Raw genomic sequence first — 576716 nt, 5'->3', positions numbered from 1 at the left:
ATACTGAATTGTGTACATCCCTTAAAGGCAAAGGGATGTTTTTTGCCCTGAGGGTATTAGTCATGGTCCATAGTTCGTGGGAAAAACTAAGGAAGTCTCAAAATTGTGTTCCTATTATTTCCATTTCTCTAAGACTTTGTTTGAATTCCAAAGTGAATTTTCTATTATCCCATTGTACATTGCATAGGAGGGTACCAACCAACAGCCTTTGGGGCGCAACACCTGCAGTTGCATTCAAAGGCATGACTTTTCCAAGCAGTTTGTGAGCTGGCCTGCATTGTCCCCAAAAGGATAAAGGCCTAGGTTTTTTACCTGACTGGCAGAAGCATTCCAGCACCACGAAAGGACTCTAAACATTGTTTTGTAAGTAATGAGTCCTGCTGGTTTCATCCTGCAAGACATTGAAATCCCACAGGGAAAATGTGGTTAGAAATAAAACAGAAGGCTGGGGCCTTTAATGAGTTTCCTATCCACAGATGCCATCAAGCTTTTATACTATTCATTTTATTTCTACAGCTTCAACAAAGATTCCCAGAGTTGTGGGCCATACTTTTAACACTGAAGTGCACAGAACTTGGCAGAAATCTACACTTCAGAGATAATAACATATCATTCCATGAAATAAAGGAAAAGGCATAATCAAAAAAAGAAGCTAAATATGGAAACCTGTTTTGACAACAAATGAATACAGATGAAGCCAGACAGGAAAGGTGTTATGTATGCATGGTTTTTCTTTTTTCGTGTTTCACATAATTTATGATATTGCAAGAACCTCAAGTTTTCTTTTTTTTATCATATCCTTTAAGTCAGATAGATTATTTATACTGCTCTCCATCTTATATCAAGGAAAAATTTCAAAGACTGGTGCTTTGAAAGAACAGAACAACACTTGCAAAAATCTATCAAAAAAATATATGCTCATTCCCCAATTGCATTTTATTAATTATTAGAATTAGGGGTTCCTCCAAGCCATTTGGATGTACAACAAAATAAAATCAGACTTTCTGAATTTAAAAAATAGGAAAAAGGAAAAAGCAATTTTTACTTAGTAGATGAAGCATAGAAATTACCAGTGGAAGCAAATATTCATCAAATATATTTTGTTAATAAAGATAACCACTGACTTATAAAAAGTTTCCCTCAATCTTGCACTGGGAGAAAACATCCGGTCTCATCAAATTTTAAATTAAATGACAGGTAAGGGACTTTTTTGGATTTGTAATTATTAAAATCAAAATAAAACAGACTTTTCCAATCTTATAAAACTATCCCTGAATTTACTTTTCACTTACAAAGGTTTTTCATGTATATTCAAACTAGAAAATTTTAGAAGAGATTTAGTAAAGAGCCAAGAATTATGGAGAGACTATACCATTAAAAAAATCTAGCTTTCCAAGAGATTTTTACTTTAAAAAATATTTAGGTTGCCTTTTGACAACTTGATATTGACCCTTGCTGAATTTTGCAAATTGACTCCTGGTGAGCCAAAGTTTTTGTGTGTCTTGGATTTTACTATCTTACCTAGAAAATCATTGTTTAAGTAAATTAATGATAAATCTAATAAATAATTTTCTGAATTATTGTTGATAAAAATAATGCTGAACAGGCTAGTAGAAATTATTCAAATATTTCTACCATTTCAAACTTCTGTCCCAATGCAAATGAAGGAGAGGGTAATAATTCAGGAGACCTATAGAAACTTTTTAAAAAATAGATGTGCAAGAGACCTGAGCTGATGAACATTCAAAAACAGAAGCTTGGAGTAGTTCAAAGGTATTCATAGAAAAGAAAAGAGAAACTTTTTGGAGACAGTGAATGGAGAAATCCATAACATCTCTATCTGCAACCCAAATCATGTGTTTTAAATTCTCTAATCTGTAACATTATTTTTGCTAGCCTGATTTTTATAACTAAGAGGCCAATATGACTGAAAACTGCTTTACATTCATATATAAAACCCAGAAGTTAGGACTCTTTCTTCCACTATTTCCACCACCACCTCACACATTTCCTTTTCTTCATTCCATGGATCAAAACAACAGCTTTCATTCTTTGAGTGCCTATAATGTGCCAATCAATGCACATTTCAATAAAAGACTTTCTGCAAAATAGATTATTATTCCCATTTTATAGATGAGAGTTAGAAAGTTTCCATAAGGAAAGTTTCCCAAGATCACACCACCTTAAAGAAGTTAACCCAGGATTTGAATCAGGTCTTTTTTTTACTGCAAATCCATGATCCTCATACAAAGCATGTTACATTATATATTTAAATTTTCTTTCATCCTTGTTTTATATTGTGTTTATATCTCTATTTCCTCTATTAAATCAAATAGACTATCTTTTTCCAAATGATTTAATCAGTAAATTTAGTCAAAATCATCACATAGATTAATATTTGGAGATTCAACCTTAAGAAATTATGATGGAAGGTATCAATTGAGAAGATTAATTTTTCTTTAATGAATTTTCTAACTTTGGCAGTTCAAATAATTTTAAATTAGTTGAACTATATTTAGTACATAATAATGCTTGAACCAACTGCAATGCCTGAAATTGCCATGGCATATCAAGTAAGAAAACTTGAGAGAACTGTCAAGTAGGAATGCTATGATCCCAGCAACAATAGAAAATTGTTAAAAGATACTAGCAACTTGAATAAATTAAAGAGAAACAGTTCCCATGAAAAAACAGACAATGTAGGTATACTATTTTTCTTTTATCAAAATCTTGATGAGGCATGTATTGCATCTCCACATTAGACACGTATTTTAAAATATGTGAAAGATCTGATGCTCTCAAAGAATTTTTCCATAGTTGCTTTATTGATTTTGACAGCAAAGTAGTGGTTTGGGGGCCCTCACTTGTTATTTGACTATTTCTTTGGATTTCCAGACAATTTAATAATTTAATTCTCTCAGAAAAAAAAATAACATTAGTTTACTATTATGTTTGTATTATTTTGGTCTACTTCCTAGTATTACTTACCTTACCATGAATTTTAAGTGAAGATACCTTGACATTTTAATTGTACATGATTTGGAATGTGTTAATTTAGTCAGTTAGCCCATTCATGGTTTTTTTGTTTTTTGTTTTTTTCAGAATAGAAAAGACTTATATTAACCCTTCTGGTTTTAGCAAGTAATGGTTTGAACGAATTTAAACTGATTCACAGATTTTAAAATTAATATACAGGAAAAGTGACTTATTCCTCATGTGCATTCAACAGAGGTCTCAGTAACATCATATACAGAATGCATCTGAGGGAAAAGTAATGTCTCATCTTGGTTTTCAGTTGGGATTCACATAGTTCAACTTCTTGATTAAGAAATATTAAAATAGGGTTTCATGTTCGTGGATCTGTATGAATTGAAAGAATTAGAGCTGATTTCAAGACTTACAGAGTTTAATTTGGAGGAAAACAGAGACTTGGATCTTGCAAAATGATTTAAAGGAAATAAATTTCGTGCTCTGCATTTTAACTACCACAGGAATTGGAGTCATTTGGCAAACGGTTAACGTTAAAGTTATGCACATTTTTTTATTGTTTGTCATTAACCTTGATTTCATTTTTAAAAATCATTTCATTTTATCACAAAACGTGAGATGAAACGGTAGGTCGTTTTGAATCATTTCTGTCCCCACAGGCACACTTTTAAATGAACAGAATATTGGGAAACTAAAAAGGAATTATATAGGAAATCTGTAAATTATGGAAAATGTGTCTTGGAAACACCCCACTATGTACCAAAAATTACATATTTTTAAAACAAGCAGCATTCTAGATACAAATAGATTCTAGGAATCAAATGTTTCAAGTGAAAGTCTCTTAAAGGTTTATAGTTACAATAATGGAAAAAGCAACACACTTATAATTTCTATGCATAATCTATTTGCTACTATCTATTTTGTGTAAGTAAAATAAATAGCAAATTATTTCAGAGGTAATAACCATCTTTTAATGCTTAAATTAAGTTATTGGGTAAAGCGAACAAGTTTAAGTGCTAACTAGTATTTTGCATACATACCATATGATGCAAAATAGCACGTGCTTTCTATTTACATTGGTTACCAATCTTGATATTCAAGGGAAGAGTGTATAAAGTTAACAAGCAATTATTATTTGGCAAATTAGTACTCAACAACCCTGAGTAAATAGGAAGTTTGAAACCTATCTGTTATACAGCTACTTTAATTTGCATAGCACACTGGTGTGTTTGCTTTGCAAATACTTTGCAATGAATCATCATTTGTACTATACAGTCCAAAGAAAAGCAATCAAAATTCACAGCAAGACAATGAAATTAATTATAACTGTTGAATTCTGTGGTGGTAATTCCTCCTCATGCAGGAAGATTAATTGCATTGCACTTTCCTTGCACTCCACTAAATGATCTGATGAATGTATAATCATTTGCAGATTTCTCAAATGCTGAAAATTGATTACCTTTGATTAGCTCTGATCTGCACAAAGAGCTCTGACAGAGTATCAGTGAAACATTACAACATTACAGACAAAGTAACAAATGATTTAATTACCAGTGTGCTTATTAATGTTAGATCCCCTGCAGTGATCCTGGCAAATCAGGGGCCTGTAATAGACCTGTGGGTTTCACTGAATTCCATTAGGGTTTAAATAATATTTCTCACTATTTCTCAAATCTTTCTTTTCATGGCTCCTTAATAACTCTAATTAATTTTAATTTGCACCAAAAAAAAAAATCCACTGCATCTTTAGAAACTTTTAATTAGCTGTAAAATAAAACTCTTCTCCTCCCAAGAAGACATATATGATCAGCTTTGGAGTAGACTCACAAATAAGTTTTCATGAAGGGTAGTTATCTCTCTTTAATATTATTAAATGAAAATCTAAAACAAATGTTGAATTGCACATGTGGTCCAACTCTCCTCTTCTAGCGGCAAACAAAATGAAATTTGTTTAACAAGAACCAAGTGAAAGAACAGTATGGTAAAATGTTTAGATAGTAGTGTACTAAGCGTCATCATAATACTCTTTTTTTTTTTTTTTGTCTCAAACGCACACTTTCAACCATTTTGTTAACTATAGTATAGAAAACACACTGATTAAGAAGCTTCAGTGTATGTTGAAAGAGGATTTGAAAATGCAAGAGCAAGAGAACACTGGCCCAGTTAGACACAGAATGTGATGAATAATGTTGGCACAAACAAATCAAGCTTATCTAGGCTTGTACGCGGGAACATTCAGATCACTTTGGATTGGCAGCTTTTAGGGCTTTCCCCAATTTGATGCCATTATATATGACATTAAATTATTGTGAAGCAATGACAATGAAAACCCAGATGATCAGAGGAGTCAAACAGAGCAACTTAAATTAAAATATGTGCCTGCAAGTGTTTCCAGGCAAAGAAAAATTAGAGGGTAGGCAATTAAAAGGTTGTTTAGCACAGAAACGCTGATATACAGACAACTTTATAATAATATTTTTGCACAGTGGCTCTGCAGTTCTGTAGAGACAAGGCAATGCTGCAGGTGTTTCTGGGTGGCATTTGAAAGCCACTAGCTGTAAAACTTAAGACATGGGGATATGCAGCCCCCAATGCTAATGAATACATTTATTATGTTCAGTGCTGTCAGCAGCTGAAAAGCTATCCATCACATGGAAACAGCACAGAGTCAGGAGTCTCTTTTTTGTGGAGAAATATTGAAGTCAGATTGTTGATGTCAAAAGTCAAAGTCTAGTTCAGCTATCTGTTTTAGGAATCTGACTGAGACACATTGTGCCTGAGCGCAAACTGATATCTAGCAGAGCTCATTTTAGCAAATGTGTGATTTAGAAGTCAAAAAAACACTCCTACAACCAAACTCATAGCAGGCAGAGGCTGTGGCATGCATGCAGAGTTTTTACATTTTAATATGACACCGTTTGGTAGTGTTTATCATCTGAAATCCAAACCATATCAACTTTCTAGCTACGATATTTAAGATCTGTGTACTTTCAAAAAAAATATTCACACAGAATAAGAGAATGCATTAAAATACCACCACAATAGCAAAATGATTGGCCTTGCTGGGCTTGGTTTTGTTTTCATTTTTTTTCTGCAAATCAAACCGCAAGTAGTGAATTCACTTCATTCCCAATAAAACATAGACACTTACATGGGGCTGAAATGAGATGAGTATTTAATGGTGGCTAAATTGCAGACACTACTCAAAGCCCCTTTTGGACATATTCACCTCATTACACTCCTGGAACCTCTATTATAATATTACTTACAACGTCTAAGTATATATTTTATACATAACGCAACAAACATCTACAACAGCCAAATGTCGCTGCATTCTTAGAAAACTGGAGTAAAACAGGAAAAAAAAAAGAGCAAATTTACTAGGCTCAGGACCTCTTTTTTGCTTATTTTGATCCTCAGCTCACCTTGTTTCAAGATATCCACCTTCCTTCTTTCTTCACTGGAAAAAAATTTCAAATTAATTTACAATAAAAAGTGAATGAAACGAAATCGGTTTGGGTAGTGCATATTCAATCCCAATAGAATTTTTAAACTAACTTCAAAATAGATGACATAGCTTGGAAACTACAGTTTTATCCGAACAAATCTTGGGAATCAAAGTGTACATTTCGTGTGTATTTCTTTAAAGGAGGGCTTTGTGCCTCAGAGGCAGCATATGCTCAGAATGCTACTACACTTGCCAGCCTTCCTGTAAATTTGTGGTGTTTAACAAAAAACAAGCACTTTTTTCAATTCAAGTCAGGAAGACTCTTTTATTTTTGCTTATTTCGCCTTCTTTTTTCTTTTCTAGCACAACCCTCAGGGCGCATGATGTAATGGTCAGCACTTGCACGTGGGAGCAAGAAAGCCTTTCCTGAACTGCAAACTTTATTCAATAAAAATGATTGTGCCCCAGCTCTTTTCTCCTCCCAAAGAGGGGAAAACATACAAATATCATGTAGAAAGCTTTAGGAATTCTAAAGACCTCAGTAGGTCTTAGAAACATCAATTATTATTATTATTATTTTTTAGTACAAGAAAAAGAAGCAACACACACAAAAACGATAGCAGAGATTATTTTTACCCTAACTTGGTTCAATGACGCCAGATGTAGAATAAGTCTCTATGGCTTGAAGGGTCACGAGTTTGAGTCAAAACTCAACTTCAAGTTAATTGGCTGGCTTTGGGGGCTGCGCAAATTGCAGAGAGACGTATTTGTTTCTGATGGGGAAAGAAGGGATCGCTAATCCAGAGCCTCTTCATCCCCTTGCTATCTTGGCAGGAACTCACTCTCATAAATCAATATGTTAAAAACAGAGACTTTTCCTGATAATAAATAAATAAATAATAAATGCAATCATGAGAGATCCTGTTAGAGAGTAAAAGGAGCAAAAGAAAACAAAAATGAAGGGGGGGGGGATTTATTCCTTCCAGATGCATATTTGAAAGCAGTGTTTGTTTGTTAACTCTGAATTTTGCCTATATTACCCAGCAAATCTGCTGACAACCATATGCGTTTGAATAAAACCTGACATCATATCTTAATTTTAATATTTTGCCATGTATAAAGGCATACCCTATAGTTGAATGGCCAGATTTTCTTGTCTTTTTTTATCTTTTTGGTTTTTTTTTTTAATCAACTAAAAACCTCTTTGGAATACTAGGCAGGATTATTTCATTTTAAAACTCCTTCCAGATAGATATATCAGCAACCATTTGGAATACCGCTATATATCTGTCAGGGAAAAAAAATCCACAAAAGAGAAAGAGCCACCATATGGAATTCACTAGATACTAAAGCTCTTGTCCACCCAAATTACACCAGTCCTCACATAATAAGAAGCCATTCCAGAGGCAGTGCCGTATGCCTTCCAGGCAGAGCTCCATAGCCAGCAATTAGTCTATATAGTCAGAGGCCAAAAAACCTTATTGTCTTACTTGCTGTATAATTATCTGTTATGATGAACTGTGATTCTAAGGACTATTGTCTTTACGCTTGGATCTGTGTGTGGAGTGGTTGTCTGGCTGAGACCCAAGAATGGACCTTCCTTTTAGTATCTCTGCCTGAGTGATTTCTCTGGTCTCTTCCTGGCTGGGTAAAACAGAGACTGTTTCTGCATGATTTCTTGGGTTGATGAGAAGCAATTATGCCTTAAATGAAGTCATTCATGTCTGCCATTTTGTTTGCATATTTTCCAGTGTTCACCTGTTATTAAACCTGTCTTTAAACTGTAAGCTAGTTTCAAGTAGACTTTTGTGTCTAACACAGTTTGGTAATCAGAGGAAAACAAAATAGATAAAATGTTTTCTGCACAAATCACTCAAGCAAGAAATCTAATAAAGTGATTAAAATCTAAAATAGTATTTAAGAATTTCCTAGGCATTTTTATTTCTTTGAATGTCCCCCCCATTCCCTGAAAAATGGCAATTGTCTTCGCCGTCTTAGTGTGAAAGTTAAAGCAATTTTGTCATCTGTTGAAGGAAAAGGAAAGGGCAGGGAAAGGAGAGGATGTTAAGAAATCTTATTCTCCTTGTCAGATAGTTATTGTTGTTCATTATAATATGAAAATGATATGTTGGCACATGTAATAAAAAGGATATTAGAAATATTTGTTTAAAATTGATTATATCTTGTAGGTAATGAGTTCATTAGAAAACATGGATTAAATGTTTAAAGGTACATAGTGTAACCAGATGTAATTATTAATTAAAAGTGTATTGTATACACTTGTATACCTTCTGGTCTTTAAATATCTGAAATGCAAATGCCCATAGTAGCTTATAATGCAAGATTAGATGAACTACAGTTTAAAGTCAAAACAGCCATAACACAAAAATTGAGTTTACTATCAATTTATCTAAGTTAATGCATGTCTTATTAAATGAAGTTTTATTGAATAACTTTTTCCCCTTTTTGGAAGTTTTTACATTTAGTCAGCTATTTATTAGCTATTCTTTGTTAATGGATATATTTTATAGATACAATTAGTTTTAAAAATTAGCCACAGTGGCTAGGCTAGAATGGTTTATTGGATATTTTTCTAACAGTAAATACAAAATGGAATATTGTTAAGCAAATTGGAAATATAATTGATGCTATGATTACCTATATTTTTTTCATATTATACTCATTCATTTTGGAAAAGAATCATTTTTTTAAAGGATATAGAGAGTAAATTAATTTTAAAACAATTTTGTCTAAGTTTTAAAAAAATCCAGCTAACCATATGTGTCTGATTTTTGAGTTTCAATGAAATAAGAGACTTGCTGATGGTTTAAAAGTACTTAATTTATCACCACTGAACAGAAAGCATTTCCCCCTGAAGAGGTTTGTACTAAGGTGACCTCTGCTGTTTAAAAAAAAGGCTTGCAAAAAGCAGTCCCTTTCCTAAAATATTCAGTAATCCTAAATTACAAGGATGGAAGTGAGTACTGCTGTTCTTGAAAGTGTTTACTAAATTCATTACTGTTTCGATAATATATGTGATTTTTAAGCCTTTTCCCCTCATAGCTGGGAAATTTCCTCTGTCATTTACTTCCTTGCATTTTGCGTATAAATTCTGACTGACTGGGATCCCTGCCATTGAATTTTCTTCTCACTGAAGGGTTTTCTCTGCTCCTGGTGGGGCAAAGTCATGACCCAGAAAAAAATTGATTCATGAATTCTCAGGGTACAAGTAAAGAAGAGAGGAAATATGCCTTGGCTGAGCTCTGACTAGTGACAATTTAAAACCTGCACTTAATCTGAAATCAAGCTGCAAAAGGAATAATGACTTAAAAATTCATTAATTCGAACTGATATATTAACTTTAACAAACTAGATCCCTTATTATACGGAATCGGTTTTTACGAGCTGTTGTGTTCACTGTTGGAACCTAAATTTCAGTAATTTTTAAATTATCTAAAGATGGTAGAAAGAACACCAGATTGCATTGCCGTGTGCCTTTTCTCTACCTTGATAAACCTAACTTTTATCGGATTTGCTTGGCATGAACACCTCAATCCTGGGTTTTATTTCCACCTTAGTCCTAAATTTCATGTTTGTAAATCCCCATTGTCCTGTGGAGCACATGTTCTTTAGCTATTTCCCCCCTGATGTTTCCAAGACCCCAAGTCCCCTTTAGCAAACTCCCTGACATTTCCATGACCCACACTGCTGAAATGTTATACAGTAATTAATGTTGATCCTAGTACACACTCAGCCTCCAGTACAAATTAGGATGGAAAAGGTTATCATAATATTTTGCTAGTCTATTTGGTAGATCTGAATTGCTCCCTGTGGGGGACAAACAAAAAAGAGAGGTGTTTTAAAGTTAGGCTTTAGAAGAAAGACCGTCCAGGTAGTAATGAGTCTTTGAAAATCACTCATATTTTAAACTTTTCATCTGAAAATAATTAATCATCATGTGTCGACATATTGATTCTTAAGTTATAATCCCTAAGGACCGATGTGCAAGACTGTCAAGTGGGTCAGTAAGCACTGTCCATGAATTCAGACTAAAACTCTTGTTATCATTGGGTGGAGTTCAAATCCAGGTACAACCAGCAGCTGGAGCTTCTCCAACTGTCAGTAGTGTCTGAAAAACACTAAGAGACTAAATAATTTAGATTACACTATATTGACCTGTATGATTGTTTAAATGAGTAATGCAGCCACTAACTGAAAGAGGTCAACCATCTGTAGAGGAAACACTGAATTTGGTTTCATTTCCAAACAAACTTTTGAAGAGCAAATTGTTTTTTCTGTGGGAGGTAGGGGAAAGTCTGAAGACAGATTAATGACTGCTCCCGCTAAATAAAGGTTAAAGCTTCTGTCATTTATAGAACGCAACTTCAATAGAAAAGAAGTCATAAGGCATCTGGTCCAACTGCCACATAATCAGTATAAATGGGTATTGTTTCGGGTGGGTACAAAAGTAAGTGGCTTTAAGAAGGCAGTATTATTTCATTATATGCCATCATCATTCATTACATATATGTGTGAGTACATGTGTATATGAAGGGAAAAGACTTTGGAAAGACAATCCTGAAGTCAGAATAACCGCATTTTTATAGATAATGGCAAAGTGTTTGTTTTAAATGCAACACTACCTAAACCCTTATCTCTGAAGTTTGGAACAGCTATAAATCAGAATTTGAGATGCATACATTGCACTCCCAGTTTATTTTGAGAAAAAAGTGCCTATTTTAACTAGAGTAACACATACAAATCACACTCTTGGTGTTCAGGCAACTCACATTGAATTAAAGGTTGCAATAATTAAGTGCCCCTACCAACTTCTTCAGAGACATTACCTTCCAACAGGTTGCTTGCCAGGCAGAGTGGTTTCATTATTGGATTTCTTCCGTGATCCTCTATTCTCCTGCCATTGTACTTTAACAGGCTTCTCCAACCTCTTCATGGTAAACAAATTACAAAAGAAAAGAATGGCAGAGAGGAAAGAGATTAAGACCTGTGTGCCCATGAGCTAACTATGAATTTAATGCCATGAATTAAAAAAAAAAAAGGAAAAATATCTTTGCCATTGATCTTTACTTCCTATACACACAGGCACACACACACACACACAAACACACTAGTTTCTTCTTAAATTGCTTGAGGCCGGGTGTAGATGAATGTATAGTAAACACTTTCCTCAAATGCTTTTGGACACATTGTCCATGCAATTAACAAAAATATTCTTCAACATTCCTCTTCGCACCATTAGTCATCTGTTCAGCAATAATAAAACTTTTATCATAATAATTCAATATATCAAGAAGATACTTGCACTGCATATGCGAAATGTTGAGCTTTTTAAATGCTCCCTGGCTGTAGTAATACTAATCCAATAAATCTTTATAAATTTGGGCAATATACACATGTTGCTACTAACATGTAATTTTGGTTGCCATCAGTTGATTAAAAATGCTAATTGGGAATCTATTATTTTTAAAAAACATTTTCTGAGAGCCTACTGAGAGCTTGGTACTGTGAAGAATGCAGAAATAAATAAAATACAGACACTACTAATAATTTACTTATAATATGATGAAATGGAAAAATCCATTGACTTACGATAGGCTCATTTCTAAGAACTATGACCAGAACACACAGTCATAATGATACAAGTCCCTGTACCTTGTTTTCATGCTCTGAGTTCTGATTTTCATGAGTAAGCACAGGCATCTCTCTCCCTCTCTCTCCCCTTCTCTCTCTCTCACACACACATACACACACACACACACACACACACACACAGGAAGCTTTACACATTCCTTATCTGAGCCAACTTAAATAAAGACAAGGAAAAGCAGCAGAACTTCACATGGTCTTTCTTTGTATCTGTTTGTGAGTCCTACACGCCACCTGTATTTCCCATTCCTACCTCCCTCACATCCCAGAAGTGAAGGTTGCAAAGGGTGGTGATTAGTAAAATGTGATCCAATTGATATGTTTCGAGTAGAAGCCACTATAATGGATATCTTCTTTGTGTCAAAGAAATACCAGGAAAAGATAACAAACTCAGTAGTAGCTAAGAAAAGGCAAAGTTCAAGTATTTTGTTCAATTTTCCAACATGATGTACCAGTTACATTGACATCTTGATACTTTAATGTCTGCTTATCTATCTTTTGGTCCAGACAGTTTTATGTTATCTATCACAATATTTATTAGAGAAATTGGAAATAGAAAAAAATATAATTCCAGGTTATTATGTTGTGCTGCATTTTTAAATATTTTCTGGTCTGAAAACAAAATCATATTTTGTTTGAATATTGCTAATATAATCATTGTTTATTTCAACATATATTAAGTCCTTCGCTCAAGCCAGACACTGAACTGAATCCTGGAGATACCTCACAGGAGAGACAAAACCCTGGGGATATAGGACTGAATAAATATACAGTCCCTGCTCTCATGGAGCTTACATACTAGCTAAAATTATGAAAAGTATTCAACTTCTTTAAGTGAGGAAAAGGCCATTTTGTTCAGACAAAAAGAGAGTGGTGGATATAAATCATCTAGATCAGCACTGTCCAATATGATAGCCATTAGCCACCTGTGGAAATAGGGAGGGAGCTGTTGCAGGTTTTCAGTAGAATATGATCTGACTTTTTTCAAAGATCACTATGGCTTCTCTGTTGAGAATAGAACAATCCTGGTTTATGCAAATTGTCTTGGGATAATTATTAATAGTGCCCTGTTTCACTCTCAAAGGTTTGGGTCACAAATGTATGGTCACCTGATAGTCTGAGGCTATGGAGGTGACCCAGTAAGACATCTAGGTAGCTTGGACAAGGATGAAGTGAAGTATCAGTGAAGTAAAGCATATAAATGCATAGGAAATTGCTATTTTTATTACATAATCCTATGCCTCCTTTTTCTGTCTTTTTATTTTCAATTGTGATAAAATACACATAACATGAAAATCTTCATTTTGACCACTTTTAGGGATGCAGTTCAGAGGCATTAACTACAATCACATTGTTGTGCAACCATCACCACCATCCATCTGCAGAACTCTTTTCATCATGTAAAACTCAAACTTTGTGTCCATTAAACAACAGCTCCCCATTCTCCCTTCCCTCAAGCCCCTGGCAACCACCATTCTACTTTCTGTTCTATGAATCTGACTACACTAGGTACCTCATATAAATGGAATAGTATAGTATTTGTCTTTTTGTGACTGGCTTATTTCACTTAGCATAATACCCTCAAGGTTCATTTGTGTTGTAGCATGTGTCAGAATTTCCTTCCTTCTTAAGGCTGAATAATATCACATTGTATGTATATACCACATTTTGTTCATCCATTCATCCACTGATGAACACTTGGGTTGCATCCACCTTTTGGCTATTGTGAATAATGCTGCTATGAATATGGGTGTACAAATATTTCTTCAATATTCTTTTGGGTATATACGCAGAAGTAGAATTGCTGAATCGTATACTAATTTCATTTTTAATATTTTGAGAAAACACCATACTGCTTTCCACAGAGTCTGCACCATTCTATGTTTCCACCAATAGTGTACAAGTGTTCTAATTTCTTCACATCATTCACAACACTTGTTATTTTCTGGGATTTTCTGATAGTAGCCATCCTGACGGATGTGAGGTGGAATCCTGTGTTTCTTAAAACTCAATTTGCATTTCCAGGTGCAACATAGTGTATTTTCCCAGAATGTCAAATTATTGCAAAGTGTTGGATAAAACATATTTTTGTATTAAAACAAATAGATTTTGGGGACACTGAATATATTCTGCATAAGAATTTCTCATATATATCTGTAAGATAAAGTGTCAGCATGATATTTCTGTCCAAGTATGGTCCCTCCCTAGGTCTCCATGGAGTGCCAGTTCACTCTTCTTAGTTGAGGTGACTGGGGAGAAGAGTTTGTGAAGCAGTGGAAAATCTGTTTTAATACTCATAGCAGTTAATGTCAGCTAATATTTGAGTCTATGGTTGACCAAATGTGTGACACACCTGACATGACTTTCAGTCTTTTTACTGGAGGTTGGTAATGGCTGGCATACTAATTGCTGATAACTGTGAAGATCCACAAATAATCTCAGAACTACACTTTTGCTAATCCTTCTGGCCTAATACCTCCCCTTTTTTTGTTTACCAGCTTAACTAGTAATTATTAATATGTCCTAATTTCATTATTTTTTATTGAGAAGCAGAATTACAAAGTAGTTAAAAGAATGGCCTCTGGAAACAAACTGCCTAGATTTTAATTTCAGCTCAGTTTGCTAGCTGGGTGGTCTGAATGACCTCAGGCTACTTACTTATCCTCTCTGTGACTTAGTTACTTCACCTTTAAGATGTCAATACATGTAAAGCACTTTGAGTAGGACTTCAACAAATGTTTTTTACTTTTATTATTATTTTAGTTTAAATTAGATTTAAACATATATATTTCAACCAAAAGAATAAATGTGTGCTTTCTGATTCATTAACATTAATGTTCACTATGGCTATGAATATCTACTATACCTACTAATGGATCACTGTGTAAGGTAACAAAGATAAACATAAATTCATACAAAAGGAATCCCCAGGTTTGTCGATCAAAGGCTTTGACTCAATTAGAAAATTCATTTCAATTGGTTTGATTTAGCATTGCTAGAAATTATCTAGATTGAGAGAACATTTCATTTGACTCACCAGCTCTAAGTTACCACTGACACAAATCAAATGAGGTGTTTGTTTCACCTAGAAATGTGCTATCGTATAGTTATCTTACATTGCTGTATTCCACATTAATCTACAAAAGCAGTCTATAAATGCTTACTCCAATGTACTAGCATCTGACTAGCAAAAGGCATTCCAACTCCAAAGACATCATGATACTTCCTAATGGATACATCCAAAAGAGTCACTGACATTGGGCAAATAAATGGCTACAATAGTTCAGTTCCCTATTGACATGAAATAGTCCATAGCTACCCATCCATTGCTATAAAAGACAATGTGGCATTATTATCAATATATGAACTTAAGGCATCAGAATGACTACATTTGAATTTAACTAAGAGTTTTTTAATGAGGTGAATATTGTTTTATATGGAGATACATTTATTTTTTGTCATTCAGTTTATAGTAGCCCTGAATATGCCCTTACCTGGAAAAAAATTTCAGCAGTGAAAAAGGTAGTTACAATAAAATCATTTTTCCCAAATTTAAAGATAAAAACAAAAGCTTTAAGCATTATACTGTTGTCTTTATGCAACCAAGTAGGAGGGGGAAAAATCTACAAACAAAAAATGCATTAATATAGTATTGTCTTTTGTATTTACCTATGTAGCTATCTTTACTTGTGCTCTTTATTTCTTCCTGTGGATTTAAGTTACTGTCTAGTGTCCATTCATTTCTGCCTAAAGGTCTCTCTTTGGTATTCTTTTAGGGCAGGTCTGCTAGCAATAAATTCTCTTGGTTAATTACTCCTAAATTTTTTAAGGATAGCTTGGTGGATATAAACTTCTTGGTTGACAGTCCTTTCCCTTCAGCACCTTGAATAGGACATTCCTCTTCTTTCTGGCCTGTGTAGTCTCTATTGAGAAGTTACCTGTTAATCTTACTGAGGATCCCTTGTACATAAAGAATCACTTCTCTTTGTTTCTTTCAAGATTCATTCTTTGTGCCACATCTTCTTTATCCATTCATCTGTTGATGGACACTTAGGTTGCTTCCATGTCCTGGCTATTGTAAATAGAGCTGCAATGAACATTTTGGTACATGACTTTTTTTGAATTATGGTTTTCTCAGGGTATATGCCCAGTAGTGGGATTGCTGGGTCGTATGGTAGTTCTATTTTTAGTTTCTTAAGGAACCTCCATACTGTTCTCCATAGTGGCTGTATCAATTTACATTCCCACCAACAGTGCAAGAGGGTTCCCTTTTCTCCACACCCTCTCCAGCATTTATTGTTTCTAGATTTTTTGATGATGGCCATTCTGACCAGTGTGAGATGATATCTCATTGTAGTTTTGATTTGCATTTCTCTAATGATTAATGATGTTGAGCATTCTTTCATGTGTTTGTTGGCAATCTGTATATCTTCTTTGGAGAAATGTCTATTTAGGTCTTCTGCCCATTTTTGGATTGAGTTGTTTGTTTTTTTGATATTGAGCTGCATGAGCTGCTTGTAAATTTTCTAGATTAATCCTTTGTCAGTTGCTTCATTTGCAAATATTTTCTCCCATTCTGATGGTTGTCTTTTGGTCTTGTTTATGGTTTCCTTTGCTGTGCAAAAGCTTTGAAGTTTCATTAGGTCCCATTTGTTTATTTTTGTTTTTATTTCCATTTCTCTAGGAGGTGGGTCAAAAAGGATCTTGCTGTGATTTATGTCATAGAGTGTTCTGCCTATGTTTTCCTCTAAGAGTTTTATAGTGTCTGGCCTTACATTTAGGTCTTTAATCCATTTTGAGTTTATTTTTGTGTATGGTGTTGTGGCACATATATACAATGGAATATTACTCAGCCATAAAAAGAAACGAAATTGAGTTATTTGTAGCGAGGTGGATGGACCTAGAGTCTGTCATACAGAGTGAAATAAGTCAGAAAGAGAAAAACAAATACTGTATACTAACACATATATATAGAATCTAAAAAACAAACAAAAAAAATGGTCATGAAGAACCTAGGGGCAAGATGGGAATAAAGACACAGACCTACTAGAGAATGGACTTGAGGACACGGGAAGGGGGAAGGGTAAGCTGGGACGAAGTGCGAGAGTGGCATGGACGTATATACACTACCAAATGTAAAACAGATAGCTGGTGGGAAGCAGCCGCATAGCACAGGGAGATCAGCTCGGTGCTTTGTGACCATCTAGAGGGGTGGGATAGGAGGGTAGGAGGGAGGGAGACGGAAGAGGGAAGAGATATGGGGATATATGTGTATGTATAACTGATTCACTTTGTTATAAAGCAGAAACTAACACACCATTGTAAAGCACTTATACTCCAATAAAGATGTTAAACAAAAAAAAAAGATTCATTCTTTGTTTTTGGTTTTTGATAGTTTGATTATAATGCGTCTGGGTGTGGACCTCTTTGAGTTTATCTCACTTGGAATTTATTGAGCTTCTTGGATATGCAGATGTTTGGGAAGTTTTTGGCCAAGTTTATTTTCAAGTAGTCTTTTTGCTTCTTTCTTTCTCTCCTCCCCTTCTGGGACTCCCATTATGTGTATGTTGGTGTGCTAATGGTGTCCCACAGGTCTCTGAGGCTCTGTTCATTTCTTTCATTCATTTTTTTCTGTTCTTCAGATTGAATAACTTCAATTGACCTATCTTCAAGTTCACTGGCTTTCATTTCTGCTAGCTCAAATCTGCTACTGAACCCTTTAGTGAATTTCTCATTTCAGTTATTATACTTTTCAATTCCAGAATTTCTAATTGTGTCTTTTTTATATAATTTCTATATTTTTATTGACATTCTCTATTTGGTGAGACACCATTATAACACTTTTTTTTAGTTCTTTAGATACAGTTTCCTTTAGTCTTTTGGACATATTTTAAATCGCTGACTTAAGGGCTTTGTATAGGAAGTCCACCATCTGAACTACTTCAGGGGCAGTTTTACGGATTGCTTTTATTCCTGTGATAGGCCATACTTTCTTGTTTCTTCACATGTCTCAAATTTTTGCTGTTGTTGTTGTTCAAAACTAGACATTTAAAAGAAAATAATGTGGCAACTCTAGAAATCAGGTTCCCAACCCCAGGGTTCATTGTGGCTGCTGCTGGTAATATTTCTTCATTTAGTGACTTTTCTGAACTAATTGTAATTTTGGAAAGTCTGTATTCTTTGTTGTGTGTGATCACTGAAGTTATTGCTTAGTCAGCTTAACTCAGTAGTTACCTAATGATTAGAAAGAGATTTTCTTAAATTCTTGAAAACAGTAAGTTTTTAGACTTTGCTGAGGTTCTCTATGCACATATTGAGGCATCCCTTCAATGTCCGGGTGGTCAGTTTACATCTCTGCTTTAGCCTTCATCTCCTGCCTTCACAGACATCAGGGTCAACCAGAGGTGCACTTAGGGCCTTCTCAGAGCTTTCCTGGGTATTCACAGAATCCTGGGGATGTGCACACCTCTGAACATGCATGGCCTTCTAGATTCTCAGGAATATATAGGAGCCTTTCAACGTCCCCTGTGGACATCTCATTCTCTAGCATTTTGGGGTCATCTTCTTGTTTGCTCCAACTGTTATTGCTGCCTTAGACAGGGGTGATGTTAAACAATTACAATTGACAGTTTTCCCTCAGGTAAAAATGCTGTTTTCATTGAGTGATCTCTGAGTTGGGTCAAGTAAAAGCATGCTCTGCAACTGGAGATTTCCAGAGAACTACTGAACAAGTCAACTGATGACAATTCTCTGAAAATGAGGCTTTAAAAAGTCTCCAACCCACTGTGATCCTTCCAGTGGCTGCTAAGCTGCTTACTTTCGTGATTTTGGGGCTGTTGTTTTGCAAGGCTACTCCAGATCTGGGGAGAAGGTGGTGGAATCAGGGCATGTTAAAATACCACAAACCTTGCTGTTCTTAGTGAGATCCAACCATTTTTCTTGAATAAATGCTCCTCGAATGATTGCAAGTTTGAGGTATTTTCCAGAGTCCTGAAAAAGTTATTTTGACTATTTTGCAAATATTCCCATTCGGTTACATAGGAGTAAAATTTTGAAGTTCCTATTCTGCCATTCCTGTTGATGTCCAGCCAAAGTCCTTGATATTTAAACAACAAGCTATTTAGGACCTTTAAAGAAAATTTCCATAGATGATTTGGAATGTTTACCTCTTTAATTCCTCTTAAACTAACTCAAGTTAATTGTTGTTGAAGCCCTTTGAGTCCTAGGGCTTGTGAGTAGCTTTGCAATATGCTCTAGGTCCAGTGGACTGACTCAAATTAAAGAGAGATAATACAATTATTAATAATCTATGACTAATAAAGAAGCATATTTGATCCAGAGAAATAATGATCTTTTGTTTTATTATTAATATTAGCACTGGTCACTATAGGTGTTGCAGTGGTGATTTCAGGGAGGAGATTACGTCAGGTAAATTAAAAATGCATCAGAGATAGCACTTCTTAATTAATTACTGTGGCCCTGAGCTTTGGGGGCAGTTGGGTCAGAGAGAAGGAAGAGAAAGACCTGAGTCACTGGGATTCTCCAGTGGACATGCTAGGAAATTTGCAGAGTACTTTATGTTCAACAGTATGGTATCTTTTCTTCCCTAAACTATGTTTACAATGAAACCCATACTCATATTATGAAATGTTTTGAGTAGCACTACAGAAATGTCATGGTATAGGCTGAATTACCCTTTGCCTGTCTCTTCAAATCTTTACATTTTACAAGTTCTTGCCTTGTTATTGCTCACTCATAACATTCCTGATATCAATTCTACTAAAATTGAAATTTGTGCTTCCAGTATTAAACAATTCAATCAAGTATTTAATTTCTTAGAAATGGGTTTAACTACTAACTTTTGCTAGTTTAGTTGATGATTTTGGCATAATTCAAAGTCAAACATTTCAAAGGTATAACACTGTAGCCCCATCATGGCTGAGGTAGATGGCTTACTCAAAGTTTCAGGGTAAAATGATTTCTGCCATGCACTTTGATGTATAACTGTAAGTTTTCATTTAAATACTTTTTCAGGAATTTGAGTAGCTCACAAGCAGCTTCTTAAAGAAAAAGACTAGCCCTGAGGGTTGACATCTTTTAACTCCTCTGTGCAGGAGGGAGCTCTTCTCTACAAATAGAAATCAGTCTGACTTCCTGAAGGTATAACAACATGTGAAACTCACAGGCACTCATCTGAGACAATAGGAGTCCTCAATTACATGGTGCTAATTATGTGTCATATATGTATTAAATCCTTGCTTAACCCCTAAGGTACTCCCTATTGTTAATCCCATTTTACAGAAGAAGATGCTAAGGCAGTAACGTCCCACAACTAAAAAGAGAGTGGATTTTGCATTTGGACCTTAACGTTTTGTTTCTACATCTGTACTTTATACTGCTACATTAAACATCTGAGAGATAAACATGCTTACTCCTAATACAGAATCCGTATTCAAAATGTGCTTTGTTAATGACATAATTCTCAGTAGAGAGGACACATTTCCATATCTAGTTTTCATTCAAAAGCTCAAAGAAGCAGTACATACACAATGAAAAGAGAATGTTTAGAGGAATGTGTGGACCATATGTCTAATAGACTGAGAACCACCTCAAAGCAAATTAAATCAGAAAGCAGTAAGCTTAGACCACATTATCTAAGCTTCCCACCGTAATAGATTTACTAAGTAATTTATAAATTATTTATTAAAAATACAAATAAAATTATTTTAAATAATTTATATATTACTAAGATTTTGATGTGATGCTCTTGATTTTTACCAGGAGTCTAAGAGGAAAAACCATATAAAACTATCATCGGAAATACCTTCTACATATTTTGTTCAATGTCCCTTATAAAATTTTTTTAGAATTTAGTAACAAAAAATGTCTTCCTTTGAAGAAGCAATCTGTATCTTTTACAAGATAATAAGATTTATGAAATCCATCCTCCTTTCCTTGTTATTGGCTGCCAGGAATCTCTGAGCTAAGTATAAGACTTAATCACAGTTAATGTATTTGCTCTTGAAATAGTATACTTTCTACCTTTTGAAAAATCTTTCTCTATTCTAAAAGCATTTTTGTATACACATGTTTTTGTAAGTTTCTCCAACCCCATTCTAGGAGCAAGCAGGTGATTCTTTTTAATACCTTACTGAGAAAATGTCTTTCTCAAAATTAAGGTTATCATTGTTTCCCTGTGAGCTAATTCTGAAGTTCTTTAAAAGCCACAAATACTAATTCAAAGAGGATCATTAGCAATAATTTAAAAATCTCATTTAATATCATCATATCAACAAAACTAAAGGAAATGGGACTGATGAATTCTAGACTTATTACTTCTGCAAACCACTTCCCTCAAGCACACAAAGGAAGAAGTAGCTATGGCCTCGTCTTCATATTCATCTTCCACTGGACCTCAGGTAATGTTCTCCCACACAGTTTGAGATTTGAGTGTTACAGGCTAGCGGGTCCGATGCCAGAACTGTACCAGAAATGCCTCACCACTCTATCGATGGTATGGAGATGGTCCCTGTCTCACGAATTAAGTTAAAAAGGTATAGGCCATGGCTCATCCTAGAAAATGGTAACTTATATTTCTCTTTGTAATATATATATATATATATATATATATATATATATATATATAAAATACATGCATTTATATGGGTGTATTAAAGGATAGGGATATAAACTATTTTCAGTTTAATGGTCTCTTCTCTTTTGGAAAATAAATGAGAATTTAATTAACTTAAACTCTTTGTACTTCTTGTACTTATTCTTATTTTAAGAAAATACTCTGATTGGTGTCAAACATGCATGCTATCTCAATTTCTATGCCAGATGCTCTTAATATTGATTGCTCTCTTTCCTTTCTCATTCCCTTTACTTAGCTCAGATTGGAATTTTCATGATTTTCTCTATGCTATCACAGTATTTTACTTGTATGTCTATTTGTGAACACATCCATTTTCCCACCTAGGTTTCTAGATTTCTTTAAGACCAAAATGTGTACCTTTGTATTTTTCCAGAATCTGACTCTCAGCCTTGTAACACAGTAATTCTTCAGTAAATACAGATAGCTTTTGCTGGATTAGGACTACTGACAGAAGGATTTTGTGGAGTGGATTATGCAATATAATTCTCCTTTACTTAATATAAATGGTGAGGCTGGCCTCATCCTTATACTAGGAAATAAAGTACTAGCAGTCATATAGTATAGCAATTCAGAGTGTCAGCTCTAGAGCTAGATTGCGTGGATCTGAAATCCTGGCTATTCACCTCTTCTCAATATCCTCATCTGTAAAAGGTGATAATAATTGGACATACCTCACAGGGTGTCAAGACTATAAATTAGCTAATACATGCAGAGTAATTAGTGCTTATACAAATTAAACTTTAGCAATGCAAATAAACAGGAAAACCTAGAAATTCTGACTGGGGAATCAAGAAAGTCATGGTTAAAAGGGGAAGTAATTTTTAAGTTAGAATTTGGTATCTGGAATTTCATTAGTACTTTATAGGTCAGTGAGCTGCTGTGATACATCAACACGGCTATTATAACTTTTCAGAAACACTTTTTTTTTTTTTAAACATCTTTATTGGAGTATAATTGCTTTACAATGGTGTGTTAGTTTCTGCTTTATAACAAAGTGAATCAGTTATACATATACATACGTTCCCATATCTCTTCCCTCTTGCATCTCCCTCCCTCCCACCCTCCCTATCCCACCCCTCTAGGTGGTCACAAAGCACCGAGCTGATCTCCCTGTGCTATGCGGCTGCTTCCCACTAGCTATCTATTTTACATTTGGTAGTGTATATATGTCCATGACACTCTCTCACCCTGTCACATCTTACCCATCCCCCTCCCCATATCCTCAAGTCCATTCTCTAGTAGGTCTGTGTCTTTATTCCCGTCTTGCCACTAGGTTCTTCATGACCTTTTTTTTCCCCTTAGATTCCATATATATATGTGTTAGCATACTGTATTTGTTTTTCTCTTTCTGACTTACTTCACTCTGTATGACAGACTCTATCTCCATCCACCTCACTACAAATACCTCCATTTCATTTCTTTTTATGGCTGAGTAATATTCCATTGTATATATGTGCCATATCTTCTTTATCCATTCATCCGATGATGGACACTTAGGTTGCTTCCATGTCCTGGCTATTGTAAATAGAGCTGCAATGAACATTTTGGTACATGACTTTTTTTAAATTATGGTTTTCTCAGGGTGTATGCCCAGTAGTGGGATTGCTGGGTTGTATGGTAGTTCTATTTTTAGTTTTTTAAGGAACCTCCATACTGTTCTCCATAGTGGCTGTATCAATTTACATTCCCACCAACAGTGCAAGAGGGTTCCCTTTTCTCCACACCCTCTCCAGCATTTATTGTTTCTAGATTTTTTGATGATGGCCATTCTGACCAGTGTGAGATGATATCTCATTGTAGTTTTGATTTGCATTTCTCTAATGATTAATGATGTTGAGCATTCTTTCATGTGTCTGTTGGCAATCTGAATATCTTCTTTGGAGAAATGTGTATTTAGGTCTTCTGCCCATTTTTGGATTGGGTTGTTTGTTTTTTTGTTATTGAGCTGCATGAGCTGCTTGTAAATCTTGGAGATTAATCCTTTGTCAGTTGCTTCATTTGCAAATATTTTCTCCCATTCTGATGGTTGTCTTTTGGTCTTGTTTATGGTTTCCTTTGCTGTGCAAAAGCTTTTAAGTTTCATTAGGTCCCATTTGTTTATTTGTGTTTTTATTTCCATTTCTCTAGGAGCTGGGTCAAAAAGGATCTTGCTGTGATTTATGCCATAGAGTGTTTTCCTCTAAGACTTTGATAGTGTCTGGCCTTACACTTAAGTCTTTAATCCATTTTGCGTTTATTTTTGTGTATGGTGTCAGGGAGTGTTCTAATTTCATACTTTTACATGTACCTGTCCAATTTTCCCAGCACCACTTACTGAAGAGGCTGTCTTTTCTCCACTGTATATGCTTGCCTCCTTTATCAAAGATAAGGTGACCATATGTGTGTGGGTTTATCTCTGGGCTTTCTATCCTGTTCCATTGATCTATGTTTCTGTTTTTGTGCCAGTACCAAACTGTCTTGATTACTGTAGCTTTGTAATATAGTCTGAAGTCAGGGAGCCTGATTCCTCCAGCTCCATTTTTCGTTCTCAAGATTGCTTTGGCTATTCGGGGTCTTTTGTGTTTCCATACAAATTGTGAAATTTTTTCTTCTAGTTCTCAGAAAAATGCCAGTGGTAGTTTGATAGGGATTGCATTGAATCTGTAGATTGCTTTGGGTAGTAGAGTCATTTTCACAATGTTGATTCTTCCAATCCAAGAACATGGTATATCTCTCCATCTATTTGTATCATCTTTAATTTCTTTCATCAGTGTCTTATAATTTTCTGCATACAGGTCTTTTGTCTCCTTGGGTAGGTTTATTCCTAGATATTTTATTCTTTTTGTTGCAATGGTAAACGGGAGTGTTTTCTTAATTTCATTTTCAGATTTTTCATCATTAGTGTATAGGAATGCAAGAGATTTCTGTGCATTAATTTTGTATCCTGCTACTTTACCAAATTCATTGATTAGCTCTAGTAGTTTTCTGGTAGCATCTTTAGGATTCTCTATGTATAGTATCATGTCATCTGCAAACAGTGACAGCTTTACTTCTTCTTTTCCGATTTGGATTCCTTTTATTTCTTTTTCTTCTCTGATTGCTGTGGCTAACACTTCCAAAACTATGTTGAATAATAGTGGTGAGAGTGGGCAACCTTGTCTTGTTCCTGATCTTAGTGAAAATGGTTTCAGTTTTTCACCATTGAGGACAATGTTGGCTGTGGGTTTGTCATATATGGCCTTTATTATGTTGAGGAAAGTTCCCTCTATGCCTACTTTCTGCAGGGCTTTTATCATAAATGGGTGTTGAATTTTGTCGAAAGCTTTCTCTGCATCTATTGAGATGATCATATGGTTTTTCTCCTTCAATTTGTTAATATGATGTATCACGTTGATTGATTTGCATATATTGAAGAATCCTTGCATTCCTGGAATAAACCCCACTTGATCATGGTGTATGATCCTTTTAATGTGCTGTTGGATTCTGTTTGCTAGTATTTTGTTGAGGATTTTTGCATCTATGTTCATCAGTGATATTGCCCTGTAGTTTTCTTTCTTTGTGACATCTGTGTCTGGTTTTGGTATCAGGGTGATGGTGGCCTCGTAGAATGAGTTGGGGAGTGTTCCTCCCTCTGCAATATTTTGGAAGAGTTTGAGAAGGCTAGGTGTTAGCTCTTCTCTAAATGTTTGATAGAATTCGCCTGTGAAGCCATCTGGTCCTGGGCTTTTGTTTGTTGGAAGATTTTTAATCACAGTTTCAAGTTCAGTGCTTGTGATTGGTCTGTTCATATTTTCTATTTCTTCCTGGTTCAGTCTCGGCAGGTTGTGCATTTCTAAGAATCTGTCCATTTCTTCCAGGTTGTCCATTTTATTGGCATAGAGTTGCTTGTAGTAATCTCTCATGATCGTTTGTATTTCTGCAGTGTCAGTTGTTACTTCTCCTTTTTCATTTCTAATTCTATTGATTTGAGTCTTCTCCCTTTTTCTCTTGATGAGTCTGGCTAATGGTTTATCAATTTTGTTTATCTTCTCAAAGAACCAGCTTTTAGTTTCATTGATCTTTGCTATTGTCTCCTTCATTTCTTTTTCATTTATTTCTGATCTGATTTTATGATTTCTTTCCTTCTGCTAGCTTTAGGGTTTTTTGGTTCTTCTTTCTCTAATTGCTTTAGGTGCAAGGTTAGGTTGTTTATTCAAGATGTTTCCTGTTTCTTGAGGTAGGCTTGTATTGCTATAAACTTCCCTCTTAGAACTGCTTTTGCTGCATCCCATAGGTTTTGGGTCATCGTGTCTCCATTGTCATTTGTCAGAAACACTTTTCTTATATAAGACATTACCAATATTGAAAAAAATCTTGTCTAATAATATTGTCAGAAGAATTATTCTTATTTTACTAATTACACAATTTTGGAAAATACTGTGTTGTAACTAATATAGAAAAAATAACTTTTGCATCAGTTTTGTCTCTCCTATGAGATTTATTCTAGAACACCTTTTAGAAAAACTTCATTCTAATAACTCAGGCAAAAACTTAGATTCTGGGGTAATCAACTATCTTAAAACAGATCACTAAGCCTTCAGAGTCCAGGACTGAATAACATATTTGTCTCTCTTTTGTAAAACAAAATGAAACACACGTTTGCAAAATGAAACTGCTAAGAATGTGTCGTTGCATATGTAACAAGCACTCATTCATTCACCTGTCTAGTATGTGTTCTGATAATTCCCATAAAGGAAGACCAAGGTGCTTTAGAAGTTGTAATCAATAAAGTTTTACTCTATGTCAAGAGCACTCATAACTTAAAATTCAAGCTTGTAACTCTCTGTCTTTATATCTGTATTTGGATCTTTATATATTTTCAAGCCTAAAGTAAACCTAAATCAAAATTTTATTGAGAACAAATAAGCAAATATTTATTTCCAAAATTCCTTCTCCAAAATATTCTTTTGATTCTTCTTTATAAATTCTGTACTTTATTAATCACCAAAACTTTTTTTATTAACTAAATATTAATAAAAAATAGTCATTTTTGTATCTTTGATTTTGTAATATAGTCTTTGTAAAAGAAAAATAATTGTCCATTATCATGAAAAAAAAATTTCTAAGTTTACTTTCTCCCATACCTACTCATTCTAAGAACTGAAGAAGTCAATATAAATCTTGGTAGTGGAAACATGAATTAATCCTTTATGATCCTTTATATTTTTGTGTTTCTTAAACATATTCAAGATATGCCAAGATATGGAAGCAACCCAAATGCCCACCAATGGTTGAATGGATAAAGAAGATGTGGTGTATATACATACAATGAAATATTACTGAGCTATAAAAAAAGATTAAATCTTGCCATTTGAGATAATGTGAATGGACCCAGAGAGTATTATGCTAAGTGAAATAAGTAAGACAGAAAAAAACAAATATTGTACAATTTCACTCATATGTGGAATCTATAAAACAAAACAAATAAGCAAACATAACAAAACAGAAATAGGGTTATAGATACAGAGAACAAACAGGTGGTTGCCAGAAGGGGGCAGGGGAGGAAAGAAATAGGTGATGGAGATTAAGAGGTACAAACTTCCAGTTGCAAAGTAAATGAGCAATGGGTATGAAATGTACAGTGTGGGGAATATCATCAATAACTATGTAATATCTTTGTGTGCTGACATATTGTAAGTAGACTTATCGTGGTGATCATTTTGAAATGTGTAGAAATATCAAATCATATTGTTGTATAACAGGAACTAACATAGTATTGTAGGTCAATTATACTTCAAAAATAAACAAACAAACTAATAGAAAAAGGAGATCAGATGTGTGGTTACCAGAGGCAGGGGGTGGGGAGAGGAGGAATTGGATGAAGACAGTCAAAAGATATATATATATTTTTATAACTTATATATTCATAACCTATATATTTATTCATAACCTAAAATTTTCAATTTGGAGGAAAGCCAATTTAATACTATAATTAAGAAATTCTTAAACATAGTCAACTATGCAAGTTAATTCTCACACAATTAAATATAGTAAGTTTTTTTATTTAGCATATGTCATTATTATTCCTTATATTTGTTCACTAAAAATGAAATCATCAGAAAGGAAAATAACCTCATGACAATTTAAAAACTCATATCCATGACAGATTTGTCTTATAATGTTTTACTTCATACTAGGGAGTTTAAGCCTTGGCATTCACAATGTACCACCTTATGAGCCTTGCACAGAACCTTCAGTTAGATTTTATTACACTTAATATGGAGCTCTAGTCATTATCCCAACAGTCAAGTCTGCATTTGAAATTTGGACTGTACATTACACATTGGCAGTAGATGTTCCCATATTTAAAAATAACAGGAATAAAGTTGTGATTTCTTTTAGTTTCTCTTAGTGATTGTTACTTTGTGAGTTGGTATGGAATTAATGACAGGCTATCTTCATGCGCACTTTTTAACTGAGGATTTTAAAGGACTAGAAGATTATCAGATATCAAGGGAATTTAAGAGATTGATTTTGAAAGTCATTTAAATTAACAACAAATAGAAAGACCCCAAATAGCCAAAGCAACCCTGAGAAGTTAAAACAGAGCTGGAGGAATCAGACTCCCTGACTTCAGACTATACTACAAAGCTACAGTAATCAAAACAGTATGGTATTGACACAAAAACAGAAACATAGATTAAGGGAACAGGATAGAAAGCCCAGAAATAAACCCACACATCTATGGTTAATTAATCTTCAACAAAGGAGACAGGAATATACAATGGAGAAAAGACAGTCTCTTCAGCAAGTGGTTGGGTGTTGACAGCCACATGTAAATCAATGAAGTTAGAAACTCCCTCACACCATACACAAAAATAAACTCAAAATGGATCAAAGACTTAAATGTAAGGCCAGACACTATAAAACTCTTAGAGGAAAACATAGGCAGAACACTCTTTGACATAATCATAGCAATATCTTTTTTGATCCACCACCTAGAGTAATAAAAATAAAGAAATGGGACCTAATTAAACTTAAAAGCTTCTGCACAGCAAAGGAAATCATAAACAAAATGAAAAGACAACCCACAGAATGGGAGAAAATATTTGCAAATGAAGCAACAGACAAAGGATTAGTCTCCAAAATATACAAATAGCTAATGCAGCTCAATATCAAAAAAACAAACAACCCAATCAAAAAATGGGCAGAAGACCTAAAAAGACATTTCTCCAAAGAATATATACTGATGTCTAACAGTCACATGAAAAGATGCTCAACATCGCTAGTTATTAGAGAAATACAAATCAAAACTACAATGAGGTATCACCTCACACCAGTCAGAATGGCCATAATCAAAAAGTCTACAAACAATAAATGCTGGAGAGGGTGTGGAGAAGAGGGAACCCTCCTACACTGTTGGTGGGAATGTAAATTGGTACAACCACTATGGAGAACAGTATGGAAGTTCCTTAAGAAACTAAAAATACAACTACCATATGATCCAGCAATCCCACTCCTGGGCATATATCCAGAGAAAACCATAATCTGAAAAGACACATGTCCCCTGTGTTCATTGCAGCACTATTTACAATCGCCAACACATGGAAGCAACCATCAACAGAGGAATGGATAAAGATGTGGTACATATATACATTGGAATATTACTCAGCCATAAAAAAGAATGAAATAATACCATTTGTAGCAATATGAATGGACCTAGATATTATCATACTAAGCAAAGTAAGTCAGACAGAGAAAGACAAATATCATATGATATCACTCATATGTGGAATCTAATTTTAAAAAATGGTACAAATGAATTTACTCACAAAACAGAAACAAACTTACAGATATCAACAACAAGCTTACAGTTACGAAAGGGGAAATGTGGTGGGGAGGGATAAATCGGGAGCTTGGGATGAACATACACACACTACTATATATAAGATAGATATCCAACAAGGATCTACTGTATAGCACAGGGAACTCTACTCAATATTCTGTAATAACCTATATGAGAAAAGAATCTAAAAAAGAAGAAATATATGTGTATGTATAACTAAATCACTTTGCTGTACATGTGAAACTAACACAACATTGTAAATCAACTATACTTCAATAAAATCAAAATTAAAACAACAACAACAACAAATAGAAGGTTTTCTTTTAAAACCATGTAAATAGCTGGTGTTACTGAATGAAAAATAACAAACACAAAAGGAAGTTTTTTTAAATACTAATATTGAAGGTCAAAAAACAGATGATACTGAGTTCTAAAATAGTGTGCTAATTTATCTTTATAAAATGTGAAGTGGACAGGCTTAATTAGTGAAATGATTAGTTAATTTTTTCTAAATCTTTAGTTCTTTCCCACAAATATGTTAAAGTTATAAAAGAAGGCTGGAGACAATAAGCTAGACATTTGAAGAGACTGACAATTTAAATGTGAATAAGGATCTATCACTCAATAACAAGGCAAATGACAGGAAGAAATACAACTAAAAATGCCAGGATTTCAGATATCTTAAGAATCTACCATAGAGATATGTATGATTGTGAACAAATACACCTGTGAAAACAATATGCCTATGTTTTTTCAAAAATAGTTGCATATATAAAATACCTTTATACCAAATTGTGAAAGCTTAAAAGACAATATTACATATATTAAAATAGTCTAAAAACAATGGAAAAAGTAAAAATCATAAATTCTACACTATTTTCTTCTAGTGTACTTGTACATTAAAATAAAGAATTTTCATTTCCATGGGTAAACAAACTGAACCAAAGTGTTGAGATTGTGTGTTTATACATACATTCAATATTCATAATCATATATGTACATATAATGTATACTATGTATGATAAATTTTTTTAAAATTCCTGTACAATAAGAAATGCTATTCCCCAAATTGTGGGTAAATAGCAACAGCCTGTGGTCATTTCTGATGTTGCAGTTTTCCTATTTATTTACTTTAAGTATAAATACAATATTTAAGCATTTGCTTTAAGTATTACTTACAGTATTGTAGTATTCATTTACAATAAGTATTCTGTTTACCTGTCCTAATAGCTGTGAAATGCCCTCTATTCATATCCTCCTCCCCACAAAGCACCACATTTTAGGAAATAAAATCTAGAACTTAAAAATCTGATTAGCTAGTCTTTGGCTATTGGGGAGGGGGGTTGCTACATTCCACCTAAAAACATAGCAAACCTCCAAATCTTGCAGACACTGGCATACTCTATAATACAGTTCACATCCTGATTTGACTCTAAGGATGATTCAGATCTCCTAGGTCTTAGTAAGGAGTTTAGATTGTGTAATCAAGGCAGTGAAAGTCATTAGAAAGTACTAAGCATGAGACAGTGAAATGACATTTTAAAAACACTGTGTCGGGGGTCTATATGGATTAGTGTGGAGAGATAAATGTGAGGATGGGGCATGAGGAATCTGTGTTAGCAGCCCAGGTGAGAGATGAGGGTGGCTTCACCAAAGGAGGTGGCAGCAAAAGTGGTGCAGGATGGACACAGTTAGGACATATTGGAAATACTTTTAAAGGACCTTCTGATGGATTAAAAGTGGAGCTAAGGAATCAAGAATGAATACTAGGTTTTTTCACTTAAGTAACTATGTCATGAGATAAGGAAGACTGAGGACAAACGGGTCCGTTTTACCAAGAGCTGCGCTTTAGACATGACAAGTTGGAGGCACCTGTTACCCATCCCTGTGGAGACACAGGAGGCAATCAGAATCGCAGATCTGGAGTTCACAAGCTGAGGAAGCCCAGCAGGAGGTTATCATTTGTAAGTCATCAACGTATAGATGATACTTACAATTTGAGCCTAGAGTCATTCATTTATTCATCTATCCAACAAATATTTACTGAGCACCTCAGATGAACCAGGTACTGTTCTAAGTGTTAGGAATACAACACTGAAAAAATTCAGATAAAAATCCTTGCCTTTACGGGGCTAACATTCTATATGCAGAGATCCCCTAAAAAGAAAATGTAGAAGGCAAGAAGAGAATCCAGGACTGATCTCTGGGGCATCCCACCTTGACCGGATGACAGGACAAGGAGAAGCCCACAGAGAATAGAGTGGAAAAGCTGCCTGGAGAAGATAAACCAGAAGACTGTGGTGTCACAGAAGCCAAGAGAAAAAGTGACTCACCCATTTGAATTCTTTTTTAACAACTGTACAACTTTGTAAAGGCCTGCTGACGTGTGGAGAAAGATTAGAAAGAGAAAATGATTTTTAAATTAGGTGATAAGGAGATTGTTTGTGTCTTTAAGACTCAGTGAAATGGAAGATGGCTTCTGTATCTAAGTGGACTGAGGCAAAAATTGAGGGGAGGGTAACAAACTGGAGGCAATAAGTGTGGACTTTGGTAAGTTTTACTGTCAAGGGAAGTTGAGAAGTAGGCAAGTGGCAGGAGGACAAATAGATTTATGTGTGATGTCTGCAAGCCCTTACCAGAGTGTATGACACATAGTTAACATTCAATAAACACTATACATTATTGTAGATGATAAATGATATTTAAATTCAATAGTTTGCATTAAAAAATAATTTACTGACAAGGGGTTGTCACCAAACCTGCGAGTTATGGACTTTCCACTGGAAGTCTTAAAATTAGTTCAGATTACATAGAGCCTGAATTCACAAATGAATAAGTACAAATTAGCAATAAAGATAGGTAGCATTTTTCATCTATTAAATTGGCAATTTTTTAAAGTATAATATTCAATGTTGGTAAAGGTGCAAGGAAATGAATCTTAAACAGAATTTATAGGGATACAACCTTTCTGAAAAGTAAATTCATATGTATTAAAAGCCTTTAAAATGTGCTTGCTTTTAGTTTTGTTTGTTTTTTCCATGAATCTCATTAGAGTATATTTAATGGAAGAGAATTATAAAGTTAAAGAAACACAGAAGTCAGACATTTAAAAAAAAGAAACTAGAAATATACACTTTCTGTAAGCAGCATCTGATGTAGGACTGTTTGCATAAATTTGGTGAAATACCCATCCATTCAGACTTCTTTTTTTTTAACCTCAGGGCTAATTGTTGTAAAGTTCTATACTTAATGTCAGCCTTCAAGACCACCCAGAGTTTTCTGCAGGAAGGCAGAATGTTCACCTTCTTAGTGGGGTGAGCTTCTAAGAGCACAAATACCTGAAAGCCAGTCTCTGGGTTGATTTTGCTTGTTTTCCCTATTTTCTGGAACAGTGACAGGTTAATAGTCATATTCATCAGAGTATTTAATGGTTAGGGATCCGTTTTCCCCAATAGTCCCTGGCTCCCTTTTAGCAACCATGTCCTTAGAACAGTATGGTTCAAATCTGGGCTACTTGAGTGGGGCTCAGAGAGCCATACCAAATAATTTTGCTTTGTATAAAATTTGGTGGCCCTGGAATATAGCTGGCACACAAAGTGAAAGGTGGAATTCCTCGAAGGACAACAAAACCAGTCCAGTGTCTTGGAATGAGATGATTCTGACATGATGGGGATCAATGCTATCCTATAAAACTAGACTATTCAGACTTTCACTGCCTAGAGATAAGACTCATTTCACAAGGCAGTGCCATTATATTTTCTTCTCGAAACTGAGTTTTTAACACCAGCCCATAATATCTTATTCTAGTACTTGACAAGGTTTGAAATGTTTTTATTATTTCATTCGAGCTTTAGAGTAATGTTATACCCATTTAAGGTATTTAGAAACTCAGATTCAGAGACTGCATCCCCTATGTAATAATAAGACTGTTTCATAAGATTTCCTTATCCACTGTGAGCAAAATCCCAAAACGTGGCACAATACACGGCAGAAAGGCTACAAAGCGTGAGTGGGTATGAGGGTGTTGCATCAACTTACCTCTGCCCTTTAAAGGCCATTGGGAATACACGGGCAAGGCTATCTTTGCACTAGCTGCTTCTTACATATGGCCCAAAGCATGCTTCCGGCACCAGTGTCTTCGGAAGAGGTGTGAAAAAACTTCTCTCTGAGTCCAGGAGAGTGGGCTGTTCAAATCCTCCTGGAGACAAAAGAAAGAATTGGTTCCAGTGCCTTTTTCAATCCTAACAGCTTTCAGATGACACATTGGGAGTCATTTATACAGACTTGAATATACCCCAAAGCGTTCCTCGCCAAGCCTTCCCACAGTCTACATGAGCCAATGCAGATCACTTTATTTAAAAAGGTTATATGTTATGTAAAACCCACACTACTAGCTGTCTTAGATTTTTCTCTACCCCTACTTGGACTTCTGAGGGGTTTCCTCCATATTTTCTGTCTTTAACTATAGGCTGACTGATTTATTGTCACCCATAAAGCAATATTCATTTTAATACCCCACCTTCCAAAGGTCCATCATTGGAAGTTCTGCTCAGTTCATCAATAAACCTACTGCTTAGTAGTCACTTCCCCTGCCAGTCGACAAGCAAACTATAATTTCAAAAGGTGACACTTTATAGACTAGCAAATCAAACCAATATACTGTGCAGCTTATGCCTAAAATGTTGCTTTTTTTCTGATAGGAAACTCTCATGGTCACCTGTGAATCTCTGCCTTGACCTATGGGTCAACTGTATTTAACCTCCTGCTACAGGAGGATGCTTCAGCAAAATGTGTTTTCCTACTAGTTCTTCTCAGCAACTGGAAAGTCTGCCTTATATATTTTCAAAGACTCTTAGTATATTCTAATGCCAAAAGGTACTCTTTGTGGTGACTTATTGGACTGGGGAGACATTACTGGCCATTGGGTCTAGACCAAATGTCCTACCTCTGTGAAAGCCCTTGGAGGGCACTCTTGCCTCTGACCTATAACTTGGAAAATAAGGTTTTATTTCTAATTATCTATTATTATAGCTACTATTTTAATTTTGCATGATGCCTTTCATTCTATTGCAGTAACAAACGGGTTACTTTATATTTTTTGTTCATATTTACAACAAGCCATTAGGTAGGTAGCTTTAAATAAGATTTACATGGGTAATATTTTAGAGATGAGAGGTAATTCCCTACCATGCTACAGACCTGACCCATTTCATGTATAAATTTCAGTGAAATAGCAACAAAGGAAACACGGGCAAAACATTCGCTGATGGGCATTGGTCACCCATTATCTTTAGCTTCTTTTATTTTATCTGCCTTATAATATCATTTTTATTCTTCCATAATTAAGCCTATATGATTTTCATTAACATAAATTCTGGTTCAAATAATTCCAGGTTCAATTACTGTCATGTAATTTCAGGCTCTGCTTGTTGGTTGATCGGTAACTTCATGTTTCATATATGCAAATATAGTTAAAATGCAATTCCCCTATTTTGAGAATATATAGCAAAACTAGGTCTTTATAAATATAAATATTTTAAAACCATTAAAGAGAAATATGTATTCATACTTTTATTCATAACTTGAGTATAAATTTATATTTTAAAGGGTATAATTTAAATTTTATGAATATAAACTAAATTTTATTTATAAATTAAAAGAGTACAAGTTCATATATATGTGTGTGCATATTTTTTCCTAGATTTTTAAAATGCACACTTAAGAAAATATGTATACAAACTCAATTTCTAGATTTCATGTTGGAGTCTGCTAGTAAATGCAATAAGCAATTTTATGAAATCAGTTTTTTATTATTTATTTGCTAGAAATGAAAACAACATGAAATTATACTTTAATAGTGGATTGCCATTGCAATTATAAGTTATTTTCCCCAACCATCTCTATTTTTGGTAGATGATTAGTGCCCCGTGGGATCTAGAGACTTCTCTGATCGAAAGCTGTTTGTTTTCTACATGCTGCAATTATATATTACACATATACCAATGATAAGTAGCCTCATGTGTTGGGATAAATATCTTATTATAAGTTCAAATGCTTAGATACTTTTTCAATGTTTATTTGAGCTGAGCAAAACATAGTGGTTTGAGTTCACAGGGGGCTTACATAAACCTTTTGGGGGAGAATTTCAGCTCACAGGGGTTTGTAAGCAGATGGCATATGCAAGCAATCACACTTCTCCTTGGTGGGAGGAATGGCATTCTCAGGGTAACAAAATAAGGGAGGGAAGTGCCATGACAAGTCTGTTCTCAGAGTCTCCACCTGGGCTTTCCCCACAAGGCAAAGATACTAAGCATAAGTTTGAGGGATAACACGGAATCAGAATACAGTGAAGTGCTTCTCTCAACACCTTCAGACTGGCCCACCCCCATTCTCCCTCTGGGAGCCTTGGAAGCAAGTTGAACCATCCCACTGTTCAGAACTGAGGTGAAATTTTGCAGGAATTTGATGAGATTATGTTTAGGAAGTTAGAACCCAGAAGTACCCATTTCTTGTCCTCACAGTGTGCCACCTGTGGTGCTACAAGCAGGAAATAATTTCAAAATGGGAATCAAAGGACACGTTTATAATAGTTGGACCAGCACCCAGTTCTTCAATGAACAGAACTCTGGAAAGTTTGGGTGGGAATACATGTAAGAAGAGCCCTCCACCTTCCAACCAGCTCTATCCATTCTCCACCTAAATCTTGGGAGGATCATTCTGCCCAATGTTATAAGAACTCAAAGCAGTGACCAGTAAACTAAGGTAAAAAGAGAGAGAGATAGGAGAACAATGTGGCCCCAAGGAAAGCCCTAAACCAGTTTAGTGAGTGTACAAACTTGGCATGAGTGGGGAGCAGAACAGGGGAAAGAGAAAGGAAAAAAAGAGAAATGAGAAGGGAAGGGAAGTGAATAGAAGGAAAGGAAAGGGGGAATGTTTCTTAACCCTCAGTGAACCCACTCACTGGCAAATGTGTCTCAATCAAAATCCTACAGTCTGGCAGAAACCATAGCAATGCTTCCCCCTGAGAGGGGAAATAAAGAAAGGAACGGACACAGATTTGGTCAGAGAAGATGTTTTTGTCCTCTCTTCCCCACAAAACCATTGTGTTTTAAAATAACCAGGGATGTCTAACCAGACCTCGGGTCATCCCCTCTGAAAAATACTACGACTACAACAGATGTCTGTGGGACAGAACCTGGCACTCAGATACACTCTAGGACAGATCTACAACTTGACCCCCGAAACCACACAAACACACCAAAGCTGACTCCTTTCATTTTGGTTAAACTGGAAATAAACTTGTTTATTAAAGGCTAGGAGGGCAGAGAGATGACTGAGAAGACTTTACACTCTTACTAGCATGTCTACTTATAATAAACATATAATTCTAAGGAATTCTTTTCCATCTAGATCAACATAGGTCTACTCAGGTGACACAGAAGACATATTGCTGCAAAGAAAAAATGAAGGGTACTACCATGTTCAAAGAATTTTACTCCAAGCTTGCTTCATATACACTGAAACAGTCCTGAAATATAATACCTAAATAGAAAGATCATTTCTCTATGTCATACCACTTTCCTAGTGGCTGTTACTCCTGAACTGTGAACTTAAACTTGTTCTAGTCTTTTGTATCTATTTCCCTCCAATCCACAAGTGTAACAGTTGGCAATGTTGCTCATAGCTGAAGTTCCATCATTTCCCTGGTACTATCCAGTTTACCCCATGATAATAAATACTTTAAGTATGTACAAATATGTACAAGTTATTGTATAAATGAAGAAAATACCATGCTAAATCCTGAAAATGTGGGATTTAGGGTCCTCACTAAATCAATGGACTATATCTTGGAAGCTGTTAAAAGAAAAAAAAAGGTAATACCAAATCCAGTCATTTATGTCTACTACTCACAATTTATGCCTAAACAACAATGTTGCTCAATAATGAGCATGCACACCTTTAAATGTGAAGGTTGTATCTGATTAGAACACAAAACACCATTCAGATATACACAGACTCACAGTGAGCTGTTCATACAGCAGAATCACACCAAGCTTAAAAAGAAAGAACGAACTTTGGTCTACAATTACAACAGAATGAAAAGAAAAGTATGAGCAATTCCAAAGGAAGAATAAACAAGATTTGGTGATCTGGAAAATGGGTAAGTAAAAAGGAAGATCTCAGAAGTATATTGAAGATCTGAAAATCATTTAATATTTAAGTTTTATTCCATTAATTTAACAGTTGTTTTACTCATCACAGACACCAGGAGAAATAAGATATTTACAAGGAGCAGTTTTTAGGATTCTTTTATTTCAAAGTAGGGCAGATGAGCTGGCTTCTACAATGGGAGGTAAACCAGAATCTAGGAGGATACTGTGGAAGTCTTGGCTTGTGCTTTCAGATGACAATGGGGAAGCTAGAGAAGGGCTCATGATGAGATGATTCAGTGAAGGCAGATGTGACAAGATGACAAATGTGCAGCCTTTAAATTCCCTTGGGATTCAAAAATACTGGGGGGGGGGGGAATCTGATAAAAAACTGGGTTTCCTACAGTAAATCTGTGTGGATTATTGGACATTAGAGCAAAGTGTATTCTCCATATTTATTTTTTCCGTATGGGACATTTGGAACTGAAAAAGGGCTTTAGAGAAAACTAATGAAATCTGATGGAGTTTAGTTAATAATAATAATAACAATAATAAAATATGAAGCTTAGCTCATAGTAATGTATCAAAGTTGGTTCATTGGTTGTGACAAATTGACCATAATGATGTAAGGTGTTAGCAATAGAGTAGTATATGGGAACTCTCTGTACCCTCTTTGAAACTTTTCTGTAAATCTAAAACTATTCTAAAATAAAATGTTTCCTTAAAACCAAAAAAAAAAAAAGTAAAAAAGCACTTGTTAGTACATGCAAGTTTAAAATTTCAGCCTATATGTTTAGATCAGTTCTTACATGTAGTAAATCTTCAATAAATTATAATTATTATTATGAGTAAATGCACAATGTACAAACATTTAAGAGTTTAAGTAAGAGTTGTACCTGATAAAAAGAAAGTTTTAGAAAAATTGATTTAGTGCCTATGTGGTAGTTGCCTTGGATAAGGCAATAGAGGCTGTAGATTCTGGGAGACCCTTAAGAAAAATTTTCACCTCTCTGTACCTTGGTTTCTACATCTGTAAAATGCTGAACCTAAGTTTACCTACCTCATAGGGTTTTTGTGAGGAGTAAGTGAGTTATTAAATGTAAAGTTCTTAGAACAGTGCTTGACATTTAGAAAGAGTCCAATAAGTATTATTTATTACTATCATCACTTTTATCATTGCATTATTATTATATTGAGCCTTGCTGAAGAAAAGAATAACAATGGTATTGACAAAATGGGGGGACAGGGAACAGGAAAAAAACAGTAATTTTGAAGAAGAAGAATGATCAGCTAAGAAAGAAATATCTAGTAGAGATTTGGCAACATGAGATTAGAAAACTTTTCGTAGACGTGATCATTTAAATATGAGAATAAATAAAATCTCTGAGACTGTGGAAAAAGAAGCGAGCCAAGATCTCAGCCTTTAAAAAAGTAATCTCAGCTAAAGGGTAGAAAAAGGTGGAGAAACTCATGAAGGAAAAGAAGAAAAAGAAATAGAAAAGAAGAATCAATCAGCCTATCTAGTCTCGGAAGGGAAGAGAATAAGAATTTATAAAAAAAAAGAAGAGGGGGTCAGCCCTATGGAAGACCTCAGAAGACATCAAAGGTCTAAGAAAAGCAAGAAGACTCAATTATGACCTGAAACAAATAGCTCAAATAGAGATAGAAGCCAAAGAATGGTTTTATTCATTATATATACTACTATTGTCTACTTTCCACCCCATGAATATAAGCTTCCCCAGGGCAAGGATTTTTGTCTAATTTATTCATTGATGTATGTACATAGTAGGCATTCTATAATATATGGTGAATTAAGGAATAAATAGTTCTCAAACCAGGTCCATAATTTTTAAAATAGTCTATATTGCAATACAATTGTAGAATCAATGAGAAAGTAGCTATTGTCAAAAATTACTTGACAGTACTAACTTTCATGAAGAAAAAAATGGAACTAGGACTATAGAATTTCAAACTAGTGATAACAAATTTATTTTTTTCCAGGAAAAAAATCCAATAATAAATATCACCAAGTAAGTTTAGCATTAATTATATTTAGCTTTTTATCCAGAGGAATGGACATCTTTTCCAGCACCTCCAAGACTATAATTATCCTGTACATTCTTCTCACCTTTGCCGCTCATTGTAAAATAAACTTTTATGACAATTTAGAAGTGAAATTTCTGATTTTTAGAAAAATTTGGAGTCTGGGGTGGTGGAGAACAAAAGAATGCCAAAGTCAAATCTTGTTTGAAGATTAGGTTATCAATATCCTTTATGATAATACTAAAACATGAGGTCAAATATTTTATAGATATAGGGGGGAAAAAGAAATAGGATGTAAAAATTTCCAAAACACTAGAAAGATTTTTTTCAAGGAACAAAGTCTACATGGTCACTTCATATAAGTCAAAAATTAAGTGGATGCAAATAACAGGAAGAAAAGAAAACAAAAAATAAGATGTTAGGAATAAGATATAGAAGAGGTCATAATAAATATGAATGGACTAAAAAAGCCCCTTTTAAAAGACCAAACATTCAGTTTGAATAAACAAAAAAGAAAATCTATAAATGCTGTTTTTTGGAGACATAGTTAAAATGACACAGAAGGATTGAAAATTAAAAAAAGAAAGGTAAAAATATATCAGAAATGAAAATAAGCAAGTTTGAAAATAATTTATCAGTAAGTGTCCTGGCAGAAAATATTTAGCATATTCAGCTTGGATAATTTGAAGAGAGTTTAATAAAAAGAAAGGATGGGCAGGGTTTAGGAAAACCAGCGCTCTTTATAGCAGGAAATTCTTACCACCCCTAAGTCTGCATGGGTAAAGGGAGGGAGCTATGACAGGAACCCATGGGCTATAAGGAGAGGGCCATCTGACAGGAGCTGTGACCTTTGGTCAAAACCTAGAGTCACATGGCAACTCCACAAGGAAGGAGCCTGTGGAAGAGGCATCCCAACTTCATTCTCCTCCTTCCCTGAGATGTCTTGCCAGTGGTCCCTGTTAGCCTAACCCAACCAGAAGCCAGGGGGCAAGGGCACCTTTTGATGTGTGTGGTCCATACAAGTCAGCATCTAGAGGCAGAGCAGAATAGAAAAGGGTGGAGCGTGGATCTGGGAGGAAAGTATAAGATTTCCAGCACAGAGAGTCATAAAAGATAAGTAGAATTCAACTTAAAATCATAAAATGAAGAAAAGTGGAGGTGGCTATTTTACAAGGTTAAAGATTTCAAAGATACACAGTCAGGAGCTTTTATGCACCAGTAAATGTATCACTGAAATATATAAGGTAAAAAACATCAACAATATAAGAATAACCTGATGAAACTCTGATTGTGGAGTGACATAGCTTAAAATTTGACATGACCAGAACTGAATGAATGATTGACAAATGTGCTGAGTAAACAAACATATACAGAGAGTTTTGTACCTAACTGAGAAACATCTTTTTTCTAAAGACACACACACAAAAATAATCATCCACTAAGATACAAAATAAGCCTCAGTAATTTCCGAAAGAATACATTTATAGAACACCTTCTCTTACCACAGTCCAATAATAACTGAAATTCACTAAGCACTAATTTTGCATTCTAATTTAATTCACATACTACTATAAGGGAGATGTTATTATCTTCGTTTCAAAAACAAATTCTAAAACTGAAGGAAAACCATACTAAATTTTAAAATACTGTGGAGATAGTAAATACATTCAAATATCAGCTATATATATTCTTACAGCAGAATGAAGTGATAAAGATAATGAGGAGGAAAAAGAAGACAGCAGCAGAAGACAATATATATATACAGATTATATATGCATATATTTATGTATATATATGCATATGTGTGGAGATGTATATACATTTCCAGAAAAATGAAACAGGAAGAACCAAATAAAAAAGAAATTTCTTTAAACTAAAGACTCGATTGTTCAAATTGAAAGAGCACACTTGGTACCACGCAAAATGAAAGGACAAATATGACTAAACACATCTTGTGAAGTTTTCTTTCTATTTCAAATGTTGCTAACCTTATTAATCACAAGTTTGAAGCTATGAAAACCTAATAATAATCATAAATATGTTGAATATTTAAACATATGGGAAAGATTTCAACTGAAAAGAAAACTTAAAAGTTCCCTTCTACCCATCTTCTGGGTACTTTCTCTTCTGGGCAAACCCATCCATGCATTGAGATCATGGCTTTTTTGAGGTCCCCTTTCAAACACAGCTGTCAAGGGCTATAGGCAGAATCACCTGAGGTTTATTACAATCCCCCTCTGTATTTTTATTAGGTATCTTTCAAAATGCATTGATACTGCAATTGATGACTTGGATATTCTTTTGAAATTTTATCTTTGGAAGCAAATTACTGAACAATGATTCTGTTTATGTTGAAAAGAAACATATGCTTGTGTGTGTGTGTGTGTGTGTGTGTGTGTGTAAAGAAACAGAATGACACTGGAATGACACAAACATACAGTGAAGAGCAGTTACCTGAAGGATATTCAAAACTTTGTGAAGATCTAAACTATTGAGCTGAAGAATATTCCCAGCCTCATCTAGGATAATAGGTATAGATCCCCCATCCTCAGCAATCAGCCAACATAATTATGCATAAGTGAAAAAAAGTCCAAATACACAAGCGCCTGTATTCAAGCCAGGGAAAGTTTCTCTGAGGCTGTTTCACTGCATAGACCGATTAAGTGGAAAATATTATTTTAAAAATCACCGCATTCTCCAGCCAAGTTTCATAGTTGAAGTTCACTGTAGTAGCTTCAGTGATACACAAATACCTCTTTAAAATTTGAAAACTCTTGTTGCGACATTTTTGCCATGGCCATACATTTGTGGTTCAATTAGCAGTAGCAATTGTTGTGATATCCTGTGGTTCCTTAAGATAGCCCACTGAGTTGAGAGAGTTATTTCTGAGTTCCTACAGGTCACATAGCTACCTAGAAAGTAATACATGTAAACACTCACACTCACATCTTACTCACTTTGAACCCATTCATTAAAAAAACAGCATTTGCCTGCTACATGGTCTACTTTTACAATTTTGTTTTTCAGTTTTGTTGTCAATGCATTTACTGCTTTTGAATGTCTCACTCACTGTTCTATAAATTCCTTGACGATAAGGATCAAATTTTTTTCATTGCTCTGTCCTTAGTACCTAACATTTACCTACCTATGTCTGGCATAGAGAAATAGAAAATAAATATTCTATGGGTGGATGAAATGATGGATGGGTGGATGGGTGGATGGATGGATGGATGGATGGATGGCTATATTCATTTACAACTTTCAGTTCTATTTCATCAGAAAGAACTTTGTGTAAAGGATTTCTAGGGTGGTAGTTAGTAAACAGCCCTTACTAAACTTTAGGCATTGTCCTGACTTTACTGTGTTGATATGTTATAATAAGAGCACAATTTTTAACTCTCGCCCCTCCCAAAAGGTTAATCTAAGTGATTAACAAGTAACTTCATTTATGAAAAATACAGTATATTTCCATTTTCTGGTCAACTATTTTCATTGGTTCTTACAATTTCCCTTTTCTCAATTCTCCAAAAGATTATTTCTCAATCTTTTCTAACAAGGGTCATCAAATAATACCAAGATTTTATTTCAAAAAGTGTTCTAAAATATGTTTTTAAACTCCTCTAACCAATATTTCCATTAAGAGATAGAGCCTGCCATAATGTGTCTTTATTTGACCAATTCAAGATGGACAATCTCCATAAAGTGATAGAGAAAATCCTCCTCTAGAGCCTGTCACTCTCAAGAAGCCTTTGCCAAAACCCGAAAATCATTTTTACTTTCTGTATTATCAGCCCAGCTGCAGGTTAATCATCCTATGACAGCTGTTGCTCACTGAATTAAACCAAAATGACACTAGTGAACAAAACTGAGCAAGCAAACCATATATATCCCAGAACGGAACAGAAATTATTTTCATTGTGTTCTCAATCTTAGAAAAAAGAAGTGAGAGAAGAGCAGTTACATTAAAATTTTCACATTAAAAAAATCTACTTCTGGCTACTTTCCTGTTTTGTTTTAGTCAAATGGTTTTAAATAGCCATTAGAAATCAGTAAAGGAAAAATAAGAAGGAAAATCTGAATCTAAACTCAGACCTGTGAAATTAGGCTCACTGTCTACTGAATACACGCTACACCTGTTACATTTTGCCACTGGAACGGGATAAGCATTGTAACTAAATGGATTATGCTGCATTTTACTAGAAACAAATTACCCAATCCTACCATTTATGAGTTAAGATTTCCTGTAAGAAAATAGCGCAGGAAAAAAAAGAGGGATTATTTCATATCTTTGAAGGGTGTTTTATCACACTGTGCAATTGCATGCAATTTAACACCTAAACTGCTTAAAGTACAAATGATATCAACTAGTCCACCCTAAGGGCCTGGTAATAGTCCTGCGTTTGTGCTGCTAGAGCTGGTTTTGTCAGCACTTCCATTATAAGCCCGGTCTTTCAGGATTTTTTTCCACTCAACCATGAAAATTTGCTGTAGTTTACAACTTGGCATAGCGGGTTTCAGCTTAACAGCTCCTATTTTTCTTCCAGCTATTTTGTCCCAAAAGAAGTCAGCTGGCCATCTCTTTGGTTTGTAAAGAAAAGAAGAAAAAAGAATTTATGCTATAAATTATAGGAAATACATTTCAAATTAATAGTTAATTCAGCAAGAATTTTATCTAACCTCATTGGTGCTAAGAGAGTTTTATCCCTACAGCCCCGTTTCCACGAGAGGCTCCTAAAATATTTGGGGGACAATAATTATTCCCTTCCAAAGTAACTGCTGGCCTGGCAAGTTTTCCTTGGTCCATATACGCTGGGGCTACAGTGGAGAAATAAGAAAGTGTTTCATAAATGGTTAGAGAAGTCTCAAAAGGGTGATGAGAGAGAGATAGGAACAGAAGACACAATAATTGCACCTGGTTAGTTGCTTTCTGGAACCACATCCCCACACACACCCTGCCACTGAAGAAAGCACTTAGAGCCTTAGGCCATTGAAACTAGGGTGCCCAGACATAGATGTTCTAACTTTTCTGACATCTCTCACTCCTCCTCTGGATAAAGACCATTCTCTCAAGTGCCTTTCTGGAGGAATTCTCCCCACTTCTCACAAGAAATAATTTTTCATCCCCCATCTCTAGTTTTCATGGAGAAAAATATACATTGGGTTCTTTTTTGTTTTATCGACAACCTAAAACACAACTACACATGAGGTAGCTCAGCGATGGCTGCTAACCAAGAACCATCCTTTCTCCCATACAAATCACTGGTGTGATCAGTATCATCTCCTGTCATGCCTCCTCAGGGACTTCATTCCTTTTATTATTCTCTTACATACGCATACTCTAAAGCCTCTTTTTTTTTTGAACTTCTTCCTATAAATTTATTAAACAAACTCCACCTTGAAAAAAATTTGACATTTTCCCTTGAGCCTCTATAATTTAAACGAAAATGGTATAGTTATTTCAAATACTATACACAAAACATATTTATGCATTTAATCCATCCAGAATTTTTATTCAAATTTGTAGTGAAGCAGGGGTCTATATTCATTTTCTTCCAAGTGGCTGTTAATTTTTCCCAAACCATTTAGTGAAAAAGCCTTACTTTCCCTATATATTTGAAGCCCTACTCACCTGTTTATTTAAGTGGACAGATTCATACATCTTTCAGTGAAGTTTTTGAGTTACACATACACACACGTACATATTATGTGTATGCATACATATACTTATGTATTATATCATTTTTACAAAACTTATTCCTATGTATTTTATAGTTTTTAACACAAGTGTGATTGGAATCTTTGCTTACACTTTATTTTCTAGCTAGTTTTCCCTGGTATAAATAAAAAAGCTATTGAGTTTTGTATATTTATTTTGTATCCTTTGACTTTATAAAACTTGCTTTTGTAGAGTCTGTCACATGTTCTAAGTAAATTTTGTAACTTTCTGTCAACTGAAAAAAATAGTATATTTTATTTTCTGCTGGTAATTATTCTACTTTTTTTGTTTTACTCACATTGCATTAGTTGGAACCTTCAGGAATGCTAAATAATACTGAATATCCTGTATTGATACAGATTTAAGAAGGAAAGTATTTAGTATTTCAGCATTTAATATGATTCCATATGCTTGATGTTTCTGATAAATATTTTATAGCATTTAGGGTGTATCTATTATTTCTATTTGGCCTATATGGAATTTATCGGAAATGACTGAATTTTGTCAAATACTTTTCAGGATCATTTTATATAATCATGTGGTTTTTTTGCCATCGTTTTATTAATAATGATACTAGCTAATGCTTATGTAGTTCTCACTATATGCCATACATAATTAAACATTTTATACTGATGAACTCATTATGTCACATCATTACCCCAATTTTAAAATGAAGAAGCTGATACATAAAGTGGTCACACAGCTTTGAGTGGAATAATCAGGATTCACACCCAGCAGTCTAGATGCAGAGCCCACACTCATAACCACTATAAATTATTCTTTTCTCATGTTGATCTATTTCCTAAAATTTTACAATCCTTGGATTCCTGGAATAAATGATATTTTATCATTATGTATTATTACTAAAATAACTTTGAATATAGTACAGACTACAATTGTATAATTTACATTGTTAATTCTACATGAACAAATGAGATTGGTCTACAGAGTTTTGTATGGAAAGTAAATGTATGAGATTTTATTATTACTGATACCTTACTTTTGCTAAAATGAATTGGGGGACTACCCCTGGTGGTCCAGTGGCTAAGACTCCATGCTCCCAATGCAGGGGGCCCGGGTTTGAGCCCTGGTCAGGGAACTAGATCTCACCTGCATGCTGCAACTAAGAGTTCGCATGCTGCAACTAAAGATTCCGCACACCATAACTAAAGATTCCTCACACCACAACTAAAAAGATTCTGCATGCGGCAATGAAGGCCCTGCATGCTGCAACTAAGACCGGCGTAGCCAAAATAAATAAATAAATAAATATTTTAAAAAAAAATCTTAAAAAAATAAAATGAATTGGGAAGTCTCCATCTTTTTCTATGCTGAGAAATAGTTAAAACAACACGGGATATACTGGTTCCTTAGAGGTTAACTATAATGTACACACAATATTATCTTGGACCGCAACTTTATTTAGTGTTACATCTTTGACCACATTTTTAATTTCTTCCACAGTTATTGTTCTGTTCTAATTTATTGATATGTGCATATAAATATTTCATATAATACTGGTAATATTATATTTACATAATTATATCTATTTTTCATTCATAATATAAATTTCTCTCTGTTCATTCATGTCAGGGATTTTTACATTTTGTTCAATAGCTTGAGGTGAAAATTCAGTTCTACTTTTTTTCCTACTTTACTATTTAACCTTTTATCTTTTTCTTTATAGAGGTAAGAACACTTAACATGAGATCAACCCTTCTGACACATTTTTAAGTGAAAAATACAGTATTGCTAACCATAGGCACAATGTTGTACTGCAGATCTCTCAAACTTATTCACCTTTATCTATACTCATGTGCCTTGCTTTTTGTTGCTTTTCATCTTTTTCTGTTTGTTCAATGCTTATTTAATAATAAACCATATAAGGCCATAGATCCTAACTACAGCCTGCACTGTCATATATTTTGATATATTCACATTTATTTTATTAAATTGCAAATCATTTGCTTCCATTTTGATTGGGTTTTAAGTCCATGTGTTATTTATAATAATTCTTTTTTCTCTCAAGTTCCTAATTCTTTTGTATCTTTTTATTCTTAATTTCTTGTTTTATTTAATCATGTACAGCAAGTAGTCTATAAGATGCACATTTTAAGAATTATAATTTAGGCTTTATTTGTAACCTTTCTTCTAATGAAAGTTTCTTTTACTCTCACAACTATTTTGTGAAAACTAAACCTCTGTGTCTCTCTATCTTTTCCTGTGTGTGTGTGTGTGTGTGTGTGTGTGTGTGTGTGTGTGTGTGTATTGGGGGCTGTAATTAATATTTTTATTTTTATTTATTTATTTTTTTTTAATATTTTTATTTTTATTACTCAAATCTTTTATATCAATTAGTATATTTTGTCTAGTCCATCTGTTAAAGTCTTCTAAGGTAATGTATTAAAATCTTAGACTATGATTACGGTAATATAAACTTTTTATTTCTAAGAAATTATAGATATTCTACTTCTAGATTGTTTGGAAGATGAGGATTAATGTTATTATATCCTTCATTTAGTTTAATTTTATCCTTATGTAGGTAAATTAGATAAATAGATAAAAAGGATTCAAATGTATTTGTTAAAAATGTATGAAGGTAATCACTAGAAAAATAGATTGCATAGTTGAACTTCCAAATATCCAGAAAAAAGAAAGAATTCAAAAGACATCTTTATCAACTTAGCAAAAAAAGGAATGGGACAAGAGGAAAGTAGAAAGTGATACTAAAAGAATAGCACAGAATATCATAAAATGGCAACAAAATACAAAACAACAAAAAAGATGGTAGGAATAAAAAATTCAGTTACCCAGAATAATATGAATTGATTAAATTCCTATATTCAAAAACAAATATTGTTGAATTAACTTAAAAACGATGGAGATTTTTCTGTATATGAGAGCCACACCTGGAACAAAATGGCAAAATGGATGTCAAGTTACATTGTTTATCAACCTTTACATTTGCAGTGTCTGTCCCATTCAGTCTGTCCCCACTGAAATTGCCTACAATAGTCTTCCTCCATTCTGACTCTGAGTACTAAAATAGCTCCTTAAGTGGGCTCCATACCTCCAAATTTGCTACCTCTAATCAGTCCCTCCATATTATAGCTTGAGTAATCTTTTTAATGTGAGCTCTGAGTTTCTCCTCTTTTTTCTGAGTTTCTCCCCAAGTCTCCAACTTTATCACCCAATGCTGCCCTGTGAATCTCTTCCCTTAGCCACACCAAACTATGAGTCTCTGAGTTTCATTACTCAGTAAAAGCTCCATGAGAGCAGAGATTGTCTTTGTCTGTGTAGGCTCTCAAAAAAGTTTTGTTCAGTGAATGAATGTGTAGTGAATGAAAAAAAAAATAAGGGAATTGGTAAAAGGATGAATAAATTCTATTCCTTTTTTTGGGAGTTCCATCTCCATCAGCTGGTCCAACTTCTACACTCATTTATCAAGGCTTCTCTGAGAAGTTTATGACAGTGTATGATATAATAACCTATTTTATGTGACAGTGTAGATATAATAACTTCTTTTACAAAGAATTCTACATAAAGTGGAAGTAATACTTGATGTATTACCTAAAAATAATGTTCTTTTATCTAGTGATCTGCAATTCATGTTCATTTTTTTTTCTGTGCCTTTATTCCCTTCCTTTAATTCACTGATTTCAGTCCTTTCTTTCTTTTTTCACTCAATTCAGGATTTTTCTTTTTTTTTTTTTTCTTTTTCTCAGTGACAAGTATTCCTCCTACCTTCTGTTAAGAAGTCAAGAGTCACGCTTTCCAAGGCTCTGGATAATGAGTTAGAATCCCAGGAGATGTGTCACAAAGAGCAAAGAGACCAGCTTCCTCATCTTCACCTACACTGTCTCTGAACTGACTCATATCTAAGAGAGAGAATGGCACACACAGAGAGGAAGGACAGGGACAAACTCTCTTGGTCTCAGTTTCTTCATATATAAAATGAGGGTCTCTGATATGATAATCCTGACAACAGCCAATATATGACCCAACAAATGCTTTGTACCAGTTCATCCCAGGTCTATGCTAGATAGCAAAAAAAAAAAAAAAAATAGACAGTTCTTTCCTTTGTATAACTCTTTTTCCAAGCCCTCCTACTAAGTCTCAAAAAAGGAGGGGCCTAGTTTTAAAGGAAACTGACTATGGCAACTAGGGTAATGAGTGAAGCCTTCAGTCTCACTTTAAGGCCATTTACACCAGGACTTAACCCCTCTGTATACACTCTTTCCTGGACAAAATAATTTTGTGTTTCTTAGGCTAAAGGGCTCTAAGCTGGAGTCCAAAACCTGATCAGTTTCCATACATGTTAATTTGTTGTTCTCAGTCTCAATATTGTGGTGTGCCTTGATGAACTGTAGTGGGCCTCAAGTAATTTGTTGCTAATAACAAATCACCACATTTTTCAAATAATTACTTTTTTAAACCGATTAGAGCAGACTCAAAGTTACTTCTATCTATATCATCACTCGTATCAACTTGTAGTCCAATTATTCCTGGGTTGAGAAAAATGAAATTAGAGCAAGAATATGCAGAAAATTAAGCATGGGCTCTGCCTGTAAACCACAGCTACATATTAATACCACCCAAAAAACCTTTTAAAAAACATCCATGCCTGGGTCTCCACTTCCAGAGATCCAGTTTCAAATGGTTTCCCATGAATCCAGTGGTTCTCAAAGGTTAGCAGGCTTCAAAATCATCTGGGTGACTTGTTAAAATCCAGATTTCTATGGTTCATCTCTGGGGTTTCTGATTCAGTGGTCTGGGGTGGAGTCTGAGAATTTATATTTATAAATATTGCTGATACTGCTGGTCTGTGAACCACATTTTGAGAAACACTATTAACTGTGCCACAAAAAGTACCAAATGATCATAAGGCCTTAGAAACCTATTAATAACATAGCTTCCCAGACTGGTCTCATGAAGATTTTGATTCAGAATGTTTGGCATGGGATTGGGGAATTTTTATTTTAAGAGTTATCCTCAACGACTTCTCACCAGGCAAGCCTGGGGATCCCTACCAACGAGAGACCTCTGGCGAAAAGTGGAGAAGGACAGTGGGGATGACGTCTCAGGTTTTTGCCCAGTGTTGCTTCATGGCTGAAGCCATGTGGCAAGTTACCATGTGTTATTGGTCTGTTTCCATATGGCAGGTTTCAGGACAGATCTTGTTCCATGGTAACCTGCTCTTCCTGGCCTCTCCCTCCATGGCTTTCTAACTGCATTGGCTTCCTTTCTCTATCTTGGCCCAGCCTGCCTAGCTCAGCTGATTTCTCTAGCACCAGCTCTATTTTTCTTATTCCTTTTCCCATCACATCTCTCTAATTGATGTTTTATATTATCACAACCACTGTTTTCTTACCGCAGACTCTCCTTAGATGAAAGGAATCTGGCTTTCATCCACATTACTTTATGAAGTAAACTTTAGAACAGTTTTTCTTATATTTGAGACATGTAACTCTTGTAACAGAATCCTCTTCTAACATATTGGTGGTATTAAATTATTTGCATTTTTGTGTTACCTAAATATGCATAAATACAAATTCAGGTTAAATTCTGTATAACTGTTATCAGTTATGATAATGTAACCATAAACGTATAAATTAAATACAAACTGAAAAATCAATAAATTATAAATGTAAAATATAAATGTAGTATCTAGATGATATTTTTATTTTGGAAAATATTTAGTTATGTTTAGTAATAATATAATGTAATAATATATGCATTTATATCTAATCTGCTTCTTTATTTTAATATCAATAATACTTATACCTATCTGTACAACCCAGTTTTAGAAGATATGTAAATAATATTTAGTCTTTGAATTCTGGTTCATGATAATCAGACCTTATACTTAACCTAAACCCTTTGAGGAAGCAATCTTAAAATGTCAGTTTTAATTAGCTGTCCCTTGAGAACTCTCTAAATTTGTCTTCTTTGCTTAAGACAGATTTAGTACTGCTATATTGTTGGAATCTATGTTAAATGCCTATGTGACCCAATTAGTGCAATAAGAAGAAACAGAAAAGTTCTTCATTAAGGTATTTAGATTTAGTATAACTGTTAAGGACTGACGTGAACAAAGACAGAATTCACACAATACAGCTTACGGGTTGAATATGGAGTGACCTGCTACTGCGCCGCTGCTTCTGAGCTTGGACACCTATACTCTGAAGGGCATGTCAAACTAAGTCCCCCCAACACGTCCCCATTAGGTACTATGTAACCATCATCAGGACAGCAGACACTGATGGAAATGACACCCATCCTTCACTTCCTGAAAATACATGTTTTAGATGCAAACATGAGCACTAACCATGTAGCAGGTAGATATTCAATAATGCAATTTATGTTTATATTATTTTTTAGATTTTCAAATAAAATGAAAACATAAAATTAAAATTTTTTTCATGGTGAACTCATAAGACCCAAAGGCTAACCCTATGAACCTGTGGACTGCACAGAGGGTAGGTTGAGGAAACTACTTTAGAATAATGGTTGTTATCGGGGTGGAAGAAACAGTTACGTGGCCACCTGGGGCGGTGGATCCGGAATAACTTGAAACGTTTTTAAACAACTCATATCCTACTATGAGATTCTGATACCAGATACTGCTTTTGATCATCTCCTGCTGTGATAATGCATTGTTGCTGATGGGAGTGGCTACATATCTTATGTTACAGAGAGAAAAAGAAGTTTAAGAATTACTACGTTCAAAAACCACCAAAGATGTCTTTAACATCAAAGTCAGATGCTTTTCCTCAGTTGTAATCCTTATCTCTCAGACTCATGTGATGTTTACTATCTCTTTCTTGAAACTCTATCCTATGATTCTTAAAAACTTATTTTATTGCTTACACTTCTGCTTACTTGACTGCACCTAAGTCTTTCTTTTTCACCAGCTCCTCTTCATCTGCTTTGCTCTTAAATGTATGTGTCCTGCAAAGTTATTTTATTTCTAGATTTTCATTCTTAACAATAATTCCCACTTCCATAAAGTACTCAGAAGACTGTTTTTAATCTTTCAAATTACTGAGCAAAGGAATAAAGAGGATTGAGGAAAAAGTAAATGAGCATAACAAATATAGATGTAAATAATCCCACTTTTCATCACTGTACTATGATTACAAAAATGAGCCAGTCCTTTCAAGAGTAACCAAACATTGGAAAAACAAATTCAAATTATAACCAGAAATTTTAGCCCGCACCTATATCAGCACAATAAAAAGTTCCATTAAGAGCAAATGGCATAAAACAACATTGAATGTAGTAACTGATCGATTTAATTTAGAATTTAAAATACTTTAAAGTCATATTTAATTTTTTTTCATATTCAGCCAATGATTAGTCAGACAAAAATATCCGGGAAAAGAACTTCTGGTTCCAAATACATCTTGATGAATAGGATTTGAAATCTGGACCATAGTTTAAAACACAAAAATAATGATGATATTTGGATTGAGATGAAGACCAGAATAGACAGAAAGAAGTTTTTTTTTTTCCCCCCAGAAGACTATCTGACCTGATCAGGAGGACTTTATATTGAAAATGGATGGAAGGAAGAAAAATTAATTTAAAAAACTTGAGATGTCAGTTTCATTGTGGAGGAATTTATATTAGGTATATTTATACAGAGGAACTTAAGAAAGTGCTCTGTGATTCATAATACATAACTTAAGAAAGGACCCATGATACCTCTGTATTTATTTATTTTTTGCAGTCTAGTCTTGGCTGTATGACTTCTCTGTACTTTCGTTTCCTTATTAATAAAAGGGAGTGTTTGGGTTAAATCAGATGATTAATTATGCTGCATTGATCATTTAACCCCTAAATATCAGTGGCCTAACACACAAATGTAAAATCTTTCTCATGTCCAATATTGGCCTGCAAAGGTTCTGCTTCATTTAGTCACTCAGCAACCCAGTTGGTGGAGGTCTTGTTATCTTGAGACACCACCTGAATCTCAGGACCAGGCTTCACAGGGCACCATGGTAAGGGACGATGTTGATGCAGGGGGTACATAGCTTTTAATTATCTCAGCCAGAAAGTGATATACACCATTACCATCACAGCCAATTGGTCAGAACTATTCTTATGGTCTAAAGGTGTCTGAGAAATATAAAAGAGCACATGGGATATTTTGTGATCATTTCTATATCTGCCACAATCTCAAATTTCTCAACAGGGGTCCTAAAATCTCTAATCATAAAGGCTGGCATTTACTGACTACCTTCTATTTATCAGGCAATTTACACACATTAAAACTACCTACAGGGGGCTTCCCTGGTGGCGCAGTGGTTGAGAATCCGCCTGCCAGTGCAGGGGACACGGGTTCGAGCCCTGGTCTGGGAAGATCCCACATGCCGCGGAGCAACTAAGCCCGTGAGCCACAACTACTGAGCCTGCGCGTCTGGAGCCTGTGCTCCGCAACGGGAGAGGCCGCGACAGTGAGAGGCCCGCGCACCGCGATGAAGAGTGGCCCCCGCTTGCCGCAACTAGAGAAAGCCCTCGCACAGAAACGAAGACCCAACACAGCCCAAAACAAATAAATATACATTTAAAAAATAAATAAATAAATAAAAATTTAAAACTACACTGATATTAAAAAAAAAAAACTACCTACAGTACTAAAATTTACTACCTACAACTGTACGACTTATAGTAAAGTAGGCAATATTATCCAGTCTTATAGACTAAAAACAGATTTAAGGAAAATAATTTTGCTAATAAGTACTGGAGGTGAGTTCTAAATCCAGGGCTATTAACACAAATAAACAATAAGCCTGTTTCTCTGTATCTCACTGTCTTCTCTGAGTATGATATAATGAAAATGGTTTTTGAAAGCTTGTGCTTTGGCCTAAGTAGAAAAACAAATCTGAAATTTGTTTTAATTATGTCAAAATGCCTAAAGGAAATTGTATGTTTGTCTGTAATATGACTGCAGGTTATCTAAAATGTCACATTTGTTTACTTTTGATTGAAATTATATAAAATAATATGATAACAAGGATTATCTAATGCTTATTAAACACTCTTATAGCCCATTGCAGGTCTTCGATGAAAAAAAGAAAATATTGCAAAATATTGGACCAGTTGGGTAAAAATTATAGTGATTCTTCATGATATAAACTGGGTATTATTGGGATAGGTCAGATGATCATGAAGACATTTATAACTCTAGGATTCCCAGATCGTATTATATACATTGTTGCTCCTGTATTTGCAACTTCTTTGTTCTTGCCAACTGAACATACACCAATCATCACATTAGCTCTCCTGATGTTTTGTTTATATGGCACCAATGCTGCAGTTATTTGGAAACCCCAGGTGATTGGATGAAGTTTTCCCTTTGTATTTGAAGGTTTGACATCAATTAATGCAACAAGAAAGTCATTAATTTAATAAATAATCACTGAAAACTCTCCCTTGCGCTGCCACTTCTAAATTTATCCTCAATTAAAGACATTCTTTTATTTATTTATTTAGCTGTATTCATTGAGTACCTACTGTATGCTCAGCACCATGCTGGGCTGGTATTGCAAAGATGAAGATGTCAAAGACCTTGCTTTTATATCAAGATCTCATGAGTAAAGATATTTTAACATTTGTTTCAGTTTGTTTTTTTTCCCCTTAACTGGGCCCCCAAACACTCTCTTTCTAGCAATTTACTTTACCTATTTCCTAATGAAACCAAGCTTTTCATTATTTTATTAAGGCATTTGTGCTTGTATTGTCTAAATGGCACCTGTTTTCAAAATACTTAGGAATATTATTTAGCTTGTTTTTCAGCACAAAAGATAAAATCATGTTTTAAAAACATAATTACCTTATATCAGCTGGAGTAATAGGATTTATTTTACATATTTGTTTTGTAATAGTATACAAACAAATGCTAGAAACAAAATATGGGTGTTTTTTTTTTTTTTTTTAGTTAATACAATATTTTTTGGATCTCAATACTTTGGAGAAATGAGTTACTAGCATCTAACACTTGAAAGTACATACTACATTTCATTTGATAGACACCTGAAAAAGAACAGCCAATTTCCTAGAGCAGAATTAATATAAAATAAAAATTTTGGAGACTTTCTTTTTTTCTCTTTAAATTTTTATTAATTAATTATTCTTAGTTTGCTTTTGGGAGTTGCAAATGTGTTTCAGTGTTTTCACATATAGAAAAATTTACTGAGTTAGTCCATAAATGCCCTCTTGTGACAGTCTCCAAAAATGCAACTGCCTTTTTCCCTATTTACTTTACTTTGTTTTTTCTAAAACAATTTAATATATCCAGGTTATAACTTTTCGATAGAAATGTTTTATATTTTACCTGATCAAATTAACTTATCTCTTTTTTTAATAAGCTATGACTATGTGATGTTTTGAAATTGAGGCAGAAAACTTATGACAATACCATTCCCTGTGTTGGGTAATTATTGGAAAGACCTAGGAAAGATCTAATTCTACCATCACTTTATTCTACTTTGATGTGCATGGTAAGAGAATAATAGATGCTGTGAAAAGATCCTATTTTCAACCTTTCTTGAGAACTTTTAGGGTCATAGCACCTTTCCCAATGTGATAGCTAAAAGATAAAAAATACATCAAATTAGCTTGAATCATTCTTTCATAAATTATTCATAATTTCTAACCAATTGTCTTTTATATTCACTGGTCATCCTGGATTTCCTAGAAGCAAATTTTACTATTCACATTTGGAAATGAAACAATTAATGATTAAAGCAGTTAAATAACTTGCCTAGAGACAAAAGTGAGTGCATCACTGTATGACCTGTGAGCCAACATGTGGCTTCCATGAGCTTTACACATAACTGTATTTGAAGGTCAGATGTCAGTAAAAGCTTTTCAAAGAGCAAGTGATGTATACTTCTTAAAATTTATTTCTAAAACTTTTAGGCCAAGAATACTTAACATAATTTCAAAACACAAAAAGAATATTGAAAAGTGTTTTCTTTCCAAGATTCATTCTACAGAGGTTTTCAATAAAGATATAAACATGAAATTTCTTCTTAAGAATATGATATAAAAAAATAGAATATGCTATAACATAAAACTTTGAAATGAGACAGACCTGTGTTTGGACAAATTACTTGATTTAAAAAAAATAATCTGTTTCTTATTCTGAAAGATGGGAATAAGAATAACCTACCTCATAGGATTTTAGTGAGATTTACATGAGATCATGTATATATCAATTTCCTTGCCCTTAGTAGAAGCTTAAAAATTATAGCCATTATTATTAGAAAAACATCTTAAGTGTGAGTTGTGGACTCAAAAGAAAACACAATTTAACATTATTAAGTGGCTTTATTTAGATGGCCACATATCAATAACTGCTAATTCCTTATCTTTTAAATTTAAAAACAGTGTAATTATATATGGCATGCTTAATGCTCATAACAAATGAGAATAAGAAAATTCAATAACGTGAATTCTATTTATACTTTTATTGTTAACTTAAATAATTTATTTAAATTAAATTCTCTTGATAGCAAAATTGGATAACAAGGAGCAGAGAGCCACAGTTTTTTTTCCTGAAGCTGATACAATCTGGAACTTACAAAGTCTTACCATAACCAACTGGGAACCAGTTGTAAAGAATAAAAGTCAGTGATCTATGATGGAATTCAGGGGCATCCTGGACAAAGGAATGTCAGAGGAGAAACCAGGGAACTGGCATACTTGTCATTCTCACCTTCAGGAGGGAAACCTTGGGAGCAATAGAACACTAAATCGCTCACAGTTTGGAAATGGACACAATATATTTTCCAGAGCTACCAATGCAATGTGATTTTCCTATTTGGGGATCCCTTGCAAATAATCATGTTTTTAAATTTTACAATCACATATGAATTTCAAACCAGAGTGCAAGATATTGTGAGAAAATAATTGTCAGTTATGATATGTGAAAAGGTCCCTCATCCCAAAAGTAACCTTTGACATCCTTTTTTTCCCTCACTTCTCATACCCAATGTATTGCCATTCTTGTAAATTTTACTTCCTAAATACATCTTGAATCTTCCCTCTCCTCCCCACATTTACCATTACCACCCTAGTTGATGATACCATGATCTTTCTTCTGGGTTATTATAAGAGCCTCCAAAACAGTATTCCTAATTCCACTCTGCTTCCCCATTACCACCCCTTCTCCCCCTCACCCCAAACACAGGCTCTGAATTCTTTCTCCAAATCACAGTCAGGGTGATTTTTTTAAACCACAAATATGATGAAATAATGCATTAGTTAAGAACTTTCAAACATTTTCTATGACACATAGAACCCTAACGTTGCATAAAACCTCTGCCTGACCATCCTTGTCTACTTCTCTAATCTTGTGTCTAACCACTCCTCTCAGCAAATTGTGGGCCACATTGGCCTTTGTCTAGTCCCCCAAATACATTAATTTCTTTCCTGTTCTAGGGTTCTTCTGCACATTTTACTTCTACCACGTTTTGCCTCTTCAGATCACTCCTCTTCTGATCCCAGCTCAGCTCAAACATCACTTCCACAGAGAAGTAATGCTACCCCCAGGACAAGTATTACGTCTGTGTTATAAACACACTCCTAGGTCATTTCCTCCAAACAACTTATCACCGATTATACTTAAATGTTTATTTGGTGATGTGTTGATAAGTACTGCCTACTGGCCTCATTAGACTGCAAACTCCATGAGGTTATGTCTATCTGCTCACCACTAAATTCCAGAGCCTGTAACAGTAATTGGCAACTAGTTGGTGCTCAATAATTATTTGCTGAATAAATTTAATTGCCTGTTTTTCTTTCAACTAGAGAAACCATTCTGTGTTTAATCTTTCTTCAGGACAAATATGTGTTCCTGCAGTAGTTTCAGTCTTTTTCTCTTCTTCCCAATTCCAAGCTGACCAGCTACACTTGCCAAACAACTCAACTGTCTCAATCCATTGGTGCCACCTGTTGGCCCTTATCTGCCTCATGCATTTCTCTCCATCTCTTTCCTCCTTTGAGGGGAATGAGTCCCCTGAAGCATTCTTCTTGCCCCTCATTCTCTCCGATTTTAAACACATAACCAGACTTAGCTTTAGTTAATCTCTTTCTCACACAAACACACCCATCCTTCTGAATTTTCTGTCTTTTTTCTATTCCAACTTTTGTTCAGTAATTTAGGAAAATTTCCTCCAGAACTCTCTCCTTCCCCACTTCCTCTCTTTTCCCTCATTCACCCTCTTCCTTCCTCCTTCCTCTTCCTTCCTCCTTCTCTTTCTTTCTCTCAGCTTCTTCCTCTTCCTTTTTCTTCATTATAATATTATACATGTAGAAAACTATATTCAAATTCCAGAAATCTACTTTCCAAGTTTTAGCTTTTAATTATTTGTAAGATAGGACTTTCTAAAATACCTTTGGCTTATAAAACCAAGGTGGTAAGTATTTGCCCCATTAGCATCCTGATAAAGCCTGAAATTCTAACATTTTTTATGGTAATATTGTGTTTTAGGGGTAAACTTAGATAAATAACTTTAGCAAACATATACTCTCAGTGAATTACTGTGTTAGTAAGTAATGATTGATTTGTACCGTTATGGTATTATATTCAGTGAATAATTTATTGTGGGCTTAACAACAGGAAAATTAACATTAAACAGGTGAAAGGGAAATGAGTTTGTTTTATAACTTTCAGGGTAGATTTATTTACTTCTTCACCCCAACCATATTGTACTTAATATTGCAATTTTATGATTATAAGTTTTTTAATTAGCTATATCTAGAAATAATCTAAACTGGCAAAAAGTTTGAATTTTAAGTAGTATTTAAATTCTAATCTTGAATAAATAATTTAATCTTTCTGGAATTACATATGAAACTCAACAACTAGATGTTCACTTGAGTGGAAACTTCCCTATGTAATTGGATAGTTTATAAGTACATTGAGCAGCATTGATAATAAAATATATATACAAGAATTCTTGAATGTCAAAGTTACTTTTATGAAAATTATTTGGTGTGAGCATTGATTACTTGCCTACTCTAGCATAACACATTAGGCCATCTGTATTTCTTGAAACTTTTAATATACAATCAACTGGATATTATTTAAAATTTTACATAGGCTGACAATTCACTAAAGCAATTATGGCCAAAATTACTTATACGTTTAATACATGACAACCAAGAAGGGGAATTACATTTTGTCTAGGTTTAGCTTATGAAGTTAATTATTTCTGTAAATGTAACAAATATTTTAACACAAAGTGCAACATCATCCCTTATAAGTAAAGACAAACTCACCTACTGCAGGGTTTCAGTTCAAGTTGCCAAATGTTTAGTGAGCAGTGACTTAGCATACTATGAAGAATACACAGATGAAGACAAAATTCCCACACTCCTGGAGCATGAGTGAACCGAGCAAAAGAATTGGAGATCTGTTTTCAAACAAAAAGAAACGAAGAAAAAAAGTTGGTTGTTTTATGAATATTAATCTTGCACAAATCAGAGAATCCACCTTTCAAGTCTTCTTGATTAACTCTCTAGTGAGGCCACGGGTCTAGCATTCTTCATACACCAAATCTAAAATAATTATATATTGCTTTGGGTGGTATCATCATATTTTCAAAAAACATTTCAGCATGAGTGTCATAACCAAAAGTTTGTAAATATGACCAGTAAAGTAGCCTTGAGAGGACTTAAATAGAGTGGGATTTATGGAAAATTTGTTACCCTTTATTGATTAACATAAGAGAAAATTTTATCATGGTAAAAGTTCTGCAAGTAGCATTTGTATATTAAAGATGAAAAGGTTCAGTTCTGACATGAGTGTCTCAGTATATACTCTTTGTTTATGAAAATATTCTTTGATTTTATTAAAATAAGGTATAGTTTATGGGGATATAGCTAGTGATAAAAGTATTTTATATGTATAAATGCCTAAATTTTATTTTCTAGAGAATAGTTCAAATTTGATACTGTGTTCTTTACTACATTTTTCCCCATAAGAATCTTTCTTTTTTAGGCATAAAATTCATTCTCCGTATAAAAGAGGAAAAAGCAAAACAAACAAGCAAAATAAAAATCCTGCTGGACTGGCTAGAACATAAGATTCCAGGAGTCAAAAGTCCAGCCTTCTGACATGATTATGCCTCCATATTACACTGCTATGAAGCTAGGCTGCTCATCAATTTGACCAAAAGTTAAAAAGGAGACAAAACTCAAAAAAATGTGTGGTGTATGTTTGAATAATCTTTACATCAACTTGGAAAAATTTCTATCTCTAACATATTCTGTTAAAGTCAACTTAACGAAATGTATAACTAACTATCTAGTGTGCCAGTATTTCTAAATAAAGCCTTTTTATATACTAATTATATCATAAAAGTGTGGGTCACATGTGCTGTAATATATCCTCCTATACCATATAGCTTAGAAAACAATATCCCAGGACTAGATTCTTTAGAATACCCTGATCACTGGAATAGTTATAAGTTAGTAGCTAGCAATTGTTAGTGTATAAATTAATGGAACAATAATATAATACTACAGATATCTTCTAAATATTACAGCATATATATGAATTTTAATTTCTCACTTAATTAGGAAATATTATTCATATAAGTAGATAATAAACAAGACAAACTTAAAACAGGGATCTTGATTTTCCCAGAAAACAACACAACCCAAATCTTGTCATTATGCTTATACTGACATATTTCTGTTTCTATTCCCATAATGCATCAGACCAATGTTTTCTGTATTCAACTATTTAAAGTTTAATATTTGTATCATATTACATATTTTGTGTTAAATTATGACAATAACAAATTATATCTCAGATTAAAATCTTTTGATAACTATTAAAATTTGCATTCTTATTGTATAACTATTTTAATTTATGATAAAATATATTATGTATAAATTTTTCACACGTTATATAAAATATATAAATGTGCTGCTCTACTTAAATCAGGAATAATGAATATTCAGACATTTATTTTAAATGATTCGTCTCTTGGGTAAATTGAGTTTTTACTACAATGCGAATTTGAGTTCATCTAAAACTACTGACCAACTTTTTTGTTGAATTATATGCCATTAAACAAAAGTGAAGATAAATATTGAAAAGGCATACATGTGCAGCTAACATTATTTAATCCTTCTCCAAATACTGGCATGTTTATCTGTTGAAATCTTAAAATTCTTAAGAATTTGAGAGGTCATTAATTCTGTCTTCTTCACCACACAGCAAATTCACATTGAATTAAACTGGACTGAAACGTTACTCTATAAGAGATTAACTTCAAAGGCTAAGCCTGATTAGTTACTGTTAAGTTTTAAATACTCACTTTCAGCAGTCTTATAATCAAAATGCTCCACCAATAAGTTTATTTATATGATAAATTTATCACATATGTGACTAAGAGGGTTTGTATAAATGCAAGTATACTTACATACTTTATGTTCATTCATTTATTCAACAAGCATTAATGAAGCATTTATTTTTTGACATGTATGATTTTTTAAATATTTTAATGTTGGGGTTTTTAATACATATTTACTATATTCTCCTTCAAAGTTTTTAAAGTACTCCAAAAAGCTTAAAAAATCTACTTTTACTTGATATATATTGATTGTATTTCATGTATATCTCAAAGTAGTGATTATAATAAATATTATTTACAGATCAAAGATTATATCATTTTATAATATTGTGGGTAAGCAGTTATGAAGCAACATAATAATTTAATATTATCAGAGTTGAACTCCTTAGACTCAGATACGTTCACAAATGTACACATAAAACTGACCTTGAGCAAAGTTGACCTTCACAATTGTCATTCTGTATTACTCACATATCTGTGTGGAAATTAAGTGAACACAGCTGACACTACCAGAGAGGAAAGGATAGTTAACCTGATTACAGGGTATAATATACCTAAGCATAATAATTTTTTTGGTGAATTTTTATTTTATCTTTTTTATGGTCATATAGATATGACAATAGCTTTCTTTGCTCTTAATATTGTATGTGGATTTTGGAATTAATCATGAGAAAAATAAGAGAATTCACTAGGACTATACAGATATAAAATATGTGATTTTATTTCTCAAGAGAAAATAATAATATATTGAAGAGTATAAAAAATATGTGTGTATATATACATATATACACTTATATTTGTATATTTTCCAGTTCATAACTTTAATCTCTAATCTTACATTAATTATCATATTAATTAATGGAGGGGCATAAGTAACAATAAATTGTTAAAATCAAAGGAATTTAAAATTTGAGGTGTTACCAACCACAAGATAATTTTTTTTATTTAACCAAAGTCATAGTAATATGTATCACATTATTTATAGTAAGTCTAATCAGTGAATCTTATTATAAAGATACCTGTAATTTAGTGTACTTAAAGCATAAATGTGGTGCCATTTAACTGCTGACAAACCAGTTTTATTGATAGAAATAGCTTGAGTTGAAAGAAGGATCTTGAAAAGTTTACAGCTTTATTTTTTCAAGCACTGCAAACTAATAAGTAAAAACATGTGAATTAGATAAAATACTTCATTAACTTACTTTTATTGGGTGAGTCAATGTGATATGATTACATTTCAGAGACATTTAATTCCCCATCATATAAAATCACATTGATGTTTGGTTATATTTTCTCTTCTGGTGATGTAGCCATTCAAAGTATTTTACTCATATCAAAGCAGAGATATTATGAAGTTAAAACTAAAGTCATTTTCATCAAAGCTAATCATAAATTTTATTTTCTAAAGTGTTTCCCAGAGTAATCACATTGTAGGTCTGTAAGGGAGGCTCTCCAAAGTCCTCTTGGGTCTTGGGTTCTAATTAGAAAGAATCCCATCAAACTTGGAGCGTTGCTGTGAATATAATCGAGAGAACTGAAACAAAAACACCCACATTTGGTTCATGAAGCTCTGGAAGAACCCACTGAACACATATATTAAGATGGTATTTCTTAATGTTGAAAGTATAATTGGCCATTCATTACTTAGATGGCCAGCTCTACAGTGCTTTGCACCCATTTGTATAAGTTATGTAAATGTATAAATGCTTCCTTTGAAATGAGATAAAACTTGAATCATTACATAAACTGGTAAATGATAGTTGCTTGCTATCTTGTGCACAGGTCCCTTTTTATTGGTTAAAGAAGGTAGGTGAACATCACAGATGCAAAATGTTTGTTGTTAAGAATGTGTGTTTACAGGTGTGGAATACCCTAAGGATGGGTAGAACTGATATCCTGCTGCAGGTGCAGACTTTAATAAACAGGAACTTGTCTTTCCTCTAATCACTTCTCTCCTTTATCATGCTTTTGGATTATCTCAATTCACATTAAGTATCACTTGTGCATAAAGCATATACAGTGTACTATATTTATTTAGATATACATGTGACTAGATTTTCTGTGAATAAAACCCCAAATGCATTCACATGAGAAAATGGAGTGGCTTAATTTAAATATTTTAGGAGTGCTAGAATACTAATAAACATCTGGAAGAACAGATAAAACTAGATAAATGTTTAGCCTTGTTATGAGTAACACACTAGCATACGATTAGGTTTATAATGGTTGTAATTTAACAAAACTGTTGTATGAAATATTTTGTTTAGCATTCATTAAAAACTGTTAATGCACTTGTGTTTTTCATGGACTAAATTTTTTGCAGCAGACGCACGTTATTAGTATAATACAAATATGCTAAAAAGCAAACAGTTTGGTGTTAAAATGTTTTAAGTAGAATTGTGAAGGGAAATTTTACAGCAATCTTTATTTTTTTTTCATTTTTACAGGGAAAATTTTACCACAAATTCCGTATTTTAATGATATACCAACTCTATTTTTTAAACTCATTTTGTCACTGTTTTGTAACAGAAACACTGTAAATATTATAGATGTGGTAAACTATTATACTTGTTTTCTTATAAATGAAATGATCTGTGCCAACACTGACAAAATGAATTAATGTGTTACTAAGGCAACAGCCACATTACATGCTTTCTCTTTCACAGTAGGCAGCAGAGCATATGGTTTTCTCTTAATGGAACGCTAGCTTCTCATTAACATACCAGTAGCAGTGTCAGAACTTACAAACCAGCATAACAGGGAGATGGAAGAACTTATAAATTAGACCCTTTCAGTACTATTGAGAAGGAAATGACTGATGTTCTAAGGTACAATATTTAGCTAATACTGTGCCCTTTTCTGCACCTTCTTTCCACCAAAAAAAAAACTTTTTTCTTATAATAAATATAAATATAAATATTGAAGTGCAAGTAATTTTTACCCTGCTTTTAAGAGTGATTGGCACCCTGATTTTGATAACTCTTCTTAAAAATAATATTTCCTTTTTGCACACAGTATGTTTTAAACAGCTATATTTTCACCATCCTGTTTCAATACAGTAAAGCAGTTGAAATGTAAAGCGAATTTTCATGTCTCCCTAAGAAGAGGAAATCCATCAGGTAAACAAAAATGAGGATGAGAAGGAAACTATTTTCTGGAGGCAAAAGATGACCATTCCTGCAACAGAAGTGGAGCCGCCAAGAGGTTATGCTTGGTAGTGGAGGAAAAGAATCATTTTATGTCTCCATTTCACTGTGTGTAGTATAAACCATATGTAGCAGTCTCATAATAATTATGGGGATTTGAATTTTTCATCCAATTTTTTTATTTCAAGATTCTTCTCACAGAGAACTCAGCTATATTTGTAGAAGGAATATATCAATGTCATGTCTTAAGAGACATTTTAAAATTTAAACCCATACATGTGGCATGGAAATTATACTTATATATGGATAACCATGACATGACCTCATATTCCAGGAATTCCATAAACTGAAGTTATTTTTGTCATTTATACTTTAAAAAATTTCATAACATTTACCTATAATTAAAAGGTTGAGGGCTTCCCTGGTGGCGCAGTGGTTGAGAATCTGCTTGCCAATGCAGGGGACACGGGTTCGAGCCCTGGTCTGGGAAGATCCCACATGCCACAGAGCAACTAGGCCCGTGAGCCACAATTACTGAGCCTGCACGTCTGGAGCCTGTGCTCCGCAACAAGAAAGGCCGCGATAATGAGAGGCCCGCGCACCGTGATGAAGAGTGGCCCCCGCTTGCCACAACTAGAGAAAGCCCTCGCACAGAAACGAAGACCTAACACAGCCATAAATAAATAAATAAATAAATAAAACCCAAAAGTTTAAAAAAAAGGTTGAGTGCTATTAAAAAGTAAAATATAATGTCCTGGGGAAATACCCTATGTGTTCTGGGTTACCAAAGAGTAAAGTCCAGAAAGAAAGCAGATGTACTAATCCTCTGATAACCAAAACTCTGGAGAGAGAACAAAGTGGACCGATGGCTCTTTCCAAAGACTTTAATGTCTACACTAATTCAAGTCACTGAATGGGAAATTTTACTGCTAGGAGTCTACCCACTTACTAGGCTCTTTCTGCGATGATGTTTGTAGATGTATCCCTTAAATCTGCAGATCGTGATGAATGACAAGAATCTCTTTTAAAAGAATGTCAGGGGGCTTCCCTGGGGGCTTCCCTGGTGGCGCAGTGGTTGAGAGTCTGCCTGCCAATGAAGGGGACACGGGTTCGAGCCCTGGTCTGGGAAGATCCCACATGCTGCGGAGCAACTAGGCCCGTGAGCCACAACTACTGAGCCTGCGCGTCTGGAGCCTGTGCTCCGCAACAAGAGAGGCCGCGATAGTGAGAGGCCCGCGCACCGCGATGAAGAGTGGCCCCCACTTGCCACAACTAGAGAAAGCCCTCACACAGAAACGAAGACCCAACACAGCCAAAAAAAAAAAAAAAAAAAAAAAGAATGTCAGGAATATACTGATAATACCAAAATTACATGAATCTTAACTATAAAAATAACAACAAACTTTCTAACCATTATTATTCTGAGTAAGTAATCCATTGATATTTGTAGCTTTTTAAACTGATTTTTTTCTCTTTGGTGGAGTTCAAAATTTTACTGAATTTTGATAACTAAAGTTAGAATATTTGTGACTTAGCTCATTTTCTACAAATGTCTGAAGAATGGCCCAAAGGGCCGGGAATCAACAGTATAATTATCTGTAATAAGAAGGTATCCAAGTAACCTTGTTCCCAGAGATAGCATAAGCCTGATCTTACAGAGAGTTAACCCCAGCAATTAAAATTTCAGAACTTATTTCTTTTCCTTTGCAAAGAGAAAGATACTAATTCTATTCACAGAAAGACCTTTCTCTCGCCTATCCACCACAGGACCTGACCATATGTTTATTTGATAATCATTCTCTTTTTCCTCCCTGCCTCCAAGTTTGCCATTATCCCCAACATGATTGCCAGTGCTTTGAAAACTAAATTAATAATTATTATTCATTCAAGCCCAGTGTTATTAATGAAAACTATTAATTTAAGGGTGTTTCCATACTTTGTGAGTAGCAAGCAGCCAGATAACCATGGTCCATGTTGCAGATTTAATTTGTGAGTCAATGGATCCAGATTTTTCCATTTGGTAAGCAAACTTTTTTCTTTTTTTCATTTTACCAGTATCCAAGAGAGCCATGGAGAATAACCGGCTGCTTGGCATACCCCTCTCCTGTCCTATAGATAATTTCTCTGTAACTCTAGAAAAGGTGTGTGAAAAGTCGTTCCCTCTCAGTGTGTTTTTCAACACCAGGGAATCAGGAACATCTCTGCATACAGGTGTTAAAAGAAGCTTCCACCTCATGTCTAGCATTAAAACTTAAACTGATGGTTGTTATTCAGCTGAAGACAGTATCAGTGTAAAGTGTCACCGATCTGGTCACTATCTCTGGGAGGCTGCCAGAGCTTCTGCATTGGCATCTTGGTGTCGTCTGTAAAGGAAGCCAATTAAGATCACAAGATAGTGGCTGGTAATAATAAACTTCTAATGATGTTCCTGACTGAAAAGAGGTAATTAAAATGTGTATATGGATGACCCCAGCTTCTGTCAGCTCAGTGTAGCTGCTACACTGACAATATCTATGTTTTGTTCAAGAGGAGTTCGTGTTGTCTAACAACAATAAAAGAAGCAATTTAATAATATAGAAAGGACTGCCTTGGAAATGCACACAGGTTTCAGTTTTGTTGCATCCCTGATAGAATTCAGTTGACTGCTGTCTCCTGACCGGTCAATAGTTTGTTGTTTTGGTTACTGACTCGGTAACATCTCCCTCCTCCCCTCTCCATCCTCCCACCCCCTGACTTCAACCTCAATATGAGTTTTGGGGTTGCTTGTTGTATTTCACCAGGACTAGGTCTTATCTTTTTCAGATGCTTCTCGAAATCAAAGACTGTGTTTTGAAAAGAAAGACAATTAATTAGATAGCAAAGGAAGCCTGTCCTCTTATCACTCAATCTGGTCACGGACATAAGTGCTTCACACTTTTTCCATCCCCTAACCCGGCAGCCCAAAGCTTTCCTGTACACCTGCTCAGCTCAGCTCATCAATTTTCTGTGAGCCAGTTAAGTTCCTTTAAGCCTGTCCACTGAGAGGTGGTGATAGCTCTCTGAGAAAAAGAAGAAAGAGAAAGAGAAACAGAATGCTGCTCCAGGCCCTTATCTTGATCACACTGTTTGTTTTCACACTGATGTCTGTAATGAAACAAAGAGGATTTAATCGTGTTAAACAAAAGGCTGCTGGTACCCAGAGGAAACTCATTTAACTCTACTCCAAGTCTACGAGTTTCGGGTTTCTTGTCTTCCTTTTTGCCGATCCACCAGGCTGAGTTTCTTACCTGGGGCTTAAAATTGTGAGGTGTGAAACTCTTCTTTTGTTTTGACAGGTGCTCTTTGCTAAACATCAGCCTAGCCTTGATGGTGATAATACACAGAAGGCGAAAAAAACTTCAGAGACGCTAATGACTGTAGTTACCCAACTTCTGCCTTTCATGGTTTTTATTAGCTTCCCTCATCGGAGTACTTTAGGATAAAGTGGGAAAACAAATTGGGCTGATGGGAGGTGAGTTGTGAAAGATAGTTGCTAAGGAGAAGACCCAGAAACCATCCACATCTTGGCATCTCAAGAAGGAAAGAAAAAGTGAAGAAAATAGGCCTAAGATTGCTCTTTATTGATCAAGGAGTTACTTGGCAGGACTGTTAGCATTGTTATTTGGCGGAAGAAGAGACTGACAAGTGACACCGATAACTCGACATTTGGACAAGGAGTCCCCAGACATGATTCACACTTTAGAATGCTAGAATAGTCGTCAAGACTCAACTGATAACTCTTCTCTCTTATACCCAGAAAACAGTCTCTCCGTATGGAGAGTGAAGCCCTGACTTCATTGACTTGAAACCATCCTGGTATGTTTCTTGACTGACCACTCCTTCCCAGTGATTCTAAAATGGCTTTTCTGCATTTGTTTAAAACACCAGTTTCCTTTACTCAGTCCCTACCTGCTGTCACATTTCTCTCTGTGCCTCCCACTAACTCTTGAAGCACACTTACCTCGACATCACTCTTGAGGAGCAGAAACTTTCCCCTTCTGCAAACTCTGACGGATCTGCTATGCTGACCAGGCACTCTGGGGCAGAACAGCTGAATCACATTTCCCAATGGTGAAGAAACCTGGCAATGTTGAGCTTTGTTATCAATCCAGAGAGCGCCACTGCTCCAAAATTAAAGAAAAACACCTTCTCTTTTTGCTGTATAAAACCCCAGTCTTTCCCCATCTTTATTTAGACAGTGGTGATAGGAGTAGGGTATAGACTTCTCCCAGAATAAACGCAATCTCACAAAAGGTTCATAGAAAATTATTAGAAAGATGGTAAGAATTAGTGGTTAAAAGTGGCCCCAGACCACCTGGGCAATTTTGGGTAAAGTCGCTTGTGCTGCAGATTCCTCAACTTTAAAATATATATACAGTAGCACCAAGATCATAGATTATCATAAGCATTTAATTAATTCATCAATTAATTAATTTAAAATACTTTAAAGAGTCCTCAAGTCACAGGTTGCGCTCAATAAATGTTAACCATTATTATCTGCAGCTGAGTGATCTTCTCAAGTCAGGTTGTTAATTCACTGAGCTTCATTTTCTTCAACGTGTATTTCATCTTCCAAGCTCTGGCTTCACTTGCTTGCCAAGGCTTTGGTGGAATTGAGCTTCTTTTTTCATTTAGGAGGGCTCTGCCTCCTGTAACCATTCCTTCTTTTTAGAAAGCAAATCCTTAGTCTTCTCATTCAAGGTCTTAAAGAGGATGGAATTATATATTTAATTTCAGCCCTTCTCTTGAGCAAGACCTAGGAGGCAGAGAACCTTCAGTTCTTCTTTCAGATCCTCACTGGTTTTCACAAACTGGCCACATCTTCTGGTGCCTGCTCTGAAGTTAGCCCTACACAACCTTCTAGGTCTTTCTTCCCCCTTTGCAGCAGTGCACAAGGAAAGGGGATGGATCCTGATTCTAGAATGTTGCTGCTGCTGCCTCAAACCTGGAGTTTCCATCTTAGAGAGAGGGCTGCTCTTAGATCCGGGGTAGTTTTCACACCAAAGTTTGATTCTTTTATTATGGCTTCTTGCAAAGTTAATTATAAACTGATATCTTTATAAAGGAAATAATTATTTGGTAGGAAACTGAGGCAGGTGAGAAGGCTTAGTAAAAAGGCTAATAACGTAGGTCGTTATTCTTTTCACAGACAAGAAAATGATAGGCAAACTGCAAATATGGTTGATTTCTTAAAGCAAATACCTGGACTTAAGTGAAAGGATGAGGAGAGGAAGAAGAAAGGAAAAGTGGTAACCCTGACTCCTTCCAAAACAGGAAGGGACTCATCCCTTATAGATGGCTTTATCATGATCTTGACACAATAATCTGTATTTGCTTTAAAAATAACAGTTAACACATGAATAGCAAAAGGGGCATTCAAACACCAATTACCTAATTGGAACAATTCAAACTGAATGGGCCTGATGTTGAGATGGGTATTGTGCCTAGTAGTTTCTGTGCAGACTTCTGTTTAAATTCTTCTCAATTAAACTGTGAAACAAAACAAAACAAAACTCTAGGGTCACCTCTGAAAGTCAAAGCAATCAAAAAGAATATTTGGTTCTTCAAATTCTTTTTTTTTTTGGCTGGAAAATATATGTATCAATCCATTTTATTCCTTTCAATGTAATCACGTTACCTATTATAGTTAGGTTTTTAATGCAGATTTATAGAGGGTTTTCTTACAATAATGATTCAAACTATTCTTTATTCACAAACTAAAGAATAATAAGAAAAATGTTCTCTCTGCTTTTTCCTCCACAAATAAAAGTTGTCTGACTTAAAAAGATCAAGTCTTGTCTTTGTTTTTTCTCTTTGCTACCCTGCACGTCCAGATCCAATGAGCTTCCCTTACATTTGCATGTAAAAGGACTATACAAAGTTCACCTATGGCACACAAATTATTTTGTTAGGGTGCCATCTGCTGGTGTCAAACAACCAAAACTTTTTTAAAAAAGATTAAATGGTACGCATGTATTAAAACTAAAGACTTAAAAGTTGTTTGATTCAAATAATAGAATTATAGACTATTTTCAAGTGGTTGTCTGGTGCATAATTCGTAAACACTTTAATATGGTAATATAAAATGTGACTTTATTCTGAAGTAAGAAAATGGAGGCACCAGACATTGCCCTGACTTCCTGATTCCTGATCTGTTTGGAGTCAAGCTTCCTTTTTTAGTTTCCATGGCTCCCCTGACTTTAAAAAATTCTGTTAAACTTTCCCCATAGAAAAGCAATTTAATTGCTGTGTTTGTGATTACATAGATTTCAACAGATAAAGTCTTAAATTACCCATTCGCTAGGCTTGTTCTCTATGCCATGGTATAAGATGCATAAACAATTTTTTGCCTCATTATAAAGAAAGCTTATCAGCAGAGCCTTTATTATTCATGTTCAATATCAATGCCCAGCCTACCTTCATAACAGGTAAGGAAAAGCAACTGCTCTACTCCCTCTCTTTTTAAAAATCTTTACCACTTAACTATCTGTGTGACCTTGAATAAGACATTTAACCTCCCTTTACCTCTTCTTCCTTATCTCTAAATTTTGGATAATTTTTGGATTTATCTATCCAGTTATCTTGATTGCTAAAGAAAATCACACCTATAAGTTTCCTAGAACATTGCCTGTATCATAGCAAACATACAGTAACTATTAACTGCTTTACCATACTTGTTATTTAAACAAATCAAAGAATATGGGTTAGTATCAACTAGAAAACCATTCCTTTACAGCAATTTTGGGGATCCTTAACTTCCTTCCAGTTGGGAGATATAAAATGTGTATGTATATTTATACTTTGGAGAATATGGACAGAATAATCATTTTCCTTACTTTTTTTCCCCCTCTTTTCTATGAGCGCTTAGCTGGTTTGAAATCTCAACTCCCTTAAATCTTATGTAAAGCCTTTCATGGTCTGACCTACCTACTTCTCCATCCCCATTTCTCACTCTGTTTTCCAGCCATAATGAACTTCTTCCAGTTGCCTGAGTGAGGCATGCTTTCGCTCTCCACACCTTTGTGCAGACTCTTGTCCCCTGTGCCTGGAAAATCTTCCTGCCCCACCTCACCCCCCATCACCTTATCTCTCAGCTCTCCTGTTAAGAAGTCTTAAGGCAAGGATCAGATAATCCTTTCCTGGGCTCCCAAAACACTCAATACTCATCTACCCCACCCTTATGCCATCACATTTCCATAGGGTGGAGAGAGGTAGGATCTAGTTTATTCATCATTATACTCCCAGCTTCTAGAGCAGAGCAGAAGCCCAGTCGGGACTAGATAAACATTTATTACATAAGGGACTGTATAAGTGTGCAGTTTATTTTGGGGGAGTTGAAAGAGAAAGCATAAACTGTCTCCTGCCTACAAAGGTTAAATTCTGTCTTAAGCAGCGACCATCTTTCTCCAGTTATTTTCATTAGGGCACTGCCAGTGTCACTCTCATTCATTAATACCTTTTAATTCATATACTTGTAGCAAAAATCAAGTACATATGATAAAAATGGATGTGATTGGGGTTTTTTTTGGTATGCATGTAGGAATTTATTTTTAATTTCTATGTTGAAAAATCATAAATATTATCTTTACATATCTTTATTTAACAATTATAATTCTCATAAGAATGTACGTGTATAACAATTTATTCAACAAGTATGTGCTGAGTGCCTACTATTTGCCTGGTACTCTTCTAGGCTCTGAGCAAAGCAGAGACAGAAATTCCTAACCTCATTGAGCTTAATTAGCTCTATGTTTTTGCTTAAGTTTTTCTGTATCTGTCAAGGGAAGAAAGGAAACCCAAAGTTTACCAGAATTCTAGTTCCCTCCTTCATTCTCCTGCTCTTTTCTTCCACAGACTGAAGCCAGTTGTAGCCCAAGAACAGGAAGCCCAGGAGAAGCAGGACACAAGCTCCATCTACCGGAGCACAGAGCAGAGTCCAGAAGCGGCACAGTGGATCTGGAAGGACAGATGGAAAATATCCAACACTACCCCTGATCAAGAACCTTAAAATTATTATTATTATTGAGTCTCTAAATCTTTTCTAAATACAGTCTTCTTTCAAATAATTGGCAGTTTTCATGCTACTCAGTCAGTGATACCTGTTAGAAATTAGGGCCTATTTTTATAAACCCATGCCTTTTAAACAAATATTAATGTTCTGTGTATTTGGAGACTCTTTTTTTTTTTTTTTTTTTTGGTATCAGAAGGAGAGACTTAAGTAATCTAATATGAATGAATAATCTCATTCTAGATTGATTCTCTGAAACTCATGTCAGAACTTTTAAAAGGCAAACAAAAAACCAAGAGGGTTTGGAATTCTATGACTGTGGAAGAGCTAGTGACAATGCCAATTATTTGCAGCCTTCCCGAGCTTCCCCTGGAGCTGCAGTGGAAGCAGGCGTGACTGTGTGCCTTGGCTCATGGCCTGAGGAGGAGGCCAGGGGAATGTTACATGCAAATAGAACAAGGGTTCCTGAGGTCCCATGGTATCATTGAGGAGACCAAGATGTCTTTGTAAGGGTGGAGATTCAATCTAAGTATGTCTGAAATCTGAAGGCACAAAAAAGCAAGAACATTGTATTAACCTTTGTATCGTACCACCCATTTTTCTGTCATTTGTTATACCATGTTCCTTGAAAATCTTATAGAATTTTGCCGTGCAAGGCTACTATACATAAGACTTGTGCTTTCCTAGGAGGTGCTATTTTCAGTTATTTACAACGCAGGTGGATACACTTGCTATGAGGCAAACTTCTTTCCAGAATAACTTACTCAGTTACTTCTTCCTGAAACCCCAGCTTCTCACTTCCCTGTCCCCAGTTTATATATTAATTAATTAATCTAACAGCTTGGTACTTAACACCAAGTACCACGTGTGGTCCATGTCGTGAGGGTATCAGCTTGTATGACTTCCTTCCTTCTAGGAGTTAGAAATCGAACAATATTGGGGCCATTAAGAATAACTTACAAACTAGTACTGTAAACTTTTCACAGCATTGTTTTGTGCTTTTTTGAATTTGGATGATCATAATATTCTTTGTAGTTAGACCCTGACTCCTATAAAAAATACAAAACCCAGGAACTTAAATGAGTCCCCCAAACAAACCAATATGTGAATTTAGGATCTGTGCCATGCACCCACTCTCTGACAAATCAACAATGCTCGTGGGACCATCAGAAGCCTTGGGTTTTAGACCCAGGGGGTCCCGAATGAGGGACTTTCTCTGAACTTCAGCTTCAACTTCTGTACAGTGAAGGGTTAGACCAGATGCTTTGGTTCCCTTCTAGAATCAGACATCTATGGAATGCTACAGGCCATTATCTCTGAGACTTTTGAAATGCTGTCTCTTTGGTTTTTTAATCTTCTGGATTAGACTCTATTTGAGGGCAGAGTCCTCACTATCTAGCACAGTGCCTACAAAATGCATAGTAGGACATCAATAAATATGTGCAGGACTTAATATCTTTAATATCTTGCTGCACTATAGAAGCATAACCAGGTCTCTAGAACTATTTCAAAACATTTTGTAACTCTAGCACACTGCGATGTTATGTTCTCAGCTGCTAACAATGTACAACGATGTAGGTCAACAGAGTGTTTTGAATGTTTCAGAAAACTTGGCCAGGGTGAGAACTCTCCATTTGATTAGATTTCTGGAAAGAGGATTCAAGTATATTTATCTCAATTGGGCAAAAGAACATGTTTGCATTTCATATCTTAGCTAAAATTTTATCTAAAAATCAGACATGTGGTTCATCTTTAACTAATACCCTTTTTAAAGGTGACCCTGTGCAAGTGCTATGGACTGAATGTTTGTGTTTCCCCCCAAATTCATATGTTGAAGCCCTAATCCCCCAGTGTGATGGTATTTGGAAGTAACAGCAGTGGCACCCCCATGATGGGATTGGTGCCCTTAGAAGGGGATGAAGAGACCAGAGCTCTCTCTCTCCACCATGTGAGGTTACAGCAAGAAGGTGACAGTATGCAAACAAGAATAGGATTATCACAGGAGCCAAACCTACTGGCACCTTGATCTCAGACTTCCCAGCCTCTGGGACTGTGAGAAATAAAGTTCTGTTGTTTAAGCTACCCAGTCTCTGGTATGTTTGTTACAGCAGCCCAAGCTGACTTAGACAGCAGGTACATCAGGTTTGTTCACAAACAAAACAGAATCTCATGGTAAAGAATTCAGGTTGGTAATGGATTCTTTTATAAGTGCAATTAAGGAGTAAGAAAGCTAACAATATCATGATAAGGAGGGACAGGATACTGACATCAATAGCAGAAATTACCAACTCTGACAGCCCACAACCTTGACGGAGTGATTTGATGGCAGAGATGTTTCTAGTCCAAAACATTACACTTCAGGGTTTGCCAGACTGTGAACTTCCACTGCTGGACTCAAACTTCTCCAGGTTGGAAATTACGTCTTTTTATTGCTCGTCTACAAATTCCCAGAGAACATCAGGGAATGTTCTATAAATGCTGCTTTTCAAAAAATACATTAAAAAATAAATACATTCTTTAGTATTATCTTGATTGTATCACATCACACCAGGCAGAATTCAACTCTTGTTTTAGCTCACACTACTTACAGAGAATACACTACTTTGTTACACACAGTAGGTTTTCTTGAAACACTAAGAAAATTAATGTATGTATTGAGGTGTGCGTGTGTGTGTATGTGTGTGTTGTGGCAAAGATGAGAAATCCAGTTACATCAGTTCAAGAAAAAATATTCTTATTTTAATGATATAGTGGGCTCATCAAAATGAAGTACAGCTAAATTATATGAAGTACAGCTAAGTTACATGTGACCTAGTATTGGGACAGGAACCTCTTTATGAATTGGAGCAGTTACTTGCCCACATATCTTGACTTTTCATATCTATTTGTCTCTCTCCAAGTCTCCTCTCTTCTTTTTCTATCTTCTTTCTGTATCATTCTCTCTCCCCCCCCCCCATCTTTCCCTGTTAATTCTAGCTGCTTAAATTATATGGTAGGTTTCCTACAGATATATTCTGTGAGTTTATTGTTTCCCTGGATTTAGGAATGTTTTATCATTGGTTTATTTCAAACTTCCTAAAACATATCCCTAATTATAATACTATTGTGGCAGGACACAATCTTTGCCAGGTCCCAGAAATCTCCATCTTTGACTAAAAAATTTCAGTCTTAATTTCTGACCCTGATTCACATCAACCCTTTATGGTGAAAGGCAATGTCTCCAGCCCAGCCTTTGGGCTCATCCTGTCTACACAAGTAGAACTAGGGAAACTTCTACATTCCTAAGTGAGCGGTTCATTCTAGCAAAGCAAGGACTTAGTATCTTGAACTGGAAATTCTTAACCTTCAAATGCAGTATCTTATCCTGCTCTTATAGACCACTAAAAATTGAAATATTTTCATTAACAAAGTAATCAAAACCCTAGGCACTGGGTTTTGATCAAATAGGCACTGTTCTTCAAGCTCCTCTCACATAGGTAATTACCACCTAGGGACTGCAGTATGCTAGTGACATAACATATTACTTATTCCAGATAAATAAAAAAAAATGTCTCTTCAAATGGGTACATTGTTATCAGCTTTAAAAAAATTTCAAACATCTACCAGATTCCCCAGTGAAGGGTCCTACCTCATAAGGTCTTCAGAGACCAATCATCATGAACAATTTCAGACTAGATGGTCACCTCTCAAAGGCTCCTTATGGGCTCAAGTAACTGAGAGATCCAATCAAGGTAACTAAAAAGGAAAAAAAAAAGTTGGTCAGAGTAGGGTGTTAATAAAGAAAAAATAAATAAAATTAGAGTAGAAATTTCAAGAAACCAGGTTGGGAATTGTTATACAGATGAGTCTCATGGGAGAATGAAATTGATCTGAAGCTACTCTCTCCTTGTCTTTGAATGCACACACTCTCTCTAGAAGGATCATTTTCTCTTTCTATCCTGGCTGTTATGCTTCCTTCTGAGCCTAAGCCTCTATTGCTACCACTACCCTAAATTAAATTCAATAAAGAATATTTAAGTTAATTCTGTTGAGTGTATTCATAAGACTACCAACAATGTATTTTACCAGCTCTAAGAATGTCACTCAGGACTTATTTTTTACAAAAAGTAAACTGCTATGACTATTTAACAATCATCTTCATTGTACTGGTGGCAGGAATATATTGTCTTGTCTTGTTTGTCTATACATCTCTATAGCCATGCTTAACCTACAATGAAACATCTACCTTAGTATTAAAAATTAGAAAAGATGATTTTTAAAAGTCAGTCTTACTTCTCCTGAGTCCATTTGGATATTTATTCATAAGAGTTTAGATTTAGGGTTTCCAAGTAGCCACATATTTCTGTAACATTGTAAGAGGTGATGCTATTTTCTGTACTTTTCTAAAATAACGTGTTTGTTTTGTATTATTTATAATAGCTACCTGATTTGAAGTGAGACCAGAGAAAGAAAATAAACCTGTGTTCAGTATAATTTGTTTTGAACAGGAACATAGGAATTATTGAATGCTGCAGTTTGACTTACTGAATATACAAACATGATTAGGAAACAATGAAAAATCATACACACTACTTTGTCATGGAAAATTAAGGTAGAACACAGGAAGCCAGGGAAATATGTTCCAGGTTTCATGACTCCTTCCATCACCACCTAATTCTTCTGGCAAGTTCTGCAAGCAGGGCTTTTCACCCTCTGGATCAGGACACATTGTTTCATGGTCTTGGGAAAAAGTTGTATCACAAGTAATCAGTTGCCAATAATTATAGACATGTGTAATTGGTGTGCGTTTTAAGGAAATTAGAGCAGATTTAAGTTTATCCCCACCGTGTCATTCTTGTTCCCAATTTGCATGCTTTTCTTGCATGGAAGGAAAGTGGGTGGAGTCTCTAAAGGAAAAGGAAACAGCATTTATTGAAAACCTGTGCTCATTAAAAATTATATGAAAATGCATATGTAGAAAAGTTTGACAGGATACTGAAATTTTGAAAAGACAATGAGATTATGCTTAATGTGTATTTTTTTCTTTATGTGCATCTGTACTCTCTAATTTTCCAACAATAAAAATACATTGCTTGTGGTAGGGGTTGCTGGTTTTTGCAATATATCCACGTGCTCATCTGCAATTCTCAACTGCCATGCATCTACATAAGATCATGTAACTATCTCTCAGCAATCAAATTTACAAGTGATGCATCAGTTTCCATTCTGGACAGCAAAAATTGGGTGTATTTCTATTGTGTGCTCTCTTCCATTTGTGCTGCTAGAAACTGGGCTTCTACTTGGAAAGGAGTCTCACTAGATTTGCATCAGACTGTAATATGAGCAAGAAATAAACTTTATTTTTTTTGTTAATCCACTGAGACTTGGGGGCTTATTTCTTACCACACCGTAGTCTATGTTATCCTGACTCACACATTTGTATAATTTTTAATATTTTTTTTCTATTTAATGTTCATGAGTTCACTTGAGGCAAGTGTAATTATTTTTATATTACAGATGAGAAAGCTGAGACTTGGAGACATCTAAATACTTGCCTAAATAGGAAATGGCTGAGCTGGGGTATAAATCAAGCTTTCATCTGAACTGATTTTTTTTTCACTTAAACTATTCTTTATTATAACACATATAATGAGACTTGCATGTGAATGGAGCTACTATTTTTGCATCAAAGCTCCTTAGGATGTAAACAAAAGTGATTCCTTTTATCCCTTTTTATCCTTATGTTTTTCAATGTATGGCTGCTATGACCATCCTCACTGCATAAGTAAAGCCTCTTATTCTATGAGGTAAAACCCAATCTCCCTAATTCAGAATTCAACAAGGTACTACAATTTGTTTCCAACACACAGCAGAGAACAGTCTATCAGAAATCTCCCTCCTCATTTCAGTTAAAGCTGGTGGGTAACTGAGAAAAAATATGTGGCAGAAGCCTGTGTGCCCTGGCTACTTCATGCTTCTGGAGGGACTTGTCCTTATTGGACACATGAGCCAAATAAGTCTTGAGAGCTTATCATGTAGAACAGCCATTATGGACCTAACATCAAGAGCATCTGTAATTTGGGTTGGTTTTCTAGTAATAGAATGATAATCATTTCTCCCCATCATTTCTCTTGTAGTCAAGGCTGTGTGTTTTGTACAGGGCTCTGTACTACTGGTATAATTTTGAGAAAGTCCCTTCAGTTGAATAACATGAGTAAATATGCAGCCTATCAACTCTAACGCCAAAGCTTAAATGAGTCAAAAGTGTACAGATTTTTTAAGAAAAAAAAATTAACATTTAGCCGAGCTGTTCAACTCACTACATTTAAATAACATTTCCTGAATTTTGAAATAAAATGCAGCTTAAGAATGACTATGTCTATGAAACTGTTGTTTAAAGGTGTTTTGATGTGGACCATTTTTACAGTCTTTATTGAATTTGTTACAATATTGCTTCTGTTTTTTGATTTGGTTTTTTGGCCACGAGGCATGTGGGATCTTAGCTCCCCAACCAGGGGTTGAACTCGCACCCCCTGCATTGGAAGGTGAAGTCTTAACCACTGGACCGTCAGGGAAGTCCCAAATCTGTTGTTTAAAACCCAGTTTATTGCCTCAAGATACAGAGAACTAGTGACTTGAACTGGCAAAAACCTCTGTTTATGCCTAAGAAAGAGCACTAAAACCAAGATGATTCTCTGAGTAGCTTCCCAAACAAATCTTTGAATATTTTGTTGATTTACAAACATAGGAAAATCAAATCTCATGCCAAAAGGAATCAAAAATGAAACAATATAATGAAATATACAGTAATTATTATCTTGCAAGTAACCCAAACCTCTTAAAAATGCATCTGTACCACATTAGTTAACTGGCAATAGCTACTGAACCTCTAGAAACATCTTAAATATTCATTTCTCCAGCACATTTATTTCTTACAGATTAAACTAGAAAATATAGAAACTAGAGCTTGGCTTAAGTGTTCAGGATGCTTTGGTTTGAGTTTCACAGAAGGTTGTCATTTATTCATATATATGTTCCATATATATGATGTCATGAGTTTTATTTTCTGTTTAAAACTTTAGTGAAATGCAAAAAAGAGATTATGTCAATATTCACACTGTCAAGAGTAATAGTCCTTTTCTTTTTATTAATACTTATTCTGTTTCAAAATAACTACTGTAGCAACATGCGGAAAGAAAACATTTAAGAAAGGTCCAGGAAAGGTCATCAAGCAGTCATTCCAGCCCATAATAAATTCATCTCATAGGTATTCATCTTGGACATGGTTGCCTTTTTGTCAAGGTCATTCAAGTTTATTCTAATATATTTTTGCTCGCATTGTTATTAAATATATAAGAACATCTAGCCATTTTAACAGGAAAATCTTCAAGCCATAGTACAGATGGAGTCATGCAAATAACTACAATGACCACAAGGTGGCAAAGTATACAAATCTACATCATTTAGATGGGACCTTCCTGTAGAAAAAAATGTCTTTCAGCATGGGGCAGGGGGTGGGGAGGGGAGGGCTTCTCTTATGACTGTCTGCTGGCCAGAGAATATCAAAATTATACTAATTTCTCAAAATTTGGTAATTATTCCAAATTCCTGGTTCTTGAGATGAGTGTGTGTATCGTTACTACTCTCATTTATTATAAATTTTTCCTTTTTAGAGCAAAGTTGAATTTCCTAAATCCTAAATGTGTATTTTAAAGGCAAAATGATTAGGACTCTCTCTTACAACGTTTTAAATCCATTTGATATGTATACACGAGTCAGTTGGAAAGTGGGCGGTATTGCTACCCAAATTCAGAACCGCGATGTGATTATATGATTAGTGCTAGTTATCACAAAATTACAGTTATTTATAGTTCAAAAATTTTTGGTTTAGAGAAGCTAGATTATAAGACTTCTTAATATTGTTGTTTCCAAAACTCTATGTTCTGGCTTATCTTTTCGCTGTAACGTACTTTGAGTGATCAACCAATTTTCAGTGACCTAATATATAATACTGACTCTCAAATCTACAGCTGAAGCTCTGGCTTCCCTGAGTCCTAAGCCAGAAAATCTCAAATAGCCACGTGGATAAGCCATACACAATTTATATTTAATGTATTTAAAATTGATCTCATTTTCTTCCTCCCAAAATGCCTACTCCTTTTATCTGATTTCACTTCTGGTAATCCAATGGTTGGTGACATCCAAGTCAGAAACCTAGGACTGTTTTTATCTATTTTTTGGTTTCCCTGTACCCTTCATGGTCTGGACCCTGCCCACTTCTTTGGTTTCAGCCTCTGCCACTATTCTACGCCCTTCTCCCAAACTTACCACATTTTCTCACCCTTCTGTGCCTTTGCTTATGCTATTTTGTTATCTAGCTAGTACTCCTGGGGTTATATTCAATATAAACCCATAGAAGCTTTCTGGAAGCTTTTGGCATAATGTATTAAGTGCTTTAGAAAATTCACATTCTTGTGTTTGTCAATTGCACTTTTTTAAAAAGTAAATCATTGAAAAGCTGGTCTGACATTTGTATAAATATTATTTATAATAGCAAAAAAAAAAAAAAAAACCCAGAAAACTAAGATTATATAGAAATGGTAAAATGAATTACAGTAAAACTCTAAGAATGTTGTACAGCTATGTAAATAACGTTTTCAAATAATGTTACAGTTTAGAAAAATGCTTGCTGTATAATATTAAGGAAGCGACAAAGTTGAGGGGGGAGTTGAGAGGACTCTGGAGCCAGACTACCTGGCTCACATCTTTGTTCTGTCACTTTCTCCCCATAAATGATTTATTCTCTCTGCTCCTCAGCTTCCTCGTGTATAAAATGGGAATGACAATAATAGAGCTGTTACGAGGATTACATGAGTTAATGCATGTAAAGTGCTGACAGTGGATGGCACAAAGTAAGTGCTAAATAAAAGTAGGCTGATGTTATTGCTCAGGACTGGGGTTCTGCGATTTTGCTGGTGGCTATGAAGCCACTGACATCCTATGTTGATAGTTGTTTTGATCCAGTACCCCTTAACTCCTCATGCTTATATGGCCTCAGGAAAATGATGAAGCAAATTATTAAACCAAGTTAAAATTATTCACCTTTGCTCTAAATAGGGTACTCCCTAGAGAAATTGGTTATAATTTAATAGAGCAAATTTGTTATATTTCAGTAACTGAACTGTCAAAGCACAAGAATCTCTTCAGAGAACGGTCTTGAAGAGATTAGCCTCAAACCGAATGTTCTAGACAAAAGCAAGGTTTAGTATTCTAGCATTTGTTCTTGAAATAGAAACTGATATACTTTTCCCAAATGAATATTAGTGAATATAAAGACACATTATGATAGTCTACTGATTTACTCTGAAGGTGCTTGAGAATTCTCTAGATCAAAACCTAACTTAGACAAGTAGGCCTTAGACAAGGCCCCATGTTTTTTTGTGTTAATTATCTTATATAAAAAGTCATGCCATCATCAAAAAATCTAGAAACAATAAATGCTGGAGAGGGTGTGGAGGAAAGGGAACTCTCTTGCACTGTTGGTGGGAATGTAAATTGATACAGCCACTATGGAGAACAGTATGGAGGTTCCTTAAAAAACTACAAATAGAACTACCATATGATCCAGCAATCCCACTACTGGGCATATACCCTGAGAAAACCATAGGTCAAAAAGAGTCATGTACCAAAATGTTCATTGCAGCTCTATTTACAATAGCCAGGACATGGAAGCAACCTAAATGTCCATCAACAGATGAATGGATAAAGAAGATGTGGCACATATATACAATGGAATATTACTCAGCCATAAAAAGAAATGAAATGGAGGTATTTGTAATGAGGTGGATGGAGTTAGAGTCTGTCATACAGAGTGAAGTAAGTCAGAAAGAGAAAAACAAATACAGTATGCTAACACATATATACGGAATCTAAGGGAAAAAAAAGCCATGAAGAACCTAGTGGCAAGACGGAATAAAGACACAGACCTACTAGAGAATGGACTTGAGGATATGGGGAGGGGATGGGGTGAGATATGACAGGGTGAGAGAGTGTCATGGACATATATACACTACCAAATGTAAAATAGATAGCTAGTGGGAAGCAGCCGCATAGCACAGGGAGATCAGCTCGGTGCTTTGTGACCACCTAGAGGGGTGGGATGGGGAGGGTGGGAGGGAGGGAGATGCAAGAGGGAAGAGATATGGGAACATATTGTATATGTATAACTGATTAACTTTGTTATAAAGCAGAAGCTAACACACCATTGTAAGGCAATTATACTTCAATAAAGATGTTTAAAAAAAAAAAAAAAAAGTCATGAATTTTAGTTTGCTTAGCCAATTGGTTAAAAATTATTGATATTCCAATATACATGTGATATTGTAGGTCAAGATTTAAGACTTTAATATCCTCTTATCCCCTATTAAGCTCATCAAATTTGGACTTATTCAAGAATATGGAATAAGATTAACCTATAGGAATATGTATTGAAATAAGCAAGTCTCCAAGTGAATTTAGGTAAGTTTTAATTCTTCAACTATGGAATTCCTCATTCAACTTTAAAAAATTATAAGTTTTATTTTATAATTTCAAACTTAACTAATTTTTGATTACTCAAAACGGTTCAACTCATATTGATTTTACCTGTGATGAAAGTATCTGCTAACAATATAAAAAATCATACATAATAATATGAAGAATACTCAAGGGAAGAAAGGAGTTGCTTTCAAATTTGCAGGGTACCATTCGTATTTCACTGATATTATAATTTACTTAATAGATTGTTAGCATTGCTAAAATTATTATATACACTAAAATATAATCAGATTTTTAAGTATTTTCTTACTATTTCATACTGACCTTAATTCTACCCAATTAATGAAATTTTGCTAGAAGTTTTTTGTTTTCTTTTTCCAAATCAGTGCATTATCCATTTTCTGAGCTGTAGTTGGTTGACTTGTGGTCTCAGAAAGATGTGTCTATATTCTAACTCCTCAAGTCTGTGGATATGGCCTTATTTGGAAAAACGTTCTTTGCAGATGTAATTAAGCTAGAGGTCTAAAGATGAGACCATTCTGGATTAGAATAGGCACTACATTCAATGAAACATATAAGAGACACATTAGACACTTATTAGAAGATTAAATGTGGAGCAATATTTGATATTAGTTGTCTAAGAGTAATTTTCCACAGTATCAAACTATCCTTGCTTCAGTGATGGATTCATTACTTGAAACAGTTTTGGGTAAAGCCAAATAATAATTTGAGAGCTAGTTTAACCTTTAATTTCATAATTGATTACCCTATCTGACCTTCAGCTGTTAGGGTAGTGGAACAATTCCTCCTTGATGGGTCACTTGAGTTTGGAAGATGAAAGGGTCTATCAAATGATTCCTGGTCCCATATCTGACCCCAATCCTCTCTCCTCTCCACTACACCATAGGACAGGGGTGTCATGAGACAAGTGGGAGCAAGAGAACGAGAGCACGCTCAGTTCCTCTGCCTAAGGAAAGTAACTAGAATTGAGATATGGACAGCTAGATTGAAATAGTAATAAGTATGTTATGGAAGCCAGTTTGACCTAGTGAGAAATGCCCATGGTTGAACAGGCTAAAGGAATTTCAAAGAGAACAGGGATGTCTAATATTTCATTTCATTCTATCTGCTGCGATGTAGCTCCACACCATTATCCCTAAACAAATAATAACAACCAACATTTATTAGATGCTTACCATATACCAGGTAGTTTACTTTCATAACTTCACTTTATGCTTTTAATAATTCTATGAAGTAGGAACTAGTGTGAACCCCAGTCTGCAGGGAAGGTTTACAACATGCAGGTGCCTCATGGAAGCGATAATCTGGAGAAGTTAAAGGCTATATTCCATTTACATTCAGGTAAATGTAGACTAGAGAAAACACAGGGAGGTCAAAAATATTTATTCAAGCAGAAAGAGATGTCACACTGAGAGAAACATCAGAGTAGCCCAAGAATTTCCAGGAAACATTGTGTTTCCTATCTTACAAAGAATATTAAATTTTTACAGGCTAGAGTGCCTCAAGTAGACTGAAAGACTTGAAGATACTGAGGCAACTGATACCTGAAGGCTATAAACCAAGATTGATGGACTAGTTCATAGAACATGATATATATAACTAATGATTTACTTTTCTTTTCTGTATTTTTGACTAATTCTTAGTATTTTGGTTAGAACAAATTGAGACATTTATACATCCCAATTTTCCAATTCTGTAAATACTTTTTTTTTTTTTAAGAATACTAAGATTTGGAACGATTAGAGTGAAAAAAAGAGAAGAAGTCTTGAACAAATTTAGACAGGGTTTTTCTGATGAAATGTTGTTGTAAACCTTTATCATAAGGAACACAATCTCCACACCCGTAACAGTTCTTTTCTCTAAGAACACGTTTAATGTGTGTTGCAATACATTATCTTACATTAAGATCTACTTCTAGATACATAAGGGAACCTCCAGAGAAGTTGGTTGATTGTCATTTTTAACTAGACATGGATGTTTATGTAGCACACTTGTCAGAAAATATTAGTAGCCTGTTAATTGAACAGATTAGATGAAAGCAGTAGGAGCTGTTTGTCACTCACCAAGTTGAGTAATAAGGAAAATAGTGAACGTGTACTGGGATGCACGTGCCTCCACTTCCTTCTCTTTTGTCTTCATTCCCTTTTACCTTGCAAGGGTTGAGACTACAGTGCTATGTCTCCAAGGGGGCCTCCAACCCCCTGAGGAACACCAGGCTGGGACCTGGCGTCAGTGGTTTTCCACTGCTGCAGCAGCTTTGGGGCTCTTCATAATGGGAGTGTAGGGGCTGATCCTTCAGACAGGTTTGATATCAACTCTTGGGACCTTTCTCCAGGCCTCTGTCTCTTAATAACAAACACAACTTTATTTAAAATGCCAGACATACTTTTTAGAAATGTTAAGAATCACTGAAGAAAGAAAATCCTGTCAGCAACCCTGTGTTTGAATTCATTTTGCCATTGTTCCTTTTAAAATTAGAAGGCAGTCACTGTGCTTTAGCGCAGCACTTCTCAAACTGGTTATGGTAAAGAATCAGTTTTTCGTTTTTTTTGTTTTAATTCCCAATCCATTGCATAGTTATACTTTTGGAAAATATTGTAAAAATGAATTACTACAATAAAATAAAAACAAAGACAATAAAATATTAGTCTACTTTTTAATTATTATATTCAACAACATAAAATTACTCTATCAAATTGCCATAAAAATTCCTAAACACTTGCTTTCAATCTCTGTACTCATCTTGTGGTGGCCCAAGATCAGTCTTATTCCACAGATTTTACTTCTTGTAGCACTACGTTAGTGCTTTGGTTGGGGTTTTAGTTTTATGAATAACTGAAAGCTATTGATTGTTTTAATTTAAAAACTTTTTTTTTTCCAGCAAGAGCTAACTCTTGTGGAAACCTCCTACCCTCCATATGCCCTTCCATTTAACATTAGAGTTTAAAAGTCTGAGGGGAAAGGGACTGTGTGAATAAATCCAGCTGATACACATCTATCAGTGGGACTTTAAAATTATTTTGATCCCTCCAATTTTTCCTCACCCTTTTGGAGAAGTGGTAATATCACCACTTTGTCAACTAATCTTTACTCCTTTCCAAACTTAGAGTAAAATAAGTTAAGCTTGTAGCTATAGCAATTACACTTAATGTTCTCCCCAAAATGCACAATATCATATGCACTGAAACAAAACAAAAAAAGAAAATATAAATAGACAACTAAGCACATATGTTTATGATCAAGAGCTTGGTGTCTGGAGCCAGATTACCTGGATTCAAATCCTGACCCCCAACAGTTATTAACTGTGTGACCTTGGGTAAGTTACTCAATATCCTTGTACCTCAGTCCCCTATCTGTAAAGTAAAAATATATAAAACACGTATCACATAACCCTCATAGTTTTAAATGAAACGCTTGAATTTTGGGCACCTTTGTTGTTTAAATCTCACATACTATTATTGTTTGGACATTTGTTTTAGGCTCCAGACTAAAGCATACTTTCAAGATTGGTTTGACGACTAGGGCTCAAGAAATCTAAACCATGGTTTCTGGTTCCAATCAAGATGGAATAAACACATAACATCCTACTTCTTCCTCCAAATGCAACTAAAAACCCTGGACATAATACATACAGCAGCTATTTGAGGACTCTGAAAAGTAAATGGTAGTAGGCAGATTGGGGAAAGAAACCAAAACTTGACGTAGCACCAAATCAGTGATGAGTTTCGCATTTTTTTTTTTTTTTCTTCTCTAGTATCTCTTGGCAATGAAAACTCAAAGAGCCTAAAACATGGGACTATGCATTGAATGTTAATAGAAACAGTGCCAAGAGAATCTATTTTCTGGCCACTAAGCAGGAAAGGGGTTCCCTAGGGTCGGAGAAAGTTGGAGAAAATCCTCTTTTTGTGTTTTTTTTTTTCTGTTGTCTTTCACCCTAGCCCCCAGACAATCCCGAATGAGCAGTGACAGCAATGGCAGTGACTGTCAGGCAGGTACCTAAAACTCAAATGAAGTAACACTTTTTTTTTTTGACCACAGGAACTCTGGTCCCAAGAGTATATCCCCATTGTTTCTTTACCTTTGTATTGGATTGGCCAAAAAGTCCGTAAGATGTTATGGAAAAACTTAAACAAACTTTTTGGCCAATCCAATACATCCTCTTGCTGGTTGGCCCAGGAGATGGACACAGTCATAGTAATTATGCAGCAGTGTGGGGAAGCTAAAGCCCTGGTTTATTAGCCAAAGGACCATGAAAGGTGCTCCTGTGAGACAGAGGAGTCAGGGACATCACAGAGAGGAGGCAGCTCAGGAAAATAATTCCAGGAAGTTATATATGAACCCTTGGGTTCAGTCACAAGTTGTGCACACTTAAATCTGACTCTAATCAGCATATCAAAGACTTTGAGAACTAAATTGTGGGGTAACCATTTTCCAGATGCTAGACTGCTACTGGCTGGAGCACACAAAAGACAGGTTCAGAGAGCACATTTTGTAAAGGCTTCAAAAACTGCACTGCCTTTGAGATTACAGCCCGCAGACAGCAAATAGAAATTTGTAGCCTGAATCTAACAGGATCAATAACTACTAAAAAAAAAAAAAAATACAAACAATATTCTTCATAAGATTTAAACAAAACAAAATCAGAATATTAAGAATGTTCAGGATAAAATCGTAAAATCACTTAACTTACAGAGAAAAATAAAATCTCAATATCACACAAGAAAAATGGCAATCAACAGGCACCAAAACTGAGATGGCAAAGAGGTAAAAATTATCAGAGAAAGACTTTAAAGTAGATATTTTAATTGTATTCCAAAAAGTAATGCCAAACACTCTTGAAATGAATGGGAAGACAAAGTCTCAGCAGAATAATAGAAGACATAAAAACAGAACCAAAGGCAAACTTTAGACCTGAAAAACACAACAACAAAAACTAAAAACTCACTGGATGGATTCAAGAACTAAGTGGAGATGAAAGAGGAAAGAGTCAGTAAATGTGAACATAGATCAATAGAAAGTATCCAATATAAAAAAAGATTGAAAAAAAAATGAACAGAGTTTTGGGGATCTGTGAGACAATACCAAAATGTTGTTCAATATCACTGACATCCCCGAAGGATAATAGGAGTATGGTTAAGAAAAACTGTTTTAAGAAATAATGACTGAATACTTTATAAATCTGACCAAAGACATAAACTTAAGAGATTTATGATGCTCAGTGAAACCTAAATAGGATAAATGCAAAGAAATCCATGCTCAGAAACACCCTAATCAAACTCCTGAAAACAAATGACAAGCAAAAAATCTTGAAAGCGCCCCCGCCAAATGAAGCATTGCATGCATATACAGAGACAATTTGAATGGCAGCAGATTTCTTATCAAAATCCAGAGAGCAGTAGTCTGAAAGCAGTAGGGCATTTTTAAAGTGCTGAAAGAAAACTGTCAACTGAGAATTCTTTATCCAGTGAAATTATCCTTCAGGAATGGAGGAAAAAAAGATATTCTCAGATGAAGGGAAACTAGAGACTTTGTTGCCAGCAGCAATACTCTTAAAGAAAGGCAAAACGGAGTTATCCAGATTAAATAAAAATGTCACTGCAGGGCAATGAAGGAAGAGGAACAGAAACAGTAAATGTTAGGGTAAGCATAACAGACAAATATCCCCTCTTAGCTTTTTAAATTATGTATGATGATTAAAAGCAAATATTATAACAGTCTGATAGGGTTTTCAATATATGTAGATGTAATACATATTACAACTACAACATAAAGAGGGGACGGTAAAAGGACCTATAAGGTAGTAAAGTTCCAATATTCCACTTGAAGTGTAAAATATTAATTCTAAGTGCACTGTAAAAAGTTAACTAGGTATATTTTAATCCTTAGATCAACCAATAATAAAAAATTGCAAAGAGATATAGTAAAATACTCAACATACAAACTAAAACGGAATACTAAAACATAAATATTCTAATAATTCAACAGAAGGCAGGAAAGGGAAAGAATGAAAAAACAAAAGGAACGAATAGGAAAACATGATATCGTTGTAGCCTAAATCCAAAAATATCAATAATTATATTTAATTTAAATTGTCTGAACACACCAATTAAAAACCAAGGTTTTCATAATGAATTTTTAAAATCCCAGACCCAGCTACATGGTATCTACAAGAAACTCTCTCTATATACATCTTTTCCATCCTTTCCAAAGGATAGAAAAACATGTACCATGCAAACACTAACCACTAACCAGAATGATATAGAAGAACTGAACAAAATCATCAATTAACTGGATTTAGTTGACATTTGTAGGACACTCCACCCAACAACAGCAGAATACATATTCTTTTGAAGTACACATAGAACATTCTCAAGATTGGCCATCTCTTGGTCATAAAAACATCTTAACAAATTCAAGGGAATTGAATCATACAAAGTATATTGTCTGATCATTAGGGAATTAAATTAGAAATCAATAACAGAAAGATAACTGAAAAATCTCCAAATACTTGGAAATTAAAAAACATACTTTTTTTTGTTGAAGTATAGTTGATTTACAATATTATTAGTTTCAGGTGTACAGCATAATGATTTACTATTTTTACAGATCATTTTCTTTATCCATTCATCTGTTGATGGACACTTGGGTTGCTTCCATATCTTATCTATTGTAAACAGTGCTGCTATAAACATTGGGGTGCGTGTATCTTCGAATCAGTGTTTTTGTTTTGGTAGTTACATTAATCTGTATGTGTAAAAACTCACAGAAGTGTAGACCAAAAAAAAAAAAAGTCAATTTTGCTGTATGCAAACTTTAAAATAATAATAAATGAATCTGAATATCTTACTTCATTTGTTCATAATTCAACGTGTGACACTGGAAACAAACTGTAGCCATTTTAACGCATCAATTTCCCTAGCTTAGAGTTCTAAAAAATTATTTTGTATTGTTGTACTTATAGGATTAATGAGATAATGTTTGTGAAATGCTTTGAGCTCCTTAAAAGGAAGTTGCAACGCAAATATAAAGTGTTGCTATATCATTACCCAGGCACTATTTTTTTCTTTTGCTTATATGATGTTTATGATCATCTTCATTTTTCACATTATTTTTAATGAATTGTAACAATAAAATGTGGTAGCCAAGATACAAAATGAAACACATGTGTTAATGAGGCTAAAACTTTGTAATTAGAATTTGAAATATCAGTCTGTCTAAAGATAATTGGCTCTAATGATTATTTCTCTATGTACACAAGCCACAGTTTTATGATGTCCAAGTGTGGCTTATTCAGCAGATTTGCCTACAGAGCATACTTCAAGTCACTATCTCCTCTGAGATGTTCTTAGTTTATCTGGGTGCCTGAATAGAGGGAATTAAGAATGAAGAAAAAATTCACATCTGATGGAAAAAGAGTACTCTGTCTTCGAAAGGGAGTAATGAAAGTGTAGTCAGTTTAATTTTAGACTCTGCTCATATTACTTATTTTGTTTTAAAAAAAAGCCTTTTAATCTCATTATGAACATAAGCATGACTTAATATTTAAATTCTTGGACCCCAAACAATTTTTATTTTACTTTCTTAAGTGTAAAATAGGGATTCCACAATTCCCTTTGACAAAATAACCAATAGCTTCCTATCTATTTTGGGACAAAGTGTGAATTCTTCATCCTAGTTATTGAGGCCTTTGTTAGTATTGCTCTAGTTAACCTGGACAATGTTATTTCCTGGATCTAATTCCATATTAACCCTCTACTTCATCAAGAGCTTTTCCCTTGTTCAATTCATTCTTACTTCTTTATCCTTACTCAAGTGATTCCTCTGCTCCTCTGCCTCCATCTAGAGGGCTGAAAGCACCCACAATGAATCCAGGTTTTTGGAGATTTTGCAGGAGACCTATATATAGGTCACATTCAGGTATTTGCTTCTAATAACCCATGTCTCTATGGAAGGTAGTGAAGTGCAGTAGTCAACCAATACGAGACAGTTATCTACCTTCAAGAGTGGAGACAAAATTATGAGAGAAAAGAAAAATAATCTATTTGGATCTCCTTGAAAATTGAGATCACTAAATGTCCAAAGCTCAAGTAAAGCGTAACCTCAGTTCTCAGACCAAAACAGCCTGAATATTTCAAAAGGAAAAGATCCAAGAGTTTTAGGTTTATTCAAAAATAGTATAAAACATGAAGATCCTTTCATTTCCCAGAAAAAATAAATCTTAATTCAAAATCTTACCATTTCATTCAAGGTACAGAAAGAAGTTTTGAGGCAAATGTTCACGCTTTTCAGCAGAAAGCAGCTAGTAGCCCAGATTCATTTAAAGAAACCGTCACTGTCAAAAGTCCCTAGACACAATCTATGACACAAATGAGGTCCAGGGAAGGATGTGACTTTTCCTCTTTCAAAACAGAATTTGCCCCCAGAGAATTAGAAAACATATGCATCACTGACATCTTGTTGACATTCAACTTAAACCATGCTTTCATGAAATCTATGAATTAGAAGGTAAGTTAGAAGTCAGCTTGCCCAGCTTCTTGTCTTGCTATAGAAACAAGAAATGAACTTCAAAGAGGTGAAAATTGTTTCTGTCTAAGCCCTGACATTCATATATGTGGTTCAGAAATCTGTGGAATACATGGAATTCTTACTGAATAGTACTTTATTAATTTCTAGATCCCACAGCTTTTGGAACACTAAGTAATTTGAATTCATCTTATAGGTAACTGGCAGCAGAGTCTTTGAAGATTTCAGAACATACGAGTACAGTGATTAAAGCAATTTGGGGGACGGTAAATCTAGCAGAGGTGTGTAGAGTAGATGATACGGAGAGGAATCTGAAGGAGAAGATTTCACTTAGAAAACATTACATTGCAGCTGATTTGAAAGTAAATTGATAATAGTGATTTTTAGATGTGTTGAATTTAAGTCATGGGGTGGGAACCTCTAGATAGATATAGATTATGGAGATTATCTATAGATTTATAGAGAGATGTAACTGGAATGTTGAGAGTTTGACGTGGTCAATATGGATCTGGGAATGTTAGCTAAAGTAACAGTTGAATTCATACAAATAAGTCATATCAAGGGAAGAAAATATTGAAAGAGAAAAATAATAAAACCTTGGGAAATGAAGATAGAGGTAGGAGAGAGGAGGAAGTTAACATCTGTTGAGCTGTAACATATGCCAGCAATTTGGCTAAGAAATTTAAATACTTATCTTAGTTATCCCACCTGCACTCTGAAACATACATCATTGCCATTCTACTTTTGAGTAGACGGAGAGACTTTAGAGGAACTTGTCTAAATTCACTAAACAAAGAATGGAGTTGGGATTTGGATCCATGCTTCTTAAGCTTCAGAATTCAGGCCTTTCCCGTAGCCCATCAAAACAAATGGAGGCAGGACACCAGAGATGGAAGTTAGAGGGAATATGGACGGTAACCACAACTGTCTTTTCATCTGCTATATTCCCAGCACATAGAAAGTGGTCGAAAATAGTTGTTGAATGACTAAAGAATAATAATTATCACCGATTGATGGCTTTATTGATGTCTCAGATCAAGCATGCACTAAAGAGTTTTATACGCATTATCCTGTTTAATCTCTCAAAATACCCCTATAAGAGATTACAACGCTTTCATGGTCACCCAGAATTCAAGACAAAGTTAGTCTGTCTCTTCATTTGGGTTTCTAACCTCTATTCTATCTTGAGAAAATCCATCAATTTTGAGTTTAAAGTCACTGATGACTCATGTGAGAAGAGATTCATTGATGACAAAAATGAAGATTTTATTCCATGGAATATAAATACAGAAGCCAAAGGAAAAGAAGTGAGGAATTTTCCAGAGAAATAAGAGACAGTAATTAGATGTTTGCTAGAAGAAGGAAGGTCCAACTTGATTTGTTTAGGTTTTCTTGGAGGTGGGAAGCTGAACTTGTTTTAAGTCAAAAGATAATTTGTTGGTGGATACCAAACAGGGCAAGGTTAATTGGGGGCTGCGTTCTGTCTGAAAAAAGGCAAGAAGGAATCAGAAGAGTTCAGGTAGGAGGGTTACTCAGCCTTTGAGTAGATTTAAAAAAAATTCTTTCTCTGAACCTGCAAGAAAAGTTCAGAGCTGGGAGAAAGAAAAACAAGTCAAACCAAAGGGACAAAGGAGAAAAGAAGCTGGAGGTGCTGAGGAGAACATGCAAAATAGCTACCATTAGTGCCAACTCTTTGTCTTTCAAAAAACAATTTGGAACATTCTCCTCAAGCAGCAACAGCTGAGGTTAGTGTTAAGGGTTTGAAGGTTCATGCAGGCCACACCCACACCCACTCATCCCTTATTGTGGAGACAGGGAATGTTTTTATCCACTTGAGTACCAGGAGTCATGTTGTTCAGACACTCAGAGCCTAAATGAGGGAGAAATAGATTAAGTGAAAATTTTAAATGAGACATTTCAATTTCACATATAATTGAAATTTAATTACCTGAGAGTTTATTTGCTCATCATAAGAAGTCTGAATAAATGTGAAAAATTTGGATTCTCTGAATATTTTCTCTTAATGTATCTCTCTTTTTATTTATAATAGATTATATATGTTTTCAGGGTGTTTGTTTAAAGTCCTATGGACATTCTTAAAGTGAGGTTAATATTATTAACTCTGAAGACTTTCATAATAGGGGAGTGAGAAGCTCAGCAAATCTTTTCCCAAAATAATACAATAATAATAATAATAATAATAAGCAATAATACACCTAGCAAATTTTCCCAAAACAACCATTTTAGGACTGTGGAAATTGGCCAAGGGCATACAATGAACTGATAAGCATTTATTCAGGAAAAACTAACCAACCCTTACTAAGAACAATGGGAGTCTGTGGCCTTTTAGCTTGCTCCCCTTCTCCCCTCTCCCCTTGACTCTGTGGCAAGGGAGTTCTACCAGGGTGGGGAAGGCTGGGAAAAACCAGGGGTCTTACTGACAGCAGATGGCTGACTTGACTTGGAGCAGAGCATGGAAAACCCATTTCTAGAGTTATTGTCAAAAACAATAGCAATCTCATCATGAACAAACATGGAAGGACAACATTACAGCTATCCTGAGGTTGCAATACAGATTGGGATAATGAACAGATTGGTAGAACAGCCAGAAATTTACTAGGAAGATACAGAGGAGGTTTTCACATACCCCTCGTGGCCCAAAAGCTACATGTATGTACAAAGGTGTATACACACAGAAGAGTCTGAGCCTTAGGCATCTACTTTTCACCTGATTGAGTGAAAGAACTTGCACACAGAGAGAGTAAAAGCATCTCAGGGAAAGAAACTTATTAACTGCTTGAACCTAACCCACACTTTGATTCACCAGCAAAGGATAGAAGTCTAACTGGCTCAAGGTGCTTAAACACAATCTCTGAACTATCACTGACCACTAACCTATGCTGTCCTAGATGTGGCATCTAGGAGGCCAGTCTTAGAAATAAAAATAAAAGTAAACAAACTAAAACTGAGCAGAGACATAAGCAGCTGCGTACTTCAGGGAAGACAGTTTCTAGAGTATTAATCCTGATAAGTTACTGAACAAACAAAAGCAACAACAATAACTAGGATGGGGAGGATAAGAGATGAGACACAATACAGAGCTGCTACAATATGTTAGTTAAAATACATAATTTTGACATGAAAAGAAACAGGAAAGTGTGATGCATACACAGGATAAAAAAGCATTCAATGGAAACTGTCTCTGGTGGGGTAGAGGATGGGAGAGAGGGCCCAGAAATTGGATTTAACAATGGCTTCAAAGTAGCTATTACAAACATGTTCAAAGAACTCAGGGAAACCACATTTAAAGAATTGGAGGAAAGTATGATAACAACTCACCTAATAGAAAATACTTTTTAGAAAGATGAGCATAATAAAAAATAACCAGAGAGAAAATTTACATTTGGAAAAAAAGTAAAATAAAAAACTCACTGGAGAGGCTCAATATCAGATTTGATTTGGCAAAAGAAAGAATAAGTGAACTTGAAGATAAATCAATACAGATTATCCAATCTGAAGAACAGAAAGAAAATGAAAACAAAAACAAAACAAAACAAAAACACAGCCTCAGAGACCTGTAAAACTCACCAAGCACACCAACTTATATGTAATGAGAGTCCCAGACAGAAAGGAGAGAGATAGAAGGGCAGAAAAGTATTTGAAGAAACAATGGTCTGAGTTTTCCCAATTGTATGAAAAAAATTATCTACACATCTAAGAAGCATAAGCTCAAATAGGATAAAAACAAAGAAATCCACACCTAGATACATGATCTTAAACTGCTGAAAGACAAAGAGAAAATACTGAAAGCAGAAAGAGAAAAATAATTCATCACATATAAGGGAACCACAATACAATTAAAGGTGACTTCTCATCAGAAACAATAGAGGCTAAAAAGCAGTAGGATGAAAGAAAAAAACAAAAAACAAAAAACCCCGTGAACCAAGAATTCTATATCCAGCAAAACTTTCCTTCAAAAATAAATGTGAAATAAAGGCATTCACAAGATATGCAAAGACTGAGAGAACTTGTTGCTAGCAGACATGTCTTAAAGAAATCCTCAAGAAAGTCATTCAGGCAGAAAGGACATGACTCTAGATAGTACCCTGAATTCACATGAAGAAATAAAGAGCAATGGAAAAGGTAGGTAAATATAAAAGATGGTGTATTTTTTCACCTTTCTTCTCTGAACTGATTTAAAGGATAATTGTATAAAATGATAATTACAAAAAATTGGGTTTTAACATATAAATCTATAACATATATGATAATAACATCACAAATAAGGGTGGAGGGAATGGAGCTATATTGGAGCACAGTTTGTATATTTCACCAGAATTGTTATTACTGATGTGAAGTTAGACTGTGAAAAGAACAGATGCATATTATAATCTCTAGAGCAATCACTAAAAAATAACTTAAAAATAGTAAGAAACCAACAAAAGAATTAAAATGTTACATTAATAATATCTATCTAACAAAAAAGAAGGTAATTAAAGAGGAGCAGGGGAACAAAAAAGACATGAGACTTATGTCAAATGCATGGTAAAAGGATAAACAGGAGTTAACAAGGCAAGAGGGTAGGGTGGAGAGGACACCCCACCTTGTCTGAGTGTTTCAGATAATGTGAAAAGACTGAGATCAAAGAGCCTGTTCCCTTTTGGCAACTAAAAGCAGTTGGCCCTTCTCCATGGGCCTCAGTGTATCTTCAGATGAACCAGTATTTGGTTCCTTAAAACAGGTCTAAACAGACAGTATGTAAAATGTAATCACTTCATAGAGGTAGTCAAACTTAACACTGACTGGATAATGGATGCAAAGAGAAGACAGATGGCTTTCTTATTCTCACTGCTGTACTTACTGTACACATTCAGTACAATGGCTGACCACATATCTTTTAAAAAAGTCTCCATGAGAGTGAGTATTCACTAAACTCAAAGATTCTTTAGGGCTAATGGACAAATCGAAAGCATCACTGATCAAAGTATTTTTCTAAGCACTGTCCTCTTGCTCAGGCCAGAAGCAAGAATAGTGGGAGTTTGCTCTAGTGGTTCTGGATGTATAGAGATCAGCAACTTTATGACATCTTGAATAGACTGATAATGTCATTTAAGGAATATCATCACTGCAACAATGACAGAGGACACATCCTCCCTAAATCATGTGTCAGTCATTGCTCTTATCTTTGTCAGAATCAGAAGATTCTTCTGTATCAAAAATGTTGCTCTGCCTCTTGTATTAAACACAGACTACTGCCCATGTCATTGAACACAATGATATACCACTGATGTGAAGTGTGGACAACTGCACTGATGATATTTAGCATAAAAAGTGGGTGCTGGTTCAGTGAAATTGGATTCTTTGCAGCATCAACTGATATTTTGGATGGAAGAAAGTGGCATGACTTTCAGTGGCCCACTTTTTTTCCTGAACATTAGCAGTTACTTACTCTTTCCTGTGCTTGAATAAGTTGTGTCAGTAGCATGGCCACACAGATATCCTTTTGACATGCTACTCTGAATGTAACAGAAAGAGTAATGTTTGTTACAAACTGCTGGAATAGTTGGTAAGGCTGCCCCCCAAAAGGCTGAAACCATTATTCCTCCATAATATTTTCTACTATTGTTTACTTCATTCCTGAACTTACTTCTTCCCTTGAGTTCCATAATATTACTTCGTGTAATTCTATCTTTAAATATTCCTTTCCAATTTTCCTTTTATTCTGATTGAATCATTCATGTTGATATTTCTCAGGTTTGTGTCCTATGATCATTCTTTCTCATTCTACCCCCAAGGACCTGAGTCATTCTAATCAACTTGTGGTGAGTTATTGACTCCCAAATCTGTACCTTCAACTCCAGAATTCTTCCCTAAACTCTACACACATATCTAAATATCTTCAGGATATCTCAAACTTGATGTCTAACAGGAACTTTATATTCAACATGTTCAAATGTGAACTTACCCTTTCTAAGGCTGTAACTCCTTTTGATTAATAGTTCCATCATTCATCTGAGCTAAAACCTAGGATTCACTCTGGACTCCTTTATATTCCACATTCAACCAGTAACCAAGTCCCACTGATTCCACCCATCAACATCTCATATATACCTCTCCACCTAGTTTCCTATTTACTCCTGCCTTAGTTCATGCCCTCATTATCCCCGATGTGTTATTACAATAGTTTACCTGGTCTTTTGGCTCACCCCTGCCCTGGCTTCAATCCAGACTCTGTCTTGCTGGCAGAGTGAACTTGTTGATGTTGATTATTCTTCTGCTTAAAAAGTTTGAATGATTTCCTCAGACTTAACACAGAATAAATTCCAAATCCCTTAAAATAATACAAAATAGTAATTAACCATTGGAAAGATCAACTATTTTCCTCCCATCCCTCCAAGTGCAAATATTGTCTGTTGTCTTAACATAATTATGTAACATATTCAAGTGGCTTACAACACATAAAATTCTTCCAAACCTTTATTACAATTTTTTTTCTGTTATATAGTAACAGTAATACATGATAATTCACTGTCATCCTGCTACAAAGAAAAACAGCCCACAATTATCCTCCCCACACACCTGAAGTCTGTTAAGCCCAATACTAGTTTTGTCTTCCCTAGGCTATAGAACTTTACTTAAGTTGGCTTTCTCTTTAGGAATTTTCCAGTATTGATGTGTTATTATAGTTCACCTCAGAATCTTCTTATTTAGAAAGAAATTATTAGAGCCATTATTCTAATAAATCAGGAAGCTACATTGAGATTGCTGTTTGTAATATTCTTATGTCTCCAAGTATTCTGTTTGGCTTTGGTCATTCTTCTCCTTTCTATTGGAAACTAGATGACATGCAAGATAGAAAGGTTTCAGTACACTTGGAAACATACTTTTGTGGCTGCAGACTAGACAAAGCTAAGTTCTAGGTCAGGAGACTTTTTCTGGTTTTTTTGAGCAGATACCCCTGCTCCTACTTGGCCAGAGAACATTAGCAAGGATCACAAATGAAAATAATTCAGTCGGATGGACACATATTTTGCCAAGAATATTTATTTGTTATTGTTGAAAAATACACAAAGGCAAAAGGTTGCTTAGCTGCTGATTTTCCATAGTACAGCAGAGTATTTTAAGAAAGGGGGAAATATACCTGTTCTATACATGGCAGTTATATTTCTAAGGCATTCAGGCTTAAAAAATAGTAGGTGCACCTAGGCCCATTTACTTGAGTTTAAATATACTGAGGCACACCAGGCAGGCAAAGGATTTGAAACTATACAGTAAAACTCTTTCATGCATTTGCATCTTAGGATTGCATATCCATCCCCCTGACCCCCCAGCCCCCATCATTCGTTTTTTCCACATGAGTTTTGGAGTTGTTCATAGAACACTGGTAATAATCTACTCTTCAAGAGTTTGCTTATAGTGACAACACCAATGGGACACACAGAACAGAACTACTTCATGGACAGGTTCTGTAGACTCTTACCAAACTGAGGCTCCAGTAAGAAAAACACCAATTTGCAAAGGCACAGTGGAGACAGGTTTAATGCATTAAATATAACATGACTCATTCACAAGAACAAGTTTAGTGTTTCAGGGAACTTTTGTTAATACAACACAGTTGGTCACACAAAATACAAATGCTTCTGTTGATCTGTCTTGGCAACTCAGATACATCAACAGTGCTAACAGTTTAACAGCTTTGTTCTCGTCTGACAGAAAATAATGGCAGTTCTGCAAGGCAAATGTTAAACCTGACCGTATGTATTTATTAATTCCACAGTGTTTTGACAGATTATAGGGGATGGGACTCAGAGGATGCTGACACGCTCACTGAGGGCTTTCATCTCTGTTTCTTCGGCCTCAGGACTGTCACTGTGGCCAGTGCTTGGGTCGATCAGGTGTGTGGGGTACTGCAGCCCCTGCTCGCCTGCGTACTGCTCCCACCTTGAGTCATCGCTCTCATGGGTGATGTAGCGTTCCCCGATTTTGCATTCCAGCTCTCGTAAATCTAACCAGGTCTGATAATCCTGAGGAAGAGATGGCAAAATATTACCATAGATACTACTAAAACTCATTAAAACGCTCTTTCATATGTTGTCAGCTCCCACAACATACATGTTACCCTTTTTTCTTCCACTCCCACCGTGCTATGTCTTTCATCAGGCACCCTGGGGTGACAGCATCAGCACCAGAGCCATCCTATTTACCTAAACTTTGCAAATGCATACTGTTTATAGGATATCAGGCATCAGAAGGTGGGCAATTAATATTTGCAGTCAAGCAAAGCAGAATGTTGGTATTCCTTTGGAATTTAATGCCTACAAATAATCCTTCAGTATTTCAGAGGATCGTTTTTCTAAACTTCTACGTTCAATGTGAAAATCAAATATTTAAGAGAGAACAAACACATGCATATGCTTTATATCTACCATGCATTTCTTTTACAAGTATTGCCTTGGATTTAAATATATAGCTTCCAAACAAGTACAGTGCATGACCAGGTGGGCATCTACTTGGATATTTATCAGGATTACACATACAGATGCTTTTGAAATCTGGTCGTTGGAGTTTCATTGTGACCCTTCTTTTTTTGTCTTTTGTTTTTGGGGTGTGTGTGTGTGTGTGTGTGTGTGTATGTGTGTGGTATGGTGTGTTTCTCCCTTATCCAATTTTCCTGGTAGAGAGAGAGGTTTAGAAATGCTAAATTGTTATTAAATCCTATGAAGTTGCATGCATTTTGGCAAACAAACTGGTATTATAATTATACTTTAAAAAATATGACAAAAGATTTTTATATATAGTATCAGAATCTTAAATATTTAGAAGCTTATTCAACTGAGAAAATATCCAGTGATTGATTTTTACCTGTAGCCAAGGGTGACTCAAGGTCTTATCCACGCTATAGCGCTTTCTCATTTTTACTTGCAGCAAGTTATTGATGAGATCAATGGCTGAAAAAAATTTTTATTGGTAAAAATAGATGACATATCTGGAACATATGCATAATTCATTTATAGTTTATTCCACATCTGCTATTTCACACAGTTAAATGCAACACAGTGATAATAGACACTAGAACTTGAAGAAAATGCCCCTTGAGAATTCTAAAACCTTGGCCTTAATTTTATTTTAGATGCGAAAAAATGAAATTGCAAATAATTGTAGAGGAAGGAGTATGAGTCCTTTGTGAGTATGATGTGAATTTCTCTTAGTCTAGTTTCTAATACATTTTTCTGAAGTAGGAGTTTTGTTCAAATATACATCCTTTAAATATGTGTTGCACTAATGGCAGGATAAAACTAATATTTAAAAGAAAGCATTTACTAATTTTGTTACAAAATGTGTTTAAAGTTTGAATACACATAATGGGCTCCGTAGTCTTGAATTAAGTGACAGACATCTGGACACCACATTTAAAAAGAAGAAAATAAAGCATAACATAGGCCATGACTCATGATAAACTTAGAGCCTAAAATCCAATGGCCCAGTGGTGAAACACTTTTGTCTCTTTCTCTTTACTTTTAAAAATAACCCATGAATTGGAATTATATCAGCCTTCATTGCTTTCATGGGGAAGATAGGTAATCAACTTGCCTAACAAGAATTCTTCTAAGAGGTTACAATCACAAACCATCCAGCCTCATACTCTGCCTCTGACTGGGACTTCAACAGAGTGTAATTTAGGAAAAAAAGTGATTCTTCTAGTTATCTAGTCTACAAAGCATCTTACCCAGAGTACCATGTAACCGAGTTCTCACTCACCTTTCTGAAAACTATTATTTTCAGCTTATACCATTAATTGTCCACTATTTATTAAATTCATTACCTCATGCTTCCCATTCATTCTTGTAATGACTTCCCATTTCTTTCTTTCCTGTTAGCATTTTCTTCCCAAAAAGAACTTAGTGAAATCTGCCAAACTAATGAAAGCATTCACATTCCACCAAAGAGTCCATTCCCTCCCTTAATCAACCCTGGTCATTAAGTGTCTTGAGAGATGGATCTTTCTATCCAAAACCTTAGACAGGTATCTGATAAAGATGCAAATTAACTCCCCAACTTCCTCAACCATCAAGTCCTGAATGAGGGGGCTTTGACTCCATTGTTTGGTCTACATCAGTCTGTGTGGATCTGAAAATCCAGTGTCACAGGAGTCCTGAGGCCACCTGGAACAAAGATCACTTTATTCCATCAGAATGAATCAGAATCCTTCTCGTTATCAGGCAAAGAGACATGATTTTTACAGGCTTTTGGTAATCTAGAATTGTATCACTTTGATACTAATATTCCAAGTATTTGCCTGCATGGAAGGACTGTAGAATCAAACATCCAAGAATTGCTTGATTGGAGAAAGTAAATGCAATAGCACATATTTAAATGCTGTCTATGCCCCTACACCCTTGCCTTCGCTAGGATACCTTAGGAAACACAGTATTTAGTACAATTTCAAATTCCAAGCATGTGTTCTCAGAGAGCTTTTGAAAGTATAGTTCTCTCGGTGAACTGTGTATTGGGCATGGGCTTTAAAACATCCATTCACATGATTTACTCACTGGTGTGTAAAGTGCACCTTCCATTCTTGCTGCTGTGAAGTCACACAGCAAAAATGGAGAATAAGGGGAGACGGGAGAATGCATGTGCTACCGTAAGCATGCCGCAGCATTATGCTTCCCCAGACACTGCAGGGAATAAAGACATGTTATTAATTCACTCCTTCTGCTTTGAATTCTATAATTAGGAAGGCAGGAGTACAGCAACTCGACAAAAAGTCTGGTTTGTGCCCAAATGGGCCCCAACAGTGAATCACACTGCCTAATGGGGAAGGAAGTACGGCCAGGGGAGAAACTAGATGTGTCTGAAGGGAATGGAATATGTGAAGATGAAAAAATTGCTCTGCTGAATGAAGCATATAATCACAAGTCTCACTACAGCCGCAGTACACAGCTGACCTGAATAAGCACAGCAAGCCAATGACAAGTACCTCCGAGAGAAAATAGTTTAGGACCTAAGGAGAGAATTAGCGGAAGTGTGTGTGTGTGTGTGTGTGTGTGTGTGTGTGTGTGTGTGTGTGTGTGTGTGTGTGTGTGTATCTGTGTATTTATAAATACATTTCATGGCTCTTGATAGCAGAAAACAGAAATAATTAACTATTAAATGTTGGACACTGTAGTTAAATATTGGGAACCTGGTGTTACTGAGAATATAGGTTCATCGTAGTGTTTGAGAGTTCCATTCTACTGGTCACTGTTTCTGGAACTCCTAAAACATCCTTTTCATTAATCAAGTCTCATACAACCCAGCATTAAATATACCATCCAAAATGCCTTTCACTAAGCTCACTTTTAAAAAGAGATTCTACTGTTTTGTTTTTTTTGTTTTTACAATATTCTCTTTATTGACCATGTCTATCGCATATATGTATCATTCATTTATCTGTTCATTCACCAAATATTCCTTACGGAATTACTGTTGGCAATGGCATTGGGAATAAAAAAGGTAATGATAAAACCCTGAAAAGCTCCCAATCTAATTGCAAAGGCAAAATATGCACACGCGCGTGCACACACACACACACGCACATATAACATGACAAAATGCACCATTTAAAATCTTTGACCTTTAATTAATATCCTACTCAAAGAAAAAAATGTTTTCTTTAGCACTCCCTAAATATAACTAGCTAGGGTCCTAGTGACTAACTGCAGTAGTCCAATCTATTTCACATCTCAACGGTGTTGCAGGATACCAGTGACAAGAATTCTTTTCTCTTATGTTGTGCCCAAAGTTGTCTTTTTATAACTGACCCACATTAATCCTATTTATGTTCTAGATGCAATGGAGAACTTAACTATTCTATACGACAGCTCTTTAAGTTCTGGGGACAGTGATTCACCTTAACCTCACCTTCTGTGGTTCCGTTAGCTTCTTCAGTCTCCCTGTGCACCCTTATTTCTATGTTCACTAGCTCTTTTTCAATGTTCCTGTTCACAATGGACCAGAATTTTCCTCACAATTAACTGACAACTTAATTGTGATATTATTCATATAGCCTAGGATGGAAGGTTTTCCTTTTTTTAAAAAATTTCACATTCATATTCTTAGGTACTCCTAACAAACATATGAAAGTAGTTACTATTTTAATCTCTATTTTATATAAAAGGAAAAACTGAAACTTCAAAAGGTCATATAACTTGGTCGAAGTCAGACAGTTCCCAGGTAACAGTTGAGGTTGAAACCCAGGGTAACTGGTTCCAAAGCCCGTGCTCTTAAATATTATGGCATGCAGTAGCCACATCATACCATTAACTCATTATTATTAACCGATAATAATCTCAAAAACTAATTAAATTTAGAAAGTTTCCAATAATGAACATTAAATTCTTCTTAGTCATGTTTCCACCATACTTTTATGTACATAAATGCCTGGATCGATCGATCTATCTATCTATATCTATCTATCTATCTATCTATCTATCTATCTATCTATCTATCTATCATCTATCTATCTATCTATCTCTTTGTGACCTTAGCTCAACATTTCAGCATTCAAAGACTATTCTGAATGTGATGTGATCTTCTCCTATCGAAGGGACTAATCTTCTAGCTTTCCACCACTTCCAAACTGAGTAAGCCTATCTGCTATGTATTAATCAAATTACTAGGAACCTTTTTTCAGGATAAGGCTTAAACATAGGAATTGATGACTCTCCAATAGATTACACGCCCAACTGCCATGCCTATTAATTAGTCTTTGAACACACTCATAAATGAGCAATGTTTCCTCCTAGGAGTATCCCATTCAGTCCATATGTTATCATCTTCTCCAAAGGCTGCTGTGGGAGATGTTTTTCTAATGGTTTATTATAGTTAAGAAACATCAGTCCTTGGTATTACTCATTCTACCTATCTGGCAATCCTATTGAAAAAGAATGCAATTATTCTGGAGTAATAGATTCTAAGTAAACTAATATTGACTAGTATTGGTTTTTAGTCATTTCCTTCTCAGTACCAGGATTTGTTTCTAAATATTTGCAAACTATTCATTTAATCATTCATTCTAGGATTTTGACAAGGACAAATACTAAGCTTCTTCTTGAATGATTACAGAATCCATTCTTTCCCCCTTTTAGAAATTCAGAAAACTCTGGCCTGTCTTAAGTATTCTGGTATCTCTCTCATTTTATCCATGATTTACTAACTACCCACAATGGCTCTAGGAGCACCTCTGTTAGCCTCTTCAATATGCAGTAAGTCCTGTTCTGAACATCAGTCATAGTTTATAGCTGCCATTGAGTGTACTCTTGTGATACCACTATTTGCCCCCTAGGTACTAGCTCCCAGCTGAGACTGCTATGGGTAACCCTCAAATGTAAAGGATCCAAGTTAAGGGAAGAAGGAAGCCAATAGCAAAGGAGCAAAAAGACTAGTAAAACTGGAGTAGCTACAAGCAGTCCCTAGAGAGTCAACAATCAGGAAAAAATTCCAAACGGGATCTCAACTCCAGTTCCAAAACTCAAATCAAGACTCAGAATTCTGACCTAGAGGGAATCTGACAGGGTTTGTCTTTGAAACTGCAGGGTGGCTGGGGGTGGAGAAGGAGAGACAATGGGAAAGACAGATACGAAACTGGGCCATTCTGTGAACTTCTTTCAAAAACAAAGCAAAGCATAGCACAGGGAGATCAGCTCGGTGCTTTGTGACCACCTAGAGGGGTGGGATAGGGAGGGTGGGAGGGAGGGAGATGCAAGAAAAAAAAAAAAACAAAGCAAAGGAGAAAGGGACCGTGGTCTGGCTGTGGGAAATAGGAAGTAAGGAAGGGGACTGCAGCAGAATGGGAAGTCAGAAGGAAAGGTGACATGCTGGCATGTCAGCAGAACAGGATACTAGCACCCAAGGCGGAAGCTAGAAGGATACAGAAACTCCAGGTTCCCCGGAGCACCAGGAAGATCTGGAGCCCCAGGATAAAGAGGTATTTGGGGAAGCAGAGAATGCCTCAAATTCCTGGTACCCCATACTTCCTTCCATAAATATAGCAAAAGGTACATATCCCAATACCTGCCTTTCATGAGGTTAAGGTTTATTGTTACACAGTGCTGGATTCTCCACAGTTTGGGGCAATAAGCAGATGTAATTTAAAACAGCTGTCGTTGTACCTAGGGCCAAAGCTGTGAAGGAAAATCCTCCATTCTCTGAGTTATATTTTTTGTTTCACACCCTCCTTCCCTTATTCTCTCAATTTGAAGAGCCACCTCCCCACCTCCAAAGAAAATAGGAGCAAAATAGGCAGTGGCTGGTTCCTTCTTCTTTTTGCAGTAAATATGATGTCAACTTTTTCAGGGAGTAGTAGGATTATTTTCTGATTCTACTTGCCCATTTACTCTGAGAGTTAGCCTTTCTAATATTATTCTGAGAGTCCTGTTCTCTTATTCATCCTAAAACTCAATCCCTTCCTTCCATATTTTTAATAAATTGTCTTAAGGCTGAGCTCTCTGAACACCTCAAATAGCTATATCCGGGCAATGTGAGAAGTCTTTCCTTTTTCTTTCTTATTGGAAAATTTTAAACAATTGTATGGTTCAGATTTTTATTTTAAAGAATCCCCTCTCTCATAAGCACAGAGTTTTGTGTTTTCTAAAATGTCTCTAGCCATGGATTCATATTAATGTTTCCTATAAATTAAAATAAGAGCAAAGAAAATCTGTTTTATGACGCCTAATGTTTCTTTTTTGCTACAACAAATTCTTGGCTAACAAAGTTACTTTCCCCCTAACTTCCTGTACAGCAATTTCTCTTGTTGCCCCATCTGTTGAGAGACTGAAATGTCAGGAAAGCGAAGAGAAAATTTTATCAGACTTTTTTTTTTTTTTTTTTACCATGATGGGACTTTCAGCAGATGTTGGGATAGCTGAAGTTCTGTGTAAGTATATCTGAACAAAAACAAAATTAAATGGTATATGCAGGTGCTGAAAGGCTTTATGTTTTAATATGAAAAGAAACGTTCCATCGGTGTTAATTGTATGGATTCTATTTTCTTAGGGTGTCAAAATTCAGAATCATCTTTGAAATTGTGGAAACTATATTGCAGTCATTCTCCATTTCAAAGCAAATACCATGTGTATGGACAATAGGTTCTGAGTATGCAGAAGGGACATTGGCATGTGTCATAGCTATGGCTAAACTAAACAGCATCCAAAGCTTGGAGAAAATCCTACATTAAGAATGGAACTGGACATATCTGAAGACATAATAGGACCCTCAGGTCACACCTCTCAGTCATCTTCCATTTTTCATCTTTTTTTGGCCAAGCCGAGAGGCTTGCAGGATCTTAGTTCCCCGATCAGGGATGGAACTCGGGCCCCTGCGGTGAAAGCACCAAGTCTTAAACCCTGGACCGCCAGGGAATTCCCCCATTTCCCATCTTTCATTTTAGGTACCTGTCTGTCCCCCCAGTCTCCCCACTAGATTTTAGCTCCTTTAAGGTCCCACAGATTGTGTATTCATTTTTGCACAATTTCATAAATATTTAAAATCAAATGCATCATTTAATGTATTAGGAAAATGCTTGCTAAATAGCATTTGATAGATTGAATACATTAATTAGAAATTTAAATATCCATTTTCTCAGCTCTAAGTTTTAATATCCACATTATGTGCATATAGTTTGTATATTTTGGCTAAAAATACTCCTGGATGGTAGGACATCACACGTCTACAAACAGATCACAGGATCAATGACTTCCATCAGAAAATCAGAATAATGCTGAGAGGATCTGCAATACAGATCATGTTTACTTTACAACGTTTATTTGACACGAGAGAAATTATCTATGAAACCCGGGGGCTGACCTGTTTTGTCCAGACATGGTAGTTTAGAAAAAATTGTTTTTTCCATACTGTCTTTCGTCCAGCTGCAAGTTATTGAGGTACAAATTTTCAAATTAGAAACCAGATCAGAACTATCACTCTAGTGATGGAGTCTTCATCTGTCACTACTGAGCTCCTTGTTTTCTTTTTTCCCTTTCCATTCTGCCTCACTGCCTGTCACCCTGTAGGCTCAGTACTTCTCCCTTTGGCTTGCTTCATGCTGATGGTAAGTTATGTGCTTATTTAAAAAATCGTTTTGCAACCCTTCACATTCCAGCTCTCAACCGGGCAAGCTGTTGCCCGGCAACACTAAGTGGGACGCTCCTCTCAGGGGCTGAAACCAGAGGCTGCCGGCAGCAAACAAGGCCACTGGAAATCATCATCTCACTCGTTCCTGAGTCAATTACCGCAATCCAATGAAGTGCAAGACCTTTAGAGACTCAAGCAGGGTCTTTCCTTTCCCAGTCCTTTCCTCTGTAGAAAGTTATTCTATCATTGGGTAGTCCTTTGCTTTACATTCAGTTTAATTTCCTCCTGAAGACTAGAAAGACAATCTTGGAAATCATGAATTGTTTAAACACAGCATACAGCAGCCCCCAAACTGATGCCAAATTGATTCAAAATTTAAAGTCTAAATTAAAATATATTTATATTAGTTTAATGAAGTTTGGGGTGAATTGTTCTTTTTTTCATTTTCACTTGGGAGAGGTTTCTGGGTTTTTTTGTTTTTTTTTTTAATGCTGATACTCAAGCCAAAGGTCAAGTGAAAAAAATCATTAGGGGCCTCCAGGTGTTGGTAGTTTTAGAAGCACCTCAGGTGTTTCTCATATGTGCTCCTAGGGTTGAGAATGGCTGTGCTAAGCGGTGCATCTCAGATTTTTACACCCATATGAATAATCTAGGGATCCTAAACTGTAGATTCTGATTAGGTAGGTCTGGGGTGGAACCTGAGAGTCCCAGGTGGAACCTTAGACCACATTTTGAATAGCAAAGGACTAGGGGTATGAGAACATTGAAAGTAGTTAAAAACTGGTTTAATATTGTTCAAAGGGCCCCAGAATAGATGGATATAAACATAGAGAAGGCCCCATCTTGTTCAGTATTCCGGAACGAAGACAATAGAAAGGTTTCAGGATAGCTTCTCCTCAGAGGATGCCGACAGGAAGGGCAAACAAGCTGGATTACACACATAAGTTCCAAGATAACTAGATACATATATAGCTGTACTGGTAAGATAACATTTAACAGGGGCAAATGAAATAGAGTCCTCTATTTAGCCACCCACCTCCCCAAAACCAAACCAGTCTAAGTACAGAATTGAAAAATGTGGCTTATCAACAACATTTATAAGCAAAAATTCAGGGTCCTAAATGCACAGTAAACTCAACATGAGTCTACATTTTATACATACATCAAGTGTTATTTTATGCCATGCTAAAAGAAATGTGTTCTTTATAATGAAGGAATGGTGGATTCACGTTACTCTCAGGCTCATTGAACCTTGAGTCAGAACAGTTTTGAGGTTTGATTTAAAAAGAACATAAAGAGGGGAGTGTCTGGACCCAAGTGAACAGGAGGTTAAAGAAAAATCTGACTGCCCAGGAGAAGAGAAAGCTTGGGGTGACATGATGGCTGTTTTCAAACCTCTGAGATAAGCTTTTATTTGGAAAAAGGATTGGGTTTGTTTCTACCAGTGGGTAAACACCCAGAGGCATTTTGTTCATTGTGCTAGGCTCAAATTGAGAAGAAGTAGGGCTCCTCATGAAATTGTACATTTTCCATTACAGTAGCAACATAAGAGTATTCTGGATAATTGCTCAGTGGATTGGTATTGTGGAGCAGTACAGGGGTAGGATAAGATTTTTAACATTCTGTATTTTGAAATATTATTCTGTGTTGTTATTGTGAAAGAAAGCAAATTTACAGAATATGTAACATTTGTTGTTCCTATATCCTGACATCTCCACATATATTTAGATGTCACATTTCAACTCAACTAGGATATACATTCAGAAGTGAAATTTTATTTTTATAATTGGGATATATAGGAAACATTTCAGTTTGGAGCACAAATAAACAGCCAATTTTTGAGTACTTATAATGCCAATGCTCTGGCTAAAACTTCTTCAGATCATTTTCTCTCTACAAATTATTATTTGTCAGGAAAAAAGTCTCACTAATTATATTTTATTTGCTATCAAAGGTTCCTTTCCTGGTGGGACACCTTTTCAGATATTAACTCATTTGGATTTTGAAATATGTATGTGTGTGTATGTATATGTATATAAACACATACACACATACATATATTTAAAAATTCACTCAACTAAGTAGATATCATTTAAACCATTGTATGTCTTTGGCTCATAATTTTAAAGTTCCTTATTACTGAACAAAAAGCATACTCTTTTTCAAAAAAATTAAACGCAAGTAATCCTAGAATTTCAAATAGAGATTGTTTAAAATGTTAAAACCCAGTGGAAGTTGTGACCCACATCATTCACTATAGTTTATCAATCATGATAGAATCTCATGGTACCCAGCCCATCATTTTTAAGTACTTCACTGCCTAGTCCCCTTGCATCTCCTCCATGCTGTTATGTCTGACAGTGGTGCTAATATGTTGACAAATCAATCTATTCATTAATATTCAGCAGGCTTGCTGGATCTGCAAGGCTCATAAACTGTTACAAACACAGTTTAATTTTTAAATGACAATTGTCTTTCTTTTGTTTCTCATACCATTGGATTTCTGGGTCTCATCTACCCGAGGCTTATTTTCAATAGGGTTATTTTTTGTTTTGAACAATATGTAGTGAAAGAGGGACCTACAGCTGGTTCCTTTTCATGGCAAAGTGCTACTTCCAACTTAAGTGTTTAGCGTTCTGGAACACTGTTGGATTTTGAAAACATACCATGTGGTAATGGTGCTAGGCTTTTATTTAGCTTTGCTTTGTGTTTGTACTGGCTGTATTTTTCATCTCCAATTTCTGGGGGAAAAACGCACTTGTGACCAATTTTATTTGAATTTACCACATTGAATGGCAAAAAAAAAAAATTGCTTTTAAAATAAAATTTAGATGCTTGGATAAATTTAGTGGTATATTATTATAGCCATTCTATGCCTTGGGATGCCATATATTCTGCACTGAACATAAATGTCAGCAGAGGATTGAGACCAAATGGAAGAATAAACTACAGCTGCGCTTATCAGGGGAAAGAAGCAGCAGAAATATTACCATTGAGACTGTTGGATCGCGCAGTGGAAAAAAACCCGTGTCATGGGTGCACCATCCCAAGTTGATAATTTTGAACTAAAGATAAGTTATAGGATTAATGCAAGGGCATTTCCTTTTCTTTTTTTTCCTTGTCACATATGTCAAGGCTTCATGTCTGATCTTAATTCTTGATTATATCAACTAACCATGTGACTCTGAAGCTGAGCAGTGACAACACAGCAGGTGAGATGAGAATAGGTGCTTCTTCAGACTTCACCTGCAAGCACAGAAAATGATCTCTGTCTGCGGGGGTCGTGGGCTCTTTGTGAGACAATTTCTGAGGTTGCCTCTGTGTTGATTACTGCCTGCTTGCCTCCCTAATGGCATATAAAGGAATATCAAAACTCAGAAGGAAAAAATAGTAATTTATCCAGTGATCATCATGGTCTATTACTAACCTTCCTCAGATTTACCGTGTGTCTCTAATTGAACACATCAATTCAATCTGATGATGGAAACGTACTTTTACTCTAACAGAGGCTTTCCCATCACTGCAGGTTTGCCATCATTCTCCTAGTAGGATGATTTGCACTGAAGCAAATTATATTTCACCTTATTAGCTATACAATCCACCTCACATGGTTACCTGTGTCATCTCTCTTCTTCTTCTAAGAATAAACGCTTGGGTAAAAAAATGCTGTATAAAAAAGCCATTTATAAAGTAGAGTAATTTAAGATGTGTTAGGATCTTGACCAACTGAAGGAATGTAGAAAAAGAGAATTAATTTGACTTTCACACTTGCAAATTCTCCTTTGTGCGGGCAAAGCAGGTTTAGAGATTTAAGATTACATCTTCTTCATCTGCTCAGTCACCAAGCAAGGATTGGTATTATAGAAAAGGAACTATAACCCTCTAACTCTTCAGTAATATTCACATATAAAATAGTATATACATATATGTATGTATATATATATATAGATATAGATACATAGATATAGTTTGTATATTTAACATGATAGACAACTTTTAGACCAGGTGTGCAAGAATGTTAGTCACACAAAAGGTTGTACTCCACTTGTTCCTGGAACTTTCTTGCACTTTTGTCCCTTATTATTATTTTTTACAAAAGTGTCATATGCACCTGGTAAAAGATCTAAATCAATCAGTAGGAAGAGTTCAACTTGAAAGATAAAACCTAATATCTCATTATTAAACCTCTTTTAACTATGTAAAAAATTTCTTCTGATGACCTCTACACCTTAAAAAAAAATATGTGCAGTATCATTTATGCTTGATTCACTAACTTTAAGCTATTCAGAGTATGGATGAATGCCAGTCTGTGAAATGTTTATTAGTTTACAATGAGATAAGTATAGAAAGTGAGACTAAGTCTTTGGAAACTTTCACAGCATTTTGACATTGCTGTCACATTTTTATTATATTTCACAAAGTACTGATCCATATGTTTGGAAATTAAAATAAAATAAAACTGGTCCTTTATCACATAGTTTGAGAAGAACCACCTTAAAAACAAAACAAAATAAAACATTGATTCTCTTCCATTAAGGAAAATGAATCATTTCATTTTAGCTTTTTCTACCTCATTGTCCTTCATGCAATTAATTTAGTTACATTAAATTAATGTACTGGCTACTGTTGTAATTTAGAACAGTGCCTGGTGCACAACACAGGATATATATATATATATATAAATATAAATATATATAAAACATTTATTCAAAATGATTAACTCTATGATAAAATCATATATTAAATCATGCATGTGGTGAATGTACTGGGCTGGCAAAAAAGTTCATTCGGGTTTTTCCATACAATCTTACGGGAAAACCCAAACGAACCTTTTGGCCAACACAATACATAAGCCAATCCATTCACCTCGGCAGAATCGGATATGAACTCTGTGCAAGTTACAGCTCTTACAGTTCCTTTCACCTCTTCTCTGTCCTCGTTTCCAGTGTGAAAGAAGTTTCATTATTTACACATCCTTTTGCATAATTATAATGAAGTCAGATATGTTTGGTCTAAAGGTTTTCTATAATTTAAAATTAATAAGCAATATGTGGAATAATTTATATATAACTATTATGAACTATAGGATTATAACTCATACCCCCTATAGTCTATAACCTATAACCCTACAACCTGTAGCATCAAATTTCTACACCTATGCCCACTCAAAGGAGAATTTTCAAGTGTTAAAAGGATTCTCTCTTCCTATATTCCCTTAATCGCTCAAAATCATGACACACGTTAGTTTCTTCTTTATTACACATAACTTTATCACACAAATTTTTGCATTTCCTGGAGTTTCTTTTTTCTTCTTTCATCTTGACATAGGAAGCTTGTCAAGAAGCTTTTTCTTATTTTTTTTCTTACTATTTTCATGGAAGTCTATATTGAAATACATTCAACATTTGGAACAAATTACAGGTCCTGATATTAAATATCTGATAAAGAAAATGATGTGGATACAAAAAAATGTTACAAATGAGAGGAATTTTTAATTCATCTAAATTTGAATATTGGAAACTTACTAAAATTTTTTTTAGAGCACTGTCAGCTGTCAGGTCTTTCAGGGGATCAGGGCTCCCGAGCAGTGCTTTAGAAAGTGTGCTCTATGGACTTCTTACAGTCTCAGAGCAAGATGGCAGTTTATGGGGGTGGAGTCTGGGAATCCCCATTATTAACTAGCTCCTCTGATTAACTGCTGGCATGCCAAAGTTAAAAAATGTCTGCTATACATTTAGAACTAGACAATTACAGGTAGTTTAAAACGAGCCATGATCAAGGAGGTTCTTTGGCAAAATTATGAGTAATCCCCTACCTTGCAAATATTCCTGTGTTCTGACTATTACGTAGTTTTTCCATTTCCTGTTTCTAAGCTCTACATCCCTGTTACCTATTTCTTAACTTATAGATTGAGTCTTGGTTGCAATTTTCTGGTTTTTTGGCCATGTCCATCCAGGATTCACCCTTATTATGTACTAGATGCGACAAACATGGAGGACAACCTGGCCTATCTCTTGTTATTTTGGAATTGCTAAAAATGCAATGAAAGAAAGGGCATATTGGTACATGATCAAATAAGGTGCAACTCTCTTTAGTTTCATCTGATTATCTAAAAAAAGTTTAAGTGACAATGGGCTGCCTGTTCCATAAGATGAAGTAAATCTGCCTAATCAAGTAACTATTTGAAAATAGGTGAACAAGTCCTTTCAAGGAACTGAGAAATGTCATAGCCATCCTATGTGCTGAGGACTAAGCTTAACCTAGTATGAGATAAAGCTGGAGGTGAGAGTGAGGTCATGTCTAATTACTGACAGGTAGTAATGGATAAACTGGATGGTCAAATGGCCATCAGATAGTCACAATGATGAAATGAAACAAGGTACAACACACTGCCTTAGAATGAACTGAAATGTTCTCAAACTCCTCCCTTCCCATGATTACCTAAAGTCTCCTTTTGTGCAATTATTTGTAATCATATGATTCATTCTGGAGTGTTTTATTGTATACATGCATTTTTATTTAGTTATATATGTATAGCGATATATAATTTATACAACTATTTAGTTATATATATAACTGTGATTAAATATGTGTTTAGTTACATACATAATTATATAACTGTATGTGTGTGTGTAGAACTAAAAATATATATACAGAGAGATCAATTGATCATGTAAAGTGATTGGAAATAGTGTTGGTAATCTAGTTATGTCAATCATTGTGCCAACCACTTTCCAGTGCAATTTCATTTAATACTTAAAATAATCCAGTGAGTTAGTAACTAGTGTCACTGTATTGCAGACAAGAAAACTGAGACCTGAAGGAATAAGTAACTTGGATGAGGTCACCAAGATGCTGAGTGGAAGCAACTCAGGTCTTTATCACAACATGATCCTGTTTCCCTGTCTTTTTAGACATTATTAAAAATTGTGTTGCTACACTAGCTCTAAGCTAGTGAAAACATATTAAAAATTTAATGTGACAGCATGGCTAAATCCATTAGAAAGGATAATCAAGTGGCTGTAAATGCAGTGGGTAAGAGCATCTGCCTTGGAGCAGGCTGACAGGATTTGCACCCTAGCCCCACCCAGGGAAGCCACTTAAGCTTCTATGTCTGCAGTGCCTCATCTTTAAAATGGAAACAATTATAGTATCTACTCAAAGGTTGGGGACAATTAAATAAGTTCATATATGTGAAGTGTGTAAAGTAGTGCTTGGCTACAGTGCAAAGGTTATAGAAGATTAGTGATTCTTATTTTTTTCTTTCAAAATTTAATTAATTTTACTATTACTATTTAACCTGTAACATTTGCTAAGTTAAATTTTCCCCAAATTTTTTCTCATTTTTCAAGTCATGCTTTAATTCACAAAAAAATCTATTTTTATAACGGACATCTGTTAATGCCTTTGTGTTTGTTTTTAGCCTAGTATCTTTTCCCTGCAGGAACTTCCTCTCTCCAACCTGGAGGGGCTCTCCATCATCCACAGTGCCAATCAGAGCCAGGCTCCTGCCGTGACAATGTGATTGTTCCCAGGGTATTATAGGATTTAAGGGCAGCCAATCAGTGCCCCTTTCAGAGACTCTACAGCTACTGACAGATAATTATGGTTCCATTCTGAGTCATGTACAATGGGTAGTATGTAAGCCTGGAGCTGCTGGGAGATCACTTTGTACCACATGAGAAGCCCACCTGAGAAGGAAGCCATCATAAAGCAAAGCAGAGGTAAGAGAGAGAGAAATTTGACACTTGAACTATAGGATCCAGATGAATGGAGTTCACCTTCTGGACTTCCCCAGTTGTGTGAGTCAATAAATTATCTCTGTCTAACTTAGAGATAAGTTTCTATTATTTGCATGCAAGAGTCCTGATTAACTCACTGATAAATTATTAGTAAGCATATCTCTAATGCCAATACTCAGCTTTTTATATTATAATAGCAAAAATAATTAATGAGTTTAAAATATTCCCTATAGGGCTTCCCTGGTGGCGCAGTGGTTGAGAATCTGCCTGCCAATGCAGGGGACATGGGTTCGAGCCCTGGTCTGGGAAGATCCCACATGCCGCGGAGCAACTAGGCCTGTGAGCCACAACTACTGAGCCTGCGTGTCTGGAGCCTGTGCTCCGCAACAAGAGAGGCCGCGACAGTGAGAGGCCTGCGCACCGCGATGAAGAGTGGCCCCCACTTGCCGCAACTAGAGAAAGCCCTCGCACAGAAATGAAGACCCAACACAGCCAAAAAAGAAAAAAAAAAAAAAATTCCCTATAGGTTGCTAAATATCAAGACGTTAGAAATAAGCACCCTTTGGTGTGCAACAATGTATGTTGTAAAAAATGGAGAGAAACCAATGATTTCAAGTCCAAGCCCTACTACTGTGTGACCTTAGGCAAGTCATTGAACCTTTCTGGTTTCTAACATAGAGACTAAATCAAGTTACTTATTAGAGGATTGCTGTGAGGATCAAATGGCACAATGATAGCTCAAGCACTCCAATATATAGTATTATATTTTACTGAGTCCATGTCTACACTAACAGAAAAAAAAGCATGATAAAGGAATTTTCTCTTCCTGACACATCTACGTATGTTACAAAGACCTTACAACTTTCTTTTATCTTTTGCTTTTCCATGCCAAGAAAAAAAGTACAACTAACAATTTTTCTGAAGAACACTTGGGAAATGTGCACATCAGTTTGCATATAATTTCTAAAATTATACAATCAATTCTTGGTTACTCGCCAGAGCAACTGCTTAGCTTAGTGTTCTGCTATCCTCTTCCTAGATCCAAATCCTTGACTCACCCCACACCTGCGTTCTATAAATGCCTTTCACATCCTTTATCTCTTTCAGTCTCTATTACAACTTCATTATATGGGCAGGAATCATTACCCTGTTTTACAGATGAGAAACTGAAGCTCAGAAAAGGTAAGTGACGGCTAATGAGAATGGCAGGAAGTGCAACACCACAAACTGCTTCACTGCTGATCCTTACCTCTGATTTAGAGTCACTGAGGTTCCTAGATTTTTACTTCCTTGCATCTGGCATTTTAGTGGTTCTGGTGTGGTTTATAGTATCCTGAGACTGAAAATTCACTAATTTCAGTTGTGACCACCCTTTGCCCGATACTAGTTTGCTCGTGTATTCATCAGATACTACGTGCTTAAAATTATTTGGTACCGGCCCTGTGATAATATCTAATCAGGAAACTATTTGTTCCCAACAAGACAGTGGAATAGAATCTGGGCCGCTAATTACTTTTGTAACACCTCAGCTAATATTATGACATAATTTAATTAGCTTTTCTTTATATTCAGTAATACTTCTGTTCGTACACCAGCAGGTAGGTTAACTCATTTGCCATCTGAGCTTCATTGAGCAAATAGTACAACTCCTGTGCCTCAAAGGCAAGGGTGAGCTAGAAAAAGATACTGAGAAGAGAGGCCAGTTAATTCCCAAACTGATGCTTGAGTCATTTAGAAGAAGGAGATTCTACCTGAGCTGGTTTCCACATCACTTTGTCTGAGTGGCAGGAAATTTTTAGTGCTTAGACACATCTATAGCCAAGTAAAATGTGTTCTTTCTGGTCAAATATAAATGCCTCTTGAATAATCCCATGTAATTCCCTCTTTGTAAAACGCTGTATCTCTTCCTTTTCATTCTTCAGGGACTGGCCTAAGTTCCATCTCCCCTGAAAATGCAATTCTGACTAGTCAAGTCCACAGTGATTCTCCCTCCTCTGAACTTGGAGACCCTGATTTTATACCAAGCTAACAATTCAAGGAAATAAATGATCATTTTCCCAAGTTCATATAACTCATCTCCCCAACAAACTTTCAAGGACATTTTATGAAAACTTGAAGGACATTTTATGTTTTGCCCTTTACTTTCATATTACTTATGCATGTATATTGTGGTTTCCCAACAAGAGTTTCTTGAGCTATTGATATACTATGCCTCTGGTTTCTATTACTAGTGATAATTAAACATTCACAATCTATAGCTTCTATCTCCACAGAAGGCCAGCATATTTCCATGATACCAGAGGGTGGGCATCATTTGTTCCACTACTTCAAGAAAAAGTACTCTACTACTCCAAGAAAAAAAGTTTTTAATGTGAAGGCTATTTTCCTAATGTCCTATTCTTGCATAACAGGAAAATGTATGACTGGCTTTAGAGATATTTCAGATTTGCACTGTGGTAACAACATCAAGTTATCCTACTGGATTTCTAGATTATAGATATCAAACATACCTTTAACTGTATTTAAAGGTAATGTTCCCTGACAAGGTTAGGTCACAAGGTTATTTGATAATTCTCTCCTTTCTGCCTCCTGGCTGAGAAAAAGAATCACACTTCCCTTTTTTGCCCTATTGAATTATCCTAAATATTTCATTAGTCCTTTGGCTACATGGTAGTTCTTTTTAAGGTCACAGATTCCTTTAAAATATATCCACCTAGCTATGATTTACAACTAATTAAATGATGTTAAAGGTTGTTGACAAAATCAAAACTACAATGAGGTATCACCTCACACCAGTCAGAATGGCCATCATCAAAAAGTCTCCAAATAATAAATGCTGGCGAAGGTGTGGACAAAAGGGAACCCTCCTACACTGTTGGTGGGAATGTAAATTGGTGCAGCCACTATGGAAAACACTGTGGAGGTTCCTCAAAATACCAAAAATAGAGTTGCATATGATCCAGCAATCCCACTCCTGGGCATACACCCAGATAAAACTATAATTCGAAAAGATACACACGCACCCCTATGTTCATAGCAGCACTATTTACAATAGCCAAGATATGGAAGCAACTTAAATGGCCATTGACAGAGGAACGGATAAAGAAGATGTGGTATATATGTACAATGGAATGTTACTCAGCCATCAAAAACAATGCAATAATGTCATTTGCAGCAACATGGATGGACCTAGAGATGATCATACTAAGTGAAGTAAGTCAGACAGAGAAAGACAAATACCATATGATATCACTTATATGTGGAATCTAAAATACGATACAAATCAACATAGCTACAAGACAAAAACAGACTCACAGATATAGAGAACAGACTTGTAGTTGCCAAGGAGGGGAGGGGAGGGAAGGAATGGGCGTTTTGGATTAGCAGAGGCAGACAATTATATATAGGATGGATAAACAATAAGGTCCTACTGTATAGCACAGGGAACTATATTCAATATCCTGTGACAAACCATAATGGAAAAGAATATAAAAACATATATATATATATAAAATGTGATATATATAGATATATAATGTGTATATATATATATATGTATAGCTGAGTCACTTTGCTGTACAGAAGAAATTAACACAACATTGTAAATCAACTATACTTCAATAAAATTTTTTTAAAAAGGTTGCTGCCAATAGTAACTCAAAGCTCTGATAATAGATGGATCGTGACATTTAATATGAATGTAGTCTAAGAACTAATTGTCCAAGCAGTTTATACATGCTCTTTTCCAATTTCTGCACCACCACGTGCAATAACAGGTATCAAATAGATGTTTATCTATGAATGTATTTGCCTCTTTAAGTGGTGAAAAATCTCAACAAACTTAGAACTAGATGTTGCCTGAAATCTAAAAAGGAAGCAGGACCAGTGGTTACAGAATGTATGCTCAGAACATCTGGGTATAAATTCTGGCTCTGCCACTTACTAGCTTTGTGATTTTGGCAGGTGGTTCACTTCTTTTGATTCAGTGTTCTCACTTGAAATATAGATATAATAGCTAAACCTGTCTTCAGGTTTTGTGTGTGTGTGCGTGTGAGATTTAAATAAACTCCAAAGCACGTTCATGAGGAACTGCTTTCTGAAGCATGCAGTGAGCCATTTTTGCTGCCCTGACTGCCCCACTACTTCTTTTAAAACTATCTATCACCCTTCCTTTAAGAAGGAAACATTTATTAAGAAGAATTTAATTTTAAATAATGCAACACTGCCAAGGTAATCTATCCTAAAAAAAAAGCATCAGAGATACATATAAGAAATTATACATAAAGGTTATCTAACACTGAACAAATAGAAATAACCTAAAAATATAATAGCGGGGAATATGTATAAAATATTATACATGCTCTAATGTCACATAAAGGAAAACAGTATACAAAGAATGCGGTATACTAATATATGTAATGTGACAATTAAAATATCAATATCATAAGGTTCTTGTGTCCATAATAAGTTAAAAGTGCTTAATATAGAAATAGGCATATAGTAAATAAAAGATTACTGTTAGTAAAGATCAAGTATTACCAGTATATCAATGTGTAAACATTTATAAGTTCTAAGGAAATACACCAAATATTAAGTTTCTCTTTATTTCATTTACCTTTTAATGTATATTTCTCAATTTCTGTATAATATATATACTTTTTACCAGTAGATATTTTTGTCTCCATTTCCTTTACTTCTCCACCCACCTCAACAAATTTGTGCCCCTGCCTTAGTGGGCAATTTGCAATAAGCATTTATCAATTTAAAAATTCACAACTGAACTAATAATATAACACAATGACGAAATCATTATCACTTTTGAATGGAAGATATTACCTTCATGAGAGATTTCCTTCCAGGGATTTGGTGGATACATGAAAGCTGCATTCTGGATTTGGTCATGTATGTCCTCATCTTCATTAAATGGGAATGTGCCACTTAGGCTTACATAGATGATGACCCCAACAGACCACATGTCTAGAGAGCGATTATAGCCCTTGTTCCTTAGAACCTCAGGAGCCAGGTAAGCTGGGGTACCCACCACTGACCTCCGGAAAGACTTCTCTCCAATGATCCGGGCAAAACCAAAATCACAAAGTTTCACCTGTTGATAATAATGGTTTGGAGATATAGTAAGGTCACAAATTGTGTGTCTTAGTCCACATCCGCTAAAAAACAACTATAATATTTTACATACATTATATGGATTTCTCATGGTAGAATAGCTATTTTCCATTTTATGTACTTGAAGATAGTGGTTTATGTACTGATACAAAAGTATGCTTTTATTCATAAAAATATCATCTAAACATTCTCCTTCCCTCCTCCGTAAAACCAGAGATAAATGTGAAAATGTGTATACACAGAAGTGGGTAATATTGTTTTACCAGGCAGGAAAACATCATGCAAACTGATGGATTTAACTCAAGGGCTTATTATAAGTACAGGTTGAAGGATAAGCACAAGGACACATCATGCCATCCACAATAATCCTCCAAATTAGCTCTGCGCGGACACCTAGCCTGGACCTGAGGGTATCAGGGAGCCAAGGCAGAAGAGCCACCTCAGTCAGGTCCCTTCAGATATGACAGTTCCTGGGAAGAGATCCAGTTGTTTTGCATCCTCTGAGTTGAGGAAAAGAAGAAACTTTTTTCCTTGCCCCTGAGAACAACACCGAACTGCAATATCTTGCCTAACAATAGAGAGCCAGTAACATCCCTGGGACTCTTTAAGCGTCTCCCTCTTAGGCCAGTGCTCCCAGCATTGACCTCGTGCTGCCAGTTCTCCAGGACGTCCACACGACAGAAGCAGAAGCAGAATGAGAGGCTCTGTGTGCATTATTAAGGCAGGCTGAACTGAGATGCACAGCGACAAAGCTGCAGTCCCCACAATATAAGAAGGGTAACAAATGGATGAAAACAGACAGGTGAAACTTGAAACAAAGGTTTTGAGGAGAAAGGGTGACAGAATGCTGCAGGGGAACCAGTGATGCTGTGGCCTGGCTTTTTGCTGAGAGGCTTTCATACTTGCCTGAGGGAAAGGATCAGCTGATGCTAGCAACACGTTTTCTGGTTTGAGGTCACAGTGAACAATATTTTTAAAGTGTAGATGACGCAAAGCTACAAGTATCTATAAAGGAAAAAATCATCAAAATCATTTTATTTTAGTCTAAAAGTTTATTTCAAAATGTTTTCTACTAGGACATAAATTTACAGGGTCAAGAGAAAACTCAAAATGAATGGTTGAGTTTCTTTATACTCCAGTCCCTGAAATGAGCTAGACTAACACAGCAGGTTTCTAAGGAAACTTTAATGGAAAAAGTATCATATTATGGTATCCATAGAGCAACCAAAACAGGTATAGATAAAAGAATTCAATGATATCTAACAAGGATACATATTCTTGAATATTTTCAAAGAATCAGGACTCAGTCACTGTGCATTTTAAAATTTCATGAGTAGTTTTAATACATGGGCCTGCACACACATTATTCATTTGGTACGTATCCTGAACTCTGGATGCTACAGATATAAATTAGAGAATACAATAAGCCACTGCAACTTTTTTTTTAAGTGTAGTTTAGACTGTGGAGGTAGGGACTAAACAACAAGGGTAGAAAGCTCTAGTTAAACAGTGATAACATTTGATATTAGATATTACCTTTTTTTTTTTTCTGACTCTAATTGATTTCTTACCTGAGTAATTAAAAACTTCGTTATGTGCTCTGGCAACCTGCCCTTTTCACTTGACAAGATCATCTCCAGCATGTCTCCATGGAGTTTTTCCATAACAACAAACACTCTTTCAGGCGTCTCAAACATACACTCCAAATTTACAACACCAGGGTGATGAAGGTTCTATTAAAGATAAATAAAGCACTTGAAGAAAATGAGTTTTTTGATACTGTTTGGCAAGCTCACTGATTATACAAAACTGTTCAAGTTTAAAGCTATGGAGAAACCCACACTTAAGATTTTTAACACCTCTAAATTCCACATGTGCTGCCTTATATTTTTGAAATTCTAATGTCTCCAAAAAATACATCTTTACTTTCTGTGCATAGTGAAATTTTTTTTTTTTTCTATGCTACAAATCCAAGTTCCAGCACAGTGAATTGCTAATTAGGTTTTAATTAGAATACCATACTGAGAAATCTGTAATTTCTTAGGATCATCTCCAATATTAAGCATACTGTCCTAAATAAGTTTACTAGGCCATCTCTACACACTTCGTAGAAATTTAAGGTAGGCAAGATGAAGTATGTTCATGGAGTGCATCTGACTGCACTGATGAAGCACATTAGTCAAAACCTTTTGGCACAGCTCTGCTCTTGGAGGCTGCTCTAGTTTGCTACAGAAGCTCTTACATGGAGTAAAGATCCCCATGAAAACAGAAAAGAAGTGATTATTGAGCCCTGTTTTGTTCAGGACACCATGCTATGCGGTACTGCTGCACGGTTCTCAAGCACTCAATAAATATTTCCACAATAAAGTAATGGCCAATAATGATAGGCTGAATTTGGCTTGACAGGTTGTCACACATGTCAAGTAAAGTTACTTTTAACATTAGATGGGCCCTTGTCATGATGCTTAAGTCTGAATGTTGGTCTGGGGTCATCAACAAAAGCCTTTGATCATTTGACTTTTAATATTTTTTTTCTGCACATGACAACAAAAAATCCTAACATTAAAAGAACTATTACATATTCCACTTATATTTCAACGAAAAATAGGGGAAAAAATCATCATGAATAAAAACTACCAAAAGAAAAAAATAGGGACTAACTTTAATGTGCTAACAGCTGAACAGGCAGAAGAAACTGCATCCTTTATTCTAGGGAAAAAAAAATCTCAGCGAGCAATAAAATTGGATGTAAAATGAAAATTCCACAAATTACTGGAAACCTGAAATGGTTCACTCTTCAGACCTCACAGACAGATGCTGGGTGGTGAGCAGCAGAGGGGACGTGGGTGGATCTGCACTGCCATTGTCTTCCATGCTACTCGTCGGCATAGAGAGCCTGGCATCAACTCAACATGGAGCTACGGCTGTGGTTGGCAGTAGCTCCCGTGATGAAAACCTGTCTCTCAGGGTGTCCTTCCACTCATTTGGCAATTTTGATCTCCATCTCAGACATCTGATGGGTCTTTCTGATTCTGAGGCCTCGGTGCCCAATCATGCAGTATAATGTGGTGATGGAATAGCAAGGTACTGAATGTGGTCTGAGAGATGCCTACACACCTACCCAATGGCCTTTCACCTCTCGAGGGCTGGAGTGATTATTCTTGAAACTGTCAAATCTGGCTACTTCAGAAAGACTAGGTCCCCAGAGTTATTCTCTCCTGGTCAGAGCTCAAGTACATGGAACAATGGTGGGATTAGCAAAGCTCACGCTGTCACTACTCTTAAATTTCTTTGTCCCGACTGCCTACCAATAGGACCAGATAGCTGGTTGGCTTTGACCACTGTGGGAGTGCCAGATCCTTACATGGGAGACTCTAATTAATGACTCTATATATCTGTTCGATACGCAGTATGGAAGACCAGTGACAGCATCGTTCATACCTGAACCTGTGCCCAGGCTGTCTCATTTCTTTTTTCTTATATCCCCATCCCTGATAGAGGAGTCACAACAACTAGACAGACCACTAGCCTCTGGGTATCCAAGCATCTCAGCTGTCCTCTTTTCAATCAGTGATCACAGAAGAAGCTTTAAGGATGACATGAGAGTCCTGCCAGAGTCATGATTCTCCTGGGACAAGTCCACTATGAGATGTGATAAGTATACCTTCCTCTTCCGAGTATCTTCTTAACTGATTCTTTCTTCTATTTACTCTAACTTTAAGCACTTAAGCAGTGTTCTTGGGAGTTTGGCTTCCTTAATTGGCCAAGGCCTTGTCTAGGTGGGGAGTAGGAACAATGAATAGGAAAGGAGCAGACCAAAAGAAGTAGGCAGCAAAGCAAGAAGGTCCCTTGTGTGTAGACAGAGGAAAACCTAGAGCATGAAGGAGAAGACAAAAGTTAAGGGAGTGAGACCTCCAGGACCCAAGGAGGGCAGGGGAGGACAAAAGTGGTGTGGTAGTGGCTCAGCCTGCTGCTTCTGCTGCCCTTGTCGTAGGCTGTGAAGGTTGGGGGGAGAGTCAGAAGATGACCAGGAATCTCTCCTACCTAAATTATTTGCATATATGCACAATGTCAACCCTCATGGGCCTCTACTTGTATTTTTCTAAGCATATGAGTTCCTAGAGGTACTTAAGTCCTTCAGTCAGTATACTTCTTTTTCCTTTCCACCACTCAACAAGATGACTAGAGGGACCCCTATTTAGAAGGTAGGACTTTAACATGTGCTTACCTAATTGGTATATTTCCAAAATGTTCTAGGCCAAAAGTATGCAATGGATTAATGAGATTGTTTACTGTCAACTATTTTGTGCCATGTTCCCTGTAGACTCTGAAGGACTGTACAACTGTCCTTTAACAGCATCTTTATGAAAAGGATAAGGGAAAATTTTTCTATTTCTCGATAAAGGACTTTGAATATAGTTAGGTATATATTTTAGAAAAAAGTATAGCCAATGAATGCATTGAACTAAAGGTCATGTATACACAACTGGTTAAAAAAAAAAATATGTCTTAGAAAAGTTTAAACTCATATGTTCATTGCAATTGGCCCTTGCTCTTTTACCAAAACCTTTATGTTTTATAGGTTTGCTAAAGAATACATTGAATGGTAGCTGAAAAATCTTTCCAATAGCAAAATGACTTTATTTTTTCTGTATAGCTGATATATAATAAGTTGATATTTTTTTTGGTTTATTATGTATGGTTGAGACAAGGCCATCATAGATGCCTACTCAAGACCCGTAATTTTTTGCACTGAACCAAATGACCAAACTTGTTTTTACATTTGACAATAACAAAAGAAAATGGAATATAAAGAATCATGCCTTCATCATCCAAATATTCTCTACTATACTGATGAGAAGCATTTATTTAGCCTAGAGAAGATATTTGAAGACCAGAGATAGAAAAAAAAATTAAAGTCACTATTTTCTATCATGTATAATTCATATTATCTTTTTAATACCTTAAGATCAACTCTAAGATGAGCTTTAACCAAAGTAGTTGATGTGACTTGTTCACAATTTTAATTTTTTATATAAAATATGAAATAGCTTTTCAACATTTTCCTTCTGAAGTCTAAAGTAACTTAACTTAAAAATGGTTTGATGACTGTACCATCAACTGTGGAATAGTAGAGTTCAGAAAGAATTTTTGCTAACTTCTCAGGCCTATCTCAGGGATTTGGATAATAAATTTCATGGCAGAGTAAGCTACTACAGGACTTTCTGGCCATCTGTTTGTTGCATTTAAGTAATTTAATTTTCAGGAAATGAAACATTTGGTCAAATATAGGAAAGAATAGTGTCTATTCACACATTACAGATTGATGACATATCCATGGGGTGAATATAAGTTGTTTCGAAGACTGGGAGGAAATGCCATTTGGAGATCAAGACAAAAATTCTCCTGACTCAAATTGCAAAGAGAATTCTTATGTAATTAATGGAAACTAGCCACTAAAGCAAAGGATTTTATAAAAGCAGCAATATTTTATAAAAACATTTAATTAAAATTTTTAGTTTATGCATACCTTCTATTTTATGTTACTTTTTTTGGATTTGTATTAAGGAATATTTAATTTGAACTTATAATCTTTGATTCTAATAGTTTTGCTTTATTGTAAATCTAGCATTGCAAATTCATTCTATATATTTAGCTGTGATAAATTAATGTCATGTGTTCCCCTTCTTCTACCTTCAGGATTATTATACTCAAACATATGAGAGGTAGGAAAGAGAAAAATTAGAATCAATGTATCTTTTCAACAGGTTATTTAGGAGGATTCAGCCTTAATGTGGGAACTTCTGACTACTTTTCTTTCAAACAACTAAGTGATTTAGGTTATACTGGGACAGAAAGAAAGAAACTTCAAAGTGAAGAATCCAGGATCTAAATTCTAAATAGCATGCAGAGCAGACAGAAGAATATACCACAGCACAGTGGTGCACAGCAGTGGGGGTGGGGAAGAGAGGTGCCTTTCTCGGAGGCACAGCACCATGGCAACGGCTTTGTTGATTCTCATTCCCGGATTGAGGGATAAACACACCATCTTATGAATTTTCTAAACACAGTCTCTTATAATTTATGCTTCATTTAATGGTCCTAGAAGTCACAATCACCTAATGCCTTATGAAGGGGACACAGCGTTTAACAGTACCTTGCTAGATGCTGAAAAGTCATCGTGTAGAGAGCAGATGATTATAAAAAGACTTGCGAAAGATAATACCCAAATTGATACAGTAAACTCAGCTATCTCTCCTAAATTTTCTCTTTAGTTTGATAACTGGAAATTTAAAATAAGTGGCAGAAAAGAACATTTCCTTTTGTCTTTCACCTAAAGGAGGCTACATTAAGCTAAGTATGAACTGCCACAAACTTGCACCTTCTAATTTGTCCTCCCCTGTCTTCCCTTGTGCTGTATTTTTAAACTTCAATGATGGCAGAGGTGCCTCTACTGTGAAGTCAACAGGTGAGGGCTGTGTTACACCATGTGAGAGCCCTCCTGATCTAACATGAGGATGGAGATCCTTTGGTTGTTGCATGTGAATGTATCCCTATTTCATGTTCCGCTGGCAAAAAGCCTACAATTTAAATAGGCTCATACTCTAGTGGTTATCTTTTAGGAGGTAGCATTTTTGGGGGAAATTTCATCTGTAAAATTTTAGAAATGCACATTGATAATAACCTAGAACCAAATAAAGCTAACATATACTGTCAGAGGAACAAATGCACCGATATTACTTCAATAAGACCAGATGTAACAATCCACCCTCCTGTGAATAGGTATCACTGGCTGACATTTAGATCAATGGGGCCACAACCAAATTTAACCTATTAGACTTTGAGAACTCAGAAATGATCAGATCATTCCTGGTAAAAATTGTTTGCCTATACCATCCATCAGAACTGGAGTGTAATGTTACTTTTTCTGTGTGGCACTAATTAGCTCAGATTGACCCTGGTTTAAATAGTTCAAAATTTTGTGGAAGAAATAATAAGTTGAAGCATCTCCATTGACTGCTAATGACAATACATATATTGTGTCTGGATATCAAGAAAGGAAGTCAACTTTTAGGTGGCTGGCTTGTAATGCAAAATTTACCATTATATATATATATATATTTCATCGTAAGTTAGCTATAAGTCCTCTGCATTCTATTAAGTAACAGTGGCGCAAAAAAAATTGTTTTAAAGGACCAGTTCAATATTTGCATAGAAGAAGAAAATCAGGTGACGCCTGATATAAAACTTCTGTATTCATATATATCCATAAATCTATATACAACCCTCTCAGTCATTCTGCACTTCATCTCTTCTGGAAATGCTTTAATCTAGCTTTAGATTCCAGGGCTGTGCAGACACATGATAAATAGAATGAGTCCTCTCCTTTCCTTATAAAAGGAGAAGAGACCGAATGCAGAGGGAGAAGAGTATGTAACAAATACACTTAAAAAACCCTTCCATCATCTCTCATGTTTCTAGCCTTTCTTGACTTTTCAGGAGGTAGAAACAGTATAAAAATATGTCATATTTTCTACTCATCACCAGGAAACTTTCAGATTAGAGGTATGAATGAGAAATTTAAAAAGCAAATCTAGATTCCTAAGCCCACCATCTAGAGTCATACATACACTGAGGTTTCACTGGCATTGATGTTTGTATATGGGTGAAATTGTTACTATAATTTTTGGTGGTCGAGGGAGTGATTTCTATCAAAAGAAAGACCCTTACACAGCAAGGATCCTGTATGCATCCTAGTATCTATCCCCTAGCCCCCGACAAAGGCCAGAGTTTCAAGTTGAATTTAGGCAAAAGGACGTAATATTTGAGAACAAGCAGCAAAGGCTTCAAAGGCAGAAAATTAATAACTGATTGTTACCTTTTAAAAAAAATCACTGTTAGTAAACATTCTACCCATAACGTGTGACCCCCTTTCCTCTATGCCATTACTGTTTGTTTTTAGCGGAAAGGCAAGAATTAAAAGAATGGCACGTTAAAATAAGGAAATTGGAATTTGTAGATCAAGGTATGTTTACTGTACATAAAAGTTAAAACATGGATCAAATATCTGGATTTTTTTTCTATTTGCTACAAATGCATGGCAATGGAGACAACATCTGGAACACTTTTTTATTTCCTGTTAACCTGCCTGATTGGAAACATGAACACATGAATCCCATCTTACCTTGGTGTTTTAAAGTGTAACTTTTAACAATTCATATCACTGTAGCCCAGTTACTATATTTAAATGTCAGCACCCCAGAAAGCATAACATTCTATTATAAGGTTAAATGACCTGTGTAGACACATAATCTCTCTTAAGTACTGGATATTGGGAACTGGAGTGACCATGTAAAGTCTACTGTACAGGGTTAGAAGACAGAACATTATGTGCAAAAAGGTCAGTTGGTGATATCTTACATTTGTGTAAGGGTTCTGTGGCACTTAACTGGCATATTATCAAAATTAAACAAGTTCTTAATTATGGGGCATCTCAGAATCTTTAATAAGTGAAAGACTATTCACTTCCAAGACGTAGATGACCTGGATGTAGTACACAATATTTTCTTAACTGTCTTCATGAGAACATCTTAACCCCCACCCTCTTCCATGAAGGAACTCAAAAGACATGATCTTCCAAAGATATGTTGGGAAACATTGATTTAAAAAACACTTTATAGGAACTTCCCTGGTGGTCCAGTGGCTAAGACTCCACGCTCCCAATGCAGGGGGCCCAGGTTCGATCCCTGGTTGGGGAACTAGATCCCACATGCCGCAACTAAGAGTTGCCCCAACTACAGATTCCGCATGCTGCAACTAAAGATCCTGCATGCCGCAACAAAGAAGGATCCTGTGTGCCGCAACTACGACCCAGCGCAGCCAAATAAATAAATAAATATTAAGAAAAATAAATATAAAACTTTATATATTATTTAATTTAATCCCCCCAAAACCTTCCTGTGAAGCAAGCACACCAAGTCAGATGAATTCTAAGCCATAATTAAGGAAACCAAAAGAGGGTTGCCAAAAAATGGAAAAGCTTTGACTGAAACCTGACCTTCTGACACTAAATTTTCACTATGACTAACTTCTTATGGAACACAATACCTATTCAGAAAATTTTCTTAGTTTGTTTTCTTTTCCTATAATAGATCTTTTATTTTTCCCTCTATCTTAGATATATATACACATAATCTGTGGGCTTTATTTATTGGAATGTGCAGAAGATAACAAGATTACTTTAGAGCTGCAGAACATGTCTTCAGAAGAAACAATTTCACTAAAATTCTTCATGCAGTAATGTAAAAAAGAAAAATATTTGAAGAAATATGATAAACATATAAGATGAAACAAAAGAAGTATAAACTAACCTCTTCAGTACACACAAAAGAGAAAGAACTCAAATTTTGCATATTTTTTCTAGAGAAAGAAAAGTTGACTCTTTCGTGATTTAAGCAAAATCACCAGTTTGTGCAAATTTTCATTTTCCCACTCATATTTAGCAATATTATTCTCTGGTTTTCTATCATGATTACCTCTTTTCCACCTACTCTTGATCGTCTTTTTAGACTAAGAAAACAAAGCCAGGTATTTACAAGATGTATATTTAATCTTGTTCTGTGAACATAAATTACCATGTTTTGTAGTCCAAAAGGAATGTATGCATGTGCAGTTGGGGCAAATTCTGAACAAAAGATACAATGAGACCAAAAAATCCATCTGCCACTTTTGAAGAGCTGGGAGCAAAAGCAGGGGGTAGGGAGCAAAAGCGGGGTACTGTGCATGGCCCCGGCACACAACACTACCTAAGGGGTAGCAAACCACCTACGCACCCCTCCGGCCCGAACACTGGATACATCCCTACCCTCACCCCATATAAGGAACCAACTCGCACCCGCCTTGGGGAGCGAGCAAGGGAAACTGTGGCTTGTTTTCGTTCCCCACTGCTGCAGCAGGGGTCCCAAATAAAGCCTTGCCTGAAAAAAAAAAAAAAGGAATTAAGGTAAGGAATACTTTATTGTCTTATTGGCATGCTCTGTGATTCTGTATCCCTCTGTTTCCTTGAGCTGTGGCTACGTAATTTGTTCAGCAAATATTTACTGAGTGTCTACCAGGGGTCAGGCATATGTTAATGTATATATGTTCAGCTTTACCCCAGGATTTGAGTCAACCGTGTTCTCTGTTACAATGAAATTATGTGTCTCTATGTTCTCTATTTAGGAAATTCTCAATATCAAGTTATTCGAACTTGTTCCTAGGAGCTAGACTTAAAACTTAGTGGTGGCAATACTAGTAGTATAAGTATGGAATCTTTACTATCTGCTAGGCACTAAGAATTTCACAAAATTATCACACTCAATTCTTATAACATCTGTTCAAGGTTTCTGGATAAGGAAAGTGAGAGTCAGAGAACTTAAGTAACTTATCCAAGCTCCTAAGACTCTTAAGCCTGATGTGAGAACCCAGGCAGTCTAACCCCAGATCTTAGGCTCTCTAAACTCTATGTTATCCATTGCCTTAATGCTTTCCTTGGACTCAAATCCATTTAGGACCTGTCCTGCCTGTTCTAACTAGTATGCTTCAGGGGCCACGCTACTTAAGCCTCCTCACTTTGCTCTCAAGAGTGCATTTGAGCATGTTGTCTGGATTTCTGAATGCTGCCTTGTCAGTCTTCTCACTGCAGTGTCCTCTGTACCTGTTATGACATCCACCTTGACAATTTGGATTCCTCGCCTTCCTAACCGGAAGAACTTCTTCCTTACAGCTTATTCTGTTTTTAAGCTCATGTACTGCCACAGTGCTGTTCTGTGTTACCAAATCCCCTCCTGATCTTGAGGTTCCATTGCCTTTAAAGGTATCACTCTGACATGTTCTCTGATTTCTTTCGCACCCGATGCCCAATTTTTCCCCCCAGGTCTAAGCTTTTGAGACAGCTGTAACATCTGGAACAATGAGCAGCCACTCTACAAACTCTTCCTCCTCATAAAACATCATAGTTTTCTAATTAGAGCCTAAAATGTAATTATTTATTTATACAAGAACAGGGGCATTTTGACTGTCACAACTAGCTGAAAATAGCTTCTAACGAAGTTTTCTTGCCTTTAAACTTTCTTCTCTATAATATGTCATCTCCAAATACTGATCTGATCATAACAATTTCTTTTTCAAAATATTTCAATAATTCACAATCACCAAAGCATAATAAAATCCAGTTGACTTGGCACAATATCTAAGGTTCTCCATGAACTCACATGAAAGCCATTTCCCAGTCTTACGTAAGCGTACTCTGTCCTTTCACAGCAGTCTCTAAACTATGGTAGGCATACTCTTGGGGAACCAGAAGATTTTAAAGATATGTGAGCAGAGGAATAGTTTTAAGAAAATGTGCTTTGTTTACATTTGTGTCTCTACTGCTTGGAACATGGTGAGTACTCAATAACTATACTTTGAATGAATGAATGAATCTTAACAGTCTATAAATATTCTTCTAATACAGATCTATTTGAGAAAATCCCCACAGTCTTCAAATTCTCCATCCCCAAGTTGCCTTTCAGAATAATTTTTCTTCCACTTTCCAAAAGGAAGGCATGCTTCTCACACATTCCAAATATTACTAGGGTACCTTGCCATGGGGAAGAAAATTGTCTGGGAGAAAAATAAAAGGAAAATTTGAAACATTGTGTTGATATGAAGTGAATGACCCTAATAACTTGGAAATCAGTTATTTTGCAACTTAGTTTCTAATTCATGCTTTCACCAAAAACAGAGAAGCATTTAATAGATTTATTAACAGACAGAGAATTAAAAGAGAGAGGATGAATTTCGAAGATAAATCACTGGGATAGTTTTGTCTTGTTTTGGGAGGGCTTACAGCTGGGCTCCTACAATTTAGAAAAATGAATAAAGTTGTTGCTGAACTCTGTTTAATTCAAACAATAAGTAATAATCACCCACCAATTTATGAACTAAATTTTTAAAAATCTCATTAAATAATGTATTTTCAGCAACATTTCATTTTTTATGTTTAACAAACATAGATCAAATTTTTTAGAATACTTATCTTGCTGGATAAAGGGTTTACTAATAATAACTGTAATGATAAATTCATCCAGGAGAATGCTTTAAACATTTAGTGTTGTAATCAAGAAATTTAAAAATATATACTTATGTTTACTGCAAATAAGTATGAAAGGGGGACCAGTAAAAGACTTTTAAGTATAAAAATACATTACATTGGAATACAGTTCTGTGGGAAAAGTGTAACGTAGTCAAAGAAAACAAGGAATGCTGTAAAATAAACTATTGCTTAAAAAGCCTACGCATGTATTTTTAAAATGATTGTTAAAAAATATCAAATGTTTCTGATATTTAGATTCTAATGAGTATATTTAAATAAGTTATATAGCAGCTTATTTTCAAATATCAATATTTTTAGTACAGTACAAAATTAAAATTCTTTAAACTTCTGACAAAATAGTTCTGTCAACTTAAAAATATACAAGCAGAAATAAAGGTTTCTAGAATTCTTTCTGAGGACACATGAAATGGTTTGAAGCCACTCTTTTAAAATGATCTAGTTTTCTACTTACATTTCATAGTATATTTATTTTATTAAGGTGGCCCCTCAGCCTAATAACCCTTTCCAACATTTCTTTGGTTACCAAAAGTCTGTGAATCTTTCAAGATTTCACCAATGCTATATTTCTCTTTGAAGTAATCCTTCATTCCAATGCCCTGACCTCTGTCATAATCCATGACTTCTTTTTTTTTTAACGTCTTTATTGGAGTATAATTGCTACACATTTTTGTGTTAGTTGCTGCTGTATAACAAAGTGAATCAGCTATACATATATGATATTTCCACAGCTATCCTGACTTGTAGCTACTTGTATCTATCTGCTCAAATAGATGATAAACATCCTAAAAGGTTTCATTCATTGTTATATGACCCAGAGGCCCAGTAAATCGCTTTGTATCAAAGAAGGAAGTGCTTCAGGGTACTGCTGAATGACTTAATATTTTTATTAATTGAAGGTAAAGGATACTAGGCTTAGAAACTGGAAGAATGATGGCAAAATAGACAAAATTAGGGAGAGAATAACTTGCAGGGAAAGAAATTAGGAATAATCGTTTGGTTTTCGGCTGGTTGGTTTGGGTAAGACTGGCACAGCAAAGTGCGGATGTCCTAAGGTCAGAAACAGGAGACAGAAGTGTCTGTGAAAGAACAGAGCTCAAGAGATAAATTAAGGAATGACCTGTGAAGAGATGACAGACAACTCTCTTAAAGTGGATGAGCTCACTCTGGGAATGAGTTACAGATTAGCATAAATCATTTAGATGAACAGAAGAAGTTCGAGAAGAAGGATGGAGCTAGCAGGGAAGGTGAAACGGGGCCTGATAAGTGCAGGGATGAAGTGAGGAGTGAGATTTAAAAAGGAGCAAATGATCAGTGCTGTTGAAGGACTTAGACTAGTCAAGTAGGGTAAAGACTAAAAAATAGCCAAAGGGTGATAGTTGGGCAGAGGTAGAAGACCAAAGGGCCTTGTATTTTAAGAAAGGTGTGGAAACCAAAGAAAGGAATTTAGGAATAAGAATGGAAAGTAGCATAGAGCAGAAATCTGAAGTGTGGCAATATAAAACGTGCTGCAGTTATGAGAGGTGGTAGACATATCGAGCTCACAGTTTGTTATTGCTGTTATTTTGTTTTAAAGTTAAGAATGGGAAGAGGACTGCCTCACAACAGAGAAATAAGAATGATGGGGGAATTTTAGGAGATAAGTGCAAGGGGATACACTTAATTGATGGCCTGTAAAGTTCTTACATATTTTTTTCCTACATTTTGTATTCAGCATCTTTACAATTCCAAAATGCTTTAATATACTGTATCATAAACAGAAGCTCTAGTATTGTTCCTTAGATAAATAAGTTGATATTTAAGATAAAGAGGAAAAATAATAGTAAATCAATTAGAATTAAATTCATAATAGTAAATCAATTGAATATATAGAATTATATTCAAATCAAATAGAACATATTATTCATATATTATATTCAATAATAGTAAATCTATTAAAAATAATAGTAAATCAATTAAGTATTATCCTAAAGCTTTTTATGCATTGTGATATTATGTTAGAAAATAAAAATTAATTTAGACCGAACAAGCCTGTGTTGATAAATTATATTAAATATATCACGCCCATATCACTTATTTTAGATTTTAAGTTTCTAAGCCTTCTAAGATGTAATTGCATCTCCTTGTAAAAGTCAGTTTTCTGTGATACCCTTAATAATCGTAAATTATCTTTTTATTCTTATTTTGTTGACATGAATAGAAAAAACAGTAATTTCAAATTTACCTTTTTAAAAATCAAGATAAACTTTTAAAATAACAATATAAATAGGATCTTCTGGGAATTTTTGAACCAAGTTTAACATCTACATTAATTAACATTCTTCTGAAACATAATGATAATAATAATGAAGCATTTAGAGATTATGAAAATGGCTATTTGAAAAGATATAAATAAGGGATAACTATGCCAAAAGATTCACACTTGCCTTAGTTTTCCAACTATTCAAAAATATCTAAAGAGCTTGGTTTTCCAATGACTGAATCAGACCTTGGAAAGCCTTCACATAGGTTATGTAAAGAAGATGAAATAGAAAAAGAAAGAAGTCTACTTTTTTACACATTCTGCATTTATACAACTTTGAAGTCTTCTATAAGCTAAGGTGCTTTTTTTTTTATAAAAACAGAAACAAATCAAAATTCGACCAGAGGACTAGTGGAACTGCATGAGGGGAATTTTCTCCCATCAGCCATTTCGGCCCACTTGATCCCCTCTGGAGAATCAGAAAGAGGAATGGGATGGGGCAGGACTTGTCAGACTCCAGGTATAACCATAAACCAGGAAAACAGCTTTCATAAGCTACAGACCACAGGGCAGAGAATACCAAATGCTTCTGGGTATCACTTTTATATCCAGAGGGACAGAATTCTGTTCCACAAGATTAGTAAAAGAAAAACCTTCCTCACCATTCAGCTGATTTCAATCATGGTACTTTTCCTGAACATATCACTTAGTGAGTCAGAATCCTTCCCTTATCTCTTGCCTCATTACCATTTTGTCTTTTCAGGTTCAAAAAATGAGTTCTTTCTTTTGATAAGAAATATAAAACAGGGGAATGAGGGATTTCAAAGAACAAAACACACACAATCCTTCTTAACTAACCAATTAACCATTAGTAGAAAATAGAGTCTGGACTTTTGCTACCTGGTTGGATACTATGTATCAATATGTCTTCTTATGTGACAGGATGATGTCTCTGTGCAATTTTAATTCAACAAACATTCATTCAACAAATATTTGCTAAATACCTAATGTTTGTCAGGAAAAATCTCTGGTGTTTGGAATATAGCAGTAAACAAAACAACAATATCCGCCCTCCTGAAATGTATATATTCCAGTGGAGGGGCTGGGGTAGGGGATGGGGAAAGAAACCCACAGCAAATATAATAAATGAAATTCTGTAATAGGCTAGAAGATGATAAGTGTCATGGGAAAAAGAGAACACATAGGTCAGAGTAACTTTTGAGGAACAAGTTTGAAACAAATGTCAACTTTTGATAAAGTATGAACTCCTGAACCTCATATATTTCTGCCAAGCCTTAATAAGACTCCTTATACAGGTTTTGTAATTAAAAATTCTATACATAAGTATGTTGCAAACATCAGACTATAAGTAAGCCTGAGTAATACAATTTAAAGACTCGTGACAGGAAGGACTTGTGTGCTTTTGTCCCCACTGTATCCACGGAGCCTAGAACAGTGCTTAGCTCATGATATGTACTCAATAAATATGAGTTTGATGAAGGAAGTGAAATATGGTTGGGGACAATGGGGACGAGTGATAAGTGATGAGGATTCTTGAGATTTCAGGCCATAATATAAGAGCTGATCAAACTCTTCATACACTCAAGGGGCAGAATTTGACTTTCAACCTAACCAAACTCTTTTTTCACATTACAATGAAATTTTTGCCAAATGTATGTTTACTGCATCTGAGTTGTTGATTGCAGCTACTCTTTTGCAAAGGAGATGGAGTCGGTTTGTGGTGTATTTTATTTTTCTACCTTACTACAGAGTCAGCAGCTGATAATGTGTTGACAGGCTCAGGAGAGCCAATTAAAGGGCTATACACAGAAAATTAGACCTTCCTCTGCAGCTGCAATAACATGTAGAAAGATATAACCATGTTAACCGCGAAACTCCTCTTATGTCCTGAAAGGAAGGATAAATGTCTTATCCTTACGCCAACTGTGGCAAGCTGCAAAGGAGTCTGCCTTCAGGACACTATGTGAGGGTGGAGACACTATGTGAGGGACAGCAGGGTCCAAGTGTGGAAAGACGTCATTTGCAGCTCAATGTTGCCAAGTTAAGAATAAATAAAAAAAAAAAGAATCTGATTAGCAAGCACTAAGCTATGAATCTATGAATTGTCAGCTTAAGATCTGTAGTTATCTTCTTCCAAGAAAGCAGAGAACACTGTGGCAGTTCTCTGTGTTACATTAGTTGTCCAAAAGCACAAGAACACCATCTTTACAAAATATGAGTCCCAGAAAAGTTTATGTCATTTTTTATGTACAGCAGCAATTATTTTCAGTTGTCTGTACACATGAGCTCCTTTAGGGCAGAAATCATATCTTTTTCAACATTTTATTGTATAAGCTCAATAAACGGCAGTTACATGAAACAATAAATGAAGAAATGTAATGTTTTGCTTTGCTAGCAATGTTCAAATGAAAATTATTCAATAAAACTATAAATTAGAAATTACGATCAGCTTGCATGACAAGTAGAGAATTATAATGGAAGTTATATAAAAATGGGCACTTTTCAATGGTCTAAATTGTCTAGACTAGATAGCTAGGTTGACCACATTTAGCAAACAACTGCTCCATTTCCTTTTGATCTGCAGAAAAAGTTTTAATAGTTACAGAAATTATATATATCACATAATACCTTTTATTAACAAATTCTAGCTTTAAAAAGGGACTGGCTTTAAAAATGAGAAGAGTTAAGGAACAGTCTCAATATTAAATAAAAGGCTTACAGTGAGACACAAAGAGGACATTAATAAGATCAAGATCATCTGATTCTCGGACATGTATTACTCTTCTACCTAATATGCTGATAGCTACATACTCAATTCATATAATTATCACAGCATAAAGGAGGAATGTTTATGAAGGCAAGATCATTGATAATGTAAAACAAAATGGTCTCAGCGTGTCCACTCTGAGCAAATGCTGAAACATTACCCATTTAATGAGAATTAATAATACATTAAAACCTAGAATTAAGTACATAAAAAAAAAAAACACTGCCTAGACTCAGGAAAGATACTACACAGGCTGCAGTTTGATGCTTGATCTGCCTTCTCAGTTATTTAAAAATGTTCCTAAATATCTATGCCACAGATATTTGGATAACTTTTCTTTGTTTTGCAGAAGATGAAGGGACATTTTATAGCCCCTACATAAAAAACAAAAAAGTACCTGAAGAATTGCAACCTCATTACGAAGTTGGCTTTCTTGTTTTGTTGGAAATCTTAACTTGTCAATGATCTTAATAGCTACATCTCTTCCTGTTTTACGATGTTTTCCTTTAAAATAAAAAATAGAAATATTAGCATAATCTTATTACATATCATCTCTATTAAAGAATACCAGAATTTATAAAAACCTTTTGGAATTATAAAAATGCTTCACTGAATAAATTAACATTTCTGATGAGCGCTGACTTATATCCATAAAGATTTCACTTCTTAGCTCCATTTTCTACATCAAATATGCACTATAAAATTAGCCACAATTTAGAACACAAAAGAATTAGGACATTAAAAGCTATTTGTATGAACAGCCTGATATTTTCTTGTAAAATATATGTTTTAGAAACAGGATATTGAGCTACTTGATATAGAAAATATTCATACCACGGGCAAAAGTACTCTCCTTAAGAAAGTATAATTTTAAAGTCCTAAAAAACGAATGTACGTTATAATGGAAAGAATAAAAGTCTTGGCTCTGTCCCGTATTAGCTTCACGATCTTGAGCAAATCATTTAAGCTTTCTGAGCTCCTCATCTTTAATGGTAGGGTTGTTGTGAGAATTAGATGTAATAAGATACAGTACACAGAGTGCCCAGATAACTATACACACTCAAAAATATGAATTATCATCATCATCACCATTGTCATCACCTGACAGTCCCTTTACATACATCACATCCCATCTAATTCTCACAGCAAGTTTTCTAGGGAATCACAGGGTACCCTCAAGCTTTTAACTCCTACACTACTAGATTATAGAAGGTATAGAATACAGGAATGCTAATTGAATTTGAAAATGAACCTAATTACTCATTTTTTGGGTCACATACAAACTAACTTGAAATTCCATTATTTCTACATTTGGTGTAAATCTAGCGTTCCTTCCCCCTACATCCCACTTTCACTATTCCTTCCAACTCCTTCCAGAATACTTCCCTTCCCAACTGACAAAACTATTGTCTTGCTTTCATGTTCTCTACTTTCTTCACGTCACTTTTTAACTCTTTGACTCGCTGCCGTCTCTATTCCAATGCAGACTCTTATTGCATCTACTGTCTTCAAGGTTGCGGCTTCTTTTCTCTCTATGCTTGTCACTATGGCAACTGACCTCTCTTCTGTGACTGTTCTTATCTGCCTCATCCCATATGTGTCCAGCCGTAACATTTTAGTCTTCCTTGTGGAGGCCTCTTCCTATGCCTGCTCCTTCACTGTTGGATGTTACAAATTATCTGGCACCTGCTGGTTTCTCTAACCTCATTTCTTATCCCTGTTTCACCTCCACACTATATGCAGTTACGTATATTTACCATGCTTTATATACCATGATTTTTTTGCATGCAATTATTACACTGCAGAAGAATTTTCTGTGTAGTACTTGGTCTCCTCTATTATATTGTTATGCCTTAACAAAAAGCACAATGCTTGCTGACTTGATAGATTTTCTATCAAAAAGAAAATTGGTGCATTTTGTAAGAATCAAAATTACTTTTAAAATACAGTAGAATTTAATTAGCTTTTAAAGAAAAAGCACAATATTATACTATGATAAATAATATTGAGTGAGACATTGTGATTATTTCAGAGCACCCCAATCTCACCAGAAAAAGATAATCTGTTACTGATTATATTAAGGAAATGAAAGTTATGATGTCATTTTATAGGGCAGGTGAAACACTGATATTAAATCTTTCTTAAAGACTTGAAAAATGTCATTGAACTGGCTAGCATCAAAAACAGCAGAAGTTTTAACTAAATTCACCAAATAGCTTGACAATAAGAAAAAGGTAAAAATTCAGTATTTTACTTCAAAAATGTAAAAAATGCAAACCTTACCAAAATACATAATATTGTTAAAGATGTTAGAATTAAAGAATTTTTGAATGGACTTCTATAGCATTCTGATCAAATATGCTAAGAGGAAAAGGAATCTTTATGATTACAGCTGCCTTGTTTCTCAATATTTTGTCTAAATAAACCAATATTTAACCAGTACAGTGTATAGAGTTTGTCGATATTTAAGCAAAAGTTTGTTGATATTTAGTAGTAGAAAAATTTCTCTTTCAAAACAGAAAGGTACCAAATTTCCATTTAGTGACTACCTCAAGAGAAATTTCTAAAGAGGTAAAACACAAAGAGACATACATAAAAACGTATCTACATATAGGTCTTTTATATTTTTCTTGGAGATATTACTTTTCTAAACAAAAATGCTAAAACTTTAAATTAATAAAAATACTTTGTGAATTAACCTACCTCCATAAACAATTCCAAACTGCCCAGAGCCCAGTACCTCATCAGGAAAAATCTGATAAACTGTGCTGATGTCCTATAGGTGCAAGTCCAGAGAAAAACAACCATGAAGTGGAACAAAAGATTAGTCCTAATAAACTCTATAATTTTATTAAATATATCATTAACACTGATAAATATTTTAAACATAAACAATTACAATTTAAATGCTAGATGAAATCTACAATATAACTATAATATTAAAAACCCACTCTTCAATTTAATGTAATACTGTAATGTTGGACAACTATTCTAATCTTAAGCAGCAGAAATTTTCCAGTGTTCAATTATATAGGTTTCATTAGAGAGAAAAAAGACTTAAAACTATATGTCATTTACATACATAATGTCAGTATTCAAAAAGTGATTTGCTTATTGCAATGGTTATTTAGAAATCTCACATTAAATAATCATGGTTCCCAATCATATGTCTGTGTGAGTCCTGATTCCAACCATTTCATTCTTTATGGCTAAAATGCTGTGGCTGCCTCTTTATCAATCATCCACATCCACATGAATTTAAAGTGAAGGAAGAGGGGGCTGAATCACTGTGAGTGAGCCAGAGACACCACAAAAAGATGACAATCCACGATGAAATTCTCATCTGTGAGGTAACCAAACTCTTCCACTTTTACCACTTCTGGAGGTTAACAAGTCTCCAAATATCTACTCTTTCCTCGTTGAAATAATAATTGCTAAGTAAAGCATTCTGTTTTAGATGACTATGCTTAGTCTGTGATTTTGATGACTGACCACACTCAGGAAAGCACAATGCAATACTTTTTCACTTTCAGTATTCCTATGACATCCTATGGAATTCTCTGCCTATCCTCCACCCTTGTACTCTTTGTCCTTTCAAAAATAAAAGTCCTGGACTCCCCTGGTGGTGCACTGGTTAAGGATCCGCCTGCCAGTGCAGGGCACACGGGTTCGAGCCCTGGTCCGGGAAGATCCCACATGCCGCGGAGCAACTAAGCCCGTGCACCACAACTACTGAGCCTGCACTTTAGAGCCCATGAGCCACAACTACTGAAGCCTGCGCGCCTAGAGCCCGTGCTCTGCGACAAGAGAAGCCACCACAATGAGAAGCCCACGCACTGCAATGAAGAGTAGTCCTCACTCGCCACAACTAGAGAAAAGCCCACGTGTAGCAACGAAGACCCAACCCAGCCATAAATAAATAAATAAATAAATAAATAAATAAACAAACAAAAGTCCTTTTACATCACATCCTACCCTCTGCATATTCCATACATTGCTATCCTTTCCCTCCGTCCTTCCCCCCAGAAAACAACTACAAGTTCTCTCTATGCTGTGATCCCTTCAGAGTATCCATGGTTCAGAGTTCAAGGTTGTCTGAAGACAAGAAAATGCATTAATACTACTCCAGTATTCTGAGTCCAAACTACTACTCCATCTTTCTCTGATAGCTCAATGGCCACCCAGAATTTTCAGCCAAACAGGGTGGAAGAACCCCACAGGAATCTAGAATTTCCCAAGAGGCTTATAGGTAGATCAGTATTTCCCAAAGTCTTCTCTGGCTAAGCAAGAACAACAGGAACCTTCAGATCTTTAGAAATCTATCTCATGATTGACAGAACAAGAGTATGTCTAATTTTCATTATGAAGTTTCCCTAATTCTCTCAATCATATTTGGTTTTCAGTTTACTTTATGCCAATTTAGCAAAGGTTGCAAAGCTATGCTAGTGATGAATCGAGTTTCATGGAGTTTATTCTTTAAAAAACAGACTCAGATTGGTGTAAATCTACAAACTTTTTCCTTTTGGTGACAGGCATAGCAGTCAAAATAGAGGGAAAGATTGAGTCACAGGATGAGGTAGGAAAGGCCTTATTACTTTTGGGCTGCTTGCTACAGTGACAAAGTATAACCAAAAAAAGCAAACGTAGGACAGAGTGTAAATTATTTCATAATATGTATGATCTACAATTTTCAAAAACTGAGCTGAAAGGATGGAGTTATGTGGCACAGTTGACTAGTGTGCTAGAATGTGGATCCATAAAATCTGATTTATGCAGCTTTCTGAGGTCTCCTTGTTAAGTACAAGTGATTGTAAGAGTATATGCAGCTCCTTGTCATAAGACAGCACTTCTGGGTAGCAATCAAGGAATGAGAATAAGGACATGTTTAAGCTATTCATGCAACTCAAATAATTTATTTCATTTTATCTGGTATTACATAGTATCAACCATTTAAAATTCCAGTACCAAGATGCGCAAACATGTGAAAAGTCAGGCACTGCATTATAATTGTTTATCTGAGATGAAAAATAGGTATTTAACTCTCCACACTACAGAACAGATGATAGAAAATCACTAAGAGAATTGATACAACGTAATGTTTCTAAAATTTTATAGAAGAAAAACCTCCAAAAGGACCCTATTTTATTTTCTAGAAAACACTAAAAAATTAAAATTTCAGATCAATAAAAATGTATTTTATGATGCTCTTATTTTCAAATCAAGGATCACAGTACCAAGTTTTATATTAGTAGGTACACACTCACCACATTTTCCTGAATCTGGCAATTTGATACCGAAATACTCACAGAAATATCTCCTGGAAATACATGTTAAAAAATATACAAAGTAAGTAAGAGAGATAATAGCAAAACAAGTAAATACATGCTTATTAATCAAGCTGCAGGGCTGTTTTAAAACCATAATAATTAGACTTTTCTAGAAAAATGTCTATTAGAATGTTTCTTTCCTTTTTACAGTTACAGATTTACTCTGTACTTGGCTTTGAAAAATAATAATATTTTGTCAGTTTAGAGTTAGGAGTTGTAAAGACTAGGGTTCAAATACTGGTGTGCCATTTCGTAACTCTGGTACAAGCTGAGACAACTTAATGTCTCTAGGGCCTGATTCCCTCACCTGTAAAACAGGCTAATCATTAACATCCACCTATTGGGGTTATTTTAGGCATTAAAATAGAGACCTCACATAAAATGCTTAGCATCCAACTAGGCATATATATTCTATTAATATGTACATTGGTTGTAGAGATCAATTAAAAAGTTGTGATAGATCATCAGATAACACACTGTGATGTGAAAACAGAGGGCTTTTTGCCATAGGCTTCCTTATTAATAGCCATTATAAGATTTTAAGTTGCATTTTAAACAGATACTCCTCTAAAATATCTTTTACAAATTCATCCTCAATACTTGATCCTGTTTGCATTTTGGTAAAAGTTATCTCATTCTAGAGATTTCTTCCTGGGATAAAATGATCAAGAGTTTCCAGGTACTTTGCACACTAAGCATCCTGCCCGGAATAGCATATTAGGTGGTTCTGAGGACACATGTTAACTCACATTTGCAAATGGCATGACTGGCATTCCAGGTCAATCTCAAGCTGACTAGATTACTTCTTCTTTTATGACCAACAGTTCTAGGTTTCTGCTATTGCCTAATATATTGGGTTGACATGCATTTGTTCAAAATTTTAACATAAAATGAAAAATAAAATAGGATCATTTAATGAATGAAATATCTTAGTATGTGTAGCAGCAGCTTTTATTTGGAGACCCTATGTTTGCCAATAAAACAAATCATCCCCAAAGAATCTCTCTTCACCTGTTCTAAAGATAGTCAGAAAACTAGCAGACTCACTGTGCACGTTGGTTCCTGAACCCACGGAGGAACCCTTGGGAATAACGGGCATGAGGGCATGCCGGATCGCCATCTCCCACATCCTGGCCACGTCTGCACCAATGCCGCTGGTGAGGACACTGCTACTTGGTGGTGGGCTGGAGGGATTGACCACATTTTCCCCCACATAATACACGACATTTGCTGTAGTGATCTCAAAACAGTGAGGACTGGCCCCGTTAGGGATTAAAGCTGATGGTTTTGCTGGTTCCAGAGATAAAATTTCTGATAAAGGAATTTCCTGTGGAAGAAAGAGTGTGTTAAATGCAGTTTATCAAAACTATGTAAACTTTCAAATAAAATTCATGCCAGGGACATGTGAGAAATGGCATTACAATCAGCCATCAAATGGTTTCATAAGACACAGAATATTACTAAGAAAAATACAAAAATACCTTTAGTAGGGGAAAACTTATCATCTCCTTTCTACAGAAAAATTCAAGTGACTTTTTTACTATGTTCATGTGGTAAGAATAAGTATGAATAAGAATAATAATTTTGAACCTGCATCAAAATCTAAGACTTAGAATGTAAATGATAATTTTTATAATGGTGAGGTAAAATCACGACCCTTTTGAAATGCATTTGGGTATGCGCAGCTGTTTTTAAATTTCAACTATTCTTTAAGGCACTGAAAATGAATCATACAATTTGATTTGATAGATGTTAATATAATAATAAAGCCACATGAATAGTTTTAATGAGAAAAACCACAGAGAGTGGTTTTAAAAGTAGTTGCTTTTTGTTTGTTTGTTTTGTTTTGTTTTTAACTTACATCTGCTTAGTTTTTTATTGAGTTAAGTATAAAAGCCCAGTTAATCAACTCATTAAATTGACGGTCAAGGCAGGACACTTGAACTACATTAACAGGATTTAAAAAGTGGTTGGTCTTTTAGTAGCTCTCACATAATCCCACACGCGCGCACACACATACACAAATTGGTAGAGTACTCTGGATATAGGATTTCCCCTCATAATCTTACATAATGTGCTGTCCACAATCTGCAGTATTTTGAAAACTATATAAATTGGGCATGACCAAATTAGAGACGTCTGATAAACTCTTATAAAGTATTTGGGAACTTCAGCTCTAGTCCCAAAAAGATCAATTTTAAACTATAAAAGAGGAAAATTCATATAAAATCACAACAGACTTAATAGACATCTTTGAAAAAAAAATCAAATTGCAACTCAGTTTTCTACTTTTTCAAATATGACCGAGAAAAAAAGAAGTACAAGTAGTAATGTCTGCATTTTTAAAAAAAACTATTAACCGAGTGGACTTGGGGAAGAAAAAAAAACTATACAGTATTATTGCACTCTACGAATGTGCAGAATTCCAAAATGTGCCAGCACTGAAAAACTGCCTTGCATTGAGGTTTTCCAAGAGGTACAACGAGCCTGCCAAGAAAGCATCTGGTCTGTACTAACAGCTTGCTGTCTTCAGTACAGGCCTTCATAATGTCAGTCACGCTGCTCTTGCACAAATCCCTTAATGTAAAAGAGTATTCAGTGCTGATAGGTGGGGCTATGATCGATGGTGTGGGATTGAATCCATATGCACATTGAGCTTCATTTCATTGTCAAGAATTTGAACAAGCTGTTGCATGGATGGAAGGTGACCAGATTCCAGCTTAGACCACACAGGTACATCATTCAAAGTTATCTCAAACGCACCTGTTAACATACACTGGTTCTCAATCATGTTGCTCAAGAAGAAGACCATCATGCATGCATAGACCTTATTTTCTTGGCCTCACTGCCAGATGCTAGGAGCCTGCATGCCAAACAAAGCAAAAGGATCCTTGCCAACAATTATTAAGCCTAATTAATAGGCTAGCTTGAAGACAGACAGGAAAGATGCTATGTGTACATATATTGGTTGAGGGAGGTAATTCTCTCCTTCAATGAGGATGCCTGGGTACCACTGGCTAACAACCCACGTGTACTCCTCAAACACCCGCCTATAACCTCAGGAAACACAAATCTTGAACTTGAGCAGCGGCCCCGTGGCATAGTGCATCTTTAATCTCTTGCCAGGCACGCCGCCCAGGTTGGCCGAGGCATCGCTCCGGACCACCGCCGACGCCGCCACCAGGAGAAGTAGCAGAAGCCGCATCTTAAAACAAGCCAGCCATTTCGGCCGCCCTCAGACTCTAAAAGTAGTTGCTTTTAAGACAATATAGATACTAAAAAAATTAATCACCACATTGTCTTCCAGCAGGTATAGAGTGACTAAGAAATAATAACTTTTAAAACAAATTTTTAATTGAAAAGTTAACGAGGTCTCCTTTTTCTGTTAGATCTGTGTAAAGGGGCCGTTGAGAATGATACCAACTATGCCTGAGGCTGCATTAATCTTGAAGGAGCAAGTATATACTGTCTTCAGTATGAATTTCTTTTGGAACCATGTTTTACTGGGTGATAACGTTATGTGACACCTGTATTATTTCAGGTAGAGAGACAGAATGAAAATAGCTGACAAAGTTTTTTTTAGAGGAAAGTGTTCCTTGTGAATATTGACAATACATGGAGAAATCATATAATGTTTCTTAACCCCCAGTGACGTACTGCAAGGCTACAGATGCAAAACAAAACAAAGAAAGTTGGATAGAACAGATTTCAGGAATTTACTTCTCGCTCATCTTCTGTGACCTTGAATTTTCTAGTTAAATCACACATCTCTGCTAAAATAGTCAGTTAAGCTTCTTCTCTCCCCCTCCCCCTCCTGCCCCACCATCACATGGGGCCAGAAGCATTCCACAGGGATATTTGAAATTCACAGATGACTAACATGGGGTCACAACCTGATTCCCCCCAAATGTGTAAACTACAGAGAAGAAAAAATATCCCTTGGAGCAAGCTCCAAAAGAGTCATGTCTGTTGGATGTATTTTGTATTTCTGATACTCTACATTCCCATGAGAAAGAAAGAGGGGGCGTGAAACTTCAGTCAAGGAAAGAGGCACCCTTACCTTGTAGTACCTGCTTCCCGTGTCATTTTGAAAGAGGGTAATACATTTGCTATCCAATCTCCAATAGTGCCGTTTCCGCTGAAACAGAAGTTGGATTTAGTATCTTTTAAAAACTTAAAAAATATCCAAGATAGATAAAAATCAAAACATTTTCCCACTGGGGACATAAGATTCAATGGTGGAAAGTGCATGGGCTTTGGACCAGGAAGACTAACATTCAATTTCAAGACTCTAGAAGGTGACTACTCAGCAAATGTGTGGTGAGTTTCTGTGTCTACATCCGAGAGTTATGAATAATAAAGGAGATGATGTATTAGCACCCAAGCAGTGCCTGGCACTTACTGCATGTATATGAAATAGAAAACTCCATTTTAAAATTTGTTTGATGGCTTGAAGAGCTAAAGGTGGATTTGTAGCTGTAATAAAATAAAAAGGCTTAACAGGAGATATAATATTTATATATTCTTATTATTTTAGAACATAAGGCATGCCATGCTGATCCAGCCAGGTATTCTGGCTTCCATTAGAGATGGAAGGGCTCTGACTGTTACAGCAGAACTAAAGAATGTTCTGTAGGATGGCAAGGTTCACTCCACGGCATCAACTTAACAGCATCAGGAGAGTGCATCAATAACTCGATCCTCTCTTAAGCTCACTGCAGATCTAAACTTCTATGATTTGGTGATCAGGTCCTTGTGTGTCTGTATGTGTGTATGTGTTTCTTCTTTTTAGACCAAAACGCCCTAATACTATTCTTGGTCTCTTCCACAGCCTATCTTAGACCAGTCAAATACACTAAATATGCTTCAAATATTTTATCATGTCTAGGAAGGACGGGATGGTATTCAGCTGAGTCCTACAGTAAGTCATGTAAACCTCTCTCCAGAAGAGAAGGTTGAGATGATAGCTAGAGCGATTAGTTTATAGACGTCCATTTATCTAAAGAAATGATAAGAATCCTATAGCTAGGGGGTGATGAGGAAAACACTACCAATAGCTGAGAAAGAAGCTTAGCACTAAATGTCAATTAGCTTAACTGAAACATACACCAAATTTTTTTCTCTCTAACACACATGCACAAACTCATTCATCAACTATTAGGAAAATAAGAAGTAGTGAACTACTCAGACTATATGAAAAAATTAAAATGTGTTGTCTTTTATCTAATAAAATATAGGATTCCTGTATTTCTGAATAGGTCAGTTTTTAAGTGAACACCTAAGGATTTAAGAAGTATATAATAGTTACCATTGTTTCTTCTCTCCCTAAAATGCAGTGCTTTAAAAAAAAAACCTGAATCACAGAGGAGTGTTCTGAAAGCAAGCCTGTAAAATGGCAGGCAAGACATTCAAGTTGTTGGGAAATCATCTCAAGTGATGGAGGGAAATGAGTTTGTTTCCCTGAGATTGCTGTCTACACTTTTTTCTAACTCAGTTGTTTGCTCAACTACTTGGGACACTCAGAGACTGCGAACGTACTGCCCTAGTCCGGTGCCCTGCCTGCACTGAGGTTTGCTCCTGGTAACCCAGACATCCCACAGTCTTGACAGGGCATCAGCAGTTCCTCTAATTAAAGCTCGCAAGACAAGAGAAAATTTCTTGCTGTGGATCTTACCAGCGTGTCCTTGCTGGTGTAGTGGACCATCCATCCTTCTTTCATCACCGTGCTGCTTTTCCTCTTCGTGTGTTTGACAGACTGCACTACTCTCATGAGTGGGATATTGTTGCTTGTTGATGGACTTGAAAAGTCAAAATATTTTAGGAAAGAAATGTTTTCAGATACAGATCTTCTTTTCCTGCATAAAACCTTATTTCAGCTATTTCAAAGTGAAAGTCAAAAAAAAATTTTCATATCCCATTTTTGGTGAACGGTACTGCCAGAGTACCATAGTTCAGAATCTGGATTACTCTGAAGAGTGATAGGCGCTTTATAGGTACACCTTAACAATCTCGAGGGAGGATAATAAGCACCTCAGTTTTCAGGTTGAACTGCATGGGGCTCGGTTTTGGGGTGAACATTGGGTAGATTACAGACTTAGTGTACTGAGGCCACAGTATTCAGAATCACACATGAACGCTTATTTGCTTGCTACATATTACAGCCATAATATTAATCATTTAGAGATAATATCAGTTACTGTGAATTTCAGTCTCTCTCTGGACAATTTCACAAAAATTAGAACCTGCTGTTGAAACTGTCTTTTAAACAACTATTGCTCATGGAATTATGCCCGTCCTTCGTCTCTTTCTTTCTCTGTCTTTTCTGTCTCTGTCTTCCTCTCTCCTTCACTGCCTCCAACCACAGGCCCACCTGCCCACACCAATCTTTTGATACTAAAGAAATGTACACCTTTGAAAGACAGTGAGGTCATAAGACTAATATTTTCCAGTATTTTAAAAATATTTCTCATGTTATTGAATGGAATAAAATCCAATTATTTTATTGCTCTCCTCTCATGAACAATTTCAGTCAGTCAATGAATATGGCATTTGTAAAATGGACACAAAAGTTTGAATACACTTTATAACATAAATCAGAGGTTTGGAAACTATTTTTGTAAAGAGCCAGGTAATACATATTTCAGGCTTTGCAGAATACTTTGTCATTGTGGTGCAAAAGCAGCCATAGCCATAGCTATGAACGGGCCTGGCTATGTTCCAATAAAACTTTATTACAAAACAGGCAGCAGCCTGATTCGGCCATAGTGTGCTGACCACTAATGTAAAAAATGGGGATGATCTACAGATCAAAAAGTACAGATAATTAGATAACAGATATGAAACTCCACACACTTCTGAAATAACATCAAGAACAGTAAGGTCCAGACGTATGTGATATTTGTAATAGGGGCCAGCTATAAAAATAGATGGTGTCCGCTGAGGTTGATCCCTGATCTCTGTATGTGCACACAATGAGCTTTTTTTTTTTTAACGTCTTTATTGAAGTATAATTGCTTTACAATGGTGTGTTAGTTTCTGCTTTATAACAAAGTGAATCAGCTATACATATATCCCCTTATCTCCTCCCTCTTGCGTCTCCCTCCCACCCTCCCTATCCCACCCCTCTAGGTGGTCACAAAGCACCGAGCTGATCTCCCTGTGCTTTGTGGCTGCTTCCCACTAGCTATCTATTTTACATTTGGTAGTATATGTAAGTCCATGCCACTCTCTCGCTTCTTCCCAGCTTACCCTTACACAATGAGCTTTGAATAAATATTAACTTAGTAGTAAATTTGTCATTTGCACATACGTGTAACCCTCACATGCAAAAGAAAATGGGTCAAAGGATGATAATACCAGGAAAGGATGCAAACTACATTTCTCCAAGGGAATCCTGACCTCCTAATTCCAAAGTTAGGAGTCTCCTCCACAGTACACAGCTCATTTATAAACAAATTATAGACATACCTCGGAGATATTGCAGGTTTGGTTCCAGACCACAGAGGTAAAGCAAATATGGCAATAAAGCGAGTCACATGAATTTTTTGGCTTCCCAGTGTATATATGTTATGTTTATACTATACTGTGGTCTATTAAGTGTGCAATAGCATTACGCTTAAAAAAACCAATGTATGTACCTTAGTTAAAAATTATTTTATTGCTTTAAAAAATGCTAACCATCACCTCAGCCTACAGGGGAGATATAATTTTTTTGCTGGTGGAGAGTCTTGCCTTGCTGTTGACGGCTGTGGACTGATGTGGATGGTGTTTGCTGAAAGCTGGTATGACTGTGGCAATTTCTTAAGATAGGACTACAATAAAGTCTGCAGCATCGATTGACTCTTCCTTTCACGAATGATCTCCCTGTAGCACGCAATGCTGTTTTATAGCATTTTACCCACAGAACTTCTTTCAAAATTGGAGTCAATCCTCTCAAACTCTGCTACTGCTTTATCAACTAAATGTATGTAATATCCTAAATCCTTTGTTATCATTTCAACAAACTTCACAGAATCTTCACTAGGAGTAGATTCCATCTCAGGAAACCACTTCCTCTGCTCAACCCTTAAAGTTTCATCATGACACTGCAGTCACATCTTCAGGCTCCACTTCTAATTTTAGTTCTCATGCTATTTCCACCACATCAGCAGTTACTTTCTCCACTGCAGTCTTGAACCACTCAAAGTCATCCGTGAGGTTTGGAAACAACTTCTTCCAAACTCCTGCTAATGTTGATTATTTTGACCTCTTCCCATGAATCATGAATGTTCTTAATGGCATCTAGAATGGTGAATCCTTTCCATTAGGTTTTCAGTTGACTTTGCCCAGATCCATCAGAAGAACAGCCATCTATCTATGGCAGTGATAACCTTCCAAAATGTATCTCTTAAATAATAAGACGTGAAAGTTGAAATTACTCCTTGATCCGTGGGCTGCAAAATGGATGTTGTGTTAGCAGGCATGAAAACAACATGAATCTCATTGTCCATCTCTGTCAGAGCTCTTGGGTGACCAGGTGCATTGTCAGTGAGCAGTAGCATTTTGAAAGGAATATTTTTTTTCTGAGCAATAAGTCTCAACAGTGGACTTAAAATATTCAGTAAACTATGTTGTAAACAGATATGCTGTCATCCGGGCTTTGTTGTTCCATCTACAGAGCATAAGTAGAGTGGATTTGGCATAATTCTTAAGGGCCCTAAGATTTTCAGAATGGTAAATGAGCATTGGTTTCAACTTAAAAGTTACCAGCTGTAGAGTCAACCTGTCCTTTGAAGCTCTGAAGCCAGGCATCGTCTTCTCTCTAGCTGTGGAAGTCCTAGATGGCACTGTCTTCCAATATAAGGCTGTTTCATCTACATTGCAAATGTGATGTTTAGTGTAGCCATCCTCATTTATTATCTTAGCTAGATCTTTTGGTAACCTGCTGAAGCTTCTATATCTATAATGCTTCCCCCCCCACCCTTGTACTTTTATGCTATGGAGATGGCTTATTTCCTTAAACACCTTGTGAATCAATCTCTACTAGCTTCAAACTTTTCTCCTGCAGCTTCCTCACCTTTCTCAGCTTTCACAGAATTGAAAAGAGTTAGGATTTTGGTCTGGATTAGGCTTTGCCTTAAGGGAATGTTGTGGCTGGTTTGACCTTCTATCAAGACCACTGAAACTTTTTCCTTCAGCAATAATGTTGTTTTGCTTTCTTATTATTCACGTGTTTACTGAAGTAGCACTTTTAATTCTGTGAAGAACTTTTACTTTGCGTTGACAACTTGGCTGTTTAGCTCAAGAGGCCTAGCTTTTGGCCCATCTCAGCTTTCGACATGCTTTCCTCACTAATCTTAGTTATTGCCAGCTTTTTATTTAAAGTGAGAGACGTGTGACTCTTCCTTTCACTTGAACACTGAGAGGCCATTGCAGGGTTATTAACTGGCTTAATTTCAATATTGTTGTATCTCAGGGAATAAAGAGGCCTGAGGAAGTGGAGAGAGGCTGGAGAACGGCTGGTTGGTGGGGCAGTCAGAACACACACACCATTTATCGATTAAGTATACTGTATTATACTGGCATGGTTTGTGGTGTCCCAAAACAATTACAATAGTAACCTCAAAGACTGCTAAACACAGATTACCCTAACTAATATAATAATAAGGAAAAAGTTTGAAATCTTGTAAGAATTACCAAAATGTGGCACAGAGACACAAAGTGAGCAAACGCTGTGGAAAGAATGGCACTGATAGATGTGCACTACCCTAGGTTGCCACAAACCTTCAACTTGTAAAAAAAACGGAATACCTGTGAAGTGCATTAAAGCAATAAAACGAGGTATGCCTGTGAATGCACACTTTAAGTTTCTTCTATAACAGATTAAAATATCAAAGAGCTTTAAAAAGTACATACCACTTGGGGTTCCCCTGTTTGACCAAGGCTGGGGTTGCAGCCCTCACCTGATGGTTCTGTTGGAGTCCTCGTGGTCTGGGTCTGGATCCTGCATCTCCCCACTGTCGTTCTGGCACTCCGCCATGACCATCTCAGCATCTTGGACCATTGCCTCTTCCATGTCATCCATGAGCCCACTGTTTCTTTCACTGTCATTGTCATCGCTCCCTTCTTCCATGACTACATCAGACTCTGCCCCAGGGCTAAGCAAATCTAAAAAATTGTTTGGCGCCCATGAAGATAAGCCTGGAATCCTGGAGCCAGGACTTAAGAGAAAGTTAGGCAATCCTAAAGCAAATCAATTGGAAGCCCTAAAAATATAATTATGTGAATTTTTCTTTTCTTTCACTTTCCTTTTAAATTTTAGTTCATAATCACCTGAATGTATGAGAGGATGAATATATAATTTTACGAGCAGATGCTCGTTTTTTTGTGCCCCTAAGCCTAAAAGCATGAAAAGTCATGGGAAGCCTTGGAAGGAAGCCAAGGGTGAGACAGAAACAAAGTGCTAGGAAGCAAAGTGATACCAGGCACCAGTGAAGAGGATACGAATCTTATTTCAGTAGTACAGCCCTGGTGGGAAAAAGAAATACATTGGAGGATGTGGGAAACTTTGACATGCAAGAACACTCAAGGTCACCGATTCTTGATATTCCAGTAACTTTTAAAATCATGGATTCTAATATATGGTCACATAAGCCTAAGATATTTGATATTCAAAGTAATACTGAATCCTGTCATGATATAGCTGATGGTAATGTAGTAAATTATAATTACTTACTAAGGCAAAGTACTTACTTTAAAGTTAGAAAACAGATTGATCAGAGACCCTAGCCTGCCAAGCTTGGAAAACGCATAATTTTCCAGATTTTTCTGACTGTATGGAAAAATGCAATTGCAAATTAATCAACATAACATAAACTACACTGTTTCCCTTTGGTTCTAGTTATCAAGTACACATTGACATTTCCTGGGCCTGAACAAAATCAATACCATATGCCACAGAAAGTGGGAAGATTGCCAAGCTTTTGATTTTGGCAGCTAATTCATGCATCTTGAAGCCAGAAACTACTATGGGAATGTTTTCCTAGAGAGCTTTCTCTTCTTCTTCTAGAGAAGAAAGTTGGAGAACATACATAATCACTTGTTCTTCAGGATTTTAGCAACAGAAATACTCAACCTGTTTCTCCGGTCTTTTATCACCAGTTTTCTTCCCAGAGGAATCAGCAAACTGATAACAGACTGAAAGTATAACACAGTCTACTATCTATGGAAAAAGTCAGCCTGGGACACTAAGTCAAATGCTTTGGTCAGAATCCATCAGGAATTCTACCAGGGAAGAAAATGAGAGCTGTTCCTTTAGGACATAGCGTTTTTCTTAGAATTCCTTCAATCTTAATTTGTACAATTAAGGTTTTCCCAAAGGAATATTCCCCAATATAGAGAAGGATATGTAGTTTTTAATTGTCTAAATTCAAGTTCCTTTTATTATTATTAAAGATGCAGGTTAACAAGCACATACATAATGGGAATAGTAAGCGGGTGGAGGAAGAAAGTTGTAACTATTTCCTGGTAGGTCAATTTCTGTGATTCTTCCCTTCCTTGACAGACAGGGAAGAAAAGTTAACTTCTGTCTCAATGCTGGGAATGAAAAGGATGGAGGACGAGACTGATAGCTGTAACTGGGAGGCATTCCAACAATTTCTACGCTTCTGAACGAACTAGAATAGGTGTAAAAAATAAGAGAGCTGGGGAAGAAATCCTGGATATCCAAGTTTTCAGTACTAGCTGGTTCACCACGTAAAAATCAAGAAAATCTCTGGTCTTTATCACAACGCAATGATGGGTGCTTTTTTACAGTAAAGTAGGACAGAGGCCGTAATTTACTTTGGTCTGGGTCACGAGTATCTGAATGGAAAAAAATTAAAAGTAAAAAAATCTCGCTAAGTCCTAACTGACACATGCCTTAAGAGGGAAAAGACGCATAGACGTGACAGCTGACCTTCTACCTACCTCCGTTAATGGTCACTTCGCCAAGGCAGTTGTTGGGTACTTTTGGTGCACAACGTTTATGACAGTTGAATCTGCAATCTAATCACAATCATTTTAAAAGAAAACTAATCAAAACCAAGCATGCATCAGAAAGAGAAGGTGTGGGAAAAAGAGTCATTTCAAATAGGTGAGGCTCAAACTTCGGCCGTTGACAAATACTTGGTGGCAAGATCGTCCTTACCTTTGCACTGCAGGCCCTGCCTGAAGAGCCCCTTGAGAAGCTTCTTGCAGTACTGGCACACAGTGGGCCGGGTGTAGGAGTGGATGACGAAAGTGTGTGGCACTTTAACTTTGGACAGCAAGATCTTGTCGAGCTGGATGGGTCGTCCAATGTATGACTGGGAATTCGACCTCTTCTCTCGACCAATGAATGACTCTGATGGTGACTTTTGCTATATGTTTGAAAAACAATAAAGGACAATAAGATATAAGAGACTATCTGATTTATATATTTATATATTTTTATTTATTTTATTTTCCAACAAAAGGTCTCACATATTCATGACTGAACCAAAGCACTAGTGCAGAAATACTGACACAAAGAGAAAAATCATTTTCCCAATAAAGCACATCCAGCTGTTCAGATAGTAGTGATGTTCTCAGAGTGATACGGTAAGATGCAAGTGACCCTGACACAGCATAATATATTTGTGTATTTTTAAACTGCCTTTTATTTTACTATTGTATTTAGTGGTTTGATCCTTAAGAATGTGAGAGGAATAAACTAAAACTATGTTTCTGTTCATTAATGTAATTTATTTCCCCTTAATTTCTTTTTTGAGTTACTTTGTTTTATAGTATGGAAAGAAGAGAATTGGAGATCAGACTATTTGAACCTGATTTCTAGGACTTTCAAATAATTTGCAGCTTTTCAATTTCATTAGTTTAATACAGAAATATAAAGTTGAAAGCAAACCAAAAAATGGTTCTTAATCCCACTCCATATATTACTTCATTGACATTTTCTAAAGTTTTACATATAAGAAATGCAAGCAGTTCAGGAAGATAAAAAATGAAAAGTAAATTCCCCCCATCTGTCCAATCTAGTACTTCATCTGAACAAGGCCTACAGCTTCTTTGGATTCCCTCCAAGAAAAAAATGAATATAATTAAAAATTACTCCTCAACCATAAAAGTAAAGGGTTAAAATTATACTATCATTTATATAGTTGAAAAACATAGTGACTACTGGATTATATAAGACACACAAATATTAATATTTCAGTTACAATTATATCTCTGTGCACTCTTGTCTCTCATTTTGTAATTAATCAGCCCAGTACATAGATTAAAAAAAAAATAAATGAAGTGAAGTAAGTCATAAAGACAAAAAAAAAATCGTATATTAATGCATATATGTGGAATCTGAAAAAGTTGGTATAGACAATCTTATTTACAAAGCAGAAACAGAGACACAGACACAGAGAACAAACATATGGATACCAAGGGGGAAAGGGGAGATGGGATGAATGGGGAGATTGGGATTGACATATATACACTATTGTATATAGTATCATATATACACTATTGATACTATGTATAAAATAGATAACTAATGAGAACCTACTGTATAGCTCAGGGAACTCTACTCAGTGCTCTGTGATGACCTAAACGAGAAGGAAATCAAAAAAACAGGGGACATATGTATACGTATAGCTGAGTCACTTTGCTGTACAGTAGAAACTAACACAATATTGTAAGGCAACTATATTCCAATAAAAATTTTTTAAAAAATAAAATGAAATAAATTTAACTGTGTTTCCAATGTTTTTGAACAATTTCATGGTATCTCTTGATATCATGGAAATGTACTTGGGAATCATCAGGAAAAATAATCATTGGAATAAAAGAACTGAATTACTTTTTAATAGTTATTATAATTATATATCTCATTTATTAAGCTCTTGACTTAGTATTAACTCTTAATAATCACTGTGTTAGGCACCTTACAAGACAGGCCTTGTTATCTATAGTTGAGGCATCTAAGCTCATAAAGTTTAAATATACTCTTTTGGGTCAAATGCTAGTAAACAGTGGAGCCAAAACATGAACCTACACTTGTCTGCTTCTAGAGCCCTTGTATTATCCCATTACTCAGTTAATTTCTAATTTGAAATAATTACTGATGAGAAACAAATCATATTTACAGACAACTTCCATCCTTTTCAATGCCTATCTGCACCAAAAGGTAATACCATTTATTACCAAATGGGAAATTTTTGATTTGCAGATTCACCAGCTGCAATAAAAAGAAATTTGAGATGAGGTTCTACTTAGGGATATTATGTCTACAGTTACATTTATAATTTCAATTCCGTAAAATAAAACTACCAAGCATAATTATTCTGGAAGGGCTCAACTCTTGCAGAGAGATCTGGGGCACTTTTAAAGATGAGCCAAAGGTTTGCCAACCCGAATCATAAATATATTGAATAAATAACTTCAATGGAATTGAATTTTACTGGAAAATAATTAAATTTGTAGGGTTAGGTCCCTGCTTTAACCATATCCAATGGGCCAGTTTTAAGCATACACTAAAATGAAAAGTGATATTTTTCCGTAGTTGGAAAGTTTCAACACTCAGAATAAAAGCTGACGTGATGTCACACTTTCTTAGCAGACTTAAAATGTTCTCAGATTTGGAAAATCATATGAAAAGTTGACCAAATCACCTTTCAGTTATTTTCCTTAATTTAAGAGACCTAATTCTTGGCTGTGTTAACAAAGCCAGTTTGATGTAGGACTACTCAGTATACCATGGGGCAAATTCACTTAGAAGAGCAAGAAGCAGTCTGATAAAACTGAATGTTTTCTTTTCATCCAACATGGTAACATTCATATAAACACTGTCATAAACTACAAGAACCAGAATTATTCTTGAGAAGTCATTTCATTTATTACCTTCAAGGCAAGATTACATAAGGAATTTTAAAACATTACATGAGTTTAGGGAAAAGAAATTGGCTGTTACTTTGTGGCCCAGAGTCCGTACTACACATGTATTCAGGCAATGATGAGATTCACACAGCCACATGTGTCCTTGGCACAGAATAACAACTCACAAACTGCATAATTTATAGGGTCAAAAATTAAGACTTTAATAGCATTTAAGATACAATAGCAACTTAAGATTTTCACAGCATTAATAAAGTATCCTCTTATCATTTATGACATTTTAAAATTAAAATCAACTAGTAACACAACCAGAAATACTTATCATTCCCCTTTCTTATGGTTCCAAATATAACCAAGCATTTTCAATGTGACCTCTATTTCTAAATGAAGAAGTAAAGTTTTACACTCTTGAGACGGGTACATGCATGTGGGAACTGATTTATTGCTGGAAGGAGACTGAGTTGTTTAATTTTACTTGATAAACACATTGGGAAAGGGAAGTTTTGTCTGCAGAACTGTATTCTATGTTTCAGGAGTTTACACATATACATTTGCATGTGCTTTTCCCTGTCATGAAGCAAATCTAAGAGCTAAGACAAAAAGAGAAGACTGGGTCATTATCTGATGACTTTGTAAATGCTTATTGAGATATTTATCCATTCTTCAAAGTGTGAAAAAAACCTTTTATTGATACATAACAGATTGTAAAACAAACAGAAAAATAAGATCCTATGAAACAAGGCCATTGACCTGTAATATAAATTTATATTTATAATATCTATCTATATATCACTGTTTACATAAATGTTTAAAAACCATCATTTCTGGAATCCTGCCAATTATTCCTTCCAATAATATGAAAGCAAACTAAATGCTTCTAAGGATCTTCAGAATCAGTGATAGATTTTGATTAATAATTCACATTCTGTTACTATTTTAATAAAGTTACTAGTTGTAATTTCAATTTTTATGTGCAGTTTTATTTGAAGGTATATACACCAGAAATCCATAATTACAGTATTTTTGTTTGATGCATCAAGCTACAGAGTAGGCAAAAATTCAGAAATTAGTAATTTTAAATGAAACAGGGGATGGTTTAAAAAATCTCATTGATCTAAATCCAACTAGCTTGGACTTTAAGATAACTTCAATATGAAAGTAGACTTAGCAATTCAAAGGGTAATGTTGACTTAAATAACAGCTTTTATGGATGTTATGCATTATTATGCAAAGTAAAGAGATATGGTGTCATTGTATTTCTTCATTAACTTCACTTTATTTTTTATTTATTTGTATATTTTTATACTTAATTATAATGTGTATAATAGAACTTTACAGTTTTAAATAAAATCTTTCTTTAATTCTGGTAAAGAGAAAACTCTCTCTCTCCCATCAACACTAGTTTTACTAGGTTAACTAAATGGTGTTTAAATTCATTTCCACTGTTACTTGCTGCTCCAGTTTGGCACTGTGTGTTTGGTGAACCTGGGCAATCTGCAGAATGAGGGTTTTTTTTTTTTTTTAAGGGGACAGGGAGGAAAGTTGAAATGTTTTGGAAAGGGAACAGCCACATTTTGTTTCATTCTGCTTCATTATTATGTGCAGAGCAAAAACTGGCTCAAAACTCGGAACAGATATAAAATTCTCTTCTCTATAATTATGGTATGCACTTGCAGGAGGACACGCTTCTAAAAATTTACATTTTTACATTAGCCATTGGTCCTATGAATTGTTCTTTTCCTGAGTGGAGGAGTTTGGATCACATTACAGGTGTGGAACTTCTGTGAGAACTGACATCACTGTACAATATGGTATTGGGATGGATTGATGTAAATGATCGGATTTGGCAAATTATAGATGATGAAAAATACGAAGATCTCTTGTTCTCATTGTAAGAGGTATCCCATCATAGATGAGAGAGAATATGAGAACAAAAAAATGATGAAAGCTGAATTTAAAGGCGGGACTAGATATTAAATAAAGATTATACACATTAAATATTTTTTAAAAGACTGTGGTTTCCTGAAGTGTCTGTTAACATCCTCATGCTAACAATATTTCATTTGAAATGACTGCCAAAGTTAAAACTATGTGCACTGAACACCTACTTACAGAGGCAATGCATCTTGCTTTTCTAGAGACTGAATTTGTTCTTTAACCTGGTATATTAAATTGATGACTCAGCAAGTTTGGAACCATCCCAGGAAATGACTGGTTAGATTACATTATGGAAACTCCAACTGCCAGCACATCTTTAAACATTCAACAGGACTCTGAAACAATTTCCCAACAAGGTATATTCCACTTCACAGTTCAAAATGAATTCTCTTTATTAGTTAAGCTAGAAAACAGAGGGGAAAAATTGCCCTTACTTGTGGTTTCTTGTTGTCATTTATGGAAAAATCAAACATAAGACTTCCTGAGAGATGAAAGTCACTGTATAAAAAACAAGATTCAGGGGCTTCCTTGGTGGTGCAGTGGTTGAGAATCTGCCTGCCAATGCAGGGGACACGGGTTCGAGCCCTGGTCTGGGAAGATCCCACATGCCATGGAGCAACTGGGCCCGTGAGCCACAGCTACTGAGCCTGCGCGTCTGGAGCCTGTGCTCCGCAACAAGAGAGGCCACGATAGTGAGAGGCCCGCGCATCGCGATGAAGAGTGGCCCCCGCTTGCCACAACTGGAGAAAGCCCTCGCACAGAAACGAAGACCCAACACAGCCAAAATTAAAAAAATAATAATAATAAATAAATTTATTAAAAAAAAAACAAGATTCAAGTAAAAACTTCTCCAGTATTAAGATATTTATGTTTATTAACTAAAATCCATTTCACAGACCCATACTGGGGACTGGATTTGGGGTGACATAAACTCCCCTTGAATCAAAGAGAAATAGAAAAGTAGAGAACACTTTAGCGTACGTGTTGACATCACTTTTTGGACTCCTCATTTTTGGGACTCTTTTTGGTCTTAATCATTACCCAATAAGCTCCTAAGGGAAGGACAACGTCTTAATCATGTTTGTCCTCTGTTAATGGAAAGAAGTGCCTGGTAAAGATAAGTAATAAGCATTGCTTGAACTAAACAAAAATGAATGTCTTCAAACAATAAATGCATGCAAATAATGGATGAGACATTTCAGTAGAGATGTTCAAAATACAGACTGTTAATATAAGCTTTTAAAAAAATTTAGTATTACATGCACTGTAACATTGACACACTTGCTCTACAGGGTTTCAATTTTAAGAGAGTACAACTGACTAAGGAATGTTTTCCACTGGAACTGTTCTCTGTACTTGTCTGCCTGCTCCTCATCCCTACTTGGCATCTCCAACATGAAAACAAAATCTGTCAGAACCCTTTTGCTCTGGAAAGAGGACAGGTGGCAAGCTCAAATATCAATAATACCTGTAGGCTGCTAATATTAATGGGTGTCAGGGATGCAATAGAGAATGGTGGAGACTACAGTAAATCGGAGAGGACAGGCTCAGTTGAAAAGGGATGGATCAAAGACTGCTAATGGCTGTGAGTATGAAAGCCCTATGTTTCCAGACCTCTTAGTTTTGCAAAAGAAGCAGAAGATCTAGTTGCTTTACGAAATAACTCTATTTCTCAACATTAGCGACTCAAAAAATTCTGAAACGTTGTGCCAGTCAACTGATTTGGGGAATAAATCTGGTCATGGGGAGTCTGAAACCTCTGAACTAGATAACGACATAAAACACTTTCTATAACCTTTGTATGTGCCAGATTCTTTTCATAGCACTTTACATTCATCAACTCATTTAAACCTCATGACCATCAGGTTTTTTAAAGATAAGGAAACTGAATCATAGAGAGACTACATCAATTGCCCAAGATCACACAGCCCGTAGAAGCAGAACTATGAACTCAGGTATTCTTGTTCCAGATGATAATAAGGATTCCTCTCTTTTTAGTCTCTCCCAGTTCTCACATCCCCTGGTTTTATGTTAATATAAAAATAGAAAGTATTTTCTTCCCTTCATTTAAGTCATGAAGGAAAAGTTCACAGGAAACAAGAAAAATCAAGTAATAGTATGTTCTACTTGCCAAAATGCAAAGTGAAAATATCGTGAACCCCTTAACCTTGACCTACAGAAGAGACTTTCAGGCAACTTGTCTGTGCCCAGAGGATAGCATCTGAGTCGTGCATGTTTTCTAGAACATAATGATTACCATAATACACAGCCTCTATTGTATAAGTATCACTCAGTTGCCTGCCTACTTTCCTGTTCAGGTGCTGTTATGCTTAAAAGATACCAGCACAGCTATGTGAAACAGAGCCAACCAAACATTAACCTTTTATTCCAGAAGTTTTAAGATCTAGCATTTTTTGATTATCAAAGAACTGTGCAGAACAGCACCTTATAACAGTTTGCTCCTACTGCCATCAAGATGGATCTATCTAATTTAACAAGTGCTTGCTGGGACAAATCCTACCTAAAGGCTCAAGTCAGATGCTACAGGACATACAAGGACCAGTAAATAACAGTCTCTGTGCCCAATGAGTTTACTATTCAATAGAATTCTGGACACAACATAACTGTTACCATCAACAACATGTGCTCTTCCCTTCTATAGGCATAGATGGTTCTGTCTCATTCTTCAGATTCCAGGTCATATATCACCTTCTCCAGGACGCCTCCAGATCACCTCACTTCCTGCCCACATCTCCTCCACTCTGTGTTCTCTGGCACATCATCATGTCCCCTCCAGAGCCATTACTGCAGAGCACAACTATCTTATTTACCTCTTTGTTTATTAGGTTTTTACTGTCTCCCTTCAGTAGAATATAAGTTCCACGAGAAGGGGAACTTGACAATTTTGTTCATCACTGTATCACCAACTTCGGGAATACTGAATCACACAGAATAAGTGCCCATATGTATGAAGGTTCGAAGCAAAGATAAACCACTTCCATGATGGAGATAAAGGGGTCATTCCGAAAAGGAGTTTCCTGAAGAAGAGGCATTGGGTGTGGATCCTGAAGTGAGTCTTGCCATGCAATGACTATGTTGACTATTATTAGCAGTTAAAATTCTGTTTAGGACAACTCAGTCCTCCTAATCTTCAGACTGCCTAGAGATTTCTTTTATATGCTCTGAAACCTGTTTATCCCACTTGGAAATGATTATCTAATGCCACCCATTGTCACTGCTAGTAAAACACGGCTGTGAATGCTTAGTCTGAGTCTATTTTACGAAGCAAAAAAGAAACAATCGACTTCTGTCAACAACACTGAGATGAATATTTCACCTCAAACATGGGGAGTCCAGGATTTTCCAGCACAGAGCAGTTCTTGGGCAACAGACAAGTTTGAAGACCCCTGGGAATTGAGGTTCACATAGGAACACTCATGTTGTCATGCGCTGTAATTCGCTGAGTAGAGGGTAGGGTGTTTGGTGAGTTTTAAATTGTTCAGTGCTATTCTGTTACAATTCTGATTCTACAGGCCTTGAACTACCTGCCAAGTGTGCCAGATAAATGAGTTTGGCTCCTCAGTTGGATACCCTAAATATGTAGCATAAATAAAATCTAATCAACACCTTTTCATAACAGTGAAAAGGACTGCCACAGAGCAGAAATAAAAAAAAGTGTGCCCCCTGCTTAGTGGTGATGGATGCTGTTTTACAGTGGAGAATCCATTTTTAACGTTTGCAGCAATTTGTGAAAGCTTTCATAGTAACAACATATATAATCTCTTATTAAAAATACACGGTGATCTGGATTTGCTGAGTGCTAAAGCAGTCTTGGAAGTTACATTAACTTTTATACTGCCTCACTCTTTTTAAGTAAACAGAAATGAAGGATAAAGGAACCTTACTATTTTCTTAAGCAATCCACCCTTTCCAGGGAAAGCACTAGACCCTTGGAGAACTGTTACAAATTACATGCACTGTTCTTTCAAAATGTCAGTTACTGACATCCTACAAATCTCTGGGTTCCTGGAGGAAAGGGGAGACATAATACAAGTAAGATTGCCTCTCCTTATACTTGAAGGCAATGCAACCTTAACGCCACACACTATACATTCATAAAATAAAAAAGCATTTCCGCTGAGGAAGAAAATAACTCTGCATGTCAACGAGTTGAGGGCTTCGACTGTCAGACTTGATTTCCATATAGAAAGTGAACTGGAAGGTAAGCAGATCATGTGGGAAATTCAAAAGTGATTTTAGGGGCACATATTCTAATGGTATTTGACCTTGACTGAATTGACAGGGGCCTGGCCTCGGTGTTCGAGCTCACGGGAAAGCTGAATGAAATAATCTAGAAAGAGATTTTCCCATCGATTACTGCCTTGGAGCTCAGTAGTCATGATTGGTGAGGAATTTAAGGAGCAGAGACTTAAATTTGACAGGCCTGTCATGACATTAGATGGACACAGATAGCCACTTAGCAAATGCCTGTTACTGGTAACTGGGTGCGTGGGGGGTTGTTTTGCATCTTAAAGCAGAGAGCAATGCTTTGTGTCTTAAGTCATGGCAGTGGGGAGTGTTACGGAGGCCAAGGTACCTTCCCGATGTGAGTGCAGGCTCTTCAGGGACTTCACTAAAGATTCATTTGTTACAAAGACCTGTATGTTTGTAACTGTGGACAAGTGGTATATGATGTCCTCTTCCCCAGTGGAGTTCATGAAGGACTCTCCAGCTGTGTTCGTATTTAGAATTACACATCTGGAAGTCTATGTTCAGAACATGAAATAATAATGTACATATGACAAGCCAGACAAATTGAATGAAATCAGGCAACAGCTGATTAATAGCACATCAAAGAAGGCCTCATACTCTTAATTTTACTGATGGGCTCCTTCCCGACAAACGCACCACTGCACATATTCTTCTGACTCTCAGGAGGTGGAGAAGTGCCAGTTAAATAATTCTTGGATGTCTTTTCCTCACTGGAAGTATACACTGCCCAGGTTTGAATTTAGAGAACTAGTCTGTACAATCATCAAAAGAAATCTTGCAATATCTGGCTAACGTACTGGATGTCATGGTTCATATTTAAATGGAAAAACAACTTCTTAATTCAGATGAGTCACCAGGATTCCTGGAACTCCAGAACACAAGCATAACAATTAAAGTGTCTACCTCTAGACAGACTTTTGCTACTTTGGAAAATATCCTGGAAAATATTTATTTGGCCAGAAATTTCACCATAGTTTCATTAGAAATAAATTTTTTCCCCAGTATTTGCTCATTTGAAAAGAATCTGCCTTAACTATTATAAAGTGTATCAGGATCATACCCAATTACAGATAGATAATGCAATAGTGGTATTCTCTTGTCTTTACTTATTTATTAATGAACAGAAACAGTAACTGAATGAGTCATTTTGGGGGTAGATTTTCTAGGAAAGTATGCAGCCAAGAGTTCCTTTTACTACAATGCTTGTCTTAATTAAATGTGACTCAGGAAACTTTATAAAAATAATAGTGGTTTATGGCAAAGAATTATTCAGAAAATACGCACCCTCACATAAAAAGTTAAACTGAATATTGTCCAGATTTTGTAAAAACTAAAGGATGTGAAGTGTAAACAGTCAAACATAGAGAAAGCTTTTGGAATGAGCAATTTATTTCCTAATAATATCTTACTGTAAGGCAGTCTGAATGTTAAGAATTACTAAGAAAGACTAGTTTAGAAGCATTAAATTTCACCAAAAAAAAAAAAAAAAATTCTCTCTAGAGCCTCATAACTTCCAAGCTATAATAGTAAATGCTTCCTTAAAGACATTTAAAAATATTTAAAATAACTTCAGTAAAGTTCTTAAATTTAAAAAAAATTCCATAAGGCCTACCTAACTTAAAAAAATATTGTGTCATCAATTGTATCCTGTCGTTGCAAAGGACACCAGTGTCTTTAATTCTGCTTCATTTTCTACCTTGACTTCAGCTCATTTACGTCAAGAAAAGACTATTCTCTTGAATCATTTGAAAAGAATATTATGTTTAATCTGCCTACATTGATTTATTTTCAATAGTATTCCATGTATAGTAAGATAATGAGTGAAAATGTTTTCTCTGTATTTAAATATCAGTATGGGAAAAAGGCATCAAAAACACATGTAAAACTGAAAATATACTTCCATCACAGATTAACAGATAGAGGATTACTATCATAATATATATTCAATTAAAGACCTAAATGTAAGGCCAGACACTATAAAACTCTTAGAGGAAGACATAGGCAGAACACTCCATGACAGCAAACACAGCAAGATCCTTTTTGACCCACCTCCTAGAGAAATGGAAATAAAAACAAAAATAAACAAATGGGACCTAATGAAACTTAAAAGCTTTTGCACAGCAAAGGAAATCATAAACAGGACAAAAAGACAACCCTCAGAATGGGAGAAAATATTTGCAAATGAAGCAACTGACAAAGGATTAATCTCCAACATATACAAGCAGCTCGTGCAGCTCAACATCAAAAAACAAACAACCCAATCCAAAAATGGGCAGAAGACCTAAATAGACATTTCTCCAAAGAAGATATACAGATTGCCAGCAAACACATGAAAGGATGCTCAACATCACTAACCATAAGAGAAATGCAAATCAAAACTACAATGAGGTATCACCTCACACCAGTCAGAATGGCCATCATCAAAAAATCTACAAACAATAAATGCTGGAGAGGGTGTGGAGAAAAGGGAACCCTCTTGCACTGTTGGTGGGAATGTAAATTGATACAGCCACTATGGAGACCAGTATGGAGGTTCCTTAAAAAACTAAAAATAGAACTACCGTAGGACCCAGCAATCCCACTACTGGGCATACACCCTGAGAAAACCATAATTCAAAAAAAGTCATGTACCACAGTGTTCACTGCAGCACTATTTACAATAGCCAGGGCGTGGAAGCAACCTAAGTGTCAATCGACAGATGAATGTATAAAGAAGATGTGGCACATATATACAGTGGAATATTACTCAGCCATAAAAAGAAACGAAACTGAGTTATTTGCAGTGAGATGGATAGACCTGGAGTCTGTCATACAGAGTGAAGTAAGTCAGAAAGAGAAAAACAAATACCGTATGCTAATACATATATATGGAATCTAAAAAAAAAAAAAAGTTCTGAAGAACCTAGGGGCAGGACAGGAATAAAGACACAGATGTAGAGAATGGACTTCAGGACACGGGGAGTGGGACGGGTAAGCTGGGACGAAGTGAGAGAGTGGCACGGACATATATACACTACCAAATGTAAAATAGATAGCTAGTGGGAAGCAGCTGCATGGCACAGGGAGATCAGCTTTGTGCTTTGTGACAACCTAGAGGGATGGGATAGGGAGGGTGGGAGGGAGATGCAAGAGGGAGGAGATATGGGGATATATGTATACATATAGCTGATTCACTTTGTTATACAGCAGAAACTAACACAACATTGTAAAGCAATTGTACTCCAATAAAGATGTTAAAATTTTTTTAAAGTTTAAAATATATATATATATATATATATATATATATATATATATATATATATATATTCAAAGCAACTCAATAGAGAAAGAGACAGGCAATTCACAATAGGTGAAATACAAATGGCCAATAAATATATGAAAAGTTGTTTCTCTTCTCCAGTAAAGAAATCATATTTAGGAATAGAAATTATTTTACCTATCTATCAAATTTGTGAAAAAAGAAACCTTTCAAAATACTGATAAAATCGATTGTTGGGAAGACTATGAGGAAATGGAAACTCATACACTGCAGTCAGCGAAGTCATAAATTTAAACGTTTACATCCTTTTGAAGAACCAGTTGGCAAAAAAAATGTGTATATTCTTTAGTCTCCTTGGCTTCTAAGGATATAACCTACTGGATTCATTCGATAAATACTTAGAAACCTACAAATATGTTTACAAATGTGCAAAAAATACAGACAAGGATGCCTATTTCCACATTGCTTAAAAAAAAGGAACCAATCTAATCAATAGGGGAGATTAAGTAAATTAATATGTATCATTGCAATGTAATACCAGAAAGCTTTTACAAAAACACATCTCTTTGTTTCTATAGTGTCCATTCCTGCAAGTCCATGAGGGCAGAGGATTGATCTACACTTGTATACTTTTGCATCCTTGAGTTACAAACCTGAAAATACAAACTCTGACTAGGACATGCTGAACATGGAGCCATGACCAGGTTTCTCAAACAATTCTGCAACTCACAAACTGTCACTAGAATATTTCTCTGATATATTGGTCAAATTTTATGAATAATTATCTTCCAGGACATTATAAAGAAAAGAAGAAAAGTTTGTTACCTTTTCAACAAACCAGCTATAAACAACTTCAAGAACAATAGCTTATGCAGAAAATGCATCTTGTTTCCCTCAGGAGCTATCCCGTGAAGGCCAGGCTGCCTTTAAGTTGTACAATGTCCACAGAAAAGCAAACTACTCTTCAGTCCTCTTTTACACCATCTGCTCCGATTTCAGGGCAGGAGAGGGGAGTGGAAAACGCTTCCCGCCCTTTTTTGGCTTTATTCCCAAAGGATAATTTGAAGGGAAAGGTACTAGTCCACATCTAAAATTATGTCTGGACGGCACTGTAAATTACAAAATTTAAATTTACAAGAATATCAAAAATTATACTGACCTAGCATTCACCCCAGACTTTTCTAAGCACGGCACATTTTGAACTAGGATAATTTTTCAAACATGGGAATTCACTATTATTGAAGCAGATCTCTTCATTTTACATCTTATGAATCAAGATACCTTGACTTGTCAATTTTCTTTAACCCAGAACATGTTCTGGTTGTGTTTTCATTTGCTTCCTATGTTAGAGTTACCTTAACAATACCATCTTAGAATGGACACTAATAATGGTATTTGAAATTTACAGTCTCATGAAAGAAAATAACAATATGTCAACTCTCGGCTCACCAGAGGTACAGAAATAAGAAAAATGAAACATTAACAAGTCAACTGGTCAAAACAAGTTATCCCAAGAAGAGCACTGTTGTATATCCTGCTTTAATGCTTGACTTCTCCATGTTTAGGTTATTAATTGCTTAAGATAGACAAAAGGCCAATTTTGGAGGGGGTCTTACTTAAAACCTTTATGAAGGAAATGTGTGTTTTTCCATATATAAATTCTTCTTGGATTGAGACCTTAATACATACACTAGTACCATCCTTTTTAAAAATAATTAAATAGACTGTGATAATACATCAAGGATTCAAAGCTCCTTTCTTGAAAAGTTATCATCCTCTTCAGGCAGTCCTTGTTTTGTGCCTTACGGCGCCAACCAAAACTGGTGGATATCAGGATGGTGACTTCACTTGGCACGGTTCTGTGGTACCTAGCACCAAGACACAGTTCCAGCATGCAGGCATTTCAGTTAATATGCTACCAGGTAAAGTGAGTGCTCACTGTGTTCTGTTCTATTCTCAACCGGCCTGCCCAGCTTCATAGAAAAGACACCAATGTTATGGAATCAAGTAATCTGAGGGCAACATTTTATCTAATAAACCAACTATTGGTCTAACGCCTGCACTGCTCTTTGTCTTATTGAAGACTGCGAAAACTTCAACAATAACACCAGGAAAAGACAACCACCACCACCACCACCCATGGGTTTTCTGCAGTTCAACAGCTGGGATTCTGAGCTAAATTCTGACCTGAGTATTCTCATAGAGTCAATACAGATGACTGTCTGATGTTAATTTAATATTATAATGTTGGCTTGCAAAAGATGGTGAAGCACATTCCTAGGCAGTTAGTACCTACCTCAAAGCCAGGACTCACAGGAGACTGAAACATGAAGTCGTAAGAGCAAAAAGCAGACAAAGGTGCAGAAAAGGGGAGGCAAAAGACAAGAGAACCGTGTTATTGGAGGAAAGCAATGCATGTTACTCAATAATATTATTAGCAAATAATAGATATATTTTCAAGAAAAAGCAAAATGTGATACTAATCAGCCTTTGTGGCACAGAAACATCTGGGTTAGAAACTACTTTTTAACATTTCAATGGAACTACAGACACTAAGATTGCAAAAACACAGTTTACAGTTTTGAGTTGGTAGAGGTAAAGAAAATATCTACTTGTCACAGTGTCAGTGATCAAAGACGGTTCATTCACCTTCTTGAAAATAAATTAGAGTCAGAATGAAGCATTTTGACCTTTAAGTGAAAGATCAGATTTTCTTCACAATAATTCATACTCTCAATGGAAAAAGAAAGAAAAAGGTCATCAAAGTAATCAAATGTGACATAGTTATCTGCCTGCAGGCAAGAATAAGTTGATGAATAATCAGTATCAGTCAGTGCTTTATAAACCTGAAAAGTCCAATAGTGGGTTAGAGTTTTAATGAGAGAAATATGTCTACAGTGTATTCTTTGCTCATTTTAGAGTCTTCACTGCATATCATTGTTTTCTGTCTGATTTCATTTAAGGTTGAAATATAATTCAAAAGTAGAAAGGTTATGATAAATTTTTTTAAGAGGAGGAGTATCAATGAAAAATCTAAGGAACATTTTGGTTAAGTAGACATGCATCTGGTAATTTATGCTGAATATGTTCTTTTTCATCTCTGTTCCCTCAAACTTTGTGGGGTAGCTCTATCTGATAACTAGAAATTAAATCAAAACTAAAATACAGTTGACTTTTTTTCTTAACAAAAATGCATGACGGTGTTTTGAAATCCATGATATTTCCAGTGTTGAATAAACATTACACTTTGAGAAAAATCCTATTATTTGTTCTCTCAGTCCCTGCATCCTAATTTGCAATCTACAGCTAACCCATTTTGTCAGAGACTTTGGAAAGGGATATCCATTTAGATTGAGGTTCTGTTAAGATTAACTGTTACCCAGTGATACCAGTTAGACTTCTGGATTAACATGAAGCATGAGCAGAATTCAGGGGCAACAACTGCTCATTTGGCCAGATCCAAACATGACTTTGGAGGAGAGATTATAACCCTGTTTGAAAGTACTTTTATGGAACATTTTCATACAGAGGAGGCGAAGCTTCCCCTTTGCGAGAAGAAATCAAATTTCCTCAATTTCCAAAATAAGATATTATCCTTGTCATCAACATACCTAATATCCAAAGCTCAGAATTTTCCTCCAGTTCGTAGCCCTGAATGCCTTTACTCTGGGCTATCATCAGAATTCACTTCCGGCTTAGTGCTGGTTTACTGCACGATATTTGAAGATGGTCTATGCAACATGCATTAATTGACTTATTCCTCTAAGTTACCATTTCTAAAAGTGCATGTTATTTTCCCACTAGATATTCCTAGGTTTCCTGAGAAAAAGGGATTCCATAGTTGAGTCAGTTTAGGAACACTGATTTCATTATTGCAAGACTTCTGAGAACCATAACTATGCTTAATGAATATTGTGATGTCCAGTACTTGGATGGACCGAGAAGTACTTCCCAATCTTATTTGACTAGGAGAAGGATTTTTTGCATAATATTTTATAGCACCATTATTTTAAAGAAAAAATTTTGGGAAACACACACCTCTGTATTTCTCCCTTGCTATCAAATTAGAATCACCAGAAATGTCCATAGGTCGCCAAGAAAAAGAGAGCCACCTATTCCTTTGGTAGTTGGTTGTAATACTTTACTAGAGCTTTGTTTTTATTTTTGTTTTTCCCTTGAAAGAAGATCATATGAATCACAGTTGTGTATCTGTGGTGAAGACTACTGTAGAAAATGTTTATTACGTAAATGAATACTATATATATTAGGGTGATGTGGCATATTACTTTCATTTAGCACCCAAAGAATTTATGTTTCCTGTTACTGAATAATATAATTTCTGTAACACCATTTTCTTTAAATTGACTGATAGGAATCTCAGAATTAAATTTAATTATTACCTTTTCTGATATAATATTTCATTCTTTTATCACATGACTTGGGATGAAGAAACCTAATGACTTTATAACTTGCTATTGTCATTTTAAAACCTTTTTATTGAGGTATAATTTATATGGAATAAAGTGCAGAAAATTCTAGGTGTACATCTTGATGAGGTTTTACATGAGCATATAAGCATGTAACCTCTACCCAGATCAAGATATAGAATATTTCCAGCATCCAGAAAGGCTCTCTCTTGCTCCCTCTCTCAGTGGGCACCTAAGAGGAACCATTATTCTGATGTCTCTCACCATAAATCAGTTTTTCTGGATTAGAACTTCATACACTGGATTCACAGGCATATAATCTTTTGTGTCTGCTTTTTTTCCCTAAATATTATTTTGTGAGATTCATTTATGTTGCTGAATGAATCAACAGTTCCTCAATTCTACTGCTGTATTGCTGTATACTATTCCATTATATGACTCTACCACTATTTATTTGTTTCTAGCTTTTAGCTACAATGAATAAAAATGTTAAAAACATGCTTGTAACAATACCATTCACACTGGCACCCCACCAAGGTGAAATACTTAGGTATAAATCTAACAAAATATGAATAAGATCTATGTGAGGAAAACTACAAAACTCTGATAAGTGACATAAAAGAGCAAAATAATGGAGAGAGATATACCGTGTTCACAGATAGGAAGACTCAGTGTTATTAATTTGTCAGTTCTTTCCAACTTGACCTATAGATTCAATGCAATCCCCATCAAAATCTCAGCAAATTATTTTATGGATATCAAGTGATTTTACAGTTTATATGGAGAGGCAAAAGACCCAGAATAGCCAACATGATACTGAAGAAGAATAAAGTTAGAGGACTGATGCTACCCAACTTCAAGACTTACTATAAAGCTATAATAATCAAAATGTGGTATAAGAATGACAAATAGATCAATGAAGCAAAACAGTGAGATCCCAAATAGGCCCCCATAAATACAGTCAACTCACCTTTGACAAAGGAGCAAAGGCAATACAATGGAGCAAAGATGGTCTCTTCAATAAATGGTGCTGGTGATTCACATGTAAACAAATGAATCTAGACACAGACCTTACAATGAATTAACTTAATTAACTTACATTAAAAAGTAAATTAATGCAAGTTAATTAAGTTAATTTAAATTAAAAAATTTAACTCTACATGAATCATAGACCTAAACGTAAAACACAACACTATAAAAATCCTAGAAGATAACATAGGAGAAAACCTACGTGACCTTGGATATGGTGGTGCTTTTTAAAATACATAACCAAAGACATGATCCTTGAAAGAAATAAATGATAAGCTGGATTTCATTAAAATTAAAAACTTCTGCTCTGCAGAAGACAATGTTAAGAGAATTAAAAGACAAGCCACAGACAGGGAGAAAACATTTGCAAAATATTAGCAAAAGACACATCTAATAAAGATTGTTATCCGAAATATACAAAGAACTCTTGGAACTTCCCTGGTGGTCCAGTGGGTAAGATTCCACGCTCCCAATGCAGGGGGCCTGGGATCGATCCCTGGTTGGGGAACTAGATGCTGCATGTATGCCGCAACTAAGAGTTCACATGCCGCAACTAAGAGTTTGCATGCCACAACTAAGAAGTCCGCCTGCTGCAACTAAAGATCCCGCATGCTGCAACTAAGACCAGGAACAGCCAAAATAAATAAATATTAAATAATATTAATTATTAATTATTAGTATTAAATAATATATCTATATACAAAGAACTCTTAAAATTCCACAATAAGAAAACAAACAATCCAATTTACAAATGGGCCAAAAACCTTAACAAACGTCTTACCAAAAAAGATATACAGATGGCAAATAAGCATGTGAAAAGAAGTTTCACATCATATGTCATCAGGGAAATGCAAACTAAAACAATGAGATACCACTACACACCTATCTGAACACAAAATCCAAAATAACGACAACATCAAATGCTGACAAGGGTGTGCAATGACAGGAACTCTTGCATATTGCTGTTGGGAATGCAAACTGGTGCAGCCACTTTGGAAGACAGTTTGGCAGTTCTGACAAAACATAATCTTATCATATGATCCAGCAACTGCACTCCTTGATACTTACTCAAAAGAGCTGAAAACTTATGTTTACACCAAAACGTATACATGGATGCTTACAGCAGCCTTACTCATAACTGGCAAAACGTGGAAGCAACCAAGATGTCCTTTGTTAGGTGAATGGATAAATGAACTGTGGACATCTTGACAATGGAATGTTATTCCACCCTAAAGTGAAATGAGCCATCAAGCCATGAAAAGACATGGAGGAAACTTAAATATGTCCTACTAAGTAAAAGAAGCCAAACTGGAAAGGGTACATACTGTATGATTCCAACTATATGACATTCTGAAAAAGGCAAAACTATAGGGACAGTAAAAATAATCAGTAGTTGGTAGGGGTTGGGTGGAGGGGAGGAGGGAAGAATAGATGAAGCTAAGAGGACTTTTAGAGCAGTGAAAATACTCTGCATGATACCATAATGATGAATACATATCATTATGCATTTGTCCAAATCCACAGAATGTACAACACCATGAGTGAACCCTAAAGCAAACCATGGACTTTGGTTGGTTATGATGTGACTGGGTGATTATGATGTGTATGTCAACGTATGTTCACCAGTGTTGGCAAAAGTACCACTCTGGTGAGTGAGTGATAATGGAGGAGGCTATGCATTTGTGGGGGGCAAGGGGTATATGGGAAATCTCTGTGCCTGCCTTTCAATTTTGCTGTGAACCTAAAACTGCTTTAAAAAAGTGAAGTCTAAAAAACTTTTAGAAATTCTGGTACATATTTTTAAAAATTAAAATTAAAAAAAAATTCTGATACGTATCTTTCCATGCATGTCTATACACATTTCTGGTGAATATATACCTAGGAGTAAAACTGCTGAGTCGCATGATATGCATATGTTCAGCTTTAGAAGACAACTGCCAACCAGATTTCCAAAGTTGCTGAACGAATTTATATTCCTAGTAGTAGTGTATGTGAGTTCTAGTTGCTCAATATCTTCACCAATACTTGTTACTGTCAGTTTTTTTCCCCCAACATTAGACATTCTGGTGTAGAGATATCTCACTGTAGATTTAAATTTAGACTCTGATAAATAACGATGTAAAATACATTTTCATGTTTATTGGCTGTCTTCTTTGGTAAAGTGCCATTCAAATACTTTGCCTGTATCTTAAATAAGGTTGTCTGTCTTTTCAACTTTTATAGATGTTCTTTATACATTTGGATATGACTCTTTTACAAGATATATATACATATTATATACATTGAATATATCTTTTCCCATTCTGTGACTTGCTTTTCCACCCTTTTAATGGTATATTTTGCTGAAAATAATTTGTTAATTTTAATGATGCCCAATTTATCAATTTTTTTCTTTTGTCATCAGTGATTTGAGTCCTATTTGAAAAAGGTTTTCATGACCCAAGTTACTGTAGATACTCTTCTAGAAGCTCCTAATCTACCTAGGATTTATTTTGTATATGGTATAAGGTAAGGTCAAGATTCATATTTTCCATATAGATATCCCATCGGTTCCAGAAATATTTGTTGAAAAAAACCATCCTTTTCTCACAGCAGTGGTACTGTTGTCATAACTTAGTTGGCCTGTATATGCCCACAGTTTCTGGACTCCTTCTATTCTGTTTCATTGGTTTATTTTCTGTTCTTGTGTAATACCACATTGTCTTAACTACGGCTTTATGATATGTTTGGAAATTCTCCAGCTTTGTTCTACATCAGGGGTTCTCAAACTCAGCACTACTGACATTTTGAGCCAGCTGCTTCTTTGTTTGGGGGCTGTCCTGTGCATTGACCTCTCTGTGATTTCCTTATTTCTGAGACATTTGTCCCTCAAATCCTGATTGCCTTGGTTGCTCTTAGGTACCTTTAAATATTGTTTTGTTATGTTCTGTTATACTGTATTCAGCTTTTATAATTGTCCCTTACAGGAGAGTTGGTCTGATACAAGCTTCTTCATAGCTAGGAGCAGAAGTTCTGGAACAGATTATTAACTTTTTTGCCTAAGACTAAGCCTTGTATAACATGATTTCAAATGGCTTTAACTTTTCCCAAACACCACAAGAACATCTGTAAATTTTTAAAAAGATGAGATGATTTTTAAAAAGATCTAGATGATAAATAGAGATATTATAGGATCATTTAATCTTGACTTCTCCTATGTAATTGTCTAAAAGTTTATAAAACTGATATGATCTTAATAAGTATACTTATACATAATGAAACAACATATTAGTGTGTCCTCCTTAAGTACCTACTGAGTTTTTCTTGTTTCCTTCTAACATAGGTGATGATGTACAAAAAGATACACACCCTTGCAGAGCTCTTATGCCATAAATTGCCTGCATTTTGGATTTTCTTAAAAAAGGACTGCATCATGGTTGGAATAATGGATAACAGTTTAGTGCCGAAGTTGTTGACAGACAAAGCTTGTCATAAGATCTACGTTGTTATACTTTTTTTTCTATGTTAGCAGCATTATAGAAATCCATGACTCAATTTATTTGCCAGAAATGGGTAAATTAATAGAATTACCAGTATTTTAATCCATATGTGAAATGGTGATTTTCCAGTCAAAATAGGCAATCAAGTGTTGAATAGAAAAATCATTTTCTTACATTTGGGAGAAAATCTATACTTATGGCAGACTTGCAACATGGGTGGTCAAGTGGCATTACTTAGCAATGCCATCTTTTTATAGGCCATCATCCTTTTCAGAAATGGAAAATATTGTTTATTGTATACGGACTAAAAGGTTTTACTATCATTACCATAATGTTACCTTTGACTAGACATTCACTATAACCTTTAAACTATAGTTACTGGCCTTTTATGTTTTGCACAGGGATGAAAAGAGACATATTAGCTGCACTCCGAGCATGCAAAGAGAGACATACAGGCACCCCACAGGGGCAAAAAGTGCTATGATGAATGTAAAACATGCAATTGAGAGCCAATGTGTCACCAACACTATTACCAAAGGCATTTTTCATTTAAAGGTTATCCACAAGGCATTTTATATAAGGTTATGAAAGTTCATAATAACATTTTTCAAAGTATCCTGTTGCCCCAATATTTTCTCACCTCATAAATATCTGATTTGATCAAACTTTTGTAAGCATTCTTGGCAGATATAGTTAAAATGTGATTTTTAAAATGTATTTTTAAAACATTTTTAAGCATTCTACTACAAAAAAATTCCGTTCGGCGATAAAGTGCTAATGAATTTCAACATCTGATGTACAATATAGCTTGTAATCAAGTAATTGAATAATTAAATAATTATGTAATTTGATTAAATAAAGCAATTAAAGCAATTAAATAATTTGGTTGAAAAACACAAAAACCTGCTTAAAGACTTTAGTAACCTAAATTAAATTTATATATAAATTGTACATTCACATTTATAAATATGCATGCATATAATAATTTCATTTATATTTATAAAATCTAAATGATACATATGTGATGTTTGGAAGTAGATATATATATATATACACACATGTGTATGTATACATACATATGTGCATATATGTATATATTATTAAAAACAGATAGTTTTTTTTTCTTAATTTTAGTATTCAAGTTTCACACAAAATTAATTTTAAATACATCAAGCATATATTAAGAAACACATTAAAACAGATTATATACATGCAACTCTTTCTATTGACTTATGAAGTCTTTGCACAAAAGCCATCATTTTAAAATTACCCTGTATGACTTTGAAGAGATCAAACACTTAGCCTAATATAGAAAATCAAACCGCTGATAAATGAAAAAGCACAGTAAAGATCAGATTAAGTAACACCTCACCTTGGAAGTCTGGTCTGAATTCTCCAGGCAAACTTAATTAAATATATTCCTATTAATTCTTTTTTTAAAACTGAGATAGTTTTAAAAGAAGAATCTTTAGCATTAATTACCTAGATTCTAATCTATTCTAATGATGAATAAATTTAGTTTAGAGCTTTAGATTTCTTATGAGATGTTAATTAACTTTTAAAAATCTTTCCCCGGTGAAACTGAAAACAATACACATTAGTATATAATTTTGTTTCTTAAACTTGTTTAAAAATGTCTATTCTGTAAACAGTATGACTCTCAGAGATGGTACTTAAAAGCAAGAGTAACTGCTAACTTATAAAATCACTACCTACAAAAATTCAAACGAAATCAAGATATCTCAGAGTTGGAAAGATAATATGAGAGTTATTTGAAAAAGTAAATAGATTTTGACTTAAGCACCTTTCAGTAAGAGTATCATTAATTCTAACTAATACAACTTTATAAAATAATATATAACCACACATGCATTCTGAATAGTCACCAAAATATAATATATTCTTCTAGTTACTGGTGGGATTTAGTGCCTGACTTCCCCTAACAGGTTCACTTCATGAAAACACAACAAACTCCCCCCAAAAAGTCACAGAAACACAGAGTATGGACTTTTCCTATTTATCAAAATAAGCATTCATTTGAGTTATATGTCTGGCTTATGTTGTAACAAAATTTAAGTGATTTAAAGATCACGATAAAATATTTTCGGAACAATAGAGTAATTAATACAGCTTTTTAGAGATGGTTTCAAAATGCATTGCCTCTCTCTACTCCAGGGATTTATCTAACCTAAATGTTTCATAATGTTTATTTTTTCTCTTTAATTGATTTTTGTAATTATTAGATTATAAAGAGTTTTTGTAATATCCACCGTCAGAGGGAGTAAATATAGGAAACTTAAGCTCACACAATTAGCTTATTTCAGAATAATGTTCTTATTTTAAATAGTGCACATAATTACCACAATTTTTACTTTGCTTTCAATGTTTGGAAAATCAAAATTTAACTTTCTTAAAGAAAAATATTTAAGCCATGTCCACAGATATATATTTTAGAGCCAATGGAAATATTTAAAGTATTAAATGCTATTTTTCCCATGGCATTTGTCAGCCAGTGTCACTTTGACATCAGCATGTATGCCTTTAATGCCAAACAATTAAAGACTTTCATCTTTTCATATGAGCGAATTTCAGATTTTCTCCCAGAATAAACAGTCAACCATGCCACGAAGTACTCTAATAATCGTCAGAGAAGAAAATCTTTTATCTCTGGTTTCCAAATTTTGACAAACTATGTCTTGTCACATCCACGCATTAGTTTGTGCCGCTCTGGCTCCATGAGCATGATGAAACCTCACAGATTTAAAAATTGCTCTAAGCTCACAGATAAAAGCAAACTCGAAGCTGTTGGATATTTGTTGAAGCACTGACCAATCTAACAGCACAGGCCCTGAAGAAACACAGTCATCAACACCCTGGCTGTGTCCTCTCTCCCAGGGCACTGTCTTGGATTGATTACCACTGTTACCACATCGTCCTACAGATTTCTCATGTAAACGGGCAAATGGATAAACAGGAGGCCATACCAGAAGGGGCTCATCAGGGGCGCTGGTGGAAAGCTCGGCAGATGCTGTGCGGACGGTGCTGAGCCCGGTAAGGGAAACATTTGAGAGCCTTCTCCGCCTCACGCCACTGCAATTGTTGGGGATTTTAAATGCACATCTCTTGTGGTAATTCAGCCCACATCCTGGAAGGAGAAAGTAAAAATGACTTTTGTTCAACTATAAATTAAAAGCTACTTTAGTATAAGTTGTAGATTATGAATTTTTAGAAACAGTACTGCTTCCATTTTTCTTGAGGCTGTTCAAAAATTTACATTTTCTTTTGAGCGTCTCCTGATTTATTTTCCCAATTTGTCAATAAGCTGGGTTTTGACATCTGATTTTTTGGATGAGCCCAGCAACTACCCTGGTTATCATTTAAAAAAATGTTTTCTAACATAAGGGACTTGGGCTTTGAGGGATCTAGCAATAAAACTCCAGTGAGATGACCTATTTTTAGCTGCCTCAAGTTCTACTGCAAGGGAAAATTAATCATAATGCTTCACAACTTTTGACTTACACTGATTTGAATCATGGCTCCACAACTTGTTTGTCTACATGGCCTTGGACAAATTACTTCACCTCAGTTTTTCTGTCTGTAAAACGAGGATAATAACTACCTTGAAGAATTGTTAAGAAAATATGTAAAATACTTCACATGCTAGTTTCCACATGGTAGATAATTAGGAAAGCACCCTTTTCCTCTCAATATTTCTGCTGTTCATACTTCTCTCACGTAGTCTTACTGTTCAGAATTTCCCCATGTGTCACATAGCAGGCCAGACAAATTTTCATAAAACTACACTTCAGGTAGACTTTCTTCCAGATCACTGTCTCTGAACTTCCCTTCTTACAGATAGAAATTCAGAAATTAGGGTTATTTTATTTATGGATTTCATCATAAAAGCTTGGGGTTTTTGGTCAAAGTTCAAACAGCTCTATCCCTCCCCGCCCCACCCTTCATCAAAAAAGAGCAAGGTGGCTTCCCTGGTGGCGCAGTGGTTGAGAATCCGCCTGCCAATGCAGGGCACACGGGTTCGAGCCCTGGTCTGGGAAGATCCCACATGCCGCTGGAGCAGCTGGGCCCGTGCGCCACAACTACTGAGGCTGCGCGTCTGGAGCCTGTGCTCCGCAACAAGAGAGGCCGCGATGGTGAGAGGCCCGCACACCGCGATGAAGAGTGGCCCCCGCTTGCCACAACTAGAGAAAGCCCTCGCACAGCAACGAAGACCCAACACGGCAAAAAAAAAAAAAAAAAAAAAAAAAAAAAAAGAGCAAGGTATGATTTGGTTCGTTTTTAAGATTATATCATGGTATTCTATAAACCTGAATTATGCACTGCAAGGATTTCTGTCCATGGAGGATGATAAAACTATGATCTTGGTGTAGAAACTGGGTACATGTTCCAGCCTGCCACTCAACAGCTGAGTGACCTTGGATGGTTTGATTAACCTCCTGAATCTCAGCTCCTTTCAGCACACATTTATTGAATGCCTACTATTCCAAGTTCTGGCTTAAGATGCAAATTATATGTTTAGCCTGTTAGCAAAATAACCAACACCTTATGGGAGAGAAACATATCCACATGATATAGGGGAAAAGATAGGAGAATCTGGCTTCCCAGATCAGGGCTAACATGTTGAAGATAGGAAATGAACCGAACAGAATCCACGCACTACCCAGATCCCTAGAAGGTATCTGAAGGAAAGAAGGCACTGCAGAAGAGGGCACGACATAAGTAGCTAACTCCAGCATGCGTTCCACTTGGCTGGGGAAGGAATACCTTACCTTCACATTTAAGGCCTTGACGCACTAGCCCCCATAGCATTTCTCCACAGTGATCACAGAAAGCTGGAGCTCTGTACGAATGAACAAAGAGAGTGTGGGGACGAATCTGAAAGTCTTCAAAGGTGGCGGAGGCTGTGGAAATAATAACATTGAAAAATAAGTTGAATAAATACGCTCATCTGTAGATAATTAGTACGCAAGATACTTAACATGCAAGTATGGGTATAACCGGGCAAAGTCAGGAAAGATAAGATGCAACACTGCTTGACTTTTAGCCATTCCACTCCAGTCTTCTCAACCACAGCTTTACAAGTGGTGGCACAGGAACCTCTTTCTTGTCTTCCTGCTTATCAAGGTCTCAGGCCACTTCAAAAATAGCCAAAACGCTAGAACAAAGAATGAATGAAAGAATAACTCAATTCAGTCTATAAATACGGGATGTTGCTTTAAAACACTTTGCTTTTTCTCTTACGTAAATGAGCCAGAGAGGTATTCAGAAATATTAATGGAAAGGAAACACTTGATGAATGGAATTTAGACAGATCAGAAGACAGTGTACTTGAATATGACCTTGAAGAAGTACATTAGAAGGGTGGGGCCCAACTGGAAGAAATCTGGGCAGCCTCTTTTGGGGAGATACAGTTGTTTGAACTCTTAGGCAATATAACCAAGCATTTAAATCCTGACCCAAAAATAACAAGCAGCCTCTTCATCAATATGCCAAACAGAGGGATTTAATACACACACTGGTGAATTTCAGCCCACTCTGAGAAATATACTTTAGCAAAGCATATTCATGCTATAGGGTACTTTTTGTTATTGCTTATTGTTATTTATCCCATATGGTATTCGTACAGAGTATTGAAATTCATTATGTTTTAAAAATTATACTTTTCCACATGATATTTTTATTATGTTATGAAAATAGTTCACGGTTTTTTGGTGTTGCTTAAATCAAGAAATAGAAAGGTACAGAGAATTGAAAGTGAAAGACCACCCCTTTTCCCAAGATTCTAGTGTGTAGGGCTATATCTTTCTGGATCTATTTACACATATAGCCCGATATGAAGGCTGCCCATAATAGTTCAAGGAGTGCTGACCTGCGAGTGAAGAGAACTGGATGAGGCTTTGCCATTACCCTGCTGACAACTCACTTAATCATCACGAGCCTCAGTTTCCCATACATAAAAAGAGAAGGTCTGACCCATGGTGACTTCTCCTAACCCTTAAAGTGTAAACTTCCATTAACTTAGAATAGAACCATATGCACTTGATTTCATAAGGTTTTATGCAAAGAGAATTTGGGGAAAAATTTAGGCCTTAAATACATCCTTCTATTCTGCCTTCCCTTCTCTTCCTCCTGTTTGTCTTCTTGCCTTACTTTTTCAACACACATTTGTTAAACACCTTTTCAATACTGTCAATGGCACCACTCCAGGGACAAAGATGTAAAGATAAGTAAGACATCTTTACAGAGCCTACCAGACCAGCAGAAAGGTAGATAAAAACAAACAAAAAACTCCACAATAACTATAAAATAACTTCTGAGGTTCACAGAAGCTACAAAATTTGGCCTAAGTTACTAAACAGAACTAAGACTACAACCCACAAGTGTTTTGTCCCCAATCCACTGTCCTTTTCATCATACCAGGGTTACATCTTACCTTTCCTAACTCTGCCCAAAGAGTTATATCCAACAGCCCCATGGTGAGGGAAATAAACATCTGCAGTTTTCCTGATGGTGCCTTGGATAGCAGGTATGGGCTAACCAATCACCTGTGGAGTATACTTATGAAGTGCTCACCTTGGTAAGTATGCAAGGTGTGACAGAGTGAACGCTGAAACTGTAGGTGATTCATCTCTGCTAGATAAGTGTCCAAAATTATGAGGACAACTTTGAGGGTATCACATCCCTCAGGGCAAGTGACAACAGAACATGCAGGAAAGTGAATCACTTCAACCAGAAAGGATATTACTGATAGTTCACAGACATATATCTGGACCATAAAAAGAGATTAAAATTTTTAATGGGTCAGTCTTCCCTTGAACCTTGAATAAAAGTACTTTATTCCAAATTAATATGCTTTACTATTGGAAATCATCCATCAACTTATTAAAGGTACTAGTTTTACTCAATGGAAAGATAATGAGAATAATAATAAGGTTAAGATTTATTGAGCTCTTACTGTATACCGGACACTACACTAAGAGATTACAGTGTGGGAAGAAGGAGCTTATCAAAGAAGTGCAGCCAAGTAAGTTGCTCTAGCATTGCCTACAAGGAGTTCTGATTAGTGTCAATGCTCCTTACAAAAAGGATTTCAATTGAAATAAGATTGGGAAATTGTATTATTATGTTCTCATTTCAAGTTTCACAATATTACAGTCAATGCTTATTCTAAGTAAATCAGTAAAAAGGTATGGTTTGGGTTCCAATCAACTACTTTTATAATTTGGTCAAAGTGTGTCTAATTTTGTAAATGCTAAATCTTCTTTAAAATTGGTCTCTCACAGTCATGGACAAATTTGTTTTTAAAATGTCAAAGAAAATAGTTAAAGAAAATACTTTGTGCCAACCGTTAACTCCTAACTTCTCCCCTGCCTCTCCCCCCATCTCCCACCCCTGCCAAATGTCACCCAAACAATGGTGACAATACCATGATAGCAATTAGTTGAATAATTAAGGTAGTTTTCAAAATAAGGAATGTTAGAATTTGACAATACTAATACCTAGATGTGTTCAGATACTTTTTGAATTAATCAGAAAGAATATAAATAATTAAAAAGAAGATTTTCAATGACACCCCCCCCCCCAAATCCAGTTTATGTCAGGTACGTTTGTTTTTTCACTTTTTGAAGGGGATTAACATTCATAAGCAGTTAGCACCCTTGACTTATGTTTAAATGCCATTTTCTAAAGTTCAATTTTAATATTCTCCTGTTAATTTTAGAATAATTAAATACATTTTTTAAAATAAAACTACCAAGTGTGGTGAGGTTTCACATGCATTTGAAATCAAAGCACAACATCCATTCATTATGAATTTACCTGTTTCTGCACCCTGGGGGAAATCAGCATTAGCTGAGTGTATGCATGCCATCTTGCCTAATCACAAAATTGCACTTCAGAGATAATCACTTAGCACAGGAAAACAAAGTGAATGCTGTAATTCCATTTCACTTAAGGTTTGGAAGCAAAATGGACAGATAAGAATAGAAATACTAAAGTGTCTAGAGATTCCAAGAGAGAACAATGTGCTGTCAGTATGTCATAATCAATCAGGTGACCTACATTAAAACCACATGACAGGGCTACAAACTAAACACAATGGGCCCCTTATACTGGTACCTGTGTATCTTTGATTTGCTTTGTTCACAGTCTATTGTTATACTCCACGGTGCAGGAGAGGAGAAAATAACATGCTTTCCTTAGTCACTGAGCATTTAAAACAGGTAATTGAGCCAAAAACTCTAAGATAATCAGTACTTCTTTTAAGGTTCATGATAAATTGTTGCACAAAATGGAATAAACTGTTTGGTTAGCAGTACAGAAGAAATCAGGCTTCCAAAGCAAAATAAATAATCTCTGGAGGTCAAAAATATTTGCATAATAAAATGAAATAACATCCTATCTTCCAAGATTTTCAGTAATTTTTTTTCTACTGGTAATTTTGGCAATTTGGGAGAAGTGTTAACTCTTCCTGGCATTGCCAAGTTGGAACAGGTATAAGAAGAAGAAAAGCTTAACACATTTCAAGTATCAGCTCATTCAATTTTTCACAAGGACTCTATGAAGTAGATACTATTATCCCCACTTTATAGATGAGAAAACTGTCTCAGCAAAATTAAGGAGCTGCCCTACATAACACAGGATCTTGATTCAGACAGCCTGATAGCTGAACCATACAAATTCTCTCAGCCACTCTGAATCTAATCATCATATTCTCTGAGCATCAAAATTCTGTGGATTATAAAGCTGCATCTTTATTTTATGAATTACTAGCAAAGATTTAAAAAACACTGCAATTAAATACAACACACCACTATTGTAAGGTGCATCCTTATCTCAGAGATGCAAAAAATACTGAGGAAAAGAAGTCCATGAAATAATGTATAAAATGAAATTAATTCAGTTCATGATCAAAAACTCGTTTAACATGCTTTCTGCATATACTCCATTTTTTGAAATCCTTCTCCCTCCAAACAAATTGGAGTTAGTAACAATAACTGGTTTTAAAATTTTTACAAAAATCAAAGGTAACGATAACAGCCAATTCGAGTTTTGTATCTACATGATAACCAGTGTCATTCAATTGATAAGTCTGGCCCAAAGCAAAACATTATGAAGCTTTTAAAAACTGTTAAGATTTGTTGTAGATAAATTTGTTTTTTTCTTAACCTCTGGAATACTGAAAATAGCTTCTGAATATCACTCTCCCCACATAAATACACATACTCTTCAGTTTGAAGGTATTCTGTGGATAAGAAACCATATCCACTTTAACATCCTATCATTCATCCATACACACACATAACAGATACACATAAATAATCCTCTGTTCCGTGAGAGCTTTCATTAGTGGAATGATAACTATTCACAAATCAGTTTACTGTATTTGTAAATATCTCAAATTATTAGAAATATTTTTGTTATATTGAGTCCCAAACGCTACTCTGTAATTTCTATTTGGAGGTGATAGTTCTAAAAGCAAGCATTTAAATTAAGACATTTTTGTGTCTTTCTTAGATCAGCTCATGTAAGTCAAGCAGGCCTAATACCTTCAAGCATATAGTTGATTAATATTATGTTTTACTAATATATCTAGAACCTACTATATAGTAATATATATGTATTGTAATGTAGTATATATTAGAAATAGAAAAATAACAAGGAATAGTATCTGTTGTTGAGGGTTCAAAGTCAAAATGAAGATGAGAGACCCATAAATAATCATAATACAAGATGCAGGGATGGAAACACAGAAGAAAGGGCAACTAAGACTGCCTGGGTCTATCAGGGAAAGCTTCATCAAGGAGGGATCACTGAATAGAATCTTGAAGGATGAAGAGTGTTTTGAAAAGCAAAGAATAGGATAAAGGAAAGAGGAAACATTTTGTATAGCCTGATTTTATTTAATTACAGAATATTTGTAAGACTACCTACAAATTTCTTTATAATTATAATTTTGTGGGCTCTTGATCGTTGGTACACTGCCAGGACAGTTAGCAAGAGTGACTCCAACAAACTGTCCATGACACAGGTAACTGAGGAATTACAATAGATCATTGGCACGCTATCATGGCCCAGATATCTGAGCCTGTAAAATTAAGCCTGCAGATGTGTACCTCCCTTCCCCCATTCCACTATCTAATACCTACACCCTGAGGTTGGTCATTTCTTTCTGCTTCTCCATTGATCCCAGTCTCTCCAAACCACTGTTGTACCAGATACTCCCTTCATGCAAGCACTGTTCAAATTAATCACACGGTTCACATTTTTGTTATACCTGGAGACATCTAGAGTCGGGAAAGTCCCTTAGCTCTTCAGAAACAAGAGCATTAAACAAATTCTTGTTGAGACACTTACAAAAGCATCTTTTAGATGACTGGAGAAAAAAAGACAGAAATTTCAATTTTTCACTCACATATGACCAGAAAAACATTAGTGAGGAGCAATGATGGGAACTTGGGAGGCTGTGAATATATCATCCCAAAGATAACAGCAGCCAAGAGAAGAAACATAAAACGTATTTAGATATACTGATCAGGCAGTTCAGAAAGTTCTGGGAAAATATTTTATAAGTACATGGCCAGACTCTTAAAAAGAAGATGTGGCACATATATACAATGGAATATTACTCAGCCATAAAAAGAAACGAAATTGAGTTATTTGTAGTGAGATGGATGGACCTAGAGTCTGTCATACAGAGTGAAGTAAGTCAGAAAGAGAAAAACAAATACCGTATGCTAACACATATATATGGAATCTAAAAAAAAAAAAAAAGTTCTGAAGAACCTAGGGGCAGGACAGGAATAAAGACACAGATGTAGAGAATGGACTTGAGGACACGGGGCGTGGGAAGGGTAAGATGGGACGAAGTGAGAGAGTGGTATGGACATATATACACTGCCAAATGTAAAACAGATTGCTAGTGGGAAGCTGCCACATAGCACAGGGAGATCAGCTCGGTGCTTTGTGTCCACCTAGAGGAGTGGGATAGGGAGGGTGGGAGGGAGACGCAGGAGGGAGGAGATATGGGGATATATGTATATGTATAGCTGATTCACTTTGTTAAACAGCAGAAACTAACACATCAATGTAAAGCAATTATACTCCAAAAAAGATGTTAAAAAAAAAAAAAAAGTATGGCTCCAAGAGGAATAAAAAGGTCTCACAAGCCAGAGTGACAGCACAATAACAAGTTACCTTAATTAGGGAGAAGAGGGGGTGGTACCTAGAGAAACTGATGTAACTGCCCAGGGAACTCTGACAGGCTCATACTCAGAAAGAGAATGCAGCTACAGAAGGAGCAGCAGAGTCAGGGAAACAGCAAATAGTGGCCTGGCCAGTGAGAACCACCTTAAGAAGGCTAACAGGAGGAGAAAGCTGAAGCTTTTAAAAAGCTGGAAAGAACAAAAGGCCGTTTAGCTGTGTGTCATATGTGGCAAGAATGAGGAAGAGTTAGGCCTGCACCATGGAAAAAAGAGTTTAATGCTAACAGACAAAGTAGAAAAACCTAAACTATTCAACTGCAGTTTTGCTTCTACCTTTTCTAGAAGAGGAGTACCTATATTCAAACTAAAAAAATAAAAAAAAAATAAATAAATAAAGGGAAGAAGAAATATCAAATATACTCAAGAAGGAAATGAAGTCTAGGGTAGATGAACAAAGATTATCTAATCCGATCTGTTCTCAATAGGCCCAGGTGAGTTATATAAATTTATTTTTAATCTTATGAAAACATCTACCACAATATTCTAACAGACTCTTGTTGGGCTTGTGGAATTATGCCAAAGGCCTTTTGTAAGAAAAATAGAAAATATTCTGATAAGAATGGAAGAGTTTAAAAGGAGAGTTAATGAAGAAATTTAGCCCTAGTTGGTATCAAAATATTCTATAAAACTATGATATTTAAAAGTAAGTGGTGGGACTTCCCTGGTGGTGCAGTGGTTAAGAATCCACCTGCCAATGCAGGGGACACGTGTTCGAGCCCTGGTCCGGGAAGATCCCACGTGCCACGGAGCAACTAAGCCTGTGCACCACAACTACTGAGCCTGTGCTCTAGAGCCCGTGAGCCACAACTACTGAGCCCGCAAACCACAACTACTGAGCCCGCAAACCACAACTACTGAAGCCTGCACACCTAGAACCTGTGCTCTGCAACAAGAGAAGCCACGGCAATAAGAAGCCCGCACACCGCGACTAAGAGCAGCCCCCACTGGCCGCAACTAGAGAAAGCCAGCGTGCAGCAACGAAGACCCAACACAGCCAAAAATAAATAAAAATAAATTTATAAAAAAAGAGTAAGTGGTGGTTGTGTAAGACAAAAGAGATCAATAGGATAGAGCTGATAACAGAGAAATCTACTCTATGTATGAATTTTAAGTATGATAGAATAGATATCATAAATCAATGCAGCAGGGAAACATAATTTAACAAATGATTAACAATTAGTAACATTTAGCTACTTGGGGGGGAACACAATTTAGAAGCTTATCTCCTATGTTATACAAATATATAAATATATATATATATATATATATATATAAAATACCTGATGAGTAAAAAGTTAAAATAACAAACCACGGAAAAACTAGAAGGAAACAGAAGTGAGTGCTTATCAAATCTCTGGAGGAAAAAGACTTTAGAAAGTAAAAGAAATTCATAAATCTTCAAAGTGATGGAAAATCAAATGGGAAAGATTCATCAGCATGATCATGTAGCAGGCACTACTGATTGACTTGCCCTAAGAGTCATGTAATAGTCTCTTTTGTTTAGCATAGGTTTATTTATAATAATTATATGTGCTAGGTCACAGAATTATGTTCAGTACTTTCAAGTATTTATAATATAATCACAAACATTCAAGGAGAGATCCCTATGCTTGTTAGATGTCAGGCATGCAGGTGACAAGGCCTATGTTCTAGTATGAAAATTAGGGAAGTTCACAAGTATTCATTCATTCCTTCTCAGAAGGAAACAAATCCTTATTTGCCTTCTTTTATTTTGCTTTTTAACCAGAGGCAAGCAGCAGGACAGTAGGAGTTATGATGGCAGGGCTAAAAATTCTGCACAAGAAGTTTAGGATTTGTTCATGAACCTGGAGAGTTACAGTTAACACCTGAGCAATCAATCCTTTGTTTCCCCCTCAGGCAACTGAGCTCTGTAGCTGCTGCAGAATAACTGTTACAGTAGTAGCAATGTCTTCTGCCAGGAAGGCTACTAGGATGAAACAGATACAAAATGGAACTCTATGTAACTAAAGGAAGAGCTGTAAGACGAGTTATTATATCTGTCCACCTCCATATTAAGAAGTTGCCAAAGACCCTCATATTAACACTCCCCTCAACATACTTTTTGATCCAGTCATTACTGATATATGCCTCCCTGCCCTTCACACAAACCTTCCCTTCTGCTTCCCATCCCACAACTCAGCTCAGTATCACCTGCTCTGGGAAGCCTTCAGTGATAAGCCCACCCCCACCTGACATTAACTGCCCTCTTCTATGTTCTGATAAGCTCCTGGGCACACTCGTATCATAAAATGTATCATGCTATACTGACACCCTTTACCCCTTTATGCATTCACACCTGACATTAGCAGATTGCTAAAGGATAGAGAGTATACCTTCTCTGAGTTTATATGCACACATTAAGCAATCGATTAATGTCCATGGTTGAATAAATAAAGCAATGCCTTTAAAACTCATATTGCTAGCCTGCAGTTCTAAGGTTCCACATTTTATTAAGTCCTAATAATCTGTAAATACAGTATTTCAAGTTCAAAAGCAAAGCCCACCAGACTCATAACGTGGATCACAATTTGCACCTTTAAAAAAGTAACTAGCAATGTCCTTGACACTTCCAGAGATGTCTTTGTTAGTGCCTTATTACTCTACAGGCAGAGTGGTGCTGGCAGTGGTGAGAAGCACGGACTTGGTGTCAGAGCATATCTGGGCTCTGATCCCAGTCACAGCAAATGGGCGACCTTGGATGTGTTACTTCCCCTCTCTGAATCTCAGTGTTCCTCTCTCTCAAACTGGCTTAGTGAAGCTCACCTTGTTAGGTAGGCTGTGAGGAGGACACAAGGTGATTAGCACAGTCCTCGGCATACTGATAGTAGTTATCACAGGGATTTCTTAGCATGATAATTAACATTATGGGCTTTGTAACCAGAAAGATCTGGGTTTGAATCCCAATTATTATTTGTTATTTGTAATTATTATTATTGTCATCATCATCAATACTAATAGAGGGAAACACTGCTTTTAAATCTATCATCAATCACAGCACATAAAAAAATTAAGGCCTTTAAAAACTATTATTATTCGTTTCCTCTACTACCTCATAAAGAATATGTTTCCACTCCAAAGGAAATTGCTTTTCTTTCCACTGTTCTGGTTAATGCTAATTAAATGGTGCTAAGTCCATAGGACTGTGTCTAGTCCCTTCTCTAAAATGAAACAATTAACAGTTGGGAATTGCAGAGGGGAAGGAAGGATCACTATATCCTGATGTGACTGAATGAAAAATGCCACAGCTGGAAAGAGATTTGAGAGCATCTCAGGTCAAGAAAGAACATAAATGGTTGCCCCATGTGTCCAACATAGAGGAAAAAGAAAATTAAGTAAAAATGTCATGGAGTCAAATTCTAGCTAATGAGTGCAGGCTCTGCAGGCACCCGGAATAGGGGAAAGAAAGGTCAAGCCTGTTTCTTAGAAAGCTCCATCACATACAGGAGACTTTATACCTTTAAAAGGATAATGACCTTATTTGCATGAGGAATACCAGCATACAAACTGCCCTTTAGACTACTTACAAAAGGCTGGTAGACAGAGGTTAGGTACAGTATTATACTGAAATGTTCTTATAGGCAGCAGGGTTTCTGGCAACAAATAGCATCACTGTTGTCAAATATCTTTGCATATAGAGACAACATGCTGAGGTCCTATATGCTTTGCTTCAAGTTTCTTTAAGTCTCACTGTACTTTTCTTAAAAACAGATGCTTACTCTTGATTCATAAGCAAACAAACAAAAACCTTAAAAGCTGTGAAATTTGCTGGGTATTCCCACTCCCACAGAAGCAACAGTTCAATGATGGCTGAATTCAACTCAATGCCTGCTGACCAGGCACCTGCTGTGAACAGGAATAGTTCTGGCTGCTGCTCAAGGGTGCCCAGAGGAGGGAATTTACTGCTAAGGGACTCCTTGTATTCTTTTAGAAGAATCAGGCTGACTGACTCAGTTGGTCTGCTCTGATTTATCAGAATAAAAGAGCTTTATTAATTGAAAATCTGCTTTTACGCTTTTTAGTCACACTTACTGAGTAAATATTTTACTTAAAGTAAAATCTATGCTTTGCTGTGAACAGTTTTGACAAACACATACAATTGAGTAACCAATACCATAATCGAAGTATGGAACAATTTTTTTCAACCGTTCCCAAATTCCCCTGGGCCCCTTTGGAGACAAACTCTTTCCCACCCCCATTCCTTGGCAACCACTGATTTATTTTCTGTCCCTTTTCCAAAATGTCATATAAATGTAGTCTTTTGAGTGTAGTTTCTATCAGCATAATGCATTTGAAATTCATCCTTGTGTGCTGAGTCAAATTCCATTTGGCTGATATGCCACAGTTTGCTTATCCATTCACCAGTTGAATCTTTTCAAAAGGGCATCAGTTTATCCATTCATCTGGGCATTAGGGCCAAGGGTCATGCTGGGTTTGAGGGCAGTAGGGATCTAGGGTGCAGAGCCCAGGCTCCAGTAGGGAGGAAGAGGTGGAAAGGAATAATTTGTGATCTGAACAGGTCATTCACAGCATGGGAACTTTATTGTTGAAAACAATTTTCTTTTTACAACAGTGGACAGCATATAACTTTTAGAGTGAGATAAAGTGGCTTCATTGCTGTTTCCACCTACCACTTTTAGGCTGCAAGATCTCTCTGTATCTCATTTCCCTCATCTTTGAAATGGGTATAATTATTAACTCAAAGAATAGTTGCATAATCATTTCATTGAGAAAATATTTTGAAGTAACAGCATTGTAATTGGCACTACACTGTGGCAGTGCACAAAATATGGTAAAACGCATTAGACATTTTCTCAAATATGCATATGTAGACTTACGATAATCTTATGTTTTTGCATTATTTGCAAAAATTAACTCAAAATAGACCTAAATATAAAGCCTAACTATAAAAACTCTAGAAGAGAACCTCAGAGAAAATGTTTATAAGCTTGGTTTAAGCAAAGATGTCTTAGATACAACGCCAAAAATATACCTCATTTTTAAAAACCAATAGGCCCGGGACTGGTTCAAGATGGCAGAGTAGAAGGACATGCACTCACTCCTCTTGCAAGAGCACTGGAATCACAACTAACTGCTGAACAATCATTGACAGGAAGACACTGGAACTCACCAAAAAAGATACCCCACATCCAAAGACAAAGGAGAAGCCGCAATGAGATGGTAGGAGGGGCACAATCACAATAAAATTAAATCCCATAACCACTAGGTGGGTGACTCACAAACTGGAGAACAATTATACCACAGAAGTCCACCCACTGCAGTGAAGGTTCTGAGCCCCATGTCAGGCTTCCCAAACTGGGGGTCCAGCAATGGGAGGAGGAATTCCCAGAGAATCAGACTTTGAAGGCTAGCGGGATTTGATTGCAGGACTTCAACAGGACTGAGGGAAACAGAGACTCCACTCTTGGAGGGCACACACAAAGTAGTGTGCCCATTGGGACACAGGGAGAAGGAGCAGTAACCCATAGGAGACTGAACCAGGCCTACCAGCTAGTGTTGGGGGGGTCTCCTGCAGAGGAAGGGTGTGGCTCTGGCTCACTGTGGGGACTGGGACACTGGCAGCGGAAGTTCTGGGAAGTACTCCTTTGCATGAGTCCTCCCAGAGTCTGCCATTAGCCCCACCAAAGAGCCTGTAGCCTCCAGTGCTGGGTTGCCTCAGGGCAAACAACCAACAGGGAGGGAACTCAGCCCCATCCATCAGCAGACAAGTGGATTAAAGTCTTACTGAGCTCTGCCCACCAGAGCAATACCCAGCTCTACCCACCACCAGTCCCTCCCATCAGGAAGTTTGCAGAAGCCTCTTAGATAGCCTCATCCACCAGAGGGCAGACAGCAAAAGCAAGAAGAACTACAATCCTGCAGCCTGTAGAACGAAAAAAACATTCACAGAAAGATAGACAAAATGAAAAGGCAGAGGACTATGTACCAGGTGAGCGAACAAGATAAAACTCCAGAAAAACAATTAAATGAAGTAGAGGTAAGCAACCTTCCAGAAAAAAGAATTCAGAATAATGATAGTGAAGATGATCCAGGACCTTGGAAAAAGAATGGAGGCAAAGATCAAGAAGATGTAAGAAATGTTTAACAAAGACTTAAAAGAATTAAAGAAAGAACACCTAGAAGAACTAAAGAACAAACAAACAGAGATGAACAATACAATAACTGAAATGAAAGATACACTAGAAGGAATCAATAGCAGAATAACTGAGGCAGAAGAATGCATAAGTGACCTGGAAGACAGAAAGGTGGAATTCACTGCTTCAGAACAGAAGAAGAAAGAATGAAAAGAATGAAAAGAAATGAAGACAGCCTAAGAGACTTCTGGAACAACATTAAACACACCAACATTCACATTATAGGGGTCCCAGAAGGAGAAGAGAGAGAGATAGTACCCGAGAAAATATCTGAAGTGATAATAGTTAAAAACTTCCCTAACATGGGAAAGGAAACAGCCACCCAAGTCCAGGAAGCACAGAGAGTCCCAGGCAGGATAAACCCAAGGAGAAACACACTGAGACACACAGTAATCAAATTGACAAAAATTAAAGACAAAGAAAAATCATTAAAAGCTACAAGGGAAAAACAACAAATAACATAAAAGGGAATTCCCAAAAGGTTAACAGCTGATTTCTCAGCAGAAACTCTAAAAGTCGGAAGTGAGTGGCATGACATATTTAAAGTGATGAAAGGGAAGAACCAATAAACAAGGTTACTCTACCCGGCAAGGATCTCATATAGATTCAATGGAGAAATCAAAAGCTTTACAGACAAGCAAAACCTAAGAGAATTCAGCACCACCAAACCAGCTCTACAACAAATGCTAAAGGAACTTCTCTAAGTGGGAAACACAAGAGAAGAAAAGGACCTATAAAAACAAACCCAAAACAATTAAGAAAATGGTAATAGGAACATACATATCGATAATTACCTTAAATCTGAATGGATTAAATGCTCCAACCAAAAGAAACAGGTTTGCTGAATGGATACAAAAACAAGTCCCATACATATGTTGTCTACAAGAGACTCACTTCACCTACGGACACATACAGACTGAAAGTGAGGGGATGGAAAAAGATATTCCATGCAAATGGAAATCAAAAGAAAGCTGGAGTGGCAATACTCATATCAGATAAAATAGACTTTAAAATAAAGAATGTTACAAGAGACAAGGAAGGACACTGCATAATGATCAAGGGATCAATCCAAGAAGAAGATAAAACAATTATAAATATATATGCACCCAACACAGGAGCATCGCAATATGTAAGGCAAATGCTAACAGCTATAAAAGAGGAAATCGAGAGTAACACAATAATAATGGGGGACTTTAACACCTCACTTACACCAATGGACAGATCATCCAGATAGAAAATTAATAAGGAAACACAAGCTTTAAATGACACAATAGACCAGATAGATTTAACTGATGATTATAGGACATTTCACCAGAAAACAGCAGATTATACTATCTTCTCAAGTGCACACAGAACATTCTCCAGGATAGATCAAATCTTGGGTCACAAATAAAACCTTGGTAAATTTAAGAAAATTGAAATCATATCAAGCATCGTTTCCAACCACAACACTATGAGATTAGAAATAAATTACAGGGAAAAAAAAGGAAAAAACACAAACACATGGAAGCTAAGCAATACGATACTAAATAACCAAGAGATCACTGAAGATATCAAAGAGGAAATCAAAAAATACCTAGAGACAAATGACAATGAAAACACGATGATCCAAAACCTATGGGATGCACCAAAAGCAGTTCTAAGAGGGAAGTTTATAGCAACACAATCCTACCTCAAGAAACAAGAAAAATCTCAAACAATCTAACCTTACACCTAAAGGAAATAGAGAAAGGACAACAAACAAAACCCAAAGTTAGTAGAAGGAAAGAAATCATAAACATCAAAGCAAAAATAAATGAAATAGAAACAATAGCAAAGATCAATAAAACTAAAAGCTGGTTCTGTTAGAAGATAAACAAAATCAATAAACCTTTAGCCAGACTTACCAAGAAAAAGAGGAAGAGGACTCAAATCAATAAAATTAGAAATGAAAAAGGAGAAGTTACAACGGACACCGCAGAAATACAAAGGATCATAAGCGACTACTACAAGGAAATTTATGCCAATAAAATGGATAATCTGGAAGAAATGGACAAATTCTTAGAAAGGTATAATTTTCCAAGACTGAACCAGGAAGAAATAGAAAATATGAACAGACCAATCACAAGAACTGAAGTTGAAACTGCAATTAAAAATCTTCCAACAAACAGAAGTCCAGGACTAGATGGCTTCACAGGTGAATTCTATGAAAACACTTAGAGAAGAGCTAACATCCACCCTTCTCAAACTCTTCCAAAAAACTGCAGAGGAGGGAACACTCCCAAACTCCTTCTATGAGGCCACCATCACCCTGATACCAAAACCAGACAAAGATACTACAAAAAAAGAAAATTACAGACCAATATCACTGATGAGTATAGATGCAAAAATCCCCAACAGAATACTAGCAAACAGAGTCCAATAACACATTAAAAGGATCACACACCATGATCAAGTGGGATTTATCCCAGGGATGCAAGGATTCTTCAATATACATAAATCAATCAATGTGACATACCATATTAGCAAATTGAAGTATAAAAACCATATGATCATCTCATTAGTTACAGAAAAAGCTTTTGACAAAATTCAACACCCATTTATGATAAAAACTCGCCAGAAAGTGGGCATAGAGGGAACATAATAAAGGCCACATATGACAAACCCACAACAAACATCAATCTCAATGGTGAAAAACTGAAAGCATTTCCTCTAAGATCAGGAGCAAGACAAGGATGTCCACTCTCACCAGTATTATTCAACATAGTTTTGGAAGTCTTAGCCATGGCAATCAGAGAAGAAAAAGAAATAAAGGGAATCCAAATTGGAAAGGAAGAAGTAAAACTGTCACTGTTTGCAGATGACATGATACTACACATAGAGAATCCTAAAGATGCCACCAGAAAACTACAAGAGCTAATCAATGAATTTGGTAAAGTTACAGGATACAAAATTAATGCACAGAAATCTCTTGCATTCCTATACACTAATGATGAAAAATCTGAAAGAGAAATTAAGGAAACACTCCCATTTACCACTGTAACAAAAAGAATAAAATACCTAGGAATAAACCTACCTAGGGAGACAAAAGACCTGTATGAAGAAAACTATAAGACACTGATGAAAGAAATTAAAGATGATACCAATAGACAGAGAGATATACCATGTTCTTGGATTGAAAGAATCAACACTGTAAAAATGAGTATACTACCCAAAGCAATCTACAGATTCAATGCAATCTCTATCAAATTACCAACAGCATTTTTTACGGAGCTAGAACAAAAAATCTTAAAATTTGTATGGAGACACAAAGGACCCTGAATAGCCAAAGCAATCTTGAGGGAGAAAACAGAGCTGGAGGAATGAGACTCTCTGACTTCAGATTATACTACAAAGCTACAGTATTGAAGAAAATATGGTACTGGCACAGAAACAGAAATATAGATCAATGGAACAGGGTGAAAGTCCAGAGGTAAACCTACTCACCTATGGTCACCTTATCAATGACAAAGGAGGCAAGGATATATAATGGAGAAAAGACAGTCTGTTCAATAAATTGTGCTGGGAAAACTGGACAGCTACATGTAAAAAAATGAAATTGGAACACTCCTTAACGCCATACACAAAAATGAACTCAAAATGGAATAAAGACCTAAATGTAAGACTGGACACTATAAATCTCTTAGAGGAAAACATAGGAAGAACACTCTTTGACATAAATCACAGCAAGATCCTTTCGGACCCACGTCCTAGAGTAATGGAAATAAAAACAAAAATAAACAATGGGACCTAATGAAACTTAAAAGCTTTTGCACAGCAAAGGAAACTACAAACAAGATGAAAAAAAGACCCTCAGAATGGGAGAAAATATTTGCAAATGAATCAACGGACAAAGGATTAATCTCCAAAATATATAAACAGCTCATGCAGCTCAAAGGATTAATCTCCAAAATATATAAACAGCTCATGCAGCTCAATATTAAAAAAACAAACAACCCAATCCAAAAATGGACAGAAGACCTAAATAGACATTTCTCCAAAGAAGACATACAGATGGCCAACAAACACATGAAAAGATGCTCAACATCACTAATCATTAGAGAAATGTAAATCAAAACTACAATGAGGTATCACCTCATACTGGTTAGAATGGGCATCATCAGAAAATTTACAAACAACAAATGCTGGAGAGGGTGTGGAGAAAAGGGAACCCTCTTGTACTGTTGGTGGGAATGTAAATTGACACAGCCACTATGGAGAACAGTATGGAGGTTCCTTAAAAAATTAAAAACAGAACTACCATATGACCTAGCAATCCCACTCCTGGGAAAATACCCAGAGAAAACCATAATTCAAAAAGACACATGCTCCCCAATGTTCACTGCAGCACTATTTACAATAGCCAGGTCATGGAAGCAACCTAAATGTCCATTGACAGATGAATGGATAAAGCAGATGTGGTACATATATACAATGGAATATTACTCAGCCATAAAAAGGAATGAAATTGGGTCATTTGTAGAGACATGGATGGACCTAGAGACTGTCATACAGAGTGAAGTAAGTCAGAAAAAAAAAACAAATATTGTATATTAATGCATATATGTGGAATGTAGAAAATTGGTACAGATGATCCGGTTTGTAAGGCAGAAACAGAGACACAGATGTAGACAACAAACATATGGACACCAAGGGGGGAAAGCAGGGGGGGAGAGGGTGGTCGGATGAATTGGGAGATTGGGATTGACATATATACACTAATATGTATAAAATAGATAACTAATAAGAACATGCTCTCTAAAAATAAAATAAAATAAAATTAAAAAAAAAAATCCAAAAATAACAAAAAAAATCAATACGGTCTTGCTTTATTTTTTCAAAGGATTAGTCTCCAAAATCTACAATCAGCTCATGTGGCTCAGTATCATAAAAACAGATAACCCAATCAAAAAATGGGCAGAAGACCTAAATAGACATTTCTCCAAAGACATACAGAAGGCCAAGAGGCACATGAAAAGATGCTCCACATCACTAATTATTAGAGAAATGCAAATCAAAACTACAATGAGATATCACCTCACACCAGTCAGAATGGCCACCTTCAAAAAATGTACAAACAATAAATGCTGGAGAGGGTGTGGAGAAAAGGGAACCCTCCTACACTGTTGGTGGGGATATAAATTGGTATAGCCACTATGGAGAACAGTATGGAGGTTCCTTAAAAAACTAAAAATAGAGCTACCATATGATCCAGCAATCCCACTTTTGGAAATACATCTGGAGAAAAACATGGTTTGAAATGATACGTGCACCCCAATGTTCACTGCAGTGCTGTTTACAATAGCCAAGACATGGAAGCAACCTAAATGTCCATCGACAGATGAATGGATAAAGAAGATGTGGTACATACATACAATGGAATATTACTCAGCCATTAGAAAGAATGAAATAATGCTATTTGCAGCAACATGGATGGACTTGGAGATTATCGTACTAAGTGAAGTAAGTCGTACAGAGAAAGACAAATATCATATGATATTGTTTATATGCGGAATCTAAAAACAATGACACAAATGAACCTATTTACAAAACAGAAACAGACTCACAGACTTAGAGAATGAATCTATGGTTACCAGAGGGAGAGGGATAGATTGGGAGTTTGAGACTGACATGTACACACTGCTATATTTAAAACAGATAACCAACAAGGACCTACTGTATAGCACAGGGGACTCTGTTCAACATTCTATCATAACCTAAATGGGAACAGAATTTGAAAAAGAATAGATACATGTATATGTATAACCGAATCACTTTGCTGTACACCTGAAAACTAACACAAAATTGTTAATCAACTGTACTCCAATATAAAATAAAAATTAAAAAAGCAGAAAATAAAATAAAAATCAATAGACTTTATCAAAATTACAAAATTCTGGTCTTCAAAAAAACTGTTTAAAAATGAAGAGAAAAGCTACAATCTGGGAAAAAATATTTGCAAAATATATTTCTGATAAAGCACTTGTATCCAGATTATATTAAAAACTCGCAACAATATTAAGAAAAGAACCAACTAAAAATAAGCAAAAGGTTTGAAAAGACAAGTTGACCAAAGAAGTTACATGGATGGAAAAGAAGCACACGAAACCTAGTTCACTGCAGTACACTGGGGTTCAGTGGTCTTTAGTAAACTAGTTTGGGGTTATTATCACCATTTATGAAACTCTTTCAATCCAAAATCATTCATGTTCTAAATATTTAACTTACAAATTAATACATTTGGGGATATAACTCACCCATATACAGGGCAATCTATATCAGTCCTAGGACATTATACCATACTCCATATCTGTAACTGAAATCACAAACTATGGTCCTACTTAAGAGAACATTTTGGAAGATCAAGACATCATTTCCAAACAATTTTTAGAAAACGTCACAAGTAATTGCAGGTTATGGTTTTTAATATAAAATTAACTATGTTTGGACAGCCTTTAATTAATTTTGTATAACAACATTCATTTTTTGATTATCAAGATGCTCTGCATGTGTATGGTAAGTGAATTATTATCTCAACTTTGTTCATTTACTCATTTAATATGTACTTTATTCTCACCTTGTTCTAATACAGTCATACCTGGTTTTAGTATTTATTTAACACTATCCTTTCTCCCTTTTTAAAATCACAAATCACAATGTCATTATTATTAAAAACAACAAGGGGCTAATTTCATTATCATATAAATTCTCTACCAGAATTCTAAATATAGTGGTTTCAGGACAATAAAGGATAAACAGCGTAGAAAAAAATTTTTAAAGGAGAGAGATGTAAATTTTAATCTAAATTTGATGTTTCCTTTTATGGTTTGTTTAGGTAAGTGATTCTCACACAGTAGTAATATTTTCCCAGTGATGTTCCAGAATTGGGAGGGAAGGGAACAAAGCAGTTTTCAAATTATATATCTACCCTTGAAATTATGATAGCAGTTGATTTCCTGGTCTAGAGGAATATTCTCCTGTGACTGACTATTATTCCATGTAATAGCAGAGTTTACTTTGTGCTGAGCATGTAGATAACACGGAGGCAGAAAGGACTGTGTTGTTTCATTCCATGTAATGGGTTAGGAACGCCAGTTCTGGAGCAGGAATGCCGGGTTTTGAATCCCACCTTCACTAAGTGTCTGAGCCTGGCTATATTCCTTAACTGTGTAGGTCTTAGTTACCACATCTGTAAAATGAGAGTGATGAATATAAAAGAAATTCCCTCAGGACTGCTGAAGTATTAAATATGTATATAAGCATTTAGACCAGTGCCTAGCATGTAATAACCTTATAAAAAATGTTTGCTAACATTTAGGAAATTTTTTGTTTCTCTAGTCTCACTTTAAGTTATTGTTAGCATACTATGATATTTGCAAAGTGAGCTTGTCCTGTCTAGCTTACTCTGTCTCAGTCCGTATTCATTTTTTTTAACGTCTTTATTGGAGTATAATTGCTTTATAATGGTGCGTTAGTTTCTACTTTATAACAAAGTGAATCAGCTATACATATACATATACCCCCATATCTCCTCCGTCTTGCATCTCCCTCCCACACTCCCTATCCCACCCCTCTAGGTGGTCACAAAGCACCGAGCTGATCTCCCTGTGCTATGTGGCTGCTTCCCACTGGCTATCTATTTTACATTTGGTAGTGTATATATGTCAAAGATACTCTCTTACTTCTTCCCAGCTTACTCTTCCCCTTCCCCGTGTCCTCAAGTCCTTTCTCTAAGTCTGTGTCTTTATTCCTGTCCTGGTCCTAGGTTTTTCAGTACCATTTTTTTTTTTTTTTTTTAGATTCCATATATATGTGTTAACATACAGTATTTGTTTTTCACTCTCTGACTTACTTCACTCCGTATGATAGACTCTAGGTCCATCCACCTCACTAAAAATAACTCAATTTCATTTCTTTTAATGGCTGAGTAATATTCTATTGTATATATGTGCCACATCTTCTTTATCCATTCATCTGTCGATGGACACTTAGGTTGCTTCCATATCCTGGCTATTGTAAATAGATCTGCAAAGAACATTGTGGTACATGACTCTTTTTGAATTATGGTTTTCTCAGGGTATATGCCCAGTAGTGGGATTGCTGGGTCCTATGGTAGTTCTACTTTTAGTTTTTTAAGGAACCTCCATACTCTTCTCCATAGTGGCTGTATCAATTTACATTCCCACCAACAGTGCAAAAGGGTTTCCTCTTCTCCACACCCTCTCCAGCATTTATTGTTTGTAGATTTTTTGATGATGGCCATTCTGACTCATGTGATGTGATACCTCATTGTAGTTTTGATTTGCATTTCTCTAATGATTAGTGATGTTGAGCATCCTTTCATGTGTTTGTTGGCCATCTGTATATCTTCTTTGGAGAAATGTCTATTTAGGTCTTTTGCTCATTTTTGGATTGGGTTTTTTTTTTTTTTTTTGATATTGAGCTGCATGAGCCGCTTGTAAATTTTGGAGATTAATCCTTTGTCAGTTGCTTCATTTGCAAATATTTTCTCCAATTCTGAGGGTTGTCTTTTCATCTTGTTTATGGTTCCCTTTGCTGTGCAAAAGATTTTAAGTTTCATTAGGTCCCATTTGTATATTTTTGTTTTTATTTCCGTTTCTCTAGAAGGTGGGTCAAAAAGGACCTTGCTGTTATTGATGCCATAGAGTGTTCTATGTTTTCCTCTAAGAGTTGTATAGTGTCTGGCCTTACATTTAGGCCTTTAATCCATTTTGAGTTTATTTTTGTGTATGGTGTTAGGGAATGTTCTAATTTCATTCTTTTACATGTAGCTGTCCAGTTTTCCCAACACCACTTATTGAAGAGGCTGTCTTTTCTTCACTGTATATTTTTGCCTCCTTTATCAAAATAAGGTGACCATATGTGTGTGTGTTTATCTCTGGGCTTTCTATCCTGTTCCATTGACCTATATTTATTTCTGTTTTTGTGCCAGTACCATACTGTCTTGATTACTGTACCTTTGTAGTATAGTCTGAAGTCTGGGAGCCTGATTCCTTCAGCTCCGTTTTTCTTTCTCAAGATTGTTTTGGCTAATAGGGGCCTTTTGTGTTTCCATATAAATTGTGAAATTTTTTGTCCTAGTTCTGTGAAAAATGCCATTGGTAGTTTGATAGGGACTGCACTGAATCTCTAGATTGCTTTGGGTACTATAGTCATTTGCACAATGTTGGATCTTCCAATCCAAGAACATGGTATATCTCTCCATATGTTTGTATCATCTTTAATTTCTTTCATCAGTGTCTCATAGTTTTCTGCATACAGGGCTTTTGTCTCCTTAGGTAGGTTTATTCCTAGGTGTTTTATTCTTTTTGTTGCAGTGGTAAATGGGAGTGTTTCCTTAATTTCTCTTTCAGATTTTTCATCATTAGTGTATAGGAATGCAAGAGATTTCTGTGCATTAATTTTGTATCCTGCTACTTTACCAAATTCATTAATTAGCTCTAGTAGTTTTCTGGTAGCATCTTTAGGATTTAGAATCTTTAGGATTCTCTGTGTATAGTATCATGTCATCTGCAAACAGTGACAGCTTTACTTCTTTTTTGATTTGGATTCCTTTTATTTCTTTTTCTTCTCTGATTGTTGTGACTAAAACTTCCAAAACTATGTTGAATAATAGTGGTGAGAGTGGACAACCTAGTCTTGTTCCTGATCTTAGAGGAAATGGTTTCAGTTTTTCACCATTGAGAACGATGTAGGCTGTGGGTCTATCATATATGGCATTTATTATGTTGAGGTAAGTTCCCTCTATGCCTAATTTCTGGAGAGCTTTTATCATAAATGGGTGTTGAATTCTGTCAAAAGCTTTTTCTGCATATATTGAGATGATCAGATGGTTTTCCTCCTTCAATTTGTTAATATGGTTTTTCACATTGATTGACTTGCATATGTTGAAGAATCCTTGCATTCCCGGGATGAACCCCACTTGATCATGGTGTATGATCCTTTTAATGTGCTGCAGGATTCTGTTTGCTAGTATTTTGTTGAGGATTTTTGCATCTATGTTCATCAATGATATTGGCCTGTAGTTTTCTTTCTTAGTGACATCTTTGTCTGGTTTTGGTATCAGGGTGATGGTGGCCTCGTAGAATGAGTTTGGGAGTGTTCCTCCCTCTGCTATATTTTGGAAGAGTTTGAGAGGATAGGTGTTAGCTCTTCTCTAAATGTTTGATAGAATTTGCTGTGAAGTCATCTGATCCTGGGATTTTGTTTGTTGGAAGATTTTTAATCATGGTCTCAATTTCAGTGCTTGTGATTGGTCTGTTTAGATTTTCTATTTCTTCCTGGTTCAGTCTGGGAAGGTTGTGCTTTTCTAAGAATTTTTCCATTTCTTCCAGGTTGTCCATTTTATTGGCATAGAGTTGCTTGTAGTAATCTCTCATGGTCCTTTGTATTTCTGCAGTGTCAGTTGTTACTTCTCCTTTTTCATTTCTAATTCTATTGATTTGAGTCTTCTCCCTTTTTTTTCTTGATGAGACTGGCTAACGGTTTATCAACTTTGTTTATCTTTTTCAAAGGACGAGCTTTTAGTTTTATTCATCTTTGCTATTGTTTACTTCATTTCTTTTTCATTTATTTCTGATCTGATCTTTATGATTTCCTTCCTTCTGCTAACTTTGGGGTTTTTTTGTTCTTCTTTCTCTACTTGCTTTAGGTGTAGGGTTAGGTTGTTTATTTGAGATGTTTCTTATTTCTTGAGGTAGGCTTGTATTGCTATAAACTTCCCTCTTAGAACTGCTTTTGCTGCAACCCATACATTTTGGGTCATCATGTTTTCATTGTCATTTGTTTCTAGGTATTTTTTGATTTCCTCTTTGATTTCTTCAGTGATCTCTTGGTTATTTACTAGTGTATTGTTTAGCCTCCATGTGTTTGTATTTTTTACAGTTTTTTTCCTGTAATTGATATCTAGTCTCATAGCATTGTGGTTGGAAAATATACTTGACACGATTTCAATTTTCTTAAGTTTACCAAGGCTTGATTTGTGACCCAAGATATGATCTATGCTGGAGAATGTTCCATGAGCACTTGAGAAGAAAGTGTATTGTGTTGTTTTTGGATAGAATGTCCTATAAATATCAACTAAGTCCATTTTTAAAATGTATCATTTTAAGCTTGTGTTTCCTTATTTGTTTTCATTTTGCATGATCTGTCCATTGGTGAAAGTGGGGTGTTAAAGTCCCTTACTACGACCGTGTTACTGTCGATATCCCCATTTATGGCTGTTAGCATTTGCCTTATATATTGAGGTGCTCCTATGTTGGGTGCATAAATATTTACAATTGTTATATCTTCTTCTTGGATTGATCCCTTGATCATTATGTAGTGTCCTTCTTTGTCTCTTGTAATAGTCTTTATTTTAAAGTCTATTTTGTCTGATATGAGAATTGCTACTCCAGCTTTCTTTTGATTTCCATTTGCATGGAATATCTTTTTCCATCCCCTCACTTTCAGTCTGTATGTGTCCCTAGGTCTGAAGTGGGTCTCTTGCAGACAGCATATATATGGGTCTTGTTTTTGTATCCATTCAGCCAGTCTATGTCTTTTGGTTGGAGCATTTAATCCATTTACATTTAAGGTAGTTATCGATATATATGTTCCTATTACCATTTTCTTAATTGTCTTGGGTTTGTTATTGTAGGTCTTTCCCTTCTCTTGTGCTTCCTGCCTAGAGAAGTTCCTTTAGCATTTGTTGTAAAGCTGCTTTGGTGGTGCTGAATTCTCTTAGGTTTTGCTTGTCTGTAAAGGTTTGAATTCCTCTGTCAAATCTGAATGAGATCCTTGATGGGTAGAATAATGTTGGTGGTAGGTTTTTCCCTTTCATCACTTTAAATATGTCCTGACACTCCCTTCTGCCTTGCAGAATTTCTGCTGAAAGATCAGCTGTTAACCTTACAGGGATTCCCTTGTATGTTATTTGTTGTTTTTCCCTTGCTGCTTTTAATATTTTTTCTTTGTACTTAATTTTTGATACTTTGATTAATATGTGTCTTGGCGTGTTTCTCCTTGGATTTATCCTGTATGGGACTCTCTGTGCTTCCAGGACTTGATTAACTATTTTCTTTCCCATATTAGGGAAGTTTTCAACTATAATGTCTTCAAATATTTTCTCAGTCTCTTTCTTTTCTCTTCTTCTTCTGGGACCCCTATAATTCAAATGTTGGTGTGTTCCATGTTGTCCCAGAGGTCTCTAAGACTGTCCTCAATTCTTTTCATTCTTTTTTCTTTATTCTGCTCTGCAGTATTTATCTCCACTATTTTATCTTCCAGGTCACTTATCCGTTCTTCTGCCTCAGTTTTTCTGCTATTGATTCCTTCTAGGGAATTTTTAATTTCATTGATTGTGTTGTTCATCATTGTTTGTTTGCTCTTTAGTTCTTCTAGGTCCTTGTTAAACGTTTCTTGTATTTTCTCCATTCTATTTCTGAGATTTTGGATCATGTTTACTATCATTACTCTGAATTCTTTTTCAGGTAGACTGCCTATTTCCTCTTCATTTGTTTGGCTTGGTGGCTTTTTACCTTGCTACTTCATCTACTGTGTTTTTCTCTGTCTTCTCATTTTGCTTTACTTACTGTGTATGGGGTGTCCTTTTCGCAGGCTGCAGGATCATAGTTTCCTTTGTTTTTGGTGTCTGCTCCCAGTGGCTAAGGTTGGTTCAGTGGGTGGTGTAGGCTTCCTGGTGGAGGGGACTGGTGCCTGTGTTCTGATGGATGAGGTTGGATCTTGTCTTTCTGGTGGGCAGGACCGCATCTGGTGGTGTGTTTTGGGGTGTCTGTGACCTTATTATGATTTTAGGCAGCCTCTCTGCTAATGGGTGTGGTTGTGTTCCTGTCTTGCTAGTTGTTTGGCATACGGTGTCCAGCACTGTAGCTTGCTGATCACTGAGTGGAGCTGTGTCTTAGCGTTGAGATGGAGATCTCTGGGAGAGCTTTCACCGTTTGATATTATATGGAGTTGGGAGGTCTCTGGTGGAACAATGTCCTGAACTTGGCTCTCCCACCTCAGAGGCACAGGCCTGACACCCGGCCAGAGCACCAAGACCCTGTCAGCCACACAACTCAGAAGAAAAGGGAGAAAAATGAAAGAAAGAAAAAAATAATAAAAATAAAAGTTATTAAAATAAGAAATTTTAAAAATTATTAAAAATTAAAAAATTAAAAAGTTATAAAAAAAGAAAAAAAAAGGAAAGAAAGAAAGAAGAGAGCAATCAAACCAAAAAACAAATTCACCAATGATAACCAGCGCTAAAAACTATAGTTAAAAAAAAAAAACAACCGACAGATAGAACTGTAGGACAAATGGTAAAAGCAAAGCTATACAGACGAAATCACACAAAGAAGCATACACATACAGACTGACAAAGAGAGAAAAAGAAAAAAAATATGTATATCTATATATAAAAAGAAAAGGAAGAGAGCAACCAAATCAATAAACAAATCTACCAATGATAATAAACTCTAAATACTAAACTAAGATAAACATAAAACCAAAACCAAATTAGATGCAGAAAGCAAACCCCAACTCTAGTCTACAGTTGCTCCCAAAATCCACCACTTCAATTTTTGGATGATTCATTGTCCATTTAGTTATTCCAGAGATGCAGGGTACATCAAGTTGATGTGGGGATTTAATCCTCTGCTCCTGAGGCTGCTGGGAGAAATTTCCCTTTATCTTCTTTGTTCGCACAGCTCCTGGGGTTCAGCTTTAGATTTGGCCCTGTCTCTGCATGTAGGTCACCTGGGGGCGTCTGTTCCCCACCCAGACAGGATGGGGTTAAAGGAGCAGCTGATTAGGGCGCTCTGACTCACTCAGGCCAGGGGGAGGGAGGGGTACGGAATGTGGGGGGAGCCTGCTGCGGCAGAGACTGGCGTAACATTGCAACAGGCTGAGGCATGCCATGTGTTCTCCCGGGGAAGTTGTCCCTGGATCATGGGACCCTGGTAGTGGTGGGTTGCACAGGCTCCCGGGAGGGGAGGTGTGGATAGTGACCTGTGCTTGCACACAGGCTCCTTGGTGGCTGCAGCAGCAGCCTTAGCATTTCTTGCCTGTCTCTGGTGTCCGCGCTGATAACCACGGCTCGTGCCCCTCTCTGGAGCCTGTTTAGGCACTGCTCTGAATCCTCTCTCCTCATGCACCCTGAAACAATGGTCTCTTGCCTCTTAGGCAGTTCCAGACTTTTTCCTGGACTACCCCCCGACTAGCTGTGGCGCACTAGCCCCCTTCAGGCTGTGTTCACGCCGCCAACCCCAGTCCTCTCCCTGAGATCTGACCTCCGAAGCCCGAGCCTCAGCTCCCAGCCCCTGCCCGCCCGGGCTGGTGAGCAGACAAGCCTCTCGGGCTGGTGAGTGCTGGTCGGCACCAATCCTCTGTGCGGGAATCTCTCCGCTTTGCCCTCTGCACCCCTGTTGCTGTGCTCTCCTCCATGGCTCTGAAGCTTCCCCTCCGTCACACCCCGTCTCCGCCAGTGAAGGGGCTTCATAGTGTGTGGAAAGTTTTCCTCCTTCACAGCTCCCTCCCAGAGGTGCAGGTCCCCGTCCCTATTCTTTTGTCTCTGTTTTTTCTTGTTCCTTTTGCCCTACCCAGGTACGTGGGGAGTTTCTTGCCTTTTGGGAAGTCTGAGGTCTTCTGCCAGCGTTCAGTAGGTGTTCTGTAGGAGTTGTCCCACATGTCGATGTATTTCTGATGTATTTGTGGGGAGGAAGGTGATCTCCATGCCTTACTCCTCCACCATCTTGAAGGTCTCTCCCATATTCATTTTATAATTCATTTGTTTTTACGTTATGTGAATATTGCAGACATGAAACAGTGTAACAATTTTTCATTCAGCTTTCATAGAGTAATTTTTTAAATGCTGTTTCTAAATTGAAAGTTTATCCCAGCTAACTCTCTAGTCAACATTTGCAAATCATCAGTGAAAAGAACTATACCAAGGTACTGGATCTTACTTCCCTGTTTTTGTTTTCTTTGCTTGTCTTTGTTTTCTTTTGTATCATTTTTATTCTTAAAATGGCACATTGCCTGGCATTTCAGCTACTCAGTAGATATATGTTGAACAAATGCATTATCTCTATCTTTCTCAAAGGAATGTTCATTCATTCAACAAGTATTTATTGTTGCTGAGATAAATAAAAATTTATTTAACACTTATTATATCTTCAGGTTAGGTGTCAAACATTAATATGATGATCATTATTATTGTTATTTTGCATGAATTTCCATTTATTCAATTTTTTGAAGTCCTTAATGTTTTTATAATGGTGGTCCTGTTCTTGTTTTAGGATGGGATTAGGTTCATATGTTTATTTCAAAGAAACCCAAAATAACAGTGGCATAAACAACATGGGAATGTGTTACACTCTCACAAGGAGGTAGGAAGCTCCATGCTGCTATGGCTACTCCACGAACCTATGCTCCTTCCAGCTGACCACCTGGGTATCTCCTCAGTTGGTTTTTCCTCCAGCTCCAAAATGGACATTAGTTCTAGGCAGCAGGATAGAGAAATAGGACAGCCCACCTCCCTTTACTCACACTTGCTGGAAGCCACCAACTGCAAGGAACCCTGCAGAAAATGTGTCCAAAAAAAAAAAAAAAAAGGGGGTTCATATGGCTAAAGAAGGAGGAGCAGATGGATACTGGGAGGCAACTAGTCTCTTTCACAGTGGATTTTTAAACATTTTTCATTTCCTTGAACATCAGTGGGATCAATTCCTGAGTTCAACATTGGATCTACTAAGCGCAAGGCACAACTGAGAAAACCGGAGAAATACAAGCAGAGGTAGGTGAGGAGTAGGCAAATGGATACACAATGAGGTTTAGAGTGAGGTGTGGGCTGAAGGGTTAACTTGGGAATCGACAGCATAACAACAGTAATTAAAACCATATGAATTTATGAGATCCCCTCGAGCTTTCATTTCCAGTATGGTAGCCACCAGCCACATGTTGTTATTCCGATTTAAATTTGTTCAAATTTAATAAAATTAAAAATTCAGACACAGTAGCTACATATCAAGTTCTCAATAGTCACAGGTGACCAGTGGCTATTGGGTTGGCCCAAAAGTTCGTTCGGGTTTTGAAAACCCCGAACAAACTTTTGGGCCAACCCAGTATATTGGAAAGCATGGAACATTTCCATGATTGCAGAAAACTGTATTGAACAGCACTGCTCTAGAGAGAGCATTTAGCAACGTAAAAGGACCTTGTAGCTGGCACATAAAACACAGAGTGATTTTTCTACATGTATTTTCTAAGCTTACATTTCATTTTTATTCTCAAGCTTTATAAGTATTGCACTTAGTAATAATAGGCTAACATTTATTGAGCACTTACTTTTAGTCAGGTTCCATGCTAAAAGCAATATCTTATTTATTTCATTTAATCTCCCAAATTCACAAAATGAGTGCTATTATTACCATCATTTTATAGATGAAGAGATTAAGACTTTGTGGACAAATCAGGCTACAAACTAATAATAGAGAAGTTCTGGAGAATATTTTAGATCCATTTGAATCCAGACTTATATATGGATTTTTCCAAGTCATCATATCAGCTGCAAGTAAGTATCACTTTGGCTGCTCCTTTACAATATTTCCAATTCATTTCTTTTTGTGGCATTAACGCATTTGCTAAGAACTTCCTGAACAATGCTGAATTCCAGTAAAGACAGCTCTTTTCTTCTTAAGCTTGATCAGACTATACCTCATATGATGCTGTTGACATGAGCTAGCTATTCCTTATTACTTTAAAAGAGTAATAAAACTCATGACAATGAATTAATTTACTAACAATATCAAATCATCTTTTTATTCTTAGAATAAACTTCCTTGGCTATTCTGTATTATCCTTTTGATTTCTTATGGATTCTATTTTTCCTAACAATTTATTTAAAACTTTTGTATCCAGGAAGTAAAAACAATACTTCATTAATTGCCTGATTAATGGGTTCTGATTTCAGATATTCCTGGGTTTTATGTACAATTTTACTACTAAGTAATTTGGCGACTCCTGGCAAATTACTTAATGTCTCTACACCTCTGAAAAAGGCTTATCATAGTGCCTAGTGAATAGGAAACACTCAAAACATTAACCATTGCATTAGTGCATATGGTCCACAGTTTTCTTTCTGTCTTAGTCCATTTGGGATGCTATAACAAAATACTACAGACTGTGGAGCTTACAAACAATAGTTCTAGAGGCTCAGAAGCCTAAGATAAAGGCTCCAGGAGATTTGGTGTCTGGTGAAGACCTGTTTCCTGGTTGAAAGATGACTTTCTTTCTCTCTTACCTCACACAGCAGGGGGGAGGGTGCTCTTGCTCTGCTCTCTGGGTTCTCTTTAAAAGGGCACTAAAGCCATGAGGGTGGGGTCCTCTTGACCCAATCACTTCCCAAAGGCTCTGCCTCCTGATACCATCATTTGGGGGTTAGGATTTCAACATGAATTTTGGGGGAAAAAACATTCAATCCATTGCAATTTCTCTTTCTTTTGTATACGTTCTTTTCTAGGTTTCAGTATTAGAATTTTGCTAGATTTAGATAACGTATTGGATAAGATGTTCAACTTTTATGTGTTCTGAAATAGTTTCTGCTTAAGTGTTTGACAGAAATCTCACTTAAAATTGCCTACATGGGCTTCCCTGGTGACATGGTGATAAGAATCCGCCTACCAATGCAGGGGACACAGGTTCGAGCCCTGATCTGGGAAGATCCCACATGCCAGGAAGCAACTAAGCCTGTGTGCCACAACTACTGGTCCCGCACTCTAGAGCCCATGAGCCACAAGTACTGAAGCCCACACGCCTACAGCCCATGCTGCGCAACCAGAGAAGCCACCGCAATGAGAAGCTCATGCACCGCAACGAAGAGTAGCCCCCGTTCACTGCAACTAGAGGAAGCCCACGCAGAGCAACGAAGACCCAACTCAGCCAGAAATAAATACATAAATAAATTTATAAAAATACAATAAAAAGATAAGTTAGGACTTCTCTGGTGGCGCAGTGGTTAAGAATCCGCCTGCCAATGCAGGGGACATGGGTAAGAGCCCTGGTCTGGGAAGATCCCACATGCCGCAGTGCAACTAAGCCCGTGCACCATAACTACTGAGTCTGCGCTCTAGAGCCCGCGAGCCACAACTACTGAGCCCGTGTGCCACAACTACTGAAGCCCGCACGCCTAGAGCCCGTGCTCTGCAACAAGAGAAGCCACCGCAACAAGAGAAGCCTGCACTCGCCACAACTAGAGAAAGGCCACGCACATCAACGAAGACTCAACACAGCCAAAAATAAATAAATAAAAATTGGCTACACAATGTGGGGTTTGTTTTTTTTTTTTGAGGGGAAATTTGGGTACTTGGTACATCTTGAGCAAATTTCATTTTCTATCAAAAAGTGTGGGTGTGTGTGTGTGTGTATGTTTACCAGAGAGTAAAGAGGACATTCCAATAATTTCTTAGAACAAAATCATAGTGGATAAATCTTACTATTAAAATGTATTTCAATAATTGATTTTAATTGTATCTCTTATAAAAATAATGAATTTAAACATAAACGGTCAGATTTAAATTAATAAACTGTGAATATTTGAGTCACAACACAATTAGCATACATTTAACATGATAATCCTCATCTTAAATCATAAGATATTATTTGAAATTATACTTGAAATGATAATAAGTAAGCATTAAAACAAACATTCGAAATGATAATAAGTAAGCATTAAGACAAACATTAAAAACAAAGGACAATTTGTACATCAACTTTCAGCTTTAGCTGAGTTAAAAGCTTCAGCCATTATTAAAAGCTGCCTGTTAATCAGAAGGCCACATGGCAGGAGAGAATGCAGTCATTTTCCTGGACACTTTTAAGTAATTTTCCTAGATGAAAATGATAAAGAAAAATAGTACAAAATTCAGAAACCAAGTCATGTGCCATGTTTATCAAAAAAGCTGATGAAATGAACCTAAAAATGGAAATTTAAAATGGAAGAAAACTGATTTGATGATAAGCAGAGAATAAACATGTACCATATGGCAACTTTAGCCCATCTTCCTAAAGTGTGCTATAAACATAACATTAGCACAAGTGACTCTGAGCAAAACGTTCCAAAAGGTGATTTTGCCTGCAGGATTATTACACTTGGTAAAGCTTTGAATTCATTTTCAAAGGCCATTGTTTCTGACACTTAAAGACTGTATCTGGCCTTCAACATTTTTTGGCTCACTCCACATTTACGGTAACATTCTCCAAATTAATTCGACACTCGACATGATTAGACCAAACAAAAACAGCATACTCCAGCATATTTAAAACAAAGTAGCATAAGATTCATGGTCAGCCCTCTAGGATTTTATATTCTAACTGAGGAAAGATGATAAATATACTAAAAAACAAACAAACTAGGTCAGATAGACTATAACACAGCATGTAACCAAACATAGATTTGGAGATTTGACGATCAGGAAGAGTTCCAGGCAAGGAGAAGGGAGAGTTTACAGAAAGATGTGCTATGAAAGATGAAGGAAAATATCAATCTTGGAATGAAGAAGGAACAGAATTTCTCAGATAGAAAAACAGTGGGAATAAGTTTCAGAAGAGGAAACACATGTGGGAAGTGAGGGATACTGAAGGAATTAATGTGACTGGAAGGGAAGGTTACTATCACCAAGCAGTGAGAAAGGGGACACTGAGATTAGCTGATGGCCAACTCTGGTATTTCAAGCTTAGGCTCGAGAATACAATAAGACATAGTTTGGACTTTTTAAAAAAAATGACTGTAATTCATTTTAGTTAAAAGTATCACATACACAAAAGAGCGTATGTAACATATGTGTAGTTTAAAGAGTAATAATAAACAGCCATTGTAATTTCCATCCAACTGAAGAAAAAGAAAAATCACCATTACCTCTGAAGCTGCCTTATGATCCCCTTCCCAGGTAGGTGGATTAAATAGAGAAGTGTCTGTGTTTTGGTGAGATTAGTCAAGTATGTTCAGGAGCATTTCCAGGGAGACACAAAAAGACATGCTTTAGAGAGCAATATGAATCCTGGGGGCCTTAGACTAAGAAAGGAGAAGTGGGAATATAGAAGAAGGGAAAAACCTATAGTATACTGTTATGAAAAAATCGGAAGGCAAATATGACTCAATCTGCTGTGTTTGTTTTGCTTGTTTATTTTTGAAGGTGTTTTAATTTGACTTGTTCTGGCATTAATGAAACAAAATATTGGTACCCCTAATAGAAATAGGAAAAGAGAGGAAGGTTTGAAGGGAAAGCCTGTGTTTTAGATCCATAGTTGAGGGAATGAGACATTTAAGTGTGAAAACTACATCAGTAGAAGAAAATGCACAATGAAGCCAAGGTGAAGGATAGAGGTTCAAGAAATAATTTCCCAAAACACCTGCTGAAGAATTTGAGACTACATGAGCCTTTTGAGAAGTAAGAAGTAAAGAGTTAAGATTTGAGGCTTGAGAGCTAAGAAGGAACCAGATGGAGGGATTGTCAGAAGTAGAAACACAGGGCAGAGGGGTAACAGAAGCACCCTGTGTCACAGGCAAGTAAAGACGACAGCTTTGGGAGAAGGGTGAGTTGTGCGGCCTGAGAACACACCTGCATGTTTTTTAACATCAAGTCAGTTGGAGACTTTTGTGAGAGAGAGTAGGGGGGCAGAGTCCAGCCTGATGGAAGCTGACAAAGAAAAGGATGAAAAAGAGAAAGTGATTGTGCAGGGACATCTTCCCTCACTTAGAATTCCAAAGGAATATCATATATTTAAGCTTCTCTTATCCCCAGTAATTGGCATTAAAGGGCAGCAGAAGTCCACCGTGATCCCTTTGGGTCATGGGAGGAAGAGGAAATTTCCTTGGATTGTAGCCATGTAATGATATTTCTGCGGCGGAAACCCATAAGCAGCCCTCTGGCACCTAGAATAAGCCCAGAGCAGTGCTGAGACATTCATCACCTCTCTCTCCTTCCAGCCTCTTCACGCCTTAAGAAGAAGAAACAAAGACCAGTACATATTTCCTATTCAGTTGCCAAAGTGCCAAAGCAGTTGGCCTTTCCTAAACCTCCCTATGCCTCCTTCTCACAAATTGCCTGTTATCTAGTGCAGAAATTCTTGACCTTGGCTGTGCATTAAAGTCACCTGGGATGCTTTAAACCAATGGAAAGCTTTGGACCTGACCTCTAGAAAATCTGATTGAATTGTTCTGGGTTAGAGAATATATATATATATATATATATATATATATATATATATATATAAAATTAATATATATTATATATTTATATAATTAATATAAGTATACATTATTTTATATATATATATATATACACACACACATATATATAAACTCTCATGAGTGCTCAGGGTGGGACTCACTGCTTAAGAGTGACCTCACTGATTTTCATGGGTCTCCAAAAGTCATTCATTTAACAAAGTCTTAGAACCTAGCATTGGTTCATTATTTTTCAAGGTATTAAGGAGCATATTTAAAGCAAGATGTGATTGCCATCCATAATTTGCTAGATGGAGAAATAAAACAACATTCCATATAACAATTTTGAGAACATCAAAAGACATACATGACTCAGAGCTGAATTGTATGAGGACAATAATGGGAGCTAACACAGTCAAAACTATATGCCTGATGCTACTCTTCAAAGTATGGGAGAGAATATTCTAGCTTAACATAAACCTGGTGAGACTATAAAGCAATGAAGCATGGAGTAAAATTCTTTAATCTCCCATGCATTCTTTACCAACTGGTCAGTGTTTGCCTGTGAATTCAGCAACTACTCTCCACAGGCAATGCTGTGAACTTCTCCCACAAGAATAGCAAGTGTTGATGGCAGAACATGGGCCATACATGTACTATTCCTTACCTGACATCTCTACCTTAATAGGCTGCTAGGACAACTAAGTCCCCTCTCTGGATTCTAACGTACACACTTTGCTCTTGGCCAGTGTGACATTCAGAAGAATAAAGTCTGTTATGGGCAGGGGTGTGGTCTCTTCTCTCCAGTCTTCCTTGCAGCCTACCTTGCACGTGAGAGGTGAGGACAGCCTTCCATGGTATTCTCTCTAGTCTGTTGCGCCCGCCTATGGCTTAAACTACTGCCCTCATCAATTTGATCTCATTTGAAGCTAGTATATCCATTGCACTATAGCAAAGATGGGAGTAGAGCAAATAAGAGAGACCTAAGACGTAGCCAAAGAGCACATGCTTTGGGGTCAGAGCCCTGGGAATAAACCTTTGGCCCCTCCATCACTCATCTGCTAGGTAACCTTAGGTGAGTTACATATTTCTCTGTGCCTCAGTTTCCTCATGTGACAAAGGAGTTGAGAATAAAAATAAGACGCAGTTGGTTTTGAGGTTTGAATGAGCTCTTAGAACAGTGCCTGGCAAACAGTAAACATGCAGCAAGTATAAACTATTTTTTGTTGTTGTTTATAATCTTTTTTTTCTTTATTTCCTCCCTCCTTCTCTCCTTCCCTTCCTTTCTTTACTTGAGTGTGTGTGTGTGTGTGTGTGTGTGTGTGTGTGTGTGTGTGTGATACCATAGTATTAAAGTTTGTCAAAGACCTGCTCTATGTATTCAATCTAAAAGTCTACACCCAAATTTCAGGAATAGTTTTCTAAGAATAGCCACCAAGGATTTTAGAGGAGAAGTTAAATTCTTGCTGTTTTAAATGTGGTCCATGCATCTACAGCATCAATATAACATCACCTGGGAGCTTATTAGAAACACAGAATCACAGTCATCCATACCCTTCACCCCTATCCCTGCCCTGCCAGACATACTGAATCAGTATCTACATTTTAACAAGATAACCAGTGGATTCAAATGCACATAATGAGATTTGGGGCTTTTGACGGAGCTGATGAGGCTTTGGACTTTGAGTTGATTCTACAATGACTTTTGAGGATCTTGGGATGTGGGATGAATGTGAATCTTTTTGAGCCAGAGGGAAAACTGTGATAAGCAGAATTATCACCCCTTCCCCCAAAGATGTTCACATCTAAATCTCCCAAACCTGTGAATGTACAATGACACAGAGAAGTTAAGGTAGTAGCTGGAATTAACGTTGCTAATCAGCTGATCTTAGATAGTGAGACTATTTTGGATTATCTAATCCCCAATGTAATAACAATGGTCCTTAAATATGGAAGAAAGAAGCAAGAAGAGTCAAAGGCAGAATGATGCAAAATGAGAAGGACTCAGTTCTTCATTGCTGGCTTTAAAGATGGTGGGGTGGCCATGGGCCAAGTGCTGCAGGCAGGCAGCCTCTAGAAACTGGAAAAGGCAAGGAAGCATATTCTCCCCTAAAGCCTCCAGGAAGAAATGCAACCTTGCCAACACCTTCATTTTAGCCCAGTGAGACCCATTTGGACTTTTGATCTGCAGAACTGTTAAGAGAAATTTATGCTGTTTTAAGCCAATTAGTTTGTGGTAATTTGTTAAAGCAGCAAAAGAAAACTAATACAGAGAAGCACTGTTCCATGTATTTCAGTTTAGCTCTGTAGAGTCCTATACTGGTATTTTGGGACAAATTTCCTGCTGCAAATAAGGTATTACTTCTTGCTTGCCTGCTCTCTTTCATATATTCTTGCTTTCAAAAATGGAAGACTAATGCATTAAAAAAATCCCCAAACCTTATTTAGCTACTGCCCTCAATTTTTTCCCACAGTAAAATTTAAAGTTTTCTGTGTTACTTTCAAGTCTGCTTCCTGATCCTTTGTCTTTTCATGAAAATGAGAATATGGGGTGAATTTAAAAGTTCAACAATAAAAAGAAAAAAGAGAGCAGAACCTAGTATCCTGGAAAATTTGTTCTGCTTCTGAGTAATCATAAATTAATTATATTTACATGTGTCCATAACAGAGATGGGTGATACTTTCACACTGGGGGAAGGGAAAGGTGAATAAACTGTCTGCGTCACTGCTATAATGTCCACAGGGGACCAACCCTGCCCTCCTCATGTCCGCATTCAGTGTGTATTTGAAAAATCATTCTGACAGGCATTATTCTCCACTGCATTCTGAGTAAGGTGAAGAAGCAGAGACTTATTACGCTGAAATTATTAGGAGGGCACTTAGACATGTCAAGTAATTATATACTTTAATATCTTTAAGTAAAATAAGAAAAAATAATATCTCTTGAGAGATGTTTCCCTTTTGTCATAGTTACATTGTCCTTTGTGTAAAACCAAAACTTGCCCTCATGGATCACAGTTTTGATTCTGTGATTTTGATTCTAAACCTGCAAGGTGGCACAAATTGTATTCAAGAATTCACATAATGTTGAAATTCTTCCAGAAGGATCAGTTCAAGCCAATAACACTAAGAGGATGTTGAGAAAATGAACAGTTAAGCTTTCAAAATTGCTGAGTATAGATGTAATTCTCAATTACACTACCAATGACATTTTCCATGGCAAAAAAAATACACTGAACCTATAGATAACGAACAAACGGAAAGTAAAAACTAGCAAAATGCCCACGGATCATACTGCATAATTTGATACCCACTGATTATAAAGCAGTGTGTCTGTGTGTGTGAGTATTCATGTAATTAAGAATTTAGGTATGAGATTTGACTTAGGGTTCTCTATCATACTAGGTCATCTAAAAGGTGAATGTCATGTCTGAGAATATCAACAAGGTTTGGTAATTATTATGCACTTATTTATTTAAGCATTGGTTAAAGTGGAGATACTGAACTATGCATATCAGTAGGATAAAAGGTACAAATTAGAGAAATTTCCTTTAACCTCCATCTCAAAGGCTTTTTCTAGGCCTTCTCTATGCCTGAAAGGATAAATTGGATTCAGGGTCTCAATAAGATAATTTTACTTCCCTTTTTAAGTTTCAAATATTCTGAAAACATAGCTCAGATCCCTCATGTAATTAGCATCAGACTAATCTTCCTCCAGTACCATTTCCATCACCACCCCTCCCTTGCTTAAAATGAAATGGCTTTATGTTTCTCACTGCATTACTGATTCGAGAAACATTTGCTGAACAGCAACTATACAGAAGACATAGTGCTAGGAAGTGGGCAGGAAAGGAGAGGTGGGGATATTAACAGAGGAGAAGTAAAATATGGTTCAGGTGCTTACGGTCTAGTAGAAGACATAAAATGTGCATAAAATTACACTAGGTAGAATGTGACAAATACTGTAACAGAAGAGGGAGAACTTCATGCAGAGTTTGGGATCTCAGGCGGATCTTGATGGGTAAATATAAAATGTGAGAGGCAAAGCTAGAAAGAGGCAGGTATTCCAGGCAGAAAGAAATGCCCAGAATCAGAAAAGCAAAGGGCAGTTTAGAGCATAGCCATTCAGTTTGATTGGATCATGGAATACCCAAAGGGGATGTACAGAAGTGTGCCAGGGAAAATGTGGAAGGTGAGTCAGGACCTGTGTGGATTAGACACTTGCTTAGGGAAGCTGTATTCAGCAGACAGTGAACAGGGAGGAAACGGAAGCCTTGGAGCAGAGGTGGTATCAGATCATGGCCAGGTTTTGGGAAGATTAATATGTCAATGGTCTGCAGAGGAGCAAGGACACTAGCCAGAAGGAGTTACAGGGATTCTAGCAGTGGAAGCAAAGAGAAAAACAAATGCGTGCTACAGACGTGACAACTTATGCAATGAGAAGGTACTGAGAAAAGCAGTCAGTGGTGACACTGAACCCTTACAAGTGACTGGAAACCAGCTGGCACCATTAATGATGGCAGATGACCAACAGGTGCGAGCTGAGCAGGAGGAACAGTGAATTCTGCTCTGGATATATTGAGCCAAGAGTGCCAGTGGGATATCCAAGTGGAAATATCAGCAAGTGGTTAGAAATGTGCTTCAGGATTGGAGAAGTCACCCACCACACGGGTAGCTCCGAAAAGGCATGGGAGTGAAAAGGTCACCAACAGAAAGAGTAAAGAGGCCATTTGGAGGTCCTCTAAGGGATGGAAGAGCCATGGTCAAAGAGGAGGCAGGAGTTCAATGGAAGCTAAGGAAGAAGTGATGTCCAAATTGAACAGTTTTTAAACCACTATCAAAAACTGCAAAGATGACTATGGAGTAGGATACAGACTGAGAAATAATAACGAACATTTATTACACACATAGCATACATCAGGCACCACGTTAAACAATTTCTGTGTACAATCTCATTTATTCCTGACGCCAAATCACAACAGGTAGATTCTACTGTCGTTGTACAGATAAAAAAACTAAGGCTTTCGGAATTTAAGCATCTTGTCTGAAGACATAATGTTAGTTTTTATTGGCAGAGCAGGGATGCATTCAGGGCGGGTGAACCCCCGATGATCATTTTCCCACAGTTAACAAATTCCTTGTGCCCACATGCCCCACTGCTGTGAGGTTTCTTTAGCTAAAATGTCCCTCACTCCTCAAAACCAGCCCACAGAGCTTAATTCAAGAGCCATCATTCCCATAACTGACTCTCCAAATATCCTCTTTATAACATTCACAGCATTTTACTTCTCAAGACGTAGAAGACCAATTAGTTTTATGTAACGTCCTATGTTATGCACCAAAGATTTAAGTTCTCTCCTCAGCTAAGTAGCTGGTGCCTTCAGACAGAGATTTATCACCTTGTATACTTCTTCTGTACCTGACAAAGCAATTTGTCAGTGAGAGGTGTGGTATACCCAGTGAGGAAATATTTGTCGTGAATGAACCCATTCCTCCAGATTCTAAAAGAAATCAGAATTGTGCTGAGGGTTAAGTGAGCAGAAATGTTCTCAGTTATATGGATTTACCAGGATGGTTCTAAGAGAGCAGAAAGATATCCTCAGCCCACCAAAAAGCTTGAATTGACAATGACTAGGAAGGAAAGACCCTGCTCATTGGGTGGGGCTGAGGAGGGCTGTTCCAAGCTAGAAGCTCTGAAATTATACCTGGCTTCTCATGCACTTATCAGACCTCTGAGACTGTTAGCAAATTATGACATACAATCTTTCCAATGGTTGAGACGTTTAAATTTATTTTAGAAGGCTTTCTTGCCTTTCATTCTTTGGTTTCTGAAATTTGAATTTTTCCCCTTTCTAGGGAGTATTCTACAAAAAAATGTCTCTCAAACAAAACTTTACTTTTTTTTTTGGTAAAAAACAAAGATGAAGTCCTTCTTTAGAGTAAGACTGAGACCAACTCCAAAATTTAAGCCTCTCCAGTTCCCTGGCTTGTCTCCATCCGGCAGCACTTCTCAGGTACAGACTCAACGTGACTTCTTTTCCACTCAGAGGGCAAAGGAGCTGCCCACTCGGTAAAAGCTTGACTGCCCTTGGGACTAGGGACACCTTATTTGATCCAGAACATCTAACTTGACAACTGCTAGAAAGTACGTCTTCCCCCTGCTTTGAGTGCTTGTTTTCAGCTTGTTTAAATATACTCCATAATATCATTCCAAGCGTATCTGAGAAAGCAAATGCCAAACTAAATGCATTTAAAACCGCTGTTTCTTTCATCATCTGCAAGGGAACTTCAGTTTGATAGAAATGATAGTATAGTACATGCAAACATCTAAAAAGTTTCATTTTGGTGAAAAAAAGACTATAGCAATGAAGCTTTTTACAACTGAACTTTCCTCATACACCATAAGTTTTTGTCTTAAAATTTTCTGTAAATAATCAGCATTTATCTCTCTGAAATATTAAACTGAACAGTGTTCTTACACAAGCACAGTTTTATATCCTCTCCAAGGAAAAAAAGTAAAGTGTTCCTTTAATTGCATGGAAATGAATCTGGCATCACAAACTCTGTTACAGCAAGGGGACCATCTTATTCAGCTTTAGCTCCATCTTGTTCAAGTGAACAAAAATGTGGGTGGTTAAAATTCCCAATCCTGTGATCAACGTTCTGACATATTTTCCAGGAAAGGTGATAAGCCTTTGGAAGCAAATAGCATCCTTTGTGGATCTTTAGTTTAATACTTTAGAAAGATGGACAGTTATAATTCAGACAATGAACAAAGATGTACCTTTATGCTCCCTCTGAATGTGTGTGTATTAACAGTCTTTTCTATGCAATACTGGACCAGCTAACTATAACTCGAACTTCAGATGTTTATTCTTAGGAGAAAAAAAATGTTTCTATTTTGGACTGTAGAGCTCTCATCAGCATTTAGTTTTAGAAATAGAAACTTTTTAAACTCAGAATTTCTAACAGTAAGACAGATTCTCATTTTGATGATGACAGCTGATTTGGGGAAAATGTTTATTTCCATTTTAAAGTCTTCAAAGACACACATATAATAACTTTCCACAGTAACAGTATTATCAGGGGGGGAAGGCATAATGCAGTTTTAGATTCAGTTTGCACAATTCTTCAAGGGGCTTCCTACTTTCTTTATTGGTTTTGTGAAATGGGATACAGAGCTCCTGTCTCACTGGTGGCTTGAAACCTTCTCCTCTTACCCTCCTCCTCTTAATTTGTATCCTTTGGGGTACTTTCTTGTTTGAGGGGAGAGGTGCTCCCCAATTCAGCTGGTGACCTGCTTGCTTGACTTGCCTGACTCTGGGCGAACTAGCAAACACCAGGATTCTCACAAGGTCTCTGGGTGGAGGCATTTAGGGGAGTGACTACAGGAAGTGTGGTCAGTTTGGAGAGGGTTGGGGGCTTTAAGCTGGTGCTCTACATTCTGATGTGATATCCAGCTACCCCTGTGAGTCAGTCAATTGTGACAAACGTACTTCCTCAGTCTTCTTCTCGACATTCAGAGTACTCTAAGCATCCAGTTCTGATGGCTGGATCTTTTTTCCCATTGTCTGTACTAGGATACAGACAATCCCCTCTACATCTGTTGCCCCATCTTGATTTTGCCAGGTTTCCCCTCACTGGTGAGCCACAGACACTAATCAGGGGCTGGGGCCTTGCTATTATTTGACAGATGTTCTGGATTCCCAGTCAAGGGGTTTGTCTGTAGGTCATGTAACTCTACTAGCCAACTACCAGCTATGTGACCTTGGCCGGATTCATAAACTTCTCTGTGCCTCAGTTTTTCCATCTGTAAAAATGTGAATGATCGTCACGTCACTTACCTAACAGAATATTTTGAGGATTCTTTGTAATGTAATTAAGACAATACTTGGCACTCAGTTAAATACTCAAGAAGGAAATCCATTATCATTACCCTTCTTTCTACCTGAGGTTAAACAGGGTTGATGCTGACCATGGCACAGAACTTATTACCAGCTGACTGTTAAGAATGCGCCACGGTATTGTTGTCAGAGCCTTCCATCCCGTTCCTAAAGCTCAGTCTGTTTTACTTCGTTCTCTACAGCCTGACCTTCACTACCCACTCCCTGCCCCAGGTTCTAAGACCTGCTAGCCTGAGCCCTCCTAAGCATTCAGCCACCCCGACTCTTTGGGCATTTCTTGAGGCTGATGTCACCATCTACAACATATTTCTTTTCATAATACGGACTTAAAAATTTTATCAGAATAGAAAACTTCTTGTGTATTCTTAGAAAACACACTTTAGTCTCTTATGATGATATACTGATAACAGAAGTAAAGTACTTGAAGCTATTTTACCAGTTGTGCTAAAGCCCAGTTGAAACTGGCTGTCTTCATATTTTTGGTGGGAAGAGAAACTGGTTGAGATTAGGAGTGGAGAGGAGAGAAAGAGGGAAAAGGGATTAATCATGTATATACTTATCTCTTTACAACAGCTCCACAGGCTAGTATCACTGGAGGCTCAAAATGTTTTGCTAATTTCTTCAGGGTCAACAGCATGAGGCCCAAGTTCACCTAAGACTCCAGCATGATTTGTTGTAGGTGGAAAGGGGGCCCTGAATGTGGACAGTCCTTGAGTGGGGTAGAGAAGCTGTCTTCAGTTATCACAACCACTCTGACACATGACCTGGCACTTCACAGATATCTCAATACCAGAATTATCATCATCGATTGCATATTCATGTGACATTTGTCTTCTGATCATTTTCCCTGTTACTTAGTAACTGCTTAAGAGTCTAATGTTAAAACCAATCACATCTGGCACAATTTACCCCCATCCAGTGCTCAATATCTGTCACTGAAATCAGTAGAGGAAAACATAAACATGCCCTCATAAGCATATCCATTTGTATATCCATTTGCTGTCTTTAAAACTATTTCATATCCATAATCTCATTTCATCTGCCCATCACTTGTAGTAGTTTCCTAATACAAGTTTCCTTAGTTTCCACTAAGTTTGTGCTGTTGTACCACAAACTTAGTGGCTTAAAGCAACACACATTTATTATGTTATTGTTTTGGAAGTCAGAAGTCCAAAATGAGCCTCAGTGGGCTAAAATCAAGGTGTCAGCAAGTGGCATTCCTCCTCAAATTCCCAGGGGAGAATCAGTTTTCTTGCCTTTCCAGCTTCTAGAGGTGGCCGGCATTCCTTGGCTCATGGCCCACTCTTCCATCTTCAAAGCCAGTAACTCATGCCAAGTTCTTTTCATGATGCTATCTCTGGTTCTCTCTTTCTTGCCTCTCTCCCCTGCATTTAAGGACCCTTGTGATTATATTGGGCCCACCAGAATAATCCAGGATAATCTCCTTATTTTAGAGTCAGCTGATTAGCAACTTTAATTCCATCTGCAAGCTTAATTCTCCTTTGCAATGTAACCTGACATTTTCACAAGTTCCAGGGATTAGGACATAGACAACTTTGATAGAGCATTACCAAAGGTGGAGGCAGAGGTTTTTCCAGGAATGGATTAGGAAAATGAAATGAGAACCATTTAATCACTTGCCCATGGCATAGTTATAAGAAGTGGCAAAGCCAGAACTCTAACCTAGTTATACTGATGTCCAATGTACTGGTATTGGACAGGAGTGCCCACTAGTAAACTCCTTTATTCCTGAAATTTTTAAATCCAGGCTCCTCTATCTTCTCACATTCTGAATGTCATCCACTCCCCTGGTTTAATTATCCTATGAATATTTATACTCCCCAAGTCATCCCTAGACCCAGCATCAGTTATGAGCTTTAGATTTGTATGACCAGCTACTATTCCATAGTTCATTTGTTCAGTTCACAGGAGCCTTAGATGTCATCTATTCAAAGTCAAACTCATCAATTTGATTTTTACAAATCAAAGGGTTATGGCAACCCTGTGTCCAGCAAGTCTATAGGCGCCATTTCTCCAACGGCACTTGCATACAGCTATGAGAGCTTATTTTAAAAAGATGTTTTCCCCTCCCCATTGCCTACCTTAATGAAAAGGCAGCCTTCCTCTAGGGCTTTTAAAGATGCACATATACAATTCTAGGTAAGTGTTCCACCAGAATAACTAACATGTTCAGTTTTCATGGATGCATATAAATGCAATATTTTAAATGTAAAACTTAAGCCACACAGCCAAGCTTTGAGTACAACTTAAATCTTCCTATGCTGATACTGTGTGCTTGAGATAAGTGACCTTATACGTTATCCCCATTACAATAATTTGGGAGGGGCATTTTAGGAATTTAAAAATGTCTTCAAATGGAGTTCACCACAGACTTCCCACTCATTTAAAAAAATTCTGCTCAAAAGAAAATGAAGTGTCCCAGCAAGCCTTTAGTTCAAGTGTACCTGTTGGATGATTTAATCCCTGCCTTTAAATCTCTCAGTGTACACAGTTAAATAAAAATTAAATATCCTTAGAACTTTAGGTTGTCTTAGCACTTAACCTCATTTGTGTTCTTAGAAGCAAGAGAGTGCTGTCCTTTAAGGACTGGGTTTTAATCAGGGAAAACTTCACAGAAGGACTGTTCTTGGGGTTGCTTCAAGGGAAAGGATTATTTTTATTTAGAGGCAGGAGAGAAAGAACTGCAAAATTTGGTGGCCATCAGAAAAAGGAAATTTAAACTGTTTGATTAGCGGGGCAACCAGAATATTTTCTTTTTGTAATGAAAGTTTAGTATGAATGTAAATTACTGGAAATGTGCACTGTGGGTTTTTTTTTTTTTTAAATAAGGATGGCAGTGGCCTGATATGACACTTATCCACTGTCTTCGACTTCCTCCAATTCAGGATACCCTGAATGCTACTCCACAAGCACTGAATTCTAGAATTTAATTAGATCATCTAGCTGTTATATTGTGAGCAGACTGTATGGGATCAAGGGCAGAAGCAGGTAAGAGATGATGTTGGCTTGAACCAGGGTGAAGGCAGTAGAGAAACGGAGATGTGATCGGCACTTGGATATATGTCGAAGGCAGAGCAGATATGACTGATGAGCAGAGGGAGGGTATGAAAGAGAGAAAGCAAAGATGACTTCAAATTCATAGCCTGAGCAACAGAAAGCACGGAGTTGCCATTCACCCAGAAGGGAAGAGTATGAGAGCAGCATGTCTAGAGGAAACTAAGAGGAGTCCAGTTTTAGACGTGTTGCCCTTGCAAAGCTTATTAGACATTCCAGGTGGAGGTGCTGAGGAGGCAGGTGGACATGACAGTCTGGAGTTCAGGGGGGACATCTTCAAACTGGAGAAAGTTTAGAGTGAATCTGTAGGGAAATGCCAGAAAAGAGGAAGATTGCCAGGCAATGAAAACTGGCACATATTATCCTAGATCTTAAAAAGGGGGAAGAAAGTGGGAAAATGATAGACCAATAGATTTACAATATAAACTTCTTATTGGATTATTAGACAAGTTGGGAGCCCTGAGGGAAACAAAAATAGTGATCAGTTCATTCGTTTCAGCCAAATAAATTCACTTCGTCTTAGGAGTAAGTGTTCTTTTTGGTGTATACAGGAAGACAAGGGAATAACCAGAGCACGAAGCATCTTGTTTTCTGCAAAACACACGTTAGAGTGTCTTGGGTTAGCCCAATAAATTAAAAAACAAAACAAAAAAAATATGGGCTGAACTTTAAACATATAAACTGCTGATTAATGAATTCATATGCATCACTAGGAAAGCATCTAGTAATACTCCTTTAAGCCAAGTACTTATCTATATTTGTGCACATGTACAAGGTTTTTTTGGTTTTGCTTATTTTTCAAATCATTATTTTGGATGGAGAGATGAAATCTGAAGTACATACAAAGTTAGGAAAGGCCAGGTATTTATAAGACGTGAAAACTGAGTTCCCCAAATTTTGAAATAAAATCTAGACTACAGACTAAAGCTGATTCCTTTGTTTCCCATCTTCTACCAGGTTCACACTTTTAGATGTCTAGAAAGACTGCTAATGGTTATAAGGTTTCTTTCGGAGGTGACGAAAATCTCTAAAATTAGATGGTGATGGATGCACAATTTTGTAAATATACCGAATACCATTAATTATGCATTTTAAAGGACTGAATTTTATGGTATATGATTTATATGTCAATAAAGACATTTTTAAATGTCTATAAGACCTGGCAGAAAATCAACAAAAATAAATGAAGTGAATCATTTATATTATTTCAACACATTCTGCTTGAAACATGCAGCCGTTTCAATTTTTTGTTTTCTGTCATTTGCTAGAGATATAGTTGCCACTCAATATTTCTGAATTATGGGAGATACAATTTGCAATTGCAAAGATTAGTGGTAACTGACACTCAGCCTCAGTGCCAGGAAGACAACAGAGAGTGGAGATGACAGCAGAGTGGAAGATCCATCAGAAGAGAGGCCGCTTGCTCCAAGTCGTGGCTGCCATGGAATGTTGAGCCTGAGCGCCAGGCCCTCTGGATTTTCAAGAAAATTCTGGAATCCAGATTTTATGTGAAATCTCTGTATTTTGAAATGTCTGCTCTAAGTTTTTGGAAAAAACAACATTTTGTTGGCTCAATAAAGCATGTCTGCAGGTTGTATCTGGCCCATGCACTGCCAGTGTGTTGCCACATTTTGATACATAGTCAAAGAAAATAAAAATCATGTGCCCATATTTAAGTCCACTCCTCCTCTGACCAGATAATTTAAAATATCAGTATTAAGAGCTAAAACGTGGGGCTGCATCTTTTGAAAACTATTCTTACACTGTGCTCCAAGGGAGACGGCCACTTCTACTCAGTTGGCAAATGATGGCACCAACACACCTCCCAGCGTTACAACAGCATAATTGAATATATGTACGCAAGATTAAACATTTAATAAAAAGTTAAAACGTCATTTGAATTACTATTTTCTAAAATCAGGATGTCTGTATCATGTATGCAGATTTGCTTTTAGTAACATTTTAAATTTCATGAAGCAAAATGTTTTAGGGCAGTCCCTGATTAACAGTATTTTCCCCCACTGCAAACATCTATTTTATTAAAATCTATTTGCAAAATAACTTTGGAGGAGAGGCAATATGGTAGTAATATAAAATTCTGTTTCATGAACTGGACTAAAATAATTTTAGGTAATCACACTTCAGTTCTTTTTTACTTTTTTTTTTTGACATGATTGTGCTTGAATTTCTCCAGTAATTTCAGCAAATGCACTTTAACAAACAGTAAGCCTTAATGTATTCCTGTTTGACATAACAAAATTGTACAACTCCCACAGCTTTCTACTTTTTTGATATTATATAAGAACCCTGTAATTTTATATGCCAGAGAAGACAGAGCACCTGAGAATAAATGCCTATTCAAACTTGCAGAGCAATATCTGAAGCAGTATTATGCATTTCTAAAGTAACCTGAGGTCAAAATTCACAAGGAAACAAGAGATGCTCAAAAGAATTTACTGAAATATGCCCGTCTGATTACACCCTATATTTCAAACTTTTCTAAAACCTGTTATCATTAATGACATGGGATCTGCCAAGCATCGATATTTGGAGCAATAACCCAGTGTTTCCTCACTTCAAAGATTTGGATATTTGAAACTAAATTTTGGGAAAATTGAAAAATGATATGCAAACATAAATAAATGTTTCTAATTACTATAATCTGGATCATGAGATACTATATAAAACCTTTTAAATTACTAAAACTAAGTAAAGTAGACATAGTTCCCTAGGATGTCCTTTTTTAATGAAGAGAGCAAAGTAACAAGTTTAACAGTGTTATTTATAAGGAAAGCTTTTTACAGTTTTGAAATTTTGTAAAGCAAGCTTTATCAAGCTCTATCGAGCTTGACAGGGAAGGAATGAGATAATAGAAAATGATCTATTACAAAAAAATCCTAGATGGTAGATAGTTTGGCCGTTTGAATTAATTTCTGCCTTCCCAGGTTGCCAATGAAGTTTCAATGCTACAAGGAAATCTTGGCTTTTCCAATTCCTTTGCAGCTCTCTAATCATGAAACATTTATTACTCTTAAAATTGGGAGAGGGTCTACCCTGTTTATTGGAAGAACATCATCCTAACCCTCTGCCTGAAAGCATGTAGAGCCATTTGACAATGTAAAGGCCTTCCAGACACAGCTCCAAACAGTATCTCACAGCACTGACTGCTAGTTTGTGAGTCTTGACAGTCGACTTAATCATGAGCCAGCCACTTGCCCTAAAATTAAGGACAAAATCAACAGCAGCTAGGACTCCATAAAAAAAATCACAAAACACAAAGCTCAGCCTGTACTGCCCTCATGAAGCAAAAGAAATTTTGTTTGGAACAAATGAGGAAGGTCTTTTCCTGTTAGATGCTAAAGTTCAAATATAGATTCATGTGGTCAAGTGCAGCTTTTTAACAAAGGGCATAACTCAGGATAAAATTTGCTGACTTTTTTTCACTTAATTCAATATTATGAATATTTCCATGTCAGTAAATATAGATCTCCTTAATTCTACCTTCTAATTATTAAATAATATTTCCTGGCAATGAAGTATCAAAATTTATTGGGTCATTAAGGACTTATTATAGTGGATTTCTAATTGGTTGCTAATAACCTTGAAAGAGTATTTCTACATGTGAGAGTCTTTCTAAAAAAGGTTTTGCTAGAAGTAGAATTGCTTGGTCAATGAGTTTGCTTTTTAAAGATTTTTGAAAGGAACTACCAAGCTGCCACCAAAGGAACTTTACCAATTTGTTTTCCAACCAACAATATGTGAGGTTGCACACTTCTCTGAGCCTTATCTGTACTGGACACTGCCTGGTTTTTTTTCGGCTACACCTCGCAGCTTGTGGAATCTTGGTTCCCCGACCAGGGATTGAACCCGGGCCCCCTGCAATAGAAGCTTGGCGTCCTAACCACTGGACCACCAGGGAATTCCCCGGGCTTTTAAGTCTGGACAATCTGCTAGATGAAGGCTATATTATATTAATGTGCATTTCTTAGATTAAAAATGAGGTTGAACATCATTTCAAATGTTTATTAATAGTCTCCCATTTGTTTGCACATATTTTTAGTTCTTCTTTTGTGAGCTATCCAGATCTTTGCATACTTTTCCTTTGATTAATTTCTCTTGCTCTGATTTCTGAAGGAGCTCCACAAATATCCAAACTCTCAATCCTCTGTCTATTATGGCAAAACATTCTCCAATCCTTGCATCAGTGCTTTATATTTATGGCTTTTTAATTATTCAGAAGTTAAATATTTTAATAAGTTCGAATCTGGCAACAATTACCCTTATGGATTTAGAGTTTTGTGTCACACTTCAGAAGGCTTTACCTAAAATTTATAGATTTGCTTCTTAGCTCTTGACTGTTTAAATTTTATTTTCTAAATGGATATCCAATTGTTCCAACATCATTTATTGCATAATCCATTCTTTTTTCTATTGATTCAAAATTAAACTAAATTTTTCTACACAAATATGTCTCTTCTTGACTATATTTTTCTACTGATGTGCCTTCTACAAGTTAAAATCACATTGTTTAATTATGTAGATGTATAGTATGTTTTGATATCTGGAAGAGTAAATGCCCTGCCCCTCTATTATTTTTCTTTTACAAGGTATTTTAAAATTTTTATTATGAAAATTTTTAAGCCTGAAGAAAAAATAGTACAGTAAACTTCCATTCCCAACACGAGATTCAAAAACTATCAAGAGTTTGCTACATTTGCTTCACCTATCCCTTTCAATTCTTGTTTTTACTTGTTTTTACTTTTATTTTAAAGCAAATTCCATACATTTTGTCATTACAGCCCTGAGTATTTCAGAGTGAATTCCTTAAAATACAAATGACATTTTCATATGTAATCACAAATGCCATAATAACATCTAAATGAAACTAACAACAACTTCATTTCTTGGTCATTTCTATTCCATAAACAAATGTCTCCAATAGTTTCAAAACTTCTTTTTACAATCGATTTGTTTGAATAGGTCCAAACTAATTCAATACATCACATGTGGTTGTTATGTCTCTTAATTCTCTTGGTTGAGGGCAGATCCCCCTCCTTTTCCTTTCCTTCCTTCTTCCCCTCCTTCCTTCCTTCTTTCTTTCATACCACTGGTACGTTGAAGAAGCCTAATCACTTCGACATCTTGTTTTCTCATTTAACTTATTCCACTTTCTCCCATATTTCTTATTAAGAAAAGTTAGCTCTGGAGGCTTGACTGGATTCAGGTTCAACTCTGTTGGCAAGAACACTTTATGTTCAGGTGCTGGTTACTTTTATATGTCGACTTGGCTAGGCCACAGTACCCAGATATTTGAGTAAACATTTATTCTAGATGTTTCTGTAAAGGTATTTTAAAGGTGAAATTAACATTAACATCAGTAGACTCTGAGTAAAGCAGATGACCCTCCATAACATGGGTGGGCCTCATCCAATCAGCTGAAGGCCTTAACAGGAAAAGACTGACCTCCCGCGAGGAAAGAGGGAATTCTGCCAGCAGACTGCCTTTGGACTCAAACTAAAACATCATCTCTTCCCTGGGTCTCCAGCCTGCTGGTCTACCCTGAAGATTTTGGACTTGCCAGTCTCAATCACATGAGCCAGTTCCTTAAAATCAATCTCTCTCTCTCTGTTGGTTATGTTTCTCTGGAGAACCCTGTCCATATAGTTCAGTACTACGTACTTCCTTCTGCATGACATCTGGAGACTCACAGTATCTGGTTGCCCTACTTTAGTTACGCTGACTGATGCATAGATTCAGTTGATGACAGCCTGATTTTTCCATTTTGGTTCCCCACCAAAATTTCACCTAATGCAGAGGTTCTCAAAGTGTGGCCCTCAGACCGGCAGCATCAGCATCACTTGGAAACACGTTAGAAATGCATATTCTTGGCCATACCTTAAACATTCTAAATCAGAGATTCTGGAGGTGAAGGCCAACCATCTGTATTTTAACAAGTTCCTTGGGAGACTTTGAGGCACACTAAAATTTTCAGAACTGATGCTGTAATGGTTTCATCCATTGATGAACACTGCCTGAATCAATGATCTCATTAGAGGCTGCAAAATAGTGGTTTTAATTCTATCATTCATTCTACATTGTTAGTTGGAATATTTCTATAAAGAATATCTTTTCCTCATAAACTGGTGCTATCTGGCTATTTTGCAATGCAGTCAGTATAGGGAAGGCAAAATAAATTCTTAATTCTTTCCTTTTACTTGCTATTATTTTTCATAATTAGTGCCCTACTTATTTCCAGTAGTGTTCAATAACTATTTATCTATTTTTTTCTTTTTTTACTCTAGGTTTGTCTTAAATATCATGAGCTCATAGTTTTTTTTTTTATATATTCAGTGTTTCCATAAATTGGACTTATTCCTTTTTGATGCTTAAATTGTGCCACATTTACTCAATCGGAAACTCTTCATGTTGGCTCCTGTATCTTTCTGACAAGACTCATTAGTTTTTGATAACTTCTTTACTTCCTGGCACAACAAAATATCACCGGCTTATCTTGTATATTTCCTGTCTCAGACATAAATCCTCCAACCTTCTAAGAATCACCTGAAAAGGCCATAATCTGAATACGCCATATAGTCTTATACTTGCACATTTTCCCTTCTAAATCAGCTTTTCAGATTAAATCAAAGTCTCTTAAACATTATTAAGATTGCAATAAATTCATGGTTACTCTGGGAAGAACTGAAATGTTTATTTTATTGAAACTTCCTATCTAGGAATATGGAAATATCTCCTTTGCTCTTCCTTTTAGTGCCTTTCAGCAATGTGTAACAGTTTTCTTTTAGAGGCATTAACATTTCTAAGGTGTACGCCTATGTGCTTTATAGATTTCTCCCATGATTTATGGTCTGTTATCTCACCTTATTCTAAACCCTCTAATCACTCTAAGAGCTTTTCAGTTAAATTCCTTAGATTTAACTATTAGAGAATCAAATTGTTTTAAAAATTAATAGTTGGTTTTCTTTTCAATACTTACATACAATTTGTTTTACATATGTCATTAGCAAAGACCTCTTGTACAATATTTAATAATGATGGCATTAGACCAATCTACTGTGTTTTATTTCAGATTTTTATGAGAATGATTCTCACTCTACTGTTACATGAGATGCTTGATACAGGTTTCTTAAAATACGCATTATAAAGTTAAGGAAGTTTATCTTTATTCCTAAGTTGCTAGATTTACTGCATAAATGGATGCAAAGCTTTTCCAGTACCTGCTGAGCTGATATATCATTTATTCTCTTTTAATCTATTAATGTAAGAAATTATATCAATAAATCTCTAGAAAGTGTGCAGTCTTTCACTCCTAGAATAAACCCCATTTAGATTTTCAAATGTATTAGTAAGAATAATGCATAGTATCCTCTTTAATCTTTTGCAATTCCCTTATTTTATTGTTCCTTTACATGTTCTTGAGTGGAATGATGAATTCATTATTTCTAAACATTCTTGTATTCTAATAGATGAATTTAAGAATACATATTTTCTTCTTAAGACCGTACTGGAAATATCCTAAAAGTACATGATGTACAGTGCTCTCTATCAGTCATTTCCAAATAGTCTATCATTTCATTGCTTGCTTTTTTTCTTTAACTTGCATTTCTAGTACAATCTTCTAAAATTTCCAAGTTGATAGATTTTGTTTGTCCTTTAGATTTTTATTTTATCTTATTGCACTGAGGTTAAGGAACATAGCTTGGATGGTTTCTACTTTCAGGAATTTATTAAGATTTTTTTTTTGCCATGTAGTCAATCCCTGATCTTTTCCCATGGGTTTTTGATCATCCTTTATCTATGCTTTCTCTTTAGCTACCTCGTCTCCATTTACTGATCCTCAGCTCATGGAGCTATCCCATTTAAATCCAGAAGTCTCCCATTACCTTCCATGTAAAAACGATGATAACATTTATGACTAAATCTACCAGATTGTGGACTAAAGCTAATGTCTCCTTTTTACTTTCTGCCTTTCATCCTTCAGGAAATCTACTTTGCCTCTGTGAAGCTCCCTACTACATCAAGTATGGCAAGTAAATTATGTGGCCACTGTTTTGGTATGCAAATCATGCAGAGTGTTACATGTGAATCATCATACTCCATTGGATTTTGGGGGTGTTTCCAGTGTTCTTAACTGAAATGAACATATAAAAATCTGTGAGCTCATAATATGTAAAACAGAGTGAAAAAGAAACAAATAAATACCTGTTAAACACCACTGGAAATAATTAGAGTACCAACTAATTATTGTATACACACACACACACACACACACACACACACACACACACACACATGCATGCACAGACTAACACACAATTCAGTCCATGCAATTTTTGTCCTGTCAAAGCTAAAGATGTTGTATTGCTCTATCAAGAATATCATATCACTGCGTAAACATGTATAAGTTAAGGAGATGAGAGAGCTTTGCATTGGCAAGAATGGAAAATCTCTGCTGCAAAAGAATCAAAGCATATTGTACTTCAGAACTGCAAGGTGCTATAGCCAAATCCTTTGAATTATATTAACAGGCTATCCTCAGAAGAGGATAATTTGAATAATGATCCTTCATTAAGTAGGTTCCCAGAAATAAAGCTTATTTTCAACTTCTTGACTCTTTAATCCTTATATTCTACAGATTGTAAGCAATTAAAAGCCCTTAGGGCAATTAAAATTGTGTATGAAAAACCCACGTGGTATTTTTTATACACTAATATCTTCTTTATCCTCCCTTCACCAAACCTTTATCCTCTAGGTGAACAGAAAAGCCAAATTCTCTTATTTTTATTTTTTCTTTTATTTTTCATCTACTTTCTGTCTCTAAAATTGTGCCTATTCTGGACATTTCATATAAATGGAATCATACAATATGCCACACTTGCGTCTGGTTTCTTTCATTTAGGATAATGTTTTCAAGGTTCATTCATGATGTAGCATGTATCAGAACTTCATTCATTTCTATTGAATGGATATACCACATTTTATTTATCCATTCGTTGGTTAATGAAAATTTGTTTTTTCCTATTTTTTGGTTACAATGAATAATGCTGCTATGAATATTTGTGTACAAGATTTTGCATGAACGTGTTTTCTCTTGGGTATATACCTAGGAGCAGAATTGCTGAGAAATTTTGAGGAACTGCTAAACTCTTTTCCAAAGCAGCCACATCATTTTACATTTCCATCAGCAAGGTATGAAGGTTCCAATTTTTCTATATCTTTGCCAAAACTTGTTTTGCCTATTTGATTACAGCCATTCTAGTAGGTATGAAGTGGTACCTCACATGCTTTTGATTTGCATTTCCCTAAAGACTGATGATGTTGAGCGTATTTTCATGTGCTTATTGGTCATTTATGTAACCTCTTTGGAGAAATTTCTATTCAAATTTTTTGCCCGTTTTTAATTTGGTTTCCCCACTTCTTTTTAAGCTTTTTAACTTCAATGGAGACTCATTCCATATGTTCTTTATTCTTGTTCACTGATGCGTGCTTTTTAGGAACACTGTTGTTAGATACTATTCAAGTTATGAATTTTAAAAACCCACATAAACATTCACTTGAAAAATTTCTCTTTGGGTTGACAAGTAATAATGATCATGTTCTAAACTGATTATCACCCGTATCATATTTAATCCAAATCTGACTTAAGTGCCCATGATGATAATAAGTGTGGAATTTTAATATATTCAATGATAATTACTTAGTGAACATTTATTGCCATATGGTGCACAAGGCACTGAAGATGATAATAATCAGAAGAAAAGTTAAAACATGTAAGAAGTTGACAGTAGTATCTCATATAATCTTTACCAAAAGTCCTATAATATTACTATTACATTTGCATATTAGATAACCCTGGCCCCTTTACTCACAGAGTATCATTTACTTTAAAACCAATAAACATGTTGTTATAAACATAGTCTTAGTGAAGGGAGCACCTGGTAGGAAGAGCTGCCTGACCCAAACCCGGTGTTTCAGGTAAGACTTCCTGGAGGAGGATACATATACCCAATGATAAAAGATGAATAGAAGTTGGCCAGGCAAGTCAAAAGAGGATGGAGGTGCATATGAATAGCACAGGTTGTAAGACTAACAGGTGTAAAGGGGCACTGGAAGTAAAACAGGATATTATAAACATTGAAAGAAATGAAAGAAGTTCCATATGTCCATATTCTAGAGTTGGGTAGGGTACGGAGTGGAATAGGGGGTCATGTGGCTGGAGAAATAAGCAGAAGGCAAATCACAGTTTCCTAAAACATGTAGGAGGATTTATCCTTGTGCTATTGAAGGGTATTATACAGAGGAATGGCATGATCCAGTTTAGGCTTTAGAATTTACTAGCATTGCATGATGGAAGAGAATGAATGAGAAGGGACAAGACTAGAGGCAAGGAAACCAATTAGGAAACTATTCCAATGATACAGGTGGGCAAATATGGTGATCTGAACTAGAAAACAGTAAGAGATGCAGATATTTAGTAAAAGGTAATATCCACAGAACTTGCCAATTTATTACATTCATTCATTCATTTAACTTATATGTATTGTGTTTACTAGTTGTCAGGCTCTGTTCTAGGCAGTGGGAGTAAAGCATAAAGAAGAAGTAAATTGTACCTGCAAAGTGAAAAAATAAAAGAAAACACATCCCAGAAAAGAGGAGACTTTAGGGGATTAAGTATTTAAAGGATGACATTAAAAAGTATAATTAGGATTATTTTGCAGTCTTAGGTGGGCAAACTTAAATGATTTAGAGAGTCGAGATAACTATTAGGGTTTAAACCCTGCAAGACTTTGTTTTTGTGATTGTATGACTACTGTTATAAGTGCATAAATATTTGAATTTTTAAAAAAATTTATTTCAAAATTTATACGGTGGCCATGATGTCAAATAAGAGATTTTAGTATTCTTTCCTTACCTATTAGTCACGGTAAGGTAAAGACACCAAGCATCTTTATGTTATAATATTTATTTTATAAAAAACTCTAGGTCTTTAAATTGAGATAAAGCTACAATCACTCCTACAGCAAGATAGTAAACATTTATATATTTATTCCAAGACATATTTTTATGCAACTTAACTTTTACTGTAGTATTAATGTGTCAAGTTTCTTCAATTTGCACTGCAATATTTGAAAAAATTGTTCTTAAGCAAAGTTTCTTTTTTTATGGTAATTTCAGATCTAAAGATAAGAGGATCCTTACCCATTGATTAGTACCTGCTTCAGAAACAGATTAGTTATGGAGTAAAGAAACTCCATAAGAGTTAGCTTATTCAGTACACAGGATTTGATTCATCATCTTTACTAAAGAATTAAGGAAGAGATGCCTTTTATCCCCCTAAATAAAAGGGAAAAGTCAATCTCAAAGTGTAAAGAAAATTATTTTATAGCTTTTGCTGACTAAGAACCATACCTACTTAACCATCTCAGAAGAATTCCAATTTATAAGTTGTGAAATATCATCACATAAAACAATAAATGCAAGGAGATGATTAACTTAAATTTCAGGAGTGTAGAAAGGGATCGAGTCAGGGAAGAGGCACACAAAGGGTTTTCAGGTTTATGGTATTTCTTTAATTCTCTGGTGGGATGGTTGGTACAATAAACAGAGTTCTTTCCAGAGAAAAAGAATCAACAGGATGAAGATTATCTCTATCTCTGTCTCTATCTATAGCGAAAGAGCACTGGCTCACACAATTATGGAGGTTAAGAAGTCCCAAGATCAGCAATCAGCAAACTGGGGACCAATGATTTAGTTCTAGTCCCAGTCTAAAGGCAGAAGTAGACCAATGTCCCAGCTCAGATGCAGTCAGGCAGACTGTCCTCCCTTGCCCTGCCTTTTTGTTCTAATCAGGCTTATGAGGGACTAGATGAGGTCCACCGACCCTGGGGAGAGCAATTGGCTTTACTTAGTCTATTGATCCAAATTTTAACCACATCCAGAAACACCCTCACTGACACACCCAGAATAATGTTTAACCAAATATATGGGCACTCATGGCCCATTCACATTGACATATAAAATTAACCATCATGGTTGGTTACACTGGTATTCACTGGTGTTCAGAATTATCTCTTTGAACTATACATATATATGTATGTGTATCCTCTTTATACGTTTAATTAAAAAAGCTGAACTCAAAGATATTACTGTGACAAGTGGAATTAGAACTTGTGTTATCAAATGTAGTAAAAGAATAAACACCTAAAATTGGGTTCTGAATAAATAAATGGAGAAGAGATAAATCTCAAAACTGCCAAGGTCATGGAAAACAAGGAAAGTCTGAGAAACTGAGGCAGACCAGAAGAAACTGGATGAAACATTAACAACTAAATGCAATGTGATACTCTGGATTGGGTCCTGGAGCAGAAACAGGACATTAATGGGAAAACACTGCTAAGTTCAAATCCTTGACCAATGTTGATTTCTTAGTTTTGATAAATGTACCATGACAATGTAAGGTGATAACATTTGAGGAAAGTAAATCCGAGTGAGGTGAACTTTCTGTACTGTCTTTGCAACTTTTCTGTAATTCTACAACTATTCAAAAAATAAAAAGTTTAGTTAAAAATCTATCATGCTTGACTACTGATTCACTTGCTAGGGTGGTATCATCTAAGGAGGCCAGTCTGATTTCAAAGTGGGAAAGATGCATTTGTGCTTGTCTCACTTGTTCTGCATGTTAAGTATTCCAGGAGACCAAAAATAGATTTCAGTCATTAGCGATAGCAAACCAAGACCTCTGCTCAGCACTAAATGTTTTGAAAGCATAAAACCAGCAAGAGTGGAGATTTACACATGAGATAATACTGAGGTTGCTGTTAAGCTTGAAGGACAAGATGAATCTATCTGGCTGGATATATAAACATTACACATTTGTTCTTGGGGAAAAGGTAGTATATTAAGGCTATAGAATTAAACAAATATTTTTCATTAAAATTTTCAAAATAATTGTTATAACAACATGTGATAAGGTCTAGTGTATCTTTTAACTTTGGAATTACCCATTTTAACTCCTTAAAACCAAAATTAAATTTTTCCCTTCAAATTGAGATCCATTTATGAAGGCTTAAGTTGCCAAGCCAAGTATATCATGAACAAGTAGTTACAGAGTGACTACTATATGTCTGGCACTGAGCTAATTGTTATTTTTGAAGAACTGTAACATATTGTCCCTGTTCTTTAGTATTATTAATCTTGTTGGATACATAAGATAAATGCATATCAAATACATTCATTTTAGCAAACTTGTGTCTTGCTCTATTGTTGCTTTTCATGCCCTGATTCCACAGGAGGTAATTTTTTACAGGTCAAGTCTCAAAAATATAAATGATTCTTTTTTTAAGCATTCAAAACTCACACGGTGTAAGGTCTCATGTGGGGGCAACATAACATGTAACCAAATGAATTCAACTTAGACCTTTACCGATATGAATGTCAAAGTGTAAAGGCTGGAGCAAACCAATTTCAAACTATCCAACTTGAGTTTCACAATGGTTATGTCTAGTCACTGTGAGGAAAGATGCTTCTGGATGGAGTGATCCATACCAGATCTATATTGTTTCCTCATGTCCATCATTCCTAAATAATCTGATTGTGGATAACGTAGTGAAACAAGGGGTAGTATTTGTTTTAATTTTGTTTTTGTTTTTGTTTTTTTCAGCATCACAGGATTACCATGTGGGGAAAAATCTTTTTTCTCTTCATCTTTTTTTTTTTTTTCTTTTAACAGAGGACCAACTGCTTGTTCTCATTGAGAATTCTCCACACAGCTCTACATTATCACGTTCTCAGGATTAACAAGTTATAATGATCAGAACCTCAAAAAACTCCTGGGGAAAATAAAAATAGAATAAGATGAGACCCAGAGTTAGCTAGAAATTTTTCATTTTCTAGAAATCAAAATGCTGAAATTCCTTCATAACATGAAAAAAAAAATGAATTCAGAGTTTGACTCAAATCCCAATTCTTGCATTAAAGTATATGTAGGAAAAGAGGTACTTGGTATATTTGTGTGTAGACTTCTTTTTGAAGTCAACACTGGTAACAGTATATAGATGTCTTAAAAATTCTTAGAAGTGGAGGTACAAATACATTCTGGTATAGTACTGCTCTTTTCAAATACATCTTTCTATTTTATTCCTCCATACTGGCAAAATGAATAGTCTATTGCCGTTTAAGACTTAAAACAGCTGCATTTCTAATTTTGGCAGATTACGAGGGATTTTTATATGGGTGGCATGTTAAAAGCAAATAAACGACATGCCAACCAGCAAAATGAGAGTGCTGGGCAGATGGCAGCACGGCTGAGTTATTGAATTGAAGTGCTATGTGCTACCAATCATGGAACATCAAAAAGGGATATTTGGCAGCTTTTCAAGTGAAGTCCAATCCTTTACCTCAATCAAAAATAATTCATGTCCACGAAGTCTTCAGATAGCCATTCAGTAGCCATTCTCCAATTGGCCTTTGTCAACACAGGCAGGCTTCAATGACTTTATTTCACGGATTTTGATGGTACATACAATTCTACCTTTCCTTCCTTCCTTTCCTCCTCTGGGCTCTCGTGTGTGTGTGGGTGTGGGTGTGTGTGTTGAGAGACAGAAAGAGAGACGGGGGGGGGGGAGGAAGGAATATGGAAACAAAGTATATATTATGATTTCTCCTACTACTAAGGGGATTATCTTGGAAGAAGTCAAGAAGCATTTCAGTATACCCTGTCGTCATAGTGAAAAATAATCCACCATGTAAGATCATGAGACAGTCTTGATCAATATTAATCTTCATTGATCAATCTTGATTAATACATTTTAAAAACTGCATTCAGAATGCTACTATGTAAATTTCCTGCAAACCCAGAGACATGATTTTCCAGAGAACAAACAGCTGGACACTGTTTGGCCTTCAAAAGCAGGTTTTTCTCTGATTCAAGGCACCTTATGAAGTATGAGGCTAAGGTTATATAACTTTTTAAATAAAGATTTTAGAATTTACATACTTAACTAAATGTTTTTTCTAACTTCCACAAGATCCATTGTTAACCCCTGATATTTTATTATATTTTGTATGTTTTTGTAAACCACTATAAATATACCTTGGAAAAATGTGAGATAAAACAAAGAAATGAAGCCATTCATATATTGTACAAATAGTCTATATACTATACCATCATGCTGTATTATCCTTCCTGACCTATTTCTTTTCTACTATCTACTTCCCCTGTCTCCTTCCTTTCTAGGATGATTTTACAAGATCTGGATGTCTTACATAACGTGTTAGATACTTTACACTATTATCATAGTCAAGCCTTAGTCTGAAGGCACCCAAACACAAAACAGCTTTCCCAATGCCACACAGCTAATAAATGGGTTGCTGGGAACTGGACTCAGGCAGTTTCGTTCCAGAATCTGTGCTTTTAACTACTAGGGTATTCTGTGTAGCACACAGTGAAATGAGATAAAGAAATCAAGAAGCCCTGGGGAAAGTGAATATCATGCTAAATACAAAGGATTAGTATAGTGAAAGCAATGTAATACTGACTTGCACCATTATTAAACGTGGCCCACGAATTCAGATTTGAGAGGTCAAGGCCGAAGCAAGAAGGAAAATTAAATGTCCTAAGAGTAGTATTATTCATAAAATAGAGCTGTTTTGGGTACTAAAGTCTGAGGAATTTATCCAATAAGGAAGGGTGATATAGTAGATGATATAATAGACAATTTCTCCCATGAGATTTCAGTAATAAATATGCTACCAAAATTTTCAGTTGTGTTATTTATAACATCTCTCAATATGTCATATCAAAGAACATTTCAGTTAAAAGCATTTTTGCAGTGTGTGTGTGTGTGTGTGTGTGTGTAAAGAATGTGTTCCAGAGTTTTAGGAGTAAAATTTCATTTATCTAGCTGTTCTGTCCAATAGAATTTCTTTTGATGGTCAAAATGTTCTATATCAATATGGCAGCTATTAGCCAATGTGCCTATTAAACACTTGAAATGTAGTCATGTGACTAAGGAGTTAAATTTTAATTTTACATTAATTCTAGTTAATTGAAATTTAAATAGCCACACATAGCTAGTGGCTACCACACCGGACAGGGCACAGCCAGAGGCGTGGTTGGACTGCATAGCCCTCAACCTATTCTCACGAATACAATTTCATATTTTCACAATAGATGGACAAAATAAAACCCAAACACTTTTATTTTCTAGTTTGAGCCTAGAGCACAAGAATTTCATGTTATTTAACTCAGCAGAAAACTAACCATTTGTTCAAAGTTTCTGACTCGAAAAAAATCTGTATTACCTCTGTGTAGAATTGAGACAAGGCAATACCTATTTATAAGATACTATTATTGCTTAAAATATTTTTTATATTATGGTCAGATTCTGTAACTCATCTATTTCAGTATCTCTGATGTGTCAAAATCTTCATTTTTGAGTTGGAGTGTGATTTTTGGAAATAAGCTCCAAATAATTCTGAGTCAAATCTGGTAAATAAGATAGATTAATAAGACATTTTTTGTGTGCTTTATAAACCAATTATAAAGACAAAATTAATGTAAAAAGGCAAAAAGAACAAGAACATCTTACTATGTTTTCTAGAAGGATTCTGAATATGCAAGTCCTCTGAGCTCCTGTTGTATCATTAAGATGCTAACATCGTAAGATTTACATACATGAGACATTGAGTGTCCACCCTAAGAAGAATTATAAGGAATTTTTGGTTATACAGAGACCGGAACATACAGAGAAAAATCCCCCTCTGTGTGGTGTTCATTACCCATGTGTTCTTTTCCTGTTTATCTGGATGACTTACAGTACTGTCCTCAGTTACAGAAGTAGTAGATTAAAAGAGAAGAGAAGGAAAAAGTATGATTTCTGGCTAGATATTCACTTGCCAGATGGTTAAGAACTAGATCTTAGGCTAATTCTGAGAGAGCAGAGGGGCTTGATATGTCCCTCTCTGAAAACCACAGTACGTACACGGAGAGAGATCTCTATAGAGATTTAGACTCCAGTTTGGAGCGGGTGACGCAGCTTCTCCTATAGATCTTTTGCCAGCTGACCCTTAGGCACTGACAGCTGTTCTGCTGGACGGACAAAGCTACAGAGCTCCAATGTGAGGAGGGAAAGGAAGAGGGGGAGCGGCCGGAAAGGTCAGCCAGCATCTCAGGATATCACTCCTTACTCCTTCCAGATGCTGAAACAGATAGTTCAGAGCCCGAGGCCAGCTCCAGGGTCACCTCTCTGAGCTGTAATGCCAGGTAGGGAACCCTGAGGCTCCAGATGAAGAAATGATGGCAAGTTGATGAAGGAAAGTGAGATTACTATTGAGGGGGAGCGCATCAAAAAGAAGTGATTACTAAACATGTTTTAGAAAGAAAGCAAGGATATTTGAAAGAAAAGAACAATGGGTGGGAAAGCTAACTCAAGCAAGAATGAATGGACTTCGGTGGCAGATGAGGTCACTTGGTCACGGTGATGACCAGAATCCAGGAGTTGTAAGAATTAGATAGGAAAACAACTGGTATTTTATGAATTAGGTCTCATTGTACACGAGAAATGTTGTGAAAGACATTGCAATGTTTTGAAAGCAAACTAAATTTCTAAAAATAAATCATTTCCAAAAAATAATTAGTTTTTAAGGATATGTAGAAGATAGCAAGAAACCAGAAAAAAAAGATTAGTCAGATGATAATAATATTAATCTCACTAACAGATTAGGCCAAGGAGAGTCAACAGTAAGCACTGAAATTCAATTCCTACAGAACAACAGCAATTTTCAACATCATATACAGAGCACCTATTTAACTGTTCATTTGTTGGTTTGTTCATTTTGTTTACTTAAGTATTCATTCATTCACTGAACCAATAGATATTGATTACATGTCATATGTTAGGTCCTGAGGATTCAATATCAAAATAAACAGTTCCTGTTTCAAGTAAAGTGTAGTCCAGTGGGGTGGAGGTGGGGCATGAAAGTTGAGAACTTCACATTTGCCAGGCATCTTGTGAAGGGCTTTCTATTTATTCTCATGAAATCTATAACCCAACCCTACCTTGGAGATACTGTTATTGCTATTTGACAGGTGATAGATAAGGACTCTGGGGAATGAGGTGACTTGCCAAACACTATATAAGAAATAAATGGCAGCTCTGGGGTTTAAACTGAAGTCTTTTATTAGAAGTCCACTATTTATCAAATTGAAGTTATGAGGATATATGCCACAAAAGAAATGTGCATATTTCTGAATGAATATATGTAAAGCAGTTAGAACAGTGCCTAACACATCATAAATGCTATATGTCCTTATATCACTATCACTAATGTTATCATTTTTTTCTTAAAGAACAACATGGGAAAGAAATATTATTTATTCATAATTATGTTAATCCCGGAGTTTGGGATTAATATATACACTTTACTATATATAAAATAGATAACCAACAAGGACCTACTATATAGCACAGGGAACTATACTCAATAATTCATAATAACCTAAAAGGGAAAAGAATCTGAAAAAAGTAGATATATATGTATGTATAACTGAATCACTTTGCTGTATACCTGAAGGTAACATAACATTGAAAATCAACTGTACTTCAATAAAAAAATTAAGAGAAATACAATGTAGCAGAATGCAACATGTGCATAAAATTTTCAAATGAAATAAGATTCTTCAAAGAACTTTTTCCTTTAGGGTTTGTCTTATGCCCCATGTGACCTGGGAAGAATGTCTTCACTTTGCCTTGACACTTAAGGATAGTTAAGTTAAAAAAAAAAAAGACAGAGAAGCAATGCACTATTGTACTATATCTCCTTGGAGAATCCACTCCACAAAAGGACAAATAATCGAGAAAACTATCAAAGTAAGGAAGGAGTGCTCCAAGGCCCCTTTTCCTACTTGTGATCATGGAGGTCACAAGTAGGAAATGGGAAATCTATGGATACATTCCAACAGTCTGCTCTTTGCATCCACTTTTTAATGAAAATGGTTTAGAGCGAGCGGCACAATGAGACCAAAACCAGGTTTATCTGAAAGATAAGAATGTAGAGAGAATTAATATTACTAATAAATGGAAATGCTAAAGACACAGTTAACATAAACCATATTTAGAAGAAAAGAGTAATGACCCGTAATCTCACATTTAAGTTTTCCACTGTTAAAAAACCACCTGCACAGATAATTGCAACTAAAGTTGGATAGGAATTGGGACCACTCGGCCTGGCAGATGTAGATGTCCAAGAACAACTATAAAGAAATACAATTATCCAAGCAGTTTTAGGGCTGGGGAGGTGCTTCCCATGATTAATTCTGCCTTCTTAAAAGCAAACAAACTTATGTCTACATAACGTACTCTTGGAGAAATAATAATGCAGTGATCTAATACATCACTCTCGAGGTTTTTCCCTTCCATCCATATTTCAGAGGGGGGAAAAAACACTGCTAGGCAATGTACTGTATCTGAGAGAAATGGATATAACTGGCATAGCACCATATAAATCAATAATTTACACTTTCTATAAAATAAGGGAGGACTACCTAGAATTTCGTTACCATGTATTTTTTCTGGCTTATAGTTTAGGCAATGAATCTTACTAATAGAAAAACATGGTCATAAGAATACCTTAAATATAGTGACCCTAAGACACTATTTCAATTTTGATCAGAGCTGTGAAATTATATGATGGGATCCTATTTAAACAAGGACATGGTTACTCTATTATTTCATATTTTGTATCATAACTCTACAGAGAAGAGCCTCCAGAGTTTTCTTAACCTGATCACAATTTGTATGCTTATGAAATATTTTTTATGAGGAAGAGGGAAATAATGGCTGTGTGATAAAAATCACGTCAATGGAACTTGAAGCTAGCTCATTGCTGCGTTTTGTTGTTACAAATACCATCAATGTTTCTTTGAAATATAAACTGTCTTACTATAGTAGGAATTCTTTGAACAGGTTCTCAAGAATTCCTGTTTACCAGTACAAGTTCAAAGGGCTAACCTGAAGCGGTGTGAAGAATTCAGTCACTTAGATTCAAGCTCTGGTTAGTACTACCCCTACTCACTGTAGGATGTGGGCAAGTTAAAATTTATATTCCAGAGCTTTTAAGATACCTGATTTCACTACCTCACAGCGTCATTGCAAAGGAAACAACATTACTTATGTAATGCTTCAAAAGCCTGTGCCACTATGTAAACAAAGATTTATTGCTTCTTAACTCCTGCTTTTCCATGGTTCAAACATTGCCCTCTGTGAGAGAGAAGTGGCCTGTATAAAGAGAATGGATATATCATCTCACATCACTGGTCTATGGGCTTGACCTAGAGGAGTATTTCCAGTGTGAACTGCTGACCCAAGACTCACCAGATAGAGGGGGAAAAAAAGTATTTTGTGATACAATGAATTTGGGAAGTGATACTGGAGAATTATGTTTCCTATTAGCATGCACCAGAGTTCTGAAGAGTCCTGCAGTAAATAATTCTTTCAACATTGCTTAACACAACATTTCTCAAAGTTATCTCAAAGTTATCAAAGACCAGGATTCCCTTTTGTGGTATGTTTAACAATCATGAACATCATGGGAAAGGCCACTTAGAGTGTGAGGAGAGCAATCAAAACAGCTAACATCTATTGTGCAGCTGGCTATGCACAGAAATTCTCCGAAGTGTTTTACATGCATTAATTTATTTTAATTTTTATAATAACTATACAATGTAGGTGCTATTGTTGTCCTCATTTTATAGATGAGGAAACTGGATCGCTGAATGATTTAATGTCTTAGCAAAGATGTAAGTGGTGAAGCACAGAAAAAGGCTATGAACCCAGATGATCTGGCCCTGGAAACTATTCAATCCTTATGCATACCACTTTACTTGCAGGCTTAAGAAAACATGGAATCCATGTATTATTATCACTGTATGATACTTTCATCCAGTATAAGCTCCTTTTTAGGTTAAAAAATAAACAAAACCCATGAATCCCAGAGGTTATGCAACTTATACAAAACCACGAAGGAAATCAATGGTACTATATATATCCGTGAAATCAGTTCTTCAGCCCTTCGGGGCAGTACGCAAACCATTTGGCAAACATGTTGAAGAATGTATGAGGGCAAGACTTGGGATGAAGGAAAGGAAATGAGATCACGCTTAGGTAGCTGTAGCTCTCCTTGGAGTCGCCTTCATTTTCTCATCTCCTTCATCAACTATATACAAATGGTTATTATATGTCTTTAATTTTACCTCTAAAATATCTCTTGATCTCTGTACCTCATTTCCAGCTCTTCTGTCACTGCCTGAGAATAGGTCCATACCCTTCTGCCTGGGCTATAGTACTAGCTTTCTAAGGAGGCTCCCATCTCTAGAGAGTGGGGAACCAATAACCACATGTGGAAACAGCATTCTGCAAAAGTTATAAATAATACAGCATAATCTACTATAAAAGATAACAAAAATTTCCCAGGAAAAAATGTGGGTTTTTACTATTAATAAAAGAAGGAAAGATTTAACACTTAGCTCTAAGACTTTAAAACTGTGATTTTATTTGAGAAATTCTTGTACTCCTTGTCTATTTAATCACCTACAAGATTGATACATACACACATATAGACAATTATTAGAGCTCAAGTCCAAAGAAAACAAAGCAACAAAGGGTTGAGTCATATGAATCCAGTCCTGTTATTAATATGCTTTGCTACAGATGAATTACCATGCTTCAAATAGAGATCCATCATGCAGAAGACTTCAGATAAATTCCATGAACTTTATTTACAGTTCAGTACCATACACTTGAACTTGACATTGGCTTTAGTAAAAGAAATTTCCATTTGCAGTGTTTTCCTACTTCATAACAATAGTAACAATGCTAACCCTTTGGTCAACAGACAGAGAAAGTTTGCCAGCCATGGGAGTATATATGGTGGGAAACTTCCATGGAGTTTTGTTTTTTTTTTTTTTCCCCTCCATAACCCAACCCATCCACCCATGAGCAATCTTTTCCTGGCTTACTGGTTCTAAAAGCATTAGTTCAACCATACCATGTTTTCCAAAAAAAAAAAAAAAAAAAAAAAGCGGGGATTGGTGGGGGAAGCCAGCGAATTAGCCAGGAGCAGTCTACTTAGTACTAACAGATGATGAATGGTCTGAGCAGAAAATGACACAAGCAAGAGAAAATTCTTGATGCTGTCTGAAGAGACAAGAGTGTATAACATTCCTGAAAATTAATTTTTTCCACATTTTCTCACATTTTATTGCTATACTATGCCAGAAAATGTTCCTTTTGGTGGAATGTTGGTTAAACATGAAAAGAATCAGAATATGTTTATGTCAAACTACAGAGAAAAATTTAATTTTTTTCTTAAACAAATTTATTGGAGTATAATTGCTTTACAATGGTATGTTAGTTTCCGTTTTATAACAAAGTGAATCAGCTATATACATATACATATATCCCCATATCTCCTCCCTCTTGCGTCTCCCTCCCACCCTCCCTATCCCACCCCTCTAGGTGGGCACAAAGCACCGAGCTGATCTCCCTGGGCTGTGCGGCTGCTTCCCACTAGCTATCTCTTTTACATTTGGTAGTGTATATATGTCCATGCCACTCTCTCACTTCGACCCAGCTTACCCGTCTCCCTCCCTGTGTCCTCAAGTCCATTCTCTACATCTGTGTCTTTATTCCTGTCCTGCCCCTAGGTTCTTCATAAACATTTTTTTTTTTTAGATTCAATACATATGTGTTAGCCTACAGTATTTGTTTTTCTCTTTCTGACTTGCTTCACTCTGTATGACAGACTCTAGGTCCATCCACTTCACTACAAATGACTCAATTTCGTTTCTTTTTATGGCTGAGTAATATTCCATTGTATATGTGTGCCACATCTTCTTTATCCATTCATCTATCAGTGGACACTTAGGTTGCTGCCATATCCTGGCTATTGTAAACAGAGCTGCAATGAACATTGTGGGACATGACTCTTCCTGAATTATGGTTTTCTCAGGGTATATGCCCAGTAGTAGGATTGCTGGGTCCTATGGTAGTTCTACTTTTAGTTTTTTAAGGAACCTCCATATTGTTCTACATAGTGGCTGTATCAATTTACACTCCCACCAACAGTGCAAAAGAGTTTCCTCTTCTCCACACCCTCTCCAGCATTTGTTTGTAGATTTTTTGATGATGGCCATTTTGACTCGTGTGATGTGATACCTCATTGTAGTTTTGATTTGCATTTCTCTAATGATTAGTGATGTTGAGCATCCTTTCATGTGATTGTTGGCAATCTGTATATCTTCTTTGGAGAAATGTCTATTTAGGTCTTCTGCCCATTTTGGGATTGGGTTGTGTTTTTTTGATATTGAGCTGCATGAGCTGCTTGTAAATTTTGGAGATTAATCCTTTGTCAGATGCTTCATTTGCAAATATTTTCTCCCATTCTGAGGGTTGTCTTTTCATCTTGTTTATGGTTTCCTTTGCTGTGCAAAATCTTTTAAGTTTCATTAGGTCCCATTTGTTTATTTTTGTTTTTATTTCCCTTCCTCTAGGAGGTGGGTCAAAAAGGATCTTGCTGTGCTTTATGTCATAGAGTGTTCTGCCTATGTTTTCCTCTAAGAGCTTTATAGTGTCTGGCCTTACATTCAAGTCTTTAATCCATTTTGAGTTTCTTTTAGGTATGGTATTAGGAAGTGTTCTAATTTCATTCTTTTACATGTAGCTGTCCAGTTTTCCCAGTAGCACTTATTGAAGAGGCTGTCTTTTCTTCATTGTATATTCTTGCCTTTGTTATCAAAGATAAGGTGACCATATGTGCGTGGGTTCATCTCTGGGCTTTCTATCCTGTTCCATTGATCTATATTTCTGTTTTTGTGCCAGTACCATACTGTCTTGATTACTGTACCTTTGTAGTATAGTCTGAAGTCCGGGAGCCTGATTCCTCCAGCTCCGTTTTTCTTTCTCAAGATTGCTTTGGCTATTCAGGGTCTTTTGTGTTTTCATACAAATTGTGCAAATTTTTTTTCTAGTTCTGTGAAAAATGCCATTGGTAGTTTGATAGGGATTGCATTGAATCTGTAGATATCTTTGGGTAGAATAGTCATTTTCACAATGTTGATTCTTCCAATCCAAGAACATGGTATATCTCTCCATCTGTTGGTATCATCTTTAATTTCTTTCATTAGTGTCTTATAGTTTTTGCATACAGGTCTTTTGTCTCGGTACGTAGGTTTCTAGGTATTTTATTTCTAGGTATTTTATTCTTTTCGTTGCAATGGTAAATGAGAGTGTTTCCTTAATTTCTCTTTCAGATTCTTCATCATTAGTGTATAGGAATGCAAGAGATTTCTGTGCATTAATTTTGTATCCTGCTACTTTACCAAATTCATTGATTAGCTCTAGTAGTTTTCTGGAAGCATCTTTAGGATTCTCTGTGTATAGTATCATGTCGTCTGCAAAAAGTGACAGCTTTACTTCTTCTTTTCCGATTTCGATTCCTTTCATTTCTTTTTCTTCTCTGATTGCTGTGGCTAAAACTTCCAAAACTATGTTGAATAATGGTGGTGGAGTGGCCAACCTTGTCTTGTTCCTGATCTTAGTGGAAATTTTTTCACTTTTTCACCATTGAGAACAATGTTGGCTGTGGGTTTGTCATATATGCCCTTTATTATGTTGAGGTAAGTTCCCTTTATGCCTACTTTCTGGAGGGTTTTTATCATAAATTGGTGTTGAATTTTGTCGAAAGCTTTTTCTGCATCTATTGAGATGATCATATGGTTTTTCTCCTTCAGTTTGTTAATATGATGTATCATATTGCTTGATTTGCATATATTGAAGAATCCTTGCATTCCTGGGATAAATCCCACTTGATCAGAGTGTATGATCCTTTTAATGTGCTGTTGGATTCTGTTTGCTAGTATTTTGTTGAGGATTTTTGCATCTATGTTCATCAATGATGTTGGCCTGTAGTTTTCTTTGTTTGTGACATCTTTGCCTGGTTTTGGTATCAGGGTAATGGTGGCCTTGTAGAATGAGTTTGGGAGTGTTCCTCCCTCTGCTATATTTTGGAAGAGTTTGAGAAGGATAGGTGTTAGCTCTTCTCTAAATGTTTGATAGAATTCACCTGTGAAGCCATCTGGTCCTGGGCTTTTGTTTTTTGGAAGATTTTTAATCACAGTCTCAATTTCAGTGCTTCTGATTCGTCTGTTTGTATTTTCTATTTCTTCCTGGTTCAGTCTCGGAAGGTTGTGCTTTTCTAAGAATGTGTCCATTTCTTCCAGGTTGTCCATTTTATTGGCATACAGTTGCTTGTAGTGATCTCTCATGATCCTTTGTATTTCTGTAGTGTCAGTTGTTACTTCTCCTTTTTCATTTCTAATTCTACTGATTTCAGTCTTCTCCCTTTTTTTCTTGATGAGTCTGGCTAAGGGTTTATCAATTTTGTTTTTCTTCTCAAAGAACCAGCTTTTAGTTTTATTGATCTTTGCTATTGTTTCCTTCATTTCTTTTTCATTTATTTCTGATCTGATCTTTATGATTTCTTTCCTTCTGCTAACTTTGGGGTTTTTTTGTTCTTCCTTCTCTAATTGCTTTAGATGTAAGGTTAGGTTGTTTATTTGAGATGTTTCTTGTTTCTTGAGGTAGGATTGTATTGGTCTAAACTTCCCTCTTAGAACTGCTTTTGCTGCATCCCATAAGTTTTGGGTCATCGTGTTTTCATTGGCATTTGTTTCTAGGTGTATTTTGATTTCCTCTTTGATTTCTTCAGTGATCTCTTGGTTATTAAGTAGTGTATTGTTTAGTCTCTATGTATTTGTATCTTTTACAGAATTTTTCCTGTAGTTGATATCTAGTCTCATAGCATTGTGGTCGGAAAAGATACTTGATATGATTTCAATTTTCTTAAATTTACCAAGGCTTGATTTGTGACCCAAGATATGATCTATGCTGGAGAATGTTCCATGAGCACTTGAGAAGATAGTGTATTGTTTTGTTCGGGGATGGAATGTCCTATAAATATCAATTAAGTCCATCTTGTTTAATGTATAATTTAAAGCTTGTGTTTCCTTATTTATTTTTATTTTGGATGATGTGTCCATTGGTGAAAGTGGGCCATTAAAGTCCCATATTTACAATTGCTATATCTTCTTCTTGGATTGATCCCTTGATCATTATGTAGTGTCCTTCTTTGTCTCTTGTAATAGTCTTTATTTTAAAGTCTATTTTGTCTGATATGAGAATTGGTACTCCAGCTTTCTTTTGATTTCCATTTGCATGGAATATCTTTTTCCATCCCCTCACTTTCAGTCTGTATGTGTCCCTAGGTCTGAAGTGGGTCTCTTGTAGACAGCATATATACGGGTCGTGTTTTTGTATCCATTCAGCCAGTCTATGTCTTTGGGTTGGAGCATTTAATCCATTTACATTTAAGGTAATTATCGATATGTATGTTCCTATTACCATTTTCTTAATTGTTTTGGGTTTATTATTGTAGGTCTTTTCCTTCTCTTGTGTTTCCTGCCTAGAGAAGTTCCTTTAGCACTTGTTGTAAAGCTGCTTTGGTGGTGCTGAGCTTTTGCTTGTCTTTAAAGGTTTTAATTTCTCCATCGAATCTGAATGAGATCCTTGCTGGGTAGAGTAAGCTTGGTGGTAGGTTTTTCCCTTTCATCTCTTTAAATATGTCCTGCCAGTTCCTTCTGGCTTGCAGAGTTTCTGCTGAAAGATCAGCTGTTAACCTTATGGGGATTCCCTTGTATGTTATTTGTTGTTTTTCCCTTGCTGCTTTTAATATTTTTTCTTTGTATTTAATTTTTAATAGTTTGATTAATATGTGTCTTGGCGTGTTTCTCCTTGGATTTATCCTGTATGGGACTCTCTGCACTTCCTGGACTTGATTAACTATTTCCTTTCCCATATTAGGGAAGTTTTCAACTATAATCTCTTCAAATATTTTCTCAGTCCCTTTCTTTCTCTCTTCTTCTGGCACCCATATAATTTGAATGTTGGTGCGTTTAATATTGTCCCAGAGGTCTCTGAGACTGTCCTCAATTCTTTTCATTCTTTTCCTTTTATACTGCTCTGCAGTAGTTATTTCCACTATTTTATCTTCCAGGTCACTTATCCGTTTTTCTACCTCAGGTATTCTATTGATTCTTTCTAGAGAATTTTTAATTTCATTTATTGTGTTGTTCATCATTGTTTGCTCTTTGTTTCTTCTAGGTCCTTGTTAAACGTTTCTTGTATTTTCTCCATTCTATTTCCAAGATTTTGGATCATCTTTAGTAGCAGTACTCTGACTTGTTTTTCAGGTAAACTGCCTATTTCCTCTTCGTTTGGTCTCGTGGGTTTTTACCTTGCTCTTTCATCTGCTGTGTGTTTTTCTGTCTTCTCATTTTGCTTAACTCACTGTGTTTGGGGTCTCCTTTTCGCAGGCTTAAGGCTCATAGTTCCCATTTTTTTTGATGTCTGCTCCCAGTGGGTAAGGTTGGTTCAGTGGGTTGTGTAGGCTTCCTGGTGGAGGGGACTGGTGTCTGTGTTCTGGAGGATGAGGCTGGATCTTGTCTTTCTGGTGGGCAGGATGGCGTCTGGTGGTGTGTTTTGGGGTGTCTGTGACCTTATTATGATTTTAGGCAGCCTCTCTGCTAATGGGTGTGGTTGTGTTCCTGTCTTGCTAGTTTTTTTGCCATACAGTGTCAAGCACTGTAGCTTGCTGGTCGTTGAGTGGAGCTGGGTCTTAGCATTGAGGTGGAGATCTCTGGGAGAGATTTTGCCATTTAATATTACGTGGAGCCAGGAGGTCTCTGGTGGACCAATGTCCTGAACTCAGCTCTCCCACCTCAGAGGCACAGGTCTGACACCCGCCCAGAGCACCAAGACCCTGTCAGCCACACGGCTGTCTGGGCACCATGTGAGAATTCGGGGATCGGGACAGAGTTGCGTGGGTTGGCGTGGGGTCGCCACCTGCCCGCTCCCAGAGGAGGCTGGACCAGATGCCGCCGGCTTCTGCACAAGCGCCCCTCTCACGTGCGGCTTCCTGAGAATGTGAGCGCTCCTCCAATGAGAGCAAGAGGCACCTGCTGTGTTCCCCAAATTTAATTTTTAATGAGGAAAAACAGAAAATATGGAGAAATGAATTTTAACGGTAAAATTATAGTCTCTAGGAGGAAAATTTCCAGAGCATGTTTATGTTCTGGAACTGGTCAAAAGACCACAGAGAAGATGTTCCATGTTTTGCTCCTCTACACCGCTTACCCGCATTTTGAATGAAGCTGATCCTTAACCACACCTCCAGGAAATGGCACATTTCTCTGGCCAATCATAGCATCCATTCTCTTCAGGGACTGGTTCAGGAATGAGTATGTTTATGAGCTCCTTTGCACAATGGCCTGAAGTGTCTTAGTAGCTATCATTTGTCTTGCCTCACATTATAATACGATACAATCCTGCCCATATCACAGGCACTAATTTCTTGTCAGGGCTGGGTAAACACACACCAAGGAGACTTGAATTTCTGTTTAGTTTTGAGTATATATCTAAAACCAATAGTTTTACAACAAATCCGTATTTTTACAAAATTTTGTATACATGATAACTTCTAATGTGATAGCCAATAGTCACTCAGGCAACCCACATATGTTTACTGAGAACCTCATGTCTATGGTAACAAAAGGATGGGGGGAGAAGAAGATTGAGAAACAACAGTAAAGCCAGGTGAAAGACAGATCTGCCTTGAGCCATGTCGGCAAGGGACCGTGTGTCTAGCAGTCATGTGTGGCTCAGGAACAGGAATGGCAAAAATGGATGTTAAAGTAGTTCAGATTACAGAAAGGTATAGCAGGGCCTGCTAAGGTATAAGACAATAACCAAGTAGTCGAGAGTGCATCAAAGTGATGTAAGACATGAATATAGTGGGCCATGTGCTGTGGGCAAAGAAGAAAGGGAAAAATATAGTCCAAAAATGGTAGGGAGTTAATGATTGAAAACTAAAGTGAAAAAGACAGGGAATGGGTGTGTGCATTTGGTGGTGATTGACAAGATGGAGGAGGGGTGCCGCTCAAGTGGAGATCTCAGAGCGGGGGCCACACCTTATTGGTGAGGTCAGGTCTGTGGTTACACTGCAGGTGACTGACAACATCCAGCAAAGGTAAGAGCTGTGAGGGGGAAACAGGGCTGTAATATGCAGGACTAGGAGGTTTTAAGGAAAAACATTTTTAACATGTTTTGAGAAAATCACAATGCTGAGTGTTAGAGTGGTAGGAGAATACCAAAGAAGTTACAGGTAAATGCTGGAGATCTAAACATAATTGAATGTGTGTGTGTGTGTGTGTACATATATATATATATATATATATATATATATATATATATATATATATATGTGTATGTATATATAGATGAATAATTTAAGGTGAAGCGGAACTACGTGGAGTGTGAAAAGGGTTCAAAGGTTCAAGGTTCAAAATTGGAATCAGGCTGTTATAAAATGGTTCCTTTTAATTACCAACCAGATAGCTACTGACAGAGTAGGAGAGGTTTTCCTGAGCCAGGTGCTGCGACAGCAGGTGAGGAAAAGGGTTGCCTTTAAATGCCCCCTCAGCACTGTGGCCAGGGACACAGGAGAGGCAGGACACAGAACATAAAGGGTGGATGGCAAAAGGAGTGTAGGTACAATGAGGTTCTGGGCTTGCAAAGATGGAGAGGAAAAGCAGAATGCTGATCCTTGTGCCCAGGGGCCCTCCAGAGGGCTGCATCGCGTCAACGTGGGGCAGAGCAGGTCTGGCTCACGGAGGGCGCGGGAATAACATGCAAACGGGCAGCACCTCTTCCCCCGCTCAAGAACACTCACACACAGCTTGCATTCAATCTGTCTGGTACTACTCTGAAGGGCTTGATCACAAAAGTAAAATGTAAAGAAAAATAAGTAATTTAGAAATGCAATCTTGAAAATCTTCATATATTTCTGGACATGGCCACAGGGAAAAGACTCATAAAGTACATTCTTTGCGAAGCCGCCTTGCTATGAGTCTAATATGAATTATGGTGAGAATAGATCCGGTGTATGATGTCCTTGAATAATGTATTTCAGGCAGCCCCTAGTGTTCAGAAACAGGAAACTTAAAGAACAACATGTCTAGGCACTAGTTTTGTGAGGCCAGGCTCGGTGAGCCAATGTCAAAGGAGCCTAAGAAAGGTAAAAAGGATAACTCAAAGCAAGTGATTTCTACCCCTGCCCCCCAAATTTAAAAAATGAAAACTTTTCCTTTTTTGGTTTGTTTAGCAACTGGCAAACTTATAAACAACAGGAAAATTATTACTTTTATCTAGCTAAACCAAGTTGTTTTATAGGATCTACCTACCCAGTGAAAATGTGGCAATCCCAGGACCTGTCACAATGATAGATCAATACAGACAACACGAATTGGACTGAATCAAAACAAAGACCAAGTGAATTATAATCAGTGCATCCAAGTACTGGGCTCTGGAACTTGAGGAAATGAAGCCTAGAATCATTTTTAATGTGAATGAATTTCCTTTAGTCAAAGAGATAGCAAGCAAAGAAGGGAGAAAGAGCAATGTAATCTGTGTTTCTCAATAATGACTCAATTTTAACAAAAGTAAACAATAGAAATCTGTACCTCTTCAGAATAGTGCACTGATCATTGCTGTTAGGGTCCCTGCTACAGGTGCTCTCTGGCATTTTTTTAAAAAGTTAAATTTTTTTCTGTATTGACAGGCACAGTCCAATTACTAACTTCTAAATCCTAAACAAGAAATATAAATCTGGGCTTCCCTGGTGGCGCAGTGGTTGAGAATCTGCCTGCCAATGCAGGGGACACGGGTTCGAGCCCTGGTCTGAGAAGATCCCACATGCCGCGGAGCAACTGGGCCCGTGAGCCACAATTGCTGAGCCTGCGCGTCTGGAGCCTGTGCTCCGCAACAAGAGAGGCCGCGATAATGAGAGGCCCGTGCACCGCGATGAAGAGTGGTCCCCACTTGCCGCAACTAGAGGAAGCCCTCGCACAGAAACGAAGACCCAACACAGCCAAAATAAATAAATAAATAAATAATAATTAAAGGTGCTTTTAAAAAAAAAAAAGAAATATAAATCTGGAGAGAGGGAAACGCAGCCATTTCTCAGGGAGTGAGTTAGCTAAAGTCGCACAGCATAGCCTGACCTGCTGTAACGCCTGAGCTCTGGTTTCCAACTTGGTCTTGGCTAGTAGTTACTGGATTTCTGATTCGACTAAAGCAATCGTTCCCTAGCCCTTGGCTTCCAGACACTCAGTACATTTGGGGCCCTGACATCTGTCTTAGCTTCACTATTGGTGAGTTTGTTTTTGTTGGCTTTTACTGCTCTTCCAAATGATCTAAGGTAACGAATGAAGGTATTCATGTGTGTTGTTGGAAGCCTGGGGAGAGCGTGAAGTTGGGAGAAGTGACTGGGACAGGACTGGCTAGGGAAAGAGCCAATTCGAGGGAAACCTTTTGCTTTTTTCAAAATAATTTTGAAAGTTCATATAGACAGAGCCCTAAAATTTCCTCATGGGGCCGGGTTTGATGTTTGTTTTCTATGCTGCCTTAAAAACATATGGCCAAGAATTCTCCAGATACAAATTATTTACCTATGGAGAGAGGGAAAAAGTATCCTACCTGACAAGACAACTTCAATAAGATCGCCTTCCTGGATATCGCTAGCCGTTTTCACCAGCTGAAGGATGTTTTCAGAGGTAGGGTCGTGGCGAAAAAGCAGGATCTTATCGTACATTCCATAGAAACCACATTCAGGGAACTGTAAATACAAATACCACAAGAGGTTAAATGTCAAAATCTTCCTAAATTTAATCAAAACCAAATAAACAAATGTCAGGGCACCAACACAAGCTAATTAGAAAAGTTCAAAATATCTAGAACATCAAAAAATAAAAATGAATGGCCAAATTGATATTGACATGACTCCAAAGCAGGAGGAAAGAAATCACATATCATAAGGGCAATAATGACAAAATGATCTTCTAATTAGAGAGCAAGAAAACAAGAGAATCTGAGATAAGATTCAAAGAAAGTCCTGGCAGTAAGGCAGTTAAGAAATACAATAGGTGGTAAGAACTGTGCATTTTCACATGATTTATAGCAATTCAATTACATTAAAATGGGAGTTAGTTTGTTACAATTCCATTACAAATATTGTTGCAATTTATTTGCAAAAAAAAAAAAAAAAAAAAAAGGTCAGTCCATTTTGGCATATTCAAAAATAAGAGATGACTCAATAAATCTAAACATGTTCTGTGTGTGGGCAGAGGTGTTATCTAGATTCTTTGATTCAGGAAAGCACCAGAGGAGACAACCCAACTCTCCCTTTTGTTGCTGCCCATACATTTCATTTAGTTTTCATGCAATCTAGGTTAAATAGACAAGTACAATAGCTAGAAGTCAATTCGTTTTAAGTATACATAGTTTATATTCTCCTCACAGGGATAAATCCAAGAGTTTATTACTCAAGACTATCTCCCAATAGCAGGCATATAATGAAAGCTAAATGAATGATATTTTCTAATGGGAAACCTAAAAAATTCTGATATTAACAATAACTATTAGAATATTAACAATTAATATTATTCCTTTCATTTCCTCTCTTCCTTCTAACGCAAGAAAGAACTCTAAATTCAAACCATAGTCCTGGTTGTTGAATTCCGTCTTAAAAGTAGAATTATTTGATCAAAGGGTAGGAACATCCTTAAGAATCTTAAAGCCAACTTCAAACTTATTACAAACCACAATCTCATGAACAGTGTAAGCAAAGATCCGTCTGTATTAGCATTGAATATTTTTATTAAAACAAACAACCTAGGCTAATAGGTATGTGAAAAGGGCTCTTTTCTTGTATATGATATTTTCACATAATTAGCAATTGTTATTTCTTTTCTAAATTGATATTTGTCATGTGTGGAAAAAGGTCATAAGTCAAGGAGAGAAAATTGTCTTGTTCCTGAAACGTGATATTTCTGACACATATGTCAATAAAGGTTGACTTTAAGGAGCTACTGTCATGAAGAAATGTCCAGAATATGAGATCTTCTGAAGATAAATACAATATATTATGCATTCTTCCTTATTTTTCTTATTAATAAAACTAGGGGCTACAATCATGTAAGACATTTTGTGTGAATTAAAAATAAGTATAGGGCTTCCCTGGTGGCGCAGTGGTTGAGAATCTGCCTGCCAATGCAGGGGGCACGGGTTCGCGCCCTGGTCTGGGAAGATCCCACATGCCGCGGAGCAACTAGGCCCGTGAGCCACAACTACTGAGCCTGCGCGTCTGGAGCCTGTGCTCCGCAACAAGAGAGGCCGCTATAGTGAGAGGCCGGCGCACCGCAATGAAGAGTGGCCCCCGCTTGCCACAACCAGAGAAAGCCCTCGCACTGAAACGAAGACCCAACACAGCCAAAAATAAATAAATTAATTAAAAAATAAATAAATAAGTATATGCAGAACATCCTCTTGCTCTTAAGAGTCTGTTGACAACCAGGCTTAAAACTACTTCTGCATATCACTTAGTAAAGCTGGCTTCTGTAAAATAAAATGCAACAGCTGAAATGATGTCAATGTTTCCACTGCGCTAATTAAAACAAAAATAATAGTTCCTTTTTTTTTGGTAATTTCTCCAATAATATTATTAGAGTGCAGGGAAAGGAAAAAACTAAAATACCATTTTCTAAACTAAAGCAACAAATAGTTCATGTACTATTTTAAAAATCAACCTCATTTGATGTGTAATTTACAATAAATAAAATGGATATAAGTCTATGAGTTTTGACTCTTGCCCCGGCACGCATGAAACCAAAATCACAACCAAGCCATGAAACATTTTCATCAACCCCCCAAATTTTATTGTACCCCCTGCAGTTGATGCTACCCACAATCTTGACTCAACACAGTTTTACTTTGTCACCAAAGATTAGTTCGCCAGCTATAGAATTTCATACAAATGAAATCATACAACATGCACTATGTACTTTTTTTGGCTGGCTTCTTTTGCTCATTATGTTTTTGAGACTCATTTACACATACTGTATTTGAGATTCACCTGTTTTTATTATGTTATTACCATTTCATTATGTGGATCTAGGATAACTGCTGATCTGTGCACCCACAGATGGACATTCGTATTTTTTCCCCCAATTTGTGGCTATTACAAATAATAAAGCTATGAACGTTTACGTACGAGTGTTTCGATGGGTATATGTTTCTCATTTCTTATGAGTAAATATCTAGGAAAAGAATTTTTGGCTCATATAAGTGTATGTTTGATTATATAACTACCTTTACGTCAATAACACATTATACTTATTACCGGAGCTTTATACTAAGCCTGAATTCAGTTAGTGTAAGCTCTCCATCTTTTTCCTTTTCAAGATTGCTTTGGATATTATAGGTCTTCTGAATTTTCATACACATTTTAGAATCACTGTGTCAATTTCTACAAAATAAATCTGCTGTGATTTTTCAATGATACTACATTGAAACATAGATCAACTTGGGTAGATCTATATTTTAACAATGTGGAGACTTCTATTTTGTTATGAACAAGATGGCATATCACCCTATTTATTAGTTTCCTTTAAATTGCTCTCAAAAATGTTTTGTGGTTTTCAGTGTACATGTCTTAGATATATTTGCTAAATTTATCTCTAAGTTTTTATATTTTTCTGCTATTATAAATGGCTGATTAAAGTATAATAAATATACAGTAAAATTTGCCTTTTTTAGTGCACAGTTCTGAAAGTTTTGAAAGATGTATACCATAACCACATGCCATATATGTAGTATACACATCACAGCCAAGATATAGAACAGTTCCAGTCCCTATAGTTTGGTCTTTTCAAGAATGTGATATAAATGGTATCATATAGTATATACGTAATTTTGAATCTGACTTTACTTAGTGCAGTGAAGCTGATATTTGTCCATGCTGTTGCATATATCATTAATCTACTCCTTTTCACTGCTGGGGATTGTTCCATTTTGTGTATGGATGTACCACAGTGTAAGTATCTATTCCTCAGTCAGTGGAGGGGCATTTAAGTTAGTTCCAGTTTTTGACTATTGCAAATAAAGGTGCTATAAATGTTCACTTGTAGGTTTTTGCCTGAACATAGTAAGTTTTTATCTTTCTGGGGCATATGGAAGTATCTGGATAACTTCATAAGAAACTGCCAAACTGTTTTCAAAGTGGCTATACAATTTTGCATTCTCACCAGCAATGCATGAGAGTTCCTGTTGCTCTGCATCTTTGACAGCACTTGGCAATGTTGGGTTGTTAAATTTTAGACATTCTAATAGGTGTATAATGGTATCTCATAGTCTTACTTTTCCCTAGTGACTAATGATATTGAGCATCATTTCTTGTACTTATTTAACACATACACACACACAGACACACCTGCTCAATTCATTTGCCCATTTTTTTTTTTAAGATTTTTAGAAATTTCATATAATGTCTGAAACATTTATATTAACATATTTCCATACATTTTAAAAATTGAGTTATTTTCTTATTGTTGAGTTCTGATAGCTCTTTATATATTCTAGACAAAAGCTGTTCATCAAATACGTGTTTCACAGATATTTTCTTCCAGTCTGTGGCTTGTCTTTTCATTCCATTAACATTATTTTCTTAAGTTTTTAATTTCTATGAAACCCAATTTATCAAAATTTCTTCATGGGTCATGGTTTTGGTTTAATATTTAATAAATATTTGTATAACCTAAGGTTACAGATTTTTTCTTATGTTTTATTCCGCAAATTTTATTCTTTGGGGTTTTACATTTGGGTCTATGATCCAATCTGAGGTAATTTTTTAATAAAGTAAGAAATATGGATTGAGGTTCATTTTTTGCATATTCTGGGAGATCTGTATAAAACTGGTATAAATTCTTCCTTAAATGTTTGGTAGAATTCTCCACCAAAGCCATCTGAGCTTGAAATTATTTTTTTTTTTGGAAGGATTAAAATTATATATTCAATTCTTCTTTCTTAATAGATATATCACTACTTAGATTTCAATTTCCTCTAAGTGAGCTTTGGCATTTTGAATCTTTCAAGGAACCAATTCATTTCTCCAAGTTGCTGAATTTACAGGCAAAAAGTTTTTTCATATTATTCCTTTATCATCCTTTAATGTCTGTAGTGATGTCTATTATTTTCTTATATTTGTAATTTGTGTCCTCTCTCTTTTTTGCTTGATTAGTCTGGCCATTGGTCTATATATCTGTTTTTATGTCATACTGTTTGATTACTATAATATATTTTGAAATCAGGAAGTGTCATGCTTCCAGCTTTATTTTTCTTGCTCATAATTGCTTGGGCTGTTTGGGGGTCTTTTGTGATTCCATATGAATTTTAGGATTGTTTTTTCTACTTCTGTAAAAAATGCCTTGGGATTTTGATAGGGATTGCATTGAATCTGTAGGTTGCTTGGGGTAGTATGGACATTTTAACAATATTAATTCTCCCAATACATGATCATGTGATGTTTTCTATTTATTTGTGTTTGCTTAAATTTCTTTCAGAGATCTTTTAGTGTACAAGTCTTTCACCTCATATTTTCATGTAACCATGAAAGTTCTTTTCTGCTAAGTCCATCACCTCTACCACTTCTGAACTGTTTCCATTAGCTCTCTTAATCCTGGTTATGGGTCTCATTTTCCTGCTTTTTTATACCTGTGTTTTTTAAATTAGATGCCAGATTTTATGAATTAATGTGAGCAGTTGTACGTTGTTGTCTTCCTTTAAAGAACACTGATATTTGTTTTGGCAAAACATTAAGGTACTTGCAGACTGGCTTTATCTTTTCAAGGCTAATTTTTAAGCTTTGTTATGGCAGCTCTAGAATAATATTTGTTCTAGGGATAATTTAGTCCCACTACTAATGCATGACTCTATATCTCTATAGAACACTTCAAATGTTCAGTGAAATCTCTTCTATTTGTCTGTTAGGAACTCGACCATCTCTCAGCCCTATATGGGCTCTGAAAAGTTTTCATTTCATAGCTTCCCAACAGTTGCTTTTTATTCTGCCTCATAGATTTTTACCCTATGGACTTGTATTCAGTCTAATATTCAAGTGGACCTTTAACCACATTTCTGGAGCTCTTCCTTTGTATAGGTCCTACCTTTCCAGTATTCTTCCCCTAAAAATTCTGTTGACTTGGGCACCTTGAGCTCTATTACCTGTCTCCTCTATGCAGCCACAGAACTAAGCTCTTCTTGGGTTCTCTCTCCCTGCACTAAACCTCAGATGACTGTAATACCTACCTTGTTTGTTTCCTTTTCTCAGGGGTCACCCTGCATTGCCTGTTAGCCAGTGTCTTTAACAGGCATTTTATGTATTTTGTATTATTTTCTATTTGTTTGAGGCAGGTGAGCATGTCCCATACCAGATATTCCTTGTGAATGAAAGCCAAAGTCTCATGTGCTTTTTAAATATAGAATACCGATCTTTTCTACCCAAACTTTTGACTACTTAATTCTATGCAAATAGCATTTGCAAGAAAAGTAAATTAAAGAAAAATAAAACATCCATAGTTAGTAAGAGTACATTTTTAATATTACATTGAAATAAATGCAAAGTATATTTAATGAAATAAGAATTAAAAATTAATAATTATCATATAACTCTCAAAACATAGTTTGACCTATCCTGAGTTAACTGTTTAACTGTTAAAGGATTGTCCCTGATTGGAATACAAATGTTCTTCAAAATATAATACACTAATTAATGCACAGTTCCTCTTACCATATTCTTTCAAAAACCATGGGTAGCTGATTCTGACTCAAGAGAGAAGAGAAAATTCAAGAGATTCAGTACTTGAGCCGGAGTGAATAGAGAATAACAGCTGGCAAAGGAGAGATGAAACAGCAATTGTTTCCCCAAAGAAGAGCTAAACTTTACCGCATCGTCTAACAAATACCTTGTCAATGTGCCTGTGTGGTGGAAGAATAGGTGGGAATACCGAAGAGGGGCTTAGGAGACAAGGATTCTGCTGGCTCATCACAATTTCAGCGCAACCCGGCCTTATGCACATGGCCCTTGGACATCTGTATATACCATTCCCTTGTGGTCCTGTATTGCTGACATGTGGACATTACACTCTGTGTCATGCCTCTTTGTAAGACCATGGGTATAATGTAATCAAAGATTTGGTATTCAAGTAAGGCTTGAATGCCTCACATCCCAATTATGTTTCTTTCTAAGGGTGACTCAGAACACATTTGGAAAAATCAGAATAAGTAGAATAATACCAATATATGCCACACATTAAAGCTATTATTTTAAAAGGCTAAATTGAAAAAATGAAGTTAGTGTTATAAATGTTCTTGAAGGTTGTTTGTCCAATATATAAATGACTGAGGCGTGGACAGCCACTCTCCCACATTCCTTCCTACTGGGTCACAGACATGGCTTTTCTCTCTTCATTAACAAGACATTCAGAAACAGGTTGTAGAGCCTTGCAAAGCAGGGCACAGGGGTGAACAGGGAGATGCAGCCTCTCGGGGCAGCTGTCATGGCAGCAGAAGTTAAGGGTTCGATTTTTTTTAAGATTGTACCTTCTTTTTATTGACCAGAATAAAATATATGCATATTTGTCTTTTCCTGTTAAGAGAAAACCGTTTCTTTTATGTAATGTAACATTCTGCTTGAATGGAAACTATATACAATAAGATTTTCAAAAATTATATTTAAAAATGATGCCTGGAAGGTGGAAAGTGTAAAGGAACAATGCCTGACAACTGAGAAGAGAACATATTGGGGAAAACACTCATGGAACAACATTCCCCAATTTGGTCATAATCATCTGTTTTTATGTGAAGGTGTGTGAGCTTTGAAATCTGAAAACCCTCATTAAACTAAACAGGCTTTCAGAAAGGCTCGGAGGCTTGTAAACTCAGCTGGAGCTTATTACAAGATCAGTTCTGTGTTTCTCAGAGGCTTTGTGGTTGTGAGCCCAAACATCTGAGATAAGTGATTTCAAGCTCTCTCCAAGTTCGACTCTAACAAACCTGGCCACTGTGAAAATACGGCCAACAATCCTGGCACTGGTCCTTAGCTCTTTAATTCTACCCTATGCTGGAAATCTCTGTACTGCTGTGTGTATCATTTGGCATTTTTTTGACCACAGAGCACAATTTACTGTTACATTTCACTATAAATTCTTGGCTGGCCAGACAATGTGCTCCAGAGTAGAATAAATATATGTTTCAATGAGTAGCTGAAATGTGACCTGGCCAAAGGGAACTCTAAGGAACAAAGGGTGCTCTTCCACAGTTGAGGGTAATCACAGAGGGCGAGGAACAAGCAATATCAGAAACAAATGAAGCCATGACTCAGTCAAGCAGAAAAAGAAAGAGAGAAATGACCTGATTAGGAAATGAAAATACACTGCAGTTTACTTTTGCTAAAAGGTGATGAAAGTCCTGAAATTCAGTTTTTCTGCTCAATAAGAGAACACATCAGGCAGTTGAATACAGCTCTCTTCTCATCAAAGATGATTCCCAAGTCACTTTCCAAGCACTCTACTGTTTACAACAAGTAGTGCCATGACTGGTCACCCTTAATGAGCAAAGGAATTAAAAAGGTGCTACCGCTTCCTAGCTTGACCAAAATCCTCCCTAAGTTTTGTTCCAGGAATACAGGGACAACATGGACACACTGTAAGCAACTATTTTAATGAGAACTCCTAAACCACTGGGTGAAAATGTCTCTGGGTTCCCTTGGAGGAGTTGCACCTGAGTGATGCTGCCATTGAGCTGTAAAAAGCAGGAAAGGGCAGGCACTTAAAGATGGTTCTGAAAGCGGTAGATCCTTAGGATCAGTTGGATCCTTCCAAGGGGTCTCATGGGTGAGAACTAAGACACGAGTCATAAACTTGTATTATTAACTTTGCCTAGGAAATTAAACCTATCTCCTTTTTAAAAAAGCATCTAATAACAGATTGAAAATTTAAGTGTATAAAAAATTAAGTAAATGAAAAAAACAACACAGTGAATAACCATTGGGTGAGTGTCACGTGCATAGCACTACAGCTATAATGACAAAAAAAATCATGAGATGGCTCAAGCCCACTAAAAGCATGAACACTAAATTTTCACTTAGAAACACAAGTTATAATGTGTCAACGAAAGCATAAAAGAAAAAGTGAATAATCTGTATTATTTGCAGGCATAGTTCTGAAATGTGTTCAAATTTGGGCACAGGCTCTTTTATTTGGTGATTTCATATCCTCAAAAGGAGGCACTTGAAAAGAATTCCACACTATGACCACATAGCTATGTGACTAGTGTCTGAATGTAATCTTAGGAAACAGAAACCAGAAAAAATTTTTCAGACTTTTCTTTTTTCTTCCCCTCCCTCCCTCCTCCACCCAATGCCACCCAAGCCGGGCAGAAAATGAATAGCGCTGAATCAAAATAACTAAGAACTACTATTAAAGGTAGCACTTTACTATCTTTCCTAGTGGGAATCTATTTTCTTAGAGATCCCTGGTTGAATCATTCATCTCTCAGTCTGAAAGATGTGATTCATATAAATAAACCTGCAATACCTATTTTCATGAAATAGTTTTAAAAAGCCTATGAAGAATTTCAGTTTCTGAAGTAAAGACTAAATGATAATTACAGTGTTGACTTTAAGAAGATTCATTGTACATTTCCCAGCCATGAAAAACAGCACTGTTGTCCACTGCAGAGCACTGTTCTCCATTTGACTTTGCTATTTTTTGGGCCATGGGCGTACTGTCCAAATGCAGATCACCCTGGCAAACAATCACAACCCTTGCCTTGCTTCCTCTGTCGTTCCTTCTCTCACATGAGCACCTGCAATTGTATGACTCTCCATTCCACAAACCCGATGCTGCCTTTGAAAAGGTATGCCTAACACCAGGGGTCTATCAACTTCCGAAATCTTCAAGGTCCAAACCTAGAAACAAGTCACTCTAGTTAGTCCTCCCTTCTCCACTCCACCGCCCAAAACTTCCTTTTCTCATTCAAGACGAACCTTAATTTATTCCACTCTTGCTTTCCTACAGGCAAATCTAGAATCTGACACACGGACTTTCTTCTGCTTAGATCTCCTTTTTTTTTAGCCCCTCTCCTTTCCATTAAACTCAAAATCCCATTGTTTAAACAATCATTTTCATTCATAATTTTAAATTTGGACCTTAGCCTTACCCTCTATATGTTTTACAGTAAAAAAGTAAAAGGAATAAGATATCTGAGAAAAGAAAGAATATACTTTATCAAAGAGAGGTCTGCTTGAAATCTTCTGGAATTAAAGTTTAGATTAAAGGTGAAATGGTAGATTTTGATTATGAGATCTGAAATTCAGTTATACTACAAGACATAGAACATGCATAAAACCTGAACATGCAATACCGTTGGAGAATAAAGCTAGACTATAAATTCTTCTTCCTTGGGCATATAAATATATTGATGTTCTGTATCAGATATTGCTAAAGAAGTCTGTCTAATAAATTATATGCTTATCTTTAAGGCAGCAGATGTGACTAAGTGTGATGCTTAATTGTTGGCAGAGACTTTTATTCTATTTCAATTTGAATAATATGTCACCTATTAAAAAGACAAAAGCAATAAGAAATGACTTAATACATCATTAACTCTAATGCTGCAACATCTGCGTATAGACTTCCTAGAAGTATTTTAAATCATTATTTTGTTGTATATAATTTTTAAGTTTTAGAATAAAGGTTCATATCTAGCAATTATAGGTGGTAATAATTAATGAGAGCCTCACCATTGTTGTGTAAAAACATATTATCCTGCATTATAGCTTGACAGATTACTAGTCAGCGATAGCTATTAGAAGTCTTAGTAGGCACTCTGAAATTATTCACACAACAGTAATTAGGTGTGTGGATGTGCAGCTTGAAAATGGAAAAAAATGTACTTCACACTCTTTGTCTCACTCTGAATAAAACTGTCATTATAGCATACTGTAGATTTTTTACATTGCATAATAAGGTTACATGTTTGCTTATTAATGAACTAATGATAATTGATGCATGTACTGGATAAAATGAAGACTGTGACAGCAACTAAAAAGGTTTTACCAAAAATTAAGAATCATTAACTTTGGAAAAGAAAAACTTCTGGATTATGTATCTTCTCATTTAGAGATAAGTAGACTGACGCCCAGAACGTATTACCAAGGTGGCAATGCTAGGTAATGCCAGAACAAGGTGAGTGGCCTAGTCTCTTAAAACATACTCCTTGATCTTTCCTCTCAGTTCTGCTTCTCTTAGAAAGAAAATACAGGAAGAGTAGCCAAATGTCCAGCAAACAGTGATTCAAAATTGCAAATTCTGAGCATTTTTCTTGGCCAGAAAGTACAGACCCAGGCCTCCAGATTTTGGATTCTGAACAAACTAAGGTAAATGGCTTAATGAGCTTTGTAGCAGCTATTCCCTGGCAATCTACAGTTCTTACTAGACAGACAAGTCATTAAAAGGGTAGTGACAGTGAGGTAGCTCATTGAAGGCTGGCTGACAGCAGAATGGCAGCTTACAGCAGCAGAAAAACTGGTTGAGGTCATTAAGACAAGGGGTTGTTAGCCTTACGCATCCGACCCTCAAAGGAGTACTGCATTACATGGAACTGCAATTAATATTTACAGAATTATTGATCTTTTAGATAAAAAGAAACATATACATAGTATTGAATAATACATTTGAAAAGATTTCCATTAAATTATCTAAAATAAAATTGAAAAATAAAATGTACTCTTATTTGTTAAGTTTGTACACCTGACTACCATCTTCATTGATGATGATAAAGAAAGGCTAACTCTGTTAGTGTACACAATTTGGGTTTGTATTTCAGATGCAGGAAGTATAATTTTCCATTATATTAAAACTAAATTTTAACATTAAACATACATAGGCCAATGATTAGGAAATGCTAATTTAATAGCACACGTTTGCAACAAAGTATTTATGTAATCCTTAAAGATGGTACTAACCTCAAATAATTATAGAACTCCATAAACAGTTTGCCGATTTATGAAAGTCAGTTTAAAAAAAATCAATCTTCAGTAAAATAACTAAATAAATAAACCATCTCCTTTTTAACTGTTTACTGTCATGTTCTAAAATGTTTAATTTTACTAAATTAATTTTATTCTAGGTAATTTTCATTAAAGAGAATAATGGGATAGATCTAAGTATGAGTAAAAATCAGGGATTATAACAACACTGGAGATAGGTGTGGAAGAGAGGAGAACTGCTTGGATCGTAAATACAGAACCCCAGGTCATAAATACAGAAATAGACATTTCCTAAGGGTTTGGAGGTAAAATACTTTTCTTACCAAAGCTATCGGAATGATATACCTTAGAGGAAAAAGGAATAAGTATAGACACTGGCTTTCCAAATGAAACTGAAAAGCTGATGTCATGAATCCCACACTCATGACGAGAGCTTGCCTGGATCACCACAGCACACAGAATACACATAACACCTCTCACAAGAGGTAGGTACAGACATTGGGCACACGACAAGGGCTCATGGTCCTTCATTCACTCAGGAATGAAGCAGACACTTAGGCACTGTGTCCCTAGCTAGAGATATGATGATAAGTCAAACCAGAGATGGTCCCCATTGTCATGAGATAAGTCAGGGGAGGCTGTCGAAGCAGGAGAGCACAAGTAGGGGAGACAGACATGAGGCAGTATAGCACTAACGAGAGTGTAACGGCACAGTGAGATCAATGTTATAAAGAAATGGAGCGCCATTCTAAGAGAGCATATGATCAAGGACTATGACAAAGGACTAGACAGGGGATCAGGAAAGACTCCCCTGAAGAGATTACATTTTAGCTCAGATCCAGTGCTCAAACTCAGTAACTTCAGATGGAGGGTGGCAGGAGGCTGGAGTTCCCAGCAGAGCAAGCTTCTGTGCAGAAATCTTACACGTTCTTTATTATCCTTAAAAATAATGGCTCTAAGTGTCCTTTGATTAAGGGTAGAAAAAAGTATTGCTGGCATCACCCCTTCAGATCCCACGGTCATACGCACTGGGTCCAATGCCTGCGGCAGGAGCTGCTTTGTAGCTCTGATACCACATGAAACCCAACAAAACACTCATTCATTTAAGAATCCCCTGGACTTAGACCTAGACCTGAGTTCAATGACTAAATTAATATCTCTCAAAGCATATGTATTGACTCCATGAGAAGCTCTATGACAATAAGGTTTGAAATAAATTTGGAAAATGTGTCATACACCATGTCCTTCTTGAGAAAACCATGCACATTATCATAACTAATGTTTACAAAGAAACTTGTGTCCAAATCACATTTCTATATTTGACACATATATGTGTATATATGAGATATACATCATCCATGTATATGAATACATATATATATTCAATACATACACACATATACTTGTTTAGTTGTTTATTGATTGATTGCCTCCCAGGACCACTGTAGCGATTAAATGAACGTATGTAAAGTATTGCTAATAGGGTCAGACCCATGGTAAACTCTTGATAAGTGTTTGTTGTTGTTATTATAGATAATAATTACAACATTTAGTTGTAAGTAAGTTAGCTATAAGAAAAGCAAGATCTTCCAGCCACTCTGTTCTTCATCAAAAACTCCAGAGGAGGGACAACTCAGCTGCATACGTCAGGCATGCTCAGTGTTCTGCCATTTCTGCTTGGCTCCTTATAGCCCCATACAGCTCATGGAATTTCTCATTGACTCTAGCCACATGCTGGAACTCAAAAGGCTAGGTAGGCTAAGACCTTCTTCACTCCCAGTTTTGTGAATTTTCTGATACCTCTATTCATTATATGTAAGATATGTTTCTTCAAAACTAACCTATTTTTGGTGAAAATAAATTAACTGATTTTTAACCAACCCCCTTCCTTGTATTTATTTATACTGTAATGTTACTGCGTTAATTCCAAGTACTGTACTAGAACCAAGCAAGGGCCATAGATTTGCATGTTGGCATCCATACTGTGGAATTCCATTGTTCTGATTGTGCTGTTAATGATCCTTTGGTTCCATGGATAAAAATCTCATTTCCTTAAAACCAAATCCCCAAGGAGCTGGTGTATTTTTTTTTTTTTTCTTCTTTGTACTGATAAGCAGGCAGTGCATCCGATTTATAGGATCAAAATTAAAACATTTTCTCTCATTTACTTTGATGTTCCCCAAGATAGGAAAGAATTTTTTCTCCCCTTGTAAAATGCTATACAGCTTCTGGAAAGAATGCTATAGATTTTGGAAGAGTCAGGAGTGGCCAAAGATAATAAAACCACCTGCCACCCTACCAGAAGTAACATTTAATAAATTAGCCTTTCAATTCATTTCTAAGTGGCCAGATGTCCTCAGCTGAGCTCTTGTCAAGAAAAGGTTTTGGCCCCAGCTACAAAGACCTGTCTAAGCTTGTATTAAAAAGATAGCTGCAAAGGCTCTTACAAATATCTGTGATGCCTTGGACCTTGATTCAAGTTATTGGGTCATAGAGAAATGTATTATATTTCCAGCAAAACTGACCAATCTTCTGATACTGTCGCTCGTAAAGGCAGATACAGATAATTTGCAAAGACTAAATCTGAAAAATGGTGAGAGAGAGCAAGTACACTGGATTCCAAGTGAGGTGGAAGTAAAGGATGTAACACTGAGGGGGAAAAAAACAAACTATAGATGTTTGTGTTCTTTGATTTAGAGTATATAGTACAGATGAATATAAAGGTGAAACCCTATACTATGACTTAGCATTAAGTAGGTTAGTTTCTTTCATTTTTCATACATATCAAAGGTCACCTATAAATACATATGTATGCTAATATAAAATGACTTGTATTTTCAAGAAGAAAAACAATGACAGCTAGCCTGCCAATAACTATAGTAATACTTCGTGACATAAGTTATTCCAGTACAAGTTTATATTTTTATTTTATTGGGTGCCTGGAGACACAGTGGTAAACAATAGACAAATAGTCCCCACCTTCATGAAAATCTAAGATATCTTCTCTATTTTCGCTGCCTAAAATTCATGACTTTATCTTAGTTACCACAGACAATCCCCCAAAAGCTAACTTCTTGCCATTCTTCATCCTGTTCCCTTGGTATTTTATGATCTAATTTGCTTATACTAATCACAGCACAGTAAAGATGGTAGTCAGTGTGGAAAATGTTTTAAGTGAGACATTTTGAGATAAGTTTCTATTTGCCTTTAAAAGAGGGCAGAGTAAAATCCTCTTGAAAGGAATCTAGTTTACAGTGTGAAATCTGAGAAATCTGGGTGATCTGAATAGCTCAGCAACTGCAAGATATCAAAATTCTCTAATGCATTCTCAAAGCAACTGGGAGTTTATAAGAGTGCAGCCCGTGATGATGTCATTTCATCTAGAGCCAGTCACTGCACTAATTCATATTCCTTTTCACTGGGAGGGAATGAGTGCATATAAAAATTAAAACAAACATTTGAATTGAATACGGTATTTTAAAGTTCACTATATATATGTGTGCCATAGTGATTATATTAGCACTGAAAACAAACTGTAATTTGTTGAACACAGAGAATCAAGAAAATGAGAATCAAAAGAAATTTGGTATCTCACTTCAAATTCATAGAAAAGAAAATTCATTAGTTGAGACTGGAACATGTTAAGAATCAGAACACCATGCTTTATGAAACTTCAAACTCAACAATCAGATTCAGATTGCCAGCAAAACACTCAAGATGTATTGCACTCCAAAGTCCATCCCATTTCCCTCATTCCATTTATAGAAATTCTCCTCACAAGAAGTACTGGTGCTCAATGCATACACTTTCACTTGAAGTGACTGCAGGCAAGCTATCTGCCCAACCTCTACTCTCAAGCCAATCTCTTAAGACTGTCAATGACCTTCACATTGCCAGATTCCATGGGTGACTTTCAGTCCTCGTAGGCAACATCTCAGCAGAATTTGACTCAGTGGTTCATTTCCTCCTCCTTCAAAACACCTTCTTCCCTTGATTCTGCAATAGTGCATTCTCTTGCTTTTACTCCTACTTGATAAGCTGTAACTTTTCAGTCATGTTTACCAAAACTTTCTCTTCTTTCCAACCTCTTAGATGCTACAGTGTTCAGGGCTCATTCTTCAGAAAGTTTATTTTCTCTATTTATAATCACTCTCCTAGAGGACCTCATCCAGTCTTCTGGCTTTAATGATGATAGACATTTGTATCATCATACTCTGAGTCGGGTGATACAAATGTCCATCTCTGTTAATGAGCTTTCCCCTGAAACACAGACCCATCTATCTAACAATACTCAACATCTCTGCATAGATATATCTATGAGGTATTCACGTTAACATGTTCACAACATGTGACATGTGACAATCAGGAACTCCTGATTGTCCTCCCTGCTGCTCACCACCTGAAGGAATGGCACCAACATTCAGTTGTTGGGTCAAAAACCTTAGAAACATCTTTAAATTTCCTCTTTCTCTCTCACTTCATGTGTAATCCATCAACAAATTCTGTTAGCTCTACAAAAAAGTACAATATACTCCAAATTTAAAATTTTTCTCCATCTCCACTGCCATGTCCCTAGTCCAAGCCCCCATCTCTCACCCAAACCCCAACAACTGCTCAAGCTACCTGCTCCTACTCTTGATCCCACAGTCTATTCTACACACAGGACTTGGAGTCATCCTTTTAAAACAAGTATCAGATCAAAGCCCTCTGATGGCTTCTCCTCATACTTAAAACCATCCCACAGTGGTAACCAGAGCCCACAGTGCTCTTACCCCAGCTATTACCTCTCTGCTCTCATGTTCTACCACTCTTCCCCTACCCTGGCCCCATTACTGTTCTTCAAATAAATCATAAACAATTCTTCCTCTGGGCTTTTGCACCTGCTCGTCTCCTCCTGCTTGAAATACTCCTTTTCCTGAGGTTCACATGACTAATTCCTTCATGTTGCTCAAGCGTCCCCTCCTCAATGAAGCTTTCCCTGACCACCCTAAGTAAAAAAGCAACTCCTCTAACTGATTTCTTTTATCCTGCCTCCTTTTGCTTCCGAGAAGTCATCACTATCTGAAGTTATATAATGTATCTATCTTCATTTTTAAAAATTATTGTCTGTTTCCCAACTAGAATATACGTTCCATTAGAGCAGGGACGTTTTCCATCTTATTCACTATTATAACTTAAGAGCCTAGAATAGTGTCTGGTACATAGTATGTGCTCAGTATGAAGTACTGAATGCACGAATAAATTTATAAGTCACAACAAAGCGAGCTATTTTACCTCACAAAAGTATTAGAGGAATTTAACTATTGTTTCATTTTCCTTTAACATAACATCCTTTAACAACCTATCAGTACTGAAAACCAATTCATGACTCCTCAATGGAGGTTATAAAATATGTCCGGAGACATTTTAAAAAGTGGTATCTAGCGAACCACGGATTTAAAGTGATGATCTCTCTTCATATTCTAATTTTACAATTAAAACATGTCAATGGCCTGTATTTACTGGGACAGTCTGTTCCCCTTTGACTCTTAAAATAAAAGCAGTCTTTATTTTTAGAAATCAGGATTTCCTTTCCCTGCAGAGGTTACAGCCCAGACATATTCGAACACTCAAATGTTTACGATGACTTTGGCAGACTGCTCATACTGGAGAAGCATGTTTCCCCAATATAGAAACTCCAGGCATCCGGGACCTAATTCTCAGTTTTTGTGCCACTATGGGTATTTCCTCAGTTGACTTATCAGAGAATCTTGTCCTTATCACCTCTATAAAACTTTAGATTAAGCAAGGAAAACTAAACATGCTGATTCGCACAATCAATAGAAAACCACACGATATTGGCTCAGTTCACCTCTCTCTCTTATCAACTACTACTCTCCACTCTCCCCTCAGTCACTCTTCTGGGGACGTTTCAACTACCAGGCACGCTGCCTCATGGTCTTCATTCTTGCTGTTCCCTTTGCCTGAAACACTCTTCCACCTAACAGTCCACTGGCACATACCATCTGGTACTGGTATATGCCCAAATATCTTTACGTTATAATCTTGCCATGTGCATGTATGGTATCTCTCTGATCACTAAAACGTGACCTCATTTGAGCACAAACTATGTGTTTGGTTTATTGCTCTATCCCAGTATCCAGGACAAGGCCAGGCTCAGAGCAGAGAGTCAATAAACAATTGTTGAATGAATGCTCCATAAACAGTACCTCTTCACGCTAGTTCCCCTCATTATTCACTGAGAAAATTTTCATTTATTTCAAAACTATTAAGAATAGGCTATTTTGACATCTACTTTAGAATATAATTTTCTTTCATAGTTATGAAATGACTCACTTTATTGATCTGGAGAACATTACTGAAATGTAAACAAATACTATTCACAGCTAACAGTTATTAATATATTTCATTAATTTACGAATTGACATGACTTTGTCTATGATTTTATTTCACTGCTTCTCTGGAACAATTTCTTCACTCCATTCTGTAAGTTCCTACAGCCAGTATACTTTAAATAATTTCAATGTAAGTAGCTTCAAAGAATTACACTTTAAAAATATAATTCTTCCTAAACATATACGCCAAAACCACTCCAAATGCTTAATGTAACAAACATGTCTATGGGCACTGTGTAATCTGGCTATAGAATTACTATTTGAAATATTTCCCAATAGAAATCAGAATATTCTGATTCTATTAATAATTAGAGTAAAAGCTATAATTTACTGAATACATATAATGTACTATGATTATGGATTTCAAAATATTGGGGAAGGGGCTTCCCTGGTGGTGCAGTGGTTGAGAATCTGCCTGCCAATGCAGGGGACACAGGTTCGAGCCCTGGTCTGGGAAGATCCCACATGCCGCGGAGCAACTAGGCCCGTGTGCCACAACTACTGAGCCTGCGCGTCTGGAGCCTGTGCTCCGCAACAAGAGAGGCCACGATAGTGAGAGGCCCGCGCACAGCGATGAAGAGTGGCCCCCACTTGCCGCAACTAGAGAAATCCCTTGCACAGAAACGAAGACCCAACACAGCAAAAATATTGGGGAAAAATAAATTGAAATCTCTACAACCAACCAAAATACATGCTAAAGGAATTAAATATAAGATAAATAGTTAAATAAATAAATCAGAAAGAAATATAAGAGTATATTTATCTGATTAGGAAATACCTTTCTAATCATTTAAACTAAGAAGCCTTCTGGTTCAAGATGGCAGATGAAGCAGAAACATTAATGTTTCATTTCAAAAAATTCTACTGAAAGAACAGTGAAGTATTGTATACAGAGAATTTAATCCATGTCACCACTGAACATGGGAGTGGCAAGAACCATCAATGAACCAAACTTTTGACAAATATCAAGGAGATGGAAATCTGATGCAAACAGATCTCATACAGGCCCTCACCTTTCCTGTGCATATATTTACATGGAGACTGACTACTGTTTCCCTCAGGGTAACCTTCCAAGGAGCAAGGATCTTATCTGCATCATTCACTGCTATATCCTCAGCACCTAGAACAGGCCAGGTTAATAATAGGTGCTCAATATATATTTGTCTATTGAGTGAATTAATAACCATTAATAGAAAATTAAATAAATTGAGTCTCTTTAATGTACCACCATGTCACCTTTAAAATCCAAGGCCAATCATATACGAAGTTCTCAATAAATACGCTCTGAATGAACGAAAAAACGAATGGACAGTGGGAAATGAAATATTTAATTTTTTTTTTTTTAAGAGGGAGGACACAACTTTTCCAGGGACACAAAGCTAGTACGTGATAGCTTGGAGATTTATATCCAGACTTGTCTACTCCCAATAGTCGTACTATTTTATTTTTTATTGGGGTATCGTTGTTTTACAGTGTTGTGTTAGTTTCTACTGTACAGCAAAGTGGAGTTCCCTGTGCTATACAGCAGGTTATTAGTTATCTATTTTATACATATTAGTGTATATATGTCAGTCCCAATCTCCCAGTTCATCTCACCCCCCACCTGAAATATTTAATGTTGTGAGAAATTTGTCTTGATGCTCCAGTAAGTGCAAAGGAAGATTATAAAATAATATAGACAATGGCACCCTTATTTTGTTAAAAATAAATGCAGTCATAGAAAAAGGATTTGAAGAGAATCGAAAAACATTAACTGTAGATATATCTAGGAATGGGATTGTGAAAGTTTTTTTTTTCATTTTTCAAACTTTCCACTACATATGTGTAATCCCTTTATAATTAAGGAGGAGGAAGAAGCTATTGTACAGCAGAAGGACTTGTCCTGCTGTTCTCCTAAAATTACTTTGCTTGCTATCTCTTCTCCCACTCTCTAGCCAGCCAGCTCATACCACATTATGTGCCAGACTGTAGCCCCATTCTTCAAATACACAGGAAAGGAGGAGAGAAAAATGGAGGGGTGGCAAGCAGGCAGTTACAGAGACAGGCAAGAACCAGGCTATGGGTTGTGATCCGCCTTCCAGGATACAATTTTACAGCCTATTCAGGTTGGAACATACACCAGATAACGTCTGTATGAGTGTACATGTGTCCGTGTTGGGATGGTATATAGGGGTCGCTCCTCCAGGGACTCATTTCCTACCAAGAGATTTGGGGTGCTTCCTCCACCACAGTACAGTCCTCAGCACCAAGATGGAGCCATGGGGTTACGAACACATCTGAGGTCAGGAAGAACAGGTCAGGCCCACTTAGCTCAATTACCTCATGGTTATTACTGGCCCATGCTTGGTGTCATCTTCCTTACCTATGTATAAATAAATCATGTGGCTATCTGTAAAGTTGTCAAACAGGGCCTGGCATGTAGTAAAGTGTAATAATAATCGACATTATTATAATTATTATTTTTTAAATAAATAAATAAATTTATTTATTTATTTATTTTTGGCTGCGTTGGGTCTTTGTTGCTGCGCGTGGAGTTTCTCTAGTTGCGGCGAGCGGGGCCTACTCTGTTGTGGTGCACGGGCTTCTCATCGCGGTGGCTTCTCTTTGTTGCGGAGCATGTGCTCTAGGCACGTGGGCTTCAGTAGTTGTGGCTCGCAGGCTCTAGAGCGCAGGCTTAGTAATTGTGGCACACGGGCTTAGTAATTGTGGCGCACGAGCTTAGTAATTGTGGTGCACGAGCTTAGTTGCTCCGCGGCATGTGGGATCCTCCCAGACCAGGGCTCGAACCCGTGGTCCCCTGCATTGGCAGGCGGATTCTTAACCACTGCGCCACTAGGGAAGTCCCTATAATTACTTACTAATAAATAAGACAAGGAGACGATCTAAAAACAGCGACTGAAAGATGAAACCCTATACCTCTAAACCCTTATTTAATCACAAATCCAATATTTATTTTCCTCCTGCATGTGCAAGATTGCTTTAGAGAAAATTTAATTAGTTGCTGGCAGAATTCGTTGATATGTATATACCATACACACATGAAAAATCACAGAGCAAAAGATATTAGAAAAATGTATTCCAGATCACAATAAAAGAGGTATCACAAGGCACAGTCTGAGGAACTGCCAAAGGAATTATTACCTCGTCCTTGCACCGTATGGAACAAGGTTCACTGCATCACAGTTCATTATAAGTCTCCCTCAGAGGTGTGATCAATATTCTAACAAATGTGAACCAAAGGACACCCGGTAAGAGAATCAGTTCATTCTAGCAAAGCAAATTTGCAAAAATCATCTATGGATTTTAACATTTATTTAGCTTACCATAACTTCAAATCATACATTTTTGTGCCAGGAGAGTAGGTGATGTAGCAGAGAAGTTACTTCTAGATAGTCAGAAAAGTGTATCTTCCCATTCAAAAGATCTATCCCCCATAATGGAAAATATGTCCTATGATGGCGGTGTAGTGGTTTTTGTCATTCTACATCCATCCCTCTCTTGGAGAAATAGCATTTCACTTTTTGGTAGAGGGAATTACTATCACATCTTTGGTCCATTAGATGTACAAAAAAAAGGAACAGTTCATTTCCTCCTCTGGTAAAAGGGTGATGACATGACCCAAGCTATGCAAACTAAACTCTGCTGTGCCTCTAATCCTTGAACTGAGTGATACAAGTGCATGAGAGGGGACACTGACTTGACTCTTAATTATAGTATCCTAGGCTATTAATGGGTCCTGCTCAGTCATAGTTGCCTATCCCTCAGAGCTATTCCCATACTTCTTGGAGAAAGCCTGAAAATTGGTATCCCAGCCACCTAAAGCTAGGGGAGGTCATGTGACCTAATTCTGGCCAATGACACATAGGGGCAGTCTACTGGCTGCTTCTGGGAACACTTTTTCCTTCCTAATGAAAGAATGGGCCATGCAAATTAAGCTCTCTCACTGCCCTGACCTCTCAGATACCTTCTGCCTTTATTCAAAGTTTTATAAGGCCATGATGTCTACAATGTGGGCAGCTATCTTATGACAAAGAGGATAAAGCCAAGAGAATCACAGAGATACCATCCCTCAACCTGATACTGTGGAGCAGTAGAAGAGACCCTGGAAATGCCTACCTACAAACTCCACGCTAAATACATTTACATGTCCCTATAGTTTAATATTGTTCTGTGGGTTTTCTGTGATGGAGCTGAAGGCATCTATGATAGAATGAATACATAAAATGGCTGGCAATTATTTCCTTCCCTGTATCCATGTCCATTCAGTTACCCTGTAATTTTTAGTGCCTTTTCACTCTGACTCTGAGATTGGCCGTGTGACTTTCTTTGGCCAACATGATGTAAGCAAACATGATTCAAGCTCTGGAGACTAGAGTCTGTCCTCTCTTGCTACCCTTGAAACCTGCCACTGCCACGTGAAGAGCACATACATGTGCGTGCACACACACACACACACACACATATACACACACAGGAAATTTTCTTCCAGTATTCAAAACCGCTATTCAACTCAGCAAAGAACTCATTCATGTCGTTGGTGAGCATGTAAAGTTCTGACCTCCATCTTTGCTGTTTCATTTTCATCTTCATGTTCATATAAAAAAATTATAAACCAACGGTCATGTCAGAACTATACTTATTCATCATTTGCAACCATAGGTTGCATCCACAGGATGCAAGAGTTTAGGGGAAAAAAAGACGAAGTTATTCCGTGAGATATAACTGGCTATTTTGAATTTATAATAAAGGGTATTGTACATTTTATTATTATTTGTAAATTATAGGCTACACCGTTTATATCAATAAAATTTATAATACCTTTTTTCAGAGAGTTGAGTGTTAAATATTTACCAGCACACTACTGAGTATGGGATAACATGCCACCTTGTCCCCTGAACTCCCAAAGGCTGAGACAGAAAAGAGATTCTTCCAGTTCTACATCATAAAGAAAGATAATAAATTATTTTCCCCAAGAGAAAGCTGCTCAGCTCTATAGGAAAAGGATGACATAATCAGCGAAAGTAGGTTTCAACTTCCTTATACACCTGCAGGGAAAGCTAGAATAATGGTGGGAGGTGGGGTGGGGAGGTGGATTTCCAAATACAAGGACTTTTTATTTGCATTCCTCCCCAGAAGTGAGCAGTCAATTTTAAAAATTTATTATTATATCCATGCTCTTTGAACTGTTTTCATCAATTAGAAATAGGAATCAGGTAACAATTTCTTACATGGGCCTCATTTTTGAGGATCCATGAGGGCATCACCAACTTAACATAAGGTCAAAGGCCAAAAAATGAGATTAGTTGATACAGTGATTAAATTTTTTCATTTCTGTGAAATCATCAAAGAACAACCTACAGTACCAAAAATTAAAAAGTAAAAAGAAGTATATTTAGAAACGAACTTTTCTGATTTCCTGAGTTTTTTCATAACATTTACTTTCTATTGCTAAAATATGTGCATGAAAATAAGATCAAGGAACCTAGTAGTTTATTCCCTCCTACCATTTTCCTCCCCAAGTCATATTAGGAAAACAGTGTGGGAGGTGTGCAGGATAGATCTACAGGCTGAGGAAAAACAATCTCTTAGTAGAAAGAAATGGGGACAGAGGCTGTATGACTGTTTGGAACAGGAAAAAGTGTAGAAAGAGAAATAACAGTCATTTTTTAATACAGAGAGAAAGAAAAAAAGTGGAAAAAGCAAGGTGATGTGGTGGAAAAAAAATTGTGACAGGACAGAGCCAAGGAATGTGAATGATGGTATAGAAAAAACTAGGAGGCATATAAAAGAAACAGGAAGAGCAAAAAAAGCCAGAAAGAAAGAAAGCATCACAGTGAAACCAATTTTATCAGAGCTAGGGAGAAACTTCTATGTGTGACATGATTAGTTTCTGGCTTACTGTGCCATGATATTTCAGAATCCATTCTGCAAATGCTTGCCAAACCTGCTCCTTAAATTTAAGTAGCTAGCCATTTTCTCCACATTTGGGGGGTGCCCAGGTCTTTGGGTGGCTAATTTGATAATGACTATAAATGAAGTCAGTGCTCTGTGCCTTAGTTGGTGTTCACACAGTCTTCTCTCATACTCTGCCTATTAGAGTCTACTTTTGATGTCCTGATCTCTTGAACATTCTTGAGACAGTAGACACTTGGCTTTTTTTGGCCAGACAAGATTCATTCTTCAATCTTTTACAATATCTATGCTTCTTGCTTCCCTTGGGATATGTCTTTTTTCTGCTTCTCTTTTATACCCACAACTCACTTCCTTTTTCTCTCCACCCCAGGGAAAGCCATCATAATGTGTTTCATGGGTATCTTTAGTTTGTATGTATATGCATATATTTTGATTTGCAAAAACAGTGTTATGCAAAGTAATCACTTTATTTCTTTTTTGCTTTTGAGATGTATCTATGTTGCGCCATATGCACATCAAATTCACAGTTTCTACTTGCTGCATAATGTTCCCTGATGACCACTATAATCTACTTATCCACTTTTCTAGTGATGACACCCATATTTCTACCAACTCGCTTTCTCCACAAACAATGCTGCAATGGATATCCTGATACAGGCCTCCTCATATACCAGTGCAAGAAGATTTTGGGGGACATCTGTACCCAAAAATGCTGAGTTACAATATTTGTATAGTTTAATTTCACTAATAGTGCCAGATTGCTCTCTAGGATGGTTGTACCGTCACACATTTTCACCAGCAGTGCCTGAGGCTTCCTAACTATACAAATCCTCATCAACACCTGGCATTATCCAACTTTAATGTTTTTTCACTTTAACAGGTGAAAGATGACATTTCATAATTTGTTTAATTTGCATTTATCTAATTACAAAATAATTTGAGGTTGCGAGCATTAGGGGTTTCTTCCTCTATAAATTAGCTGTTCATATTCTTTGCCTATTTTTCTATTGGTGCTGCTTTCTCTAGTTGATTTTTTGAAACTCCTTGTATTCTATATATTGGTCCCTTGTTGGGTTTTAGATATTCCAAATATCTTCACCCGTTTAGCTACATGTTTATTAATGTTGTCCATGGTATCCTTTGATGAGCAGAAATCCTACAACTGATTATATAAAATTCATCAGTTTTTCATTTTATGATTTTGCTTTTTGAAATTTTGAAGAAGATGGCCTTCTTCCCTCTCTCCATTACAAGATAGTCTCCTAAATTTTCTTCAATTCAATTTACAATTTTACCTTTCATACTTAGGTCTTTCACCTATTTGGAAGAGGTACGTCTTTGTATATGGTATTAAGAAGGCATGAGGTTTCCTTTTTTTCATATTGTTGAACCAATTTTCCCAACATCATCTACTAATCAATCCATCTGTTCCCTATTGATTTGTGGTGTGATGCTTTGTCATATATAAAATTTGTCCATATATACCAGTTTATTTCTGTGCTCTTCATTCAATCTCTTCAGACTGTCTATTCTTGTACCAATAAAACTTTCTAAAAATTTTCCTATGACTTTGTATTATATCTTAATATTTGATGGCCAAATCTCTCTGCTTTTCTCTTCTTAAGGTTAATTCAGTTGTTTCCGGAATTCTATTCTCCATAAATATTTTAAGTCAAATTAGTATTTTTTAATCCAATTGAAATTGAGATCAAGGTTAATTTAGGCAGATTTGACATGTTTATAATATCAAATTATATCATCCCAAGAGTATGGACTATCTCTTTTTATACACAACACCTATTATGCTTTCTATTTTAACATTTCCCACGGAAGTCTTGTATAAACTCATTGTTAATTCCTAGGTATTTAACACTTTGTATTGTTTTTTTCCATTGTAATTTCTAGTTGATTATTCGTGGTACAGAGCAATAGTATTGATTTACGAAAGTCGATCTTGCATACAGGACCTTGGTTAACTCTTTTAATAATTCTAATAGTTTGCCTGTTAATTCTTTGGTTTTTTTTCTTTTAAGATAGATGGTCATCTCATCTGCAAATAATGAGTCTTATCTCTCTCATTCCAATCCCCTTCCACTTCTTTTTTTTTTTTAAATGTTGTCCTTTACCCGTTAACTTTTTCATGTTCCAAAATATGTACTAAATTTTTCCATGAAATATAATCATTTCTGTAGTTTTTTGTACATAAAATTTACCAAATTAAGAACATACCCTTCTAATCCTTTATTCCCAAGATATATTTTTCATAAACAGGTATTGAACCTTATCAAATGCTCTCTTGGGATCGATAAAGATGATCATTTGATTTTATTTCTCCTTTGATCTAATAGTATGTTGAATTACTCTGACATATTTTTAAATATCAAATATCAAGCTCTACTTGATCATGACGCATTATTTATAATACACCATAGGATCTGCTTAGCTGAAGTTTTACTTTGTGTGGATCATGGTATCTATAGTCATATGAGAAACAGGCCTATAGTAATCTTTTCTTTATTGTGCTCATTGGGCTTTAGAGTTAAGATTATACTAGCCTCATTAAATGAGCTGGACAGCTTTTTCTCATTTTCAATTTTCTGGAGCAACTCTCAAGAATAGGAATTAGAGTTCTTTAAAAGTTGGGTGCAATTAACTTATAAAGCCATCCAATCCTGGGTTATGTGTTTGTAATAGTTAACTGATTAATTCCAATCCCGTACTGCATCGTGTGCCAATTTGAGCATTTTATATCTTTTTAGAAATGGACTCATTTCATCTAAGTTTACAAATCAGACATTATTCTTTGGAGAAGTGACCCTTCTCCAGCTCTAGAGTCAGGCCATATATTTTAACCCTACCAATCAGCAAATCAGTTACCTTTGCCATAATGAGTGGTCTAGGGATTAGCTGTATTACCTTAATTGACCCAGACAGAAAACCCACAACTTTTTTGTGAAGAATGATAAACAAAGCTCTTCATTGCCTGGCTTAGTAGCATAAGCATATAAGGTATGGAATCATAAAGGGAGAGGCTGGATTTTAGAGGCTCACTGTGTAGCTGGACCCAAATCTGAGCCAACAAAGCCAAGAGATAAGTCCTTGTGAGACTGAATCCTGGTCAGCATAGTTTGGTGTGCCAAGAGTTCCTCAAGAAGATGTTTCTCAACTAGTTTCTGACTTTTGTAATCACATGATTCCTAAAAATTTGGTCTTAATACCTTGGCCTGGAAACTTGGATCCTCCTTGGTTCTTGGTGGATTACTGACCTCCTGCCCCTGAAAATGTTGCCTGAGGGAAACTGGTGACTCCGTGGCCTTTGCCTTGATATCCTGAGCCCACAGTCTCTGCTTGCTCTTGGGTGTGCGGAACGGAGCCCTCTGAAGCAGTAGCCTTGATCTCACTTTCAGAACTTGGCTGTCTTTTGACTCTGAACAACCAAGCTTTCTCTTTAGCTCTCCACCCAATCACCATAGCCCCACACTGCCCAGGTCACGGTGTCAGAGATTTGCAGATAAAATAGACATTTACCAATTTTCACACACATTTATCACTCAGTTTCCTTAGGTAGTCCCCAATTGTGACTTTACAGTTTCATAAACCTAATGAGAAAGAAGGAAAACATATATTTATATATAGTCATATCTATATCTATAGTGGTTAATACATATGTATTTCTTCCTCTAGTAAGTTCTGGCACTCTCAATACTTCCATTGAGTTTCCAGAACATATGATATCATTTCAAAGACATATGACAGAGAAACAATGTTTAGATTTCTAAAAGTGACACAAACGGAATTTTAACTGTAACAAACTGTTGTACCAAGCTATGTTTAAAAACTTTACATTTAGAAACAATGACACATGCTGCCAAAGTCTGCTTGAAGTGTTCTTTCTCTGTGATGTGTATAAAGACTTTCTATGTTCTTAAATCAAAATTTACACAGTAATAAAGGTATATCCAAGATTTTGATGATTTTGGGGGGAAGTAGGATTTGAAAATATGCACATGGTAGTTCATCTCTTACCAATCAAGCTTTCAAGAATAAAAGCAACATACAACAAACAAACAAACTAAAACCCTCAAATACTAATAGCATAGACAGTTCTTTGGAATATTACTTTAAAATAAAGCAAGATAAAACTTCCACCAAAACTGTCCAGTGTTTGTCCTTTATTCTGTCTTTGATGGAAATAGGATCAGTGTGGATACTGAATACTCATTTCAGGAACTACACCATTGGTTCCTCCTTCATTGCAGACTGAAGTCTCTACCACATAATCAGAAAGTCTGAGGTCCTGCAAACAAAGCTCTGCGAGCCTGCGCAGTGGCAAAACCTCAGCAGTAGCCCCAGACTTAGGAGATGGGGTATTTCAGAAACTACCTGAGAGGCTCAGGACTCAACATCAGGGACTACCCTTTGAGTTAGCTGTTCATGAAGTTTACAAAAAGGGCAGAGTGGCTAGCGACCAATTTCAATGCCTCTTTTAACTTGAATGCTCTCTGGTAGAACAGATTATTTGACTTTGAAGTCCCTTTGTCTTAGTCTATTCAGGTTGGGTGGTTTAAAAACAATACAAATTTATTTCACACAATTCTAAGGGCTGGAAGTTCGAAATCAGGGTGCCAGCATGATCATGGGGGTGATGGCTCTCTTCTAGGTCATAGACTTCTCACATTTTCCCCACATGATGGGAAAGGTTAGGGATCTCTGTGAGGTCTCTTCTATAAGAGCACTAATCCCACTCATGAGGGCTCCACCCTTATGACTTAAGCAAAGGCCCCACACCTCCCAATACCATCACATTGGGCATTAGGATTTCAGCAGATGAGTCTTAGAGGGACACAAACATTCAGACCAATAGCACCTTTATCGCATAAAACTTCATGTTTTTAATTTTAGATTTGTCTAAGTAGTTAAAAGACTAAAAGTAATTATAACTCAGAGTTTAAAACTATATAAAAATAATAATAAGACAGGCTAAATGAATCTATTGTACATGAGTCTTAATAAAGATCATCAGAGCTAACATGTCATATTGCTAGTAAACTGCAACAGCTCCATACCCTGAACGACTGAATAACTGACGTCTGTTAACTGTTTCACCATTCTTAGGTTCTAACACAGTACCTGGGCATACGGACAAGCATCCCACTAAACCCTAAGGAGTCTAGGATGAAAGATATTTCCTGCTTTCAAGAAGCTCACAGTCTAATGAGAGAGCTGGAGAACCAAGCAGTATGTACACAATGATAAAGCTAAATGCAGGGATGGGGGTTACCTGGCCCACCTGAAGGCTACATGGCAGAAGTGTCATCTCAGCTGGGTTTCGAAGTATGGAGGCGTCACTGGGCAAAGAGAGAGCAGCATGTGCAAATACACAGCACTCCTTGAGAGTGACTCATGGCTGAATACGGCTGTAACAAATCATACTTCAGGAAAATGGCAGGAAAGGTAGGCAGGGAAAAGTCCTTGGTTTTTTTTTTTTTAAGTCCTTAATTGTTACAAGAACTTTTTGTTTTATTATGGGTGCAAAAAAGTTTGATTGATTTTTTTCAATAGAAATGCGTGTGATCATAGATGAGGCATTCCACGGACTGGAGTAAAGGGAATGAGAGGGGGAGTGGCTGAGATCCAAACAGGAAGTACTGAGAGCCATCCAAGGGCAGGGCAGCGAGGACACAGTGAAGGGCAGCAGCTCTGATCGGGAGGGTGTAGTGTGTACAGGGAAATGGCAGGGACATTTTTCACATCTGAGCGCTGACCCACCAGATAGTTCATGTTGATAGCCTCCAAAATTGGGAATACCAGAGGAAGAGTAGAGTCAGGGGAGAAGATGAAGAACTGCTCTTGGGAGTACAAAATGCCAGGATGCAAGCTTTGCTTCCTGGGTGTGCCTCTCTTTCTGACTGCACTGCTCAGAAGCTAGTAATTTTCTGCCAAAATTATAGTTTCCTATGGGGTAAATAAAAATCTCTTCTTACCAAGAGAGGGGGATAAAAGCATGGAAAGGAGAAAGAGAAAAAAGAAGATACTTCAATGAGCAGAGTGAACAATATGGAAGAAGAAGAGGGAAGTGATAGCTACAGAAAGTGGAAAGAGAATAATTAGCATCAGCGAGAGTGAACCAAACCTTTGCAGCTGTGCAGATCTGACTTCAAGGTGGTTACAGTGAGACCAGCAAACCACTAAAGTAAAACTTCCAGAGATGGCTGGCAGTTCAGCAGGAGGTCATAGACCTCAGATACCTTTTGTTAACAAAAGCCTGTTCTCTCTCTGAGGGAGCCAAGGCAAGAGAGGGTCAGCAGGACTTACTGAACTCCTTTTTTCCACAGATGCAGACAGTTAGCAAATATATAACTGGAGAAGTTTAATTGCCATATCAGGACTTATATTTGCAAAGAGACAATTCCTCAATTGAGCTTTAGAGCACAAGAGGTCAATTCCATCAAGGTCGTGGGTGTAGTCTATACTTTATTTTTCTTTTTTGACCAATATTTAAAAACTGGGAGGTTTCACATTATTTCTGATTTCTTTTCAAAAATTAGAAATCTGGCCACATGACATTCAAAGTTGGGACTGAGAGAAGCCTCCCTCTTCAGATAAAGAACTTGCTAATTTTGGAACCTCAATCTACCACTCTCAAGAAAAGAATCCTCCTGTCACACAATCATTTCCCATACTGTAACCATATTCATTTGATATTAGCACATTCACTTCCAGTAGAAAGAAATTTTTAAATACAAGAGTTCCTATACCTACAAACTCTCAACTTATAAACTTTCATATACGAGAATAAAGCTGCACTCCAGAGCAAAAGTATCTCAACATTTTACAGAGGGTGTTCATTAATATTATGTGGTCTTTTGGTCTTCACCACTACAGGGTTCTCTAGTATAAGGAGACTGTTGTAACTGTGCTGGGTTTTCTGGGCTCCATGATTGTAGTTACCGCGCAATATTGAGATTAGGTACAAGGCAATGAGTGTGGAAGATGCTAGTGAGATGATGCCATACTATCAGGAAGCAAAGAGAAGAAGAGAAAAAAATGAAAAAAGAGAGTAGTTATTGGGACTATGCAAGTACACGTGGAATTCACCTGAAAGAGCATGTGAATCACTTGGTGTGTGAAAAGCACAGGGCCCTTATAACGAACCCTACTTAATTTAAAAATAGCTATCTTTCTATTATTATGAAGGCAAGCTCGAGCATTAAACAGGTCACATTGCTAAAATGTGTTAAGCATCTTCACACTTCAGGTAACTTTAAACACTGGCCTAACACTAATTTAAAAATATAAACATTCCAGAAGCCACTACAGACTAGGAAGCAACTGCATTCCTAGCCCTCTGCATTTTGGCAGCAGTTTGAAGGTCGCGCAATTTAGTGATACTCGGAATAAGCACAAAAGGGAGGGCTTCTATTAAAATGTACAACATTGTACTTTGATGCAAGAAATATGAGAGCCCACCAAGCACATAGGAAACATGAGGGCCACAGGCAGAGCGGCAGAAGTTGGTACTGTCTTCAGTCAGGCACCAACCTCATGTAGGTGAAAAGCTGCTACATCGTGGCAAAATTCACTAAGTGAAAACTCTTAAAGAGGCACTCATGCAGAAAAGTTTCGTACGTATATTTTCTTTATGAATAAGACACTGCATATTAGTCACTGGCAAAATATTTTGTTTACAAAAATTAATTTCAACTTTTTCAAATTCAGGTTTGTGGTCAAAAGTTAAAACAATCTGGCCAGTCAGACCCTTGACTAAACACATGGAAAGGCTTTAGAAATACAGACCTCCCCAATGTTATTCAATAAGAGACTATTGTGTCCAGTTAATGGGCAAGAACCATTGTTTACTATTTTCATATGATGGCAGTTTTCAATAGCTCTCTTATTTTCCTTTTAATAGGCAACATTCCATTCAGCCAACCAAAAATTCCCTCTTTCCTCATATTGGAGAAATTGTTCTGTGTTCTAGTTTGCAGAGTCGCTGAGTTACCAATAAGAGACCACACAGAGCTCACTCCTGCCTGCAACAGTGGTGCATTAGAACAGCTTCTGGATTTCAAATTCACTATAAAGTGCCACTTAGGTCTCACCATCTGGAATTTTCTCACCTTTCGCCAACACCAAACATGTTAGTTAACATGCATATTAGTGAATTATTTCTTGATTACTACCTTGTAGCTCCATTCTACCAGCCTTATGAGGCAGTCATTCCACTTTGTCCTTCAGTCTTTCTAGATCCTTTGTAACACATATATCTACCCTAATAATAGATAGCTTGTATTTATATTAGCTACATAGTAAAAGTTTATCCCAACAAAGCTGGTACAGAATTGGTGGTCCTAGGCATACCTTTGTTGGCTAGATTTCCTAATGTTTCACTTTTAATTAGCATTTTAAGCCCTTATGTTAAGTAACAGGTATTGAAATATTTCTAACATGGAAAACATGCTTCCTTCCCTCCAAAGGATATTTTGTTAAACATAACTCAAATTTTGAACATTAGCTTGAAGTCATCATAATAAACATCAGTAATTACTGGAAGCAACACAATGGAGCATCAAAATCAAAAGTCCTGGGCTCGGGACTTCCCTGGTGGCGCAGTGGTTAAAAATCCGCCTGCCAATGCAGGGGACACGGGTTTGATCCCTGGTCCAGGAAGATCCCACATGCCGTGGAGCAACTAAGCCCGCGCGCCACAACTACTGAGCCTGTGCTCTAGAGCCTGCGAGCCACAACTACTGAAGCCTGCCCGCCTAGAGCCCGTGCTCTGCAACAAGAGAAGCCACTGCACCACAAAGAGTAGCCCCCACTCGCCGCAACTAGAGAAAGCCCGAGCGCAGCAACGAAAACCCAATGCAGCCATAAACAAACAAACAAACAAATAAATAAATAATTTTTAAATAAATAAATAAAGTCCTGGACTCATTGCTCGAATTCATCAGGTTACTTGGGATTGTCTGACCCCTGGCCTGTTTATGCACAAAAATGGCAATAAGAACACATCTCTCTTATGGTTGTCAGGATGACTGAGCTAGATAATTAAGAGCACTCAAAAAACACAAGTCCACATCATTCCTCTAGAAGGCTGCAGTGCTCTCAGAATCTGCTGTGACAGGTGAAACTTCTGCCTCTAGTCTCACAGCTCCAGACCGCTGCACATTCAGAGTTCTCATGCGTGATTTGATTGTTATTGTCTATTTGCCTGTGCTATAGGCTGATGCTATCACTGCTATCATTATGTTAGCCAGTGGTCTATCAAGTAAAAAGGGGGTACTGGATACAACAAATGAAAGGAACCTTCCCGTATAAAACAGAAAAGAGTTCTCCTCTTTCCCCCTGTAAGCAGAGAAACGGATTCCCCTAAGTAAAGAGCTTCCTGAAGGGAAATGGAGGAAGAAGAGGTGCTACAAACTGATTTACACCAACTGGCCCTATCACAGCTGTCTAGTTCTTTTGATAAACACATGTGCATCCCGGAATAATCAGCAAAACCTGTTTGCAATGAAAATAAGTCTTAGAACTTGGCTGCCAGTTCAAATAAGCATTAGCAAACAGGCATAAACACCACCATGCTACCTGTTGCTGTAGACTCTGGAACTCCCCTCTTAACTTTTTAGGCACTCCAACCACCGCTCTGCGTGAAAGATTCACCATTCCCGGAGGATCAGCTAACCTTCTAGTCAAATAAGGAGGCAGAATGTTCCTCTGAGTGGACTCATTGGAATTCTCAGTTCAGAGGCTTTATTCTGCAGGTGTTAGCTGTTCCCCTTACAAGATTCTTACACACCCTTCATGCAAAGGATGGAGGTACCTATATAACTCCTAACGCACCACACTCATCTCACTATCAGAAAATTACTTCTAACATCCATTAATTAATTAATTAATTCTGTGGTTCATATTTATAGAGCAATATTTGAAGTGTTTTTAGTGACCACTTTAGATGGCAGACGCCCCCTAAGGTTCCTCTTGTATAACCAACCATGTCTACATGGAAAGCAAACTTGAGCACACACATATATTACTGACTGTACTGAAGTATTTCAGAAGTAAATTATGATTAGTAATAGGAAGAATGGAGCCATTTGATTATTGTTAAATCAGTGTCCTGGTGGCAGAAGGATCATAGAATAAAAGGCAGAAGCTTCAAAGCCAGGAAATGTAGCTCTTGTAGCCTTGGGTGGTGTTCCAGAAGCTTCCACAGATGTTCAAGGTACTGATGATTTGGTTTGTACCTCATGGGAGAAACCATAGAAAAAACAATGGACTGGGAACCAAGTACCTAAAACCTCCCTTTACCCTGTTATTCTTCCTGCTGAAGAATACATACAGAGTAGAGAACTGACTGCAACAGCTCCTGCTCTAGTTAGGATAAACTGTCTGTTGGATTTTGGCTCACACTGGATCCCAAAGCAATCCAGGCAACCTAAATTACCCCTCCCCTCCTATAAGTTATTCATTTTAATCTGCTTTAATTGTATAAATTAGGATAGCCTGTATTGTTTCTTTGTAGGTAGGTAACAGATTGATAGATTTTGTTTCACAATGATACTTCAATCATTTTACAGAACAGAATCACCGAGGAAGACTTTCAAAATTAGACCTGTCTTATGCCACAGACATGCTGAATCAGAATTGCTGTGGTGGGACCCAAGCATGTGTATTTTGGGGGTTAAAAAAGAAGTCGCTATTTGGTTCGGATGTACACCCTTGATAAAGAACCACTAAAGAAGTGCCAGTTTGCAGTAATGATGAACTAGGTTTTCAAACCAATCTCCCTCCACTGGCAAAAAAAATGCTGGGTAGTTTTTTCGTTTAATAAATCACTTCAAAAGCATCAAAGAGCTAACAAGATAATAAGGAATTATCAGATCAATACTGAAAGAAAAACAAGAACCCAGAGAGATAAGCTAGCATGGGACAACACCTTTCTTTGAGTGCAAATTTCACAATTCCTACAGATCTGAATTTTCTCTTAACGGGCTTACTAGTAGGTGTTTGAAATCAAAATCCCAAGTTGACACAGGGTGGGGGATCTAATAGGAGATCACTCTGGCAGAGGCAGATATAGATTCCTTTCGGAATCCCATCTTAAATTCAGGGCACAGGTGAAAGAGAATGCATTTGCAGCCCTGATTGGCATTATGAGGGTCATCCAAAGAAACTCAAGCCCTGAACTTAGTTGGTGCTAGACTCAAAGTGCCTCCAGGTGCTTGGTAGAAGCAAATACAGATTCTCTCTGGGAGAAGGTATCTTCATTCCAGTACACAAGTAAATGTGACTATATTCAAATAAAATACTTCTGTTCATCAAAAGACATCATAAAGAAAGAGAAAAGACAAGCCACCTAATGGGAGAAAAAATTGTAATACATGTAATAGACAAAGGACTAATGTCTAGAATATAGATAGTCCTATATAAGATTTATATAGATACTTCACAAAAGGGGAAATCCAAATGGTGAATAAATACATGAAAAGGTGCTCAACCTCATTAATAATCAGGGAAATGCAAAATAAAGCCACAATTAAAGACACTACACACCCTCCTGATTGCTTGGTTCTGAAGCCAGGGAATGGGACATGTTTTGGAGAATTGAGAGACAGTAACTCTCATACCCTTCTGATAGGAATATAAGTTGGGGGGGAAAAAACCACCCTGGAAAGCATTTGGCTTTTTCTAGTAAAACTGAAGAAACACACATGCTATAGAAATTCCACTCCAAGGTATACATCCTACAGAAACTCATGCACAGGGAACATCAAGTGTCATACACAATAATGTTCCTAGCAGCATTGTTCTTAATAGCCAAAACTGGAAACAACCCAAAAGTCCACCAACAGTAGAATGGATAAATAAAATGTGGTATACACAATAGAGTATTATATAGCAATGAGAATAAGTAAACTGCAATTATACACAACGTAAGTCATTACAGTAAATGAAAAAAAGCAAGCCACTAAAATTTCTATAGTATGATTACACTTACATAAAAGTCAAAAACAGGTAAGATCAAATAATACTGTTTAGATATGCACACATAGTGGTAAAATTCTAAAGAAAAAGGAAAAGAACTGGGGAGTTGGAGAGGCTGTAAGTGGCGTGGGACACACAGGAGAGCAGGCAATGTTCTTTTTGTTGAGCTGGTGATGTCTGCATGGATTTATGTTTATGGTAATTATTTAAACCATAATTTCAGCTTCATGGACTCTCCTGGTCACATGTTATGTTTCATAACAAAAACAATATTTAAAAAGAAGAGGAACAAGGAGTAATAGGAAGAGGGAAGACGAGAAGGAAGAAGAAGGAGAAGAAGGAGGTGGAAGTAGAGGTGGAGGTGAAAGAGGAGAAGGAGGTAAAGGAGGTAGAGGAGGAGGAGCAGAGCTTAATACTGACTTAAATCCCAAGTTCCATAAGACCAGTGACCATATCTTTTCCTTTGAGTGCACAGTGTCAGATCAGTTCTTATCATACAGTGCCTTTCTGTAAACCCTCTCCGCTGACCACTGTTCACTGTGGTCTTAATTCAGCTACTGTCCTGACTTTTGGTTCTCTTTGGTAGCTTTCTCAGTCAGCCAAAAACTGTGACACCATACATCCTGGAATGAGTATTCAAGGAGCAGGGGAAATGGGCAGGATGACATATGTTCAATATAATTTCAGCCTCATTTAATCTTACGGATATCATTCTTACAGGTATGATAAATACCTCTACTATGGCTTTGTTTTTATGGTTATTGTCTATGAACCTCGCCAATGCTGAACAGTCCTGACCGTATGATCATCAATGCCATGTTCTCCAGATATGAGAGCAAGTATGTGACTTTTCTCTCCTCAACCTCAGCAGGAGTAGGAGTGCCTGCCTGTCATTTTTATATGTATACTCTCCCAGACTTTTTAAAACACCTTTAAAAATGTAGCTGGAAGAAATGTGGTTGCTGAACATAACTCATGGCTTCTAAGAGATTTTGAGATAACATTTCAGGGGCCAAAGAACGTGATTCTTTTAAATGAGGAACTTTAGAATTTAAGATGATAGATATTTGGGGATGAAGAAAACAAAACAAAACAAAAACACATTTGTTAAATATTTGTTCAACATACTGCATATTCTTTGGGGACACTTTGGTGTCACTCAGTGCACTGGACTTAAAAATTAACTAATCATTCCCTGACTGTCTTGAGGGAGAAATTCTACTTAAGGTTAGGAATTTGTTCCTTCTCCCAAATGAAATCATGTTTTATTTAAAACACACTCTCCAAAAAGGAATGGTTTGTATTTCATGTCATGTTTAAGTTTTTAAAAGTTACTTGTAGTTAATCTTATATTATTCCTAATAACAGTGCCCAACCCTTACCCCTAAATCCTGATTTTCATGTTGTCAGACTCTCCTGAATCTTTTCTGCCCCTGAAACAGAAAACTTGCCCAGATTCCCTGTTCCTCTTGAGCAACCTATTCAGTTTCTTCAACTCCGAGAACACAGTCTCCCCAAACCCACGCAATAATGCTACCTAATTCATCTCTGTTGAATGTTTATCCAGCTTGAAAACCTTCAGCAGTAGTGAAGCCAAACTCCAGTGGGACGGATCCATAATCTGAGTTGTAGTAAGGATGTTCTAATTATTTCTTGTAGGCAGTACCAGCTGGCCCTTGTACATTTTTGAGCCATGTAAAATATCTCCAATCTCTCAACCTCATGTAGGTCTTGTAGGTCTATATGTATATATATATATATATATATACACACACACACATATATATATATATATATATACATACATATATACATATATATGTGTGTGTGTGTATATATATATATATATAGAGAGAGAGAGAGAGAGAGAGAGAGGATTCTATTTTCTTATTTCCAGGTTAAACATATTCCATTTCTTCAGCTGTTCTTCAAAGAGTATGGTTTCAACATCCATTACTGGACTGAACTCAATTTTGTCAATGTTCTTTCCAAAATAAAGTGCTCAAACTCAACATGGTACTTTGTGCTTACACCACGTTACCATTAATGCAGCCTGGAATAAACATTGTTTTTGTCAGCACTATTACACTGTTACGTGAAAATCAGCAAACCTTCAGAATCTCACTCTCTCCTTCTCTCTCTCTCTCTCTCTCTCTCACACACACACACAATTATATTTTGTATAAGTGATCAATTTCAATAAAGTTATGTTTACTTTTATACTTATATATAATAAATATCACCCTATTAATTATAAACCAACTTTTGAGTCACTTGAAATATTTATCTTTTATTCTTTTAACCAAGAGGTAAATTAGTTAACATTCGATGAGTACTTACTGTCTGTAACACAGAAAATTGTTATTTTAAAGATAAGGAAATAGAGGTACAAAACCTCAAAAGTAACTTGCCTTGAAATCAGTGTTCATACCTCATCTGACTCCTATGTCTGTGCTCTACCTCCCTGCCCTTTACTACTCATCCCACGACTTTAGATAAACACAGAATTGACAAGTAGGTCTTCTAGTCTTTACCCAAGTCACTGATAACCTCTGAATGGGGCAAAACCAAGGAAGGAACCTTGCAACACACTAGAAACCTCCCATACGACGACACACCGACCCATTCAACAACAGTCCTTGATGGATTAACGTCACAACTAAGAACTAAGTTAACCATTTCCAGGAAGTCTATACTTTTCCATCTACTTCCTAAGACTATCAAAAGAAATTTTGTAAAAACAATCCAGACTCACCACATACACAAAATTCCCTGTACCCCCAATCAAATAACTGTTTGAAAAGAGATATCAAGTGTTGAAAGATAAAGATATTTAAGTAGAAGTCCATTGAAACAGGGCAATGACAAACAAGAAGTGGTTAGGAGACCTCCACCGACAGGAGCTAGGGGCAAGATTATTACAAGGAAGACCCAGAACAAACTTACTCGATTGGCTATAAGCTGTTGCCTTATTTGGGAAAGCCTTGTTGGCTGTTTTTGATTGGTTGTCCTTAGGTTTTGATTTCTTAACCTTGAGGCATTACAGGCTTAGGTTTGGGTTTGCTTACATAGGCTACTAAGGCACTAGAACCGCCTCAGTCTAATGGACCCCTTGTCTAATTAATTTAACACAAGTTGGTATGGCATGATTTCCTCTTAGATTCTGGAAGCTGTACCATCTCCTATTAATCACTGCTACTTTTCTAAGTGCTCACAGTTTCATAAGCTGTTTTGAAATTTTGCTAAACTCTGAGATTAAAATAACTAATTGGTAATTTATCAATATAAATTTTTCTATTACCCCTTCTGGAAAATTATCTTTAATCTCTTAGAACTCTTCAATTCCTTGAATCTGTAAAGATGTCTTAGTGATTTTCCAAGATCCCTAAGTGGTAAATCTGGACTCAAGACAAAACTTCTTCATTACCTAAGGGTTCACTCACTGTTTCCACATCTTTTAAGACATCAAATTACTGTTAGCTAGCTTTGTTCTACCTCTAGAATTTGAAGCTCTTTCTCCTTGATTTAAAACAAAATCCAAGTAAAACAATTATTAAGTACCTCTGCTTTCTTGTTATCATCTAGGAACACCATACAACAGTCTTCAAACAGTCTACCTCTTCCATGATCTCATTATGAAACTAGTTTCAAATTCCTTCTCTTTTGGCAGGATGTTGTATATTTTAGGTTATGCTGTATATTTTAGATTATGCGGTGCCTTAAACTTTCTGAAACCAGTTTTAAAAGATACTCTCCCTCTGTTATAACCATCCTTGGTTACATACATCTCAGGGCCAACATGATATGCACTGTCCTGAATCTGGGAGGCCAAGTCACTTGTAATCCCTGACCTGTACATTTCCTTCTGCCTCCCCACACCCCAAAATGCTGAACCTGGGCCAAATGTTAGCTGATAAGAAGGAAACTAAAAGCATTACAGTAACTTGTACAAATACCAGGAAATAACAGAAGCATCAACAGATAAGAGTCTTGGGGGGAAAAAAAAAAAAGACAGAAATGACAGAAATGTAGGTCATGGGAGCTCCACACATCACCAGAGGGAGAAAACCGAAGCACCACAGGTCTATCATGTAGGGACACACCCAGAGGGAGACTCTATATGGCACTCTTTTCTCTCCTATTTTTTTAATATGGAATATCTAAGTTCCCCAAGAATTTATGTAAAAGTTTCTTGAGGAAGAGTCCATGCCAATATTTTCCTTTATGTGGAAAAAAGCAGCAGTTTGCTATCTCAACCCCCAACCCACTGGTATATTAAGGAAACTAACAAAGAAACAATATACTATATACACATACATATATATAAATGTATAGGAAAATAGTGATATAGACTGTTATACAAGGAAATTTATCTATATGAATATAAACAAAAATTCATATTAATATATTATTAAATACTGTGTATTATAGAAAATAACTCAATAAATGATATATATTATGTATTATGTTACATATTATAAATCATATTTCATACATTATAGCTTACATATTATACATTTCATATTGATTTATGTGTTTGAGTATACATTTTTCTTCTATTATCATCTGAAATGTTCCTGACACCTACTTATTACCAATCCTGTCTCTACTGACATTTCACAATTGCCCACAGGTTGCAAAGCTCTGCCTAAGATAGAATGTTATGTGATTATGCACATTAGATCAACAAACAAATCAAAGTATACTTCCCTGCCTTCAAAGATTGCAGGATTTAGTTTCTCAGAAATCTTAGCTTCTTTCCCCTTTTCTGCAAATACAGTGCCCATTTCTCTTTGTTAGCCCTTGCATGTTCACCTCCACAGTTTTCAGCTCTCTACATTTCCTTAGGAAGTACAACTGATAACAAGAATTTTCTTCATAAGGTTTTATTCTAGGGAAATCTTAGTGACTGCATTCTTTATCTTCACTTGATAGTGTCTTCTTGTTTTGGCTCATTTTTTGTTTTAACATATTCAATTTTTTTTGGTGCTCAGTGCCTTAAGATTTCTTAAATGTTAAAATGTACTTTATAAAATCTTAAGTTTTTTTAGGACTGCTTAAAATAGTTTTACAATAAGGGTTGGAAAACCAATGAAGATACTTTTTGCTAAACCCTTCTGCCAACGCTTTTAGATAATCCTTTCAGAAATAATTAGCTTTAAAAAAGAGAGAACTCTTTGAGTTGTAAAGACAACCCAAGAGAGTTATATTATATAGGTATATACAATGCATTTCTATGTGACACATAAATCACCATCAGATCTATTTTTCTGATGAGCAGTTGCACTCATCACAGCCACTCGTGCTGTTTGTTACTTCCTTTTAAAAATATAAATATATACAGTTATATAATTCAATCACATTTGATGTTATTTCTATAGAGAGAAACATAACAACTTACTCCAAGTTTTCATTAGTTTTGACCATTGCTTGTTAAAATTGATTTTTCCTATTTTGAGAGAACTAAATTGATAAGGGACCACAAGCTAGACATGAGACTATGAGACAGACCCACATAACCAGGAAATTATTCCAAAATGACTAATTCAGGACTATGTGTTTAATGAAAACCAACCATTATGACCAGTGAGCCACTGTGGCCCCAACCCCCAGGACTTCATACTTCAAGCCAGAAAGACACAAACTAATACACATTCATAAGAAACAGTAGAGCACTGAAGTGTTAAGTTTTACGTACCATAAATATTAGATCAGGGAAAGGAAGGAACAGTTGGCTGGAGTATATGGAAAACGCTTCCTAGAAAAGGTGAAATATGAACAGTCCTAAAGAATGCGATGTGAATAAGCTCATGGGAGAAGCAGTCACAAAACCAAAAACCTTCTCTATTTGCATTGGAAGTAGGATTGAGCATGAAAACGACAAAGGAAGGGTAGTTAGTGTGGCACGTGCTGGAGAGAATGGGCTGTGTACGACCAGAGAGGATGGACATTGTGGAAGGGGAGCTGGAATAAGGTCACGATGAGCCTGAAGTGTTTGGCTAGAGTTGGAATTTTTTTTAAGTTCACTGTTTATGTTGTATATTCAGAGATTTTAGTTTACAGGAACACTTCTATAACATAATCATAGAACACACTAAATTACTTGACAGAGAAAAAAGAGCAGTCAGCATATTCTCTCTGAAAAGCATTGAGAAGGAGACAATTGTATCATTTGTGAATATTCTTGGAAAATGCACTGAGGTATTGCATATATATGAAATATATCTACTATGCATTCTTTATGCCCTTATATTCCTTGAATACCTAAAAACATTTGCTTTTGTAAGATATTGTATCATGATGCTCAGTTCCATTGAAGACCGAAAAACTACTCGCTTTGAGAAGGTTCTGGACAATGGAGAAGAGAAGTTATCAAAGAAACTCTAAAGTACCAGTGAACATTTCTGACCACTATCGATGCTTCTCTGTGTCTTAGTGAAGTCTTGTGCTCTCAAGAGCACTCGCACTAATATGTTCTGATCTGATTCACAAATGCATTTTGGGTCATTTGCTTTATCTTAAAGACTATTTTACTTTTATGATTTCTCCTGAGTTTTGAGTGTTACTAACAACAACAGAAAAGTCCTGAGGCAAAATACAAAATTTGATTTTATATTAGGTAAATTATACATTTTAGTTGAATTGTAACTATGAATCTTTCCTTTGAACAATTTTAATATTTAAATTATCTTCTGCCGTATTTGGTTTGGGAACCCTTCACTGTTTATTTAATAGTAAGGATGAAAACTGGTTAGAAGCATCATCTAAGCATGTTGCATCTAGAAATACATATCATAAAAGTCATATTTGCTAATGATGTATGCTTGGCTGAGAGAGCATCTTATGACAAAAAGGAAGATGTATATTATGGATACAGTCTAATTATTATTTACTTTGCCAGTTGTAATGTAACAGAAGATTTGTAATTTATTCAACAACACGCTGATCATATGCCATAAATACCACTAGGTTTTTACTTCTGCTTTTTGAACAAAAAAGCTGATGCCTCCCAGTGATGAAGATATTCATCAACTGACTGAGTTTAACAATCCCTGGAACTAGCCTGTCCCAGGGGATTTTTCTGATTTAACCTATTTATAACATTCCAATTTCCCAATCTCTAGTCTTGCTTTCAATGTCATAGCTCATATTTCTGTTCACTTGTTTCACTTGTTTAAAACTAAAATTATCCCCAGACTAAACATCTTTATACAGAACTTGGAATCACAGGGACTTTATTGCAATTCTATAAAAGTTATGTTATGATATTTTATTCATTCACTCACTCAACAAATAGTATTAAACTTTAAGTATGTACAAGGTGCTGTAAACAAGACATATCTAGTTCCACATTCTAGAGGGGATAAAGATATTAATCAACTAATTACACAATCCATTATATGACTGCAATGGTCACAAGTGTTAAAGAGCTGTACAGGATGTTATGAGACCATATAAAATAAAGTTCTGACTTACTCTGGGGAAGAGGGATGGGAGAAAAGGCTTTCAGGGAAGTCTTCTCTGAGGGTTACTGTGAAAATTAAATGCTTGAAAAGCATACGGCCTGGGGCCCAGAACATAGAAGCCACTCAGTGAAGTGATGGTGATAATGATGATGATATGACACAATTAAAATCACTCAGCTCAATATCTTCCTAGTCCTCCAGACCAGGCATGTTTAGAATATATTATGAATAGAACCAGATGTGCTAAGAACAACTGTATGTTGTCTATTGCTTCAGGAATAACAACAAAGGGCCTTAGAGTGTGTAGCTGTCCATTTCATTATCTTTACCATTACTTTATCATAGACTCTGCTCATCAGAGCCTTAACAGTGTGTGCCTCCCTAGAATACTTCTAGCTCTCCTCTTCTAAATATGTTATTTGAGATCCAAATGGGAGTTGCCATGCTACTCAGGAAAGAGAAGAGCTAGGGCTGAGGTCAGGCAGCTCCAATCATATTAGGCCCCTCATTCCTCCAGTTTGCATGAAGCCATTGAGAAACTTAGCATCCTTGACCTGTTCAGTTCTGCCCTTCTGTATCTCTCCACATTCCTCAGTCATGTAGCTCCTCTTCAAACTGGGCCATTTCAGTGAGATCGGCCTCAGCCCCAGGACCTGCCAGTATAAGCATTCACATGTGTGGACAACCAGATGACTAAAACAGGGTGACAGTGGCTTCAATGAATGCACACACAGAAATAAATAAGAGCCAGTGTATACAACAATCCTTAAATATACACAGCAATCTTCTCACTGGAAGGGAAACTAGTGTTTAACCATTTTCTTCCTTGTAGTAGAAGTGAAACTGGTTTTCCCCTACCTCATCATTTTATCATTTCAGTTTAATGCCATGCATTGTTAGATTGCCATTTCCTAGGCAACATAGTAGGTGCTTTCATATATATTACCTTTTTAAATTTTTTAACAGCTTAACTAAGGTGTAATTGACATAATAAATTATACTTACTAAAAGTGCACAATTTGGTAAGTTTTGACATGTGAATACATCACTGAAATCACCACCAAAATCAAGATAACGAATATATGCTTTATCCCAAAGGAACTGCTATAGACTGAATGTTTGTGTCACCCTCCAGTTCATATGTTGAAGCCCTAAACCCCACTGTGATGGTATGAGATAAGAACTATGGGACGTAATTAGGCTATAAGGATGAAGTCCTCATGAATGGGGTTAGTGACCTTATAAGAAGAGACACAAAAGAGATGATCTCACCCCACCATGTGAGGACACAGCAAGAAAGTACTGTGTGCAAGCCACAACCTGACCATGCTGGCACCATAATCTCAAACTTCCCAGCCTCCTGAACTGTGAGAAATAAATTTCTATTGTTTAAGCCACTCAATCTATCACACCGTGTTGCAGAAGCCCAGACAGACTAAGATAGGAACATATGCATCACGTCTCATGCTTCTTTGCAATCCCTCCCTTGGTTCCTCCCCACCCTCTGATTCCAGGCAACCACTGATCTACAATTTGGCACTACAGATTAGACTGCATGCTTTCTGAGATTTTCTATAAATAGAATCATTGGTTACGTACTTTTTTATGTGTGGGGCGTCTTTCACTTAGTATAATTATTTTGAGGTTCATCCATATTGTACCGTATATCAATACTCCATTCCTTTTCATTGCCAAGTATGATTCCATTGTGTGGATATACCATAGTTTGTGTATACATTCACCTACTGAAATGGACATCTGGGTTGTTTTCAGTCTAAGGCTACTGCAAACAAAGTTATTATAGGTATTTGTACATAATTCTTGGTAGGGACATACCATACCAAGGTATAGTATATTTCTCTTGGGTAAGTACCCAGGAATGGAATAGCTGGAATATATGACTTTTTAAGGAACTGCCAAACTGTTTTCCAAAATGATTGTACCGTTTTAGATTCCCCACCAGCAGTGTATGAGTTCCACTTCCTTTATATCCTTACTGACACTGAGTATGGTAAATCATTTTACTTTTAGCCATTCTAAAGTTATACCTTGTTTAATTCTCATTCTATGAAAAAGATATATAATCTCCATGTCATAGATCAGAACAATGAAGCTCTGCTCATGTTTTCCTCCCAATGAGATAAATTACAAAAAGTCCCTTCAGAGTTCACAAAATTGTGTTCTATATAAGTTTATATATAAATATAAACTTTATAATATAATATAAAGTTAAAATTGAACTTTCATAATGCAGATTTACATCGCAGTAAAATTAGCAAGCAAATGAGTTTTAATCCCAAACACAGACTAGAACATGAAATATTATAAAAAGTGAAATATCTTCTACAGAGTCAGAAGGTCCAAATTTTGTACTGTAATCCTATAGAGTTGGGCAGGATGAGATACCTTCTTAGTACAGTTATCAAATATTAGTAATATTTCAAGTGTTTCACATATCAATTTATCTCAAATGTTATTATGAGTGATTCCTTTGTAGAAAAAAATTTTATTCAATATTTAAAGTTTCCAAGGCCAATACTTGGCACAATTTGAGCTTGTGAAACTGCAACAAGGAGGGTAAAATTTGATGACCATGATAACTAAGTCAAAAAAAAAAAAAAATGGGAGGAAATAATTTGCCATCTCAGTAACAGCAGCAGTCAGGAACATTGCTAAAATGTTATAAGTGCCAGAACATGACATTGTTGAAGAACTCAGGCAAAAAGAAAAAGTTTATTATCTGTATGGAAACTGCTACCAACTCCCAAATACCAGGACACAGCAATACTTGCAAACAAAGCAATGACATGATGGAATATAGACAGGAAAAATTATTCGAATTCACTTAGCAAGGTTTTAGCAAAATAGCCAATGTTAAAGTGCTGCCAATTTGAAGACATTGCTTTAAAAAGCCAAACATTCCTCTAACATTCATTGGATCAAAAGTGACCTAATCACAAAATAAAATATATTCAAAAATACAAGAGAATGTAATGGCAATATAGAGACAGCTAAAAATCAGATTCTTTTTTAACTTCACACTAGCATCACAAAAAAATGACAATCTGCAGATTATTAGCACTGCCAAAACTGGATAAAGCTCTTGTGGTTAAAATAAAAGCAAAATATGCATAAATATACAAGGGTAACAAAAGATTATTTTTTGCTTGTAGGAGCACTGTAATTTTATTTAAATGGTAGGTGTTTCTGCAGAATAGAAAATGGAATTGTGCTTTAAAAAAAATCAAATTCTATACCTCACATACAGTAGTCATCTTTAAAATGCTGGCAAGAAAAAAATGTCCACAGGAAAAATAAAAGAAGCAAACTATTTTAAAATCGTCCAAACTACAATAACCAAAGAAACACTTCATCTGTTCACTTTTTTTCCCTGTTTCAGGGAAATTTGAGATATGCTCTCTTTAAAGAAAACAAAAGCCACTACCAAGAATCGATTTGTTCTAAGATACTTGTGTACCTAAATCCCACATTCTGTAAAGAATATCATAGCTACCTGTTCAATGTGTGTTCTCTGGGAAGGTGGGAGGGTAAAAACACTATTTTGTTTGAACAATTAAGTTTCTTACACTTAAATAGGTACCATGTTTAAAATAATCATGTCCATGAACAGTGGGTATTTCTGATAAAAATAGGAAGAAAGGAGTACAAGTTTGGTCTTTTGGTTTGCTTTTGGTTGGAGGGGCAGGGGGTTTCATTTGTTGTCAGTTTCTCAAGCTTTGAAAAATGAACCTGGTCTCCAGTACTCTTCTGTGTAACTCTACTGAAGTGGTGGGTTTCAGGTCATCCACAGTCGCTGTCTAACCACAGAAAATGAGGTGTAGAATTTAATTAGGTTTTTTTCTTGAACACATAATATTATTTTTATTCCATGTACAGGTGTATTTTGCATTAATGGGAATGCTAAAGAGAGACAGGAAACAAGCAAGCTAGAGGAGTACCTTCTCTCAACACAGCAATTCATGGACCATGCTGTGAATTTACTAACATTAGCTGTTCCTTCCAACACAGATTTTTACTGTGGCCATTTTAAGTCAAGCTTACTAGCATTTTGCAAATTTCTGCTGTGCAAAGGTGATTAAGCTTGTTTTGTTGCCACAAAATGCAGACATATTAACAGATATTTTAGTTTCAAATCTAACTTGTAATTTAAGGTTAACATGCTGATTTTTAAAAAGGTGGCTCAGAATTTCAAAAAATTATTTCAGATTATTTTCAAGTTATAATTTTATTCATACAAAACAAGGGCCATGATTTATATTATATATTACAATATATGGTAGAGTATACTTTAGTATATAAAAGTATCATATTTCTTTTTAATGTATGAATATGCAACAATTATTATAACCAGAAGCTTAAATTAATGAAGTAAACAAAGCTAAATTACATTAGATAACATCTATAAATTATTAGGGTTGGGTTTTTTTTTCCTTAGCCTATTCCTTTCACCACCCTTCCACATACAGACCCTTAGATGTTTATAATCATTGTGTAGATAAAATGCTGCATACTGATATATTTATTTCATATATGGTTGTTCATCAATTTATACTACATCTTTATAATAAATATAAAAGATTTATACACACTGCTGTATTTAAAATAGATAACCAACAAAAACCTATTGCATAGCACAGGGAACTCTGTTCAATATTCTATAACAACCTAAACGAGAAATGTACTTGAAAAAGAACAGATACGTGTATATGTATAACTGAATCACATTGCTGTAAAACTGAAACTAACACAACACTGTTAATCAACTATACTCCAATATAAAAAAATTTTTTTTTAATTTACTGAAATAAAACCAGTTTAAATATAAAAAAATTTAGACACTTCCCTCCTCCCACCCCTCTCTCTCTGCCACTGTATTTAATTTGGGGGTTATTTTCTTGAGCAAAAGTCTTAGAATTAGAAGCTAAATGTTAGAGTCAAAGGTATGATCACAGTTGTAACCCTCTCGATATACTGATAAATTCTTCCAATTTATAATACTAGCAGCAATGTGTGAGTTCACATATATCCCTACAAATTCACCTAAAGTGGATTTATAATTTTTAGTTATTTAATAATTTAATAGACAGTAGTACACACCCCACACTTATTTTAATTTACATTTCTGTAATATTACTAAGATATTTTTCTTTTCAACTTTGATATTTGTGTTTTCATTTATATGAAAATTTATTTTCATTCTTTGAACATCTATCTTTCCTTTGAATCTCACAATTTACATTAATTCTCCAAAATGACATCAATATCAATTTCTTAGTTATCAACTCTATCAATACTTCATCATACTATTAAACTCATTGAAATTTTAAATATAGAGCCAGAAAATTTCACCCCAAAACCATTTTGCTTTTGTCAATTTTTGTATTTCTTCTATTTTAATATTTTAAAATATAACACATATTTACGTACATATATGTAATTGTTTTAATCTGTTTTGTACATTACATATGTCTTCCTGTTTTTGAATCACATGAGGTATAGGGAAAATTTATCTACTTCTATATTCTTACCTCAGTTTTACAACATTGTGCATTAAATAACTCATGTTCTCACTACCTTCTCACCTAATTTTCATCTAACAAATTCCAACAAACATTTCTGAAATCTTCGGTTTAACTTTGTCTTTCCTTCAGCAGAAGTAGTACTTGTGTAACTTAGAGAATGAGTAAACATTTTGGTGACTAAGGTTGAAATGAAGTAATATGGAATTGCTTTCAAATCAGAGTTATTTTCTAGTGAGAAATTATAGCAAAATTGACCAAGAAGTTAAGAATGATAAATATAATAACTTGGAATATTCCCAAACTCTAGGTGTTAAAATAATCACTTAATACATGTGACACAAAATGTTCTAGGATGCTCATCATTATTACTTTGGACATTTTTAAGCCTGAAAATACAAGATGTATGCTGTGGACTGCATATCTCAACTTGGTTGAAACAGTGAGTTAATTTTTTATTGGTAGGTAAGCAAAAAGTACAATGTTTACAAAGGGAGGCAAGCAAAACAAATAATTTACTAAGATCATTTTAAATGTGTTAGTTGGCCATATTAGTATATATGTTTCTTCCTTAATTATAAATGCTATATTCTTCTTTTATTTATTGATATATAAATAACAGTGCTATGCATATTTGTAACACTCTCCTAAACAAGCAAATGATTCTCTGGCTAAATGATATCTCTCAATAGGATTACATGGTATATTATGTTGGTATGAATTAGTTTGTTAGGTAAATAACTTTAAACATGAAATAGCAATCAACAAGTATGCATAAAAATCATTTAAACGTGTATGATGTTTTCCTGAATTGAGTGATTCTAGTTTGTCTATCCGAAGTTAAATTTCCCAACTCCTGAATACGGAAATTAGAATGAATATTTAATTATAATGTATCAATGTTTTAAATGTTTGTTCTTTATTTATCATCTTATAGATGGCTTTTTCTTTTGGTGGAAGATGCAAAACTGGTCTATTTAAATTTTAGGGTGTAGAACCAGAGATTCCTATACTTTCTGAAATAGAAAAACTGAAAGTTTGGGAAAGACTTCTGGGTTAATGACATGAATTTGGCAGTCATCAGCCTATAAATGATATTTAATGTCATGAGACTGAATGATGTCCCCAACAATAAGTGCAAATAAAGAGAAGAGGACTAAGTACTGATCCTTCAGGCACTCCAATGTGAAGATGTCTGGCAAAAGAAGGGGAAAGAAAAAGTGAGTCACGGGCAACTGGGAAAATGCACTGTCTCTTCCGCTCTGGGATAGATCAAGTAAGAGGACCAAAACACTGACCAATTCAAGTGACTGCGAGGTCACTATTGAACCTGATCAGATTTCTAGTGGAGTGGTGGGGACATAAATCTGATTGAAGCACATTTAAAAGATATTTAAAGGAGAAGTAGAGACGAAAAGTATAGACTTGTGAGTTTCATTGCCAAGGGAAACAAAGAATGGCTAGTGGGGCAAGAAGGATGAAAAGGCAAGAGGGTTTTGTTTGTTTGTTTTTAAGACAATTGAAAATTTACAACAATTATAAAGTCCCTAGACAACATATTTTCTTAATCCAATTTAAAGCTCTAAATAAGGAAGGGCATTAAGAAATGATGACCTGGTCTAACTGTAGGAAAATATTTTTGTCTAGAAAACTTTCAACCCTCAATTAGGCCAGCCTTACTTTCAAAGTAGTTAAAATTTACCAGGATTCTAACTACGTATCAAAAGCAGCAGTCAAGTGCTCTTTTCCCTTTCATAAATGATACTGGGGTAACGGGAAATCTCCTGAGGGACACTATTCCCAGAACAGGTAAAAAAGCAAAGCTGTATTAGGTGGTCTTTTAGGGAGAATATTAGCATGCCTTGTAAACAAACTGTATGTAAGTGATAAATTAAAATCTCTTTGGTGTTGATTGATTGGTCAAATGTAATAAGCTTAATTCAATAAAATAGACCTGGAGGGATGATGTTATTAACACCAGTTCAATTTGATGTCAATTTAAATGTCTGTCTTAAGTATCAGAATTGTACTGTTAGAATATATAAAATATGTAACTATGATCTGATGCTGCTGTAGCCACACCCTTACATCAACTTGTCACTAAGTAACAAGGTTTCTCGGAACATCTAAAACCTTTATGAAAGAGGCTTCTTTGCACTGAACTGTAATGGATAATTAATTCAAACTACACATGGGGGCCTCAATTAATTGGTGGAGATCTTGTGTCCTGTTAAGTTATACCTTGTTTCCTGAGATAGCCCAGGAAATCTCAAGGCACATCCACCACTGCAGAAACACACATCACTGGACGAGCAGCTGTTCACCTCAGCTTTCCTGTTCTTCCTCCCCAGTGTGCCCAGGGACTATGATCTAAGTGGGGGACCATAAAACAGATGCATTGCAACTGCACTACCATTAACTTTGCTTTTATTCTTTTTTTGCCAAAACAGACTTTTGAGATAATCACTAGTTAATACGCAAATCCAGGTGACATATAGAAATGAAACCTCACACTAAAATTTAAGCTGAACCCAAATGATGCATACCAGTAATAGAGACATTCCACCAGGTACAACTGTAACTACAGAACTAAATATCATCCAAATCTCACCGCATATGAATACTTAAGGCATTCCAGAAACCATCATGAAGATGTATGCACACTTAAATACAAAGGATTATCCTCAGATTATTTCCAAGTTGTTATGAAAATATCAACAAAAATTTTAACAATTAAAATGGACAAATATCAGCTTTCCTCTTCTGGAAAATTTTATGTCTTTGAAGACGTGTCTGAAATGAAATTTTGCCCCTATAATTTTTTTTTCTTTGAGAATTGCACTTTTCTGACAGCAATATGCAGCCCCACACAGATCCACCCACTTCCCACTGCTTTTCAGACTTATGTAGCAGAAGCACCACCAAAATACACATACATATTCATAAGATGTCTGAAGCATTAATTCCACACATGGCAATGTATACTTGCATCTGTGGTTGGAGCTTCTAATTTGCAAAAGCAAATATAATGTGTCTAAAAATCTTGATGAGCGAGTCTTTCAAATTCAAGCCCAGAACATTAGGGATCCACGTATACATAATTTCAAGCAGCAATAGACTTAAGTTTTCTGACTACCTAATATAATTCCCTCCAAGTCAGAGTGTCACTATATGAATATGATTATTGCCAATGCTAATTTCTCTAATTTACTTCTTATATGTATTTCAGGTTATAAATATTCATAACCAAAGTCCTCTGGTAGTGTCCCCTTCCACTAGTCTAAACTAAATTCTACTTGCTGTAACATAAATCTCTTTTCTCCCATTCTAATTTATGAAATGGCTGTGGAAAGTGGTTTGCAATGTCTTTTCAAAATAAAGAGATAACAACCTAACCTTTCTTTCACTTCAGTGTACAATGGGCTAGCGGTTGAAACACTGACAATAAAATACTCAAATCATCTTCCACATCACTGATTCTTCATTTTTTCTTTTCTTCTTTTTTTGATATTAATCTCACCAGTATTTGAGCCGATCTACTTCTTCTGCCCTGAGTTCTACTTTTGCTTTAGTAGCTATAAATGAGCAGATCTCCCATTTACTCCACTTTCTTGGGTGGGCACGGGGGGTACCTTCATGATGTGACAGCTGCTTAAGCCAAGGAAATCCCTGGTTTGCTAACTCACGACATTTTTTTTTTTAAGATTTTTTTTTTTTTTGATGTAGACCATTTTTTTAAAGTCTTCATTGAATTTGTTACAATATTGCTCCTGTTTTATGTTTTGGTTTTTTGGCCACGAGGCATGTGGGATCTTAGCTCCTTGACCAGGGATCCAGGGATCGAACCCGCACCCCCTACATTGGAAGGTGAAGTCTTAACCACTGGACCACCAGGGAAGTCCCTCAGGACTTTTAAGCACAGAAATTTGTACATAAGTGCTTGAAAAATAAAGAATTATAGGACTGGTATCAATCTAAAAGCACATAAACAATTTGCAAGAATCAAAGTTGTAGACTTGCTAATTTCTTGGCAAATTTCAATATGACAAAAATCATTAAAAGGTGAAAACCTCAATTAAACAAGCAATTGTCTTAACATGGTTAAACATGCGACATTTTAATGAATTAACTTTGTAAATCTTAGTGAAAGAAAACAAATTGCTTCTCCTCTAATATTCTGGAAAAGATGACAAATTACTTTGCTCAGATATTGTTTACTTTTGTTGATTTTATGAATCATGCCAGTGGTTCAAAACAGACACCTGAAATTGCTAGGGTTCCTGAGGAAAGCCTATTGCTATATTTGGAGTTTTGTTATTTATAGCACTTATTTCCTTCTCCTAAAAGGCTGCGATAGCAAGGATTAAAAATGTTTATTAAAGAATCTTGCAAATGAACATAAAATGTTTAGAGGCCCAACAACTTTCTTTCGCAGGCACTGTACTCTCTTACAGAGTGGCTTTGCCGGAAGCTATTTAACTACAAATATATGGATCTTCCAGAAAGCCCCAAACTATTTGCAGTAGATCCTCATTATTTGCAGATTCTGTATTTGTGAATTCACCTATTGGTTAATATGTATTTGTAACCCCCAAACCAAAACTCACGGTGCTTTCAGGGTCATGCACAGACATTTCAGGGTCATTCACAGAGTGGCAAAATTTCTGAGTTACCCAACATGAACATCCCAGGCTCACACTCTGCCTTCTTGGTTCACCTCTCATACTGTAAACAAGTATACTTTTCTCCGTCTATTTAGTGCCACATTTTTTTTGCATTTTGTGCTTCTTTTGATGATTTCACTGTTTAAAATGGCCCCCGAGAACGGTGCTGAAGTGCTGTCCGGTGTGCCTGAGTGTAAGAAGGTTGTAATGGGCCTTATGGAGAAATATGTGAGTCAGATTAGCTTCATTCCGGCATGAGTTAAGACTGCTGGTGGCCAATGAGTATACTAAACAAGGTGTCTTTAAACAAAAACACACATAAACAAGATTATGTATTGATTGGTTGACAAAGATTGTGATCAGAGGCTCAAAGGAACCAATCTTGTATTTCCCTTATGAACAATGGCTTGGTATTTACTCATTCAGTGTTCAAAGTAACTTTGTAGAGCGTAACTACCATCGACTGTGTTATTTCTAATCAATTTGGCTATGGTATACCATCCCAAGGAGAGGCAGCATTGGGAGAAGAGCAGAACATTACATTTCTTTAACACTTTGTTCCTAGATTTTATCCATTTCTATTTAACAAAAATCCGTTCTTTAGATTTTGGGATTTATTAAGAGTGTTATCTCCAATCTACAGCAAACAAACAAACCAAAAACTTTACTTCTATGGATTGACCATGGTGATTTTGGGTCTAACAACGACATTACTTTTCTTATACAATCCAAATTCCTAAAATCACCACTCTTTTTCCTTTTCAATGTCTTCTGATTTGGAAAAACCATGTTTCAGGAAAGTATTTGACATGCTCTACCTTAAAAATCCCAAAAGTAAAATTTTGAACACTACAAACCCTATATATGGATACATGCCAATATCAAATAGAAGGGCAAAAAAAAAACGGAGTTTGTTTTTGTTGTTGTTGCTGGATTTCCTTGAAAGAAAAAGCCTTTAGCAATTCTATAAATCTTTCCCTAGATGGCTATCACATGAGTAGATTGTTTCAGCCCACTATTTCAGTCATTTTGGGAAACAATCCAATCCTTCATATCCCTTTCCTTCTCTCTCCACACTTGCTCCCTACCTGATAAGGCCACTTGCACCAATCCTCCTTATTAAAAAAATTACTATATGCCATATGAATTTTAAATTTAAAACACTGTTTTAATTTGGGAACTTAAGATAATGCAATAAACATTTTTGTGTAATACTTTTGCCTACTTAATTGTCAGAACCTGTATGAGCTTAGCAGCTAATCAATCTTTGTTTCCAGAGAAGCAGAACCCAATAGTGTTGTGTGTGTGTACATATATATATTCTGTGTGTGTGTATTATGCCATTGTCTAGGCTGGCAAGTCCAAAGTTATCGGTCAGACAGGAAAACTGGAAACTCAGGCAGGAGTTAGTGCAGCAGTCTTGAGGCAACATTTCTTCTCAGTATTTGCTCTTAAGGCCTTCAACTGATTGGATGAGGCCCACCCAGATCATTACTTAAAGTCAACTGACTGTGGATGTAAACCACAACTACAAAACAACCTTCACAGCAACACTCATATTAATGTTTAACCAACAACTGGACACCACAGCCAAATGACGTTGACACATATAACTAACCATCACAGTACCCTACCCCATAAAGGTGCCTCCAGTGAACACTAATAAGCAATAGGGAAAAAGAACAAACTGAGGCAAGAGTCCTGGGCTTAAATCCCAGCTGTCTCACTAACTGTGTGTTTTTAAGAAAGTCACTTTTCTTCCCTGAACCTCAGTGTGCTTATTAAAGAACAAAGGAAAAAAGAAAGGGAGGGAGGGAGGAAAGAAGGAAGGAAGGAAAAAAAAATGAATGAATGTATAAGTAAATGAAGAAATAAATGTCAAAGTTCACTTCTGGAAAGAACCCAAAGTTACAGTACTTGAGACTACAGGAAAAAAAATGAGAATAAAAAACAGTCCCCGATAAAGACGCAGACCTACTACAGAATGGACTTGAGGACACGGGGAGGCGGAAGGGTAAGCTGGGACAAAGTGAGAGAGTGGCATGGACATATATACACTACCAAATGTAAAACAGATAGCTAGTGGGAAGCAATTGCATAGCACAGGGAGATCAGCTCGGTGCTTTGTGACCAGTTAGAAGGGTGGGATAGGGAGGGTGGGAGGGAGGGAGATGCAAGAGGGAAGAGATATGGGGATATATGTATATGTATAACTGATTCACTTTGTTATAAAGCAGAAACTAACACACCATTGTAAAGCAATTATACTCCAATAAAAAAGTTAAAAAAAAAAAAAGTGAAAACAAAAACAAAAAACAGTCCCCGCTTTCCAACAATTTAGATCTGACAAGTGGTAAAGAAGTCCAGCTTGCAAATACAAACATTTATAAACATAATACAAACATATTAAGAAAGCAATACAGAAGTAAATGCATCTAATGCATAAAGAATTCTGGTGTAAGACAAACAAGAGGCACATTCTGAGACTATGAAGGGTCAAAAACCAAACACAATGTATGAGATCAGCCATCCAAAGACACCATAGTAGAGGGATCTAATTGTGGTTTTGTAAACCTGGATTACCTTACAAATTAATTGATAAGGATAGAGTGTTGCAAAATTTAAAACAAGGTAACAAAGCAACATCTTTAGAATGACACTATTGGAATGGAAAATGTAAAGGAGAACTGTAATTCAGTCAGTTGGAGTGACAGATAAGAGATTAGAACCTGAAGATCCATCAATGTTTATATCAAATTATCCAAGGAAAAGAACCTTATCAGGTGACCCAATAAGGCAATGAGGTTTTCCCATAACCTAGATGGAATATCCCTCAAGACTAATCAATTCCTTATGTTTCAATTCTGAGCCAATTTAGCGACTTTCCAGTTACTAACGCTGCTTCATAGGCCTCTTGCTATGGAGAGGCAATGCCCCAGAAGAGCACATCACTCACTGTGAGTTGATAAATAGGCATTCTGGTTCATAAAAATATTTTTTGTGAGTTTTATTAGATGGCGTTTGTCTTTGAGGAGCTATAGCAACTCTGGCTGGAAGGAAAAAATAAAATTTCTGGAGCTTAAAATCTGAGAACCAGAAACTGTACCTCAATGAACCAGTCATATGATAGGCCAGCTTGACAGGCCATGCATGACAGGCCTTTCTGTACTCCTTCCCAGTATTGGTCTTTGAGTCATTCCTGTATGTTGAAGCCTGAAAGGACCTAGAGGATTCAGAAAAAAAGATGCAGGATAAGTATTTTAATGGGCAGAAATTTTGAGTAGACCATTCTAGATGGAGAGAAAAACATAGCTAAGGTTCCAAGATGGGGAAACACAATGTATGTACTGATTAGAATAAATAATCCAATTTATTCTAATTCAATCTTAGGAAGATTGAAAAAGAAGATTGTACAGGTAGACCGGGTATCTGGAGCACTTTAAATGACCAGACTGGATAATGATTTTTATTTTATTGGCAATAGGAAGCCACCAAGTTTTGATTTTTCTTTTGAGCTGGTGAATATCAAAATTGTAAGTACAATAGCATAATTAACTTGCTAAGAGCATAGTAGATGTCTTCGAGGAGAGAGGGACTGGTCCATGAAGTTTACTGCAACAGTCTACATAGGAGAGAATAATAATCCAAGCTGGAAAGATGGTTGTTGGAATAAAAAATAGAAGGTGTAAAGATGAGACCCTAAGGCAAGGATAATCACTGGGATTCACTGAGCATCTGACTGAATGTGAAAGATGAGGGACCTAGAAAGGTTGATATGGACTCCAAGGTTAGGAGTAGGAGTATAATAGTGCCACTAAGAGAAATACACATGCCAGGGAAAAAAGCAGACATAGGGTAGCAGGAAAGACAAATAGGTTGGGTTTAGACAATCTAAATTTGGCCTTAAATAATGCACCCACTTGCAGATGCTAAACACTGATATTAAGAGATTCAAACCATTAACACGTAAAAATGATGTTTGAAATGTACAGAACAGCATACCAATAAATTTTTTAAAAAAAGAGCAAATGTAAACATATATACACATATTAAGGAGAAGAAAGGAACATTAAAATATATCAATTAATCCTGGAAGTTTTCATGAGAGAAAGGTGTTTTGAGCTATATTTTCAAACATCTATAATACAAAGATAGGATCAAAATAAGGGGACTGCCTTTTCAGTGGTGACACAACATGGCAAAAAGCTGACACTAAATATTTATTAAATAATTGTACTTAATATTATGTATAGTTGGGGACTTTTCTCAATGAAAATAAAGGTAGCATATATTTACACAATGATACAGATCTCTTAATTTTAAAACAAGCTGAATCACAATTTTTACACAGATCTTTTTCTTTCATTTTTATACCTATATTTTGCAAGTTTAATAATTTAATAAAGCACATAATGAATGCCTATGAATATATAATATATAAAATATTGTTAATAAATATACTGCTTCCTCTGTTTCCCTTCAATTAAAAATCTTAGCAAGTGATTAATGGATAACTTCATTATAAATCATGGGCAAACTGACTCAAGTTTTTAAGGACTATACATATAAATGGTAGAACTATCATGCTTTTCATTTCACAGTTTGAACAATCTATATAATAATATTTCAATTATTTAAAGTTATTGTTTGTTTATGACTGAGAGAGCTCACAGTCCTAAGTTGAAAACACAGGTACATAAACAATTACAGTATGACACATGTAATGGATATTTTTTTGTGTCATCCTGGCTAGGTTACAGTACCCAGTTATTTAATCAAACACTAAATATAAATGTTGCTGTAAAGGTATTTTGTAGATGTGATTAATATCTACAATCCATTAACTTTAAGTAGGGAGATTACCCTCAATAATCCGGATGGACTTCATCCAAAGAGTCGAAAAGCCCAAGAGCAAAACGGAGGTTTCCCTGAGGAAGACGAGGTTCTGCCCTGTAACTGTAGTATCAGTTCCTGCTGACAGGCTGCCCTGTGGATTTCAGACTTGCCAACTCCTACAGTCACATAAGCTAACTCTTTGACATAAACTTCTTTACACACACACACACCTTACTGATCTGCTTCTCTAGAGTATCCTGACTAATACGACATGATAAATGCCATGGCAGAGGTATGAGCACACAAGATGAACAACCTGTAAGGTTAGGGAAGGTTCCACGGAGGTGATATCATTGGTTGAGTCTTGAAGCTATGGCACGAGGCAGAGAAGGGAGCAAGGTTAGGGGCTGTAGTGTAATCCAGGTGCACATAGGGAATGGTCAGAAGCTCTGCCTTGGGAATTTCCCAGGCAGTTCAGTGGTTAGTATTCTGTGCTCTCACTGCTGAGGGTCCAAGTTCAACCCCTGGTCTGGGAACTAAGATCCCACAAACCACGCGGTGTGGCCAAAAAAAAAAAAAAAAAAAAAAAAAGAGAGTGTGCCCGAGAGAGAGTGCCTGACTCAACAGTAAGTAAGTTAGCTCTTATTACAAAACAAAAGAAATAAAATCAAAATCCTTTCTGTATAATCAGCTCACAATATGGTTGAACCAGAAGCTCTGTCTTGATGAGTCGTGCTCTGCCCAGGGGTGATGGAAGACACAGGGGAATTTTAAGTGAGGGAGAGGCATGATGTGAATTATATTTCAGAAGGATTGCTTTTGTGAGGCAAAGTGTAGGAGACAGGTGACACCAGTCTTACATTTCTGCTGTCTCTCTTTACAGTAAATGTTATAAACACTTGAGTAAATCATTTTTTATTAATAATCATGGTTGCAATTATAAAGAACGCATGGTAGCTGAGGAAGCTGAATGAGTTAATACACTCCAGTTAGTGGTTCATAAGTCAAAATCCAATCTAGCAAGCTGAGTCTTTACTCTTCACAACCACAGCAAGCTGGAGATTTTCCAAACGTTCCACCCACCCATAAAGACAGGCGTAAAGGGCGAGGCAACAATCTAACAACACTACTCTACATGGTTTATAAGACCAAACTGTTCAAAAGCAGTTTTCCAGCTAACAATCTAGCACTTTTGGTCCTTTCCTGACAGCTGACAGAGATATCAAGAACCGTAATAATACTAGCGTGACCCTCCTGTATGCTGTCCACCCATAAACGTGTCCAGTGTCTCCCCGTTCCAGAACCCTGTTTCAACAAAGCACTAACCCGAAAACATCAAGAGCACTAGACTCTCTCAGCAAGTACCAAACCAGGAGAAGAAGAAGCCCAAATGTGCTTCTTTGTGCTACCATCCCCACACATAACCCCGACTAAGAAAATGCATCCTAATTTTTAAAACAGAGTTACCACAGCAACAAACTGAACAGTTAAAAAGCAATGAACTTAATCAATGCAAGTCATTGTTGGAAAGATTATCCCTTAAGACAAATCTCTCACTGCTAAGATTATTGCTATTTATCTGAAGTGTTTTCTGAAAAGGTAAGAATGACTGACTGAGGGCTTCAGATCAATGAGGTGGGTTTTTTTTTTCTTTCAATGAGCTAAAGCTCCCAGTAGACCTAAGCTACACTTTTAATCATGACATTAATCGATAACAATTACACCCAAGAGAATGTCAGCATAGGTTTTCCAGGAAATCTCATAGGGCTTAAACTGCTATAGTTGTAGAAGTAGTCAATATTATGTGTTGTAAAATAGAATTCAGGTTGATTTCTTCCTATTTCCCTAGAGCAGAATTTTGGTGCTGCAGAGGCAGAAATGTTAGCCTGGTGCATCTCAACCATTAATGTGCTTAAGAATCACCTGGGGATCTTGTTAAAACCCAGATTCTGAGTCAGTTGGTCTGGGTGGGGCCTGATATCTGCATTTTTAGAAGCTCCCAGGTGATGTCAGTAGACCATCCCTGAAGTAGCAAGATGACAGAATACATTACTGACTGGTCAGGAGAAAGAGCCAAAGACAGCACATCGGCAGAGGGATGCTTACAAAAGAAGGATTTGACTGCAAGAGAGATTCTACTTCCAGATTTTCCACCCCAAACTGCCCTCCTTGGCAAATCACTGAAAAAAATGGCAATACTAAACTTACCTTGAAGAGCAGCATTTTCCAAATGTCTCCCAAGGAGTCCTAGTTATCTGGGATATTAATAGGTGTTGTCAGAAAAATAAGATGCTAATAGGAGATTCAATGGTCATGTAACTGAGGTAAACAAATTGCTAACATGTGTTAAACACTATACGTCAGGCATTGCTCTAAATACTTAATATGGAATAACTCATATAATCTTCACAGCAACTCTATGAGGTAGGAACTATATTATTATCCCCATTTTACAGATGTGGAAAAAAAGAAGCAAGGAGAGGTTAAGTAACTTGCCTAAAGTCACAACACTGGTGAGTGGTAGAGCCAGGACGCAACTCCTGGCAGGCTGCCTCCAGAGCAGAGACTCTGATCTCTGGAACATAGGCACATTTCAGTGTTGATGGGAAGTGTGAATCACTGCAAGGCGACAGAAGTACTTTTAAGTTGCCAATGAAGGGGAATAGGGGATGGAGAGGAAAGAGGAAAACTGAGAAGTTAGGGTAAGACAGGAAATGAGAACAAGCTGCAGAAGGGAAAATTTAGAAAATGGAAGTAATATTTGGAGTAAAATAGATTTAGGAGAGTGCTGTGTTAATGGAAGTATCATCCAACCAGACAGATGCACTGAATGAAGACCAATCTGCTTGGCAAATAAACGCCCCAGAGAGGAAAGCAAGTCAAGTGGTAGATCTCACCAACCACAGGAGGACAGGAACAGTTTACTTCCACCAAATATACAAAAAAGCACTCAAAGACAACAGTCATGATTATCCTTACACAAATTACCTAACTTACAGATTATCTGGGCCCCCTGCTAGGTCTCTTTCTTCTTCCTACAGGATTGTTTGGACATTTTGCTTCTAATCAGCAACTTTGTGAAAGTAGGGAGAAGAGAAGACAATTAAATCAGGGCTTTGGGGGTTTTTTTGTTTTTGCTTTTTTTGTTCTTATTTGGGGGTCTAGCAATAGGTTTGGATCAGGGAGATTAGCATGTGAAACTAATGATGAAAATACATTCTTATTAAGCCTAGAATTCAATGCCCCCTCTTTGCCTGGCCTTCATGTTGCTGGGGGAAGAAATGTGCTGAGTGTACCCAGCCTGAAGTATATAGTCTGAATCAAAACAGCCAGCACATTATGCAGAGTAGACTTCAGGTCAGGCAGAACTATAAACAAAGCAGTTGTTTGGTTAGATGAGAACTGGGAAACAGTTCAGATTGTTCAGACAAGCATTAAAACAAAAACTGACCTCGGAAACTTTTGACATTCACTGATCCCTAATGCAATATATATGCAGAGATACTCATGGAAAACTCTAGCACTAGCTTAAGGAAAAGAAAACCTTAACTGGAGACAAGGAAGTGCCTTTTAGCGTCCCGAAAGGATCTGATATGTAAATCTATTTACAGGTACCAAAATGAAGGTACTTATTTCAAATAAAACAAGAGAGGGCCTTTGGTCTCCAAGATAGAAATGTGTCCTAAGAACTGTACTTATTCTTCATCATCACCTCGCCCCCAGGAGCACTGCTGCCTGATATTTACAAGGCACCTCTATTTGTAGGGCTCTAAGGTGAAGCAATCTAATTTTGTTATGCTAGTACTTCAACCCACATTTACAAACTTTTCAAATATTTTAATTTTATCTGAATGTTTTTCATCAGCGTGTTCCTTTTTTTTTTAATAAGAATCCTTCATTGTTCCAAGACACAAATCATATCCCTTTGAATTCCAGACGAAAACATTTTAGGCCTATTTATGATTGTATTTCAATAGACATGTATACACATGTAAAGCAGTTTCAATGTTATTTAAAAATACTTCAATAGGTCTCACTGTGTTGATATTATGATATTAGCAAGGCACTCAGGAAAATGCTCCCAGGTGGCAGGCACCTGCTCCGGCTTTGAAACACCAACCTCAAAACCTATAGTCAAACACTGAAATGGGGAAGAGCAACAAACTATATATTTCAGCACCTAGCAGTTTTGGCAGCTCATTTGGAACTGGTTATTGCCAGCTGGGCATTTTGCCATTTCCTTGAGGCAAAATTAAAGTGGAAGATGCAAGGGTTTTATTGTAATTTTCCACCACATATTTATATCATTATGGGTTTTGTGCTGCTCCAGTCCCCACACAGTCTCACTGAATATCTTCTTATTATGTCAACGAAATTTGAAGCAAATATAGGATGATGCGGTGGAAACAAGTGGGCACTGTGTACGGTACATGATTGCTGAAGTTAACACTGTGCCTATCAGAATGGGCTCCAGAATTTGCAGGGCCCCATGCAAGATGAAAATGCGAGGTCCCCTGTTCAAAATGCAGAGTAAAAGTTCTAGTAAAGGTACTAAAGTATCAAGGTTTCCCTTTTTCCTGCAGTTCCTCTCTCAACCTGCCATGGTGTTGTTTATTTGCTACTCAATGTTTCAGTCCTTCCGGCACAGGGATACCTGCAGAGTGAGTGCAGATCTGGGTACCACCCCACATGTGCTCCCACAGTGCACACTAACTCCCCACCCACTAGGTACTGAGCTCCCCACCTCCTTCCAGCCGCAGACCAGCACTCTGCACACCAACCGGGGAGCTTAAGTCAGGCATCTCCCTACCCACAGGAACACTGCAGTCTCTACGCAAGGAGGTGCCTGGATTGGGTACCTAGACTGTGGTGGGTGACAGGTTCGCCCTACTGAGGTACTGCTGTGACACTCCAGGATGTGGATGGCCGCATCAGTGTCCTGTCCTGAGACATCCTAGGCTCTTGCTCCAGACCCTGAGCCTCCCCTGCCAGGGGCTGAAGGCAGCAGCAGCTGTGGGGCAGAAGCAGGGAGGAAGAGGCCAGGTCCTTGGGATCCTAGGAGTTGGGGGAATGAGCAGTGGAGAGCAGAAGAGGACCCATCCCAAGGAGGCGGTCTCATCACGTTGATATTAGCAAGGCACTCAAGAAAATGCTTCCTGGTGGCACACACCTGCTCTGGCTTTGAAACACCAAAGCGTCCACCAAACCTAAAGCTCCCAGTTCCGGGCCAGGCTCCGTTATCCTATCGGACTTCACTTACAAAACACAAATTCAAACATAAAACTAAGGACTTCAAGTCAGGAAAGCCAGAGCACTGAACTCCAACTGAGTGCTCTGGTCACAGGCCCGTGAAGCCAGCCCTGATTCATATAAAAACCCAAGGCCTGTGCTTACTTCTGCAGTATACACACTAAAATTGAACAAAACAGACACACAGGATGACACACAAATTCATTATGTGCTCCCTATTTTTATTTTATAGACCTAAATACAAACACACACACGTACACACACACACACACACAAATGAGTACAAACTGGGAAAATCTGAGTAAACCTGGGTAAAGGTGGGTTGTATCAATGTCAGTATCCTAGCTGTGATACTACACTACAGTTTTGCAAAATGTTACTACTGTGAGAAACCATGTCAACTGTACAAGGGATTCTCTGTATTATTTCTTACAACTGAATATTTTAATTATCTCAAATTTGAAAAAAGATCCAAGGCCTATTACACGGACAAAATACAGCATACAGGCGATCGTTACCGAAACTTACCTCTACCTGGATATATTCAGAACATTAAATCGTATATAATTTGACTTGACGTGATGTAAAAGAGCGACCCTTGAAATAACTAGCTCAAATATAAATCTGCAATCAGCACGTTAACCGCAGAGTGTACTATCAGGAAGAACGTGTTCAGTTCTACTTCTTGTTGAAACTTCTCTTATCTACTTGAGATAAAATGAAAACACACCATCGAGAAACTACAGACATACTCTGGAAACTGAAGTGGTCTACACAAAAGCATGCCTTTATTCACAAAAGAGGGAGAAGTGTGTACGGAATAGCACAAAATCAACTTTAGAATGTTCTTGCATCCGAAGAGTTGGCCAGTGTACCATTTACAACTGAAAGGACATATCTGATGCTGGTACAGTGACTTAATTTTTATATACAAATATAAAACATCTCCTCTGTCAGATGCTGAGACATCACAAACTTAATGGGGAAACTCTGAATTCTCCAGGCTGAGTTCCCAAGAAACTGAGCCAGGTGAGAATTCCATGTTGCTTTTTAGGACTGTGTATGGGAGCAAATACCCAAAGGGGATGGATCTTGTCACAGTCGGAGGGGAAGGGGAAGGCCACTTCTATAGGGCCTCAGGAACAGAGACTGCCCAAAGGGCACCTAATTCTACCCTGACTTCCATAAATAAGGTAAAAGAAGAGACGCTCTGAACACCACCAAGCCCAGCACACTGGAAATACTCCCCAGACTTTAACAATTTATATCAACCATAGCAGCCTGTTCCCACTCTGACCTCTCAAGGGCTCAGCACCAACTCCATATAAAGTATGCATCCAATTACGATTTCTTGCTCCAACAGACAGTGCTCATAGCCAAGATAAGCCCACCTTTGGTTCAAGCCAGAACTTCACAGAGACCTGAAGAACTGATTAAGCAATGAAAGAAGTTTGAGATTCAAATTCATATTGCCACTGCTAACTCTGCACCTCTGGGTAAAACACTGGGCTGTTCATTAGTGAAATGGAATTTGAATTTCAAAGGTGGATGAATATTCATTCACTTTGGCTAATTACATACCAAGGCATTCAAAAAATATTTGTTGAATGAAAGACTGAATTAATGAATGGATCTGCACAGACATCTCTCCAACCTGGCTTTTTTTCCTCTTTTCCTAGCTAAATTCCCTTTCAGCTGCATTTTGGAGTTAACATATCAAAGTCGAGGGGGAGGAACCACAAATAAAACGGCACTTTGCTCACGACCTCACTTGACTGTAGAGTGCGGGCTCAGCTACGCAATTAATCACTGTCAGCGCCAGTCGGACGTGGATCAACAGCTCCGTCAGGCTTTGCCAGGTGTGGCAAATTACTGCGCCTTCGTCTAGCCAAGCTTTGAGCATGCGAGTCTAACAAAAAGCATTTAAGAACCTCCCCAGGCAGAGAGCAGCGCTGGCTGACTATCACTGTCTGCTTCTCGTGGTGCCCTAGTTTGTTCTGGCAGTCTCCAGGTTCTGTGGATTGCTGGGCTTCTGACTGCGCCAGGGAACTAAGGAACTGGGCTTCTCCCTGCCCCATCTCCGGCCTTCAGGTTTGGCACCGCTCACCTCTCACGTCTGCCTGCGCCCGCACACCTGACTTCCATACACTTTCTCAAAGGTATATTCAAACCCTCCCCACCTGGCGTAGGCGCGGATCCCAGGCTGGCTGCGTGCCCGTCCCAGTGATTCCCTGCTGCCTGCAGGGCTGGCACTGACACAAATGCAGCTCTGTATCTACGCGCCACAAAAACCCTGCCTCTGCTCTATTCTACCATTGATTCCTCAGCACTTGAAATGAAGGAATTTTATTTCATGAAATTTAACTACATGCAAAAGTTTTAATGACTAAGCAAAACATAGGTAAGAGCCAACTTGAATTGTGTCACTATATAAACAGTGTAAAGGAGGGCTCAATATTTAAATAAATACCAGTCCAAAAGAAGATGACAAAATGTGTGGTTTAACATAGATAAACAATGCAAAGTGTTTTGTGTTGATTCTTAGAAACTAGTTTTCTAAAACGTCCCATGGAAATCATTTGCTGCTCCAACTTCCCCGCTCTTCTTCCTCGCTCTATTTCAGAGGTTTCTCACTGCCTTTCAAGTTAAAGAGCTACTTTTAAAAGTGCATCAAATCACCTTTCAATCATCAAAGAGAAATTACCAGTTGACTGAACGCTTCTATACCATTAAATAATTAATCATGACATAGCAAAACTACCATTATAAATATCTAAATTATTTAAGATAAATCAATCATACGGTAATTAGCTATCTCTTTCTAATCCACTAGTACATCATAATTGACAAGAATGCCATAGAGAGTCTCATGATTTATACCCGCCCAGCATATTCTCACCTCTCCATTCCAGAAATTCAGTTTCAAAATGTCCCTAGAGAGAAATTGTTGAGAGCAAATGTTAAACACAACAATGAGAAGAAAATTCAAGTACAGAATACAAGCCTTTGGCACAGACTGAGGTATGAATATGAACACACAAAATGGGGTGAAATTTATTGGTAACCATCTAATCATTAATCCAAGCGGTACTTAATTAGAGAGCCTGGAACAATTTACAGAACTCTGCAATGGAACATTCGATAAGAACTCAGCCTGATACATTTTGTAGTACCCGCCTCTCTGGAGAGTGGGGCATGCCTCCTCATCACAGGGTGCTTCCCAGACCATCAACAATGTATGTTCTTCACAAGTTTTTAAGTGGACTCACAGTGCACTGAATACTTCCAGCTGGGCTTCTCACAGTTGGAATAGCACAAATTCAGACTCCACTTTTATTTCCAGATAAACTACAGAAATTATAATAGCTTCTATGTCTACCAGTTCCAATGTGGTGCCAGTTTTCTACATATTAATAATACTCATTTCTCCATTAACCTAAAAAAAATAATTCTACCCTCAGTGGAGGTGTAAGCAAAGGGAACACTTTAACGAATGAAACATAGCCATGTCAGTAATTAATCAATACTCCTCTTAGAAGCTTTTTATCAGCATTTATAGAAATCAGCAGGGAGAGAAAGCCATGCTCCCTGAGCTACCACCACTGCCTAACAAAAGAACTAACCGGGCTTCCCTGGTGGCGCAGTGGTTGAGAATCTGCCTGCTAATGCAGGGGACACGGGTTCGAGCCCTGGTCTGGGAAGATCCCACATGCCACGGAGCAGCTGGGCCCGTGAGCCACAACTACTGAGCCTGCGCATCTGGAGCCTGTGCCCCGCAACGGGAGGGGCCGCGATAGTGAAAGGCCCGCGCACCGCGATGAAGAGCGGTCCCCGCACCGCGATGAAGAGTGGCCCCCGCTTGCCGCAACTAGAGAAAGCCCTCGCACGAACTGAAGACCCAACACAGCCAAAAATAAATAAATAAATAAAGTAGCTATAAAATTAAAAAAAAAAAAAAAGTACTAACCATGTGCCACAAACTCAGGAATGACAACAGAACCACAGTGGTAGGGAGTTGATTTTCATTCTTTTTTAAAAATACGTTTTCTTGTTAGTTAAATCTATTGCTATGAAACTTATATAGTAACATAATTAATAGAAAAATTATTACCCACAAACACAACATTTAAATAACCTGGAAAGTTATTTGCTTTTTAAGTTCTCATTATTCACTGCCCAACATATGAACTTCTTTTAATTAACTACTGTCCTGAATTTCTAGGCGATTTCTTTTTCTAACAGTAAATATATATCCTCAGCCATGTCATTAATAATCTTCAGAAGTTTACATTTACTTTGACTTTGTCCTGGGTGAAGATGTTGGTCTAGGCTTCTTTAGCTTTGCTGACGGTGTTAAATTTCAATGGAGTGTAAAAGCTGTTGCTACGGACTGAATGTTTGTGCCCCCCACAAAAATTCGTATGTTCAAACTCTAAATCCCCAATGTGATGGTATTAGGAGACAGGGCCTTTGGAAGGTAATCAGGTCATGAGGGTGGTGCCCTCATGATGGGATAGTGCTCTTACATGAAGAGACACCAGAGAGCTTGTTCTTCCTTACTCTCTCCTTGCAACTAAGGACACAGCAAAGCGATGGCCATCTGCAAACCAGGAAACGGGCTCTCACCAGACACCAGATGTGCTGGCACTTTGATCATGGACTTCCCAGTCTCCAGAACTGTGAGAAATAACTGTTTGCTATTTAAGCCACCCAGTCTATGGTAATTTGGCAACTGTAACTAAGACAGTTGTCATCCAGGATATTATGTCCTCAATAAAGTAAATAACCTATTCCATGTAACCCTATGATTACTAAAAATAGTTTCCACACATTGAAATGCCTCCACATTCCTGCAAGTCCAAGAGATCATGCTTTCTCTGTTGCTACCTTCAGTATAAAATAAACTACTGGTGATCTACTAGGTTTCAAAAATGACTCATTTTAACTACATTTAGATAAAAGAGACATATTAAGGCCTGAAGGTTTATAACTATTTTTTCTAAATACACATTTATATACTCTACTTTCACACTAGCTGGGTTTTTGTTTTGTTTTATTTTGCTTGAAGAATGAGGTTATATCTCCTAGGATCATCTTTAAAAATGTGTTTTCTTTCAAGTTTACATACCTAACATCTGTGAAATTTTAAACTAAATGTTCTTCACAAGAACACAGAGTGGGGCTCCTTCTAAATCAAAATGAAGACACGCATGACTAAGTAGAAGCCCATGGGTGAATAAACAATAGTTAACCTTTTAATAATGCCTTCTCTCAACCAAAGCACAGGGATGAACGGCACATTGACACATGTCAATGAGTCATTTTTAAAAAGGTTAACTTTTAAAAAGGTTAAATTTCAAAAATGACCTGCAGTTCTTCAGTTAAGGGCCCCCCTACTTCTCTGAGGAGGACTCTCTGAAGAGCTGTGCATTCTGTTTTCCACTAAGTCATACCATGAAGAAAAAGAATGAGTGTAGTAAAATTGGGGGAGGAGGAAACACTTGTTTTTATTTAACAAACACATACCATTCACTATAGTCTAGGCACTATTTTTAAGTATTTTACAAATATTAACTCAATAAATCTTCATAACAACTTTATGAGTCAGTACTGTTATATAATACCCATTTTACAGATGAGAATGTAGAGGAACAGAGAGATGCAGTAACTTGTGCAAGACCACTTGGCTAGTAAACTGCATGGGCCAATATCTGAACCCAAGCAGTAAGACTTCAGAGACCATGCTCTTAATAACTGCCTTCTCCTGGCCACTGCTTCCCTTATTCTTCTCATAAACTCCACCAAAAAATCCAATAAGAAACCAAGACAACATCTTTATTACAGAAGAAAATGAAAGTGTATAGAGCTTCGGAGTTTCTTCCTTTTCAGTTAAAGGCAACATAACTATTTTTCACTAAAAGTAAGAAATAAAAAAAAAAAAAAAAATTTGACTTCCAAACACAAATGACAAAAAAACAGCAGGGAAGGAAAAGCTATTTTCAGGTTTCTAGGAGGTTATCATAAACAATGAAGAAAGAAAAACAAATTAAAGTTTTTTAAGAAATGGCATTTGACAGTATCCTTTCTACCTTGCTGCCTGTGACAATTTGACGGCACTGTATATAGCGGCTGTGCAGTTGACAGTATCCTTTCTACCTTGCTGCCTGTGACAATTTGACGGCACTGTATATAGCAGCTGCGCAGAGCACCCCAGGGTGTGAAAATGAAAGATGACCGTGCTTGCAAAGAAAAGAGAAGCGTATTGTAAGCAAATGTAAATGCACAGTCAGGGCTGAATGTTGTGGAAATAAGCCCAGGATGCTTTTCAATTCATGAGTTTAGCTGAGATGGCAGAACAGATGACAAACAACAACAAACAGAAATATCAAACTACACAATTCTCTCCAATAGTGGGGATGAATATCCAGAGCTGCTTATTTAACTCGATGCTAATTTTCTTTCTTGTTTAAACATTCTAAGTATTTGTTACCTATGAAATATTCATGTATTGTGTTTTAATACCTTGAGGGTTTTATTCTACAAGGAATTAATTTACAAGTACCTGTAGTAAAAATAGCACACCTTCCTCAAAATAACAGCAAAAGCTTTTATTTAAAGACTTAATTAGTCAACATACGGAACTGGAGGTGAATTCAATCTTCTTGACATTTAAAATTTCAAATATTGAATAGTTCACTTGAAATAAATACTTCATTTTATTTTAAAATAAAACAAAAAATTTACCTGTCCTTCAATACAATTATTTTTGTTCCATTTTACTATATTGTTTCATTTTACTGATGAAAACCCAATAGAAGGCATTGTATTTTTTTCTTTCAGTACCATAAGGAGCCTATTTAAACACCAAAAATTGGTTCCTTCAATCTGCTTCTTTTGGGTATAAATCTTTTTTGAAAGATCTGTTTTATTTCTGTGTGAAGTTTCACAAATATTATCAAGTTACTCAAAGAAAATTAAGTAATAAACAGTTTTAATGTAGTAATTACTTGTATTAGATGTGGTAATAACTTATTAGCTCAAATCCAAATCATTGTTAGTTTAAGAAAAAAAATGATTAAGCAAAATCTACAGAGACATATCAAACCTCCAAAGAAGGAATGTTCTACTAAAAAAAGAGGGTGAGGTACACTGTATTCTTCAAAAGTCAACGTCATAACAGACAAAGAAAGGTTGTGGAAATGTCCACATTAAAGGAGGTAGACATAGTCACCAAACACAATCCCTGACCCTAGGCTGGATCCTGTACTAGAGGGGAAAATGCTCTAAAGGAAGTTATTGACTCAGTTGATAAAACTGTAATCTGAAAGACAGATTACAGTATTTTCTTAGTGATAAATTTATTGAAATTGATAATTATACGCTGGTTGTATAAAAGAATACCCTATCCTTAGGAAATACACCCTGCAGTAAATGGATGGAAAGACCCATCTCCTGAAGATGTTTCTAACATCCTCAGATGGTTCAGGAGAAAAATAAAAAAAGCATGAGAATGAGGAAGAGGTAAATGGGATAAAATGTTTAGGTGAATCTGGGTAAAGGTAGAGGAGTGTTCTTTGTATAATTTTTATTGTTTGCAAATTTTATGTGAAACTGAAATTATTTCCAAATAAAAAGTGAAAAAAAAAAAAAAAAGCAACAATGAAGAACTATTGACCTGAACCAGAAGTATGAATTAAATCCCACAGATTGAGCTCATTCTTTACAGGACACAGAAGGGGAGTCCCTGAAGCTTGCCCTCAAGGTATTGATTTTATGTCATGGACTATCACAGACATTCAAGTCTCAAAAGACCTTGGTGTATATGGAGTGCCAGTTATTTCTAACACTAAGGTCTCACCAAAAAGGTACTCCTGGATACACTCAAGTTCCTCAGCCACTATAAGCTCACGGTCTCCATAATGAGAAAGCGAGGCTCATCTACCTTAATACAATGGTTGCAGGATCACAAAGCCACCCCTCATGTGCCCTGGAAATAAGGTTCACCCACACCACCAATCCAGAGGCTACACCTTATGGCTACAACTCTAGTGGTCTGACTCAGTGAATGTTTACTTAGTGCCTACTCTGTGCAGGCACTGGGCTATGTGCTGGGAAGAGAAAGATGAATAAGCTTTGGCACTAATCTTAAGGAACTCACAATGTAAGGAGAAAAAGACCTAATTCCATAATTACAGTAGAATATATGAAATACTGATGTAATAAAGGTACATACCAAGTATTCTGAGAAGGACTAAGCGCATACGTGAGACTTGGCTTCATTCATTTATTCAAACGTTTACTTTGTGTCAGGGAAAGGGACCTTAAAGACGGGTGACAACCTCCAGCTGACAGACAAAGAAGTGAGACAGGAATTTCAGGTAAAAGCAAGTAATAACATGAGACAATGGCACAGAGGCATGAAAGTGTAAGCTGCTTTCAGAGATTAGGAAGGGAATCTCCATGGCTGGGAGCACAGCACATCTCCTGTGAGTCTGGTTAGCGGAGGAGGTAAAATCAGTCCGAGCCAGATCCCGAGTGGCCTTGTAGAGCGTGCTAAGGAGCTGCCAGCTAATCTTCTTGCAGACGGAACGGCAGAATATTTTCAGCAGGAAATTTCAAGTGATTAAATTTTTATTTTAGAAAGACAATTTTGGTTGAAATGTTAGCATACATTATCAAAAAAGGATGGAGTCAGGAAGAACGGTTCATGTGTAAATTGCATGAGCCTTCAAGAGTTGTGACCAGAGCTTGTACTGAGACAACATCCAGGAAAGAGACATTGAAGGAAGCAGAATGAGCAGGGCTCAGCAACCAAGTGATTGTGGGCGATGAGATACGACGGGGATGAGAGTGAAGACACAGCTTTCTAGCTTAAACTCTGGGAGTCATTAACAGTGACTGAGTCTGAAATTCCAGTGTAGTATGCTTCGAGACGTTCAATATAGAATTTAGGATTATGGAAAGTGCACTGAAGTTCAGGAGACAAGTTAGGGTAAATATAAAGATGCTAGGGTCATACTGATGATGATTAAATACAAGATAGCTTTCTTGTATTCTTTAAGGAAGATCGTGTAGATTGAGACGATAGTTAAGGATAGATATTTAAAGATGATCAGGAAAAAAAAAAACAAGCCAAGAGAAGGAAAAAGAATGAGGGGACAGAATTCTATGGTAACTGGTACTACATGGTACTTATACATGAGTCAGACACCCAGTCAGCACAGTTCTACCAACATTCAACACACAATCACTGAGGCCTATTAGACACCCGATGCTTTGCTACCTGATTATTACACTATCCCAATTTCCTACTGTATCTGAATAAGATAGTCACTTTCAAGTTTGGATACAGTGCAAGTTAAATTCTTGTTCTATTCACTCTCGCTTTACACACTGAACTACAAAATTAAACAAAAGGCTTTATATTAAAAGGGACTATAATCATGGACGCACTAGAGCCTTTGTAGCCATTCAGGGCTATAAAGATAAAAAGGTTCACAAACTTATTCTTCAACACATTCACCCTTCTTTTTAACATTATTTATGGGGAAAATATTATAATAAACCACGGTTAAAATAATGCAAACTTCAGATTTCATCATAGTAATACCGGGTGATTCTGGGTTAAACAACAAGCACCCTCCACAGGGAAGGCCTGAAGATGCGCATGTGACAGCACATGTGTGCACACACACCCACAAACATCCTCCTCACTCACACAGACTTCATAGTCAGAGTGACCTTTTACACGCTCTGCCCTCATCACACACAGTGACCAACAGTCTGGTGCAATCATCCATCCTCTCACAGAAACACTGATACCTGTAATCAGTAACCCAGCATAGCAACCAGGTTTTACAACTAGCTCCCTGAGCCAGTTTGGTCTCTGTATAATTTTTTTTCTTTTTAAATTTCATAATCAATGTGCTGCTTGGATCTGCACCGTTCTTGGCCTGCCAGGTCACTACAGAAAGCAATCTGTTTTTCTTGTACAATTATTTGAATAAATAATACCCAGTCATCTGACTACAGGTATTCATTACACATGAGCTATAGAAAATAATCAGTCACAGATCAAGTTTAGAAGCTTCAAAACAAGTGACGTAGGTAGGGATTTATACAGAAGCCTTCCAGGAGTTTCTTTTGTCCAGATATGATCTGAATTTTATCCCATGTGCGTTACACAACCTTCTTTTACATTTTGTGCATATTTTCTTGGGTCAATATTCACTTTATGCTTTCTAAATCAGCAAATAAAAGCTCAGATCCAAAATGGCTTTGCCATTGGTCTAGCATGTTAATAGAGCAATAATTATTTTAGTGCTTCAATCTGGACAGTGAAAAAGATGACCTTATGATGAACCTCCTGTAAGAGAAACAGTATTGTTTATAAATAAAATCTCATGCTGAGATCCTTAGCTTCCAAAGGAAGAAAGCAATCACTATGTTTGCAGACAGTTAATGTTCTGCCCTTTACTTTAGGTACATAATATCTAGATTTTCATCAACATTTTTAAAAATGTTGCTCTAAGTACAGAATCCTGGGTTTTGTTCATGCATATCTGGAAACTATTCTGTTTAGGGAATATTCCACAAGCAGCTAGGATGCAGAAAAGACATTCTTTACTGAGTCTTGCTACTAAGAAAATACTCCCACAGTTCTTGGTTCAGTACTACCACATTCTTAAAGGTTATTCTGACTAAGGAAGAGCTGGATATTTCTGTGAAGAATCAAGATACCAAAAAAAATTTTTTCCAAGGAAATTTTAAACTTATGCCAACAGTAAATTATACAAAAGACTAACTCAAAATAGGAAACAGTACAGTCAGGTTTGAAAGTCACATTTGAATTCAAACAGACCTAAATTCCCAGGTTTACAGGCTGGATGACCTTAGACAAGTTATTTGACTTTGCTGACAATACAGATGGAAATAATTGAACATAATATGTGAATAAACTAAGCCTAGCATTTGGTATCCTCTAGGCACTCATTAAATATTACCTTCCTTCTTGACTCTCCATTTTGATACTGTAAATAACAACACTGTTAGGGAATTCCATAATTTTTCATTATACATGTGTGTGGTTTGCATTTCAATGATTACTTGCCAGCCTGTAGAAAAAGAGTATCACAAATATTCCACTGTGATACATGGGAAGTAACTGTCACAAGTGGATTCATAAGCGATGTTTAATGTTAGTTACTTCCATAGCCTATGTATTCATAGAATAATACAAAAGGAAAACTATTCAAATGCACATATATTAAAGTATATATGTGATTAATAAATGTAAAAAAAAAAGGCTTGTAATTTTAAAATACCTGGGCTCCTAGTCCTATCAGATACAATGATACAAATGACAAAAATCATTCAGTGAATACCACACCATCACCTCCTTTGTACTACCTAGTAAACTGGATCAAATATAAACCACTATTTAGTGGGGCACTGTCTCCATTGCATAACCTAAGAGCTGACATAAAAAGGAAGAAGGTCAAGGCCACTTTTGTAAAGCTCTTAAGTAACAGGTCAGAGGACAGAAACATCAGGATGAGACCATTATAAGTTTTTGATGGAAGAGGAAAAAAAGGTTTTGAGTCTTTGGCTCTCGGTTGTAACCATTCCAAAATATATCACATTAATAAACATTTTTCCATCTTAATGATGAATAGCCACCTGCTGAAGTCAAAGAAACAGAAGCCCACTCCTAATTGGAAACAGCAAGACTGTGCTTATTTTCCGTTGTGTATTTTGGCTCTCCAAATGTTCCATTTGAGAACTCTGAGGGTAAGCCTTAGAAACCCCCAGTTCTCCATAAGCTGACACATTCTCAGACACACTGCACGCATTCAGTTTAATCAGAAGACACATAGTTGGAAAGCACTGCTTGAGGTCCATGCATTTTTTAATCAGTTTGTGTGAATTTTAAGTGAGTTATCAGCTATGGTCAGGGCACAGCAATTCTGTATTTGGAAAGTTCTTAAATGGAAGTCATGGGATCCGAATGTTCTAATGTTCCTTTATTCATTTTAGAGAAACAGCCTCTGTCACACTTGCTACCTTCTGCCAAAGGCTACAGGGATCAAACTTAGTGGTAGCAGACTAAGCTAAATAATGTTTTGTCCAAGTTTCCAAAACAAGCTTTCACAATTTTCCACTTATGAAAATTAAAGTAGGGACTATATCTTAGCATTCTGAACAACCAAAATGATGTCATAAATAAACTTGATTCTCCCACCCCTGCCTTTCAAAACCACCATTTTTTTAAGTGGCAGCAGCACTTGGTGGCCTCTTCCTTTCCCTGCTGCATGAGATCTATCAATAGGAATGCAATTTAGGGTCAATATCATTTTCTGTTCAGGGCCCTGTACCAATAATCAGGCACAATGTTAGTGTCTCCAATTATAACTAATGTATCAAATGACCTGTCAAAATATTACTTGAAAAACAACTTGACTGACATCAACAGAATATATTCATATGCAAGAAATGTATTCACCATAGCGATGAAATTGTACCAGGAACTCTGTTAAGTACATTCTTTAACTGGTTGCCATTCTAGGTGACTTGGAGATAGTTTATATAATTGGCCATATGAAATCCCTAAGTAGATAACTGAGGATGTGTCTTGTTCAGGTTTGTTTTTAATTAAGAGAGACTTGTGGTTACAAATATCCCAGCATTTGTCAGTAATGATGACAACAAAGTATTTAGTCCAACTGGACATAAACTCAGTATTTATTCACTTGTCAGAACATACTGAAAAAGCCAGAGAATTAATCACCTCAACAGGGGATCCTATGGGAGGACGGGAACATCCATGTTTTAAAATTTCATTGAATATGAGAATTTTCCAAAGAGAGATAATACTTTTGGTTCCAAAATCTAGTGGGTCTCCAATTTTCCTTAGTGAGGAATTTAAAAGATAAGTGTTCTTGTCTGGGTTGCAGAAGACATAGTTTCCCAGATGTGTCAGGAAATGTAATAGGTGCTTCCTGATGAAGTAAGAATAAAGACTTAACAGAGTCCAAAGGGGAAAATAATGTATAAAAAGATTGTTTCTTTATAATGTCATGATGGCTATGACAGAGGTATGTGTAGAAAGCAAAGCGGTATGTGAGGCAGATATGAGGTCTGAAAAAGTGATACTGGAACCGACACTTGACAGACGATAAGTAGCAGCAGTTGGTCAGGCTAAGAGCCATATTTTTGAATATGTGTGTGTGTGCATGTATGATTTGTATATATGTGTGTTTGTGAGAAGTCACTGCCCTGAGGCAGGGAAAATTCACTCTAGTAAAAGCAGCATAAATTTCAACGGGATAGAGAATGAGAAATAGCTATTTTCTAGATCATCAAGACTTTTATAGCAAGTGTATACCACGGTATGGACCTAATTTCCAAAGGGACAGTATGTAAGGAGGTTTAAAAGGAATAATGACACGGCTTCATTTACATTTTAGCCGTATTACATCAAATGGGGTTTTAAAGATTGGACTGTTGATCAGCTGTAACTTTCTGAAAAGGACCACCAATATTTTGTCAACACTCCCCCGCCAGGAAGTGGGGTCTGCAACCTTTTCCCTGAAATCCAGACAGGCCTGTTATTGCTTCAACCAATAGAGTGCAGTGTAAATAATGACATTTAACTTGCTAAGCTTGTTCTTAAGAGACAAAGGACCTTCCACTCTCTTAGAATTCTCCCTCTTGGGCATCTCAATTCTTAGGCTTAGAAGCCTCAACCACATGGCATGGGCATAGACCATCTTCAATCATCTTACCAGAGAGCCAGACATAATACTAAAGAAGCCTCCAGATGCTTCTAGCCCCCAGCCATTCAATTTTTCCTAGCTGAAACCCCAGACATCGTGGAATAGAGACAAAAAACCCCCTGTGCCCTTTCTTAATCCTGACCTATAGAATCTATTAAAATAATTTTTTTAAAAACTTGTTTAACGCCACTAAATTTGGGGATGATGATTACACAGCAATAGATAACTCGAATCAGGTCCATCCTTAAAAGAAATAAGATCCATTGCATGATTTTTTAGGTAGTTCACTATCAGACCTTTCTTAAGTAAAATCCAAAATACACGGCCTTACACAAACTTAATAAGGAAGAGTGTCACAGGACGCTTTTACTTTTCACTTCTTTTTAACTTAAGGACTTTATTTTTTTTAGATCGGTTTTAGGTTCACAGCAGAATTGAGGAAGGTACAGAGAGATCTCCCACATACCCCCTGCCCCTCACATGCACAGTCTCCTCCATTACCAACATCCCCACCAGAGCGGTACACTTGTTACAGCTGATGAACCTACACTGACACATCATCATCACCCAAAGTCCACAGCCTGCCTTCGGACACGTTCTTGGTGTTGTGCGTTCTACGGGTTACAAGTATATTTATGTATAATGACAGGTGTCCATCATTCTAGTATCATTGTCACTCCCTTTTTTAAAAACTTTTTTATTATGTATTTTTTAAACCTAAGTATTTAATAATCTCTAATCTGGAGAAGGAAAATGGTTTGTTTGTATGTTTGTTTGTTTCTAGCTACTCTTGATATAACAAGAAACCTTCTTTTACGGAATTACCCTTAGGCATGAAGCCCATCATAACATATTTCTCCCCTAACACAGAAACCTCACATTTAAGAAAAATAGAACCTCAAGTTCAGAAACCTTCCCCGCTTGAATCCTAGCATTATGCATACTTTGAAACAGATGTTGTTCTAGTCACATGTACTCTTTTTATTTCACTAAGTTCATATTTACTGCTAAAATATTTCTTTTAAACTTGCGTTTGCATATCAGGGAAAATAAACAAAACACAAAAATGAAAGACAACTGATTCACTTATTTCCTTGAGGCTGACAGATTTCATAGAAAGTGCTTTTGTAATAAAAAAATATTAATGAAGTAGCAATGTTTTGTGCAGACATTTGCTCCTCTGTCTACTTCATTTATAAATACATTTTAATGAGGTAATAGAGACTACACAGCTCTGCAAGTGTTCCTTTTTCTAACATTTGTTCTGAATTCAAAGATTAGAAACAGCTAATCTGCTGCATTTTGGGGGCTGGTTTATGAATACAGCATTTAAAGCACATTGTTCGAGCATCTGGAAAGCTAACAGCTCATAAATAGCCCATCCTCCCAAACATATGATTAGACAATAAGGGTAATCTGAAATTTGTTTAAAATCAGTAGCCATAAAGTAGATACAGTGTACTACAAATTGTCCCTCCCCCCTCCCTACCCTCCACCCCAGCATGTGTATTGAAACATGCCTTAATGGGCCTTCATTTGCCAAGAAGACATTCAGAGTGGAGTTTGTCTTTGTACAATTAAATTATGCACATTGTCAAATCTTCTCATTTAAGAAATCTATATTTTACTGAATCATATCTAAGAATTAAGTCAGGTCTGCCCTGGAGGTACTCCATGTCCATTCTCCTGTTAGATGATTAAATGCTAATCCTCAATTTTTTTCTCAAGAGATTATTTTCATTCTTACTCAAGCTTGTATATATTTAACCATAACAATCAGCAGACTTAATAAAAGGCATTGTTCAAGTAGACAGTCAACCTTCTAATCAACACACAGAAAAAAATCACATATAACACAATGTTTAAAATTTTTCCTTGTTTCATATACATATTTTTTCCTGTCTAGATTAAAAACTACGATCTAACCAACGTTTAGAAAAAGTATGACCAGCTTACAGAATGTAAGACATGAGTCCCTGGGAGTCATATATACCAAGTTTATAGTAATATCCTGGAAAAACTTGTTATCTAAAAGAAGTCTCTAAAGAGGAAAATATTCTTTATGATTGAAGTATCTCAGAGTCAGTCTGTTTCATAAACTTAAAGTCATGGCTGTAGGAGCTAACATTTATTGAGTTCAGTCTTACTCAAGTGTGTATATATGTAAGCATACCTGCTAGGCATAGAGATAAGCACTCTACATGGATTATTTATATACTCTTCAAAGCAATCCTATTAAGTAGGTACTACTATTAGTTCCCGTTTTACAGATGAGGAAACTGAGACAAAGTAAGTTTACAAAACAGACCTGGTGTTGCACAGCTACAAAGCTCATGAAAATTTCAAGTTTAGAAGAAACATTTAAAATTGACTTGCTTTGTAGGTAAGGGGACCGAAGCCAGATGGCTTAAGGTCACAAATATATTAGCAGCAGAACACAATCTAACCCTGTTCTTCTCAATCCCTGCCTAATAGTCAATAAAATGTTTTTTATTTCACATTCTGTATAGGGGTTTTTAATTTTTTAGTCCCTTTTGTTCTCCTTATTTGTATTCATCTCTTCCTAAATATGCTGTGTATTCTTCTAGCCCATGCTTTAATCATTCAATGATTATTCAATAATCACTTGTTATAGGTGTTCACAACTGACACATAGAATTATTTTTTATTTAGGTACATATTGTGTACTATAAGTATTTTTTATTTAGGTACATATTGTGTACTATAAGTATGTTGCTTTGTCATTCAAAATTATCCCTGGGGGGATTTGTCCATGTAATATATGTATGTATGTCCAGGTCATTATTTTTAATTTCTAGTTATATCCATCCTATGAACATACTGTATTATTATTTGTTTCTGTTTTTCATCATAACAAACAATGCTATATAAACATATTTGTACATGTCTCTTTGGGCTTATTTGCAGAAGTTTCTGGCTCAGCGTACATGTATATTTTCAGCTTCACTAGATATGGCCAAATACTTTTCCAAAGTGGTTGTACGAATTCACACTTTCACCCACTACACAGTTATCCCTGCTGGACCCCCCATCAAATTTTCTCTAATGCATATTGTCCAAACTTTCAAATTTTGTTAGAAGATATGAGGTGGTATTCTCATTCTTATTTCATGCATTTCCCTGAGTACTAGTTCATTACTATTACTTGTTTAGATTTCCTCTTCTTTAATTCATTTATCAGTCACCCATTCCTCCCCTGGCTTGTTTGTGCTCTTACTGATTTGAAAACTTTTTCTATTTGTCTGTTATGTATGTTGTTTTTTCCCAGACAGAGTTGGCTTTTAGCTTGTTCATAGTATTCTTTATTATACAGGGACTTTAATTTTGAGATAATAAAGCTTGTCTATTTTTTCCCATTGACTAGCACAATAAATTCAAATTCATATGAACGTATATATTTTTCTTCCAAGATTTTTGGAAATGGCCCCCTTATTTGTAACTCTGTCAAAGAAAATTAAGAGAAGAATAAGAACTGGACTAATTCCTTCTTTGCATTGAGCAAAATGCTCCTCAAAGTGACTACTTACATCCTTGGTTATTACCAATAAAATTCAGAATTCATCACTTCATTTTCAGTGGAATTATCTTTTTATTTTGTATTTTATTTGAAGTAAAAATATTAAAATATTTATAATTTTTGATAAGATAACATTATCCATCATTACAAGGACCACAGTAACTTATATGATTATATATTTTATCAACTGACCCATCTGTGGTATTTTATTTTATCCCCTGTTTGTACCTGGGTATCACATTTTGCATATGCTTCCTCCTTTATTTGGAGTCAGTTTTTCTTATTACTGAGGTAACTTACATTTTTAAGCTTTCAGAGAAGCTGGAAATACAAACTGCATGTACAACTAAAAAATATTATGTAAGGAAAGAGATTATAAGGACAAAATATATTTTTTCCCTATAATTCATTATCTGTAAAATTTTAAAATATATCTCAAAAATACGGACGTTGGAAATAATCCATTTTTGAAAGGTGGGACTTAATGAACACTTTCCCTAGCCTAGATTATTCTTTTGGAAATCATCTGGGTGAATTAATAGTATCTTAAACAGTTCTATACATCAAACATCCTGCCATTAGTTATGTAACTACGGTAAGTCACTAAACCTCATTTTCCTTTTATGTAAAATAATGCATTAGGCAAAATGATCTACAAAATTCTATTCCTTTATAAGTCTGTTAAACTACACGCACACACACACACACACACATTCTCAAGGTCCTCAACAGCAGCTGGGAAACTAAAATTTCCTTTTGACATTTGGTTGCCCAAAATGGGATGGGCAACTTCCTTTCTTCAGTATATCTACTGAAATAAAAACCATTACTCACAACCCAAAGGCAGTGTGCCTCAGAGGAAATGGATTCTGATGATGTCAGATATTTATTGTTGCTTCCAGAGCAGAAAGAATTGAACAGTCTTTCCTTCCCCATAAAGTAGGAAACATTTCAGTATAAGAATATGTATAAGATAGGATTCTACTTTACAATTGACCACATTTATCCATTTTCTGCATTCTCTCTGAAAGAACTTTAGTTGATTTATCTTCCTACACATTGAAATTGCTATTTGTTGAATTCAACCAATTTCAATTTCGTATATAAAAAGCAATCCCTTTTACACCTCCATTTTCTATCCATCAGACCCATTACTGGATAGTAGTGAGTTTGAAAAAAAGAAAATGAAAAACTCTCAAGAGAGTAGCTATTCAAACCTCTCAAGGCAAAATACAGAGCAAGGAATATAGCTCTTTTCTGAAAGAGCATGTCCTTCTCCAGCTTCCCGATGGAGATCCTCTCTACAGATTTTGTACTGCAATAGACCTATTCTTCCTTTAAAAAGTAATTATATGGGTTTTAATATTAAATTGTATAGGTTCCTAAAATTTTAATTTGTTTTAAACCACACGAATATTTTCAAGCAGGGTTTCTCAGTTAAAAAAAAAAAAATGTTAATAAGTTTCGTCAAAATGGCTCTAACAGAAACAGAAACCGTCAGCTGTTCACTGTTCTGGCTGGGGAAACTCATAAATCCAAGTTGTGATTTGCGCAAAATATAGCTGTGCCATTTATCTAGTTTGTGTTGACATACTATTGTCTCACTTTTCTTGTTTTGTTTGAAATACAGGCCTGATTTTTTAAGTGATTTTTTTTTCTCTCTAAAATGATTCTTCTTGTTTTTTTCATCCAGTGCAAACATCACTGGTGTTACAATAAGATACTTCTTTTTCTTTAACATTAGTCCTCATACATAACTAAGTTCCAGGTTTAGCTTGCCCTAAATTTTAGAACAAAGCAAATTAACCAAAGCATATTCTTAATTATTTAATGCCTGGTCTTCCAGTTTATAGATAATTTACATATAATTAATTTTTCTCCCAATGCTATTGTTTTCTACTTAACTAAATATTAGTGGCACTATCTTGTAACATATTTATTTGAAAAGCAATAACAGTAAGTTACAAACATATAGCAGTCATTATGTGTTAGGCACTTTACTAAGCATTTTACAAGGATTATCTCATTAATGCTCCTACATCCTAAGAAGTGAATATTATCCCCGTTGTAGGAAGGAGGAAACTAACTCATATCTGTTAGGTAATTAGCCAAAGGTCATACAGCTAAAGATGGTGGAGCTAAGAGTCACAGTCAGGCCGTGGACTCCAGCGTCAATGCTTTTTTTTTTTTTTTTTTAATTTACTTAATTCATTTAATTTATTTTATTTTTGGCTGCATTGGGTCTTCATTGCTGTGCGTGGGCTTTCTCTAGATGCGGCAAGCGGGAGCTACTCTTCATTGCGGTGTGCAGGCTTCTCATTGAGGTGGCTTCTCTTGTTGCAGAGCACGGGCTCTAGGCGCACAGACTTCAGTAGTTGTGGCTCGCAGGCTCACTAGTTGTGGCTCACGGGCTCTAGAGAGTAGGCTCAGTAGTTGTAGCACACAGGCTTAGTTGCTCTGCGGCATGTGGGATCTTCCCGGACCAGGGCTCGAACCCGTGTCCCCTGCATTGGCAGGCAGATTCTCAACCACTGCACCACCAGGGAAGCCCGTCAATGTTTTTAAATGCTATGAATTACTACCTTCTAGTCCATAATGCTGTACAGAGACCTACTTTTTTTCTGAAACTTATCCTTTTCCATTTGTGACTTTACAATCTGATTAATATTAACACACAAAAATACAAACAAATGTAGGAACACCAACTAACAAGTACATTTAATTAAAAATGTATTTGCACTGTGAATGCTGTTCCAATGCAAAAATAATAAATAAATTTATTTTGTAGAACTACTAGAGCAGTTAAAAATTAAAAGATCAAAACTTCATTGCTTTTACTTAGCAACTTGGTTGTGCTAATGAACGCTAATAACGTTTTCCAGCTCATATTTTATTTCCTGCCTTTACTGGCTTGAATAATTGAAAACTGGATGATGGGTTCAGCTTTTGCCTTTTTAATTGGGTGAAAAATCTTATAATTACATAGTACAGTTTACCTCAACAGGCATAACAGTGTAGATTTAAGGAAACTGGTTGTTATTTTAGACCAACTTTGATTAAAAATCTGCTGGTTATTGTTCAAAGAATCTTCTTCGGAGACTTCCCTGGTGGCGCAGTGGTTGGGAGTCCGCCTGCCAATGTAGGGGACACGGGTTCGAGCCCTGGTCTGGGAAGATCCCACATGCCGCGGAGCAAATGGGCCCGTGAGCCACAACTACCTAGCCTGCACTCTAGAGTCCACGTGCCACAACTACTGAGCCTGCGCTCTAGAAGCTGCGAGCCACGACCACTGAGTCCATGAGCCATGACTACTGAGCCCGCGTGCCACAACTACTGAAGCACTGAAGCCTGCGCGCCTAGAGCCAGTGCTCCACAACAAGAGAAGCCACAACTAGAGAAAGCCCGCGTGCAGCAAAGAAGACCCAATGCAGCCAAAAAGAAAAAAAAAAAAAGACTCCTTTTCTCAATCTGTACTGACTGACCAGACTCTGAATGTTTGTCACCTCTGGGCTTGCTTTTTGGAGAAATTATCTGAAAATCCAGGCATAATCAATATTATATTCTTCCTAAGGTCCAGGACCCCTTTTCATACTTCATGCCATCATAAAACCCAATAAAATATTCTAAAAACAAAAAGGTATAATAACTGTCACTTAAAAGGTATGAACTAAGTACCATGGGAGATCAGAAGAGAGGAATCCCCAGAGGAGACAATCAAGACAGGCTTCATTGAGAAGGTGATAATTATGCCAGGTTTTCACGAGAGCTTGGCTAAATTCAGACTGGAGGGAAAAGCGTATTTCAAACAAAAAGGAGTGTGCTTGGAAACATCAAGCACATTTAGCCAGCTGGAAGATAAAGGTGTTTGGAAAGTAAACTGGAGCTGAATTGAGGGGGTGGGAGTGCAGCTGAGCCTGGACTGTCACACGGAGGTTTTGGTACTCTATTTGGTAAATCTTTTTTTTTTTTTTAACATCTTTATTGGAGTATAATTGCTTTACAATGGTGTGTTAGTTTCTGCTTTATAACAAAGTGAATCAGCTATACATATACATATATCCCATATCTCTTCCCTCTTGCGTCTCCCTCCCTCCCACCCTCCCTATCCCACCCCTCTAGGTGGTCACAAAGCACCGAGCTGATCTCCCTGTGCTATGCGGCTGCTTCCCACTAGCTATCTATTTTACATTTGGTAGTGTATATATGTCCATGCCACTCTCTCACTTTGTCCCAGCTTACCCTTCCCCCTCCCCGTGTCCTCAAGTCCATTTGGTAAATCTTGAGGAGTCACCGAGGATTTTGAACCATTCAGTCTTAAATCAGAGCAGTGAACTAGGAAAATTTAATATGGTAACCAAGAGTAGAATGGAACCCAGGGATGTTTACTATAGAGCTAGGAGCTAAAAAAACATGCTCACTGGTATTGAGGGCCTTGAAGAACTATAAAGGGATGTTGTAGACATAGAGCTCATGTACTTGTAACCTTGGGTGTTAGAACAATGTCTTAAAAGGTCCCCAGACCACACTAATGAAGGTGAAGAGCAGCAGCTGGTGTCAGTAGGCAGTCAGAACTGCAGAGAGGAACTGCTGAGAAATCACATAACCAGGACTCAGCCCTTGGGAGCAAAAGCTTGCCAACACCTCCTCATCCTCAGTCAGAGGCAGCAAAGAAGGCAGCCTCCCTGAAGAGAGCTTGGAGAGGAAGACCAGTGTCATTAGAGGATTCACTTTCAAGTAAGGGAGGCAAGCGGGAATAATGAGGGCCAGGTGGGGTGAGGAATGGAACAAGCATTCCTCAGGGCCAATGACAAGGCCAGTAGGTGGGACGGCCAGATCTGAGTGAGCTAGACAGGGTTAGGATTAAGTTTAGTAGGAAGTAAGTTAGAGGAAGAAATGGCAGGCCACATGATTCCACAAAGTATCCATAAAAATCATAATAAAGTCACAGGCATAGACCTATCACCAGGATGGTTAGCTAAACTCCTGGCTGTGAGTGTAGTCAAAATTATTCCATCTAGTTCCTTGCACAGTAAAAGATCTTTGGCTGGATTTAGACTTTAAATGGCCCTAAGAACTGAAAAAAAGGATCATGCACCTCCACACCATAAGTAATTCCAATAAACACAATGACAATAAAAGAAGGGAAAGGAAGGCAACTAAGTACCCTTTTTTCTCATGATGGCTGAAGTGTTCCTTCTGTAAACGATTCAAAATTAAATTATTTCCAAAACAACATAAAAATAAAAACAAACAAACAAAACCATCTATTTTTAGGTCTCCTTGTTTTGTTGCAGCCTGAAGTACATGATTGTCTGCCTTTAAAAAAATGGAATTTGGTTCATAATGCATAAACCACTGCACTTTCAATCAACTGTTTTCTAATAAATATTAGCCATTAGTGCTAAGGATGTTTATTCAGCTTTCTTATGTGTATCTAGAGAAGCTTAATATTTAACACTGTAAAAGTAGAGTGGTAATCAAATTCATTTGTATAAACCCTTGAGTAACTAAAACCTACTTTCAAGGAAGATAAATTATGATGAAATGTAGGACCATAAAAGATTTATATCCAATGGGCACTTATAATCTATGGCTTTGTCAGGTATAAATTTAATACAAGGCCTACATTTTGTACCTAAAGCTTATATAAGTAAAATCAAATGTAAAGTATTATCATTAATTACAGTAATAAATAGTGTAATAGTAATTGATGTGAATAATAACTAAAACATTGATTCTCAATCATTAAAAAGATTCATTTAGGTTTGCTAAAAGTGCTTATTGTGACACACACACACACATATATATGTACAAAAAACTACATACCTATATTTTAGAAAATTTTGATAGAACTTCAAGCATTGCAATAAAAAGCTCTACTGACTAATTTTGGGAATGCCAGATTTACTTTATCAGCACACCTATTTTTCAAACATTCTCATTAGTCAATGTTGTACCCCATTAGAAAATACTGTTACTCCCTGGCTGCTGACTTTTGGAAGCTATATGGAGTTCTCAGCAGAGCACAAAACTGCAGAGCACAAAACTCCCTATTTGCATTCACATACTAGTTTTCACAGGCGAAGATCTAAGGATGCTTAATGAAGTGAAAGGGACTCTGAGGGTTTTCTGATTTTATAATTCTTTCTAATAGGTTCCATCGGTGGTGAATTTTCTGGGTCCGTAAGTCTAGCAAAATGTCTCTGTTTTGCCCTCCCACATAAAGTTCATGTACGTGGGTATAGGTTTCTAAATCACTTATCATTTTTTAAATTAGATATATGTAAAACAAATAAAAACTGCAGAGTAGCATAAAACAAACATTAATGGAACCACCATCCCAATTTGTCCATTTTTAACATTGTGTCATATGTGCTTCAGATCTTTTGTTTATTAAGAAATAAAAGTTACAGACAGAATTGAGGCCTCCTATATAAACCTATCAAGAAATTACTTAGAACTATAGAATCTCCTAAAAATACTTCTCAGATATATGAACTTTTTAAGTTATTTATTATTGGTTTTTAATTAATTGCACAGTGTTCAAAATGTCTGTATTATACCAACATTTGGTGCTTACTGAGTTGGCTTGATGCCACAGTATATGGTCCACTTTGTAAATACTCACTGTATGATTGAAAATACAGTTTATTTTCTAATTACTGGGTTCAGGATTCTAATATGTACATTAGATCAAGTTTGCTAATTGTTCCCAAGGTCTTCTACGTCCTTATTAATTTCTCATTTTTAGTTGTTTGATCCAGTGGCTCTCAAAGTGTGATCCCCAGTCCACCAGCATCAGTTACCTGGGATTGTTGGAAATGCAAATGCTCAGGTCACCCCAGACCTACTGAATCAGAAGCTCTGGGCATAGGGAGTGAGGCCCAACGATCTGTTTCAACAAGTCTTGCAAGTGATCCTGGTCTATGATGAAGTAGAAAAAACACTGGCTTGATCTACATATTCTTGAGCCAAAATGGTGTAGTATTTGCATATAACCTATACACGTCCTCCCATATACTTCAAATCATCTCCACGTTACTTATAATACCTAATACAATGTAAATGACACGTATATAGTTGTAAATACAAATGTAAATGCTAAGATTTGCTGTTTGGAACTTTCTCAAAATTTTCTTTCCCAAATATTTTCAATTCACGATTGGTTGAATCCAAGGATGCGGAACCCATGGATACAGAAGGCCGGCCATATGTTTAATGTGCAACAATTCCCATTGTGGATTTGTTATATTTTCCTTGTAAATATGTTTGCTTTTCTTTAGATATTTAAAGGCTATGTTATTTGGGTGTATATAATATCCAAATTAGTCTACTGTCCTGGCAAACTGTTCCTTTAACACATCATAAGATAATCCTTTTCTGTATACTAATTGTCCATCTTTGACCCACATTATCCTCCAAAACTAAACCAAACTGATATGTCCACAGGATTGTGAGCATACCAGGCATGAATACAATCTTTCCTTTGAGCCTTATTTTCTGAAAACTCTTGGAAACATGGACAGGGCACAGGGCTGGATATTGGGGTAGGGGGATGACTGGCCAACTCCAAGCTTTGAGAAAAAGATCATAAAAAGACAGTGTCCAAAGGTGAAAAGAGACAAGAAAATTCAGACAGATTGTCCCACTATGCAACTTACTGAAAGGGCCAGTCAGAGAAAGAGAAGGTGTTATGAACTGAATTGTCCCTGCCCCCCGCCAAAATGCCAAAATTCGTATGTTTAAGTCCTAATGCCTAGTACAAAATGTGACTATATTTGGAGACAAGGCCTTTAAAGACGCAACTAAAGAAAAAAGAGATCATATGGGTGATCCCTAATTCAGTATGACTGGTGTCCTAAAAGGAGATTAGGACACTGAAGCACAGAGGAAAGACCATGTGAAGACATAAAGAGAAGATGGTCTCCTATAAGCCAAGGAGAGGGGTCCTCAGAAGATTGTCAACCTTGCCGACACCTTGATCTTGGACTTCTAGCCTCCAGAATCCTGAAAAATAGATTTCTGTTGTTTAAGCCACCCAGTCTATGGTACTTTGTTACAGCATCCTTAAAAAATTAATAAAGAAGACAAGTGCAGGATGGAAACTAAAGGCTCCATACCAAAACAGCAGCAGATATTGACCAAGGACAGGATATGGAGCCTGAAAAATAACCTCTGGAGCCTGGAAAAGTTATAGATGCTTTTTACAGAGTCTCTAAAACCACAAATAAAGAGAACATTGTAAACTGCTCCTCAAACATGTTTATTCATTCAACACATCTTAAATATACTAATATCACTATTGTTCAACAAATATTTATTGAGCACCTACTATGTGCCAGTCACTGTTCTCTGGACTTGGGATACTGCAGTAAACAAAAAGATTAACATTCCTGCCTTCACTGAAACATCCACTCTGGTGGGAAGTAACAGACAACGAACAACAGAGCTATTAAATAAATAAGTGAATCATACAGTGTGTTGGAAATGATAAATGTTATAGAGAAAACAGAGTAAGGGGGATTAAGAATGATGGGTAAGTGTTGTTTACAATTTAAATACAGCTCCAGGATAGGTTTCATTGAGAAGATGAAATTTGAGCAAAGACTTGAAGGCAGTAGATAAGTATTGACCTTGGGTTCGGTACTGTATTAAGCAATACACAGGGATTATCTAATTTATCCTCAAGATATTTAGAGTGGAAAACTATATTATACCTATTTTACAGATAAAGAAACTCAAACTTAGGAAAGCATGGAGCTATTGCGTGGAGCGACCGGGATAAGTGAACAAACCAAATATTCAGTGAGTAACCAAACCCAGCTCCAGACCTTCCTAAAGTGCAAATGAGGGAAGCATGGAAGAAAATAAGTAATTATAGTAGGAATGCCAAGTGCTAAACTAGAGGCAAGTATGAGGGATTATAGGCAGAATGAAGGTGCAGCAAATCTAGGGCATCTTTTTCAAAGGGAAAATCCCTTGGAGAAGTGAAAGTGAATTTCATGTGCTGTGTTTAAATAGAGTTTTCGACACAACATATACTCAGTAAGTTAAAATGCAAATCAAAATATTCCTAAGAGAGATAAAAAGACTGCTATATAGTAAAAGAAAATAATTAGCCAAAGATAATGGACCAATTAAACAAACTATAGTATGTAGACATGTTAAGTAGATATTAAAATGTCTAAAAATAATTTTAATGATATGAGAAAGTGCAGATATGATATTGAGACAAAAACCATATAAATACACTATCTACAGTTTTGCCTCAGCTCTGTATGAGTTTGTGTGTGTGGTATGTGCATGTGTGTGTATCAGATACATAGACACAGGGAAAGACTGGAAGAAGGAAAGCATTTTTTCCCCAGTATAGCAGGATAACAGATGATCACGTGCAAAGAACAATAGTTTAAACAAAAGTTTTCTTTCTTACACATTTAAAAAAAAGTCTGGAGGTTGGCAGCCCAGAGCTGGTATGAAGGTTTCACGAAGTTATCAATGACCCAGGCTCCTTCTAGTTTATCATTCTGCCATCCTTACAGTATGACCCTCATCCCCAAGGTCCAGTGAGGCGGTGGAGCATTATCCATCAGGTATCTATTCTAGTCAGCAAGACGGAGGAAAAGGGGAAGAGGAAGGGTACCCTCCTGCTGGTAAGATGATTTCTCATCAAGACCACACAACACTCCTACCCAAACATAGATACCCATCTGTAGCACAGCAAGGATACACCAACTTTACATGGGTGGCAGAATGCCAATCTGTTTTTGTTGCTATTTTTCCGAACTAAGAAAGAGGGGAGAAGAGATTAAGAAAGTACCTTGTAGTCTCTGTCATAAGACTCTTCTATATTCTCTAAATTCTGTACAGTGCATGGGTAATATTTACAATGTTGAAAACAAAAGGTTTTCTTGCTTATGATACTCAAAGTTATTAAGTGATACCAAAACATAAGTGCTCTGTAAAGAAAAGGCTTAAAGTTAAAGAGAAAAAACTAAATTATTGACAGGTTAACTTAATGTCTACTTATCATAAGTATTAGGAAACTATCTTAGATACAACATCTAGGCATATTTAATGTATTTTCTGTCTATAAGCATACTACCAAAATAATTATTCCAAGAAAGGCTTATTAGGTAATAAAACATACTTTTAAAAGAGCTGCAAAATTACATACTTTCTAATGAGTCCAACATTTGGAAAATCTTTAGATAAACTCTGAACACAAGATAATATGATCAAGATCAATGTAGAATTCCCAAAATAAGAGTAAATTTAAGACAGCATATGATTTTGACAGTAAATGACTTAGAAAATAAGTCACATTTTGTATAGCAGCATATTTTGCTAAATTGATAAAAATCACTATCTACATGGCAATTCTAGTATGACTTATACTGTAGAGTACAACGGAAATAATGTCTAGGAGACATTCATTAATGTCTGTAGAATAATAAAAAAGAATTAGCAAAAACCTCTACCCAGTTGAGGAAAAAAAGACTTCCCAACAACAAACTATGCATCTACTGTTATTAAATATTTGAGAAGGACCAGAAGTATGTTGTTTACCCCACCAACCACAGGGCCAACATATTGCTTAAAATTTATGAGATGTTGATGAATCAATTTAACATCAGCTCAGGATGTTACAATTACCATATTAAATATATGTATCAATTATAAGATGCAACTTGATTTCAAATAATAAAACATGAAAAAAAATCTTAAAATTAAGTAAATACACTATCGATGTTTCGTACCTAACCAAGAAAGTTGTGTATTTTTCAATATCTAACAGGTGATAGTTGCTGGTAGTATTTATTCATTCATTATCAAACTTAAATCAAAACTTATTGATGTCAGGCATTCTTTTAAGCCCTGGGGATACAGGTATAAACAAGACAAATCTCTGGTTTTTGAGCTTACATGTTACTGTGGGAGACAATTAACAACTAAATATAAAGTAAAATTGCAGGTGGCAATAAGTGCTACAAGGAAAAATAAAACTGGTAAGGAAAAAAAGCAAGCATTAGGGGAAGGAAGGGTATTTAGAATTTGGGCAAGGCGAGTCTTCAAGGAGATGACACTTAGGCAAAGCTCGGAATTAAAGGAGGAAGGGTGCCACATGAATATCCAAGGGAAGGACAGCCCAGACAGAAGGCTCAGTGAGTACAAAAGCCCTGAGGCATACGTGCTTAAACAGCAAGTAGAGCGACTGGGAGGAAAGAGGAGGGAAGACAGAGGAGATGAGTCAGAAGGGCAGCCAGAGGCCAGATCAGGCAGGGCCCCGTGGACCACGTTAAGGGTGTTTGGGTATTACTCAGTGTGCAAGCGGAAGCCACTGGGAAGGTTTACAGTAGAGCAGAGACATGATAAGACACGTTAGAAGGATCGTTCTGGTGGCTGGGAAGAAAAGAGACTACAGATAGACAAGGGCACGAGCAGAGAAACCAGCGAGTGACAGACTGGCAGTTGAGAGGGGCAGCGGCAAAGACAAGGAGGTGGTAGAGATGAGGAGTCAGATTGGAATACAGGGTAGAGCTGACAGCACTCGCTGGTGGACTGGATACAGGGTGAAAGAGAAGAGTCAAGCGTGACACCAGTGTGTCAACCCAAGCAACTGGATGAACAATGGTGTCATTTCCTAGGATCAGGAATACACTGGGAGAAACAGGTAGGAAAAAGAAATCAAGAGTTCGGTTTTGGACACATGAAGTTGAGATGCCTAACAGGCATTCGGGAAGAGATGCTAACTATACCATTGGATATACAGGTCTGGAGCTCAGAGCAAAGGCTGAGGCAAAAATTAAAACTGGACATCATCACTACATAGACAATATTTAATCAAGTAGACAGGACTTGATACCATCGGACTAGATGAAATAACCAGGAATAAATGTAGATAAAGAGACGGCCAACAGCTGAGCCCTGCAGGATCTCAACATTTGGAGTTTGGTAAGAGAAAGTGAATCCAGCAAAGGAGACTGGGAGAGAATCACCACTGCCGTAGTAAGAAAATCAGGAGAGTGCAGTATAATGGATACCTGGTGAGAGTGTGTCTTAAGAAAGATGAGGACAACTACAACTATATCAAATGCTACTGACAGCATGAAAAAGATGCGACCAACTCTGCACTTGGTGACTAGTTTTGTTTTGTTTTGTTTTTTTTTTTTGGTTACAACTAATAGAAAGTAACCTGAGCAAGTCCAAACAAAACCTTTTATTTATTTTATGTTATTCATTAGACAGACACAAACAACTCTCTTGCAGCCAAGGCAGAAATGGAGTTGAACTTCATGATGGAGAAAGGTGGCCATCCCATAACTCCCAAATTTCAACATGCTCTACAGTTCCAGCTGCACATAAAGACCAACTGTAGGACCAATAGCCAAATCCCCAGAAAAGATAATCTAATTTGCCCAGCTTGGATCAAGTGTCCATCCCTGCAGTTTCTGTGACTCCTACAGGGCAGTGGGGGCGTGTCTAACATCACTGGCTTCATCCAGGACCTGATCAAATAGGAATATGTTGGGCAAATCCTAACTGTAACCAAAGCCTGCCAGCATTCTGACCATTGTTCCAAGAGCTGTGCTGAGGACAGTGCATATATTATCCCAGTAATCACGATCGCCAGTTAAGGTAATCTATAGATGAGGAAACCAAGACTCATAAATGCTAAATAACTCATTACACAGCTGATTAAGTGGTAAAGCTAAGATTTTCAGAATCTCATGCAAATTTACCCAAGCTAATTTGGCCATGCACAATATGAAGCTCTTTTTGACTGCTTCTATCAATAGTTACAAGTGAATGAAAGGTCTGTATTTTTGTTTCTGGACATCACAAACAGGTATGAAAAGCAAGTCTTAGAATAAATGGTGACCCGCTTAGAACATTAATTAGCTAGAAGGGACAAAAAAGCAAGCAAACAAAAATACTGTTCTTTAAACCTGTTTATAAGCTCAGGGAGGTCCCAGGTGTCTATTCTTTTAGGGATTCTGATCATATATTCCATGCAACAATCTATAGAGAGGATTCTGTTATCCTTATGCAGGTATTAAGCAACTACAATCCCCTGATTATCAGCTGGCCAGTTTGGGATTCACGTTTCAATTGTCATTAGTGAAAGCCACACTAGATTGCTATGCCATGTTCTTGCAGGGGTAGGATGTGTGTCTAAGAAATTGCAGCCAATCCATGAATTCTGAATATCACTTTTTATGTAAAAAATAAAAACTCATTCTAGCAACCATTATGCTAACTAACAAGCTGTGAATTTCACCAGTAAAAATCCACTTTGGACACTCACTGGCTTACTAGTGTGAAAATTAATAAAAGGAAGGAGAAAAACCATATGATCATCTCAATAGATGCAGAGAAAGCTTTTGACAAAATCCAACACCCATTTATGATAGAAACCCTCCAGAAAGTAGGCATAGAGAGAACTTGCCTCAACATAATAAAAGTCATATATGACAAACCCACAGCCAACATCGTCCTCAATGGTGAAAAACTGAAACCATTTCCACTAAGATCAGGAACAAGACAAGGTTGCCCACTCTCAACACTATTATTCAACATAGTTTTGGAAGTTTTAGCCACAGCAATCAGAGAAGAAAAAGAAATAAAAGGAATCCAAATTGGAAAAGAACAAGTAAAGCTGTCACTGTTTGCAGATGACATGATACTATACATAGAGAATCCTAAAGATGCTACCAGAAAACTACTTGAGCTAATCAATGAATTTGGTAAAGTAGCAGGATACAAAATTAATGCACAGAAATCTCTTGCATTCCTCTACACTAATGATGAAAAATATGAAAGTGAAATTAAGAAAACACTCCCATTTACCATTGCAACAAAATGAATAAAATATCTAGGAATAAACCTACCTAAGGAGACAAAAGACCTGTATTAAGAAAATTGTAAGACACTGATGAAAGAAATTAAAGATGATACAAACAGATGGAGAGATATACCATGTTCTTGGATTGGAAGAATCAACATTGTGAAAATGCCTATTCTACCGAAAGCAATCTACAGATTCAATGCAATCCCTATCAAACTACCACTGGCATTTTTCACAGAACTAGAACAAAAAATTTCACAATTTGTATGGAAACACGAAAGACCCTGAATAGCCAAAGCAATCTTGAGAAAGAAAAACGGAGTTGGAGGAATCAGGCTCCCAGACTTCAGACTATACTACAAAGCTACAGTAATCAAGACAGTATGGTACTGGCACAAAAACAGAAATATAGATCAATGAAACAGGATAGAAAGACCAGAGATAAACCCACGCACATATGGTCACCTATCTTTGATAAAGGAGGCAAGAATACACAGTGGAGAAAAGACAGCCTCTTCAATAAGTGGTGCTGGGAAAACTGGACAGCTACATGTAAAAGAATGAAATTAGAACACGCCCTAACACCATACACAAAAATAAACTCAAAATGGATTAAAGACCTAAATGTAAGGCCAGACACTATCAAACTCTTAGAGGAAAACATAGGCAGAACACTCTATGACATAAATCACAGCAAGATCCTTTTTGACCCAACTCCTAGAGAAATGGAAATAAAAACAAAAAATAAACTAATGGGACCTAATGAAACTTAAAAGCTTTTGCACAGCAAAGGAAACCATAAACAAGACCAAAAGACAACCCTCAGAATGGGAGAAAATATTTGCAAATGAAGCAACTGACAAAGGATTAATCTCCAAAATTTACAAGCAGCTCATGCAGCTCAATATCAAAAAAACAAACAACCCAATCCAAAAATGAGCAGAAGACCTAAATAGACATTTCTCCAAAGATGATATTCAGATTGTCAACAAACACATGAAAGAATGCTCAACATCCTTAATCATTAGAGAAATGCAAATCAAAACTACAATGAGGTATCACCTCACACCAGTCAGAATGGCCATCATCAAAAAATCTACAAACAATAAATGCTGGAGAGGGTGTGGAGAAAAGGGAACCCTCTTGCACTGTTGGTGGGAATGTAAATTGATACAGCCACTATGGAGAACAGTATGGAGGTTCCTTAGAAAACTAAAAAGAGAACTACCATATGACCCAGCAATCCCACTACTGGGCATATACTCTGAGAAAACCATAATTCAAAAAGAGTCATGTCCCACAATGTTCATTGCAGCTCTATTTACAATAGCCAGGACATGGCAGCAACCTAAGTGTCCATCAACAGATGAATGGATAAAGAAGATGTGGCACATATATACAATGGAATATTACTCAGCCATGAAAAGGAATGAAATTGAGTTATTTGTAGTGAGGTGGACGGACCTAGAGTCTGTCATACAGAGTGAAATAAGCCAGAAAGAGAAAAACAAATACCGTATGCTAACACATATATATGGAATCTAAAAAACAAAAACAAAAAATGGTCATGAAGAACCTAGGGGCAAGACGGGAATAAAGACGCAGACCTACTAGAGAATGGACTTGAGGATACAGGGAGGGGGAAGGGTAAGCTGGGACAAAGTGAGAGAGTGGCATGGACATATATACACTACCAAATGCAAAATAGATAGCTGGTGGGAAGCAGCCGCATAGCACAGGGAGATCAGCTTGGTGCTTTGTGACCACCTAGAGGGGTGGGATAGGGAGGGTGGGAGGGAGGGAGACGCAAGAGTAAAGAGATATGGGGATATATGTATATGTATAACTGATTCACTTTGTTATAAAGCAGAAACTAACACACCATTGTAAAGCAATTATACTCCAATAAAAATGTTAAAAAAATATCAATAAAAGGACACTTCAACTAAAATTGGAGTTGGGAAGGTCTATAGAGGGAGCTCTCATGCCCTACCACGCTTTATCGATTACCCCAAGCAGGAAGATATGAATTACCCCAAAAAAGAAGTTACTTTACTGACCCCCAACAAAAAGAGATATACCTTACACTCCCAAACAGTAAGTGAAACTACTTTACTACCCCAGCAGGAGGAAGGAAGACTTTCTCCTTGCCCAGCAACACACCCAGCCAATGGAAAAATGCCACGGTTCAGCCAATGAGAAGCTGTCCTCATCTGAAATTTTATTTTCCTCCAATGAACTTTCATCTTTCCCTTACTGATGACTTCCTTTCCTTGTCCCGCCCTCCTTACTATAAAAGCCTTCCATGTTGTATAACTCCAGAGTATCTGTTTGCCAGATGAGATGTGCCCAATTCATGAATCTCTTAATAAAGCCAATTAGATCTTCAAATGTACTCAACTGAATTTTGTTTTTTAACGCTAGCAAAACTTCTCCTGTTGACTAGAGATTAAGACATGGGATAATATGCATCTCCTCAGTTCAGCCTTTTAATTAAATCCTTAGCTCTTGGTTTTGTGTATTCCTAGGGCATAGACCACCCTAGGATACAGCTTAAACTAACACCAACATAATATAACACTGTCATAATGAAGTGTTTTAAGTCCAGACCCTTCTACCACATCTCAACACAATCTGAGTTCTACAGCTGTGATTTGTTTTGCTCTTGTTTTCATATTTCGTGATGCATTTTTAACCATTCAGTCTTATCTTCTTCATTCCTAGAATGTACCCTATTTTACTTCTGCCTTGGATTACAGAATATGAGACCCAAATGACAGCCTTAAAGGCCATGTTAATAATTGCTTTAATTTATAAGTGAGAAAACTAAGACCGAGAAAATAAAGGAACTTATCAACAGTTACATTTCTAGTCAGTGGTACAGATGGGACCATATATAGGCCATCTAGATTTCTGCTCTTTCCACTGTGCTCGACTGCCTTCACTGGTGATGAAGTTTCTGATGCAAAAGTACACTTGTGGAAGGACCATCTTTGACATCAGAGAATACGTCATAAACTGTATGCAGACCCATCACAATGGAATTATTCTATTCCCTCAGCTTTGGGCTTCACTAAAAACATGTACATCTGGATGAAGAGTGACACAGTATAAAGAATGCTGCATCCAATACCTCACATCACAGAGGGAATAATGGGCAGCTGAAATTGGCCGACTGGAAAAAAACTGGAAAACCAAAAAGCAGCTGCCAGCCTACAGTCAAAGACAAATCCTTTTGCCAAGTCTACAAGAACACATTTTTCATTTGATCCAAGCAAATAACTTTACATTACAAATATAGAAACTCAGGCACCACTGCCCATCCCCCAAACCCCTCAAAAACAAGCAAACAAAAAATTAATTCAGCCAGTTGTTGAAATACCTGAATAACTGGTAGTACAACCACAACCAAATATCTGTCAGGTGCCCTAAGCAGAACAACAAAGACATTAAAACCACAGATTTCTCATTAGGTGTTTTGGCGAAAAAACAATCAGCCAAAGTGTCCCCATGGAGTAAGAAATACAAACAACTAACGGGTGTGAATAATAGATAAAACTTTATCTAAAATCTGCAGCAGGAGGTCCTATCAATAGTGAGCATGAGAAGGACCGACAGGGTTGTTAGCTCAATACACTAATCACTGTTCCATGTTCCCATTTTAACACTCAAAAGAGGGAATGAGCAAGCTCAGGACAGAGTCCAAGCACAGGGGCCCCAGGAGGCCTGTTGGAGTCTGGCTGAGGTGGAAATGACCCCAGCACACAGCTCTGAGCCTCTAGTGAGCTGACACAAGACAGAGCAGTCAAACAGAACTCAAGCTGCCAGGCTTTCCTTTCCACAGCCTCGTGCATCCGCCTCCATACACAGGACACGAAAAGCAGCGTATTGATCCTGAGTTAAGAGTGCATGTCTAACAAGGGACTAGTTTCTCTGGAATCATCACTCGCTCTTTCTGGGGATGAGCGGGGATGAAGAGAAAAGAGACTTGAGGATCAACTCTACTACTACCTGTGTTACCTTGGGCAGATTCCTCAACCTCTCAGCCTTCTTTATTTGTAAATGGTTTTATTACACATTCTGCACGACTGTGGTAAAGACTGAATGAAATCATGAATGCATGTGAAATATCTAGTACATTAGACAGTCAGGAAACACAGTCTCTAAGATAATCATTGTCGTCACTGCTACTGGCTCCCCTCCCACATGCAGTAACAGGCTAGACTACTTACCTGGTAGAACCAATTCTCCCCACTGCCCCCCAACCCCTGACTTACACATGTCCAATTTATTTATTTATTTATTTATTTGGCCAACTGGCATGTGGGATCTTAGTTCCTCGGCCAGGGATCAAGCACGTGCCCTCTGCTGTGAAAGTGTGGAGTCCTAACCACTGGACTGCCAGGGAATTCCCTGTCCAATTTAATAAAAGGCAGGAAATAAAAATGCCTTCTGTCCCCACTGTCTCGCTTCCCTGGCTGTCATGGGAGCCATCAGAGAAGAAAACTGCAGTCTTTTCAGAGGAGGAAGAGAAAAAGGTGAAAAGCAAGGCTCCACACTTTACCTCGCAGTGGACGGAAAGGAAGTGTTGGCCTTCGAAACCCAGTGGCCCCCGGCCCACAGTAGTTCCTCTACGTTCCCTGAGTGTTTTCACGTAGGTCTGTTAGACAGCTTAAAACCCCAGCAATTAGTGATTCAAGTATCCTCAGAAAAATACAAATTCCTGTGTTCAGTTTAGGGTTATGCTCACATTATGCCTCATCTATACACTTACGAGAAGTAGTTCAATCAAACTGCTCTCCTCATAGGGTACGTGAGGGGGAACCAAAAATAAAGAAAATGCTGGAATGCCACAGAGTGCTTTCTAAGAACAGAGCAGGCTGAGTGCAGCTGAAAAGGGCAGCGTGGGAAACAAGGAAAGTCTAGGGTGTTGAAAGTCTGGTAGGAGCATTGAAAACCAAAACTAGCCAATTTAAAAATGTGCCCACAAGGTGGCCACTAGGTATCCAGGGAAGAGGAGGAAGTCCTCTCCTCCTTTTCCCTCCTCTGACTTGGTTTCTTCCTTCTCCCAAGAACTGGAATGCAGTCTTCCATCATTAGTACCACAGTGAAGCTTTAACAGGGGTTAAAGGGGATTTTCGTGAGCCAGCTAATAATCTTAACTTCATTTGTTTACCTTTTTTTCATATAGGAAAATGAGTTCTAAGTTCCACAGAACTCACTCACATGACTCCCTGAAAAGAAGAACCTATATCTTCTTGTTTAAGACAGATAATTTATTTCATTAAACTAACAGATGAGCAGATGTATGGATGACCGAATAATTGAAGGGAAAGCCTTCGTGACAAGCCAGCGCCAGGAGCAGCCGGATCAATCTCCCTCTCTCCCCTGATCTCGGTTTGGTTTTCTTCTAAACACATATCATTATCTGACCTTATAATACGTATTTATTTGTTTGTCAATTCATTGCCTGTCTTCTCTACTAGAACATAAACTCCATGAGGGTACATACTGTTTTCTGGTTTGCTAAAGTCCTCACCTAAAACAACCTCTGGCAACTGTAAATGCTCAGTAAATATTGATACTTGCTGAATACGTGGATGGCTGATCTGAAAAGGCAATGTCTTCATAAGACACTTTGAGATTGAACACTAAACCTTGAAGAGCAGTACTCTGGGCCCCCTCCCTCACTCAGTCTCCACTTCTTGTTTCACACCACAAGTACCTGACTACTGTCTGGACTTGTGATCATTTCCTTTTAAATAATGCCCCACGGATGACTTTGAAGCACTGGAGATCACTTGTCATGATATGAGCGATTGTCTTTGGCACCACTGCTCCCCCAGGTTTTTTTTTTTAATGGCAAGCCTTCAAAGAGAGATTCCACCTGCACCAAAAGTAGATAATTCCACATATATAATGAATCTCTCTGGGTTTTTTTCAGTGCCATAAACTCTTCCTCCTCTCTCTGAAAAGACCTCTGAAACCAAGTCACATATACAGAAATGTAAGATCTTCCCATTTCTTTTTCTGTAGAAAAAATAAATACTGATATTTAGAAAAATAAGACGAGGGGACACAATCACCTATTTCATATTTAGTGTCTCAAAATAACTTCCTGTAGAACCATCTGCTTCTAATATTAGAGAAGTCTCCTCTATCTAAATAATGGTACAATACCATTTATTTCTAATTAGTTATTATTCTTTTGGTTTCAAAAAGCCATGACTATTAAACCAATGTCAAATCTGTATTTCCAGACCAATGTATTCATTGCTTATACTGATTGTTATAAAGTAGTAAATCATTTCCCCACTTGGACAGAATCTCACATGAAGTGTTTGATAATTTTCAAAATAAAGCAGGCTATCAATAGGCAAAGCCCAGATGCTTTGTGAATCATATTTATAAGTCTGGCAGTAATGACTTCTTTATATTTGGTCACCCAGCTTCCTCATGTAGATAAGTGGGTGAAATAAGCTTCACTTTATAACCTTGATCTCATTATAAGAATTCAAAGATGGAAAGGGGAATTTAGTAACTAATTAATTATTAATAATCATAAAGGTACATCACTTGGTAGTAAACATTCAAGGCCTAGAAAGAGATCTGTAATTCTTCTTCAGTTGGAGACTATGCTTAGGAAATAACAATTTTTTAAAATAATTAACTCTAACATACTTAGTCTAAGATATTTCTTTAAAACAATGTATAACTAATATATTTCATAATCTGGATGAATAAAGGGTTCTTGTGGGTTTTTAGGACATTTACTGAATTCTATGTAATTCAGTCCTAGTTAAATCAACTCTTCATTCCTAGAAACTTAAGTGCAAGAGGGGAGGGGCAAGAAGTGGTTTTGGAAAATAAACACTTCACTCAAAATATACATGAATAGGATATATGCCATGTCTACAATCTCCAAAATAAGTACACTTCTTTTTCCTGTCAGTGTTATTCCTGAAAAAAATCATTATAAGACAAGCAACTTTGTTTTCGACATGACCAGCTGTATTATATTGAAGGTCTGGAAGAGCAAAGGTCTATCATAGAAAAAAATGTGGCTACACTTTTCTGGAAGAATGAAATCCAAACTAAATTGCATAGGCAATGTATAGCTCAGAAGGGGACATGAAGATACTCTTCTTAACATAAGGCAAGATAGATGGTAATAGCATTCCTAATAGCGGAAGCTGCATGGCAGATGTCAGATCAGATGTCTCAGACTTGCTGCAGCCAAGTCAAGGAGCAGTGCATGGAGGTTTCAGGGGGGTTCAAACTTAAGTGTATTCAGCTCAAATCTCATCTGAGATGTTGTTGCCCAAAGGTGGCACAGAGAGATACTTTTACAATTATAACTCTAGAAATAAGACCATGTTTTAGCTATTGCTTACTGATGTCACTCTACAATTTGCATGCATTACAAATGCCTTTTTCATTTAGTAATCATACTTGACATGTGTTTAACTATTTGCAATTTAGAAAGTACTTTTATAAATATTACCTCTTATCCTCTGAAGTAGGTGTTTTTATTCTCTGTAAATAAGGCAACTGAGGCTTAAATAATTTAAATGTCATTCTTGAGGTCACTTGATAAAACCTGGACTCAAATTTAGTTTGACTCCAGGGCCAATAAACTTTCTACCAAATCAACTTCCCAGCTTTTCCCAGATCTTTATCTCACCCAATTATATGTTAATTCTGTAATCAGACAGGTTACATTTTCCACATTCACTAAAAAAAAAAACAGACCAGTCTAATTTCAAGCCTACATGAAACAGGCCCTCCCTTCCATCATTTACTTTTCAATTCAGTAATAGTACACTAAGCAAGCCAAATTAAACTCATTTTTCAGCCAGAATAAATGACAAAAGTAGTCCAAATAAACTATAACTAGCACCACCTAAACCAACTATAACTTTTACCGAGTGATAGCGGTGGGGGAAAAGATGGCGGTGGGGAAAGGAGTTCCCAGTTTCATTGGTGCCACTTCTCATGAAGTAAGCTGGTTTTAGCTTGTTTATTTCTACTAAGAGGTGCCCTGACTCACAAACTGTATCCTGACACACCATTTCTAGAAGTTTTTATACCATATATAATTCTATCCTACCTGTTCAACAAGAGTTTTCTTCTTTGGCAGCTTCATAGGGCAAAATCAACTTTGGCTTTGATAAAGAGATCAACATCTTACTAGCTGGATTAAGCTGCCACTCTCCATTGAGAATCTGGTTGAAGAACAGTAGCACAGGTTCAAGGGTTTCCTTTAACTGACCTCTCAAGTGGGAAAAACACACATATTGAATGAAATTAGCAGAAGAGTCCATTTAGGAGCCAAAAATCAAAGAGTTTATTTTATTTCCTACTCTGGACATTTAGGTAGGTCCCCCTAGTATCTTTTCAATATTGTTCTTTTTGTGTTTAAATCCATAAATTGAGTAAAATTTCTATTCATACTGCCTTACAGTAGACTAAGGTAAAAACAAGATATCAGACATGAAAGTATTTTGAAAACAGTTGAATTAAAAACAAAGTGTTATCAACTGAATGCTTCACCTGTATGAAGAAAATGCACCAATCCCCTGGAGCTGAAAAAAAGCCATCTTATTTTTCAGTTCTACCATTGTCGGTTGTTCATTTGGGAACCATAACAGAAGTTGTTATACTTTTGTTCTCACATGATAATGTACACACAATTTATTTTTCATTCTACTAGTTTTCTCTGTCCGACTTTTAAATTTTGTTTTATTTTTAATTCATTGAGCCCAAGTGCCATGCTGCATAATGTTTATTGGGAATACCAGTGAATAAAAGAATAATGGGGAAAGACAGTCATTAAATAAATACATTTACTACTGCAATAGCTGCCATGGAGGGACAGGTACCTAGTGCTATGAGAAAGTAGAAGAGGCGCACCTGACCTAGTCTAAGAGGATGAGAAAGGTTTCCATGAGGAAATAATATTTAAACATACAGATTCTTTTTCTCTAGTTTTTGCTGCCAAGTATAAGATCCATGGTTTCTATTCATTAATGTTCTTGAAATGCTCGTCTTCCTATCTTCCAATCCTAAACTGATACTATTGAAATAATTTTCATTTTTTTGAAATCTTCAATTCATATTTTTACTCTTTCTCCAAATCTCACGCTACTTCCTTTAAAACAAAAAACAAAAGATTTTAGACTTCAGGACCCAATGTGGCTTTTATTTTTTTAATTAATTTTTATTGGAGTATAGTTGCTTTACAATGTTGTGTTAATTTCTACTGTGCAGCAAAATGAATCAGACATACATATACATATATCCCCTCCCTTTTGGACTTTCTTCCCATTCAGTTCACCACAGTGCAGTAAGTAGAGTTCCCTGTGCTATACAGTATGTTCTCATTAATTATCTATTTTATACATAGTAATCAATAGTGTGTATGTGTCAATCCCAATCTCCCAATTCCTCCCACCACTCCCCTTTCCCCCTTGGTATCCATACATTTGTTCTCTACATCTGTGTCTCACTTTCTGCTTTGCAAATATGATCATCTATACCATTTTTTCCAGATTCCACATATATGCGTTAATGTACGATATTTTTCTCTTTCTGACTTACTTCACTCTGTATGACAGTCTCTAGGTCCATCCATGTCCCTACCAATGACCCAATTTTATTCCGTTTTGTGGCTGAGTAATACTCCATTGTATATGTGTACCACATCTGCTTTATCCGTTCCTCTGTTGATGGACATTTAGATTGTTTCCATGTCCTGGCTATTGTAAATAGTGCTGCTATGAACATTAGGGTGCATGTATCTTTTTGAATTATAGTTCTCTCTGGGTATATGCCCAGTAGTGGAAATGCTGGGTCATACAGTAGTTCTATTTTTAGTTTTTTAAGGGAACTCCATAGCATTTTCCATACTGGCTGTATCAATTTACATTCCCACCAACAGTGCAAGAGGGTTCCCTTTTCTCCACACCCTCTCCAGCATTTGTTGTTTGTATATTTTTGATGATGGCCATTCTGATCAGCATGAGGTGATACCTCATTGTAGATTTGATTTGCATTTCTCTAATAATTAGTGATGTTGAGCATCTTTTCATGTGTTTGTTGGCCATCTGTATGTCTTCTTTGGAGAAATGTCTATTTAGGTCTTCTGCTCATTTTTTGATTCGGTTGTTTGTTTTTTTGATATTGAGCTGCATGAGCTGCTTGTAAATTTTGGAGATTAATCCTTTGTCAGTTGCTTTGTTTCCAAATATTTTCTCCTATTCTGAAGGTGTCTTTTCATCTTGTTTATGGTTTCCTTTGCTGTGCAAAAGCTTTTAAGTTTCAAAAGGTCCCATCTGTTTATTTTTGTTTTTATTTTCATTATTCTAGGAGGTGGGACCAAAAAGATCTTGCTGTGATTAATGTCAAAGAGTGTTCTGCCTATGTTTTCCTCTAAGAGTTTTATAGTGTCTGGCCTAACATTCAGGTCTTTAATCCATTTTGAGTTTATTTTTGTGTATGGTGTTAGGCAGTGTTCTAATTGCATTCTTTTACATGTAGCTGTCCAGTTTTCCCAGCACCACTTATTGAAGAGAACTGTCTTTTCTCCATTGTATATTCTTGCCTCCTTTGTCATAGATTAGTTGACCATCGGTGCATAGGTTTACCTCTGGGCTTTCTATCCTGTTCCATTGATCTATATTTCTGTTTTTGTGCCAGTACCATATTGTCTTGATAACTGTAGCTTTGTAGTATATTCTGAAGTCAGGGGGCCTGACACCTCCAGCTCTGTTTTTCTTTCTCAAGATTGCTTTGGCTATTCAGGGTCTTTTGTGTTTCCATACAAATTGTGCAATTTTTTGTTCCAGCTCTCTGGAAAATGCCATTGGTAATTTGATATGGATTGCACTGAATCCGTAGATTGCTTTGGGTAGTTTAGTCATTTTCACAATATTGATTCTTCCAATCCAAGAACATGGTAGATCTCTCCATTTGTTAGTGTCGTCTTTAATTTCTTTCATCAGTGTCTTACAGTTTTCTGCATACAGGTCTTTTGCCTCCTTTGGTAGATTTATTCCTAGGTATTTTATTCTTTTTGTTGCAGTGGTAAATGAGATTATTCCTTCTCTTTCTGATCTTTCATTGTTAGTGCATAGCACTGCAAAAGATTTCTGTATTAATTTTGTATCCTGTGACATTATTAAATTCACTGATTAGCTCTAGTAGTCTTCTGGTAGCATCTTTAGGATTTTCTACGTATAGTATCATGTCATGCGCAAATAGTAACAGTTTTACTTCTTCTTTGCCAATTTGGATTCCTTTTATTTCTTTTTCTTCTCTGACTGCCATGGATAGGACTTTCAAAACTATGTTGAATAAGAATGGCGAGAGTGGACACCCTTGCCTTGTTCCTGATCTTAGAGGAAATGCTTTCAGATTTTCAGCATTGAGAATAATGTTTGCTGTGGGCTTGTCATTTATGGCCTTTATTATGTTGAGGTAGGTTCCCTCTATGCCCACCTTCTGGAGAGTTTTTAATCATAAATGGGTGTTAAATTTTGTCAAAAGCTTTTTCTGTATCTACTGAGATGATCATATGGTTTTTATTCTTCAATTTGTTAACATGGTGTATCACATTGATTGATTTGTGTATATTGAAGAACCCTTGCACTCCTGGGATAAATCCCACTTGATCATGGTGTATGATCCTTTTAATGTGTTGTTGGATTTGGTTTGCTAGTATTTTGTTGAGGATTTTTGCATCTATGTTCATCAGTGATATTGGCCTGTAATTTTCTTTTTTTGTGATACCTTTGTCTGGTTTTGGTATCAGGGTGATGATGGCCTCATAGAATGAGTTTGAAAGTGCTCCACCCTCTGCAATTTTTTGGAAGAGTTTGAGAAGGATAGGTGTTAGCTCTTCTCTACATGTTTGATAGATTTCACCTGTTAAGTCATCTGTTCCAGACTTTTGTTTGTTGGAAGATTTTTAATCACAGTTTCAATTTCATTGCTTGTGATTGGTCTGTTGATATTTTCTATTTCTTCCTGGTTCAGTCTTGGAAAGTTGTACTTTTCTAAGAATTTGTCCATTTCTTCCAGGTTGTCTACTTTATTGGCATACAGTTGTCTCTAGTAGTCTCTTATGATCCTTTGTATTTCTACAGTGTCAGTTGTAACTTCTCCTTTTTCATTTCTAATTTTATTGATTTCAGTCCTCTCCCTTTTTTTCTTGATGAGTCTAGCTAAAGGTTTATCAATTTTGTTTATCTTCTCAAAGAACCAGCTTTTAGTTTTATTGATCTTTGCTATTGCTGTCTTCGTTTATATTTCATTTATTTCTGCTCTGATGTTCATGATTTCTTTCCTTCTACTCACTTTGGGTTTTATTTTTTCTTTCTCTAGTTGCTTTAGGTATAAGGTTAGGTTGTGTATTTGAGATGTTTCTTGTTTCTTGAGGTAGGATTGTACTGCTATAAACTTCCCTCTTAGAACTGCTTTTGCTGCATCCCCTAGGTTTTGGGTCATCATGTTTTCGTTGTAATTTGTTTCTAGGTATTTTTTGATTTCCTCTTGATTTATTAAGTGATCTCTTGGTTATTTAGTAGCAAATTGTTTAGCCTCCATGTGTTCATATTTTTTTAGTTTTTTTTTTCCTGTAACTGATTTCTAATCTTATAGCATTGTGGTCAGAAAAGATGCTTGATATGATTTCAATTTTCTTAAATTTATCGAGGCTTGATTTGTGACCCAAGATGTCATCTATCCTGGAGAATGTTCCATGAGCACTTGAGAAAAAAGGGTATTCTGCCACTTTTGGGTGGAATGTCCTATAAATATCAATTAAGTCTATTTGGTGTATTGTGTCATTTAAAGCTTGCATTTCCTTATTTATTTTCTGTCTGGATGATCTGTCCATTGGTGTAAGTGGGGTATTAAATTCCCCCACTATTACTGTGTTACTGTCAATTTCCCCTTTTATTGCTGATGGCAGTTGCCTCATGTACTGAGGTGTTCCTATGTTGGGTGCATAAGTATTTACAATTGTTATATCTTCTTCTTGGATTGATCCCTTGATTATTATATTGTGTCCTTCCTTGTCTCTTGTAATAGTCTTTAATTTAAGGTCTATCTTGTCTGATGTGAGTATTGCTACTCCAGCATTCTTTTGATTTCCATTTGCATGGAATATCTTTTTCCATCCCTTCACTGTCAGTCTGTATGTGTCCCTAGGTCTGAAGTGGGTCTCTTGTAGACAGCATATATACAGGTCTTGTTTTTGCATCCATTCAGCTAGTCTGTGTCTTTTGGTTAGAGCATTTAATCCATTCACATTTAAGGTATTTATCGATATGTATGTTCCTGTTACCGTTTTCTTAATTGTTTTGGGTTTGTTTTTGTAGGTCCCTTTCTTCTCTTGTGTTTCCCGCTTAGAGAAGTTCCTTTAGCTTTTGTTGTAGAGCTGGATTAGTGGTGCTGAATTCTCTTAGCTTTTGTTTGTCTGTAAAGCTTTTGATTTCTCCATTGAATCTGAATGAGATCCTTACCGGGCACAGTAATCTTGGTTGTAGGTTTTTCCCTTTCATCATTTTAAATATATCCTGCCACTCCTTTCTGGTCTGCAGAGTTTCTGCTGAAAAATCAACTGATAACCTTATGGGGATTCCCCCGTATGTTATTTGTTGCTTTTCCCTTGATGCTTTTAATATTTTTTCTTTGTATTTAATTTTTAATAGTTTGATTAATATGTGTCTCAGTATGTTTCTCCTTGGGTTTATCCTGTATGGGACTCTCTGTGCTTCCTGGACTTGACTATTTCCCTTCCCATGTTAGGGAAGTTTTCGAATATAATGTCTTCAAATATTTTCTCAGGCCCTTTCCCTTTCTCTTCTTCTTCTGGGACCCCTATAATTCGAATGTTGGTGAATTTAATGTTGTCCCAGAGGTCTCTGAGACTGTTCTCGTTTCTTTTCATTCTTTTTTCTTTATTCTGCTCCTCGGCAGTTATTTCCACCATTCTATCTTCCAGCTCACTTATCGGTTCTTCTGCCTCAGTTATTCTGCTATTGATTCCTTCTAGTGTATTCTTCTTTTCAGTTATTGTGTTGTTCATCACTGATTGTTTGTTCTTTAGTTCCTCTAAGTCCTCCTTAAACATTTCTTGTATCTTCTTGATCCGTGCCTTTATTCTATTTCCGAAATCTTGGATCATCTTTACTATCATTCCTCTGAATTCTTTTTCAGGTAGATTGCCTATTTCCTCTTCATTTATTTGCTCTTGTGGGATTTTACCTTGCCCCTTCATCTGCAACATATTTCTCTGTCATCTCACTTTGTCTAACCTGCTGTGTTTATGGTCTCCTTTCCACAGGCTGCAGGGTCGTAGTTTCTCTTGCTTCTGTTGTCTACCCCCTGGTGAGTGAGGTTGGTCAAAGGGCTTGTGTAGACTGCCCGGTGGGAGGGACTGGTGCCTGCGCTCTGGTCGGTGGAGCTGAGTCTTTTCCCTCTGAAGGGCGGGGCTGAGTCAGGTGGTGTGTTTTGGGGTGTCTGTGAGCTTAGTATGACTTTAAGCAGACTGTCTGCAATGGGTGGGGTCGTGTTCCTTTCTTGCTGGTTGTTTGGTGTGAGGTGTGCAGCACTGGAGCCTGCAGGCAGTCATGTGGGGCTGGGTGTTGGTGTTGATATGAATACCTCTGGAAGCACGTACACCAATTAATATTCCCTGGGCCTGGGAATTAATTGGGAATATTCTCCGGTGGTCCAGCATCCTGGACTCAGCGCTCCCACCCCAGAGGCCCAGGCCCATCCCCTGGCTGGGGAACCAAGAGCCCACAAGCCACACCATGTAGCCAGAGAAAAAGAAAAGAAAAGAGGAAAGAATAGAGACAGACAAACGACACCCTGGACTAACAGCAAAAGCAACAGTAAAGAAACAGCAGCAACAACAACACACACACACACACAAAGACAAAAAAAAAAAGAGAATAAACAAAGAATTAAAAAATGAGAACAGTCAATAAGGACTAAACTAACAAAAAATGAAAACTAAAGCAAAAACAGAAAGCAAACAAACAACAAGAGTAGCAAGAAAACATAAAATATACACATAAAAACCAATCCAAAAAAAAGAGAAAAAATAAAGTAAAATAAAAAACAAAGAACAAAAACAAGAAAAAAACCTACAAAACAAAAAAAACCTAAAAATAGAAAAGTAAAAAAATAAATTAAAATAAAAATACATATTAAAAAAATAAGAAAATAAAAGATAAAAAATAATAAAAGCAACAACAGCCACAACTGAACAAAATGAAAGAAACAGAAAAAAGAATAATAGTAATAAGAATATTTTCCTGGGGCCTCCGTTGTCAGTGTCCTTGTCCCCACAGTGAGGCAGAGCTAATCCCCACCTCCCCAGGAGGCCCTCCAATACCTCTAGGTAGGTCTCTGGGCCAGCCATGGGCACTGTGGGACCAGCTCAGACTCTGACCTGGCCCAATTCCTGCATGTATTTGTCCCGTAAGGCCACTGCTGCGAAGACTAGACCATTCTCAATTGTGGGAGCACTCATTGTCTATTCAGATATTCCACAGACACGGACTTACCAAGCCAATCTAGGGGATTTAACCTGTGGCTTGTGCAGCTGCACAGAAAGATTTCCATTCCCCTTCCTTGGTCGCACTGCCCTTGGGGTTTAGCTTTGGTTTTGACCCCATTTCTGTGTGCCATCCTCAGGTGTTTGTTCCCTGCCCAGGTGAGAGGGAGCAAAAGCAGTGGCTGCTTGGGGCACACTTACTCACTCAGACCAGGGGGTGCGCAAATTGCCTGCAGCGTCGGGAGCCAGCAGGCGGTTGTAACCAACTGTAGTGGCTCACTCTGTTGGGAGTCCCTCCCAGTGCCCGTGGAGGCAGGAGCTGGCGTGTGGCGGTGGCAGCGGCCCCGCCCTCCACATGCCTCGCAACCGTGGCGCCTCGCTTTCCAGGCAGACCACACTTCCTCTAGGGGCATTCCTGGCCGCACATCCCATTCCTCCCATCCTCTCTGCTGTATCTGTGCAGTGAATAGCATTCCTCTACCCAGATCAGTTCTCCCACCCCCACGCTTTTGCACTCAGCCCCTGCCAGCATTGGCAGATTCTCGTCCCAGGCAGGGCTTCCAGGGCTGATTCCCAAGGAGGCTTTGGGATGAGCGGCGCTCAGGCCCCGGAGCCCTCGCGGGTGGAACAGACCCCAGCCTGAGGGGCAGGTGGGCACGGCTCAGAAGGGAAGCCCTCCCATGGCCCAAAGAAGCTGGCAGGTGCTGGAAGGGGCTGTAATGGCAGCTTTGCCCCTTGTGCGCCACTCAACACTGACGCCTTGTTTCTATGGTGTCCCAGGATTTTTCTGCAGACTTTCCCGGTTGTGGAGCTCCTTACTTCTGTCTCTTCAGGCTGTCTTTTCACTGCCAATAGCTGTCTTCTCCCTGGGTCTACGCTCCAAACCCCACTTTCCAGCACCCAGCCCCGCTCTGCAACAGGTGACTCACGACTCAGGCTGGAATGCGCAGAGTGGCGGTGTAGACCATGCGCGTAGTTCTTACTTTGTCCTGCCTTTCACAGACTGTCTGCTGCATTCTCCTTTGATCCCCTGAAGGTTCTTTTCTGTCCCAGTTGATTTCCCCACCCTGAGGGAGTTTTTCTGAGTTCAGGAACCTCCCTTCACTTTCAGCTTCCCACCAGGGTTGCTGGTCCCTTGTTTGATTCCTCTTTTCTTCTTTCTTTCGTCCTACCTGGTTGTGAGGGGATTTTTCTTGTTCTTTTAGGTGTCTGAAATCTTCTGCTAATGTTCAGCAGGTGCTTTATGAGAACTATTCCATTTGTAGATGTATTCTTGATGCACTTGTGAGGAGCGACAAATTCTGTGTCCTTCTATTCTGCCATCTTGACTCCTCCCCCAATGTGGCTTTTAGAACTAACTGCTGAAAGCTAAATGAGGCCTAAGAATATTCCTATCTGCTCTGGTCACAAAGTGACTTCTTATAATTCAGAGAAAAAGGAGAAACATAAATAAGTTAATATATAGTGAAAAATCAAGCAAAATACATGGCAAAGAAAATGTGACCACCATTCTCTTTCCCTTTGTTTTCAAGGCTCTTGGGGGCATTCTTACTATTTTTCATATTTGGATAACATGTCCATTACCCTGGAGAACTATGTCCTGAAATGCACACTTTTCCCCAACAAAAATCAGTAAAGCATACAGAGTTTTTCAGAGAATCTAAGGTAAGATGATATGGTCTCAAAAAACTACAAAAGAATAACAGTACTTAGCTACTTCTAGGAAACAGAAGGGATGCAAGAACAGCCAAAATAATTTTAAGGTAAACCTAAAACCAAATGGCATAATACCGTTTTGCAGTTTAAAAAAATGCTTGTTTTAAAAATACAGATGTATGGTATCAGCTAAAGCAATGAATCTATCTCTAAAGCAAGATACTAAAGAGAATATTTTATGAATTAAAAAGCAGAACCAAATCACATTAATTGGGACATTTTTATCACTACTGGGCAATGACTATATGTGAATTAAACTGGTGACATACTAACGTTCCTGCCAATGTAACTTGGTCAGAAGACACTGTTATAACTCTACAGGAGGAATCAAAGAAAATACATGTGGAAAGTTTCACTCCGACATTCAAAGAGTAGAGCCTGCACTTAAAAGTCTTTAAGGGTTCCTGAATATGGAATCTCCGTCAATTAATCCAATTCTCTTTTTTTTAAATTGTAGACTCTGACCTTAAAAAGAAGACACATTCTGTCTGATTTTGAAGCATATCCAAAGTACACCTTGAACAGCCCAAAGCTCTCAGTTCAACACCTATTCTTTCCCATAGATCCTCAGTACTGACAGCACAAAGAAAAGAAAAAATTAAGCACAGCTTCTTTTTCTCTAAGAATGTCACTCCTTTTTATCAACAGCTATTGTCATTTTTGCATTTCAAAGGCTCAGAACACACATTTAAAATGTCCACTATCGTACAGACAAGCCAAAGGGGGAGTATGAGTGTGGGTGTGTAGACAAATTGAGGGACAGTTTGGCACCAAAAACGAATCATTTTGAAGATGACTTTAAGAAGAAGCAATTTAGTTTAAATCCCAAGAGCCTAGAATTAAGGTATTAAGGACAGGGAAATAAAGGAACTAGAGTAGTGGAGTTAATCCATGTGAATAAACAGCATAGATCTACTGGATTTCTCTCTCTGAATCCTGTTTGCTGGTAGATGCTCTTGAATCCTTTCTAGGTCTGATCTTTTAAGTCACATGCTCAGATTATTTCATCAGGTTTTCCTCAAATAGCTGTATCTTTATTGAACTGAATATTAAGGTAGTCTTTTCAGGTCTTCAACTATTTTCTGTATTTTCCTGGGACACAAGTCACATGTACAAGCACCATCTTATTAGAAAAATATACACAAAACTGCTGCCAACATATATTTATGATAATATCAATCAGTCAGGAAGTACTCAGTGATAATACAAAATTAATATACAAAATGCAAGGGAGGTAGGTGCCAAAAAAATTGCACACTCAATTGCTTACTGAAGATAATGTAAACATCATGAGGCTGGATGACCGTGCTTATCTTATTCCCTTTGTAATTATCTCTAGCCTCCAACACAACAGAACAGGCACTGAATAAACATTTGCTGAATAAATAAGTTTTCAAAAATGCTGCAAATGAGGAAATTAAAATGGCCACAGTTGTTTCAGTTATCTGTCTTACCATTTGCCATATCTCTCTGCTGCTTTCTGGTAATGGCAGGAAACCCCAAATTCCACTTTCCTGGCTTACTCTCCAGATTACCTATTAACAACAAACCTTCTACTAATTCTGTATTTATGTAACAGAATTATCCATGAACTTCCATACACCTGGTCTACAATAATAAGTGTTGATAATTATGGCTTGTTAGACCTTAAATTACTTTTTAAACAACAAAGGTTACCTTGTGCTCAATACTCTTTGAATGTATTTAGTTTTTTAGAAAATCCATAACTTTGCATTACCCCCAAGATAAAATGAACAAAAAGTACTATTATTCAACCATGTTGAATGATGATGTTTATTATACATTAATCACTGTGAAAGTTCACATGATAAGATAAAGTGATGGACAGAAAACAAGACATGGAAATTTTAAAAGTACACTGATATTATTTCAGACCAAAAAAGAAAAAGGATTAGCCTTGACTATGGCAACTATGTCATTTAGAGGTCTAGCATGTCTCTCTCCATCAGTTTCTTACTGAAATAAAATACAAGTATTTCATATACAATGTGGTCAAATGGTTAATTTCTTAGTCAGCTATGTATTAGCACCATGTAACACTTTGGTAGCTATATACATGAGAAGAAATTCTCAATTTATCATCATCAAATGTTTTCCCTAACATGCTTCCTTGAGACATGATATTACAAAGATATAGGAGAAACTGTTATGCACTCTAGATGTTTATGTCTAGGTGGGACATAAACAAACTGGCAACACAAAGAGAGGTACAACTCTCTACATGCCTAAGGGAAAAACAGATGGCGCATGCTAGTGGGAGATGGGGCAGCTGGCAGCAAGAGGTAATTGGAAAGGACTTTTAAGAGTTGAGGTTTACAGGATGGACAAAATTTAGACAGGCAAAAAGGAAAGGCAGAGAATAGGCTTAGACTGGACTTAGGGAAAAGAATGTGGCAGAGGTAGGAGGTTAAAAAACAGTACCATTGGGGAATGAAGGTAAAAACAGTAAGAAAATACTGTAGTGGGCTTGAGCTTTCGATTTTGGTTTAAGGCGTATGTACCCAATGCCTAGTGAAGCCTGGTTCATGGTAGACACTCAACTCTAGCAACCCTCACTTCCTCTCCACTTGACATTGGCCTCCTACACTCCTAACCTAACCCCAAAAGTTGTCCTGAGAACTGCTACACATTTAAAATCTTAAAAGCCAATTTGGCCACAATCTTCTATCTTTCTGGCTGTCTCAAACCTCCATTCCCACTACACCTTCAGTAAGACAGAAACTTTACTCCCTTCTGACATCATTCCTTACTGGGGGAGGAAGAAAATAATAAAGCAAGCAAATAAATATAAACCCAGAGCATTGAATGCGCTGTAAGGAAAACAGAGTGTAACAACAGAGAGTTATGGGAAGATCTATTCACATAGTGTGGTCAGAGGAAAACTTTCTGAGGAGTGACATTTAAGATAAGACATGAAGGAGAAGGAGCCAACTCTGGGAAGAACAGAGAATAGGATGCTCCAGCCAGAGGGAACGGCACATCATACAAAGGTTTGTAGATGAGAAAGATCCTGGCTTCATCTAGGACGGAACAGAAGGAAAGGAGGTCAGAGAAGGTGAGGGGGGGGCCACATGACACAAGGCTTTGTGAGCTGTGATAAGGAGTTTGTAACTTACACAAATTGTAATGGGATTTCATCGAAAAGTTTGAAGCAGGAGGGTAACATGGTCAAATCTGTTGGTAAAAGATGACCATGACTGTGGCATGCAGAAGTGGTGCTAGAGGCAGGATGGGCATGGGGTCGCTGCAGGGAAGTTTCGGACACTCCAGCTAGTACAGAACCGGCACATGGTAAATGTACCAAATACAGATGACAGAATTAACGAATAAATGAGTCAACAACTTTAAAGCTGGGAGTGGTAGTCACCAATTAGTTTTAGAATGATTAGTTTGGCAATGCGTTTTAGACTATAGAATAATACATGTTGGGAGAGCATTAGTCATAGACCCTGAATATCTGGACTACTAAAGAACATTCTACAGTTGACTATGCCTTCTGAAAATTCCGTCAAGCTTTATAGGATTTCCAAGAACAGCGTAGCAGAACAGGGATCTTATTTATGCAAAAAGGATTAAATCAGTCTGTGTAAGCTGTTCCTCAAGTTTAATAAGAGTCTTTATTTATCTTGTGTCTGGCCAACTGTGTGTGTGTGTGTGTGTGTGTGTGTGTGTGTAATATAATGTGTTTAGAGATGCTGAAGACTGATGGTCAATCAAGAAAAATCCAAGCTGAAATTGTTAAGGGCTGGGACATGAGCCAGTTTGCAATCACCATAGGAACTGCTTGAGCTGAGTTCCTTGATGCCATTCTGGTCACGAGCATTCCTCAAAGGACACCACTCTGCATAGTTTAGTTCTCTGATGCAAAAGGTGTAACTTCTGAAATCAGGCTGAACTGTTTTAAAAAGGAATGCCAATAAAATTAAGCTCAACCTATTCACTGGTTATAAGAACAATAAAAATAAATGGTGGCCCTTATGCTATACAAAAACTCTATCAGAAACATATGGAGGTACACTTTGAGAGATCTAGCTCTGAATCTCATCTTCATTGAATTTTTTTTCATTTGCTTTTCATGGAGTCATTTAAAAGGGGAAAAAGGAGGTGAAAATTTCATCAGTTCCTAGTAGAAACTTTTCCTCAGAAGTAATAAAGAAAAAGATATTTTCTTGGAGTGAAGTGGAGCTTTTCAAAAACATATATTATTTTTAAAAGCAAAAGAGATAGATTACTGAGCACACAGATTCACATTCTCTTGCGTTGCAAATGTCTTCATGGTACAATGAAACTCTAAGCACAGTAATACCAATTTATTATTTCTAGTTCCTATGGAAATATGCATTCAATTAAGTGAAGGCAATTGATATGGACACAAGTACAAAGCAAATACATTAGGGAGAAGTCATATAATAAATAACTCTAGTAAAATGAGCTCTGAGATATCAGAAATAATAGCCAAAAAGGACGCCAAAGTCACTGTGGAATGTTCTCTTAAGTTACTAGCCACCAGTACCATTATGAAAACAAAAGCAAAAACATAATCCTACATTTTAGAATCCCACACTTGAAATTTGCCATGTGCAAATAAACATCACACATAGAAAGATTAAGGCTGAGAAAAGACTACACCAAACTCAAAGAAAGGAAAGGAGGGAGGGAGGGAGGAAGGGAGGAAGATTTATCAATACATGTGACGAACAAGGCCTTGTTCAATAAACCTCAGTATCTAAAAATGAATACCAATCTCCTAAATAAGGTCATATAAATAAGAGTACATACTTTTTTTATTTTTTTACAAATCTGTTAGTTATTCAGGACTTGTAACCTCCAGACAGAGAATTAGATGAAAGTATAAATACATAAAAAATCAATCAGCAAATATTTGTTGGCACTCTACTATGTGCTAAGCACTATGGTAAGGTCTGTAAGGAAAAAAACTAAGTTTTAATTCATTTTGACAAGAATTTATTGTGCATTTCTGTTGTGCCATGTACTAAGATAATCATCAGAGGACATAAAATAGATGAGACACCACTCTAGCAAAACAGAAATTGTTTGCAATATAATTTATGGGCAACACATGCTACTGAACTGGCATAAGATGAAAAATGGGCCAAATGAACAGTACAGATATGTGTGCTAAGAGTTTTCATAACAGAGAGACTATTTAGGCTTAGTCTGTCAGAGTTTTTCACAAGAGAGATGGCAATTGACTTGGGCTTGAAAAACAATGGAGGGAGAGAAGCAGAAAACTTAATACAGTTGACAAAGGTGATAGGGCAGGAATTTACAAGGCTTGTTTGGGCCCTGATAAGACCTGAGAGTTTAATTTTGAGGAGACTGGAAACAATGATGGAGAGTAGGCTGGGCCAGATAGAGAAATACCCTTTAATGGGTAAGGGGTCTTTGGAGTGATGACAATACTTCGGAACTAGAAAGAGGTAATGGATGCACAAAACCAAATGTTATGTTACATGAATTTCACTTTTTGTTAATGTTGATGATGAAAATTATTATTATCATTAATTAGAAAAACACTGGAAATATCTAAACATCCAACCATGTAGAGACCGGATGTTGAAAATCTATATGATAATGTTGGAAAGTCCATATGATTAAAAAACTGTATATTCTCTAAATACAATATTAAAGGAGAATATTTAATGACATAGAAATAGGTTCATGGTGTACTGTGTAAAACAGCAAATTGCCAAACAGTTTACCGTATCAAATCTATAATAAAAGAGACTGGAATGATGTACTCCAAAATGTTAGCAGTGTCATCTCTGGGTGTTAGGATCATGAGTGATTTAAATTTTCTTCCTTTTTCCTTATTTTTCATAGTAAACATCTAAAAACATCTATTTTTAAGATAACGTTTATTAGAAATGTTTTCATGTAAAATGCAGTATTTTATCAGAACGGACTCATTGCAGATACAGAACTTAGCAAGATGATTCACGATGTTTTTCTAGATAGAGCCAGGCATAAAGTAAAAGATTTGCACACAATATGCTACTTTAAGTAGCAATTTACAACATTTGGTGGAATTAAAATGAGCTGTAGGTGAATAGCTTACTCCATAATGATTTTCTTTCTTTTTTAATCTCATAGTATTTGTTCTCAATTCTGCCCCAGAGTGACAGCATAAAGACTAGTCTCTTTCTACATTATTTTTGTTTGTAAAATTCTATCAAATAACAGATTTCAAATGTAGCCCATGGTCTCCCTCCTTTTCTTTTGGCTTGATACTTGTTTTTCTTTGAAGGTATTACTAACCAAGAGGGCTCATCCTCTCAAAATACGAAGTTCACCATCATTGCTCACTTCCTCATTTCCTCACTCTTAACAACTTTCTCTGAATATGGGCAACTCGTGTCACCACAATCATCAATTCCAAATTATTTTAACTTTTCATTATTTCCAAGGTGGGACAAAATAAAGGCAATCAGGTAAAGCCTTTAGTTCAGATTTCCTCCATATTTCATGAAATCCATCAAACAATTGCCCAGATTATATTTCACAGTAAGATGAGCAAAAGCACACCTCCCTCTTCAGCTGTAGCCCCTTTCCTCGTGCATTCATGGATGCCAAAATCAGAACCTACAGTTCGGAAGCTGTACACAGTTGCATCTTGTTTTGAGTTTTTGTTTGCAAACTGTCAGTAAGATCAGAATAAATTGCATGATATGCAGTCCAATATGTATATTCTTGAGCACATCTCAATGTATCCACCAAAAAACATTCATAGCTGCAGGTGTACAAAAAAAAAGGCAGAATTATGGCTTGATTTGCCTTGATAAGCATGGCAATTTTCTGTATACTTTTCATAAAGTGCTAATCAATTTCAGCTCAAAATAGATTGAAACACCCAAGAGATTGCTGCCATAGTCCACAAATGTTTGTCACTAGTAAACTGTGGCAATAATGCGAATTCTGAAGAGGAAAACTGCAACTGAACTATACCTTATAAAAATCCCTTTCATTTGCCTTAATAATCCTTGAAGAAATGCTAAGAATTATTTAGAATTACTTTGAAATCATGTAAGTTTGAAATTTCTATTTTTTCTTGTTACATCTAAGTCTTGCTTGTCACATAGTAACATCCGTTGAGTGTGGTTATAGGTGGCTTATATTTAGAACTGTTTAATGATGATATTTAAGAATCAGATATCACATCCATATTGCTTAATATTCCTCTAAAATATAATTACAGACATCACATACAACTTGGAATTGGATCATCACAGACTTCTGCAATAAATTACTTTGTCTATATCTTTAACCAGTAGATGTAGTGCAATTTTTTGAAAATGTTTTGTCAATATTCTAGTCCTTCCATTAAGGTTATTTCACAAGCACTAAGAGGTGTTAATATTCATATTAATGCACCTTTTCGAGGAGCAGTACTTCTGCCATATGAATCACTCATCTGCCAGGGATGTTTTGCCAAACACAAGTGCCAAAACTTTGCTGAGGACTGTCACACACCTACAAGGGAGCCTCTGCTCAAAACTGAGCATACACTTTCCCTTTCGTTGAGTGTGAGACACAGTCGGTAATGACATTTAGATCTGGATATGGTATGTTCTCCATGGAAAGTAAGAAATTAAATGAGAATAGATAACATTTCAAATTTTCACACCTTCCTCTTCAAAACTACAAAAGTGATAACATAATCTGGGGAGAATAAAAGTTACACAATTTGGCTTTAGAAAAAAAGAGTACTTAAAAGTTGTGACTTTAAGCAACTTCTGTGATCACCACCTGCTAAAAAATGTTTTGCCAAAATCAGAGACAGTAGAGTGTAGTAGACACAGGCTCTGCAGTCAGAAAGCCTGAGTTCTTATGTTGACTCTGCCATTAAGTATGTGACCCTGAATGTGACTTGTCCTCACCATGTCTCAGTTTCCTCATCTATAAAAAGGGGGTTATGAGAGTACCTAACTCAGGGTGAAGTGAGATAATTAACACCTGCAAAATTCTGAGGATTAAATGAGATAATACATGCAAAGTTCTTACCAAAACAGGTTCTCATCAATTTTTAATAAATGTTAGCTACTTTTATCGGCATCATCAGCTTCAGCAGCATCATTTCAAAGAGCAGTGAGTGCTCTTACCTGACGTGTCTGCCAAGTGTTTGTTTCTAGGTCTGGGTCCTCATGTATTACATAAATTAACCTGTTTTCTAAAGGAGATGATAACATGTTTGGAAATTAAGCCAGTGCTGCATGAGATGGTAAAGCTCTTGGCCCAAATTACCATCTCCTAATCCTGGTAAAATAAGGATGAAAAAAATATGTGAAAGATAGGAAACACACTTAGAAAGGGTGATCTTGACTCTCCTGAACAAACAGAAAACTGTCATCTTTTGCTTATTCCAGACCTAATATAGCAGTAGCTGTATTCACTGATAAACTGTTCCCGTGATGTTTTTATTCTCACTCATTAATCTCGTCTCTGGAATTTAGCTAGTCAGTCACCTCTAGTTAGCCATTAGATTTTCAGGAGCCACTGGGGAAAAGGTTTACACATTCTGACCTTGAAAATTTGATTCTGATACTGTTTCAGGAGAGGAAATTCATTTTATTTATCCAACAAAGAAACAAAAACACACTATTCAGGAAAAACTTTCTAATGTACTTACAATATAACCACGAAAATACATTTCAAATCTTCTTAAATAATTACTACAATCAAAAGGAAAACATCTGGGCTTCCCTGGTGGCGCAGTGGTTGAGAATATGCCTGCCAATGCAGGGGACACGGGTTCGAGCCCTGGTCTGGGAAGATCCCACATGCCACGGAGCAACTGGGCCCGTGAGCCACAATTACTGAGCCTGCGCGTTTGGAGCCTGTGCTCGGCAACGAGAGGCCGCGATAGTGAGAGGCCCGCGCACCGCGTCGAAGAGTGGCCCCCGCACCGCGATGAAGAGTGGCTCCCGCACCGCGATGAAGAGTGGCCCCCGCTTGCCACAACTAGAGAAAGCCCTCGCACATAAACGAAGACCCAACACAGCCATACACACATACATAAATAATACATACATAAAAAAAGAATGTAAGCAGACAAGAATAGCATTTAAAAAAATAAAAAATAATAAAAAAAAAAAAAGGAAAACATCTGACTGACCTAACTCAAAAAACATTTAACAATCTCCACACCAAGTAGCTTGCCTTTTTTTCCTTCCCTTTGGAATATTTCTATTTGCTAGTTGCTATGGAGCAAATCAATGTACAAAAGCAGTCAAAATGGAAACACAGTCACGTGAATTCAGGCTATGAAAAACTATATATGTATTTAGATGTTGTTTTCCTGAGATCACAAAGAGTCATTTGTCAGTTTCCCCTTAGCATCTATTAGGTTTTATGTATTTGTGTTTTTCTTCAAAATGTCAAAGCACCAGCATAAATGACTTCATGAGATAAATTATTACCTTGTTCACTTTTCCAAAGACAATTTTATATACAAGTTATAGATGAAGGCTGCAAATACTGCTTTACAAGTGAATCTGGTGTTGTTTATATTATCATCTCATAATTAGAGGCACTTCCTCAAGGACAAGGTTTTGGAACTTTAGCCATGTATTATTAAGTTAAAATTAGATTTTACGAGAGGTTACCCATTCGGAAAAACAGCATTCATTGTTATATTGTATATTTTGAAGACAGCAAAGCAAGATCATGACATTTTCAAAAATACTTTATACCTAATAAATATTCAACATGCATTTGTGAACGATGTGAGTAAATACCCTTCCTGTGCAAAAGACTTTTAAATATTTGTTTTCAAAAGTACCTGAACATATCGTACAAGATGGCTGTTAGCCATTTTTTAATCAGTAATTTACACAAGGGGGCACCCATCCCAGAAATGGGCAAGAAAAACCACTGTAAAGAGAGAGAAAAGTAAAGAATATGTTCATATTAAATAATTTCATATTAATGCTATTCTTATCTTTATAAAATGTGTATTATTTTAAATTTTATAATATATGCATTTCATTAATATAGTTATGTGGAATATGTGATCTGGAATATATGATCCAATTTGTTTTCACCAATGGTGTGTGTGCTCAAAAGAGTTTGAAGACTACACAAAAAGGAAAGCTCTTCATTCGCAGATTGAATTCATGCAGTTGTTTCATATGTTATTAAGATTTATTTGCTACAGGTCTAACAGTTTTATCAAACGAGGCTGGCATGTGTATTAATATATATTTCATTGCTTGGTAGTATACATAGTAAAAGCATACTGCTTTGTAATCACACACATGTCAACTTCAAGTTTTAGCTAATATTCATGGAGAGGAAAAATTTTTTTAAATGATGAATAGAGTAAGTATATTAAGTCTTTATAGCTGTAAAGATTTTTACCCTGAGAGATGCAATGCATGTATCTTAGGCAAACTTCTGAACTTTCCAAAACTTAAGTTTTTACATGTATAACATGGAGATAATGCCTCACAGATCTTTTTTTTCGGGGTGGGAGGGGCGGTTCACAAAAGCCAGGATGGTAGTTCGTATTAACATTATTAAGGTCCAGGAGTCATATGTAAAACAGAAAGTAACAAGTGTTTGCAATAATGTGCAAAAACTGGAACCTTGACACATTGCTGGTGGGAATGTAAAATGTTGCAGACACTGTGGAAAACTGTTTGGCAGTTCTTCAAAAAGTTAAACACAGAATTACCATATGACCCAGCAATTCCACTCCTATGTAATATACCCAAAAGAATGGAAAACAGGAACTCAAACAGATACTTGTACATCCGTGTTCACAGCAGTATTATTCACAACAGCCAAAAGGTAGAAACAACCCAAGTGTCCATAGGTGAATGTATAAACAAATTGTGGCATATATATATAATGGGATTATCATTCAACCATAAAAAGGAATGAAGTTTTGATACATGCTACAACCTAGATGAGCCTTAAAACATTATGCTAAGTGAAATAAACCAGACACAGAAGAACAAACCTTATATGATTCAACTTATGTGAAATATCTAGAATAGGCAAATTCAAAGACAGAAAGATTATAAATTACCAGGAATTAGAGGGAGGAGGGAACGGAGAGTTACTGCTTAATGGGTACAGAGTTTCTGTTTGGGGTGATGAAAAAGTCCTGGATTTAGATAGTGGTATTGGTTGGTCAACATCAAGAATGTACTTAATACCACTAAGTTGCATACTTGAAAATGATTTAAGTGGTAAATTTATGCTATGTTCATTTTACCACAATAAAACATTTAAATAAATAAATATAAAATTATATATTTTAAATATAAAATATAAAATTAAAAAAATAAATATAAAATATAAAATTATACTATCACATCCTCTCCAGAATAATTCTTTCTATTCTAGTCTCCTCCTCTTTACAGTAAAAATTACTGAAAGGGTTGCCTTCACTCATGGCGCCCACTTCTGATCTAACTCCGCAACCCCTTTCAGCCTGGCCTGGGCCCCATAGGGCTCCTGAAATGCCTTCACCAAGCACACCGCCCAGAACCTCACTGCCAAATCCTTCCCTGACATGCCCACTGACCACTGCCTCATTCTAAAAACACCGTGTTCCCTCAGTTTCTTTAAATGACACACTAGGTTTTCCTCCTTCCTCTCTGACCCACTCCTGCCCAGTTTTGCTATTTGTTTGTTTTTTGTTTTTGTTGGTTTGGTTAGGTTTGGTCGTGGGCTGTTCACCCTCTGTTAATTCTTTAATTTTTGTCCTCTGGTTCCACATTTTAGACTTCTTTAGTCCATTCCATGGACTCTCACTAGGCTTATCCATCCCCTCCCAAGGCTTCAGTGAAAATGGATGTGTTTTCCCAAAATCTCCCCTTCATGTCCTTACCTTGGTGAAACGCTCCATCATTCACTCAGTAGTCTGAGCCATAATGTCATCCTTTGCTTTTCCCTCCCCACCCCACATGCACATAAACTCACATGCAATGTTCTTCAGTCTTGTTAAGTCCAGCTTTTGAATAGCTCTGGAATTCATTCACTCCTTTTTATGCCCACAACCAGTGTCAGTTATTGCCCTCACTGTAATGTACTTAGTAAATGACAGCAGTGCCTCTTGTTCCATTCCAATCTCTTCTCGTCAATGCAGCCAGACTTAAATTTCTAAAGTACATATTTTGCCGTACTCTTCTCCTGTACAAAAATCTTTCATGGTTCCTCAATGCCATCAGAATCATGGTAAAAGGTGACCATGATTATATAACCTCCTTTATTATATAACCATGATTATATAACCTCCTTCATTACATAACCTCCTTTTATCTATGGTGTCTCTTCTCTCTCCACCACCAAACTCAATGTTCCAAGCAGAGTAAACTCCTCTCAGTTATGACAGCAGGTTCTCTGAGCCCTACAGGCAGATCACCAAACCTGGACTTGTGAGAGTGAAAAAGAAACCATCCAAATAGAACAACAGGCATAACAGACTATCCCAGGAAAACTGGAAGATGCTCTCTCAGCCCACAAGCCCTCTGCCCTTATTGTTCTCTCCAGTGTCTCCTCCAACCATTTCATCTAATTAACTACCAGTTCTCATTGAACTAAGCTGTTGCTTCTTCCATAAAGATTTTCCTGAAGCCCCAGAAAAGAAACCCTGAAATCCCTAAACTTCCTACGTTTTCCCACTTCACTCTTTATTTACCCCTTTCATAATCTTTACGGTACTTTATAGTAATTTTCTGTTTATTTGTAAACTCTCCCCCTGCTCCACTGCAATTGCCTTTACACTCTTTGAGGACAACACTTATTAGCATTGTATATCTGAACCCAGCTCAGTCTCTGACAGGATGGTAAGCAGTCGATAAATATTTGAATAAACAAATGTTTTCAAATTATGAATTGATAACCATAAAAGCAAAGAATCTATTAAATACATATTTGGACATAGTGATTTCAGTATTTTAGTTAGCTTTTAATTATTCTACAAATAATAATTTACTATATCCATTGTATATTTCTATTTGATCTGTAATCATGTATTATATCATAACCCTGTTAAAGGCTCAAAGACCAATCCTAGGTATTTATTCTGTAGAAACAATTATGACTAAAAATAAATAAGCTTTGGTCTAAAAATTATATCTTCTCTTCTGTTTCTTTGTTTTTATTGTGGTAAAATATACTTAATATAAAATTTACTATCTTAACCATTTTTAAGGTCTTAACCATATCAGTAGGGTTAGGTATATTCAATTGCCAGAACTTTTTCATCATGCAAAACTGAAATTCTGTACCCGTTACACAACAATTCCCCATTTCCTGTTTCCCCAGCCTCTGGCAACCACCAAATGGTTTCTATGAATTTAACAAATCTAGATACCTCACATAAACGGGATCATGCAGTATTTGTCTTTTTGTGACTCGCATATTTAAACTTCGCATAATAGTTCATCCATGTTGTAGTACATGTCATAATTTCCTTTTTAAGGTTGAATAATATTTTACTGTATGTATATACCATGTTTTATTTATCCATTAATCCATTAATGGACACTTGTGTTGCTTCCACCTCTTGGCTATTGTGAAAAACACTACCGTGAACATGATCACAGTTTCTTTTTTTTTTTTAATTAATTAATTTATTTATTTATTTTTGTCTGCATTGAGTCTTCATTGATGCGCGCGGGCTTTCTCTAGTTGTGGTGAGCGGGGGCTACTCTTGGTTGTGGTGCACAGGCTTCCCACTGCGGTGGCTTCTCGTTACGGAGCACGGGCTCCAGGCGTGCAGGCTTCCATGGTTGTGGTACACGGGCTCAGCAGTTGTGGCTCGTGGGCTCAGTAACTGTGCCTCGCGGGTTCTAGAGCTCAGGCTCAGTAGTTGTGGCGCACGGGCTTAGTTGCTCCACAGCATGTGGGATCTTCCCGGACCAGGGATTGAACCCGTGTCCCCTGCATTGGCAGGCGGATTCTTAACCACTGCATCACCAGGGAAGTCCCACAAGTTTCTTTTAATAACAGAAAATAAACAACATCACAATCATTAAAAATAAAGAAGTAAAAGTTTACAGAAAAGAGAAATATTTTATCATGTGTATACTTATTGCTTTTTTTCTATAGATATTATTTTTAGAAGAAATTTTATCTTTGTGACTCACACTTTCACTAACAGATATACGTTTAACACAATCCAAATATCATGTCTGTTCTAAAAATGAATATTCATTCACTTTAATGACAAAGTAGCTCTTTTTAGCTACATTTAGAAGGAACTTACTTTGGGAAAACACTTGTTTTCTGATTTTGGGGTATATTTGATTGACATAGCATAAAATACTTAATTTCATGCATAAATATGTAGACAACTATGGGCCCTTTGGGGCTGCATCTGAGATTTGCCACCAAATTTGCACAGTCCAGAGACTCCAAGGCTGGGAACAAAGATAAGCAGAATTAAATACATTGAGAACACAATTCACAATTACGAAACTTCTGCAATCTGTCTTTACTCACTGCCCTCAGATGCATCATTGTCAGCATCTGACCCCGTTAGGTGGCTGATAAGAGGATTTTGAAGGCCAGCAGATTTTATTTTTAACCTCTCCATATGGTTGACCTTCTAGTTTCAATGTGAGCATCATCTGCAGAGATGATCATCAAATGGCAACTCCTACCCTAAAATGTTTTGGGTAATTTGGTCAACTCAAAAGTGATGCTCAGTTAAAGAACAACGTGTGATCTTCTTTGTACTTTAAAGTCTGTACACAAATACATTCTAAAAGGTCTGCCGCAAATACGTTTTAAAAGGTCTGCAGGGCTATAGACAAAAATTTCAAAAATAATTTACTGACATTAGGATTAAAACAATTTTTTTCAAACTATATGCAATGTTCTGCTTGTATAATGAATAAAAGTGTAACAGTAACTTTTACTGGTAAGATTTTTTATCAGCTAAGCTCTTTTTTAATATGAAACAAATAATATTTCAAATTTAAAATAACTAAAACACAGAAAGCTAATAAGACTTTATAAAAAACTTTCAAATGTACACTGATGTATTAATATGTCAAGTCTAATATTAGCAATACCAATGATCCATATAACACATTATGTTATTACCTTTTTCAAAATAAAAAGAGGTATTAATTATTTTATCTGTAATTCATGGTCCACAATTTTATACCCTCTTGAACCTTGAAGATAAAGATAGCAAATATGACTTTCCATTTATGAAAGTTTTGTATATAAGAATAATATAACATTCTTATGGCCAAAAGGCAAATGAAAAGATGCTCAACATCGCTAATTATTAGAGAAATGCAAATCAAAACTACAATGAGGTATCACCTCACACCGGTCAGAATGCCCATCATCAAAAAATCTACAAATAATAAATGCTGGAGAGGGTGTGGAGAAAAAAGAACCCTCCTACACTGTTGGTGGGAATGTAAATTGGTAGAGCCACTATGAAGAACAGTAGGGAGGCTAAAAAAACTATTAAATAGAGCTACCATATGATCCTGCAATTCCATTCCTGGGCATATATCTGGAGAAAACCATAATTCGAAAAGATACATGCACCCCAGTAGTGTTCATTGCACCACTATTTACAATAGCCAAGACATGGAAGCAACCTAAGTGTACATCGACAGATGAATGGATAAAGAAGATGTGGTATACTTATATGGTGGAATATTACTCAGCCATAAAAAAGAATGAAATAATTCCATTTGCAGCCACATGGATGGACCTAGAGATTATCATACTAAGTGAAGTAAGCCAGACAAAGACAAGTATCATATGATATCACTTATATATGGAATCTAAAAAAACTATACAAATGAGCTTATGAATAAAACAGAAACAGACTCACAGACATAGAAAACAAACTTAGGGTTACCAAAGGAGAAGGGGTGGGGGATAAATTTGGAGTTTGGGATTAACATATGACACTACTATATATAACACAGATAACCAACAAGGACCTACTGTATAGCACAGGGAACTCTACTCAATATTTTGTAATAACCTATAAGGGAAAAGAATCTGAAAAAGAGTAGATATATATGTATATATAACTGAATCACTTTGCTGTACACCTGAAACTAACACAACATTATAAATCAACTAAACGTTCATAAAAAAATAATAGAATATTAAATTATTCATCTATCCATTTATTCAACAAACATTTAATAGACATTCATTATCTCCCAAAGACAGATTCAAAGATATATCTAACAAAAAAGGAGAAGAGAAGAAATTCTCAGCACATCAAGGACTTTAGTTAGGTGACAAAGACAAAAGTTAGCATATTATTAGAGCATATAAGCAGTTCACTGAGAGTGGAAGGGAAGGAGATTGGGGGTACAGGATAGAACAAGCACAGAATTCTCCCCTGAGAAGTCAAAAAAAAAAAGCATCCTGCAAAGAAGACTAGTAAATAATTCACTGGTCAATTCACCTGGGGCTGAGCCCAGGGTTTCGTGGGTAAAGTGACAAGTCTCTAAGCAGAAGGAACGAGCAGGACAAAGGCACAAAGGCCAGTAAAAAATGTTTAAAATATTTTTCTCTATAGGCTTTATTCATCAGTCCTGAGAAAAGAAAACGTACAATTTTATTTATTTCTGAGATGAGCTTTCAATGGGCACTGTTATTCAAAAAAGCAAAACAGTGTAATTCTTTTAACATTATGATCTCCTACTTATCCACAGGGACCCCATATTTTTTGGACGAAGCTGGCTCTTCATTCATTTTCTTTTATAAATTCCCATTTACTCGAGACTTAGGAATGACACCATATACCAATTATAGGACCAAAGAGTGACTTTAGATATTTATCCAAGACAGTTTGTAGAAATAATTATAACTTAAAAAAAAAAATGTCTCATTTCCTGGCAAAACCTGAATCAGAACAGCATTGAGCAGGGTTAAGGGGTAATTTCAATCAAGCCACACTTTTTTCTGATACTATGGTTGCAACGTGTTTATAGAATACCTGACCTATGAGAAACTCTCTCTGATGTCCGTACAAAGCCCCTTCAGGCAACAGTGCAGTGTGGCTGCAGGAACTTTAGAACAAGAACAAGAAAAAGGAGAGGAAGAGATTTGCTCCCCACTTGGACACATTACTACACAAGGAATGCTTACAGTAAGTTCTAGCTGCTGACAAACACTGCTATTCATTATATCCTAGAAATTAATGGAATTTTAGGGTGTACCTGACATGTTCAACAGTTCAGACTGAACTGTGCCCTGACATTCTTTTAACAGTAGCTAGCAAAATTGAAAAGATATGAGAAGAGAACAGAAAGGATTTCTATTACCTCTAAATGTAGATACATCCAGACCCAGGCAGAACATGAAAAGATTTCAGATGAAAGTCAATTGTAACTGCTTCTTACTCTCTCTCCCTCTCTCCCCCAACCAGAAGACACGAAATCATACTTCCACTGAATAGATGGCAATGTCTTTTATGACATAATGTTATGAATGAAGAACCTATTAGTGTGCTTAAATGAACGAACTTATTTTCAAAAATCGTATTTGGGAAAGAGTTCCTGGAAGCATATGCAACCACGCGATGACAAAACTTACTCTGTGCCTAGCACCATCTGCTGACACCCTTCCAGGCAATTCTTTTAATATAATAAACTATACAAGCCAAGAAATGTAAGGTTGTCAGCAGGATGTAACCACACCCACTGTACATGTGTACCCAATGAGACAGTCTTTAACAGATTCTATAGCTATTTGCAAAAGAACAAAAGATGGACTGAGCAATTGCATTTGTTACTTTTCCCCTGTCAGCCACATTTAATTTACAGTATAAATCATCCAGATTGGTATGTGATGGTAAAGATAAAACACGAATTGTAGTTTTTCTCCCTCCTTTGATGGTAGATGCTGTCATTTTAACATGAATGATTGACATTCGACATCAAGCAGTTTTCTGGAAAGGAACTTGTGCACCTCTCAATGGCACATCTGGTATCTGCAGATGGTGTGGATTAGCATAATTTTCCCAGCAACGATGCGCCAAAAGCATAACGCAAAATAAGACTTATGCCTGATGTCAATTGTTTGTTTCTTGCCAGTGTTAATATAAAATCTTCTAAAGATGGTTCTAATGCTTACTATCAGCTCAAACTACAGGGGAAAACTCAGGAAGCAATCCTGACTGCCCTGGGGTGGGGGGTGGATATGAATTAACATTTATGACAGCCCACTGCCACTACTGCTCTCTCTTCATCTTGCACAAAGATGGTAAAGTCGCCCACTAGGGGTGTGACAGGTACACAACAGGGAGTTAACACAATGCATGCCCCCTATAATGCATGAAGCTTTGATCTGTGTTGTACCTATACATGTGTGTACTTAATATATCCATACTGCAGTAGGAGCAGTTATTTCTTTCAAATAAGCATTAAATAAGCTATACATTCTGTGAGTACAAGAATACTGTGGAAAAACCGAGCACCCAATTTATAAAAGCAACAATACTAGGCTCCTTGAGAGATATAAAAGAATATAAGAGCCTTTCCTCGATGACTTTAAAATCAGGAAGAAAGAAAAGCTCAAGTTATTAATTTATGGTGTCATATGTCATAAGTGATATGAGTCCTATTCAATACGACTTGAGGCAATGTAGAAATACCTCATAAAACAAAATAACACAAGAAAACCTATAAAAAGATGTATCAATTTTTACATGGAATAGGCTAGAAAGGCATCTCATGAAGGGAGATACCATATGCTCAAGACCTGGAATATAGGTTGTATTTTAGTAAGCAATATGTTCAAGAGAAGAAGAAAAAATCCAGACCTAAATGGTTTAATTCAAGGGTAACAGGACAGCAAATCACAAGTGACATATAAGGAAATCTGTGACATCCATATTGACCAACAGGGTTAACATAGGTGAGTATGGGAATAAAACTCCACATAGCAATGAAATAGAAAAAGAATTAGAGGAGTGATGAAAAGAACAGGTACACCATACAAATCAGAAATTCAGTTCCTAGGTAATGTATAATTCATTTATACAACACTAAGTTATTTATAGCTCACCTAGTTCCAAAATTCCCAGTATTTACTGATACCTACTCAACCCTGTTTCTAAAATGATTTTAAAAGAGTTCACAAAGAAAGCATACAATGTATAACGTGAAAATAACTTGGTGAGTAAAGCTGGGCCAAGTCAGCCTTTTATTATACAAGTAGTGATAGTGACCTAAACCTTTGAAACATCTGTCTTCCCCTATCCCCTGAGTCGCTGTGTTCCTCATGTGTGCAAACACCTCCCAAGCATTCTGAGTTCGGGTTCTCCTCAGAGTAAGATTACTATAAAATTATAAGCAGTAATCCTCTAGACTTTGAGCTCTTGATACTATTTCTTAAACTCATTTTAATTTTAATGCAATTTAAAATGATAAATACTGGGAATTCCCTGGCGGTCCAGTGGTTAGGACTCTGCGCTTCCACTGCAGGGGGCAACGGTTCGATCCCTGGTAGGGGAACTAAGATCCAGCATGCCTCACAGTGGCCAAAAAAACAAAAAAAAATTATAAATACTGTTATCCTAATATGATCGAAATTGTGATTTTAAAGGCAATTATGTTTCAGATCTAAATTAGAAAGACTATTCCCAAACCAAAATTTTTTTAAGATTTGTAGTTACACAGGGAACTATATTCAATATCTTGCAATAAACTATAATGGAAAAGAATCTGACAAAGAATACATATATATGAAAACTGAATACAAATATATATATATAGTGTGTGTGTGTGTATATATATATATATATATATATATATATATATACACACACATATATATATACCAGAAACTAACACAACATTGTAAATCAACTATACTTCAATAAAAAATAAAATTAAATTTAAAAGATTTGTAGTTGCAATGATCTCTACCGATGCTTCTTCAAGTAATATACTAACAACTATTTTATCAGGGATAAAAAGAAGTTTCCATTTACATGAAAATATATACAAAACAACAGCTGACATCATTACTTAATAATGACACATTAGGAGTATTCTTCTAGAAATGCTGTTGTTCACATTTTAAACTTTTTTTCTGAAGTTTTGCCCAATGCCATGGACATTTAAAAAAAGAAAAGAGTTTATGTATTAAAAATGAAATGACAGTATCATCATTTGAGTATAACAGCACATCTAAATAGAGAAGCAACCGAAAAACTACCCCATGCATGGTTATTTTCTTCTTTGCAACAAAAACAACAACAAAGATAGATACAATAGTATAATTCTTTCTAACTTCCTATTAATTATTAGCTAAGTGATCATAAAAAAAATCATTCCACCTCAATTTCCTCATCTGCAAATATAGACAAAAGTATCTAATATGCATTACTATTTCCTTCAAGGAAAAAAAAGCTGTTGGGAAATCAGACAAGAAGTCAACATGTCTAAGTGGTTTTAATTATGAATAAATTCAAGTATATCAAATATTTTCAAAACAGAAAATTTTGAAATTTAAAAACTATTCCTATGGTGGTCCAATAGTTCATTAATAAATTTAGAGATATCTAGAATATTACTGGACAAAAGTTTGCTTTTATGGAGTTTTATAACAGCACATCAGTTTATATGTATAATATGTAATGCATATGATCAAATGGTTCACCGGTTAATCAGTAGTCCAAGTATCATTTTAAAATAATATGAATCTGAAATAGAGTTACAGATGTAGAAAACTTATGGTTACCATGGGGTAAGGGCAGGGGAAGGGATAAATTGGAAGATTGGGATTGACATATACACACTACTATATATAAAATAGATAACTAATAAGGACCTACTGTATAGCACAGGGAACTCTACTCAGTACTCTGTAATGGCCTATATGGGAAAACAATCTAAAAAAGAGTGGATATACGTATATGTATAACTGATTCACTTTATTGTACACCTGAAACTAACACATTGTAAATCAACTATACTCCAATAAAAATTAAATAAAATAATATGAATCTCTACACCTTCAATTTAATTTTTTTGTGAAGCTAAAACTTTTCTAAAAAATAACGTAAGGTGTGTTTGATGAGAAAAGTAACCATTTTTGAATATAAGAAATTACTTTGTACAAATATAATTTTAAAAGATAAAAAATAAATAAAATAAAACCTACAGACTGCTAAATGACAATTCCATCCTTTACAAATACTTCCTGAGCATTTAGAAAATAATGCAGTCAGTGATGCTGAAAAATGGATTATCTAGCCTACTCTAAAAACCCTACAAATGTCCTTTCATGTATCCAACAAGAATTTACAGAGCATATATTGTATGCCAGACACTCGTCTAGGCTCTGCAGATATAGAAGAAAGCAGAAAAGTATTCTTGTGTGTAGAGTCCAACAGAGAAGACAGACATCACTTAGCGAATCATACAGATAAATGTGAAATTACATTGTGGTAAGACAACAATGTGATGAAGCTACTTAAAAAAAAAAAAAAAGAGATACATAGAAAAAGTAAAAAGTTTATGCTACTCTAACATAAAATGACCAAGATCATTGTACTATTAAAACTGCTCACTTTGCAGATGAAATACAACAACACAGTCATACCCACTCCCCCAAATTATCAGAAGCACAAAGTATACCTTAGACTGCAAACTGAGAATACTGCCAATAACAGCTGGCAATAGTTCAGGTATTTAAGGAATTCTAATCTGAAGAAGTCAACCACTAAGGTGCTCATAAATATACTTCAATCCTGTCCTTTCTCCTTGACTCTTCAAAAGGGAAACTTTTGGAAAAATCTTAGCCCTGAAAAATACAGGGAATCACTTAAAGTAAAAATCCTTTCTTGGTAATTCTCTAACAAGGTTCTCAAATAATTTGTGTCATTTTTATTACACGTTTGAGCTTCTTAAATCCCTAGACAATTATATTATTTATATTACCATAGTAAGTTAATATTTTTGCCCACATTTTATCAAATGTAGTTCTCTCCAGACACCATTCTGTTTCTCCTAAGATAAAAGCAAGGAGCTGCTAGTTTCTGATATGCTCAGATATTTCAGTGTTTTCTTTTTACTCACTGTTGAGAACTTTTATTAATTCTCCCAATCTGTGTAAGTAGAAGAATAAATCTCTTAAAGGCATCTTCTGAAAGCGAGAACCCCATCAAATAATCTCTCAGAGTCAATCCCTTCCCATAACTTACTAATAGTTTACTTTTGAGCAAGAGAGCTAAGCCTCTTAATTTTAAATTCTTCATTTATAAAGCAAATATGCTGGGAGGAATAACAAATGAGGCCTAGTACCTGACATAATAAATGTTACCCCAAAATAAATACATGCATGTGTGTGTGTGTGTGTGTGTGTGTGTGTGTGTGTGTGTGTGTGTGTAGATATAGATAGAAGATAGATGAGTAAACTCCTGACAATCTAAAGAATGAAGGTGAGTTTGTCAATAACCTTAGAAAATTCAGGTATACTTTAAGGACTATCACAGGACTGAAACAAGCCCCTTGACTTGTCTTTTTTTTTTCTTTTAATAAAGTGGTTAAAGATAATATATTCTAAGTATCTTCCAAGGAAAGGGAATCTTCCAATACAATAATTCCTCCAAGAGAAGATACTGCCTAGATAGCATATGGATGGATAAGAGTGCGAACACTGAAACCAATTATCAAAGAAACCTGACAGCTGTTTGACATCACATACTCTGACAAACAAAGATGTGTAATTTTTTATGAAACTGATCCACTGTTGTGATGCTTCGTGTTAGATGCTTCATATGACTGAAAATTGTATCTATCACCACAGTTACTAGTCACAGTTTCTTGTGATGAGCTTAATCTGCATTTCAGTATACCTGATACTAAATATAAGAAAATACCAAGAACAGGGACTTCCCTCGTGGCACAGTGGATAAGACTCTGCGCTCCTAATGCAGGGGGCCCAGGTTTGATCCCTGGTCAGGGAACTAGATCCCACATGCATGCCGCAACCAAGAGTTCACATGCCACAACTAAGGAGCCCATGAGCCGCAACTAAGACCCCGCAAATCAGATAAATAAATAAATATTAAAAAAAAAAAAAAAGAATACCAAGAACATTAACCAAATATTTAACAAGTGCCTGCTATATCCCAGGCACTGTTCTAGACACTGGGGACTTATCAAGGAAGAAACACCAATGCACAACACCTCCCATCACATATGGTCAAGGGATGCTGGCAGGATGCCCAATAGACAGCTATGTAATAAGGAGAAAGGCAAAATGAGTGGACAGAAAAACTCCTTTAAAGGCGATATCATTGGTGTGGCAAAGGTACTGGCTGCTCAAAAATGGAGCGACCTTTTCACATATAAAGCAGAGCCACCACGGATGGCAACAGCCTCAGACCAATTCAGCAGCAAAAACCAAAACCCACAAGTGAACTATCTGGTTAGATACCAGTTTGCCCTCTCCCTCCCTCCCATGTGCTATTATATTATTACAGTCCATTATCTAAAGTCATGATGCCTCTTCCCCCTCCATCTTCATATATACAAAGAAGCCTCTTTCTTCAAGGTCTACTCCAATGCTTACCTCTTCCATGAGGTAAGCCTTCCTGATCCCTCCAAGTGAATGGGATCTTGTCCTTCTTTGTCTCTCCCAAGGCATGGTTTCTTCCAAACTGCCTTTACTACTAGATGGTACACTTTTAGTGTTTTTTTTTTTTTTTTAAGTCTCCTTCTAGATTGTTCTGTTTGCCACATATGGGGTAAATTTCTAAAGAATGTGTGTACCTTACCCCTATTTAGCCTTTACAGAAAAAAATATATTGTCTGAAAAATAGAAGGTACTTGAGAGATATCTGGGGAATTAAATTCAGAAACAGAGTTTACTATGTAGCTAGCTATTTATAAACACACACATATATATAAAATACCAAAATAATCTAATCTAAATTCATTTTTTATAAAAACTTCTAAAGGATTTCCCTATTTACCTCTTAAAATTTCTAAAATATTTTCATCAAAAGTTTCAAGGCCCATTGATGCTGACAAATAAGTCACTTAAATCATTGTGTTCATATTAACAATAATGACTTCACTTTGGCATAAATTAAGAATTATTGGGTTTCCCTGGTGGCGCAGTGGTTAAGAATTCGCCTGCCGGGGGCTTCCCTGGTGGCGCAGTGGTTGAGAATCTGCCTGCCAACGCAGGGGACACGGGTTCGAGCCCTGGTCTGGGAAGATCCCACATGCTGCGGAGCAACTAGGCCCGTGAGCCACAACTACTGAGCCTGCGCGTCTGGAGCCTGTGCTCCACAACAAGAGAGGCCGCAACAGTGAGAGGCCCACGCACCGCGATGAAGAGTGGCCCCACTTGCCGCAATTGGAGAAAGCCCTCGCACAGAAACGAAGACCCAACACAGCCATAAATAAATAAATAAATAAATAAATAAATAAATAAATAAATAAAAAGAATTATTTAATTTCACAAAACCACATGTCCTTTTAGTATATGGGGGATGTTACACCACACACTTCTTACAGATCACACATTCTCCAGATGTTTTTTTTACACACAGCTCTTCAGCACCTTTCTTTCATCTCATCATCCATGTCTATACATACAACCATTCTTTCTTTCATTTAAAACACACCAGTGTACTGAGTGTAACACCTTGATAAGTATATGGTAGACACTAGAGAAATAATTAACTGGGCTTTCTCTTTTCATTTAAGGATTCAAATTTCCCAAATACCTTAGCCAAATTATTGAGGAAGTTTATCTGTGTATCAAGAACAAATTTCTGTCCCTTTTTCTACTAAATTTGGAATCATGTCTGGCCACCCATACCAAGAAAACAATAATAATAAATAAAGGACAAAAGAGTGTTAGACATCATCTCTTTCAGGAGTTTGTTTCGCAGTTTCCACGTCACAATAAAAGTCTTACACAAATTACCTTTCTTTGCAGTGCCAAGAATGACTTAACGCTACAAGGTCTATTACATATACATCCTGACCTCCTATCATGTATTAACTTGTGGAAAAGGTAGAGGCTCAAAGCTGAATCATCTCCTGCTGTGCACTGGCTTTAGTGTGCTGAACCATGGTACTTTAGAAGTGGACCTATTAGACTGAGAGCACATCAAATGTTATACAGTGCTCAGTTGGCACTTTAAAACTGATTATTATTAGAATTGATAATAATAAATATGAATAGCCATTCATTGAAAGAGAGGTCACTAAAATTCTAGGTGGCTTTATTCATTGCTTACAAATAAGTATCTGTCAACATTTCCATCAAACACATCTATTTCTAGAATGTTACAGCCACAAAACTTATTTTGGAATAGAAGCACCATTAAAAATGTCCATCAAAGACTATTTCTTCATAAAGTTAAAAATAAGTTCCATTCAGCTCTATGAACTTGAAATGCTTAGAATACCATATGTACTTCAATAACATATCTGTTTACTTCTGAAATGGCTATTGATGCACTATCTCAGGGTACAATTCAAACTTCTAAAAATTAATCAATGACATAAAATTAAGTTATAATGCTGAGATTAGTAGATTTTCATTTTCTAGTAGAAAATAAGTTTCATAATGACAAAAATGTAAAATATAAGATTTCAAAATATTTGACGCATGTAACAGAGTAGTTCATTACTGGCAAAAACAAATTTTATGTGTAAAGGTTATATTTTATTGAGGGTGTTAATGACCAAAGTTAATGTTTTTAAAAATAACTGGAATTTTTTAATAACAAGAATTATCTATAACATAGCTTTATAGGTTTGTTTTTCAAATCTTATTAATGTCATTTTTTTTGTCTTCACCCACATATATGGTGCCAAAGTTTTCCCTCCCTCATTTCCCTTTGTTACATATAACTGCTCTTAATTAACGTTAGAAAAAATGTCAATAATTCCAGTCACAAAATTTATAATAAGCACATGTAATGAAAAAAATTATATACTCTTTCCATTTCAAAACTGAAAGATGAGAAATGCCTGTTGACATTATTTTCTTTATCATACAATTCTTAGTGTCTTACATGTTACCACTGGGTTCATGGGTATCAATTTCAGTGCAGGAAAGAATGCCACACCAAGGTTCTAGTTCGAGGTCGCCTTGTAATTCTGAATTCTAGTTCTGCTCTTACGTCTCACCCTACACTAACACATTAAAATTTATTTGATAATTACTGAAAACTACCTGTGAAGCTATCTTCACTTTCTGAATGCATTCACCAGGCAGTTAGTGACTGCTCTCTATTTACCAAGTACTGTATCTGAGGCCGAGATTCAAAAGATAAACAAAAACTTTCTCATATCTTTGACCTCATGAAGCCTGGAATCCAGCAGAGAAAAGAAACATTATGCAAATAACGACATGAATATTTATATATAGTCATGCCACCTGCTTCCAAGGAAAAATTTAGTGAGAAATGGAAGTGTATAACCAGGGAAGGTTTCTCTGAGGAAGAGAGATTAAAGCTGAGACATTCTGGATGAGCAAGGGCGAGACAAGTGAAGGGGGAGGGAGGTTCAGTCAGAAGGGATGAGATGTATGAACCCAAGGAGGTAGGAGGGGCTGGGGTCTTTAAGGAACTGAAAGGGAACCATCAGAGCCAGAGACAGGAAAAGAGGCAAGATGAGTGTCCTGGGTGGATTGTCAGATGGTACAGGGCCTTGCGGATTACTGTCAGTGTCATGGATTGTGGACTTCATCCTAGGTGCAAGGAGAAGTATACCATCTTCAATGGGAAGTCAGAAGCCAAAGGAGTTCCAGTGATGTAGTCTGTGCCTTCTGAGGTACAGAGCAGGGCAGAGAAGGGACAGGAGCCTGTAGAGAATAAGCTATAGAAGATGTCACTGAACGGTTTTACACAGGGCTGTGATTTGATGAGACTTGTGTTTGTACAAACGTCTCTGTTTGCTAAGGACAGATGAGGATACTTGCAGTACAAGGAAAATTGATGATGTCTAGGACTGTGGGGATAACAGTGGAGATGCACAGAAGTAAACAGATGAGAGATTAACATATGAAAACACAATGGACAAGACATGGTGATTATAAAGTAGAGAGGGGACAGAGAGAGGGTGGTGTTGAGAATGCCTTCTCAGTTTCTGAAATAAGCAAGGGCAACAATGAATCACCCCAGATCGTGTACTGTCAAAGGAAGAACAAAGGCAATCTTTATTGCGCTTGAAATTTTATTTCTTCCCCAGGGCTTTAGTTAAATCACTCTAAAACTAAGATGTCCCGTTTAATTTCTAGACATATGATATTAAAATGTGTACATTCAAATAACAGTACATATTTAAATTCAAAGCCCTGAAGAAAAACTTTGAGAAGTGGATACCCTCTGGCTCAATACCATGTTTATAAGAGTCATCAGGTTTTTAATGCTTCTACACGTGCACCTGCACGCACACTCACAAACATTCCCCATCAAAACTGTTAGCCTAAACAGAGGTTTGTTTTTCCCTTCTAAAAGTAATATTTGCTTAGGTAACAGGAGTGGAAGTGGACTCAATGGTTTTTCTCTCCCTGATAATCAATAATCGATCAGGAAAATAAAAAGAGAGAACTTATTTCTCCCTCCATCAGCAAAACCTTTAGATATGGTTATAAAGCTGGGAAAACATAATACGAAACAAATAAGACATGTGGCAACCAAGTAAAAGTACATTATATCATGGTAGTTAGGCCTTAGTTACATCAAATGGTCCAAAAATGCTGATGTTTCAATTTATCATGAGAATTAAATTTAAAAATCGAGGAGGGGGCAGGAAACTCATTGGCTTCTATAACCACAACTAACACATAAATGAGTCTTCTTGTCAGAGCCTAAGAAGAAAAAAACCCAATACTATCATGTTTAGCAGAAGAATGGGCAGTGGAAGGGGCTACAGATACACAATATGAGAGAAAATAATGATATTAATCAGTAATATAAGTCCCCTGAATGTTTTTCCTTTTAAAAGCAGAGAAATTGCTTTCCTTTATTTATCTGGTTATAAAAATTTGTAAATTTTCATATTTTATTAAAAATGAAATACAATAAAAATGAAAACACAATCTCATCAGCCAGAGAAAACCATTTACCACTTCAGATGATCAGATTATCTTTCTAGACTTATATGTATATATACAAATATTAATTGGCTCATTTTATACGTGTTTTATAAACTTTTTTCACTTAACCACATATCACAGACACCTTTATGTAAATAAAAATATAGTTCTACATCCACATTTTAATGTCTGCATAATTCTTGATAATGTGGATATAACATAATTCATTTACCTAATTCCTATTGTGACATATTTCAGTTGTCTAGTATATGTTTCCTTTCATAAACAACTATGCAATGGATATTCCTGCACATATGCTTGGATATTCCTGCACATACGACTGTGTACATGTGAGATTTTCAGCTTAAAAAAATCCAAGAAGTGGAATTGCTACATCAAACGGCAAGAATATTTCTACGTATTTTAATACATATTCCACAACTATTCTACAGAAAGGTGATTCCAAGTTTATACTCACATCAATGACATACAAGAACAGTTATTTCCTGACATCAATTATTATTAATTGTTTTCGTCTTTACCAATTTAAAAGGTGAAAACCAGTCTCTGAAAGATGTTTTGTGTGCATTTTTATTACAAAATTTCATAAGCTATTGGCAAGATCTTTTTTGTCTAATGACCTGTTTCTATTCTCCAAATCCACAGAAGTAGAATCACTGGGAGTGGGTCCCAGGACTGCATTTTTAACACGCTCAGGAGATGATTCTCATGAACACTCAAATCTGATAATCACTAGCCCATATGTTAAATGTTTATAGTGCTGAACAGCTTACAAAAGGTTTGGCTTACTTTGTCTCAAAAGAGCTACCCAATAAGCAGGTAGAACAGGAAGATCCGGAGATACTTCCAGAAATTTTAAAAGAAAAAGATTCAGAGAGGCTTAATAACTGTCCAATGTCCCACAGCTAACAAAAGAGAAAACTCTTCATAATATTACAAAACAAAGATAAGAAATTCTCCAATTCTCCAATTTCAGAAACCTTAAAATTGTGCATCTTAAGTTAGAGAATATTTGGTAGTAAATTGTGTGAGACTTAGCCAACTCCCATTTAACCTTAAGGTTAAAATTCAACACATAGGGAAGCATTATATAATGTTTTTGTGTTTCAAACTGGTATTTTTAGACAGGAATTAAAAAGAAACACTTTAATAGAGAAAACAAGGAAGAAGCATGTGTTGGGGAGGAAGGTGTGGTCCAAAACCCTCAGTAACTCTCTACACTGATGGAACCCCACAAACAGCTATAACAGATCCAATGCATGTTGAAAAGGGGAGTATTTTCTATGACCAGATGACAAATGCCATATTAAAGCAACCTTGTGCACTGCAGGGCAATGATCTCTGATGTGGAACCATGATCCAGTGGGAAAACAAGTGTTTTGGAGCAAAAAGACCTTTGCCATTTACTAGTTATTCTTTCTGTCACAATTTCCTAATCCGTAAAATAAGAACAATTCCAATCTCACAGCATTTTTATGGAGATGGAAAGAAAATAAGTAAAGTGATCTATATCTGGTAGGTGCCTAGTTACTCTAATTTTTTCTAAAGATATGATTAAGAATTAGAGTTGCATTTCTGAAAGACTGACTTTCTAACTTGGCAGAAACTATGATCTCCTAGTATTTTGACAGCTTAACTAACTGTTCAGTGCACAATAGCTGTAGTAGGCAATCAAGCAAAACAGGACCCACCAACAAGTCTATTAAACCATCAAAGAAAAGTTCAGTTATTGCTGAAGAGAGTGTGATGTATAGTTAGTGAAAAAAAAGACTTCTGCAATACTCAAAATATTATCTGCATATGAAGTTTAATTTGGAGGGCATTTCATGCAAAAGTAGAAAACTAATAATGCTTTCCTGGGACTTCCCTCGCAGTCCAGTGTAAAGACTTCATCTTCCAATGCAGGGGGTGCAGGTTCGATCCCTGGTGGGGGAGCTAAGATCCCACATGCCTTGCGGCCAAAAAAACCAAAACATAAAACAGAAGCAATACTGTAACAAATTCAATAAAGACTTTAAAAATGGTCCACATGAAAAAAATCTTAAAAAATAATGCTTTCCTTTCTTGAGGAGATAAGCTTAAATGCCAAAGTAATGGAACAGATATTGGTCATGTATGCTATATCACTAAAGACAGACATATAATACTTTAAAATCTGGGGAAAATTAAGATTTTTTAAAAAAATAATTTGGTAAGTTCTCCAGTAGAAATCATTCTTTTCAATGATTTTTGATAAAAGATAAATTCTGAGTACTAATGTTCAAGAAATAGTAGTTAGCATTTTCTTATATATTGAAGTGATTTCTCAAAAACAATCTTGTATAGTAATATAAAGCTACCTATGTTTCTTGAAATGTAAAGGAATATAGGACATACCTCATACATTATGCACCCCTTTAAATTTAAAACAAGTTGAAATTGAAATAAATTTACCCTAAAACTACTAATTGTTTCTTATATTCATCGTGTTTGCAAAAGTAATATATCCAACTTTTCAATCCTGGATTTTGCAGTTCTACATTTATGTGTATTTTTGCACATTAAGAAAGTCAGGGACTCACTCTATAATGTTTATGCGGGTCATTAGATATAATAATCATCTACGTTTTAAAAAAAAGAAAGAGACTACTTCATTTCTTAAAAGATTAAAAAAATTTCACTACATTTTAGTTAATGTGCCTAAGGAAGCAGTGGAGTGGTCTGTGATCTCCTCAGGGTGAGGCATGGTCTTTTTCTCTTTATACATCAACAGGCCTACGTTTGCCTAGCGCAATAAAGACACATTATAAAATGTTTATTGAATAAATGAATCCCACATTATTCAAATACTGGTGCTTTTCATGGATAAGATGTAATGCACTTCACATTTCATCACTTCACTGGGTTATTAGACTTCTTAAGACAAAGCACATCAACATTATATCTTCCAACATAACTAGATTAATAATTCTGAGCAAAATAGAAGACACTGTTATCACTACTCATGTTGGTTTTGTTTTGAATTGAGCTGGCTGAAAACTGGACTAAATAGGCTCCAATTCACTCCAAATGATCAGGTGTGCCCACAGATACAAACTGCCTGAGGCTTCCTTTGCTACACTTAGTATATTTTAAAATATTCCTTTTAAAATAAAAAGAAAGATATATTTGGAAGAACGAATCAATATTAAGGCTCTTATCTGGATGATATTTTAGAGGACATAAGGCAGAGAATACCTCTGTGGGCTGGAAATTTTTAATACTCATCCAGAAGGTTGATTTACAATATCTTGATCATTGGAGTATTCTGAAGTTTAATTGATTAATATTTATGAAATGCTCAAAGTGCAAATTCTCATACTTATGATGCAAATATGAAAATATTTATACCAAGGTTAGCACTTGCTATTTTGAATTCAATCCACAGTTCACTAAGAATCAACACAAGCACACACCAGCAGAATGCAGTTTACATCAAATAAATACAGTATTTTCATAACACTGAATTTAGACACATTTGTAAATAAAATTCAAACATCTCTTGATGAGAGTTTCTATGATATAAATCAATTTTCTAGTTTTCAAACCTTGTCAAAAAATTACAGAATCAGGGGAGAGGGTCCCAAGATGGCAGCATAGGAAGACCCTGAACTCACGTCCTTCCACAGACCCAACAAATCTCACCTACATATAGAGCAATTCTGCCTGAAGAAGACCTGAGGGCTGATTGATTTTTATGTGCAGTTTCTGCAAATAAAAGGACCACAAAGTAATGGGTAGGAGGACAGAGGCACAGTATTCAGAAGAACCCAACTCCTCATGCTATGACCTACAATAGGGAGGGATATTGCTGAGGGGCCAGAATGCAGACTCACTTGCCCTGGGACACAGTGATAAAATAGCAGTTTAAAAGGCTGGGCTATACAGGAAGGAAATCCATTTACTAACACTAGAGCTTCTGTCAAACAGGCAGGAAACTACTGGAGTCCTCTCCCAGGCTGGAGGCACCAGCAAGAACCACTGTTCGAGGACCCTCAGGACTACCAGTAGCCCATGCCCCCTCCAGCCACAGTCTTCCTGTCAGGGTGGACACAGGCACAGTGCTCCCCAGGGACTGCCCCCAGCCCAGCCTGCCCCATCTCCAGCCACCCTGAGGAACCACACTACCCAAAGACTACACCCAGCCAGGGCTCATTCCAGCTCCAGCCGGCCTGTCAAAGCCACCAGCACAAGCAGTCTACACAGGGGACACTCCCACATAAAGCCAATTCTTCAAGACCAGGAGAAGTAGCAGTTTTGCCTAATTCATAGAAATAAAAATCTAAAGTCGAACAAAATGAGGAGACTGAGTAATATGTCCCATACAAAAGAACAAAATAAAATGCCCAGAAAACACCCTAATGAAATGGAGATAAGTAATTTATCTGATAAAGAGTTCAAAGAAATGGTCATAAGAATGCTTATTCTTTGGAAAAAGAATGGAGAAACTCAATGAAAATTTTTTTAAAAACTTAAAAAATAGAACTGAAATTAGAAATTAGAACTGAAGAATACAAAATGCACTAGAGGAAATCAACAGTAGAGTAGATGATACAGAAGAACGGATAAGCAATGTGGAAGACAGAATGGTGCAAATAACCCAATCAGAACAGCAAAAAGAAAAAAGATTTTTTTTAAATAAGGAGATTTTAAGGAACAACATCAAACATATTAATGTTCCCATCATGGAGGTCCCAGAAGAAGAGAGAGAGAAAGGGGCAGAAACCATGTTTGAAAAAATAATGGCTGAAAACTTCGCTAATCTGAGGAAGAAAACAGACATCTACGTCCAGGAAGCACCAAAAGTCCCAAGCAAGATGAATCTAAAGAGATCCACACCAAGACATAGTCTAATTAAAATGTCAAAAGTTAAAGGTAAAAACAGAATTTTAAAAGCAGCAAGAGAAAAACAACTAATCAATATAAGGGAAATCTCATAAGACTATCAGCTGATTTTTCAGTAAAAATTCATAGGCCCGAAGGCAGTAGCAAGATATAGTTGAAGTACTGAAAGGAAAAAACTTGCAACCTACAATGCTCCATCTGGTAAGGTTATCATTCAGAATTGAAGGAGAAACAAAGTTTCTCAGATGCAAAAACTAAAGGAGTTAACACAACTAAAACAGCTTTATGAGAAATGGTAAAAGGTCTTCTATAAGTGGAAAAGAAAAGGCCACAACTACGAACAAGAAAACACAGGATAATATAGGAAAAATCTCACTTATATATAGTAAAGTCAGTGCATCACCCACTTAAAAAGCTAGTATGAAGGCTAAAAGAAAAAATACTATAATTAACTATAACTACAATAAGTAGTTAAGGGATACACAAAATAAAAAGGTGTAAAATACGACTTCTAAAACAGAAAATGTGAAGGAAGGAGGGAGTAAAAAGGTGCTGCTTTTAGAATACCTTCAAACTTAAACAACTATCAGGTTAAAACAGGCAGCAATATATACAGGCTGATATACATATGAACCTCATGGTAACCACAAACTAAAACCTTACAATGAATATAAGCACAAAGAAAGAGAAAGGAATCAAAACATAACACTAAAGAAATATATCAAACCACAAGAGAAGAAACCAGGGGAAGAAGACAGGAACAAAGAAGAAATACAAAAATATCCAGAAAACAATGAACAAAATGGCTATAAGTAAAAACCTATCGATAATTACCTCAATTATAAATGGACCAAGTGTTTCAATTGAAAGACATAGCGTAGCTGAATTAATTAAAAAAAAAAGACCCATCTATATACTGCCTACAAGAGACTCACCTCAGATCTAAAGACACACACACAGAATGAAAGTGAAAGGACAGAAAAAGATATTCTATGCAACTGGAAATCAAAAGAAAGCCAGGGTAGCAATAATTATATCATCCCTTAAAACAAAGACTATAACAAAAGATAAAGAAAGGTAATACATAATGATAAAGGGGTCAATTCAACAAGAGGATATAATATTTGTAAATATTTATTCACCCAACATAGGAGCACCTAAATATACAAAACAAATATTAAAGAAATAAAGGGAGAAATAGACAGTAATACAATAATAATAGGGGACTTTATATCACACCTACATCAATGGATCCATCATTGAGACAGAAAATCAATAAGGAAACACTGACCTTAAACAACACATTAGACCAGATGGACTTAATAGATATACAGAGAACCATACATCCAAAAGAAGCAAAAACAAAAACAAAAGAAAAACATTTCAAGTGCACCTGGAACATTCTCCAGGGACAGATCACATTTTAGGCAACAAAACAAATCTCAATAAATTTAAGAAGACCAAAATCATATAAGGCATCTTTTAGACCACAATGGTATGAAACCAGAAATCAACCACAAGAAGAAAAATAGAAAAAACATAATCACATGGAGAGTAAACAACATGTTACTCAACAACCAATGGGTCAACAAAGGAAACAAAAAGAAAGTTAAAAAAAAAAAACACTTGAGACAAATGAAAATGGAAACACAACTGCCCAAACTCTAAAGGGTGCAGCAAAAGCAGTTCTAAGAGGAAAATTAATAGTGAGATAGGCCTACCTCAAGAAACAAGAAAAAATCTCAAATAAACAATCTAAATGTACATTTAAAGGAACTAGAAAAAGAACAAGCAAAATCCAAAGTTAGTAGAAGCAAGAAAATAAACATTAGAGAGGAATTAAATGAAATAGAGTCTTAAAAAGCCACAGGAGAGCTCAATGAAACTAAGTTGGTTCTTTGAAAAGATAAATGAAATCAACAAATCTTTAGCCAGACTCATCAAGAAAAAAGAGAACCCAAATAAATAAAATTAAAAATGAAAGAGGAGAAATTACAACCAACACCACAGAAATACAAAAGATAAGAGAATACTATGAACAGTTATATGCCAACAAATTACACAACCTAGAAGAAATGGATAGATTCCTAAAAACATATGATCTTCCAAGATTAAATCATGAAGAAATAGAAATTCTGAATAGACCAATTACTAGAGACGAAACTGAACCAATAATCAAAAAACTCCCCCCAAACAAAATTCCAGGTCCAGATGGCTTCACAGGTGAATTCTATCAAACATTTTAAGACGAGTTAATACCTATCATTCTCAAATTATTCCAAAAAAACTGAAGAGTAAGGATCACTGCCAAACTCAATTTACAAAGCCTGCGTTACCATGATCTCAAAACCAGACAAAGACAATACACAAAAAAAGAAAATTATAGGTCAATATACCTCATGAACCTAGATGCAAAAACCCTCAACAAAATATTAGCAAACCAACTAAAACAATACATTAAAAGGACCGTACACCGTAATTAAGTGAGATTCATTTCAGGAATACAAGGATAGTTTGACACTTGTAAATCAATCAATGATATACACCCCATTAGTAAAACAAAGGATATAAATCATATGATCATCTCAACAGACGCAGAAAAAGCAAAATTCAACTTCCATTTATGACAAAAACTCTCAACAAAGTGGCTACAAAGGAAATACCTCAACATGATAAAATCATATATGACAAACCCATAGCTAATGTTATACTCAATGGTGAAAAACCTAAAAGTGTTTCCTCTAAGAAGAGGAACAAGAAAAGGATGTCCACTCTTTCCATTTTCATTCAAAATATTATTGGAAATCCTAGCCACAGCAATCAGGCAAGAAAAAGAAATAAAATGCAACCAAATTGGAAAGGAAAAAAATAAAACTATCAGTATTTGAGGATGATATGATAGTGTATACAGAAAACCCCAAGGACGCCACCAAAATACTATTAGAACTAATAAATGAATTCAGTAGTTACAGGACACAAAATTAATATAGACACTAATAACAAACTATCAGATAGAGAAATTAAGAAAACAATCCCATTTACATTTGCACCAAAAAATAAAATAAAATACCTAGGAGTAGCAAGGAGGTAAAAAACTTGTACTCTGAATCCTGTATGACACTGAGGACAGAAACAGAAGACAACACAAATAAACGGAAAGATATACCATGCTCATGGGCTGGATGAATCAATATCATTAAAATGTCCATACTACACAAAGCAAACTACAGATTCAATGCAATCCTTATCAACGTACCCATGGCATTCTCAGAGAACTAGAACAAATAATCCTAAAATTTGTATAGAACCACAAAAGACCCCAAATAGCCAAAGCAGTCTTGAGAAAGAAGAGCAAAGCTGAAGGTATCATGTTCCCAGATCTGAAATTCTACTACAAAGCTATACTAATAAAAACTGTATGGTACTGGCACAAAAACAGACACCTAGATAGATGAAACAGAATAGAGAGCCCAGAAATAAACCCATGCCCATATGGTGAGTTAATCTACAACAAAGGAGGCAAAAATACACAATGGGGAAAAGGCATGCTCTTCAATAAATGGTTTTGGAAAAACTGGACAGCTACATGCAAAAGAATAAGACTAGATCACTTCTTACACCATGTACAAAAATAAATTCAAAATGGATTAAAGACCTAAAACCATAAAACCATTTTTTTCCTAGAAAACAAATAGGCAGTAACCTCTTTGACACTGGACTTAGAAATATTTGGGCGGGGGGGGGGATGTCCCCTCAGGCATGGGCAACAAAAGCAAAAATAAGCAAATGGGACTAAATCAATGATGTTAGAACACTTCCTCACACCATACACAAAAATTAACTCAAAGTAGCTTAAAGACTTAACTATAAGACATGACACCATAAAACTCCTAGAAGAGAACATAGGCAAAACATTCTCTGACATAAATCATGGCAATGTTTTCTTAGGTCAGTCTCCCAAGGCAAAAGAAATAAAATAAAAATAAACAAATGGGACCTAATCAAACTTATCAGCTTTTGCACAGCAAAGGAAACCATAAACAAAATGAAAAGACAACCTATAGAATGGAAGAAAATATTTGCAAATGATGTGACCTATAAGGACTTAATGTCCAAAATAAATGAACAGCTCATACAGCTCAATATCAAAAAAGCAACCAACCCTATCAAAAAATGGGCAGATGACCTAAATAGACATTTCTCCAAAGAAGACATATAGATGGCCAACAGGTTCATGTAAAGATGCTGAATATCTCTAATAATTAGAAAAATGCAAATGAAAACTACAAGGTATCACTTCATACCTGTCAGAATGGCCATCATTAAAAAGTCTGCAAATAATAGGGACTTCCCTGGTGGCACAGTGGTTAAGAATCCACCTGCCAAAGCAGGGGACACGGGTTCGAGCCCTGGTCCAGGAAGATCCCACATGCCACGGAGCAACTAAGCCCGTGGACCACAACTATTGACCCTGCATGCCACAACTACTGAAGCCTACATGCCTAGAGCCCGTGCTCCGCAGCAAGAGAAGCCACCACAATGAGAAGCCCGCAAACCACAACAAAGAGTAGCCCCTGCTCGCTGCAACTAGAGAAAGCCCGCACGCAGCAACAAAGACCCAACGCAGCCGAAAATAAATAAGTAAATTAATTTTTTTAAAAAAGTCTACAAATAATAAATGCTAGAGAGGGTGTGGAGAAAATGGAACCCTCCTACAATGTTGGTGGGAATGCAAATTGGTGCAGCCACTATGGGGAACTGTATGGAAGTTCCTGAGAAACTAAAAATAGAGCTACCATATGATCCAGCAATCTCACTCTTGGGCATATAACTGGAAAAAATAAAAACTCTAATTCAAAAAGATACATGCACCCCAATATTCACAGCAGCACTATTAACAATAACCAAGACACGGAAGCAACCTAAGTGTACCCTGACAGACGAATGGATAAAGAAGTTGTGGTATAAACACACACTTTCCTATTCTTACTCAGCCATAAGAAAGAATGAAATAATGCCATTTGAAGCAACATGGATGGACCTAGAGATTATCATACTAACTGAAGTAAATCAGACAAATACAAATATCATATGATATCACTTATATACAGAATCTTAAAAACGACATAAATGAACTTATTTGGAAAACAGAAAAAGATTCACAGACATAGAAAAACAAACTTACGGTTACCAAAGAGGAAAGGGGGGATGGATAAATGAGGAGTTAGTGATCAACAGATATACACTACTATATACAAAATAGATAAACAACAAGGCCTTACTGCATAAAACAGGGAACTATATTCAATACCTTGTTATAACCTATAATGGAAAAGAATCTGAAAAACTACATATATATAAAACTGAATCACTTTCCTGTACACCAGAAACTAACACAACATTGTAAATCAACAACAACAAAAAACGAGCAGAGGACCTGAATAGGCATTTTTCCAAAGACATACAGATGGCGAGCAAGCACATGAAAAGGTACTCAACATCACTAATCATCAGGAAAAAAGATAAGAACAACAAGTGTTGGCAAGGATGTGGAACAAAGGGAACCTTGGTGTACTGTTAGTAGGAATGTAAACTGGCACTGCCACTATGGAAAACAGTATGGAGGTTCCTCAAAAAATTAAAAATAGAACTACCATATAATCCAGCAATACCAATTCTGGGTATTTATACAAAGAAAATGAAAACACCAATTCCAAAAGATGTATGCACTCTTATGTTCACTGCAGCACTATTTATAATAGCCAACTATGGAAGTAACCTAAATGTTCATTGGTAAATGAATGGATAAAGAAGGGGTGTGTGTGTGTGTATATATACACATACACATATATACATAAATATACACACACGCACACTGGAATACTAGTCAACCATAAAAAAGAATGAAATTTTGCCCTTTGTGATGACACAAATGGACACAGAAGGTATTATGCTAAGTGAAATAAGTCAGACAGATAAACAAATATCATATCATTTCACTTATATGTGGAATCTAAAAAACTGAACAAGTAAAACAAAACAGAAACAGAGTCACAGATACAGAGAATAAACTGGTGGTTGCCAAAGGGTGGGAGGGACAGATGAAACAGGTGAAGGGGATTAAGAGGTACAAACTTCCCGCTATAAAATAAATAAGTCACAGGAATGAAAAGTACACATAGAGAATAGAGTCAATGATGTTGTAACAACTTTGTATGGTGATGGATAGTAACTGATCTTATTGTGGTGATCATTTCATAATGTATAAAGGTATGAAATCAATATGTTGTACACCTGACACTAATATACTATTGTATGTTAGTTATAACTCAATTAAAAATTAAAATAATAATAAAATGAGGAAACTGAAAAGAAAATGTAGAATCAATTTATTTTATACAATACACCCTTAAACATGAAGAGGTTGTTCATGTAAAATAATAATTTACCATGTATGATTTTGCCCATACAAGCCTGAATTTATGACCTTAATAAATGCTACGAATGAGATGTCATCATAGCTAGCATAGACTGCTTAGAATGTGCAAAGCACTGTTTGTCCTATAGACATTATTAACCTGCGTGATAATATTATTAAAAAATCACCAGCAGAAACTAACACACCATTGTAAAGCAATTATACTCCAATAAAGATGTTTAAAAAAAAGTCACTATGATGCATAGACACTTATTATCCCCATTTTACAGAAAAGGCAATTGAGATCAAAAGTAAATTGCCCGGGGCTTCCCTGGTGGCGCAGTGGTTGAGAATCTGCCTGCCAATGCAGGGGACATGGGTTCAAGCCCTGGTCTGGGAAGATCCCACATGCCGCGGAGCAACTAGGCCCGTGAGCCACAACTACTGAGCCTGCACATCTGGAGTCTGTGCTCCCCAACAAGAGAGGCCGCGACAGTGAGAGGCCCGCGCACCACGATGAAGAGTGGCCCCCGCTCGCTGCAACTAGAGAAAGCCCTCGCACAGAAACAAAGACCCAACACAGCCAAATAAATAAATAAATAAATAAATAAATAAATAAATAAATAAAAAGTAAATTGCCCAAGGTTACTCAGAAAGTATGTAGCAAAAACAGTATTCAAACCAGGCCAAGTGAGAGCCAGTGTTAATTAAAAACCTTTGGCTTTGGAAAGGGAAAAAGAAAACTCTTATAATAACCCTACTATAAAGCACTTTAAAAGGTAAAGCATTAAGTTCATTAATTCTATGAGTTTTCAACTCCACATGTATCATTTAATCAACTTACACTGGCATCTGATCCACAGTAACATGAAAATGTCAAACTATTTCATCAATAAAATTATCTTCCCATCATAACACTGCTGGGTCCTTTTCAAAACACTCACTCAAGCCATTTTTCTTGATTGTTTCAACAACCACCCCCGTAGTAGGAATAAGAGAAACTGTTATCCCTGTTAGATGAGACGTAAAAATGTGGGGACTCAGGATTCAGAAGTTAGGAGACTATCAAGGATCCCAATGCTGTTCAAGTTTACATCTCCAGTGCTTAGAACAGTGGTTGGCATATAGTTAAGTACCGGGTGTACATCTGGAAAGACCATAACCTGGGTCTTCTACTCGGAAGCCAGATTTCTCTTTCCACTCTGTCATGTTGTCACTCCTCTCACGGGGCACAACGCACAACGTGGAGCAAGGTGCGTTGGAATTGTGATGAATTCATGTTCATGGCAAGAAACTCATTCAAAACACATTACGTTTACTGGAATAAATTATTTTTATCAATAATATAGATCATCAAAACAGTACCAAAGCCTTCTAAAAGCGAGGCAAATAGAGTAAAGCTAAAGCATCAAATTTATGGCCGCTTAGCTGAGGTTGTCACTTCCTTTAGAAGGTATTTTTGAGGGATTTAATATTTCTCTCCTCCATGGATGCTCCAAGGATGCAATGAGGTACTGTTCTGAAAGTACTCAACATAACAGCCTTGTTCTATAAAGATTTGGTCATTTCAAATAAGTCTAATTCAAAATGACAAAATAAAATCTGCACTCATAGAGTCCTCCAATTCTCACATGACCCTGGCTGTCCAACCACAATTTTCGTAAAAAAATTAAGAAAAGTAAAAAGAAAATAATAAACATCTGTCTTACCCCAAAACAGAGATAACTGTTATTAGGATTTTTATTCATTTGTTTATATTTTGTCTTAGCTGAAAAAGGAAAAAGAAGAACACGTGTGAGGACAAAGGAGAGGTAGGAACAAATTTTAAAATCCATACCATAAAGTCCTATACACCTGCTCTCTGGGCCTCAAATTTGCCTCTAACTTTTAGGACAGTCATCACAAGTTTGAAAAATGTTAATTTCACACTTCACACTTATCAGTGAGATTAGAAGCCTAGGAATAGCTTCAGAGACGAACAACTATTCTCAGAACTAAAGTTAAACAGGAAATTCTTCTGTAGGTTCCTTATAAAGAAGGCTGTACATCATAATGAACAATGTATTAGGCCTCACCTTAGACCTGAGATTCATAGGATCATACGGACTAACCAACCTAGAAATCGCTTAATGGCATCATGACGAGCAATTCTACATTTCACTAATGCAATGCCTTTTGGCACACAGCTGTTTAACATAACTTGATTCAGGAATGTACTATAAAAGATCTGGGCGAATGGATGGACTCTGTGTCCTTCAAGCAATTCCCCTTGAAGCCCATCTCTCTCACATAAGATACTACTAAGGAGCAAGTATCAGTATAATGCCTGGAGCATAATTTTTCTTTGTTGCTAGTAGAACAAAGGAACACATATCCTGACTGACAATAAAACTAACATGTAAGGAGCCATAAAAGCTGAGCACTTAAATGCAAGGCGTCCCCCTCCTTAGAAAGAGTACTGTTACAACACCAAGATTCTCTCCAAAACTCATTCTGAAGACTTTCCAGAACCTTAATTAAAAATAAATATTAATATTTAGGTTCAAAATAATCTGGGGAAAAGAGGATGAAGGGATAATGACTGGGAAACAAGAAATTAATTATTAATAAAACAAAACTGGCTATATTTTGATAATTATTGAAGTTAGGTTATAGGTATATGGAGTCCATAATTAAAAAGTGAAAATAAAAATCTACTAAAGTATCCAAAGAAAGCCTACCATGGTACAGTACTAGTCTTGATGTACTCTTTAAGATAAACTATTTGTGAGGATAACAAGAAACCTAAATATGCATCTACATTTTATATTAATTATACATGTTTTTAACAAATACATATATTTTACAGGTACAAATACATATGCATATATATAATTGCTTCTTTAAAATCAATTATAAGCTTGGAAACATAATAAGTTTAGATTTAGAAAAGTTTATAGGTACCTGTCTTTATGGCAATAATTAATTAACAGGATCAGTCTCTAGTCCGGGCTCCTCGTAATTTCAAATAATAAAACTTATCCATTTAGAAAAGAACATTTTCTTTGTATTTTCTATAACAGACATCTAGCTCATTCAAAAGTATTATCAAATGATTAAGACACAAGCTAAAGGGATGAGGGGCCACTGCTTTTTCAGGTTTATTAATCTGCCTGGAAATGTTCAAGATGTTCTATAGATATAGTCTGGTGGCTAAGTACATGAACTTAGGAGCCTAGATGACTAAATTTAAATCCCAACTCTGTCATTGCCTATGTAATACTGGATAATTCTTCCAGTGACCCAGTTTCCTCACTTGTAAAATGAGGGTAAAAGTTGTTATCTACCTCTGGGGTAAATGAGTTAGACTAGGTAGGCCCTTTAAGAGTGGTGTAGTAATGGCTGACAAATGTTAGCTATACTAGGGATAATACTCACAATAATAATAATAATTGCTAATATTATCTTAAGTGACCTATCAGAAGTTGATTCCTATTGACATTTATGCCAATGGTCCCTTACTGAGCAGGTTCTGATAGAGCTTAAATGATCAGGGCTATATGCTGAGTTCAAATAAGTTAAATCACAACTGATTCTTATTCATGGATTCAAAGGGCAAGGTGAAGTTAATAAAACCTAAAAGTAATTTGATATTATTTCCAGTTAAAAGAGGTGGTACAAGAATAGCATCCAATTCCTGACTGTTCCTATTATAAAAAATCAGTGGCCTCAAAAAGACTTAAGATTTTTAATTGGAAATCAGTTTGGACAAAATGCCAATAAATCAATAATTTGTGGAGAACACATGGTACTTTTTCTGAAGACAGTTTCATTGTACTCTGGGACTGCCAGATGACTGATGTCACCTCTAAAGCTGATTTTCATATGCACAGCACACTGACTGTGTGAGATGAACCCCATCAAGATGAAAGAGCACACCTTCAAGGGAATCAGAGAGAAAATTCTTGGAGGAGAAAGGCAGGAAGGTCACACTACACCATCAAGAGTGTTGTAACTTGGCCTAATTCATGAAATTTAACCAAGTTTCTCTCCAGGAACTCTTAGTCTTCCATATCCCTGCTGCACCACAAGGAATTGGGGGGAAGGGGGGGTAGGGTCACTAATCCAAAAATAAACAGGAAGAAAGTTTTTTTCAATATCAAGAGCTCGACTCTTAAAATGCTGGATAAAAGATGCACTTGATGACTTTAAACAACTGTTGGCCAGTGGAGAAAATTTTCACTGTGAAAAATCCAAGTTGAGATAACTCCTGCTCTCACCAGCTTTTTCGTTCTTTATAAGATCTTGCCAGGAAAGGTGGGGACCATCCTTGTATAAGTAGCTTAGAAGCAGGATAGTTTTAAACAGAATCACGGGTACAAAATCACTACTGTTCCACCTGTTAGGAATGATTGATATGGGGGTGTCATCTTCCCTGGCTTGGCACCAAGGGCTGGGAGAAGCCCTCCCCAGCAGTGACCGTTGAGGTTACATAAACTTCTGGCTGACAGCACGCAACTCTTTGCCCAAATAGAGTGGTTATGTACTTGGGTGATCACAGATTCCTCATCCAAGGACTGGATGTTATGTCAAAAAGCAACAGGGTTGCAGAAAATCAAATATGATATCCACCCAGTGGTGTTTGTGACTCTGGAGAAAATCAACTCAGACATTTAAGAATGTCCTAGAAGACTTAAAACTGCATGAGAACGTAAATTATGAAGGAAAAAAAAAGATACAAACAGCAGGACAGAAAATTTAAAACATGTGAGGTGTAAATCTGGATTGTCAAGAGCTAAAATTATGAACAGAAAATAAAAAGAATTAAGAAAAGACTTTAAAAAATACCCCCCCCAAATAAGATAAGACTTTACAAAATATCCCCCCAAATAAGATAAGAAAAACAAACATACACACATATAGATGGACAGGTATAGATATATAATTTAACACCTGCCATCTAGTATATAATAAGTATTAAAAGTATGAATAAAAATGATTTTCAAAAATAAGCATAACTTTAAATCATTTAAAAAGCTAAAATCTGACTTAAGAAATATAAAACACAGTAATTGTGACATAAAAAGCAAAGAAATTAAAGTAACTAAGGTTAAGAATTGGCAGGAAACAAAGAAAAGGTAAATGTTTTTAAATTGTAATCCTACTGACTCACATCAAAGCAGCCAAACTAGTGACTATTAACTATTAAAAAAGTTCCTTGCTGGAGGCCACTCTGTTGAATGTTCCCTGTTCCCTGTCAGCCCATCCGAGTTTCTCAAGTTCACTCCACAAGCCAGTGGGAAGCAAAAAAAAAAGCAAAGGGACTTCCAGCTAACATTGGTTGAATTTGTGTTATTTTCTGATTCACCCCCCGACTCCCGCAAAGACATTATTCTTTCCTCTCCATCACTGTCTCTCCTACCACTATATTTTATACGTCAGACTTTTATTATTTCCATAATTATGTTCTTAAAATCTACAGGTAAATTAGGCTGAGATTTGACAAGTAAAACACTGAAGTGTCTTTCATAATATTTCAACTAGGTATCCACTAACAACCACAAAAGACTCCTTCTGTTACAAAGACTCAATTCAATTCAACAAATATTTATTCAGGCCCAATCATAAAACGTTTTCAGGAAAGCTTTCACTGGCTTCAAATTCTTGGCCCAGTTAGATGAGAGGAATACCAGTTCCTCAGATGAGACTCAAATCCCAGAATTTTGTGTTTGCTTGTTTCCTCAAATAACAGTCCAACTTTCTCTCGAAGTACATCTTATCTCCCAAAACATTTCTAATTCACTTTTAAAAAAACCAATGATTTGAATAATAATTATGGATCAAAAGTAGAAATGAGGACTTCTAGAAAGCAAATAGATCAGATATAACTAAAGACTTAAATTTGCATACAGACTGATCACACAGTTCTGCTTCTAGAAACTTCACCAGTAAATAATGGGACAAATCTTTATTTCAAATCAGTCAGTGCCAGGCACTATTCTAGATCCCTGGGATGTAACAAAGGAGAAACAGGCAAAGATGGCTGCCTGTATGGTGTTTACACTCTCATGTGATTTACTCAATCTTATTCAATTTACTCAATAAAGATGTTCCTGAACCTTTGTGTGTAAATCAAAGTTTTATCAATCAAAACATATTTTAAATTATCAAAGACAGCTCTACAGTATTGAATAAACAATGCAATTGCTTCTTTTGCAAATGAAAAGACTTTTGGAGAAAAATGGACATGTCAAGATGACACTCACACTTAGGTCTTTAAGAACCTCTTCTCTGTATTTCAGGTATCTAAAGAACATTACAGAGAACTATAAGAGCAAGCTAGGATGAAATTTTAATCTTTAAGAAATTATCCTATGGAAATTTTATAGGAATGTGTATTTTTCAAACTGCTTTTTATAAGATCAAAGTGAATTTGGATATACAGAGAAAATATCAGGCCAGTTGTTACAAAAGAAAACAGGAAAAAGGAAAGTGTTCTTTTTTTAAATTTTATTATTTGTTCATTGTGAATTTGCTAGATATATTCCATATGTAGTCTACCCAATGATGGATTTAAGTGTTGGCTATTAAATATAACAGTTTATTCTGCATCTTGCTGCTTGCTTCACTTGATTTTTCTCTCTAAAAGCAGAGCAAAAACCCCAAAACCCTATGCATTTGTACTTTTCAAATTGAAGAAAGCAAAGAATCACTATAATTCTAAAATAAAAACTATAATCTAAATATTAATCTTAGGAATATTAACAGACAATATTAAAATATTAAAAGACAATATTAATCTTAGGAATTTTAACAGACAAGTTCAAATATAAATGTTATATATGTAGGTGGAAAATTTCTGCCATGGCATATGCATAAAGATGTTTAAAAAAAAAACTAAAACCCAAAATTGAAAGAATCCTAAATATCCAAGAGTAGGAGACAAGTTAAACATATTGTGATAAATCCATATACCAATTCTATTCAGATATTAGAAAGTGGTGCCCTGAGTGTTCTTTTATTTACAGGGGAAAATACCAAGTTAGGAGAATCATCTTATGAGTTGTGACTAGATGGTCAGGCAAGGCCCTGAGAGAGGGCCAACATTCAATCACATACTTAATATCTCTAAGAATAATGTAGCCTTAAGAGCCTTAAGAAAAAAATATGAAAATGCAGTTATTCCATTAGGTTCAAAGCTCTTTAGTGTAGATAGAAAAGGGATTCATTTATCTTAGGACTTAAAGTGATTCAAAATCCAATCAAATGATCAATCTGGATAGGAATTTGAGACTTTTCAGCACTCAGAAGTAATACATAAATTGAATCCAGGGATGGGATACATGATTACCCCCATTCTTGAAGTAATGGAATCACAGACAGAAACAGGATTCCACGGAACTGACCTACACTTCCAGAAAGAATCCAATCTCCATCCCAGCTAAAAGCACTGGTGTTTATGCAACCTTAACCAAGCCAAGAAGACAACTGCAGAATTTATATGGGGAGGGAACTCCACAAACTGTGTGGAATCACATAATTATTTCACAGGTGGAAAAACATCTTTCAAAAATGGGAATATTTGAAATTAAATATAGAAAAGTTTGAGAGTCAAAACCATCATATTAATACTTTTGTACATATTATATAAATATAATTAAGGAATTAATTTTAATTTTGGCTTATGTATATGGCAATGGAACATTTAAGAACTTAAATTTTACCATATTTGCATATTTATAAGTTTCATTTATAAAATGTATAAGAATTACTTAAGAAGATATAAAGGTTTATCAAGCAGGTGATTGCAGTATTTAAAGAAAATAGAATATATTAAATTTACAAATGCATTTTGAAATGTTTGAAAGTATCTAAATAATTGTATTTGCAAAGGATACTAATTCTTCAAATGTCCTTAAATGTGATTGTTAAAATCTACTAGACTTAAAAAATTAAACTATTTATAAATTGCACTAGAAAGATTAAGACTAACATCTGAATCTGTAACTTTAATACCTTGAATATTAAATTCTAAAACCAAAGTAAATATCTGAATAGCCTTTCTTCACACAAAAATTACCCCCAAGGGCACTGAACATTTTATATTTAAAATCTGACACAGAAAGACAGTATCGAATGAAAAGAGAAAAAGAACTATATGCAAGTTATGATGAGCATATTCATTTATAGAATGAATAGAGCTCCCTTTTGGGGATTTATCTGAATTTCTGGCCTTTTCTCCAGCGAATGTGGTATATTAGTTTCCTATTACTTCTGTAATAAACCACCACAAACTTAGCAGCTTTAAAAAACACAAATTTATTCTCTCACACTTCTGTACATCGAAGTACAAAATCAGTTTCACTGAGTTAAAGCCAAGGTATCGTTCCTTCTGGAAGCTCTAGGGGAGAATCATCTTTCCTGCCTTTTTCAGCTTCTAGCTTCAGCTGTACTGGTTCACGACTCCTTTCTTGAATCAACTCCAGTTACTGCTGTCACATCTCCTCCTACTACTATCATCTGACTCCTCCTGTTTCCCCCTCATAGTGATCCCAGCATTCCTTGGCTCTTGGCCCATTTCTTCCATCTTCAAAGTCAGCAAAAGGGGATCCAATCCCTCTCATACTTGTAATCTCTCCTGCTTTTCGGTCTCACCTGTCTGACCTAACCTGGAAGATTCACCACTTTTAAGGGCTCATATGATGGGACTGGGCCTACCCAGTGAATCCAGGATACTCTCCTCAACTCATAATTCTTAACTTAATCACATCTGCGAAGTCCCTTTTGCCGTACCTTTTGCAGGTTCCAGGGATTAAGACGTGGACATCTTTGAGGGTCACTATTCAGCCTATTATATGTGGTAATTTTATAATTTTCAAAGTAAAAGAAAAACAATTATTTAATTGAAGTATAAAATTATAATATTCCACGTGGGGAAAATTCTAAACAGAAATGATTATACAAAATCAAGTTCCTTTTCAAGTGGTTTTAGACCCCACTGACTTGCATTATTTTCAACACTATAATTTCTGAATTTAAAATTCTTAATATTACTTCAACAGTATATTCATCAATAGAAATCAAGCATAGAAGAACAGCTATAACTCATATATTTGCTTCTTCCAGGCTATGCCTGTGAACATCTTAAGAAAACATGAGCTACAGCCTACACATTGTTATTGTGGGACAATATAATTTCCAAAGAAATTATCTCCCTTATTCGCGTTATTGTTTTTTTAAATATAAGACAAGTTTTCTAAGTAATCAAGGATATTTGTGTGCAATTTCTCTCCTTTTTGGCTAACCGCATTATATTTTCTGCAGACCAGAGAATACAGTAAAGTACACCTTGAAACTATGATAATGTTATCCCTCTGCATGTAAGTCAGTGTACTCTACCTTTGTGATGGTTGCCAAGGGTGCTGGAGCTTCAAGGCAGGCCTTTCTATTTACTTACTTGAATTAATAAGGGTAGTAGGAACTACCAGAATAAGTACAATTATTTGCTGCTTGAAACAAAAAACATACATAAGTATGACAGTATCTTGATTTACATTGATTGGTTGGAAAAAATAGAGCTCAAATTACTTTAGATACTATACTCAAAGTCAGATCTAATTAACTGGTTTATGAAATCAATTCTAAATGTTGGCTGTCTTCATCTTTAAGTTATACAGAAACTTTTGGTCAAAGGGGATAATATTCTAATCACAGTAAGGTTTTTGTTTTGTTTTTAGCTTAAGATTCCATTTAGAAAAATTACTCAATGTCACATGGTTAATATACATAATCTGGTGACTCCACGAAATAAATTCTAAGTGTAAGTTTTGCTTTTATATTTAAATATACAAGGACATTTGGCCAAAAGTCAATAAAATGTCCTAAGTAAGGTTTTTCTTTGTTGTTTGTTTTTAACTTAAAATTCCACAGTTTTTATCAGTAAACATACAATGTAAAAGAATTCTTGGAAAACAGACACGACTGGGACTATCCCAGACAAGTGGGCATCTGGTCACTGTATTTAACTCCACTAATTAGTCCATCCTCACTCTATGTTCACTTTTGCTCCCCATTCTTCCCAAAGAATTGAATAAAAGCAAAGATCATGCAAGATCTAGTCTTTCGTTCTTTGCAAATCTATGCAAGCTACAGGATGTATTTAAATACTCTAAAAATCTACATCCCAGGTGACAAGAGCTCATGCCACATGAGTAGATGGAAATAGCATGTGTCAAAGGGAAGGGCACAGAACCCTGCCGTCTGGAGAGAACTCTAAAGCTAAGCAAGTTTTTCTCAGCACTGATCGTTGGTAGAGGAGAGCCAGGCGTGAGTGATCCACCTCACTACTCCTCGAACAACAACTGATGCCATGCCCTCCTAGCTCAAGACAGGTTATCTGAAGATAAGGCTTACAAGAACAGTAAGTACTCCACTAGGAGACATCTGGTAAATTCAGATTTCTAGTACAGCTGGACAGCTCTGCTCCCTTTCTGTCAGCCAAGAGACTATCAGCGAGTCATATCAAAAGATAATTCTCTACGTAACCTGTCCATTGTACTAAAGCTCCAAAGTGCCAAATATATCAGAAAGAGGCAATATTTCAGGTACCTTTCTAATCTATTAGGGCTGAGTAACTACTTTACTATAGGCTTCCCAATGGTCCTTCAGGGCAGGAACCCTGGGGATATAACTGAGTTATGATAATACTTTAAATCAAATCATGTCTACCTATATATACAACTACGTTTTTGTAAAAACAGTGCAATTAGTCTCCATGGTAAGTGTTGGCCTTAGCCCTGTACACAGACAATGCAAAGGAACACAAGACAGTTCACAATCCAGATTGGTTAGCACTACTAAAGTGGAAAGAAAAATTCCACATGGCTTGTAATTGATTATGCACAAGTGAGACTAAGTTTACCTTAGGGTGGGGACTAATTTATAATTGACCAAAAATAAGCAAACAAATACATAAAATTTATAAAAATAGGAAACATATTTGCAAAGCATAATCCTTAGCATATGCATACAGGCAATCCAAATACTTCTCAAATGAAAAGCAACCACTGACAGGCACTTTTCTTAAGACCCTTAATTATTTTCTCAAAATCTGCTCAGAATCAATATACTATTCAAGAAGAAATGATTCACTGATTTTCACGGGTACCTAAAATTCTTTACATACACTAGTCTTGAGCCACACTAATCAATACACGTTCTTAACATAATCACTTCTTCCAAAACACTTCTGTGTCCATATTTCCTTGGAAGGAAGTGTTGTGAACCAACCCAGGAAATGTATTCACATAAGGTAATTAACTTCTCTGGATAAATAACAGTGGTGTCTGGAAATTTAAAGATGGGTGACGACTGGCTGAAAGCAAATACCAAACCAGATCCTGCCGCACAGATATTTATTTTAAAAAAACCCAACATATTAACAAGTAGATACATTACAGTTCATGTGACTCCTCAAGGGTGATGCATGTCTCTAAAATACTTTCGGCGATCACCTATCTCTAATGGCCCTAATATCCCCAGTGAGAGTCCATATTTAATGTCCCTTATGCTAATTATCAATACCTGGGGTAGGTATCTTGCCACAGATGAAAGAAGCCGTGCAGTGGTGGCCTCCAACGTAGTTAGAATTCCAGCTGACCGCTAACTGGGATGTGAATCCGGCATAAGGGAAGTCTTCCAGATTAAGGAATAATTTAAACTAACAGAAATAATACCACACTGTCAAAGCTGAAGTGTTTTTAAGTAAATTTCACCCAACATAAGGGAGTTTAACATTTCCCCTCCCCCTCAATTTGATAATTCCAAACTCTGTATATAGACCTATGGCCCTCCCAGCCCTCCTTGTTCTTAGGGTTACCTACAGTGAATGGCAGAAAGAATTGGATGGTATTGCTTTTTACTTAGCAGCTATGTGATCTGGGGTGAACGATTTAACCTCTCTGACCCTTATTTAGCTCCCTCATCCTTAAAATGGAGAGAAAATGACCATCACAAAGGGCTACTGGGAAAATCAGACGCGACAAACGCAAAGAAGCCAAGACACAGACAGGCACACGGAGTCACTGACAGGAAGGTGTTGCTCTGTAGTCTCCCCTTTGCAGGTCACTGTTACCATGAGGCCCGAGAAGCTTGGGCCCAAGGCTCCCAGGACTAGCTCCTCCTGAAACTCTCGCAGTCAAATCCTTGTGGGGTTGCTCTCTGAACCTCTCGTCTGTGGCACTCTGAAAACCTCCCAAGTGGACCAACTCTGTTTGTAAAAAGCCACTTCCATACCTCTCCCGATTGCTATGCAGGCTCTGCTTGGTGGGACCATTCGTGCTAATTCAATCCATAAGAGGTCAGAGCTCTACTGTCATTCTCCTTCACTGCCCGAAGGTGCCACTAGTCTCAAAATCCCACCGGCCTCGCCCACGGTAGCCTACTCAAGTCTACTCAGCCACCATGGATTCAAAGCCATCACCAAAGCTTCACTGCCACCCCTCCTGTCCCCACTACTCCCCTCAACTCTTTTCCGCTTTTAACAATGGTGAAAGCCACAGCTGCTTGCGGCTCATATTTTCATTATCACATTCATACTTTTCATTCATTTCATAACATATATGTGAAAAAAAAAGTGGCTGCTGACAGGGAGAGAGGCATTCAGAAATTTTTGAAATTGTAAGTAAATTCAAGAAATTCCTCATCAATCAGTGGCCTAGTCAGAATAAAATCCAGTGAAGCAGTGAAGCAGTGAAGGGTACATACCTTTTTTTCTTTTCAGTAAAATAAGTTGGACAAAATTTGTGCATGATTACATATTTAAAAATCTAATCTTCATATTTGCCAACACTGCTTAGCTGCTGTATCAAGTGTCTAGCTTTAGCCAAATAAAACCTTTTTGCAACTTTGGAGGAAACTTCTATATAGGAAATTATAAATTTGGACCGGCATAATTGTGTCTCAATATGTGAGATTTTTACCCCAACTCTTACTTTTATAACTATATAAATTGTATGATATTCCATAATGGCCATAGTGGCCATGTAATTAAAGGCTTTATTTATTTAATTATCTATTTTCTGTGAGAGTAGAAGGACAGAATAAGAAACAGCGTAATGTGGGTTTCTCTGCTGCCAAGCAACGTCAAGTGGTGCTGTCATTATCGATTTTTAATGGTACAAAAATATTTGTTTGACAGTACCAGAGGAATTCCTGGGAGAAATTTCACATATTCTTGTAGAAAATGTGAAAAGAATTTTTAATATCTGTGAGCAAAATAACCATTTTCTCTGTATCTAAACGTTATCAGAAGAAAGAGAAAAATTGATGCATTTTTTTTCTTATTGTTCTTACATATTCCAACACCAAGGAAAGATTTAAGAAACTGAAATCTCATTTTCAAAACCTCTCTAGAATAATACTGGGGAAATTAAAAGATGAGCACTATCTTTAAAAACACCCTATATTTTCAACCTCTATTTTCACATTTGGGTTTACAGCTTTCAGATGAACCAAGGTGACTATCAGAGGTCAGAGGTCAAAAGCATTAGCTATCCTCAACACACAGAAACAACACAAACAAATATAAAAATAAAATAAAGAATTCTCATGTTATGATCAACTCCAATGGAACTGCATTTTATTCACTTCTAATCCAATCTGAGTCCAGCCTTTGTTATCTTGATTATACTAGTTTCTCACTATAGCTTGAGAGCTTATTCAATGATTCCAATCTAATACAAACACACACACACCACACACACACACACACACACACACAGACACACACACACACACACACAGTTTTCATGTAATTATCCATTCCACTTTTCTTCTTTGAAAGATGGATGAATAATTACTGATTGTTGTTGTCTTAAAGGTTTTTTAATGGAGCATGGACTCCATGAGTGTTAAGTGGTAGTTAGTGAAGAGATCTGGAAAAAGACTTGTGATTGGCTTTGCCAAACTGTTGTCTCAATTGTTTCCCAGTAAAATCGCCTCTCATCCCAATATAACACTTCTGCGTGTGCACAACCATGTTATATTAGATATTCATCAGATGCAACAGTTTAACAAATAAGCTCTATATGCTAGCACCACAGCAAAATGTGATCTCCATAAGTCATTTCCAAGTGCCTTCCTCCTCACATCAAGGGTTGATCTGCAAAGGAACTTTTGATTTCAGTCCTGAGGACCATGTTTGAGAATCATTACGTTGCCAAATGTTGCACCATTACCTATTTTATTTCCCTTTTTTTATCAAATGAAATATCATTGGAATGCCACTTGAAACTGAAAAGCAATTAAATCAACTTCTTGTCAAAAATAATAAAATGCAATAAAAGGATGCTTTACTTCATCAACATATGTGTTTTTCATTTAGCAATAATCAAATTACTCCTTGAGGAATTCTGAGAGGTTGAATTTCAGAGGCAGTATCAAAATGCAACTACTCCTACGATTTGCTCTATTATAGAGGGCAGAAGAAAAAGTGTTACCTTGACCTTACAGCTATATTGCTTTTTAATACAATTTTAATTTTATATTGAGATAAGAATGAGATAATAGAATATACATTTCTTTGTTAACAAAACAGTATGCTAATTCATAAAGCCTCACATATCAATAATCCTATTTATTATTCACCTATCTACCAGGCAGTATATTTAATCCTTTACACATATTATCTTTAATCTTCAAAGTAATCTTAGATAAGTGACAACCATACATTCATAGGATTATAAATTTGTTTGTATTGTCTAGTAAGGTCATTAAAAGTCATTTTTGGGGAGGGTGGGAGGGAGGGGATAAAGGGATATATGTCTACATATAGCTGATTGACTTTGTTATACAGCAGAAACCAACACAACATTGTAAAGCAATTATAATCCAATAGATGTTAAAAAAAAAGTCATTTATGCAAAAATAGTGAAGACCTACATACAATCATCTTGTCAAAAAAAAAGCGTAATAATAATTGGCAAAATAAAGTTTTAAATCTCCCTTAATAATTATGACAGGAGTCCAGTGACATAGAGCAATGCAGTCAGGAAGTATCGGACAAATTTTCAAACTTCATTAATAGTTTTCCAGCTCCACTCCCTACTCTCAACCTCCACTCTCACATACACACACACTATAGTTGCTGCAGAAAATTCCTTCAAATTTATCTTAATCCTGCATCTAAAGGTCTAAAGTAATTCACATATTTGTCCAATTCTTCCCAGCCCTAAGTCTGGAAGGCTTACTCAAATGGTATTTCCTTGGGAAAACTGTTAAATAGTATATACCGATAAGAAAAGGTTTTTAGTTCTGTGTATTGATAGAAAAATCATAAAGCAGAGTTTCTCTTTTGGATTATGAGATATATAACAAGGCCCCACTTTTTGCAGCCTACAATGCAAAATAAAAAACAATACTTCAGCATCTGGAGGCTATGAATAATTAGGCTTTCAAAATTATGTTTCAAAACACAGATATTTAGATAATATACTACAGATGTACGTATATATTAGATATATATTACATAGGCATTACTTGTATATCAAAATATAATCCTATTATTAACTAAACTTGAAAACAAAATTTTAGATATACAGTATTAAAGCATTATATTACTTTAAGAATCGCTTAATGAACTGACACATTCTATACTTCATCATTAAATCAGAAATCAATAAACATATAATGATGACAAATATAAAATATAAATAAAAAAATATACCTAAGACCCAAACACCTATTAGCTTAAAAGGATTTTGTTGGTCCACATATGCTGGCCTCATCAAGCAGCTAATTACTTCCAGTTTCCTCAATCTGTGTAGAAGTAGAATAGCTAAAATTAACAATAAAAATTAAAGTGACACTACAAGTGTTAAAAAAACAATTTACAATTAAGAAAGCAAAACACCTATAAGCAGAGCACAGCTGCTCTCAAACCAAGGCACTAACCTTTGTTATTCCTTTAGTGAGCTATCTTCTATAAAATCTCACTCTTTAGTTTCTTTGGTCAGATAAATGACTACACAAAGTGAAACTATGCCAGGAGTCTTATAGATGTTATTACTCCATTTAAGTAAATTCAAAAGGGAAATATGAGTCGTCTTTCTAATAAGATAACAGGCAAAATGAATGGACAGTCATATTAATTGCATCCCACATCCTTAAATTAATACTGCTTGTTTTAAAAACGTGTGTCTATGTGTGTGTGTGTGTGTGTGTGTGTGTGTGTGTGTGTGTGTATGTGTGTGTGTGTAGACACATAGATGATGTACTATGAAACTAAAGTAATTCTTCCTTTGGAATACTGTTCCTTATTTTAAAACAATTCCTTCTTAGTCTATATATTCAAGGTTCTTTTGATAGTAGAAAGTAACAATGTTTCAAAGTGAAGTCAACTACTGTTATTTCTTTTTTACCCTCCAGAAAATAATAATCATGTATACTATCTAACATGATACATGTCTTTACATACAACCAGCCTTCAAGGTTACATGCTTGCAAAGTAAAGAAATAAGCATAATATAAATAAAACCTTAAGCTAATATTTAAAAAAAGAAGGAATTAGTTCTATCTCTATATTCATAAATTGTTACATACAGAAATGCAACACTAGATTTTTCATCTAAACTAAAATCTTTTTTAAAATAACTGAATCACTTTTCTATGTACATGAAACTAACACAATATTGTAAATCAACTATACTACAATATAAAATAAAAATTAAACTTAAAAAAAATTTTTAAAATTAAAAAAATTCTTTAGCTATATAATTCAGTACATACCTGGGGTACATTTATCTTAAAATAAGAATATTTTTGATCAATTACCATCAAAAATTTTCAAGTACAATCATATGTCTGCCACTTTTCAAACCTATATAATTAAAAAGAAAACTATACTCTAAATTCTAAATAATAACAATAATAACTTAAAGATTGTTTCTCAGGGACAGGACTTCTCTTATTTAGCTCTGTACACCTCAAGCACTCATCCCACAGAAAATGTCCCACGGATGTTGCTGATATAAACTGAACGTCAGCTAATACTTCCAAAGATTTAAGCTAGTCTGATCTCTGTTAGTATTTAGAAAACTCTCAAACATATCATATGAAAACCCTCTTAACACGCTGTAACACAGTGAATGTGGAGGGCTCAGAAAATCTGGAGAATTCTGCTGTCAGCTCAACATGACTCCATTCTACATAGTAAATTATAAATGACTTCAAACTCCCAGCACTCTCCTAAAACATCCATTTCCTTCCCTCTCTCCCTTCCTCTCTCCCTTTTTCTCTCCTGTCATCCTTCCTCAGAGTTAGTATCTTGAAAAAGTACTTCAAGAGAACCTGAAATGAAGGACAAAGAACCTTCTCCTACTTCCTTAACTCCACATTGACCCCTCCTCCATTTCTACTGTCACAAAACAAAGTGATCTCTGCTATCCTGTGATGGATACTCAGCCCTCTTAATCTTGTTGGGGCCATAATTGTATCTCAAGATAGATGACAGAAGACAGATAAATAGATGAAAATTTTCCTATTTAGACCCACAATCCAGTAAATACTTATTTACAGTATCCTGTACATAAATAACTGTCAAATCCACATCTCTAAATCTAACTATCCCTTTGCCATAACCTTAAAAAAAAGTGTAAGTGAGATCTTTATTCCGGCTATCCCAAGCAGTCAAACGTTTCAAACTCTTCAAGACAGAACTACTAGAGTAAATATAGAAGGAACGGGTTCCCCCTATATCTCAGTCACCACGGCTGATGATTTTCCTTTTCCAGTATTTCTCCAGGTCCCTCCCCAAGAGCTTTGGCTCAGGACTCCATTAGCTCATGAACTCCAATTTTCCTTCTGCCACAAAATTCTTGGCATTCTAAAACATATTCCACACAGCAAATCCATCTTTCAGATGTCCTTGGTTTGATATCTCTATGTAGACGATTACAGAGACTCCTAGTAATCTGAGTTCATCTTAGTTGCAAGGCCTTTTCACAGTTTTACTTTCTCTAAATATCCTAGCCACTACCCTCAGGTCCACTGTGTTCCACAGGTGCTTGCTGCCTCTCTCCTCTCCACGCATATCACCCCCTCCATATAACATCCCTCTTGGTAGCTACTGAGATAAGAATTCGCTCTCTAATCAATTTCCAGTCGTAAACCTCTTGAACCATACATGTTTCTCCCCATCCTAAACTCCATCAAGGTGTGTGTATATGTATGTGCGTGTGTGTGTGTTTTAAAGCTGGTCAAAAACAGTCTGTCCATATTAACTTAATATTACCTGTAACTCTATCACTTGCTTTCAATTAAAATTCTGTACAATTACACTAGCTTTTTAAAGAAATTTTAATTTACCTTGCTTATATGCTTATTCAGTATTGTCCTTTAACTAACTGGATTGCACCCCAGGGAAAATTGTTGTAGACTACAACTGCCATTAAGGGAAGGCTTTCAGTGCCTAGGAGAATGCTCCTTTTCACCTGCAACAGACACTCCACGATACTGATGATGATAAGTCATACAATATGACTTGTAGCAGAATTAGACAAAATTTGTCTAATTTTTGTGGAAGTTGCAAAAAATTAAGAGTAACATGTATTACAAAATGTCACTATGTTCAATAAACAAAAATTCCTGGCACTCACTGTTACCTTAGTCTGGCCTCCAGAACTTTCACAACTTTTAGATTAGTGATTTTTTCCCTGGGGCTTTTCCTAATATTCCTGTGCTCAGTGCCACAATTTGCAACAGGCAGGTTTAGCAAATTCTGTTCCAAATAGTTTAAAGAAAGCTTTCATGATTATTCAAGTGATCTTTATAAGGCAAGTACTAGTCAGTCCTCCAGAGGTTGAAATTCAGCACCTTTAGAGACCTCTGTCTCCACCCCTAAACACTTGCTGTTTATGCTAAGAAGACTGGCGCCATGGCCCCCTTTCCTTTATACTCTTATCACCCCCTTCCATGCAATGTCCCTCTGGATGGCTACAGACACAACCTGAAATTCGGAATTGCACTATAAACACTGGTGGGCGGGCTAGGTCTCCTCTTCGGGTGGCCTGGTCCAGGATAATGGCCCTTTTTCAACCCTGCCTTTGGTGGCCGCTGTCCAGAGTCCCACAGCCTCAAACTTAAGGGCACAGCCAGCCTCGGGTGCTCCTGGACAGTACCCCTACCATCTATATATCTGTGTCCCCACTTCAAAGCTCCACTATCAGTACCCTAGGAATCAAAATCAAGAAGGCTGCAACTTTCAGATTTATCGTTGAAAAATTTGCTCCCATGTTCACATAAGGTTGGGAATAAAAGACCACAAGGAGGTGGGTAGCTGTGGTCTGGTCAGTTGTTTTCACAGCTGGCCGAGTCAATCACTCTCTCTTCAAAGCTTATTTGACAGGTGAGAAATTCCTCCTCTCCAGATCATTCCAGGAACTCCTCAGCATCAATCTGAGCTGGGAGAGGGGCCTGAAGGGGAAGGGAGTGGTGCTGAAATCGTGCTGAGCGTGTCCCCGGGGGAACTCTAGTGCAGGAAGGATTCCGGCGCCAGGAATGTGCTGGTCCAGGGTGCAGAAGGAAGAGAGGGGAGAGCCGGGAAGTCTTAAGGGGAAGGGAGAGGCGCGACCCGAAAAGAGCAAGATACCTGGGAATGTCCTGAAAGGAATGGGAATGGGTGAGGAGGATGCAGACTGTAGAGAAATCGGGAATATAAGAGGATGGGGCAAGGGGAGAACTGGACAACAGGGAGCGCAGTGCCTCAGATGCGGGCGTCCAACCTCGGCGGGTGCCAGACCCTACCAGCGCGCCGGCGAGGCTGGCTCCCGGCCGAGCCCCCGGAGCCGGAAAGTTGGCGCGGCGAGGGGGCGGCCGGGCTGGCAGCGCCCCCTGCGCGGCTGGGAGGCGCCGGGCTCGGAGCCGCGCGGCGCCTTACCTTCTGGTCGACGATGGAGCAAGCCATCTCGCGGACGTGCGCCAGGCTGTAGTCCCCGGACGAGTCCTGCAGCAGCAGCACCGGCTCGCGGCTCAGACCGATCTGTAGATGGAACGAGATGCCCCCGGCCGGGGCCGCGACGGGAGCCAGGAACGGCGTGGGCCCCGGCCCCGACCCCGGGACCAGCGCGGCCGCCGCCGCCGCCGCCGCCACGGGCAGCAGCGGGCTGGGCGGCCGCAGGACCGGAGGGGCGCTCATCGCTCGGCCGGGCGCGCCGAGGGCCGCGAGTCCGAACAGCCGAAAAGTTTTGCTGCCGCCGAGCCGGGAGCTTCTTTCTTCAGGAGTCGAGGCGGAAAATAAAAACTTTCCGGAAAAGTCCCCGCGCGGGGGGAGGGCGAGGGGATGAGGATCAGGAGGGGAGGGGGTGGAGGGAAAATGGCCGAGGCGGGAGGATTGCGCCGCCGGGAGCGCGGGCGGCGCGCGGGGGAGGCGCCGCCGCGCGGAGGAGCAGCAGCCGCGGCGCGCGCGGAGGGACGGGGCGGCGGGTCAGCGAGGCCAGGGCGCCGGGCGGGGGCGGGGAAGGGGGCGCGAGGGGCGGGGAAGGGGAGCTGGGGGCGGGCACTGCGGAGCCACCACCCGGCAGGCGCCGGAGCCGCAAGAGCCGCGGCCGTGCGGCCGCAGTGGCCGCAGGGTTCCTGGTCGCCGCCCCCTCCGCCCGAGGTTCCCGGGGCCTAAGCCTCCCCAGGCCGGGGCAGGACCGAGCGGCAGGGCCCGGGGCCGCCTCCGCGGGCGTGGTCCGACCCTCCCCTCCCGGGCTCCGCTCTCCGCTGGCCCGGCTGCCCGACTGCCGACGGAGGGGACGGGGCGCACCTCCTGCGACCCGCTGCCCCGGACCGCGAGCTTCACGGTCCCCAGAGTCCCCGCCACCTCTTCCAAATGTCCGAGGACTACGCACTTCTACCAGTGAGGTGACCTGTGCTGGACCCAAGAATGCCCAGCCCTGCGGCTCTCCGTGGGTCTTACCTTCGGAGTGTCGAGGGAGGATGAAAATAGAGGTTCCTTGGAAACCCACGTACATCCCGGCTCCTTTTAGGAGCCCTTGGGTTTGTTGCCAAAGAGGGCAGGAGGCCACTCCACGGAAATGTATTTAAACCTGTCTCTACCTTTTTTGACTCTGACACACCCTGATCCCCAATCCCACACGCTCCACCGCAGCTACCAAGGCACCAGACCAAACACAAGTCACTGAAATCAGGATAAGGTATCTTTTGAAAGAGAAGGCATTGTCTACATAAAGAAAGGAGGAAGGTCTGAATGTAGCCTCTTTCCCTTTACCTTATTCTTTGTGTCTGATGTTTCTACTTCGGGAGCCTCAGAAACCGTTTTCTTTCCTTTGCCATCACTCTAAAGTCTGCTTTTTAGGAGTGATGCTCTCAGCCGCCACCGCCATCACTAGCGCCACCGTCAAAGTTGGGCACCATCTGCTTTAGTTTTGATAGCTGTTTCTTGTTGTTGCCTTTGTTGTTGTAGTTTTGGCGGGGGTGGGGAGGTGGGGGGGTGTGGTGTTTGGAGATGAACTCTAATCTTCTCTTCCCACCTGGGCGTGCTTCACACACTGCGCAGGGTGTGTAACTGTGCAGGTAGGTGCACAGGGCCTCGATCTGCTGCCTGTCACCATCTTGGAATAAGTAATTTTTTTTTTTTTCATTTTGCAGTGGGCCAGGTAAATTACGTAGCCCACTTCTCCACTTCCCTAGTCCTTCCCCTTATACAGCACAAGCACACACACACACGCGCGCGCGCAAACGAATATGCATATTTTATTTTGCACTCAGTTGCATTTTTTGTTTGTTTACAATATTTGTTTATTTATGTCTTGACCTCTGTTTCTGACCCAGGACATGACATTGCAAGGTGATTTTCTCTTTGAGCCTCGTTCCCAGGGTCAGTAATGGAGTCTTGAATGTCCCCCAAAACATGGTGTCATTCACTGCTCTAGAAGAGACCTGAATTTTTTCTCTCTGGATTTGATGGTCTGAGAAGGTCTATATGTGTGTTGGCAGCTTCCCTCCTAACTTACTTAAAAAGTGATTCGCTTCATCCATGGTAGAGAGTGTAATTTCCTTAATGTACCAGATTCAGCTAAGCTAGGAGAATAGTGGAATTATTCTTAATGCAATGAATGCCCTTTGGAATTCTCTGAGGGTTTTTTTTTTTAATGTCAGAAAATGTATTTCATTTTCTTTTGAAGTTGGAATAAGTCAATTTTCCCACAATTTCCTATTACCAGAAAAAAAAAGTTTGCTGGTCAGTTTACAAGGGCCTTACAAAAAGCTAATAGTTTTGCTTGAGATTCAGGAGAAATGAAGACATTCGTGTTCTGTAGATACAGAAATGATCTATTCAGGCCTTCTTTGTGCCAGGCACTACTGGCACCAGGTGTGCAGTTGCGAGGACAGACAAGGTTCCTACCATAACAGATCATATTAAAATGAAAAAAAGGAAAACAATAAATAAGATTATTTCTGATAGTAATAATTGCAGTGAATAAAAATAATACAATAGTAATGAGTGACTTGTGGAGGGGGATGGTGGAAAAAGCACAACTTTGAACTAAGGATGAGAGAAGTTTTCACTGACTTTATATTTGAGCCAAAACATGGATGACAGAAAAGGGCCAGCCTTGAGAAGATCTGGGGGAATTACACTCTAGGCATAGGAAACAGCTAGTGCAAAGAACTAACATAGGAATGTACTTGGCATTTTCAAGGCACAGGAACAGAGGGGCAAGTGCCTGAGATGAGGTCAGAGAGCTGGTAGAAGCCAGATCACAAAGGGTCTTGAAAGCCCATGGTAAAGGGTTTTCATTCTATTCTCAGTGCACTGTCCAACCACTGGAAGATTTTAAAGCGGGGAGTGATACAATTTAATTAGCATTTTAAAAAAATCACTCTCTGCCTCTGTGTGTAAGAGAAAAGAGTCAAAGCAGAGACACCAGGTAGGATATTAGCTGTTGTTCAGTCTAGAGACATTTATGGCTTGGACGACTCTGGTTGTAGTAGAGATACTAAAAAATGTAAAGATGCAGGATCTAATTTGGAGGCAGAACTGAAGGTCTTATTGATGAATCAGAGGTTTATGGGGAATGAGAGAACAGGAGAGTTGTGAAAGACTCCTAAATTTCTGAGCTATTAGCCAGATAGTGGTGCTGATGACTGAGACCGAGAAGACAAGGAGGAAGCAAGTTTGGGGAGAAATAAGATTTCTGCTTTGACCATGTTGAGTCTGACATGCCACTAGACATTCAACTTAGAAATAACAGCTATAGTTGAATATTTGAGCCCAGAGTTCAGGAAAGAGAGGAGGGTCAGAAATACATTTGGAAATAATTAATGCAAAGATGTTTCAAACTGAGATTAGATGAGATCGCTACAGAGGAAGGGCTTAAGGCAGTCATCAGTTATATGAGACAGGAACTTAGATGTCCTGTATAGGAAGAAAGTAAGCTGTGGGACAAGAACTGCTTCTTATACTCTGATTTCTCAATAGTATGAAAGATTCTTGTAGGATGTTGGAAATAACTGAGAAGAAAGCAGGGGCAGGAGAGGGACTTCTAAAGAATTTTAATTCTGGAGAAATAGAATCACTTTTAAGAGGCTGGTAAATTACTGAATGCAAGGGAGTGAATAAAGGGAAACAAGAAGAAGAAAAAAAATCTCAGAACCACTGGAGCTCCCCCATAACAAGCAGAAAATGCCTATGGAGTTGGTTATTGCAATTTCAATAGTAGGCACCTGAGATCTGACTGTTTGCCAACTGCTCCCCATTTTTGCTGAGTGAAAAGAGAATGAACAACAGATAACACCTGAAAGAAACCTGATGTGCATCTCTGGTGACTTTGAAACTATACATAGAAAACTTGAAGGATTTGAAAGAATTCAGTGGTTTTAATCCCTTCTGGGTGTTTGAACTTTGGAAACGAAAAAAAGGATGTAGAGAGTGAATAGCTGTTTATATAAATTATATTCATGAATTTTGGATTTTTTTTTTACTCTTGGCTAACATTACTGGAATAATGGACTTCTGGCAGTGTCAAGGAATACCATCTTGGAAAGTAGGTTCACTACCCTAATCAAGACTCCTTGTAAACTGATTTGAGTGTGCAGAAGTATGTGGAGGTACTTACAATTTCCACAGCTGAATGTTAATCCTTTAGGATGGCCTTCAAAAGAGGGCTGGATGTTGAAATAGTTTTAGATATAAGTGCATACATTTTATTTTTCTTTGTAGCTTATAAATTAACTTAGCATTTAAATTCTCGATATAAACTAGCATTTGAAGGCACTTGGAAGTCCTACAAAAGTTTTATTTCATTTAAACCACTGCTTTCTAGACATTTTTGATCTCAGAACCCCTATCATTTGTTGCTGCTGCTGATGTTGTTTCTATCACACGGCATACCCTAACATTTCACATGGCTAGTGTTCCACAGAACACACTTTGGGAAATGGAGTACTATACAACAAATGTAAAAGAATTTAAGTTAAAATTTGAAGGTAAAGAAAATTGCTCAGATAATTAAAAGCAGACACTTTGAAGAAGAGCATGAATGGCAAAAACAGATGCATATTTAGTGTCTAGTAGTTCACAATCAGTAATCAGAAAGAGGATTGAGAATGACCCAATTTGAATGGGAGACAGTCTGGAAGCACTATATGCTTTGTCCAGATGAAACAGACGATGGAGAAAGAAAAATGAGTAGAAAACATATGCAATTCTATGGCTGAAAGGATCCTATCTACACCTAGTACAACCATTTTACAGCCTAAAAAACTGAAGAGCAGAGAAATCATATACCAATGTGGAAACTGGAAATTTGAAAGTATGGTCCCAGAATGGCCTCCTTTTTATACAATTAATCACTGAAAGTTGGGAACATGAGGATAATGGATGGATGAGATGATGGATGGATGGATGGATGGATGATAGATGATTAATGTATATGATAACCATTTTATATTTTTTGTTTCCTTAAGAGTGTTCATAAATGATAGTCTGTAAGACCAGGTTAAATAAAGTTAATGACACAAAACTGGCACAACAGAAAAATAATATCCTAATGGAGATATCAACTATACAGTCATCTGCCAAAATATTGTTCTGCTAAAACCTGAGAATATGACAAAATGTTGCCTTGTCTTGCCGATAATTTCATGGAAAATAAAACAGAAAAGAACTGAAATTAATTTTCACCAAGAAGGAAAACTGATTTACTCTTTAAGAAAGCAAATTTCAAAAATTCAAAGAAAAAACAAATATGATCCTAGAGTCAGAGACTCTCAAAAGGACAGGAGGCCCTCGAAGAAGCATTTAACTATAAAATTACAAATGATCTGGGTGAGCAATAAACTCAGACACCAGTGTGACTACACTTTAAGCTTTGGATGAGTACAGATCTGCAAAGAATGAACAAAAATAGACATAAACTATATGAGCAAGAGTAAATAAAAATAAAGGTTATTTTAAGCTAAAAACAACATGTACTAGCTATATGTGAGAGTGCCAAGTTTTTAAACATTCTCCGCCCCGCCCAGAAATTAACTTATAGGCAATAATTAAAATTTTCAATTTAATTTTCACTTACGCAAGGTTAAACGTTTTAATGTGCTGGTTGATCACTTGTATGTCTTCTTTTTTTGAATATTACATTCTAAGTTCCTCATACATTTTTATATTGGAATATTTGCTTTCTGCTTATTAATGAATAAGCGATTGTCATATATAAGGAATGTCTTTCCTTTGTTATATATAAAGGCAAATGCTTTTTGTCATTCATCTTTTAATTTTTTATGGGGTTATATCTTTCAAGCTGCTTTATAAGTGTCTTTTTCTGCCTTTGTTTATTTTGCTTAGAAAGGCATTCTCTAATCTGAGATCAGAAAAATATTCATCTGTAGTTTTTACTTTCCATTATTACTCTATTATTTTGCTTTTTAAGAACTTTAATCAATCTGGGAGCTGAGTACATGTACTGATTTCTAGACCTATTTTTTTCTAAAATGTCAATTGTCTCAGCTATTGGAGGACATTTTTATTTGCTTTTATATGCATCAATGGGTTAGAAAAAATAGATCCAGCTTCCAGTGTTTAGCTTAAATTTTTTTGAAGTATTTTTTAAACTACATTTCTCTAATGTTTAAAGTCACGAGTGAAGTGAACTTTAAAATTTTTTGTCCAAAATGTTGATGGTTTTACTTTTTCACACATGCAAAATACCTACATTTACATTTCTATTTTATACTATGTTCTTTTGTTAGACTTGATTCCCTAAACATCATTCCTTCCTGGACAGTAATAACTCTGACTCTGCTGTTCTAATAAGAACTAAAATCTGCTGGCTCCAAGGTATTATAAAATGTGCTCAGGTCCCCTGTAGAAAACAGACTGAAACACTTTTTCCTTGGACTTCAGTATACTCAGAAGGCTATTGCTTAGAGTTGCCAACTCTAATTGTGCACAACAGCTTTTATTAAGTCAATCCAACTTTCAAATTCAGAAACTATTAACAGCAGCACATATATATATTTTTTAATAAAGATTCAATTTTGAGGCACATTGGTTCCAGGGATACAAACTTTTCCTCCATTCTTGTTGGATCTTACATGTTTTCATAGCCAAATATTTTCCAACTATGAATATCAAATACATCCCATCAGTTGATAATATTCCATAACCTGATTTATTCTCTTTAGTACAGGTTATTTTGTGATACTTTACATGCTATTATTCAGTACATTTTATAAAACACTGGATAAATCTTGAAAAACTAATAAGAAAGAATAAAGGAGGTACAGTTAATCCAAAGTTGCTTTTTGGGTTCCTTCCTGGAAAAAAATATTTGTTGAGCTGAAATTTCTCGTGTGTGGTTTCTGATGCTTGATTTGGAAAGTGAACTTTTTAAGGGAAAGAATTTGGCAGATTTATTTCTTCGTGACATAACCGGGAAAAATAGTTTTAATAGTTTAAGAAAAAAATAATTTGCTTTTCTTGGCTTAGAAAAATTTTAAATGGCATTATTTCTAAAATTCATTTATTGTAAAATTCATATTCCACTAGGATGAAAGTCTGCATAATTAAAATGAGGTCATTTATATGGAATTAAAGCCATATTTTATCTAATTATCATGCTGCATTTTCTTTATCAATTCTTTTCCTCAAACATATCATCCTAAAAAATCATATCATTGCAACCACAGTAAACCTTCTTACCCATACTTTACTATTTTTAAACCTAATTTACACATTTGATCTCACATACATTCAAAGTAAAAATCTCTACCTCATACAGCTCAAAGTAGAATATTTACTTCTTGAATTAAATATTAATTTTGTGTTTATTTTAAATATATAAATATATTTATATGATATTATACATACTTTTTATACATATATTTTGTTCAATAAGTTTGTCATCCAGACTGTCTAGGAAAATTGGAGTCCTCATAAACTGAAAAAATCATTATTTTTTAGACTTATTTCAGAATATATTCAAGAAAAGAATTACGTACTTACTCTTTTAGATAAAGGAAGAACATTCTAGAGTGCCTTAACCTTTGCACTTTGCTGCTGTGGTTGAATGCTGAAGTCGACAAGTGTAGATAATTAGATTTGAATGCTTCTTTAGTTTGTCCATGCCACAGCAGTCCTATCACTTGCAAGCACATCTTTGTCTTCTCTTTGTTTTATTTCAGTACATATCCAACTACATCTAACCTTGTAAGTTGAACTTTAAAAAAATTTAGTTATTGAAATAAATTTCACTTGCTTTGGAGAAATACAACAATTTAAGTCACCTATGAGGAAGATTCATTTTAACCTTTATTTCCTTTACCAATATTTTCTTTGCTTTTATATAAAATTTTAAATACTTCGTAATTAAATGATGAATGGATTTACATGGTTTTAATTTATGATATATCACCTGCATCTTTTCAAAAAACAACGAAGCCATATCAATGATTAGAAACATTTTTATTAAAACAAAGTAGCGCAAATATCTCAACTAATATCCACGATTTCCGCTGAAACATTTAGCTCTAACCCTCCTCAGTCAATACAAAAGAAGGAAAACAATGTATTTTCTAATTCTTATTGTCTGATTTTAAACACAAATTTTAAATAAAATTATCACAAGTGTCCATATTACACAAAACATAGAAAAACACTTGATTTAGAACCGGAGCTTCCTGAGGGCAAGACTCTTGTTTTACTCACCTTCTGTCCCTTAGCACCCAAATACAGCAAATGTTTATTAATGTGCTTTTTTGAATAAAACTGTTCAACTACAGTTAGAAGATTAAAAATTTGCAAATATTGTTTTTCAAGATAATAGTCATATATATCCACCCTGCTCAAAAGTTCAAGTCACAGAAACCAACTCTAAATCAGACAGACATTTCTTTGAGGGACTCAGTTAATAAGGTTCAGATAAATTCGATTCTTGTGATGTAGTCTGACATAGTTAGCTCCCCTGGCCTGATATGCTTATAGCACTTTCTTAGGGCTATTGCTATAGTATCTATCACATTATATGGATTTTACTTGCATCGTATCCCTGTGGGAACCATTTTGTAATCATCTCAACATACCCCTCCTCAAGTGTCTCCAGAATCAATTGTTAAACCTGATATAGAATAGATGCTGATACTTGGTAATAGTTCAATAATTGTTTATCGAAGGAGTCAATGACGAGTCTAAAACGCCTTAAAAAGATGGATTGCATAATCTAATGGCCTAGCTTTCCCCCAAATCAATTACTTCAGCTGTGCTTCTATTTTGGAATAACATGCATTGTTCTTTTGCTGATTATAAAAGTAATATGTGTTAATTTAGAAAATCTGGAAAAAACAAAAATCTAAAAAAAAAATAATCTATCAGCTCCTAACTCAGAGTTAATGTTAATCTTCTATTTCTCCTATGTGAGTGTGTGTATGGAGTAATATAAATAAAATATTGTTTGTTAAATCTGATTTTAAACTTAATATACCAAAGTATTTTTCTGAAGTCATTAAATGTTCTTCAGAAACATCATTTGGAATGGCTGCAGAGTATTCTAAAATAAGGTTTGGGTCTTGCTTTTGTGACATTTATTTTTGTTTTTGCTAGGACACTTTAAAAAATGTGAATAATAGCACTATTGCTTGGGCAATAAAGATATTCATAAATTGAAATATAGATTTAGAAATGCAGCTGCATGAAAAAAAACATAAATAAGACTAATAAATTCTGGGAGGAACTGGCTCTGCTAACAAGGATAATATCTAGAGGCTTTTAATTAAAATAGAATCATTTTAAAATGCACAAAATTTCAAAGAATTCATAACGGTGAAATACATTAAGTTGACATAAAATCTGAAAAACCATTTTTTTTAAATCAGCAAGACACTTTGTAGGTTTTTAAATTGAATAATCAAATCAAATTTGACACCTCAGGAGAACATCAGTTCTGCTGTCAGGAATCAAAACAGTGATGTATGCTATATTTAGAAAGTAAGTGATAGAATATATTTTTTTTTACTGTATTTTATTATGACAGAAATTAATTAACTTCATGAAATATCATTGACAAGTGAAATTGTAAAGTATTTGCTTTGCTACTTTCCAACCATACTTTTTGTTAATTGGCTAGAAATATAAGTGCCAATCTAATTTTCTTAATGCTAAAGTATAATACTTTAAAAATTATAAGCACATGGTTCAAAAGTAGATGGAATAAAGGATGTTTAAAATTGATTTTTAAAACCTAGTAAAACTATGTTTAAAAAAACTTCTATTTTAACAAACCAATCCCGTTTTCAAGATTACAAAGCCATAAATTATTGGTTAATGATACAATTGATGAAATCATCTAGTTTTTAGTTAAAAAAATAATTAAGCAACTTTATTCTATTGGGCCTATAAAATTTGCTTGGCTTGTCCCCAAACTATGTCAGTACAGTATTTCTAACTGACCTATGTTCTTAGTTACTGTTAAACTGCATATTTGTGGAGCACTTTGACAGCCCACAGCCTTGAAATAACCTGAGGAAAGGTAGCTTCTTTTGAAAAAATATGTTACATACACACACATACACATACATTCCACTGTACTGTATTAGCAAAACTAAAACTATGGTCATTAGCATAATCTCAAAATCTTAACTTAAAGAATTTACTTTTTAATGGCAGAATGGTGAATGTAGTTGTTACTGGCTAAATTGTGTCCCCACTAAAATCCCTATATTGAAGCCCGAACCCCAAGGACCTCAGGATGTGGTTGTATTTAGACATAGGGCCTTTAAGTTAAAAATGAAGCCTTTAGGGTAGCCTCTACTCCAGTCTGACTGGAGGAGGAGATTAAGACACATAGAAAGACTGTGGAGCATTCATGCCCAGAGGTACAACCATGTGAAGAGGCAGCAAGGGAATAGTCATCTGCCTCCAGAACTGTGAGAAAATAAATTCCTATTGCTTAAGCCATCCAGGCTACGGTATTTTGTTATGCTAGCCCTAGCAAACTAACACAGTCACATATAATATGTTAGGGTAGAATGAATATATTTCAGTATACATACAGAACCAAAAGACAAAGGTCTATTTTCTTGGACCACTAGACATAGAGTACAATAGCCTCTCTTTCTGATGTTTGACCTTCTTTAGTTTCATAAGAAAAGTGTGGGAGGGGAGCATATTACTGAAAAATGTCAAGGAAAAATATGAAATTGCTTAATAAGATAATATAACCCTGAACTTAACAATTCATAGAAAACTAGGATAATAGATTCTTTTTATTTTTTTTTCTTTTTTTTAATTGAATATAATACTCTTTAAATTCTATAGTGCTTTACAATTTTCAAAGGTTTCACACACATGGTTTCACATGATCCCATAACCCTTTTTCCCTCTATCTCCATATTGCCTCTCCCCACTGGTAACTACCAGTTTTTTCTCTGTATCTGTGAGTCTGTGTCTTTTTTTTTTAATTCACTAGTTTGTTGTATTTTTTAGATTCCACATATAAGTGATATCATACAGTAGTTGTCTTCCTCCAAGTCCATCCATGTTGCTGCAAATGGCAGAATTTCATTCTTTTTATGGTTGAGTAGTATATATATATACCACATCTTCTTTATCCATTCATCTGTTGATGAATGCTTAGGTTGCTTCCACACTTTGGCAATTGTAAATAATACTTTTAGGAACACTGGGGTGCATGTATCTTTTTGAATTAGTGTTTTTGGTTTTTTGGATATATACCCAGGAATGGAATTACTGGGTCATATGGTAGTTCTATATTTAGTTTTTTGAGAAACTTCCATACTGTTTTCCACAGTGGTTGCACCAATTTACATTCCCACCAATAGTGTACAAGGGTTCCCTTTTCAGATCCTTGCCAACATTTGTTATTTGTGTTCTTTTCGATGACAGCCATTCTGACCAGTGTGAGGTGATATCTTACTATGTTTTTGATTTGCGTTTCCCTGATGATTAGCGACGTTGAGCATCTTTTTATGTGCCTGTTGGCCATCTGCATTTCCTCTTTGGAAAAATGTCTACTCATTTCTTCTGCCCATTTTTAATTGGGTTGTTTGGTTTTTTTGATGTTGAGTTGTAAGAGCTATTTATCATTTGCAAATATCAGAAGCTGGAGGAATCATGCTCCCTGTCTTCAGAGTATACTACAAAGCTACAGCCATCAAAACAGTGTGGTACTGTTTTGGCACAAAAACAGACACATAGATCAATGGAACAAGATAGAAAGCCCAGAAATAAACCCATGAACTTATGGTCAATTCATCTATGATAAATGAGGCAAGAATATACAAAGGAGAAAAGACAGTCTCTTTAATAAGTGGTGCTGGGAAAACTGGACAGCTATATGTAAAAGAATGAAATTAGAACCTTCTCTAATACCATATACAAAAATAAACTCAAAATGAATTAAAGACCTAAAGGTAGTGATAAGACTGGATACTATAAAACTCCTAGAGAAAAACACAGGCAGAAGACTCTTTGACATAAATCACAGCAATATTTTTTTGGATCTGCCTCCTAAAGCAAAGGAAACAAAAGCAAAAAGAGAACAAAACAAAACATCAAAAAACAAAAAGAGAAGCTACTGAATAGAATAATAGGCTCTTTTTAATCAAATCAATTTTGCTGTTTTTGATATCAATCTTGATTGTTACTATAATTACAAATTGTATAAAAATTTATACTTGAGGGAATGAATATTTTTCAGGATTTAAAAAGTGCTTTAAATAAAATATAAATAATGGAAACAATTTTCATGTGGTATTTTATATCTTTAAAAAGGGATACTGGCTGGTCTTATTTGTAGAATTTTAGAGGTAGAAGTGGTATTACACACCATCTTATCCAATTACTTCATTTTAGAGGTGAAAAAAGGAATTCTCCAAATAGTATAAGTTAGTAGAAGAGCCAGGCAAGAAATGGGTCAAGTGCTTTCATTGCACCAGTGGTCTGCGATCTGAATTTGACTGTGTACCCCATTAGTAAAAGTTTAGCATGTACCTTCTATGTATGTGTTTGTATACTTACTTGTAATTTAACATACGTATAATTATATTAATGTTATATGATTGGTGTAAAATATATACAAATACAGAAATTCAAAAGAGCATTTACAAACGGGACTTCCAGGTCTGGATAACATGAAGCAGATACACTTATTCCATAGTTTTCCCATTACGACTAAAAACCCTGCACACTCTATATTAATGAAACAAAGGGGGACTCTGAAAAGTAGGGAGAAGAAGACAGGCCAACTAGGGATTTTGAGACCTAAGAAATAACACAAAATTAAGTTCACTGTGTTTTATTTTTGCCTCATATGTCTGGACTGGGTGCTAGAGAGGCCAACAGCCTGGAAATACCAACAGATATAAACAAAAAAGCCCTAAGGAAAGCCTGCTTTCTGTAGCCAAAGGACCAGGAAAGGGGAAGCCCAGTAAGACAGAAAACTTTGAGATAATAACTACCTTATTCCAGCCTAACGCCATGGGAAAAACTGTGATCCACACCCATCATCAAAGGCTGAGCAAGAAGCCTAGACTTCAACTCTCATCAACCCCCCGGAACAAGCACCACACCCAGCACACATAAAATACCCCACCATTCTACCCCTGGGATAATATCAGAGAAAGCCAAGTGCGGAGCTTGGACTTTCAATCCTTCTAGCTGCCAACAATCTCCTATCAGTAGAGAGCACATGGTGAGTCTAGACTTCCACACCCTCTGAATGGTAACGAGGCATCCCTTCCCTATCATTAGAGTGGTGCTAGCAGAAGCCTAGTGGAGAGTCTGGAATTCCACACCCATCCAGCAATGAGGTAAGCCTCCTCACTTTAGTGACAATGGAGACAGACCAGGGAATTGGACTTCCACCTCCACCTGACAGTAATTACCTTGCCTCTCCCTCTTCTCACACAGTGTCAGAGGAGACGTGCTAAAATAGAAGATTTAAATAAGATCCAGTGTATACTAATACAATATTCAAAATGTCCAGGATACAACTGAAAATCACTCTCATAGCAAGAATCAGGAAATTCTAACTTGAATGAGAGAAGAAAATCAACAGATAACACCACCAAGATGTCAAAGGTGTTGGAGTTATCTGACAATGATTTTTAAGTGAGACATTATAAAAATGTTTCAATGAACAATTACAAACATGCTTGAAACAAAATAAAAAATAGAAAGACTCAAAAATAGAAAGCTTTAACAAAAAAAGAACAACAAAAAGGAAGGAGGAGGATGAGGAGAAATAAAGACAAAACAAATGACAATTTTACAACTGAAAGAAACAATAACTGAATATCCAGTAAAATCTCACTGAATGAGCTTAACAGAATGAAAAGGTCAGGGGAAAGAACTGGTGAACTTGAAGATAGAACAATAGAAATTACCCAGTCTAAACCAGAGAAAAAATAAACTGAAACAAATAAATAAATAAACAGAGCCTAAGCTATCCAACGGAAAGAGATGAAGCTCCAACATTTATACCATTGGAGTCACACAAGGAGAGAAGAAAGAGGATGGATCTTAAAAAGTATTCAAAGAGATAATGGCTGAACATTTTCTAAATTTGGCAAAAGATATAAACCTACAAATTCAAGAAGCTGAGTAAATCCCTAACAGGATAAACCCAATGAATTCCATACCAAGATACATCATAATCAAACATCTGAAAACTAAAGACAAAGAAAAGATCCTGAAAGCAGCCAGAGAAAAATGACAACTCACCTCTAGAAGAAAAACAATTCAAATGACAGTGGGCTCTCATCAGAAGCCATGGAAGCTAGAAGAAAGAGGCACAATATTGTTTAAGTACTGAAGGAAAAGATCTGTCAACCCAGAGTTCTATGTCCAATGAAAATATCCTTTAGGAAAAAACGGGAAATAAAGACATTCTCAGATGAAGGGAAACTAAAGAGAATTTTTTGCCAGCAGACTTACCCTAAATGAATGGTTAAGGGAAATTGTTGCAATTGAAAGGAAATAATAAAAGAAGAAAACCTGGAACATAAACAAGGAAGAAAGAGCAAGGGAAAAATAAATACATAGATAAATTCAATAGACTTTCTCCTCCTCTTGAGGTTTTAAAATTAGATTTGTAATTCAAAGAAACATTATAAAATTGTATGATATTGTTCTCAGTCTATATAGAGGAAATAGTTAAGGCAATTATATTATAAATGGTGGAAGGTAAGGGGAGTTAAAAGAAGATAAGGTTACTACACTTCACTCAAATGAATAAAATGTTGATATCAGTATATTGTAGTAAGTTATGTATGTATAATGTAAAACCTAATGCAATCACTAAAAAATATACAAATATATACACTCAAACACACTACCAATAAATCAAAATAAAATTATTTTTTAAAAGTTTAGGTAACACACAGGAAGGCAGGAATAAATGTAGAAAAGAAAAACAGCAGGGATAAACAGAAAATAAGAAATAAAACAGCAAATGTAAACTCTAATACATCAATAATTACCTTAAATGTAGATTATCTAAAATATACTAATTAAAAGGCAGAGATTGGCAGGGTAGATTAAAAATCATGACTCAGTATAGGCTTTCTACAAAAATGACTTCAAATATAACACTATAGAAAAATTTAAAGTAAAAGGATGGAAAAGATATCCTATTCAAACATTAATGAAAAGAAAGCATGAGTGACTATATTGATATCAGATAATGTAGACTTCAGAGTGAAAAAATTTCCCAGGGACAGAGAGGGACATTACATAATGATAATAAGGTCAATCCACCAAAAAAACATAGCAATCCTAAATGTAGAGACCCTAAACATCAGAACTGCAAAATGAGTGGGATGGGGGGACTGATAAAAGTAAAAAGAGAAATAGACAAATTCACACTAAGAGAGTTGGAGATGTCAATATCCCACTCTTAACAAATGATAGAATAACTAGGCAGAAAATCAGCAAGTATGTAAAAGAAATAAACAACACCATCAACCATCAACATTGAATTCACAGTTATAACACACTCTACTCAACAAGAACAGAATACACATTCTTTTAAAACACTCATAGGGCATTTAACAAGATATACCATATCCTGGGCCATAAACAAATCTCAACAAACTTAAAAGAAGTGAAATCATACAGAATGTGTTCTCTGATACAGTGGAATCAAACTAGAAATCAATTCCAGAACAATGACAGGAAAAGTTCACAACACTTGGAAACTAAACAACACACTTCTAAGTAAACAGTGGGCTGAAGAGGAAGTCTTAAGGGAGATCAAGAAATATACTGATCTAAATGAAAAAAATACAACATCTAACAATTTGTGGGATGCAGCTAAAGCAATGCTGGGAGAGAAATTTATAGCGCTAAAGGTATACATTAGAGAAGAGGAAAATCTCAAATCGATAATCTAAATTCCCACCTCAAGAGCCTAGAAAAAGAAGAACATAAACCCAAGGCAAGCAGAAGGAAGGAAATAATAAAAAGCAGACATTAATAAAATTGAAAACAGAAAAATAGAGAAAATCAACGAAATAAAATTCATTCAGCTTCTTAAAGAGCTGAATTTTATTTTTCAATAAAATTGAAAAAAAAAACCCTAGTAAAACTGACAAAAAAAAAGGAGAGAAGACACAAATTTCTGATATCAGAAATGAAGCAGGGGATATCACTACAAAACCCTGCAGACCTCAAAGTGAGAAGGGAATGCTATAGTGAACTTTACACACATAAATTTGACAACTTGGATGAAATGGAGCATTTCTTTAAAAGCATAAATACCACAACTCCATAATGAATAGGTAATTGAATCATCTTTGACTATTAAGGAAATTACAGTAAATCCATAACTTTAAAAGTTCTTAGATATGACACCAAAAGCCTGACTGTCTCAGTCATTCCAGGCTGCTGTAACCATAACTGGGTGGCTTAAACAGCAGAGATTTATTTCTGATAGTTCTGGAGGCTGGGAAGTTGAAGATCAGGTTGAGTTCTGGTGAGAAAAAATCTAGATAATTAACTGGTAGTACTAATGTTGGTTGTGATGGGGAACGGGGAGAGGGGACAAGTTATAAGTTAAAGCAGGGAGGGTGGCCAAAGTCAAGCATCTAAGAGAAGCCCTGAAATTTGCTGAAATTTTTGCCCCCCCAAATTAAAAGTTCCTATATATTAAAGAGTGAGAAATGGAATGTATTTGTCACATTTTTGCCAACTTCAAATCTAAGATGTAAAAGAAGTTTATCTCAGATCTGGAGACCTCAGGAAGTTCTTTTCCATAAGTTTTTTTGTGCCTCTGTCCTTTAATGGAAGTTTCCTCCACAAGGTAATAAAGCTCACTGTTAGCCATGTTCTCTTTTTTCTGAGAAGGTACTCTATTCATTTCTTAAATTTATGACTGTGAGCTCATGGATTCTTATTTGTTTATGGTATTGAAATATTTTATTATTATTTATTTTGATGCTGAAATTTTCCTGTACTTGGCCAGTGAGTCCTTTCCAGCTGACTTCTGTGTCCTTATTATGTACCCAGATCATTGACTAGTCTTACCTTCTGGCACAAAAAGATATCCCAGGCTCACGTTGTCCTCCATCTTCAGCCCTGGAGTCAGTCATTTCCCCAAGAGGCCCTGGTTCCTTTAGTGGAGGATAAGTTACCAGAAACCAAGATCAGGGCCCTGCCTAGTAGTGCCCATTGCTACTGATGGGTCATTCCTTCTAGTCCCTCTCAGCAGATGGAGCTAGGAAATACACGTATGTATATATTTATATATACATGAATGTATGCACATTAATACTTCTATAACTATTTTTATATCCATCTGTATATATTATAAAACAAGGAGTTCACAGTGATATTGTATCTCCAACTGTAATCCACTTTTCTAGCATTCAGGGTTTTCTAGCCTTCCCCTTTTCTGAGTTTGTTAATATACTCTTCAACATGAGAAACTTGGTTCCCATCATCCTCAGTATTTTTATTCATTTGCTCAAGTAATTTACCTATTTTTTCAATGTAACCAATCTCTCAACAATGCTGGCCCACCCTCCACCTCCACACAGTGCTATCAACACCATTCTGTGTCCTTGGTCACTAAGCCTGCTGGCCTGTATCTCTGTGTACCCTCCCACCCCTCTTCATTGCCTGCAATCATACCTGCAAAGCTTGCTGGCTCATGCCCTCACCCTCTTCCCCTTCCTCAAGTTTCACATCCTTATCACTGGCCTGTACTTACATGTAGCTCCACTCTCTCCTACTGCCCCATATCCCCAGCTACTGTGTAACTTCAGCAATTTCATTGCTCTTCCTTCTTTCCAAATGTTTAACATTTCCTTCTGGTATCATTTCCCTTCTATCTAAAGAGCTTCCTTTAACAATTCTTTTAGAGCAAGTCTATTGCCTACATTTGAATTTTCTTAGTCTTCCTTCACTGGAGACTATCTTTATTTACCTTAATTCCTGAAGGACATTTTCACTAGATACAGAAGTCTGGCTTGACAGATGGGGCGGTGTGAGTCATTGCTCCTCTTTTGCCTGAGTGGTGTCAGTGAAGGCCAGCAAGAAGTTGAATGTACACATCCAGCCAACCCTTGGGCTATACCTCACCAGGGGATTATCTTCTAAAAGAAGATAAAATAGTATCCAATACGGCCAGGATACAATAGAAAATCACTCATCATGCCAGGAAAATCACATGAATGAGAAAAAATGATCAATAGATTCCAATACTGAGGAGAATCAGATACTGGAATTATCTGACAAGAATTTTAAAGCATCCATTATAAAAATGTTTCAACAAGCTATTATAAATTTTGTTGGAACAAATGAAAAGACAGACAATCTCAGCAAAGAAATAAACGTTATTTAAAAAACCACATAGAAAGTATAGAACTGAAGAATGCAATATCAGAAATAAAAACTTACTTGAAGGGCTCAGTAGTAGAGTGGAGATCAGAGAGGCTAGAATCAGTGGACTTGAGGACAGATCAAGAGAATTTATGTTGAACAACAAAGAGAAGATAGACTGAAGAAATAATAAAGTTTCAGAGACTGATGGGACAATACAAAAGAGCTACTATTTGAATCACCCGATTTCCAGAAAGAGACAATGGAACTAAAAAAGTGTTCAAAGAAATAATGGCTGAAAATTTCCAAAACTTGGTGAAATACATAAACCTACAGATTCAAGAAGCTGAGTGAACTCCAGAAAATATAAAACCAAAGAATTTCATACCAAGACATAATAATAAAATGGAAAATTTAGTCCCTAACATGTCAAAAGTTACATTAAATATAAATGGTCTAAATATACCAATTAAAAACCAGACACTGGCAATCATTTGCACCCACATAAGCCTTCAATTAAGTAAGGACAGTCTCTGGAGAGCATCCATTTTCTTCTGGTGATTGTGGAATTGGCAGTGCCATAGGCAGTTTCTCCCTTGGGACTGTTTTTAAAGCAGTTCAGAAGTTGGCAGTAGACTATGGGTAGTGTTCTGGTGAGGCTATCCTGTTTCTTCCTCTAGGCCTCTCAATGACTAAAAAAGCTATCTAGTATCTTTAATAAATGCCTTTTCTGCTTAAATTAAATGGAATGAATGTTGTTGCTTGCAACTAAGATTCTTAACAATAGAATACTTTGTATCAGAAGTGCAAGGAACCCTCAAGGAAATGGATATCTGGGATTCATTATCTGGCAGGTTGAGAGTGAAAGCTCTGAGTCCAGTGAGTCTGAGAGAGAAGAGCACTGGTACTCAGCGCATACTGTAATGAAACAGTTGATTATTTTATCATCTGTGCTATTGGTCCCCTGGAATAAAGTGACTATTAAAGGCAAGGAATGGGAAGAATGAATGGTCACTGCCTTAGAACAGTATAATGGGCATGAAGAATGCAAGAGCTTTAGGGTGAGTCAACTACTTCTAAATGTGCTGAGCTTTGAAAGAAAGGAAATGACAAGCTTACAGTTTAAAATTTTCAACTCAAGAAACTAAAAAAGCCAGGGTGACAAAATGATTACCCTAAAATTAGCTCTCAACTCTGCAGGGCTGATGAAACTAAAAATTAGATGCACAGTCTAATCCTGTGGCTTATAAATTATGTCTGTTGAATTCAGTTGGTATCATGTCTCTTGTTGAAAGTTAAGACATTGAAATCCCAATCGTAATTGGAACAAATGGGAAAACCCTGAAAACTCAGAGCATCTTGAATACTTTAAGTTACTAAACATCCCTTACTGGAAGAAATAGCTTTTTCACCACTGTTTAATGAGCTTGTCCTGCCCTCTTTGAAAATTATGTAGGCACATTGCCTGGGGCAGTTACCTTGCAAGGTGGTGTAACTTTCCTCACAACCTATTCCTGATATCCTTCAATGCCTTAGGCTCATAACTAGTGTCAGAGTATAGCATGCTCCAAGATGCCACTGCAAAATCAAACCCATGAATAAAAAGCTTATACACCAAAAAGAATGCCGTATATTGCCAAATTATATTGCCAAAGACCTGCAGGAGTATATGTGGGAATGGATTCTGAGATTCTGAATCAGATCAAATGGAATATAATTATGTGTTGAGGCAAAGTTTTAGATATGGGTTTAGAAAAAGGAAAGTATGAGATTAAAAAAAAAAACAGACAAAAGACACAACCATCTTTGAAAAGTATGCAGTGTCTATTCTCTGCAAGCTGAAAACAATGGTGAGAGATGCTGCCATTAATATGAGCCTCATTAGCAGCACTTAACCCACATAATGATAATCAGAGTCATCTGACACACATCACTTTGCCTTGCTGATTGATTAGGAGGTCCTCAGCTCTGAAAAAGTTATGCACTCACTAAAGTTCCCCTTTATCTGTATAAGCAAGACAAACAAACAAACAACAGCAACAACTCCATCCAGAAAACAGAGTCCAGAATTGAGCCTCCATGCCATGGCTCCCTCAGTCAATTCACAGCACAGAATTTCTTAATGCAGAGTAGGCTGGGAATTCTTGAGGATGAACCCTATGACAACACTGTCAGATTGGGTTCCTTCAGAAGTAGACTTGAAGTGAGGATTCCTGCCCAAGTGACGTATTTAAAAAGTGCTCCTAAGGGAAGCCAGGAAGGGAGTTGGGAGGCTGGACCTGGAAGAGGAACAGCCTCAGCCTGACCCTGAGGGATCTCTGGAGCATAAACTGGACCTCAGAGTTTGTTCCAACTCAGGGCAAGGGAGATGAGCTTCAACTCCCTCAAAAATAAAGGTTTGTATCACCCTACAAGGTAAAGAACCGTAACCAACTAAGATTTGGTTGAGGGAAAAGGGAACTTGGAACGTGTAGTGAAAGCACAGAGTTGTAAATATCAACTACAGCCTTATGATTAGTTTCAAAAAAGGAGGATGCTTGCAGACACATTTTAGTTTTTGATGGTCATATATAAACTTATAACATTTTCCATGCCCCACCTTTCCCAATGTTATTATATTTTAGTCCATAAGTTAGAAAGTGCATCAAGACCGAATTGTGAATACGGTGTTCCCCACTTAACCGAGGGATACCTTCCAAGACCCCCAGTGGATGCCTGAAACTGCAGATAGTATCGCACCCTATACATACTATTTTTTTCTTCTCCATACATACACATCAATGATAAAGTTTAATTTCTAAGTTAGGCACAGTAAGAGAGTAACAACAATAACAATATAGAACAATTATAACAATATACTGTAATAAAAGTTACGTCAATGTGGTCTCTCTCAAAATATCTTATACAAATTTAACGCCTTTTCCATCTTAATGAAGCACTTATCATGAACTGTAGCTGTAACTTTTGAGTTTGAGGTGTAACAGCAAGATTAGCATAAATTTCTTCTTCACAATTTCATGGATAAAAGATTTGCTCTTACCATAGGTCTTAGCAACCTCAGCATACAATTTTTTTTCTTTCCTTACTAATTCAAGAAGTTCACCTTTTCACTTAAAGGAAGCACTTAACAGCTTCTCTTTGGCATGTCCAAATTGCCAGCATCACTATTCTTGCAGTTTGGGGCCCTTATGAAGTAAAATTAGGGTTAACTGGAAATAGGCATTGTGATACCAAACTGGAGGAGGCTACTAAGTGACTAATAGGTCAGATACACTGGACAAAGTGATGGTTCACATCGTGGGCAGGATGGATCGGGAAGGCATGAGATCTCATCACACTACTCAGAATGGCATTTGATTTTAAACTTATAAATTTTTTATTTCTGGAATTTTCCATTTGATGTATTAGGACTGAGGTTGACCATGGATAACAGAAACTGTGAAAAGTGCAGCTGAGGTTAAGGGGGGACTACTGTACACCAGAGGAGGAAAGGACATCACCTAAATCTCCAACTTGGAGCTGGATTGAGAAGAATTTGGGCAGTCCTTTCAGGAAAAGAGTAAGAATATTTAAAGTATAATCGATATTTACAGAATATTAGGTTGGAGAATATTGCTGCTGTGTTCTTTATAAGTTTAATATGGTAGAAAAAATGTATACTGATGTTTGTCAACTGAAAGATGGACTGAGATAGATATTTCTCATATATGTCTGCTTTCAAATAAATTTTAAACACCCACGTTGCATTTTGATATTTTGCCACAATCTTAACCTTTTTTTTTTTTTTTTAATCCTAAAGGTCCTAGGGAGTCTAATAGCTAGGGTGGGACACATGGCCATGGTTCCATCGATCAGAAACATTCATGGAAGACAATGATTCAGAAGTGAACTATCTGAAAAGTCTGTGTGGTGATTTTTTTTTCTTACTGCAGGTAGTGCTATCATTCTTCAGATATTGGTGACATACTTCTCAGCAGGGTGTGTTCCTCTGGGTGTGTTCTCTCTGGGTGTGTTCCTGTTCATTGTTTCTGGGAGCTTGTATAGTTTCTTTTATCTCTTCCTCCTTTCCTTCATGTCTTTTCTGTAAATTAGCTGGAGTGGATTCTCTGGTTTACAATTAAGAACTTTAATAATACCCTATAAAATACATACTTTTGGAGCTCATCTTCAAGAACATGTGGTATTGAATGGGAGAAATAAAGGACTTCTAAAACCTCTCCTTTGTTTGATCTTTTCTATAGCACTCTCTAAATTCATTTCTTTAATTGCTAATCTTATATAAAATGAGATTTCAGAGGTATCCACAACTTTTTCCCTGTGGGGCTTTTCTGGAGGAAAGGTAAGATGGAATACTCTCTGTCTTTCTTGGCATTGCTTGTTTTTCCAAGTAAATATTAGACAGCAATGTGAAGTCCCGGCTAGAGCAATCATCACCTCCTTTAGCCTTCTTGTAATACATATAGGAAGAATGGAGGAAGCAAAAACATTACAGAAAATGCAAACAAACTGGCTTTTAAAAATAACAACTTAGGAAAATTTTTGTAAATCCACTAAGGGTGATCATGGAATCAGGTCATATGATCATAGAATAAAGAAAATAAAGGGAAAGAGAAGAACTCCAGAGAACAGAGGAAGCTGACTGACCCACTGTAGCAGATTAAAGAAGGCCACAAATTTTTTGACAAGTCTCTCATTGCTTTTATCAGTAAAGTATGGTTGAAATGATGCTATGCCGGATTTGGGCCTAGCCTTTAAGAGAACTCTATTTCCATTTCCCTACCTCTTGGTGCCTCACGCTACTCTGTAAGAAGTCTGCCTATCTGAAGCCATCATGCTATGAGGAAGTCCAAAATAGCCATATGAAGAGGCAATGGATCATGAGAGAGAGAGGTTGAAATTCTGGCTTGGTGTCTAGCTATTTCAGCTCCCAACCATTAGAGTGTCAGTGTCATTCAGGATGAGGTCCTAGACCAATAGGCACATGAAAAGATGCTCATCATTGCTAATTACTAGAGAAATGCAAATCAAAACTACAATGAGATATCACCTCACACCAGTCAGAATGGCCATCATTAAAAAGTCTACAAATAACAAATGCTGGAGAGGATGTGGAGAAAAGGCAACCGTCCTACATTGCTGGTGGGAATGTAAATTGGTGGAGTCACTATGAAGAACAGTATGGAGGTTCCTCAAAAAATTAAAAATAGAGTTGCCATATGATCCAGCAATCCCACTCCTGGGCATATACCCAGACAAAACTATAATTTGAAAAGATAATGCACCCCTATATTCACAGCAGCACTATTCACAATAGCCAAGACATGGAAACAACCTGAATGTCCATCGACAGATGAATGGATAAAGAAGATGTGGTATGTATACACAATGGGACATTACTCAGCCATAAAAAAGAATGAAATAATGCCATTTGCAGCAACATGGATGAACTTAGAGATCATCATACTAAGTGAAGTAAGTCAGACAAAGACAGATACCACATGATATCACTTACATGTGGGATCTAAAATATGACACAAATGAACCTATCTACAAAACAGAAACAGACTCACAGACATAGAGAACAAACTTGTGGTTGCCAAGGGGGGGGGTGGGTGGGGAGGGAAGGATTGGGAGTTTGGGATTAGCAGATGCAAACTAGTATATATAGGATGGATAAACAACAAGGTCCTACTGTATAGCACAGGGAACTATATACCATATCCTGTGATAAATCATAATGGAAAAGAATAAAGAATATATATATATGTATAACTGAATCACTCTGCTGTATAGCAGAAATTAATACAACATTGTATATTAACTATACTTCAATAAAATTAAATTTTTAAAAAAATGAGGCCCTAGACATCGTGGTTGAGAAGAAAACCACCTCTTTTGTGCCTGTCCAAAATCCTGACCCACAGAATCATGAAACAAAATAAGAACAAATTGGGGTTTTTTTAATCATCAAGTTCTGGAGCACTTTGTTATGCAGCAACAGGTAACCAGAACACCATGCCATCTTCATTTATTTTTTCAGTAATTTATATATGCTAAGTACTATTTGGTATATCAATCTCTGAGCTTAAAATATATTGGAATAAATTCCTCTTAAACTGGCTTTTTTCCCCATTTTATGAAGAACAAAAATGTTTCAAATATCACCAGAGTAGATTGTTTGCAATTAATAATGGAAAAGGGTAAATAAGGACAGAAATTTGGAGTTTGGAGGAAGGAAAGTTGGAACAAGTCAAGGGGTTCCTTTAGTGATTTGTAGAAACTCTTTCCCCAGAGACAAGCAAGGAGGGTTGCTAGTGACGGTGGAGAGACATGGCAAGAGTGCCTTTTAGTCCAAGGGACACAAAGGAGCACTGAGTAGAGGATGATGGTAAAGGCAGAATGAACCATGAGGTGCACAACCAGGGGAGTTAAAGCAAACAAATAAACAATCAAACAGCAATAGGATGAAGAGTTACCTGCAAAGATTAACCAAAAAATAAGTGCTGTGATCTTTTCTGACCTGATTAAAATCTTTTCATGAATGAAAACACAAATGCAGGCCCCAAATTCCAGATGTGTTTGGGAATTTAAATTATTTTTGAAATTTAGAAAGCAATGCAATACATCTACTATGTATTTCTTAATAAGCCCATCTAGGTCTACGGCCACACTCTGTAATCAAACATGTTAATATTTTTGTATTTTTGTAACAAAATGTACAAAAATGGATAAAAACACAAATAGCTTCATGTCAGTCCAAGTCAAGTTGTGCCACCTAATGAGTTGGTTTAGCTTGGATTCTGGCTCTAAATGAGTCATGAAAAGTTTTCTGTTTTCAAAGTTTTTTGAATTTTATAAATGTGGACAAAATATTGTTCACCTGTAATAGACAGGTTGTGGCTGAAGATCCATGATGTCTACAAGAAAATATACTTTGGCTTGGGGATAAAAAACTATTGTACTTAAGATCAAGTTAACAAAAAATATGTTTGACTGTTTTGAAAATAACCTGAGGGTTAGCATTAGTGATTGATATTATCCTTATGTGAAATATAAAATTATTTCTATCAATAAAATATTAAAGTTATATATAACAAAATTATATCCAGCCTTCAGTCAACTTTGAAGTGTTACTGTACACAACAAAAAATTTAAGGAAACTATATAATTTAGATCACCCCCTAAGAGTTTACCATAATAGAATTTGGACCCTAATACTGAAACTGAGCAGGACCCTGTGGGGCTCCTGGGCATGGAAGCCTTTCCGTGTCTCTCTTTTCTCGTTTGTAGAAAATAGATTCCAGCCTCCATGAACTTCCCTGAGTTCCAAATGGCAGATTTGAACAGTTGCTAATCAGGGAAGGAAGGGGATGCAGAGACAAGGGAGGAACAGCCAAGAAATAGTAGTGCAGCCTTGGGGCAGGGTCCTGGTTCCCCCTCCAGGGATACACATAAAAATATCTTTGAGCTCTCTACAGAAGTAAAACCCCCAACAGATGGATGATGTTAGCATTCTTCATTCCAGAGAAGGTCACAGTTTGATAACCTTGAGAAGCTCATTAGGAGACCACCTAAGGCCAGATTAAAGGAACAAGAGAAGCTCATCAGGAGACCACCTGAGACCAGATTAAAGGAGTGCAGGCCCTGCACACACTCTGATCCTTATCAGCAACTCTGCCCTTGAACCACTGCTATAAAACTCCTCACCAAATCCTCCTGGGTTGGGACACACAGTTTTTGAGTCATGAGCCCGCTGTGTCCCCCTTTGCTTGGCAAAGCTGTAAAGCTATTCTTCTCTACTTCACCCAAAACTCTGTCTCTGATATTCGATTTGGCACCAGTGCACAAAGGTTGAGTTTTTGGCATCGATACTTTTGGACTAAATAAGATAAACAAAAGAAAGGAGAGAGACATAAGATATAGTGAACCTCTGACTTCTGTTATTGTGAGAGTAAATATAGTAATAAAATCTTATATTTGCTTATCAACTTAGACTCTTAGAAGTGTTTCAATTCCACATGAATAATATGCAATTATAATTCTCATTCAATTCAAAATTTGTGACAATCCACAGAAGTATTAAGTACCTTACTATAGTTCTTAGCCCCATGATAAAACTGTGGGGAATATAAAATAAATACATGTCATGGTCCCTCATTCTTAACACATTGAAATAATTAAGTAATATTATGGGGTAGGTAAATGTTGAATGAAGAAAATCAGAGCCAGCATATTGGGCTGTTGTTGGGCAGAGACGGCATCATCTTCCCTTTTTAGAGAAAGAAATAAACTTATACAAAGCTATATAACACACTATTATCAAAATCAGTTTCCTTTTCCTCTGGCTGGCCCTCTGTCCACTCCCCTATCCTGCCTCCAGGGAAGTCTTTGAAAGGCAACTTGGGAGGTGAGTCGAGGACTGATTTGAAAAATTGTTGTCCCAGGCCAAGAAAAACACTGAGCAAAAGGGATTCTGTGGAGAGGGTTCCCACTAGAATAATTTTTCTAATTCCACTAGAATAAAGTTTCTGACCAGAATCGTCTCTGGAACAATTCTCATGATCATGTTTTAATCTTCCAAAAAAAAAGTCATGCTCCACCTGTAGTGTTTAAGGTTGCAAAATAAACTCTGATATGACAAGCATCATATTTCATTTATTCTGTCTATAAATGAAACACTATCTAAAAACTGCCAGAGCAAGGTCAATGCTTTCTCCTATGAAGTCCTTAGGCCGACAGCTTATCTTCTGATAAGTTTTTGGACGATAGGTCTTCATGTGTGACTTTCAAAGTTAATTTTGTAGAGAGCCCTTAATGATAAATTACTACATTCCAAGGTCAGCCTTGCTTTCACTTTAAAGAGCTACCAAAGACTATAACACAATCCTGCAGCTAATGCTTCAGAAGCTGCTACTTGCAATAAAGTTAAATAATAAAAAGGAGATGCATTTGTTTAATTGATCAAATCATTTAAAAGGTGATCTTTTATCATTTTTACTTACTTGTACCACAAATATTTGAAAAATAAAAATTTTAAAGACATTTTACTACTTTAATGTTTTACCAGTAACTCTTATTTGGCAAATTTCCTTTACTCATCATCTACCAGAAGTATAGGATTACTTTTTGTGCCCTTTTTTATATATTTAAATTTTGAATTTTTCTCCTTACACTTCATTCATCCTTTACTCAATCTCATTAAGTGCTTTCATTCCTTCACTTGCATAGAAACATGATTACTTTTGTATGTGTGTTTGTTCAGAAGTTCCTTATTTGGATTTGCCTAATGTTTCAGACACAACTGTTCACCTCACTGCAAGTTCCTAGAGATGAAGAATAAATTTCTCCTCTGATGATTCATATATGATTAAAAATACAAAATACAAACATTAAAAACAGGTTTTTAATTTTGTAACACTGACTTGACTATTCTCATACCTCAATGTTTTAACCACTGCCACTTTACAAATATGTTTTAATATCAGTAAGGCAATTTCCTTCTCAATATTCTTTTATTTATATTTTTTATTGCAATATTTGTTCATGTATTCTTCCAGAAGCACCACAGAAGTACTTTAAGATTGTTTATAAGTTCTGTTAAGAATTTTATTTGAATTAAATTTAGTATATAAATTAATTTTGGGGGAATTTATATTTTTACCATACTGAATCTTACCAAAAAACCCAGTAGAAAATAAATGCCCATTTATTTAATCTTTTGCTTTGTAATATTTTCTAGTTTGCTCTTGTTTTCATAAAAATTCTGTGGTTTCTTTGTTGCTGCTGTTGTTAATAGCTAACATTTTCTTAGGGCACTGACATGATAATCCCATTAACTCCAAGTAGATTTTTGTCTTTTCCAATATCTATACCACTTACTTTCTCTTTCTTGTTCTCTTACTGTGTCCTTCTTTCTCTTCCTCTCCTTCCTTCTCTCCCTCCCTCTCCTCCTTCTTTCCCTCATTTTTGGTTTGTTTCATAGTATTAGTTTGAATTCCAGAAAAAAAAAAAAAACGTAAATAAATGGAAGTAGAGATGCCAGGCCACCTCACTCCTAAATTTAACTTTAATAGAAATACTCCATTAAGTATAAGACCAGCAGTTAGTTAGAAATAGAAATTCTTGATAATATTGATAATTTATCTTTCCAGTTTAGTAAAATTTTTTTCAACATTGTTCTTCTTTGACTTAATAATACAAAGGTAGTAGTTTTTCTCCCACTAATCTATCCTTTCCTTCACTAATCATTTTGAAGTATATTTTAAATTTGTTGAACATTTTACTTAGGACTTTTGAATTGACATCCATAAGTGAATATATTAATTATTTTTTCCTAATTTCTTTAGATGGTTGTGTTCTCTTTCTACCTTTTTAAGCATATGTATAATCTATTTTAATTCTTATTGGTTAATAATAGAAATATTTAAGGATCGTTTCAAGTTTGACTTTGTACCTATGAGTTTTCATACATAGTATATTCATTTAAATTAAATTCTGAATCAGCGTTTCTCAAAATTTTAAGTCATATCTCTTCAACAAATATGAAAATCTTACACTTACAAATTTTATTTGAATTCCACAGCAAATTAAATAAAACCCCTCCCTCTATTGTGAATTCCTGTCTTAAATACTTCGTAATTTAAGCACTAGAGTAATTTTTCGTTTTCAAGTTGCTACATTTAAACTTGGAAACATTATGTTTTATATTTATAGCAATGTAGTCAGAATATATGGACTGTATTATGTATTTTATGGCTTACTATAATGTTAGGTTTTGCGAATGTTCCATGGATTCTGAAAAGAGGGTGTTCTCAATTGTAGGACAAAATGACACATCTGCAATTTCTTAAATCAAATTTTCTAATCATATTATTCACATCTGTACCCTTATTCATGCTTTGCTTTAATTTGTCAAAGATTCATAGAGTAATGTGGTCTCCTACTTCTACTGCATTTTTAATCAATGAATCCTTATATTCCTAGAACATTTTGCTTTACATATTTTTATGTCTTCTGCACTTAAAAGTCCATAACTAACGTCCTCATTGTGGGCTGTGTATTTTTCAATATTTGTTTGTTGTTTTTTTGTTTTGCCTTGAATTCTACTCAAACTACAAAAACTACTTTTTAAAAGTTTGTACTATTTGATATATTTCTCCACCTTTAAAAAAAAACAAGCTCTCAGTTTCTATAATAGGGAGTTATCTATTATTTCTATTACTTGAAACCATCTTGGCCCAGAGGCCAAAATACGTGAATTATATATTTATGGAGGTAGCTGTAGGAAAAAGCATGTAATTGTATCTATATTAATTTTTTATTCCATATGAAAATCTTTCTCCTTATTGGGAGGGTGTAAACCCTTATAAATTTTTAGACATGAATTATTTGCATATCTCCTTGGTCAGCTTGAATTTTACAACCTTCTTCCTTTTGGGTACCGCATTCATGTACTGCTGCTCCTTGTCTGCATAATCTATTATTTTTTGACCCAGATGATTTATTAAAATATTATCTTTATATTACATAGCTTCTTTTTCAATATTCATTTTTGATACTAGTTTTGTAATGAAATTTTGATTATTTTAGACTTTTAGCTCTATTTTTGCCTTGTTTCATTACTTGTCACTTTATATAAATTCTTACAAGTTCCTTATTCTTGAGCTGTTAAATTTGCTTCATTTCTCAGTTGAATTATGTATATTTGGGGTAATATTTTTTCCTTAAAATATGTGAAATTTCCAGATTTCTTGTTTATTTCAGATGTTTCTCTGCTGCCTTAACTAGGTGACATTCTTGAGCTTTAACCTCTCTTTGAATCAGAGGGCATACATTTCAGAATGTTAAAAGGGCCTCCTCACTTTGGGGGGCACCGACTGTTTCATGACCTCTAGACATGCCCCAGTGAAAAGCCTAGGTTGCCTTTCTTCTAATTGCCCCATTGGGAGGTCTAGATTCAATTACCATCCAACTGAGGTTTCAACAGCCTTTAACACAGTTACTCCTCCTAACCTCCTGAAGAATCTTCTTGGTGACCTTAATGAGAGCAGTTTTCAGTAAAGTGGTAGAAGTAGAACCAGGCTTGTAAGGTGATAAAGAGAGAATAAATATTGAGGAAAGAGTCAACCAATATAGATATTCTTTCAAGAAGGCTGGTTGGAGAAGGGAACGAGAGAGGAGCAGTAGTAGCTAGAGAGGAGACTGGTTGTGGAAAGCTATTTTCAGAATGAAGGAGACTTATACATGCCTGAAGGAAGACAGAAAGGAGCTCTTGGAGCAGAATAGGTTGAAAATGCCCAAGAATGGGGACTATTGTGTGAGGCAATATCCCAGAGAGGACCAAAGAGGTTAGGGTCAGTATACAATTACCAAATATATGCTTTGAGATGCCGAGGATATGATTTTTCACAAAAGTCTGTCTTTTTGTAAGTCTCTAGAGTAAACTGGCAAACCCCATCCCTCAGAATTTCTAAATTTGAAACAGGGTTTACTTTTTTTAGTCAGACTTTCTCAAAGGAATAAAAAAAAAAAATGCCTAAAATTTTGTGATGAGAATAAATAATGCCAAGTTAGTTTTGTTCACCTGCTGATTTCTGGTGTATTTTGATGACTTCATTCTCATCTCTGATTTTTAACCATGAGCATGACAGCCTTGAATCCAGAAATGATCCTGATATATTCTCTTCCATTTAGCTTGGTAATTAAAGAGAATTACCATTATATTGACAGAAACTAAGAGACATTGTTTTTATTCTGTACATTTTTCTGTTAAAAAAATGTTCATTGATCAACGGTGCAATTGGTAATCTGTAGAACACTTTTCTTTTAATGTGTCCTCTTTATCTCAGACCCTGTTACTAAAGGATTTTTGGGTCTCTGTATTTTAGTTGATTTAAAATCATTTTCCTTAACTGTTGGTGTATGTGCATGTGTTTATGTAGACAGACACAACTCTTCTCCTATGATGAAAGTAATGGTGTAAAGAAAAAACATTTATTGGATGTGTATTGGCATAACACCTGTTGTTTATACACATCAACACTGAAAATGGAAATGCATAGACTGATGAGCCAGGTATTAATCAAGTTAGAATTAGCACCAGGTCTTACATGCATTACTCCCCAAATGTTGGAGTAAATGGCTTATTCTGTACTGCCACATTTTCAAATTTGCATATGCTAATATTTGGATCATTATGCATGCTTTAATAATGGATTAGAAAGCTAAGTTAAAAGAAACTACTATTTCAACAATTCTTTTAAATAAATATTAATATTCTAGAGCATTTGGAAAAAAGATGGAATTGAAGCCATATGATTTTAGAGGGAATCATTCTTAATTACTTTCAGAAATATGGATAGCAATGGGTTTTCAATTTAAATAGACATAAAGTTGTTAGAAGCAAATTTTCTGACTAAGTCAGGTGGACTTTTCCATATGTACTTAAGAGGCTATCTGGCACCAAGCAATAAGCAAGGCAGTCTTTCTGGAAACTGGTTTGTATTGCTGATGCTAAGTTAAATAATGTGACTTAATGAATTGATTTAATATATTTACTTTAATCAAGGATTAACAGATAAAGAGATTCATTTAAAAGTATACATAATTAAGTTTATATTGCTCAAATGGACACAATCAATGACTTAAATTTTTCTAATTACTTGACTAGGACATAGGGAAATAAAAAATAATCTAGCTATGATATTCTGTCAGTAAATTCAAGAACAAAAATTAAATCCCCCATTTAATCTTTAGGTTTTAGCCCCTAAATATCCCCAAAGATCCTTTGCAAGCTAAATGAGATAGGCATAGACTATAATGGAAATAAATTAAAATAATCACAAGCTTATTATAAAAAATTTAGACTAGAAATCATAGGCTTTACTCCATCAGAAAAATAAACAAAGGCAAAGACAATGAACAAAACAAAAGCATGAATCGGGTGCAGTTTTCCGACAACTAGAGCAGATTAAACAAAGCATGTTTATTTTTATAAGCATTTTCACAGCTCAAACAACCTAAATTTAAAAGGATCATAGGACCTTCTTACAAAGTAAAAATGCAGACTCTAAATGATGACTAACTTGTGGAAACCTAAATAAGGAAACTGAGACTGAATATGTTATGGGACCAATAAATTAAGGCTCAAGGAGAGGAAACTGGCCTGAAATTTCTGCTGCTGAATTTAAAAAATACATATATAGATAGATAGAAAAATTTTCCTCTTCTTTTGCTAGTTTATAAGACTGAATTTTAATAAAAAGATGAAAGATAAATTTATGCAAGGCTAGCATCACTATATATCTGGAACTCAACAGACAAAAGTGACAGTGACTGTTTAACGCCCCCCACCTGCTGTCAAACTCTAATTTTCTAATTTCCTGGTAAATGAGTGAATTGTGGCCATCTATCAGTAGATTTCATGGATAGTTCTGTCCATGTGAAAAGCACTGAATTCTGAAGGGGCAGAGTTGCTGGCAGGTGACACATCAGACTCTAACATCCACACATGTTATATACTAAGAGAAAGAACAAAGTTACTCTGATGTGTTCAGTGACCATGTGAAACTGGATCCTCACAATGCCAATAAAGACCTGGCGCTTTCTTTTCTTTATTAATTTTTTGTTGACTAATTAGATTTGTTGGTTTGTTCATGACAGCTGTGGAGTATGCTCCACAGAGGCCAGGCAAACATCCCTGCCTGTGTTATCTGAGTAGCCGGGAGACAGGAGAGTGGGTCTAAGTCCTAACTCTCAGGTCTGTGTGACTTTCATCAAATCAGTGTATCTAACTGAGATCCACGTTCTTTATTTGTATATGAAACCCATCATCTAGATTACTTCTAAGGTGGTGTTTCCCAATCTAAAGTTTTCTAAATTGATAAAGGCATTTCAACTGACACAAATGCAGGGTAAGAGCATGGGCTTTAGAAAGCTAAGAGGATATTTGGAGCACCTTCAAGGTTCATGTAGGCAGAAAGATTTGTATTCTGCAACTTGCTGAATTTTTCAGATATTTACAGCAGCAAGTCAAATAAATTTTAAAAATGACAACTCAGCAAAGAGTTGTTTCCACAAAAATGCCTCTCTTCTAGAAAGACCTGAATTCTTATCTTCTACGTAAAATGTGAAACGAGTAGAAAACCAATCCCATACCATTATAAAATATCACTGTAAGGACTTGGCAGGGAGGGGGATAAGTCTCTGGGCACACATGTAAAGTGGGTAACATTTGTCTTTCAAGCACCAGTCTTTCTGTTGCTTCAACTTTTCCTATCTGCAGTGGTAGGCCTTTCTCCCAGGGATGCGATGAAGTTCAGGGATGAATTGAGAGACTGTGTGTGGGGTGTAGAGGAATAGAGTAGCTAGTGTTCATAAGTGAGGGAAAGTCCATATTGTGGAGTCCATGTACGGCCTCCATCCCTGCCCCCTTGGCAGTTTGTTCATGGGCTCATTCAACAATCATTAAGAGTGGCTGGGATTAAAAACTGACTGATATTCATGGGTCAGGTCGTCTTACTCACTGATTTATGAAAAGCTTTATTTATCAACTTGTGAAGAGCTCATCCCCATTCCTCCCCATTACTCCTTGTTATCATTCTTCCAACGTTGTTCTTTCCAGGTCCCTGACCAACTGATGTAATAAACTTGTTAGCTATTCTTATGAATCAGCATAGATCTGCATCTCAGGCCATCTCTCCTTCCCTGCCAACTAGACAACTAGACGTTCTATTCTTTTGGAGGATTTTCCTTAGCCACTGTCTTTCAGGCCCACCTCTGAGTGGAACTGTAATGTAGTGCCTATCAACTTTCAGGCATGTGTTAGCATACAGTGCTGAGCCAGGGATGCAAGTTGAGAAAGAAGTGACAAAGCGGTAGAAGCAGATACCATGGGATTCTGAGCTACCCACTCATTCATTTTTGTAGAGCCTTCTGGATCTGCTAAAGCTTTATCTCATTCAGACCATTTTCATTTAACGTTGGAATACTGCTTTACATATACAAGTTTATGACCCTGTGGACCATAACATGGGCACTTCAGACTGCACAGTCACTCAATGTGCCATGGTCAGTTCTTCAGTCTCTACTAAAGCAAGCCAGGAGCTTATTTTCAAATGGAAAATGGTTAATGGCAGAAGAGGACATGAACTTACTCCCAAATCCTAGCGCTTTCCTATCAGGGTTCACCAGATACTCCACAGATCCTCTTCATCTGCCACAAACTCTTTGAATACAAACTGGTCTCCTGGGTCCTAAGGCCTAGGTGGCGAGGCAGTTTACACCACACCAGTTTCTGCTGCAGAACATTTTTATGCTCTTAGTACCACTCAAAACTGCCTTATGGATTACTCAGTAATTAAACTGGAGCAACATGCCCAAATGTAACATATGTGGTCCCTGCTATCCAAAGAGATCCATCAAATTGTGCCTCTTTCTTTGTGGTGGGCAGTACAATGTACCTCTCATTTTAGAAGGGGTCTCACCACACACTCCAGACAACACAGAGGCCTAGAAACTTCACTTATAACAAGAAACCAGCACTTTTATGGGGTTTACCTCCCATCCTTTGGCATGTATGTGTTTTAGTAAAGCATCTAGGGTGCTTGCTACTTCCTATTCACCAGATCAAATGGGCCTAAAAGGCCTGATAAGGCGGCATATTTAATTGGCACCACAACTTTGCAACCCTTAGAGTCAGGCCGTGGGCTTGATGCTCAGCCATATCTGCTCTGCAGCAATAGGGGATAAGACATTCCTTTAACCATAAAGGCTTTGTGATTTTCCTTTATGCAACGACTCTGGCATTCAAGCCTTTCAATTTGTCCTCTTCTCTTTACACACTAGAGAATAGTCAGAAATAACCAGCTCAAGCCACAATTTTGTAATCACCATTGTCCCCAAAGTGATGAAGTGTCACAGTCACCTGATCTTAAAATATTTTGCCCTCGACCTACTCTCTATTCTATGCCATGATAGGTGATAATTTGAGTAATAGTGATGCCACTACATGCCACAATGACTTGTCATATTTTCCTATGGCAGGGAGGTTAGCTGCATCCTTCACGAATGTGTTAGCAACTCAATTACAGAATCCCATTTGAAAGGTTAATTTCCTGCAGTCACTCCTGATGCCAAATCATGTTTTTTAGGATCCTAGAAGGAAAAAAATGTCAAACTCAAAATAAGAGATTAAAGAGAAATTAATGGAGGGATTATTTAAAATTTGTGGGCAAGGTTAAAGGAAACCAACAAGAGATGGCAATGTTCCCTAGGGTTAGCAATAGCAGGAAGCTGATAACACTCATAGATAGATACATAGATACACAGATATATAGATAGATATCTGTATAAGTACATATATATATTTTAGAATAATTGACTTATCTTTGGAAAGTCTATGAATAAAATGCATGCTTACTTTGAATGTGGAGAGATGAGATCATATTTCAAAGTCTGTAATAGAACCACTTATTTGCATTTTAGTGATACACCATAGAATGGCCATAATTTTAACATTAATAAAAATGCAATAATGTAAATGTCAACATTAGCCTGAGATTTAAGCAACATGAGTACATATTAGTATTATTCAAAATATGTGGTCTTTTTGTACGTGGTCCCTGTAAGATCTACCTTTACATTTTATTGAGTTCACACCTTTAGAACTATTTGTGGGGAAAGTGTGTATGCTAGACAGTCATTTAGTGGATTAAACGGTGGCTCTCAAAGAGATATGTCCACATCCCAGAACCCATGAATGTAATCTTTTTTGGAAAAGGGATTTTTGCAGATGTAATTAAACTAATAATCTCAAGATAAGATTATCTGAGTGGGCCCTAAATCCAATGAGAAGTGTCTTTATAAGAGAGGCACAGGGGAGAGACACAAAAAAGAGGAGAAGACCGGTGATTATGGAGGCCAAGAAGTATCTGGAGCCACCAGAAGCTGTAAGAGGAGAGGAAGGATTCTCCCCTAGACCCTTTGAAAGGAGCACAGCCCTGCAAACAGCTTGATTTCAGATTTCTGGCCTCCAGAACTGTGAGAGAATACATTTCTGCTGTTTTAAGCCACCAAGTTTGTGTGATTTGTTATGGCAGCCCTAGGAAACATAAATACGGTCATCCATAAACATTTTACTTCAGCACATTTTTCTGATGGAAATGATGCTAGGCAGTCTAGGGCACAAAAAATGACTATGGCATAATTCCTTCACTTTCTAAAAGGGCAAACAGACACATTCAATTAACTCAGGGTAATAATGTTGAGTTAGCAGTATGAGGGGAGCACAGAGGCAGAAGTTATGAATTTTGGCAAGACTATTCAAGTAATGTCAAGTGGTATGATGAGGTTGAAGTACAAGGATGCATGATGGAGAGAGACAAAAGATGAGACTGTAAAAGAACAGAGTTATAGACTTTTAATGACCTTGATTATTATTATCTTAAAGAGTTTAGGATTTTGTCCTGAAGGTTTGGGATTGTTAACTTTAAGCGCCAACTCCAAGAGATAGATGGTTGCCTCCAGGAGTTTGGTGTTTAGATGGATTATGAAGCAAATTTGCCTTCCTTATTCATTCACCAAAAATTTATTGAGATCATATTATATGCCAGTGGTATGCTAAGGATTTGGAATTCAGTGGTTGGCAAGGTAGACACAAACCTGTCCTTATTGAGCATAGAAACTAAAGGAGAGAAAACAAAAAAAAAAACCTTGATTGATTAGCCATGGACATGTGGGAAGACGACACACAGTACATTCATTAACTGTGCTTTAGGAAATAGGGAGCTATTGAGGGTCTGCAATCTGAGTAGTGACCTGAATATAACTGTATTTTGTGGGGATCACTCAGTTGTTTGAGAAGGATGAATTGGGCTGGGAAGAGACCACAGACAAAGGGAGCTATAAAACACTATTAACAATCTTGGAAGAAATTACAATGATCATAATTAGGGAAGAAACAATGGAAATGGTGGAGGGCAGTCAGATTAAAATTATATTCCACAAGCAAAATTGACAGTCTTGTAATTAATTGGATACAAGGAGTGAAGATGTTGTGGAAGCCTCTGATCATCTTTAGCTTAGATTATTACTAATCTATGTCAACTTTGATTGTAGAATGCACCATTATTTGATCTCTCACTAAGAAAGGGAAAAACTCTATTAAACTATAACATAATGTTTTCCTATCTCTTAGAATTTTTATTTTGAACCAACTGAAAAAGTTACTTCAGATTTATTTAGACAGAAATTTTAAAGATCATAGTTTACTCTTCTGAAAAGGAAAACATAAGCAAAATAGATTGCTTAAAGCATTCCTAAAACTTCTTTCACATTCAGAATCTAACTCTTACAAGTTATTTTTCTACTCAGAATTGTCAAAATCCATTTTTTTTTCATACAGTATTGTCCTCTGTGCCAACAAGAGTCCTCCGCTATTGTTTCTGAGATTTTCTTTGAAGTTGTAAGCTTTGAAGCTGGCACTTTGTTGATCTTACAAGAGCATGTCAAAGCAAGGCTTTTAGACAATGTCTAGGATTTATATGCCTTCAAGTGATCCTTAAAATTTTTCTTGACTAAAAGGTCAGGGAATTGCCATTGTCCAGCTCTATCAAGAGGAATAATTAAGATGTTCACGCAGGCACCAGCAATGAAAATTATATTACAACTGTGTCCTGGGCCAACAACAGTTAGAAGTTATTAATTATGAGATGCATCCTGATTACAGAGATGTTAAAATGAGTGGTGGTGTGCTTTAGAATTGACGAAATATGGTAATGTTGACATTAAATAAGATAGGCAGCAGAGGGATACTAAACATTCAAATTAAATTGTCGTTATCTCACTAGAAACACAAATGTCATGCATAACTCCCAGAATATTATAGAGGAATGAGTGATAGTGGACATTTTGAACATATGCATCCTTAAACTATGTGATATAATGTTTTAGTAAGATTCCCAGGTAAATTTGTGCAATAAAGTGTGTATACATTTTTTTTTTAATTTTTATTTATTTATTGATTGATTTATTCATTCATTTATGGCTGTGTTGGGTCTTCGTTTCTGTGCGAGGGCTTTCTCTAGTTGCGGCAAGTGGGGGCCACTCTTCATCGCGGTGCGCGGGCCTCTCACTGTAGCGGCCTCTCTTGTTGCGGAGCACAGGCTCCAGACGCGCAGGCTCAGTAGCTGTGGCTCATGGGCCTACTCGCTCCGCGGCATGTGGGATCTTCCCAGACCAGGGCTCGAACCCGTGCTCCCTGCATTGGCAGGCAGATTCTCAACCACTGCGCCACCAGGGAAGCCCAAAGTGTGTATACATTTGATTGAAATGTGGATGGAGGCTCTCTGTATCTCCCTCCTTAGGCACTTTTGTAGGAATTGTGATGTGTACTTTCTCTGACAGATCACACTTGGGCCAGACAGCAGAATGCACAGAAGCTCCCCGGCTGCTTCTCTAAAGTATTAGGTCTAAAGAAAAAAGTAAATTTCAAAGATGCATTCACCTGGCTACCCTTGACACCTAGAGAGTTTTTGTTTCTTAAAACCATTAAGCTTATCAGTATCTATACTAAAAATTACTTTTTGAAAAGGGTTTGTTTAGGCTGGTCTCTATTACTTGTCATTTGAAGAATTGCAAGTGACAGTTTAACCACAGTTAGAGGAAACCAGGCAGTAAAGTGGAAATTCAAGCTGTTCTCACTTGCTATTACTTTTTAGTTTGATTAGATAAGTTTTCCAATTATTAGTTTCATTTTGAACTCATATATTTCAACTGTAGTTTGTTTTTCCTGTTAACTTTATAGCAGTGAATGAGAAAGTAGTCAACTTCAAGTTGACACCTTGAAAACATAGTAAAACAGATTGTCTTTGAGAAAAAAAAAAAAACAATAATAAACTTATATGATTAGTGGGAGGGGATGTGATGTGCACATTTTATGCAAAACTAAGTTCAAAAACCACCACCACTGCAACCTCTTTCCTTGTGTGAATGCGGCAAAATATTTAGCCTCCTTGAGCTTTATTGGCAAAATGGTTATGCCAGTGTTTTCTTTGTAATGATTAAATATGATAAATAATATAAGACTCCTTGCACACAGCAGCACTCAGTACGTGGTAAGTGGTAGCTACCATTATTACTGTTCTTGCCATGGTTCAGCATTACAAAGCTTCAGCAAGTAGAGGAAGTCCTTCGTTTACCCATGGAAGCTTCACCTTTGGGATCTGGAAAGGCAGCAGCAAGTCGGTTTAGACAAGGTCTGTGTGCTTTGTTATTAGAGCGAGCCATATGAAACAGACATCTTTGTGTGTGGAACTTCATATGGTCACCTAATATTATGTGATTTGTTCAATGTGTCAGCTTGTTACATGCCACTTTGATTTTTCCCTTACCACTCTAAAATTGTCAATAAAAAAATCTATCATTGCTGGGATAAGAAGTCAATTTGGATATTAATGATCTTTTTAGTGTTTTGTCTTCCCAGTGGTGGTTTATTTCTTGACTATTAAATAATTGAGTAGCTGCGATAGCAAGTTATAAAAATTAAAGACAAATCAAAGAAAAGCACAAGAAATAACAATTGATAAACAAGATGTGTAACCCATTTTCATCTTTCCATCACTAGATCAGGCCTTGTGTATATTTATGGTGTGACAGAGAAACAGTGGGAAGGTGGTCCCCATGTCTGAAATCCTGCCCTTTCCTGTGTGTTGAATGTCTCAGTTTATTAAGATGGCTCAGAAGCTGAGCCTATCTGGAGGGATAGAGGTGCTACATAAGACAGGTGCTGCCCCAAGACAAATGTGACACTTGACAATTACCTCATACATTATATTGCACATTCTCCCACCTTATTCTCTGATATTTTCACCTGAAAGTCAGAGGTGAACATACACAATGTGTATGTTATGGTCTGTTTATCATTCTTGGCAACTGTTAGGTTCCCAATCCTGCTTACTAAAATTACACTGATATTTTTCAGAGTTATATATGTCACTCACTGATAAAAACTAATTTGACTTTGGGTACCAGAAGACTTGTCCTTCCAACAAAAACTCCTTTCCTTGAGAAGAGTTTTGTGTACTTTGAGGCGGACAAGGAGTAGAGTTCAAGTGACTGAAAAGTGTGCTGTACATAGAGAATTTCACCTCCATTGGATGCCAGAAGTTCAGGAAATGAGAACAAATTAATGGCTGCAGCTTGACTTCAAGTTTTTGCAACAAAGTTGTACTTCAGATGTCTTAACAACAGTTTAGATGGGAGGCTTTACACTGATGAACTCTCCCCTCTCAGGAATCAGTCATTAATAAACAGTCACTTTTAATTACATGTTTGTCCAGGCTAGAACACAACTGAAAACACCTGATTCTTATTAGCAAAAGATTTGATGGTAAGAAATGACCTTGTATGTAGTTTTAGAGACAGAGATATAAAAGTGTGTGTGTGTGTGTGTGTGTGTGTGTGTGTGTGTGTGTGTGTGTGTGCGGTTGTGTGTGGGTGTAAGTATGTTGGGGAATGATTGACTATGCAAAAAACTTTTTAGAGTGTGTTTCACAGAAGGGTGGAAAAGCCAATGGGATAAATAGAAATGTGAATACGTTTGTAAAACTGAAGTTCAGAATACAATTAAATAGACATTTTTTAATGACAAACGTACTTATTTTTTTGAATAACGTGGTTACTTCTTGAAATAAAAGTTACCTTTTTTCTCTGTCAATAAAACCAGTTTATCTTGTTCTACAGCAGCCAAAGGCTCACAAAGAAATATTTCTCCAGAATGTTTTGTTCTGGAAAACAGGGTCATTTAAACACTTAAACACCTACGGAAGACCTAAAATATTTGTAGCCTATACATAGATGAAAGGACTTTCAACCTTTTGATATTTACTACCATTTCAGCTGTGAAGAGAAAAATACTTGCCTAACTATTTTTAAAAAGCAATATGGGTGTTACTTAAGTACTGGTTTAGAATGAACTTGGATATTTCCCTTGTATTCTGTGACCGCCACTCCCCCAACCCTACTGCTGACTGTGTACAGACAAATAACCCAGCATTTCTCAAAAGGTGTTCAGAGTTGACAATACCTTTATACCAGACTGTGAAAAAAGGAATAGGTGGCTAAATGAATTTGGGTACATTGTGCATAACATTCCCTTTCTCAGGATTTCATGTGATTAATTGCTTCAAGAAGCAGTGCAATAAAGAAACTTTAGTTTGTTTAATATAATGTCTCCCAAATGTCTTTGACCATGAAAATTTTTCTTTAAGAAAGACATAGTCTGTCTTCACACCACTTTCTTTCCTCATTACGATGTTTGCTACTCTGATGGGGCAAAAAATAGAAGGAAAATGCTAATAGCTGCTTAATACATTGCCTGGGCAAGTGGCTATAACTTCAGTTCTAGCTTATTCTCATCATCTTGATGTAAAACAGGTGGTGGCTCCAGTAGGCACCCCCTCTGTGAGGGACTCACACCCAGCAGCCTCTGGCCTTGGTGGCCCATGAGACTCAGCTATAGCTTTGTGCTGACTGGTAGAAGGCAACATCATATTGTCTTCCTCTGAAGCATGCGCTTCTCTGTGCTATGTTGTGACAGTCCCCTTGCAAGGCTAAAGCCCCAATCTCATCTACATGCTGTGGCCAACTCTTGAGCTTCAGTCTTCCATGGGAACTGGTAACTTGGAGAAGGTGAAGTCCTAGCCCATTTCCCCTTGTTCTGCTGAGAGCCAGCTCTCAGTATGCCTTTGGAAAGGTAGCTGGCCCGATAGCCAGCTTTCTCTGAATTTAGACTGTGGCCTTTTAGTGCCTTTGTTTCTCTGCTGTGGACCCCAGGCCAATTCCAGCACTAATCCCCTAACAACTTCTTGCTCATGAACAACAGAAATAACCACTGAACAGCTTGAACATCCCACAGAACTGTTTAATCGAGGAACCCCCATTTGTACCCTAAAAACACATTTTAGGAAATACTATATTAATCTGTTTAGGTATGGTAGAATAGAATGTAATAGTTAATGCACCTCAGATCAAAAACTCAGGAGTCCAGGAAATAAAACTGTACTGTCTTAGCTCTGTTCTACTGGGCTGTGTTTGGAAATCCTAGCATGTGTCTCATTAATCCTGTCCAGGGATGTTATGTCCCAAGTGACGTGGCAACAAGGCAGAGGAGCGGGACACACAAGTTACTGCTAAGACACTCACTGATCCAGTCAAGCAAGGCCCTAAGGTCCAGGAAACCCCTTCAGCTTCCATGCTACTCTTGGAACCTGGGAATCCGTATGTGAGACTGCCTGGGGTCCTGTCTGTCTTCAGATACACTCTGAGAAAGCTATTCAAAGTAACCTCCTTTTCTCCTCCCAGCTCTCTGATCCTACGAAACTTTTTCTAGTCTCTGGGCATTTTTTTTCTCTCATGTTTCTGTCTTAGCTATTTAATCTGTGCCCTAAAACCTCTCACATTCCTTCTCTGAAGCTATGAAGAGTATCTTTATCTGTCTCAATGGGGGCAACGGGAGGGAGGAAACACTAGGACAGGAAATATAAATCAATATCAGAAAAATATCATCTTGATACATTTTTCTAGAAATTCTCTGCTTTTATGCAAAGAAATTTTACTTTTCATCCGGATATTACCCTCTACTTCTATCTCCAGAGTATAGGATTTGTGTCTTTGTCCGCAATAGGGTTCTGAGGACGGTAACTCCCACTCCAATAGCACTGGCTGGCTGTGTGGCGATCTTTCCCGAAGTGTGGAGCTGGGGAGCCTCATTACAGGACAGATGTCTCACTTCCTTTGTTTGTGGGTCACTACGTGTTCCCTCAGGAAGGTCTCAGTCCTGCCCTCCAGGAAGCTAAGCCAGTGGTGCAGATGGAAAGTTCTTTGTTTGAGATAAAACTCCAGCAGGCCTCACATAATTGGTGGGGGAGTGAAGCAGGGAATTGGAGAAGAACAATGGGTAGTTCTCCATCTTGACCTCACCCATTACCTTGTCTTCCTCATAGATCAGACATCTGGTACAAGAAAGCAAACTGATTCGGCTGAGCCTGGCTCTTGTGGGGCCAATGGAGCTCCACACTCTGGTCCTGGTCTGGTTTCTTCAGACCCTACAACTACGGTATCAGCGGATCAGAAATTGCAGCAACTAGGGTCTGTTCACCAACCAACTCACCCATGGCTGCAGCCCTGCAGTCTTTTGAAGAGGGCTGTTGACCATTAAAAAAAATCCATCTTCTCCATAGTCAAAACAAAAAGAGGCGTGTTTACACTTCCCTAAATCTTAGAAACATTATCCCATCAGGATGAGCAGTGTTCTCAGTAGGAATTCTCCCCTTGGTCTTAGTTTCTCCATTTGGGTCCCAGGCCACCTCATGGGAAGCAAATTTAGTGTTTGCCTATTTGGAGAAACCCATGGGTTCCTTTGCCCTGGATCAGCTTTGGAAGGTCTGTGGCTGCTCCACCAGGCTTTCCATAAAGCCAGCTAAATGCCACCTAGGACTTTAAACTGAGTAAGAGTCCATCTAAGTATTAGAACCTGAGCTGGTACCACTGGAATCATCTACCTCTCATTTTTTAAAAAAACTTAGAGTTGAAAATAAGACTTTAAAAATCACCTTTAATCCTTCCCTTTTTAGGTATTTTTCTTGGGAATCTGAGAATTTAATTTTGCCAGCAAATTGATAAGGCTGCACTTCCTTTTCTTCTTTTTTGTGCCTGCCATCCTGCATGTGCCCAGAGTTACAGGGCATTTTGTAGCACTCTCTGTAGCCAGTCTCATCACAATCCACTGGTATTTCTGAAATAAGCAATGACTGATGAGGCCTAACAAGGTGGCGGTTAAGGCTGTAAGCTCTACAGTCAAATTGTTTGAATTTAAATCCCAGCTCTACCAATTATTAGAAGTGTGACCTTGCATAAGATAATTAACCTCCTTAAATTGTTGTTGTTGTTTTAAGCTTTACTTTCTTCATCTAAAGTAGCTGTACCCACCACATAGGGTAAAAATACGGGAAATAAGACATTGAAAATGTAAGTGACTAATGATACATTTATAATAACAAAAAATCAAATACCTAAGAATAAATCTAACGATACACAAGACCTCCAGATATACTCCAGCACTATTGAGAGAAATGAAAGAAGATCCAAATAAATGAAATGATAAACAATGTTCATGAATTGTATTGAAAATTAGTCTGTAGATTAAATGCAATTCCAATCCGGGTGACAGAAGCACATTTTTTTGTGTGTGGAAGTCGGCTAGATAATCCTAAAATTCACATGGAAATGTAAAGGACTAAGGATAGCAAGGCCATTTTTAAGAAAAAAAAATAGAGACTTTGTGGAATTGTCACAAGGATAGATTAATAGACTAGTAGAATAGAATAGCGAATCCAGAAATAGACCCATGCACATAATGACAAAGGAAGCCCTAAAAGGCAGTGGGAATAGAGTAGTATAGTCAATAAACTGTGTTGGACCAATTAGATATTCATTTAAGAAAAAGATATAATCTCTATTTCAAACCACACACAAAAATCAAGGGATTGCAAATTAAATATTAAAGGTAAAGTAAAAAAATAAATTCTAGAAGATAATAAAGGAACATATCTTAATAATAGGAAAAAATTGTAAATAGGACACAAAAAGTACTGATCATAAAGACAATGATTATCAAACTATGCTAAACTAAAAGTAAGCACTTCTCTTCTACAAAAGACACCATTAAGCGAGGGATAAGGCAGGTCACAAGGAAAAAAATATTTGCAACACCTTTAAATGGTAAAGAGCTTGTAACCAGAATATATAAGGAACTTCTATAAATCAATAAGTGAATGACAAACAATACAATAGAAAAATAAATATTTAAGAAGGTCCTTAAACCTTACTCTTCAGGAAAATACAGATTAAGACCTCAGTAAGATAAACCCTACTTGGTCATTGTGTATAATCCTTTCTATATATTGCTGGATTTTATTTAATAATACTATGGTAAGAATATTTATGTCTATATTCATGAGGGATACTGGTTTATAGTTTTCTTTTTTTGCAATGTCTTTCTCTGGTTTTGATATGATAATACTTTTTGTTAAATAAATTGTAAATTGTAAATTGTTCCCTCCTTTTCTCAGTTCTTTAAGAGTTTGGCAGAATTCTCCAGTGAAACCATATGGGTCTGGAGATTTCTTTTCTGGTAGTTTTAAAATTATTAATTCAATTTCCTTAACAGTTATAGGTCTATTCAAATTATCTATTTCATATTAGGTAAGTTGTGGTAGTTTGTGTTTTTCATTGAAGTGATCCGTGTCAGTTAAGTTGTCAAATTTGTGTGTGTACAGTTGTTCATAGTAATCCTGTATTATCCTTTTGATGTATGCAGGGTATGTACTGATATCCTGTTTCATTCCTGACATTGGTAATTTGGGTTCTTTCTTTTTTCTTTGTCAGTCTTGCTGGAGATTTGTCACTTTTATTGATATTTCAAAGAACCAGATCTTGGTTTCATTAACTCATTCTACTTTTATGTTTTAAATTTTATTGGTTTCTGTTCTAATCTTAATTATTTCCTTCTTTCTGATTACATTGGGTTTATATTGCTCTTCTTTTTCTAGGTTCTTTATGTGGAAACTCTAAAATTCTTTTAACTTAGCTGTACACTTGAAAATTTCCATAATAAAATATTGGCTGTGGGGGAGACTCAGCTCAGGCATGGGCCCTTTGACATATCTTTCATGACCTTCACACCCATCCCCACTCTAGGATACACATTGCTATTTCCCCCTTTCTTGAGTTCCTGTAATGTATTACACGTATTTTCATCATTGTATTTTAGTTATCTGTTTGCATTTGTCTCCTCCATTAAACTTTGAGCTCCTTGAGGATGGAGATTATGCAATTTACCTTTGTATCTAAACACTGGTCTAGGTACAACCTCAATTTGATAAAGAGCATCTACAAATAACATACAGAAAATATTATACTTAATGGAGAAAGACTGAAGACTGAAAGTTTTTCCACTATGCTTGGGACTAAGGCAAGAAGGTATGCTTTCATTACCCTTATTCAAACAGTACTAGAAGTTTTAGCCCATGCAATAAGAAAAGAAAAGAAAAGAAAATGCATACAGATTAGAAAAAAGATATAAAGCTTTCCCTTTTTCAGATGACATGACTGTCTACACAGAAAAATCTCAAGGAATCTACAAAAACATTCCTGGAACTAATAAGTAAGATCACCAAGGTTTTGAGATCACAAAATAATCATACAAAAACAAGTTGTATTTCCATATACTAGAATGGACATGTGGACACTGAAATTAAAAATACAATACCATTTACAATCACTAAAAAATGAAATATTTAAATGTAAATATTAAAAATGTAGAGGGTTTATATACTTAAAGCCATGCAACACTAATGAAAGAAATCAAAGACAATCTAAATTAATGAAGAGAAATACCATTTTCATGAATTAGGAGACTCAACAGAGTAAAGATGTTGATTTTCTCCAAATTTATATATAGGTTTAACACAATTGCTATCAAAATCCCCGAAGTATTTTAAAGACAAAATTATATATATATTATTATATATTACAGGCAAAATTATTCCAAAAATATATATGGAAAGGCAAAGGGACTAGACTAACTGAAACAATTATGAAACTAAAAATACAGTGGAAGGAATCAGTCTACTTAAATTCAAGATTATATAGTTATAATAATCAAAACTGTGTACAACTGGCAGAGATAGACACATAGATCAATGGAAGAAAATGAAGAACCCAGAAATAGACCCATACCAATTTGCCCAACTGATGCTTGACAAACGTGAAAAACACCATTCAATGAAGGAAAGGAAACCTTTTCAACAAATAGTGCTAGAGCAATTGTGATCCATAGATTTTACAAAAAAGAAAAGAACTTCAACCTAAATATCACAGCTAATACAAAAATTAATTTGTAATTGATAATGAATTTAAATGTAAGGTGTAAAACTATAAAACTTCTACCAAAAAAAACTAGGAGAAAATCTTTGATCTAGGACTAGATAACAGTTCCTGAACTTAACACCAAATATACAATCTGTAGAAGAAAGAACTGAAAAGTTTGACTCCATCAAATTTAAACACTTTTTCTCTGTGAAAGATCCTATCAAAGGATAAAAAGATAAGCTACAGACTGGGGAAAAGTATTTGCAAACCACATATCCAACAAAGTATCTAGGCTATATAAAGAATTCTCAAAACTCAACCATAAAAAAGGAAAAATCCAATTAGAAAATGGGCAAAAGACTTGAAGAGATATTTCACAGAAGAATAGGAACAGGTGGCAAATAAGCACATGAAAAATGTTCAACATCATTAATCACTAAGGTTAATGCAAATTAAAACCACAATGATATATCACGACACACAAGTCAGTATGATTGAAAAATAATAATGACAAGAAACAATGGCAAGGGAGTGAAGAAACTGGATCACTCATACATTGTTGTTGGGAAGGTGAAATGGTATAGCCACTCTAGAAAGCAATTTGGTTTCTTAAAAAACTAAGTATGCAACTATCGTATGACTCAGCAATTACACTACTGGGCATTTATCCTGGAGAAATGAAAAGTTACATTCACATGAAAACTTACACATGAATATTTACAGCAGCTTTATTTGTAATAGCCAAAAATTGGAAACTTAGATGTCCTTCAATGGGTGAATGGTTAAACAAACTGTGGTACATCTGTACTATGAACTATTATTCATCCCCCCAAAAAGGAAGAAATTTGATATGTGCAACAATCTGAATGAATCTCTAGACAATTATTCTGGGTAAAGATGCCAATCCCTAAAGATTATATACTGTATGATCCATTTATATAACTTCCTTGAAATGATAAATTATAGAAATGGAGAACAGATTAGTAGTTGTAAGGGGTTAAGGAGCAGGTGGAGTAGAAAGGAATTAGACGTGGCTGTAAAAGTGCAAAATGAGTAGTGATGGGAATTCCCTTATAGTGATGAAAATGTTCTTTGTCTTGACTGCATCACTGTTAATACCCTGTTTGTGATATAATATTATAGTTTTGGAAGATGATACCACTGGGGGAAACTGGGCAAAGAGAACCCAGGATTTTTCTGTACAAATTCTTACAACTACACATAAATCTACAATTATCTCAAAATAAAAAGTTTAATTAAAAAACACAATGAGAGAATACCACATAACACTAGAATGACTAAAACTAAAAAGGCTGAAAATACCAAGTGTCTCTAAGGATATAAAACAATGTAAACTCTCATTACATTGCAGGTAGGATTGTAAATTGGTGCAACCACTTTGGGAAACTGCTTGGCATTATCCACTAAAGTTGAACATATGTACACCATATGACCAGCAATTTCACTTCTAGATATATACCCAGCCGAAATGTTTAGAAATGTGTTCCAAAAGACAAACATTTTTCTTAATTTTCTCAAACTGGAAACAACCTAAATGCTCATCAACAGTAGAATGAATAAATTATAGTATGTTCATATAAGGAAATAGTACACCATGGTGAAAGTTAAAAAAAGAAAGCTACATGCAACTGCATTAATGAATAGTCTCACAAACATAAGTTTGATTGAAAAATCAAGTATATAAAACAGATTCCATTTATATGAATCTCAAAGATGAACAGAACTAACTTGTGATATTAGAAGTTTGGATAGTGGTTTGGGAAAGAAGATGGGCTAGTGACAAGAAGTGGCCTAAAGGGGACTTCTGGGATTCTTAACCTCGGTGTATGCTCTTTGTCATAATTCATCAGGCCGAACACTATGGCTTGATATAAATAAGTACACTTTCCTCTATGTACATTATACAATTGAAAAGGTGTTTATTTTTTAAATGATAAAACCTTCAGGAGAAATTGGCAAATCCATTCTCTATGATGAAAATTTTAAGACATTTCTACCAATAACTGATAAATCAAGAAAAAAAAGTTGAGGATATAGAAAATTTGGATGACACAATTACTAACTCTAACCAATAATTAGAGCACATAGAAATGTTTATAAAATTTACCCAAATAGAATGTCTTAACATTTGATCTATACTCTAAATCCTTTCCCCTCTCTGGGGCTCAGGCTTTTTGTTTACAAAAACCAGACACATGCATTTATTTCTTTTTTCTACCCTACAGCATATTCTCTGAACCAATTGCTTGAACTGTGGAATAGAAAATGGGAACCCCCGATGGAAAACAATTGTAAGCTAACATCTCAGTATATGTATTAAGCATCTATCTTGTACCTAGCACCCTATTAGCTCATAGGGTTACATAGCTACACATACAGGATTCTTGGCTTTGAGGAATTCACAATCCAGTAGATGAGACTGATATATAAAACAATGATATCCACTGGTGTGCTAGAGCGGGCTGATACAGGCTCATGAGAGCCAACTGTTAAACATCTGGGAATTTTTGCCAGCCAGTTGTTAAACCATTGATAGCTTCAAAGTGGCCACGGTGGGAGTACTTATACCATGGAAATCAACATATACTACTAATCAGGGTTTCTCCATACCCTCCAAGGAGCTTGTTTATTAGCACACTACTGACTGTATCATAAAACAACCTGATGAGTGTTTTGCAATACAAAATGAAGCAAGTGTTGTAGAAGCATAGGCAATGCTCAACCAACCAGAAGGAGAAAGTTCCAGAATATCCTCATAGATCGGTTCAATTTGACTTGGCCAAAAAGTGAATAGACGTTTGTGTCAGAATTATGAAGGTTGCCATGGCATTCCAATAGAGGGGATTGCATATGAAAACTGATAATATAGAAAGAGTCATATGTCAGGGACAGGTCTGCAGCACACCTTTGTTTAGGTTGTGCACTGCACAAAAGCACCATATCAATGGGTTGTAATTCACATTTTTATTATTTTTCACTTTTGCATCTTTTCATTATAATTTCTGAATCCAGAGATGGGCAATTTGTATACTTATGGCAATTTTCTGGCTTTTATCATAGTAAATAAATGAAATGATTAGGCTTGTTCCTATATAGTTGGTCTTGATTGTTCCATTTTGACTTACAAAGGTGATGTGAGTTCAAGAAAACTCTTGCTGATCTAACAACATTTTTGTAACCTGTGCTTCTAAAAGAGGAGCTTCTTTCCTGACAGATGTACAACTTAGGGGGCATATCTCTACATTAAAAAAAAAAAAAAGCCTGATGGTTTAATCTAGATAATTCTAAGGTTTCATTTTGCATTTAATATCATCTACATTTACTCCACCAGAATGTATGCTGAGTTTCCAGTTTAAATCTACAAGTGCTTTCACTGAGACATAATTCACATATAATTATATTTCATAACTAACATTTAACATTAACAATCCATTTGTAACAAAATCCAATTTTGGTAACAATTTAATGTTATAAATTTGCTATTGATAAATGAGAAAATATACCATCACACGTGTTTTTTCCTTGAGGAAGAAGTGTGTTTTTCTAATTCCCACAAAGTTGCTGTGTGGGTGGTTAGAGCCTGGTCAGGGAGAACAGAAGCACAGGGTATCAGGCCATAGAGGGTGGGAATGGGGGGGGGGGCACAAGTACTTTCACCCTATGTGCCAGTTTCTTGAAGGTTAGGATATAATGTTTTCTATTCAATAATTCATTCATTTTTTTCCAGGTTGCCTACCACTTACAAGGCAAATTCTGTAGAAACTATAAAAAGCACATAATAGGGAATCAGGTAATGTATAATTGAATTAATTAGTAAGTAAGCAAAAATTTACCAAAGAAAACTCTAACCCTTACAGTCACATGTACTCTGGAAAAAGCCCTTGTGATCAGGACACACTAAATCTCCAACAAACCCAGTAACACAAAATGATGTGAACTTGTGTGTCCAGAGGCCTATATGAAACAAGGATGCTAAAATGACATTTAAAAACAATTTTTGTGGGCTTCCCTGGTGGTGCAGTGGTTGCGAATCTGCCTGCCAATGCAGGGGACACGGGTTCGAGCCCTGGTCTGGGAAGATCCCACATGCCGCGGAGCAACTAGGCCCGTGAGCCACAATTACTGAGCCTGCGCGTCTGGAGCCTGTGCTCCACAACAAGAGAGGCCACGATGGTGAGAGGCCCGCGCACCGCGATGAGGAGTGGCCCCCGCTTGCCGCAACGAGAGAAAGCCCTCACACAGAAACAAAGACCCAATGCAGCCATAAATAAATAAATAAATAAAAATTAAAAAAAGAACAAAAAAAACCCCCAATTTTTGTTATGTACCTTTTTAAATTGGCATTTTTATTTATGGTAAGCCAGTTTGTTCCTTGCAGTGATTCCTGCAGACTTGGGCATTTTCCTCTTTACAATGATAGAGCGAATCTGTCTAGGGCAATCTTGGCTGCTGGGTTGTGTTGTAAAAGATGACTAGTCAGAGGGTGAAGGGAATCTTGCCACCAGGTTGGAGGCTTAGAACAGTTTACTGAATGAGAAAGGAGAACATTCCCAAATTACCTAGATATCATGCTCATGCTTTTGAAGACTAAAGACAGGCAATGCATTTGCAAACAATGATAATGGGGACAGATAAAACAGACTACTTAAACGCCTAAAAAACGATATCTATGTGATTTTTCTGCCCCAAATTTACCTTTAAAATTCATGTGATTGAATTAAAAATTTTTACTGTTACTTAGAACATCTATATCTATTTGTACTATAGTAAAGTAACCATTTATTCCAAATTTGGGGGGGATATTTATTTTAATTCCGACAAAGTTCTTAGAAGTAGTGTTTTATGACTGTCTTTATCACTTGCTTTTTCACAGGATAAAATGTCTGATTAGTCACTTTGGATAGTTCTGAATGCTAAGCTCTTTTAGCTGATTAAGGAATTTTCTCATGTGGTAACATTCCCATCATCTGGGATTTTATGCTTTTTGACTAACAGCTCTTAAAGGCAAGAAGTATTTGGTTGTACTTTCACACCTAAAGGCATAAGGAGGATATAGAGAGTCATGGGATTGGGAGCCAGAAGTTGTGACACTTATTTTCATATTATCTGATTGTAAATATCTCCTCCAATTAACTGTGAACTTATTGAGGGTAGGGGTTATGCAATTTACCTTTGTTTCCCAAGCAGTGGTCTAGGCATCTAGTAAGACAAAGAGCATATTATCTCTCTTACATGTGGATCTAAAACAAACAAACCAAGCTCATCAATACAGAGAATAACTGGTGGATGCCAGATGGGGACAGGGGGTGGGAGGTGAGAGAAATGAGTGAAGGGCGTCAAAAGGTTAAAAAAAAGGAAATTTAAATTTAATACTAAAAAGCTATCTGAAACAGTTCTGTGGCCCATCTTGATGAATATAAAAATAACATTATTATTTGTATGAAATAATATTAAAGAGAAAGAGTAGGAAAAAAGAAATATAATACACACAAAGTACACAAATATTAAGTCAAGTGTACAGCTCAGTGAATTTTACAAAGTGATACACCTGCGAAACCTCTGTCAAGATCACAACATAGAATATTAAAATAGCAACCCAGAAACATCCCTCATGTCCCTTTGCCCTTATTACCCAATGGAAAAACAGTACACCTCTTTTACTTCTATCTTCATAGCTTAGTTTTGACTCTTTTAAAACTTCATGTAAATGGAATCATCTTTCACTTAATAGTATGCCTGTACACAATGATCCTGTGTGTGAAAGGCATACATTCTTTTTCATTGCTGTATAGTATCCCATTGTATGACTATAACACAATTTATTTATCTGTTTTACTGGGTTCTTCGTTTCTGTTCTAGTTTTAAACAATTAAAAATAAAGCTACAATAAAAAATAGCTCAATAAATACAGTATTTGAATAAATTTTTACAGGCATCACATTTTTCTTGATCACAGAGGAATTCGGCCCTTTCAGTCAGTGAACTGACTGACTACAGAGAATTGGCCATTGAAGCAACAAATGAAGACAGATAGCATAATCCATAGAAACTGATAAAGTAGACATGTAAGAAATACAGGCTGTAGCATACAAGTAAATATGGCTTGCTCTACAAAGTGATGGAGGAAGGAAGAAAAATGTAGAGGAACCTGCTGAGAAAGCAGTAGTGGGTGACAATTAGGGGTTATGCTATCAGAAGGCACAGGAAATCACTAAATCCAGGATTATCTCCAGTGAACAATGAGAAAACAGAAAATCGGTTTACAGAGTTGAAGAACATGGCATGAGAACAAGGCACCACTACACTGTACACTAGAAGACATTTTGCAGGACAGCGAGTGACATTTAGTTTTCTTTTACATTTGTCTGCAAGATTTTTCATTTGCCTACACTGATAACTGGAATTAAAGGTTGTATGATCTACTTAATGATCCAGAGAGAGACCCAGTGTAACAGTCTTGTTAGAGCTTCACTGAAGCATTAAGTTAAGTGCCAATGTTAAGGTCTTTTTCTCTTAGTCTATGAGTGCTGATTACTGAAACAAAGTTGACACTATGTGAGCAAAGTGAAATGAAAAACTGAATAATCAATCAACCAAATTCAAGGTAGCTGGTTATTCAGGATAATTTATACACAAAAAACCTGCATATAATTCTTCTTGAAGAGCTTGTTCTTATGATTAGCTCAATGTTCCCTGATATTCGACCTTCAAGTGAATATCCAGATAGTGACAACCTACTGCTCCTCAATCTTATACTTAGCTTTATTCATATATCACTTAAATGAAAACTACAAGTCATTTGCTACAAATGAATTGCTTCATTTATACCACCCATTACAATGGCACAACTATAATTTTCCTATATCTCTAGTCTTTATTTAATAATTCACCTTATTCAAATATTCAATAACCTAAAACCAACTCAACGATTTTGCTTATAATCATACAACATTATCAAAATGATGAGTCACACATACTAAGTGACATTTTTAGTGTCCAAACAGTGATCTAAACAACATTGTACGTGTGCTTTTCAGGTTTCTTTAAATTTGGTTTTTAATCTTATGCAATGTATTTTAATAGCTTTATTGAGTTATAATTTTACACTGTGAAGTTCACCCATTTAAAGCATATAATCCAGTGTCGTTTGGTATATTTACAGAGTTATATAACCATCACCATAATCTAATTTTAGAACATTTTCATCATCTCCAAATATTTCTTTTGACTACAGTTTCAAATCATAATTACTGTAGTCAAAAGACTACACTTTAGGGTTTGTTAGTTAATAAAAAGTTAGTGAATAAAAAAGTCCACACTTCAGGGTTTACCTGTGCTCTTGTTTCGTTTTCACATAGATTCAGTGACCTCAGTGTGTGTGTGTGCGTGTGTGTGTGTGTGTGTGTGTGTGTGTGTGTGTAAGTCAGAAAGAACAGAGTTCACCTATTTTAAACTTCTAATGATTATAAAAATCTTCCTACAGCATTTTTTGCGAACAGAACTATTTCTGCCACCTTTGTTTTTTAAGTAGCAGAAGTGTATATTTAGGGTTACTGGCATTGTACAATAGATTCTTAACTGGAACTGAAAGATTTTCAACCCTAGAGAGCTTTGAAAAATGCAGCCTTTCCTGAATAAAAGCAGGATGGCAAGATAACTCCTGGAAAACTCTTCTGCTACGGCGCTGTTGAAGTAGAGAGTGAAACATCTATCTTACTGATCAAATGACTAAACAAAAGTTATCATGGAAGATTTTGAGAAAAGAGAAGGCTATACTGTTGAATTAATTATATTTTCTGTACTTGCTGAGGGAAAAAAGCTTTCTTCTCATCTGACCTAAATAGACATGGGCTAAGATTCTATTTTACCTGGCTATAATGTACAAACTTGGAATAATTTCCTAAGTTATGATTCCCCTCTCTCCATATTAACTGTTAATCACAAAAGCATTGAAGCCCTGGCAGCAATGATTTCCCTTTCTGACACTGATTGACTGGATGGGTCTAAGCTGGACTAATCAGGAATTTGAGATTGGGGTGAGAGGAGCCTGACTCAATGTCTTTGAGTCCTGAAATATGTAGGCTCAAAGACAGAGCTACTGGTGAGTGTGATCTGCCTTCCATGCAGATCAGAGAAGCAGAGACAGCAAATACGCAGAGAGAAAGAAGAGAAGAATGAAGCAGATATGTGTAAATTAACAGACCAGGCAGAAGGAAAAGGGATGAGAGTGGTGAAAGAATTCTACACAGCTTTGCACGCTCTAGCTCCTATACCTTCTGCGGCTCTACTGAACTTCTGCCCTTTGAGTCTGTGAGATACTTCTTAATGCTTAAGCCAACTGGTTTTGTTTTGTATTACTGGAAACCCAGAGAGTCCTAAAAGTTGACTAGTTTAAAATGGAACATAAGCATTTACTTAAGTTTCTAAATCACTTATGAGTGATACCAAAGAAATAAAAAGATAAACTTTCTGCTTTTGATTAACTTAAAATCTTATTAGGGAAACAAGACCTTCACATATAACAAAACTCTCCAAAACAATGCAGCTTATTCCACAATGAGCATTAGGTGGCATAATTATGTGCAGTAGACAATGGAGAAATCCATATGGGCTCTAGCAAGGAGGGAAGATCTTGGAGGCACAGTTCTTTGTGTTAAACATTGAACGATGAGTAGAGTTTGATTAGATAAAAAGTTTGGTTAAAAAAAATGTGTTCTAGATTAAGAGACAAAGTAGCCAGGAATGACTGTAGAAGCTGCAGAAATCCAATGGAAGAATAAATTGTGATAAGAGATGATACTGGGTTGGGATGGTGGTGCCAGATGATGGAGAGGCATGAATTACAGAAGAGGAGTTACCTGGACTTCCTGTAACTAGGTAAAAGGAAGAGTTGTAGATCCTTAAGCAGAGGTGTATTGTGACCAAATGTTTGTGTAAAAAGTTAAATCTGGTTGTGGTATACTGTACAGTTCAGAGGCAAGTAAACTAACTTGGAAGATGTTTTCTCTCTGACGGTGATTACAGAAAGGGGAAAAATCTAAGACGTGGGAGAAGAAACAGACTTCGATCAGTACTTCTCAAACTTTACTGTATGCATGAATTGCCTGAGAATCTTCTTAAAAATGCAAACTATTATTCAGTAGTTCTGGGCTAAGGCCCAGAATTCTGACTTTCTAACAATCTCCCAGGTAATACCCACACTGCTAATCTGTGAACCACATGTTAAGAAGACAAGATTTTGAAAATAATGATCTAATCCAGTGTGATGAAGGAAAATAAGAGTCAAAGATGACTCCAAGGTTTCTAGTGTGCTATAGTAGACAGGAGAGAGAGAAAAGGGAAACTGAGCCAATCCAACATTCATCGAATGACTGCTGTTCATTATTTTCTTTTATCCTGCGACCTAACCATATAAAGTAAATCCATTCATTCACTTAGTCTACACTTATGCACTTATGTACTAAGTATCCACTAAGTGACAGGCATTGTTCTAAATGTTGTGGATTCAGTAATGAATAAAACTATAAAATAAAATTTGAACCCTTTGCTTATAATTTCAAGGGAAGGACAGAAAATAAACAAAATAAGTAAAACATATAGTATTAAAGTTGGGAAAATCAAGTAAATAGCCCAAAATCTACTTTGGCTGAGTTTCATTCAAACAAGTCACCTTGAACATCTTCTGTATAATACAAATATGATAAATTTATAAGGAATTCAAGATATATGTTGAAGCTAAAACTATTTTTAAATCCTTTGAAAGTATTTTACTGAGTTAATCAAAAATATTTCAGAAAGTCCTGGGAACCTTAGCTGTGTCACACCTGGACATATTTTTAATGAAAGTGTGTATCTGAATGTGTAATGGAATATTTTGCAGCTTTCACAGTCATCCTTCCCAGAACAAACATCTGTCTCACTAATCAGGTGATATATGGTCTGACCGAGTGCTCATTTCCCATCTATAATGGGCCAGCTTAAACGTTCTTTGTTTCTTACCATAGATAGTAGAGAGGAATTTCTTTCCAAATACACTGTAGAGAGTCATTTCTATAGTAAGCTGAAGGAAACACTATGGGATTAATTAGTCAAAGAAAACAAAGGAACAGATTGAGAAATCTGTATGTATGTATGTATGTACATATGTATGTATTTATCTATCTATGTCTGTACTTCTGCCATCTACGAATCTGTAAAAAAAACCTGAATAAATAAAGTGTAAAATGGAAGCCTATTAAACTATAATTGCTATAAAACAATAGTTTCTCATCCCCCAAAATTTATATTTAAAAATTGCTAAATGTATCTTTGTTCACTAAGCACTTTAATTAACAACTATAACATGGTGATTATATTATTCAACATTTAAATGCTTAATTTGCAATCTGGAATTGCAGGCATTCCCTGATAAAGACATATTTTCATTTGTTGCATTTGTATTTTTAGTAGAAGACAAAAATAAGAAGATACTTATATGGTAATAAGATACTAGATCCATAAACAAAAGTTTTACTCTTTCTTTTTATTGCTCTTGAGATTTAAAACACAATAACAATCTATATTTATGCATTGAGCTATTGGATTTTTTCATGTTATGAGAGGTTTGAAATACTGTACCTGCCATCTACTGGAAGTCTATGGGAGGTACATTTCCCTACTATCAACTAAGGCCTCCAGAGAGCAAGTCTAAAAAATGCTATCAGTGCTTTTTGAGGAAATCATACCACAGGTTTGGAGGTCCTTTACTACTGTTAAAGAAAATTAAAGATAAAATAATCCCATTAATCGCTGGTGAAAGTACAGAAGGAACCCATATAAATTTGAGTAGGCAAAATCGCAAGAGAGATTCACCTCTGAAATGTCAAAAGTACTAAAAGGCCACGAGCAAAAAGATCTACAAATTTCCTTCCCAGCATTTTTATTAAAGGAAGTGCTCTGACCATAGAAATATGTGTATATAATTCCTAACTATTACAAATAGCTTTTAGGATCGAGGGAGTCAGGATTCTGAGACCTTCTCTAGTGACTTCTGTCTATTTCTGGGCTTCAGTGGGTTGTGTGAGTAGGGGTAAGAGTAAACGGGGGAGAAGACAGGATAAACTGACACTGTAGACGAAATGTCGAATTACTGCAAAGAATGAAACACCATAGTCAGTTGTTTAATTACATGCTTTGTGACTATATTTAATTCCTTCAATTATGCTCTGGGTCAGAATTGTTAGCTCCAGCCCTACATGTAACCTAGACACTTACATGTTTGGATGCCTAGACTTTTCCTATTGAAATCATGTCAGTCTATTTTCTTACCTTCAATAATTTTAATATAATGTATCTAATGACCACTTTCTCCTGATTTATGGGAAAACCCCAGAAACTAAGAATTACCCTTTCGTTCAGTTTTTATGAATGCCTTTAAAAATTATAATTTAAAAAACGTAAAAACATAAAACCTTCCAGCTTTTAATCATTCTATACTTTTGGTGGCTAGAAGTAATTCTTAGAAGTAATAAGCTCTAGAATTACATGATCATAGATAGAGCTTGAGGGTTTCATACAGATTAACAGTGGCACTAAAAGGTAGAATAATTTAATTCAAGGGCATACAATTTAGTGGTAGAACTTAAACTATAATTCAGGTTGTTTCACTGTAGTCACTATTATTTCTACTACCTTGCACTGCCTCGAATGTAATTATAAAATTGATATTGGACTTGAAATTGAAACAGGGAGCTTGAGCTTTCGTCGTGTGAGAGAAGGGAAGGAGGTGAGGAAGAATAAAGATATTTGCCAGATATGTCCTTGGCATTGTTCATTAGGCATGTTCATTTTTACTTTGAAATTCAAACAAGGCGATCACTAACCCATGTCAAATTTTCAGACCTAAATTAGCCCCACTTTACTTAAATATATCAATAAGAACACATGAAGACAAGGAATTCAGAGTTAGAGAGTTTCAGAGACAAGCAGCACCCAGGCATTTCTAAGGCTGAGTGATAAAACAGTAGGACTTCTGTGTCTAGCAACATTACAGACTATTAGAGACCCTGAAAATCTTCAGCAGCAAACACTTATAAGTATGAGATAATAACATAACAAACATTGTTGAAAATGCATAGTCAAACTCACAGAGAAGTTGTAAAATCCCCAGGGGCTAAAAGCAAAGAGAAAATTGAAAACCAGATTAGTGAACTGATGCTGATAGTTTGGCAGCTTGAGAGGGTGGGGCATATTAGTCACTCTTATTATTGAAAGGAACTTAATGAACATTATGGACCAAAAACCAAAGCACTGGAACTGCTTGAGTTGGGGAGTTGGACTAGCAAACCCTCCCCTCAAAGACACATATATAAGTCCAGGACACATGAAGGGCTATGTCCTCAGGGCAAGGGTAGCTAGGGAAAAAGTCATCTACTGGCAAAGTGAAATGAGAGAAACCTTGTTGAGGTGACCTGGGACCTAGGTAGGAAAAAAACGTCTATAAAAAATTTGCATCCACAGAAATAGCAAACAGCAGAATAAGACCCTGGGAGCTTTAGGTAATAAGACTGAAACACACTAAAAAAAATAAGTACGTTTAAACTGACTAAAATAAATAGAGGAAGGACTCAAAAGTCTAAGAAAGTAATACAATACTATCAACAATGCATATAATTGAATACTTTGCAGCAATTAAAAAAGATTAGGTCTATCTATATATGCTGATATATAAAGATCTCCAAATTTTCTTATAAAAAAGCTAGTTACAAAAGCATCATATAGTATAAATCCATTGTTGTTTAAAATAATTTAAAAGGCACTTGTGTGTTTGCTTTAAGAATGTTCATTCTCTTTTTTATTTAAAAAAATTAATTGAAATATAGTTAATGTACAATATTATGTTAGTTTCAGGTGTATTACAGAGTGATTTGACATTTGCCTACATTATGAAATGATCACCACAATAAGTCTAGTAACGATCTGTCCCTGTACAAAGTTATTATAATATTATTGACCATATTCCTTCTGCTGTATATTACATCCCTGTGGCTTATTTATTTTATAACTGGATGTTTGTACCTCTTAATCCCCTTCCCCTATTTTGCTCCCAACCCACCTTCCTCCCCTCTGTAAACAACCCATTTGTTCTCTGTATCTATGAGTCTCTTTTCATACTGTTTTGTTTGTTTTGTTTTTTTAGATTCCACATAAAAGTGAGAAAATATGGTATTCGTCTTTATCTGACTTATTTCGATTAGCATAATATTCTCTATATCCATCCATGTTGTCGCAAATGGCAAAATCTCATTTTTTATGGCTGAGTAATATTACACATATATATATATTTATACATATATATACCACATCTTCTTTATCCATTCTTCTATTAATGGACATTTAGATTGCTTCCATATCTTGCCTATTGTAAATAATGCTGCAACGGACATTGCTTTGCATGTTATCTTTTGAATTAGTGTTTTTGTTTTCTTCAGATAGATACCCAGAAGTAAAATTGCTGAATCATATGACAGTCCTATTTTTAATTTTTTGAGGAACCTCCATACTTTTTTCCACAGTGGCTACACCAATTTACAATCCCACCAAAAGTGCATAAGAGTTCCCTTTTCTCCACAAAGGATGTTCAGTTTCTTTATATCTGATTCCAGTTAACTGTTTTGTTTCCTATAATTTTAAAACATAATGCAAAATTATTACTAATGAAAAAATTGGACCAGGCAAATTGGAAAAAAAATGAAAAATAACTTTTAGAAATAAAAAATTTAGTCACTGAAATTTTTAAAAAAGGGATTAGATATGGCTAAAGATAGAATTAGTGAATAGAAGGATAAATCTGAAGAAACACAGAGAGACCAAGGAAATGGAAGAATACAAAAAAGAGAGGTTAAGAGACATGAGGTAAAATGAGAAAGTCACACATATATTCAAAAGTAATTTCAGGGGAGAATATAGAGAGAATGGTGAAAAGCCTATCTATTAAAAGAATGGCTGAGAATTTTCCAGAAGTTATAAAACACTCCAGTCCTCAGATTCAAGAAATCTTATAAATCCCAAGCAGTCTCTAAAGCAGCAAAGGCAAATAAATGATTTTTAAACCAAGCCAAGAGAAGAGGCAGACCAGAATCAACAATTAGACATAGACGTTTCTCAGTAGCAATACGAAAAAGGGAAGAAAGTAAATTACCCTCTTCGATGAGCTGAGAAAATTTTAAATTCTCATAAAAATGGATATATTGTGCTCATTTAACATCATTTAAGAATGAGATCAAAATAGGCATTTCACAAATAAAAATGAATTGTATTTACTATCAATAGACTATCACTGAAGGAATTGCTAATGAATATTCTTCATGAAAAAGAATATTGAATTGGTAAAGAAGGATTGAGATGAAAAAAGGGAAGGTGAGCAAATAAATTGGTAAAAAGTAGATAAATCTAAAAAAGTACTGACTTCATTAAATAACAGGAATAATAATGATTAATTTGGGGAGGAGGAAACGAACAAATTGAGATTTAAATACCCAACAAACATAACATACAAGTTGGAGTGGTAATACTTAGTATTAAAGATTAAGGCCTTTTTTTGGGGGGGAAAAGTCTGGTATGATGATTAATTTTATGTGGTAACTTGACTGGGCCACAGGGTACCCAGATACTTAGTCAACACTGTTCTGGATATTTCTATGAAGAGAGTTCTGGATGAGATTAACATTTAAATCAGTAGACTGAGTGAAGCAGATTGCTCTCCCTAAAGTGGATGGGCCTCATTCAATCAGTTGAAGGCTGACTAGAACAAAAAGGCTGACCCTCCCATGAGTAAAACAGTTCTTTTTGAGAGTCTGAGGACTGGGATATTGGCTTTTTTCTGCCTTTGGACTCGAACTGAAACATCAGCTCTTCTTGGGTCTCAAGCCTTCTGGACTTTGGACTAGAACAACACCATCAGGCTCTCAGACCTTCAGACTGAGACTGAAACTAAACCACTGGCTCTCCTGAGCCTCCATCATGCTGATTAACCCTGCAGATCTAAGATTTACCAACCTCCATAATCATGTGAGCTGATTCCTTATAATAAATCTCTCTCATTCTCAATCTCTCTCTCTCTTGCTCTCACTATCACTCTCACTCTAGTTCTAACTGTACTTCTATCTCCATCTTTATCTCCCTCTCTATCTCTATCCTACTGGTTCTGTTTCTCTGGGGAACTCTAAAACAGATTTTACCAACAGTGATTCTAGAGGAATAGAATTATAAGAATGAGTTTTCTGAATTGGTTCTGGGGTTCCTGGAATTGGCTTTCTAATTTGATTATGTTTAAAGATGCTAATGATTCCATTTCCAGTAATAAAGAAAGCACTGATAGTTCATGATCAGGCAACCTCTGGCAACAGAAATAAGCAAAATATCACCACTGGAGACTCCTAAACAACCACTTACAAGAAGCAAGGATCTAAGTGTCTGTGTACATGATACTTTTGAACATTTTTCTCAAACTAACAAGTATAAGGAGAGTAACTCATTGCTCCTAACACCGGTGGACAAAGTGGGAGAAGAAAAGAATGAGCTCAGGGATTCACATTCCCAGTTCAAGAGCCACATAAATGACCTGAAAGCTCTATGTGTGCTCCTATAGCTGCAGGGCTGAAAATGCTGAAAATCAAAAGCAGAATCTCAACCTGCAGCTGGCTGAATTACAAGGCATGTTGAACTCCCAGCCTGGTAAGGTGTCTACTATTAAAGGGCACTGATTGGGAAGGCACTGGGATCCTGAAAAGTGGAATGAGGACACATGGAAAGCCCTTGCTGAAGCTACAGACCCTGAGCCCCTAAATTCTGATGAATCATTTTGCCAATGGAAGCAGCCTCTCTACTCACAATGGAAGAGGTCTTTTCAACCCCAGTGGAACCTCCAGTAGAAGCAGCCTCTCCATCCCCATCTGAGGGGGATTAACCCTGCCATGCCTGATGAAAGAGTAATGGCCTACCCTGAGGCAGATGCCACGCAAGACAATGCTGAATGTCCCCCACTCCTCTGTGCTTCCAGACCTACAACCAGGCTAAAGACCCAATAGGTCCCTAAGGCCACGGTAGAAAGTGTGACCCATGAGGATGTGCAATATATTCCAAAAAAAAAAAAAAAGAACCTGAATTTTCCAATTTGTACAGACAGAAATTTGGAGAACATGTGTGGGAATGGATAGTAAGGATGTGGGATAATGGTATCAGGAATATAAAGTTGGATCAGGCCAAATTCATTAATATGGACTGACTAAGCAGTGATTCTGCATTTCATTTTGCATCTTGGGGAGTTAGAAAGGGAGCTAACAATTTGGTTGGTTGATTGGCTAAAACATGGACCAAAAGGTGGCCCACAGTGAGCAAGTTGGAAATGCTGGACCGACCTTGCTTTACTGTAGAGGAAGGGATTCAAAGGCTTAGGGAGACTGAAATGTTAGAGTGGATTTGTCACTTAAGACCTACTCACCCACCCTGGGATAGTCCAGAAGACACACTTTTTATCACAACTATGAGGAATCAATTTGTGAGGGGAGTCCCAACAGCCTTGAAGTGCTCTGTTGCTTGCTTATCTCTGTAAGCCAGACCTTACATTGGGAACTGCAGTCACTGAATTGGGAAGCCTAAATGCAAGAGAGTAACTGAATCCCAGAGTGGCAGGGTCCAAATGGCACCACTCAACTGCCAAAAGAAAAGTCAGTATGGTTACTGCAGTGGACAGCAGAGTCAAAGCAGCAATTAGAATAGTCTGACTCAAGCAGTATTCACCAGCTGATCATGGTATATACCTAAATGTGAACTAAATAGCAAGCCTACTAAATACTTACTTGATCTGTATAAGCAGAAAAATTCTATGTTAAGTGAATAAAAGTCTAACTTGAATATAAAAGGAGAGAGTCACAGCCCCTCAATCCATTCCCAGACTTGAGCCAGTTTACAGACCTGGAACCCTTTAAATGCAAGGGAGGCTCTCTTAAGGAAAGACCCTGGTACACTGCCAGAAATTTATACTGCTAATCTGCATTTCAGTCCTCCTCCAAAGGGGTCTATGGCCTTTTACTAGGATAACAGTATGCTGGGGAAAAGGAAATAATCAGACCTTTCCGGGCCTACTGAACACTGGCTCTGAACTGACACTGATTCCAGGTGACCTAAAGTGTCACTGTGGTCCACCAGTTATAGTAGGGGCTTATGGAGGTCACGTGATCAATGTAATTTTAGCTCAGGTCTGACTCACAGTGGGGCCAGTGGGTCCCCAAATCCATCCTGTGGTTATTTCTCCAGCTGTATAATGCATAATTTGAATAAGCATACTTAGCAGCTGAGAGATTTCCCACTTTGGTTCTCTGATCTGTGGTGAGAAGGCTATTATGGTGGGAAAGGCCAATTGGAAGCCATTAGAACTGCCTCTACCTAGGAAAATAGTAAACCAAAAGCAATACCACACTCCTGGAGAGAATGCAGAGATTAGTACCACTATCAATGACTCGAAAGATGCAGGTGTGGTGATTCCCACCACATCCCCATTCAACTTTCCTATTTGATCTGTGAAGAAGACAGGGATCTTGGAAAAGACAGTGGATTATTTTAGGTTTAACTGAATAATTACTAAAATTGCAATGGCTATATCAGTTGGGGTTTCATTGTTTGAGCAAATTAATACATCCCCTGGTTCCTGGTATATAGCTATTGATCTGGCAAATGCTTTTTCTGATACCTGTCAATAAAGACCACCAGAAGCAGTTTGCTTTCAGCTGGCAAGGCCAACAATACAACTTCTCTGTCCTGCCTTAGGGGTATATCAACTCTCTAATCCTATGTCATAATTTAGTTTTCAGGAATCTTGACTACCTTTCCTTTCCACAAGAAATCACTCTGGTCTATTACATTGATAACATTATGCTGACTGAACCTAGTGAGGAAGAAATACAAACTACTCTAGACTTATGGGTAAGACATTTGTGTGTCAGAGGGCGGGAAATAAATCTGACAAAAATTCAGGGACCTTCTACCTCAGTGAAATTTCTAGGGCTTCAGTACTGTAGGGCATGTTGAGATGTGCCTTCTAAGATTAAGGGTAAGTTATGGCACAACCGAAAAAGAGACACAATGCCTAGTGGGCCTCTTTGGAATTTAGAAGCAACATATTCCACACTGGCCCATTTACTGAATGACCCGAAAAGTTGCTAGTAATCCTTGGATTAGGGAATGAAATGCTTGAGGAATTGCATAGGTGCACTTGCCTCCAACCTCCACAAAGTAACTGGGAGGCTCTGCAACTAGATAGCTCCAAATAAAATAGAGGGAAGAATTTTCAAAAGAAAATCAATGAATATGATCTATTCTACAATAGACAAATTAAAGAAATCTGATGTTCTTCTGTCTTCTAGTGTCCAAGCTAGAAGTTATTTTCAGTAACCCCCTAAAACAACAGGCATTATGCATAGCAGGTAAATATTATTAGGGATCCTCCATTTATTTGACTCATAACCAGAATTTTTCATGGATATCTAAGTCAGATATGAAACACACAAACCATTAAAGAATATAAAAATAAAGATTCAGGTACTGTTTGAAAAGATTGAAAGATAAACAGAAAACTAGGGATAATGTAACATATATGTAAGACAATGGATTAATAATCCTAACATAAAAATAACTTAGAAATCATTAAGATAAACATCCCTATGGAATAAGGTCATGAATAGATTATCAATAAAATACACTTATCCGATAAGTATGTGAAAAGTATTTATGCTCACTAATGATAAAAAAAATTCTACCACTGATGCAGTCCAAACAGGTCAGACTCCTAGGGTCACATAGAAGGGTGGGAAAATGAGGAGTGAATCCGAAGGAGCAAACAGGAAATATCCCACATGGGAAGCTTTGCTAACTAAAGTCTCTGAGATTTTCCAATAAGACATCTATAAATCTGCACAGAGGAAATATGAAGAAAATTTGCAAACCTTTGTTTAGAACTGTTTGTTCCTTTTGATATGTTTGCCTAAACTATTTTGGAAGAGGCAGGAACCATTGTTTCCTAAATAAATCAAAAGAAAAGCTCAAGGGATTTCCCCATTGGAAAAAGCCTAGTGGAATTTTACCATCAGAAGAAATTGTAAAAAAACAATTTATTTACCCTAGAGGATTTCCTCTGTGCTGCAGGAGTATGGTATAGTCCTTCCATCACAGAGTGAGCAATTGGTAGCTCCTGAGACCAGCACAATTTGATCAGTTGAATTTCGCCACCTTCAGGTATAGAGCTAAAAATGAAGAAAAACACCTTATTATTACTTGGAAATTACATTCAATTGAGAATTACATACATTGAAACTTGATCAGCCACAGTAATTATCTTGAATTTTTTTTCTAATTAAGATGAAAAGATTCAAAGCATAGTCTAGCCCAGATTTGGCAAACCCTACAATAATGACTATTTACTCATTTACTCAGTTGTTTGTTCAGTTGATTCAATATGCTTTTATGTAGTCTGTCAGGAATTGTTTTAGATAATAGAGACCCAGAGACAAATTCCTCCTGGAGCTCCTAGTTAGTAATGAAGATAAATGCAAAGTATTAAATGATATGATAGGGACTTCCCTGGTGGTGCAGTGGTTAAGAATCCACCTGCCAATGCAAGCGACACAGGTTCGAGCCCTGGTCCGGGAAGATCCTACATGCCGCGGAGCAACTAAGCCCGTGCGCCACAACTACTAAGCCTGTGCTCTAGAGCCCGTGCTCCGCAACAAGAGAAGCCACCGCAATGAGAAACCCGCATACCACAACGAAGAGTAGCCCCTGCTTGCCGCAACTAAAGAAAGCCTGCGCTCAGCAACAAAGACCCAACGCAGCCCAAAAATAAATAAATAAAAATAAATGATATGATAGGAGGTATTTGATACAAAGTGAAAGGAGCTATGAGAACACAGAAGAGAATTTCTGAGGGTGGGTTTCTTAAAAGCAGAGCCTAAGAGACAAGGATTCTAGTGCAAGTGATTTACTGAGGGAATGTGTTCAAGTGAAACCTAACATACAGTGTGGGCAGCAAGAATATAGACAAAGATGTAAGTTCAGCAGTTCAGCTTCGGTCTGATTCTTCAAGAAGCTCTGGGTCAGGAACAGCATCATAAAGTTGTCCCACCTTGAGATAAAGGCCCAGACCTTATATCAATAAAGCACAGTCTCCAGGATGGCCCTGGGGAGAAGGCATATGCTCCTAGGCGTTTCCAAACAGGCAGGCTTCTGTCGACCGAGGACAACTGTCAGGCATATCCCTGTAGACTATTAACTGTCATCACTCAAAGCCACTGGGGGATGGGTGCACTGGCCCAGGAAATAGAATCTGTGTCTACTGCATTCCACTATTTACACCATTCAGCCCCACTTGCTTCTCACATTAAATTAGTATCATGATGGCACAACTTCTCCAAGATTTGGGTTGTTCAAAATTTCTGGAGAAACTTACATGAGGAGGGTTAGTGAGACAAACTACAGTCCCCACAGCACTAGTACTCACCATTGCCCTTCTCTACCCACCCATTCTAGAGTCCTCTCTGCGTTGGATAACAATTTTATTATTTTTTAAAATAAATTTATTTATTTATTTATTTTAGTTTTGGCTGCAATGGGTCTTTGTCGCTGTGCGTGGGCTTTCTCTAGTTGCGGCGAGCGGGGGCTACTCTTCGTTGCAGTGCACGGGCTTCTCACTGCGGTGGCTTCTCTTGTTGTGGAGCACGGGTTCTAGGCGCATAGGCTTCAGTAGTTGTGGCGCACGGGCTTAGCTGCTCCGTGGCATGTGGGATCTTCCTGGACCAGGTCTCAAATCCGTGTCCCCTGCATTGGTAGGCGGTTTCTTTTTTTAAATTAATTAATTAATTAATTTTTGGCTGTGTTGGGTCTTCGTTGCTGCACACGGGCTTTCTCTAGTTGCGGCAAGTGGGGGCTGCTCTTCATTGTGGTGCATGGACTTTGCATTGCAGTGGCTTCTCTTGTTGCAGAGCATGGGCTCTAGGCGTGTAGGCTTCAGTAGTTGTGGCATGTGGGCTCAGTAGTTGTGGCTCATGGGCTCTAGAGCGCAGACTCAGCAGTTGTGGCACACTGGCTTAGCTGCTCCGCAGCATGTGGGATCTTCCCGGACCAGGGCTCGAACCCATGTATCCTGCATTGGCAGGCAGATTCTTAACCACTGCACCACCAGGGAAATCCCTGGATAACACTTTTGTTGATTCAGGTAGCTTTCCTGGTAAGGTGACCCAGACTGTCATCCCTGACAGATCTGAATCTCTGGTTACCTTGACCATTCTAGGTCATGGTTGCTATATTAACCCACTTACCATTTACACATTCACTATTAAAATGGAGCATGGGAATACCAAGAGATGACTCATGGAGTCACGTGTGTGCCAAAAATATTCCTCCCTACCCCACGATGCAACGAGTCTTACTTCCTGCTTATCAGAGTTCAATTACCCTGCCAATATGGTAATTTCCCTTTTTTTCTGCTGGTCTATTGGTATAAGGAGCCTAGAATGACCAGTGGCAGCTGCAGCTTTAATTTCAGTGGAAAACTTAAAGAGAATTCCTCTTCTTGAGGCCTCTAGACACACAGAGCCTAAATATGTGGGGTTGGGAAGCACAAATTCTCCAAATGGGTTACTTCAGTTATAGGTGTTGGCTGACTCCCACTTCCATGCCTTGATCACCAGATCCATATATTCTACCTGTTGGGGACATAGCACCATGTTACAGGCTGTCATCTTCAAGCCTCAGCTGTACTTTCAAGAGGCCATTCCAGCACTCTGTCAGGCTGGCAGCTTCTGAATGGTATAGTATGTGGTAAGAACAGTACACCTCATTTGCCATAAAGTGGGTCTTGCTTCATGGCAATATTATACTGGATTTCATGCTGGTAGATCAGACCTTTGAATCTTGGTACTTGGCTGAGGCACTGTGAATAGGAAATGCAAACTCATATCCAGAATACGAGTTAATCACAATCAGATTAAATGGCTTCTCTTTCTAGGGTGGAAAGGGTCCAGTTTTATCAGTTTGCCTAAATTGATTGGAGGCAAAGTGCTGGTCGTTGTGGCTGACAGGTCAGACAGTCAGCCATGGTAGTAGCCAGATGAACCATCTTGAGAGGGAGCCCATTCAACTGGTCCCATCCCTGTCAGGGCTCTGACTGGTATCACAGACTCGCCAAGCCCATGAATTCAGCTTTCTTTGAATTTCTGCCACTCTTACAGTCAAGTCCTGTGACTGGTTGTCAGATCTGCCTGCACTTTGGCAACAAGAGGTACGGGTCTCTTTAATTGCAGCCAAGGAAGTATGTTTTACTTTAAATTGGAGACTGAGTCTGAGCCTGTCATTTTCTCTCTTTAAGGCATTAGTAGCACTTAGCAACAGCTCCCAAATACCTCAGTCTTTACAGTTATTATTTTCCCTGAAATTCTTAAGCCTCAGGACCATTACACAAGCTATGTCCACCTGTATCCCATCCAAGATCACCAGAGGTGAAAGTCTCAGCAGCTGTACTGCTATAGCAGGTCAGGAATCAGTAAGCTACTAATCAAAAGTAATGAAGTCTTTGTTGCCATCTGGCTGGTGAATGATCTCACCCCAGCCACCCATCCTTAGAGACTGCTTTCTAGGATTATTCCTGGTACCAACTATCTTGGGTTGGGTTTTCTAAAATCAGAGCCAGAGACAGGGATTCTAGTGCAAATGATTTAATGAAGGAGTTCTCTCAGAAGAAACTTTAAGCTAGTGAGGAAAGCAGAATAGGGCAGAGGGTGAAGCTAGGTGGAGATACAGCAGAAGTCTAGCCTCAGCGATCCCCTGGTGAACCCTCCAGCATGAAGGGCACACCGAGTTGCCCCACCTGGAGGCAAGAGGGCAGACTTCTGTCTCCCCATATCGCCAGCTCTGGGACAGAGAGCAACATTTCAGATGCTTCTGAGTGAGGTGGCTCCTGTTGGTGGGAGGCAATCATTGTACGTGAGCTGCAAAAAGGGATCTGGGCCGGGCACCAGCAGCTCTCCTACAGGAGGAATGAGAAACTCTTTGCTGAGGAATTAGAAAAGATTTTGTCATGAAGATTACACTTGGCTTGTTAGGAAGAGAAAAGAGGTAATTAGGCTGAGAACGGAGTAGCCAAGTTAGGGAGTGAACAGTAATTTAGGCAACAAGATCACTGACTTCAAATCTGGAGGAGATTTGTGGTCAGAATCGTATATATCTGATTTCAACATTTTTCTGAACTCAGTGGAAGCTCATCAACTAGGTGTTAACTTTTATTTAGTTCCTTTTCTTTTCTTTCTTTCTTTCCCTTTTCCTTTTTTTCTTTTGGATAATTTTCTTTAAGCTATAGGCTGCCAATACTTCCTGGCAGTGGTATTACTGAATATAGCTGGTTAATGAGGTATACTGGGGTTAGTGTACAACATTTACACTAATTAACGTATTTCAACATCTCACTAGAGTAATAATAGACACCTTATAGAAAGGCTGTATACGTTGGCAGATGTTAAAAAGGAAAAACTGTGTATGAGAGGTAGTCTTGCCAGAGGCTCCAGAATTTCTGAAACAATGTAGTAGACAAAGGTTTACATTTAAAGTACAATGGTACAGATTTTGGTTTGCTTACGTTGGTTGTCATGGCACTGGAGCCCCCTCAGTCTAATGCCTCCTTGCTTAACTAAACAGAAAACAGGAGTTGGGGCAGAAGATGGCACTCCAGGAAAGCAGAAACTGACTCTGGGGTCATGTGGCTGACACGGTAGTGGTGCTCTGGCCGGGTGTCAGGCCTGAGCCACTGAGGTGGGAGAGCCGAGTTCAGGACACTGGACCACCAGAGACCTCCCGGCCCCACATAGTATCAGTTGGCGAGAGCTCTCCCAGAGATCTCTGTCTCAACGCTAAGACCCAGCTCCACTCAACGACCAGCAAAGTCCAGTGCTGGATACCCCATGCCAAACAACTAGCAAGACAGGAACACAACCAAACCCATTAGCAGAGAGGCTGCCTAAAATCATATTAAGTTCACAGACACCCCAAAACACACCACTGGACGTGGTCCTGCCCACCAGAAAGACAAGATCCAGCCTCATCCACCAGAACACAGGCACCAGTACCCTCCACCAGGAAGCCTACACAACCCACTGAACCGACCATACCCACAGGGGGCAGACACCAAAAACAGTGGGAACTACAAACCTGCAGCCTGCAAAAAGGAGACCCCAAACACAGTAAGTTAAGCAAAATGAGAAGACAGAGAAATACGCAGCAGATGAAGGAGCAAGGTAAAAACCCATCAGACCAAACAAATGAAGAGGAAATAGGCAGTCTACCTGAAAAAGAATTCAGAGTAATGATAGTAAAGTTGATCCAAAATCTTGGAAATAGAATGGAGAAAATACAAGAAATGTTTAACAATGACCTAGAAGAACTAAGGAGCAAACAAACAATGATGAACAACACAATAAATGAAATTTAAAATTCTCTAGAAGGAATCAATAGCAGAATAACTGAGGCAGAAGAACGGATAAGTGACCTGGAAGATAAAATACTGGAAATAACTACCACAGAGCAGGATAAAGAAAAAAGAATGAAAAGAACTGAGGACAGTCTCAGAGACCTCTGGGACAACATTAAATGCACCAACATTTGAATTATAGGGGTCCCAGAAGAAGAAGAGAAAAAGAAAGGCACTGAGAAAATATTTGAAGAGATTATAGTTGAAAACTTCCCTAATATGGGAAAGGAAGTAGTCAATCAAGTCCAGGAAGCACAGAGAGTCCCATACAGGATAAATCCAAGGAGAAACACGCCAAGACACATATTAATCAAACTATCAAAAATTAAATACAAAGAAAAAATATTAAAAGCAGCAAGGGAAAAGCAACAAATAACATAAAAGGGAATCCCTATAAGGTTAACAGCTGATCTTTCAGCAGAAACTCTGCAAGCCAGAAGGGAGTGGCAGGACATATTTAAAGTGATGAAAGGGAAAAACCTATAACCAAGATTACTCTACCCAGCAAGGATCTCATTCAGATTCGATGGAGAAATTAAAACCTTTACAGACGAGCAAACGCTCAGCAACACCAAACCAGCTTTACAACAAATGCTAAAGGAACTTCTCTAGGCAGGAAACACAAGAGAAGGAAAAGACCTACAATAACAAACCCAAAACAATTAAGAAAATGGTAATAGGAACATACATATCAATAATTACCTTAAATGTAAATGGATTAAATGCTCCAACCAAAAGACATAGACTGGATGAATGGATACAAAAATAAGACCCGTAGAGATGCTGTCTACAAGAGAACCACCCTAGACCTAGGGACACATACAGACTGAAAGTGAGGAGATGGAAAAAGACATTCCATGCAAATGGAAATCAAAAGAAAGCTGGAGTAGCAATTCTCATATCAGACAAAATAGACTTTAAAATAAAGACTATTACAAGAGACAAAGAAGAACACCACATAATGATCAAGGGATCAATCCAAGAAGATACAGACATAGTGAATGGACGTGAGGACATGGGGAGGGTGAATGGTAAGCTGAGACAAAGTGAGAGAGTGGAATTGACAAATATACACTACCAAATGTAAAATAGATAGCTAGTGGGAAGCAGCCGCATAGCACAGGGAGATCAGCTGGTGCTTTGTGACCACCTAGAGGGGTGGGATAGGGAGGGTGGGAGGGAGATGCAAGAGGGAGGGGATATGGGGATATATGTGTATGTATAGCTGATTCACTTTGTTATACAGCAGCAACTAATACAACAGTGTAAAGCAATTATACTCCAATAAAGATGTAAATAAATAAATAAATAAAGTAAAACGGTAGAAAAATGGCCCAAGTGAGTTAGAAAAAGTGGAGATTGGAGAATTTTGGATTTCCTAATTTATTACTTGCAAGATATAAGATGTAAGAAAACCACAAAATTAACATTTGATCAATAGCATTACATTTTGAAATCTCTATATTTGGGACTCATAATTTGAGTAAACATGCTGTCTTTCATATCGATGTTTGGATAATCACCAACACTCAGTTGAGTCACAAACTACTGGAAAAAGGTTCAGGGAAGCAAAGACTCAAGGCTAGATGTTTGGGGGTGAATTTGGGTGAGTGTGCATATTTGTATGCCTGTGTGTAAAATGAGAGAGAGAGACTTTTTGTATATGTGTCATTTCAAAACCAAATATAAATAATTTAAATTTTGAACTGTGCGTACCTGCATATCTCTGGTGTAGTGTGTAGGCAATCAAGATTTAACACCACAATAAGGCCAGCACTGGAGAAAAGACTTTCTTTAGAATATACCAACCTGGAACTAGTGTTATGCAGTCAGGAGCTTTGGTTATTAAATGAAATCAAAAGCACATCAGGCCTATCAGCATCTTAAAAACCATTAGTGTTTCACTTAAAGAGAGTGCCTTGTTTCTGAAATATTCATAGCTGGAATCCACCACCACTGCTGAGATTTACATCTCCTCTCTCCCCATTATGCTTGCTGAATCTCTTTACTTGCTATTGTAGGAAAAATATTCAAAGATTTATAGGCAGCAAAGAGAAGGCAGCAAATTATGACATCCATTATTGGCATCTGCTCTTGTCTGTATCCCCAGGAAATGCAAATACAAATGAATTCCAATTTTCTACTACAACTGAGTTGCAAAGGGAACTGTTATATGCAGATGAGGCAACTTCTATTTGGACAGAGATAAAATGGAAGAAATTTCAGTCTACTACACTTGGCATACCATTTGCATAACTCTGAGAAAACTGTCACAAAGGGATAATAAAAAATCATAAGGTTCTTAAAGAACCACATACAATGCCTATAACTAGGCTGCTTATAAGAGAAACAGACACAGCTTTAAGCTGTAGGGGCTGGTGCAAGATCCAAAAACAAAAGGGTGATTAAAAATAGATGCTTCTATATTCACTGGTAAAAGTGATCCCTCTTCTCATGTTTGGCAAAAGGATTACACTAGGTTTGAAAATAACTTATAATCCAGTATGCAGTAAAGACAGACCTCACATTACCAATTTTTTAAAATTCTTTTGGCATAAGTCATTGTTTCTCCTGGAGGAATGACTATGACAACATTTCGCATTATGTTGTAGGCTCTTTGAAAGCAAGGAACTCTTGTATCCACTGATGTCCTGTATCCTCGGTGTCTAAAATAGAGTTTTGAACATAATAGCATCTCAAAATAAAATGTCCAGTGATAGGAACTGACAGAGTCACTGTAGGACAGTAGTGGGACTTAGGAGATCGATGTTCTAGTCTAGCCTTTGTCTCTGAGAATTTGGCCAGGTTTCCCTATATCTATGGTCCTCAGCTACCACCTCTGAAAAAAAGGAGATGTTAATACCCATCTTATTTGGCTTGGGAAAGAATTAAATGAAGTATCATGCCTAGTGTCCAGTATAACATCTGGCACAGATCTGTCTCTGAAGATGTGGGTCCTTTTTTTCTGACCTCCTACAACTCTCTGACACGCCTCAGTTTGAGGATTGGAAGGTCAGCAGTTTCTGACAATCTTAGACCCCACGCACATGGCTCACGTTACCTGGATATTCTCTGTCTGCTCTTATCTTTAATGCTCCATCTGCCTCAAAATTGCTTTCCAGCATTTACTAAAACTGGCTTTTGACTCTCAGTTTCCCTCTTCCCCAAGTCCTGACATCATGCTTTTCTTGTCTATCTTGCCTCCCCCATTGGGGTCATGATTTGCCTCAACTCTTCAGGGTGCCACACTCTTCCAAGGCACCTGCTGACTTTTCCCTCCTCTCTGTCCATCTAAATTTGACTGCCTTTATCCATTTCCCAACAAAACTGCTCCAGGTAACACAATTAGAACATGAATGACCATGATGAGCTCTGTAACTTTACATCCTTTAAAGCTTGGCATACAAAGCTTTCTCAATTTCTGCCCCATGATTAATCACTTCCCTGGATGACTGACAGTGGGAACATTCATTTCCTTGAGAAAAACACTACTTCCACCTACTGGGTGTCATCTTGTCCAGGTGAACACCACACCCAATTGTTTTAATCACCTCCTATTCAGAACCCTGTTGGTGAGGGAGGGATTCCTGCCCTGGAGTTGTGAGGATGGCCCCAAAGGTCCCATGATACTCATGATACTCACAGCTCAGGAGAGGAGGACACCATATGCCAGGCCAGGCTACATGGGCTTGTGCTTGGGAGCAGAGTGAACTACCAAGGGGCAGTGGGAGGCGGCGTTATAGTACCAAGAGGGTAGGTGCCCCTGGTTCCCAGGGGATTGGCTTGCTGGGATAATTCTATGGGATGACAGGGAACTGAAACCCACTACTCAGGGATAAGCAGGAACTGCACCTGGTCCCCATGATAAGGAGGGCTGTTTGGCTAGGGGGTCTTACCTCTGAGAGCAGAGTGGGAGTGGGGGAAGCTTGTGATTAAGGTATTTGAAGCCCTTCTTATTTTACCAGATGTCAAGGCAGCACACCATATTGAGCCTTAATTTTAGGCTTTATCCCACACCAACTCACGTCTCACCTCTCAATTCCTTTAATTCCTAACTCCAAGAACTTTCACTTCTGTTCTACGATGGTAGGGCTTACACTTCCAGTCTAATGCTCAGAATCATAATTTCCAACCTCCCAAGTCTTATTATCCTTAGAGTTCTATCTTCTTGTTCTACATACCCTCCCTGAAAAAACCCAACTCTGAATCTACTGTATACCCTGCTGAGAACTATGGGAGAAAAACCACAAGGTGGATGAGATTTGTGCTGTTATATTTTCATAGTCTTTAACTGCCAGTGGATTAATAATATTGCCTAGAATCTCAGAGCCTTGTTCTCTCAATTTGCAGAGAAGCTGCTCCACATTTCACTGCTATTCTCAAGGCCCTACTCAACCTTTCCCCAGTCAGGCTTATCAAAGCACCTGAGATAAGAATTCTATCTACACTGCCATCCTACCTTAAGCCTCAGAGGAAGGGCCATTTCTCTTGCTTCCCATGCCCAAATGCATAACTGTGTTCTGAATCCCTTTCTCTCTCATCTCCTTGACAGCCTCATTCCATCAATTTTCTCTTCTCCTCTTTATCCTCAATCTTCCCATCTCAGTTGTTCTTTTTCCTTAGCATATAAACATGCTCAAGCCTCTTCTACCTAACAAATCCCGCCTTTGGCCCTTTAACTATTACTACCTCTCTTCATCCCCTCACAGCCAAGCTGCTTTAAAGAGAAGAATAGAATTTAAATATCCTCCAGCCCCAAAAAAGGAACACTCCTACACTGTTGGTGGGAATGTAAACTGGTGCAGCCACTATGGAGAACAATATGGAGGTTCCTTAAAAACTAAAAACAGAGTCACCATATGATCCAGCAATCCCACTCCTGAGCATATATCCAGAGAAAACTCTAATTCGAAAAGATACATGACTCCAATGTTCATTGCAGCACAATTTACAGAGGAGTGGATAAAGAAGATGTGGAGATATATATATACACACACACACACATATATATAATAGAATATTAATCAGCCATAAAAAGAAACAAAATAATGCCATTTGCAGCAACATGGATGGACCTAGAAATTATCATACTAAGTGAAGTAAGCCAGACAAAGACAAATATGATATGATACCGCTTATATGTGGAATCTTAAAAAAATGATACAAATGAACTTATTTACAAAACAGAAATAGACTCACAGACACAGAAAACAAACTTATGGTTACCAAAGAGGACAGCGAGGGGTAGGGGAGGGATAAATTAGGAGTTTGGGATTAACATATACACACTACTATATATAAAATAGATAATCAACAAGGACCTACTATATAGCATAGGGAACTCTACTCAGTATTTTGTAATAACCTATAAGGAAAAGAATCTGAAAAAGAATATATATATATATATATACACACACACACATACACACACACATATATATATATAACTGAATTACTTTGCTGTACACCTGAAACTAACACAACAATGTAAATCAACTATATTTCAATAAAAATAAATAAATACATAATTATATATCTTCCAGCCCCACTCCCTCCCAGTGAATTGCAGCAACATATCTGTCAACACACATCAATAAATTGGCTCTCCTCAAACCTAGTGTAGGCCTTTCAGTTCTAATCCTCCTGGGGCCCTCTAGAACATGGGACACTGTCAACTCCTCACCCCCGACACACAAGCTTCTGGGACACCTCTCTTCTAACTCTGCGACCTCTTGTTTTTAGTCATCTCTGCGTCTGCTCCCCATCCGCTGCCTGCCCTGAATTTTGGAGCTACTCAGGGTTCAATTCTCAGCTATATTCTTTAGGTCATCTTATCCATGCTCCATGAGGGCTGACTCTCAAAGCAATATGTCTTACCCAGAAGCTTTCCCTGAGCTCCAGATCTCTCATTTTAACTGGCTGCTAATTATCAACAACTGCTTCAGACTCTGCACACATTAAACTCATCACTTTTCTCATATGTTCACTTTCTACTTCATCCCTCAAATATGTCTCTACTTCAGCCATCCCCAACCTTTTTGGCACCAGGGACCGGTTTCATGGAAGACAATTTTTCCACAGACGGGGGAGAGGGGAATGGTCCAGGCCGTAATGTGAGTGACGGGGAGCGATGGGGAGCGGCACATGAAGCTTCGCTCCCTCACCCACCCCTCACCTCCTGCTGTGTGGCCCGGCTCCTAACGGACCGCTGGCGGTCCGTGGCCCAGGGGGTTGGGGACCCCTGCTCTACTTCATTTTACATCCCTGTTTCGGTTTTTATCCTCCTATCACCTAATCCAAAATCCCGAGTAACATCCAGAGCTCCTCCTACCTGCTCTGTCCCCTGTTTTTACATCTGTATTCTTCTACCTCAGTGTGGACTCTTACGATAGTTTCCTAGCGTCCTCCAGTAAAGGGTCTTTAGTCCTCCAAAGAGTTTGGGATGTATACTGTAGTCAGTGGTTTCCAAATCTGATTTACCCAGAGAGCCTGAGGAAGATTATTTAAAAATACAGGTTTGTTATTTGTACACCTATCCACCCCCACTCCCACCATAAACATACTGAGTCAGAAAGGGGGCAGAAATAATCTGTGTTTTAAAATTTTCCCAGGTGATTATCAAACAAACCATTGTCTGATAAACACTGGGCACTGGTGAGGTATTACCCAATGATGTTGTATAAAATACTGTGCTTCAGAAAGACAGTTCTGGAAGCAGGGTGCAGGATGTACTAGAGGCTGATTAAATGCTGCCCAGATGTTTTCCTGCAGATAAAAATGTTAAAGGTACTAGTTATAGCCACAACTGCATGCACAGATAGTGGTTCCTGTCAATAGTAAGTCTACCTGTATTCCTGTCTATCTATCATTATCACCTATCAATCTCTTCTAGCTATAAAGTAGATTATTAACATCTGTGCTGACTGCCTACAGTGACCAAGAAACTTGGAAATATTAATTAACTTTTGTAAAATCACACAGTAACTCAGTAATATAAACAAACATCAGATTTTTATGATCTTCTGTCTCCTTTTCTTATACAGTTCTCCCTCAGCCAGTAAACTGTCTAGAGATGGGTTATCATTGTATCTTCTTTAAATAAATCTTTCCAGTGGCTTTTGGAATTAACCAACACCTCATTTCCTCCTTATGAAAGTGTTCAGGCAATCATATCCACTGTGGAGCCCAAATCCTCTGAAGAAGGTTCAAATCTGAGAAGTGAATACATTTTATCTAAGCAGAGCCTGTCAGAACATTTTTAATAAAAACCTGGCCCAATTTCAGAGCTTTCTTTTCATTAGGGCAGGTCTGAAAGCAAAGGCCTTGAAAGTGGTTAGAAAAACATAGTGTAATCACTATGGTACCATTATCCTGTCCCTGGGTAATCATTAGGCATCAGCTTGCCAAAGCGAAGGGCGGCAAATTACTCATTTATTGTTACCTGAGCTGTGCAGAAGATTGAAATCTGGACTACTAATGATTTTTTTTCACCTTGTTTGGGAGATTCTGTAGAAAAGTTCACATGTAGCACAGATGCTAGTTGGATGGCGAAGGTGCTTTCAGACAAATATAAAAGGGAAGCAAAGCATCACCTTCCTTCAAAAGTAAAGCTGAAAAGCTCCACATCATTTCATAAAAGCAGCTCTAAGGGAGAAATACTAAAAGTCGTCAAGATCTATAATGGGAGAAGAAACTAGTTAGTTGGCTTTGAGTAGATTTTGATCTGCTCTAAAAGATATTAGACACTCAGAGTACAAGTTGAATTTAACGCAAATCTAGTTTAAGGTAAATATTTACCAACCAGTTTGTAGGAAAAAAAATTTATTTAATAGTGAGATCATCTAATGAATTAGATTTGTGTGCGTGTGTGTCAGTTGCTTTAGCAAGTTTCAAATTCAATAAAGGCTCCAAGTCTAGGTATGGTGAAAGAGAACCAGACCATTCCTAATCTTGTTAAAGTGGGAGCATTTACAAGACCTAGTACAGGTAAGTACGATTGGGAACGTGAGAGGCAGCCATTATAATATTTGTGTCCACACCTAAAATAGACATCTGACGTGAACTGATGTTCCTGATACTGGGGATAACAGATGTAGGCAGGGAGGAGAGTCCAAGATAGTTTTAGATAGTTTTGTGAACATAAAATGTTACATTCAAGAGTTCCAGAGTAAAGATCGAATGCCTCTTGCTTCTATAGGAAAAAGTCCAATGTCTGGAATGGGGACGTGAGAATCAAAAAGCATTGATTTCTATTGCTGGCTCAGCTGGTGACTGCTTCTGTAGTCTGAGGCAATTTTCCTAGCCGATTTGTGACTAAATCTCAGCATCTACAAAATGAGGTTAGGAATCTTTTCTGTTTGAGACGCAGCTAGCGTTATTAGGACTTTTGTTCATGTTATTAATGTTTATGATGCCTTCAGGGATTTTCAGACAAAAGCATTACATAAGCCCAAAGTGTCATTAATATTGCTTTTTATGTTATTCCAAAACAGTATTGTGGAGGCTGATGAATTAACATTTGCAACATTCTGTAAAAAGGGTTGGAATAAACAGTGTCAGTATTACTTAATGCACAAATTATCCCTTAAAGACATGCAGAAAACCTACAAATGATAGCTTCCTGATCAACCTGATATTCTTTCGGCTTATACCAGACTCTCAGACACCTAAAGCATTTGCCAAAAGATTATACATATATATCTATTTTGCCATCTAAACTCAGTGTGCCAGTCTACCCATTCCATCTAGAGAGGTGAAAGAATGGGTTGTGAAATTTCATTTGTTCAAAATTTTGAAAGATCTAGTAATTTGTAAATTGTAATTTTTCCTTTGTTTCACTGTTGATTTCTTAACTGTTCTTGATGCATTGCAATTCAGTTTTCTAACAGATGGGGTTTTAACATGATGGCATCCTTTGGGGTTTTGGATTTTTGTCAGAGGTTTGCTTCATGTTTAATGCCTGATATAGACGCTGGACATATTTTTATGCTGCCTGGCTTTGAATGGCTATTTAAGTGTATATTACAGGCATAAGGCACCTTCAATTTACAGTATTTTACCTACTTATACCATTTCCAGGGCTCTCTATTGTAACATTATCATTAGGGTTGCTGGCCCTTTGCTGCCAACAACATGATTAAATCCTATTACAATTACTCTTGTTATAAAATCTTCTCATGCTTCTTGGCACTAAAGGTGCACAGAGCCATGCAGGTGGTCACATAAAAAGGACCAATGTACTCCGAACTGAAATGTTAGGAGAGCTCTAGCCTAGAGAAGGCAAATAGATCCCCAAAGTAAGATATTACTGTATTACTGTACTCTCTGGGGATGGATTTTCTCCTGAAGTTTAGTTTATAATACTAAAGAGGGTTTTGCTCTTATTTGGTTTTTCTCCCTAGGGGAGTGAAGGAGGGGGATGTAATCTGGAGGAATTCTTCCCAAAGAAAGGCTCGGAAAAAGGCCCAATGATGACTAGAAAAATGACAGGCTGTTTTAAGACAAAGAGGAGAGAATCTAGTCAATGAAATAATGTCTCCTATTTCATACACAATAATGGTGCTTCTTACACCTGGGAATAATGAAATGTGAGTTGGGATTTTTTCCCCTCTTGTGGTGAAGCATTCAGCGGTGCTTCTCACAACCAGAAGCAGCAACTTGTCACGCAGGTGACAAAAGGGCAGAGTTGCTCACTTTATGAAACTGACTTGTCTTCGAAACTATTTAACCTGACCTTATTAGTACCTCGGTCTATGCATCCACATTCTGGGAAAACAGCCAGGTCCCTGCATGGTGTGTATCTGTGCAGAACTGTGGGAAGTGGTGCAGAGGGCTAGTCCAAACCACCAGGGCTTTGCCAAACCGCCCGTGTTTGCTTCCTGCCTCTGTCACGTGTTAGCATGCTTTCCGGCAAAATACCTGTGCCTAGGTTTCAGTTTCCTCATCTGTTTCCTCATCCTCATAAGGTTAATGGGAGGACTGAAGTAGTTGATATTTATGAAACACTTAGAATAATACATGACTCACAGAAAATGCTGTCTTCTCCTAGCAGCAGTGGTGTTACTGAAGTAGCCCCTGGAATGGGCATGCACATACACGCTGAAGTCTGATGGCACAGAGGCACATTTGTACCTTTCCCTCCTCTGCCTGATGAATACGCAGTGTGAGGAAATTTGGCAAAAGAGAAATGGAGCATATAAAAACATACCCAAGTTACTATAATACAAGGCTATTTCATATAATAGTAATAGTTAATGATTACTGGACATGGACTTAACGCTGGAGTAAGCACTTCATGTGCATCATTTCACTGAATCCTCCAGTAACTCTATGAGGAGCCACAACTATTATCCTTAGTTTACCACTGAGGAAAATGAGGCACTGAGTAGTAAATGATACAACTTATACATGAAGAGCTGGGAGTAGTTTATCCGACTGCTATTTTTCTGCTTATCTCCCTCCTCTTCCTAGATGGATAGATAGATACATAGATACATAGATACATAGATAGATACATAGTTACACAGATACATAGTTACATAGATAGATAGATAGATATGAATAAGAATTGTTAAATTTGTCCTAAACCATGAATGTGTGTACAGTTACAAATATAAGATATATGTGTGTCCATATATTATATATTTTCTCTGAAGCAGAACCAGAAGGTTATAACTAAATAAGAATTCATTTATGGACATGAAGCTCAAGACCCTATACTAACTTAACCATCTTTTCATGTTTGCATGCATATTCATTTGTATAAAGGTGCACACAAAGTGTCTGCTTTCTTGGGGCTCCAATATGCATGTCATGTCTATTCTCCTAAATGCCAACGGCAGAGTAAGGTGAGGGTGGTGCGGGGGTGTGGTCTGCCCCAGGTGTAGCTTGTAAGGAGGCACACTGTCTGTAGGGAATTGAAAAACCATAATAAAACCAACTAAAAATCTGCTTACATCTTCTTATCACCATGCATTTCTAAATCACGTTGGTGATAGCATATGGCTCCTCACCAGAATAGGCCTCTAGTTCTCTCCCATCTCCCTCCCCTTTGGTTTGCTACTTCATATCTGCCTTAGGGTAGGAAATTAAAGTGGGATGCAAAGGAAAGGCTACCTTTTCAATAGTAAAAATACTTATTAGCTATTTATTAGTTAGGTATTTGTTTAGCATGTAGATATTGTTAATAACTGCTGTTATGACACTTTCACAGCACAGAGGGAAAAAAAAACTTTTATGGAAACAAATACATACACCCAGAAACAAAGGCAAATAATTGCTACAAAACCATCTTTGCTCAATCCATCCCTTTTTACATCCAGAAAGGCTGGAAGGCACATATCCACTTCTTCTTGTTCCTGTTGTTTGGCAGGGAGGTGTGTAGTTCTTTGATGATGAGAGAAGAATAGAAGAAGTAGTTAAGGATAAACCCTTTCCTATTTAATGGTTCCAGTCTTTTCTTCTCCCCAAGGCGATGGACGATGTATGGAGAGGAATAAGAATTCAGAACAGTATGACTAAATCACACTCGTTAAAGTTGGAAAAGCCCTGAATAGGTCAATTCTACTGACTTCATAGAGGGGAAAAAAGTGCAAGAACCTATTCATGAGGGGGAAAAGGTGTTGCAACTCCCCACCCGAGCTTACTGTTTACTCACCTGTCTACTACAGTTATTGTTATCACACTTTATTGATAAGGTCATCCCAAGGCAAAACTATAAAATATGAGGTGTTTTTCTTTGGCTTTTCCCTACTTTCGGAAGACTCCTACAGGTTTTTAGGGCTCCCATCTTGTTATTTGCGGCTGCTCTCCTAGCCGCCATGACCACCACCATCACCACTACCTTCCACACATAAGATTTTGAGGGCTTTGGCAGGAACTCACGTTCCCAATGTTCCCCACGCATTTTCTCCCATCAATATTTTCCCTTCCTGTGTCCCATTCCTCGAGAACCCTGCCATGAGAAAATGGCTGGTGATAAATCAATCAGATAGTCCAATTCCCAAAGCTGGAATACAGTCGTCCTTGGTATCTGTGCGGGATTGGTTCCAGGACTCCTGCGGATACCAAAATCCAAGGATGCTCAAGTCCCTTATATAAAATGGCCTAGTATTTGTATATAACCTAAGTACATCCTCCTGTACACATTAAATCATCTCTAGATTACTTTTAATACCTAATACAATGTAAATGTTATGTGAATAGTTGTAACTACAATGTTAGTTATGTAAATAGTTGCCAACAAATTCAAGTTTTGCTTTTTGGAATTTTATAGAATTTTTTCTCGAATATTTTTGGTCTGTGGTTGTTTGAACCCGAGGATGTGGAACCCGTGGATACGGAGGGCCAACCATATAAAACAATTATACACACATCAAATAGATAAGTTGGGTCATTTGTAGAGACGTGAATGGATCTAGAGACTGTCATACAGAGTGAAGTAAGTCAGAAAGAGAAAAACAAATATCATATATTAACGCATATATGTGGAACCTAGAAAAATGGTACAGATGAACTGGTTTGCAGGGCAGAAATAGAGACACAGATGTAGAGAACAAACATATGGACACCAAGGGGGGAAAGAGGCGGGGGTGGTGGTGGTGTGATGAATTGGGAGATTGGGATTGACACATATACACTAATGTGTGTAGAATGGATAACTAATAAGAATCTGCTGTATAAAAAAATAAATAAAATAAAATTCAAAAAAAATAGATATATACATAAAAATTTATAGTATGTGTTTTCATTTGCTGAGTGTTGTTTTCTCTCAGTTAACAAGCACTTTTAAGGCAAACTGCCATGTAAGCTTTCAGGCAATGGGCATAGCACACCCTGTTTCCATTGCTTTCTGTCAATGAATGCTCTATTGTACTCTTTTAAATTGAGTGTCTTTGGCATCTTTCATTCTGTTTTATATATAATCTTATGTCTTTTACAGAAATAATTGAAGAAAAAAGGAAAAATTTTTTTCATGGTCCTATATTTACCCACATATTTACCATTTCTGATGTTATTTATTTCTTCCTGTGGATTCATGTTACTCTCAGGTGCCATTTCCTTTCAGCCCAAAGAACTACATTTAGTGTATCTTGTCAGGAAGATCCGCTAGTAATGAATTCTTCCAGTATTCATTTTTGAGGAAATATCTTTATTTTGCCTTCATTTTTGAAGGATAATTTTGCTGTATATAGAATTTTCTGTGTCTGTTTTTAACAGCTTTATTGTGATATAATTTATATACCATACAATTTACCCATTTAAAGTATACATTTCAATGGTTTTTTAGTATAGTCAGAGAGATGTGCAGCCATCACCAGAATCAATTTTAGAACATTTCTGGATATAGAATTATAGGTTGACAGTAGTTTTCCATTTCTTTCAGCACTTTGATTATACCATTCCATTATCTTCTGGCCTCTATTGCTTCTGATGAGAAGTTAATTATTAGTCATATTGTTTCTCCTGTATATAATGAATAATTTTTCTCTTCTTTCAAAAAATTTGTTTATTTGATTTTTCTGTTGGTCTGTCTTCATGTTTTCTGATTATTTCTCCTGTCATCTGAAATCTGCTATTGAACCCCTTTAGTGAATTTTCCCATTTTGGTTATTTTACTTTTCATCTCTAGAATTTCCACTTGTTTCTTTTTTATAGTCTGTTTCTTTACTGAGATTCCTGGTTTATCACTGTCATCATATTTTCTTTTAACCATTTATATTTATATTACATGTACATGGTTTCCTTCAATCTTTGAACATATTTCTAACAGCTGCTTTGAAGTCTGTATCTGGTAGATCCAAAATACTGTAAAGCCCACTCAAAGTCAGTTTCTATTTAGTGTTCCCCCCCTCTCCCCCGGGTATGCGTCACATTTACCTGCTTTTTTGCATGTCTCATACTTTTTTTGTTAAACATTGGATATTTTAGATAGTATATTGTAGTAACTCTGGATTCTGGTTTTCCTGATTTTCTTCATTGAGTTCTTCTCTCTCTCTCTTTCTCTCTCTTTCCCCCTCCTCTCCCTCTCCTTCTTTCTCTCTCCCCCCACTTCCTTTCTTTCTCTCTCTCTTTATACATTGCTTCATTGAACTTATTCTGCAGAAACTGTCTCCTCTGTAATGTGCCACCACAAATGCCTCTGCTAAGATTTTTAAAATTCTTATTTCTATTTGTTACCCTAGCTTCCTAGGGATCACTCTAAATTGCTTAGTGGCCAGCCAATAAGCCATAGCTTAGTGGTCAGAGGTTGTGCTCAAACACCTTGTGCTCATAAAACTTATCTTCTGCCAATGGAACTGTGTGTGATTTGAAGAAGACATTCAAAGTTCAGACAACTTTTTCTTGTCTGTTCCAGATTTTATTTTCCTCTCAGCCCTCTGGAGTCCCACTGTGTGTTCACAAAGTCCCCAGTCAGTCGGGGATGTGTGAAGAATGTACATAGCCCTGCTACAGCTTTCTCACTTCCAGGGTCTCCCTGTTAAATTTCTGGCTAGTCTGTAAGCCTGCCACCCATCACAAGCAGGACCGCACTCTCAAGTTAGCAAAGCTGCAGGCTTGCCTATTCATTTCTTACCAAGTTTGCTCCTTTTACTGAAAACACCTGTCAGCCATGGGATTTTGCTTTCAGCTACAGACCAATTCCATTCCCTCTGGCAGCAAAGCTGCTGGTTTCACAGACAGCCTTATCCTGGTCTAAATAGTGTGCCAATTGAGCTGGGGTGGAGGAGAGATGGAAGCAGCCTCGGGCAAGAAGGCCGCTGCCTCCCATTGTTTTTACCTAAATTCTAGCAGCTTTTCATAAATAAATGGTTCTCTCTTTATTGTTTGCCTTTTGTTGATTTCTAAAGCCCAGAAATGCTTGAGGGATTTGCTTTGACAATTTTGTACAGTTTTACAGTTGGCTTTTGAGAATAGGATTTGCTGACCTCTTCCTTCCCCCATGGCCCAAAGTTCTACCTTCAAATCATGCATTCCTTATTCCACAGTGGACCCTTTTTCTACCATTTTGTTTCTGCTCTGGGGAACAATTTTGACACATATGCCTGACTACAGTGGTGCAAGAGACAGGGTTGAACCTGTCCCAAATAAACAAAACAAGAGAATCATAATGGATTTCAAAATGCAAATTTTAGTTGTTTAAGCCACCTTACCAGTGGTCTAGGACTACTAAATGATCTATAAAGGAAGGTAAAGATTAGAAAGCAGTTGGCATATTATTAATGGGGATTCACAATATCCTTGTTATTATAAATGGCACCATAACATTATGGCATCCTAAGAGCATAGAGACCTAGTAGCACTGACCGATAATTGCGTGAAATGGTGGCTAAAACAATGGACGTAAAAATATCATGATTTCTGATCATTTTAAGAAAAAGGATTATTGCTGTTGTTGAAGATTGGGGTTACCTATCTTCATCCCCCAGTAGTCCTAATTCAGCTCCATGTCTGCTTCCAGAAACACATATCCCTCATAAAATACAGCATGCCAGCCTATTCTCTGCAAGAATGTGTAGGTGTTTTATTTGAAGGGGGATCAATAGAGAAGTTTGGTTTCAGGATTGATAGACAATCTCATGAGAATTCAAGAATGGGAAACAATAACACCAGGATTCATAGGATGGGATCCGAAAGGTCAGGACAAGGCTATCCACCTTGGCTTTAAAGTAGGTTCATGCTAGTGGGTCTCTGTTTCTCCCCTTATCTTATTGTTCTTCTTCCTCTTATAAACCAGCTTTGTTTGCCCATGGTCTCTCTACTCCCACAAAAGGCCACATGGCTCTGGCTTGGCATGAACTGACTTTTGTCTGTCTTTACAGACATTACAGCTCTTCTTCCACAAGAGACTTAGTCATTTAGTGCTCATTTTGCAATTCTCAAAAGAAAGAGTCTGATTCATCCATTTTGGGTCAATAATCTCTAGCCAGTGGGTTGAGCTTATTGAAGTAATTATGATTTTCTATGGCGATCCTTTCAGCAGGGGTCATGGGTGGAGATCTCCTTAGGAAGGCGCATAGACTGGGAATGAGGGCACTGACTGACATCTACAATATAATTGGTTTCTTCCTAAGTGAGTTCTCTCTATTCCCCAAGTGCTAAAACTTTGTTGGATTTTCTCTAAGGCAGATACACTCAGAATTTGATTGGGGTGAGCTCTTGAAATTATTTTGATAGCAAATACTAGATACTGCTTTATTTTCAACTTTTCCACCTCACCTTTGTTACAGATCTCAATTTTTGGTTACAGACCATTTAACATAAACGGTTGCAATATATAATTTTAATTAATGTGTGTAAATACATAAGAATTAAATTGAGGACGGGAGAAGGCACTTCATGTGAGGTAAAGAGCATAGCAAAATTATGGAGGCTGAAATGATCATGGTTGATGTAGTTTCCTAGGGCTGCTGTAACAAATTACCACAAACTGGGTGACTTAAAACAATAGAAATGTATTCTCTCACAGTTCTGGAAGCTAGAAGTCTGAAAGCAAGATATTATCAGGGCCATGCTCCCTCTGAAGACTCCAGGGAATAATCCTTCCTTGCCTCTTCCCAGCTTCTGATAGTTGGCAATTCTCGTTGTTCCTTGATTTTCAGCTACATCACTCCAATTTCTGCTTCTGTCTTCACATGGTTGTCTTTGCTCTGCATGTCTGTGTCTGTCCAAATCTCTTTCTCCTTATAAAGACACTAGTTATTGGATTTAAGGCTCTAACCCAGTATAACTTCATCCATACATCTGCAAAGACCCCATTTCCAAACATGATAATATTCACAGGTATCAAGGGTTAGAACTTCAACAAATCTTCTGGGGGACACAATTCAACCTACAACAGTCCAGTTAGGAAACTCCTGAATGAAATGGAGCACATGTACTATGGAAAAAATGAGGATAATCATGAAAATGGAATTCATGAGACCTGGGTCATAAATATTCATGGTGCAGATGCTACACCATATTAATCAATTCGAAAGGTGTCTTTCCCAAAATAGCCTACATAAATTTGAAGTATTAGAAGTATCTCCTTTAGAACTCTTCAATAGTGTTGAGTTTTGTTTTATTATTCTTTGGTGCTACTGTTTCTTCTTCTTACTTTGCTGAGACTTTCCAAAGATTTTCCTACATCTTCCCCAACATTTTTGGATTCCTGACTGTTACCAGAGATATATTATCTATGCTCTTATCTAAAGCCTATCCGTAACTTTGTACCCTAAATCCTATACTTCAGCAAATCCCCCCTCCCTGACTTTCCTATTTTCACTCTCAACTGGATCATTCCCATCAACATGCATAAAGATGCCATTATTTTGCACATCTCAAAAGAACTCTTGAGTCTACTTTATCTGACAGATCCTGCACAAATGGTTTTGTTCCCTTTCTTCCCCTTTGTCCCCTTGAAAGACATCTATATTCCCTTCACCAAGTCCTCTCCTACACACTCCAATCTGACTCTCACCCCACCACTCCACTCAAAGTGTTCTGGTCATGGTTATCAATAGCTTCCACATTGCTAAATCCAATGTTCAAGTCTCAATCTTCATCTTTCTTGACCAATCAACAGCATTTGACACAGTTGACTACTCTTGTCTTGTAGACACACTTGCCTTCCAGGACACTACACTCTTCTCAATTTCCTTTCACTTCACTAGTTGCTCCTTCTAGTTTTCTTTTCTGGTGATTCTTCTTCAACTTCTTAATATTTGAGCATACTAGAGCATCCTTGGATCTCTTTTCATACACACACACACACACACACACACACACACACACACACTTTTGGCATCTCATCCAATCTCTTGGCCTTAAATGCCATCTATATGCTAATGACTCCAAAATATGTATCACCAGTCCAGACCCCTCTCCTGTACTTCAGACTCACATTACTAACTGCCAATTCAATATGCTTGAGTGTGTAATAGACGTTTCAAACTCACCATGTCCAAAGCTGAAGTCATCCTGCCACCAAACCTGCTCTGCTTTTAGCATCTCCACCTCTGAGGATGGCAACTCCATTCTTTCAGTCATTTGTGCCAAAAATCTTAGTCTTTCTTGACTTATTCCTTCTTCTCACACCCCATGCAGAATCCACAAAGATTTTCTGTTCAAAATATAAAGTACATTCAAGATATAATCAGAATCAGGACTTCGCTGGTGGTCCAGTGGTTAAGATTCTGTGCTTCCACGGCAGGGGGCGAGGGTTTGATCCTTGGTCAGGAACTAAGATGCCACGTGCCATGCAGCCTGGCCAAAAAAAAAAGATAAAACAGAAAAAAAGATATAATCGGAATTCAACCACTTTCTCCATCTCCACTGATATATCCTCATAAATGCACTATCATCTCTCACTTAAATTATTACTTTTATGTTCTTCCAACTGGCCCACTTCTACCCTTGTCCTCCTACAATTTATTGACAACATAGCAGCCAGAGTAAAGTTGTTAGAATTTAAGTAATATAGCATGCCTCTTCTGCTCAAAATCCTCCAATGCCTCCTCACCTCATGCAGGGTAAAAGCCAATGTCTTTACAGTGGCCCATAAAGCCCTATATGAATTGGCCTCTTGAAAACTTGAACCTCATTCTATTTTCTCTGTCACTAACTTCACACCAGCCATACTGCCCTCTTAACATTCATCAAATGTGTCAGGTTTGCCCTTGCCTTCGGGCCCTTGCAACTACTTTTCCTTCTGCTTAAAATGCCTCTTCTCCAGATACTTGCATTTCTAATTCCTCACTCTTTCAAGTCTGAGTAATTATTACCTTCTCAATGAGGCATATCCCAACCTCCATCCACACCCCAAGTATTCATTATTTTGTACTACCATCTATTTATACAATATTTCTTATGTTTATTGTTTATTATCTCCTTCCTTTAGAATATAAGGTTCGTGAGGACAGAAAATTTTGTCTGTTTGGTCACTGATGCATTTCAAGCACCAAGAACACTGAATACTTGTTGAGTGAATGAATGCTTTAACTTTTAAGGCTAGACCAATAGCTTCTGAAGGCAAAAAGAATTTTTCTTTTTCCTTTAGTGATCTCACCAATTAAGGTATAATTATGACTAGTGTAACACCAAAAACTGCCTTCAAAAAATATACCTCATCACTGACACTAGTGGAGAAGAGCTTCACAGTAATGCTAAGCGGCATAACAATTTATTGGTCTTGGATAGGTTACTTTAAAGTGGTTGTAAGCTGCAATGATTAACGGTCCTTCACCTTATTGTGCAATGCAGCATGGCAGGGGTGACACTATCTCTTCCTTGGTATACAGCTGGACTCCACTTCTCAGCCCTGGGAGTCTTAGGGAGGTTATGAGTGTAGTTCTGGACAGTAGAATAGGGTAGAAATTCAACAGAATAGGATTGCACTCCAGGCTGAGTCCTTACGTTTCCCTTGTGACTTTCTTCTCCCTTGTCCCCTGGTCGGAAGGAGAGCATGCAGTGGAGGATTCAGATGCCCTAGAACATGATGGAGTCACCGGATGAAAGGAGGCTGAGTCTCTGAATCACAAGGTGGAAGACCATTCACCAAACTCTTTACTGGACAACGACGTGAATGACGGCTAAAATCTTTATAGTTTTATCGTACTGATAATTGGGGTTGATTTTTATATCTATTCCACCATGACCAACAGAGCCAGTACCTAATATTGTCTCAGAAAGGTAGGATGAAACTTGATTATGCAAAGCTATGAAAATGGTATGTGTTAGCATCAAGGAAACTTGAAATCTCTGGCAAAAATCTTTGCTTTTAACTAAAATGCCCCAATATATTAGCATTTTTTCTTGGAATAAATAGGTTGGTGCTTTTCGGACCTGAGATGTGAATCTCTGGCCTAAGTTAGGGTTCCTCTTTGAATTCAATGGCAGTGTCAACAGGAAAGCAAGTCGGCTGTTTGTGCTTGGCACCACCCGGCTGCAGTTACATCGCTCAGCACTAAACACGCTGGCTGTGTCAGAGTGGGGTACTGTCATTCTGATGAAGTGGGGAGTGTGTTGGCCTGGTAGGAAGCCTTTTAAATTGAATGACAAGGTTTTTCTTATTTGTTACATCCCCAGGCCATTGTCAAATCATATAATGCCAGCCCAGGAAAGTAATTACAGAACTGTTGTGAGGCTGTTAGCAGCTGCTTTTCATTTTTCCCCATTGTGACTGGGATGTGGTGGAGAAAAATTGGGATGACTAAGAACCACAACATAAACGCCACCCAATCTGCTGGCCAGTCACATGTGGCACTTACTTTCAGCCAAGGGAAAAGAGCAGGTTCCTGAAATGTTACTAGATGTAGATGACAAATATAATGAAGAATCTACAGCCAACTATCAGAGGCCAGGTCATGAGGGCAGGTGGATTTCATTTATTAAATCATTACCAAAATCATCAGGCCACAAAGTCTAATTTCTAAAAACAAAATCCTGTGTTGACCCCACTGAGCTACCTTTTTCCTCTTAGCTGTTTCTCTTCTTTCTAGTGTTTTCTTTATTATTTGTGTAAGGACCACAATGAACCTTCAGCTAACAATATGTAATTCAAAGTTTCCAACAATAAATGCAGATTCTCATAAAAAAGCAACTGCAAAGATATATGAAGGGGAAATGGACAATATTAAATGCATTTTCATCTTACCACCTTATTTTAATTTGGTCCTTTCGAATAAGAACTTTATAAGCTGGCCAGTGCTTATTTTCAAGGTTAATTTATTTCCTAAACTCTACTGAGTGAAGAATGGTATTACTTTTGATAGGCTACAGATTTAAAGTAAAATATGTATTGTTTTAAAGTTATAACTGTTTAAAGTTAATGGAAACTTCTTAAGATTCTTAACCGAATGCTGTGTTTCCAATCAGGTGACAATCTAATCAGGATGAACCTTAAGTGATTATTCATTATTCATTTTCTCTGAATGAAATTGTTTAACTAGCATGTAGCTATGCTTGCATTATTATGTTCACATATAACCCTTGTCTTGTTATGAAAGTCATTACTTTCCTCTCCTTGGTTACTGAAATAAAATAAATACATTTATATGTCTTCTAGAGGTTGCAGATGGAAGTTGCTTCCCTATACTCTAGACAAAATTCCTTCTACTAACAATGCGTTAACTACCTTTCATGAAATAATTTATTTCTAAATGATGAAAGTGGTCAAAGGCTTAGGATCCAACAATATCCCGAATGAAAATAATTAGATTTGTGGTAAAGATAAGAGTGAGGTTTGAAACCTGTCGGTACATACCACTAAATAGAAATAAATTATGGCTTGTCAAAAATGACAGATTTCAACAAGGTGCTTCCTTTTCACTTTGAGTAAGACCTTTCTCCACCCAGCAATTAACTTTATTCCCATTAATATTCAGTAGCATTGACAAGGTTGACAGAGTAAAGCTGGGTTTTATAAAATTAAAGACAGATTGATAGAGACTCATTACTTTGTCTAATAATTTCACCGTCGTATGTTAGATCTTAATAAATAAAGAACAAAGCTGTTGACTGTAGCATTGATTTGTTGTGCCAGGTAAAGGACTCAAATTTTCTGTGTATATTTTCTTTTGGTGATTCATAAATTTATTTTTGAAAATAAACAGTAATTTTGCCTAAAGGGTTGCAGAGGTGACACGATAATACATTTATAGCATACCAGAATATGCTTAGCACTGGCATAGTTTTCTTTAGGTATTTCTTCACAATCTATAAATAATAATTATGCTACACAGTTAAATTAAATAACTGCACTTAATTAAATTAAATGAGTAACTGCACTTAAACGACCCTTTGATTATAGATTGAGAAAGCTGAAGCGCAAGTATATGCTTGTGGTGTGGTAGAAAAAGAGCAAAGAATTAACTAACAGCCCACGGGAACATGAAAACCAAACATTTTCGTCTTCCTCCATTTATGATATAAAAAGTTAGAAATAAAGTAGAGCAGGTTTCACAAAGTTTCAAGATGTGTCAAAGATGATGTTGCTTAGAGACATAACATCTGTTCTGTTTTTGTATTTGTCATATTTCCTTAAAAAAATTGAAAATGAAACATTGTGCTTTTCCAAGCTTATGGACACAGTTTTTTTTTGTTGTTATTTTTCATACAGGACACTTTGGCTGACTTCAGCTTTGCTTTCTCTTCTAGAACTGTGAGAAAAAATTCTCACTGTTGGTGAGAAAAATGTGATATACGCCTAACAAAATCAACTTGCATTTTTTTTCTGGAAGTTTCTAAGTTTTTCTTTCCCTCTGCCATGACAGGTGACTTCTCACAGGTGAAAGTCTGTCATTTTCCCTCAAGAGTTCTTTTTCCTTTAACATTATATAGCTCAGTAAATTTTTTGCCAGGGGCAATATTAGTGAGTTCTGGATGTATTACTGATGTGGAATTTTGCCACTTGTATTTATTTTCTGTGCTATGACAACCTACTGTTCTGTGGTAGAAATGACACAATTTTAGTTCTCATCAAATTCATGGTTTCTGCAAAAGTCTCATTTTTCAAAAGTGAAAATTCATGTAGTGAAAAATGGAATCATTTCACACAGTTCTTACTTTGGCCCCAAGCACATGCACTGAATAGCTCTACTCTTCATTCCCCCATTTTTGTCAGTATCAAAGTCTGAAGATGGGCAAGTTATACCTGAACACCCTAAGTAGGGAGTTTGTAATTAGGTTACAACACTAATAACTTTGGATTTAATTTTCCTGCTTGTTGAGTTTCCTCTTTTGGATCCCCCCCCTGATGTTCCACATCCCTTAGCTCCTATTTCCCATTAGCCCTTATCTCTTCTCTTCATAGCAGTCTACTTCTCTGATTTCAGCTTTCTTCAGCTCCCTTGCTCCCTCTCAAACTCCCCTTTAAATTATCAATGCTAATGTTTTCCTCCAGTTATAGCCTTATTTTCCTCTTAATTATTCTGTTTTCTAATCCATTCATGAACTTGCTCCTGCTTTTCATTAATGAAGACTTTGTAGAGATGACAGCAGAAGAAGAACAGCTGCATTCATTTGTCAGTCACATATTTATTGAGAATTTACTATGTGCAAGCCACTGTGGGAGAACACAAAGATGCTCTATACACCACCACTTCTCTCAATAGCAGCTGATGCTCAAATAGCACCAACTATGTGTCCGGCATTGATCTATGTGATTTACAAATATCAACTTACTTGGCCCTCCCAACATTCCCTATGTTTTAATATTCAGGTTTTATTATTATTCAGGTATGGTGAGGCCAACAGACCAGGAGATGACTGCCATTGAAAAGACAGTTTGTTACTCATAGTTCCCAAGAGAGGGGGACTCATCACACTGTGCAGGGCCACACAAAGAAGCACCAGGATCAATCAGAATATAAAAAGAGTAGAAGGAAAATGTGGGGAAGAGCCTTTATTGTGGTTTCCATTGGGAGGAACAAGGCATGGTAAAAAGGCTTAAGATTGGCTATTTGGAATGATTTCAGGTAGCTCTGGGGTGTAGGGGCTGTCCCAAGTTGCCTGATGCCTGCCCTTCGGGTGACTGAGGCAGGGAAATATTGGCTTGCAGTGTAAGAGCCTGATAGAGGAGGTAGGAGAGGGTGCAGGCTTTGGATTGGGTAGTTTGCATGGAAGAGCCATACTCACAGACTAGTCATTTACTATCTCTCAGAACTGGCTAGCCCTGGGAGGGGCAGGTAAGTCTCCAGTGCCAGTTAGGTCCCACATATCAAATCATCAGAATAAAAATAAGTGCATAACACACCCTAGAGGCACGGTACTAGTATTATCAAAGCCACATAAGCTAGTAAGTTGTTGAATCCAGATTTGGACCCAGTAGGTCTGGCTCACATTCTTAATTCACATTCTTAATTCTATGCCATGTTGCTTTACTAAGGAACTTGGATTTTGTAAAGGAAATTAAAAATATGCAGTATATATGTGATGTCATCTAAGTGCTGTAAAAGTAAAAAGGGGCTTCAGAACTCAGTGGAGGGAGATGTTAATCAGGTTGGGGCTCAAGCAAAAGTTCAGAAGAAACAACAATTGAATGTGCATTTGAAGGATAGCAAAGATGCCCACAGACATGAAAAGGTCATTCCAGGCAAATGGAATTGCCTGAACAAAAGTGTGAAGATCTGAAATCTCTGAATGGATTTAGGGAGTTGCAAACCACCCACGTGGCATAAGCAAAGCCTGTGCATAGGAGATTGATGCAAATGATACTGGGAAAGTTATTTGAGATCAGAATCAAGAAAGTCATGAGTGAAATAATAAGGGATTTGGACTTAATTCAGGGAAAAAATGAGGAACAGTAAGAGGTGTAATATATACATTTATATATATATGTATTATATATTATATGCAGTATGCACATTATATATACATATATATATACATACACATATATATACATACATTCAGCATATATATATAGGAGGTCTTTGAGTAGCAGAGTAACATGATCAGAAACCCATCATCACAAGAAATTCAGAAGATAAAAGAGTGGAGATACCAATGGTCACTAAACTAAAAATAAGTCATAACAGACCAGACTTATTTGTCTATAAGAAAAAGAGGGAAATAATCTTAATTGAAATAAGGATAACATGCCAAGACAAATTACAGACTTTGGAAACAGAGAAAATGATGAAGTATGATATTAGCACGAACGAGATAAGCCTTATTTATAAGTGCAATGTCAAAATAATTCCCAATGTTATGATGAGATAGTGACAAAGTATCTCTGAAAACATATCTCCTGCCTTGAATTCCTCCACATGTTGAGGCTCGTTATCAGTCTCTGGCACTTAGAAAGACCCAGGAGATCATATCCTTTGATAAGCTATGGGGGATGGAGGGTGCACTGCAAAAAGAAGTAGTAATACAAGAAACCAGTGAAAAACTATGACAGAGAATCTATGTACACTGGCAAAAACAATCCTCAAAATAAATAATTCCAATATGTAACTTTTATAATCTAGATTTATCATTGTTATTCACAAACTTTTTTAAATGTATGTGATGGCAATAATATGAAATATAAAAACAATCTTTATTAATAAAATTCAACAAGATCCCTGTATCTTGTGTATCTTCACTAATTGAACAATTTTTCATTCTAAATCTGTTAAAAAGAGTCTCAGGTTTCCTTTGTTATATATTTGCATGTGGCAGCTATGTGTGCCAACTGACACTGGTAAGTTATATAGGTGACTCAATTATAATGAGTGGCACTGTTTTCTTGATGTGATTTTCTGAAATGGTGAATATCACTCAGAAAACATAGTGCAATATTCCCTTGATATAAACAGTATTGCATCCCTGGAAATTTGAGTTTATAACTGTAAGGAAGAAACTTTGTTGTAATATGTAAAATTATTTTCTAGTCTCTCAAATAATTGTAAACCATTTTCCCCCTACACAAGTATTAATTTCAAATTTCAAAAATTTGAAAGTCATGTACCATTAACTCTCTACTGTGTAAAACTGACACATGCATAGTGGGACATCTACCATCTCTGTCCACCCACACCCTCTAAATAACATCATCCTCTATTTGCTATGAAAAATAAAAATAATCACATCACTTAAAAATTCTCCCTGTAAAGAACTACTGATTTAAGTAATGGAGCTCAATGTAAGGGAGATCCCTGCCATAAGACATACTCAAGCGTATGCTAGAACCTCTTTTCAGGGAAATAGTAGGCAGAATTCAAGCACTGGGTGAATGGTTGGACTTGATCAAGGTTGGAAAATCAAATGCTTACAGACACAAAGCAGGTATGAGAAATGTGTAAACTGGGCCAAGAGAAAGACAATAGAGAACCATGTGGTCTGTGTGACCAGTTGTCCCAGCACCATTTGTTGAACGAATATTCTTTCTTCATTGAATTGTCTTCGTACCCTGTCAAAAATCAATTGTTTATAAATATGAGAGTTTATTTCTGGACTATCAGTTCTGTTCCATTGATCTATATGTCTATCCTTGTGGCAGTACCACACAGTCTTGATTACTATAGCTTTGTAATACTTTTGAAATCAGTAAATGTGAATCTTTCAACTTTATTCTCCTTTACCAAGATTTTTTTTTTTTGCTTATTCTAGATCCCTTGAATTTCCATATGAATTTTAGGGTCAGCTTGTCAATTTCTGCAAAGATGCCAGCTAGATTTTGGTAGGGATTACACTGAGTTTGTAGATCAATTTCAGGGATACTGCTATTTTAACAATATTGTCTTCTGATCCATGAATATGGGATGTCTTTCCAATTATTCAAGTATTCTTAAATTTCTTTCAACAATGTTTTATAGTTTTCAGAGTGCAACTTTTGCACTTCTTTTGTTAAGTTTATTCCTATTTTATTCTTTTCAATCTGGATGTCTTTTATGTCATTTTCTTACCTAATTGCCCTGGTGAAGTCGGTTTAGTTTTTAAAACTTATCTATTTTGTTTCCCATTTCTTTTACTCATTATTTATTAACTTGGTTCAATCAAACCAATCCTCTCACTCTCTCTTTCAGTACTTTGCATCTTCTGTTATCTTTTGAATCTTTCATAATTTAATCCTTCAAAGAAAACACCCCTGATTAACATGACCCTAATACTCCAGAGGTTTTTTTTTTTTTATCCACACTATTCTGACACTCTCATGGTCATAGTCTGGATTGCCATTTATTCTGTTACTGTTTATGACCTGGGACACTTTATTTCTCAAATTAAATTGTAAGCTCTGTTGAGTAGAGTCAATATTTTCAACTTTAAAGTCTTCAAAAAATCCTAAGAGTCCTATGCATAAATAAATGGCTCAAAAATGTTTTTCATTTGCTTTCCTTCTTTCACAGAGAAGTAATTCAGTGAAATAAAAGAGTACTACATTGTCTTGAATCCTGAGTTTGCTGCCTAAATTCTGTATGCTGAGTGATTAATTTACATCTGAGTCTCAGTTTTTCCATCTGTAAAATGAGAGTAAAAATGTCTAACTTGCTAATAATGATTAGAAACAGGCAAGTAAAACATACAGCCCATGGCAGGAATTTGGTACCTGGCATGTGCTTTCAACATTGATAAAAGCAATGTGGCAATTAAAAAACTAGGCTTATTCCATTGTATATATGTGCCACATCTTCTCAGCCATAAAAAGAAACGAAATTGAGTTATTTGTAGTGAGGTGGATGGACCTAGAGTCTGTCATACAGAGTGAAGTAAGTCAGAAAGAGAAAAACAAATACCGTATGCTAACACATATATATGGAATCTAAAAAAAAAAAAAAAAGGTCATGAAGAACCTAGGGGCAAGACGGGAATAAAGACGCAGACCTACTAGAGAATGGACTTGAGGACACGGGGAGGGGGAAGGGTAAACTGGGACGAAGGGAGAGAGTGGCATGGACATATACACACTACCAAATGTAAAATAGCTAGTGGGAAGCAGCCGCATAGCACAGGGAGATCAGCTCCGTGCTTTGTGACCACCTAGAGGGTGGGAGGGAGACGCAAGAGGGAGGAGATATGGGGGATGTATGTATATGTATAGCTGATTCACTTTGTTATAAAGCAGAAACTAACACACCCTTGTAAAGCAGTTATACTCTAATAAAGATGTTTAAAAAAAACACAAAAAAACTAGGCTTAGAGTTTTTGTTTTAGAGATAAAGGAAAAGGAAGAATGGAAGCCATTTAAATGGCTACAAAAGGTATTTCAGATTCTAACTATTTTTATTACAATGTCATATCTAACTCTTCCTTATCAGTGTTTTTTTTTCCTTGGAACTCTCACCATTTTTTTCAGGGGGAATATACAGCAACAAACAGAAAGTGTGACACACAGATGTGCACAGACAAACACACACACACACATACACACCAAATATTATTTCTTATTTTATAAAAATTTCTGTCATCTTACACGGAAAAGCAGAGGAATAATGTCAAGATGCAATTTACTGAAAGTCAATATTTAATGTCAAATAGAGGAAAGATGAAAGGGCTCTACTCTAAGTCATTGCTTCAGTTTGAAATTAAGTGGGAAACCTTGGAAGCTACTTTTACTGTTACTCGGTTCACATTTTGTAGCAGTTAACCAGAGAAAAGTAATGCAAAATGTTATATGCTGATTTTTTCAGTCTCCACAAACTACTGAAATAATTCTCTTTGTAAAAGTAAAAATCTAACAATCAGTAAAGTTTAACCAGAGAAATGATACGAATAGGTAAAAAGCAAAATTTCAACTTCTTGAAATTTATTAAAGTGGAGATTCATTTTCTACATCATCTTTAATGAGGAAATATTTAATTTAAATAAATATATTCTAAATAGAGCAAGTCAACAGATGTATCAGAGTAAATTAAAAAGTTGCACATTCTTGGGCTTCCCCCTTGGCAATTTTATTTTTGGATTTGCCCTCTGTGGGTGACTGAATAATTTTCAGTCTTTATAGAGATTTAGAAAAAAAAGTCTGAAAGGTTATTTCATATGTACTGAGAAAATTATGTGTATCATCAAAGTCTAGCCAGGAGACAGAAACCACCTGAGTAGTTAAAGAGACTTTAATGCAGAAAATTGATTCCGTGGGTGATGAAAGAGCTGAGATACCAAACAAGGGACACTGGGGCAATCCAAAGATTAACAACAGCAGGAAGCCACCCTCGCCCACAACTGACGGGATAAAAGGCAAAGGCAGTGTTCCCAGCACTAGTGGAAGCTGGAACCATAGTTTGGCCCACCTGCCAAGAGTTGGATTCATAAAGCTGCTGGCAGGGAAGGAGGAAGACAGATACCCTGGCTTATTCCTCCCTATTGCCCCCTCCACAGTCCAGTCTGAAAAGCATGGGAACCAGAGCTGCCTCTTGATACAGAGCGGAGCACGGGGAGGGCAGGGAAGGGGTGTGAGAGCAAGCAGATCCAGGACACACACATCGTATAACGACCTACTACGGTGGGGCTGGTGGAAGGCAGTGAGGACTGGTAGTGAAGAAAGGAACCTGGGATGAGTTGCAGCCATTTATATTTTGGTAGAGGATATAAAATGGACCCTGAAGCTTTTATTCTTTTACAGGAAAATAATCAATGTGTTTGGGACCTGTTCTGTCTCTTGATTTTTGCATTACACACTAGGCTTATCAAGGCCGCTATAGTCTCATTTCTAGGTAGACACCTAGGAGCAGGGGCCATAACATGACCCTGCCTCACAAGAAACTTCTGGTATTCCAGTATGATATCACAATGTTCTAGTGTTCTGCATACACACACACACACACGCACATTTTAACTGACAGAAACATGATAGAACATAAAATGTGATGGCTTCAGGAATCAGCTTTGTAAACTGTGTGACATAAGTTGTGATCCCAATGTTCTGTGAGAGTGTAAGATTCAAATCTATTCATCAAGACGCTCTTTTTAAAATAAATTTATTTATTTATTTATGGCTGCGTTGGGTCTTTGTTGCTGCTCACGGGCTTTCTCTAGTTGCAGCGAGCGGGGGCTACTCTTCGTTGAGGTGCGTGGGCTTCTCATTGTTGTGGCTTCTCTTTGTTGTGGAGCACGGGCTCTAGGCGCGGGCTCAGTAGTTGTGGCTCATGGGCTCTAGACTGTAGGCTCAGTAGTTGTGGTGCATGAGCTTAGTTGCTCCGTGGCATGTGGGATCTTCCCAGACCAGGGCTCAAACCCATGTCCCCTGCATTGGCAGGCAGATTCTTAACCACTGAGCCATCAGGGAAATCCCAAGACACTTTTAATATAATGAAAACTTTTATGGGTCAGGGGAAGATTTATCACAATGAGGTCAGAGTTTGCTTCCCAAGCTATTTGGTCAAGAGGCCACACACCCCAGCTACTGATGGATTTGCTGAAGCCAACAGAAACAGGTTGGATGGGAGAGGAGAGAGTGTGACTGCATTAGACCATGGGTGGGAGCAGAGAAGGACCCATCAGGACCTCCAGCTGGTTCCTATTCACTGAAGTTAGGGACTGACTCCTGTCTGGTGTGCAAAACCATTAAGGGGATATTATTACCCTTCATCTGATCTTGACAAGAGAATTTTTTGTGATTAAAATAAAAAGACAAACTGATTAAGCTGCATCTGGGTTAACTTTCCTAAATAACAAATTGGCAGACAGCCTGGAAACAATGTAAATTCTGCTTCATTAAAATTACAATCACAGCTGATTTTTCTTCTACCTAGCTGGCTACTGAGAAATAAAATTTTGATGGTTGTATGCCTCATGTAGAAAGGCAACATACAGTAAATTTTCACAGAAATTCCCATAGATGGGACTGGAGGCAACCACATAGGAAAATGGGAAACCAGGAGAAAAAGCTACAGCGAGTGCTGGCCCTTTCCAGAGCGCCTTCATACTCACAACACTGTTCTACTAAACGGTCAAGAAAGGAGGCTTGCCAAGAACCCCTTTTTTTGGAAAGGTAAATAAAGGAGTTTATTTGCATATTAAGTAATCATAGAAACATTTTACAGTATAGCTTTCATTCACTAAAAACTGGCACATGATAGTTTATTTGCATAAGCATTTTTCTTCCCCAACTGAACTTAGAACCCAGGGAACATGTTGCAAGAATAATAACAATAAAATATTTTCTCTACCAACTTTGAAAAAAGTCAAAGGAGTAACATCATGGTGTGTTTGTTTGGCATCAAATGTGTTTTGACTTATTGTCTTTAGAAAGGGCCTAAAGGTTAAAAAAAAAAAAAAAAAGGGAAAAAAAGTCAAAATTGACTTTGTTTCAAGTCATTATGTACAACAGTAGTTTGGGACCATGCAAGACAGAAAAGTTTGGAAGGAGAGGTCATAAGAGAAAGGTAAGATGACTTCATTTTGAAAGATGTCCAACACATACTTAGAAATATAAGATTGGCTCCCTCTTTCACAAGGCATCTCAGAGGAAAAGCAGCTGCTTCAGGATGAAGATAGGTATCTTCTTCCCAGTCACTGGCTGCCAGAAACTCACTGCAATAGACAATGAACAAAAACTTCATACCTTTGTTAAGAAGCCTATGGACACAGAAGTTGCTGATGGTGCTGTGAGTGAAAAGTGGAAGGGTTATGTGGCTTGAATCAGTGGTGGGAATGACAAACAAGGTTTCCGTATGATCCAGTGTGCCTTGATCCATGGTCATGTTCATCTGCTACTGAGTAGGGGGTTTTCCTGTGATAGACCAAGGAGAACAGGAGAAAGAAATGGTAATTTGAGTGTTCTTAACTTGGTTATTTTTTAAAAGGGAGAGTAGGAAATTCCTGGAAGGATACTGCTGTGCCTCATTGCTTAGGTCCCAAAAAGCTAAAAGCATCTGTAAAGTTTTCAATCTCTCTAAAAAGAGGATGTCCATCAAGATGCTGTTAGAAAATCATTGCACAAAGAAATTAAGAAACCCAGAACCAGAGTGCCCAAATTCTATGTCCTGTTACTCTATGAATTCTACACACTGCTCTGAAGAAACAGCTTACTAAGAAAAATAAGGAAGAGGTTGAAGAATACGCTAAACTTTTGGCCAAGAGAATGGAAGACCAAGGAGAAATGCCAAGAACATTTCCAAGAGACAGAGGCTACTCTCTCTAAGAGCTTCTATGCTAGTCTGAGTCAAGTCAAAAATAAGATTTTCTAAGAGTAACAAATAAATAAGATCAGATTAAAAAAAGAAAGAAAGAAAATATGGTATCAAAGCTTGGATAAAAGTCAGGAGTGAAAATGTAAATTCTTTGCAAACACAGATAACATAAGTAAAGTTAGAAGAGAAACAATGGGCAAAAAGGTTTGAACCACATATAAGAAACAAAAGATTGGTTTTCAGTAAACTTCTACCAATTAATAAGAAAAAGGCAAAGACTGAACAAGAATTTCACAGAGGAGGGAACAAAAATGATCAATAAACATAAGGAAAGACACTCAGTCCATTAATAGCCAAGGGAATGGATATTAAAAGTACAATATATGTCATTTTATACCCTTCAGGTCAGCAACAAAATTTTTTTTAATTTGATGATGTCAAAGTATCGTGTAAACAGGTTCAAGTGGCCACACGCTTCACATGCCAGGCTCGCTTGAGCAGCATTTCCTGGGAAACATTCAAGGGACAGGAGCAGGTACCCTGGAGCACCTCACAGCAATCTAGTAGAGCCCAACTCTGGGGTCTAGGAAAGCAACTCAGATCCTTGGGCTATGATGCTTTTATGCAGCGGGATTGAGAAAGGCCAACCCCTTCTCTGGGGGGATTAAAAGCCAAGTTTCAATAGCAACATCATATGCAGAACCTTTGCTACAGTTCTAAGCTGCCAGTTTGGTGTTCACAGTTGGCAGGAATGCCCTTTCTTGGGAGTCAGATAGGTGCACGTAGTGGCAAGTCAGCAAAGAATCTGCCCCCGTGCTTTCAGAGTTGAAGCAGTGGCCCCTCGACTGGCATGATGGAGTGAGGAACTGGGGTCCAAGCCCTGAGACTGCCAAGTATTGGTGGCCTTAAACATAGGTCATAGCCAGTTTCCACGGAGCTTTGCAGGAGCCCAGCTCTCTTTGGGAAGCCAATCTACAGGAGATCAGTTTTAGACAAGTTAACCCTTCCTTACCTCTCACAAGGATTAGCAAGTGTTTGGGGAAAATGGTGGTTTCATACAACACCAACAGAGGTTTTACATTTTACAGCTGTTTTGGTGGGGAGCGGGGTGGGCAAGTGACCTACTTCCTGTTCTCTGACAACGCCCCAAAGAGATTACAAGACCCCACAGAAGAATGGCTACAAGTTTCCAGTCTCTCCAAAGACCTCTATGCCTAAAACATGATCAAAAAAGCTGTAGAGTTACCCAGACCTGAATGGAACACGTGGCTTGGACAATGGACATTTCAGTACTAACTAGTGGAAACAGATAACCAATATCCATAGATCTCAAGAACCCCTTGAAACTTGTTTATAATATTGGATCCCTGGTGCAACCTTGAAGAGGAAGAGCTTAAAGAATGATGAATGAGCTGCTCAGCAGTCCAATGGGAAGGGAAGAGTTGGACATTGAGTCGATTTAAAGAAAATAAAGAATTGCTATGTTTCTTACAAAAACATTTTAATTTACAAAGTTCAAGTCCAGGAAAATTTTCTTTCACTTTATCTTTTAACATATTATATCGTATTCAAGGGAAATAAATATTGCTTTAAAAGTTCTGTGATTTGCTAATGTTTCATAGTGGTTGTGAGCATTCGAGGTAAAACCAACCAGGTTTCAAATTACTCCATGATAAGTGCTTGAGGTATGATTTTTAATTTTTTAAGCTGTAGTTTCTACAAGTGTAAAATAGGGATTGTTATTAATCATTAAGATTAATGAGACAATGTTTATAAAGCACCTATTAGCACACTGATCTCAATCAGTGGTACTTTAAGGATAATATTCACATTATACGAAACTGAGAAAATAAAAAAGGGGAAAAGATCACCCATAAACTGATCACCCTAGCACAAGTACCATCATTTTGGACAGTTTCCTTCTGAGGTAGATTTTTAACTTTAGGGATTGTTTTGTTATAGTTGCCATGCCAGCTTCACAAGGGTAGAATCTCAGCACCTTTCATAGTTAATGATAAAAATATTACTGAATTTTTGGAAATTCCCTGGTGGTCCAGTGGTTGGGACTCCGCACTTTTGCTGCCGAGGGCCCAGGTTCAGTCCCTGGTTGGGGAACGAGGATTCCCACAAGCCGTGCAGCACAGCAAAAAAACCCAAAAACCTGAATTTTTGAATTAATCGATAAGTTGGAGTTAGTTTGTATTTTTTCATATTTGGTCTGGTGATAAAATGCAAGAAGCTCTCAAATAGGCAAAAATGTTCTTTTAAAAACATATTTGATATAGCTTTTCCAAAAAAAATGAAGACTTTCATTTTTAAGTTGCCTATATCATTTCAAAATATTTCAAAAGCATGATTAGGCAGCCTCAAATGTGTGAAGAATATTCAACTCATTTTTAAGCACTCCACTTAAAAGCTTTTCATTATTGTTCCTAATACATGTAAATAAAGATACTTTTTTTTAAAGTGGTATTGTATACGAAGAATCCAATTGCTTTATATATTTGAAAGGGCAGTTCCTCTTTTTTTTTTTTTTGTCTCTTTAAAAATAAAATGGCAATATGCATGTGGAATTGCTGGCTTACTTAAGATTCTTGAAACGTGCTTTTTTCCCCCAAGGATTTCCTCATATCCTTTCCGAGCCCAGTGAAGTTACTGCTTCAGCAAAAGGCACATCGTTGCTTGCCATTATGCTCATTTTGTACTTTCCTAGATAGTGTTCATTTCCTTCCTATCATTAGTTAAGAGGTGACTCAAGAGCAGCTTAGGTAGCCTATCCTCCAGCTCAGTACTCACGTAGAGTATCTGTGATGCGGACAAGAGGAAGTTAACTTCTAAACCCATAAACTGAATCCGGGGGAGTCAGGGCAATCTCTAGAAGACATTCTGGGCCTCAGTCGGGAATATAGGCTTGCTGGTGACCCATCTCTTGACACTCTTTCCCGTGTGCTTCCACACGTACCCTGACTAAATCTTTCAGCAGACTAGCCAGGCCTCCTGCTTCTTCCTCTGGTTTCATGATAACTTAGCACCCCAGTGAGATTCATTTTCCCCCATGTTGGTTAAGTCTCAATAATATCACAGACAAAACCCACATGTGCAATCATCCTTGATCCATACATTATTCCTCTTCATTCTTCATTTGTTAGTATATTTGACTATTTTACTAATAATTGGCAGTTTTAACAACAGATTCTTGGGGGAAAATACAAATTAAATTTTGGTTTTAGATTTCATCATTGAATCCTGATTGAATAAAAATTCAAAGTTTCACGTACTTAGAGAAAGCACTATTAGAATTTCATTTTGCAGAATATATCCAAGTAATAGCTGAAATAAGTCCTTATAAACTGGCTCATTTCAGAAATACTGGAAAAACAAAAAGTAGATACAGAGAAAAAAAATTAAATCAGTAAATAGAAGCTGTTTTCAAGTGATACGTATAACAAACATAACTACTCTTATAACTTGAAAATTAATAATAGTAACTAAAAATAAACAACTCATCTGTAGAACATTTCTTTAAGATAAGGCATTTAACAAACTTCTACTTCTTTCTACCCACCCACCTCCTGCCCTTCATCATTTTGTTAATACAGTGTAAATGTTTAGTTTCACCTACTTGAGACTAAAACATTATTTTGAACATTTGGTGCTTTCTCTTAAGAATCATTTTGACATTTGTGTTGCGCATTATAATTATAATTACAATAATTTTTGGACCTCTGTTTAACTGAAATGTTTAACTGAAAACAATGCTAGTTTCAGTTAAACACTAGTGTTGTTGCCCTATGACTACTTCACTCTTCAATTCTTAACTCTGATTCCTTTCTCAGTTTTCATGTACAGGCATACCTTGTTTTATTGTGCTTCACAGATACTGCGTTTTCATAAGTTGAAGGTTTATAGCAACCCAATGTAGAGTAAGTTTCTAGGTGCTATTTTTCCAACAGCATTTGCTCACTTTGTGTCCCTGAGCCACATTTTGGTAATTCTTGCAATATTTCACTTTTTCATTATTACTATATTTGTTATGGTGATCAGTGATCTTTGATACTACCATTGTAATTGTTTTGGGGCACCACAAACTGTGCCCATGTAAGACAGTGAACTTAACTGATAAATGTTGTTTGTGTTTGGATAGCTTACCCATCAGCCACTTTCCAGTCCCTTTCCCTCTCCTCATGCCTCTCTATTCCCTGAGGCACAACAATATTGAAATTAGGCCAGTTAATAACCCTACAATGGCCTCTAAGTGTTCAAGTGAAAGGAAGAGTTGCATGTCTCTCACTTTAAATCAAAAACTGGAAATAATTAAGCTTAGTGAGGGAAGGATGTGGAATGTCAAGATAGGCCAAAAGCTAGGTCTCTTATGCTAAACAGTTAGCCAAGTTGTGAACGCAAAGGAAAAGTTCTTGAAAGAAATTAAAAGTGCTGCTCCAGTGAACACACAAATGATAGGAAAGCAAGACGGCCTGATTGCTGATATGGAGAAAGTTGTAGTGGTCTGGACAGAAGATCATATCAGCCACACATCCCCTTAAGTCAAAGCCTAATCCATAGCAAGGCCCTAACTCTCTTCAATTCTAGGAAGGCTGAAAGAGGTAAGGAAGCTGCAGAAGAAAAGCCTGAAGCTACCAGAAAGTGGTTTACAAGGTTTAAAGAAAGAAGCCAGAAGCCATCTTCATGACATAAAAAGGCAAGGTAAAGCAGCAAGTGCTGATGTGGAAGCTGTAGCAAGTTATTCAGAAGATCTAGCTAAGATAATGGATGAAGGTGGCTACACTAAACAGTAGATTTTCAATGTGGATAAAACAGCCTTATACTGGCAGCTGATGCCATCTAGGACTTTCATAGTTAGAGAGGAGAAGCCAATGTCTGGCTTCAAAGCTTCAAAGGACAGGCTGGCCCTCTTGCTAGGGGCTAATGCAGCTGGGGACTTTAAGTTGAAGCCAACGTTCATTTACCATTCTGAAAATCTTAGGGCCCTTAAGAATTATGCCAAATATACTGTGCTTATGCCCTCTAAATGGAACAATAAAGTCTGGATGATAGCACATCTGTTTACAACATGGTTTACTGAATATTTTAAGCCCACTGGGAGACCTACTGCTGAGAGAAAAGATTCCTTTCAAAATGCTACTGCTCATTGACAATGCACCTAGTCACCGAAGAGCTCTGACGGAGATGTACCACAAGATTCATGGTGTCTTGATGCCTGCCAACATAATATCTATTCTGCAGCCCATTCAACAAGGAGTAATTTCAACTTCAAGTCTTATTATTTAAGAAATACATTTTGTAAGGCTATAGCTGCCAGAGTGATTCCTCTGATGAACCTGGGCAAAGTAAATTGAAAACCTTCTGGAAAGTTTTGCAACTTTAGATACCATTAAGGACATTCACAATTAATGGGAAGGGGTCAAAACATCAACATTAACAAGAATTTGGAAGAAGTTGATTCCATCCTGCATAGATGACTTTTGAGGAGTTCAAGATTTTAGTGGAGGAAGTCACTGAATTCGAAGTAGAGCCTGAAGATGTGAATTGCTGAAATCTCATGATAAAATTTTAAGGGATAAGGAGTTGCTTCTTATGGATGAGCAAAGAAAGTAGTTTCACGAGATGGAATGTACTCCTGGTGAAGATGCTGTGAAGATTGTTGAAGTGACAGCAAAAGCTTTAGAATATTACAAAGACTTATTTGATAAAGCAGTGGCAGTGTCTGAGAGGACTGACTCCAATTTTGAAAGTTCTACTGTGCCTAAAATGCTATCAAACAGCACAGCGTGCTACAGAGAAACAATTCATAAAAGGAAGTCAATTGATGAGGCAAACTTCACCACTGTCTTATTTGAAAAAATTGCCATGGCCACCCCAATCTTCAGCAACCACCACCCTGATCAACCATCAGCCATCGATATCAAGGCAAGACCCACCACCAGCAAAAAGACTACATCTTGCTGAAGGCTCAGGTTATGGTTAGCAGTTTTTAGCAATAAAGTAGTTTTGATTTAAGGTATGCACATTGTGTTTTTTAGACATACTGCTACTGCATACTTATTGGACTACAGTCTATAACTTTTATATGCACTTGGAAACCAAAAAATTCATGTGACTCTTTTGTGATATTCACTTTATTGTGGTGGTCTAGAACTGAACCCACAATATCTCTGAGGCACACCTTTTGACTTTATTTTTAGTAAGATTATTTGCATTAGTAGACTTTCATATATTTCTGGTATACTTCTTAATTTTGTGCACAGAAGTATGGTACACACAGTCAGTGGTTTTATAGCACACAGGTATTTTACTGTAATTAAAAGCCCTTGGAAGTTGCCAATGATATACAGGTTATGTGAATTACAGGAAAAAGTAAAGCTAAATACTCATACTCAATTAAAATACTCAATTAACTTGGCAGTTATTTAAAAGACTAATTTGTGTTGGACTTTCTAGGCTTTTGAGAGATAATAGCTGAATGAATAAGTGCATAACAAATGTGTGACAAATGAATTAGAAAACAGAAAGATTAGGAGAAGGAGAATCAGTTATGTGATGGTCCCTAAATGATTATGCAAAAAATGGAAATGTAGACCTTTAACCATTTCTAATAAATCTTTCTAAAATCTTTGATTCAAAACATAATTCAGTCTATCAAAAACTTAGGAGACAACAGAAATAGTCACAGATGTAGAAAACAAACTTATGGTTACCAAGGGAAAGGGGGGACAAGAGGGATAAATTGGGAGACTGGGATTAACATATATACATATATAAAATAGATAACTAATAAAAACCTACTATATAGCACAGGGAACTCTAATCAATACTCTGTAATGACCTATATGGGCATAGAATCTAAAAAAGAGTGGATGTATGTATATGTATAACTGATTCACTTTGCTGTACAGCAGAAACTAACACAATATTGTAAATCAACTGTACTCCAATAAAAATTAATTAAAAAAACAAACAAAACAAAGAAAAAAAAACTTAGGAGAAGTACAGAATATACTGAATACTAAAGGGAGTAAATAGATTTCTCTGCCTCACATGACCATTAACCACACATCTGGAGAATGTTTGTGTAGATTTTCTAAGTTATGTGAGTTGATCTGACTCCTAGTTAGGAACACATTATTCTTTCAGACAACCAAACTAAGGACAAAACTTCCTTATGATTAGATTTTCTGCTGCGTTGGATCTCCTGGGAAATAAAATTGACTGTCTCGTCTTTCTAATTAAAAATTTCAGGGAATTCCCTGGCAGTCCAGTGGTTGGGACTCCACCCTTCCACTGCCAGGGGTGCCTGGGTTCGGGGCCATAAGCTGCATGGCACAGCCAAAAAAAAAAAAATTTTTCAGGAAGCCTTATCTAGTAATCCAAGTAACATTACCAGTATAGACAGTTCAGTCAGGTATTTTAGGCCCTAGAGTAGATTCCAGATCCAGATGACCCAATTATTTAGTCAGCATATCTATACCAAACAAATTAATTAATTGCTACTTTCTTCTTTGAAAATATAATCATGGATAAAAGACATATAGAAAAATTAAGCTTTTAAATACAGATGAAGAAAAAGAATTGCTGAGAAGTCCATTTTTGCCCAATCACTTAAGTAAATTTCAAGGAAGACAAAAACATAATTATGATGACATCTTGGATTTACAAATTGTTCTTTTTATGAAGAATTCAAAGATAATTAATAGTGCAGACAACATTAAGCTGAAATAAAAATCTGCTCACATGAGATGCTGCAATTATAAATTTTGTTAAAATCGGAGGTTCTAATCTTTTGGACAACAATGCTAAAGTTTTGCTTTTGTGCAACCCAAATAATTACTGTGTCTTAAAACACTTTATCACTTTATCCATTCCCTTAGAACTCATGTGAGAGACTTATTATGGCCTATCAAGAGAAGAGGTAGGAGAAGAAGATAAAAAGAGGTGAAGAATATGTCCAACTCTATCTAAAAAGAGGGACTGAGAAGGTAATATTTTCCTAGCATAAGGTACCAATGCTCAAATAAAGCTGGTATTTTGGAGCCAACCAAGAAATCGGCCAATAAATGTAGTCTGAATACCTTCTTTCTTTCCTAGAGGTGTAAAAGGATGCCATGTGGGCTCCTCCAGCTTTGGAGGAACTCCAGAGAAATATCTCACCAAGGTTTCATGGCAGATAGGGGGCCAAATGCATCCTGGATAATACTCTTGTGGTGTGTGAAGAAGGTGTTAAAGAGCCAAAGAAAGTCATTTTCAGGTTTCTCTGAGCCAGATTTTTCTTTAAAATAACAAACCTCACAAAAGATAAAAAGTCAAACCTGACAGATTCCAGATGAGGTTTAGTATTTTAGTATATCCAACCTGTAACCACATCATTCCATTTCCTAACGGAGATGAGGCTTTGTTATGCTAGCCTCTCATTACCTATGGGAAGCAACACATCAGAAATAGAACAAACAGGGGGCTGGAAATGCATCTGAGAAGAAAAAGTGAAGGGGCTCAACTCAGGAGCAAAGATGTTTGGCATAGATTGGGCTTCTGACACCCACGATGGTGTACTGGAACTCTCCAGAAGGTCTTGTAGGATGTTAAATATGTGTAAGATAAAGATTCTTAGAAAATTCCCCACTGAGAAAACAGAGGGTACATACCAAAGGTTTATTGGCACTGACCACCGATACACTCTGCTACTGCACCCCTTGCACAGCTGCTTAAAATGAGAGACGAGAAACATGGAGGAGGGAAAAAGGAGAAAAGCCTTTGGAAAGCACAAAAGCCTCCAAACAGTTCCAATCTTAGAGTGTTATGATGTTAAAATACGAGGAACATTATCAGGAGATGAAAGTTCAAAGAGGCCTCAGCTTCGTGTTGGATAAACAGGAACATATGCCCAGGCTCAGAAATATTTCAAATGTGTTGTAAAACTTCGCTCAGTTAGGAGAGAAATGTTAGAGTTCAACTGTGAAAAATTCAATTGCATATTTGAAAAAAAGCAGGTGCTGGGAAAGACCACAAACTTTCCGAGTGTGTCAGCACCATACACCACAATAGCAAACAGAAGTGAAAATGTTATTAAGGCTTAGAAAGGTTTTCTGAGTGATACATCACATGAGCCCAAGTAGTAGTTACATGTCATCATGGAAATGTATTCCTCTGAGGGAAAAATAAAAATCGAAAGGAAGGAAATTGCGACACTGCAAATATTTCACAGTCGGCCTTTCTGGGAAATGTATAAAATCGAGGGAAATTTGTGCTGAAGTCTCTACATACCAGAAGTGAGAGATCTCTGTTGAAGGAGTTTAATTGAAAGGAAGAAAGAATTTTACCCACAAAATCTAAGCCTAAAATTAGCTCAGCAGAGAAGTCCTATTCCAAAGGAATTTTATTTGCTGATTTCTGAGTTGTGATGGCAGAGGAAAGGATGCAAAGCTAATCAAAAATCTTTTCTTAATCCCCTTACCAAAGAGATTTTTTAATGTAGTTATGCCATTCCTCTTCTAAGTGGCTTATATCTATCTCTTTAGTATCCACTTCACTGAGAACAGTATTCCTTGAAAAGTGAGGAAGAGCCATTAAAAGTTGATTGATCATCTGAGCAACAACCCAGTACCAGCATGGAAAACAGAGGGAGAGTCCAGCAGCTTCAGGAACCCTAGGGGAGGTCGATGTTGGGGAGCAGCCCTGGCTTTGCTTCCAATGTAAGGACTGTCACCTGTTCAAGTTGCAGGGCTCTCATCCACTGTCCCAGCCACACAGGGTCATCCCTCCACTGGGGCCACTCAACATGCAATGCCAAGCCTTGCCCTGCCCCATCCCCAAACCCTACCTACTAAACTCTGGGCTTTTACTTTTAAATCTTACAATTTACAAATTGTCTTGAACAGTGTCCACACAGAAACTGACGAGAATTATTGCAATCTGAGCACTACTGATCAAAATTACTCCTCTTGCTCTGTCTCTTGCCTTGAAGCCTTACAGGGCTTTCTGCGAATCTGGAAAAATAATCTATGTTACTTCGTCACTGGGTCAAGGGGTTAAACTCCCAAATTAACACCTGCATTTATATTGGTTGCGAAAGAATTTAGAGACAAGAGAAAGTAGTCTGGCAGAGTTGCAAGGTCAAGGGAAGCATTTTAGAGCCAATCACTCTTCTTTTGAAATTTGCATTGTTCAATCAACAATACCATTTCCTCATTGCAGTGACCTCCTGGAAACCCTGTTTTCTCATTAAATATTTGGAGGAAAAAAATTTAAATACAGTAAAAATGCAAACACACACACACACACACACACACATCATCATGCATGTACTATTCACATACCAGAACTAACAAATGCTTATAGTTTGTCACTTTGTTTCAGATTTTTTAAAAATAGAGCATTTCAGAAAAATTTGAAATAGTATTTGTTACTTTTCTCCACCCTGTACCCCTCCCTCCCTCCCTCTCCAGATGCTATCATTATTTGATTTGTATACTTCTAGGTCTTGTATATACTTCTAGGTCATTTTATAACATACATCTATGTATAAATAATATATGATATTGCTTTGTATGTTCTTTTAATTATTCATATATGCACTCATTCTGTGCATATTCTTCAACTTGCTTTTTATCACTCAACAATGTGTTACATGAACAATGCATAAGTAGCTCGTTCACTTTAACTGCTAGGTAGCATTTCATTATATAATTGACCATACCATAAATTTTCCCATTCCCCTATTAGATATTTCCCATTTTTCACTATTATGTGCAATACTGTATGAATATCCTTATACACATCTCTACACACTCTCATCTTTACTACCTAGTACCAACTGGTTCTCTAAAGGGTTATGTGAATTTACATTCCCACCAGAAATGTTTGATAATTCTTTCTCTATGTGCTCACCAACGTTTTATATTTATATTGTCAGACCATTTGCCAATCTGATGGGCATAAAATAAAATCTCCCTATTTTAATTTAAATTTCCTTAATGATTGCCAAACTGGAAGATTTTTTCATAATTATTGGCCATTTAGGTTTCCTATTTTGTGAGTTGCTTTTTCATGTATTTTTATCCAATTTTCTTTTGAGATGTTTGTCTTTTTGTCTTATTTATAGGAGTTCTTTATATATTCTGAATACTACTATTATATCTCATGTATGTTTGTAAAAATCTCTTCTCTAGGGCCTCCCTGGTGGCGCAGTGGTTGAGAATCTGCCTGCCAATGCAGGGGACACGGGTTCAAGCCCTGGTCTGGGAAGATCCCACATGCTGCGGAGCAACTGGGCCCGTGAGCCACAATTACTGAGCCTGCGCGTCTGGAGCCTGTGCTCCGCAACAAGAAAGGCCGCGATAATGAGAGGCCCGTGCACCGCGATGAAGAGCGGCCCCCACTTGCCGCAACTAGAGAAAGCCCTCGCACAGAAACGAAGACCCAACACAGCCATAAATAAATTAAATAAATAAATAAAAATTTTAAAAAAAAAAAAAAAGGTGAAAGTAATGGCACTCTTCTAAGCCCTTTACAATTAACTCACTTGATCCTTACAACAACATAATGAAGGGGGCACTATTATCATCTCCATTTTACAGATGAGGAAACTGAGGGACCGAGAAGGTAACTAACTTGATCAAGGCCATATAGTTAACACATAGCAGAAGCAGGATTTAAACCTCCAGAACCCATGCTCTATAGCACTTCGCTGTACTGCCTCCCAACAATTATTCCTTATAAGTAAATGAAGAAATGAATGTAAAACACTTAGCCTACTGTTTCATCTATAGATGGGCTCTATAAGTGGTATTTATTTTTATACCATAAAGGCTATTCTAAATTTGTCACTTTACTCTAGACTTGAATATGTACTCACAGATGACCTTACATTAGTATGACCCAATATCTTCTATAGAACACTAGAGCCATGGCATCTATAAATCACCTATTAAAATTGTCATATCAGGCTTTTGCCTTCCCTTCCTCCTCCTTCAAAACACCTCTGAGAAACCTCACCTGCCTTAACTTTTACTTTCATAGTTAGGACACTGAAACAAGTGCACTTTCAAATTTTTTCTTCTGATCTGCAAATAAAACACCTAGTATAAAGCCTGGAATATAGCAGGCTTGTTGAATAAATGACAGATTTTATTATTTGGATTCTCTGGTGTCAATGTGCAACAGGATAATCACTTCCTCTTCATAGACTGACTTGGATTTCTGCAGCAGCATGAGTGAGAGGTGGGTATAAGGAACAATGGGATATTAGAAGAAAGTTCATCTTCTCCTTTCCTTCCAACAGAGAAAGAATTTCACCTTCTTTCCCAAGGTAACTCCTCTATTTATGTCAATGACCTTACCCACTTTTGCCTCTTCTAGTACCTTAATCCGTCTTTCAAGTTTTCAACTTTTTGTCCTCTTCTATTCTCTAAAACTCTATTTTATTGACCCTAAGATATCATCACTTGTAAAGAAAAATAAACGTTGCCATTAAACTAGGCTAGAATACTTTATCACTCACATATATCTCTCTTGAGCCTACACAGAAAGGAAAATGTAGGCAAACAAGTCGAACAAGGTATTCCTAAAACTCTGCATTCACAGGTCGATTCCTCTCATACTCAGGATTGTTGAGGATATTTTTCCACACAATATTACACTCTGTGCTATCAAAAGTGTTATATGCCATTTCCTATGACTGCTCCACTGTTGTCTCCAAGACGTTCTTTCAATTGCTTCCCCCATCCTCTAAGCTTTGACATGCATGTGCTGACAGTGACTAAAAGTCATGACTGCTGCCTTGCTAACAGCAAATGCAAAATGCATCCTGATATCAGAAATATGAAAATGTGAACCAAGAAAAAGTATGCCATAGAAACAAGGAAATATAGAAGGCCATCCTCTCCTTGACTTATAAACATGATAAAGTCACCTCATAAATTAATGAGAAAATTAAACATTAGAGGTAGGAAGGTAGTAACGAAAAGCAAACAGGAACAAAATTTCTTTCTCTCTCTTCAAACCAATAGTGCGTTTATCGATTTAGTAACATTTATTCAGATTCATTTATCAAAGATTCTGATCCAATATGTTTACTTTGTTCTTTGTGTTCAATATGATTTTTCTGTACGTCACACACTTTTCAAAAATCTAACTATACAAGTGAGCTTTTCTTTCATAGGATAATGATTTTTATGGCCTTATCAAGGTTATAATATTTATAATATGCTTTATAGTATATTTAAATATATTTTGTATTATTTAACTATACTTTAAACGATTAATTCACAGACCTTCCCAAAATGCTGAATGCACCTAACCAATCCAATTTTTTAAAATTCTACTGTTTGGGACAAAAATGATAAATGATTGCCATATGTGATTGAAGAAAATATCTGCAAAATTTGTTTTTCAAAATTGGTGATAGTTTACTTGCTCTTGGTGAAAAAGTTCTGGCAAAACTTCTGAGATTATAAACTAGCTTCTTTAAAACTTTGAGAAACTGAATTTGCCTTTTAAGTATAAGTAGATAAATTATTTACTATATAGTTTCAAAAGATATCTTTATAATAATTTATATGAAAATTATTTAATTTTTCTCATTTCATACAAATTGTTGTATTGGCCTATTTCTTGAAGTCCTGAATTGTCTTGAGTTTTTTCACCCAGAACAATGGAGCATTTTAAAGCATAGGGCAAAGAATCAAAGAAATAAAAATTAAAACAATGGAGTTCTTTTCTTTCCCCATCCTCATCTGGCAGAGACAGTAATACCTACTAGATATTTCACTTACTCCTTTCATTTTCTGTCACACCCTTGCAGTGAGGTAGAGCCATGTAATTCACTCTGGCCAAGGTGGAGTGTGGAAGTCAGGTGTGCCACTTCCAAATCGAGGCAATTAAAAGCCATTGTAAGATTTTCTAATCTCTCCCTTCTCTTACTTTGAAAATTGAGCAAGCAGGGCATTCCAACCTTCGCAGCCACAGGATGATGGAGCTTCCATCAGCCTGGGTCCATAAGTGAATGTGTGGTACAGAGCCCTCCACTGACCCATTTGGGATATGTAACATGAGCAAGAAATAAACTTTTGTAGTATTAAGCCACTGAGATTTGGGGATTTTTGTTACTGCAGCATAAATTAGTCAATCCTAACTGATACACATTCTGAAAGATTCAGGACATGTTAAATGAAACAAGTGTCAAGGACATAATATAGTAAAAGGTAATATAGTTTGTTTTTGTATATGGAATTACAGTATTTTATAAATTTTCTTCATTATAATTTTATTTCTTCTAATTTTTAAAAATAAGCATGCCTTTTAATACATAAAATTAAATTCTTTTCACTTTGTAAAAACCTTTAGAACAAAACAAATTATATATTGATACACTGCTCAATTAAAAAACAACTTCATGAATGAATACATAGAAAACACAAAAACTTATCTAAATTTTATCAGCTCTTTTATATGGTAATAATTTTTTTTTAAATGGAATATAGAGATATACAGACAGACAAGGTTGCTCAGTCTGTTTTTGGGAGGAGGGGCAAGGGCGAGGTAAGTGGGTGCTTATATGCTGTGACCCCGAGGCAAGTGAAAGAAGATTCTTGGTGGTGGTAGAAAAGTTGTGGTACCATACCATGTGGGATAGAACATTAAGAACAAATGTCTTCTCCTAAGTGAAGTAAGTCAGAAAGAGAAAGACAAATACTATATGACATCACTTATATGTAGAATCTAAAATATGACACAAATGAACATATCTACAAAACAGAAATAGACACACAGACATAGAGAACAGACTTGTCGTTGCCAAGGGGGTTATGGGGTATGGGGGAGGGATGGATTGGGAGTTAGGGATTAGCAGATGCAAACTATTATATATAGGATGGATAAACAAGGTCCTACTGTATAGCACAGGGAACTATATTCAATATCCTGTCATAAACCATAATGGAAAAGAATATGAAAAAGAATGTGTGTGTATATATATATGTAATTTATATATATATATATACACACACACACACACACACACACACACACACACACACACATAACTGAGTCACTTTGCTGCACAGCAGAAATCAACACAACGTTGTAGATCAACTATATTTCAATAAAATTTTTAAAAAAAGAACAAATGCCCTCTCAATGGAAAATGCCTGGAATGTAAGTAATGAAGCTGGAGATGAAGAGCAGAACCTTGAATTTTCTGAACAGCAGCAGAGGTAACTGCCTGAGCAGAGAATAGCATTTATGTAAAGGTTTTGTGGCCCTCATGAAATTCTCAAAGTGTTCTTCAGTCTGCCCAGACACTGACCCCTTTTCTTTTGGCTCCCCTTAGCCTCTCTTTCTTTCTTACCTTGTCTCTGGGCCTTCTATAACGTTCTCTCTTCCATTCCATTTTCTGCTTATTTTATTCTCAGGAAACCATCATGGCCTCAGGATATTTTCCATTACTCAGAAATTTTTCCATTACTATAAAAGCAGTCAGGGTGGCAAACAGAATATGCATGGCCTTTCAGATGAAAGTAAAGTTGGAAGAGTTTCTTCCTGTTCCCTCATGGCGAAGAGTGAAGGTTGTCCAGAAGGATGGAAAACATGAATGTTCCCGATTTCGTGAAGGTTATTGCCCCAGAGGCAGAAGATTGCTTTCCCTGATATTGGCTAGCCCAGTGGGGTAAATGTTAGGGCTGGGAGCTTTCCTTTGTTGCAGCACAAACAGTGACTATTCCATTTACTTGTTTTCTATTCAATAGGGCAAATCCATAAGCAGGGAGCTCCCTAGTTTTCTGACATGACATTGATGTAAAGTTTAAAAGATACTCTTCTTAAAAGCAGAGAGAGCTGAATGGGGGTTTGATTCTGTGCCATGGTGATAATGAGGATCGGCTAAGGAGGTCTGTGACTGGCAGAACTGGTGTGTGCTTTAAGACACACAGTGGTGCCAAGGAACAATACAAAGTGTGAGAACAAGCAGACTGAGTCACGATCCATTGCAGATTCTAAATGGTACACTTCTGCCTCTATATATAGCATGTCAAAAGTGTCATTTCTGCTGTCATGAGAACTTTTTAGATTGTCACCACCATAAGTACCGCAACAACAGTAGCGTTTCTTTCTATTAACTACATCTGAATCCCACAGCAAGATGTAGTTTCCCCTGACACACTTGACTTGGGGAATATTAGGCTGGGAGAATCTCTGGGGAAAACGGGCACTGCTTCTTGATTCTATGTAAAGAAAAGTCGTTCTGGTTGACAAAGACTACGGAGTGTTGTACTTTTTTGGATCTGGCTGTCAGAAATCTCCAAGTATGGTGTGAAAGATGTATAATATTCTTTCAGCAAGGCTATTTTTTTAACGGGTATTATGTGGGTTTGAAAACAGAATGGGAGCGCCCTCGTTAATAATCCTTCCGCATCCCAATCCTGCAGCTGAGGTGCTGGAGGCGAGGGGCTGTCACATTTTCAAATGTAGGGGGAAAGAAAAACACTGTAAAGGGTCACATGTATTTCTCTTCTGTTACTTCCGCCTTTAAAAAAATACATCATTGGTTCATTTTGGGGAAAAGCTCTTATTTATGCAGATACATTATAAAATAAAGTCTTCCTTTGTTACATAAGACAAAACAATTCTTGGGAATGCCTTTGGGGATGCTTTAATGAATGACCTCTTTTATTTATTTCTTTTCCTATGTGTATTTAAAAAATCTCTGGTAAAAATAAATCTAGTTGGTCTCAAGAACATAGAAGTGTCTGACTACAGAAATCTCACTATGACCTGATGTAGACAAAATTCACCTTATACAAGTTTTAAACACATGCACACTTACTGTATGGCACTAGGATGAAAAAGAAGCCAGGGTCCTTACCCTCAGGAATCTACAATATGATTTTTCTAAGCTCTAAGTGCTGATTCTTTCTTTTTTACAGTTAAAAAATTTTATATGTGTATATATATTTTATACATCTTTATTGGAGTATAATTGTTTTACAATGTTGTGTTAGTTTCTGCTGTACAACAAAGTGAATCAGCCATATGCATACATATATCCCCATATCCCCTCCCTCTTGAACCTCTCTCCCATCCTCCCTATCCCACCCCTCTAGGTTGTCACAAAGCATGGAGCTGATCTCCCTGTGCAAAATCTAGAAACAGTAAATGCTGGAGAGGGTGTGGAGAAAAGGGAACCCTCCTGCACAGTTCGTGGGAATGTAAATTGATACAGCCACTATGGAGAATCCTTAAAAATCTAAAAATAGAACTTCCATACGACCCAGCAATCCCACTACTGGGCATATACCCTGAGAAAACCGTAATTCAGAAAGAGTCATGTACCACAATGTTCATTGCAGCACTATTTACAATAGCCAGGACGTGGAAACAACCTAAATGTCCATCAACAGATGAATGGATAAAGAAGATGTGGCACATATATACAATGGAATATTACTCAGCCATAAAAGGGAACAAAATTGAGTTATTTGTAGTGAGGCAGATGGACCTAGAGTCTGTCATACAGAGTGAAGTAAAAATTTTATATACAGTAAAATTCACTCTTGGGTGTATAGGTCTGTAAGTTTTGACAAATGCATACAGTCGTGTAATACCACCATGATAAAGATACAAACAGTTCCTTCACCCCCAGAACATTCCTCCAAGTCCCCTTGCAGCCAAACCCTGCATTCACCCCAAACCCTGGCAACACTTACTTGTTTTCTGCCTCCATTGTTTTACCTTTTCCAGAATGTCTTATAAATTGAATCATATAGTATGTAGTCTTTTGAGTCTGGCTTCTTTCACTTAGCAAAACATATTTAAGATTCACCCATATTCTTAAATGGATTTATAGTGCATTCCTTTTTATTGCTGAACAGAATTACATTGTATGATCTACCACAGTTTGTCCATCCATGCATCAGTTGCAGGACATCTGGGTTGCTTCTAGTTTTTGGTGACTATGAATAAAGTTGCTATCACTATTCATGTACAGGTTTTTGTGTAAACATAAGCCTTTTAAAAAATTTATATATTTATTTATTTATTTTTGCCTGTGTTGGGTCTTCATTTCTGTGTGAGGGCTTTCTCTAGTTGTGGCGAGCGGGGGCCACTCTTCATCGCGGTGCACGGGCCTCTCACTGTCGGGGCCTCTCCTGTTGTGGAGCACAGGCTCCAGATGCGCAGGCTCAGTAGTTGTGGCTCACAGGCCTAACCGCTCCGCGGCATGTGGGATCTTCCCAGACTAGGGCTCGAACCCGTGTCCCCTGCATTGGCAGGCGGATTCTTAACCACTGCGCCACCAGGGAAGCCCTAAACATAAGCTTTTGTTTCTCTTGGGTAAATACCTGGAATACTGGAACAGTAGTAAAACTGTTAGGTCATATAGTAAGTGTATGTTCAACTTTAAAAGAAATTGGCAAACTGTCTTCCTCAGTGGCTATACCATAGTGTATTGGGTTGGCCACGTTGCAATATTCCCGCCAGCAATGTACAAGAATTCCACTTGCTCACAGTGCTTGCTCGCAATTGGTATTGTTGGGGTTTTTTTTGTTTTTTGTTTTTATTCATTCTGATAGTTTCTAGTGATATTTCATTATGGTTTTAATTTGCATTTCCCTAATGACTAATGATGTTGACCATCACCCCACATGCTTATATGTGATCCATGTATCTTCTCTGGTGATGTATTTGTACAAATCCAGAAAAATGTATTCTGTGTTTCCTTACTGAGTTTTGAGAATTCTGTACGTATTCTGGATAAAAGTTTTTCCTCTGATATGTGTTTTGCAAATATTTTCATGAAGTCTATGGCTTACCTTTTCATTCTATTATCAATGTCTTTTGCAAAGCAGGTTTTCATTTTGATGAAATCCAATTCATTGATTTTTCTTTTGGTGCTTTTGGTGTCATATCTAAGAAATTTTTGCCTGGCCCAAAGTCACAAAGTTTTTCTCTTATTTTTTTCTTCTAGAAATTTGATAGTTTTAGATTTTACATTTAAGTCTACGATCTGTTTTGAGCTAATTTTTGTATAAAATATGAGGTATTGGTCAAGGTTCATTTTCTTTGCTTTATCCAATTGCTTTAACATCATTTGATGAAATACTATACTTTCTTCATTACGTTGCCTTCGCACCTCTGCCAAAGATCAATTGATCAGATATGTGGGGGGTTACTTCTGACTCTCAATTCTGTCCTCTTGATTATGAGTTTATCTTTACACCAATGCCACATTGCCTCGATTACTTTAGCTTTATAATAAGTCTTAAAAACAGACTGTGTGAGTCTTCCAACTTGTTCTTTTTCAAAATTGTTTTGGCTATTCTAGTTCCTTTGCCTTTCCATATGAAATCTAGGATCAGCTTGGGGATTTCTACAAAAAAATTACTGCTGGGATTTAGACTGGGGTTGCGTTGAATCTGTGTATATTTTTAGGACGTAAACTTCTGCAAAACACAACTAAAAATCCTAGGAGTCATCCTGGAATCAATCCACATGAGCTAACATTCCTGTTTGTGAGCCTGGCATTTGACAGTCACATAACACCTTTCTTTAAGAATGGTACCCATTGGATAAAGCACTGGAGAAAAATATTGAGATTAGAAAATCTATTTCTTGGCCCAATACATTCTGGTGGCAAGTCTCAGCATAAATAACAACTTAATTCTCAGGTATGCAGATCAGCAGAACAGGCCTCAGAAGCCAATGTAATTAGGCATAAAAAGATAGCTCGTCTTCATAGCACACTCTGCCTACTTGCATCAAAATAGCAAACTTCAAACTGGAAACATGATTCTCTCTGCAGGAAGACTGAGTGGTGTCCCACAGAGAACCACTGTCTCCTACAGTGTCCCTGTCTGTTTGTCCTATTCGGAGAATGACAACACAGCTGCTTAGGGACACAGGCTCCAAGTTAAATTATAAGAATGAGGGATGTAAAGGGGTATTCACATCATATTGGAATAATTCCTAGTCTAAAGAGAGCTTAATGAAAGGGAGCCTGAAATTCACATTCATGGGACCCTAAGATCACTCCTATAGTAATATCACAGAGAAGAATGGTACTCTTTTCAGTGGTTCATCTACACCCTGTTTGTTTTTCCCTTCAGTTAGATTGTTTGATGAATTGCCAGTTTTCCTGGTTTCCTGCAGATTTCCATTGTAGAAGTTGTAAAAATCTTTTAATTGCACCAAACCAAGTACCCATCCTTTGTTGACATGGAGCTGGCTTGTGTCTTGAGAAATTTTCAAGCAAAGTCTGTGGATAAAAGTATAGCAGCATGTTTTGCACACTGAAGGGGAAAAACTAATTCAGAGAATTGGGTTTTTTTCTTGTTGTCACATGCTTTCTGGTATCATTTTAAATTTATTTATAAAACTGCTGTCATTAATATTATGCTCACTTGGTTGAAATTATTTTGTTTCTCCCCTCTGGAAATAGAGCTGCTCAAGACTGATAAATAATAACACATTATATAAGTACTGTGGATTATTTAACATTCTGATTAATGAGATATTTTCTATCCAAAAATGACAATCTTCAGAGCTCTGCAGAGGTAAGCTTGTCATTCTCAGATCATGAATAGTGTTTACATTTGAAAGATGAATCTGATACATTGGTAAAATGGTTAATTTTGCCCTCAAACCTTTTTTATGAAATCACTGGTAGAATAGCCAGGATGAAAAGTTCTCATTAAAAACTGACCTTGTTTGTATGGCACTAAGCCAGACCAGAAAACACAAGCTCATGCAAGCTCAAAGATTTTTGAGAATATAGATTCAGATTCTTCTAAGGCTATTTTCACTTTGGTTTATTACCAAACCAGCAAATAAGCATGGCAAAAACTATAAAGGAGATGGGGATACAAGTGAGTGGACTATAAAGGAGTACAACACAACTCACCCTGCTGCAGCCTCTCTTGTTCTGACATTCCACAAGGAATTCATCCAGTCATAGGAGCCGGAATCGCAGGCTCTCTCCCCTTAATACTTCAGCGTAGAGGATGGTAGGGACATCAGCTTGATTGGCATGTGAGGAAATTCTTGAGGTGCCCAGTAATCTACCTCCCACCTTGTCAGCTTTGCTTTCCAGGGCGCTAGGCTGGGCCATGTCCTGGCCCAGGTGTTCTTCCTCCAAACATGCTGCATTTAGCATCACATCCACTCGTCCTCACTAGGCTATCTGCTTCCCTTTTTCAAGCATACTTCCACTGGCAAAAATTGTACTAAGCTTTGTCATTGCTTTAAGAGAAAGATATGTTCACAGCAAAGCACATTTAAACACTCAGATTTCTCAGCCTTTGTGGCTAATTTTTAACTAATCGAAGAGGCTAAGGAAGTTCTCAGGAAGCTAGCTAGGGTGCTGACAATAAGAGCAATTGGGTAATCATATAATAAATTAAAGCCTGATTGCTTTGGATTGCTTTTTGTAGGAACAGATTTACCAAAAAAAAAAAAAAAAAAAAATCCTTCATGCAACCCCCAAATCATCAAACATATGTGATTTTAAAAAACATCAAAAGAAAAAGAGAGTAAAACATTGGTTTTAAACAAAATGGCTCCAACTACTTTTCCAGACTCTAAAGATTTCTACGTCCCTGGATTCTCAGTTCCTCAGACACTTCAGAGTTATAAAGAGAAGTAAAATAAGTTTCCTGACAACAGTTTATTCAATCACATAGAACAGATTAAAATCAGGTTGTATCCATGGGAATAAGTATTCTTTACAGTCTCAGGAGCTCCCCTGCTCTCTCAGTGAGGGAGAAGAATCCCTCCTCGCTCTGAGGGAGCTGCCTTCTAACTCATGCTTGATGCAGTCTAACAGCCTGATGTTCCATTCTCTCCACAATAATGTAGCAATATAATCTTAACCCTGAGCACCTCTGGGAGGAGATGAAGACTGAAGGCAGAAGAGGGTGCTAGTGCTGCTAGGAAGGAATTTAGAGAATGTATATAGGAAGGGGAACCTCAGCATGGGAATGCCATGGTTCCCATGCACTCTTGGAGAGTTCAAAACCAGAAGGAGGATGGGGAAAAGAACAGTAATAAGGAAAAGATTTGAGAGACCAGACTCTCATTGGGCTCTCAGTGGTGCCTATAACTGGAGATGGTACTTCATGGAACCTAAAAACCATGTTTTTAAGAGAAAAAGAAAACTATGAATGTAGCTATTTAACTGACCTCACTTCCAATTGCCATGAAAAAGGCTAAAGAGCATGAAACTAATATGCCAGTACCTGTGCTGGAAATGAGGGGAAAATACCACTCATATGCCAGACACTTGGAATTTCTATTGTATTGAAGGTGATATAGAAGGCCAACTGGTGACTATTCTATACTGTGAATTACCTGGGAAACAGGTACAGGAGACCCTAAAATAATACACTAATACCCTATAATTGAGAAATGAGGGCAGGATATGGAGCAGGCAGCTGCACCAAACAGAAAATATGTGTGGATGAGCTTTAGTCTAGAACAGATGGCCCCCCAAACCCAAGAGTTGGCAAAGTAGGGCTTCCTCAGAAAGACATGTAAAAGATACTGTAAGTCAAAAGGAGAGAGACCATCTGGAGGAAGCAGAGGAAATGCCTTCCTTAAAATAGATTTATTGCAAGAAAAAGAGCACATTTTATAAAATGTCTAATTTGAGTTCTCAAAAATATATGTCAAATATCAAAAGGAAGAAGTTAAGAAATGTCAGATTTCATGAAGGTAAAAAATAAAATTGTTCAACTAAAACCTGAAGAGGGGCAATAAACAGCAGATTGGATATTGCAGAAAATTCACTTTAGTGAAATAGAAGACAAATTTCAGAATTTATCTAAAGGTGAAGGTTAAAAAAATGAAAATAATTTTAGATAAGAGGTTCTATGGAAGAAAAATTCTAATCATCCATTCTGTATATAATAAATAATAGAATGATAGAAACCAAGAATAAAGAAGAAAGAAAAATAAATAGGGTAGAAGCAAATAATAAAAGAAATTTTAAAATTAATAAAGCCTGAATCTACAGAGCAGAAAAGTTCCCTGAAAATCACCAACTCAAGAATAAATAGAAAAAAATTTTAATTTCTTAATTACTACCTACCTATATTGATCTAAAACATTAGTATCCTCAACACTCACATAATTTAATAACTTTCTAAGGCAAGATGTTACTTGAAATCCTTTCTTTTGTGGCTTTACATTCTAGCAGCATTAACTAGTTCTGTCCATTTCAAATGGCTTTTTAAGCACTACCTTTCTAACTAACTCTAAAGAAGATTCACATTTAGTCTAAGTGCCAAGCAAAATCTACCTGAGACCCATGAATCTTAGGACAACAAAACTAAATTGAAATCAAACCCAATTAAGAAAACTAAAAATATTAGACTAATATAGTTAGCATGCACAAACCAGAGGTCTTAACTCCCTGCTTATATTAAGAAATTTAATCTAAGCTTGCAAACACTGAGTTTGGTTATCTCAGATTAGGCAGAAAAATGAAAGAGAAGAAAAAGTTTTAGCAATTTATTCTTCAAAATGGAAGTTCAAACTAGACAACCCAGAAGAAATAAATTCCTAGAAATATGTAATCTTCCAAAACTGAATCATGAAGAAAGAAAAAATCAGAATAGACCGATTACTAACAATGACACTGAATCAGTAATTTAAAAAACACCCAACAAACAAAAGCCAAGACTAGATAGGTGAACTCTACCAAACATTTAAAGAAGAGTCAATACCTATTCTTCTCAAATAACTCCAAAAAGTTGAAGAGGAAGGTATGCTTCCAAACTCATTTTATGAGGCCAGCATAACCCTGATACCAAAACCAGAAAAAGACACTACAGAAAAAGAAAATGACAGGCCAATATCCCTGATGAACATACATGCAAAAACCCTTAATGAAATATCAGCAAACTGAATTCAACAATACACCATAATCAAGTGAGATTTATTCCAGAGATGCAAGGGTGGTTCAACATCCACAAATCAATCAATAAGATACACCACATTAACAAACTGAAGAATAAAAATCATATGATCATCTCAACAGATGCAGAAAATGCTTTTGACAAAATTCAACATCCGTTTATGATAAAAACTCTCAACAAAGTGGGTATAGAGGGAACATACCTCAACATAATAAAAACCATATATGACAAACCCACAGATAACATCATACTCAATGGTGAAAAGCTGAAAGCTTTTCCTCAAAGATCAGGCATAAAACAAGGATGCCCACTTTCACCACTTTTATTCAATATAGTATTGAAAGTTCTGGTCACAGCAACTAGGCAAAAAAGAGAAATAAAAGGCATCCAAATTGGAAAGGAAGAAGTAAAACTGTCACTGTTTGCAGATGACATGCCATTATATATAGGAAACACTAAAAACTCCACCAAAAAAAAAAATGATGAAAGGGAAGAACCTACAACCAAGATTACTCTACCTGGCAAGGATCTCATTTAGATTTGATGGAGAAATCAAAAGCTTTACAGACAAGCAAAAGCTAAGAGAATTTAGCACCACCAAACCAGCTCTACAACAAATCCTAAAGGAAATTCTCTAAGTGGGAAACACAAGAGAAGAAAAGGACCTACAAAAACAAACCCAAAACAATTAAGAAAATGGTCATAGGAACATACTTATCGATCATTACCTTAAACGTGAATGGATTAAATGCTCCAACCAAAAGACACAGGCTTGCTGAATGGATACAAAAACAAGACCCATATATATGCTGTCTACAAGAGACCCACTTTAGACCTAGGGACACATACAGACTGAAAGTGAGGGGATGGAAAAAGATATTCCATGCAAATGGAAATGAAAAGAAAGCTGGAGTAGCTATACTCATATCAGATAAAATAGACTTTAAAATAAAGAATGTTACAAGAGACAAGGAAGGACACTACATAATGATCAAGGGATCAATCCAAGAAGAAGATATAACAATTATAAATATATATGCACCCAACATAGGAGCACCTCAATACATAAGGCAACTGCTAACAGCTATAAAAGAGGAAATCGACAGTAACACAATAATAGTGGGGGACTTTAACACTTCACTTACACCAATGGACAGATCATCCAAAATGAAAATAAATAAGGAAACAGAAGCTTTAAATGACACAATAGACCAGATAGATTTAATTGATATTTATAGGACATTCCATCCAAAAACAGCAGATTACACATTCTTCTCAAGTGCGCATGGAACATTCTCCAGGATAGATCACATCTTGGGTCACAAGTCAAGCCTCAGTAAATTTAAGAAAATTGAAATCATATCAAGCATCTTTTCTGACCACAACGCTATGAGATTAGAAATGAATTACAGGGGAAAAAACGTAAAAAACACAAACACATGGAGGCTAAACAATACGTTACTAAATAAACAAGAGATCACTGAAGAAATCAAAGAGGAAATCAAAAAATACCTAGAGACAAATGACAATGAAAACACGACGACCCAAAACCTATGGGATGCAGCAAAAACAGTTCTAAGAGGGAAGTTTATAGCTATACAAGCCTACCTCAAGAAACAAGAAAAATCTCAAGTAAACAATCTAACCTTACACCTAAAGAAACTAGAGAAAGAAGAACAAACAAAATCCAAAGTTAGCAGAAGGAAAGAAATCATAAAGATCAGAGCGGAACTAAATGAAATAGAAACAAAGAAAACAATAGCAAAAATCAATAAAAGCTGGTTCTTTGAGAAAATAAACAAAATTGATAAGCCATTAGCCAGACTCATCAAGACAAAGAGGGAGAGGACTCAAATCAATAAAATCAGAAATGAAAAAGGAGAAGTTACAACAGACACCGCAGAAATACAAAGCATCCTAAGAGACTACTACAAGCAACTCTATGCCAATAAAATGGATAACCTGGAAGAAATGGACAAATTCTTAGAAACACATAACCTTCCAAGACTGAACCGGAAGAAACAGAAAATATGAACATACCAATCACCAAGTAATGAAATTGAAACTGTGATTAAAATCTTCCAACAAACAAAAGTCCAGGACCAGATGGCTTCACAGTTGAATTCTATCAAACATTTAGAGAAGAGCTAACACCCATCCTTCTCAAACTCTTCCAAAAAATTGCAGAGGAAGGAACACTCCCAAACTCATTCTATGAGGCCACCATCACCCTGCTACCAAAACCAGACAAAGACACTATAAAAAAAGAAAATTACAGACCAATATCACTGATGAATATAGATGCAAAAATCCTCAACAAAATACTAGCAAACAGAATCCAACAACACATTGAAAGGATCATACACCACGATCAAGTGGGATTTATCCCAGGGATGCAAGGATTCTTCAATATACGCAAATCAATCAATGTGATACACCATATTAATAAATTGAAGAATAAAAACCATATGATCATCTCAATAGATGCAGAAAAAGTTTTTGACAAAATTCAACACCCATTTATGATTAAAACTCTCCAGAAAGTGGGCATAGAGGGAACCTACCTCAACATAATAAAGGCCATATATGACAAACCCACAGGAAACATCATTCTCAACGGTGAAAAACTGAAAGCATTTCCTCTAAGATCAGGAACGAGACAAGGATGTCCACTCTCACCACTATTATTCAACATAGTTCTGGAAGTACTAGCCATGGCAATCAGAGAAGAAAAAGAAATAAAAGGAATACAAATTGGGAAAGAAGAAGTAAAACTGTCACTGTTTGCAGATGACATGATACTATACATAGAGAATCCTAAAACTGCCACCAGAAAACTGCTAGAGCTAATTAATGAATTTGGTAAAGTTGCAGGATACAAAATTAATGCACAGAAATCTCTTGCATTCCTATACACTAATGATGAAAAATCTGAAAGAGAAATTATGGAAACACTCCCATTTACCATTGCAACAAAAAGAATAAAATACCTAGGAATAAACCTACCTAGGGAGACAAAAGACCTATATGCAGAAAACTATAAGACACTGATGAAAGAAAATAAAGATGATACCAACAGATGGAGAGAGATACCATGTTCTTAGATTGGAAGAATCAATATTGTGAAAATGACTATACTACCCAAAGCAATCTACAGATTCAATGCAATCCCTATCAAATTACCAATGGCATTTTTTACAGAACTAGAACAAATCATATTAAAATTTGTATGGAGACACAAAAGACCCCGAATAACCAAAGCAGTCTTGAGGGAAAAAAACGGAGCTGGAGGAATCAGACTCCCTGACTTCAGACTATACTACAAAGCTACAGTAATCAAGACAATATGGTACTGGCACAAAAACAGAAACATAGATCAATGGAACAAGATAGAAAGCCCAGAGATAAACCCACGCACCTATGGTCAACTAATCTATGACAAAGGAGGCAAAGATATACAATGGAGAAAAGACAGCCTCTTCAATAAGTGGTGCTGGGAAAACTGGACAGCTACATGTAAAAGAATGAAATTAGAATACTCCCTAACACCATACACAAAAATAAACTCAAAATGGATTAGAGACCTAAATGTAAGACTGGACACTATAAAACTCTTAGAGGAAAACATAGGAAGAACACTCTTTGACATAAATCACAGCAAGATCTTTTTTGATCCACCGCCTAGAGTAATGGAAATAAAACCAAAAATAAACAAATGGGACCTAATGAAACTTCAAAGCTGTTGCACAGCAAAGGAAACCATAAACAAGACGAAAAGACAACCCTCAGAATGGGAGAAAATATTTGCAAATGAATCAACGGACAAAGGATTAATCTCCAAAATATATAAACAGCTCATTCAGCTCAATATTAAAGAAACAAACACCTCAGTCCAAAAATGGGCAGAAGACCTAAACAGACATTTCTCCAAAGAAGACATACAGACGGCCACGAAGCACATGAAAAGATGCTCAACATCACTAATTATTAGAGAAATGCAAATCAAAACTACAATGAGGTATCACTTCACACCAGTTAGAATGGGCATCATCAGAAAATCTACAAACAACAAATGCTGGAGAGGGTGTGGAGAAAAGGGAACCCTCTTGCACTGTTGGTGGGAATGTAAATTGATACAGCCACTATGGAGAACAATATGGAGGTTCCTTAAAAAACTAAAAATAGAATTACCATATGACCCAGCAATCCCACTACTGGGCATATACCCAGAGAAAACCATAATTCAAAAAGACACATGCACCCAAATGTTCATTGCAGCACTATTTACAATAGCCAGGTCATGGAAGCAACCTAAATGCCCATTAACAGATGAATGGATAAAGAAGTTGTGGTACATATATACAATGGAATATTACTCAGCCATAAAAAGGAACGAAATTGAGTCATTTGTTGAGATGTGGATGGATCTAGAGACTGTCATACAGAGTGAAGTAAGTCAGAAAGAGAAAAACAAATATCGTATATTAATGCACGTATGTGGAACCTAGAAAAATGGTACAGATGAACCGGGTTGCAGGGCAGAAGTTGAGACACAGATGTAGAGAACAAACGTATGGACACCAAGGGGGAAAACTGCAGTGGGGTGGGGATGGTGGTGTGCTGAATTGGGCGATTGGGATTGACATGTATAAAGTGATGTGTATAAAATTGATGACTGACTAAAAAAAAAAAGGGAAAAAAAACCCACTAGAACTAATTAATGAATTTAATAAAGTCATAAATTACAAAATTAATATACAGCAATCCCACTTATGGATATTTTTCCAAAGAAGACAAAACCACTAATTTGAGGAGATATATGCACCCCTATGTTCATTGCAGCATTTTTTACAATAGCCAAGATACAAAAGCACCCTAAGTGTCCAAAGTGTCCATCGATAGATGAACAGATAAAGAAGATGTGGTGTATGTATGTATGTGTGTGTGTGTGTATATATATATATATATAAAATGGAGTATTAGCCATTGAAAAGGAATGAAATCTTGCGACTTGCAACACATGGATGAATCCAGAGGTATTATGCTAAGTGAAATAAGTCAGAGAGAGAAAAAAAAACCATATGATTTCACTTATTTGTGGAATCTAAAAAAACAAACAAAACAGAAAGAGACTCATAAGTACAAACTGCCATTTGTCAGAGGGGAGAGAGATGGGGGACAGGCAAAACAGATGAAGGGGATTAAGAGGTACAAAATTTTAGATAAAAATAAATATGTCATGGGAACGTAATGTACAGCATAGGGGATACAGTTTTGAAATATTGTAATAACTTTGGTGACAGAGGGTAACTAGATTTATCATGGTAATTATTTCATAATGTAAAAAACACTATGTATATTTTTATGTATTCTTTAAAATATATTTTTATTTTACACATTTCATTTATTATATAGGTATATTTTATGTGTATAATATATATTGTATATATTTGTAATGTATAAAAACATCACTATGCTGTACACCTGAAACAAATATAGTATTGTAGGTCAACTATAATTGAATAAAAATCTCTTTTTAAATGGAAGTTGATGTTCCCAGTGTCCACTGTACCACAGAAAAACATATACTGTGAATTTTGGTTTAAGGGTTATTAGGTAATGTGATCAGAAGAATGGATTATGAGGGCCTATCTCCTTATGACTGTGCCATTAACCTCTGCCAATTTATGGGATTTTTAGAAGAAACTCAAACTGCCTAGACTAAGCAAAGGGCAAGTAGAATCTTGACCTCTTAATGAACTTAACTAGTAAACACAAATATAGGTGTATGTAGTAATATATTAAAAGCCTCCCACAAGTGTTGGTACCTTGTCTCTGGAATTAATATGTGATATCACCCACCACTGGGCTGCTCTTGTTCTTCCTCCCTTTCCTGCATCCCCCCCCTCCTCCGGGGCTTCTTTCACTACCTGTATTAAGAATCTTTTTGGAACAAGTCTTTAGGCTTTGACCTGGACATCAATTCCAGGTCCTATCTTTCCTTTTTCCCACGGCCCTATGAATCTCTACTGCAGATATCAGACACTGTGACTCCTAAATCTTGCCCCAAGCTCTGTAGGAAGTAATTCTCTTCCCACCACTAGGGGAGAAAAATCACTTGCACAGCTGAACTTCCATGAGGTCAACGGAAGCCACAATGTCAGAAGTAATTTATAGATTGATAAATATTTATCACGATTTAGGTTTCTGCAGTGGAGGTGCACGGAGGAAAAACTTCCCAGTGAAATATAAACCAGCTGCTAATATGGATATGGAACTTACTGAGCTGAGGGAGAATTACAGAAAATATAGTTTCCCTGAAATTTGGAAATGAATATATAAATCTCAGAACTGTCCTTTAATTTGTGGCCCTGTAGCAAAACTTTGGCTTTTATTTGATTTTACTTGACTCTGTGAAAATGTATTCTCTTTCATGAAACCACAAATTCAAAAGTGAAAGCTACCACCAATGATGCAATTTTGGAATCAGAATTGTTATGTGTCTTTTTTTTATTGAAGTATAATTGATTTACAATGTGTTAGTTTCAGGTATACAGCAAAATGATTTAGTTTTATAAATAAATAAATATTCTTTTTCAGGTCCTTTTCCATTATAGGTTATTATGATATTGAATATAGTTCCCTGTGCTATACAGTAGGTCCTTGTTGTTTATCTATTTTATATATAGTAGTGTGTATCTGTTAATCCCAAACTCCTAATTTATACTCTCCTTTCCCCCTTTGATAACCATAAGATTGTTTTCAATGTCTATAAGTTTATTTCCATTTTGTAAATAAGTTCATTTGTACCATTTTTTTAGAGTCCACATATAAGTGACATCATATGATATTTGTCTTTGTCTGACTTACTACACTTAGTATGATAATCTCTAGGTCCATGCATGTTGCTGCAAATGGCATTATTTCATTCATTTTTTTTATGGCTGATAATATTTCATTGTATATATATACCACATCTTTGTTATGTGTCTTAAGTAAAAAATATCCCTCAGGTTTTAAAATTAACTCAATGTACTAAGTAGCAGTATTTTTATTGATTTGCTAAAAAATGATCAATGACTAGCAATATGCTGTTAATGGTAAGCTTTTCACATAAATAAGTTGATTAAAATTGCTCTTTTGTGACTTTTAAACTGGATATTTTAATGTATATAGGCTATAATTTATATTTTTTAAAAGTCCCTACAATCTGAGTACATATAATATCTGATTGAATGGCCCATTACTGAAAAAATGTGAATGTTCTGGTCTAGATGATAAACTGTCTGTATAATGAAAGACATGGGCAAGAAGAAGAATGATTATGAAAAATTAGACTGTAACCACTTGTTCATGGTGCTGCTTATGTGACCATTTCCCATTGATAAATACAGATGAACACAAAGAGATAGAACTTATAGGTTCACTACCTGCACATTGCATATGTACTTATTCACATGTTCATTACAGAAATATGAAATAAGAAATATGCTCATTAAGTTAACACAAGACTCTAACCAAATGGTCTACAGAGTAAAAACATATACTATTGCAATAAATCTTTTGCATCCAAATACATATCCTGCAAAGCATTTGTTTTTCTCTCTATTTCCTAATGTCTTGGGACTTGGTTATCTATGTTTAAGAACAAGAGAGCACCGTATTCTATTGTTTTCTACCTGTATTCTACAAATAACCAGGCATGAAAAAATTGCACATGAACAGGCGAGGAACAATAAGAGACTAGAAAAAGAATGTGTACAACTGGAGTTAGTTCTTGAACTGGAATTGGCAGATTAATAACACTGGGGAAATCTAAAACACATAAACCTGTAAGAAAAATGAGCATTTTTCTTGTGTTTGAAAGCATGATGTTGAGAGATATGGTTGAAAGGAACTTCAACTTTGTGGTTTCTCATATATTTAAGACCTAAGCTTGCCATTGCTTTTAGTGATTCATTTACCTACTGCCACGCCCTTAACTCCTTCACCAAAATTACAGGTGGAAAGAAAAAACAAACAAACATACAAACAGAAAAAAGGGATTCAATTAAATGAGGAAAATGTAGCATTCAGGAGTCTGTAAGTGTGTGTGGATGGCAGGCGGCAGGAAGGGAGGGTGGCATGAACGTGCTGGCTTCACAGGAGTACGTGCCACTATGATAAAGCCCCATGAAGTCCTTCTCAGAGATACAGTGTTGTAACTACCATAACCTCAATTAAACACTAACGTGTTAGCAGATGAAATTAGCTACATGCTCTATAAAACTTGTCTTGTTTCTATTTGGTTTTTGGGGGGTTTTTTGGCCAAAAAAGAGACAAAGTGCGTCAGGAAAGAAACTAAACATGGGGAAAACATACGTCTTGTCTAACTGAGAAGCCTACCACTATCAGATCCTATCATGCATCTTTTATAATTGCCAATTACAAATCCCTGTTCTAACTGTCTACCTATCTTCTTCAGCATATGCTTTTGATATTTTTCTCTTATTTTTTGCTTGGAGTGGACCATGATCAGCCATCTTTCTTCAAGGCCAGTTATAAAGACATGTAAATAAAAAGAAAGAAAAAGAAAAGTGGATGCTCCGCCCATTTTCCTGAACCAAATTTTCTGCAGAACTCTGGTCTCAGGGACAGGAACATGTGAGAAGACACCTTTTTTCTCATCTTCCCTAGGCTGCCCAGCATGCTAGATTTCTAGGTAGATTTATACTCTTTCTTCATGGTGATGTGTGCCTCTTGCTTCAGGCTCTTGGTTTTCCTGGCTTTGCCCTTCATCTCAGACACGCCATCAGAGTTAAATAGATTTTTCTGGACATAAATTTTGGATTTTATACAATAGGGAAGCAAAAGAAATAACCTGTAAGTTGCTCGAGTTTGGGTATTTCTGGGGTTGGATTGTTTGAAAATTTAAGAATTGTGTTTGAACAGTAATTTGAAATTGAAACCAGAAAAGGACTTCAAAGCACCAATCTAAATTTTCCTAACTTTCTGAGAAGGTAACTCTTAATTTAAGATTCACTGTTAGGTGTGGATGAGAATCGCTAGCTTACCTGAAGCAGCTGCTGCCACCTCATGTTATGTTCATAATAATGAAGTGAGAATTTTGGCAAGTGAAAACTGTTTAAAACCTAAGAGGCTGAAAGCATCTGTCAAACAGTGTATTCAGGCTCAAACCTAATGGTTTATAAACCAGATGATTAGTGTGTACATGTTATGAATTGCTGCTGTACATTGCTTTCCTAAGTTTTGTACACAAAGTGGTGAAAGTTTTCATTCTACTGATGTGACTCATAAATACAACCGATGAGATGTTTGATAGAAACATTGCTGTCATTTCTAATGAATTCATAAGCTATTGTTCAACTCCCTTTTATGCTACAGGCCCAGCTGAGAGCCCAGGAGTTTGTGTTTAATCAGACACAGTACATGTCTATCTTTCACAGAACGTCGGGATAATGACCCCTATGATTTTTTGGAAAAGCCTAACTTCTTAAGTCTGTCAAGTCTGATTTAAGAAGACTCAGTTTAACTTCTTGGAAGAGCTCATTTCTATATAAGCTTTTTATACTTTCAAGTCATCATTCAGTATAGTTTGACTTCCCCTTTGAGTATAATCAAAAGATAGCTTTAGTACATTCCCAAAGCTGCTAATATACAAGAAGCTATAGTTGATAGCAGGAAAGCAGAAAGGCTGGGTAGAGAAAGAAAGCATAATGGTGTTTGAATTGAATTTTGAGACTAAAAGAGAAAGAATTGAGAGAAGAAATGCCAGTATCCGTAACTTCCAGAGAAGGCTGCTTTAATTTGCACTTTGGTATCAGTCAGGGATGAGAATTGCTAGGTGATCTGCAACAACTGGTACAATCATATTTTACGCCAGGAATACCTATAATCATCCTAACACAAAACCTTGGATTTTCCTCCTAATTGTCTGCAAGTGCAGTCAAGTCTCTTTAGGATTTTCTCTTTTTTTTCCCCCTTAAAATTCTCTTCTCATTAGGATCTGACTGGAAACCTTGCTTTTCAATGTCAAGTCACTCAACTGATTGTGCACATTTTCTTGGCTTAGTTAGCTGCAGAGTGCCTTAGATGCAGTTAGTAACAGATTCAGTTCTGCAGCATCATGGAAAGGGGAGTGTCTCTTACTTTGATTGCTTTCCTTGGGAAAAAGAAAATGACTTCATTATCCAGAATTAAGAAATAATCTTTGAAATGGATCTGATTTGATGATTTAATATCCAACAAGATTATAATGAATCTTGTTTTAAAAATATGGTCCAATACCAGGAATTTGAGAGCACATTCAATTTTCATTTTTCTAAATAAAAACTTTGTTTTTGTCCATTTATTTATCTACTGAAAAAAAGAAAAAGGTGAATTTTAGCATATATATGTACAAAAATATATTACATGTGTCATTTCCTTTAGCTAGCTCCTATTTAATGCTTCAATGACTCAATTTAGAAGAACTCAGAGTTTTATAGATTGTTGACTAAAAACACAACAGTTATAAATATACACTACAATCATAATAAATCATGATAAATGAAAATGTACAGAATGGGGAAGACTAGTATATTTAAATTTCTTACAACCTGAAATATTATATTAATACTTGATAACTTATCTAAATTATATTTATTGATTTTTTTAGAAGCAATATGTTAATCTAAATCTAAGTTGCATCTATCTGTCTCCAAGTTTCCCAGTGAGGTAGCTCAACCAATGCTGAAAGCCAGTTGCTAAATATGTGTATCACTTCTACAACAGATAATTACAGAGGGGTCCTTTCAATAGGTTAGAAGTGAATGGACAGGAACCTCTACCTGCTAGAGCCCTATGGCCCCCTTCCATCTAGCACACTTGATGGGAGGTCTCCCTTGGTCCTCTTTAGTACACCCTTAAGAAAACAATCTGGTAACCCCTCAGCCCATGCATTAGGGCAACTACCTTCTGTCTGGTTCATTGGAGGAGAATTCCAACCACCTTACTATCTTACAGCATAAGACACCATGTTAAACATTGGGGATGTAGTGATTATTAAGACAGACATGGTCCATGTCCTCACGGAACTAGTGAAAATGACTTCTAACCAGTTATTTGTAAATATGAATAGGCATTTTAAAATCTCCGAACATATAAAGAAAATTGGCTGCTTGAAAGAGAGGTATTCTATAAGTTAGGACACTGTGTTGTGAGGAAAATCCAATATGAATTAGCTTAAACAAAAATAAAGACAAAAAAGAGGAGAGGGGTATGGAATTTAGAGGCGCTTACACAAACAGAAAATGCAAGAGTATAACTGGTCTTAGTAATAATAACTGAAATGAAGGATTTGGAAAAGCAACAGGAATCTCACCATGGATTTTCTCTGCTTATAAGAATGTCTTAGCCTCATTCTCTCTTGCTGCATATGGGTTTTATCTCATAGCAGGAAGCATAGTTGCTGGTTACTCTTAACTCCAAAACTTTCAGTTTTACAACACAAAAGACCAAGGAGCCTCCCTTCTATCATGTTAAAAATCCCAAGGAAGAATTATGATTGGTCCAACTTGGGACTCCATGCCTAGAGCAGTCACTGTGGCCAGAATGATGAAGTACTATGATAAGCTTAGCTTGTGGTAAGGGGGTGTACTCTGATTGGGAGCCCCCACCAGAAAGGCATGTTAGTGTGGTAGAACACTGGAATCAGAAGTGAAGAGTGATGGAGGATGATGAGGGTAACAACAACAAATATATTAGGGGGAAGGGTCACAAAGAACAATCAGAGCAACTGAACTAAAACGTAGTTACTGAATAAAACAAGAGACAACTTAAAAGTGTAATTTCTATGTCCGTAAGAATTGAGTATAATACATTAAAAACAGCAATTTTTCATGAAACTAAAGGAAAACATATCTATGGTATTCATGCATTGAGAATGCAAAGACAAGGAGCCCAACCAAGATAATAACCCAATGGATTGCTTTATAGGGATGGTGGATAATGTTAATTACAATTTATATTAAAACACACATTTAGCACTAACTATACACTAAGCACTATTCTAAGAATCAATTCATTTGATTTTCGCAGCAGCCCAATTAGGTAAGTAGTAGTACTGTTCCCACTCTACAGATAAGCAAACTGAAGGATAGAAAGGCTAAAAGAGTTACCCGAGATCACATAGTTGGTAACTAACAGAACTAGGATACAAACCCAAGCAATAAGATCTGGAGACTGTGCTGCACCTCTAAATTAAGATGTATCTTTTTGGGGAGAACCTTCAAGATGGCGGAGGAGTAAGATGTGGAGATCACCTTCCTCCCCACAAATACATCAGAAATACTTCTACATGTGGAACAACTCCTACAGAACACCTACTGAACGCTGGCAGAAGACCTCAGACTTCCCAAAAGGCAAGAAACTCCCCATGTACCTGGGTAGGGCAAAAGAAAAAAGAAAAAACAGAGACAAAAGAATAGGGATGGGACCTGCACCTCTGGGAGAGAGCTGTGAAGGAGGAAAAGTTTCCACACTCTAGGAAGCCCCTTCACTGGAGGAGACTGGGGGTGGCAGGGCGGAAGCTTCGGAGCCATGGAGGAGAGTGCAGCAATAGGGGTGCAGAGGGCAAAGAGGTGAGATTCCCGCACAGAGGATGGGCGCCGACCAGCACTCACCAGCCCGAGAGGCTTGTCTGCTCACCCGCCGGGACGGGCGGGGGCTGGGAGCTGAGGCTTGGGCTTTGGAGATCAGATCCCAGGGAGAGGACTGGGGTTGGCTGCGTGAACACAGCCTGAAGGGGGCTAGTGCACCACAGCTAGCTGGGAGGGAGTCCGGGAAAAAGTCTGGAACTGCCTAAGAGGCAAGAGACCATTGTTTCAGGGTGTGCAAGGCGAGGGGATTCAGAGCACCACCTAAATGACCTCCAGAGATGGGCACGAGCCGCGGCTATCAGCACGGACACCAGACACTGGCATGAAACGCTAAGGCTGCTGCTGCAGCCACCAAGAGGCTTGTGTGCAAGCACAGGTCACTATCCACACCTCCCCTCCCGGGAGCCTGTGCAGCCCGCCACTGCCAGGGTCCCGTGATCCAGGGACAACTTCCCCGGGAGAACACAAAGCGCCTCAGGCTGGTGCAACGTCACGCCGGCCTCTGCCTCCACAGGCTCGCCCCGCATTCCATACCCCTCCCTCCCCCGGCCTGAGTGAGCCAGAGGGCCCTAATCAGCTGCTACTTTAACCCCAACCTGTCTGAACAGGAACAGACGCCCTCAGGCGACCGACACGCAGACGTGGGGCCAATCCAAAGCTGGACCCCAGGAGCTGTGCAAACACAGAAGAGAAAGGGAAATCTCTCTGTGCAGCCTCAGAAACAGCGGACTAAATCTCCACAATCAACTTGATGTACCCTGCATCTGTGGAATAACTGAATAGACAACGAATCATCCCAAAATTGAGGTGGTGGACTTCGGGAGCAACTGTAGACTTGGGGTTTGCTTTCTGCGTCTAATTTATTTCTGGTTTTATGTTTATCTCGGTTTAGTATTTAAAGTTGATTATCACTGGTAGATTTGTTTACTGATTTGGTTGCTCTCTTACTCCTTTTTTTAAAATATATAGATATATATATATTTCTTTTTTTCTCTTTTTGTGAGTGTGTAGGTGTATGCTTCTTTGTGTGATTTTGTCGGTATAGCTTTGCTTTTACCATTTGTCCTAGGGTTCTGTCGGTCCATTTTTTTTTTTTTAATAGTATTTTTTTAGCTCCTGTTATCACTGGTGGATTTGTTTTGCGGTATGGTTGCTCTCTTCTTTCTTTCTTTTATTATTTTTTAATTTTTAATGATTATTTGTTATTTTATATTTTAATAACTTTATTTTATTTTATTCTATTTTTTCTTTCTTTCTTTCTTTCTCCCTTTTGCCCTGAGCCGTGAAGCTGACGGGGTCTTGGTACTCTGGCCAGGTGTGAGGCCTCTGCCTCTGAGGTGGGAGAGCCGAGTTCAGGACATTGGTCCACCATAGAGCTCCCGGCTCCACGTAATATCAAATGGGAAAAGCTCTCCCACAGATCTTCATCTTAATGCTAAGACCCAGCTCCACTCAATGACCAGCAAACTCCAGTTCTGGACACCCTACGCCAAACAACTAGCAAGACAGGAAACACAACCCCACCCATTAGCAGAGAGGCTGCCTAAAATCATAATAAGGTCACAGACACCCCAAAACACACCACTGGACGTGGTCCGGCTCACCAGAAAGACAAGACCCAGCCTCATCCACCAGAACACAGGCACTAGTCCCCTCCACCAGGAAGCCTACACAACCCACTGAACCAACCTTAGCCACTGGGCGTAGACACCAAAAACAACAGGATCTAAGAACCTGCAGCCTGCAAAAAGGAGACCCCAAACACAGTAAGTTCAGCAAAATGAGAAGACAGAGAAATACGCAGCAGATGAAGGAGCAAGGTAAAAACCCACCAGACCTAATAAATGAAGAGGAAATAGGGAGTCTACCTGAAAAAGAATTCAGAGTAATGATAGTAAAGATGATCCAAAATCTTGGAAATAGAATGGAGAAAATACAAGAATCATTTAACAAGGACCTAGAAGAACTAAAGAGCAAACAAACAATGATGAACAACACAATAAATGAAATTAAAAATGCTCTAGAAGGAATCAATAGCAGAATAACTGAGGCAGAAGAACAGGTAAGTGACCTGGAAGATAAAATAGTGGACATAACTACTGCAGAGCAGAATAAAGAAAAAAGAATGAAAAGAATTGAGGACAGTCTTAGAGACCTCTGGAACAACATCAAACGCACCAACATTTGAATTACAGGGGTCCCAGAATTAGAAGAGAAAAAGAAAGGGACTGAGAAAATATTTGAAGAGATTATAGTTGAAAACGTCCCTAATATGGGAAAGGAAATAGTCAATCAAGTCCAGGAAGCACAGAGAGTCCCATACAGGATAAATCCAAGGAGAAACACGCCAAGACACATATTAATCAAAGTATCAAAAATTAAATACAGAGAAAAATTATTAAAAGCAGCAAGGGAAAAACAGCAAATAACATGCAAGGGAATCCCCACAAGGTTAACAGCTGATCTTTCAGCAGAAACTCTGCAAGCCAGAAGAAACTGGCAGGACATATTTAAAGTGATGAAAGGGAAAAACCTACCACCAAGATTACTCTACCCAGCAAGAATCTCATTCAGATTTGACAGAGAAATTAAATCCTTTACAGGCAAGCAAAAGCTAAGAGAATTCAGCACCACCAAACCATCTGTACAGCAAATGCTAAAGGAACTTCTCCAGGCAGGAAACACAAAAGAAGGAAAAGACCTACAATAACAAACCCAAAACAATTAAGAAAATGGTAATAGGAATACACATATCGATAATTACCTTATATGTAAATGGATTAAATGCTCCCACCAAAAGACATAGACTGGCTGAATGGATACACAAACAAGGCCTGTATATATGCTGTCTACAAGAGACCCACTTCAGACCTAGGGACACATACAGACTGAAAGTGAGGGGATGGAAAAAGATATTCCATGAAAATGGAAATCAAAAGAAAGCTGGAGTAGCAATTCTCATATCAGACAAAATAGACTTTAAAATAAAGACTATTACAAGAGACAAACAAGGACACTACAAAATGATCAAGGGATCAATCCAAGAAGAAGACATAACAATTAGAAATATTTATGCACCCAACATAGGAGCACCTCAATACATAAGGCAATTGCTAACAGCCATAAAAGGGGAAATTGACAGTAACACAGTCATAGTAGAGAACTTTAACACCCCACTTTCACCAATGGACCGATCATCCAAAATGAAAATAAATGAGGAAACACAAGCCCTAAATGATACATCAAACAACAAGGATTTATTTGATATTTATAGGACATTCCATACAAAAACAACACAATACACTTTCTTCTCAAGTGCTCATGGAACATTCTCCAGGATAGATCATATCTGGGGTCAAAAATCAAGCCTTGGTAAATTTAAGCAAATTGAAATTCTATCAAGTATCTTTTCTGAGCACAATGCTATGAGACTGGATATCAATTACCAGAAAAAATCTGTAAAAAATACAAACACATGGAGGCTAAACAATACACTACTAAATAACCAAGAGATCACTGAAGAAATCAAAAAATACCTGGCGACAAATGACAATGAAAACACGATGACCCAAAACCTATGAGATGCAGCAAAAGCAGTTCTAAGAGGGAATTTTAAAGCAATACACTCCTACCTCAAGAAACAAGAAACATCTCAAATTAACAACTAATCTTACAACTAAAGCAACTAGAAAAGAAGAACAAAAAAAACACCAAAGTTAGCAGAAGGAAAAAATCATGAAGATCAGATCAGAAATAAATGAAAAAGAAATGAAGTAAACAATAGCAAAGATGAATAAAACTAAAAGCTGGTTCTTTGAGAAGATACACAAAAGTGATAAACCATTAGCCAGACTCATCAAGAAAAAAAGGGAGAAGATTCAAATCAGTAGAATTAGAAATGAAAAAGGAAAATAACTGACACTGCAGAAATACAAAGGATCATGAGAGATTACTACAAGCAACTATATGCCAATAAAATGGACAACCTGGAAGAAATGGACAAATTCTTAGAAAAGCACAACCTTCTGAGACTGAACCAGGAAGAAATAGAAAATATAAACAGACCAATCATAAGCACTGAAATTGAGACTATGATTAAAAATCTTCCAACAAGCAAAAGCCCAGGACCAGATGAATTCACAGGCAAATTCTATCAAACATTTAGAGAAGAGCTAACACCCTTCTCAAACTCTTTCAAAATATAGCAGAGGGAGGAACACTCCCAAACTCATTCTACAAGGCCACCATCACCCTGATACCAAAACCAGACAAAGAAGTCACAAAGAAAGAAAACTACAGGCCAATATCACTGATGAACATAGATGCAAAAATCCTCAACAAAATACTAGCAAACAGAATCCAACAGCACATAAAAAGGATCATACACCATGATCAAGTGGGGTTTATCCCAGGAATGCAAAGACTCCTCAATATATGCATATTAATCAATGTGATAAACCATATGCACAAACTGAAGGAGAAAAACGATATGATCTTCTCAATAGAGGCAGAAAAAGCTTTTGACAAAATTCAACATTAATTTATGCTAAAAACCCTCCAGAAAGTAGGCATAGAGGGAACTTACCTCAACATAATAAAGGCCATATATGACAAGCCCACAGCCAACATTGTTCTCAGTCATGAAAAACTGAAACCATTTCCTCTAAGAGCAGGAATAAGACAAGGTTGTCCACTCTCGCCACTATTATTCAACATATTTTTGGAAGTTTTAGCCACAGCAATTAGAGAAGAAAAAAACAATAAAAGGAATTGAAATCAGAAAAGAAGAAGTAAAGCTGTCACTGTTGGCAGATGACATCTTACTTTACATAGAGAATCCTAAAGATGCTACCAGAAAACTACTAGAGCTAATCAATGAATTTGGTAAAGTAGCAGGATACAAAATTAATGCAAAGAAATCTCTTGCATTCCTATACACTAATGATGAAAAATCTGAAAGAGAAATTAAGGAAACACGCCCATTTACCACTGCAACAAAAAGCATAAAATACCTAGGAGTAAACCTACCTAAGGAGACAAAAGACCTGTATGAAGAAAACTGTAAGACAGTGATGAAAGAAATTAAAGATGATGCAAACAGATGGAGAGATAAACCATGTTCTTGGATTGGAAGAATCAACATAGTGAAAATGACTATACTCTCCAAAGCAATCTACAGATTCAATGCAACCCCTATTAAACTACCAATGGCATTTTTCACAGAACTAGAACAAAATATTTCACAATTTTAATGGAAACACAAAAGACCCCAAAGAGCCAATGCAATCTTGAGAAAGAAAAATGGAGCTGGAGGAATCAGGCTCCCGGACTTCAGACTACACTACAAAGCTACAGTCATGAAGACAGTATGGTACTGGCACAAACAGAAATATAGATCAATAGAACAGGATAGAAAGACCAGAGATAAACCCACACACATATGGTCACCTTATCTTCGATAAAGGAGGAAAGAATATACAATGGAGAAAAGACGGCCTCTTCAATAAGTGGTGCTGGGAAAACTGGACAGCTACATGTAAAAGAATGAAATTAGAACACTCCCTAACACCATACACAAAAATAAACTCTAAATGGATTAAAGACCTAAATGTAAGGTCAGACACTATGAAACTCTTAGAGGAAAACATAGGCAGAACACTCTATGACATAAATCACAGCAAGATCCTTTTTGACCCACCTTCTAGAGAAACGGAAATAAAAACAAAAATAAACAAATGGGACATAATGAAACTTAAAAGCTTTTGCACAGCAAAGGAAACCATAAACAGGATGAAAAGACAGCCCTCAGAATGGGAGGAAATATTTGCAAATGAAGCAACTGACAAAGGATTAATCTCCAAAATTTACAAGCAGCTCATGCAGCTCAATATCAAAAAACCAAACAACCCAATCCAAAAATGGGCAGAAGACCTAAATAGACATTTCTCCAAAAAAGATATACAGATTGCCAACAAACACATGAAAGGATGCTCAACATCATTTATCATTAGAGAAATGCAAAACAAAACTGCAATGAGGTATCACCTCACACCAGTCAGAATGGCCATCATCAAAAAAATCTACAAACAATAAATGCTGGAGAGGGTGTGCAGAAAAGGGAACCCTCTTGCACTGTTGGTGGGAATGTAAACTGATACAGCCACTATGAGAACAGTATGGAGGTTCCTTAAAAAACTAAAAATAGAACGACCATATGACCCAGCAATCCCACTACTGGGCATATACCCTGAGAAAACCATAGTTCAAAAAGAGTCATGTCCCACAATGTTCATTGCAGCTCTATTTACAATAGCCAGGACATGGAAGCAACCTAAGTGTCCATCGACAGATATATGGATAAAGAAGATGTGGCACATATATACAATGGAATATTACTCAGCCATAAAAAGAAACGAAATTGAGTTATTTGTCGTGACGTGGATGGACCTAGAGTCTGTCATACAGAGTGAAGTAAGTCAGAAAGAGAAAAACAAATACCATATGCTAACACATATATATGGAATCAAAAAAAAAAAAAGGTTCTGAAGAACCTAGGGGTAGGACAGGAATAAAGACGCAGACATAGAGAATGGACTTGAGAACACAGGGAGGGGGAAGGGTAAGCTGGGACGAAGTGAGAGGGTGGCATGGACTTATATATACTACCAAATGTAAGATAGCTAGCTAGTGGGAAGCAGCCACATAGCACAGGGAGATCAGCTCGGTGCTTTGTGACCACCTAGAGGGGTGAAATAGGGAGGGTAGGAGGGAGACGCAAGAGGGAGGAGATATGGGGATATATGTATATGTATAGCTGACTCACTTCATTATAAAGCAGAAAATAACACACCACTGTAAAGCAATTATACTCTAATAAAGATGTAAAAAAAAAAAAAGATGTATCTTTTTACGTTGATATGTACCCCTATGCTTATGGACAAGATAAGAACACATTGGGCACCTGAGATTGAGGTTCTCAGCCGTGAACCTTCCAGCCAGCATGTCTATGTGGAACTCAGAATGACCAAGGGAGTTATTTCAGAAATATCCTTTTCATGTGGTCTTTTGAGTTTGAACATAAAATTGTCTTGTGCTTTTTCTCTGTCACACACCTTCAAAAATAAGCTATTGCTAAAGATCAGGCTGCCTATATTATAATTTTTTATACATTTTATAGTTAATACATTGTATCATTAATACACTGAAATAAAATTAGTCTTCCAGAATTCAAGACTAGTAAGGAGGCAAAGATATAGCAAAGGTATTGAAACTTCACACCCAATCTCCTATGCATAATCAGGTCAAAATTTCCATATGGCAGCAAATGATAATCAGGCCTGACAGTAATAATTGAGATCCATGATAACTC

The 576716-nt window shown here is 36.6% G+C and overlaps 1 protein-coding gene, 2 long non-coding RNA genes and 2 pseudogenes across 8 annotated transcripts; 2 read left to right on the top strand and 3 right to left on the bottom strand.

Moving 5' to 3' along the window:
• Positions 1–99104: 99104 nt before the first annotated feature.
• PRKD1 (protein kinase D1) lies at positions 99105–556406 on the bottom strand. Of its 4 annotated transcripts, none has more exons than XM_082384103.1 (20): positions 553697–556406; positions 519199–519362; positions 495866–495989; positions 258174–258312; positions 181619–181750; positions 179816–179976; positions 155714–155924; positions 155494–155571; positions 153489–153693; positions 149222–149345; positions 147608–147685; positions 144595–144874; positions 143485–143537; positions 140924–140996; positions 138618–138724; positions 122626–122787; positions 121961–122059; positions 120767–121034; positions 100941–101026; positions 99105–100102 (listed from the first exon to the last, which is right to left on the bottom strand). In XM_082384103.1, exons 3-20 carry the CDS (start codon positions 495911–495913, stop codon positions 99884–99886), a joined length of 2523 nt encoding a protein of 840 aa, XP_082240229.1. In that variant the 5' UTR covers positions 495914–495989; positions 519199–519362; positions 553697–556406; the 3' UTR covers positions 99105–99883. The 4 variants fall into 4 exon arrangements, with proteins under 4 accessions (XP_082240229.1, XP_082240228.1, XP_082240226.1 ...); XM_082384102.1 differs by lacking the exon at positions 553697–556406 and adding an exon at positions 548153–550905; XM_082384100.1 differs by lacking the exons at positions 495866–495989; positions 519199–519362; positions 553697–556406 and adding an exon at positions 429361–429781.
• On the bottom strand, positions 133604–138104 carry LOC309625131. The gene is made up of 2 exons (XR_014242339.1): positions 133717–138104; positions 133604–133678 (listed from the first exon to the last, which is right to left on the bottom strand). It is a non-coding gene; the product is annotated as an uncharacterized lncRNA (long non-coding RNA).
• On the bottom strand, positions 144881–147586 carry LOC309625096 (thioredoxin reductase-like selenoprotein T pseudogene; annotated as a pseudogene). The gene has a single exon. The product of its transcript is annotated as a thioredoxin reductase-like selenoprotein T pseudogene (transcript).
• Positions 325252–342483, top strand: LOC309625153. Its single transcript, XR_014242360.1, has 2 exons — positions 325252–327763; positions 327829–342483. It is a non-coding gene; the product is annotated as an uncharacterized lncRNA (long non-coding RNA).
• Positions 532150–541437, top strand: LOC309625855 (small ribosomal subunit protein eS6 pseudogene; annotated as a pseudogene). Its single transcript has one exon. The product of its transcript is annotated as a small ribosomal subunit protein eS6 pseudogene (transcript).
• Positions 556407–576716: the final 20310 nt, after the last annotated feature.

The sequence above is a fragment of the Balaenoptera borealis genome (assembly GCF_965194805.1).
Source record: "Balaenoptera borealis genome assembly, chromosome: 3".
In the NCBI taxonomy this organism is placed as follows: domain Eukaryota; kingdom Metazoa; phylum Chordata; class Mammalia; order Artiodactyla; family Balaenopteridae; genus Balaenoptera; species Balaenoptera borealis.
This window is presented reverse-complemented; position numbering and strand designations above follow the sequence as displayed.

Coding starts and splice junctions, on each gene's coding strand:
- PRKD1 (XM_082384100.1), bottom strand. CDS start 429,618: ATGAGCGCCCCTCCGGTCCTGCGGCCGCCCAGCCCGCTGCTGCCCGTG. Junction 138,725..140,923: donor GTTTGGAATTGTTTATGGAG/GTAGGTTAATTC, acceptor TTTATTTTAAAG/GAAAACATCGTAAAACAGGA. Junction 100,103..100,940: donor TGAGTCACCCTTGGCTACAG/GTAAAAATCAAT, acceptor TCTCTTCCTCAG/GATTATCAGACCTGGTTAGA.